The sequence below is a fragment of the Peromyscus leucopus genome, chromosome 19 (genome assembly GCF_004664715.2).
Source record: "Peromyscus leucopus breed LL Stock chromosome 19, UCI_PerLeu_2.1, whole genome shotgun sequence".
NCBI classification, from domain to species: domain Eukaryota; kingdom Metazoa; phylum Chordata; class Mammalia; order Rodentia; family Cricetidae; genus Peromyscus; species Peromyscus leucopus.
The window spans coordinates 20527211-21094401 of record NC_051079.1 but is presented as its reverse complement, the minus strand read 5'-3'; the positions used below and the strand labels follow the sequence as shown (position 1 = coordinate 21094401).

The following is a 567191-nucleotide window of genomic DNA, read 5'->3' as shown; positions in this document are numbered from 1 at the left end:
GGCCATGATGGTTTTCTCACAAGTGATATTCTCTAGTTTAAAGGATAATTATGTTGGGCTACAGATTTGCTATTTCCAAGGATGACTTGGAGTTCATCACTCATCACTTGATTTGAGTAACCATCCCAGCATCAACCATCTATTGAAAAAAGAAACTCTTCAAAGAATGACTTCTCACTCTGTAAGAAATAAACTAGAAACAGCAAAGTAAAAAAACTCTAATGGCTGATACTGAGATTAAATTGTGTTCAATATGGGATCTAGTGGCTTACTGCAAAAACCAGACCCGGAGAGCTGTAGAATTACACATATGCTCACCATCAAAATAACTTACATGAAACTGCTTCTGGCATAGATCAAGAGGTTAAGATTTAAAAAAATAAAAACAATGGATTGAACCTGCATGTTCCATTGCTCATAAACTTGCACACACTATTGTTCTGCAAAAAAGACAACTGCAGCAAAGAAAAATGGCCCTTTTGCAAACAAGCCTAAAAGTAACCCCCAAAAAGAAAAAAAATAACATGCATATATGTATAAAGTGTTACTATTAAACACAATGCTATCTCTGGGGGGGGGGAATTAACTGCATAGATTAAAAAAGAAAAACAAAAAACCATGTGCAACATCTTAAGGCAGTAAAGCACCAAAATAAAAAAAAAATTTAAAAACCCACCAAAAATCACTTTTCATAATGATTAACATAGAAGCACAAAATATCGACCATAAGTCAGGAAGCAATTACCTGGACAGATACAATGTCCACTGTTGAAAGAATTTTTGAGCCAATAATCTTTCTTAAAACTCTCTCTCTCTCTCTCTCTCTCTCCTAGCCTGTCCTCGAACTCTGAGAGATCTTCCTGACTCTGCCTCCTGAGTGCTGAGATTAAAGGTGTGCACCACCACCTCCCAGCTTCTTTTTTTATTTAAAGTTTTTTTAATTGAATTTATTTATTTTTTAAAAATTTTTTATTAAATTTTTTCATTTATTTTACATACTGACCACAGTTTCCCCTCCTTCCTCTCCTCCCGTTCTCTACCCCCATCTCCCTTCTACCCCCCCCATCCTCTCTTCCTCTGTCTCCATTCAGAAAGGGGCAGGTTTCCCATGGGAATCAATACAGTATGGCACATCAAATTGAGGCAAGACCAAGCTCCTCCTTCTGCATCAAGGTTAGACAAGGCAACCCAGCTTGGGAACTGGGTTCCCAAAAGCCAATTCAATCACTAGGGACAGGTCCTGATCCCACTGCTAGGAGCCCCACAAACAGACCAAGCTACACAACTGTTATACACATGCAGAGGGCCTAGACTGATTCCATGCAGGCTCCCTAGCTGTTTGTCCAGAGTCAGTGAGCTCCCACAAGCTCAGGTCAGCTGTCTCTGTGGGTTCCCCTGTCATGACCTTGACCCTCCTGGCTCATACAATTCTCCCTCTCTCTCTTCAACAGGACTCCTGGAGCTCAGCCCAGTGCTTGGCTGTGGATCTCTGCATCTGCTTCCATAAGTTACTGGATGAATGCTTTCTGATGACAATTAGGGAAGTCACCAATCTGATACAGGAGATGGCCAGTTCAGGAACCCTCTACACCATTGCTAGGGTTCTTAGCTGGGGTCATCCTTGTGAATTCCTGGGAGTTTCCCTGGCATCAGGTTTCTTCCTAACCCTGAAATGCTCCCCCTCCCCACTGAGATATCTCTTTCATTATTCTCCCCACCCGCCCCCACCCCACCCAACCAGATCCCTCATGTTCCCTCCCTACCTGCACTCCCTCACCCTCCTACCCCCCACCCCCAGTTTACCTAGGAGATCTCTTCTATTTCCCCTTCCTAGGGACATCCATGTGTTTCTCTTTGGGCCCTTCTTGCTACCTAGCTTTTCTGGGGCTGTAGATTGTAGCATGGTTATCACTTACTTTACAACTAATATCCACTTACATCTTTCTGGGTCTGGGTAACCTCACTGAGGATAATTTTTTCTGGTTCCATCCATTGCCTGCAAATTTCATGATGTCATTGCTTTTCACTGTCGAGTAATGCTCCATTGTGTCTATATACCACATTTTCTTTATCCATTCTTCAGCTGAGGGGCATCTAGGTTGCTAACAGGTTCTGGCTATTACAGATAATGCTGCTATGAACATAGTTGAGCAAGTGTCCTTGTGGTATGATTGAGCATCCTTTGGGGATATGCCCAAGAGTGGTATAGCCGAGTCTTGAGGTAGATTGATTCCCAATTTTTTGAGAAACTGCCATACCGATTCCCAAGGTACCACCTAGCTGCTTCTTCTTCTTCTTCTTCTTCTTCTTCTTCTTCTTCTTCTTCTTCTTCTTCTTCTTCTTCTTCTTCTTCTTTTTCTGTAATTTTTTATTCACTTTTTTTAATTAAGAAAATTTCCATTCATCCTACATATCAGTCACAGATTCCCCTGACCTCTCTCCTCCCATCCCCCAGCCCTCCCCCAAATCACCCTCCATTCCCACCTCCTCCAAGGCAAGGTCTTCAATGGGGAGTCAGCAGAGCCTGGCACATTCAGTCGAGGCAGGTCCAAACCCCTCCTCCCTGCACCAAAGCTGAGTAAAGTGTCTCACCATAGGCACTAGGTTCCAAAAAATCAGCTCATGCATTAGGGACAGGTCCCAGTCCCACAGCCTGGGCCCCTCCCCCCCACCAAACAGTTCAAGCTAAACAACTGTCTCACTTATCCAGAGGGCCTGGTCCAGTTCCATGGGGGCTCCTCAGCTATTGGTTCACAGTTCATGTGTTTCCACTAGTTTGGATAGTTGTCTCTGTACTTTTTCCAATCATGGTCTCAATATCTCTTGTTCATAGAATCCCTCCTCTCTCGTTGAATGGACTCCTGGAGTTCCGCCTGGGATGTGGACATGGATCTCTGCATCTGCTTCCATCAGTCACTGGATGAGGGTTCTATGATGACAGTTAGGGTATTCAGCCATCTGATCACCAGAGTAGGTCAGCTCAGGCACCCTCTTGACCATTGCCAGTAGTCTGTGGTGGAATCATCATTGTGGATTCCCACCTAGCTTCTTAAAACTCATTCAATACCTCCTTAACTCTACACACATCATCTTCCTTTTTCCTTGTGAATAGGGTGCAAAGTTTGTAGATGTCTCAAGTTTGAGGTGCTCACTTCATGGCCTGACTCCACACACAGAGCAAGCACCTTACCTTGTCCATTTGCTTACTTTCTGTTGAGTCCCTGAATTCAGAGGGAAGCCAGAAACTTTCCCCTCTGACGTTTATATAACTTTCTTCAATCCTTTCATCTGTTGTTTTTGTCTCATCCTCCTGTGGTCAGGAGTGTGTTGGGTGTTATAATCACTTTGTGATTTGTTCAAGTTTTGGACAATAGAAAGGCCCACATCTTAGAACATACGTTCACCTCTTATTTTTTTCTTGCTTCTTCCTCACAGGCAGATAGAGCTTATTTCCTTTTTGAATGTCCAATCAGTGTGTAAACATGTAATAAGTAATTGATTGGCATATTGTCAACATATAACTATACATGTATCAACTGAACTACACATATAATTGACTACAGTATTTGAATGTCCTTGTCATTAAATTCTCTATAATTTTGTTTAAGAGAAGTACATAAAAAGATACCTGGAAGCTGAAAGTCTGTTTTGTTTTTTTTTTTGTATGTAATGGGGAGAGAGAAGAAGAATTTGAAGCTATTAAAATTACAGCCAGGTGGTGGTGGTGGTGCACGCCTTTAATCCCAGCACTCGGGAGGCAGAGTCAGAAGTATCTCTGTGAGTTCAAGGCCAGCCTGGGCTACAGAATGAGTTCCAGGAAAGGCACAAAGCTACACAGAGAAACCCTGTCTCAACCCCTCCCCCCAAAAAAAACATAGGCTTAAAATAGAAGGCATAATAATTCGATCAATACTAGAGTGTTTAAGCTTTATGCTATGGGAAACAAAGCCTATTCTCATCTTTTTACAAAGGAGCAGATGCTATCTGACTTGTGATCTATGAAGATAAATTGGATTACAGATGGAAGGGAGACATTGTAGGGGACAGACAAAAGAGCAGCCAGAGTCCATTGTTGCGGTAGTGGGTAAGTTCATATGTCGACTAGCTCCAGTCTGCTCTAAAACTGTCCTCATTGTACTGCTGTCAGAAAGTTGTGGGAACTCTAGCTAGTAGATGTTGTTTGTCGTGTTTACTCTTTTTTGGGGGACCTGCCACCCAGCTCCCAAATAAGTCACACACATGGAAGCTTATTATTATGTATGAATGCCCGGCCTTAGTTTGGCTTGGTTTCTAGCCAGCTTTTCTTAACTTATCCCGACTACTTCTTACGTTTGGGCTTTTCCCATTCTCTTACTTCCATAAATCTTATTCTTTCTCCATGGGTGCTGTGTAGCTGGGTGGCTGACCCCTGGAGTCCTCCCCCTCTCTTTGGCTCCTAGCTCTCTCCTCTCCCCCCAGATTTCTCCTTCTATATATTCATTTCTCTCTGCCTGCCAGACCTGCCTATTTCTCTCTTCTGCCTCACTATTGACCAGTTCTTGATTAGACCATCAGGTGTTTTACACAGGCACAGTAACACTATGGTGATATTTTATTTGTACTGAAATGTGATTTTAATTGTATGTTAATAAATAAAGTTGCCCTGGGGTCAGAGCTATTAGAGCCATAGCAAGAGCGTGGTGGTTAGAAGAGCTAGGTAGATTTCTGTGTGTTCAGGGATACAGCCAGTATTGGAGACATATGCCTTTAAGACCTGGAGGGCGGTACTTACAGGCAGTGATGAGGCAGTCATGTGTTTGGGTTTACAACCAATGAGAAGGCAGAACAGAAAGACTATTTAAAGACAGACAAACAGGAAGTAGCTCTCTCTCTCGGGGAAGCTAGGAACACTGCAGGAGGTAAGATTTTAGCTCTGAGCTCTGACCTCTTGGCTTTCTCTTTTACATTGGCTCTGTGTTTCTTATTTTAATAAGACGATTGGATACATCTACATAACACAGCTTCACAGAGTCACACAAATGCGACATAGGCAAAAGTAACACACCTTAAAATAATATTCCCCAACAAGCAGACCCTGGGTCACTGGGGATATATCCTAGAAGGTGAATGGGACCGTGGCCCCTTTATTTTCTATTGCTTCCTAGTTCATGATATGAGTAGCTTCCTCTTCTATATGCTCCAGACAAGATCTACTGCCTACCACTGATTCAAAGCTAAAGCAAACTTTTTTTTTCTTCATATGTTTTTTCTCTTCATACAATAAGTATTTTCTTATTATGATAGGAAAAATGCAGGGATGGTGAAGATCTGAGCAAAAACTGCAGCCCCAGCACTGACTGCCCAGAGGATCCCATTGCTTGTTGGGTGTGGGGAAGGGGAGCAGTCTAAAATTATGTTGAATTGTGGGAAAACATGGAGATCATGCTTTTTAATGTAGAAGATAGTTTGAATGGGGGGAGGGTATTCCTAAGTAGGATAGCGGCTTTGTGGAACTTTGGAACAGCTGGACTTGGCAGTAACATTGTGATAAGACCAATTGAGTGGGCTGATAAGAAACCCAACAGATAAGTAATTGTTATATTTTCTTCCTTTAAGTGTTAATACATGGTTCCTTGTCTCTACAACTTTAAGGCTTAGAAATAGCATCCTCTATTTGAAAGAACATTTGTATTCTTAGTGTGTATGAGTGATGGATTTCTTTATGAGTGTCATTAGCCCTCAGTGAGGTATGGTTTGACTAAGACATATGTAGTTGATGATTCTTTATTAGGGTTCTACCATACCTGCAATGCATATAAATGTACCAACTGTGGTTCAGTCATTAAATATGTTTGGAGACTGTCAAAATTATCATCTTTATGGTAATCAATAGCATCTTGTCAATATATATGCAGAAGTGTGGGCATTGGGTATGTAATTTTTTTCTTTCGAGACAGGGTTTCTCTGTGTAGTTTTGGTGCCTGTCCTGGATATTGCTCTGCAGACCAGGCTGGCCTCACAACTCACAGAAATCCACCTGGCTCTGCCTTCCAAGTACTGGGGTTAAAGGCGTGCGCCACCACTGCCCGGTGTATGTAATTTTTTTGTTTATTTGTTTAACTTTCTTTTAAGAGAACAATGTAACAACCAGTCTTACTTTCTTTGAATTTCCTGTGCAATCAACTTTTACAACCCAAGCTAATGCATAGCCATAATCTTGTTATATAGTCTTTCATTCTCCTGATCCAGAACAATATCATTTGCTGAAAGCAGCAAACACAGAAGTTGGAACAAGCCTTCTTAAATGAATATACACCATAAATGTTAAAAAACAACATTCACAGTTATCGGTTGATAAACAATGATGTTTGTAGTACTGTTTGTTATCTGGGTCAGTCGGAGTCAATGACTTAATTCCTTGTAAAACTCTTTTTTTTTTCATTTTTTTATTTTATAATCTCAGCCATTTCTCCATCATTGGGTAAAGCTGTTGTGTGCTTGTTGATTCAGAGTTAATCACTAATGTTTTTAATACACATGCCATTTTATCTCAAACCTAACACAGTGATATTGATTATATTATAGTTATCACAGGTAATCCTGTTTGGAGCTTTTACTTGTCTTTAAAATTGTATTAACATTTTCATAAGAGCATGTATTCCTATAGGAGTCATTTAACCCCACATGAACCCAGATTTGAGTTCTCCCCTTCATGCTCCCTATATCTTCTCTCTGCTGTGTCAGTCTGAATCCATGCCTGCCCCAAGGTTGTCTTATGAATCTGCCCCTGTGTGTCTGTCTGTCTGTCCCCAACACAGAACTTCACTCTGTCTTTATTGATCAGCACAGAAAGTGTCATGTGGGGTACGATCGGGATAGGTTACAGAAATCTTTAACAGAGTTTTACAAAGGATGAAGTCACTGGCTCCATCTGATGTCACTGTTTATCAGCCAACATCCAGGAATGACTATTTATTTTAGAAGATTGCTTTAAACCTCTATGTTTGTGGCTTTTAGCAAACGATGCACATGCATCGTTCTGGTTCCGGGGCATGGAAAATTACATAATTTAAAATTACAGTTATGCATTTAGTTTAGGTTGTAAAAGTTGGTAACATGGGAAATCCAAGAAAAGTAAGGCTGATGGTCACATTGTTCTCTTAAGAGCAGGTTATACAGCCAGGCTGAGCACACAGTAGGATATCAGTCTTAAGTCTTAAGTGATCTGAAGGTATATTAACAACTTTGTCTGTGAGGTTCAGCAAAAGTCCTATTCTTTTGGAAATAAGAGTTTTTTTTATGCTAATGCATTGCCATATATAAGCATCTTAGAACTATCTAAATTAGAAAATTAACACGGATGTATAAAGGCAGCAAATCTGCGAGATGTGAAAGTATCGGTCCACATGCAGCTCTTTTCTAGCTAAATTCATTGTCATAGGCCATCAGACTGAAAGTTAGACAGCATTTTTAGGTAGAATAAAGGGTCATGTCTTTCACCTGTTAGTAATGACCCTTCCAACCCTTTAGATATTCACATCCAATCACTCTGAATTCTAATAATTCACTCAGAAACAGTTATTGAGTACCATATGTTAGGTTAGGGACTAGAAACTATGAATGGAGCAGTAACCAATACAGATAAATGCTCCCTAAAGTCTTTTTTTTTTGAGATTATAATATAATTAAAACATTTCTCTCTTCCCTTTCTTCCCATACATTCCTCCCTACTCTGCTTCAAATTCATGGCCTCTTTTCTATCATTTCTATTGCATACATATATGTAGTGAAAGTATATACATATATATTCTTGAATACAACCTGTTCAGTTCATATAATATTACATGTATGTATGTTTTCTGGGCTGACCACTTGACCCTGGAAAACCGATCAGTGTGTTCTTCCCTGGGGAAAACCACTTCTCTTGCTCCCAGCATTCCCCAGTTGCCTGTGGTTCTTTGGGTAGAGCTGAGGCCTCATGGACTTTTTTCCATTCACTTTGGTACACTCATGGTGTCATCCTTGTTCAGTTCACACCTGGGCAGTCATTTTGGTGAGAATTTATGTATAGCATCTACTGTTTCTAGAAGACACAATCTCACAGCAAACTCCCTGTTCTTCTGGGTCTTACAATCTTTCTGCTCCCACTTCCACAGTGTTCCCTGAGCCATAGGTGTGGGATTGCTTTGTAGATGGATCCATCAGGACTGGGCTCCACAACTTGTATTTTGATTGGTTGTGATTTTCTGTAGTGATATCTGTCTCTCACAAAGAGAAGTTTCCTTGATGAGAGGTGAAGACTACACTTACCTGTGTGTATAAGGGCAATTTTTTAAAAATAGATTGTTGGTAGGAATTGTTCTGGTTTATTAAATTAGTGGCTGTAGATTCTTCTCCAATAACCACAACTTCACTAGTACCGAGTAGCTAGCTAGGTTTCCAGCACCAGACATTGTTTCCTGCATGCTGAGAGGGCTTTAGATCCGATTAGCTGTTGTCTACAATCAAGGTATGCATGCCACTACTGAATCCTTAGGGTTATCTTTCCATGATGGTTATTGATGTGGTTCATAGGCATCATAGCTGGGTAAGACTGTTGGTTGCCTTCCTCCTTTGGAAGCTTGCATCGTGTCTTCTGGTACTATGAAAGCTAGTCTTCAGGGACTAGCATTCACGTCAGTTCCAGATAAGGTGTTTCTGGGACTTATTTCTGAAGTGCTTACTGTCTTCAGTAATAGAGATTTACCTTCCACCTCTGGGGGCCACTAAAGGCAGCAACAATAGGCTTTTGGAGTCCCCTGGACAGCCCTGAACAATAGCTCAAAAGAAGGCTTCTCATATTCAGTATTGGGTTTTGTTAGGTGGGCTTTGGCACCTTTATAATTATTATTATTATTAAATTTAATGGAGAACAGATTGTGTCTATGTGTGAAGGTTTGAATGAAAGATGTCTCCTATAGAGTCTGGTATTTGAACACCTGGTTCTCAGTTGGTGGCATGGTCTGCGGAGGCTTAGGAGGTGCGGCCTTGATGGAGAAAAGATTTCATTAGGAGTAGGATGTGAGAGTCTGTAACCTCACCCTGTTTCTAGTTTGATCTCCCTTCTTTTTGTTTGCATTTGAAGATGTGGACTCTCAACTTACTCTTTGCTTTTATGCCTGCACTAGCCTCCAAACTCCCATAATGGAATCTTACTGCTTTGGAACCATAAGCTCAATCCCCCTCCCCATAAGTTGTCTTTTCTGTAAGTTGTTGTGCTTCAGCATAACAACAAAAAAGTAACTAATACTTATTTACTTCATGTACATATTTTTTCTTAGCTGTATAATATTGAATGTCTGAATTTCAGCTTTTGGGGTTGTATTGTCTGTTACCTTATTTCCCTCATTTGTTGTTTTGTTTTTCTTTACAGAGTTGATTTATAGCTTAAGCATCGTAATTTTATGGTTTGGGTCCCAAATACCCAGATTGAATTTATTCTGTATTTGATGATCCTGCAAGAATGATCGAGCCTTTGTGTTAGTATAAATTCTTCCAGGAGAGAGGGGATTGGATTTATGCTGATTTGGTAAATAAAATAATACATTTGAAACTCTTAACACAGTATCCTCAATGCAACGTTCATTAAACATTGAGTAGACTGTATACATCTTTTCATCACAGATAATAATCGGAATGTGCTGGGGTCTTAAATATGTAATATCAAGTTCGTGATTAATCAAACTGATCAGTAATTAACTGATTTACAAGAAAGAAACATAAACTGCAAAAAAGAGAATGGATTTATTACTCACAATTTTTCCAGATGCTCCTTTTTTAACATGATCATTCTTTTACTTGTATACCAAACTGTGAATTTAATTTACCATTCATTTTAACATTATGTCTTTTCTACTCTGCTGAGAGAAAATAACTGTTTTTCCAAATGATGTATCTTATATTAGTTATTCACACAAGAGTGCACCAAAATGTAAACATGATTTTATTTTATTCAATACTCTGAAGATTACTCACATGTAACACACAAGAATATGAAAATAACTACTAGATGGCAGACATTAGGAGATTTTTTAAATTTAGTTTAACTTTAGAAAAAAGGCTTTGATTTTCATCAAAGGAAGATCAGGATTAAACCTTGAGATACCAAATGTCAACTTTGGTAAAATATAAACAACAAGAAAATGTAACTTACACATCATCATGAGGGCTAGAGAAATACTCTGAAATTCACCTAGTGATAAGGAAGCATATTGTTTTAGTTGATGTTAAATGTGATATATTCAAAGATCTATCAACCAAGCTATTGACACTATTTCTTGTATGAAGGCAATAGAATCAAGAGCATAGTTAAGTCCACAGATGCTCAGTAAGGTACAGCATCCTTGCTTCTTGGACACCAGGAAGGACTTCTTCTATGTAGTTGCCAAGAATCCTGGAGTGTGGGAAAGTATGAGAGGTTCTCACGTAGAGAATTTTGAGCAGGGGAGCTCCTGTCTCATCAGATTGACTTTTAAGGCATTTACTTATGTGATTGCACTGGCTGACAAGCTGCAAGTTCAAAATTTGTAGGACAAAGAAGCAAGCTGGCAGCTCAGACAGGAATTGAAGTGGTAGATTTGAAGCAGAATTCTTTATATGGGAAACGTTGAGTTCTACCTGTAAGTCCTTCAAGTTATTGAAGGAGGCCCTTATATATTCCTGAGGTTTCCCACAGAGGAGAAGTCAATGCAATTTACATGGCTACCACACCTACAAACTAACTTCATGCACTGATCTAGAAGTTACTGTTCTCTGTACACCATCTTCCATAAAAATTCAGTGTCAATGATGGAAACTAGGTTAGGGGTCCTGATGCTGCACATAATAGGCATGTGACAATAAGTAACTACAGCCTTACCTAGCCTTCTCATCAGAGGAAAAGGACATTCTAGGATGCTAAAACCCATTTGTTCTCAATTACAGAAAAAACAAACAAAAAACTGTTTCATTCTTTAATACTTAAATATCCCTCTTCAGTGTGGTTTTTAAATGATTTTTAAAAATATTGGTTCTGAATGCTTAAGTTAGATAAATGTTACTTGTTCTTACTCTTTGATGTTAGAAAAAAATGTGATTATAAGTTGCTATTAAATGGTGTTTTTTTTTTTTTTTTGGTTTTTCGAGACAGGGTTTCTCTGCGTAGTTTTGCGCGTTTCCTGGAACTCACTTGGTAGCCCAGGCTGGCCTCGAACTCACAGCGATCCGCCTGGCTCTGCCTCCCGAGTGCTGGGATTAAAGGCGTGCGCCACCACCGCCCGGCTAAATGGTGTTTAAAGCATAGTTTTTAAAAGGGCTATCGATTACACTATATTTCCTGAGGAAAGAAGGAAATTTCACATGATATTGTCAGCAACACTACCCACAGAAGACAGAAAAAGGAGGAGAAGAAAGTAACTGATAAGAAAAAAAAAATCAGTGTGTCCTATAGTTAGAATCCATTACTTTATATAAACATTTGGACGATAATTTAGTGTGTCACATACTTCTTTTATAGTGATGACCTTAAACATGAGTCTTTTTTTTCTCCTCATGCTTAGGCCAGTTCTGAATTTGGATGATGAATATATTCTGTTCAACTTTCTCATTTCTGTGTTAGGTGTGTTTCATATTGGATTTCAGGAACAACTCTAGGTAATTAATTTGCTATGTCAGGATAGAGTTATTTCCCCATAGCTGAAGATCTGCACTCTGAAATTGATTTCTACCACCTTCTTTTGTGTTATTTAATTATGAGAAGGAGATCATGAATCCATTAAGGACATTGATTATACCCTACTTTTTATGCCTTTACCTTTCTTAGCGGTAGCATTCACAGAGAGCTGAATTTCCAAATATTATAAAAAGTACTTGTTCATTTGAACACATAAGTAAGTTGTTTCTAACATTATACACTTTAGAATATTAAATAGTTTTGAAAAATATAAAAAGAGAAGAGATTGTGTTGATTTTAATAATTATACATAAGTTTGGGTGCTATCGTACACTAGTTGAACCCACTGCATGAAGTATTTTGTCTGAGCAAGGGAGCTATGCATGCTTGCAAGACCTAAAACATGTAAACAAATTACAACCTAAAAATGCACATTTACCATCATTTACTATTATCTTTTACACATTTTCAAATGTGTTCTGATTGCTATTCTGTGCACAAAGCCCCTCTTTTGCCTTTGTTAGTGACTGCATTCAGAGCCGAAGCTTGCAGCATTCCTAATGACAGTCCTTTGAGAAGGCTATTCTTGGTTGTCAACTTGATTATATCTGGAGTTAAAACCCAAGCTGCTTCGTACACCTGTGAGGGAATTTTCTGGATTGGATCTGTTGAAGTAGAAGACTCAGCCTAAATCCAGATCATTTGAGGTGGGACAACCCACCTTAAATCTGGGCCACACCTTCTGTGGCAGCCCATATCATGTGCCTGGAAGAAGGAGGCACTTACTCTTTGCTCGATTACTCACCCTCTTGCTAGCAAGTTCACTTCTTCACTGGCATTAAAGCCTTTTCCTTTGGGATTTCAGTGTGTACTGAACATGACCTGAGACATCCAGCCTTGTGAACTGACAACTATTGGATTCTTGGACTTTCCAACAGACAGCCATTTTTGTACTATTTCCACCACAGCCTGTTAATCACACTATTAAATTATATATACATAATACATACATATATATATATATATATATATATATATAGTGTTGTGATACACACACACACACACACACGCACACACACACACATATATATCTGATCTCAAGCATAATACTAAAAGAGAAGTGAAACTGTATTGAACACGTTGAATATTATATGTTCTACAGAAGATGTACTCTTCTAGTTAGAAAGTGATTTCAGGGATCTTTTGTTTGTTTGTTTGTTTGTTTGAGACAGGATTTCCCTGTATAGTTTTGGTGCCTATCCTGGATCTCTCTGTAGCCCAGGCTGGCCTTGAACTCACAGAGATCCGCCTGGCTCTGCCTCCTGAGTAACTGGGATGAAAGGCGTGCACCACCACCGCCTGGCACAGGGATCTTTTTACAGGGACCAGATAGTGAGTAGTCTCCCTCATGCAGGGGAAGATGCTGCAGCCATGACTCCTAGAATTTCTTCAGGTACAAGAAATGAGAAGTCTTCAGGTAACCTTCTTTTGCTCAAACATTTTTCTCCTTATGTCTCACTTGGACTTAGTTGTGCTTAACTCTGGAAAATTATCTTATTTCTTTCTCAAAGCAGTAGCTTTTGTGGTCCATCCACTCCAATGATGCTGTTTTTAGTGCAAAGCCAGGGTTAGGGAGCAACTATTTTGGGCTACTGCTCTTTACAGAGGATTTGGGGGACAACTTTAGAGACAATCTCTCTCTTCTCTCTCTCTCCCTCTCCTTCTCTCTCTCTCTCTCTCTCTCTCTCTCTCTCTCTCTCTCTCTCTCTGTGTGTGTGAGAGAGAGAGAGAGACAGAGACAGAGACAGAGACAGAGAAAGAGTTCTGAAGTCAGCTATGGTAGACTCAGAGAAGAATGTCCTTTGTTAGGATTTTTGTGTTCTCATTTAGAGGGAGAAACTCATATACCTTGGGAGAGTATCCCAAGGTAGGGAAGCCCGAGTTGCTGGGTGTCAATAAAGTGCAGACCCTTTAATATCCTTGGAGTCAGCAACATTGTGTATATATTTTTGTGTACAGAACTTCTCTCTCTCTCATTACTTCTGAGATTGCTCTTTGCAGACCAGGCATCCTTTCCTCCAGACACTAGTCTTCTGAAAGTTTGTTAGATTGTTGATAAAAAGCTATGTGTACTATAGCCAAATAAATAAAAATGAAAAATTTAGAGATTGAGTCAGGATTCTTAGCTGCTTGGAAAAAGTGTCTTTGCTTGTTAATTTATCCTTTGCTGTGGGCTTTCATATCCTGGAGATGGTCCAAGACAACATGTTTTCTATAGCATACTTCCAAAGGTATTAGTGAAAAGATGATTTTGGTCTAGAGGGAGACTGTGAGTTTCAGGCTGTAAGCTGACTAAAGTCTCTTTTCTGAGGTACTGGAAAGGGAGTCACCTTTATTAAGTAGACAGCATTCATTGTCAAACCATTTTCTGACACCATTGACATGTTTGTAGAAAAGGGAACACTTCAGGCATTCAGGTACAAAGTCTCACTCTGAGATTCATCATTTTCTTATATTAAGGCAATACAAAGTGTTACATACACATAAAGAACCAACTTTTTAAAAAAACCAGTGATCTCAGTTTCAAAGTTAGGTTAAAAAAATAAAGTAGCTTTTTGCATCCACCCATGGGTCCCTTAGCATTGCCTCCACCTCCCAGTCCATATTCAGAGCCTCCACGTCCTGTGCCAGGACCTACCATGGTAAGTACCCCCTACAGATTGATTCTAATTTTTTTTTCAACCCAACAAATCTATCCTGGGTCTCATAGCTGGTGCTTCAGCCTACTCTGACCACCTCCTCCTGTCAACCTTTAGGCTTCTTCCAGGACCTGCTAGAATTAATCTTAGGCAGTATCTACTTGATACAAGTGTAGGAAAAGACTTCCTGAATAGGACTCCATTTGCCCAAGAATTAGGGTCAATTTTTGATAAGTGGGATTTCATGAAATTAAGAACCTTCTGCACAGTTAAATCAATGGGGTGAAGAGGAAGCACAGGATGGGAGAAAATCTTTTCTATCTATATATCTGATATATGAAGAACTCAATAACAAACCCTCAAAACCAAACCAAACCAAAAAACAAACAAAAACCAACAACCCCCCAAACCAAAACCGCACAACCTGACATAAAGAACAGTTGGCAAATGAGGAAAGCTGGGAACAAGAGAGATGGCCTTCCCTAATGCCAGACAGTCTGCCCTGAAAACATCCTGACAGGTAGCATTGTATGGACTGGACAGGTTATGTTTAAGAATATTCATGTATATACATATATGCATGTAACAACAATTAGTTAAAAAAGAAAGGCCATGAATTTGAAGGAGAGAGGGGATGGGTCTGTGGGAGGGTTTGAAAATAGGAAAGGGAAGAGAGAAATTAAATTATAATCTCAAATAAATAGTTTAAAATAGCATAAAATAAAATTATTCACCAAATCTATTTTGAGAAGTACGCATGTACCAGTGCACATGCTTTAAGTTAGCTGCCAAAATACATATAAACAGGATTGTATAAAAATTGTTTGACAATGTGTCAAATATATAGATATAAATATTGAGGTATGAGTGGATTCACAGTAGGGACTTTGTGCATAACTCACCATTTTTATTGATATTTATGTTTCATTTACGAGTAAAGCAATGTTAGTTCCATTATCAAAACCATCTTGAAAACACAGACAGCAAAGCTGCAAACCTCAGATTCTTTTAAAGGGCCAGAAAACAGATCATTTCCATATCTGGTTCTTGATGACACGTGAACCTGTCACTTTATATTAAGCGTGTCAGTATCTCAGGAAATTGTTAATTCACTTAGAAGAATTAAAAGTCACAACATGTGACCTTGGGGAACACATACTACAGGCACATATACTTGAAAAGTCTGGCATGTAGACAAAAGCTGCATAAATTAAGATGTCATCCAGATGATATGTAAAATTATTAGAAATATGGGGTGTGCTGAGTGATGGTGGCACATATTTTTAATTCCAGCACTTGGGAGGCAGAGGCAGGCAGATTTCTGAGTATGAGGCTGGCCTGGTCTACAGAATGAGTTCCAGGACAGTCAGGGCTACACAGAGAAACCCTGTCTCAGAAAAAAGAAAGAAATAAATACAGGATGTAGCAAATAGGGTAAATTTTAGATAGAATATGGAACATAGAGGGAGGGGGGAGAACAAGGGAATCCATGGTTGACATGTAGAATTAAATTTTATTGTAAAATAAAATAATAATAATAAACTAAAAGCCTTATATTTGGTAAAAAAAAAAGAATATGGAACATAGCATGGGAAGAAGGATCAGCACCATGGTATCTATCATATAAGATAATTTTTTTAGATTTGTTTATTATGTATAAATAATAAACAATATTATGTATACAGTATTCTGCCTGCATGTATTCCAGAAGAGTGTGCCAGATCTCATTACAGAGGGTTTTGAACCACCATGTGGTTGCTGGGAATTAAACTCAGGACCTCTGGAAGAACAGTCAGTGCTCTTAACTGCTGAACCATCTCTCTAACCCCAGGGAAAAAAAAATTCTAACTGAAAGAAGGAGATGCCTATAATGATACAAGAAGCATACAGAACACCAAATAGATTAAGCCAGAAAAGAAAGACAGACCTATTAGAATTACACCTGACTTCTCAATGGAGACTCTAAAAGCCAGAAGGTCCTGGATAGTTATCTCATAGACTCTAGGAGACCACAGATACCAAGCAAGACTACTATATCAAGCAATACTTTCAATCAACATAGATGGAGAAAGTAAGATATTCCATGATAAAATTAAATTTGAGCAATATTTGTAGATAAGACTGCATTTATATGTTACTTGGCTTTTTCCTTTGCATTTTTAATATTCTTTCTTTGTTCTGTATGTTTAGTGTTTTGATGATTATGTGGCAAGGGGAATTTCTTTTCTGGTCCAACCTATTTGCTGTTCTGTATGCTTCTTGTACTTATCAGAATTACACCCCACCTCTCAAAGGAGTCTCTAAAAGTCCGAAAGGCCTGGAAAGATGTATTGCAGATTCCAAGAGACCACAGATGCCAACTCAGATTACTATACTCAGCAAAACTTTCAGTCAGCATAGATGGAGAAAATAAGATATTCCATGATAAAGTGAAATGTAAACAATATCTATCTACAAATCCAGCCCTGTAGAAGATGCTGAAAGGAAAAATCCAAATCAAAGAGGATCACTATATGCACAAAAACACAGGAAATAAATAATCTCACACTAGGGAAACCAAAAGAAGGGAAGGGAACAAACACACATACCACCACCACCAGCAGCAGCAGCAACAACAACAATAACAACAAGATAACAGGAATCAACAATCATCAGTTATTGATATCTCTCAGTATCAATGGATTCAATTTCCCAATAAAAAGACACAAACTAACAGTGGATGCAAAAAACAGGATCCATTCTTTTGTTGCATCAAAGAACCACACGAACAACATCAAAGATAGACATTAACTCAGAGTAAAGGATGGGAAAAAGATTTTCCAAGCAAATGGACCTAAGAAGTAAGCTGATGTAGCCGTTTTAATATGTAACACAATAGACTTCAAACCAAAATTAATCAAAAGAAATGGGGAAGGACACTTTATACTCATCAAAAGAAAAATCCACCAAGGTGACATTTCAATTCTTAACATCTATGTTCCCAACACAAGGGTACCCAAATTTGTAAAAGAAACACTGCTACAGCTTAAGTAATGCATTGACCCTCACAAATCTATAGTGGGAGACTTCAGTACCCCACTCTCACCAATAAGCATGTCATCAAAAACAAACAAGCAAAAACAAAACTAAACAGAAAAAATGCTGGAGCTAACAGATGTTATAAACCAAATGGACTTAACAGATATTTATAGAACATTTCACACAAACACAAAAGAATATACTTCTCAGCATCTCGTGGGACTTTCTCCAAAATTGACCACATACTTGAATAGAAAGTAAGTCTCAACAAATACAAGAAAATTAAAATAACCCCCTCATACTAGTAACAACAGCACACTTAAAACTCTAGAACAAAAAGAAGCAAGCATGTCGAAGAACAGTAGATGACAGGAAACAATCAAACTGAGGGCTGAAATCAATAAAATAAAAATGAGAACAATACAAAGAATCAATGAAACAAAGAGTTGGTTCTTTGAGAAAATCTACAAGATAGACAAACCTGTATCCAAACTAACTAAAAGACACAGAGAGAATATCCAAATTAACAAAATTGGAAATGAAAAGGAGACATAACAACAGACACCAAGGAAATCCAGAGAGTTGTAAAGACATACTTTAAAAAACTCTACTCCACCAAATTGGAAAACTAAAAGAAATAAATAAATTTGGAAAACTAAAAGGCATGGATAAATTTTCTCATCAAGATCAGATAAAACAATTTAACTAGACCTTCCTAGTCAAGTAGAAACAGTCACTAAAACTCTCCCAACCTAAAAAAGCCCAGGGCCAGGTAGTTTTAGTAGGGAATCCTACCAGACTTTCAAAGAAAAGTTAACACTGATATTCCTCAGATTATTCCACAAAATAGAAACAGAAGAAACATTGCCAAACTCATTTTATGAGACCACAGTTACTCTGATACCCAAACCACAGAAAGACTCAACAAAAAAAGAGAATTATAGACCAACTTCCATCATGAACATAGATGCAAAAATACTCAATAAAATACTTGCAAATAAAATACAAGACCACATCAAAAAGATTATTCACCATGATCAAGTATACTTCATTACAGAGATGCAGAGATGGTTCAACATATGAAAATCAATGTAATGCACCACATAAATAAACTGAAAGAAAAAAAACCCTACATGATTATCTCATTAGATGCTAAAAAGGCTTTTGACATAATCCAGCACCCCTTCATGATAATAGTGCTGGAGAGATAAGGAATACAAAGGATATACCCAAACACAATAAAGGCAATTAACAAAAAGTCTGTAGCCAACATCAGATTAAATGGAGAGAAATTCAAAGCAATTCCACTAAAATCAGGAACAAGACAAGGTTTTCCACTCTCTCCTTATCTATTCAATATAGTACTTGAAGTTCTAGCTAGAACAGTAAGACAACTGAAGGAGAGCAAAGGGATAAAAACTGGAAAGAAGAAGTAAAAGTATCTTTATTTACAGATGATATGATAGTATACATAAGTGATTCTAAAAATTCCACCTGGAACTACCACAGCTGGTAAACACTTTCAACAAGTAGCAGGATACATAACTGACTCATAAAAACCAATAGTTTTCTTATATACAAATGACAAATAGACTGAGAAATAAACTAGGGAAACAACACCTTTCTCAATAGCCTCAAATAATATAAAGTATCTTGGGGTAACTCTAACCAATCAAATGAAAGTCTTGTATAATAAAACTGCAAGTCTTTAAAGAAAGAAATTAAAGAAGATGATATGTGGTGGTAATCTAATTGTACAGAATTATTATTTTGATTGTATGTTAATAAATAAAGTTGTCTGGGGGTCAGAGCTATTAGAGCCATAGCAAGAGTGTGGCGGTGGTGGCACACGCCTTTAATCCCATAGATATCTGTGTGTTCAGGGTCAGAGCTATTAGAGCCATAGCAAGAGTGTGGCGGTGGTGGCACACACCTTTAATTCCATAAGATCTCTGTGTGTTCAGGGATACAGCCAGCATTGGAGACATATACCTTTAAGACCTAGGGGGCTGTACATTCAGACAGTGACGAGGCAGTCATGTGTTTGGGTTTACAACCAATGAGAAGGCAGAACAACATATTATAAAAAAACGAACCGACAGGAAGTAGGTCTCTTTTCGCGAAGCTGGGACAGCAGGAGGAAGGGTGAGATTTTAGCTCTGAGCTCTGACCTCTCGGCTTTCTCTTTTACATTGTTTCTGTGTTTCTTATTTAATAAGACAATTGGTTACATCTACATCTGGCGCCCAACGTGACAAGAATCCATTAAAAACTGCTTGGCTTGGCGGCAGGTCCGCTTTCGCGGCGGCCGGCGGCGATCGGCTTCTTAGTCCGAGCAGCGGCTTTAGTTCTGCTTGACCTCAGGCTGGACTATCGGTGAGCTGCTTGCTTAAATCCTGCTTGCTTAAAGCCGGTGCTACAAACAACTCAGAGTTGCCCTGCCGAACAGGGCCCTGCCTGTAAAGCCAACGCACGTGGTCGGAGCATAAGGAAGCCAGACCCAAGCCTTGATTCGGCACAAGAGGGAACACGTGGCTGCATTTAAACTTTAGCCAGCTACGCTTTCTTGCTTTCTTGCACTCTCTCTCTCTCTCTCTCTCTCTCTCTCTCTCTCTCTCTCTCTGGATTTACACCTGGGACACTAGGTGGCTGCTTTGAAAATCCCCTCGGATTTCTACTGTTCTACGCAGATTTGGTAAGTCATAACATATCAGATATTTTAAAGGAAACTATCTAAAAGAGAATTTTTCCACATTAAAAAACAAATGGGTTTTATGTGTACATTGGAAGAAAATTGGTTTTTGTTCGAAATTTTAGGCAGTCTGGCAATGGAACAACTATATAATATTAGTATTGGTGGAATTATGCACCTTATCACTATAATAATCCACATTTTAATATTTAAAAAGATAGTCAATTTAAGTGCCAGGATAACAGCTTTAGAAGAATTTGTTAAACCTGTAAAAATTCAGACAGAAGAAATTAACAGTGAAGTTGTTTCAAGTCGGGATCATAAGGTTGCAGAAAGAAAGCCTGTTTTCACACAGTCACCCTTAATTTATCCTGTAACCGTACAGCAGATGCCTGATCAAATGGCTACACAAAATAATTGGGCTCCAATTGAAATGTTGGATTTAAAAAGGTTTAAGGAGGCAATAGTATCTTATGGCATGCATTCCCCATATGTAAAGCAAATGTTAAACTCTTGGTCAACATATAATAGGATAGTACCACAGGACTGGCGGGACCTTGCACAAGGTGTTCTGGAACCCAGCCAGAGACTTCAATTTCTGACTTGGTTTAAGGAGGAGGCTAAAAACATAGAAAAACAATGGAGGGATAAAGGAATACAAGTTTGCCAGGATCAGCTTATGGGCGAAGGCCAATATGCTTCAGCACAAACACAATGTTTATATGATGTCCAAACCCTAATTTTATGTCGAACGGCAGCCTTGAATGCATGGGACAAAGTTGAGGAACCAGGAAAAAAATCTGAGTCATTTACAAAGGTGAAGCAAGGCCCAAAAGAGTCTTTTACAGATTTTTTACAAAGACTGGCTTCAGCAGTAAAGAGAATGGTCTCGGATGCAGAAGCTAGTAAGGCAATAATTGAATCTTTGGCCTTTGAGAATGCGAATGCAGCATGCAAAAGAATAATCAGGCCATTAAGGGCAAGATCTGCACCTATGGAAGATTGGATTAGAGAAACAATTAATGTTGAAGCTGATGAGCATGATGATACATGGGTAGGAGAAGTAATTTCAAAAGGTTTGAGGAGTGTTAGATGTTTTGGATGTGGAAAGCAAGGACATTTGAAAAGGGACTGTAGACAGGTCATTCCCAGAAACAATGTTTCTTCAAGGAACAATGGCAACAGAAGGCCCCTTCCTTCTGGAGTATGCAGAAGGTGTGGTAAGGGAAAACACTGGACCAATGAATGTAGATCAACAAAGGACAGACAGGGTAATCCTTTGCCTCAGTTTTCGGGAAACTCCCGGAGGGGCCTCGCGCAGGCCCCCAGTGCAAATCCAGTTCAAACCTTTCCTGCAGCCATAGAGGAAATGCCTGCTCTGGAGAGCGATTAAATAACCAAATGCCTATTGGAATAAATCATGCTGGTCAGGATGATGAAACAGAGAGAATAGAAAATTCATAAAGAAAATTTTTTGGCAAACTTCTATTAATGAACAAAGACCAAAATTAACAATAAAAATAAATGGTGTTTTGTTGTCTGGTCTGGTAGACACAGGTGCGGACGTTACCATAATTGCACCAGAATTTTGGCATCCAACTTGGCCTCTTCAGGAGGTAAACGTTCAACTGTTAGGAATTGGGACATTATCTCAGGTGAAACAGAGTGCAAGATGGCTCGAATGTATAGGTCCAGAAGGACAGAGAGGAAAATTAAAACCATATGTGGCTAACATAACTATGAACCTGTGGGGTCGAGACTTGTTGCAACAATGGAATACTCAGATTAACATCCCTCCAATCTCAGAAACAAATCATAAACTAGCACATGTTACTGAGAGAAATATTAGAAGATATTGTTCTAATGAGTGGTCACCAGCCATCCATATTATACAAGAACAGGGCACAATAACTGATGATCTTCCAAAGACACCAACAGCTCTACCTTTAAAATGGTTAACAGACAAGCCTGTATGGGTCCAGCAATGGCCTTTAACAACAGAGAAACTCCAGGCTTTAGAAGAGCTGGTAGAAGAACAGTTAAATGCTCAGCATATTGAAGAATCAACCAGCCCTTGGAATTCTCCTGTATTTGTTATTAAAAAGAAATCTGGTAAATGGAGAATGGTAACAGACCTTAGAGCAATTAACAAAGTAATTCAGCCAATGGGCTCTCTACAATCTGGGATGCCTTTGCCTACTCTGTTACCAAAAGGATGGCCTCTCATAGTTATTGATTTAAAAGACTGTTTCTTTTCAATACCCTTACAAGAAAAAGACAAAGAAAGATTTGCTTTTACAGTGCCTACTTATAATAATTCTCAACCGGTTAAAAGATTTCAATGGAGGGTCCTCCCACAGGGAATGTTGAATAGCCCAACTCTGTGCCAATATTTTGTGCAACAGCCATTGGAAGTGATACGTAAAAAATTTTCTAAATCTATAATTTATCATTATATGGACGATATTTTACTAGCTGACTCAAATGCAGATACTTTAGAAATAATGTTTGAAGAAGTAAAGAAAATTTTGCCTTGCTGGGGATTACAAATTGCTCCTGAAAAGATACAAAGAGGAGATTCTATTAATTATTTAGGATATAAAATAGAGCTACAAAAAATTAGACCCCAAAAGGTGCAAATTCGGAGAGATAGACTACAGACTCTTAATGACTTTCAAAGATTATTTGGAGACATTTCTCATCTACGGAATATTGTTGGGGTAAAAAATGATGAACTGACTAATTTGTTCAAAACCTTAGAAGGTGACAAGGACTTAAATAGTCCAAGAGAATTATCACCTGAAGCTGAGAAAGAATTAGCCTTGGTAGAAAAGAAAGTGCATGAAGGACACGTGAATCGTATTGATCCAAAGCTGGATTGCATTTTGGTTATCTTACCTTCTAGGCGTTCTCCTACTGGAATATTAATGCAGAGGGAAGATATTATATTGGAATGGATATTTTTACCAAATAAACCAAATAAAAAATTAAAAACTTATGTGGAAAAAATCTCTGACTTGATTTACAAAGGAAAATTGAGACTTCGTCAATTAGCAGGCATAGACCCAGCAGAAATTGTCGTACCCTTAACTAAGGAGGACATTGAAAAATTATGGACAGAAAGTGAACCTTGGCAAAGAGCTTGCAGTAATTTTTTGGGAGAAATTAACAGCAAATATCCCAAAAGCAATAGAATTGATCTTATAAAGAGAGCTGAATGGATCTTGCCTCAAATTGTACGGCAAAAACCCATATCTGGAGTTCGTACATTTTATACAGATGCCAACAAAGAAGGAAAGGCAGGTTACAAATCAGAAAATTTAAGTAAAGTGGTTCAAAGTCCGTATAATTCAGTTCAAAAATCAGAATTGTATGCTATTCTATTGGTATTAATGGATTTTTCAGAACCTCTCAACATAGTAACTGACTCTCAGTATGCTGAAAGAGTGGTGTTACATATTGAGACTGCAGAATTTATCCCCGATGCTTCAGAATTAACTTCACTATTTATTCAATTACAAGATACAATCAGGAAAAGGAATCATCCTTTATATATAACTCACATTCGATCCCATACTGGTCTGCCAGGCCCTCTAGCACAAGGCAATGATGAGATTGATAAATTATTGATAGGAAATGTGCTGGAGGCCTCAGAATTTCATAAAAAACATCATGTTAATAGTAAAGGTTTAAAAAAGGATTTTTCCATAACCTGGCAACAAGCCAAAGAAATAGTAAAGAAATGTCCTACTTGTTCCTTCTACAATCAAACGCCATTACCAGCAGGATGTAACCCAAAGGGTACTCAGAGAAATGAAATCTGGCAGATGGACGTGTTTCACTTTGCAGAATTTGGAAAACTGAAATATGTACACCACACCATTGATACTTTTTCAGGATTTCAATGGGCAACTGCTTTGAGTTCTGAAAAGGCTGATTCTGCAATCACTCATTTGCTAGAAGTTATGGCCATCATGGGTATACCTGCACAAATCAAAACTGACAATGCTCCATCATATGTCTCTGTTAAAATGAAACAGTTTTTTGCTTATTACAATATAAAGCATATTACAGGCATACCACATAATCCTACAGGTCAAGCAGTTATAGAAAGATCAAACAGAACTCTAAAGGATATGCTAAATAAACAGAAATGGGTAACAAAAACCCCCAGAAATAGACTGCATAATGCTCTTCTAACTTTGAATTTTCTGAATGCCAATGAGAAAGGAACAACAGCTGCAGAGAGACATTGGATAATAGAAAAAACTACAGAGTTAAATCAGCCTATATACTTTAAGGATGTGCTGACCTCAGAATGGAAACCAGGGTATGTATTACATTGGGGACGTGGTTTTGCTTTTGTTTCTACAGGAGAAGATAAGCTGTGGGTACCATCAAAATTGATAAAGATTCGATTTGAACAAGAGAGACCTCTTAATTAGAGGAGGTGATAGTTCATCAACCAGCATGAACATTCAATTTAAACTAACTTGTATCAATAAAACATGCCTTTTCATTTAATCAGATAATAACTTGCCAAAAAGGAACATCCCCAAAATTAGTCTTGGGGAAAGGTTTTTGTTTTTGTCTTTTAGGAGAATGAAGGTTAAGGAATCTGAAGAACACTGGACAAATGAGACAACTGAAGAAAAGTGACAAATCATCTATCCCAAGAAACAGAGTGAAATGGTGTATGGGTATATATTATCTAAAAAAATTTTTTATGTCTTCCTAAATGTTTGTTTCTGCTTTTCTCTAAAGATTTAACACTATTGGTCTTCTAATAGTTCCAGTTCAATTAAAATTTAAAGCTGACTTTGGAGTTGGAGAATGGTTCTCTCCTTCTTTAAACTCAAGCATGTTGTTAAAAGGAAAATACAAACTCCCTGTATCATGCCAGAATAAAAGAGCCATTTTCTGCTGTGGGACAGGACAAAAGCCAAATTAATTAAGGGACTATTCTATTACTAATCTCAACTCTTTGATTCTATTCTGATTCTTTAAGCTTTTCTTAAAGTATAAATTTTATATCAAAATTTACAAGATTAATATATATTTATACATTTTAAACCTTGTTAAGATATGGATGGTCATATAGAGTACTAACTAATTCTAGAAAAAAGGCTAGCTGCATATATATGTTTTTGTGTTCGAGTCTCTTATCAGTTTTCTGCAGGAAATCATGGCCAGGCCTAACATCAACTGAAGTCTCCAGAAAGAAGATGGGGCCCCACAACAACAACAATTCCACGTGGACAATAATAATATCATTAAGCTGACAAACATCATCCACAGATCAGCTTTGAACTACAAGGTTCTCAGAGCAAATTTGAGATGACTAGCTGAGATGATCCAGTCTCAAAGACTACTTGAATAAGGACTTGAGATAAACCCTGAACTTTGGCATTATACACAGACTGGATAATGAAGGATATAGTTACCTCTCCTAGAATTTGACAATTAACCTAAAATTTTTCTTTCAGGATAAAGAAAACTTCGCCCATACCCAGCAGGAAGCAATTTTAAGAATACGACGCCCACATTCCAAAAGAGGTGGTGTGGGGCGGGTGGTTTTTTGGTCTTTTTAATGGGTTTTGGGTCTGGGATAATTTTCAGTATTTAGGGGGGTTGGTTACAAGTTATTGTCAAGGGTTAGGAAAAAGGCTAAGCAAAGGAGATTAGATTTAAGGTTCTTGTTTAAAAAGAAAAGAAAAGAAAAGAAAAAGACAATTACTAATTTTAAATACTTTACATTGGATTGGATTGTTTTATATTGTATACAAATTTGAAACTGATATTGTTAGAAAATGCTATATGTATATTTCTAATTGTATTTATTCCATCCATTTAACAATGTAATGCAAATTTCTGATCCTTGAATGTTATTATTATCAACTATTAGGATATAAAGAAATGAAAGCTAGTAGTTAGACATTATCATAGAACTTGTAGTCAGATTAGATATGTTTTAAAAATTAAGCAGAGATGTTTTAGACAGGTCATCTTCAAACCCTTCAGAGATCTACAGAATATGGCATTTAAAATGTTTTAATAACTTAGAAAATTTTTCTTTTTTGAGACATGTCAGCTCCTGGCAGTACTAATCTACTTCAGAGAAAATATGGGCATTGAAGAAACTGCATATGGAGTCAACTTTCCTTGTGGCAAAAGTTAGCCACTGGACAACAAAGTATCCTCGAATCAACAGGACAAAATGGACAGACAGAACACGAAACAAGGGACTACTGATTCTTGCCAAAACAAGTGTGGTTATGGCTTTATCAAAAGGCATCTTCTGAGGCCAGGACAATACGGCCCCATCCCTGAAATGGCCTTCGCATCCGGAAAAGGTACGGTGCCCTTTTCTTCAAAGCAGCTTAACAGGCAGAGGGCCGCTGGATTCTGTTGTACAATGGAACAGCAGCTGAAAGCTCATGCCTCTCAAAAGTAGACTGGCATTTAATAGAGGGATGTGGAGAAGAAGGGGATGCTGAGATGAAGCCATATATACACAGCCAAGAAGAATGGACAGCTGAATTTAAAAACTGTCAACAATTTCCAGAATTTAAAATCCTGAATCATGACAGGACACTAGTGGAATTCAGGTGTTTCTGGTACGTGGACTGCTCTCACCCAATGTGAGGTTGAATTGTTGACCTTGTGTACATCCTACTTCACAAATGAGTCTGTCAGATACACTAAGCCTATAGGCTGAAGATGATGCCCCAACACTGCGGAGAAACCTCAGGTGACTGCCCAGGCAGCTGGCTGTTTCTGTCAACTCACAAAATTTTTTGGAAGTTGCTTGCATGCACTTCCTGTTTTTATTTTTGTTAGCTAATATTATTCCCTTCTTGGATCTCTGAGGGAGTTGAAGATTAGTTAGTTATGGTTGAAGATTAGTTAGTTATAGTTGAAAATTAATTAGGATAGAAAGTACATTAGATACATCTTGGAATTACCAAAATAGGATAGATAATGGAATTATTTTCTCTGATTTGTCAAATACCTGTTTAGGTATTTATTACTTGTATATATTGTATATAGTTATTGTACTTTTGTATATAGTTTTTCTTTTGTTAGTTATAACCTTTTGCTTTCTTTTTCTTTTTATTAAAATAGAAAAGGGGAAATGTGGTGGTAATCTAATTGTACAGAATTATTATTTTGATTGTATGTTAATAAATAAAGTTGTCTGGGGGTCAGAGCTATTAGAGCCATAGCAAGAGTGTGGCGGTGGTGGCACACGCCTTTAATCCCATAGATATCTGTGTGTTCAGGGTCAGAGCTATTAGAGCCATAGCAAGAGTGTGGCGGTGGTGGCACACGCCTTTAATCCCATAAGATCTCTGTGTGTTCAGGGATACAGTCAGCATTGGAGACATATACCTTTAAGACCTAGGGGGCTGTACATTCAGACAGTGACGAGGCAGTCATGTGTTTGGGTTTACAACCAATGAGAAGGCAGAACAACATATTATAAAAAAACGAACCGACAGGAAGTATGTCTCTTTTCGCGAAGCTGGGACAGCAGGAGGAAGGGTGAGATTTTAGCTCTGAGCTCTGACCTCTCGGCTTTCTCTTTTACATTGTTTCTGTGTTTCTTATTTAATAAGACAGTTGGTTACATCTACAATGATATCAGAAGATGGAATGATCTCCCATCCTCATGGATTGGTAGGATTAGCCTAGTAAAAATGGCCATCTTACCAAAAGCTATCTACAGATTCAACACAATCACCATCAAAATTATTCCAACAAAATTCTTTACAGATCTTGAAAAGATAATTCTCAACTTCAAATGGAAAAACAAAAACAGCTAAAACAATCCTGTACAATAAAAGAACTTTTGGAGGTATCACCATTCCTGATTTTAAGCTATACTACAGAGCAATAGTAATAAAAACTGCATGGTATTAGCATTAAAAGTAGGCAGGTTGATCAACGTAATCAAATCAAAGACCCAGAAGTAAATCCACACACCTATGGACACTTGACTTTTGACAAAGAAGTCAAAATTATACAATGGAAAAAAGAATGCATCTTCAACAAATGATGCTGGTCTAACTGGATGTCTGCTTATAGAAAAATGAAAATAGATCCATATCTATCACCCTGCACAAAACTCAAGTCCAATGTGGATCAAGACCTCAACATAAAACCAGATACACTGAACCTGATAGAGGAGAAAAATGGGGAATAGCCTCAAATGCATTGGCACAGGAGATGACTTTCTGAACAGAACATTGATAGCACAGGTACTAAGATCAACAATTAATAAATGGGACCTCATGAAACCTAAAGGCTTCTGTAAGGCAAAGGACACCATTAATTAGACAAAATGGCAGTCTACAGAATGGGGAAAGATTTTCACCAACTTTCCACATCTGACAGAGGGCTAAAATATATAAATAACTCAATAAACTAGATATCAAAAAACCCTAAACAATCTAATTTAAATATGGGGTATAGATATAAACAGAGAATTCTCACTAGAGGATTCTCAAATGGCTGAGAAACACTTAAAGAAATGTTCAACATCCTTAGCAAATCAAATCAGGGAAATGCAAATCAAAACAATTTTGAGATTCCATCTTATACCTGTCAGAATGGCAGCTCATGCTGAAGAGGATGTGGAGCAAGGGGAACACTCCTTCACTGCTGGTGGGAGTGCAAACTTATATATCCACCAGGGAAATCAATATGGCAGTCCTCAGAAAATTGGGAATCTATCTACCTCAAGACTTAGCTATACCACTCTTGTGATATTTCCAAAGGACACTCCATCCAATACAAGGACACTTGCTCAACCATGTTCATTGTGGCTTCATTCACAATAGTCAGAAACTGGAAACAACTTAGATGTCCCTCAACAGAAGAATAGATAAACAGTATGTGGTAACATTTATACAATGGAGCTGTTAGAAAAATGACATCATGAAATTTGTAGGCAAATGGATGGAACTAGAAAAAATCATTCTGAGTGAGTTAACCCAGACCTAGAAAGACAAATATGGTATGTATTCACTTGTAAGTGGATATTAGCTATTAATTAAATTATAGTCAAGCTACAAACCATAGACCCAGAGAGGTTAGGTAAAGAGGAAAGTTCTTGGGGTGGTGGTGGTTGTGAGTGGATCTCCCTGGGAAGGGAAAATAGAATAGATTTTATGAGTGGACTGGGGGTGGATGGAGATGGGAGTCCTAGGGATCATGTGTGGAGGGAAATGGGATGGAGGGAGAGAGTGCTGGTCATGGGGGGCATTTGGGGGGCGGTGTAGAAACCAGTATGGTAGAAACTTCTTGCAACATATGAGGGTAATTCTAATGAGAACTCCTATTAATAAGGGTTAGAGTCTCAACTGGCCACCTCTTGTCAGGCAAGTCTTCAGGTGGGGGGACTGGGTTGTATTCAATTGAGTTTTTGGCCAAGGGAGTCCACGGAAATCCCCAAACAACCCAGGCTGATACTAATGACAAAGGGTACAAAGGTTGCTCTCTGCAAACTGACAGTGGGCCCAATTGCTAGGGACAACACCCACACCCGAGAAATCAAGCTGGTACCTATATGGAAACTTTATCCTATGTTCTATCTCTTTGATGTGGGAAGGTACTCAGCAGACTACTGAAAGAGAAACATGTACACATAGCCACAAACTTTTGACCTACATTCTGTCCTGCCCACAAAATATGCTAGGACAATGGTGGCATAGAACCTGTGGGAGTGGCCAACCAGTGTTTGGTTTGACATAAGACCCACTCCACAAGAAGGAACCCATATTGACACTGCTTGGGTGACTAAGAATCAGAGCCTAGACAGCCCAGAGGCCTAGGGTAAAACCAAATGCGACTGCTCTAAAACACATAAGCACAAAGCAAACCAATAAAATGATTCCTGGGGCTGGAGAGATGGCTCAGAAGTTGAGAGCACTGACTGCTCTTCCAGAGGTCCTGAGTTCAACTCCCAGCAACCACATGGTGGCTCACAACCATCTGTAATGAGATCTGGTGCCCTTGTCTGGCCTGCAGACATGCACGCAAGCAAAACACTGTATACATAATTAATAAATAAATCTTAAAAAAAAAAAGATTCCTAATGACATTCTGGTATAGTCATAGATCAATGCCTTATCATCAGAGAGGCTTCCTCTGGCAGCAGATGGGAACAGATGCAGAGACCCACAGCCAGACATTATTCAGAGGAGGGTAGGGGGAAGAGTTTAATTTGGAGGTCTTCCTCAAATTCCTTCCCCTTAGAGCTCAGGGAATCTTGCAGAAGAGGAGGCAGAAAGACTGTAAGAGCCAGAGGGGAAGGAGAACACCAAGAGAACAAGGACCTCTGAATGAACTAAGCAAGGTGCATATGAACTCACAGAGACTGAAGCAGCAAGCACAGGGTCTACGTGGGTCTACCTCAAGTTCTCTGTGTATATATTATGGCTACTAGCTTAGTGTTTTTGTGGGACTCCTGACTATGAGAACAAGTGCGTCTCTGACTCTATTGCCTGCTCTTCCTGTTGAGCTGCTGTGTCCAACTTCGATAAGAAAGTTTTTGCTTTTTTTTTATTATATTTTATTTTGTCATGTTTTGTTGTTATCTCTTAGAAGCTTGTTCTTTTCTGATGAGATATAGAAAGGAAGTGGATCTGGAGGGAAGGGGAGGTTAGGAGGAACTGGGAAGAGCAGAGGGAGGGGAACTATAATTAGGATATAGTGTATGATAAAAGAATCTATTTTCAGTATAAAATAAACCTATATGCTCAGGGAAAAGGTGAAAATAATAGATTCATTTTCTCTCTTTGCATATTTTAATTTAGTAAACCAATGATTTGGACTTTGAGAAAAATGTCAGCAAAGTAGGAAGCAAGAAGATGCACAAGAAGGTGTTATGGGACACGGCATGGAACACACAGATTATGATTTCCTCTGTGTGGGGAAAAGATAGCAGCACCTCAGTTTTCTTATGTACCATCCCATGTTTTCTCTTTTCTAATGCAAATTCTGACCATTCCTGGTATGGTTCGCTAAACGTTGGCAATATTTGTTCGTTACAATTACCCAAGCTATGTAGAAATAGTAACATAGAATTCTCATTCGTTGGGAGGCCTTCATAAAAATCCTCTTTGACTATTAGACAGAAACAACGGGGTACAAAAGTTAAATATAAATTAAGAGGAGATAATTATGGCTAAAGAGGGAGCATGAAAAAGAAAGGATGGGTTTAGAATAAAGAAGTAATGGGTTTAGAAAACTAATGTCTTGATATTTATGCTTATGTCTTGGTCACTAGAAAGACAACCTCTTTTCTTCTTTTTACTTGTACTTTGCTTTAGTGCTATAAAACACGGCTTTTAGTTATAATGGGTAATAGAATCAAGACTCAACCAATCAAAATACAGCACTGTGGAGACCAGTCCCAGCTGATACATCTACAACGCAACTTCTGAACCTAGTGCTCAGGGGTAGTTGTGGAAGAGGAATAGAAAGAGCACAAGAGCCAAGGAGCACAGCCTGGTGTGCGATTGTGTCTCGGGACTGTCAGGAGATGAAGCTGGAAAGAAACTCTTTTGAAGTAAATTAAGCAATAAATGAACACTAGAAGTGTAGGACTTAATGATTTTAGATGATTCTCATTTGCAAAGTTAGTGCATAGATAGAATAAAATGGCAAAATTATGCTTCAAGAGAGTAGATCATAAAATGCAAGACTCTCATAGCTTGCCTTTGGAAATGTGGTGTCAACTTACCTGCTCTTATAAACCATCTTTACAGATCAGCGTTTTGGACCAAGTGGGGTCCCTGATTTATAGATGCCGAAATAGAACTAGGTTGCAAAATACCAGGACTCCCCTGTGAAGGGAAGGAGGCAGGAAGCAGAATCGAGCAAAGGAAAGGTGAGCTGTGACACAGGTGACATTTGCTGTGCAGTTTGCACTGACATGCAGTGCTGGGCCGGGGTTATGTATCCAGATTTGTCTCTGGCTGTTGACCTGCTCCTATTTACAGGCACCTATTTATATGTACACCCTTCTTACTCAGGAACAGTATCAGGGCAGATCCTGAGAGGCAGAGAGGATTCGAGTTCAAGAAAATGAGATTTTTACATCATGGAGCTGAAGTCATACCTTTCAGGGCTGAGGAGAGGCCATAAGCTGAGCAGGAAGCAAGGCTTTCCTCAAATGAATGTGATATCTGTCATACTGTGGCTGAATATTCATTCCATGTATTCTGAGTCCCATTTACATGCTGTCTAGTAAATAGGAGCTTTAGAAGACAAAAATGGCATGTACCACTTGTGTGTCTCCACCGTTGGAGATGAAAAGCTCAGAGACATGCAGAACACCAAAACAGAACTTTTTATCTTAGCAAGTTCTGGCAAATTCTTCATTGGTTTATGAGCAGGATACTCATAAACAAAATTAGGAACTTTTTAGGTTACTTGTGGAAAGAAAGGGTTCCAGCAAAAGAGATTAATAAACAATATGAAGGGGAAGAGAAATAATACTTTTTTTATTAAAATACTATGTGAGTTAATTTAGACAGCTTTACTTTCTGCCCTAGTTTTTGTGATATTCAGTACACTGAGTATCTCTCAGACAATATGACCTCTACAATATAAAAGTTAATTAAATCTATAAATCCATAAATGGTCATATCTTCAGTATTTTAGTAGTTTGTAACACAGAAGAGTAACAAATGTTAAGATAGTATTTAAATTATTCTGACTAGACGCTTTGTAAATTCTAGGTTCGTGCATGCCTTAGTGATTGATTATAATTCTTTTATTTCTAGATGAATAATGGATTTGGAGTTTTAAACAACTAGTTGCTCAGAATGGAAGACTCTTCAATACTGCTTAAAAAAACAAGAACAGTGGCATGGTATTCTGGTTTATAGCCTGAGGCACTGAACAGCTGGGCCAGAGGCACAGCTGCTGGAGTGAGGTAAAGTGTAGGAAGCAGAGAGAGGAAGGCTGGGCTGCTGAGGTAAACTGTATTGTTCCTTTTTCTTACTCTCTTGTTTTCTCCCTTGCCTTTTTTTTTTTTTTTTTTTTTTTTTTTTTTAAAGGCAGGATAACACTCTGTAGCCTAGCTAAACTCAAACTTGTGGCGATCTGTCTGCTTCTGTTTCCTAAATGCTGAAATTACAGATGGGCACCACCAGGTGTAGCTGCTATTATTTCTTAATGGATAGTTTCTTGCTCTGAAAGATAAAACCTAAGGGGGAGAAGACACAAGAAGAGTTGGATGGAGGAAAAGGAAGGGGAGGAAAGGAGTAATTATAATTTAATGAAAATTTAAAAGTAGTAAAAATATAATCTAGGAAATGGATACAACAAAACTTAGCTCAGAAAGAAGTGAAGAAAGCCACCAGGGAACCCCCCTTCCACGCCTCCTGCACTTAAGGCAACCCCGTCAGCACACTTCGGCCCAGCTCCCAGGCAGTTTTCATCTGTTTCTCGCGCCTCAGAAGTTTTCATGGTGCACGAATAATCTTGGTTAGTAGTTCAATGATTAATGGGAGAGTTGTAAAATCACGGTTATTTTTAATGACTGTCATTTATAAATAGGAAATTATTCATTAATTATTCGTGATATTTATTATATCTTCACTTCATGGATTCTGGCTTATTTTGTTTTTTGATAGTCAAGTTGTGTGTAAATAAAATTATGAATTTGCTTTTTAAAAGAAACCCCTTTCTTTTTTAAAGATCAGTTTTGTGCACTGAAGGATGGTTTCATAGTTTCAGTAGTTTTTAAAGTTATCTTTGAAGATTTTAATGAACATCTCCATTTTTAAAAGCATATTTCAGTTTATGCCCATAAAATATTTGAAATCATCTGGCTCACTATTTTCTATTTTTTTCTAAGGATAATTTGAAATCACAGAAGAGGAGAAGACATGCCTGGAGCTCACACCTCTTCACAGGCAGAGGCCCGCATGAACTCAGGCTTCAGACACGGAGACTCGCGCAGATAGCGTCCTTTCCCTCCATGTCCGACTGCTGAACTGGCTTTCCCAACCACTCCAGATTCATCTGCATTGTTCTTGTGCCCATTAAAGAGCATCTTCAGAGTGTTTGGTGTTCCAACATTAATTTCCTCTGTTTTCATTAGCATTGGATGATAAGGTGGTACATTGGCCATCTGTTACTTTAACAAATTCCTGGGGGCTGGAGAGATGGCTCAGTGGTTAAGAGCACTGACTGCTCTTCCAGAGGTCCTAGTTCAATTCCCAGCACCCACATGGTGGCTCACAACCATCTGTAATGAGATCTGGTGCCCTCTTCTGGCCTGCAGTCATACATGCTGTATACATAATAAATAAATAAATCTTTAAAAAAAAAAAAAAAAGAACAAATTCCTGAAGTAAATCAACTAATAAAGAGCAAAGTTTCATTTTCTCCCATTTGTTTGGAAAGTTGCAATCATGGTCTGTTGTCCTCCTGCCTCTCAGGACTGTGGCCAGGTGGCACATCAAAGATAAGAAACAAGAGAGGGAAGCCAGGCAGTGGTGGCACACGCCTGTAATCCCAGCACTTGGGAGGCAGAGGCAGGCGGATCTCTGTGAGTTCGAGGCCAGCCTGGGCTACAGAGTGAGTTCCAGGAAAGGCGCAAAGCTACACAGAGAAACCCTGTCTCGAAAAACCAAAAAAAAAAAAAAAAAAAAAAAAAAAAAGAAAGAAATAAGAGAGGGAAAAAGGATCAAATCAGGGGCCCCCAGTTCCTTCCAGGGTCACACCTACAATGACCTAATGCTCACCAGGTGCCCACTCTTGAATATTTTACTACCTCGAAATACCACCAAGCTAGACATAGGGAATGCATGGCTAAGATGTCACTTGCGTTCTTTTATTCCCATTATACAGAAGAGATGCACAGCCCTTTGTGAAGTGTCTCTAAGACAGAAAAGTATCAGTTCATGCCCCACTGGAAGACAGTTTTACCCACTTGTTAATTAATCATTTGTCCAAAACTGTTTTGGCTGACATTTAGAGGTATTATAAGCAGAGATTTCTCTCTCAACCTTTTCAAGTACATAAAATATTCAGCTGTGTTTTCATACATCACTATATTAAAACATTTTAATTACAACATTGATTAGGGCATTTGTTTACTGCAGAAACATTTGGGAAGTCTTAAACATTCACGGCATAAGCAACAAACATTGAACAATATTCAAAGTCTAGAGGAAGGTTTTGGAGTGACTGTGTGGGTTGCCCACAAGCATGTCTTGATTTAGGAATGTGAGAGCTTGAAGCGGGCCTGCAGAGTGCGGCGAGGTAGAGATTACCAAGGGAGGCCCGGGTACTGGAGCACTTGTGAAGTGAATTCTAGAACCGGAAACAGAAGTGGTATTAAAGATTGCTTCCACTTGCTAATTTTGGAGAAGTAGAAGTCTCAGAAAGTAACTTCTCTAAGGTTTGTGAGAGAACCTAAGAGAGAATTTCTTGGGAAACTGATTTTTAACATACACATAACACCCAGAGAAGGCATCCAATGATCAGTTGGGAGTTGGGGAGGGCGTCTGGGACAGAGAGAATAGATTCTCCAGGGTGTTTTTTCGCTGCAGTGAATGATTGAACATGATGAACCATATAACACTCAGGAGGAAAAAGGCTGAAAAAAATCACTATTCATAGAAAATTAAACAAAAATTTAAAATATCCAATGGCTTCCTCTTATCCAGTCCCAATATTTCTCAACCTCCACTTTAAAAGTAGATATCACTGCTCTTTACCCATTGTTTCTCAGACAACTGACTTTTCAGATCCATGCAAGTTTTCCTTATTTGTATCATGCAGAATAGAACGATGGATTTCTTCTTGTCACTTTCTTATATCTTACATCATGAAAGCTGTGCTGAGACTCTGTAGAAAGTTTCTCTTTCTTCTCAGGCTTAGGATTCAGTTTACCTCGGATTCTATCCACTCCCTGGCACTGGTCAATGTGGACATGGTGTTCTGTCCTCAGGGCCACACTTCTGCAGGTATTCTTGGTGCGCTCTTGTTCTGCTAATGCAGAAGAGAGCTCTAGAAGCTAAGGCTCAGGCCAGCGCCCGTGTTACACACGTGACCTGGGAAGAAGGAAATGCATGCTTCCTCTGCTGGTTTTCATCAGGGAATATGATGTGAGCTGAGGAGAGAAAAAGGTGAAATCCTTTTAAGTCAGCTTGAAAACGAAATCGCTCCATGAAGCCTTAAGAGCCTATAATTTACCCAGGAGATGAAACATATGTACTCTCTAAACAACCAGAATAAAGAAACAATCTATTTTAAAACCTGGTTTCACAGTCTCTTGGCTCCAAACTAAACCTTTCATTGTAGAGGAGGAAAGTGCTGCTTGGGTGTGTTCAACGAGAAACAGGGAATGTTTGCTTTCAAGCTGCCTAGTAGCTCTGGGATGACTGTGACCCAGAAGGCATTGCTGGAGAAGCAGGTTCCCTCACAGGAAGTGGAGTGCCTTTTCCCAGCACAAACAGATGTGCACTCAGCCCCAAAGGAGGATTTGCCTCACAGATGGGCTTGTCCTGAATATGAACCTGCTTTCATCATGGTAAAAGTGACATTCCGTAATAATGACATTCAGCTGTTTCCATGCCTTAGGGAGGAATTGTCTGTGAGGATACGTCCCCCCCCCCCGCCCCCGTCTCTTTTGTACACACCCATACACTCATTTGCAGACACAGGCATACTCTCTGACACATACACACTCACACTCCTACACACACTCTCACAGCATACAATACATCTGTGGATGTGGGCAGCAAATCTTTTAAAAGGTATCTTCCACATCTCTAATACCATACCCGGTTTAATGTGCTAAAATTGCTGTCCATAATACAGTGATCAGAGTGTGCTATTAAATTGTTGATTAAATCAATCTCTCATAATGGTCTATGGTTCCTACTCCAGAAAAAGCTAGAGGTTAAGTGTGTACGGGGACACTCAAAGAAGCACTGAAGAGTGGAGCTGTAAGTGCTTAGTGGTTGCTTTCATGTAGAAACTGACCACAGTAACATGAAGGTCCCCTGGACACATGGGTTCTCAGGCTCTTTGTTCCCCATGGCTTTACACTCAAGGCAGATGGCATTCCCTAACTTAACTGGATCTTTGTGGCCTCTGGTTACCCTAGCTTGAACTTCTCTTGCCTCCAAATCTCAAAGTCAAAGGGACAAGAGAATAAATTATACTTCAGAAGTACTTGGACCCGAATTTCAGCTGTGAAAGGCGCTGGGGAGAGGAAGCAACAGATGTCAGGCACTGGATAGGGAACCTTTAAAAATTCATGCCAATGGGCAGAGCCAGTGTCAGGGGCAGCAGCATCGGCAACAGCACTGAAGACCCAACCCTCACACGTTAGTACACTCCTATGCTCCTTGTTTCTCCATGACGTTCTTGCCATGGCAAACACTACTTGTTTAAACTGTGAGCCGAAGTAACCCCGTCCTTTGTTAAATTCATTGATTTTGTTGGGTTTTTAAATTAAAGCAACAAGAAAGGCAATTCATATAGACAATACTTATGAAAGAGGCCCAAGTTTCCTTTACCTGTTCGGATACAGGGACTGCAAATTGCAAATATGAAAGGACTATTAGGACAGGTTTTTATTTCCCAGTAAGTAAAGCATTTACATTAACATTTTTATGCCTTTAAAAATAAACTCACATTTAATTCTACACATTTTACTACCAAATACAAAGATAGCAATATATTCCGTTAAAAAATTATCTATCTATCTATCTATCTATCTATCTATCTATCTATCTATCTATCTATCTATCTATCTATCCATCCATCCGTTGTTTTTCAAGACAAGGTTTCTCTGTGTATCCTTTGCTGTTCTGGAACTTGCTCTCTAGACCAGGCTGGCCTTTAACTCAGAGATGTGTTCTATTTAGTTAAGAGTGAAATGGGGACTGTCCTGCGAAGTCCACACTCGCCACCAGTTTGCTATGGATAACCAGATCCCCATGCTCCTTGTCTACAACAGCTCCGGCATATGTTATGCTAACTTTGTGGGCAAGGACACTCCCTGGGCCATCTTCCCCTTAATCTTGGGCCACCCACGGCACCAGGACATGATGGTGGGCATGGGCTAAAATGACTTCTACATAGGTGATGAGGCCCAGAGCAAGAGAGTCACCCTGACATTGAGTACCCCATCAAACACGACATTGTCACCAACTGGGATGACATGGAGACAACCTGGTACCAGGTTTCCTACAATTTCTACAATGAGTGGTGTGAGGCTCCTAAGGAGCACCCCATGCTTTTCACTGAGGTGCCCCTAAGCCCCAAGGCCAACTGTGAACAGATGGCCCAAATCATGTTTGCGATCTTCAACACCCCAGCCACGTGTGTAGACATTCAGGCCGTGCAGTCCCTGCCTGCCTCGGTGGAACCACTGGCATTGTGATGGACTCTGGAGATAGGCCCATCCTCACTGTGCCCATCTATGAGGGCTAAGCTCTCCCCCATGTCATCCTGCATCTGGACCTGACAGACGACCTCGTGAGGATCCTGGATGAGTGGGGCTATAGCTTCGACACCACAGCCAAGAGGAAAATCGTGCATGATATCAAGGAGAAGCTGTGGTATGTTGCTGTAATGTTCAGCATTACATTTAACGTTTAGACTTACTATGCTTGAGAGACCAAAAAGCGAAAAATGCCTCAAACATGTAAGCTCCTAGTTTGTTGAGCTGGTACCCTAGCCATCTACTCCCCTTTCCCCCAAATGCTGAAGACTTCTTAAATCAACCCATCTTGTAAAATTTGCTCTTCTAGCAAGATAGTAGGTCATCATAAGACTGTACTTTTGCTTTTGTAATCAAACTTGCTTACTTGTTTAATGACTAGGGCAACTGCAAGACATTTATATTAACATTAGACCCTGCCTACATGTAGACAGAATACATGTAATCTTGTGGGTTTTGACTCTATAAACCTTGGACTGATGTGGCTAGCTGCTGCATCCCGTGAGCGCTGTCGTTTGCAGGTCTGGCGCCATGAGTATCCGGCGCCAGTATTTAATAAATCCCCTTCTTATTAACATTTATTCATAGAAATGGTGAATCTCTGAGCAATTCCAGACCCCTAACAGTTGTGCTGGAGATGGCCACTGTTGCACCCCCTTTCTTCCCTAGAGAAGAGCTATGAGCGGCCTGACAGCCACAACATTATTGGCAATGAGCAGTTCCAGGGCCCCGAGGCTCTCTTCCAGTTTTCCTTCCTGAATATGAATTCCTGTGGCATCCATGAAACCATAGTCAATTCTATCATGAAGTGTGATGTTGACATCCACAAAGACCTCTGTGCCAGCACAGCTCTGTCTAGTGGCCTCACCATATATCCAGATATGGTTGGCAGGACACACGGGACCACTGCTCTGGCTCCCAGAATGATGGAGATCAAGATCATTGGTCCTCCTGGGCACAGGCTCATCTTGGCCTCGCTGTCCACATTCCAGTGAAGTGGATCAGCCAACAGGAGTAGGTTGACTCCAGCTCATCTTCATGCCCTTTGGAATCTCATATCCAAACACAACCACTTTCTTCCCAGAGTCTCTCATCTTGTGCAAAATAGTGAAGAGAAATTTATGTAGGCTTACTCCCCAGGGCATGTTTCTAGTCTCTTGTTTTCTAAATTCTAAGTTTTTAAATGTCTGTTTATAAACTTATTAAATATTTATTTCATGCATGTGAGTACTCTACCTGTCTGTATGTATGTGTACCATGTGTGTACCTAGTGCCAGAGGAGGTTAAAAGAGGGTGCCAGATCCCCTGGAACTGGACTTAAGAATAATTGTCAATTACCATGTGATTGCTGGGAACTAAACCTAGGTTCTCTGCAAAGGAACCAAATGCTCTTACCTGCTGAGCCACTTTCCAGCCCCTCTTAATGTCTATTTTTAATGAACATATTTCTTCTATTTTATCTGTCTATCTGTCTATCTATCTATTGATCTATCTATCTATCTATCTATCTATCATCATTATCTAATATATATATGTGTATTGAGTGTGTGTGTGTAGGTTAGAGGATAACTTGGGGAAGTTTGTTCTTTCTTTCCACCATGTGGTACCCAGGGATCAAACAGGACAACAGGAAACTCCTGAGGTATAGTTGTCTCTTGTCGTACTGTATTTTATGGCCTTTGCATTGCATCTTTTTCTGAGTACAAGGATCTGGAGTTTGTATGGAAAAATGAATCTGGGTAGGGGGAAAGTATAACTAAATTGATCTTTTAAGATTGAGTTACTCCCTTTTCAGTCTATTCTGTCAGTTGGAAACATTGATTTGTTATTGCTTTGGAGAAGAAATGATAGGTGCTGTCCTAATTTGAATGAATGCAAATACAACTTTTGTTCTCATGAATTCAACACTACCAGGTTATTCTTTAGCTGGAATTCCAAGAGCAATGCTGTTCAAAGCATGATATGTGGATATTTGATAGTTCAAGACTGAAATATCAATTGGTAGTAAGAGCGAACATGCAGAGGAAATACTTAGAAAAATTAGATTTAAATTCACGTCCTGTTCTGGTATTTTTTTTCCCCTGTAAAATTGACCCAGACTAGAGTCACTTTAGAAGAGGGAACTTCAATTAAGGAATTGCCTGTACCATATAGTGCTATGGGCACATCTGTAGGGGCATCTTCTTAATTGCTGATTGATACGGGAGGGTCAGCTCATTGTGTGTGGGCAGTGATTCCTAGGGAGGTGGAATGCTGAACAAGCCAGAGAGAGCAAGTTCCTAAGGAGGATTCTTCCACCATGTCTGCTGTGGTATCTTCTTCCAGGTTCCTGCTTCTAGTTACAGTCTTGACTTCTCTCCATAACAGAGGGTAACACAGAAGTGTAAGCCAAATAAACCTTTTGCTTTTAAAGTATGGTACTTTATCACAGCATCAGAAAAGCAAACTAGAACACGCCTTTAATACAACAACTAACTAAAGGGAGCCACATGAGGTGGTGCACGCTTACAGTCGGAGAAGGGATCCTGAGTTCCAGGCTAGCTTGGATTATACAGTAAAATGCTGTCCCAAACAACAACAACAACAACAACAACAACAACAGCAACAATAATGAGATAATAAAATGATAGTAATAATAATAAATAATACTGGAGTCAGTTTACTTTTATGTGATTTTTGTTTCATTTTTCTGCAAATCTACTTTTATGTCACTTCTGTGATGAGAAATTGTAACAGATAGATGGAAATAATAAGTTGGTATTTCACCACAGGTAAGTTGTATAGAAGCATCAATTTCACTACTTTCAAGCTTCTCCCTTTGGTAAGAAATAGACTGTATAGCAAGACTTAAGGTTTATCCTGGCTCCCTCTACCACACATCACGCAATAAGTAAAGCGTCCCATAATTCCGTGGGCTCTGCACTTACACTGCTAGCTGTCAGTTACCATAGAATTCCATGAATAATACTTGTCACTCAACAACAAGATCCTTACAAATGAAAAGATCAAATAAACATAAAGTGAAGCAACAAAGGGCGAATCCATCAAACTCCAGGAGAGGACTTCAAGAAAAGATTTTATTTTACTAGCAAATTTCTCTAACAATTCAGAACCAACTTACTATTACTACCATTACCAGGATGGTAGATATCATTGACTGTTAGGCTTGATTTGAATATCTTTAATTCAAATTACTTTTAGCTTCGGTTTATATATAAAACCCATTTAATATCTTTTATGAGTAATGTAAATGCAAATAAAATTTATTCAAAAAGTATAATTAAGAATGACAAATGTAAATGCTTTTGAATCACATTACTCTAAAGACACTGTACAGAAACTATTAATATATTTTCTCATGTCTTTGAATGGGACACCTTAACTATTAGGTAGAATGAGTAAAAATTATTCCAGTTTTAGAAATTCTACAGCAGAATTTAGCCAACAAGCCAAGTTTCAGGTTTCCCAGGCTTGAAATGTCTCCAAGTGATAAATGTTTAAGTGATTTAATTTAAGACACAACACTACAGAGAGAGCAGGTTGAGAATCTGTGACCTTGAACTGAGAGGCTTGCCAGGGCAGGGCAGCAGGCTGTGCCACCACAAACACAGCACTCGGAAACAGCAGAAGCTAATGGTTTCTCAGCCCCCGTTCTTCCTCTTATCTGACCTTACTTTACAGCAGGTCACGAGACCCTCATCCCACAGGGTCCTCCACGGACCAGAGCAGAGTGAGGAGGATGTACAAACACAGAGGTCTGAACAAATGCGGTGACCAGCTTTCTGCCATTGGTTCATACACTTCACCCTCTCAATAACACTTCACTTGTTCCCATAAATATATTCTATTTGTGTATATTGTTTCTTTTAATGCTCATCTACGAAGGCTCATATGTCATGTATACCTTAGATTAAATAATTTTATATGCTGGGTGATGGTGAGTTCGAGGCCAGCCTGGTCTACAGAGTGAGCTCCAGGATAGGCACCAAAACTACACAGAGAAATCCTGTCTCGAAAAACCAAAAAGAAAATTTATGTTTTCATTTCATGGATTTATCTTTTGTTATAGAGATTTCAGCCATCAAACTTGTGAAACATGCTAGTAGAATTAAGAACAATGCCTGCGCTGTTTCTCTACTGGATGCAGGAAAATACCAGCCAAGTCCTCTAGGTGGCAGCATCAGTCCAAAGACTTGCTCAAGAAAGATTTCAAACACTGAAAATTCAAGGGGTGGGGGAGAGAAAGAAGAAAGAAAGAAAAATACTTAGTGTTTTTTTTTGTTGTTGTTGTTCAGATACACAAGATATTAAAATTTCTTCACCAAACAAAAATGTTCTGGCTTACTTTAAACCAACTGGACACTGGAATAGAAATGTCTACTATCCACAGCAAAGTAGTAACATCAGAGGCAGTCCATGCTCTCTGCCCATGAAAAATAAATAGTGGTCTTATAACTTATTTCAGAACAAATGTGATATTGGGAAATATAAATATCCTTCTTCTTGTGCATTATATATTTATGACATTATACTCTGCCACTCCTACGTTTTTCTTAAGATCTCGATCACAGTAAAATAGAAATTTCCTGGAGTAACAGCACTTGACAGGGTGGTTGGAAGCTTAAGGGATGAGAGCTGTGTGCAGGTTCTTATCCTGTGCTGGGTCTGGTGGTCCAGGCCTGGAATCGGGACTACACGGGGGAGCAAGGCAGAAAGGCTGACTTCAAGGCATGCCTGCAATATAGAGGGTGTTCAGGGACACTTAGTGAGACCCTGTCTCAAAAAAAAAAATGAATGAAAGAGAGGTTGTGTATACCGTTCAGAGTGAGCATGCTTATGTAGTATGCATGATGCTCTGGGCTAATGCTTAGTACCACAAATAAGTAAATAAATAAATATTTTTTTTTCATCTTTTCCTCTCTCCTGATCCTGGGTGTTTTCTATTAATTCTCACTTCTTACAACATTTTTTATCGACGCCTCTTTTCATTTTTCTTTGTTATTCTGAGAAAATATGGTGGGAAGAAAATACTTGTAATTTATATAATTGATAAAATCTCTCTTTGCAAATTATTTTTCTATAGAAGAAAGAAGAAATAAAATAATCTCAGGTGCATATCACTTCTAAATGAAAAGCTAGATCTTCTTGCTAATAAAAGGTAAAATCTGCTAATAAAAAGGTTACATAGAAGAAAATATGATACAAAGTTCAGAAGCATGAGCTGGGCATGGTAGTACACACCTTTAGTTCCAGCACTCAGGAGGCAGAAGCAGGTGGATCTCTGATCTACAGAGGAGTTCCAAGAAAGCCAGGGCTATGAAGAGAAACCCTGTTTTGAAAAACAAAAACAAAACAAAATAATAAAAAAAAAACCCAAACAACCACAGACAAAACAACAACCCCCTGCCCCAAGTTCAGAAACATTATCAGTCAATATAATTTTAAATCTCTGTGGACAAAGTGTCAGAGTTTTAGGAACTCAGACTTAAGTAATAGGAAAGGGAGGAGAAAGTAACTATGAGTGACATTGCATCTGTATTCCATGAGTCTAGTGAACACATAAGGAACATTGTCAGAAGAAAAACGTTCTTATATTAGGCATTGACAAGGGACATGAACATTTCTAACTTCTATGAAAAATATAGGAAACTGAAAGGCTACCTATCGTCAGCAGTAAGTTTGCTGCCTTAATTTTAAATGGCCTTTTTTGTCCTGTCCCAGTTAAGTTGTTTGTGTGAAAAATGTGCAGTTGGGTTCCGGAGGGTGCTGGGGATCAGTTCCCCTGTGGTTTTTCCTGTTTGGAAAACAGCGTCCCGCTTGCCTCCGGATACAGAGTAACCATTCCTTGACCCCTGCTGTTAGAGGGGGTATATAAACCCATGTTGGTATGAATAAAGAGAGCTGCTTCCCTGACGAACTGAAACTGGGTGTCTAGAGTGCTGTTTAACCTCGGCGTCCCTCGCCAGATTTCATGCTCCAGCTGCGCGAGCCGCAGCAGCTACCATTAATATAGAAATTGAGCTGGGTATATTTGGTTCTATGGAGAGAGAGAGAGAGAAGAAGAGAGGAGAATTAGGTGTCATAAATTATACAAGCTTTTGAAGAACCCAATTATATGGTTCTGGCATCTATAGTGATTTGTTTTTTCAGATTTTGGATAATACTGATACATTTTACATATTTTCTTTTTTTTTATTTGTTTATTTATTTATTTTTTTATTTTACAACACCATTCAGTTCAACATAATAGCCACAGAATCCCCTGTTCTCCCCCTCTCGCCTCCCTTCCCCTCCCCCCAGCTCACTCCCCATTTCCACCTCCTCCAGATCAAGGTCTCCCCCGAGGACCGGGATCGACCTGGTAGACTCAGTCCAGGCAGGTCCAGTCCCCTCCTCCCTGACCGAGCCAAGCGTCCCTGCATAAGTCCCAGGATTCAAACAGCCAACTCATGCAACGAGCCCAGGACCCAGCACTAACACACAGCTGCCTCCCAAACAGATCAAGACAAATGACTGTCTCACCCATTCAGGGGGCCTGATCCAGTTGGGGGCCCCTCAGCCTTTGGTTCATAGATCCTGTGCTTCCATTCATTTGGTTATTTGTCCCTGTGCTTTATCCAACCTTGGCTTCAACAATTCTCACTCATATAAACCCTCTTCTTTCTCACTAATTAGACTCCCAGTGCTCCACCAGGTGCCCAGCCGTGGATGTCTGCACCCAGATTCCCCAGTCCTTGGATGGGGTTTATGGCACAACTATCAGGGTGTCTGGTCACCTCATCACCAGAGTAGGTCAGTTCCTGCCGTCTCTCGACAATTGCCAGCAGTCTTTTGCGGGGGTATCTTTGTGGATCTCTGTGGGCCTCCCTAGCTCTCTGCTTCCTCCCCTTCTCATGTGGTCTTCATTTGCCATGGTCTCCTATTCCTTGTTCTCCCTCTCTTTTCTTGATCCAGCTAGGATCTCCCACTCTCTTTCCCTCGACCGTCGCCCTTCATTGCTCCCACTCATGTCCAGGTTGTTCATGTAGATCTCAGCCATTTCTCCGTCATTGGGCGATCCTCGTGTCTTTCTTGGGGTCCTGTTTTCCAGGTAGCCTCACTGGTGATGTGAGTAGCAGTCCAGTCATCCTTGTTCCACATCTAGTATCCTCCTATGAGTGAGTACATACCATATTTGTCTTTCTGAATCTGGGTTACCTCACTCAGGATGATTTTTTCTAGATCCATCCATTTGCCTGCAAACCTCATGATGTCATTGTTTTTCTCTGCTGAGTAGTATTCCATTGTGTATATGTGCCACAATTTATTTATCCATTCTTCAGTTGAAGGGCATCTAAGTTGTTTCCAGGTTTTGGCTATTACAAACAATGCCAATATGAACATAGCTGAGCAAGTGCTCTTGTGGTATGATTGAGCATTTCTTGGGTATATGCCCAGGAGTGGTATAGCTGGATCTTGGGAGAGATTGATTCCCAATTTTCTAAGAAAGCGCCATATTGATTTCCAAAGTGGTTGTACAATCTTGCATTCCCACCAGCAATGGAGGAGAGTTCCCCTAGTTCCACATCCTCTCCAGCATAAACATTTTACATATTTTCAATCAAAAACATTTTTTTTGTTATGTATGGTTTCTCTTTCTACTGATCAAATGTTGATTAGATTTGCTAGTAGTGACTGGGGTTGCAACCTGGTCCCAGATTGATCATTCATCATGTGCTCTGAATAGTTGAGCCCTATAGATAAACACTTCTCAGAGCTGAATAACAATAAGAAACACTATATCTGATTATCTTACTGTCTATCCCTGTAACCCAGAGGTAGTTAAAACAGAATAAAATAAATAAAAGTGAATGAGAGTTACCAATAATTGTTTACTTGTTCTGAAAAGTTACTTAAAATGTGTTTGGAAAAACCTATTCTCCAAAACATAAGCTAGGGGCAAGGTCTACACAGTAATTAATATTCATAATTATATGAAATAGATTAGCCACATGAACTGCCTCTTTATAAATTTCATAGACATTGGGGCACATTCTTGCACCTGAGAGACTTGTAAGAAAAACCTTGCCATCTGCATTTAATTGGAAATTGCCTGTTGCTTTTGTTACACAAAATGTAATCTTATAAAAGACATCTGTATTAGAGGGGAAGTGGAGACCGAGAACCTCCAATAAAAACAGAACCCACAGGCACTGCTTTCTGCACATAGATATTGGTTCCGTAAATCCAGTCGTGCCTTGTAAAGTTAATGAGGCTCCTCCAAGCTTTTAAAATCACCACAACTGGAATCCATATAACTAGAGAAATAAATGGAGGTTAACCATACTGTGGCTTTAGATTATACTTCCTACGTTAACAGTCCCATAAAAACTTGGGCTAAGTGAACAGAGATATTAAACTTTTTATTGCGCATATATTGAAACAGTCATTTTGTTAGTGCTTCTGTGAGCTGGGCAAGAGAGTTAGGTCTCCGAGTACAAGGTCCTTGTCAGGAGGAAGGAAATGGGATGACTTAAAAGTATTACGAAGTAGCAAGAAAATACAAAGGCAACAAAAGTGATGTTAAAGACAGAATAGGTGAAGAAAGAGGAAGACAGTGGAGAAAAGAAACAGAAATGATAATGTGCATTAGGGGATGCTGTATATGTCATGGTGAGATTGACAGAGGAAGGCTTTGACATTTAACTTCGTGTGTGGGTGTGTGTGTGCCTCTTGTATAATTGTGAGAATATTCTTTTGATTAGCATACTGTGTTATGAGTTATTGCATAACATACTGTTTTATGGTTATACTATAACTCAATGAGTATCAGTGAACTTGAAGATTGCTTTTTCTTTAAAGCTACTATGAATTTCACTGTTACCACATTTTTGAAAATGACTTTTCAAACTGTTGTGTAACAATTTTCTCTGAGATTGAAACATTCTACCCTGCCGTGCAGGGCGAGCTCCTTAAGCAGGAAGGCAAACAACTCAAAATAGCTTCCGGAAGACCCTGAGACTGACCAGATTCATTAGGTCCCTCCCTGCCAGAGTAAACAATAAAAGGCGAGAGTCCTTCTCAGATGAAGCCAAGCTGCAAAGAAGACTCTCAGACAAGCTAAGCTGCAAAGACTCAGGCTAGACCAGCTGTCTGGGAGAAGTAGAAATAGCCAAGCTGCCTGGACGAGGATAGACCACCTGAGACACCTGAAAAGGACACTCTCCAACCTGTTGAGCTGCCTGAAGGCTGTGCAGGGTGCTCGAGGTTCCCAGCTTTGTGCGCTGTCATCCACGCTGGGGTGGACCTTGATGATGTAGCTGTCATTGAGTAATTTCTGCTCCTGTAAGTAATCTTTCATCCACACTCCTATAAGAAACCCCAATAAAACTTATTGGTTCATTAAGTTGAACATTAGTGTTATCAGTACTTTGACCTGTCATGGGCTTCCTATTAGGGGTGAGTAGATGTGTGTGCATCATCTCCCCAGGAAAAATTTTGTCACACACCACACAGGTCCCCTCCTGGTGTATAAATACCCTTGTGACGTACTGGGACCATACGACTAGTAAATACAGAATATTTACTTGTAGCTACAGAGAATGTTATTAGTTTTCCAGATTGTTTTCACTCATTTACAGTTTCATCATCAGAGTGTGAGTGTTAAAGATTCTCCACATTTTCCTTAGTGCTTGGTATTGTTAATGCACTGACATGTGCTTTAAATTTGTATTTAGTATGAATTGAATATTGTATCTTATTTTGAACTTCATTTGTATTTCTAAAATAACTATATTACAAGTGTTGAAAAGCAATTTGAAACTTCATAACTTTTCAATATTTTTTTCAGGGATTGATCATATCAAATAAACCATTTTGATGTATTTTGTGTTTTTTTTTCTTATTGATTTACAGACACTCTATATAGTCCAGGGACAAGCTATATGACAGGTAAATATAGCACAAATGAATTTTCCAACACAACAATCTGCCTTTTACTTTATTACATATTATCATTAAACAATTGGGTGTCTGTTAATATTAGTTTTAGTCTCTTGGTCACTTTCTCTTGGCTGTTGTGAAATACCTTGACAGAAGCGATTAAAGGGAGGATGAGTCCATTTTGGCTTAAAGTTCCTGAAGGATACAGTCCTTGGCAGGGAGAAATGTTGGCAGATAGGGAAAGCATGGTGGAAGGAACAAGAGGCTAGATCCACATGCAGTGTTAGGGTCCTGGAGAAGTCCCACAAAAGACCACCATTCACATATGCAATCAACAGGAGTGTTTATTATCTCGAGAATAAGAATGCCAGCATGCTGGGGGCCACACATCTGACACAAAGGCAAAATAGCGACCTTGAGAGAAGCTTGCAGGCTCTTTTATACACAGCTGAAAGAATTCTAAAGGTAGTGAGGTCATCCTATCTAGGATTGGCTTTCACCAGTGGCAATCATATTAGCATGTTCCTGATTGGTTAGAGATATCAGGGGTTGGCTTAGGTTATAGTTTTTCCATTTTTGGATAAGCTCAGACAAGTCCCAGGCTCACTCCCTATTTGGTTATTACCTTGAGCTGCTGTAGGGGTTGGCCCAGGTCTAGAAAGTGCAGTTCTTCTCGTCCTTACTGTCAGGGCCATAGTGATTAATTGCCCTTTGTTTGTGGCTTCCTCAGAAACTGCCTTGTTCTGTTCAGTTTCAAGAAGCAGGAACTGAGGCCTAGTTCTTAGCTGAGTTATTAGGAGCCTGTCATGGTATTTGCCTGGCCTTCTCAGCAGAAATCCAGGACACTGCACAAGAACTGGGTCCAGGCTATAAAGCTCTATGACCATCCCCAATGGCCTGCCTTCTCCAGGGGGATCAACCACGTAGTCTTCCTAAACAGTACCAACAGTGTTGTTCAAGTGTGGGAGCCCATTGGGGCTATTTCACTTTTAAACCATGTAAGTTCCTATTCCATTAATTCCCAGCTTCCATCTTTATCATTTCTTGCTCTCTACCTCATTAGAATTTTTCTTCTTTCATTTTTCTAGAACCTTGAGGTACACCATTAGGATTTTTATTTGAGATGTTTCTGATGTAAAAACTTATAACTATGAACTTTGCCCTTAGAACTATCACAGCTGTATCCTAAAAGTTACTGTAGGATGTAGTATATATTTTCATTTGATTTTAGGATTTTTAAAAACTTTCTCTTCTTCCCTGGGGAATGCTACCTCTCCCTTTCCCAAGGTTCAGGGAAGAACATACCACTTGTTTTCCACTGTCAGATGGTCATCCCTGAAAACATATACAAGTAGCATTATATAGACTGAACAGGTTATATTTAGGAATATAAATATGTGTGTGTGTGTGTGTGTGTGTGTGTGTGTGTGTGTGTGTGTGTGTGTAATAACATTTAGTTAAAAAGGGGTCATGGATTCTAAGAAGAGTGGGGAGGGGTATGGAAGGGTTGGAGGCAGGTAGGGAAGGGACAATTGTAATTAAATTATAATCTCAAAAATTAAAAAAATATTTTCTTTTATTTCACCAGTAAATCACTGTTCATTCAAATGTATTTGATACTTGAAAAAGCCATAGGGAATCATACAATATCATATTTACCTAAAAATCACATATTATACACAAATACATACACATATATTTATCTTTGTAAAACTAATCATAAGGGATAGGGAAAGACACAACATGCTCATCAAAGGAAAAATCCACCAAGAGGATATTGCATTTCTAAACATTTATACACCAAACACACGGACAGCCAAGTTCATAAAAGAAAAACTAATATAGCTAAAACCTTATATTGACCTCATATAACTGGTGACCAACATACTTCTGTTGCTAATAGACAGATCATCCAGACAAACATTAAACAGAGAAGTTCTGGGTTTCATAACATGATGAATCAAATAGACCTAGGAGATATCTTCAGAACATTTCACCCAAACACAAAAGAATATACTTTCTGGCTGGGCGGCGGTGGCGCATGCCTTTAATCCCAGCACTCAGGAGGCAGAGGCAGGTGGATCTCTCTGAGTTCGAGGCCAGCCTGGGATACAGAGTGAGTTCCAGGAAAGGCACAAAGCTACACAGAGAAACCCTGTCTTGAAAAAAAAAAACCAAAACAAAAAAACCCAAAAAACAAAACAACAACAACAAAAACCAGAAGTATAGAAACTCACGGAAACTGAACAACTCACTATGGAATGAAAGTGGGTCAAGAAAGAAATCAAGAAAGAAAGTAAAAACTTTTGAGAATTGAGTGAAAAATAAAAGCACAAGAAATCCAAACATACGGAATACATGAAGGCAAGTTCATGGCACAAAGGGTCTACACTAGAAAATTGGAGAGATCTCATGTTAATACATCTGAAAGCTCTAAAAAAAAAAAAAAAAAAAAAAAAAAAGGAAAAAAGTACATGACAAGAAATAATTAAACTCAGGACTGAATTTAGTAGCTAGAAACAAACAAATGAACAAAAAAACAACCAACCAAACAAAAATAAACAACAATAACAAAGCAATACAAAGAAACAATGAAATGAAGAGTTGATTCTTTGAGAAAATCAGTATGATTGATAAACCCTTAGCTAAATTAACTAAAAGACACACAGAAAATAATCAAATCAATAAAATTAGACGCAAAAAGGTAGACATTACTGCATTGTGGAAATCCAGAGAGTCATAAGGACATACTTAAGAAAATCTGTACCCCATCAAATTGGAAAATTTAAAAGAAATGGACCATCTTTTTATATATACTACCTACCAAAGTTAAATCAAGATCAGATAAGCAATTTAAACAGATGCATACCCCCTACTGAAATAGAAGCAGTAATTAAGTCTCCAAATAGCAAAATAAAAAAGCCCAGGGTCAGATAGTTTCATGCAAAATTTGACCAGATCTTCAAAGGAGAATTAACATCAATACTTCTGAAATTATTCTGCAAAGTAGAAAGAGAGGGAACATTGCTAAATTCTTTTTACAGTTATTTTCATATCAAAATAACAAAAAGACCCATCAAAGAAAGAGAATTACAGACCAATTTCCTTTATGAATATAGATGCAAAAATTCTCAATAAAATACTGGCAAACAGAATTCAAGAACACATCAAAAAAGATTATCCACCACCATTAAGAGGGTGCTATCCCCAACCTTGGTGCAGTGGGATGGGGCTTGGACCTGCCTAGGCTCAGTGTGCTGGGCTCTGCTGAATCCCCATGGGAGACCTCGATTTGGGGGATGTGGGCATGCAGGGTGGCTTGGGAAAGAGGGCTGGGAGGTGGGAGGACGGAGAAGGGGGGTGTCTGTGGATAGCATGAGGAGTGAATAGAAAATTTCTTTTTTTTTTTTTTTTTTTCGAGACAGGGTTTCTCTGTGTAGCTTTGCGCCTTTCCTGGAGCTCACTTGGTAGCCCAGGCTGGCCTCGAACTCACAGAGATTCGCCTGGCTTTGCCTCCCGAGTGCTGGGATTAAAGGCGTGCGCCACCACGCCCGGCTTAGAAAATTTCTTAATAAAGAAAAAAACCCATAAAAAAATAGTATTTCACAAGTATACACACATGTAACATCTTACTAATATTTGAAAAACATTTCTAATATTTAGAAATAACAAATTACATAAATGAAATTTTTATGCAGAGGCAATGTGTGCTTTTCCATTCACTTAAATTTCTTTTTTTTATTGTACTTCTATACTTCTTCCCATACACATTCTGTTTAATTATATTTAAATATATTTTATAATTTTACTTACATTTTAGACTTAAAAAGTTTTCCTGTTTAATTTTTGAAGTGGATATTACTGCTGCATAATAAACCTATAATTTTTTTTTTTTTGGTTTTTTGAGACAGGGTTTCCCTGTGTAGCTTTGCGCCTTTCCTGGAACTCTCTTTGGAGACCAGGCTGGCCTCGAACTCACAGAGATCCGCCTACCTCTGCCTCCCGAGTGCTGGGATTAAAGGCGTGCGCCACCACCGCCCGGCTAAACCTATAATTTTTATAACTATTTTTTATATTTTATTTTAATATTTTCACTCTAATCTGTTGTATTCTCATCATTATTTATAATTTTCACCAAAATTAAGATTCTTATTTTTCATTTGTATTTGTATATACAAAACTTGTAGAACAAATATTTGTGAAAATTCTAGAATTCTCATTATTGAATAATATTGATGAGACCAACTTTCTTGACATATTTAGATATAATTAGGATTGCTTCTCGTATATTCTTTTTTTTTTTAAAGATTTATTTATTTATTATGTATACAGTGTTCTGCCTGCACACATCCCTGCAGGCCAGAAGAGGGCACCAGATCTCATCACAGATGGTTGTGAGCCACCATGTGGTTGCTGGGAATTGAACTCAGGACCTTTGGAAGAACAAACAGTGCTCTTAACCTCTGAGCCATCTCTCCAGCCCGCTTCTCATATATTCTATTAGTATCTCTGTAAGCATTTCATTCTCTCTACCAAATGTAAACAGTAAATGTGGGATTTACATTATTTTGGTTGTCATGTAATATTAATATTAGTTAATATTAATATTTTGATGACATTTTACTTCCAAATTAATTTACTATTGAATCTTTTTATTTAATGCAAGGAAAAAAATCGAAGCTCACTTGGTCATATTATATTATCATTATGCCAATAGGTCTGTCTTGACAATGCTTTATTTGGATTTACATATCTATAAAGTAAAAATTTGAAAAAAAAAAAAGAAAGAGGGTGCTATCCCAAAGATTCGTGATGACTCAACATACGTAAACAAAAAAATGCAATCTGCCATATAAACAGATTGAAAGAGAAAAGCATGTGATCAGATACAGAAAAGGCCTTTGGCAAAAATCCAACATTCTTTCATGATAAAGGTTCTGGAGAGACTAGGGATACCGGGGACATACCTCAATATAATAAAGGCAATATACAGCAAGCCTATAGTCAACTTTAACTTAAATAGAGAGAAATTCAAAGCATTTCTACTAAAGTCAGGAACCCAAACTGGATATTCACTCTCTCCATATGTATTCAAGACAGTACTTGAAGTCTTAGCTAGAGCAATAAGACACCTGAAGGGGATGCAAACAGGAAAGTAAGAAGCCAAATACTTTTATTTGCAGATGATATGATTTTATTCATAAAAACCCTAAGGACTCCACCAGAAAATGTCTATGGATTACAAACACTTTTACCAAACTGGTATGATACAAAACTAACTCACAAAATAGGCAAACCTCCTATATACAAATGACAAACAGACTGAGAAGGAAATCAAGGAAAATAGTACATTTCACAACAGCCTCAATTAAAAAAATATCTTGGGGGTAACTCTAATGAAGCAAATGAAAGACTGTATAATAAAAGCTTTAAAATATTGAAGAATGAAATTGAATAAGATATCAGAAGATGGAAAGATCTCCACACTCATGGATTGGTAGGATTAGTATAGTGGAAACTGTCATCCAATCAAAAACAATCTTGAGATTCAATGTAATCCCCAACAAAATTCCAACACAATTCTTCATCGAAACTGAAAGGACAATTTTTGTCTTCACATGGAAACACAAAGAACCCCAGTATGCTTCGTATAATCCTAGGTGAAACCTAAGTACTACTGTTCTGCTAAAGCAACATAGCAACAGATGACTTCTAACAGCATTCTTCAACACCCATAGATCAGTGTCTTGCTCAGCCTTCATCAGAGAAGTTTCCTCCTGCAGTAAATGGGAACTAATACAGAGACCCACAACTGGAGAATGTGCAGAGAGTGGGAAATTATTGAGCACTCAATCCCGAATGGGATATGTCCATCAAAACCCTCCACTCAGGACTCAGGGAACTATGCAGAAGAGGAGTTGGAATGACCATAAGAACCAGAGGGCATGGACTAATGCACATTTGAACTCACAGGCATTGTTGCAACCCCACAAGGCCTGCACAGATTCAAGGCAGATAGGGATCTAGGCTTACAGGGGGAAGTGGACATTAACTCCCGTCCCTAGCCAAGAAGGTATCTCAATTGTCAACTGCTTGTGAAAGAAAGAATAGTTTTCTCCAATGGATTTTCACTGGGTATACAAACCATACTTATGGGCAAGCCCCATGCCCAACAAAAAATGAACTCAATGGTATTTTTGGAGTTTTTTTAAAATCTTACATTGCTTTGCTTGGGCATTTTATACCTTACTTGTCTTTTCTTGTGTGTTTTGGTTCTGATTTTATATTTTTAAGGATTTTTATATTTTGTGTGCATGCCTGTGCATGTGTGTGTTTTTCTCACGCTTTTTATTTTCTTTCTTTAAATTATTTTTATTTGTCCCTTTCCCGCTAAAGATTGGGTGAAAGGAGACATGAAGTTGGATGGGTGAAGAGAAGATGGGAGGATCTGGGAGGAGATGTGGGAGGGGAAACCATGACCAGAATATACTGTATAAAAATGTTATTTTTAATTGAATAAAGAAAACAAAGAAATGTACCATCCTCTAATATTTATTTCAAATGACAACTACTTCTCAAAATTGTTTTCTATCCCATGTTTATGAAGGAACTGTTTTATTCATTGGTCTTCTCTCTTCCTCATCACATATAACACAGTATGTTTTAGATCTCCAGTAACAATTCAAATGAATTAGAATCACTTGAATGAATATAAAAAGAAAAAAGTCACTCCAGAATTATTTTCTAGAAAATTACTTTTACTTTTTAATCTAGAAAAGCAACTTAAACTTTGCCCCAAACACAAGCAACACTGTTTACACATGAGCCCATCTTTCAAGACTGTGATGTCTGCTGGAATATTGGTTTACTTGAATGACTTTGAAGTCGAAGCATACATACCTGAATTAAGCCCTTCAAACGCTGACTTTGTATAACGCCCCTCTTACTTTACAGGAAATATAATGCATTGAGACTATCTGCTTTTAAGTGTTTATATTTCTGGTGGAGGCAGAGGATTTCATGTCCTTTGTTGGCGGTTCCTCTAAATGTTCTCCTAGTGATGATGACTGCTCTACCCTCCGCAGCAGTTGCACCCTTATGACCATTACCACAGACAGTGATGAGCCTCACACGCCATTATCTTTTACTTTGACACCTGCTCTGGCTTCTTACCTGACTAACTGACCTTTTTGCATACTCTAAACTTTCTTTTCCTTTCGATTCACAACTATTTCCCTGTGCTGTAGGTTTACTTTTTCAGATCCAAACTAAACCACTTTCAATACGTTCTTCTACCTTTTGGATCCAGACAATACCTGAAACCTAAATTCCTGCCAAATTGGACTTGCATGTAAATGTACAATAATTGTAAATTATGCCAAAATATAGTATGTTATAGTTTGTAGACTTTTCAGTCACATTCTTCTGGGCAGATTCCAGATGTGTGCAAGTATTCTCAGTTCTTGATGGAGGAAACCCTAAGAAGTTCTATAGTGACACCAAATCTACTCCATCACAGAAAACTGTATAATGTCCTTGATTGAGTTAGTACCTGACTGTCATATTATTCTGGCAGTTTCCTGGTTCTAACTCAGGATCGCAGCTATTGTTAAATGTTTCATTGATGAAATACTAAATTTGCTCATTATTCTGCATATAACTTAAATCAACTTAAATCAAGCTAGTACCAACCTGGGATTTTCAACCCTACTGGCTAGATTTCATGTTCTTGGAATGTTGTATACGTGTTACCAGAGGAGAAAAGTAATCAGCAGTCTTACCCAGCTGTGAACCTTGTAAACTACAATAATGACTGACTTTTTATGTGAATGTTTTGGGAGTACTTAACCACTTTATGGTTTGATTTAAGGCCCATATCACAAGATTGAATTCATGGCATATACTTTTAACAGGGCCAAAAACAAACAAACAAACAAATAAACCCCAAAGAACCTCATCCCTCAAACAAAAATAAAACAAAACAAAAAACCCCCAAACAAAAACAAACCCAATGGATGGCTAGGTCATAGACCCTAAGGGAAAGCCTATTAGTCTTATTCTGCTGAATGGACGTAGTAACGAAGTGTGCTGTAAGTTCTTATCTTTATAGAGATTAATGCATTTCTCCACTGTCACCATTGAAGCTTCTTTTCACGCTAGATGATGATTAGTACTGAAACCCATAACTGACCAAGGTTCAGAGAATAGAGACTAAGTCCTTAAGTATAAGTGGGACCTATGTATCTCACCTCCTTTCCCTGAAAGCTCAAAAATTGTTGTGGAAGTGGAAATAGGAAGATCATAAAAGCCACAGGTGGTACAATAAACACAAAAACTCAAACAGTGAAACAGTCTAAGTCAAAGTGTGCCCTACCAAATACTAACACTGAAAAGAAAGAAAAAAGACAAACAGTAACAGTTAAATTTTCAAACCAAACATCCATGTGTTCTATCAAAAACACCAATAAAAAGACTATAAAAGGAACCCTCAAAACTCAAAGGAAAAAGCAAACATTCTACTTAGAAACAAGGAAAAATTTAAAACTAGGAAAAATAAAATAAGCATTTCATTGCAGAAAAAACATACACCAAAAATAAGCACACAAATCGTGTTCAATGCATTAATAAATGAAAAGCAACATTTCAGCTGGGCAGTGGTGGCGCACACCTTTAATCCCAGCACTCGAGAAGCAGAGGCAGGAGGATCTCTGTGAGTTTAAGGCCAGCCTGATTTACAGAGTGAGTTTCAGGACTAGACAGAGAAACCTTGTCTCAAAAACACAAAATGAAACCAACCAATCAACCAAAGAAAAGGCAAAACAAAGCAAAGTAACATTTCACTAGGAAATGAATGTCAACACAAAACAATACACCTATCAGAATAGCTAAAATGAGCAACTAAAATTCCAAAATGCAGATGAGAACGTGGTGAAACTGAATCATTTCGTTGGAAATAGAGAATGGGGTAAACACTCTGGCAAAGGACTGGTGTTTTAAAAATAGATTACGCATGGAGCTGACGCCTGTGATGAAGGTTCCCTCAGCGGATGTCCTTCCTTGGCTTCACATATAATCCAGAGGACAATGCTTCATGTTCTTGCTCTTTTCAAGGCTTCTCGATAATTTTGCCGACAGAGAAATACTTTCTCTTTTGTTATATTTTGCACTGTTGTGCTTTGGGCCTAATTTTGAATAGTGATACAGTATGGTGTTTATCTGCCGAATCCACAGTACCACACTAGAAAACTGCATGTGAGATATCAGGGGTGTTTGACTACTCAGCCTTCTGACTTATATGCTGTGTTTCTCTCAGCAGACTCAATTCTGCTTCTATTTTTTCTTTAATAAAAGCTTTTGCTCTTATGGTGCCTTATACTTTAGGCTGAAAGGTATAATCTGTAGATAGACAGGTATTCCAACCCTTCCTACAGGCGCAGCTAGCCAAGATCCCAGGGGAATCTTAGGAAATTACACTGCCTTCTACCATTAAAATGCAGGGAATTCATTTCCTTTATGGTGACACAGGCTGGGATTTTATTCTAGTAAGGAGTAAAGCATTTCCATTTTCTTCTAACAAGTCCAAAACAAGGTTGGATAGTTGCTTCATAACTATTACCCAGAACTACTTTAATAGTAATAATAAAATAACTTTGATTTTAACAATTAAAATCATGTTAATATAAAATCTTGCCTTAATATTGGATTGCCATCCCAAACTACCCAATATTAACTACTAGTATCAATCATCAAGAACAATAAGAAATAACAAGTAAGAAATTGCCTACCAGATTAAAGTATCCACTATATCAATGATGACAGGTGATTGTGCAGGTAAACACAATGAACAGTAGCACTTATGAGTCACATTCTAGTTGTGAAGAACACCTTAGGGACGATCCTCCTGACTTAGTGTTAGCCTCCCACTCATGGCCACAGGCATTCCATATGAATGCAGAAAGAATTCACAGACAGCTCTTCACAAAAGTGTGTCAGTCTCCTGGTCAGGGCCCCTTTGCTCTCTGCCTCTATCAATGTCGGATGTTATCCCGAAGACTCATTTCCTGCTGCTTTCCTTTCTGAGTTCAGTGAAACTGGGGAGTGATTAGTTGATCTTAGAAAATCCATTTTTATTCTCCTAACATCAACAACCATCCTTGCTGTCCCCAAAACTACCTACTGAATTTAATGCAGTGTTTATGAAAATCAACTTTCTAAAGATTCATGTTAGAGCGAGAAAGGCATTTTTAAAATGTTTCAGTATATTTCTATATGTATGTCTTAGTTTGAGTTTTTATTGCTGTGAAGAGACACCATGACCACAACAACTCTTATAAAGAAAACATTTAATTGAGGGGGCTCCCTTACAGTTTCAGAGGTTCAGTCAATTATTGTCATGGCAGGGAGCATGCGAACACACAGGCAGAGGTGGTGCTGGAGCTGAGAGTGCTACATCTTGCAGGCAACAGGAAATCAACTGACTCACTGGGTGGTATCTTGAGCAAAAGAAACCTCAATGCCCACTTCCACGGTGACACATTTCCTCTAAGGAGGCCACACCCACTCCAACAAAGCCACACCTCCTAATAGTGCCACTCCCTGAGATATGGAGGCCAAATACATTCAAACTACCACAATGTGTTATTAATTTCCCACTAAATTGTATTTAAAATGTTAAGATAATTTTCTTTCTTATAAAACTATGTAGTATATTTTATTTCTTGCCTGTATTACATTTTTGATAATTAATACAGTGAATTAATGTCCTTTAGGCAGATTCAAGATTTCAAAAATAATATACAAGAGTGGTAAAGAGTTGCTGTAACAGCAAGGTATGCAAAGAGAAACGTATCATACAATCTTGCTTTCCAAGGAACATCATTTTAACTGTTTTGCTAAATAAAATCAAAGTGGTGTTGTATTTCCTCCACCTCAATTAATGCCTTTACTTACCCCTTTCTAACAGTCTAAAATGACATCTTGGTGAGATGGAGCTAGTCAGTCTTAATCTAATACTTTTATCCCCAAGAAAAAGGTTTCTAAGACAAGCCCACCCCTACACACTGTATGTGTCTACATGTGTATGTTTCTGTGGTGCTTTACCAAGAGGGGCTACTCAGGGCACCTGCATCACCAGCATGCTTGCACTCCACCCCAGATGTACTAAATTTTAATATCTCATCCTTGACAATTCCTTGTGTTTTTTGTTCTGTTTATTCATTTTTTGATTAAGATTAATAGATTTTAATTTTTAAGATTATAATTACATTTCTCGTTCCCCTTTCTCCCTCCAAAATCTCCCATAAACTTCTCCTTTCTCTTTTTCAAATTAATGACTTCTTTTTCCTTTAATGTTGCTACATATATCCTGGAAATATGCTTATAAGCAACACTGTATAGACTGAGCATGTTGTCCTTACATATTTAGAAATCATTGTTACAGCCTCTAGGCAATCCTTGGGAACTTGGAGAGTCAGGAAGCCCTAAACATTTTTTATTGACATCTTCAGAATTGTTACTGAGCTCTTTCCAAGTCAAGGAGCTCTGCTAAGTGGGGGTGGACACTAATCCTCTCTGGAGAGAGATAGTACTACTGTGTGGCTGAAGTGATGCAGACAAAGTGTGATGGACAGTGTGTATGTGACGAGTCTTTCCAAGTGAAATGCTTTCTGAAATCATATAGTGAGACTAGGTTACAACAGATCTAGTTATAGAATTTTAAGGTACAGGAAAGGAGAAGGGCAGTGTTATAGAAGAGAATCAAGACTGTATAAGGAGGGGGTACATGACTAGGGTACAGAATTACAACCAGTAGGTGGTAACTGCTATGGCTAGAAATAGGAACCGAAGCACATACTGAGCTCAAATGAAAAGCAAGATTAAGATTTTGAAGGAAGTCTACCTTTTTTCTATGTTATATGTTTTTAATATAATTTTAGCTTAATCTCTAAAAAGAATGTTCTCATTAGAAACACCAAGAATTCCTCAAAAGCTTGACATCTTTGTATCTGTGTGTGCAGTGTGTGTCTCAACAAACTATACTTTCAATACTCCTCCTGAATGAATAAGCAAGGTTTTTATTGATAGCTCCTAAAAATCCAGCAGTAAACAGAAACTCCAACATTTCATAGCTTCACACATCGGTAGGAGAAAGTCCCAACATGCCATAGAAAAGTAATGGGACTTTATTCTTCTGATTTATGAAAGCATAACAGTCAAGGATCAATTCTTTTTGAGAAACAAGGAAATTATATTCTGTGCCTTTTTTTGATAAGGGTGATATTGAATTCTTCTTCACCTATTGTGAATAATATGCAACTGTAACTCTGGCAGAATTCTAAAGGTTTGGTCCAAATGAGGAAATTTTAAGATTTTGTCTTACTGTCGGCATGCTGACTGGTGGCGTCATGATGCAGGTCTTGTTTAGATGATCATAGTTTTGAGATTTCATGGGTGTGATATCTCTGTCCTGTCTCAGAGCAGAGGTTCTGGTCCTCTGGCTCTTAAAATCTTCTTACCCCTCTTCCTTTCCTGATCCTTGTACCCTGATCCTTAAGTGGAGATACATGAACTGGATTTGGGCATCCCATCTTCTTTTCTTCTCTACATTTTGATGTGCTATGGATTTCTGTAATAGTTTCCATTTGGCTCAAAAAGAAGACACTGAGAAATATGCTTATCTGTGGGGGTAAGCATATAATTTTAGAATGCAGTTAGAATCTATACTGATTTAAGAAAACAGAAGCAGTAGGTTTTCCTCTATGCCCCATGACCTCACCGGCAATGGGTGGTTGGCCATATTTACAGTAGCAGACATGATTTCTCTCTTAATGAGTTAGACTTGAGTCCAATTAGACAGCTGTCAGTTATCTCCAGGATAGGATACAACTGTCACTATTGCATCCATGGTGATGTTGTTGAGGGTCCAACCTTAGATGAAGGATTATAGTGGCTACTGAGAAAGGAAGAATCAGTCTTCTCCAGGGACAATTTCCTTGATAGGTTATGTAATTCCAAGTAGTCAGTCTTTTTTTTAATGCCTGGATTTTTCTAATTAATTTATTATTTCCCAGTCTGATCACAGTTTCCCCTCACTCCTTTCCTCCCAGTCCCATGCCCAGCCCTCCTCTTCCCCCCTCATCCGCTCCTCCTTTCTTTTCAGGAAAGGGCAGGCCTCCCATGCATACCAGCTAGCCATGGCATATCAAGTTGCAGGAAGGCTAGACACCTCCTCTCCTATTAAGGCTAGATTAGGCAACCCAGTAGGAGGAAAGGGTCCCCAAAGCAGGTAGCAGCGTCAAAGACAGCCCCTGCTTCCTCTCTTAGGAGTCCCACAAGAAGGCCAAGATACACAACTATTAACATATATTCAGAGGGTGTAGGTCAGGCCTATGCAAGTTCTCTGGTTGGCGGTTCAGTCTCTGTGAGCCCCTATGAGCCCAGGTTAGTTACTCTGTGGGTTTTCTTGTGGTGTCCTTGGCTCCTCTGGCTCCCATTATCCTTTCTCCTCTTCCACAGGATTTCCTGAGGTCTACCTAATATTTGGCTGTGAATCTCAACATCTGTTTCCATCGGTTGCTGGGTGAGCCTTTCTAATGACTATTGGGCTAGGAACAATCTATGAGTATAGCAGAATAACATTAGGAATAAGTTCATTGGCATATATATATATTTTTTATTTTACAATACCATTCAGTTCTACATATCAGCCATGGGTTCCCCTATTCTCCCCCCTCCAACCCCCTCCCCTTACCCCCAGCCTATCCTCCATTCCCACCTCCTCCAGGACAAGTCCTCCCCCGAGGACTGCGATCAACCTGGTAGACTCAGTCCAGGCAGGTCCAGTCCCTTCCTCCCAGACTGAGCCAAGTGTCCCTGCATAAGTTCCAGGTTTCAAACAGCCAACTCATGCAATGAGCACAGAACTTGGTCCCACTGCCTAGTTGCCTCCCAAACTGATCAAGCCAATCAACTGTCTCACCTATTCAGAGGGCCTGATCCAGCTGGGGGCCCCTCAGCCTTTAGTTCATAGTTCATGTGTTTCCATTCATTTGGCTATTTTTTTTCAATAATTGAGTAAAACTGAAATTTATTATATGCCACAGTCGTCCTAGGGACCTCCATGCTATATATATAGCCTCTATGGTTCTATGGGTTGTGGTCTGATTGTGTTTTTCTTTTTTTGCTAGTCATGTTTGGTTTTATCCTAGGTCTCTGGGCTGTCCAGCCTCTGGGTTCTGGCCCTCCAGGCTGTGTCAAGGGTGGGCTTCCTCTCATACTGGAAACAACCTAGATGTTCACCAACCAAAGAATGGATAAAGAAAACGTGGTACATTTACACAATGGAGTATTACTCATCTGTTAAAAACAATGTTGTCGGGGCCTGGAGAAATGGCTCAGTGGTTAAGAGCACTGGCTACTCTTCCAGAGGACCTGGGTTCAATTCCCACCACCCACATTGCAGCTCATAACTGCCTGTAACTCCAGTTTCAGGGGACCTGCCACCTTCACACAGACATACATGCAGGCAAAACACGAATGCACATGAAATAAAAGTGAATAAACAACAAACAAACAAAAACAAACAAACAAACAAACAAAAAACCCCAATGATGTCATGAAATTTGACAGCATATGGATGGAAATAGATAAGATCATCCTGAGTGAAGTAACCCAGACCCACAAAGACAAACACGGTATATATTCATTTTTAGATGGATATTAGCCATATAATAAAGGATAACCATGCTATAATTCAGAGACCCAAAGAAGCTAAGCAACAGGGAATGCTGGAAGGGAGACACATGAATCTCACTGTGAAGGGGAAATAGACTAGACATCACAGGTAAATGAGGGAGATGTCTAGATGGGGGTATGTGGACATAGGAACAGGAGGAATTAGGTGGGAGAGGATGGTGGGAGACAGTGCCGGGAAAGACAACTGGAATCAGGGGCACCTCTGGGATGAGTAAAAACCTAGTGCAATGGAAACTCCCAGAAATCTATGAGGTGGAGCCTAGCTAAGACTCCTAGCAATGGGAGATATGGAGCCTGAACCAGCCACTTCCTGAAACCAGGCAAGACTTCCAGTGGAGGGATTTGGGCCCCAATCCAGCCATATAATCTCTGACCTACAATTTGTCCTGCCTTCAAGATATGCTGGGAACAAAGGTGGCACAGAAATTATGGCAATAGCCAACCAATGACTAGTTCAGCTTGAGAGCCAAGTAGTCAGTCTTAAATACACACATGAGCAACACTAAATGGACTCAGAAGAGCAACACTAAATGTGTGTGTGTGTGTGTGTGTGTGTGTGTGTGTGTGTGTGTGTGTGTATGTGTGTGTGTGTGCGTGCAGGTACATGTGTATGGTTATATATGGATTAATGCAACGATAATAATTAAGAAGGTCAAATTTTGAGAGAGAATGGGGGCATGAGAGGAGTTATATAGAGGTAAAGGAGAGGTGGAAATGATATAAACACAGTATTTATGTAGGAAATTCTCAAATAAAACAAAATACATTTTTTCTAGCTCTGTGATCCAATCATGAAGCGATTGGATTTCCTGTAACCTTTGTAGCACTATTGCACTGGCGGCATGTCTTGCTAAGCCAGTCCTTGTTATAGCCTTCAGGGTTCACAACTGGGAGAGACTGAGGGTGATTCTTCTCCTCTAGCAGGATGCACAGCACCTTCTATTGTCATAAACACAGGCCAGTGGGATAAAGCTTCCAGATAAATATCAGCTTGATTTCCCTGTGTCCTTTGGATTCAAGTATACAGTGTCTTCATTAATGGGGTCTTACCACCAAGTTTTGAAAACAAACTAAGAGTATTGATTAGAGGTTTACGTGATTCCTATTGGCCAACAATCTAAAGAGAGGTAACAAACTCCTGGTACTGGAGATTTTATTTACTAGGATGGCATGTCTAGTTGAGTTATTGTCTTCCATATAGGGTAAGTAGGGTAAGCTATACAGATCCTCGTTTTATATATGTGAATGTGTGTATTTTATGATACTTCCATAATAGTAGGTTTCCATATGACTTTTTTGAAAGGCCGCTAATATTAGTCATCTCTCCCCATACTCTTTTCTCTATATCAATCATACATTCCAGTATTTTTAATTGAATATATTTCAAAGAAATAGTTGAGGGTAGTCTAGGTTTTAGGAATGGCATAAAAACAGACATGTTGATTAATGGAACCGAATTGAAGACACAGACATAAGTTCAAACACCTATGGACACCTAATTTTTGACAAAGAAGCCAGAGATACACATCGGAAAAAGTCAGCATCTTCAGCAAACAGTGCTGGTCAAATTCAATAGCTGCATGTTGATAAACGTAAATAGATCCATACTTATCACCCTGCAGCAAACACAGCTCCAAATGCATCAAATGGACCTCACTGTAAGGCCAGAAACCCTGAATCTGATAGAAGAGAAAGTGGGTAATAATCTTGAACTTATTGCCACAGGAAAAGATGTTCTGAACAGGATACTGATAGCATAGGTACTAAGAGCAACAATTAACAAATGAGACCTCATGAAATTGAAAAACTTATGTATGAAAAAGGTCACTATCATTCAGAAAAATTGGTAGCCTAAAAAATTAGAAAAGATCTTTATCAACTACACATCCAATAGAGGGTTAATATCTAAAACATATGAAAGACTAAAACACTGGACATCAATAAAAATAACAATTAAAAGTTGGGGCACAGAACTGAACAGAGAGTTCAGAAACACTTAAAGAAGCGTTAAAAATCTTTAGTCATCAAATAAATGCAAATCAAAACTACTTTGAGATTCTATCTTACACCTGTCACAATGACTAAGATCAATAAAATAAATATCTCATCCTTGGGAGGATGTAGGGATAGGAGAGCATTTATTCAGAGTGGGTGGGAGTGCAAACTTACACAGCCACTATGGAAATCAATATGGCTGTTCATCAGGAGACAGGGAGTAGATCTGCTTAAAGATCCAGTTATATCCCAAAGGATTCTACATCCCACTACAGAGATCCTTGCTCATTCATGTTCAATGCTTCTCTATTCATAATAGCCAAATATTGGAAACAGCCTAGAGGTTCATCAACAGATGAATGGAAAATGCTACATTAAACAATGGAGCATTATTCAGCTGTTAAAAATGAAATTTTAAAATTTGTAGGTAAATGGAGCTAGAAAAAACTCATATAGAGTAAGGTAAATCAGACCCCAAAAGACAAATATTGTGTGTTTTCTCTTATATATGGATGTTAGCTTTTAAGCCTTTGATATGCATGCTACAGTCCATATAACCACAGAGATTAGTTAAGTAAGGGACTGTCAGGGAGGGGAGGATCTCCCAAGGAAGCGGAAATAAAATACATAGCTATAGAGATGGGGAGAGACTAGAATGGAAAGATTAAATGGTGAGAGGGACAGAAGAGAGGGGGAGAGGGGATGTGTGGAGGGACAACTAAAACTATAAGCCATGTGAGGGGTCATATGGAAACCTACTACTGTAAGGGATTCCTAAAATGTATGCATATATGGAAGAAGTATAGATGGAGTCACTAAGTAATGTGAGAGACAGTACTACAACTAACATCTTTATCACTCAGTGAAACCTCCAGTGCAAAGAATGGTTCACATCTAGTTGAGTTGTTGGCCAAAGGTACCCCATGGAAACCCCCAAACAACCCAGGCTAGTATCAAGATTACTGGTTGCTCTCCAGATACTGACGGTTTGGCCCTAATGCTGAAGACAACACACACACAACGTATTGAACACAGGGAAGCTGAGCTGGGCCTAACTAGAGTCTTCACCCTTACTGACGAGTGTTCATGAAGGTACTCGGCTTGCTACTCGAGGAGGAAGGTAACTATCAACTAGCTATCAATCATGTGATTTACAAACATGTCCAACCTGTAATATATGCTGGTGCAGAGTGGCACAAACTCTGTGGGAACAACCAACCTCTCTCTAATTGTGTTTAAGGCCGACTCCATGAGATGGAACCTGAACTTTGGTTGGCTATGCCATAGACCGTGAAAACCAAATACTATTGTTCTGTTAAAGGAACACAACAATTAAGTGACTCCTAATGAAATTCTTCTATACCCATAGATGAGTGTCTCTCAGCCTTCATCAGTGAAGCTTCCTCCTACAGTAAATGGGAACTAATATAGAGACTCACAGTTGGTGAATATTCAGATATTCAGGTAAGAAATTAGGGAACACTCAGTCTTCATCAAGCCTCTTCTCTTAGGGCTCAAGGAGCTAAGTGGAAAAGGAGGCAGCAGGATTGTAAGAGTCACCAGAACGGATGACTCCAAGGAAATGGTGTCTTCCAGTCAATAGGACTGATGCACATATGAACTCATAGGTTCAAGTCAGAGGAGGTCCCAGCATTGAGAGGTGGAGGTAGAAATGGCCTCCTACTCCTAAACAAGAAGCTATCTGCAACTGATGTCTGATTGCAAAGACAAAAATAGTCTTCTTCAAGGGAGTCTCACTGTGTACATAAACAAACCTAAAGGGTAGGCCCCATGCACAGAGTAGATGGTATTTTGTAGACAGTTTGTGTCATATTGCTTTGTTTGGGCATTTTTTTTGTCTTACTGGTCCTTTGCTCTTATATTATGATTTTTTATTTTGTGTGTCTATGGGTTTTGTATGAATTGTTTCTTGGGGCTTTTCCTCTTTTTTTTTTTTTTTAAAACATTCTTGTGTTTTTTCTCTCATTTTTAGACATTTTTTTTGGTTGCCTGTTTGTTTTCTAGAAAGAAAGAACATGAAGTTGAGTGGATAGGGAGGTGGGAGAATCTGGGAGGAGTTTGGGGAGGAGAAACCATGATCAGAATATATTGTATAAAAAATTTTCAATAAAAAGAAAGTATTTTATTACATTTATTTATTAATTATTCGTGTGTGTGTGTGTGTGTGTGTGTGTGTGTGTTGGTGTACTCCTGCTGTAGTGTTCACATGGAGGAGGTCTGTAGCTAGAGTTTTCCTGCCTTGTCCACAGTCAGGACAAATCTCTGTCACCTGCCAGTCCCACAGCCGCTCAGACCCAACCAAGTAAACACAGAGACTTATATTGCTTACAAAGTGTATGGCCGTGGCAGGCTTCTTGCTAACTGTTCTTACAGCTTAAATTAATCCATTTCCATAAATCTATACCTTGCCACGTGGCTCGTGGCTTACTGGCATCTTCACATGCTGCTTGTTATGGTGGCAGCTGGCATGTCTCCCTCACTCAGCCTTCCACTTCCCAGAATTCTCTCTCTCTCTTTTTTTTTACTTTAAATTTTTTTTTTTATTTTACAATACTATTCAATTCTACATAACAGGCACAGATTCCCTTGTTCTTCCCCTTCCAGCCCCCCTCCTCTTCCCCCCAGCCCACCCCCCATTCCCACCACCTCCAGGTCAAGGCCACCCCCGAGGATTGAGACCGACATGATAGGCTCAGTCCAGGCAGGTCCAGTCCCCTCCTCCCAGATTGAGCCAGAATTCTCTTTTCCCCTTGTCCCGCCTACTTCCTGCCTGGCCACTGGCCAATCAGTGTTTTATTTATTGACCAATCAGAGCAATTTGACATACAGACCATCCCACAGCAGAGGTCAGAGGACAACTTGTGGGAATCAATTCTTTCCTTCCCTTATGTGCATCCCAGGGACTGGACTCCGCTCATCAGATTTAGCAGCAAGCAACTTTACTTGCTAGTTGTCTTGTTGGACCAGATCCCCCATTTTTATATTAAATTATAAAATTTAATTAATTGTATTCTTTAAATTTTTGACAGTTATATATATGTATACAATACATTGTGGAAATATTTGCCCCCATTACATTTTTCATACTCCTCCCACTCTTGATGACCTCCCTTTTGTCCCAAATTATTTCCCCCCTACTTCCCTATTTTCTCTTTCTCTATAAGTGGTCATAGCTGTTGTGTGTGTCTGCAGCATCTATGCCATATCCAGAAGACAGTGCTTTGTAATACTCTTCATCATCATTTGGCTCTCACCACCTTCCTCCTTCCTCTTCCTCAATATTCCCTGGGCTTTGGAAGAGAGGATACAGACGTCATAGAAAGGGTCACTCATCTCCAGCACTTTGGCACTCGTCGGTCTCTGCTTTGTCACCCCTTGCAAAAGGAGTCTTCTTTGATCGAGAGGGAGAGTAGCAGTGGCCTGCGGTTAGGTAGATAGTTAGCAGGTTGTTTCACTACATGTTTGTCTGGCAAGAAAGCAGCCACAGACTCCCACGAGGGCATGCGACCTTCCCAGGCATAGGCTTATGACCAGGTTTACAGTGCTGGGAATGTGTTCCATTTTCACTAACAAGGAAGAGACAGCCTTGACATCAGCATTCTGATAATCCCAAACAGGTAATTAGGGAAATTTGCTAGTTATAACTTGGAGGATCTTAGCCTCCTTCTAATCTTTGAATTTTTTTTTTCAAATTCCAGTGGTTTTTTTTTTTATTTCAAATTCATTGGTGTTTGAAATGTATTCATTAATACACCATTTTTTTTCCACTTAAAAATCAACAAATGTTGTTGATAAAGCTGAGCTGACAATCTTAAGGTCAGAATGACCTAATATTTGGTCAGGGCTACCTCCAACCTAACAGCTTGCTTTTGATATGCAAGGAAAGGCAGAATGTATTGCTACAGAATCTCAGAGTTTCTGTTGAGAGTCTCAGCTCCAAATCGGAAAGAAATCACAAGCTCTTTACTATCAAAAGAATAAGAAGAAATCACGACAAATTAGTGATAACTCCAACTGGCTTTTACTCCAATCAGGATGGATTCCACTCTGAAAAATTAGAATAAGAGCTTCTGTGGAAATGAGGCAGGTCCTTGTGGAAATGGGAAGAATGAACCGTAGTACAGAGAAAGCTGGTTAGCTTCCCTCAATCTGCATCAGATCTCCTTTTCTGTAGACTGAAGGTCTGGGGGGATGGGGAGTGTGGGATTGGGGATGGGGGATGGGGATGAGGGTGGGGGAAGGGGGGTAGGGGATGGGGATGGGTGATGGAAGACAGGGGTTGGGGAACTGGACAGGTCAGGACTTCTTATTACACAGCCCTTGTTACAGTCAGGGAGGCTGCAGTCTCTTGCTTTCAGGATAATGGTCCGTGGAGAACTTGTCTTCTATGAAGCTGCTGTTGGATTTGTAAACCAAGTGGCTCTATGTTGGTCCATTTTATCTGCTGGGTTCTTGTGAGAGGGTCTCAGTCTGAAGTCATTATAAGCCCCTGTAATTTTTGTTTAACATGACCTAATGTCTAACCTCATATTGACTAGTGGGATTTTATGAAACCTGATCTTAAAACTAATTATTCACTCAAAAATAGAATGTTGACCGGGTGGTGGTGGTGCATGCCTTTAATCCCAGGCAGAGCCAGGCGGATCTCTGTGAGTTCCAGGCCAGCCTAGTCTACAGAGAGAGATCCAGAACAGGCACCAAAACTACACAGAAAAACCCTGTCTCACCGCCTCCCCACCAAATAGAATGTTATTAAGAAAAATTTCATTATTTGAGGTAAATGACTGATCATTGATCCTGGGAGCATCTCCTGTGTGGGTTTGTAAGATCCACACGGAAAGTCCATTTCCTCATAATAGTCAGTTAACTTAGTGCTTAAAAGGCTCACAGACTTTTCACCTCATACTTACTTAAATCTCCTAAAAGCCAAGTTATAACATAGTATAAACATGTGCTGTGGATATCATTCTATATGAATAAAACACTGATGGCCAGTGATCAGGCAGGAAGTAGGTTGCCAGGCAGGAAGTAGGTGAGACAAGGAGAGAGGAGAATTCTGGGAAGCAGAAGGCTGAGGGGAGAGACACTGCAGCCACCGCCAGGACAAGCAGCATGTGAAGACTCTGGTAAGCCACCAGCCACGTGGCAAGGTATAGATTTATAAAAATGGGTTAATTTAAGATAAAAGAACAGTTAGCAAGAAGCCTGCCACGGCCATACAGTTTATAAGTAATATAAGCGTCTGAGTGATTATTTTATAAGTGGATTGTGGGACTGTGGGGCTTGGGGAACCTGGAGAGAAGACCTCCAGCTACATACATGAGATGACAACAAGATCTTAGCAAAGTGTTTTCTATTAACAGTTGTAATGACAATGTTTTCACTTATTTATGAATAGTGATTACCTGGATCTGGCATGGCAACTTGCCTCCCAATGCCTGCTCAATATAAGCCTCACAAGACGCTTGCTAAGGTTGTAGTTTTTGAATTAAAAGCACTAGAATTATAATTAGGGACAAGTGTGGATGTGGTTTCTTATTATAGTGATCAATGCTATAACTGTACTCCTGTTTCCTAAGTGTAATAAGCATTGTCCACTGAATCTATTTCTCTGGTAGATATGAATGTATTCAGTCCCATAAAACCAAATACTAATTTCGCTTTTATAGCTTTCTAATTTATTTATTATATAGAACACATTTAAGAGATAAGAACTCATATACGAATTGCTTGCATTCTTGCTTTTAAGAATTCTTCCTTCTGGAAATACATACCAACTCGGATAAGAGAAATGCAGTCGAAGTATTAAGGAGAAGCCTAGGAGATAACTGATTGAGAATGTCTTGTAGTCCCTGTACTTAGGTAGTGATAGCTGCCTCATCTCATTCCTTGTTAACATGGTGATTTTGTTCATTTCCTGATATGTAGAGTGTAGTGGTGACTTGCTTAAGATAATAATATAATCTTATAGTATAACCACCAATTAAAAATAATTTCCAAATAGGCAGACGAATTCCTGATTCATAGAGAATGTCTCTCAAACTGATGCAGTCTGTAGACTCCATGAGACCTCCTTTCCTGTAATAGACCCTTGGGAATATTACTGAGCCATTGATTTTTAGTTTGCTTTTATAGTAAGCCTCCCCATGCTTATCAGGAGGGAATCTGAGCTCTGTGCTCTTTAGTAATTTGGTTCTTTGTGTTTTGGATTGAGGATAGGGGATGCCTTGTAATGTACTTACACCCAATCGATATATATGGCTTATACAATATGCTAAGGTAAGGGCTAGTTGTGATTAAACTGTGGATCACCAAAATTCCTCTCAAGTTCTTGTTTATAAGAAACTAGGTGAAAATAAGAAAAGGTTCCGTTACCTCCACAATTTAGGGTGTCTTTATGGAGAGAGAGCAAACGGAAGCACTTAGATGTGTCTGGGTACTGACTTTCTCTTCTGCAGCCACATGTGTGCAGCGGCAGCTATATAAGCAATGTGTAACAATGTGTAGCAATAGATCACCCTAGATAGCATACAACCTCAGGAAAATGGTTATGGCTGCAGAGAGTGAAGTCTGAATATTTGTAACACTGAAAAACTGTTTGCTACAGTACTAGTTGTTTCGAGTTTTAGAGTTTCAAGTTAGATACAGCCTTTGCATTTGCATGCCAGAAGGCTGAGTCTACTCAAAGTCTCCCAGACCACATCTGTTTCGCAGGACCATCTCTCAGCTTCTGAGTGCAGAGGCATGGTTATATGCAGTTTGAGATTTTCTTGTGGGCATATTTGGTACTCTGCCACAGGCTTTTTAATTAACTGAAAACTCATGAAAGAAATATTCACCTATGGGAGCTAGAGAAATGGATAAACAAAAGGGAAATACACAGTTTTATTGTAATCAGATGACTCAGAACCTCTAATAATTTTGTTAATACAAGCTCAGTTCTTTGAATCAGTCATCAGGGGACAAGATTGTCTGATGAAAAAAAGGGTGTGTGTGTGTGTGTGTGTGTGTGTGTGTGTGTGTGTGTGTGTGTGTGTGTGTATTAAGAAGGGAAGCAAATCATCATGGAAGAATTAGCTTTCCCATGATACCCAAGTGTTTGATGATTGCAACTCACTCACTAAAATGCATCCCTTGGATACTGCAGAACAGCACATGACTAACTTTTAGACCTTTACCACGGGTGAAAAAAAAAAGACAAGTCTAGGCACAGTCTAATATTGCTTCTGAGGCAACCAATATGTGTATCCATTGAAAGACAGAGGTAAAGGAGACAGAGATAGAGATTTTTATCATGTAAATGATGCTCAGTTAAAAAAAAAGATTCCAGAGAATGACATGATTTACAAATCAATAATTTCTGTCATTAGCTTTTGTTCAGACACGTTTCTTTTTTTACTATTATGATGTTTATTTTTTTATTTTTCTTTATTAAAAATTTTCTACTCACTCCTCATGCTATCCACAGACCACCCCCTCCTCCCTCCTCCCACCCCCAGCCCTCTTTCCCAAGCCAACCCCACATCCCCCAAGTCAAGGTCTCCCATGGGGAGTCAGCAGAGCCCAGCACACTGAGCCTAGGCAGGTCCAAGCCCCTTTCCACTGCACCAAGGCTGTGAAAAGTGTCACACCACAGGCACTGGATTCCCAGAAGCCTGCCCATGCACCAGGTACAGATCCCGATCCCCCTGCCTGGGTGTCCCCCAAACAGTTCGAGCCAAACAACCGTCTTCCGTGTCCAGAGGGCCTAGTCCAGTCCCATGGGGGCTCCACAGCCACCAGTCCACAGTTCATGGGTTTCCACTAGTGTGGCCGGTCATCTCTCCACATCCTCCCACCATGATCTCGACGTCCCTCACCTGCAGTATCTCTCCTCTCTCTCTTCATTTGGATTCCTGGAACTCAGCCTGGTGCCTGGCCATGGAACTCTGTATCTGCCTCCATCTGTCACTGGGCAAAGGCTCTATGATGACAGCTAGGTTATTTGCTAGGCTGGTCACCAGAGTAGACCGGTCCAGGCACCCTCTGGACCACTGTCAGCAAACCATCTTTGTGGATTCCTGAGAACCTCCCCAGCACCAGCATCCTGCCTCTTCCTATTCCCATGATGTTCTCATCTATCATGGTATCTTCCTCCCTGACCTCCCACTCTGTCCCTGTTCCAGCTTGACCCTCCCATTTCTCTATGTTCTCATCCCCCACTCCTCACCCTCTGCCACACCCCCACACCCAGTCCACTCATGTAGATATCATCCACTTCACAGGTTCATCCATGTGTCCCTCCTAGGGTCTTTTCCTGTTAGTTAGTCTCTCTGGAGTTGTGGGTTGCAGTCTGGCCATCCCTTCCTTCCAATTTAGTATCCACTTATGAGTGAGTACATACTATGTTTGTCCTTGTGAGTCTGGGTTACCTCACTCAAGATGATATTTTCTAGATCCATCCATTTGCCTGCAAATTTCATGATACCATTTTTTTTAACCTCTGAGTAGTACTCCATTGTGTATATGTGCCATATTTTCTTTATCCATTCTTCAGTTGAGAGGCATCTAGGTTGTTTCCAGGTTCTTGCTATTATGAATAATGCTGCTATGAACATAGTTGAGCATGTGTCCTTTTGGTAAATTGAGCATTCCTTGGGTATATGCCCAGGAGTGGTATAACTGGGTCTTGAGGAAGACTTATTCCCAATTTTCTGAGAAACTGCCATACTGATTTCCAGAGTGGCTGTACAAGTTTGCATTCCCACCAACAGTGGAGGAGTGTTCCCCTTGCTCCACATCCTCTCCAACATAAGCTGTCTTCAGTGTTTTTGATCTTAGCCATTCTGACAGGTGTAAGATGGTATCTCGGAGTTGTTTTGATTTATATTTCCCTGATGACTAAGGATGTTGAGCAATTCCTTAAATGTCTTTCAGCCATTTGAGATTCTTCTGTTGAGAATTCTGTTAAGCTCTGTAGCCCATTTTTTAATTGGATTGTTCAGCATTTTGATGTCTAGCTTTTTGAGTTCTTTATATATTTTGGAGATCAACCCTCTGTCAGCTGTGGGGTTGGGGAAGATCTTTTCCCATTCTGTAGGCTGTCGTTTGGTCTTATTGACTGTGTCCTTTGCTCTACAAAAGCTTCTCAGTTTCAGGAGGTCCCATTTATTAATTGTTGCTCTCAGTGTCTGTGCTACTGGCATTATATTCAGGAAGTGATCTCCTGTGCCAATTCATTCCAGACTACTTCCTACTTTCTCTTCTGTCAAGTTCAGTGTAACTGTATTTATGTTGAGGTCTTTGATCCACTTGGACTTGAGTTTTGCAGACACGTTTCTTGAATTGAGCAGTAGTCACTGCTTCTTCATGGATTTCACCCTGGACTCCAACTTCAAATCTGCATTGGAGCCCCATCTTCCTAAAGGCTTATTAAATGTTTCCCTTTGGATTTGATGCGGCTTCTCATCACGGAGGCTGCTTCCCTTACTGACCTCATCTCTGTCATCAGAGGAGACGCTACACAAAGCCCATTACTGCTAGATGATTCAATGAATATTTCCTTTAGCAACAATATTTTATTTTTGTTTTTGAGACAAGGTGTCACTCTGTAACTGAGATTTGCCTCAAATTTATGATTTAGTAAAAGCTGGCCACACACTTGCAAACTTCCTGCTTCTGCCTCCCAAGTGCTGGAATTACAGGACTGCCACACTATGCCTATGGGCCTTATGTAAATAAGAAACTTAGGAAGTTTATTTTGCATGACACAGTTGTTGAACACCTTGATTAGTTATAACATGTGATCTATGTAATCTAAGATTGACCATAATGGCTGTTTACCAATATTGCCATCATCAATCTGAGGAAATGTGGTGGGATTGTATATTTTAATATAGGAATGTTCTTTACATTTATATATATATGTATATATATACATATATATATATGTATATATATACATATATATATAGTGAGTACAAATGGTACTTGTGTTTGGAGTGGGAAAAAAGTTAATTGCTAGCAATCAATTATTTCAACTTTCATTGTTCCTCTCACATATGGTGAAAGCATGATTATCAATTGGTTAATTTTCATTCAGGACACTCAGAAAGTTTCCTCATGCTCCTGTTGGACATATAACACAAGGAAATATATATAACAAGGAAAACTTCTACTTTATCTTCCTTATATTTTGTGCTTTTGGCTATTATTGAATAATGTATTCCATCCAAATTAATTCAACTTAAAATTTAAATATAGTTCGTCATATAGAACCATCACTATGTAGTGCCTTTACTCTTCAATAATTGTTTCAATAGACCACAGAGCACTAGCTGAGATTCTCAGTGTATTACCGATAAATATGATTATAAAGGACTCATTTTTATTCTTAATCATAAAAAATGATTTCTCATTTAGTGTGAGCTTTGCCTTGTGCAATTTCATAGATCTTTTCATGAGACTGTAATACACCCCCCCCCACACACACATGTTTTCTTGTCATCAACTGGAGGCTGAATTTCATCAAATACTTTTTGAATTTACTATCTTGAAATTGTGGATTTTTAAAAGATTAATTCTTTAATAGGAATTATATCGTTTGATTTTTTTTTAAGTATTAAGCCAAATTTGACATCATCTTTTAAAATATAAAGCTAAATTTGACTTTATCATCTTTTCAAATTAATTGCTATTTTCAGGTCATTTCCATTTTCTTTGAAGATTTTTTGCATATTTTCTTAGTATTGGCTCAAGGTTATATTGAGGAATATATATCTATATACATATATATGTATGAATGCAATAATAATTGATTTAAAAAAAGAGGCCATGAATTTGAAGGATACTGGGGAGGGGTATATGAGAGGATTTGGAGGGAGAGAAGTGAATATTATAATTAAATTATAGTCTCAGCAACTGAGCAAGGCTCATATGAACTCATAGAGACTGAAGCAGCGGGTGCAGGGCTGATACTGGTCTGCACCAGGTCCTCTGCATACATATTACAGCTTTCAGCTTAGTATTTTGATGGGGCTTCTGAGTGTGTGAATGAACAGATCTTGAGTCTTGTGCTTTCTCTTTTGTTCTCCCCCTCTGTTGGGTTGCCTTGTCCAACTTTGATGTGATGTTTTTGCTTTATCTTATTGTATTTTATTTTGTTAGGTTTGGTTGTTATCTCTTAGAAGCCTGTTCTTTTCTAATGAGATACAGAAAGGGAGTGGGTCTGGATGGGAGGGGAGATGGGGAGGAAGTGGGAGGAGTAGCAGGATAGGAAACCATCACCAGGATATATTGTATGAGAAAAGAATCTGTTTTCTTTCTTTTTTGGGGGGCGGGGGGAGGGAGGAAAGAGTTTATTTGGCTCACAGGTTACAGTCTATCACTGAGTGAAGTGAGGGCAGGCACGTGGAAGCAGGAACTGAAGCAGAGGCCATGGAGGAATGCTGCTTACCGGTTTGCATTCATGCCTTCATTAGCTTGCTTTCTGCTTTCTTGTCTCAGGACCACCCACCCAGGGATGGCACTGCCCACAGTGGACTGGCGCCTCCCACACCAGTCATCACCCAAGACAGTGTCCCAAGACATGCCCACAGGCCAGTCTAATAGAGACAATTCCTCAATTGAGGTCTGTCTTCCCTGGTGTCGCTAGTTGGTGTCAGATTGACAGATCTAACTAGGAGGTAGGCTGGGGGTACCCAGCAAGTTCCTATTATCCTCCTGTTTCTGCTCCACGCCGGGATTAAAGGCATGCATGGTTGCACTTGGCCTTTTACATGGGTGCTGAGGGTTCAAACTCAAGGTCTTGTGCTTGCGAAGCAGACTGCGCAGGAACCCATCCAAGCTTGAACTGGGTCCTGCTGACTCCACTAGGTGTCCCAATGCAGCCTGCCCCAGGCTGGCACCTACACAAGTGGCTGCCCTTCCTGTGAAGGTGGCACCACCCTCTGAGCTCTGTTTTCTTTTTCAAAACAGTTTTGATTTGCAATTTAGGCTTGCATGACACTTGCTGTGTAGCTTAGGTTGGCATCGAGTTGGCAATCTTCCTCCTTCAGCCTCTTAAGTGTTGGGATTATAGACATCACATACACCACAGTGCTTGCTTGGCTTGCAAGACAGAAAACTTTTTTCAGTGTTTGGGACCAAGCCTGGTGCTGGTGCATGCTTGGTAAGCACTTTGCCAACATAGTCACATCTCCAGTCCTTCATCTCCCCTTTGAGAAGCATTTAACAGAGGTAGTGATGAAAAGAATCTATTTTTAATAAAAATTAATTATAATCTCAAAAAGAAAGCTAAAAAATATAATACCAATGTTAGAATGGCTAAATTTTAGTAATGGTATAGTCTATTAAATTGCAATATTTGTAAAATATTTAAAAATGTTCAACATCCATCATATTTTTAGCTATGAGGCTGTAAAAAAAATAGGGATGGCATAGTACTATTTCAGCTTGTATCAACACATATTTATGTATTATATTCATAGAGGAAAAACTAGAATAAATTATTCACAAATAAAAATCAGAATTGGTCCAGAAATTTCCTTTCTCATGATTTCCTGGAGAAGTTTAGGTACTAAGATTATAATATGAATATGAATTGGAAAATGTCCCGTGTTTGTCTAGACCAGTGGTTTAATACTGTTTCTCATGGTGTGGTGACCCTCCTCAACCATAAACTATTTTTGCTGCTACTTTGTAACTGTAATTTTGCTACTGTTATGAATGGTAATGTAAATATCTGTGCTTTTTGATGGTCTTAGATGACCCCTGTGAAAGGGTTGTTCAACCTCAAAGGGGTCACAACCCATAGGTTGACAACCTCTGGTCTAGACTATGCAGAAATATAAGTATGACTGTGTTCGTATCATGTGTAAGTAATTTATGAATGACTATAGAGTCATTACTGGGGAATAAACTGTGCTTTTCTAATGACAAAGAAATGTTGAAAATGGCTGGTAAGCAGATGTTTACATAAAATACCCAAATCACCTAGTTTGACATTTGGATCTCACTGCAGTTCACTCCAGGTTTTTTTGCTTTAAAAATCAAGTCCCACCAAATAGCTATAGTCATTTGTTTTCTGATTGTACTTTTTTAGAGCTTATGTTTTAGACATACAAGGAAATTTGGATGGTCTATAGTTTGTCTTACCTTTTTGCAGATTTTATTTAGCCATGCTTTCATGCTTTCTGTTTCCACTCAAAGGACATGTAAAGGAGGACCCATCCTTCGATTCTAGTATTATTTCAGAGGTTTCTCCTGACTCTTCCATCCACTTTTCTAAACAGAGTAAGTACTATTATAATGCACACACACACACACACACACACACACACACACGATTGATAACTACTTACAATAGATGACTTGGAAAAGCATAATATTACAGGTCACTTTTTGTGGATGCAATAGGCAAAGCTTATGGAAAACATGGGGATTGGTACACTACTGAGTAAATATGCATATTTTGTGTATTGGTAAATTTCCTGAATGCATATTGAATACGCTGATTCCGTGAATAGATGGTAAGTTAAGAAATAAATAGAATAAACCAATGATAGGACCAAATTATGATTTTAAAACATTTAATATTTTTCTTAACATTACCTGTATATGTATCTGCATGCCATGACTCATGGATGATACCTGAGTTCAGAGGACATTTTATTTGTATGTGGGCAAGGTAATATGTAAGTAGATAAATATTTTTCAAGTATGCTTTATAGTGGCTTGTAAATTTGTACCAATGGATCATGCCACATTGATAAATTAATGGCCAGCTAAGTCTTTAAAATTCAAGAAGGACAGTCTCTTTGGTTTTTATTTATAGTTCTTTTCAGAGTTCTAATTGGGTATGGAGTGAGAAAGTATAAGTGAAATGAAGACTCAGATGCTGACTATATCCATTTGTGTGGTTGTGGGTTCATTTCAGAGGCTGAGTGAGCATAGGTGTTGCTTTTATATAATATAATATAATATAATATAATATAATATAATATAATATAATATAATATAATAAATATAATATAATATTATATATATGCAACATATATTGCTTACAATGATGGTAGGCATACTGGAGTAGCATAAATATATTTTAGTATTTTAAATTATTAGTGCAATTTGATATATTAATTAAAAGCATAATGTTCTAAAAGAATCATGAGATACCTAGTTGTGAGGGGTTAGGTAACCAAAATTTTATCTGAAGAGAAAATTTCTTTGAATAATGATCAGATATATTCATTATATTTATTCATGTCTCTTTTCTTCCCAGCTAGTAAAATTAGGACCAGGCATATTTTTACTAAGCAAAAATGTTAGTAATAAATGTAGCTGGAACAAAAAATACTGAGTTTAAGTTACTGATATTCAAATAAATCAGAATGTGTTATTTTCACAGCAATTTCTCTCAAGAGATATTTTTATGGCTTCTATTAAAGAGACAAAGCTATGATAATAAAGTCTAAGAGGATTATTATGTCGAAGGGAGGAGATTTGGAAGTCTAGATAGTAAAATCTTTGTGAACGCTCTTCCTGTGTTACACCAGCTTTGATCCTTATTATTCCCTGACACTCTTGCAACGACAGCAAAATGTGTTTTTGAATAGGCCTAAACCAGTTGCTGTCAAACCTTGTGTCACCCACGACTTTTGTGAGTGGAGTGCCAGAGGCTGAATAGTGCTAACTGTTCAGAACAAATCCCTTCATTAAGATATAGGGAGTATCTGTGACTAAGGCTTGCAGGTAAGATATCCCACCTCCCAAGGTAAGAGATAACAGATCTTGTCAGCACAGCGGGAGACTTATCTGAGGACTAGGGTTGCTGACTGCCTGTGAGAACCGAGGGAAGATGGAACCAGTAGGAATTTTCCTTGAGTTCAGAGTTTGGGGATGTTGTCTACTTGAGATGGTGAGTGTCTGAGATTTAAGTCCATGTTGTCTACAGCCGATCCTATATGTAATCAACTGTAAATATGTGCGAATTTCAGAAATTGTTTGATTTTCATGAAATCGGAACTAAAGTATAATTGGATACACTGCCTAAAAACCATGAAATTACAAAATAAAGAGAAACAAAAAAAGAAGTAAAAACCAATATAAAAGAATTCTGGAAGAAGGTCACCTTCAAAGGAAAGATGAATTGCAATGAGGAAGAGCAATTAAACCTGTCTTCTACTGCCCATCTTTTCCATCATACCTCATACCTTAAGTGCCAGCGTGTCTGGAGATGTGTCGATCTTGTGCATGTGATCACAGTCACTGTGAATTCATGTATACAATAGCTCTCTCCCATGGGAAGCCACACACAACATTATGGTTAGAAATCACAAATATCAACTGAAAAATTTCCAGTTTGACATCAGATCTCAAGTGCATGTTAAGACTTCATTGGACATGACTGCTATAGCACGTGGGCATGTGTGTGTGCGTGTGCGTGTGTGTGTGTGTGTGTGTGTGTGTGTGTGTGCATGTGTGTTTGCCCATGCACAACTTCAATAGTTGTTTCTAAGTAGCTATATAACTTATTTTTTCATTCAGGGTCTCTCACTTTGTTTTAAAACTTCCTGATCAGCCCAGCTGGCTGGCCAGGAAAACCCAGGCATCTACCTGTCCCCACTTCCCCATCACTGGGATTATAATGACCGTCACACCCCACTTTTTTATGTGGTTTCTGGGGTTGAACTCAAATCCTCACACTTGTTTGACAAGCACTTTACCAACCGAACTATGTACCCAGCCCCTAAACATGACTTTTGAGTTTATTTTCTAATGTTAATTTTTCATGTAAAATTGCAGTCCCTCTAATTGGATAAATCACCCTCTTTTACCTATTAGCATTTTGGTGAAACCTCTTCTGGAGGCAATCAGAACTTCAAAGGGACCTTCTTTAGTCATGGATGAAAGGGGCAGAAATATCAAGGGGAATATGATGAATCTAAAAAGATATTTACTGCCTATTAAATACAAACTCCATGCAAAAAATTCTACTTTAAAAATGTGTTTGTAACAGTGAGAATTTGTGCAAATTAATTTAATAGAGGGGATTTTTGTCATGTGATGGAAAGGTTTCCAAAAGCACTTGCTTGTTCAGGACAAAAATGGATCCTTCCTGACATTTCTGCAGAAACACATATTTAGTTCTTTCTAGCATTAAGGACTTTGATCAATTTTCTATTTTTTTATGATCAAGATTCATCTTTTCAGGTCTTCTGGCAGAACTCTTTGGGGATAAACATGTGGGTAATCTTTTAAATAAGTTCCCTCCTTTGCAATTATACCATTGTTCTTGTCTTTTCTTAAGTCATGTTGGGATTAATGAATATTTCATGAACAGCTGTAGCTACAATTATCTATAGTTCATGGACTATGTATAAAGAAAAGAGTATGGCAATCTGCGATTCTTTTAACCTCTTCATAAAAATTGTATTAAATAGGTAGATGGAAGACTTCATGTATCGCTTCTTGTAAAATCAGAGGTCTCATCAATTCCCCTGGGCTCCCAGGGGTCATATACAAGAATATGTTCTCCAACCTTAGTTCCCAAGAGCAGAATTGATGTAGCCTATATATTCAGCTCATGCATACTTATGTACTGCAGAGTTCTGCGCACCTTTCCATCCTGCTGTCTCTCTGCCTATCTATTTTTCTTCCTAGCAGTCTCCAGGATAGGGATATATGAGTTGCTGTCCAATAGTACCAGAAGCTTGTGTACCATCACCTTTGGCAGATGAATCTTGCTGCTCATCTGCAGAAGAATAAAGACTTCATTCCTATCACTTTTGGGGTCTTACCAATAAGAGCTTAAGGTTTTTTTTTTTTTTTTTTAACAAGAACGAATACTTTTTCATGTGAAATTTGGCTGTGCAACATAGATCTTGTAATGAAAGATAAACAATATACATATGCAGAGTGCTCAGACTTCATTTATCCACCTGTCACCTTAACATTTCATTAGGCCCAGGTGGCTTCATGACTTGGAGTTAGTATGTACTGTCCTAGATAGGGTCTTGAGCATATTCATCTCCTTTCACTTCCCAGAAATCTTCAGTTTTACTTGCCTTCCTAGGTACCTCTGCAAACTTTAAGTCAAAATAAAAACTTCTCTCTTTAGGTTGCTTTTGCTAGGTGGCTTTTCTTTCAAGACAACAAGAAAAGCAATGAATAGAAAATTGCTACTGAGAAGTAGGGTTGTTGTTGTGATTTACTTGACCATGTAGTCCTTAAGCCTTTGGAACTGATTTGTGGAAGGCATGTGGGAGAGTTTGGAACTTTAGGCTAGAGAAGTATTATTGTACTATAAGCTGAGTGTAATGGGCCGTTCTGCTGTGAATGCAGAAGATCAGAACATTGAGAAAATTGTGGACAATGGAGGCCTGGCTCATAAGGACTTAGAATAAACCTGGATTCTATTAAGGAATGGGTTAGTTACCATTCATAGTACATTATGTTAAGGAATTTGGATGCATTTTGCTTATTTTTATGAAATCTTAAGTGATGCTGTTTTCATAAATAATGGGTTAATTTGACAAAGGAAATTTCAAGAGAGGATAACATTCAGGTTGTGCTATTCTTATGCTTACTTGTCTTATCAAGTGACATAGTGGGATGATCCAAAATTGGAGGAAAAAAGGTAATTTTTAAAGTGCATTTGGGTGTGAAAAAAAGGTGGTTTAAAGTTGCAGACAGTGTGGGCGAAAATAGAGTTGCTGTTGTCAAAGGAATTCTCTGCATTAAAGACAAACCGAGTATTATGCATTGGTAAGGTGCCCACCCGTCAGAGGTTCCAATGTGAAAAAAAGAAAAAAAAAACCAGCTAGTTCATTTGAAAGGTGAAAGCCTGAACTTGAAAAGGCGAATGCAGATGAAGGGATTCTAGCTGCAAAACAACTGTTTTTACAGATTCAGGGTTTAGAGGCCACTGCAGACAAAGGGACCAGCCTACATCTCAAACTGGTAATACAACTCAAACTGGCAGCATTGTCCATGTACTATACTAGTTTTTGCTGGTATGAGGAACGCCAGAGCGATGGAGTCATTGAGGTTTGTGCTAAAGTTCTAGAGAGCCGGTGTGATCAGGCAATGTGTGACAGGGCCAGATTTCCTCACAAAGATGCGCTGAGAAGCTATTCCTCGAAGCTGTGAGAGGTTAAAGCCTAAGTTTCAGTGGTAACCCCAGGATGCTGGTGGTAACCCCAAGATGCTGGCGGTAACAAGACTATGGGATGCTGGCTGTGCAAAGCTGAAGGAACAAAGTAGAGCTGGTCTGAGAGAGGACAGGTGAGTTAGAGGTGGCAGAGCTGGAGGAGGGGAGGCTATTCAAGGCATTCAGAGTGCAGATGAACTTATCCTGAGCTCCAGGTGTTAAACACAGAGCTTCGGGGTTTGATGTTTTGCCTGCTAGGTTTCAGTCTTACTTTGGCTCAAGCTTTGCTTGCTATATTCCCATTCCTTCATTGAGAATGGTAATATTAATTCCACAACAGTGAATACTGCAAGTTTGTAACTGCTTAAAAATTTTATTTTATAAGAGCTCACAGTTGTTTCAGGAGAGAGTTTGAATGCTGGATTTTAGACAATCTTGGATTTTTTTTTTTCCCGAGACAGGGTTTCGATGTGTAGCTTTGCGCCTTTCCTGGAACTCATTCTATAGCCCAGGCTGGCCTTGAACTCACAAAGATCCACCTGCCTCTGCCTCCCAAGTACTGGGATCAAAGGTGCCACCACCGCCTGGCACAATCTTGGAATTTTTAAAGACTGGAGATTTTTAGAAGTGGACTAAATGCATTTTTCATGATGAGACTTTAGGGGCCTGAGGTGGAATGTTTTTGTTTAAAAGGTTGTGTTTAGAGGTCAAGCTATACGGTGCAGTGTTGCAATGTCTAAAGTCAGTTGTCAGCTTGACAGGAATTAGAATTACCACAAAACATATCTGGGTATGTTTCACTGAAAAGGGAAAACCCACCTGAAATCTGCACATTCCTCGAGAGAACAATGGCTACTGATACTATGGGGAATAAAAGAAGTTAGAGTTTCACCAGCTGGGGGTATACAAGGAAACTCTTTTTTTCCAGGCTGGAGGAGCCCACCCAATGATGCATTACATCAGTACTAGGAGTGCAAGAACAGATAGATATTCATTTCTACCACCAGATGGTGTTTGTCTGCTTCTGCGTACTAATTGCTATCAATAATTAAACACAAGCCTCAGATTCATATGCACAAATGCAGTGATTATTAAACATTTAAAAATCATTAGAGCACATTTTATAGGTTCAGCCAAACATAGCATCCTGACTGATTATGATTAAACATACAGATAGTAAATAACATACTGATCCATAAATATCAATGCAGGCAGAAAAACAATGAGAAGAATGCTTATGGGTAGAGATATTTTAATTTTAGATGAGAACTGGGACAGCTATTAATGCAAAATCATGCAAGACTCCTTGCTACCCTAGTTGATTTTTATCACATAGGAAGTGTCTTATTATTTCTGTCATACTAATAAACACTAATTATAGATGTTTTCTAATATTTTGAAGTATATTGGCCACAAAAATAGATAAAATAACAATAAAAATTTCTGAAAAAGCTACATGGAACCATAATTATCTATTTAACTAAAAAAAGCCTATAATACACATAGTCCCATATATATACATATACCTATATGTATATATCTATATCTATCTATCTATCTATCTATCATCTATCTATCTATCTATCTATCTATCTATCTATTTATCTGTCTATCTATCTATCTATCTATCTATCTATCTATCTATCTATCTATCTATCTATCTATCTATCTATTCTTTTAATGAACTTTTTTCATTTGGGCTGATCGTGCTCCCTCCAAGAAACCAAAAGCCATCTAACAAAACCAACAATACCAACCAGATGTGAGAAGCTATCTTTAGAGCTGTTGGTCAAGGCTGTCCAGGAGACTCCCAAAACACACAGCCAATGGCTATTGCCTTGGTTACTTACCAGAGATGGAAGGTAAGTCCCTATTGCTGAGGACATCGTGCACTTTAAAAATAAGTCCCGGAGACTCCTGATCTGGAACTGAGCTGAATGACTCCTCCCTGAGGACTCATTTTCATGGTAACAGAAGGTACCATGCAATCTTCCAAAGGAGGAAGGTAACCAACAGTCCTACCCAGCTATGATACCTATGAACCACATCAATAACTAGCATGGCATAATGATCCTAAGAGTGCAGTAATGGCATGCGTACCTTTGGGGTAATCAATAGCTCTCTTATTGGACTTAAGACCTGCTTAACTATGCCTGGTACTGGAAATCTGACTACTCAGTGCTGGTGATGTCATGGTAATTGGAGGAGCATCTACAACTACTAATCTATACTATAATTACTACCATAATCCTTAACAACAATTTGTAAATATTTTGTCCTTAACCTCATAAATAAATGTAGTCTTCACCCCTGTTCAAGGAAACCTCTATTCCTAATAGATAGAGACCATTACAAAACACCAGAACCAATCACAATTCAAGCTGTGCAGCCCAGTCCTGATGGATCCATCTACAAAGCACTCCCACACCTAAAGCTGAGGGAATACTGTGGAATAGTGGGAGCAGACAGACTGTAAGAGCCAGAGGACCAAGGAGTATGCTGTGAGATTGTCTTCTAGTAATATCAGAAGCTACATAAGGATGATCTGAAAAAGGATGACCCTAATGGACTTGCCAAAGTGGGTTAGGAAGAGCTCACAGGGCCTGAACCCTATGCAGAGAGCTATGGGTGACTGAGGAAAGCTGGGAGTGGGAGAGGTGATCTTCCTCAGGGGAGAGGACACCAACTGGCTGTCTAGTACCAAATCATCAGCTCTAAAAACATGCATACAAGTAACATTATGTGGACTGAACAATTTGCATTTAGGAATATATATGTATATAATTTTAAAAAATTTAAAAAGTAAATTTAAATATCTTGGAAAATGACAGAAATTAATTTGGGTTTCCTCAGCACATTTTTCTTTGGCACACTAATATACTAATGTAACTTGAAGGTGTTTCTGCTGTCTTACATATTTATCTCTAAAAGAGAAATGGAGTATAGGACTATAGCTCAATCTCAGGACACTTTCTTAGCATACATGAGATATGATATCAGAAAGAAGTTGAGAGAGGTAGTGTCAGAGACAGAGAGACAAGGATTTCATTCATCTAATACAGAAACTGTAAAAGTAACTTTGAATTGGTTAAACTATTGCAGTATTGTTTCTTCTAAGGAAAGGCGACTACCATCTTATATGACCTTGAACCAGGATACTTAGAGGGTAGGAAATTTGCATTATCATATTGATTTTGAAGAAGAGGGTTAAAAGATGTCTGAGGCTTCCAATGACTCTAAGATTGTATGATTCGGTTTCATTATTGAAATAAAGCATTTGGAAGGAAGTTGGAATAGTACAATTGGGAATTGAGATTGCTCATAAGACCTATAAGTCACACTTGATGATTCATTCAATTCCAGGCATTCCATCTGCAGAGCCATTGACTGATACACTTTATGTCGCCTGATTCATCATCCACCATCAGAGCCATCACATGATGCAACCTATACAAAGGCCTCCTTTCTGTTATGAGTCATATGTTTAATTGTGCTTGAGGAGCCAATAAATAACAAAAACATTCAGATATGAAGAAGGTCACTGTTTTTCATATAAAAATAGACGAACATTTTTATTACTAAATTGTTAACTGCTTTGAATAACTCCGTGTCCCAAAGTACTAAATTTATTAGAAACTGTGAGAAATTACAGTGTGGGAGATAAAGAACAGGTAATCCTCTTTTAGAGATTTTTGTCTCTGTGGGGCTCCAGAAACTCAGCAGATTGTCTCAAAGGTCACATTTGACTCATCTCCTTGGTTCCTGTTCCTTTAGTTTGTGACCAGATTTCCAGAAACAAACCAGAGGTTAAGTGAAGTAGTGGAGCAGCATAGCACTTGGGCTCAAGGACAAAGGATACAGGAAGTAAATGATTTGCCATCACAACCAAGCTTCCTGACTTTGATCAGGGGTTTGCAGAGTGCCCTCAGAGTGTTTATCAATCCCTTGCAGTGCAAGAGGAATCCCCACTGTCGCCACGCTGGTCTTATGATGCTCACCTGTGATAAAATTGTTGTTATTATCATGTAACCATTAAAGAAGACAAGAACTAAGCCTTGGAAATGAATGAAATGATACCAATTTCATGCTAAAACCCATTTTAACAAGTAATGCATTAATCCACCCCTGGCTTCATTTTCCTTCACTTTATACAGTCATCAGCGAATCTTCAAATTCTTCCTAATACCTGCTGACAATGAAAATGTTTGGGTTTTGTGCTCCAGAAACTTTATCTAATATACATAAAAATAAAATTGTGGTTTCTTTTTAGGTACATGAAACATCCAGATTGTTTTGTTAAATTTCAACATAAATGTGGGAATATTTTAGACTACTTGATTAGGATTTTGAAGGAATTGACGAAATAGCTATGTGAGTTTTTAACATATTTGTCTGCCATGCATCTGATAGGGTAAAAAAATATACATTGCATGATAAAACAAAACAATGAATTACAGTCACAGGAGTAACTAATAATTACAAGGCCTAAATATCCAAATAAAGTTAAGGATTGAATGCACATACTACTCATACCGAGTTCACTGTTGCTTAAAAAAAGAGAATATTGTAGCAGATCCCATATTTTTATTTTTTTTTATTTTATTTTTTTATTTTTATTTTTATTTTTTTTGGTTTTTCGAGACAGGGTTTCTCTGTGTAGCTTTGCGCCTTTCCTGGAGCTCACTTGGTAGCCCAGGTTGGCCTCGAACTCACAGAGATCCGCCTGGCTCTGCCTCCCGAGTGCTGGGATTAAAGGCGTGCGCCACCACCGCCCGGCTTATATTTTTATTTTTTAATGGTGTATAAGGGAGCGAGTTTCCAATGAGTATTGCAACAAAGTAAATGGAAGGACACCTGACATTTCAATAGAGACATAACAAAAATGTTACCGACTGTGTGACTGAACCCCAATCAACAGAGAGTGGAGCAGAGAAAATGCAGTCCATGGTCCACCCACAAATACAGATAATCACATTCTCATTCGAGCTGCTGCTCAGACAGGAAGGCAGCAGTACTCATAAACTCAAAAAGGCCGCTGGAATTGTAGAAACAGTGAACATGCTGAAGAGCATCCAGGTATGGGACATTTGTGTGCTCATGTGCTGTGGACAGAACTCTTAACTGAAGCATCTCCAAGCTGAGGATGTATTCTGAGTGGGCGAGCTTCTTTTGAAGCACTCTGTAAGGACACTCTTTACTCAATGGGGACTTAGGATAAATGTGGCTGATAAGGAGTCCACGGTGAGGGGCACTTAGGATATTGATCCTGAACTGTGCCAGAAGTCACAAGCATGAGGTAGGAATGATTTGGGTTTGACCTCCCTCAATGTTTCCTGTAATTGTCCAGTAACTGAGTTTGAAAAGGACTCAATAACTGTCAATAATCCAACATCTCCACAATAAAGGGAGTCACTCCACTGGATGCTTCATTTATTGTACAATTTGCTTAAAGCCCAGTGGCAACTACGTTCTACTGCATATTAGTAAATTGTCTCACTGCATTACACGTGCCAAGTAATACATGTTCTCTTTCTCTTAACTTGAAAACAAATGTCCGATTTTCACCTGAGGATTTATTATCAGTCATCTCTTCTAAGGTTGTATTTTGACATGTGAATCATTGAAATGTTTCAAAAGCAACAAAGGGAATTGACCTCCATCCTCATCTTCTGGAAAGAACTCTTGTTTTCAAGATTCTCCTGTAATTTTTTTTTTTTTTTAAAAGCTGATCCCTGACTACAAAATATTCTGACATGGAATTTAAGTATATTTTTGATCATGGGGACTAGTAATTTAAAAGACATAGTCATGGGATTTTCAAGGTGGGGCAATCCTTACAAAAAGCATATCTCAATATGATAATGCGTATGAAGTCTGCAACCCCAGCAGCCCCATTTCCTTATAAGGCTCCAAGTGCTTTGATGGTTTTGCAAATGCAGGGGCTCTTAAGTTGTAAGTGGTTCCTGAAAGCAGCAGTTAGGGAAAGCCATTACGATACAATGCAGAACTGAATGAAACTGTTAACAGTCCTAGCATCAGTGGGGGAGAGGGAAAGCTTAGACTAGAGTTTAAAAATAAGGAGGAAAAGTTTCAGTTATGAATACTCTTCCTACTTTGTGTGGGACACAATTTGGTAAAATTTTGGAAGTCTTAAATATCTGGTGAAAATGTACATAATGAATACAGAAAATTCTTGTTTGAAGATCATTATCATTTCTAAAACTTAATGCAAAATTATAGTATAGTGGAGTATTAACAAAGAGGTAGAAACATTGATCAATGACACAGAATAGACAGTCTAGAATTATGACTGTGAAAATCTGATTATTTCATTTTAATAAAGTTTGTATTATTGTGTTTTGTGGCTGTGTTTTATAAATACCAGCAGGATGAGCTGTAAACAAGACAATAACATATTGATTTTTCCAAAGTTTAAAAATTTTGCTTTGTCTAGAGTACCTTCAAGATGAAACAAACACAAGTTACATATTGGTAGAAAACTTACTAGATCACACATGCAACACAGATTGTCAATATATTTACAATTCACTAGAGTATATGGGAAATCTCAAAAATTAGAAATAGTCAAAATCAACAATCCAATTTCAGTAAGTAGTTAAAGGGCTTGAGTAGATATTTATCCAAAAAGCTATAATAAGGCTGGTATATAAGCAAATGAAAAAGGATATTCAATATCAGTCATTAGTAACTACAACTTAAAACCTCAAAGTACCACTGAACAACTTACATTTGAGAGAAAGAGAGCAGTTTCAGAAATATGGATAGTATTAGCTGCTGAGAAAGCAGAACAAATGGGTCACTCACACATGACTGATGGGTTTGCAAAACAGAGGTCACTTTGGGAAGTGGTTTCATTATAGATTATCAATGGCAACGTCAGCTTCCCACAAGATTCTACCTTTCTCATCCCTTGGTATTTAGTTTAGAGAAACAAAAAAAATTATGCAAAGTCTTATACATGACTGTTGCAGGCATTTTGCTTGTTTCTTTGTAATTTTTTTGCAGTCAATGAAAACTAAAAGCAACCTTTGCTGTGGATATCGCTCTGTATGCTGTGAATGTGTTGCCCTGAGTTGGTTGGTAAATAAAACGCTGATTGGCCAGTAGCCAGGCAGGAAGTATAGTATAGGCAGGACAAGCAGAGAAGAGAATTCTGGGAACAAGAAGGCTGAGAGAGGAGTTGCCAGCCAGACACAGAGGAAGCAGGATGTGAAGGCAGAACTGGGAAAAGGTACCAAGACACGTGGCTAAACATAAACAAGAATTATGGGTTAATTTAAGTGTAAGATCTAGCCAGCAAGAAGTCTGAGCCATTAGGCCAAACAGTTTTAATTAATATAAGTGTCTGTGTGTTTATTTGGGTCTGAGTGGCTGTGGACCCAGGCAGGACTGGAGAAAACACCAGCTACAGTTTCTTTGTAAATTTTTGCAGTCAATGAAAACTAAAAGCAACCTTAATGTTGTTCATTGGGCACATGACAATGAAACCATGACTGAGTTTTATGAAGTAACACCACTTAGCCATAAGAAAATCAAACTACTAATGTGTATCACATCTAGATTAATCTTAGGAGATGCTATGCTGAATGAAAGCAGGTATTCAAGGATAATATGTAGAATAATTCAATCTTTATGACATTTTTCAAACCTCCCAAAAACATAGTCTAAGAAATATGTGGTGGTATGAATAGGAATGGCCCCATAGGCTCGTAGATTTAAATACTTGGTTGCTAGGGAGTGGCACTATTAGGATGTATGTCCTTGTTGGAAGATGTGTGTCATGTTGGAGGAAGTGCGTCACTGGTGTGGGCTTTGAGCTTTCTAATGCTCAAGCCAGGCCCAGTGTCTCTCTCTCTCTTCCTGTTGCCTGCCAATCCAGATGTAGAACTCTGGGCTCCTTCTCCAGCACTATGTTTAGATGCATGCTGCCATGCTTCCCGTTATGGTAATAATGGACTAAACCTTGAACCTGTAAGCCAGCCCCAGTTACATCTTTTCCTTTATAAGAATTGCCATGGTCATGATGTCTCTTCACAGCAACAGAACATTGACTAAAACATTAATGGATTCCAAAGTATATGCATGGTGGGGGAAGTATAGAGTTATAAATTCTGATTACAGAAAAGGTTACATGAATACATGCACAAATTAACATTTATTGAGCAATATGTACAGAGAAAAGCAAATTTACTCAATAAATTAAAAATATTCTTAAAATAAATTTCAGGATAAAAAGGGCAACACACAAGACAAGAATAACACTAAACTGAAGAGAAATCATGATTACTAACCTAATGTTTCTAGACTACTAATAATACATATACATATATAAAATCAATACTAAATATATACTAAATTATATAGAGGCCTGTTATGTAATACAAACTAGGTACTATTATTTGTAATAAGTATTTTCTAAATTATATATATGTTACTCTATTTAAAATGTAATCATTCTCCCTTGTCTGTCCCCTTCCTTATGTTTCTCTTCTTCTGCCTCCTTTAACTTCATTCTCTATCCTACACCCAACCTTCTTACCTCTGTTCATACCATTCTCTCTCTATCTCTCTCTCTCTCTCTCTCTCTCTCTCTCTCTCTCTCTCTCTCTCTCTCTCTCATTCTTCTGCCTAGTCTTTCTTTCCTACATCCTTGCTACTCTCTTTCTATTTCTCTGTACTCTAATCATTTATGTTTTTTATTTATTTGCCCATGTTACATATTTTGGATATTTGCAATAATTTGATCTTGGATAGTTAAATGATAGCTCTTAAGTTTTTACAGCTCCAGTAGATATAATCAGCAGTTTGGAGCACTATATCTGCACGGCAGATGGACTAAATGTATTTAAATGCCAAACGTTAGTAGGTAAGATGCATTTCATTAAAAATAATCTGATTTCAGTAACAGCTAGGAGAGGTCAGGAACAAGTATAAAAGAGATGCCCCCTTTAGGCACCAAAAGCTTTCCAAAATGAAACTTTTCATTTCTTGTGGTTTTGCCTCCTTCCCACAGTTAGAGACCTTTGAACTTTGGTTTTAATTCTCCTAGGACTGCTTGTTAGTTTCTCTGATGTTTTCTTTCTTTTTTTTTAAATTATTTTTTTCATTTATTTTACATCCAGACTGCTGTTTCCCCCTCCTCCCCTACCATCCCCTCCCCTACCTCCCCTCTGCCCCACCATCCACTCCTCCTGTGTTTCTGTTCAAAAAGAGGCAGGCCTCCCATGGGTGTTAACAAAGCATGGCTTATCAAGTTGAGTTAGGACTAAGCTCCTCCCTTTGTATCAAGGGTGGGCAATGCAATCCAGCATGGGAATCTCTGCTGCTTTCTGACAAGAAATGCTGTGAAGAGACATATAATGTGATCATTAAAAGGATTTGGAGACTTGGGAGAGACAAGTGATTTCCATTTCTTTCTTAAATTCCTGATGCATAAAATAATAACTGGCTACATTTCCACATATAAGTCTGTAAGATGCTTTCCTCCAGAGAAAAACCTGAAGGGCTTTTTTTTGAAGGTGTTCTGTGAACAACACTCTTTACTTGAGACTAAGGATGGGTTTGTGAAAGGGATAAGTTTTAAACAAGCAGGTGAATATAATTTTGTGAGATGAGCATTGTGAGGTAGTAGATAATTGGAAGAAGCACAGGTGAGTAATTAAAGACATATTCTGGGTTCCTTCTGGAATCTGGATGAGCATAAGAAGCTAGGATGTGGTCATGCTGGGTGTGGGTTTTTGGCATTGAAGCCAAATGCAGATGGGGTCCAGAAATATGAAGGTCAAGAGTCATTCTGGGATAGACAAGAAACTTTCAGCGGTAAATATTGAAAAGTTTAAAAGTCACAGTTACAGACCTTCTCATCCTTGCTCTCCAAATCTGGACCTGACCTCTAACTGCATTTACACATGTACCGTAGATCTCCACATGTTGCAATGCTGCTTGAATTGCCACATGAAGCCAACCTACAATTAATTGCCTTTTCCCACTTGATTTATTAATGCTCAGACCACAGGAATGGACATTGATAAGCTCATATTTATGAGTCTAATAGTTTACTGTTACTTCTTTCAATTCTCATATTAACCATCCATACACATCTACCTGGTTGATGGATTTTACACAGAGGCCTTGTGGCTGCAATCCCAGAGGGGATATGCAGATTTGACTCTGAGACAGTTTTCAAAGTGAGTAGATAGTCATACACTAAAGGTTCAGAAAAAACCTCATTTTTCAGAAGAAGACATTTTAATCTCTGTACATTTCAAATTTCATTTACTTTTCTCCTATAAATACAACCAGTGGTTATATATCTCTTCTTTTGGGCATCCATACTAACTTGTTTGTGCATGTCTTTACTATTCTATTAACTCAGGAAACATGCAGCAGTTAAAAACAAGTACACACATTGGTGAACTTTTCATTATATAGCATACATAAGGACAAACTCAACAATTACAAAATTACTCAGTGAGTTAACACCAATGAAAGCCCCTGCTGACTCCTCCTCAGACCCTCAACCGTAGAGCTCTAGAAAGCTACTAGATGCTCCATCCCAATTAACAAGCCCCTGTGACGTCTACTGACACCAATTAGATTTTCTTGTTTAGGTTCAACCGTGAGGAATCAGACAGTATATACTTGATTTCGCTTTCCTTTCTCTAATTGTATTTGAGAAATTCATTCTTTTTCATGTATAATGATATTTATTTGTTATTTCATATAGTACAATGTGGTATTCAATTAAATAGCCAAGCATTGACAGTACAGGGAGTTGTTTTCAACATTGACAATTGTAAGTATTATTATTATTATCAGCATATATTCAGATGTGTGCTCGCTGTCATGTTAGAATTCCACAGCGGCGGCATTGCATGCCCACTACATGTCTGTCTTTTGTTTGCATAGTGGTTACTGTCAACAGTTTCACAAAATACTTATGTGAATACAAACACGCAAAAGCAGTGACTAAAACATATTGTTGCCCATTTTTAGATGGTTAGTAAACATTTAAATAACATTTTATTTAGTCTTTCATACATTGTATACAATGTATTTGCGTCATAGCACCCCTCCACTTCCTCCCTCTAGCTTTCCAACACATCTCCCTCCTAACTTCATGCCCCCCTTTTTTTGGTTTGTGTACTTGGTAATCCACTGAGTCCAACTGGAACTTCCCATCTGCTCATGGGTGTGGGGCCATCCACTGTGGCACGTATTGCCATTTTTTTTTTTTTTTAATCAAAAACTAGTAAGTCTTGCAGTGGAACTGAAGTCCTTCCTACTGTGGGAAGTTTTCATTGCCCTCAGGATCCTCCGATCCTTTCCTAGGATCACTCACTACTATGATTTTACTTGTTTCTTTTGCCTTTTTTCCTATCTTTAATTGGAATGTGTCTTTTAGACATTGATTTTCTTGAAAAAATTGTGTGTATAATTTCTATTTCATAAATATACATTGCAATGCTTTTTGATTTTTTTTGTGACTGCCTTCTCTGCTTTTTTTGGTGCCAGTTGTAATTTAAATATTTTCATGTGTTACCAGAAATTCTCAACAAGGTTAATACTTTTTGCATAATGACTTCAGAGTCCTAGGTTCTCTTTTCTGTGATGTTTTAACAATTTTGGTAAATACGTTTCTGTAATACGTTTTAACAATTTTGGTAAATACGTTTCCTTCTGTGCATGCTTGCAAGCTGAGTTTTGCATTTTTGAAATCATTTTGGGATGAAGGGTGGTCACTCTTTTTAGATGCTATCTTAGGGTTTTTATTGCTGTGAAGAGACACCATGACTGTGGCAACTCTTACAAAGAAAACATTTAATTGGGGTAGCTCGCTTACAGTTTCAGAGGTCCAGTCCGTTTTCATCACGGTGGTGAGCATGGCGGCGCGCAGGCAGACGCGGCCGTGCTGCCTACATCTTGACTTGAAGGGAACAGGAAGTCAGACACTGGGTGGTATCCTGAGAATAGGAAACTTTAAAGCCTTCCTCCCGTAGTGATGCGCTTCCTCCAACAAGGCCACACCCACTCCAACAAAGCCACACCTCCTAATAGTGCCCCTTCCTATGAGATGATGGGGACCAATAACATCAGACTACCACAGATGCTTTCTGCTCTCTTTTGTGCATCTAATTTCTATTGAAATTTATCTATGACCATAAATTATTGGTAATTTTATTCAGATTTCAAACAATAAGATTTCATACTTAAATGTGCTATGATTTTCTTTGCTTAATGTCCTTTGGTTATGGGACAAACTGAGTTACTTTAATCCTGTAGATGTTTGGCAACTCAGCCAACACAAGTTCCGTTTACTGTGTCCCAGGACTTGCTTGTAAATACGACTGGGTATGCTATTTGATAAGTGGGACGAATGAATAAATTTATTCAAGTATTCTCTATTTGTACTGAATTTTTCTTCTGTCAGTCATGAGAAAGTTTGGATGCTTTTAAAATTTAAAACATGTTAACTAATCTCTCTCCCTTTGAATCACTGTCATTTAATACATTTAATCTGTCTATATTCTGCATTCTACTCCATTTTTTTATATTTATTTTATTTTACAATACTATTCAGTTCTACATAACAGCCACAGATTCCCTTGTTCACCCCTTCCTGCCCCCCTCCCCTTTCCCCCAGTCCTCCCCCCATTCCCACCACCTCCAGATCAAGGCCACCCCCGAGGACTGAGATTGACCTATCAGACTCAGTCCAGGAAGGTCCAGTCCCCTCCTCCCAGATTGAGCCAAGCGTCCCTGTATAAGTCCCAGGTTTCAAACAGCTATCTCATGCAGAGAGCCCAGGACCTGGTACCACTGCCTAGATGCCTCCCAAACAGATCAAGCCAATCAACTGTCTCACCTATTCAGAGGGCCTGATCCAGTTGGGGGCCCCTCAGCCTTTGGTTCATAGTTCATGTGTTTCCATTCGTTTGGCTATTTGTCCCTGTGCTTTATTCAACCTTGGTTTCAACAATTCTCGCTCATATAAACCCTCCTCTTTCTCGCTAATTAGACTCCCAGCGCTCCACCCGGGGCCTAGCCATGGATGTCTGCATCCAGATTCCTCAGTACTTGGATGGGGTTTCTGGCACAACTATTAGGGTGTTTGGCCATCCCATCACCAGAGTAGGTCAGTCCCGGCTGTCTCTTGGCCATTGCCAGCAGTCTTTTGTGGGGGTATCTTTGTGGATTTCTGTGGGCCTCTCTAGCACTTTGTTTCTTCCTTTTCTCATGTGGTCTTCATTTACCATGGTCTCCTATTCCTTGTTCTCCCTCTCTGTTCTTGATCCAGGTGGGATCTCCCGCTCTCTTTCCCTCGACCCTCGCCGTTCATTGCTCCCACTCATGTCCAGGAGGTTCATGTAGATCTCATCCATTTCTTCATCATTGGGTGATCCCCATGTCTTTCTTGGGGTCCTGTTTTCCAGGTAGCCTCACTGGTGATGTGAGTAGCAGTCCAGTCATCCTTGTTCCACAACTAGTATCCTCCTATGAGTGAGTACATACCATATTTGTCTTTCTGAGTCTGGGTTACCTCACTCAGGATGATTCTACTCCATTTTTTTTTTTTAAATTTAAAGTTCATAGACTCTCATTTTTCCTATGTCATTGTGTACAATCATTTCTTTCATCTAATTGGTACTTTATGATAATCCATACCTTCTGCTTCTGTAAATGCCTTCCTTTCATCCTGATTTTACTGGTACAAAATTCCAGGTTGACAGCTACTCTAATTTCACACATATTTCCATTTAAAAAAATAATTATATATTGAGTCCTGTATTGACATCACTTTTGCCCCTTCCTTTCTCCCTCTACCTCCTTCTGTGGCCCCTACCTCCTCTCAAGTTCATGGCCTCTTTGTCTTTGTATGTATTATGTACATATAAATTCAGCCTGTTGAGCCCATTTAGTGTTATTAATTTGTATACGTGTTTAAGGCTGACTGCTTAGGATTGGATACATATCAGGAGCTCCTCCAGGGAGAAGACTGACCGCCCCTCTCTCAACAGCACTTTTATTTTAATTACTTGTGGTTCTACATCTAAGACGGGGGCCTTGTGAGATTTCCCCGTGTAGGTTGGCATGTCAACTGGCGTTAGATTGTTCTGCCATTATTTAAATGGCCATATTGTTGAGATTTCATGAGTACAGCTTCCCTGTTGTATTTAGAAGACACTACTCCACAGCAGGCTTTGTGGTCCTCTAGCTCTTAGCATCTTCCTTCCTCCTTTTCTGTGATGTTTCCTGAGAACAGGGATGTATTAGAGATATGCCAGCTGTTCTTTGCATTTTTACCTGTTGTGAACTTCTGTGGTGGTCTTCATCTACTGGAAAAAAAAAACCTTCTTCGATGAGGAATGAGAGTTATATTTATTTGTGGACATAAGGATAGGAATTTGGACTCTAGCCTGGCATTATACTGGTTTTTAAAGTTGTTATTCTGTTATTTTCAGGTGCCTGTTATTCTATAGTGCCGTCGAGTCAGGTTTTATGCTGCTCTATACACATAAGACATAATTTTCTAGTTATCCTCAAGATTTAACTGAGGTCCATGTTGATTTATATCAATCATCCCAGCAGTTAGTATTTTTAAAAAAAATACATGGGTTGATACTTTTCAGTGGCGTTGGATATTGCAATGCCATTTTCTTTTCAGAGGGACTGATTCTGTCTCATATTACCTTAGTCCACTTCTGGATCAGCAAATGCTGCTCACATCTTTACACTTAAGTCCCCATCTCATGACATTCTGATGACACTCAGAAACTTCTCATCTTTGTTTCCTTGCATGATTATTCAGTGACTTTTTTGTTTATAAGAAATAGAGCCAGGTGGTGGTGGTGGTGGTGGTGGCGGCGGCGGCGGCGGCGGCGGCGGCGGCGGCGGCGGCGGCGGCGGCGGCGGCGGCGGCAGCAGCAGCGCACGCCTTTAATCCCAGCACTTGGGAGGCAGAGCCAGGTGGATCTTGGTGAGTTCGAGGCCAGCCTGGTCTACAGAGCAAGATCCAGGAAAGGAACCAAAACTACACTGAGGGGAAAAAAAAGAAAAGAAAATAGAAATTTACCTGAAAAGAGAAAGGTGATTTGTGAACTTTTAAATTACCTCTGTGCTCTTTCTCTTGTATCCTGCCCTTGAAGTGAAATTGTTTAACCCTCAAATGAAATATTGATTTTAATAAATTGTTCTAATTAAATGAACTTTTTATAATCTAAACAAAAGTTTGCATATGATTTTTTATTGTTGAAAATTAGGTGTTGATTCCTTTATGATACAAGTTCTGGAGAGACTAGGGATATAAGGAATATACCTCAACCTAAGAAAGGCAATTTGGGGCCTGGAGAGATGGCCCAGCAGTTAAGAGCATGGGCTGCTCTTCCATAGGACCTGGGTTCAATTTCCAGCACCCACATGGCAGCTTACACCTGTCTGTAACTCCAGTTCGGGGGCTTTTGACATGGACATACATGCAGGCAAATCACCAATGAACATAAAAGTAAAAAGAAAGACAATTTACAGCCAGCCCATAACTAACATCAACCTGAATGGAGGGAAACTCAAAGCATTTCCTCTAAAATAAGGAAACAAGATAAGATGTCCACTCTCTCAATACCAATTCAACCTAGTATGTGAAGTCCTAGCTAGAGCAATCAGACAACTGAAAGAGATCGAGGAAATACAAATTGGAAAGGAAGAAGTCAAAGTATCTTTATTTGCAGATGATATGATAGTATACATAAGTGATCTTAAAAATCCCACTGGGAAACTCCTATAGCTATAATCACTTTCAGCTAAGTAGCAGGATACAAAATTAGCACACAAAACTATAGTCTTGCCATATACAAATGATAAATAGATTGAGAAATAAATCATGGAAACATCTTTCACAATACCCTCAAACATATAAAACATCTTGGGGTAATTTTAACCAAGCAAATGAAATACTTATATGTTAAAAACTTTAAGATATTGTAGAGAGAAATTGAAGAAGATATCAGAAAATGGAATAACCTCCCATACTCAAGGATTGGTAGGATTAAAATAGTAAAATGACCATTTTACAAAGCAATATACAGATTTAATGCAATCCCCATCAAAATTTCAACATTATTCTTCACAAATCAGCTTCATATGGAAACACAAAATATCTCAGCATAGCCAAAACACTTTAGAATAATAAAAGAACTGTTGAGTATATCATCATTCCTAGCTTTAAGTCGTATAACAAAGCTATAATAATAAGAACAGCATGGTATTGGCACTAAAAAAAAAAAGACTCATTTATCCAATGGAATTGAGTTGAAGATAGAGAAATGAGTCCATGTACTTACCAACATCTGATTTTTGATAAAGAATCCAGAAATATACACTGAAAAAAAAAGATTGCATCTTCAATAAATGGTGCTGGTCAAACTGGACATCTGCATGTAGAAGAATGCAAACAGATCCATACTTATCATCCTGTACAAAACTCCAAGTGGTTCAAAGACCTAACATAAAGCCAGATATGCTGAAATTGATGGAAGACAAAGTGGGGAATGAACTCATTGACATAGGAAAAGACTTCCTGAGCATCAATAGCACAGATACTAAGATCAACAATTAATAAATGGAACCTCATGATACTGAAAAGAACACACTGTATGACTCCCATGTACTAGTGTTCATGGTAATGGAAAACATTCTGCTTGCTACCAAAGGAGAAAGATAAACACCAATCCCACTACAAACCCTTTAATCTGTAGTGGTGATCTATCTGCAAGACACACTGGTGCAATAATATCACAGATTTTGTGGAGTAACCAACCATATCTGATTTATTTTAAGGCCCATTCACTGAGAGGGAACCCATACCTGACACTGCTTGGGTGGCCAAGATCATGAGACTAGATAGGCCATGGTCCTAGGGCAAAACCAAATACTACTGTTCCAAAGGAATGTAGCAACAAAATGACTTCTAATAACATTCTGCTCTACTTATAGATCAGTGCCTTGCTTAGCCATCATTAGAGAAGCTTCCTCCTGCAGCAGATGAACGCAAAAATGTGGAAAAATGTGCAGAAATGAGAAAAGAGGGAGATAAAGCGACAGAGACACAATACACACACAGAGTGAGAGTGAGATTGAGAGCGAGAGCGAGAGCGAGCTTGGAACACACAGCTCTAAATGGGATGTTTCCATCAATCCCTCTTCCCCTCAGGGCTCAAGGAACTCTGCTGAAGAGGAGGTGGATAAAGTATAAGAGCCATAGGGGATGGAGGACACCAAGAACAGGGCTTTTTAAACACATCATGATAGACATACAAACAAACTCAGACTGGCAGCATGCACAGGGCCTGCTTGGGTCTGTACCAGATGGGGTCCCTGAGTTGAGAGGAGAAGTGGACACACTCCCCCACTCCTATCCCAGAAGCTATCTCCAACTGATAACCACTTTCAAATGAAAAATTAATTTTCTTCAAGTGAATCTCACTGGGGAAGCAAACTCTTCTTAAGGCTAGGCTCTAAGCCCAGCAGTAGATGGCCAACATGAAATGAACTCAATGACATCATTGGAGGTTCTTTGTCATGGGATGTTGTGTCAAGGCTTGTTTTTTTTCTTTTCCTTATAGGTTTTTGCATATACATTATGGCTTCCAATCTTCCATTTTTATGGGATTCTTATGTGTGTGAACATGCGTGTTTCTCATGCTTTTTCTTTGGTTCTTTTCTTGTTTGTTTTTTCCCAATTCTGATTTGCTTTTCTTTTATCTTATTTTATTATTCCTTAGATGCCTGTTTGTTTTCTAATCAGAGACAGAAAGGGTATGGACTAGGATGGGAGGGTGGGGAGGGAAGAGGAGAGGATCTTGGAGGAGTTGGGGAAGGAAACCATAATCTTGAAATATTGTATGAGAAAAAGCTATTTTCAATAAAAGAAAAAAATCAAATATTGGTATTTTTGGGTTTGTTAGGCATATTTGTTTGTTTCTGCAATTCTATTTTTATTTAAGAAGTGGTGACGCATGTGCACATTGAAATACTGTTCATCCACAATAAAGGACATTGCCCCAAAGTTAAATGATCCAGACACGGAAAACAACCACCACCTGGATTCATTGCACGTGGAAGGTACAAAGGCTGATCTCAAAGAACCTCAGGTAGACTGATCATTGCCAGGTCAGAGGCAAGTTCATCAATGGGCAGTAAGTTTTAGCCCTAAACTAGTATAATTTCTAACCCCATTCTGAATACCTACCCTTATTCCCACAGATAAGCGTAAATGTCATCCCTCATGAAAGAAGCTTCATTTTGCAGCAGTTAGAGATGATCACAGAAACACACAACTAGTTAAAACACAGGAACAACTGAATGTGGGGTTCCCGGCCCCAGCTGTTCCATCTACAACATAACATCCACACCAAAGGTTCAGGGAACATTGCTGGAGAGACCAAGATGGCTACTGTATATGGTAGGGAAGCTGTGCCCATGAAATTTCACAGAGACACCAAGTGACATGCCAGTGTTGATGAGGGAACTCTCATAAGGCCCCATTCTGAGATGAAGAGCTATGGGGAATTGGTGGCTGTTGAGAGGAGATGGAGACCCCTGATATTCAATCCAAAGTGTTCAGCACTAAACATGTATACAAATGAGCAACAATAAATGGACTCAGTATGTTGTATGTACACACACACACACACACACACACACACACACACACACACACACAGTGTCAACAATTTGAGGAAGTGGGGGACACTGAAGGAAGTGGAGGGGAAAAAGGATTGGTGAAATGATGTAAATATAAAACTCATGTATGAAATTCTCAAAACATTGAAAAAAGAGTAAGAATCTCTGGTGTTCTTTTGAAAAATAGAGTAACTATAAATGGTAATAATGTACTATGTGTTTTCAAACACTAAAGATAGGAGTTTAAATGATTTTACCATAAATAAACGCTAAATGTTTGGAGAGAGAGATGTTTGAAATGATTTAAACATTTCACAAAATAAACACATGAAGAAATGTCACATGGCAGCATATAAATATGTATGATTCCTATGCATTTGTGTCTCAGTTAAAATAAGCCTAAATTAATATAAAGGAGAAAAAACTAATTTTGTTTCTTAGTCATAATATTTTATAACACAAAATTATGTTGGAAATTTATATGATATTTTGATGTGTTTTTTTTAACTACAGAATCCTTGAAAAATCTATTTGCTCGTGTGGGAAAGACAACTTCATCCTGACTTTAGCTGCTCGTTGTCACAGAAGATGTTATCATCTGCACTGTCGTATGAACTACCTTCTTGGCCAGCAGAAGAACGTCTGTGACATGTGAAGAGCTTGTTGGTTTAACAGGGTACAAACACGACCCTTTGCTTCTCCACTGTGCTCTGACCTGCAACCTCTGAAGTCCTTTCAGGTTTGATTTTAGAGTCATTTCTTACCATACCATTCAGGAATATTTTCTTTAAGCTACCATTCTACTTTACATATAGCTGAATAATCTCCATTGTTTCCCAAGAGTTTTCATGCCTTAGAAATTATTTTGCCTTTAATCTTTAAAAGTAAAACCCGGGCTGTGCATCAGCCTCCCTAAGATCACCACCCCACTCAGAAATGAAAGGAATCATGTTTCTATTCAGTTTATGTATTTTTGCTTGTTTTCTTCAGTGTGCACCACAACTTTGCTTTATGAAATAGATGGTAAGTCATTTGAAACATAAGTCTACGTGCTGTTGGACTCTCATTTTTGGTAAATGCTTTTTAAAACAAATTTAATGCTTTCTTCCTTGTGATCTATTCTTAATTTCCTACCTCAATTTATTTTTTATATTTTAACAAATATTCATTCATTCTATTTAATACATGTTGTATTCCAGATATTTTCATGTCTATATTTTACTTTAAGCAGGATATATTAAGATTATACTTTTTAACCCACCATGAGCTTTATGTTAAAAGTGAATTTCTTACTAATTGGCATTTTGTAAAATTTTATTATGCTTACATTTTACTTAAGTTGTTTGGGTTTTCTTTCTGATGTTATCATTATTAACATTTTAACTTTATTCTTTATTCCTGTTTCATAATCATGTAAATTTTATACTAGATCATAACTCTCCTTCAGTAATTACTGGACATCAGTTCCTCCTGTCATTACCCATATTTGCCTCTACCATATGAAAATAGCTATTATCAAATAATAAAACATCTGTTGAATCTTCACGGTTTAAGAGAGAAAATTTGGTGTGCTTCTACCCTCCTTACCCTCTCCAACACACAAATAAAATATGCCGACATTTTATTGTTATAGTAGCATGAGGGACATCTCATATGATCAGAGTTGAAAAAGGGAATACGGAATCTTGAGGAGGTAGAAGGAAGCCCTTCCAAGGTGAACTGAAAGAAGAAATGCTTACACAGATTTCTAGGCCAAATTCTTATTGAGATGCCAAGATCTACAAATTGAAGAAGTTTATTTGGCCAGCCTCTGGTTTCTGGTACTCAACCAGAACTCCTCTGGGATATCCCGGGGCTGCCAGAGTCATGGAGATCCTGCTGGTATTGTTCCAGCTGACTGACAGAGGGTATACTATGTTATACACCTCTCCCAATGCCACTAGGATGAATGGAAGAGGCAGGAAAGAAGGGGAAACAAAGACGTGTTTTTTTTTGTTTGTTTTTTGTTCGTGCTTTTGTTTGTTTGTTTGTTTGCTTGTTTTGTTTTGCTCTGGTTTTGATTTAAAAAAATTGTCTTTTGGGGTTGCTGTGGAAGTGAGGGGAGGATATGGGGGAACCAGGAGGTGAGCAGAATTAGGGTGTAATGTGAAATTCCCAAAGAATCAATCAAGAAATTATATTAATAAACTCCAAAATAAAAAAAGATGGGTTATAGCCCCGTGGAAAATTGTGTATTAGTGAAGGCATGAATCATCTGTGTGGAACTATGGGTATGAAGACCAAGGATGTGCCAAGATGGCTTAGAAGGCTAAGTAGGAAAGGAAATCATTTTTCCAGGAATGGAAAAAGTAAATCCTTTTTCCACAAGTCAGAAATGAGACAGGATGTCTACTTTCTGCACTTTATTCAGTATAGTGATTGAATTCTTAGATGATATTAAGGCAACAGAAAGAAAAGGGATGTAAATTGAAAATATTTATTGCTCTCTGCTAATTGTATGATCCTATATGTAAAAGACCTTAAGGACTACACTACATAACCCATAGTTCTGGTAAACACTTAGAAAAACAGTAAGATTAAAAAAAATCAATATTAAAAAACACAGTAGCAGTTCTATACAATAATAAGTAGCATAATCAGAGAAAATCATGAAAGCAATTCTGTTCACATTAGAATAAAATTGAAATGAAAATAACCATGAAAGTGAAAGATCTATGCAGTGAGAATTTTAACAGTGGAGAAAGAAATTGATGAAAACCCCAGATGGTGGGAAGATCTCTTAGGTTCATGAGGTGTAAGAACTAATGTAGTACAACTGGCTACATTAATGAATATGATCTAAAGACAAAGGCAATTTACATCAGCATTCTGTCTTACCTACTTTTCTATTGCTGTGAAGAGACAACATGACCAAGGCAACTTGTCAAAGAACTAATTTAATTGGGGGGGTGAGTCCCTGAGCATCATGGCGGGGAGCATGGCAGGAGGTAGGCAAGAAAGGAACTGAAGCAGTAGCTAAGAATTTATATCCTGATCTGCAAGCAGAAGCCAAAGAGAGAGAGAGAGAGAGAGAGAGAGAGAGAGAGAGAGAGAGAGAGAGAGAGAGAGAGAGAAGGTTGGGCCTGGTCAAAGCCCACTACCATTGACACATGCATTCTCACAAGGCCATGCCTCCTAAGCCTTCCCCAAACAGTTTTACCAATGAGGGACCAAACATTCAAACATATAAGCCAGTGAGGACCATTTTATTTAAACCACCACACATTTCAATGACATTTTTTATAGAAATAGGAAAATATTTCTTAAATTAATATGGAATCACAAAAGATCTAGTATAGCTAAAGATATCCTGAGCAAAAAAAAACAAAAAAAAAACAAAAAAAAACAAAACAAAAAAAAACAATGCTAGGTGTATCACAACAGTTGATCTCAAATTATGTTATGGAATTATAGTAACAAAAACTCTGTGGTATAAAACCCAACAGAACAGAGCATGTACACACCTATGCAACTGTAGACATCTGTTTCAACACAGTTTCTCAAACAGAATATACATTGGAGAAGAGAAACTCTCTTCAAGAAATGGCAATATTGTTCATTCACACATATAAAACTGAAACTAGAATCCCATTTCATTCACCTTGTACAAGAGTCAATTAAAGATGGACCCAAGACCTTAATGTAAAGCTTGACTCTTTGAAACTCCAACAGGAAATCATAAAGACACTTTGGTAGCAAAAATGGATAAATAGAATTAGGTATGTGTGTAATATAAAACCTTCCCATTTGTGTCCCAGCCAGCATCCTTAATACAATGATTGGAACATTGATGCAATCATTTATTTTCTACAATCAAATATTCAGTCCACTCCAATTGAGGAGCAGTTTAACATTTCACACACTTTTAAAGTTTCCTTGTGATTAAGAGAATTATATTAGTATACCAACAAATACCATTCTTGAATAAGGGAATGCTAAAATCATAAAGTATATATAATAAATATGGAGTTTACCAATCAGATTCCATACTAAATTAAATCAAATTAACTGAATGAAGAAAACAGAGTAAAAATCAATCAGTGAGTTATCAATTAAATTTACCTGGATTTTTTTTAAATACTAAGTTGAATTCAAGGGTTTTGTTAATTGTTTCTCAGAGCATAGTGTGTGAAGATGTTTTTAGTGAAAGAAACACACTGAAGTAAACACTGTTGCTGGGACAGAACCTTCTGCTTCTCAGGACTGGAATTATTTGAGGCTGTGTGTTTTGGGTGGTAAAAGGGCGGTTACCTAGCAACAACCCCTCCTCCCTCCTCTGCACGGCAAGAATCAGCTTGGGCATGTCAGTAAATTTATTACTAGTTTGCTAGATCTGAAAGAACAATGCGATAATGTGGTAGGGCGTATTTCTCAAGCATAAGAAACTTACAGTTTTTTCTCTGTGGATTCCACTCTTTATCTGATGCTGCCTGAAGCTTGTCTAGAGATCGTATAAATGCTGAAGTGATATTAATCAAATGAAAAAGAAAGAAACTTCAGGTTTTGATTAATGGCATTTATTTTCAGTTTGCTTTTGAAGTAAGCAATGAAATAGTTACAATACCATCAGCTCTGGGCAAGTGGTCATCTTATCTCATTGGACCCTCTGAAATAAGGCAACACACAATGGGTTGGGTTTTGGAGAAATAACTGTTTAAGAATCCAGATAGGTTTTATTCACCATTTTACCATCTGAAGGTATAGTTAGTGAGGTACTAATTTTTATATAACATACACAGAATATACTTCTGTTTATCACAAATGAGCTCAACCATATGTTACAATAACTTAGGTGGGAAACATACACTTTAATACAATTTGCATCATATAATCAGATTACTTTGAAAAACATCCCAGCTGAATGCCACTGTCATTTGATGGAGCAGTTCCACTGGTGTGTGCCCAGGGCTGAGAAGGCAGCTATCGCGAATGATCAGATTGTTTAGGACACTGCCACAAACACTGCCATGGGAAAATTACACGCAGCAACTTAGTTTCTGTGTTTTCATAGCATGAGTATGTAAGGCTTGAAAAAAATGGCTATTCAAAGAATGCTACAGTGCCAAGTGTGTGGGAGCTGATAGGAAGGGAGAGAAAAGAGCCTGCGGTTTAGAAAATTTTCCATGATGCAGAGGGCTGAAACCAATGTCTCCCCAGACACCCTGCTGACGCTCGGGGCAGCTGTTCGCCAGTGTGCAGACACCTGTCTCATGTACAGTAGTTTTCTGAGACATCCTCATGCCTCATCTTCCTTTAACACAGCACATACTGAATTCCATTTGTTTATTGAATTTCAGAGCAAAGGACATTGGGTGTATCTGTGAAACATGAAGTAATGGGTGCAAGTCACAGCTGTATGTTTCTTCTTTGTAAATCTGCTAAGTGTTCATTTTAAAAGAGTAATACCCTTAAGATTCAAATTAATCAAAATATGAGATCTTATTTTTCCAGATCTTCATTCCAAAGACTAGCATTCCTTTAAAAGTAACTGGTAATAATATTATTTCAGAATTTGGTCCAATTCTTGTAACTTGTTTGCAGAAACCCAGTAGATTCTATGGCCTTTGACTGTAAATATGACTATATCAGCAGTGTCCAAATATTAAAAGTCATGTCTGAGAATAAATTTAACATAGTCAGAATTAATTCCAACTCTTCCCAAGAATCTTAACTGGTCAAATGTCAGATATTAAAAGGAAAATAGCTGACAGATCAGAAAACATCAGGAACATCAACCAAATGTCTAGACTAGAAATTGTTTAAATATAAGGGATGGTAGAGGGAACATGGTTTTTTAAATATATCGATTTGCAGTGGATTTCCCTAAAATGTGATAAGTATGACAAACATTCAATAGTTCACAGAATATTTTAGGAGACAAGGATGCATTTTACAGTGGGTATTTGATACGGACATTTTCCTTTCCCTACTCTCTATTTCCTTTATAAATTATGATATTCTGATAATTAGGCCACATTTATTTTAATATCTGTAGATGATCAAGAGAATTTCGGATTAAGAACTGTCAGGGCTGTGTTTCGGGACGCTTCTCCTCGTGTCTCTCTCTGAGCCTAACAGAATAGCATAGTTAATATCTAGTAGCCCAACAGTTAAAATAATTGGTGAGTGTGCGCTGAATCCTCAGGAGAGGAGGGAGGGTGCCAGAAGGAGGGCGAGGAGGAGCGGCTGAAGGCAGGAGGGGGAGGGCAGGTGCTGATTTCAGCCCTGTAGCGTCAGGATTGCGTCAATTCGGGTTTCTGCCACGTCTGGAGTCTCGGAGACAAGCTTTTCAGAAGAGCCCAAACAGGAACAGGGCAGGGTTGCACATTGCTGATAGCAAGCGCGGACCTTCCTCCAGCCCCTCCCGCTGCCGGTGCCGGTCCCCGGATCGGCTGTGTTTCCCCGGGAAGCCTTGTTCCAGGGTCCTTCCAGGTGAATTTGCCTGGAGTTGCTTCAGCACCTCGGACAGAGCACGCAGAAAACATGGCTCCTATCACGACCAGCCGCGTGGAATTCGGTGAGCAAGTTGCTGAACTTGGGGCTGTGGCTGGGCTCGGGGCTGTGCTGTGCTTTGCTCTCCACTGGATGTTGAATATGTATATTTTCAAGTAGCTAATTTGAAAGGAAGACGAGAGCAGCAGATGGTTAATTGTGGCTTACTTCCTTTTATCGGTATCTTTCTCTTTAACATCGCCTTCTGTGATTTCACCTTCCAGAAGTTCCCGAATGTTCACTCAGCTCTGTAAGCCTGAGCTGAGGAAAGACAAGGACATCTGTTGTTAGAACGCTTCTTCATTTCTTTTCTGGATGGTTCCTATTTGTGTATAAATCTTTTAAGGAAAGCCACACACACCTTTGGTTACATAAGAGTTCGATATGTCATAAAATAACTTGTGGGTTGAGGATTTGGGATGAGTATTTTATTACACTGTCATAATTTTTTTTCTGTTATGTTTTCTTGTATCCCTGAAGTATGTCGCTAATGACAGGCAGAATTCTGTGATAGCATAGTTCTGAGGACTTTGAAACCAAACTGGTTTCGGCCTGTTTCATGTCCCTAGTTGAGCTTTCTGGAGTCCAGCACTGTGCAGTTAAGTAAAAGCTGCTCAAAACTTGGATTAAGGATCCTGCTTTCTGGATTGCTTTTCCTGTTCGTATTCCAAAATTTTGTCACCATAGTCTCCTTGTCTGCTACAGCAAATAAACTAGACGTGCCTTTTAGAAAATCAATTCACATGTCTAGGTCCAATTATATTCTAATGGGAAAAGACCAGGGTTTTTATCTATAAGTATTTTTTAATTAAAGGATGGAGAAATTTCAGAATAGTATCTCTAGATGTATCATAATTGTGATTAAAATGAGGGATATGGCATAATCTCTGCCCTCAAAAGCTAAATACATTGTCAGTAGTTACATTAGCAGAACATGAGTCCATGTTATCTTGGGTGTTTTGAACATTAGAGATAATAAAATATGCATAAATGATTTTCTCAGCCTTTCGTCATTGGATTTGTATGTGTGTATGGGTGTGCGATACACTCAGTTCTTGATTTGAAATCAGAATTTTTTTCATAGTGAGGCATCTTCAGAGACTATCCTTGTGAACATGTGGTCATGCCCAGTTGTCTGTCTACTTAGAAAATATTGATTTCAACTGCTTTTATTGTTCTTCTTATATTGGCTGAAGCATTTCTTAGTTCCTGAGTTTGCATTTGCTGCCTTGCTCTGAGTTATTAGATTCTCTCTCTCTCTCTCTCTCTCTCTCTCTCTCTCTCTCTCTCTCTCTGTGTGTGTGTGTGTGTGTGTGTGTGTGTGTGATGGGTGGCGCGGGGGGGGGACACAAAGATTTGAATAGAAGGGAAGAAGCTGATACGGTTTAGTTGATTAACTCTCCTTCCTCCTCCTCCTTCTCTTCCTCCTCCTCTCCTCCTCCTTCTCCTCATCCTCCTCCTTCTCTTCTTCTCCTTCTTCTGTAGCATTAACTTTTTTCCTATTTAGGAGACTCACAGCTTTACTTCATTTTTACACTATTCAATTTAGTCATACAATTGAGTTATGGAATTTTTTATTGTTTTATTTTTTTAACCTCACATTTCTCTTACCATTTTTCCATTTGATTATCTTTGAGTTCATTTTTATTATTATGAAGTAAATGCTCATAATATTTAGGATATGGAGAAGGGACATGAAAAAGAGTGGTCTTCTTGATCTTAGAAAGTGTTAACTCCTTTTGGGCTGGGACTTTTATGTTTAGTATTCACTATTTGAAATGAAACATGGGTAAAATAGAGTTGTATGTGCATAATGTGTCATATTCACTTTATGCAAAGATCTACTCAGTTGCTTCACTGCTAGATGTGGTAGTTCAACTACAAATGATTGTTAGAAGAATCTGCTTACATATGAAATGATATGTGCTTCAAGCACAATCACTGCTGGCATGTCACTTGATGCCAATGATTTAATGTGTTCAAAGTTAAGAAAACAATGCCCTTTTCAATTTTCTCACCTTTTGCCATATAGAAATAGACAAGGGTAAAATTGAACTCTAAATTATCTATACTCATTTTTCACTCACATTTTGGGAATGATTATGGATTTATGGCCATCATTTGCTTTTAACTCACATAGATTACTTTGTGCTTTGGATAATCCAGTGCTTGAAGAATTTTAAGTTCATATTAACAAAGGGATTATAATATTATACTTATATACTATTATCAAACTATTGTTTTTCTTTTACTCTTTTTTATCCTTATTAATAGATGTTTATCTTTTTTAAAATCACATTCCCACAAAGAATAAAAAAATTAATGGGTTTGTAACAATAACCAATGGACAGGGTGTTTTTTTTCCATAATTTTTTACTTGTGTAGACTACTGTCTTTAGGTATTCTTTTTTTTTCTGCTTGAATCCTGGGTGAATAGTGATGTATTAAAAAGACAGAGTTCTCCAATATTTGTTGGTTATATATGTATATAAATGCATATATATTCATAATTAGTAGATTAATGCTTTTGGAAAGCCTCAAAATGTCAATGAAAAAGAAACAATGAAAATAGTACTTTCTCATATTATTGTAGTTGACTCATGATATCTGAGTAAAACAAAGTTAGGTGAGAATATTAAACATGACCCCATGTTTGTTCCAAATACACTTTTTCATTTATTTATGAAAATCTACTGAAGTAAGGAGCTTTAAATCATAATATATTTCATGTGTGTCACATAGGGCTATGTATAGACCTCAAGTTAGTGGGAAATATTACCATTACTCATGCCCAGAACTGTGGGGACGTAATTCAATCTTCCCCACTTATAGTAAGATCTAGCTCTATTATGCTCTTCCTATAGTCTCCCATTTCTATTCTGGTCATTTAATGTATGTCATTGGTCATTTGGCTTTTCAGATGAAATTCCCACAATAGTGGGGATCTTCAGTGCATTTGGCCTTGTCTTCACTGTCTCTCTCTTTGCTTGGATCTGCTGCCAGAGAAGATCATCTAAGTCCAACAAGACTCCTCCATATAAATTTGTGCATGTGCTGAAAGGAGTTGATATCTACCCTGAAAACCTAAGTAGCAAAAAGAAATTCGGAGGAGATGACAAAAATGAAGTTAAGAATAAACCAGCTGTGCCAAAAATTTCATTGCATCTTGATCTGGAGAAGCGAGATCTCAATGGCAATTTCCCCAAAACCAACCTCAAAGCTGGCAACCCTTCTGATCTAGAGAACGTGACCCCAAAGCTCTTTACAGAGAGAGAAAAGGAGGCCATTTCCCCCGAGAGCTTGAAGTCTAGTACTTCCCTCACTTCGGAAGAGAAGCAGGAGAAGCTGGGGACACTCTGCTTGTCCCTAGAGTACAACTTTGAGAAGAAAGCATTTGTGGTGAACATCAAGGAAGCCCAGGGCTTACCAGCCATGGATGAGCAATCCATGACCTCTGACCCATACATCAAAATGACCATCCTACCAGAGAAGAAGCATAAAGTGAAAACCAGAGTGCTGAGGAAGACACTGGACCCTGTTTTTGATGAAACCTTCACCTTCTATGGGATTCCTTATCCCCACATCCAAGAGTTGTCCTTGCACCTCACAGTTCTGAGTTTTGACAGGTTTTCAAGAGATGATATCATTGGAGAAGTCCTGATTCCTCTTTCGGGGATCGAATTATCGGATGGAAAAATGTTAATGAATAGAGAGATCATCAAGAGAAATGCTAAGGTAATTCTTTAAGCATTTAAAGCATTTATAAGGAATCTTTAGCGCAGGTTTCTAAAAATATCTCTGGTGTTTTCATTCAAATGATGAGTTGGTATACATTGTCATTAGTTACTATAGGTGACAGCAAATGGAGAATAAGAGGATGGAGCAGGCGAAAAGAAATTTAGTACAACTGAAATGCTCAAGGAATCTTAATGATATAAAATAAGAAGCCATACTTTTATGATATTTGTACATCATTTATGTAAAAGACATTTTTTTTTTACTTTCTATTAAAGTATTTTGAAGAAGACTGCTCCTTTAAAATTTATGTGTATGTCTCTTAACATAGGTTATCAAAAGTGTTTCAGGGCCAGGGTAGCTTAATTTGAAAGTGAAATTAAAAATTAAACCAATTCCTTCTCAGGATGTGGAATTTGAATGCAATGTGGAATTTGAATGAAATTGCTTTTGAACAAGGGGTCATCCTGTTATGTTGACTTATGAAGGTCTATTTTCCTGCTACATAAAGGAAGTGAATTACTCTGCCTTCCCACTTGTACTACTTTGACAATTCTTGGATGATTAGAAAATGACATGACATCAGTTTAGCAAACAGAACCCTTTTCTGTTTTAAATATAGAGTGTCATTGATTCTAATAGTGGCATTTCAGAATAATTTATTCTCCCAATACCATAATTGAAGAAAAACAACAATCACGTTATTTAAATTTTTTTTAATCACAATATTTTAGAGCTAAAATGTCTTTAGAACACTTTGTAACCACTTTCTGGTCTTCTATGTGTTGATAACAGTGAAAGCCCAGGTCAGATCCACAGGATTGCACAGCTTGTCCGAGGTGCCTGACTGGTTGGGGCCCCTTAGGAGCAAAGAGCTCCCTGGCTGCCTTTTCGCTCTCTTTGCTCTTTCTTTTTGTGCAGCTGCTTAGTTTTAGGTGGTCTTTCTTAGCTGTAGAATTATAGCCATATATTATTTTTTTTGGACAGGTTTTTCTTTAGCTGTTCTTAATTGTAAGCAAGTCCCATGTTACTGTTTTGTTAGTTTTAGTTAAAGCGTACACTTAGTTGTCTTAGCTAATGTATTTAATACAAAATTAAATGCAAGTAGCTTGCAATGAAGGAATCCATATTACTGTCCAAAAGCAAGTTATAAAACTTGAGTCAATTCTCTTCAATACTGAAATTCATTTATTTTTTCCTTAAATCAAGGAAAGACTTTGACTATGTTGGACAAGAATTCTAACTCCGTCATGATCCTGGTCCAGAATAGTGGTTGGATGCAGAATAAGTTCTCTTTGGCTTGAATTCAAATGTCAATGATGCCAATAATAAAGAATTTAAATGAAAATAAAATATCAGCCATGTGATCCTACACATACCAATTGACAGTATTATGTATTATATTACTATTAATAACTTAAAAGACTAAAGATATCCTTAAATAGCAAAAGCCAAAGAAAAAAAATCCTCTTGGGAATAGAATATAAATACTCTTCAAAACATGTGTAAGTACTGGGTGTGGTCAAATCCTTGCAAATTTACCAGCATGTAGTACCTAAAACAACCACAAGATGGCAGGCAATGGTTTTAGTCATTATAGGGCTGCACAAAAGCGTTTTCTCAGATTCCCTAGCTTGCCATATTAAAAACAAATAGGAACATGACATTGAAATAACAAAGCCATTACACTACTGTATGTTTTTTGATGAAGAGTACAAAAACTCAAAACGAAAACTGTCTACTGTGTTTGTCTTTGTTTAGAAGTCTTCTGGACGGGGTGAACTTCTGGTCTCTCTCTGTTATCAGTCCACTACAAACACGCTCACTGTGGTTGTCTTAAAGGCACGGCACCTGCCGAAGTCTGATGTGTCTGGGCTTTCAGGTGAGAATACTTGTGAAATCCCAGAGTCCAGTCTGTAGTTGGCTAATGTATTTCACAATTGTCAACCAACACTGGACTCTGGTTTTTGTTATTCTCAGTCATGAGTACTGGGATTGTCGATTTTTGTTTCCTTGCTTTGTGGGAAAAATTTGTGAGTCAGTTCTGCCAACACTGCAGAGAAGTTCATAGGCCTGTAAGACAAGGTTAGTGAGGAGGGAGCACTTAAGCGAATGGCTTGCAGAAAGCAATGATGAACGAGGGAAAGATGTAGCCTAACGCTGCTCAGAAAAAGAGTTTCTTACTTTTGCAGTTCAAATGACTTACTCATTCTCACTCTTTGGTGAGCTTATTACTTTTCTTCTCATAATATGTACACTTTAAGAATTAATTTTCAGTTTTTGAATAACTGAAAAATAAAATGTTTGTTGTAGATTATGAGAAAGCAAATGGGCTATGTTATGGGTTAAAACAGTCTTAATTAAACTTTTCACCCTTCCATTTCTTAGTGTAGTGTCTTCTTTATATTTCTTAAACACTGTAGAAATTGGGCACAATCATACTTGAAGGACATTTTGAAAACTAAAAATATGTATTTTAATAAAGAATTACTGATGGGTATGGTTATTATTATTTGATTGTAGAAATTGAAGACAAGTTCTTAAAACTTGAGATCATGAAAATGAATAACATATGGACTGCAATAAAAATTATAATTATGTGATAAAGAAAGTTACATAATCCTAAACCCATTTAGTAAGAATGTCACAGGAGACATTAACTCTGCTAAACTGAAAGCAAATTCTGCAAATGGCTAACCACCTGCAGAAAAGCTAAATTGGAGGGCATGGCCAGTAGGGTTTCCAAATCCTGTTCAACACCAAACCAGCCCTCACCTAGAGACAGACTCACGGAGAGCATCAAACCAGCAGCCTCAGCTGCTGTCCTCATCCCACTTGCTGGATTTTGTTATTAGTAGGCAGTGTGCAGCATTCTCTTGTCTTCCCCTTCCTGTTAAGCTCTTGTCCTTCTGCTATTATGGTTTCTTCCCTAATGTCAGGTCTAGAACTGGTTTCTATCCTCCATTATTTCCAGTTTTATTGACAAGAGAAAGTTCAAACACATCCATGCTTCCTATTTGTTTATACTTGTTGATGTCAGATGCTCATTTCCACTGTACTGGGGTGACATAGTCAACTAGCCATCTCCCAGGTTGGATCTGCAGATGATTGTTGCCAACGTAACACCTGTGTGTCATTGCAGATCCCTACGTCAAAGTGAACCTGTACCACGCCAAGAAGAGAATCTCTAAAAAGAAGACTCACGTTAAAAAATGCACTCCCAATGCAGTGTTCAATGAACTGTTTGTCTTTGATATTCCTTGTGAGAGTCTTGAAGAAATAAGCGTTGAATTTTTAGTTTTGGATTCTGAAAGGGGGTCCCGAAACGAGGTGATTGGGCGGTTGGTCCTGGGTGCCACAGCAGAAGGAAGCGGTGGGGGGCACTGGAAGGAGATCTGTGACTTTCCCAGGAGACAAATTGCTAAGTGGCATGTGCTCTGTGATGGGTAGTTTCCTGGCCATGAGTTGGAGCTTAAAGATTTTTACTAGGCAAGAAGCAATTTTCTTTCTTATACAAGATTATAAGCTTGTGGCACAGCAAGCTAGCTTATTTATTTATTTATTTATTTATTTATTTATTTATTTATTTATTATCTATCTATCTATCTATCTATCTATCTATCTATCTATCTATCTATCTATCTATCTATCTATCCATCCATCCATCCATCCATCCATCCATCCATCCATCTATCTATCTATCTATCTATCTATCTATCTATCTATCTATCTATTATTTTGGTTAGAAGTGGATTAAATTAGTAGACCAGAAAACAGTTGTAAATGTGTATCTTGATAATTTTCTCCTTTATTAGAGGTGTTGGCTAAATTTTCGTAAGATGCTCAGTTTCCCTCTGTGTGGCCTTAAGTGGGCCAACCAAGCCTGTTATGAGCGAGCACTCTAGCTTAATCTCAAGTCACAGGTAGGTGTGCATTGTAGGTGATGACGTCACTTTTGCCTTGGTAGCAGAAGTCCAGGTGATTGGTAAGAGTTCAAAATGAAAACCACACCTTTTTGTATGAATATTAACCCATGTTTCTTCAGGTTGGGGGAGATAAGGTTTTATTTAAATCCAAAGATATTTCAGAAATGTCCTTAAGTCTGTTTCTTAGTTAAATATGTCATGTACAAATGGTTGTCCTATATATCAAAGATATGCTGTCATTTCCATTTGGTTTGTAATTATTTGATACAATCTCATCATAAAAGGGGTAACTTGGGTTCATTTCACAAAGACAGCAAACAAGTTGAGATATTAATTTATTAAAGGGCTGAATTGAAGAACACTGTGGTTGTGATGAGATTTTTTTGTTCCCTAAGATCACATGTGAGTCATGTAAAATGTAACTTCACATAAGAACCATGGTCTTGAATTATTCACTGCCCATTAGAAGCCTGAGTGTGGCCGAAGATACTCCTATTTACCTTTGTGAAATTGTCAGATTATCTAGTGGAAAAAAAATAAACTTAAGCTAGAAATTCAGTTAGGAATACTTTTTTTTTTTTTTAAATAAAAATCTATCAGTGTACAGGTGTATTTTCAAGGCTGTCTTTCCCCCTCAGAGAGGGCATGGCTACCTAAGTTTTTAGCTTATTCTTTTCTAGGAAGACCTAAGCTACTTTAAGAGAAACAAAAGAAAACGTGTTAAATTCTGTGTGTTGTCAGGTTGAAATCAACCACATTAAGTAAAAAGACTAAGACAAAAGACGAATAAGCCTATCAGAATTTACAAATATTCACAAAATACACTTAAGCTGTAAAATTAGCACAGACATGTGTGTTCTGCACTATCTTTGGAGGCCAACTTGTCTTGAGCTGTTATTTTTAAGATAGTTTAAAGAATCGTGTCTTGTGCCACTCCCAGTTGCTAAGCTCTGAAATTCTTGCACAACTTGTTGGAGGCAAGCAGAGCTCTGGAATTTTCTGGGAAGACTTAACTCAATGGTGATGTCTTTATATTTGAGTTGTTAGAGAATCATGAGTGTGACTTAGGTCCAGCTGAATTATTAAATATGCAAGTTAGAGATGGTGTCTCCTGAAAAACTTTACCCTTTGAGTCCAGTTTTGTGGCAGTACTTTAGACATTGTTGAGAATGTGTTTGATATCACAGTGTTTGTAAATTCAATGAAGATGTATTTCTGAACTACTTGTCCGTGCTTTTTATGATGACAACAAACGTCCAGCTTCCTGTAAGGAAGTATCTTTCATTCTGTATGTACAAAAAACTGAAACGACCTCTTTCATGCTTTTCCCATACTCACTGTCATCTAGTGACAATGTCATCTCACACCCCTGTCTACTCAGCAGTCTGTGAAGACAACACGGAATGAACTGCCATCATGTGAAGTTTGGGGAGGCCAGAAGGCCTTTGTATGTATGGACATTTGATGTCATAGGCCATGGAACGCAGTATAGCTTGGAACTCTAATGTCATGAGGCATCCTTTCCAAGTCTCCTACAGAGCGGCAGGAAGTTGATGGTGATCCAGTTTATAGGATGTTTACTGGAAAAGATTTTTTTTAAAATAGAAAACAAGTCTGACAACAGATGCTTTTAAAATCACGTTAAAATGTTTGTAAATAGTTTTTTAGTTTCACAATTTCAAGTGTTTTGAAGGTGATAAGTTGATTAAAACTATTTATAACTGGTTTTAAGGAAAAGGAGAAAAGCAAGAAAAGAGTTGAAACAGGCAGGGAGTTAAGTGATATCATAGTTTCTGAAAATTGTACTGTTTATAACGTATTACAATATCAATGTGAATATCCAACTCTGCTAAAATTCCTGCACTGTATTAAACATGTAAATTAATTTACTGTCTGCTTAGCCAGGCAAACCACCCAAATAGGGAGGTTGCCATGTCTGAAGAACTGTGTGATTCAGTAACTGACTTGTTCTGACTTGTTGTAGTTTAGTAGAAGTGATCTGGAGGAAAGCATGGTGTAAGGGAGATGGCGTCTGTTCTTTTGTGCCAGCACTGTATGTCTGTAAGACATGAATAAACTGCTGCTTTTGCCCAAACAATCTCAAGTTAGTGTTTCCTGCCCATGGTGCCGTCGTAAGTCTCATCTTACCGCTTTCTGAGTTTTTCTCTTTTTCTGACAGAGCACCCACACAGGTTAGGGAGCACTGGAAACCGAGCAACAAGATCTTTAATGTTTGGAACTCTGAGTTTTGTCTCACTTTTGACAGTCATTGGAGGCTAACATGCCTAACCTGAAGTGAAGTCCGATCATTAGGAAGCCCAGGCACTGGAACCAATGGCGCATAGACGGACAGGTGAAGGTCGCTTTTGGCATTCCTCACTCCTTCCTCCTTTCTGTTCTTCTCTCTTCAAGGGTGGGGATAGGCAGGAGTTTTGTCGATTGACTTCAATAGATGTTTCTAGCTCTTCTCAGGACATGGTCTTGCTAGCCCAGGTTAGTGTTAGACTCATGTTCTTCTTTCTCCAGTCTCCTGAGTTCTGTGGCGTCAGAGGTGTCCTGCCATAGGCAAAGATGCAGTCTTCATGGGGACAGCTCCTTATTTTCACCTTTGCAGTGAGGGAGACTGAATCCGCATTCTTATCCATGATAGGCCACTGCAGGACCACTGTATATCCCTAGCTCTTTCTGCTAGATTCTTCTTTAAAAGTTTTATTTTACAGCCCCACTGCAGTTTCCCCTCCCTCCTCTCTTCCCGTTCCCTCCCCTGCCTCCCCTCTGCCCCACCAACCACTCCCCCTCTGTTTCTGTTCAGAAAGGGGCAGGCTCCCCATGGGTGTCAACAAAGCATGGCTTATCAGGTTGTAGTAAGACTCAGCACCTCCCCCTTGTATTTAGGCTGGGCAAGGCAATCCAGTTTGAGGAATATTTTTTTTTTTTTTTCAAGAACCAGCCAAAGCATTATGGGCAGCCCCTGCTCCCATTGTTAGGAGTCCCACAAGTAGACCAAGCTACACAACTATCACATATATGTAGAGGGCCTCGGTCCCATACATGCTCCCTGGTTGCTGGTTCAGACTCTGTGAGTTCCTATGAGGCCAGGTTAGTTGATTCTGCAGGTTTTCTTGTGATGTCCTTTATCCCTCTGGCTCCTACAATCCTTCCTCCCTTTCTTCAGCAGGATTCCCCAAGTCTACCTCATGTTTAGGTGTGGGTCTCTGCATCTGTTTCCATCAATGACTGGAGGAAGGCTCTCTGATGACAATTGGAGTAGTCACCCATCTGATCACAGGACATGGCCAGTTCAGGCCCCATAGCCACTATTGCTGGGAGTCTTTCTGCTAGGTTCTTAAAGGAGGCCCTTCTCATTTTTTTTCTATTTTTATTTACTTTTCCACATTTTCTTGTTTTTAACTCAACCATTTTGGTTCCCATTATATTTTTACACTTTTTGTCCTCTTTATTTTACTTTAGGTTTTCCCTACTTATTTTGTATTATTTCCTTGTACTATTTTTTTTTATCATTCCCACATCCTTATACTACCTAGATTTAATTATTAGAATAGCAAAACAGTACAGATATATTTCATCTTCAAGAAGGAAAGAAAATCTGGGGCAACTGCAGCAGTCCCATCAGTGTGAGCCTAAAGTACCAGCCTAGAGAATCAGATACTTTTTACAGCATTGACCTGTGTGAAAGTGTGCTATGGTGTACATATGTGGCACAGTGTTCTTGTGAATAGAATGCAACTATAATCAACTGACATTTTTTTGAAATCATCTGAATCATATTAAAAGTGTGCATTGGTATGCTGAAAGAATTAATAGGCCATTATTACATTTAAATGTTCAGTGGTCTTAAGAGATGCCTATCTTTGAGGCTGGAGAGATTTCTCAGTGGTTAGTGAGATGGCTCAGTGGTTAAGAATACTGGCTGCTATACCAGAGGATCTCAGTTCAGTTCTCAACAAGCACATGGTGGCTCACAACTACCTGTAACTCCAGTCTCAGGGATCCCAACACTCTCTACTTGCCTCTATGGGCACCAGGTATGCATATGGTACATAGATATACAAGTAAAATATTCATACATATAAAATAAATATTTAAGAAAGATACATATGTTCTAAAAGCATTCAGAGGCATTAAGTATTTTCCAAGGGAATTTATTATCAGGGAAATGCTGGTTAAAACTGCAACAGAGGATCAAGGAGTTTGTTGTAAGAATGTGTCTCCTTATAATGTCAGAAGCTATACTGTAAAGTCTCACCATAATTATTGCCTAAACATGAGCTGAACGAGAACAACAATAGATATCAAAGTGAATGGAGGAAAACCCAGGAGGCCTCAACCCTACACAAAGAACTACAGGCAACTAAGGAATGTTGAGGGTGGGAGAAATAGTCTTCTGCAGGGAAGAGCATATCAATTGGTTCTCCAGTATGAAGTGGTCAGCCATGAACATAATTCAAGTAACATTATACAGAATGGGCAGGTTTTATTTATCAATATATATGTGCATGTATGTACATACATGTATCCACATAACAATTAATGACACATGAGGCCATGAATATGGAAGAGTTAAGGAGGCATATATGGGACTGTCTGGATGGAGGAAAGGAAAAGGAGAAATGATACAATTGTATTCTAATCTCAAAAGCAGAAGAAAAAATGGAAAAATTGCAGCAAGAGGTTGCTGAATTTCTATTATAGAAATAAAATCTCAGAGCATGCCAAATATTGACAAGGATATAGAAGGAACATTCCTCCCTTCATCGCTAACAGAAAACACAAAATACTCTGTTATGTTGGATATAATCTATCATAACACTCATTCATTTTATTATAGTTATATACTTAAGAAAAATGAAAGAATTTGTTCACATATGGATTTTTATATCAGCTTAATTTGTAGTAGTCAAATCCAGGAATCCACCCAAATGGTCATCAATGGATGAGTAAATAAATTGTGGTATAGCCACAAAATAAAATGCTACTTGGCAATAAGATAAACAAACCCTTGACGTGTACAACATTGTACATCTTATAATAATTATTCTCAGCACAGAAAGTTAGACATCTTCATTTCCTTCAAAATGTACAGTGTATATATTAGTCTATGTATCCAAAAGGCTAGACATTGCTGTAACGTATAGTGACGAGGAACAAATCACTGCTTACTTGGGACTGGGGAGCCATAACAGATAGATAAGACTGACAGAGATTAGAAAGGGTTAGGGAGAAACTTTGGAGACAATGACTCTGGTGATTTTCTTGCCTGTGATAGTGATTATAGGAGTATGTATTAAAACTCATCAAATTTAAATGTGTGTAATTTATTGTGTCTAAATTAGATCCCTATAAATTTGTTAAGGGAAAAGAAATAGGAGACAATTGCAGCGAAGTCACAAAGGAATGAACAACACTGGCATTGCCATGTGATGGATGACTTCTGGAAATCAGGGTTCTGTAATGTATTTGGGGAAAATTTCCTGTGTCATTAGGGTACATTGTCCTAACAATTTTCATGAGTACTTCTTAGTCATTTGAAGTGGTTTCTGTATAATTATGCCACCAAATCACTTTACATTTAAGTTATTTTTTTGTTTTTATTTTTAGGAAATTACTTTTAAAATTGAGTATCTATAGTTTATGAAATATTACATTGTTCCAAAGTTAAATTACAAAGAAAACACATTTTCCTTTCATATCTCCAATACGTTCTCTCTTTCCCCATACTTAATGAGGGTGCTTTTCTCAATTTTACTGTAGGTAAGTACATTTGTCTAGGCATTTTTTTCTTTTTACGATATGAGAAATGCTGTGATGCACACTCCCTCTCTGCTCTATTTTCAGTGAACAAGGTATCATGCAGGAAGTCCCCTGACTGTAGGTGGTGACAAGATTCCTTAATCTAACTTAAAAGTCTATGGAGGGCTCCCTTGCAGAAAGGACTTTATATGTATCATGGTCAAACTTACATGCATCAACGCTTTGTCAGAAAAGTGCATTTCCTTCCTCATTATTATAAGCTTAGATCCTTATATGGAAGAAGTGTGTGCTCTGTTGATCTTTATATATCTACAGTGGGTGGGCTGGAGTTCTGCATGCAGTAAATACAATGAGTATTTCCTTAACTAAAGAAATTTGAGCCAATAAAGAAATCCGATTTGAACTAAATTTAGGAATACTGTTAGAAAGCCGTGTTTACCCATATATGCCTGAAGGAGGAAGGTGGAAGCACACTGAAAGTGTTGCAACAGTCTCTGCTACACTCATGGGTAGACTATTCTCCATAGATGGAGAATCTGTGGACAGGATCCATGCATGGAAATTAGACTGAATCCTCATCCCTAAACAGCCATCCTAACTAGGTAGGAGGTGACAATGCTTAAGTCATGACTGCTGTTCACACCAGGTACTGAACACTGTACTGAGCTGATTTACTTAACATCTCTATTTCTATATTCTTCTCAGCTGGAAATCTTCTGTAGTATGGGTACTACATCTTCAGCATCTGTTCATGGTAGTAAGTCACTCAAACACTTATTAGATTGAAAACTCAAAAGCACACTGCATTTTCTCATTCACGTCATTTCAGTTTACAGCATGGTATAAGATGTAGGCAATATCACTCTACTTTTCATTAATGGTAGACTCCAGTGTTGGAATGCTATGTAATTTAAAGCTGGCAGTGATGGGATGGAGCCTCAGGCTGCTAAATACAAAACTTCCAGTTTGTATCACTATGTAGACCAGTCTCAGCTACTGAAGTGACATATTTTTTCTTTACTTGCACCCTATGATAATGTTAAGTATATAGAAAATACTGAAAATACTCTTTGAAACAAATTCCCAGCTTATCACCACCACCACCACCACCACCACCACCACCACCACCACCACCACCACCACCACCACCATTATTATTATTTTGTGTGTTTGTGTGTGTGACAGTGAGTGTGTGTTTAACACAGATCTGCGAGCATTAAGCAATAGAACTTGGATTTTCTCTAAATGATTTTAATAACTTTGCCAGGATCCCTGAACATTAGTATTTGAACGTTAAGATAAATTAGGAGGCCAAATCATAGAACACAGCGTAGCAGAAAACTGATGCTGAGATCATTTGTGACATGAGAAAGGCTCAGCAGTTTAGCCCAGAATTACCATTCATTTTCTCTTAAACATCATTTCATGGATTTTCCTTCTTCTGTTGGTCATATGTGACTGGACTAAGTGATCCCTCTATTCTAATCTCTAAAAGTGAAGCTCACCGTTCAGACTCCTTTAGTGTGAGCCGCTACTCTCTCTAGGGAGCATATTTCTACTAGATATTTCTGTTTCAGTTTCTCCCTAGCTAAAACAGAGTTGAAAATACTTGCATCATAGCAAAACGTTCAAATTAAACAAAAGGATAGGAGGGAAAGTCATTAGCTCTATGTGGATGCTGGTTTTCAGAAGATGTCTATTGAATTTCTTTTGATCTAATAAGGTAAAAAGAAAATCTAGTAAATTAAACTATGATGCTTTTAAAAGAGGTATTGATATGTGTAACCAGTTCAATTCTACTTAGGAATTCATAGTTTTATTTTAAATGATAACACATATCCATTTCAATATTTAGTTTTCACAAAAAGTCTGTAATATTGAAATGACACTTTTTTTTTAAATCACTGGGTAGCTAAAAAATTCACCAGAGGTTAGAATTTGCGTTTTATCAGGAAAACCAAATGTTGAAAAGAGAAAATGGGAGGACTAAGTCAGAGAAAGCAAGAATTTTAGAGAAATTTTAGGTTTGAGGTAGAACAGAGCTTCCATACTCAGAAGGCAGAAAGAAAAATAAAAGTTCAATTACCTATAGAAAAAAGCACTCATAATGACATGACAGGGGATTTTGAGGGGGCCCAGAGGCAACTAGACAGTGATATCTATATCTGAAATGGTGTATTATAGAAGAATTGAATCTAAACTGATTGGTTAACCTTCCTACTCAAGTGTTATGTGAATGCTTCTCTGTATTTTTCATATATATTTCTGTAAACATGGTGTGTGTGTGTGTGTGTGTGTGTGTGTGTGTGTGTGTGTGTGTGTGTGTGTTCTTATGTAACTCAGACTGTGCTCATTTTGGAATGTAGCTAAAGATGACTTTGAACTTGTGATAATCCTTTCTTTACCTTCCTAGTTCTGAGGTTCCAGACATACACTACCACATACAATTTATAGAATACTTTTATTCAAACCACTATAATGAACGTACAAAGAGAACAATAGAAACAATGGTGAAATAATTATACAACAATAAATATAGACTAGAACTTCAAGTAGTGAGGCTTGCTAGGCTTGACAAGGCAAATACTGTGTGTAGGGCAGCTTAGACAAGAAAAATATGTTTTTCTCACAGTTCTGAAGGACAAGTATCTGAGATCAAAATGTCACTAGAATTGACTTCTTCTGCAACGCATTGCCTCATAGATGACTTCTGTCCATCCATCCACCCGTCTGTCCATCCACCCGTCCATCCATCCATCCATCCATCATCCATCCATCCATCCATCCATCCATCCATCCATCCATCCATCCATCCATGTATCCATGTATCTATCTATGTATCTATGTATCTACCCCACCCCCTGTGTTCTTTATGTCCCTATGTCCTAATGTCTTTTAATGCAGATAGAGAGTCCTACTGGATCAAGCCTTTCTCTTGTAAATACATTCTATCCAAATTGACTTTTAAATGCTAATCTCCAAATACAGCCACATTTCTGGATTTGGAGGGACATAGTTCAGAATTCACCAAATAATAAATAGGGATAGAGAACAAAGCATTACTTTAGGAAGATGACTGCCACTTTAAACTGACAACATTCCCCTCACTACTGAAAACAAAAAGACTAAATGTGTCAAGAGTTTTCTGGGAGCAAAGTGAAGACCCATGAAATCTACGTGAAGAATGCAATACCTTCTTTCCATTCGGTTGTGACTTTGCATAACTTCCAAGAGATGAACATTTACCAGTCATGTGATGCTTCATCTAAATTGAAATAGAATATGGTAGAAAAGACCAATTATTAAATGCTGATTTATTACCTGTCTAACTGCCAAAGTTTGTTCATGCAGAATTCTTCCAGATTTCACTGTAGCCATGAATCACCATTACATAGAAATGCACTCATAGCTACTGCCACATAACACAACCAAATTAAGTCATCTTTGTGATATTAAAGTCTTCCTACACATTGCTGTCACAATTACAGACACATTGCCATAGATTTAAGCTAAGATAAAGTAGACTGGGGAGATGAAACAGTCAGTGATATGCCTGTTGTGTAAGCATCAGGACTTGATTTGGATTCTAAGCACACATGTAACAGCTGGACATGGTGGAGTGCATTCATAACACTAGCAATGGAGGGACAGTGGCAAGGAGATGACTGGACCAAATTGGCTTGTCAGCTTAGTCAAATCAATGAGCTCCAGGTTTGTGAGGGACCTTGTCTAAAAAAAATATGGTGTGGTGACACACATTGTTTCCCCCAACAAAGACCCTTTTCTGAAAGCTCCCTAAAACATCCAGTCCTTGATTTGAACACGTTTCACCTTAGCTGACAGCTGACTTAGGTAAGGCTTCTTGGTGACAAGAAGGCTTCCCATCTATAACATTGAAGCATGTTCTTGACTTATGCATGAGTGTCTTCAGGGCCTTTCTGTCATCTTCTTCAGGGTTCGATTAAACTCTTCAAATTTGTGGATATGTCGGATAAAGAAATCCCATAGCATTTGGTGACCTTTGTTTCTGCAATGTGGATCATGTCCTTACTAATAGAGAAGTTCATGGCCAAGGCTGACTGGAATTTGCTACCTAGGGCAGAAATGCCAATGGTCCATATCAGGTTCTTCATCTTGTGCTTGAAGACAAGCAGTTGAATGCAGAACTCCTGCTCTGCTCCGTGAGGTCTGGGAAGCCAGCCAGCTTGACCACTGGCATGGTGTTGTAGAGCTTGAGGAAGCTGCAGATGGTGGAGAGCTGGGCATGCTGATGTACTTTATCAGAAAACACTTTCAGCTGCTTCAGGAAGGACTCTTTGTGGTAGTTAGGATGTACATTGTCATAGTTGGGCACCACAGGTGACAGGAACTTGGGGTAGGCATAGTTTTTTCATAGACCTTGGGGTTACCCTTCTGCATATGGAGCATCTTGTTCCCATTTCTCATGCAGCGGGAGGTGTATGCTCTCATCAATCTGCATGGGGTACATGGTGAGAGCAATGGCCAACAGAGCATGAATCTGCTCATTCTGATTGTTAATCATTTCACACTTGTATGTGGTCCTCTGGATGTACAGGAGGATGTTGGCAAAGACCCAGATAGCATCCTGGTAGTGACACATCATCAGACACTCAAAGCCAACATGATAGTATGGACACACATTTTAAATCTCAGCTCCCGGGAGGTAGAAGCCAGTGGATGTTTACGTTGGAGGCCAGTCTGGGCTACATTGCTGTGGATATTGCTCTATATAAATAAAACACTGATGGCCAGTGACCAGACAGGAAGTATAGGTGGGACAAGGAGAGAGGAGAATTGGGGAAACAGGAAGAAGGAGGGGGAGACACTGCAGCCACTGCCAGGACAAACAGCATGTAAAGACGCCAGTAAGCCACAAGCGACGAGGCAAGGTATAGATTTACAGAAATGGCTTAATTTAAGATATAAGAACAGTTAGCAAGAAGCCTGCCACGGCCATACAGTTTATAAGTGATATAAGCGTCCGAGTGATTATTTTATACGTGGATTGTGAGACTGCAGGGCTTGGGGAACCTGGAGAGAAGCCCTCCAGCAACAAATGGCGCCCAACGGCTCGAGTTTCCACCTTAAACCTGAGAATATTTAATAACCAATTCTAAACAGAGCCAAAACCAGGTTCCTGCTTCTTGTCTCATACGGGCAGCTAGACGCCGCAAAACACAGGTTTGAACACTGGCGGGTTCCTGGCGTGTGCGTTTGACCAGCAGCATGGCGGGAATGAGGTGTCTGCCAGTGGCACATTATGCTATGTAGTAGATTTAGTCTTTACTAGTATTTTTTTTTTTTAAAAAGAGGTTTCTGGGCTACACGCTGCTTTGATAAAAGCGTAGACCTACTATTTCTGAGACTTGATGACTCCCAGAGCTGGAGAAAACGTACCACTGCCATGTTGAAAAGCTGAAGAGGGTGGAGCCAGCAGCCACAGCGCCCGTTTCAGGCTGAGAAGGCTACAGTTTAAAGCAATAGGTTCGCAATAAGACTGATTCAGATGAAATAGTTTATAATGCATGTAAAAATGTACGTAGGCTTAAAAGATAAAATATATATGTATATATATATATATATATATATATATACCATTATATAAACAAATAGTATCTAAGAATAAAATGTTTTAAAAAACAGTAAAGGTAATAAGCCACATAAAGATGGCTATCACACAAAAAATCTGGATTATGTTGTCTTTGATATTCGTAACTAAAGAAAAACATTTGATTGTAAAAGCTGTTCAGTTATGCCAAAATGTAAATTTTAAAGGTACCTTGACTTCAAAATTTGGATATAAGGATATGTTACTTTGGAAAAGAGGTTCTTCTTTTGTTTCCACAGAAAGCCAGAGGCTATGGATTTGTTCCAGATTAAGATACATCAGGTTTCACCAGCCAAGACCCCCTGAAAGGTCTCCAATGACACCATGGTCCAGATGATCCAACATCCAAAATGGTTTCTGGGCAACTGGCTCCCACAATACAGCCTCAAGGACTACCCCATAGGCCTAAAATTTTCTTTGCGTCCCCATAAGATACAGCGCCCCCCTCCAGCAGGAAGAAGTAAGAGATGCTACGACCAAATTCCCAAATATACCAAGCTGGCTTTAGAGGTGGAATTGGCTCACTCCCCCTCTAAACCCAGACATATTTTAAAAAAAATGGTTAAGAGATTCTTGTGTCCCAAATCAGAAGAGCCCTCTGGTGTGGGATAGAGAAAAACCAATATTTTTATTTAAAACAGGTTGATTATAAATGCGATCTTTTTCTAAAAAAGAAAAGGGGATATGATATAGATATATAGGATATAGAGATGATAAGAAAAAGGGTAGATTAATGAACCTACTTTTAAAGAACAACTTGTTTAAAATGTTTTACATTGGTATAGATTTTAGTTTATGTTTAAAATGTTTTACATTGGTATAAATTTTAGTTTATTGATACAAACTTGAAGTTAATTTTGTTATACTGTATATATATTTCTATTCTTGTTTGAGGTATTATGTTTATGTAACTCATTTAAAATTGTAATGGATAATTAAGAAATAGATTAATAATTAGTCATCTATGATAATCATATTTATAGCCATGTTAGTTAAGTCTTTTAGGTATACATAGATATATTTCAGATAGATAGGTAGTCTTTAAACACTTCAAAGACCTACAGAATATGGTATTTAAAATGTTTTAAAAGTTTAGACATTCTGGACAGTGAGACATGTCTGCTCCTGACAGCACTGGATTTACTTTGGAGAGGAGGATGGGCATTAAAGACACTCCATATGGAGTTTATCTTCACCTTGGTAAAGATAGCCATTCGGGCAAGAAACTGTTCTTGCCTGGACTGCTTGATTGACTGGACATGCAAGACCCATGGAAGGATGACCACTGAACTTTGCTTGACAAGATGGTCCTTCAGGTTCCTGCTTCACAGAGAAAACTGCCAGACATTCTATGGGACACTAAAAAAAAAAAAAAAAAAAAAAAATGACAGAGAGACTCTAGCCCTGTGAACTAAAGACAGATGCCCCAACTTTACAAAGGAACATTAGGTGTCTGTGTAGGCTGTCAGCTGTCTCTGTCTACCCTGCAAGACTCCCGAAAGTTACATACATCCTTCTCCCATTTCTCAGGTAATATTATATCCTTCTGAGGTCTTTGATGTGGTTAAAGACTAGATAGCTGTAATTTCCTCAGTTATGATAAAAGATAAGTTAGATATAAAACCTTAAACTCACAAATATAAGATAGATAGGACATCTTCTTTAATATTGTAACTGTAATTCTTGCTTGATAATTGTTTTGTTATATGTAATTTTACCATGTTAAAGTTAAAACCTTCCTTTTTAAAAAAAGAAGAAAAGGGGAAGTGCTGTGGATATTGCTCTATATAAATAAAACACTGGTGGCCAGTGACCAGACAGGAAGTATAGGTGGGACAAACAACATGTAAAGACGCCAGTAAGCCACAAGCGATGTGGCAAGGTATAGATTTATAGAAATGGGTTAATTTAAGATATAAGAACAGTTAGCAAGAAGCCTGCCATGGCCATACAGTTTATAAGTAATATAAGCGTCTGAGTGAATATTTTATATGTGGATTGTGGGACTGCAGGGCTTGGTGGAACCTGGAGAGAGACCCTCCAGCAACACTACATAGTAAGTTTCAGGGTAGCCAAGGCTGTATAGAGAGATCCTGTCTTAAAATAATGATAATGATGATGATAGCAACAATAATTTGGCTGGGGCTTGAGTTTAAAAGTGTTTACTACTGTTGCAGAGGACCAATATTTGATTCCCAGAACCTACTTCAGTGGCTCATCATCATTTGTAACTCTAGTTCCAGGGCATCTCATGCTTTCTGACTTCTATGGGAACCTGAATGCATATGGTGTCCACAAACTTATGCTAGTACACATACATTTATAAAAAAAACCAGAATATCTAAAAAATTAGATGGAGAGAATCTGAGGAAGACACTTGGAATAGACCTCTAGCCCCACCCATGAATACCTATGCCTTACATGCATGTATACCAACACAAATATGTGCACATAACACATGTGAACACACACACACAGAGATTATACATCAAATTGCTTTTCTTTTGTTTTCATTTTCTTCCAGAGCAAGTAGCTCTCCAAATTCAGAAACTTGGGTATAACCCATATTCCTGCTGTAGAGACTACTATTGTCTGTGGCATTAGAAGAATGGATCAGATGGCCTGGATTTTGCTTCCAGTATCTATTCACTAGCCTCAAGTTATATGCTGTGCTATTTTCTTCTTGATACTTAATAAAATACTCTGAAGAAAACAAAATAAAAATGAAAGGATTTGTTCTGTCTCACAGGTCAAGTGTACAGTCCATCATAGTGGGGAGGTTAAGGCAGCTGGTGATTGAAGCATTGGGAAACCAATGAACACATGCATGCTGGTGCTCAGCTCACTTGCTCAATTTTATATAGCTCAAGATCCCAACCCATTCTGGCTAGTTTTATGTCAACTGGACACAAGCTAGTGTGATTTCTCAATTGAGAAAACAACTATGTAAGGTCATGCTGCAGGGAAGCCGGTAGGAAATTTTGGTCTTCTAGTTTTTTTGGCCTGGATTCCTAGTGACCAGTGTGGCCTCTGATCTAGTAGGGAGTCTCTGTCAAAGTCAGGAGCTAGCCTTTTGGTAGTTAGGTTGGCCTTTGGTGCAGCAGGGGGTCTTTGTTCTTCTGACTGGTGTGGCCTGTTTTTCTGACTGCTGTGGTCTACATCTGGTCTTTCAACTGGTGTGGACTGTACCTGAGCCAATGAGGTCTGCTCCTCTGATTGGTTTGGACTGCACCCAAGTAGTGGAATCTTTCCAGTTGGGGGCAGAGCCCAGCAGTGGTTTTTGTGCTGAGGTGGGAGAGGGAGTGCTGTGGGATGGTCTGTAGGTCAAATTGCTCTGATTGGTCAATAAATAAAACACTGATTTTTTTATTAAATAAAACACTGGCTAGGCCAGTGGCTAGGCAGGAAGTATAGGGGGGACTAACAGAGAGGAGAAAAGAAAGAACAGGAAGGCGGAGAGAGAGTCACTACCAGCCGCCACCAACCATGACAAGCAGCATGTGAAGATGCTGGTAAGCCACGAGACATGTGGCAAGGTATAGATTTATGGAAATGGATTAATTTAAACTATAAGAACAGTTAGCAAGAAGCCTACCATGACCATGCAGTTTGTAAGCAATATAAGTCTCTGTGTTTACTTGGTTGGGTCTGAGCAGCTGTGGGACTGGCGGGTGACAAAGATTTGTCCTGACTGGGTAAGGCAGGAAAACTCTAGTTACACTCTAGGCCACAGAGTGTAAGCTGGGGATCAGAATCCGGAGAGTGGGGCAGCTCTGCTGGGAGGCAGGTTACTCACCTGTTCTAACTGATGTGGACAGTACCTGAGCCAATTGAATCTACAGAGTTGAGGGGGAGGGCTGGTTGTGGGGAGGATGATGAGGTTGGAGGGTGTGGATGGTGGAATGGTTCTTGGGGGAACAAGATGAGGGGTGCAGTCCAGTTGGCCAGGTGAATCACTCACCCACACCTCCACTTGGTGGAGACTATACCCAAGCAGTCGAATTCCACCGGAGTCGATATCAGTAATTTTTATTATTTTCACATCATCACTTTAAGTAACCATGATTGTTGAAATGAAGAAGTGATTGTAACTATACATGTATGTCACTGTAGAACTATGGATATATAAGACTGTAGATGACAATGAGGTGAAGAAAATTCAAATCCATAGATAAGCTCTACATATAGTAAGATCTGAAAATATGAATGGGATTTTAAGAAAATTAACATTTGTACAGAGAATTGGAAGTTCCACTTGAATAAACATGTATGTATACACATGTATATACATGCAAATACATACATATCTAGTTAAGTTTGCTCATTTTTGCTTAAATAGTGACTGTTAGAACTTTCCCTAAAAACATTTGTTTTATTTTATTTTACAAATAGCTGTTAACTTCTGGGATAAACCCTAACAGTTTATGTAGACTAGCTGCTGTAGCCCTGTCTAACTTTGCTGATAGCTGGCTCCCCAAGGGCAAGTCACCATCTATCTCTACAGGCTTCAGCTTAGGAGAAGCCTGTAGCAATCACTGTTAGAGGGATTGGTGTCTGAAAGGTCTTTTTTAAGGTCCAAACAAGATTTAATCTTCTTAGTCTCATTTTAGATAATTGGAAACCTATTGAAATGTGATGTGGAAGCATTGCTTTCTAAATGATAAAGACTGGGAGGTCTGAGATGGCAGATTTGGAGTAAAAAGTGGTGCTCACCCCCATTGGGAACATTAAATAAAACAGGACGGTACTTGTGTGAGTTGCCCATTCAAGTGGGTAGAATTGATTGAGAAGAATTTTTATGTGGAATATCCTCAAGTGGCAAGAATGACTTAATATGAGGTTGATCAGCAACGTTAAAGGGAAGAGATTACAATAGGGGTAGGGATGTTTGTCTGAAACCTGCTCTTGCCTTACATCATGCTAACTCCTCCCAATACTTAACAGAACCAATTCCCATTCAGTGCCAGGCATGTCCATTAGCTCTTAGTGGCTGCAATATCATAGCATTGTGTAGACTGACTCTGGGAAGTCTTTGGTGTATTGGCTGTATGCAAGAGTTTGTATAAATTACTAGCCATACTCAAAAGGAGGATATGGCCCAATTGGTCTAGTGCTACCCCTTATCAGAGAATTTGCTCAGCTGATATAACAGGTGGATGATGGTCACAGCAAATGTTTTAGATTCAAGGGTATGTGCACTTATGGAGTTACTCCTATAGGTCCCCAAATGTGAGCCTTGGAAAGATGTGTTGAGTTTTGCATAGCTACACTTGGTCACCTAATAGATTACCCTCACCAATATACTCATGGGATAACAATGAAATGTTTGAAATGGGCTTTGAGATCCAGATAGGTAAAGTTGTTAAGAAAATTAGGTCTGACCAAATTAGTATTGTTGCTTTCAGTTTCCCCTGAGAGGTGGAAGATAAGTCCCTATTGCTGAAGGTAACATAAGCTTTGGACACATGACCAGAGGACCTTAGCTGGAATAGATCTGAAAGCTTCCTCCATGGGGACTGCTTTCACAGTACCAGAAGATGTCATGCACACTTCTGAGGGAGGGAAGCTCCCAACAGTCTGATATGGCTATGCTGTCTATGAACTACAACAGCGATCAGAACAGCATGACAACCCTAAAGGTACAATGGTGGCATGCATACCTTGCAGTAATCAACAGCTGTCTAGTTGGACTTAAAGTCTACTCAACAAGAGGAAAACTAAGCCTGGCACAGAAACCTAGCTGACTACTCAGTGCTCATAAAGTCATGGATGTTGGAAGAGAACCCACAGCAGCCACTTTACTAAACAAACATAATCGCTAACAACTTTCCAAATAGTTATCCTCAAACCCACAGATGAGTATAGTTCTCACCCTCATCAAAGAAAGTTCTCTTTGTGACTGAAAACCATTAATAGGCCCAAATGAAGAGAACAAGAGATTATGTGACGCTCCATTCCAACCAGTACATCTACAGCATGATTCCTATGCCAAAGACTCATGGATCATTGTGGAAGAGGAGATGGAAATGTTGTATGAGTTAGCTGAACAGGAGATTTTCTTGGAGATTGTGTTTCCTAGAAATGCCAGAGAAGTTACCTTTTATCAACCTGGCTGCCTAAAAAAGACCTGAACAATGGTCACACCAATAGATATGCTAACACAGTTTTCAAGACTTTTTAGCATTGACTGGATACACAAGATGCTTTGTTTGAAGCTGTTACCACTATGGAAAAAAACTAATTATAATTGGATATATTTGAGAGATATATGTCATATATACATTACATACATATAGCCCTTTACCCAACATACCAACCCAATTCATATAACAGCTATTAGCATCATAAACATGAGTTTCTCTAATATGATAAATTTTAATTAAATTTAAAATGTTCTTACCAATCCACTCAAAATTCATTGGAAGACAAACAATGGTGAGTTCAGGTGACAAGATCAGGAAACAGAAATATGGACTTTAGCTTTCAAAGTGGCAACACTGATGCAGCATGTACTTCGAATTAAACTATTTCAGTTTAAAGAGGCTAAAGGAGGAAGGGGATAAATTACTATGCCTAGTAAACAATATAACTGGGAAGAAGTTTCTGCATACATTATCTTACCTCTTTGTGATGCCGAGCTGAATTCCCTCTGTTCTCTCTGCCTTGTCATTGCTGGAGTCGGCCGTTTCCCAAACTCTGACAGAGTCCTAGTCCATTCAGACTCTCACCACAGTTTCTCTTAAGAGCTTTTCTGAAGGTAGGAGACAGCATTATCTTTATGCACACACGACACTGAAGGGCACGGGAAAAACAGTCCAACTGGTTACGGAATGTGTTCTGAATTGGTTACAAATGGATTGAGACACAGTTGCCCACAGCAAGCGCCAGGCCTACCATGCTCTTAGTAGTTTTCCTCCCTTTGATCCTCAACTGTGTCTGAGATTGTCTCTAAAATAAACTAATGGTTTGAGAGTGACCTGAACAAACGTATGCAGAAACTCAAGAAAATGATGTAACAAATATACATGTTTTTTCTGTATTGATCATTACTTTGTTACATTTTCTTTTCTGTATTTTGATAAATGTATTTATATTTGTATGTATGAAAAATTATTTCCTACTGCTTCATAATTGTTCCAGGTGAATCAAAATACAAAATTTCAGGAATATTCTTTCAGCTGTTTTAAATATTCCTTATCGTTATATATCAGTCCACAACTAATAAATTTAATTTTAGTGTGTTATTTATAACACATTTGAAACCCTTATAACATTTGTAAATTATTCTTTTTCATTGTGTTTTTTAACCCAATATTACATAACTTTTTAGTTATTCCACTTTTACCTAGATGTATTTTATTTATTTCCTTTAAGTCCTGTGAGGCATATTACTATGTGGATTTTACAAAATTTATATACTAAATCTCCTGTTGGTGGTAATAATTCATTTCCCCCTTTCCTTTTCTTTCAAATTTTGTGCCATACAAAATATTATAATTAGCATATTAGTATACGTCCCTGTGTACCTAGTTTAAAAGTTCTTTAGTCAGTGATTTTTCAAACACCAGCATGAACTGGAATCACACTAGGATAGAATTCTGGACTTCTCACAGAGATTTCAGTGAAAAACAAGTGATTTCAGGTTCTGATTTCCAGCAAGTCCTTGTGATGTATAGACTGCTAGCCTCATTGCATGCTTTAATACAAATGGGCTAGGGAGCAGTTCAGAATACATTTCTACAGTAAAGGTACATTAGTTACTTTTGGTTTTGGTTGTGAGCCTACCCTTTAATGGCTGAGCCGTTTCTCCAGCCCTAATTAGTTTTCTATTGCTGTGATAAAGCACTTTGACCAAAGCCACTTAGAGAAGGAAAGGTCTGAGGGGCTTATGGTTCTGGAGGGTATCATGACAGCAGGAACAAGCGAGAGATGACATCTAGAACTTCAAGAAGGAAGAGAAAGAACAATCTAAAAATGACACAATCTCTAATCTCGTAAAACCTACCTCCAGGGACATACTTCCTTCAGACAGGCCACACCTCCCAAACCTTCCCAACTGCACTACCAACTGTGAACCAAGTATTCCAGCGTTCAAGACTATGGGGGGCATCTCATCCAAATCACCATAATAGAGTACCTTGGTATTATTAGATACTGCCTAAGTGTTTATAAAGTGGCTATTCCTTTACAAGTCATGGTAGAGTACTAAAGAATATGGGCGTTCTGTTGCTGCTCAACATACAATAAAATTTTGTATTATCATATTATTGGCAACTAATTCTGTTAGTCAATATTCAGCAAAATCTCGTATTGTCTCATTTGTTGAGATTGTTATATCAATGTAACAAGTCGAACGGGGATATGATTGCTAGTTTAGTTTGCAGTTTCTTGGTACTAATGAGCAATTTTCATGCATGTTTGTTCAGGAAAGGAAGGCCTTTGGTTGTAAATACTGTAAGAGCATGTGTAACACTCTAAGATACAGATCAGATGACTAATATAGTATAATTAACACACAGCACAACGTGAGGAATCTAAAAAAGTAAATGCTGAAGGGAATACCACTGAATGAAGATGAAACCTCCCAGAATTCTCATAGCAAAGCTTCTTAGGGTATTTTGGGAACTCTGGCATTTTAATTGTTTCGGTCACACTGAAAATAAGCTGACAACTGTCAGAGAAACTTGAACCCCACAGGCCAAACAAAACAAAACAAAAGGAAAAGAAAGAACAAAGTCATTTGAAACCTAGCCATGTTGTGATACTTACAGTCACAAACTCATTTATTCATATTTGAAAATAAAGATAAGACTGAAGTAATTATGGCAACATATATCACTGTTATAGGAATCCCAACAAATGTCCAGAGGATTGAACTAAATAAAGCAGTGTGTGCTACCAAAGCTGGGAAAGGGACCTATTTCATTTTTGAACCTATTTATTATGAACTCAGCATTTATCATCTCTTCTCTCCTTTCCACATGCACCCCCCCAATCTTCTTAGATACAATGGGGAAAAACAAATGTTAAAACTGTTTAATAACAATGTCTGGTACCGTAGGAAAGATCACTAATAACTAAGGACAATTAACTCTTCACAATAAAGTCTCACGCATATGGGTTGGTGATTTCATTTTTAAACCGTATCTAGCTCTAATTAGGTGAGTTTGCTAGGTATTACCATCAAAGTTTTGGTGATTATGGAAACCCTTGAAATGTAAAACAAATTACAGTGTTGTGTTGTTCTTTCCTTATATTTAAGGGATTTTTGGGAATGTTTCCATTTTTGGTTTAAACGACTACCATAAGTCATGGAATGTTTTTTGGGGCAGTGAATCATGTTCCTTGGGATGAAGAACCTAGCTGAAAACTAGCACCACCACAGATGACTGGAATTGAGAAAGGAAGGCAAGGTAACGCAGTGCATGCGCTCTGGAGCAAAACCAGTCTGTTGGAGAGATGCACTGAGTCTGGTCCTTTGCAAACAGGGTTCAAGAGGTAAAGAGGGAAAGGGTGATGAAAGGAATCTCCTGTGAACTCTGTCCCATGGCTTTGAACTTTCACCATCTCCACAATGTCTATGTGGAAACAGGAGTCTTATGGTTTTTTTCTTTTTCTTTTTCTTTCTTTTTTTGTTTTTTGAGACAGGGTTTCTCTGTGTAGCTTTGGTGCCTGTCCTGGATCTCTGTAGACCAGGCTGGCCTCAAACTCACAGAGATCCGCCTGGCTCTGCCTCCGGAGTGCTGGGATTAAAGGCGTGCACCACTGCCGCCCAGTTTTTGTGTCATTGTTTTTGGGTTCAGTATAAAGGACACATTTAACATCACCAACTAGATATACATTGAATTTTTTAAAAAGGAAAGACTATTTATAAGGTACAGATTTTGTGATATTATTATTCAATTTGAATACAATTTCCATTTGTATTAGAGTTGTCAAGACTTTGAAAAGTATGACAAGATGGACTCTGATTAATATTGCAGCATTATCCATGAGTAGAGGGTGGGAAGTACTGTCCCAGCAATCTTCCCTAGAGAGGGGAAGTAACCATTCGAAGATGTACTGCTAATCAATAAAAAATCTTCCATGCCATCCTCACTCCACTATTTTTGCAATGAGACAAGTTAGAAATACATGCCATGGAGGTCCATATAGGATCAGAATGAGGTATCTTGAATGCATTAAATAGTTCATGGCTAATCATATCTGATTAAAACTTGTTTCAATTACATTTTAATGATTTATCCATTATTTGGAATTCAGTGTCATCCTGAATGGGATCATTTACCTTTCCACCTGCGTTTTTTGTTGAACTACCCAGAGATGCTGTAGCGAGGCAGGGGACACCATTACAACGTTACTGTTACTGATAGCTGCAAGTGCTAATGAAGAGCTGTGAGCATGAAACCATTTGTTTTCTGTGTTAGACTAGAGGGCCACAGCTCTCCCATGGGTTTATACATCAGGAGTTCTATGCACTATCATAATAAAGACAAGGGCATATGTTCTTATTTTCTATCTAGATTAAAATAGCCCCAGGGAATGGCATATTGCTTACAGACTTACAATTCTTCAAGGCCTACTATTAATAGCTGTCATTTTGTTGCATCTATTCTCTTTGTTAGGATCTTTAAAAACATCTCTAATTCTCACATCACTCCTATAAAGAAGATATTATTATCTGTTTATGTCTTTACCTCTGTTTATTTCAGATAAGGAAACTAATGAACAAGGCAGTTGAGTAATTTATTGAAAGTCCCACAGATGACACATGGCATAGATTAAAAACTAGACCTTTTATAGTCTGACTTCATGTGTGTCTTATTTTGTTCATTATAATTTCAATATTTCTGTGGTGTGGCATGCACGATATTAAGGTCAGGGCTTACAGATGATGAAGGGATTCCAAAAGGATTTTTGCAGTTATAGTTCTACAAATTACAATGCATTTTTAATTAATAGTAATTTCACAATATTTTCTTTTTTCAATAAAAGTTTTCAGCAAAGTGTATCATAGATTAGAAGAAAATTATTATATAAAACCCATGACTCCTAGATGTATAAGACAGACTTTAGGTGTTGTTAATACAACCACATAACTTGATAGTAGTGATGAATAGTGCTTTCTAATTGTTCATTCAGGGCTCACCATGTTAAGCATGATTAAAGTTTTATTACAGCCAATTTTCATGTCAGTCCCGAGGGCTGGGGATATACAAGGTTAGAGAGCAGAGAAATTAAGCATATTACTCAAACTCTTAACTAGTTGACAGAAGAGGAGAAGTGAAGATTCACTCAGGGCTCTATGCTCGGGAAGCTTAAAGATTCATTCAGAGCTCTATACTCAGGATGCTTAATCTTGTTTCTGCCCTGTCTTAGATGTTTAGGAGTCACCCAGAAAGTGGTGTTATGGTTTAATATTGATTGTTGGTTTGACTAGATCTAGAATCAGTTTGAATACAAAGCTCTCTGCATGTCTGTGAAGGATTATCTATACTAGGTTAATGGATGTGGGACGACTCACCCTCAATGTGGACGATACCATTCCATAGGCTGGGGTTCCATGTTACGTAAACAAGAAGAATCTCGTTCAACACAAGAACTCATCACTTTGTTTCCTGACTACACATGTAATGTGATCAGCAGCTTCATGATCCTGTTACCATCTTCTCTGCCACAATTGTAATTCCCCACAAACTATAAACCAAAATGAACCCTTCTTTCATTAAATCGGTCAGGCATTTCATTGCAGAAATCAAAGAGATAACTAGTGTAGAGAAACAAATGTAGGAGTGTGGCCATTGATGTGATAAACCTGATCATAATGTTCTTAGGCTTTTGGGAACTGGTTTGTGGGAAGAATTTAGAAGGGCTTGGCACTTAAGGTTAGGAAAGTCCTTGCATGATGTTAGTAGAGCTTAATGGACAATTCATGTGGGATGTTGAAGGCCAGAAGGGTGGAGGTAATGTAGACAGGTAAGGCTTGGTTCATTAAGTTTCATGGAGAAAAAAAGACTCTGTCAGAAACTGGGCTAGGAGCCATGCAAGTTATATTCTGCGAAGAATCTAGCTGTATTTTACCTGTGTCCTGGGAACTCAAATGAGAATGTCATAATTGTTAAAGAGAAACCACCAGCATCGGGACCATAGGTAAGCTAATCCTAAAGACAAGGTATCACCCATCAGCTTTACCTTGTGAACATTTAAATTATTTTAAATGAAAAAGAAATTCAAACTGAGAATGACACAGAAAGAGCTCTCTCCCCCAAAACAACAACATAAGAAAGAGATTTCCAGATTGAATCACCAAAGCACACAGACACTGTAGAAGCTATAATCTAGGAGAGGCAGCCTGCAACTTGACATGGCCTACAGAACTTGGCAATCCAAGTGGTTTAGCAGACATAAAACATGCAAGATTGAGTTAATTGTAGAGTATTACTCCATGGTCTTAGAATACTTCTGATGCCAGCAATATGTGGCAGAGTCGGAATGGTGGTTTGAATGAAAGTGGCCTCCATAAGCTCATAGGGAGTGGCATTATTAGGAAGTGAGGCCTTGTTGGAGTAGGTGTGGCCTTGTTGGAGAAAGTGTGTCACTGGGGGAAGGCTTTTAGGTCTCAAATGCTCAAGCTAGGCCCAGTGTGTCACAGTCTCCTCCTGCTGCCTAAAGATCCAGATGTAGAACTCTCAGCTACTTCTCCAGTACCATGTCTGCTTGTGTGCTGCCATGTTTCCTGCCATAATGATAATGGACTAAACCTCTGAACTGTAAGCCGGCTCCAATTACATGCTTTTCTTTTTAAGAGTTTCCATGGTCATGGTGGTTTTTTTTTCCACAGCAATAAACCCTAACTAAGACATTTGGAGTCCCTGCAAGAGACTCTGAGGGCTCTAGTATGAAGCTGCAAAGGTGAAACCTAAGTTATAATAGATACCCAAAGATATTGAAGATGTCAGACCCATGGGAATCTGCTGAGGAAAGCTGTAGTTATGTAGTAGACTGGCTCAAAGTAGTATGCTGCGAGAGGCAGAACTGGAATATCTGTGCTGCCTAAGCCCTTTGGAACTTAGACAATTACATCATAAGGTTGTTATGCTAGACATGGAGCTTCAGTTTTTTTGTTGTTTTTCCTCCTGGGCTTTGGTCTTGAATTGGTCTAATATCTGCTTTCTATGCCTCTTTTACTCCCTTTTGAAATGTGAGTGTGTATTCTGTTCCACGGTACGTTAAAATCATGTTAACTGTTTTGATGTTAAAAGGTGTTCAGGGGCTGGGGTCCCAGATGTTTGAATATCAGAAGAGACTCTGTAATTTGGAATTAACACATTTGAACGATGTTAGAACTGTTAAAAAAATTACAGGAATTTTTTTCAGGTTGGACTTAATGAATTTTTTCATGGAGAGTTTCTCTTGAGTCTGTGGGGACAATGACTGGAAAGTTGGGACTTAAAAGTGATATGTTGCAGTGTCAAGATGACTAGGATTGAATTTGTGATGATTTATGTTTCAATTTAACTGGATATAGTACCTTGGCGTCAAGTCTCTAGGCATGCCTGTGACGATTATCTTGACTAGGTTAATCGAGGTAGGAAGACCCACCTTGAATGTGAATGGCAACTTTTCAGGGGCTGGGGTTCCAGACTACCATAGAATGGAGAAAGTTAACTGATCACAAGCATTCTTCTCCTTCTTTGGCTCTTGCAGCGTGAACAATGTCTCATGCTCTTGTTACCACAACTTCTTCGCCACGATAGACCCTCAAATTCAGCCAAAATAATGATCTCAGTCAAAGAATTATCTCAAAGTCACAATTTCAAATAGTTGGGTGTCAGAACACATGTGGTTACAGAGGCAAGAGCTTTGATAAATCAGACAGGATTGACAGCAATGGAAAGATAATCTGTGGGAACACACACTAGAACTCATGATTGTTCAGAGTCTATCTCCCACACTAAAATCAGTGACTAAACTCAAAAGCATAGTTCCAAAATGGTCTTTCCCTGCATAAAATCCTTCCAGGGGTGTAGAGATGGCTCAGCAGTTAAGCGCACCTACTGCTCTTCAAGAGGAACCCAGGTTCAATTCCCAGCACCCACAGGGCAGCTCACAACCACCTATAACTGCAGCAGGGGAATCTGATACCATGTTCTGGCATCTGGGAACACTAGGTATGCAAATGGTGCAAGAAAGACTAATAGGCAAAACACCCAGACACACAAAATAATAAGAAAGACTGTAGAAAAATCTTTCCAGCTTGTAAGAGTGAAAGGTGGCATATTTGCCGTGAGAGGACATTCCATAAAGTTTCAATCTTTTTTCCCTAGTGGCACCTTCCTTAATCATAAGCCCACACAATTGCTGAGAGTCTTATAAAAGACAGATTAAGAATATGTGTTTGGTGAGGTATCTCTGAGCAAACTATTTCATATTCATTTTCAACTCAATATATATATATATATTTGAGGAAGGGTTTCTCTGTATAGTTTTGGTGCCTGTCCTGGATCTCGTTCTGTAGACCAGGCTGGCCTCGAACTCACAGAGATCCCCCTGGCTCTGCCTCCTGAGTGCTGGGATTAAAGGTATGCACCACCACCATCCAACTCAATTCACAAAATATTTAAGTGGTAGATTTACTTATTTTCCCCCCCGCAATACTCTTGCAACTGAAAGTTTTTCTGTGTCCCGGCCTGCTGGCAGTCTGGACAAATCTCTCCCACTTGTGTTCCCCAAGTAAACACACAGAGGCTTATATTAATTAAAACTGTATGGCCATGGCAGGCTTCTTGCCATCTAGTTCTTATACCTTAAATTAACCCGTTTCTGTTAATCTATAAGTTGCCACATGGCAGTGGCTTACTGGTCTGCTGGCATGATGTTCTTTGGTGGTGGCTAGTGTCTGCCCCTTCCCAGAATTCTCCTTGTCTGTTTTTCCTACCTATACTTCCTGCCTGGCTACTGACCAATCAGCTTTTTATTTATCAACCAATCAGAACAACACATTCACAGCATACAGAACATCCCACAGCATGCTCCATATCTGGCAACCTGAGTTTCAGCCAGGTTCAAGTCTATCCCATCATCACAAGCCACTCTCCTCCATGAAATCCCATTGGTGACTACTTGAACCACAGTTAACTTTTGCCATTAACCGTGGTCTTGACTATGTAAGAAGCCAAGATTAACTGAGACCTGTGTTTTATCTTGGTAGTATAAAAGTCATTTACTAAGGAAAATGATAGGCAAAGATATTTATGGCAAGAAAAGCAACAGTGTTTACCCAAATTGACATGGTTGCACTAAAGGGAAGTCAGGGAAAATTACTTCTTTTCTCTTCAAGAGAATGGAATCTCTGGCCTGGGTGACCTAACATTCCAGAAGGACTAGTGAATCACCTGACAGGACCATTTCTCAGGAAGGCAGGATCACCTCTAGGAATGCAGGCTTACCTTAAGCCATGCTAAAATGACAGGCAGAATAAATGATTCCTTTAATGAGGTAATACGCCTTTCCTTCACAGAATCCCTATCCCACAGTGCAGTCAAGGGTCATGGGGTCTGCTCATCTTTTTGACTCCTGATTTAGAAATGTGCAGTTTTCCCTCTTCCTTTTCCTGTCTTTCTTCTGTGCTGGCCTAAACCTAAGTAAGCTTTCTCTAGCATTTTGGGATTCCTTATTCTTTCTCTAAAGCTCCCCCCGAGTCCCGCCATGTTGCTTGTCTGCTGTGTGACTGGCTGACCTCCAGGCCACTGTTACTCAAAGGGCCTGGCTCCCCACCCCCTTCCCTCCTTCAGTCTCTTCCTCCATACAGTTGCTGAGATTTACAACTTGCCTGCTCTGCCCCCCCCCCAAACTACTAAAACTGTTTCTCAGCCTCTTTATTTATTTATTTATTTTTTATTTTACAACACCATTCAGTTCCACATAATAGCCACAGATTCCCATGCTCTCCCCCCCCCCCGCCCCCCTCCCTCTCTCCCCAGCCCACCCCCCCATTCCCACCTCCTCCAGATCAAGGTCTCCCCCGAGGACCGGGATCGACCTGATAGACTCAGTCCAGGCAGGTCCGGTCCCCACCTCCCAGACCGAGCCAAGCGTCCCTGCATAACTCAGCCTCTTTTGAATCTGTTCTTAAATTATTTTAATAACGAGACCAAGAACCCCAAGAGCGGACCCTGACATCTAGGAACCATCTGACAACCACAAAGGGACTCATCAAAAATTTCAATTACAAAACTATGTCACCATCTGAGTACCTGGGATACTTACATTTTATATTCCTTCTGGTCCTTAGGAACAATTAGCTCATATGGACAGGAAATTGTTAAGTAGAATAAAATAACCCATATCTGTGTTCCGCCCTCTTTTCAAGAATCTAGAACTATGCACACAAAAGCCCCTTGGAGTCCCCACATGTAAGACAGTGTCCTATCAGCTCTTGATGGGACTCACTTGTGGGTGAGTCCTTTCTTAATAAACTGGGCAGCTCGGACTGGTGTACTTTATTAGTATGTAGCTTAGCAAGCAGTATAACTTATTACTTATATTTTAAAGAAAATCTTTGTATTGACTTTTAAGATACAGTTTTTTTTTTTTTTTTTTTTGTTTTGTTTTGTTTTGTTTTGTTTTTTCGAGACAGGGTTTCTCTGTGTAGCTTTGCGCCTTTCCTGGAACTCACTTGGTAGCCCAGGCTGGCCTCGAACTCACAGAGATCTGCCTGGCTCTGCCTCCCAAGTGCTGGGATTAAAGGCGTGTGCCACCACCGCCCGGCAAGATACAGTTTTTTTTTTTCTTGATATCTCTTCAATGGAAATAAAATCGTATTAGTGGTACAGCCTCAAATGTCAACTCTGTCCTAGTTTTTATGTTAACTCTGTCTCTTTTTCTCACTCTAGTGTGAGCCAGTAGTCATATTTATATGGAAAAATAAACTTCCAAGTGGTTTGGCTGGCACAGATAATACTGTAATCCATTTCTTTTAGTGCTGGACAAGCATCTTAAATTAACAAAAGTTCAGTACCAATGAGAGGTTTTTAGTATCTCATGTTACTGTTTTAAACTTGGCTTAGGTTAATTTTCCACTTATCCATTATATCATTTATGTTAATTATGCTTAAAACATATTATTTCAATGTAGGCTATATTTTTATTTATTTACTTTGAAGAATTAGTACACTTTTTAATCTTATTCTTCAGTTTCAAGAATCATACCAACATTAGTCAAAAGTATAGACCCCTCTATTCCCCCCCACACCCCATTCTGCTCTCTTTTCTATCAACTTTTCGTGATGAATAGACATCATCACCAAGACTCATAGCTTATGGAAGGATCACTGTATGAATTCAAAGAAACATGTATATTCACTATTATGACATCATGCAAATGACGTTCCTTGACGCACAACTCCTTGGTGTTTTACCTGTTCATCTCTCCTTCCCATGGACCCCTGACAACCACAGACCATTTAGTATTGTTTCCATTTACTATTTTGGAGTCTATCAAGGAGTCAAATCATGCAAAATGCAGTCTTTTCAGATAGACTTATTTAATGACATACGTTTAAAGTCAAACATGACTTCTGACAACATACAGATAATTTATAGACAATATCGACTAATAGTCCATTGTCCATGCCTGACAAAATTTTCACTCTCTAGATAAAGGACACTTTGGATGCTTCCAGGCTTTGGCAAATTTTAGTAGCACCGCTAGAAACCATATACGCAGGTTTTGTATAGACATATGTTGTATGGATATTTGTGCAAATACCAAGAATGATTTGCTGGGTTATAATGTAAGAGTATGTTCAGAGTTCTAAAAAACATCAAAGTGTCTTCACATTGCTCAATTTTGACTGTCTGTACTATTATGTTGTTCATGCAGATATCCAACTGCTACTGCACCATTTATTGAAAAGATTGCCTTGTCTCCAGGGACTTGTCAAGAACCAGTTACCTCAGCTTGTATGTCTGCAATTATGGTTATCTGCTCTGGGCTTTTGATTTTTTTTTTTTTTTTTTTTGGCTCAGTCCAGATTTGAACTGATTTTTACTACAGGGTATAAAGAAGAAGCCTTTCTTTGCATAGGGAGATCAGCCTACTTTTCAAATCTACCCAAGATTCACAATCTTAGGAAAGTCTAGCTACTTTTTAAACCTGAAACTTCCATCCAATGAGATATTACATCCAGAAATTGAAGGAGAGTGACCATGTTACTTAAAATGTATGATTAATTAAAAGTTAAATTGAATGATGGCATTGATCAAAACAATAATTTGCTTCTTTTTCTTGAAAATTAGCATAGTTTACCATCAAAACTGAATCTTAATTTAATATTTCAAATCTATTATTTATGAAGAACATCATCAGAAATTACTAATAATTTGTCCTAAACTCAAAGCACTTTAAATAATTTATATTTTATTACTCTTATTTTTATTAAAATATTAATTTTACCTTATTATACTGGAATAACTTTTAATGTATTTAAAAGTAATTAGATTGTTTTTATTAGAAATACTGAAGGAAAGAATTTTATGTTTCAATCTAAGAAAAAAAACAGTAAAAAATAAAGACAGAAATATCTCCTTATACAGTGCTTTCAGACTAGAAAATTCAGATAGTGTTTTCTTTATTTTGAGCCTATACCAGGAATGATTCTAGATTCACCAAACATTCCTGATGATATACTTGTGGGTAGGTTTTCTAGGCTGAATTATAGTGAGTCTGGGATGTATTTCTGTGACTCCACAGCTTAGCAGGTAAAGGTACTTGCTGCTAATCCTGAAAACCTGAGTTTGATCCTTGGAACCCATATAGTGGAAGAAGAAAACTACCTCCTGAAAGTTATTCTCTGTGGCATGTGCCACTGCCCACCCCCAGAAATAAATAAGTGTAAAAAGATGTGTAAAGTTATTCTTTGAATTTGCATACTAAATGAGTGGAATGTCAACCAAAGTTTCCTTTTAATTTTTGAGATTATAATTTAATTGCAACATTCTCCCTTCCTTTTCCTCCTTCCAAACTCTCCCATATACCCCTCCCTACTCTCCTTCAATTTATAGCTTCTTTGTCACTAATTGTTATTGCAAACATATATGTATTTGTATATACATATGTATTCCTAAATATAACCTGTCGAGTCTGTGAAATGCTACTTGTATGTAAGTGCCAGGGGTGAACTTTGACACTGGACAAACAATTGGTAAGCTCTTCCCTGCAGAGGACCCACCTCACCTGTTCTGAGATTTTTCAGTTGCCTATATCTTTTTTTTTTTTTTTGGTGTGTGTGTGTGTGTGTGTGTGTGTGTGTGTGTGTGTATAGGTTAAGGACTCATGGACATTTCTGTACCCAGTTCGGTATGTTCTTAGGTGTCATCCTTGTTCAGCTCCCAAATAAATCCACAGAGGCTTATTCTTTCTGAAGCTTCCCTCAGTGTGACAGTCTGTTGACTTCCTGTTGCCTGCAAGATGTAGGACTCTCAGCTCCTCCAGCAGCAACTTGGTAAAGTTGCCTGCATGCTGCCATGCTCCCTGCTATGATGATAATGGACTGAACCTCTAAAACTGTAAGCAAGCTACTCAATTAAATATTTTCTTTATAAGAATTGCCATAGTCATGGTGTCTCTTCACAGCAATATAAACTCTAAGGCAAAAACATTAATGATAATCAAATGCTCATCTTTCTAGACGTCTTGCTCCTGTATAATGCTGTTTGACTGTATTGTTTCCCAAGTGGAAATGATCATGATGAATAATTTTCCAACTCTAAGATTCAATGATTCTATGATCATATTCTAATAATTATAACCCAGAACTGTTAATGCTTATCAATCTACTTTATACCTGACACATTAAGTATACCTCTTCAAAAGATCTGAAATCAGAAAATTATTGCCATTTTAGAGCCTGGAAAATGAAGATAGAGAATGCATAAATTGCTCATTGCAGAATAACTCACTCAGTGAAAAGACTGGAGAGAAAGAACATTTGACAGGTTTTTAAAAAGCATTCTTCAGGGGTAATACCTTGTTTATATTCATTTATGAAGCTTCTAATGATAATAGCTTCACTTAAGATACTACCAATTATTTAACAAGGGAATCATCCCTAATTTGAAGACAGCTTAAAGTTAAAATAGCTCTTTGCAAACAGTTTTTGAAATGCTTATTGTACACAGTTTTTATTGGAGCTTTATTTCAAAGACAAGCATCATATACAACTCCCAATTTACAGACTCAAACCATTCAATGCTTGACTTTTAAAATGAATTTTATTGGACAACAAAACCATTTTATCTTAAGATGTGATTTTTCTTGGTCAATTACGGACCCAATAACATTTCCATTTTCCCTTGAATTTTCTTGTTTACCATCACAACCATATTTCATTTCAAAGACCTGCTCCTCCATGTGCCACAGTGCTTAGTGAAAACTTGATTGTATTGGGCCTCTGTTAGAGCTTATTGTTTTGTCTGTTACTCTGGGCCTCTGCCATCCATTTCTCTGTCTTGTTCTAATGCAGATGTGTGCATATGTAGGGCCCTGCCTCCTCATATTGAGTAAACTGTTGCCTGCTTGCCAACCTTGACCAGATGTCCTCCCTATGCTGATTCCCTGCTGGTTTCCTTCTTCCTGAATGCTCACCAGAGGTTCTTTGTCTGTGTATCCTGCATTTGGTGTAAACAGCTTAGATGCAAGAATGTAGAACATTGGGTAGCGAATTTCTGCCCTCCAGGGACCCTCCATTGTGCTGTAAGCCTGTATTTAAGGTTTCCTCCCTCTTTCAATAAACGGCATTCTGCTGTGGCGAATGACTCGCTGTTTCTTGTCTCTTATTTTTTAATCCACAGCCCCTCGCTCGGACATGGTGAACGGGTGGCGGTAGTGCAGGCATTACCACAACATGCATATACATGCCCACTTGCTCACACTATTGTACACCTCTCCAGAGATTTATTATTAGTGTTGCTGAGGGTCATTCTTTTTTTTTATTAAGAAAATTTTTTTATTCATTTTTACATACCAATCAAAGATCCCCCTCTTCCCTCCTTCCACCCCCATTCTCCCCCTCAATCCACCCCTACTGCCCCCCACAAGAAAACAAGGCCTCCCATGGGGAGGCACATCCACTAGAGGCAAGTCCCAGCCCTTCCCCCTGCCTCAAGGCTTCACGAGGTATCCCATCACAGGTAGTGGGCTCCAAAAAGCCCCCTTATGCACCAGGGATGGATTCTGATTCTACTGCCAGGGGCCCCCCAAAAGCAGATCAAGCTACACAATTATCTCGTCATGCAGAGGGCCTAGTCCAGTCCCATGCAGGCTCCACAGCCATTGATCCAACTTTCATGAGTTCCCACTAGTTTGGTTTGATCATCTCTGCAGGTTTCCCCATCATGATCCTGATGCACTTGCTCATAGAATCACTGAGGGTCATTCTTGCATCATTAGTTTTAAGCATTAAAATGGATGTGTTCAAGAAGCAAGATGTGTTTGGTGCTGATAAAGAAAAACAAAAAGCATATTTATTTATTTGGTATTCTATTTCTGAACCCAAGCAATAGGTTGCTTACAACATTAATGTTTCACATGGTTCTCAATGTAATGATGGCAGGACCATCATGAAACATTACCAAGTCACTGGAAACTGTTGGCAGCTAGTAAACTCATACTAATATCATCTTCCTGACAGCTAGAGGGCTCAAAAACCAACCTAATTACTGTGATAGATTTTTCACTGAGTACACATTCTTCCAGTCTCTCTCTGTATTTCTGGTAGTGGTGGTGTTGATGGTGGTGGTGGTGTGCGTCCTTTGTCCTCTCTCTCCTCAGCAGGTGTTCATATCATGTGGGTGGTATTTATTTCGTTAACCCTTTCTGCTTATTTGTAATGATCATCAAATTAAATGAAGAGAAACTCAAAGCAATTCCACTAAAATCAAATTTGAAAATGAATGAGAAGTTAGAGAAGTTTATTAAATACTATTACCTGGTATCATGAATTTTAATGACCTAGGTCTTATTAAATACTTATAGCTTTCTTTATTTCCTTGTATATTTTATTGGAAGGGATGACTTGGAAACAGAAAATAGAAAACTCTAACTCTGACAGCATGTAGGGACCTTTTGAAATTATGCGAAAAAAGAAAGCCAAAACCCAAAAAGTTTTACCAAGGATTAGAATTAAACACAGGGTCAACATCTAGTGTGAGATGCTGATTAAATTTTAATGATATTTAATTTCTAGCTTATGTCTCAGGCAGACAAGTCTAGAAGAATGTAGACTATCTCAGGAACTGAAGATGACACACTGTGGCTCTACCTGACTCTGCACATAATTTGGAAACTTTGGTCATTTTTACCTTCATGTAGCTTCTCCTTTCCTTATTGTCCCTTGAAAGGTAGAGTTTCTAGTTTCAAGCAGCCTTTTTGATTAAATTAGATTATTTTTTTTCTCTAGGAGATCATCTTCCATATTTAAGTTTAGGTTTCTAATGCAATCAAGATTAAAACTAGACTGAGTATAAGCAGAAAATCATATGTATGTATATCTCTCTAACTTTACTCGAGAATAATGCTATTTTAATTAGCCATGCAAAGTCAACAGCAGTCAGCTGCCATGGTTGACTTTTTTTGGTGCTGCTTTTCCAAAATTTATTTTAGAAGTGACTGTAAGATAAGCCTAGAGCTTGCATGTGAAAGATAAGTTAGTTTACATAGATTCCTACTTCTGTAAGGCCCAGTAGAATAATATCCAAGATCAGTTATGACCATATAGTGCTCTGAATATCTCAAGTCTCATCTCAACTTGGAGTGAAGAAGAGTTGGCACAGTTTGTAACTTATTGAGACAAATATGTCCTGGCTTGATTGGTCAATAATTAATGTTAGCAAATGTATTAAATATGACTAAACTAAGCACACACATCCATTGAGATAAGTTCTAGGAAGAGTGTTATAGCACATTTCCACAGGGTCATTCTGATGCTTCTGGAGATGCCTGTCTACTTTTTCTTATTTTCACATCACCTCCATTCATCTGGATCTTAACATTTAGTGCCATAAACTGGGAGGAGTTTGGGGGTCCTGCACTCCAGCCTACACCCCCTGCAACATCTATCTCCATAAACCCTTATTCCTCTCCCTCAGACCTATCCCATCATGAACATGGCTACCCATTGAGCCTAAATAGGGCTTAATAGTCTTGAGTCATACTCCTGAGCTTTTGATATGCCGTGTAAACTCACTTTGAGTCTTTTCTCTCATCTGCCCTTCTTTCTCACTCTCTCCATCACTATCTGCCACCCTCTCTCTGTCTCTCATTATCTTCTGACCTCCAGGGCAGAGGCCAGTCACCATTTGTTCACTGGACTACACCCACCATAAATGCGGTGGGAAAGTAAGGCCCAGCCAAGGCCTGCAGATGCCCCAGATTTCAGCTCCCACCATAACTCTGGGAGTTCTTTGTCTTTTGCCCTCTGCTTTTGCCACACAATTTCTATAGGCAGGGATACCCTCTTCTGTAAGTCAGGATTGCCCACCCCTAGCTGTTCAAACCCTGGTGACGACTTGGGAAATGACTCTACCCTGCCTTCTGAGATGGGCTCCAAACTGCCTGTGCCCAAGAACACTCCCTCGGTATACTTAAAATTATACTTCAAGACTTTGGGGCTTGGCAACCTCAGACCCATCACTCTTATGGGGCTGTCCATTCAGATCCTGCCCCACATCAGTTAGAGAATGGCCACACCTGGACTGAATTCGGGACATTCAACTTCCAAATCCTTACCAGCTTAGACAAAATTTCACAGGATCTAAAGTCTTACCTTCAAGTCTCTCTTTTTTTTTATCATCACTTTTGTCGTTCAATTTATGCCTCCATTTATGGACCTCAGGTTTTACCTGTTCGAACTTCAAAACACAATTCCCTAATCTTCCCTCATCCTGGAACAGGGCTGGTAGCATCCCTTAGGAAGGTAATCTTCAGAGATCTTTACTCTTTGTCCCTTAACTCTTCTGAGACTTTGAGAGATGCTTCCTCCTGTGATTCTAGCTGCTCTTTCAGCTTCTTATGGACCCAGCTTTCTGGATTTGAGGCCATGAAATTCTTTCCCTCATTTCTTTATTTTGCTATTTTGTGCTTACCTGCCTAGGCCTTAGGTACCATCTCCTCTGATATACATATGTAACTTAACTTCTCTTACAAAGCTTTCAAGTACCTGATCCTTGTGCAGGAGTCTGTTATAACTCACAGCTGATAACAGTTACCTTATCCTTCCTTCTACAGGGCTATGGGACAGGGTCCATCTAGCTGTACCATTACATTTCACCTTACTAAACAAAACTCATGTTAATCATGATGTTAAAATTCTTAATGTTTCCTAAAAAAATGTAATCAAGGAGACCCAATGCCTGATTCTGAGCTTAGACTGGCCAATGAAAAATGTTTTTAAACTCTTCTGCCAAACCAAATGGAGTTACATCTTGTGATCCACAACTGTGTAGCAAATATCATCAGTTTTGCTAACACCCATGACAAAGCCTGCTAAGTGTTTTTAGATTTTTTCCTTTTTTTGTCTTCTCTTTTCCTCCAATAGGGGTAAGATGTTCCAACTATTTTCTTAACTACACCCTCAAAAGGAATTATAGTACTCCTGATAGTCTTATTCATTTGTGTGTCACAGATGTACCTCTCTCACATATCATACTCCAAGGATGCATGCTGTCATCACATGGCTGTTTTACGCTCCGGTTCTTTGACATCTGTTAAGTTTTATTGTGGGCTCTGAGATGGACCATCCTCTGAGGCACTCTAACTGAAGCTGCCCTTTCTACATCACCCCCTTTTGTCAGCTTGAAGCAGTAAAGAGAGATCTTGGCCCTACCCAAACTCCTAAAAGCAGTTCTGGTGACCTCTGAAAGGGAACTAATGAGCCATCCAGCTCATTAGCTTTTTTTTTTTTTTTTAACTACTCTGGACATTCCCCCCATCCCCCCATGACTCAGAACTAAAACAGTTGCAATGAAGGCTACTTTGCATTGATTAACCTCACTGTCCTCACCAGCTCTCAGAAAATCTTAAAGAAATTTCAGATCAGCTTAGAATCCTTCAGGACCAACTTGATTCTTCGGCTATTGTGGTACTCCAGAAATGAAAGAGGATGGCATCTGATTATTGCTAAGGATGGGATTTGTGCCATTTTTCAGGAACATGCTGAACATGCTCCTTCAACCCCCACAATTCCAAACGGGTCCAAGATGGGCTCAAAGGCACAGGGACCAGACAAAAATTCCATGGCAGGCTTCCTCTTACTGACAGCCTTTGAGCTGGCCACTCCCCTCGGTCACTCCATTCCTCCTTGTTGTTCTCACACTTAAGTTTTCACTTTATCTTTGATAAATTTTTTTTACAGAATTTCCTCCTGGATTAATCACTGCTGTCACTAGGTCCACATGAGGATAGTGGTTACCCTGGCTGGGTCGCCTACTAGCTTTCCTAGTCTTCTTTACTATAGTCCCCTGTCTAACTATCTAATTAAGAATGTTTCTTTAGGAGTGCATAATGTCAATAGAAGAGCCACCACAGCCAATCAAGTTGAAAACACTCTGACTATGATGCCCCCTAAGGTCCTGGGTATAGAGCCTAACCACTCCTTCCCCCCAACCCCCCCTTCATTATCCCTTGCAGGAAGCAACCAATATGATAATACATTGCCCCCCTTTTTAAAATGTGTCCTTGGGGTATGGAATGAAGGTTGAACAGAGGATCTTTTTGGAAAGGAAAGTTGACATCACTATAACACCTGTGGGCTGTCAGGTTCCAGGACACTTTTAATAAGGGGATCAACACACCTCTTGGAGTGGTATTTACCACTCTGAGACTGCAGAGGACCTGACCTGCAGTAAATCTTCTAACCCCCAAAGCCCCTTTCCACTCTATAAAAACGCCAAGATGCCCCATCCCCCCATACCACGTGAGCACAAACAATCTCTACTCCCACAGATTGTGGACACTCAGTTGTTCTGATTAAGGAACAATTCCATATCTGAGGGGGGAAAAGGAATGTTACATAGTGATTTGAATTCATGTAACAAGCAGACTTAATTTTTAATTATAAAAATAACACTTTACCTAGGGTGAAGTTTATAACTTCGCAGTTTTAAAGTAGATCTAGAATTTATTTATTTTACACTATTGGTTTAATGGCTGGTTCTCTGTTTTCTCCTGGGTTTATTTATGGGAAGGACATATTAGAAAAACTGTCAAGGGTTTGTTTTTTTAGATTACTCCAAATTCACCAAATTGATAAATGTTTATCAAAACCACCTGGGCACGTGCTATAACTGCCCCCCCCCCCCCGACACCCGCCCCATTAGCAAGTATGCTTCTCAATGGGGGAAAAAGTTGTTCAGTTTACCTTACATAAAATACCAATTCTGCCACATTAAAATAGTTAGATGAAAACTCAGTATAAAAGTAACATTTTAATGGATAACATAGCAAACTTTTTGAAACTGAAATACTCAAAAATTTATTTAAAAGAAAAACAATTATTCCTATCTAACCCTGATTTATACTTAACTACAAATTTTGTATAGTATAAAACTTTAAATTAACATCTGCTAATTTGCTTCAACTGTAATTCCTATGTGAAAGTAAATCAGTTCATATCTGTGTTTCCCTGACTAAATATTACAATTCTATTGTAATTTTATAATTATATCACCTGTAGGTTCCAGTCAGTCATAAACACAATAATTTGTCCTAGATACAGTAAATACATTCTTTGCTTAACCAAGAGACTCATTAAATGGTGTGTAGGTATTTGCTAATTATTTCATAAACCAGACACTAAATCCAATTTGTGTTGGCTCTTGCTGGGGCCAATAAGAAAATGGGTTTCCTTTTCTTTTAGATTTCCCATGAGTTCATGCCAAGTCAGTAGGAGCCATTTACATTAATTAATATAAGCTGTTGCTCATATTCCCTGGAATATTGTTGAGGTCACAAAACATAAAAGTTCTTCCAGATTAAAACAACATACATGATAAAATATAGGGTAGTTTGGGGGATTTAAAAAATCCACCAGAAATTAAATATAGGGAAAGTATCTATCTATCTTGAGTTGTATCTTTGAGGCCTTGTAAAAACAGACAGCCTTGTTATAATTTGTAAGCTACCTTGAGTACTTTTTTTCCTCCCACGATGAGTTAACTATCTTTCCTTGAAGTGTGTTAGGATGAGAATTGCATGTCAAGGATCAGGAGGGAAGAGAAGCTTGCTGAGTCAGTGGTCTTCTGTCTTTAATTTTCATTCTTTACTTTCAGTTTCCCAGAAGTCAAGACTTACCTGCCTCTGCAGCTGTAAGCCTCCACCCTGGAGAGGCCACATCGTGGTAGGAAGCTGAGGTTTCAATACCTGGTGAGTCTGAGGCAGAGGAAGGTTGTCTCCAAAAGGTGAATCAGATGTATTCGGCTCCTAAATTAATTATGGTGTAGGAAATAAAATAACACACGCATATACAACATTTGGTAAAAATTAGTTTCCTATGTGCTTCTTGTGTTGTTTAAGAACACCCCAGTCGGCGCTAGCAGGGAGGAAACACAAGACACTGGATGGGGCTCATAGGAAGTGACAAGGATATATAATAAGCTAGTAACTGGTAAGTCCTGTTCGCATAGTCAGAGCAAATGGAGCATTTTTGAAGAGTAAGGAATGATCAAGAATGCCTCAAAAATAGAATAGAATAGGAACACCAAGAAAAATGTAAGAGCTCATGACAGCTCCAGTTTGAAAAAATTTCCAATCTTATAAATTCTTAAACACTGATGTGAGGTGCATATTTACTAAATGGGAATATAGGACACCCAATTAGCATCAAATTTCAGATCAATAATACATCTTTGACACTAAGTATGATCTATATGCTATTGGGGACATACTGATGACACATATGCTTATGTGCATAAATTTATTGATTATATGATATTCAAATTCTTGATTGTTCTGTTTTATCTCGAAAATGTTTACTTGTGACACCTATTATGGACTTATTTCAATCCCATACCAATAAATCATGCTAGACGGTGAAATGTAGGTGTAGTGGTGATGGGTGATGTTGCTCTGTATGCTGTGAATTGTTGCTCTGATTGGTTGATAAATAAAATGCTGATTGGCCAGTAGCCATGCAGGAAGTATAGGTGAGATAAGCAGAGAAGGAGAATTCTGGGAGAGGAAGGCTGAATCAGGAGACGCCAGCCTGCAGTCCAGGGAGCAGCATGTAATAGTACACAGGTAAAGCCACAAAACACGTGATGACATATAGATGAACAGAAATGGGCTGAGTTTAAGTGTGAGAGCTAGTCAGTGGTTGGCCTGAGCTAATGGCCAAGCAGTTTTAATTAAAATAAGCCTCTGTATGTTTACTTGGTTCTGAATGGCTGTGGGACTGTTGGGTTACCAGGTGGAAACACAGAAAAACTTTCAGTTACATAATGGGTACTCTTCTGTGGATATCTGTAATAGTGCAAGTAAGTTTTGTTGCCTACTTACCATTATGTCAATATTCATAATAGAAATACAATGCTTATGTAAATTCTTAAGATGTAAGAATTCCCACAAAATAGAAAGTACAACACAATTCAGAAGCAGTAGTTAATGGTCCCCTGGCTCTGTCACTTCGGGTGCATTTGAGGCAGACCATATGGCGAAGAGCCATTCTGCTTCTTTCCCCATGGCCCGGTCACAGTGGAAAGGAGGAAGAGGTTTTGGTCCCAACATACTGTTTAGGTACATGACACCAGTGACCTTCTTCAGCTAGATGCCATGGACAAAAGCAGCTGTCACCTGATACAGTACCATCACCTGGGACCAACTCCTTAACAAGTCAGCTTCAGGAAGACAAGTGACAGTAACAAAGATAAAAACCACGATAACTTCTGTATTGGATTGCTTCCTTGAATTTTGGTAGCTTCAAAACAGCAAAATAAAAATTTCTGGGATAGTCATTACTGTTCTGAATAAGTGTTAGAAATGTAAATCATTTTCCCATACCACACAGCCTGTGAGTCTTCTCTAAGCACTCTTAAGGAGGAACTGAATAGTCACAACGAATCTTATTAGCCTTGTAGCTACTAGCCCAGTGCCCCTTCCTCCAGGATCCATTCTAATTTGTTTAGTTACACAGTGAACAGAAGGCATGGTGGCATTTGCCTTGTACTCCAGGACTTGGGAAGCAGAAACAGGCAGTTATCAATCTCTGAGTTGAGGCCAGGCTGGTCTACATAGCAAGTTCCAGGCCAGCCAGAGCTACATAGTGAGGTTCTGTCTGAAAAAATAAAATAAAGAGACCTTATTAAAATGTAAACAAACAAACCCAACTACAATGAGGTGTTTTCAATGCAATGCACACTTCTAATTTTGAAAAACAACAGTTCTTTTTCAACTATGGAAGTGAATATTCTAATTGTAAAAATACTCAGTGCACACAGTCCCACCTTTGTGTGCGAGACAGTCTAAAACAACCTCAAATACAGATACACATATCTGGGAATAAACACAAAAGCTATTGGATTCATTCAAGTTGAAGCCTTCCAGCTGTTTTCATATATAAGCTAATCTGACTTTCGTTTCTGTCCCACTGACTTTCTCCTAGGAGGTGTGTTTTTCATGATATTATAGTGTCCCTTTTCCCTCCTGAGGCACCAACAATAACTCAATTCTCATTTTCTGCAAGCATGCACGCCCAGGAATATCTTTGCCATTACTTTCGTTTTACCAATTTAACAAATTTAGAGACTAAAAGTTGCATAAAATGCTTTGAAATAATACAATATACATTATTTTCATATAAGATAATCATTAATTAGTCTATTATATTCTTTTACCTTATACAGAGAGAGGCAAAGCCAGTTTTATTTGTATATAACCTATAGTAAATTGACCATGCTCCAGGAAGGCCAAACATCCAAAAATATATAGGCAGCAAAAATTGGAATTGACGTATGTAAAAATAAAACAACAGAGAGCAGGACACAGGGACATGTGGCTAGGGAAGATGGTGGGTCTGGCAGACACTGGGAAAGGGGGTGAACATTATCAAAGAGCATTGTATGAAATTCTCCAAGGTTAGTAGGATGCTTAGCACAATGTGTAATTGGTGCTACTCTTCATACCTGCTTCTGTTTCTGCTTTTGCCTCCTCCTTCCTCACTACTGCATCAAATTTACCTCAAATTATATCCTAAGCAATGGAGGTGCTGAGAAGTTTTATTTTCCTTGGTGCAACTTCTGATCTTCTTGTTTTATTTCCTTTATTGAGTAAACAGAAAAATATGTGGATGTAAAAGGTGCTCAGACTTTCTTCTATAACTGCTGTAACTGAGACATTATGTGGTTACAGTTATCCACAAGCATGGGCCAGATTTCATCCTGGTAGTTTTCTATCGTCACGAGTGCCCAGACTCTAGATGTGAAGAAACCTTACAGAGTACACAGCAAAGCTACAAGCTTCAGAAATGAACATCCAGGCTCTGTATCTACAGGACTGTGTTAGAAAGCTATGGCATTTTGTTCATAGCCACAGTACCACTTAGTCAGAAAAAAAATGAAATAGACAAACCAAGAGTTTAATCTCACCTTCAATCCTTGTTGTTAAGTCCTGGATATATTTCTTCATTTTTTAAAAATATTCTCTTTACTTGAAAGGCAGCTATGCTCACCCCTATACCACCAGTGCACTCTCTTAAAAGGAAATCAAGGGATGAAGGAGTTCTGGAGTACAGAACCACACAACATAGGTACTATGGAGAGATGAGTGGATAAATAAAGGGGGATTTATTTGGGGAGGGGGTTTGTAAGAAAATATAGCTACCCATGGCTGGTGAGGTCATAGGTTTAGGATGAACACTTATTGTTGACAGTTTACTGCCTGAGTTTAATTCTTAACTGCACTCTAAAATCTTATACTCAGAGATAAGTGTGGTTGTCATCCCTTGTCATAGACACTTATTTTTTTTTGTAGCAGAAAAAGACATTTACAGGAAGCAGCAACTAGTCAAAGTACAGAGAACAACTGGTCATGGGGTGCTTAGCACCAACTGATACAGGTGTAACACAACTCTTGTCCCTAAGTCTTGGGGGAACGTTGAGGAAGAGTGAACGGAAAGTGTGAGAACCAGAGAGCAGGGGCTCTACTTTGAGATTGTGTCTTCTAGATACGACAGGAAAGCTGTCTTCATGAACTCTCAACAACATGGCTGCCTAAACAAGATCAGAACAATTCCAAATTCAGTTGACACCCCAGCATAGGATTTATGGGCCTCCACCCCCAGATAGTTATTAGCAATAACTAATAGAGAGTGGGAGAATTATTGCCCCCTTCCCAGGGATGAATTCCCTGATTGTTTTCCCAACATCAAGTAGTCAGCCCTAGAAACATATGCATGCAGGCAACACCTAATGAACTCAGCAGGTTGTCTTTACATATTTACTCATTTGTGTATATACAACAACAATGTTTAAAGATGAGGCCTCATGAATTTGGAAGGGAGAAAAGGAGGACGGAAATGGTGTAATTATAATTTACTTAAATAAAAAAATTCTTTAAGTAAAAACACAGTTTGAGGTGAGATGGGTAGGGTGAAAAGACAGATTTTTCAAGCAAAAGCCCTGAATCTAACACTAGGGTATAATATGTGTATTACAGTAGATGGTTGTATAAGAAAAGGCCAGAACTTGTCAGAACAACGTGTTCACAGTGCTGCTGTTCTACATTATTCGCTTTCTCTTTCCTTCCACTCTTATCACCACACATACACTTTGACTTTGCGTTGTTCACTTGATATTTATTTAACAACACAACATGGGTGAAGTGACAAATGTCTGAAAACTATAAATGTGACTGCCTGCGTTGACTGGGATTATCGCATCTCTCTCTGCTGTGAAAACAGCATGCTTCAGGTAAAGCCTTCTGCTCCGCCATTAACTCCACATTGTGAAGTCAGGTGCAAAAAAGCCTGGAGTCAAGTGACAACGTGGCAGAAGTTACTGCCGAGCCTTGCTGTACAAGTAACACAAGTGAAAAATAAATATTTGCCGTTATATGACACTGAGATTTTTTAGTTTTCCTTCTTACAAATCCAGTGATCAGAAAGCCTCATGGGGTAGTTTATTTCTCTTTGACATAGTCCAAAGCAAAGTAATCAGAAACACATGCTTTGGGCTATGTGAAAGAGGAAGACTCCAGAAGTCATTATTTCACAACTCCCACTTTTTCAACAGATACTGTGAAAATTCTCTTATAATTTGGAAGCTATACATTTGGGTAAACATGTAGAATGTAGGATGGGAAGAGTTCATAGGTTCTAAAAGGGGATACAATATTGAACTCACTCTTTGGCTGGAAACTAACCCCATGGCCACATCTTACTATATTTGTCTTGCATATAAGTTGATTTCCTTTTTCTTCCCTTTAAAACATCATTCACTTAAACTTTAATAATCATTTTTTCATGCTGTCAGTCTCTAATAGGGAATTTATTCTATACTTTGGCCTGGTGTTTTCACACATTTATGACAACTCATTCAAAAGTCACTTGGGTTTAATACATAAAAACAAACTCTACAACTGTCATAAGTTGGTATTTAAGCTCTTCTGCTGCCTGACACTGGCTTAACCTGTCATCATATATTCCTTATCTTCATGTATCATATACTAGATTTAAATAGAGCAACATAATTATCACAGTTGGCTAAGGATATTGCCTAATATGTGTGAAGATCACATGACACAAATAAGTGCAAACAACAGCATCAGCAACAACAACAAAAATAACTATTATGGTAAAGCTGTCATTCAAATCCTGTATTTTGGAGCACGCATTTCTATATATTGAGATTGGGCTTCTATTAGTTTTGATTAATAAAAATCAAATCCTACTGTTATATATACTGAAAGATCAATAATTTCCAACAGGACTGCTGCCTTACATATAAGTAATTCCTGCCTGTGCTTGTGTTGTATTATACTAAGTATGTTACATTTGCATCACTGCAACCAATGATTGAGAGAATTCAGATTAAAGGATGAGAATTTATTTTGGCTCTCAGTTTGAAGGGTTCAGTCTCTGGTCACTTGATTTGAGACTGTTAGGTCAATGCCAAGACAGAACATCATAGAAAAAAATCATATGGTGGAGGAGTGAATCTCAGATGATGGTGACCAGCAGAGAGAGAGAGAGAGAGAGAGAGAGAGAGAGAGAGAGAGAGAGAGAGAGAGAGAGAGAGAGAGAGAGAGATTAGATAGACAGACAGATAGATAGAGACTCCTTTCATAGCAATATCTGTCCCCAATCCATTAAGAGGCCCCATGATCCATCATTCATCACCCAAAGGCCCCACTGCTGAACATTTCTGCACTAGGCACTAAACCTTCAACGTGTGAGCTTTGGGAGGAGGAACTTCAAATCTAAATCATACTACTGGGAGCGAGTAGTATGTTCCAATTTTACTGTTGGAAGTAGACAAATGAAACTGAAATCTGGACACTTCTGAATTCCAACTGCACACGTGCTCCTGCTGCTCCACGCAGCCTGCTAGTGCAGCTGGGCAACATGTCTCACTTACAGAAGAAACTCCTGCACAAGAAGATCCAGAAGTGGAACGTCAAGCTGCGGCAGCGAAACCTGAAGCTGCAAGAAGCATCAGACACGAGCCTGTCACAGCCTCAAAACGGAGATGGGCCTAAAGAAGTCAGAGTCAGAAAAGTTAAGAAAGCCATGAAACATTCTATGAATGTGGGCTCAGCAGAAGCACAAAGTGGAGGCATGCCTGAAGAGACGTGGAAAACTCGAAAGCTAAAAGATCACCCCAAAAGCCTACCACTTTAACCAATGGGGAAACAGCAGCAATGCCTTTTCCTGATTCAGAACCAAAAAAGAAAAAAGAAGAAGAAAAAGAGGAAAATGGCAAATGATGCTGGGCCTGACACTAAAAAAAAGGAAAACTGAAGAAAACATTGGGGCTCACGAGGAAGCAGAAGATGGTGTGGAGGAGACAGATGACAGGGAGGAGGCCAGCCTGCCCCTCGGACTGACAGGTGCTTTTGAAGACACTTCATTTGCTTCCTTGTTGAACCTCGTCAATGAAAACACTCTGAAGGCTATAGAAGAAATGGGCTTCAGGTGCATGACTGAGATCCAACATACAAGTATCAGGCCACTTCTGGAAGGCAGGGATCTTCTGGCAGCTGCAAAATCAGACAGTGACAAAGCCCTTGCTTTCCTCATCCCTGTGATCGAGCTCATTGTCAAGTTGAAGTTCATGCCCAGGAATGGAACAGGAATCCTGATTCTCTCTCCTACCAGAGAACTGGCCATGCAGACCTTCGATGTTCTGAAGGAACTGATGACGCACCATGTTCACACGTATGGGCTAATCATGGGTGGCAGTAACAGGTCTGCTGAAGCGCAGAAGCTCGTCAATGGCATCAACATCATCGTGGCCACCCCAGGCTGGCTCCTAGACCACATGCAGAACACTCCAGGGTTTATGTTCAAGAACCTCCAGTGTCTGGTTATTGATGAGGCTGATCATATATTGGATGTTGGGTTTGAAGAAGAATTAAAGCAAATTATTAAACTTTTGCCAGTACGCAGGCAAAACATGCTCTTTTTCTGCCACACAAACTCGACTTGACAAGAATTTCTGCCAACACAAACTCGACTTGGCAAGAATTTCTCTGAAAAAAAGAGCCATTGTATATGGATGTTGATGATGATAAAGAGGTTGCCACTGTGGATGGGCTTGAGCAGGGATATGTTGTGTGTCCCTCTGAGAAGAGGTTCCTTCTGCTCTTCACATTCCTTAAGAAGAACCGGAAGAAGAAAGTGATGGTCTTCTTTTCATTGTGTACGTCTGTGAAGTACCACTATGAGCTACTGAACTACATTGACCTGCCTGTCTTGGCCATCCATGGAAGGCAAAAGCAGAATAAGCGAACAACCACGTTCTTCCAATTCTGCAATGCAGATTCAGGGATACTGCTGTGCACAGATGTGGCCGCCAGAGGGCTGGGCATCCCTGCAGTGGACTGGATTGTTCAGTATGACCCTCCTGATGACCCCAAGGAATACATTCATCGTGTGGGTAGAACGACTAGGGGCCTGAATGGGAGAGGGCATGCCCTGCTCATCCTACGCCCTGAAGAGTCGGGTTTCCTTCGTTACCTGAAGCAATCCAAGATTCCATTGAATCAGTTTGACTTTCCTGGTCTAAAATTTCTGATATTCGGTCTCAGCTGGAAAAGCTGATTGAGAAGAACTACTTTCTCCGTAAGTCTGCAGGGGAAGCATACAAGTCCTACATTTGAGCTTATGACTTGCACTCCCTTAAGCAGATTTTTAATGTGAACAACTTAAATTTGCCTCAGGTCGCTCTGTCTTTTGGTTTTAAGGTCCCTCCTTTCATGAATCTGAACGTGAGCAGCCATGATGGCAAGCTCAAAAAGAGAGGAGGTGGTGGTGGATTCAGCTAGCAGAAAACAAAGTGGGGAAGTCCAAGATCTTTAAACACATCAGCAAGAAGACGGCAGACAGTAGGCACTTCTCCCACTGAAGGGAACGGCTTTCCACCTGGACTGACTTTGCCCTAATTTCCCTTTTCTCTTTAAAAAGGAATTTTCCAATCACCTTTAGGATCTTTCTGCCTTTACTACGATGACAATATTTTATTTTTAAATGCTCCCATAAACAAGCCACGTCATTGTTAAAAAAAACCTGAAATCTGAAAAGACCACGTGATGCCCTCCTGATTTGATTGAATTTAAGCAATGCTTCATAGTTACAAATTAAAACACCAAGAAAACAGATTAACTTTCTCTCTCCCCTCCAAAAGTTAAAGAACTAAAGCAAAGTGTTTCTCCAATACTCTAACCTCAAGCATGGATTCTTCTTATTGCCTCCTTTGGAACGTGCTAAAAAACTGTTAGGAAGAAGTAGGGCTTCATGGAGTTGCAAAATGGAGAAACTTCTACTATCTTTGAATTATGACACCACTGCTCTCATTCCCTGGGAACTTTCTCAGCATCCTCACTTTGAAAGTGACCTTTTAAAGCTCATTTTTGTTGAGTAGCTCCCACATATAGCTTGATGTGCTACATTTTATGATGTTTTTATTTGTGTACAGGCCATAATGATTTTTCTCAAAGAGTCACTTATTATATACCATAATTTTATAAGCTAAGTAATGAGTTTAAAGAAATGAGCATTTCACACCCTCCACATGATCCCAAACTTCCTGCCTTATGAAAGTTTTGTTAACATAGTACCTGAAAGGGAAATTTAATAAATGTGCTACAGAACATTAGATGCATAATAAAATATCTTGTCACCACTGACTATGACCTTAGGTGAATGTTATACTGTCACTGGAAGCTGTTTCCCTCATGTATGAATAAGATTGTTAGACAGGAAGTTCTTTAGTATGTATTGACTGAGTACTGTAGTTCACCAAAGTACTACATAATCACTCATTCACTACTTCACAGTTCTGTGTGTGCCAAAATAAGGACATAGAATAACTCAACTTGGTTGTCCGCTCAGAGTGTCAGGATACAAAGCATAGTATCTATAGGGACAAAACCTTATTTGGAAGAACAATCAAATCATTCTACTTCCTTTAGAGGTGTGGAAGATATTAGGCCCTTGTAGTTAGAGAAAGTCTGTTTCCTTGACCTAGCACTTTGAGCATCTTGTGTGAGTGTATTAATGGATAAATAAAACTAGTACTAAGTCATTGGAATTTCTCAAGCTTTGTATATCTCTCTTTGCCTTTTGGCTGCTTCTTCTTCTTCTTCTTCTTCTTCTTCTTCTTCTTCTTCTTCTTCTTCTTCTTCTTCTTCTTCTCCTCCTCCTCCTTCTCCTTCTCCTTCTCCTCCTTCTCCTCCTCCTCCTCTTCTTCTCCTCTTCCTCCTCTCTCTGTCTCTCTCTATCTCTCTGTCTGATGTGTCTTTCTCTGAGACACTGAAGATCATTACCTGGGTCTTACATTTGCCAGGTGGGTGATCTCAGGCTGAGACAAACACCCAGCCCTCATCTGCTTTCTGTTACATTTACAGCGATCCTTTCACTGTATGGTGTAATATAATAACTCTCAAAGGAAATGAAGAACATGAACATTGAAATTCTTCTGGCTATAGATGTGACATTTGAAGAACCAGAGACCTACACAGATAAGGCAAAGGTTTTGTAAAATAATTATTGAACATTCATTTGGAAGTTATATACAGAAATACTTTAGAAAGACAACTATTGGGTCATATAATTTATTCAAACCTAAAAATAAAAAAATATATATTATGGAATTGTTATGTTAGCTGTTTGTATTTAATGTTGTCTATTACCAAAGTTGACACAGGTATATAATGTCATAAAGAGACTAACAGGAGGACAAAAAGTTACTTGAGAGCAGAGCAAGGGCAAAGAAAATTTCTCATTGACTTCTTTTAGTCTCTTTCCAAAGCCAAACAACCAAAAATAGCATGCCTAACATGTGAACATGCCCTTAATTTATGCCTTTAACTTAGTTCATGCACTTAAGCCTGACATAAGCTGAAATATTAATTAATGCACATATTGCAACAGAGCTGACAAACTTGCAAATGTATGTGAATGAATTTAGAAAGAGTATAAATTCAAGACCCAAATTCTTCAGACGTATCTGGAATGCCTTTGAATGCAGAATGAGCATCATCTGGGGATATTCCAGCTTTACCTGCTGTCATATCTCTCCATATTATTTCAGAAATGCCATGCCTGGTTGAATGCTGCATGCACAGGTGGCCTTGTATCAACAGAGTTTGATGATGTGATTGTACAGTAAGGAGAGAGGAGGAAAAAAAATGTCATAGTAAAGTGTGTGACTTTTTAGCAGAACTACATTAGCAAATGGGAAGCACATTGTAATAAAACTTTTATCATCTGTAGAGCTATTGATGAATAAAACATGCTCTAGACACCAAAATTTTCTTGAATAAAGAGTTTTGGCATCATGAACAATACTGAATTTCTTAAGAAAACAAAGTTTATATTTTTGTTAGATTTTGAATGAAGGAACAAGGCAAACAAATGGTGATAGGTTTGAACTTCATTAATTCTCATTGCCAACAGTCTGGGTGCCAGTGATGGGCACAAGGCACTACAAAATTTGTCAGAGAGATCTGTGTTGTGGTCTTTTATTTCTAAGATTGAAAGGTGATTAAATCAATTACTTGAAGGTACTGATAGGTGTGATCAATACTAGCTCTTTTACTATATTATTTTGAATTCTCAAGTTTTATGTCAGGCTAGAAGTTGAGAAAGGATGTGTATTTTCTATCCCCCATGACCTCAGCAAGCTCCCCAAGACACAGATTCCACCAACTCTGATTGGACCGAGAGCTCCCTGAGACACAGAATCTGCCAGCTCTGATTGAACCAAGAGCTCTGATTGCATCAAGAGTGCCCATCAGACCAAGAATGGCCCCTGAAGTTACAGACACAACCAGGACAGATTGGACCAAGACCAGCTTCCTCAGTCACAGACCCCTCTTGCACCAACTGGAGGAAGAGATGAGTAGATACCAGTGAAAAAATACATGCAACAACATAATGAGCAATATGGCACCACCAGAACCTAGTGGTTCTTCAATAGTAAGACTTGAACATCTCACCTTAGAAGAAGCAGAAGAAAGTGCCCTTAAACATAACTTTATGAAGATGATAGAGGCCTTTAAAAAAAAGAAATAAAAATTCCCTTAAAGAAATTGAGGACAAGACAAACAAAAAATTGGAAGAAATCAATAAATCCCTTAAAATCATGAAAAAGCAATCAAACAGGTGAAGAAAACAGTTCAAGACTAGAAAATTGAAATAGAAGCAATGAAGAAGATATAAAATGAGAGAATACTGGAAATGGAAAAACTGAGTAAACAAACAGGAACTACAGATGCAAACATAACCAACAGGATACAAGAGATGAAAGAGAGAATCTCTGGCATGGAGGATATGATAGAGGAAATGGGTTCATCAGTCAAAGAAAACACTAAAGCTAAAAAAGTCATAACACAAAATGTCCATGAAATTTGGGACACCATGAAAAGGCCAAACCTAAGAATAATAGGGATAGAAGAATGAGAAGAATACCAACTCAAAGCACAGAAAATGTATTAAACAAAATCATAGGAGAAAACTTTCCCAAATTAAAGAAGGAAATGCCTATGAAAATACAAGAAGCATACAGAACACCAAATAGACTAGCCCTCCCCCCAAGTCTCCTTGCCACATAATAATTAAACCACTAAACATACAGAGTAAAGAAAGAATATGAAGAGCAGCAAAGGAAAAAAGCCAATGGCTTATAAAGGCAGGCCCATCAGAATAACACCCAACTTCCCAATGGACACTCTGAAAGCCAGAAGTTTCTGCACAGATGTTACACACACACTCTGAGACCATGGATGTCAGCCCAGATTACTATACCCAGCAAAACTTTCAATCACCATAGACAGAGTACACAAGATATTCCAAGACAAAACCAGATTTAAGCAATACCTATCCATATATCCAGCCCTACAGAAAGCACTAGAAGGAAAAATTCAACCTAAGGAAGTTAGATGCACCCACAAAAACACAGGCAATAGATAATCCCACAGCAGCAAATCCCAGAAAGGGAAAAACACACACACTACCACCAAAAAGTAGTGAGATTTACAATCACTAGTCAACACTATCATTTAATATCAATGGACTCAATTTGCCTATAAAAAGACACAGGCTAACAGATTGGATATGAAATCAGGATCTATCCTTCTGCTGCATACAAGAAACACATCTCAACTTCAAAGACAGACACTACCTCAGAGTAAAAGGTTAGGAAAAGACTTTCCATTCAAATGGACTTAAGAAGCAAGCTGGTGTTGATATCCTAACAGTTAACAAAATAGACTCCAAACTGAAATCAATCAAAAGAGATCATGAAGGACATTACATATTCATTACAGGAAAAATCCTTCAAGAGGAAGTCTCAATTTTGAATATTTATGCCCCAAATACAAGGGCACCCACATTTGTAAAAGAAACATTACTAAAGCTTAAATCGCACATCAAATCCCACACACTAGTATTAGGAGACTTCAACATACCACTGTCATCAATGGACAGGTCTGCCAGACAGAAACTAAACAGAGAAATAAGGGATCTAACAGGCGTTATGACTCAAATGGACATAATAGATATCTACAGAACATTCCACCCTAACACAAAAGAATATACCTTCTTCTCAGCACCCCATGGAACCTTCTCTAAAATCAACCACATACTCGGTCACAAAGCAAATCTCAACAGATACAAAAAATTGGAATAACCTGTATTTTATTGGACTACCATGGCTTAAAGTTAGAATTCAATAACAACAAAAATTACAGAAAACCTACAAACTCATGGAAACTGAATAATTCTCAACTGAATCACCACTAGGTCAAGAAAGAAATAAAGAAAGAAATCAAAGACTTCCTAGAATTGAATGAAAACGAATGTACAACATACCCAAACTTATGTGACACCATGAAAGCAGTGCTAAGAGTAAAATTTAAAATTCATAGCTCTAAATGCCCACATAAAGAAGTTGGAGAAATCTCAAACTAGTGACTTAACAGCACAACTGAATGCTCTAGAAAAAAAAAAAAAAAAAAAAAAAAAAAAAAAAAAAAAAAAAGAAGCAAACTCATCCAGGGGGAATAGACACCAGGAAATAGTCAAATTGAGGGCTGAAATCAATACAATAGAAACAAAGAGAACAATACCAAGAATCAATGAAACAAAGTTGGTTCTTTGAGAAAATCAACAAGATAGACAGATTCTTATACAAACTAACCAAAAGTCAAAGAGAGAGAAAGAGCACCTAAATCAACAAAATCAGAAATGAAAAGGGAGGCATAACAACAGACAATGAGGAAATCCAGAGAATCATCAGGTCATAGTTCAAAAACATGTACTCCACAAAATTAGAAAATGTAAAAGAAATGGACAATTTTCTGAATAGGTACCACATACCAAAATTAAATCAAGAGCAGATAAACAATTGAAATAGACCTATAACCCCTAAGGAAATAAAAATAGTCATTTAAAGTCTCCCAACCAAAAAAGGTCCAGGGCCAGATGGTTTCAATGCAGAATTCTACCAAATTTTCAAAGAAGAGTTAATACCAATACTCCTCTTCCCCTCCTCCCCGCGCCGGGGACAGGGTTTCTCCATGTAGTTTTGGTGCCTGTCCTGGATCTTGCTTTGTAGACCAGGCTGGCCTCGAATTCACAGAGATCTGCCTGGCTCTGCCTCCCGAGTGCTGGGATTAAAGGCATACGTTACTGCTGCCTGGTTAATACCAATACTCTTAAAATTGTTTCGCACAATAAAAACAGAAGGAACATTGCCGAACACTTTTTATGAGGCTACAGTTACCCTGATACCCAAACCACACAGAGATGCAACAAAGAAAATTAGTTTGTGCTAATATTTGACCTTGCTGGGGTTTATTCACCAAGTAATCATGTTGTTTTTCACTTTAAAAGTAAAAAACAGTACACTTATATAATAATATAACAATATATTTATAGCTTAATAACAATCATCTCATATATTATATCTTATCACATATAAAATAGAGATCACAAACAATTCAATAACCAAAATTAATATTTTATCATAGTTAACTTTGTTTTATTGATACTAAATTATGATCTTGAATCTAATTGGTGTAAAAATATGGCTCTGAAGTATTACTATATGTCTATGCCTTGGAATTATATTTATATCTGTGACATCATAATAATTGTATGCATATAATGTTTATATGGTTATTACCAATAGTGCCTTTGTTTGATTCTTTTTTTTTCAAGAAAAATGTGTTTCCAGAATTTTGCCAAATTCTATCAGTAAATAATTACTGGATGCACTTTGAAATAAAAAATTACATGGCAATACTATAAATGTTTACATTAATATTATAATTTTATTGAATTACATTAAAGTTATAATAAAAATCTAATCAAATCTTATTCAAAATATCTCAACCTAATATAGGAAGCACAGTATACTAGGCTCCGTTGAGTCACTACTAAGAGAGGTTATGGGGTGACTTGATTGAGACATGCCTTGGTCAGGAAGCTCTCCACGCCTTCTCCCTCGTGAGCTGTGTTCCTTTCTCACTGCAACCCTCCTTCACGCTCATTTTGACTACCAGAACCCCAGTATATAAGAGAGACCACACAGGCAAAGGAACCTGACAAATCTATACCGATTTGCCCTAAAACATCTTATGGTGCTGGGTACATGGCTTAGGGGTAAAAATGCTCATAGCAAGCACTAGCCTGACTTACCCAAGTTCAGTCCTCAGGACCCATGCAAAATCCCATGAGACTGTCATCTCAGCATTCCTCCGGTGAGATGAGAGATATAAACAGGAGGATAACTGGGAAAATCGTGGGCCAGCTGTCCTGGAGTTCACGGAATAGACAAAGAAACAGGCGAAACCTCACATCAACAAGGTGGAAGGAGAGAACGAACTCTCTAAAATAGAGCTCTGAGCTCCAAACACATGCCTTGGGACGTACGTACCTGCATATACAGACAGCACCCAATGCACATTTTTTAAAATTAAAACTTGTTGTATAAAAACTTCAACAAATGATCAGAATCTGATTGGAACCCCTCATATGTCAGTCAAGAAGCAATACAATCAGAAATGCAAGTCATAGTTCAGTGAAATAATTTAGTGTGTGGAGATGGAATGATAGCACATTTTGCCCATATGCTAAAATTACCTGCTTTATGTGTTTCAAAAAATGACTTGGAGATTATTGATATGAACAAAAAATGAGTTAAAGACTGTTTCCTTATATATTAAGATAACATGAAATTTGCAGTTGATATTTTTTCCAGCAAGTGAGACTTTGGGTGGATTAGTAAAACAATCATAGAACAATTTTACATAAGGATTTCTGTTGACAATATTTTGGAAAATGGATGCTTTTAAGCAACTTTGAACACAGTTACCATACAATGCACACACCTTCTACATACCAAAGTGATACTATGCACACTCACATATATCATACATTCTCAGCATATGCAGACACACACACACACACACACACACACACACACACACACACACACACACCACACAACCAAGTAACAGACTCACCTATTTACACTTTGCTTGGGTGAAAGAGCTGAGCTTTCAGATGTTTGAAGTACCATGACAGCCCAATATATTCAAACAGTATTTTCTTTTTTTTTTTTTATGTTTTTCTATTTCTTTTTTTAAATTTTATTTCACAATACTATTCAGTTCTACATAACAGCCACAGATTCTCTTGTTCTCCCCCTTCCTGCCCCCCTCCCCTTCCCCCCAGTCATCCCCCCATTCCCACCTCCTCCAGAGCAAAGCCTCCCCCGAGGACTGAGATCGACCTGATAGACTCAGTCCAGGCAGGTCCAGTCCCCTCCTCCCAGATTGAGCCAAGCCTCCCTGCATAAGTCCCAGGTTTCAAACAGCTACCTCATGCAATGAGCCCAGGACCTGGTACCACTGCCTAGATGCCTCCCAAACAGATCAAGCCAATCAACTGTCTCACCTATTCAGAGGGCCTGATCCAGTTGGGGGCCCCTTAGCCTTTGGTTCATAGTTCATGTGTTTCCATTTGTTTGGCTATTTGTCCCTGTGCTTTATCCAACCTTGGTTTCAACAATTCTCGCTCATATAAACCCTCCTCTTTCTTGCTAATTAGATTCCTGGCGCTCCACCTGGGGCCTAGCCGTGGATGTCTGCATCCAGATTCCTCAGTACTTGGATGGGGTTTCTGGTACAACTATTAGGGTGTTTGGCCATCCCATCACCAGAGTAGGTCAGTCCTGGCTGTTTCTCGGCCATTGCCAGCAGTCTTTTGTGGGGGTATCTTTGTGGATTTCTGTGGGCCTCTTTAGCACTTTGTTTCTTCCTTTTCTCATGTGGTCTTCATTTACCATGGTCTCCTATTCCTTGTTCTCCCTCTCTGTTCTTGATCCAGGTGGAATTTCCTGCTCTCTTTCCCTCGACCCTTGCCCTTCATTGCTCCCACTCATGTCCAGGTTGTTCATGTAGATCTCAGCCATTTCTCCATCATTGGGCGATCCTTGTGTCTTTCTTGGGATCCTGTTTTCCAGGTAGCCTCACTGGTGATGTGAGTAGCAGTCCAGTCATCCTTGTTCCACATCTAGTATCCTCCTATGAGTGAGTACATACCATATTTGTCTTTCTGAGTCTGGGTTACCTCACTCAGGGTGATTTTTTCTAGATCCATCCATTTGCCTGCAAACCTCATGATGTCATTGTTTTTCTCTGCTGAGTAGTATTCCATTGTGTATATGTGCCACAATTTATTTATCCATTCTTCAGTTGAAGGGCATCTAAGTTGTTTCCAGGTTTTGGCTATTACAAACAATGCTGATATGAACATAGCTCAGCAAGTGCTCTTGTGGCATGATTGAGCATTTCTTGGGTATATGCCCAAGAGTGTTATAGCTGGATCTTGGGGGAGATTGATTCCCAATTTTCTTTTTTTTTTTGGTTTTTCGAGACAGGGTTTCTCTGTGTACCTTTGATTCCCAATTTTCTAAGAAAGCACCATATTGATTTCCAAAGTGGTTGTACAAGCTTGCATTCCCACCAGCAGTAGAGGAAAGTTCCCCGAGTTTCACATCCTCTCCAGCATAAAGTGTCTTCAGTGTTTTTGATCTTAGCCACTCTGACAGGCGTAAGGTGGTATCTCAGAGTTGTTTTGATTTGCATTTCCCTGATGATTAGGGATGTTGAGCAATTTCTTAAATGTCTTTCAGCCATTTGAGTTTCCTCTGTTGAGAATTCTGTTTAGTTCTATAGCCCATTTCTTAATTGGACTGTTGGTCGTTTTGATGTCTAATTTCTTGAGTTCCTTATATAATCTGGATATCAGTCCTCTGTCAGATGTGGGGTTGGTGAAGATCTTTTCCCATTCTGTAGGCTGTTGCTTTGCCTTGTTGACGGTATCCTTTGCTCTACAAAAGCTTCTCAATTTCAAGAGGTCCCATTGATTGATTGTTTCTCTCAGTGTCTGTGCTACTGGTGTTATATTTAGGAAGTGATCTCCTATGCCAATGCGTTCAAGACTACTTCCTACTTTCTCTTCTAGCAGGTTCAGCATAGCTGGATTTATGTTGAGGTCCTTGATCCACTTGGACTTAAGTTTTGTGCACAGTGACAGATATGGATCTATTTGCAGCCTTCTACACGTTGGTATCCAGTTATGCCAGCACTATTTGTTGAAGATGCTTTCTTTTTTCTATTGTACACTTTTGGCTTCTTTGTCAAAAATTATATGTTCATAGGTGTGTGGGTTAATGTCGGGGTCTTCAATTCGATTCCATTGGTCCACATGTCGGTTTTTATGCCAATACCAAGCTGTTTTTATTACTGTAGCTCTATAGTAGAGGTTGAAGTCAGGGATTGTGATGGCTCCAGAGGTTGTTTTATTGTACAGGATTCTTTTGGCTATCCTGGGTTTTTTGTCAAACAGTATTTTCTAGGCCTTCCTCACCCCCACTTCATGGGTTTTTCTTCGTGGGTGAGTCAGTCAAACACAAACTTTTGACAAAGCTAGAAGGCAAAATAAAAATTGTCTTCAATAAGTACCTAAATTACAATCTTAAGAAAAATTAATGGGTGATGTTTGAAATGTATTACATGTATAAAACTTCTAATTCTACCACAAAAATATTCTTGAATTTCAAAAGGAAAAAAAGATGGAATTACATGGGGGAATTCCTAGAGGACAGTGGACCTGAGTTGATCCTGAAAGAAAAACCTTAGTTCTCAACCCCAAAGGCTGTTTGACATCACTTACTCCTCAATGCTGCCTTACAAACAGCATGACGAAGTGAGACCTTGTAGAATCAGCGGTGGGGGTTTTCAAAGGAAAAGTAAAGTACATCTTGTGTTAAAAAGCTCATTCAGAGATGCTGGAGAGATGGCTACAGTTAAGAGCACTTGGTGCTCTTTTTTTTTAAAACCCAAGTGCTGTGGGATGGTCTGTATGTCAAATTGCTCTGATTGGTCAATAAATAAAACACTGATTGGCCAGTGGCCAGGCAGGAAGTAGGTGGGACAAGGAGAGAGGAGAATTGTGGGAAGCAGAAGGCTGAGGCAGAGAGACACTGCCAGCTGCTGCCATGATCAGCAGCATGTGAAGACGCTGGTAAGCCACCAGCCACGTGGCAGGTATAGATTTATGGAAATGGATTAATTTAAGCTATAAGAACAGTTAGCAAGAAGCCTGCCACGGCCATACAGTTTGTAAGCAATATAAGTCTCTGTGTTTACTTGGTTGGGTCTGAGCAGCTATGGGACTGGCAGGTGACAGAGATTTGTCCTGACTGTGGGCAAGGCAGGAAAACTCTAGCTACACCCAAGTGTGAGCTGGGCGGTGCTAGCACACGCTTTTAAAGATTTATTTATTTATTATGTATACAGTGTTCTGTCTGCATGTGTCCCTGCACTCCAGAAGAGGGTACCAGGTCTTACTAAAAGTGGTTGTGAACCACCATGTGGTTGCTGGGAATTGAACTCAGGTCCTCTGGAAGAGCAGCCAGTGCTCTTAACCTCTGAGCCATCTCTCCAGCCCAGTGCTTGGTGCTCTTATACAGGACATGGGTTCAGTACCCAGTATCCACATGGTGGTTCACAGCCCATCTCTTCTGACCACGTAATGTACACCTGTACATGCAGGGAAAACACTCATACATGTAAAATAAATAAATCTTAAAATGATTATTTACTTATTTATTTTTTATCTATTATCTATCTATTTATCTATCTATCTATCTATCTATCTATCTATCTATCTATCTATCTCTCTGGTTTTACATCCCGACCACAATTTCCCCTCCCTCCCTTCCCCCATCCACTCCTCCATTTCTCTTCATAAAAGGGTGGGCCTCCCATGGATATCAACCAGTCATGGATATATCAACCAGTAAGTATATCAAGTTGCAGTCAGACTACACACCTCCTCTCCTATTAAGGCTGGACGAAGCACTCAGTAGGAGGAAAGGGTCTCAAAAGCAGGTAACAGAGTCAAAGACAGCCCCTGCTCCCACTGTTAGGAGTGCCCCCCTCCCCCAGCAACCAAAATCCAAATTATACAACTGTAACATATATGCAGAAGGCCTAACTCCGTCCCATGCAGGATCCTGGGTTGTCAGTTCAGTCTCTGTCAGCCCCTATGAGGCCAGGTTAGTTGATTGTGTGGGTTTTCTTGTGATGTCCTTGACCCATCTGACTCTTAAATTCTTCCTCTCCCTCTTCCACAGGATATCCTGAGCTCCAACTAATGTTTGGCTGTGGGTCTCTGCATCTGTTTCCACCAGTAGCTGGGTGACGCCTCTCTGATCTAAACTCCAATTATGTTTCTTTCTGGCTCTGGGATACCTCACTCAGGGTGATATTTTCTGGTTCCATTCATTTACCTGCAAATTTCATGATGTCATTGTTTTTTAACAGCTGAGTTAAAAATAGCCATTGTGTAAATGTACTACATTTTCTTTATTCTTCAGTTGAGGAACATCTGGTTTTTTCTCAGTTTCTGGTTATTATGAATAAAGCTGCTATGAGCATCGTTGAGCAACTATCCTTGTGACAGGACAGAGCATCATTGGGTATGTGCCCAGGAGTGGTATAGCTGGGTCTTGAGGTAGATCAATTGCCAATTTTCTGAGAAACTGCCATATTGATTTGCAAAGTGGCTGTACAAGTTTGCACTTCCACCAGCAATGGAGGAATGTTCTTCTTGCTCCACATCTATGCCAGCATGAGCTGTCTCTTGTGTTATTGATCTTAGCCATTCTGACAGGTGTAAAATGGAAACTCAAGTTGTTTTGATTTTCATTTCCCTGATAGCTAAGGGTGTTGAACATGTCTTTAAGTGTTTCTTGGCCATTTGAAATTTTTCTATTGAGAACTCTTTGTTTAGATCTGCATCCCACTTTTAATTGGATTATTTGGTTTGTTAATGTCTAGTTTCTTGAGTTCTTATTATATTTTGGAATCAGCCCTCTGTCAGATGTGGGGTTGGTGAAGATCTTTTCCCATTCCGTAGGCTGCCCTTTTGTCCTGTTGATGGTGTTCTTTCTCTTACTGAAGTTTTTAAGTTTTATGAGGTTGTTAACAAATTAAGTTGCCTGGGGGTCAGAGCTAATAGCAAGCCATAGCAGAAGCTGGGCGGTGGTGGCACACACCTTTAATCCCAGCACTTGGGAGGCAGAGCTAGGCAGATCTCTGTGTGTTCAAGGATACAGCCAGCATGGAGACACACGCCTTTAATCTCAATACCAACCTTAGAAGACCTGGAGGTCTGTACAGACAGGCAGTGATGAGGAGGTCATGTGGTTGGGTTTACAACCAATGAGAAGGCAGAACAGAAAGTCAATAAAATGACAGACACACAGGAAGTAGGTCTCTTTCTGAGGGGAAGGATGACAGGGGCAGCTAAGGGTAAGAAAGGCGGTTTTAAGTCTCAGCTCTCAGCTACTGGTCTGACCTCTTGGGCTTTTAACTCTGCAATTGGCTCTGTGTTTTTTATTTAATAAGACTATTTATCTACATGAGGTCCCATTTATTAATTGTGGATCTTAGTGCCTGCACTATTGGTGTTCTGGGCAGGAAGCTGTTTTCTATGCCAATGTGTTCAAAGTTATTCCCCACTTTCTTTTCTATCAGGTTCAGTGTATCTGGCTTTATGTTAAAGTCTTTGGTCCACTTGGATTTGAGTTTTGTGCACAATGGAAGATATGGGTCTATTTGCATTCTTCTACATGTTGACATCCAGTTATGCCAGCACCATTTGTTGAAGATGCTTTCTTTTTTCCATTGTATAATTTTGGCTTCTTTGTCAAAAATAAGGTGTTTGTAAGTGTGTGTATTTATGTCAGGATCTTCAAATTGATTTCCATTTATCTACCTGTCAGTTTTAATGCCAATACCATGCTGTTTTTATTACTACTGCTCTGTAGTAGAGCTTGAAATCAGGGATGGTGATACCTTGGAAGTTCTTTTACTGTACAGGATTGTTTTAGCTATCCTGGTTTTTTGTTTTTCCATATGAAATTAAGTATTGTTCTTTCAAAGTCTGTGAAGAATTGTGTTAGATTTTGATGGGGATTCCATTGAATCTATAGATTGCTTTTGGTAAGATTGCCATTTTTACTTTGTTAATCCTACCTATCCATGAGCATGGGAGATCCTTTCTATTTTCTGATATTTTCTCCAGTTTCTTTCTTCAAGGACTTTAAATTCTTTTCATATAGGTCTTTCACTTGCTGGGTTAGAATTACAACAAGATATTTTACATTATTTGTGGCTGTTGTAAAGGGTCTTGGTTCTCTAAATTTTTTTTTTGTTGGCTCCTTTGTCATTTGTACATAGGAGAGCTGCTGGTTTTCTTTTAGTTAATCTTGTATCTAACCACTTTTCCTGAAGGTGTTTATCAGATGTGGAGTTCCCTAATAGAATTTTTGGGGTCACTCATGTATACACTAATACTGTCTGCAAATAGGGATACTTTGACTTCTCCTTACAATTTGTGTCTCTTTGATATCCTTATGTTGTCTTATTGCTCTAGTTAGAACTTGGAGTACTATATCAAATAGATATGGAGAGAGTGAACAGCCTTGTCTTATTCTTGATTTAGTGAAATTGCTCTGTGAGAAAGGGTCAAAGTGGTAACAGACTGACCACGTGCTAAGTTGTCTAACATGAGCTTTTCAGATTTCTCTGTGTGTCACTATGATGCAGGAGATGCTCCAAATAGTGAAATTGGTGCTATACAGGATTGAATAACACACTCGCTTAGGAAACAATCAAGGTATACAAAGTAGAACTTAGTTAAAGGAGTGCTCCTTCCAATATGACTGGAAGATAAATAGTATGCTGACCAGGGCTGTCAGAAACTGAGAAAATTTTGTGCCATAGTTGATGTTCAGGGTTGCTGAGAAAGTTTCTTCCAATGTGTATTCAATAAAAATGACCTCCAATTAGGCTCCATCCCTAAAAGGAAGCAGAAGTCATGACTCAGAAGATGCTAAAATGGTCTTGTGGTGGAGGTGGAGGGGCTTCTCTGTCATATAACTTCCATCACCAGGTGACAGCACACTGAGGTTAGTCTATATATATATATATATATATATATATATATATATATAGAGAGAGAGAGAGAGAGAGAGAGAGAGAGAGATATGCTAGAACATGAAAGAGTCGACTTTCACAGGTTTCTGAGAGGTCATTGTTAAATATACAGAAATTTTATGAGCCACTTATTAAATCACTGATATCTGAAAATACGATCACATGTGAGTTTTCATATCATAGAAACGAGGAGATGCATACACTGGGGTCCCCCTTTCTGTTTTTGAAAGGCAGTTTGCTAGCACAGTACTACAGCTGGAGCAGAGCCACAGCATACTTACCATTCATTCCACACACCAACTACTGAGTAGACAGAGATGACGAGATTTGACTGTGGTGAACCAGGTGACCTAGCTAGTCCTTTCTGGTCCCAGGGATTTGAGCAATCCATTTATTATACATCACTCAAGGCTTGTGGATAAACTTTATATATCATAAGACAATGTCTTTCTTAATGATTGAACATGAAAAGTGATTTAAGAATTAATTGATTGGGTAAGTATCATTGTGAATTATAACTTGAGTATTTTGCTTGTAAAAACTTGGCCCAAATAGAAGTAAGATGAGTATATACTAAATAAAATCACCTTGTATCTACTAAGAAAAAGCAGATGGTAGATATTTATTGGATAAATGTAATGTTTTAAGAATTTTTTGTTTAATAACAATAGCTATGTAGTGATATTATTTAGGATGTCATGGAAAATTGAAACAAATTGTATTTCCAAGTTGTTTGCACCAAAAATGTGTAATATGCATTATCTCCTGAAAACCTCAAAATCAGTATCCAAAATGAAAACATTGTGTATAATTTTCTTAACTCAAATATAGTTGTGCCAGATAAATGAATTCATTGTTATAGTAATTATATGCCTTCACAGTGAGAAATCACTCCTCACACTTAGAGATTAATGAAGAAAAAACTCTTTAATAGCACTTGATTGGCTCTGGCTAATGCTCAAAGAGTAGCAGCATCAAATAAAAGAGTTTTCTTTTATTTAGGCTTATGCATTCTACAAATGCTGTCTTTAGGTCTCACTCCCCACTACAGATACACTTTGAACAATAAACAAGAGACAACAAGTATGGTCACTTGGGCAGATGGGGGATTTACACAGCAAACATATTGCCAGAAATATTTCTTAACTACACCAACATTCTTCTTTCCCAACAGTTGATACTTGTAGGAGAAAAGGCAAGCATGACCTGGTGGCCAGTCTACCTGGAAACACTGTGCTTCTAAATAAGAAACATGGCACACCATGCCCCGGAAGTCAGAACACTGAATTCTGAAGTAGTGTAAATAAGTAGCTGTCCTGCAGTTGGGTCTGCACTCCCCATGTCTCCTTCAATGTGCTTCTTCCAAATAGAGACTCTGGTGGTATGAGTACTCACTCTCCAATCTGGGGTAAAGTGCTAACCAATCATAGTAGATAGACTACCACTGTGCAAGAAATTGCTCATGTACAATAAATTAGACACTGTTATCTGAAACCATCTCCATAGTGACTCATCTCTTCACCCTTTACTGTCCATGGCATTGCAGTCTTGTTGGGGCACACCCTGGTAACGACGGCAGTTACTCACGCATCTTGCCCACCTGGCAGAACTATGCTTTTCCTGATAAGAGCACAGGGGACTTCATGGCAGATCAGAACTCAATGGTGGTTGCGATCCTGAGCTGCTCTCTTTAGCTGTCCCTTAGAGGCATGTTCTTTTATATCAGGAGGGGCCTATTGGTCAGCTGCAACTCAGGGCTGTCTTGTTTTGTTACGGGGATAGAGCCTAAGTGGAGGTCAATTTTATTGAATACACATTGGAAGAAACTTTCTCAGCAACCCTGAACATCAACTATGGCACAAAATTTTCTCAGTTTCTGACAGCCCTGGTCAGCATACTATTTATCTTCCAGTCATATTGGAAGGAGCACTCCTTTAACTAAGTTCTACTTTGTATAACTTGATTGTTTCCTAAGCAGGTGTATTATTCAATCCTGTATAGCAGCAATTTCACTATTTGGAGCATCTCCTGCATCATAGTGACACACAGAGAAATCTGAAAAGCTCATGTTAGACAACTTAGCACGTGGTCAGTCTATTACCACTTTGACCCTTTCTCACAGAAATGGAAAGAGGATGGACAGGGAGACTGCATCACCTGTGGCCACTGAGGAATGATGAAGGACCTGCCTGCTGTGGTACCCTTCTCTAAATCTAACTAAACTGTAGAAAAATCTGTTATCTTTTAAGTAAGATTCATTTCTCCTCTTCAAATAGAAGTCAACTTCCTTTCTTGCCATCCTTGTTTTGCACTCATTACTTCTCTTTTAGATTAGAACTTTGTAGGTGTTACCTTATTTAAAACTCATCACACTATAATAAAATATGCATTGCTTGTCTACTTCATACTTGAGGGGACAGAGACAAAGATACACAAGATGACAACCTTATAGTCCTCAGCAACAAGTGTTAAAGGTTGCCCTTGAACCTTTTTCTGACTTATTCCAAAGAAAAAACTCAGACATCTCTATCAGCCTTCTTGTTGGCTTTCAGTATTTGTAAGCTATTTATAACACCCCTCGAAATGATCTAATGAACTGTAGCTCCACCTCAGTTAATTTCTTCAAGATAGCTACATATTAAATTTGTGTGAAGGATTTTGAACATAATGAAATTCATCATTATTTCTCCTTAAACAAGCACAAAGAATATCACATTTCTAACTTGTTTTTAAAAAAATCTTCATTTTAGTCCAGTTTTATCTTTCATAGTTTCCCATTCTGTCTTGAGCCCTCCAGTTGACATCTCTCATCCATAAAACATTTTGTGTGTTACTGATTGTATATTTTTGTGCACTGTATCATTGTAGGACTTTGTGAATGAAAACTCCTCAAAAGAAGCCATTTCTGCAGAGACTGAGTGATTAGAATTTCAGTACTGTGGGGAGATTTGATCACCTTTGCTGGGGATGCTATGAATGTGTTGCTCTGATTGATTGATAAATAAAACACTGATTGGCCAGTAGCCAGGCAGGAAGTATAGTATAGGTGGGATAAACAGAGAGGAGAATTCTGGAAAATGGAAGGCTGAGTGAGGAGACACTGCCAGCCGCTGCCGCCATGAGAAGCAAGATGTAAAGTACTGGTAAGCCATAAGCCACATGGCAACTTATAGAATAATGGAAATGGGTTAATTTAAGATATAAGAACTAGATAGTAAGAAGCCTGCCACGGCCATACAGTTTATAAGTAATATAAGTCTTTATTTGTGTTTACTTTGGTCTGAATGGCTGCAGGCCCTGGCAGGAATGGAGAAATCTCCAGCTACATAACCCCTCTTGGGCTAGTTGTAGGCTTCCAAAGCAGCCATACCTTGCCTACCTCAGTATCAGAAATAACATCTTATTACTAATAGATAAGAATATTCTGAAGTCTATTACCTGACAGACCCCCAGCTTCCACAACCCAAAAGCTAGCTTCTTGAGACTATAGAAAAATCTCTCCCATCTGGTTACTATTCCTGCCTCTTTGATGTATACATCATTGTATTTTAAACTTGCCTCAATTATGACTTCCTTTGTTCTGTGGAAGTATACAACTTCATAAAAATGTTTCCATGTTGGAACATGGAATTTGGGGTAATCTAAATCTGTGTTCCTAGGCCATGGTCACTCAAAATGACTCCAAAAATAAACTATCTTTTATTCCCTTTAAGATAAGAGCTTTGGATTTAGGTCAACAATTTATATATATCCTACCTATGGAAGCATGTTTATTATATTGTTATATAACATATATATATATATACATACTTATTATACATATGATAACACAGAGAGACAAATTAATAAACTGTACCCTACCATATCACTTATTTTATTTACTATAAATTAGGTACTTCAGAAAACTCAAAAACACTAAAAAAAGGCAAAGCAAAAACTTAGTATGTTGTTGGTCTCCTCTATTGTATGCTCCAAAGCTGTAACTATAGAATTTCAAATGATTGAAACAAATCCATGGTGGTTTTCTATGTTCCAAGAATATTTTCTTCTAAAATATAGTAAACATAAACCAACATACCATCTCCCACTCTTCAGAATATGCTATTTCCCACAAAATATGTATAATGAAAATTAAAATTCTATTAAATCATAAACTTACTTTGGGTAAATATTTGCCCAAGGCTTCTTTATTAGGTAGAAGAAGACTGGAGAGCATTTTCCCAGCCTGTAATTCTGCCCTGACCCATTGTTCACCACCTCACCCCCGTCCTCAACTCTCAAAGAAGATAACTCTATAAAATATTCACATTGTTTTAGAAATATTTGGATAACATGAGCATGGAAATGAAAAGTCATATAAGTCAGCAAATGCTTTGAAATAAGGTGGCACCTTAAAATATGATACAACAGTAAATTATTATAATAATGATGTTCTAGGATGCATTGTGCTTAATGCCAGACACACTGGTATTTTTTTTTCTCACATTAAGCTACATTATTTTCTTTGTAAATGGCTTTATTATTTTTCATGTATTGAGCTTGAGCAAGCTCCATATTCTAGGCTTTATGTTTCAGAAGCAGCTATCTTCAATTTATTTCTGATAGGATTAACATGCCAGCCTAGACTTACATCATCTCAGTTTGCAGAATTTCCTGAAGTAGACTATCGTACTGCTGTTCAAAGACAGAACTGGCACGGATTCTCTACTATCCTGTGGGTTCCTGTTTCACTGGATTGTTTCCTTAGCTGTACAGAAGCTTTTTAGTTTTATGAGGTCACAGGTGTCAGTTGTTGGCCTTAATTCCTGGGTAAATGGAGTCCTGTTCAGAAAGTCCTTTTCTGTCCACATTATGTAGAACATTACGCATGTTTTCTTCTAGTAGTTTTAGTGTTTCAAGTTCTAAATTGAGGTATTTGATCCATATAGATCTAATTTTTGTGCAGGGTAAAGTTTGACTGTAAAATTTTAATTCTGATAAGCCTTGGCTGTTGTCATTTCCTGTGTGGGCAAGGGTGTGACACGTGACATTGTTTTTCAGCATCCTCCAGTATTTTCTTCAGATGACACCAGTTTTACTGCTTGAATATGCTAAGCAAAAGGTGAAGAAATAAAGATAGGTTTTCTCTGTGGAACATTCTAATATAAAAATACATAGTATTAAGTTTCTGGTTTTTATAAGTGAGTATGTTGAAGAGTAAAGGAAAATTCCCCTCTCTCTTACTTAAGACTAATAAAAGTGTCAAATAGAAATGAATGAAGGTCTAGGTTAAGTGCTGTGGGATAATGCTTTTGTACACTGGTTTAATAAAGCGCTGATTGGTCAGTAGCCAGTTAGGAAGTATAGGTGGGTTAAGCAGACAAGGAGAATTCTGGGAAGAAGAAGGTTGAGTCAGGAGACACCAGCCTGGCATCCAGGGAGCAGTATGTAATGGCACACAGGTAAAGCCATGAAACACGTGGCAACATATAGATTAACAGAAATGTTCTGAGTTTAAGTGCAAGAGCTAGTCAGTAGTAAGTGTGAGCTAATGGCCGAGCAGTTTTTAATTAACATAAGCCTCTGTGTGTTTACTTGGGTCTGAGTGGCTGTGCTCTGGGTGGGACACAGGAAAACTTTCAGCTACAGTTAAGAGAATATTTTATTTGAAAAAAAAAAACTTACTATAAGAAGAGAATCCCAAATTCAAGATTTGCAAGTACTTCAAAACCAGAGAAAGTTGTTTCCTTACAGAGAAGGGCAAGCAGAGCTGAAGGCATCATTGACAACAAGTTGGGTAAGTGAATGGAAGCAAGTGGTGTGAACAGTGTGGATGATGAGAAATATTTTTAGCATTGGTCATGTAGTTCCTAAAAATGAGGATTTAATGAGGCAAGCTTTTTATATATTTTATTTTATTGTTTGTTCAGCTTTTAAACAAATCAAAGGTAGGAGAGTAGGGCAGGTAGTGAGGCTAGAAGTTGAACTGTTTTTTGGAGAGTGAAAGGCTGCAGAATCAGCATATGAAGAAGCTGGTCAGTAAGAAGGAAGGCTGGAAAGTCTCTGGCTGAGGTCAGCCAAATTTTGCTACAGCTCCAGATCCAGAGGCAAAACATAGTAAAAGTGAAACATAACTCAAAATGATACTGAAGTGCACACTTCTAGATGGACAGTGATGGTGTCAATGAGATATGAATGCATGAAATTGTGAGTAGAGCTACATGGAACAGATAGCATGCACCAGGTAGCCCATGGTATGTAAATGACTCCATCCCCAAACTCTGTACAGTGGGGCCAAATGAGCTGCTACACTTTCACTTTACTCTGGTACACTTCCTCTCTTGGAAATCTGTCTTTTGGATAAGCTGTCCTTGCTTCTGCTGCTGTCCAATTCTTTCTTTCAGGACACAGGGTCCTAGATCCCTCTGTAGGTGCCCATAAAACCCAATATCCACCTATATAAAAAGTTCAGGGACCTGTAGGGAGTTGAGATTTCTGACCAAGGTTTGGCTAAACTTAGTCAGTAGGTAACAAGGACAACCATGAGCATTTGGCCAATAGCATGCTATAAATTCTATTTTTAAATCTAAATCAAACCAGGTCTAAAAACATGTTTAAGTAAGTGTCTACCATGCACAGGAGACTATATTATGAAAACTGACAAATTCTGAGATAACTTTATCAACATGGTGCTCTTTCACAATTTGAATTGACCACTGAGAACACTGCTTTCTACAGCACTTTGAATATCCTTGATTCTTGCCTCTGGAGAGGCTTCAGTGAGTGAGTGTAACATAATAAGGCAATAGAATGAAAGGTTCAGACTTACAAAGTTGCCAACATACAAAGCTAAGTAAACTGGAAAAGTCTGTTTTCATTGGGTTCTTTCTTTAAAAGTAAGTTATGGAACTAAAAATATTACTCTGTGTGTGTGTGTGTGTGTGTGTGTGTGTGTGTGTGTGTGTGTGTGCACATGTGTACATGTGTGTTTTAAGGTATCACTGAAAAGGGCAAATAGTCAAGAAGTAAAATTTGATGCAAGCGCAAACATTCTGTGGGTGTCTTGAGTGTCCTTTGTTCAGACTGTAAGTTGAGAAATTGCTAAGTAGAACTGATCATTCAGCTCCTGTGTAACTAAAGAAAGTGAATGCCAGTTAGGTAAGAAGATAGATATCTGTTTTTTTTTTTTTTTCTTAAAAGACTGTGAAACAATGCAGGTGTGAAATTATGTGAGACCTATCCATTTTTACTACCACTCTCTATAGAATGAAGGTATTAAATATATTTAGTATTGCTTTGCTATCAAGTGTAACAAAGGAGATGTATTTAATTTGGGCATGCATTGGAAAAGCTAACAAGCAATATTTCACTTGTTAGAGACAGTATAGTAGATATCAAGTAGTATCTGTGACTAATTATAAAAAAATGCTGACAGTTTATGTATGATAATAATCTAGAGAGGAGAGAGAGCATGGTTAAAACACATGAAGGAAATTACCAAAATCTACCCAAAGTTTCAATTCTCAAGAATTTACTTTTGGTTTGATAATGTGTTATATAACCATATTTGCTATATGTTTTGAAAACTAGGTATTAGAAATGAAAAGGCAGAAGAGGGGTGGTTTGCTTTTGTTTTGCCAAAGTTTAGATATATTACTAATGAAAATATTTTCTCAAACTACTCCATGTTGCTAACTGAATTTTTATGAGAAAATCCTGGGCTCTCCTAAACACAACAAACTATATTCAGTCACCCATCCCTAATACATTCATTATAGAGGTATTTCAATAATGTAAAGTAGAATAAACAGATTTATTGAATAAGGCCACATTGGGAAGAGGAACAGATAAAGATGGCTAGTGACACCCAAATCCATCTTCAAGTTAATGTCAGCAAATTTAGGTTTAAAAAGAGTTTAGGTTTAAAAGGTATATATAATTGAGTAGTCTAGGTCAAGGCAGGATTCTGCCCATCATCGAGTTATCATTCATCTCTGGTCTGTTTACAAGGTGGTTTGACAAATTGCAAAATGTTAACCACTGGGAGCCTCTTCTTCAGGGTTAAGGGTCCTCCTTTGGGGTGTGGTCTATTTTTCTGACACACCCCTTTGGGGTGTGGTCTGTCTTCTGACACACCCCTCTCTCAACTGGAGCTCAAGTAACTTTGAGAGTAGGAGTTAAAGACAGTCACCTAACCCTGCTTCAGCCAAAGTCAAGACACAGAATGAAGACAGAGATGCCAGGCTCTCAATTATCTGAAGGAATCAGTACCTTGACTGTTTTAACATGTTTATTTATGAGATGTGGGTCTGAAACATATGATATCCTTCTACATATGTATTGATGTGGTTTTAAGTATTAATTAAAAATAGCAAGTAAAAATATATTTGCCAGCAGGGTAAGGTAATCTTTTGATTACAAAATATGGCTTTGGGGTAATAATAATAATAATAATAATAATAATAATAATAATACCAATTTTCAAAAACTCAAGAGAATGAAATATGAAATGACAGGTTTTGGGAAATATTATCAACATAGAGATAACATTTTGGTTCATAATATTGTTTAGCCTCACACTAAGCTGAACTCAGCATTTTTAGTAGACTCTGTTAAATATTTTGGAGAGAAAATAAACTTGTCAACACAGATAAATAAGCTATAAATAGAGTTCATTGAAATATACTAATGTCTCTTATATAGCATCCCTTTAAGCTAACCTTAAAACATGGAGGATTCAAACAGGATATTGTTATTACAGCTGAAATAGAAGTGAGAGTATGAGTATCCACATGAGAGAAGAATATTAATCTGTGTTTTAACAAGAAATGTGACATGTTGCTGGCACTATTTCGCATAGGAGAAGATGGCTGTTACATGATTTGCTGCAAACTAGCAAAGAGGATTAATCTCTATTCATCTATCAGGAAGGCTGACAGTGCCTTTGCTGGCTAATTCAGGGCCCCTTTTTCAAGTATTGGATGTCTCTATGACACACATTATATGGCTGAACAACTTTCCAAGGTTATGATATTTATGAAGATGAATTATCTGCCATTGCTGAGTGACAACTAAAGTTTTACTGTGGGCATGAGAAGCAGTCGAAGATCAGCTCCTACAGATTTGGGGATTAAAATATCACACACACAAAGACCTAATTTCATACTGTGCCGGTCTTATACTGTGTACAGTGTTCTGTACACATGATCTTAATATGATCAATGTATAAGGAAAAAGGGCTTGTGCTGTGTTGAAGGGTCAGTCTACGGTCAGTCAATCAGTACCTCTCTTTTGGGCCTGTGTCGAGGCAGCACACCACAGCAGATAGCTCACCTCACATCCAGAAAGTTAAATGAACAAAGAGGCCAGGAAACACACTCTCCTTCAAAGCATGTACTCAGTGACCAAAGACCTCCTTTTGGCCTCAAATCACTTTTAAAAATTTTTAAAAAATTCTTTATTTTTTATTTTTTGGTTTTTTGAGACAGGGTTTTTCCACATAGTTTTGGTGCATGTCCTGGATCTCACTCTGTAGACCAGGCTGGCCTCAAACTCACAGAAATCCTCCTGAGTGCTGGGATTAAAGGTGTGCAATATCACTCCTTGGCTTTTGGCCTCAAATCTTAAAGCTCCAACTGCTTTCAGGAGTTTCACTTTGGAGGCCAAGATTTTTAACACATGGGCTTTGTGAGGCATTTAACATATACTTAACTCAGGTTAACGTGTATATAAATTTACTTTTTTCCAAAACTTATGTTGAGTTTTCAACTGGTGAAAATAGAGACAGAACTTTTGGGAAATTTCCTTAGAAATTTACAAAACAATTAAAAAATGTCAATTATCCTTTATAACAATACTCTTGATTTGGCATGAGAAATCTAAATGCATAGCTTAACATCTACTGAGAGTTTCTTATAACCTTAAATTTATGCCACATATGCTATTTAATGCAAGTAAGAAAACTGATTTATTGCTGTGAATATTTTGTATTCACCTAAGTGAGATGTTCAAGGAAAAGAAACATTAAATATACTCATCTCTCAAAAACAGAGTATTTCTGTCCCTAAATCATAAAACTGCTTCAATTAGAGTCTGAAGTAGTAACAGCCAGCCCAGTGATCTGAGCGAAGGAACATACGGAGGTGTTTCTGAATTCAACATCATGACAGACCGACGGTGAATGGTCAGTGTCATTCAAGTGTGACAGGTATCAAGGGATGATCTAAGAATTCATGAAAGTGGAAATTCAAGGCACCGTGGGACCTCAAGAATCTCGGTGAATACACAGGAGTTGAAAGAAACAAAGGGAACCTGGTCCTGAGGTCAGGGCAGAGAGAGGGTGGAACAGATTGAGTAAATCCATTCTTTTTACCATCTTCTTAATTACTACTTTTTTTTGGGGGCAGTCCCTTATTTTTCAATCAACTATTTCTGGAGGGGCATTACACATTATCATCGCATGCATATGTCTAAAATTTGTGTGTATGCTTCAGACATCTCTGTTTAGTTTCTATGTCAGCAAATGGATACACATATAATGATATATGAGTACATATCAGTAACTCATATGAATTACTGACTTTTCTTCATTGAAGACATCAGTAGATTTCAAGTGTAGATGAAAAATACATGATAGACAATATCGACATTAGCATGCATGATTACAGAATTCTATTATTCTCTGAAGGTAAATGTATAAATGGAGTTTTCTGAATAACATACTATGCACAGTTTCAAATGTACATGTTTTTGGCAAATGTCTTCATGTTCTAGGCATCGTCTACTGTCAAATAGTCAATAAACAACTGAAGTCGCAGGCTGGCTTTGTGGTGTTTACACACTGATACAAGTGAAATGATGAGCAAATGGATTGCTCCTCAGTAGATTGACAAAAGAAAAAGAACAAGCTGTGTGGACAAAGTGGGACAAAGGAAGGGATTAACTGAGGTGAGCTTTGAAGAGTGGTTTGCAGTGAACAGATGAGCTATATGGGGCTTGCCGACCAGCTCCAGTAGAGTTTGTAGGAATGAATTCTGACTCAAAGTACCTTATGCTCATCCAAAATGGATGATAAAAGGGGCTGACAGTGGCCTAGGTAATCTTAGACAAGATCTCCAGAGGTTGATCAGACATAGAACTACCTAGTCTACAGTGAAGGACCCAATCACCCAACCCCAAGACTGAGAAGGACTCGTGTCCTTACACACTGAATATGGGCTGGCCTAGGGCCAAATTTCAATATGTATGAGGGGGCAAAGGTGGAACCCGGCCCTTTGGTTTGGGACAAACATGTCTAGCAGGCCTTAAACTTTGGTAGCTTCTTTATATAAAATGCTAGAGAGCCAGCTCTGGAGGGAACATGTGGAAAGGGGGTGATCTGGGAATACAGGTGACAATCATTTCATCAGATAGATAAATAAATAGATTTTAAATTCCATAATTTCCTGTATTTCCATTAATTTATATCCACGTGTGTCTTGTGTCCTTTGCAGAGACTGACACAGGCTAAGGAAGAGTATGGGAATATTGAAACACACACCTGCCTCCTGCAACCCCTACAGCAAATGATGAAGGATGAAGTGGGAATACTTAGGAAGCCTGTTTCCCTGCCAAACAGCCCTTCAGGGTTTTGCTGCTTCAGCAAGGCTTTGCTGCTGCCCCATGCTGGGTAAGAAAGTGCAGAGGTCTCCGGGGAACTCACTGTACTGGCATCTTTTCCCATTCTCCACCTGCTTTCCTCTCTCCCTTTAAGACTTTCTGTAGGAGCCTGAATCCTTGTCTCAGGCTCTGCCTCAAGGAAATCCAACCTCAGACAAGAAAATTTTGTAAAAGGGGGTTTAGCAAAACACAGGTTATGACTCATACCGATTCAATCTTCCCTTGCTTCTTTTATAAATAGAGTTTTATTGGAGCATGACCACACCTTTCTACAAATACAAATGTGTGTGTGTGTGTGTGTGTGTGTGTGTGTGTGTGTGTGTGTGTGTGTGCAGCTTTCATTTTACACTAGCACATTTTGTGCATTGTTTTAGAGGCCTAATGATCTGCACTTATTTTATTTCTTGACCTTTGATAAAAGTAAAAAAAAAAAGCTTCTTGACCCATGTTATACCTTTTTCATCAGTATTTTCCTGACACATTGAGCCAATATCTTTTGTGCTTAATGAGGTAGAGCAAGTTGTTGGCATTAATTCTCTCCCTCAGTTGATTTTCAATGGAGAACAGGCCAAACAAAATCTACAAAAACACAGATACTGAGTTGGACCAGGAAGATGCCATTCCTGCACCTCAGGAGCATATTCCCAGATTAATCATTCCTTGTTATATATTGGTAACTTATGTATGCCCTAACTACCTAGAAGCATATTAAACACAAGTATTACTTCATGCTAAGTAAGCAATCAGATTATTTTCATATATTTGGAAATTTCTATGAAGAAGGCAATTTTAATCTGGATTTTAAAGAGAAAGGAAGGTTTTAAATGGACAATTGTGATAGCAGATGAAAAATATAAATGAATTAAAATGCAAAACCAAGAACATAGGTGCTAAATTTGAATTTCATGTATATTTAGTGCTGCTGTTCATGTTATTTTTTTTCTTTTAATTTTTTCTTTTGCTCCATTTCTCATGTTTACAAATAGAAGGCTTTAAGAAGTGGGTGGGAAAGAAGTCATTCTCAGTCTACGGAAGTTTGCAGAGTAACATGGGGATTTTTATTTATGCTGAAGACAATGAGAAGGTTGTTGATTGACTATAAAAAGTAGTGACTCTCCAACAAAAATCCAAAGTCAACTCTATAAGCAAAGGATTAACATATTCTTGAAATACATGTTTCATGACATCAGACAAAGATTATCATTGAATGTGATCTTTTGTTTATCTCACACAAAACCTCTACAGTTACTGGAGAGGTTTTGTCTATTGAGCAGTGTTCACTATGCTAGCAACCTCCTCATAGTGTTTTTGCATGGCTTGAAATATAAATGTTTTTTAAATAGTATATTTTAGAAGTATAAGAAAGTATTAGAGATCTTATTAAAAAATAAATCTCCAGTTTTCAGTGTCTCTGGCTTTCCTTTTACCTCTGACAGTCTTGAGATCTTGTTTGATTTTCTCCACTTTTGAAAAGTCAAATATAGTGTACTATCCAATAAATTATAATCTTTACTTGACTGGTTACAAATAGTAAGCATGGTAAAGCATGTAAAATGGATGAGCACATAGATTAAATAAACGGAGACTTGGTCAGTGGCGAAGATGACACACATTCAGTAGAAAAGGCCTTTTTTTTGGGTGAAAACAAAGGGTCTGTGATTATTACTGTCTGTGCTCATATTATGACTAATTTTCTTTGCAAAGGTTGGATCAAGATCATGCTCAGAACTGTGTATACTAAACACAATTTTCTTTATCATCACAGAGATCACCTCCAATATTGAGACGAAGTGCAGAGAGAACACAGTTGAGAGATGCTGTCCCGTCAGAGCATGACCTCATAAACACTGACAGGCTATTTCACCTGAGATAGAGAACATCACCAAAGAAAGACTTGGGGTGTCTCCAGTTACTAAGGAGGGAGGGGCATCCATCTGAGTGCAAAGCTGTATGGTTTCAGTTGTCCACTTGCGGTACATTTTTTTAAAAAAAATATAAAGCAGAAACAGATGGTTGGGAGAAATGTATCTTGAAAGTTGTGCACATGTTTTCTTTCTAGTTACTTAAGAAATGACAGTGGCTGTTAGGTCAGCCTCAGAGTTTAAAAGCTTCCTTGGATTGTAAGTTCTTTCCTGTGAGAACTTCTAGGTATTTATTTTCATAACCACTAACTAATTCAGCAATTCAGCATTAATATTATTAATATTATTATTATTATTATTATTATTATTATTATTGGTTTTTCGAGACAGGGTTTCTCTGTGTAGCTTTGTGCCTTTCCTGGAACTCATTTGGTAGCCCAGGCTGGCCTTGAACTCACAGAGATCCGCCTGCCTCTGCTTCCTGAGTGCTGGGATTAAAGGCGTGTGCCACCACTGCCTGGCCTTTTTTTTTTTTTTTTTTTTTTTTTTTTAAACTAATTCAGCATTTTTTTTTTTTTATTTTTTGTTTTTCGAGACAGGGTTTCTCTGTGTAGCTTTGCGCCTTTCCTGGAGCTCACTTGGTAACCCAGGCTGGCCTCGAACTCACAGAGATCCGCCTGGCTCTGCCTCCCGAGTGCTGGGATTAAAGGCGTGTGCCACCACTGCCTGGCCTTTTTTTTTTTTTTTAAACTAATTCAGCATTTTTTTTTTTTTATTTTTTGTTTTTCGAGACAGGGTTTCTCTGTGTAGCTTTGCGCCTTTCCTGGAGCTCACTTGGTAACCCAGGCTGGCCTCGAACTCACAGAGATCCGCCTGGCTCTGCCTCCCGAGTGCTGGGATTAAAGGCGTGCGCCACCACCACCCAGCTAATTCAGCATTATTAACCACTAATTGTACATATATTTTAAGATCAAATAAACATAAATATAAAATACTCATTTCTAAATAAATTTTAAGGACTTCAGGGAGAAAAATAATGAAATGTTTCTTGGTAAAACAATGGCTTTTAAGTCTTTATTTCCATTTAAGTCTTACAATTCCAACAAACTTGACTCTATATAGCTCTAAATTTAGAGCTTTTTCGGGTGAAATCTCATGGCTAGGATTCTCAAAATGTATCTTCAAGTGATTTAGATTTCTTTTTTTTTTTTTTTTGGTTTTTCCGAGACAGGGTTTCTCTCTTGTGTAGCTTTGCGCCTTTCCTGGATCTCACTTGGTGGCCCAGGCTGGCCTCGAACTCACAGAGATCCGCCTGCCTCTGCCTCCCGAGTGCTGGGATTAAAGGCGTGCGCCACCACCGCCCGGCGTGATTTAGATTTCTTGCCTGGCTTAGATAAGAGGAATCTAATGTCTTGGACATCTTAGGATATTTTATGCCTTTCTTCTCTAGTGGTATTTGTAACGCTATAAGCCAGAGGCAAAACTGGAACAGTTAGAAGTAATTTGTGACAGGCAAACCTCTTTCACAGGGGCCTGTGCTAATGTAAACCATTATGAACAAGCATGTTAATGTATTCACTTGTGCTTCACTCTGTATTTTGTGGTTTCTTTCTTTCTTTGTCTTTGTTTCTGAGCTTGGACTTCCCACTTTGTCCTAAATCCTTCATTACCTGGTAGAGGCTGAAGTGATAACATCATCATTTCCCTTGATAACATGCTAGTGATGGTAACGTGCTCTTCTCACCTGGTACCCGTCTCTTAATTTCATTATAACTAGCAGGACAAGGTTATCTGTCCTATTCCATCAACTTTCATATGAACTCTTGTCAAAGGTTCACAACATTGTTTGACTAATTATAGAAACACTATTTAAACATTGGGTGAAATGTCACTTGTTTTATTCTTTTCAAAAATGCTTTAAGTGTTAATTAAAAAATACAGTCTTCATTTTATTGTAAAATAGGTATTTGTTGAGGACCAGTAGCTAGGACCCAGTGGACTTTGTCCTTATCAAGGATACAGGTCATATGGTATAGATTCCTGATGAGACTTTTTTTTTTTTTTAATTTTCGAGACAGAGTTTCTCTGTGTAGCTTTTTGTGCCTTTCCTGGAACTCACTGTGTAGATCAGTCTGACCTTGAACTCACAGAGATCTGCCTGCCTCTGCCTCCCAAGTGCTGGGATTAAAGGCTTGCACCACCACCGCCTGGCTTCCTGATGAGACTTTGGTTCAAAGTCTTATTCTTATTTATCCTGAGGTGCTCCAGGACAGAGCTTGAAGAAATCTCTTAAATGTCTAACCCACCTTAAGCTTTAATCAGTGTTAGAATTTATCAGTCTACTCTGTAGTATTTACCTTGTCCATTCCTTGATATCTCTGAACTCTGGAAAAGTTGATCCCTTTGCAAAGTAGATTTTTGTATCAGGGAAGACAGACATGAGTTAGACTTTCCTGGTTTACATGCTATACTCAACTTATGAAACCATTCTTAAAATGTAGTATACTATCAGGATCAAATACTTCAGACTGCTGCTTGCTGATGTCTTTTATAAACATTGAGCATCACTATCAGATTGATGGTCTTGTGTTTAAGTTTTTGTAAGTGTTATTTCATGTGTTTGAGTAATTTTCTTGTGTGCACATCTGTGCTACACATGTCTATAGAAGTTAGAAGAGAACCTCAGACCTTCTGGAACTAGAGTTACTGATGGTTGTGGGCCACCTTGTGGGTTCTTGGATCTGAACTTGGGTTCAAGTGCTCTTAACTGCCAAGCTATCTCTCCAGGCATACACTGATAACTTTTTTCCTCTCCTCAGTTAAGAGTCACTTTATTAAACAAATAGCTTACAGGTTGCTTACAGTGTGAAACTCTTTTCAGTCCACCAACAAAATAATATTCCTATTCTTAAGACAGGAAAAGAGCAACTCTTAGTATGGATTCACTCTGTGTATACTACTGTTCTGTACTTTCTGTCTTTGATAGAGCTTGCAGCCTTTCTTTCAGAAGTTAGAATGGGGTCAGAAAACGTATATGGACGTGCCTGAGCTCTGAGACCATGGGTAAGACAAATTTAGATGTCTGTATAGCAGAATTCCTTTTCAGATTTTTTTCATCAATCTTATTGTATAGAAAAGGTGAGCATATTTTACCCCATTGATTTCTCCAAGTTAATCCACCCATCACACTGCAAAGTTTTCTTTCCCTTTGATGGAATCATCATCCCCATAATTTCTCCTGAACGTATGTATTTATGAAGTCCTTTCTTTCCATATTAACCCCTGTCACCACTAAATTAGCAAATTCCATTTCCATTCAGTGCTTCCCTTCACCCAGCCCCTCTCCTCTTCCCTGTCTGACATCCATTATTCACAACTAAATGGATTACTAATATTAGCATCTCTTACTATTCCTCACTGCTGAGGATTTGCCTTCCCGATGCTTTATATCCCATGACTGTTCTAAAGCATTGCTAATAGTTTGCTAGTCTAAATCACTGCATTGATTTTGCTCTTAATTAACAATCATAAGACTGTTTGTTAATAAGCTGATTAATTTACGAATGACTTTTTAATCTCATTTCTAATTTTCCATGGAACTTTTACTACTTTGAACAAAAATCTGGAGCCAAGATTTTCTGCACAAATAAAACCCAATTTGCTTTTATTTTGTCCTTTTATAACTACAAACTATTAAATCTAACATAATTTTCTGAAACTTTGTAGACTACCAGCACACTCAGAGACACATACAATTCATGCAATGGAAATATTATAAAAACCTTATTCTTCAAAAAAATTAAAAAAGAGTAGAATTCATTTTAAAGAAAAATATTAAGTTTCATTTTTAGGAGACCTCTTATCAGGGTTGTGCATTTTTGTTTCTTCCTCTTCTTTGGGTACAGAAGGGAAACTGGAGTCTTTACAGATTTAGAGCTCTTTATATAGCAACCTGTCTCCTCACAATGCTGAGCTATTTGTCTGAGTAAGCATCCTCTTTGGTGGTTCCAGATCCAATCCCCTGCCTCTTTTAGTTTTAGTGATGCCTCTGACCCATTTAACCATTTGGGTACCCTTCTGCCTTCATCTAGTTGGATTCAGTTCTGGAGCATCAGTAGATGCATAGGAAGGAGATGGTAATGACAACTGAAATTCTTGGAAGAACTTTTCAAGCAATTCAAATTATTTTAGTTCAAAATTTTCTCTTCTGTGTTTTCATCACCCTGATTTTATTTCTCATGTGAATAGTAGAAACACACACTAAAACTGTGTGTGTGTGTGTGTGTGTGTGTGTGTGTGTGTGTGTGTGTGTGTGTTAGTTATGGTTACTATTGCTGTGATCAAACATCATGACCAAAAGCAACTTGGGGAGGAAAGACTTTATTTCACTCACAAGTTCCATATAATAATTCATCATCAAAAGTAGTGAGGGCAGGAACTCCCATATGACAGGAACCTAGAGGCAGGAGCTGATGCAGAGACCGTGGAGGGGTGCTGCTTACTGGCTTGTTCCACATGGCTTCATCAGCTTGCTTTCTTATAGGATCTAGGACCACCAGCCCAGGGATGGCACTACCACAATCCCCCATTGATCACTATTTAAGAAAATACCTTACAGCTGGATCTAATGGATCCATTTTCTCAATTGAGGTTCTCTTCTCTGATGACTCTAGCTTCTGTCAAGTTGATACAAAACTAGCCAGTTCAACTGACCTCTTGTCAGCTTGACACACAAGCACATCATTTTTAATTAATTAGAACCTTTCCTTTCTCATTTATCCCCAAGATGGAATATCAATATTAATATCACAATATAAAACACAAATAACTTAAAAAGTTCCACAGTCCTTACAAATTCAAACACATTGAAAAATCAGTTTTGCCAGGCAGTGATGGTGAACACCTTTAATCCCAGCACTTGGGAGGCAGAGGCAGGCGGATCTCTGTGAGTTCGAGGCCAGCCTGGTCTACAAAGCAAGTTCCAGGAAAGGCACAAAGCTATACAGAGAAACCCTGTCTCAAAAAAACCAAATAATAATAATAAAAATAAAAATAAAATAAAAAATAAAAAAAGAAAATTCAGTCTCTTTAAAATGTCTAATCTCTTTAAAAATCCAACATCTCCTTGAAATGTTCAAAGTCTTTCATCTGTGGGCTCTGGTAAAAATAAAAATTAAGTTAAGTACTTAAATCTTTATTAGTTAATAGCTTAACTAAGTTCAATTCAAGAGGGAAGAGCCAGGGAATAGTCACAATCTGAACAAAGCAAAACCGAACTGTGTAAATAATGCAATATCCACTCAAGTTGGAACCAGGATGTGGGGCATTGCTGTGATTCAGAACAAATCAGGTCTGCAGTCACATTTGAGCTCTTTGTGAGTCTCGCCTCACATCCCCTAACTGGGACCATTGGGGAGCACCTAGTCCACAGATTCTGTTTGCTGAGAATGGTGCTTCAGGTCCTCTCTGGGAGCTATGGGCCAGAGGATGCATTTTTTATGTAAAATGAGAGAATAAACAATATAGAACACAGTAAATTCATGAGAGTTGTGTCCTGCACATTGTGATCATAGTGCAGAAGTGCTAGTGAGAGATTTGAACACTTTAGTGAATAGCTATCCTGACTCCTATGGTGTGCTCCGGGAATTAATTTAAAGAACAATGTTCACTTGGATGAATGAATTTTAATACATTAGGAATCAATCCAGTTAGTTTATAAACATATTAGATATGCAGTTAGGGGCCTATAGGATTGACACAGAGGGAGCTGATTTTACTTTTAAAAGATAATTTTCTGGGTGGGGGAGATAGCTCAATTGGTAAAGGGCTCACCTCATTAGCATAAAAACAGAAATTAGTTTACATCTTCAGAACTCAAATCAAAAGCTTGGCACAGCAGCACACACCAGTGAACCCAGGGCTGTGAGAAGGGAAGCAGAGACAATACCCTGGAAGCTCATGTGTCAGCTACCCTGCATTACATAGGAAAGTTCCTGGTCAGTGAAGAGGAGGCCCTGTATTCAAAAATGTTGAAGGCATCAATGGATCAATACTCGAAGTTGACCTCTGAACTGAAGGAGCCCCATTAACTTGCTCATAAATATGAAAGTTATGCAGATTAGAAATTTTATTCCAAATGCTAAGATATTACATCAAAACAGATTGCTGGAAACAAAGGAGGGTTAGGAGGAATGGTGGGTGAAATCATGGGGTTCGTTGGGTCAAGCACCATCAGCCATCGGTACTTCCACTTCCACCAACAAGAGAGAAGAAGGAACAGAGTGAACACACATGAAGGGAGCACAGCTTGATTTGAGGCTCTGGAGCATGGTGACTGTTGATATCAGCTCCACATTGCTTGCCAGCCACACGAAGGGCACTTTTGGCCACTTCAACTTGAAAGCAATTATTCTAGTTTCTGAACTTTAAATTCCTAACAAACCTCAGATTTCTGTAGTGCCTCTTAGTAGAGGGGCATGATATTTAACTCTGAATACAAAGCCACTTTATTTAGCGGCTAAGCCTAAGGTAGCATGAAAAATAAGCTGTGGAAAAATGACCGTAGTAAAGAACACACCGAATTCTATTGGTTTGGAAAATAGGAGGCCCACTATGTACATGACTGGAAAGACCTCAGCAAAACAGAAGTTTTGACCTACCCAACTTGTGGATGAGGTTTCTGAAGGACCCTTATAGTCTGCTATGTTCTCTATCACTGTGTCATAGCAAATAGTAGACAATCTGAGAATAGCTTTCTTGGTGTTTTATTACATATCCATATAGAATTATGATGCATAATTAAGAGATGACACACCGAGATTTGGGTCTCTCAGCTTCAGTGACTTGGAGTGGATTTCTAAACATCTGCAAACCCTCGTTATCAGGTGTGATTGTGAGTCTTCACTCAATACCTACAGAAATGAGGAGAGAACGAGAGGTTGGCTGCTGCTGCAGAGTCTGGAGGAGAACAGGTAGGAATCGAATGTCCACTCTTCCAATTCTGTGCCTGACATACTTTGCTTTAGTTTCTCTAAATGCTCCTGTCCCCCATCAAATACACACTCCTCCTAAAAGATAAGAAAGACATGTTATCCTAAAGTAAAAGATATTTCCTCTCAGAAGACCAGTGGTGGTCTCCTCATCACACTGCAAAATTCTGCTTTACTGTGAGTTATGCTCTTAGGTAGTCCCTAGTAATCTATCCATTTACCCAAAGTTCTTTTTAGATGAAGTAAGTTTGGAAATGATCATATTTAAGAGGAAAAATATAGCTTTTGACCAATTTATCTAAATTCTCATTGTTTCCTTCTATTTTAAAGCTAGGTTCTTCTGTCTATCACACACACACACACACACACACACACACACACACATATGATTCTACACACATATGTATATTTATATGATGATTAGACACACACACGTAAGATTTTTGCTCTTTGTATAGATACAGTGAATTATTCTACCAAGTTATTTTTCTGTTTAGAACCAATCAACTTGACTCTTGACCCATCAAGAACGTACTGGTTTATTATCTAATGTGTACCGATCAAGCACATTGTTTATATTAAAAATAAAGGGTAACAATTAGAAAGCATTTTATAAAGTTAGGAGAGCATACTTTCATCATCAAGCAACTCAAGACCCATGTCTGACTGGCGTTTTCAGCTCCTCTGCTCTCTCCTTCGGGACTAACTTCTGCTTTGAGAAAACTCATTTTTACTAGAAGTGTCATGGAAAAAGAACTGAGCTCCACATGGTGATATGCAGATTCAGTATTGTGTTTCTTTTCCTGGGCCCAGGTGATTAATAGAAATGTTTCATCATAGAATCAGAGTCTTGGGAGTTGTCCAGGGTTCTGTGTTTGGTGTTTGGTATTTGCCTTTGCTTTACAACAATTTGTTTGGATGTCACAAATAATATGTCTCAAGGACTTCCTCCCCAGATACTTGCCACTTTCCTAGTTGAGCTATATTTAAATCCAACTAACCCCTGACTTGTCATGCATCCCAAGAGCAAGCTCAAAATTAGGAAAGTGGTGGAAGAAAATAGAATCAATCTAGCGTGCTGTCTGAATGTAATTTGTTCTGGAAACTCAGATAATTTTTTTTTTCCCTTTTGAGACAACTTTCACTAAAAGGCCCAGGCTGACCTAAGCTTGTGATCCTTCTGCTTCAACATCTGGAATGGTACACCTAGAGACAGGCCGTACCTTGCTAACCTTGAAAAACAGTTTTTAGGCACTAAATTTAGAGAGGAAGGACAGAGCAGTTTGGTAATCGGTCACCATGATGCAAACTTGGGAACTTGATTCATGCTTTCTCATGACTACTAAAGAGTGGAGATAAGCCTGATCACAGCTCTGCCTTCTCTCATCTGTCTCCTTTATCTGAAAATGAACAGACACAAACAAGTCATTTCTAAAATTTACCCCATTATGTCATGAGTGGTAAGTCACTGGTCCTCAGAACACAAGATGGCACATGAAGGAGATATTTGAAGGTACATAAGACTCTGTTTAGCATTCTTAAGTCCCACATCAAGGGGACGTTATGTCACAGGGTTCCCACACAATTTCTAATGATCCTGAGCCAACACACAAGTTCCCCATGTAAATGATCTGCTTGGAATGAACAGGTTGATTGATACAGAAAACATATGCATATATACTATACATTCAAAATGTCTGAGGAATGTTTTGAGATAGACAATTTTTAAAAATCAGAAAATGTCTTTGAGTTATTTTCCATTTGCAAATGAGTAATCAAATTTTGAAACACTTTATATATCACATTAAAAAAACTTCTTTTCCATTTAAAATTTCCTGTTTTCAATTCAAATTAAAATGTATTTTTCATCAACTTGTTATTTAGAAATGCTGATGAAGCTTCTAAATTAAAAACAGACCACTCACCTGTGGCATAGGCTGCATGAAGTATGAGGTGGATCTTTTCCCAGCCTGTTTCTGTTTCACACATGGCATCACACAAAACCAAGGTTTTGTACCTGTTATCATTGACTCACAATGACCTTTTCAAAATGCGAATGCTTTGCTGTAAATTTGATCTGTATCCTAGTCACTCTTCACCTACTATACCCAGTAAATACTGAAAAAGTATAATATTGATTATTTTAAAAGTATTAATATTGATTATTATTTTAGTGAGTTCTTTTTGTAAGAGAAACCAAAATAAAAAACTAAACCAAAAAAAAAAAAAAAAAAAAAAAAAAAAAGGAGAACTCTAGTTAGGTCTGGTTTTTTTTTTTTTTTTTTTTTTTTTTTGTCTTCTTTCCATTTGTTTTCCCTTGTTAAAAATCAGAGAGAGCAGTGCACAAATTTTTTCATTTTGTGAAAATGACCTGAAGCGAATATCATTTAATGTTGATTCTTACTGCAAAGCATTTTGGCAGGAAGTGACAGGCTGTTTTCTTCTACAAGATGAGCCTGAGTAGAGTCAGCTTAGATCTCAGAAGCCCTATCTCCCAATTTGAAGACCCTGCTCCTATTCCCAAACTCCCTCCCAGGGAAACCTCCTACTAGACTAACCAATCAGATCACTTGTGTTCCCGGAGCTTCATCACAGACTTTACCACACTGAGGTGGAAATTCAAAAGGCTCCCCTGGACATTGGTAGCTCAGTGGGAAGCCCAGATTATTTTATAGAGGCTTTCTAATTGATTTATTCACATTTCATTCTTGTAGCAGGATTTCTTAAAAGTTCTTATTAATAAAATCAAACCCGAGGCGAATTATTGGGGTCCATGCTGGTAGATCAGAGAGACAGAACGAGCCACAGCTATCTCACCTTGCCAGTTCCTCAGCTGGTCCTGTTTCCTCAGACTGGAAGCTTCTATGTCTTCATCCCAATGGCTCTCAGCTGAACTGCTGCTGGAAAGCCTGAAGCTTAACCAGCCACATGCTTAACCAGCCAAATGCCTAACCAGCCAAATGCCTAACCAGCCAAATGCCCCTGGTTTCTGGTCCCCACGCCTTATATATCTTTCCACTTTCTACCACCACTCCCTGGGATTAAAGGCTGGCTTTCTGGGATTAAAGGCGTGTCACCATGCTTGGCTGTTTCCAATGTGGCCTTGAACTCACAGAGATCCAGAGGGATTTCTATCTCTGGAATGCTAGGATTAAAGGTGTGAGTGCCACCATTTTCTAGCCTTTGTATCTAGTGGCTGTCTGTTCTCTGACCCCAGATAAATTTATTAGAATACACAATATTTTGGAAAACACAATACCACCACATCTCCTCTCTTTTTGTCTAAAATTAAAAAAAGCTTATAACTAATACAAGAAAAAACTATCCAATAAGTATATACAATATATACAGCCAAAAATTACATTAATGATGTCTAGTCCATTAACATTTGACAGATTCAGATAAAAACTCCATTATATATATTAACAATGTCCAGTCCAGTAACATCTGATAAACTCAGACCATAAAATTTTCATTACTTATCTTATTTAAAGCAAGTAGTTCCTTTTTAAAAGTAGATTCCATAATCTCCCTTTTTATCTTATCATATCCATATTTTTTTTTTCTTTTCATAATAGATTCAGTAGTCTACCTTTTGTCATTTTTATATCTTCCCCTTTTTCTTCAGTGTAGATTCAATGATCTACCTATTTATCCTATTATTTCTTTATCTTTTTTTTCTCAGAGTAGATTCGATGATCTATCTCATATCTATATTCTCTTTTTCTTTTTGCTTTCTAGGGGTGAAGATATCTTTAGGGAATCTTGAAAAGAAAATTTTTGGGTTAATTGTCAAGTCCTGTATCATTTGTCCAGTCTCTGCATAATAGGAAAGTTCAGGGCTTGTTTCAAGTCCTTGTTTGAGTAGTCTGTCAGGCTGGATCATCTCAACTAGTCCTCTTGAAATTGTCCTGACCAGTTTGTAGTCCAAAGTCAATTTTTCCATGGTGTTAATCGGCTTAATGGCTTTATCATAGTCCAAGTGGAATCATCGTTGTAGGATCCTGTCATCTTTTTGAAGATTTCAAAGTCACTGTTAGGCGTAGTCATGGTTTCCTGCGGATTTTTTTTTTTTTTTTTTTTTTTTTTTTTTTTTTTTTTTTTTTTTTTTGCCTCCTCTGTGGTTTGGAGTAATCACAGTCTGATAAATGTCTGTCTCTCGGAACCATGAACATTCTTCCCTAGAACAGAAAATCTTCACAACAATTTCTCCCCACCATTTGTCTTGGCAAGCTTTTCCAAACTGACCTTTGCCGATGCTTTCTTGTAACACGATGGTCCTGGCAATTCTTCTCTGAACCAGCAGCAGTAAACCCTTCGTCCCAGGTAGCAGCATCACCGCAGTCATCAACACGATGAGAAGGAGCTGGCAACCTGGAGCAGTAGCCACTGCTTCCATGGTCCCACCACTGTTTGTGGCTCAGTCTGGGCCAAAGCTTCTACCAAACCTCCTAGGCCGGCCTCAAACTTGGGATCCTCCTGCCTCTGCCTCCTTCAGCAAATCCTACCAGCGTGTGCCACCACAACAGGCCAAGCATAGCTTGGGCCTGAGCTGGGGCTCACAAGGCCACAGGCAAACAGCTTTTTCATGAATTCATAACACGAACGTTGGGCGCCAGATGTAGCAGGAATCTTCAAAGTTCTTATTAATAAAATCAAACCTGAGGCGAATTATTGGGGTCCATGCTGGTAGATCAGAGAGACAGAACGAGCCACAGCTATCTCACCTTGCCAGTTCCTCAGCTGGTCCTGTTTCCTCAGACTGGAAGCTTCTATGTCTTCATCCCAATGGCTCTCAGCTGAACTGCTGCTGGAAAGCCTGAAGCTTAACCAGCCACATGCTTAACCAGCCAAATGCCTAACCAGCCAAATGCCTAACCAGCCAAATGCCCCTGGTTTCTGGTCCCCACGCCTTATATATCTTTCCACTTTCTACCACCACTCCCTGGGATTAAAGGCTGGCTTTCTGGGATTAAAGGCGTGTCACCATGCTTGGCTGTTTCCAATGTGGCCTTGAACTCACAGAGATCCAGAGGGATTTCTATCTCTGGAATGCTAGGATTAAAGGTGTGAGTGCCACCATTTTCTAGCCTTTGTATCTAGTGGCTGTCTGTTCTCTGACCCCAGATAAATTTATTAGAATACACAATATTTTGGAAAACACAATACCACCACACATTCTAGCCAAGACTCCTGTTGAAAAACAATCATGATTTGCTAAAATGTCAAAAATTCCACTCCAGAGTTTTGAATATTACTAAAATACTTAAAAAAGGAAAATGCAACACTAGCCATTTGGAATAAAACACTGAGACGAAAATGAAACAAAGAAAAGGTGAGAAGCATGCAAGTATGCAATCTCTTTCTCTTTAATTATACATACACATACATACTCACATATTATATAGGCATATAAATGTACATATAATATATATTGGTGTGTGTGTGCATGCACACATGTATATTCATGGAAGATAAGGCAAAGTACTGTCATTTGTGGAAAGGGTTGTTCAGGATGATGTTAGCTGAGTGTTTGAGCCTCACTCAGGAAACAGCATATGCACTGTGGGAGGAGCAGTCCAGAGCTCTCTATCCCCTGCAATCATGGTGTTCTGAAGTCTCCTCAGCAGGTTCCAGTTTACAAGTCAAATCCTTATTTTCCTGACTTGCACCTTCATTACCAGATGCTCAATTTTTTTCCTAATGACCCTAAATTATTAATGGATTTCAGTTCCTTAGCTTTAAGTTTTTCTTACCTTCTCAGTACCCACCATAGCCTCCCAATCAAATAGTTGATAATTTGAAACAACTAAAAACATTGGGAAAGTAGATGTTCTTAAGAAGACCCTTGGGCGGGCGGTGGTGGCGCACGCGTTTAATCCCAGCACTCGGGAGGCAGAGGCAGGCGGATCTCTGTGAGTTCGAGGCCAGCCTGGTCTCCAAAACGAGTTCCAGGAAAGGCGCAAAGCTACACAGAGAAACCCTGTCTCGAAAAACCAAAAAAAAAAAAAAAAAAAAAAAAAAAAAGACCCTTGGGAAGTCCCTCCCCCCCAGGGCCACAGAAGCCCTATTTTAAAGGCAAATAGCCATTTATTAAAATTTTTTGATCATGGTATATCCATTTCTTACTGAGGCTACTGTACATCAGATTTTATCTAGAGCTGTCAAAAAGCTCTCTGTGGCTCTCAATTATAATAAAAATATTAACAGTGCTCTCTTAAGTTGAACATCATAGAAATGTACTGAAGTCATGTGATCTTTGTACACATTTCTCATTCTTGTCTCCTAAATTTAAGAAAATTTGTGTGTGAAAAAACAAAATTCTAGGAGACTGCTAGACATAAGTTAGTTCTCTGTCTTCTGAAGTTCCCAACACAATTTAACTGGCTCCAATTTAATACATAATCTCTTTGAGCACTCAACCCTCAACCTTGTGCCCAGTACTAAGCCAAGCATTGTTGGGAGCTTTGAGGAATCATCTCTGCCCATGCACTTAGCACAGTAAAGCTCAGTTACCAACTAAGCAATGAAAGGAGGGTTTGAATGTGCACCAAAGGGCAAAAGGCACAAGAAAATATTTTATTTTAATGACTGTATAACTGAGTAGGTTGAAGTTATCTAAATGAAAGCATGGCATCTTGGTTCCCAGAAGAGTCACCTTGAAGTCCTCAGAAGTCCTCAGGGATGTGAGAAACATCCTACTTATCATTATACCATTGTAAGAGCATCACAAGTCTGAAGACAATGTCCATAGAGAGAGGTTAGAAGTTCAGAGGGACAGTGTATCTCACAAGAGAGAACATTCATATTTTCTTTCTTTCCCTCCCCTCCCAGGGCCACAGAAAGCCCTTTTTCTTCCTTCCTTCCTTCCTTCCTTCCTTCCTTCCTTCCTTCCTTCCTTCCTCCCTCCCTCCCTCCCTCCCTCCCTCTCTTCCTTCCTTCCTTCCTTCCTTCCTTTTTCTGTAGCCCTGGTTTTTTTCAGTTGGGTATATATATTTTTGTAATTGAAAATAAATTATTCTCTCATACAATACATCCCAACCACAGTTTCCCCTCCCTCCACTCCTCCTAGATCCCCTCCAACTCCCCTTCTCCCAAGATTCAAACCCCTCTGTTTCCTCTTCAGAAAAGAGCAGGTCTCCAAGAGATGACAGTCAGACAGGACAAAACAAGATACAATAAAACAAGGTGAAAGCCATCCTATCAAGGTTGGATAAGGCAATCCAATAGGAGGAAAAGAGTCTCAAGAGCAGGCAAAAGAGTCGGAGACACACCCGCTTCCACTGTTAGGAGTCTCACAAGAATACCAAGCTAATAATCTTAACATATACATAGAAGACTTAGTGCAGACCCATGCAGGCTCTATGCTTGCTGTTTCAGTCTCCGTGAGTCCATGTGAATCCTGTTTGTTGATTCAGTGGGCCATGTTGTCCTGGCATGCTCCATCCTCTCTGACTCCTATAGTGTTTTCTCCTCTTCCATAAGATTCTCCTGATCTCTGAGGGGAAGGACCCTATGCAGACCTCCTATTTAGACTCTCTCTCTCTGCATAATGTCTGGCTATGAGTCTCTTTACCCATTCCCATCTGCTACCAGAGGAATTCTCTCTGATGATGACTAGACAAAGCACTGATCTGTGAGTATAGCAGCATATCATTAGAATAATTTTATTTGCATATTTATTTTTTGCCAGTTGTGTTTGGTTCTACCCTAGTCTCTGTGTTATCCAGTCTCCAGTTCCTGGCCATCCATGCAAACATTGTTTGGTCACTCCTACATGTTCTGCGATACCATTGTCCTCACACATCTTTCAGGCAGGACAGATTGTAAGTGGAGGGTTTTGTAGTGTTTAGGTTTCTTATCCATATCCTGCAGAGTACCTTCCCACATCTAAGAGACTTGAACATAGGGGTAAAGGCTCTAAGCACATACCAGATTGACCTCTCTAAGTTCAATGAGCTGAGTGTAAATTGTCTTCAGCAATGGGGCCCCATCATCAGTTTTCAGAGGATGACCTTATGTCATAGCATCAGCCTGGGTTGTTGAGGGAACTCCATGTACCTACCTACTCAGCCAACAAATCAACCAAATGTAACCCAATCCCACCAATGGAATCCTTGCCTGGCTACAAAAGATGGCCAGTTAGACTCCATATCCTCCATTACTAGGAGTTCTCACTAGCATCACTCATAGATTCCAGGAAGTTTTCACTTCACTAGGTTTCAACATTGACCCCCAAATGCCCCTCAATTCCAGCAGTCTCTCCCCACATTCTCTCCCTCTATTCCCCACTCACTTGATGTATCCTACCTCCATCACCACTGCCCCTGGTCAACCCACAATCTATTCTATTTCCTTTTTGCAGGGAGATCCATCCAACTTAACTGAGGTCACTTGGCTTCTAAGAGATCAAAAGAGGATGAAAGAAAACAATACCCTCTAATCATATTTTAGTATGAGGCAGAAAGTGTGTGTGTGTGTGTGTGTGTGTGTGTGTGTGTGTTGTGTTTAATGTGTTGATGCACAATGTAAAACTAACATAACACATAAAAAATAGTGAGAAAACCATTTTCATTTAAATGTATCACAATCTTTCCCCAAGACCATATGTTTTCTTACATATTAGATCAATGAATCCTACCTATATGTTTGCAGTAAATAGAAAGCTAAAAGTTAAAGTGTCTTCTGGCTTTACATTTAATTAAGGTGTGTGAGCATCATGGATTCCTATCCGAGATTGGCTTATTTGTTGTTTGTCACTGAGGAGATTCCAGTCACAATGGCAGGAAAATCTCCAGGAATCCTTTATCATGAAATAACTTTGCTGGAACACACTTATTGGTTGTAGGAGTTTCAAGCTGATACATGAGCCTTTTATGCTTCCTTGGGCAAGGAAAACAGATAAGTTACTTTCAATGAATGTTTTTTTTTTTCCTATTGGAAGTTTCAAATTTTCTTCTGTTCTTGTCTGTGAGAAAACCAACTGGCTCCCAAGTTGGATTTTCTAAAGTGACCAGCAAAGACAAACTGATGCTTCTGCCCCAGCCCTCAGCCAACTTCCCTGTTTTCACAGCCCCCAAAGAACCCAAGGCTGCAGTTCTGATCTGTCTTCTGGAAACCCAAAGTTTTTTTTTTTGTAGATGTAATTCTAAACAGTCTTATCAAATAAGAAACACAGAGCCAAATAAAGAGTTAAAAGCCCAAGAGGTCAGAGCACGAGCAAATAGCCTTTAGCTTACCAGTCGCTGCTGTCCTTTTCCTGAGAGAGAGACCTGATCCTGTGTGACTCGTCTTTTTATTGCCTTTCTCTTTTGCCTTCTCATTGGTTCTAAACCCAACCACATGACTTCCTTGTCACTGCCTGTCTATACAAACCTCCAGGTCTCTATGGTTGGTACTTGGATTAAAGGCGTGTGTCTTCATGCTGGCTGTGTCCTTGAACACACAGATTCTGCCTGCCATGTGATCGGGATTAAGGGCATGTGCTACCACTATCAGACTTCTGCTAAATGGCTTGCTTTTAGCTCTGACCTCCAGGCAACTTTATTTATTAACATACAAATAAAATCACATTTCAGCTCAAATAAGATTTCACCATATTTTTCAGCAGCATTTTTATTGCCTTAAGGGGCTTAAGTTATGTACTTAAACTTACAATGAGTCAAGACCTACTAATTTCAATAAGGACTTTGTCTTACTTTTTCATTTATCTAGTACTGAACCCACACTATTGTTTTAGAGCTTCCACTGACTTTTCCCATTAGAGTCTGAGATTTAACACCAGAATCCACTACTTCACATCCCTCATCTATTTCATGGTGTTCATATGATGCACTGAGCAATCTTGATGGCCGCAAAAATATATCATAGAGATTCAGCTGTGTATTAAAGCTATACCTTGACCGGCCAAGGGTCTGTCAAGAGGCAAGCCATTTATTATGAAAATTTGGTGCTATCCAGCCTTTAATATCCCAGATGTCTTCTACTATGAAATTCTTGCATGCCCAAATATTTTCAGACCTGCAGAACTTCTACATTACTAACTCCCCTGCTGAGCCTAGGAGACAAGCTGGCTGGAGAGGCATAGCTTTGCTTCTTGTGAAAATGAAGCTCAGAACATCCCCCTGACCTGAGGCCTAGCAGCTCTCCAGAGCAACTGACTGAGGATGAAAGAGCTTTTTACATATCAAGGTGAGAGGTAGAATAACATTCCTGGGGAGGCAGAGAACTGCAAGCCCAGGGAAAGAAAGGGCAGGCATTTTCTGTAGAAATAGACAGAACAGCATGGTGAGCGAGAAGAGAGGAAGACAGAGGTTCCATAGAGGGTAGAGCAGAGTTTTCTGAGTGCCAGGAGTAGGGAGTAGCAGATATGGAGAAAGAGGATACAGAGGACGAAGATGAGGCTGGAAGCATAAGAGTTTAGTTGTTAGCAGGACTATGAGCTAGGGAGCTGGGCAGAACTGCTGTTATGGAGACAGGATTTCATCCCAGAGAAATAAAGAAGCCAAGTAAAGAGCTTGGTGTATCTAGAGTTATTCCTGCCTTCAATGCCTGTCGGAGCTATAGCTGTATTGATAGAATTTTGTCTTAGAGGAATAAAGTTAACAGACATAAGAACACAGTGTACATAGATTTTTTTTCCCTCAGATATCCCATGCCGGACATAGCTAAATCCTCAGACCCCTGGGTACTCCATAGAGCGGCTCATAACATAAGGAGAAAGACACACTTAATGAATATCTATTTCATGGTTTTTATTGTCCAGAAAACAGAAGAGACATCTCTGTACTCAAATCCACATTTTGGGAAGAAAGTAGACTGTATCTATACATATGTAAAGAATCAAATAAACTCAAGAATTAGTTCAGCTGAGGCTCAGAGTCACACAAAATGGAACACAATGTACGTTGTATGCTATGAGCATGCTGACTTTGTCTGAACATGGTCCAAGAATGGAGTCATGTGTGAGGAGATTTCTAATTGCTTGTGGGAAAACTCCAAGGAAACAAGGTAGAAGTCCTCTTACCTCAGTTTTTTCAAAAATATGAAATTGTTCTTGGATGTGTTTTTGTGCTCCTCCCAAGTGCAGGGAATAGGAGTGAGTTGACTTCAGATTATACTTACAGCTGGCTGGGCTTCTGTTTATATGACTCTACAGAAAAATGTGGTTTTGTCACATGTTGTAACAGTACTTTTCCATTGACACTGCCAGCCCACAAATCATGCCACAGAGACTTATTATTAATTATGAAAGTTTGGCCTTAGCATAGGTTTGTCCTACTAGCTCTTATAACTTAAATAAACCTGCTTTTATTAATCTACATTTTATCATGTGGCTTTTTGCCTTACTTTCACTCTGTATATCTGACTTCCTCCATGTCTTGTTGGCATTTCCTATGTGCCTAGATTCCTTCTCCTCTTCCTATCTCTCCCCAAAAATCCCACCTATACTTCCTGCCTAGATATTGGCCATTCAACTCTTTATTATACCAATCAGAGAAATATATCTTCACAAGTATACAAATATCCCACACCATTACCTACTTTTGTCTAAATAAAAAGGAAAGGTTTTAACTCTAACATAGTAAAACAATGTACAATAAGAATAATTATCAGGTAAGAATTACATTCAGAATGTCCAGTCTATTTGCATTTGGCAAATTCAGAGAAAGTACTCTGTAGCTTGAGTTTTCCTGCCTTGCCCACATTCATAACAAACCTCTGCCACCCGCCAGTCCCACAGCCGCTCAGACCCAACCAAGTAAACACAGAGACTTATTTTGCTTTCAAACTGTATGGCCGTGGCAGGCTTCTTGCTAACTGTGCTTATAGCTTAAATTAGTCCATTTCCATACATCTATACCTTGCCACGTGGCTGGTGGCATACCGGCATCTTCACATGCTGCTGGTCATGGTGGCGGCTGCTGTGTCTCTGGTCATTGCGGCGGCTGCAGCGTCTCCTTCTGCCTTTATGTCCTTTTATTTCTCCTCTCTGCTAGTCCCGCCTATCTTTCCTGCCTAGCCACGGCCGATCAGGTTTTATTTATTAACCAATCAGAACAACTTGACATACAGACCATCCCCCAGCACAGCCAAGTGCAGACCATCTCAAACACCTGCACTCAGGCCCATGGTCCTAATCATCCTCTATACGGACCTGCTGGGTAACGCCACAAAGAACCCAAGAAGGGCTCCCACAGGACATACAAATCATCCCACAGCAGTACTCAATTATCTATCCTATCTTAGTGAGTTCAAAGTTTTATATCTAAACCACAGTATTACCATCCTAGAAATATCTTTTTAGAACTTAAAACATATTCTTGATAAACAACTTAAGATTTTATGTTTCTCAACCTTATAAACTTTACATCTCTGATGTAAGTCTCTTTTCTGAATTTGACAACAAGGAAAAATAATAACTATCTAGTCTTTAATGGCCATCAGAGACCCAAGAAAGATGTAATATTACCTGAGTAAACAGGAAGTGCAAAGCAAGCAACTTTTAAAACTATAAAAACAACAGAGACATCTGGCTGTTTGGACAGTCACCCAACGTTCCTCTGTAATGTTGGGGCATCCATCTTCAGTCTACAGGCCTAGAACACTTGATAGATGTTTTTGTGAAGCAGGAAGTTTGAAGAACTGTCCCACCTTGTTTTGACAAAGTTTGACTGTCACTTTCTTTTGTGTCCTGCTTGTCCAGTTTGGACAGCATACGGTCAGCAGTTGAGGCAAGGGCAGTTCCTTGCCCAATGGCTAGCTTTACCACATTGAAAGCAAACTCCATATGGAGGTTCTTTGATGCCCATTGTCCTTTTTTTGAACTAAATTGGTGCTGCCAGAAGCAGACGTATCTCACTGTCATGAAAAGCCGTAGGCTATTAAAACATTTTAAATGCCATATTTGTAAGACTTTAAAGTGTTTGAAGAGCAGTATCTATCTAAAATATATCTCTTTTTGACCTTAAAAACATGGTCAGAAATTTGATTCCTAACTACTAACCTGTATTTCATAATTATTGTAAATAGTTTGTAATAATAACTTTCAAGGACTAGAAATTTATATTAATTTGTTAAATGAACTGCACAGGTACAATACCTTAAACAAGAATAGAAACATATATACAGTATAACAAAAATAATCTTAAATTTGTATCAATATATAAAAATCAATACTAATGTAAAATATTTAAGACTCGTAGTTGTTTTTTAGTTCAAAAGTAGACTTAACAATCCACCTTTTAATCCTACTATGCTATATCCCCCTTTTCCCTTCAGAAAGAGATCCCTGAATCTCATCTCCTTTGTCCAGGTTTTTCCTGACCATGACTAGCAACAACTTGTAACCAACCACTCTAAACAATGACAAAAATCCATCATCCACTGAATGACCCCAAACCCCCCATCCCACCTCTTGGGAAGGTGAGTGCCATGTTTTCTAGACTGCTTCCTGTTATTTGGGGGCAATGGCATCTGTGGGGGACCCTGAGGAAATTGGGATAATTGTCAAGTCCTAGGAGAGCTAGTTGTACTATTTTTTTTTGTTTAGTCTTTGTGTGATGGGAAAGTATAGATCTCATCTGAAGTCTTGGCTGGATAGTCTGTGAGACTGGACCATCTCCGCTAGCAGCTTTGAAGTTGTTCTCTATGCAGAACTTTGAGGAAACCACAACAGAGGTATTCTGAGAGGCTGGGTCATCTGGGCTACTTGTGAAAGGATAAATGGTGCTGGTTTGTCAGCGGAAGAATCACGAGCCATGGCTACCAGAGTTAGAATGGGCTTTATTAGAGAGAAGGGGGGATAGGACAGGAGAAGCCAGGTCTGGCAGAGAGGAAACAGAAAGAGAGGCAAAGAGAGAGGTACAGAGAGAGGTGCAGAGAAAGGCGCGGAGAGAAGCAAGAGCATGGGGTTCCGTGTGTGGCTTTTTGAGGTGAGGATGCAGTTGCACGCTGATGACATATGGCATTAAACCTGGAAGAGTGAGAGCAGGATCCTTACAACTTGTCTTTATTGAGGTATGGTCCCTTTTTTTCTGAAAACACAAACTTGTAAAGGTAACACACACACACACACACACACACACACACATATCTGCATTAACACAAGTATGGAATGTGCATTGTGCATATGTCAGTTAAAGATGATTTTTTGCTTTATGTTTGAACATATAAAAGGCATTTGTTAACTTTATAAGTTTGTTTGGACTGTATAACCAAACCTTTATCCATGCCATATGAAAGGATGGCATGTAATAATAACTCATGAGGACTCTGTGGCCGATAAGTTTTATCATATCTCTTCCAGTCTCAGAGCTATTCCCCCGGTGAGAGATCAGCAGACATGTCATCTGTCTGACAGTCTTTCTTGGCTTTCCCCCTCATGTCTATAGCCAAGATCCTCAAGAATTCTTCTTTAGTCAAATCTGATTTCCATTAATTTTGAAGGAATCCATAGCTTTTTGTTTTCTGTGTAAACAAAAGCAAAGTGCCTCAGTGCAACATGTTTTCGAACTTCCATTCTGAAGTTAAGGCATTCTTTTTTTTTATTATTATTTTCATTTATTTTACATACCAACCACAGTTTCTTCTCCCTCCCCTCCCTTCACCTACCCTTTACCCCACCACCATCCACTCCTCCTCCATCTCCATTCAGAAAGGGGCAGGCCCCTTTCAAGTTGAGGTAGGACCAAGCTCCTCCCCATGTATCAAGATTGGGCAAGGCAACCCAGCATGGGGAATAGGTTTTCAAAAGCCAGCTCAAGTGCCAGGGACATGTTCTGATTCCACTGCTAGGAGCCCCACAAACAGACCAAGTTACACAACTGTCACACACATGCAGAGGGCCTAGGTTGGTCCCATGCAGGCTCCCTAGCTGTCGGTCCTGAGTTGGTGAGCTCCTACCAACTTAGGTCAGCTGTCTTTGTGGGTTCCCCTGTCATGAACTTGACCCCCTGGCTCGTAACAATCCTTCCTCTCTCCCTTCAATAAGACTTCCAGGGCTTGGCCCAGTACTTGGCTGTGGATCTTTGTATCTGCTTTCATCAGTTACTGAATGAATGCTCTCTGATGACAATTAGGATAGTTACCAATCCACTTACAGGAGAAGATCAGTTCGGCTACCCTCTCCTACTACTGCTAGGAGTCTTAGCTGAGGTCATCCTTGTGGATTCCTGGGAGTTTCCCTGGCACCAGGTTTCTCCCTAACCCCAAAGTGCTCCCCACTTCAAGATATCTCTTTCACTATTCTCTCCATCCCACCCCCATTCCAGCCAACCCGATCCCTCATGTTCCCATTACCACTCCCTAGCCCCAGTTTACACAGGAGATTTCTTCTATTTCCTCTTCCTAGGAAATCCATGCTTCTCTGTTAGGGTCCTCTTTGTTACCTAGCTTCTCTGAGGCTGTGGATTGTAGCCTGGTTATCCTTTACTTTACAGCTAATATCCACTTATGAGTGAGTACATACTATGAAAATATGTAGGTTGGTTTAATTTAGCATTTCCATAATCCAGTGTCTCTCAGCAGCTATTGTTTTTTGTTCATTAGCATTTAAAGAATTCGAAGTCAACAAAGCATCATACAGGATCTAGACACCATGTGTACTTCCCATCTTTATGTGGTTTATTCTTTTACATTACTTTATTCTTTATTTCAAAACTTTATTATTTTTATGACTCTATACCCATTTTCTTTTTTCTTTTTCCTTCAGCACCTAAGCCTATTCAAACATATATCTGTTTAGAGTTTTTCTTTGGTCTGGACCTGACTTTCTAAGTGCCTGCAGCATTCTCTGAACATGTGAGACAAATCTTAAACTGTTTGGCTAGACCTCCACTGCATGGATTTAGCTGATGGTACTGGAGGCTGATTCTGCCCTCTTTGGGTCAATGAGAGTGGATCCTCATGCCTGTGGACTCTGGCCTGGAGTCAGTCTAGCTGTCTTAGCTCTGGTAGGTGCCTCTACCTAGTCTCCTGCCACCACATAGTGCATTGCCTGCCACTCATAAATCTCATTCAAATGCTTGGTAGCAGGACCTCTTAAAACAGCCGTGACTCTTGGTGCTTCCGAGCCTACTCGAAACTTTTTCCCCCCAGCTTTCTCAGGCCCTATGTGGATTTACATGCCATTTATTGGGCATCAAATGTAGCAAGTCTTCATCTGTCCCACCAGCCAAATAATGACATGGAGACTTATTATTAATTATGAAAGCCTGGCCTTAGCTTAGGCTTGTTTTTAACTAGCTTTTACAACTTTAATTAACCCATTTCTATTAATCTACATTCTGTCACATACTGCCCATCCTGCTTCTTCTGGCATCTCTCTCTCTCTCTCTCTCTCTCTCTCTCTCTCTCTCTCTCTCTCTCTCTCTCTCTCTCTTTCTCTTGTGTGTGCATGTGTGCATGCCTATATTCTTCCTACTACTTCCTCTCTTTGGCTGGAAGTCTTGACTATACCTCCTGTCTAGCTATTGGTCATTCAGCTCTTCATTAAACCAATCACAGCAATATATCTGTACACAACAATATGTGGCTTGTCTGATAAGTGTTGCTTGCCCTCATGATTGTACTCACATGACTCTTCTTAGCCCTCAGAGTATAAATTGATGCTCTGAGTAGAGTTGGCTATTGCACAAGACTTTAGTCTGCCTCATTTATTGGCTCCCCATTCTTCCAGGTCCCACTGCCTCTAGATGGGTAAGCGAGTGGCATCATGAACAGGGACCTGAAGTTGGCTATGAGATAAGAGACTGGGGAGCCACACAGAAGGAGGTGAGTGAGAACAACGGGTTACAAACCAAGGCTTTGTGTCCATCATACAGCCTTGTGCATCAGTTTTTAAAGAAAGGAGGAGCACACACACTAAAATCACAACTATTAGATTGTTTTCAAGTTGTTTGTGATTATAATCCCTGGTTTCCAGAAGAAGGATCTTTAGATGAAGAAAGATGGGGCAGAGTCTGAAAGAATACTGAAAAGGCATATAAACAAGGGGAAAAGATCTCCGTTCAATCTTGGTCATTGTGTCTTAGTTAGTATCCTATTACTGTGAAGGGACACCATGACCATGACAATTCTTAGAAAGGAAAATATTTAATTTCAGAAGTTTAGTTCATTGTCGTCATAGCAGCAAGCATGGTAGCACAAAAGCAGACATGATGCTGGAGAAGTAGCTAAGAGTTCTACATATGGATTGGCAGGCAGCAGGAAGAGAAAGACACTCTGCCTGACTTGAGCATTTGAAACTCCAAAGTCCATCTCCAGGGACACATCCTATAACAAGACCACAGATTCTAATTCTACTCCCTAAGAATTCAAATAGATGAGCCTATGGGGGGCCATTCTTATTCAAACCACCACACTTGAACATTAATTCAGACCATTACTAAAATACTTAAGGAAGATATTAATTATGAGGAACAGATGTCTAATTCCTTGAATGAATATAAACTGGATGATCAAAATTTAAAATTGGTAAAAGAGGCAAAAAAGGAGATTATCCCCATTCTGGCAAATCGAAAGTGAAAACAGTACCACTGATAACTGTGCTGGTGATGGTTCACTCAGCTCCCTCACTGGAGCCTCTTTAAATATGTATTCTCCATTGCCTGAAAATGACCCAAAGCATGGGATGAGGAATTTGATAATCTAATCTTGAATTCTCTTCTCTTTTGATGAGAACTTAGGAGAGTCTAAGAAGATGCTAAGTTTACAACCTAGGCAAGCTAGAGATGGCAGGGAAAAGGAACTTGTTCACCAATTCCCCCCTGGCCTCATAAGCTGTGGTTGGTATTCCCAGTGCAATTTCAACAAAATAAAAAATGTTATATGTTCTAATCAATCAATTTAAAACTCTAGAAGAAGAGATGGCATTGGACAGTCCTTGCATATTATCTCTAGAGGCAAGGGAAAAATTACAGATATTTGAATCTAGACTAAAAGAAGCATTTGTGTATCATGTGGATCCTTCACTGCCTTTCAACTTACGTATTTGCCCCTCTAAATTGTCTCCTACAGTTATTATAGCACAAGAGGATGAACCATTGGGATGGATGTATTTACAACATAAGGGTCATAAAATATTAACTGCTTACCTTACTCGTCCTGCTCAATTAGTAAATTAAGGGAGGTCCTGATGTCAACAATTATATGGATTTGATCCTTGCTGTATTATATTACCCTCAACTAACAATAATTTTTAAAGAGTGTTACAAACCTCTATGGATTTTCAAATTTCGTTTGCAGATTACTTTGGAAAGATAAGAATGACATATGCTGCTTTGTGGCTGTTACTCTCTATCCTCACCTGTAGTGTTTGTCTAAATCATTTTCTACTTTTCTATAGATTCTCCTGAATTTTAGTAACTTCTTCTTTCCTATAGAAACCATATTCTGGCATACCATTATAGTGTAGACATATTCTTTTGAAGAAAAATTATAGAATTTCCATAATCTCAGATGGCCAATGGCTGCTAAACAAGGGACAACCAGTTTCCTCCAGGTACTGGCATAGTTTGTCCAATCTCAAGTGTTCAGCAATTGACATATGTATATATGAGTAACACTAAATAGACTCAGTAGGTTGTATACACACACACACACACACACACACACACACACACACACACACACAGAGCAATAACAAGGAAGAGGTCACGAGTTTTGGAGGAACAGGAGGACACAAGAAGAGAGGAGCTAGAGGAAGAAGGCTCAGGAGTGTGTATATGCATTCTCAAAAAGATAAAATTAAACAAAATATAAAAAGAAGCCATTGACTCTAGTTTGTCATGATGATTCCTCTTTGTCTGCAACATTGTTTTAAGGTGTTCTTTTTTGGTTGTCCATTTATAAATGTGTGTAACTCTTGGAGCCTCAGTTTCCCCAGGCTGAATTTATTCACTCTTAGTGTCTTAACAGGAATCTTTATATAATGTATATTATATAGTTTATCTTCCTTTTTAGTATATTTTTCTATCAGGTTTAAGAGACTTATCTTCCAGGATACTGCATATAATTAGCAAACAGTTTTACGTATCTGAAATCTTGCTACTTTGTGTGTGGTTAGTGATTATAAATAAATTTTAAAGTAGGTATTGGGAAAGTAGCCTCCCAACCAGCTCAAAATTCAGCATCTGAAAAGTGGAATTACCCATATTCAGTTGAAGGTGGGTTCAGAGAAAAGCCAAGCCTCACAGGTCCAACTTGGCAGCAGAGCAGCAGACAAGGTAAATTCAACAGAACAGAAATGATTCCTCTCTCTCTCTCTCTCTCTCTCTCTCTCTCTCTCTCTCTCTCTGTGTGTGTGTGTGAATGTGGTGTATGTATATGTATGCATCAGTGTTCTGTTGTTGTAGATGTTAATTTGCTTTGTCACTACTATAATTCTAAAACTCTGGTTAGAATGTGGGGAAAATACTGTTTTAATTTTTTTCTATACATCATGTTAAACCTTTCTTTTCTACTCTAATTTCTCCATGCAAAACTGACAAGCTATGAAAGTCAGTTGAGAGAAGCAAAATAAAACAAAATAAAAACAGAATTTCAACAAAATGTATCTCAGGATAAAGGATGAGACCTACAAGTTTAGATCAAAGATTTAAAATTTATATGGTCTTCAGAAGAGAGGTCTCCAAGGTAGTATCTCTATGACACCATCCATAAATACCATCAAGGCAACAAAATAAACAAAGCAAATTATTTACAGTCACAAAAAACAATAGGACAAGAGTGATTGTTTGAAGCTAAGTTATGGAAAACTTTACAGTGGAACATAAAACCAGGAAGTTTTAGCTGAAAGCAAAACCAAACAATACAATCAACACAGACAGATATTAAGATCCATCACAGACCTGTAATAAAACAAAAATTCAGACAACCTACAGGCTTGTGTGGGTAAAATACACAGATTTTTTTTTTTTTTTTTGGTTTTTTTCGAGACAGGGTTTCTCTGTGTAGCTTTGCGCCTTTCCTGGAGCTCACTTGGTAGCCCAGGCTGGCCTTGAACTCACAGAGATCCACCTGGCTCTGCCTCCCGAGTGCTGGGATTAAAGGCGTGCGCCACCACCGCCCGGCAAAATACACAGATTTTAAAAGTTGAAAATTGTTACATATACAATGTAAAAATTAGAATGGAGGAATCCAGTCAGGATTTCTTGCTCACAATATGTAGAGGATTTTTGAGAATCTCATTTTAAATGCAGATATAAGTTAGAGTAACATTAATTGCATTGGTTGAATTTCATCCTTTTTTTTTTTAATTCCAAAGAACATTTCACACTATGTAGCCATTACAATTCGTATCCTGAGCATGAAAAGTATGCAATCTCTAATTTTTATCACTACCGAGTTTTGAAATTAAAAGTCTGTGACTGAGTCCAGTCTGTGACTCTCAGTAATGACTTCTACTTTTTGATTATTTTCATTTTGTTTTTCTACCAAGAACACATGAATTCACAAATGAGTTCATACTTCCCACATGGAATGACACAATTCCAGGATTACCCTTGCATGACTACTCTGAAGCATTGGGTAGCACTGACCAAGATTTGCTTATTTGACGCTTTTTAAAAAATTTTTCTTATAACAGTTAATTTAATTCTCTACATGCTCATTTTTGGATAAAGTCCTGAAAAATTAGTATTTAATCAATTAAAATTGCACCAAAGTTTACAGTAAGTTACTTGTTCAGATACTTAGACAAATATTTTCTTCTTCAAGAGGTTATTCATAAAAACATTATTTCTTGTATCTTTTGAACAAGCACAGCACAAACAATCTTACTGCTTGTTGGATTTTCATTTGCCTCTAATAAACTGAAAAATTTCTAATCCATATTCTATACTCCAAACACAAATATTTGTCCTCCTTGACTTCAATTTACAGTTTGAAATTGATTTTTAATATATCTAATTAGATATTCTAAAATAATATCAATTTTAATGCAATAAAAATTTAACTCATTATTCACGTCTCTCCAGTTTACTTCATGCAAGCCATTTTTTGACAAATTCTGTATCTTAAGAAATAACATTACATCTCTAGTATAAACCACTTATACAATCTTACCTAACATTTAATTTTGTTCATTTCTTAGTCCTCTGAACCCACAGAGCACCAGCACCTGCCAACTTCTCTCCATAATAATATGTGTTTTTTTTCCCAAGGTCCTTCCTCACAGACCTACAACATCAAGTTGAGGTTACCATACTCTCTCCAATGGACAGTTGAAATAATTACATGGACATTTAATTGATGCCAGCTTCTCCAGATCTTAATCCACACTTTACAGTACCTCTGGAGAGCTTTGTAAATTGCACACCTATTAGTATCCTGTCTTTGTTTGAGAATCATCCTTGGCTTCATATCACCAGATAGTGAAGTTTACAGTTCTTAAATTAGCATGAAGGGTGAAACAAGCCTACTACAATTTACTTTCAAATTATCCGATTCAGATTTCTCTTCTAACATTTGCCTTTACAGTGTAGACCAAGAATTTCAATGCTTTCTAGTATGTCTTTTCCTCCATACTTTTGGAAGTAATGATGCTTCTTCATCACTGATCCACCTCTACTCAACTTAACATTTACATCCTGTGGAGCTGGAATGACTAAGAAGTTGAAACCATGACCCTTACAAGGTACTTGACAAATGAATGGGCTTCTTAATACCCAATTGTCTTTCACTAAAGTCTATTACCAGTCGTAAATTTCTGTATCATTTGAATGTCACAAACCACATGTATTAGGCTTCTGTTCTGCAAATGAGTGACTGAATACCTGAGGGGTGAAAATAGCTGTGCATTTAAACTGTTAGTAAGTTGTTAAGAAAGATCAGATTCACAATGAGGCCTCCTTTGCTATAAAATAGTTTCTCACTATCTCACATGGTCCATAATAATGTTTTTTCCACTATCTTGTGTAGTCATAATGAGCTCATTTGTAAAGAAATGCGTGCCTGATACTTAGTGCCCAAAGCATAGCCATTGATTATGGGATATCTTATCCGATGAATGTTATGCTGTGTATTTAAGGCACACTACAATTCTAATTTACCTTTCAGGGAATAGAAGCAGTCTCATAACTAGCATTGGTAAAATGTGATGTTATCTCACTTCTCAGTTAGAAAATTGCTATATTAATGTTAACAGCAATACCATGTAGTGACATCGGAAGCATACTGCAGAATTATCCAAGCAAAATATTAAAAATATCCACCACCAATTCAACCTGCGTAGCATTTATTGAGTTAATTATGTCTGCCTCCTACTCATCTAGACTAGGACTACAACAAAATAATCTGAATAATCTGCTGTGGGATGTCTCTCTGTATGCTGTGAATATGGGTTGCTCCCATTGGCTAATAAATAAAGCTGTTTTGGCCTATGGCAAGGCAGCTTAGAGGCAGGTGGGAAATCCAAGCAGAGATACAGAGAGAAGAAAGGAGAGTAGGGAGAGACGCTTAGCCATTGCCCAAGGAGCAGCAAGATGCCAGCAGACTGGTAATGCCATGGCCACATGGCAAAACATAGATTAATGAAATGGGTTAATTTTAGATGAAAGAGCTAGCTATCAAGAAGCCTGCCATAGGCCATACAGTTTGTAAATAATATTAAGCCTCTGAATGATTATTTTATGAGTGGCTGCAGGACCGTGGGGCCAGGTAGAATTGTGAGGTTGGGCAGGGAATGGAGAAATTTACCACTACAATAATCTGTACTCAAACTGACAAGCAACTGATAACAAACTGTGTAACATAGAGCTAAGATAAATAGAGTATATCATATAACATATGAAAACTAATATTTATTCAGATGTTAACAGGTAAGATCTTATGTAGTTTTAGAGTCATTATTGCATAAGTCAGTTATAATTGTACCAAGGACATACTAAAGTAAAATATAATTGAAATCTCAGGTCAATAAAATGCAGATGAATACCTTCTGATATTTGTTTGAAGTCCTCACTATGAAAGTTATTTTGTTTTATAATTTAAATGTTCATTATAATATCTTGTAATTATGTTCAAATAAATTTAGTCTTATATTTTCTTTATATGATAGAAGGCAGTTTAAACACTGATTGATAGAAAAAGTATCAATTAGTATTATCCAGATCAGATATTTACCATATGTATATTGATAGAAAAAAGGCTCAGGAATATTATTTTTAGCCCATTTATGACATATTGAGATCTAAACCCAGAATCATTTATATATATACATATATGTATATATATGTATATCTATACTATGTATTATATAAACATATATAAATAAAAATAAGAAAGTAGAGATTTCTTTTCCAAGTAAATGACAACTTAATACATTGTGGCATGCTGTGCCAAGTAAGTGAATCTGTTGTTAAAAACACTGTAGGACTTTAGCTGGATCCCAAATCACTGGGAATTGAAGATGTAAAAAAAAAAGAAAAAAAAAAGCAACAGAAGGAAAGTAGTATGAGACAACTTTGGTTTTGCTGTAATGAGGGCCCTGCAATAGTCACAGTGCTGCTTCAAAGTACGTACCGATCTATACCGGCAGGAAAAGGTAAACGCTAGAAAGTGGCTGAGTGCAATGGTACCTAGGAGGCTCAGGAAGAAGGATCCCAGGAGTTTAAACTTAGCCTGATTGATGTCGTGGCACCCCATCTCAAAACTGTGCAAAAAATTCCCAAGCCCGAATATTTCAGGCAAAACAAACCTGATGCACAAATGAAGTCACAAGAGAATGTGGCAGCCTGCGCAGGAATTGTACAGGCTCAATCCGCACAAATCCAAGCATGGAGGAGAAGTGCACGTGAAACCTCTCCTGGCCAGGAAGCTCTTCACAGTTGATAGCTACCAGGAGAAGGAAAATCAGTAGAGGAAAATAGAGTGTACTGGATGTCAACAACACTCCAGGGCAGGCCCTATGCTCAGGAGTGGTCGGCCATACAAATTGAACTGTATGGTTTTTGTTGATGTTGTTTTGTTTTCAATAGCAAAAAACACCACAACACTAGGTGAGTAGGGGTGAATGAGGATGTGAGAGAAGTCGGGGAAGAGGAAATAAAAAGATAAAGATATATTGTATGAAATTCTCAAAGAATAAAAATATATTAAAAAAAAAAAAACCTGTAAGAGCCTAAGGGCACAGGGACAGCAGAAACACAAGTAATTTGTTTTGGGAAATCCTACAAATTGAAGGCGTGAATTTGGAGAATTGGAGAACTCAGTCTTCATTATGCTAGCAGGTCCAGCCAACTGACCTACTCAAGCTAGTGCTCTGGAGACACTGGGGCCAAATCCATAGTTTCTTTTTCCTTTTTTTTTTTGGGGGGGGGGACAGGGATTCTCTGTGTAGTTTTGGTGCCTGTCCTGGATGGATCTCACACTGTAGACCAGGCTGGCCTTGAACTCACACTCTGCCTCCTGAGTGCTGGGATTAAAGGTGTGTGCCACCACATAATTCATAGTTTTTTACAATACAGACAGACTGTACTGTAGCATGAATCTTAAAAGTTCTTATTAATAAAATCAAACCTGAGGCGTTATTGGGGTCCATGCTGGTAGATCAGAGAGACAGAACAAGCCACAGCTATCTCACCTCGCCGGATCCTCAGTTGGTCTTGTCTCCTCAGACTGGAGGCCTCTGAGTCCTCATCTGAATGGGTCCCAGCTGAACTGTGTTGCTCCAAAGCCTGAATGCTTAACCAGCCACATGCTTAACCAGCCAAATGCTTAACCAGCCAAAATGCCTCTAGTTTCTTGCCCTCACGCCTTATATATCTTCCTGCTTTCTACCACCACTCCCTGGGATTAAAGGATGGCTTTCTGGGATTAAAGGCGTGTCACCATGCTTGGCTGTTTCCAATGTGGCCTTGAACTCACAGAGATCCAGAGGGATTTCTATCTCTGGAATGCTAGGATTAAAGGTGTGAGTGCCACCATTTTCTAGCCTTTGTATCTAGTAGCTGTCTGTTCTCTGACCCCAGATAAATTTATTAGAGTACACAATATTTTGGTGAACACAATACCACCACACTGTACTGCAGTTTTTTTTTTTTTTTTTTTAACCTTTTCTGTTAATGGTAGGCTTATCCTATATGATTAAGGATTTGAATGTGAGAGGGATTTGAATGTTAGCTTCTGGGGGCCCACAAAAATTTCGATTTGTGGTTTGTTTCCATTTTGACTCAAGATCAGAGAGTCAAGGTTTATGTTGCTCTTCAAGGCTGCATAATGAATTGTTTTGGCCAAAGGCATGGTTACTTAAAGAATCCCCTGTCCATGGTACCATCAGTGCTCAGGGTATGTCATGGAAGAGGGAGCAGAAAGACTGTAGAAACCAGAGGTCAGGGAGGACCTGGCTGAAATAACGCATTCTGGACATGGTAGGACCATTGCATTCATGAACTCATGGCAGATGTTGTTCCTATACAAGACTTGATGGTAGTCAATCTCCAAAGCAGGCCAGTTTTCTGGGGAAAGCAAAACAGGAAATTCATAGAAATCAAGTAAAAGAAGCCAATCTTATGAGTGACCTTGTTGTTCATTTCCCTGGGCTTTAGCCCACAGAAGAGGAAAACAACCTGAAAGCACTCGATGCCAACAATCCCTTTCCCTCTACTGAACCCTTATTCCTGTTCAGGCTGTATTTCCAATCTGCCTGCACTGTATCTGCCATCTGTTCAGTAGCCTTGATGCTGTGCTACTCATGAATCATGGAATGAACAATTAGATCCTTAGATCCGATGTTGCTAAAATTGAGCTCCTAGAAAGTGCTGTGTACTCTCGAGAGATAAAGATAAAAATGGTCCCCTTGTAATCTTGTGGTCTGGGCGAGTGTGCACGCGGGAGTTCAGGAGGAAGGGCAGAGCCGGGTTCCTGCCACAGTGGGCTGGGCTTCGAGCTCCTGGAGCCTCAGGAACCTGAACTGAAGATGCTGGGAGAACGGGAGACTGGGAGCGGTCCAATAAAGGGACTCGAAAAGCAAAAACAAACAAACAAACAAACAAACAAACCAGAAAAAAAATGGAGATGTTCCATCATTTTGGTAAGTTCAATGGAAATCTTAAAATGCCTTTGAAATACAAACAATATATATATTTCAATAAGGACAAAAATGGGCTTTGCAGAAAAACACGGGAGGAAAACTAGAAGAGTGAGAAATGAGATCTTGCTGTTCCAAACTTCTCGCCTACAGACTCATCACAGTGACTTGATACCTTGGTAAGTCATAGGGAAGTTAAAAATGGCATCCATTTAAACAGAACGACATGTTCCTTTTCAAGGTATTGTTTATTGGCTTAGTTTCCCCTTTTGTCTTTGAAGAAGGCTATAGAGGAAAGCATGGTGTACAGAAGTAGATTAGATTGTCCTTGGACCATACTAGGAGAGCCAAGTGCCTTCTTTTAAACCTAGCACCTGGGTTTTCACGCAATAGAAATCTGCTTTCACAGGGCAGTGCCAGGGTATGGTTTTTAGACAGTTTTCCCAAGTTCAAAGATATCTGCAATGTGATGATTTCAGTTACTGAAATATTTCCTTTAATATCTCCTTGTAACTCCCTACACACACACACACACACACACACACACACACACACACACACACACACGGCCCAATGGGTGTGCTGGCTAAGCCATAAGTCAAAGAAAATACAAAAGTCACTAACTAAAATGCTTCAAAATCTGATCACTGTTAATCAGGCTTAATTGTCCTTGGTAATACAGGACAAAAAACTAGACTCAGAATTTAAAAGACGAGGCACAGTAGGCTCTAGTTAGGGAATTCTTTTCTGTTTTATTTTTTAACTCCATGTAAGAAGAAAACTGCTATTGATTTTCCAGGTGAGGGATATAGACAGACACGTTAACAACTGAGAAGACAGCTAATTCACTAGCCATAATTCCCTCTCACCCTGTCTCACAGGCTTATCTGGCAAGCTACTAATTTGTTTACTTTGAAAAACAAGTCTATGTATTTCTTTGTCTTTTCCAACATCAAAGTAAGTCCAATGACAAAGTATTACCAATGACAGAAGTCTCAATACAATTTCTGTGCTTTACCAAAAATCAGCATGGCTGATATGAACAACTGAGTAGCAGATGTCCTGACAATTAGAGAGGTACACAGTGTGCTCAGGGTCATGATATATCAGCAACAGATCTAGATATAAAACCTAGGATGACCTTGACACTAAATGCTGTTTATATTTTTTGTTTCATTGAATGACAACATTTCAATTAAAAAAATTTTTTTTTTTAAGACGATGTGTATCCTTGACTGTCCTGGAACTCACTCTGTAGACCAGGTTGGTCTCACACTCACAGAGATCTGCCTGTCACTGCCTCCAGAGTGCTGGGATTAAAGGCGTGCACTACCACCGCCTAGCTAACATTTTAATTAAAAAAATATGATAATTACAATGTAGCCATACTTCTTTGTTACAGAAAATCACAGCACTGACGGTTCCGCCAGGAAGACGAGTAGCTCACAGCTTGCCTACTCTACAGAGCGTGAAGATAAAGTTGGAACCTGGGCTCAGGTAATGATTTGTGTCTGTGTGGGACACTGAAAGTCACTGGCTTGTATGATTTTGTATTTGATATATGAATGTGTCAGTATGGTCAGTAGGCTGATGGTTTATGTGGATAGGCTCAACTGTGCCCTGTGAAAATAGGAAAGGGCAGAGAGCTTGTGCTATGAGAGAGTAAATTACAGAACGTTCTGGTCATGAAAATCAAATATAATGGGAAATGGAACCAAAACTGGAACTTGGAAGGTGCTGATGCTCTTACAAAAGCTGATGACAGTATTGACTCCATTTGTTGGGGCTGAAGGTGGTGTCTTTCTAGACACACCGAAGCAAAAATGCAAGCCGAGTTTTCATGGGTGCATCCAGGAGGTCTTTAGATTTACTTCTGTAGCTCAAGGGAAAATACAGTTTAGAATTGCCTCCAGATTGGAGAGTTACTACAGAAAGGAAGAGAATTAGGTCCCTAAGTGAACTGTAGTGGAAGGAGAATGGAAAGAGAAAGTGTACCGGGAAAACAATCATCTGAAAAGTCCCCTGACATATTCCTGAAAGAAAGCAATCATAAATTAATTTGAATTAACATTTAAATATCTTGGTATTTTAAAAAAATATATTTAATTAAATTTTAATCACATTCCTTTTCTCCTCTTCAGCTCTTTGGAAGATACTATAAGAAAAGCCACAGATGGAAGCAAAATCTTATAGGGAATACACATATATGTATATGTATAATGCATATATGTATGTATATGTGTATATATTATATATAATGACATGAAAGAAAAGAAAGGACTAGAGGAGGGAGGAGGAAAAAGGAAGAGATTGAAGGCAGGGATAAAAGGAGTTGACCATGGTCAAAACACTTGAGAATATCTATATGAGAAAAACTCTGTACAATGAATATGCATCAATAAAATGCAAAAAAAGATTGCACCCAGAATATATAAAGGATTCTCAGAACTCAACAATAAATCAAAATCTTGGCAAATAAGTAAAAAATAAAAAAAATTTGGATACTTGCATAAACACATGGGAAGATATTTCTCCCCCAGTATACATTTATAAACAGTTGGCTTTCAGCAATGTGCTTCAAGAGAAAAACCAAATAATTTGATATTATATATCTATATATGTCTGGGTTGAGAATGTTGTTTCACATGTCCTTTTGTTGAAAAATTAGTTGAGTGAATCTGACTGAGCTAGTCTGAGAATTAAGTCATGTGACTTCAGAGTCTGATCTCTTGGTTATGACATTCTCAGTCTCTCCAACAACCTGGAAAATGTACTGAACACTTACTTACCTGTGCCTCTTACTTCATCACATACTATAGTGATAGCAGAATCGGTTAAATATAATTTCTTTCTTTCTTTCTTTCTTTTTTTTTTTTTTTTTTTTTGGTTTTTCAAGACAGGGTTTCTCTGTGTAGATTTGGTGCCTGTCCTGGATCTCACTTTGTAGACAAGGCTGGCCTTGAATTCAGAGATCTGCCTGGCTCTACTTCCCGAGTGCAGGGATTAAAGGCATGTTCCACTGCCACCCAGCTAAGTAGAATTTCTTTATATAGGAGCTTAAAACTTAGAAAGACAAGTCAATGTCCACAAAACCCTTTGATACAGCCAGCCATGATCAAGCTTAATAAGTCTAATATATGAAGAACACCATCACCTCTAAATGGACAGGGTCTGACCATGACAATTAGAGATTATTGAAACTGTTCTGAGATTTTCATATTTTGGAAGATCACAGTGGAAAAGGCTATAAGAATTCAGATGAGCAAGACTTTGGCCTTCTGAAGAACAGTCTAGATTCTTCTATGATCTAATATGCAACTATAATTTTTTTGAGAAAATCCATTTGCTGTACATATCTTTCATGCCTGCCAGGATCTTATAATCCACTTTGTTTCTAAGGACTTGGTATAAATAAGGATGATCCATATTCAGACATGACAATGAGCTAATTCAATAATCCCCCTGTGTAAGGACCTTTACTGCACAGTGAGCAAGCAACTCCTCTTAGGCATTATCTGAACAACATGGAAGACTCACCCTTATGTACCCCGAGTTACTGTTTGGTTTTATTTATTTATTTATTTATTTATTTATTTATTTATTTTGCTTCATTTGGGTAAAGTGGGTGCCTTCCTTTCTCTGGAAGGAGACCTGTGAGGGCATATCATGATAGATGGCAATGATACAAGCCACAGAAAAATTTCAATTAATCGAATCTGATTAAAAGAGAATAATGTCTCTGAAGCTGCAGCAACAGAGCCAGCTTGTGAGACAACATCTCCCCTTAAGTCCCTGATTCATTCTACTATAGGCCCTCAAATGTGTGTATCTAAAAACTGCTGCAGATGTGTGTACATCTACTGCAGCCGCAGCCAGGGAGGGGAGCACACAGAAGAGAAAAGAGAGAGGAGGAATGACACAGAGCAATGGAGAAACAGAACTCAGAGGGAAGGAAGAAACCAGAATGAGCAAGCCAGATCAGTGGAGATTTGAAACAGTGAAGGATCAGAGGGAGGGGGAGGTAAAGCCTGATTTTTATTGGAAGCAATTGAAGTGGTTGCTATGAGACCCGCTCCAGCAGAGGACCAGCAGGCAGCCCGACGCTGATGGTTCTTGTCACGCAGTAAAGCTTTCCTTTGACACAGTTTTAGAGTTGTTTACTATCCGAGCAAGCACCTGACACGGGTGACTTTTCCTTCCTTTTTTTCTCCTCGGGTCCCCCGGGTAAGATGGAAATAGAAAACGAAGCCCACTGCTGCTCTGGCAGCTCATCAGGCGGGTCCAGAGAGTACAAGGTGGTAATGCTGGGCGCAGGGGGCGTTGGTAAAAGCGGTAAGTTTTCAAACGCCGGGGAAGGGGGGATCCGCATAGAGGCAGCTGTGTAGACCACCGCAGTTAATAGAAGAGCATCTGGCAGGGTGATTAAAAGAAAAGACTTAAGGGGAAGCTTCTGAGTCAGGAGAATTCAGAGACAGCAGTCACGATATGTAGAACTTTAAGAGGATAATTTGCTCCTTTAACTTCATGCTGAGTAATATTTGTTTTGGGTTTATATGGTCTTTACATTAGCGATGAAATATATTAGACAGACACATGAGAGCAATTTTCCAGTATTCTCAAAAATATACAAATTAAAAGAGAATTTCTGTAGCTATTTAGTTAAAGAGATAGTTACAAATACAGGTACATCCTCAGTATTTTCAGTGCTGGTTGTTGGAAGGATTTTGTTTCCATGTGTTTTGATGAAGAGTGAGTGTCCTGTCTTCTCTCGTTTTCTGTGTCTGCCATTGCATGTGTAGGCTTTGAGTCCTAAGAAAAAGTTGGATTTTGAAAGTGGTAGTAGTTTAAAGAATGTTTTTCTCTGTGGGAGGCAAGCAGGGTAATCGAGCCATGCTTTGTGGTTAAGCACATTAAAGGAAAGCTGTGAGGAGTATGAGGTAGTCATGAGAGGAAGAGTTGGAAATTCAAGCTGGCATATCATAGCAGGGTTGGCAATGGTTTGTTTCCACAGCAGCTTAAAACATCAACTATAACAAACAAAATGAGCAGAGACCCAGTGATGCTTCAGGCTGAGTTTCACAGCTTGGTTATGGATAGGACACGAGCTGATAATACAGTACTCCATATGCACAGGAGAGGATCCCCAGTGGGGACATGTGTTTATGCAGAGTGAGCCTGGACAAATGTTACCAAGGAAATTCAATATTTTAGTCCACAAAATAAGATTCAAAGTTGAGGACAAATGAACAAACTAGTAACTTCGATGTACATTTAACAAGAATGAAAAACTTGAGAAGCAAAGGGAAGAGGAGAGACAGTGATTATCATGTACAGGAAATCCAAAGAGGTCAGAAAGAATAATAACAGACAGAAGACTCCTTTTTCTATCCAAAAATGAAATAGAATGAAGCAGGGAGGGGTTAGGTAGGTCTGAAAGTGGAAAAATGCTTGTGTAATAGAAAGGGGAGCCATGCCATCTAGGAAAGATGCATGGCACAAAAGCTTTGTAACTTTATGAATGAGGAGTTTAAAAACATTCTATTTTCTGTTTAAGCAAGCAATGGCTTCAGAGGGAAAAAGAAATGTCCATTTAATGAGAGAAGTGATTAGAGGGTATAATCTATATAAACAAGGCTGTGCTTTGAAAGAATTGAGAAGGAGCCTGAGATAGAGAGAGATAGAGATGGAGGAGAGATAGAAGAGTTTGTTAGAGAAGAGGTTGAAAACTCTCATGTCAGAGAATCTTCCCTTGGCAGTATGTGAGCTGAGACAGATGTGGTGAGGGTCTAAGTATCCACAACTAATTTGTGTGCCAGCTGATGTTGCCTTGTTTCTACAGGACATGGGGGCATAGAAAGAGAGTCAATTCTCAGCCTGTTTCCTGGTATTAGACCTGGAACTAGGAGCTGAAGATAATGCCAGTAGCAACCTCCAGCAGGCCATTTACTATGTAATCTGTGATATATAACAATATTCTATTTGACTTTCCTTCCTGTTGGATTTTACTGACTATTCATTGTCACTGTCCCAATAGCTGGAGATTTTCAATAGTCTGAAGTGCTTTTACCTTCACTTTATATGAAAGAAATACATTTATCACCAAATACTGGAGCAAAACATTTCCAGTAAAATACAGAAAGATCAGGAAGCTGGCCTTTAGAGAAGGTGAGGGATAAAGGAGGGTAGCCCTGTGGTTTCTCTGATTAAATGGCATGCTTGGATAAGACTTCAGAAAATATTATGCACACTAAAATTTCCATACTAAGAGAATCTCCTCTGGGCTTCACAATGGTGGAATCACATCTTGCTCTTGAACTAGCCTCTTCTTGGGTTCATTTTGGGCTATCAGTATGTAAATATTCATCATCGATCTCATTACTAACCTTTTGAATGTTGAAAGGTTTGCTTTCAAATAAACTAAAATGTCTTTAAAAGCTATTTTCATGTGACTGAAGATTTGAATCAACAGAGAAATTTCTGGAGACTATCTAGCCTGCAGCATTTGTGTCCTGGGCAGGGATGTTAGGGAGGGATCCCTTTGCAAAAGTTAAGGAAGCTACATAGAATTCTTATCTATTTCCAGTCAAAGTCATCCCTGATCAAAGACAAGAAAATCAATATACTATCACAAAAATATTAAATGAACAAAATCTTAGAGATTTTCTATGTCTATTGAGAAATTACATGGCTTTTTAATTCATGTTTTACTAAAATATACAATGATGAGTCAAAACATTTGAAAAGACTTGTTCCTTTGCTGAAATAGCAGTTTCTATAAGACTTAAATATGTAAATGAATCAATGCTTTGTGTGAGAAAATTTCAAACCATAAGTAACCAATCAAAGTTATTGAGTATGTGTTATATACAGACCTTCAGTGGCTACTCCAAAGGGAAAAGATGAAGGAAGCAGACACTTAGGAAGAACCCAGTAGTAGTGATATAGGTAACATATATTAGATGCTCACATCTACTTCTCACAATGGTAATGAGTTGTATGCCCAATTAATAGATTGAAAAATCATGCAACAACTTGTACCTAGTCAGAAAAATAAAACACAAACTTCCAAGGCTAACTCCACTGCATTATTTTTCATATATTGAGGAAGAAAAGTGAGGACTTCTATTACTCACCATCAAAAAGAAAATAGGGCTGTTGATAATGCAACATTTCTCCTTGAAAGTTATAACAATATCTGTTAACTATCTACAACAAAACTCTCAATCTATGTCAATTTGATTTTTAATTGACATAATTAATAATGTTATACAAAGCATTTAATCTGCATAAATACAAAAATATAAGCATATTTATATAATTAATCACCACATTCTAATATTGTTCAATAATGAGAGAACAGGGATTAACAAAAACCATCTCCATCCTATTTAAATCATGGAGAAATTGAGAGTTGAAAGGATTTGTGACCCACAGGTGAGGTAGATGATTTGTATCTAGAACACAACTTCCTCAACATACTGATGTGCTCTTCCACTGTTGGCTTTACAGAGGATGGCACAGAGAAAACTGGACCACGCAGTCTGCATGTAAAGTAGCAGGTTTGTAGGATGCAGTCTGTGGAGCTAATGTGCTACGAAATGCATAGGCAATGATATCGCACTGAATCTAAGTTTTGTGAAACCAGTCATCTCAGATGTTCTTGTCACACAGGAAAACAAACAAACAAAAGCAAACAGGGTAAGTATGAAATGATGAGTACACTGCTTGTTTCAGTACGGCATGATCAAACTTGCTGTGTACATGCATCACGTTGGGTGTTTGAAACACAGTCATGTGCTCTGTGGCAGACTTTTGCTTAGATGTGATGATACTGTGAGATTACAATGGAGCTAAATTACCCCTGAGATGTAGTCATCCCAATATCATAGCACAGTTCATCATTCATGTGTTTATGCTGATGCTGGGATATAGAATACATATAAATATATTTAATGATGCATATAAATAATTATTAACAGGACATAAAACATGATTGTGATAATTAATTATTATGCTACTAATTCAGGTATTTTTAATTGTTTATATTCAACCATTGTGTGTGTTGTGTGTGTGTGACACTATAGAATTTGTTTGGTGGTCAGAGAACAACATGTTCGTATCCATTTTCCTTTTTCACTATGTGGGTCTTGGGGATCCAACTCAGGTCTTCAGACTTGGCAGCTAATACTTTATCTGATGATCTGTCTCATCAGCCCTTGTTTATGTATTTATTATCTTATACTTTTTTGTCATTATTTTAAATACATATTTACATATATGCATGTGTGTATATGATATATTCTTAGTGTATATTAGACATATAATGAAAGCTCATGCTGATACTCTTCACGATGCTTGCAGAATGGCAAATGACACAGTTGTTAGATGATATCTTGGTAGTTACCCAACATGTGGCTGTATACACATTAATAACTGTTCTCACAATAATAAACATAAGATTCATGATAAGGAATCAAGTGATATACAAAGAACTACAGGTAACCAAGGAATGCCAAAAGTGGGAGAAGCAGTCTTATCCTTGGAGAAGCACAGTAATTGGTTATCCAATAACAAATGGTCAGGTCTTAAAATATATATATATATACAAGTAACATTATACAGACTTGCCAGGTTGTACTTATGTATTTGGAAATATATATGTATATACATATATGAATGTAGTGACAATGAAAAGAGAGGCCATGAATTTGAAAGAAGCCAAAGAGAGGTATATGGTGGGGTTTGGAGGGAGGAAAGGGAAGCATGGAAATTAGGGAATTATAATCTAAAAAAGAAAATAATTGAAAATAAAAATGAGAAGAAATAATATTTAATAAATACACATGTGTTGTTGTTCTGTATGCTGTGAATGTGTATTGCTCTGATTTGTTGATAATAAAATGCTGATTGGCCAGTAGCCAGGCAGAAAGTAAAGGTGGGATAAGCAGACAAGGAGAATTCTGGGAAGAGGAAGACTGAGTCAGGAGTCGCCAGACAGACACAGAGGAGGCAAGATGACAAGGTAGAACTGAGAAAAGGTACCAAGCCACGTGGCTAAACATAAATAAGAATTATGGGTTAATTTAAATGTAAGAGCTAGTCAGTAATAAGCCTGAGCTAATGGCCAAGCAGTTATAATTAATATAAGCCTCTGTGTGTTTACTTGGGGTTGCAAGTGGGAGAGATTTGTCCTGACCATTGGCCAGCCGGGACACAGGAAAACTTCCAACTACATGCATGAGCCTATTATTTATAAAAAAGGACCAGATAAAAATGCTTATGTGTTTGTATCTGATGATGTTACAGAAAATGAGAGTAGAGCAAAAACCCATGTGTGACTTGCGTTGTAAGAATAATTGAAAGTAAGGAAAATAGAAAAATTGGGCTAGACCAATGGGCTTGAGTTGTGCTATGTACATTCCTGGCCTCTTTCTCTCTTTGTTAGAGGGTTCGTAATGCTCTCTTCTACTTTAGAAAAAAGAAAAATCTCACAGCTGTAGTGGAAGAGTTTTGCTGAGGCTAAGTAGTTCTTAAAACTATTTAAAACACTGACCTTTCTCATCTTTTGTGATTTGATCAATAATGCTGCTCCTGTGTCTTGGTGTGCTGGATTGCTGCTTGCTTTCCCACTGTGTTCAAAAGTAGCTCACCTAGTGCAGAAAGGAGCAGATGCCAAGCAACAACATTGCTATTCTTGTTTTCTAGCCTATATAATACCATTCTCACACTATTTGATAACATAATAATTCAATCAAGCATGTATGTCATCTACTAGGTTTAGATGAAGTTGAGACAAATATTCGGAGATTCGCCCAAGGATACACAGAAATAGGATTAAGGACTTGAAATACATTTAGCTTGTTTTCCATCTAATTGAACTGGAAGAACAGATAGCAAACATCTTGTTGTCTTGTTGAAACTATGTTTTAATGTACATTTCAAATGTCAAATCTGCTTGAAACATGACAGAAACCTTTGAGAAGGTAGATAATTTATTCATGACCTGGATTTTTACAATGTTCCTGATCTCTAGGGTATACCCATTTCATAGAGGAAAAATGATACATAATACAAAATAACAATAGACCTCTAATGCAGATAGTTCAGGTTCAAGGATGTCTACATCTGGATGCAAGAGCTGAGCACATGTCACGATAGATAGCATTTGTGCATTCCAAGATGAGTAGGATATTTGTGACATTGAGAAGAAACAGTATGGAGAATGATAAGAAACATAAACAGATAGTATAATATATGCAAGGACAAGAAAGAATTTAGATATTATAATGTTTCAGGAAGAAGTCTTCTAAATTAGTGTCTTCTAGGAGTAATAGGGAAAAATTTATCCTGGATGAGGAAAGATCTTGGGCAACTGAAAATGTATATATATGTATATGTATATATATATATATATACACACACATATATATATAAAATACATGCCTATATGTACATTTGCACATATGTATATGTATGTGCATATGAATCTATTAAAACAAAAGACCTATACATACAAAAAGTATTAGAGGACTACAAATTACTATAACTGCAACATCATAAAATGAAAGTTTACTTGTAGACCAAGCAAATATATTCTCTCACATCCTTTTTCAATTTATCTCTTCTGTAAATCCACAGTTTTATGTAATGGATTTTAAATTCATAATTTTATGTAATAGATTTTTGTAAAAGAAATCAGGGACAATATGTTTTGAGGTTATCTGAAGGCAGTGCACGTAAGAATCTCTTGAACCTCAGTGAGTTCTTATAAACAGGTAGAATTGAGCCTATCTGACATATTAAATAAAGGCAAAAGGCCAAGAACATCATTCATGACCCCAAGGCCCAGTGTTTAGCCTTTTAAGTGAAGCTTTGTGTCTAAGAAAGCTGAACAACTGTCATATCATCACGATGTGTGATGTTGTGGATTCTGCAAAGGCAGAGGAAAAAAATAAGGGAAAAATGAAAAGAGTTTAAGACCCAAGGGCCTCTGGCCTCACCCTCAGTTGTTATACCCTAATTGCGCTGGAGACCATCAGTTACTACAGTGCTATCATGAGAATCAGCCAGAAGGTCCAAATAAAGCTCACCGGGAAACAGGAAACCGTTATCCACACTTTCAAATGATGTCTGGAAACAATTCAGGTCAAAAGTACTGACTAATACTATTTCCAAGACAATATGTGCTCTACAGAGATTAAACTTATGAAAGAGAGTTAGTACTGGTTGATGCCTTTATTAGATGAGTGACAGGAGATGAATGAGCCTGAATCAATCCCCAAACCTCTCATGTGTTGGCGGCCCCTAACATTCCGACAGTGTGTTATTGGAATGGCCTACAGCCTAGCATACCCACCAGCCCTTATGTGCGGCTTACCTTGATCTCGGGAGGAGACTATAGAAATCTGCATTTAGTGGATGAGAAGATGGAGGCTTACATCAAAATTAATTCATGATTTGCCCAAAGATACATAGAGATTAAATGAAAAACCTAAGTGCTTGCACATATATTGAAAGGTTTAATTTCATTTTTTGGGGAGAGGATGCTATGCATCTGAGTTCTAACAACAGCTGCATCTTCTCAAATGTTTTCTAGACATCAAGCAAAACATGTACATCAAAGCTGAAAATCCAACATTCTATCCTAACAGCAGTCAATGATGCCCTTATTTAAATGTGATGGGAAAACATGAGCGGTAGACAGCAAGGCCAACATCTGGTTTACAGAGGGAGCTCTGGGGCTCTGGATACATAGAGAAGGGTGATAATCTCAGCTTGAGATAGCCAAGTCACTGAGAAGATGACTTACTGAAAGGTGCAGGATTAATGAAGAAAATAGTGTGTTGAATGTATCAGACAGATTTAAATCTATGAAGTATTGACTTATCTTTGGCAGTATTTCTCTTTCTTTCTTTCTTTCTTTCTTTCTTTCTTTCTTTCTTTCTTTCTTTCTTTCTTTCTTCCTTTCTTCCTTCCTTCCTTCCTTCCTTCTTTCCTTCCTTCTTTCTTTTTCTTTTCTCTCTCTCTCTCTTTTTTTTTTTTTTTTCGAGACAGGGCTTCTCTGTGTAGTTTTGGTGCCTGTCCTGGATCTTGCTCTGTAGACCAGGCTGGCCTTGAACTCATAGAGATCCACCTGGCTCTGCCTCATGAGTGCTGGGATTAAAGGTGTGTGCCACCACCGCCTGGTGGTAGTATTTCATGAATCAATCTTTCTTTCTTTCTTTCTTTCTTTCTTTCTTTCTTTCTTTCTTTCTTTCTTTCTTTCTTTCTTTCTCTCTCTCTCTCTCTCTCTCTTTCTTTCTTTCTTTCTTTCTTTCTTTCTTCTATTGATTATATAATATGTAAATAAGGAAGGTATTTTCCATCTTTAACCTCCTCTCTCCATATATATATATATATATATACACATGAGATATATACATACAATATGTACATATGTAATATAGAGAAAGTTGCATATGGAGAATATCTTCCTTGTTTCATTATTTTAAAGGACCCAGGGAACATGGGGATACTCCCAGAGAAGTAAAAAGTCCTTCAGTATTACTAAGAATGAGGGCCAATCTTGGTCCTACTCATAGGAATATAAAGAAGATGATGCAGAAAAGGAATTGCAATGTCACATGTACAAAGATGGCAAGGTCAATTTGTCACATGGAAAGTGACGGAACTGAGAGGAATTAGAGCCATTTGTCAGGTTAATCAAACACTCGGCTGTAGCCTTCACCACAGAAGTTTTCTGGAATCCTGGATAACAGATCTTTCCAATAGGCTATCCTGCTTTCTGTTACCCAGTAGGAATTTTGGTTCTCTTAGGTAGAGAGAGGAGTGTCACCAGTGACTGACTGTGAGCATCTCTCTGTATTTTGCCATTTTTGTAACCGTTCCTGATGGCAGTTGTTTTCTGCAATGCTGACGCACACAGAAGGGGCTCATTACTGAATTTGTCTGTTGTTTACAAAGCCAGGGAAAGATTTCAGCTTCATCAATGGTGATGTTTTATAAACACTCTCTAATGAATGGCCAAGCCGAGCTATCCAGTCTCTTAGTCACTCAGCAGGCCCCGGCCACATGCTTTTGCTACCTACTGTAGCACATCACCAGCTTTGCACTTCCATCCATCCAGGGCCCTATACAAGCTGATGTCACAGGCTCAGCAGAAAGATACAGCCTTGTCCCATCTCCATGAGCTCTTCGGCACGTCAGCACCCTACACTGCCAGGTATCCTAGGGAACAGAAATCTACATTGATTCTCTCTGCAGTGTATGTGAGATGGAGAGTGAAGGCAGGGTGGTACCACGGGGGATGCTATATTGAGAGGAAATGAAGGAAAGGGAAGTTTACAGTCCATACTAAAAAGTGTTTAATTAAACTGAAATTAGATGGTATAGGAAATTAGTGATCTCACCATATAAGTTGGGGTGTTAGCAGAGGAGAGAATTCTTTAATTAGAAAATTCACTGCATAGGGACGTTCATATTTGGAGAGTGTCTATTAAATGGACAAGAATCCTTAATTTTACAGCCCTTGGTTCAGCTTAATCTTACTTCAAACCAAGCAGTAAGTGTGTGTGTGTGTGTGTGTGTGTGTGTGTGTGAATCTCTGCGTAGCCATAAAGGACTAACTCGTCCCCAGTAGCATCGATAGAGTTAGCCCTTTTAAGTATTGCACATCTTACCTATTCATGTGCAGTAAACGCCAAATCTCATGTGTTGCAAGAAGGCCTTATATTGAAGACATAACACTTATCCTAGTGAACGATGAGATGAAATGAGAAAGATGAGAATATCTGAGCTGAGGCCTCACCCATAGTCCCTATCCCTTGCCAATCCATGTTCTTGTCCTCCCTTAGTTTTTAGGACAAGATTTCCAATATAGAAATGAGAATAATGTGAATTGGGGGGGGGGTATCTAGATATCCTAGGAAATCCACATTTATGCTTTCTCATCTGCGATGGGAGCAACAACAGCATCACGACTGTCACTCACAGATTATTAAGAGAAAAACCAGGGACATAGTCAAGCATTGAGTCATAATTTTTTTCCAAGACAGGATTTCTGTGTAGCTCTAGCTGTCCTGGAACTGGCTCTGTAGACCAGGCTGGCCTTAAACTCAGAGATCCGCCTGCCTCTGCCTCCCGAGTGCTGGGATTAAAGGTGTGTGCTGCCACCACTCGGCTGTGTTGTAATTTTAACATAAATGGGTAAATGCAGTTTTAATTATTTACTCTCAACAGTAGCTGATTTTACACAGGCTGCTTAAACCCTTTATGTCTCCACTTTCTTCAAAATGGCTTACTTAAAATGATCTCAGAGTTGCTGGTATAGACTGCATAGGAAAAATCTTAATATAAGCTGTGTACTATCATCAGAATACTCACCTTCATTAAAATGTCTGCCTTCCTTCTTCTCAGTCTTCCTTCCCTCTCTCCCTTCTCCATTTCTTCCTTTTTTCCTTCCTTATTTACTTATCCCTTTCTTTCCCTGCCCTCCCCTGTCTTTCCTCCTCTCCTCTTTTTTCCCCTCCCATACCTTAGCTTAGGTAGTTTATCTCTGTTGCATGGGGCAGGTAGTGATCTTTCATATGGGTTCTAGGAGAATGCAGTTTGGGTTGGATATTTTGGATCTGCCATTACATACTGAGCTTCTCTATTCCCTTGCTCTCTATAACTTTATATTGATATCTTTCAGGTTTGTTCTGTGAGTGGTAATTTCAGTGACAATAATGATTGTGGCTTGCCAGTTTCTCTAGGAAGCAATCCTTCCTTTACAGTAATTTACTTGTAACACACACACACACACACACACACACACACACACACACACACACACCCCACTACTGTTAGGGTAAGGATTTAACGACAACCACTTGTACACCAGCAGAAAAGGCTCAGAGAGGCCCTGGTTTTTCACAGAGTGTACCTGTGCATGAACATGGACCAAAATGAGTATTTCCAGTCTGTTTGTTGTCTTCATACATTTTATATAATAAAATGTTCCCTTGTTCTTGCAAGACAACTAGTAAATTACAGGCACATGGAGTTCTTTTTGTTTGCTTCCCCATAGTGGGAAAACCAGATTATTTAGAAACACTGTGCACATTTTCATTTGAAACTATGGCTTCAGTGAATTTGTCTCCACCCACCATATTTCAGCCCTTCCCCTCACACCCGGTTTTTACTTGCTCCCTGCTCCCAGTGCAGCCTGTTCACCCCATATACTACTTGGCCTCTTCCTTCTGTTGGAATTTCAGCACACCCTCCTACACTGTGCCCATCCCCCCTCCCGCACTGTCAACAAGCTGATACCCCAAAACCTGCAGGACTTCCGATAACTGAGTCAAACGTGGCTTCTTGTCAGTTATCAAAAAAGACATCCTGAGAGCCAGTCAGTTGGGGGGAGATCTGCCCTGTCAGAAGAAGGCATTGGTAAGCAGGAAGGAGAGAGCAGATGGGGGTGGGGAGTGGGGGTGGGAGGGTGGGGAAGGGTGGGGGGTGGGTGTGGGTGTGGGTGGTCTGGGAGCTGAACTGAGACACCTGCCAGGAGTCAGGAGGGATCAGCGGGGCACTCAAAGGAGAGTGAAGAAAGGCAGCAATGGGAAGACCCAGTGGGAAGACTCAGAACTGGGGCTGGAACAGCTGTGGTGCTGTACTGGTGTTTTCCTGGGTGGGTTCTTGTCAAAGTTCCCTCCACTTTCCTTCACTCTGCTCACTCCTATCCATCTGCCCAGGTTCTCTTTCTTTTCTAGTTTAATGTATTCTCTCTTCTTAATGTGTTCTTTATGTTTTACTATTGTTTTCAACAGTATTTATAGTTGCCCAGGCTCTTCTGGAATCTGATATATGGTCTTTAAGTATTATTTAAATTTTGAGTTTTTATTTAACTTGCTATTTCTTTAGACTGTGTATTTTCATCTTGATTATAAATTCTTAGAGGGTAGGAAATAAATTTTATGGGATCTTCCTTCTTTTATAGTATTTATGGCAATAAATCCTCAAAAATATTTATAAGTTTAATTTCTTTCTTCTGTCTTTGAAGTAATTTAAAGCATAAGACACCAGGTGTAAATATTAAAATAAAACTAAATGATACTCCAGAATTCAAGGATAGAAAACGCCATAGAGAAAGAAAACTGGTATTACAAAACAACAGTGGTATGTAAACATAGTTTAGGGGCATTGGTTGTGTACAATTAACTCAAGCAAGCATGAAAGACTTTGGGTGACAATTTGGAAGTATAAAGGGTACCTGTGTTCAGGATGCTTAGTGGCTTATAGAGGCCAAGGTAAGTGTGTGGACAAAATCTGTCAGATAGAAATGCAAAGGAGCTGTGTCATGACAAGTGATCCCAAGTCAGCAGATAATGCAGAATCAGACATTGTGCATATTTCTTGTAAACCAGAGGGGTGGAATACCTGGCATACAGATGCATATAAAACTGAACATCACTCACATTTTATTTCCCTAACTAGTTCCTATTGGACATTTCCCGAGGGTGGAGGGGCGAACCTTGGTGAATAAGCCTATAGAATACTGTCAGTTTGACTGTTTTGAGTTCAAGGGGATTATAATACTTTAACAAATTATTGTTTCTTGTTCTACACTGAAAATAACCGAGGTAGGGACAGACAGTGGTGGTGCAAGACTTTAATCCCAGCACTTGGGAGGCAGAGCCAGGCAGATCTCTGTGAGTTCCAGGCCAGCCTGATCTACAGAGCAAGATCCAGGACAACCAGGGCTACACAGAGAAACCTTAAAACAAAAACAAAAACAAAAACAAAAACAAAAACAAAAAACCAACCTCAGTCCTGGAAAGAACAGAACCTCTGTACTGTTTACAAGTTTCATGACAGAGCATTGTGGGAGATGGGGATCTGAGCCCAGCAGACAGAGATGATGATAGCAAAGCATCGTTTCTCCCAGATCAGAAGAAACTCTGAAGTTCAGAGGGCAAGATTTATTTTAAAATAATTACTGCTATAAAAAACTTCCAAGAAACAAACCAAGAAATGGTAAAAACCGCAACCAACGTTCCTCCCTAGGCTGGGGACTTTCTCTTCGTTTTGCCCCGCCCCTTTGTTCCGCTGCTGCTGCCTCTTTCTCTTCTCTGGTTTGATGTTGATGAGAGGATGAGAGCTTAAACGACCAAGTGTCAGCTTTTTCATCCACTCCTGCACACCCCACAAAATCCTTTTTATTTCTCTAACCTTAAAATCTGCCTCCCAGCTCAGTTCTTGCTTTTTTCTCTAAGTCCTGTAACCAAAGTGTTTTCAACAATAGGGTCTCACCATCTACCACTGGTGACTAATGACAAACAACAGTCTTGTGGCAAATTTTAAGGCCTCCCTGACCGCCTGACACTGGGAGGTTTGTGTAATAATCTGTGGCTTTGGGGAAGGACATTATTGTTGCCCTCCATCCCATAAAGGGTACTGCAGCTTAAACTTTTCTTTTTTTAAAATTATGTGTTTTAATCTGTTTAAAGGACAGTCAGTTTCTGTCTGACTTTTTCATAACATTAAGTATTGATTATTCCCTCCACATCCCCTCAGATGCCTTGTATTCCCAGCCCCCTCAACATATTAACTTCCATTTTTTCTTTTCTGCCTTCATATGGTCTGTGTTTCACTATCCACCCCTCCTCAATGCATTCATTTCACACCCACCTCCTCAAACAGCACCTTTCTATCTTTTTGGACACTACATGCGCTCCAAGTTCAACACACTACCCTGAAACTTCATAGTTAATACGTACATACCTCTAATGGGATCATCAATATCAGACTCTACCCCCAAGGCTCAGGAAACTTGTGGGGAAGGGGACTCAGGAATGTTAGAGCTGGAGGATGAGGGGGTGTGTTGCAAAAAGACTTCTTTTGGGAGTGGTGTGGATATTATACTCATAAATTCATTGCAGTTGTGAATACTGAACAAGTCTTGTGCAAAATTGGGCCCCTTAAAATTTCATGTGAAAGGGATATGGCTGCGGCTCATGGGGCCCCACCCTTTCCTCAAGGACAACTAACAGTTAATATTAGTAGGGGAAGCATATCACTTTCTTCAGTGGTACAGCCATTGATAAGTTGCCCATGTTCCAGTAAATAATCTCCTACCCGTACTCTTCAAGATAACCCAATTAAACCCTAACACACACACACACACACACACACACACACCCCATACACAGACAAATACATACACACACACACATGCATACACATACACAGATGCACACACACACAGAGACACACACATATAGATATACACACATGCATACACACACACATAGACATGCATACACAGAGATACACAAACACACACACATACATGCCTACACACAGACACACATAGAGATATGCACTTATAGAGACACACATATGGATACACACACACACACACACACACACACACACACACACACACGCTTGAAAGTAAGAGGGGGACTTGTTGGGAAGAAGGGTTCAATGGGACAAGAAGAGCGAATGACATAATACATGACAGGTAATAGGGGTAAATGACTAATATACACATGCATGAAACTATTAACAAAAATAAATTTAAGAAGATTAAAAAAACTGTCTCCCATTTCTTCATCACAGAAAGCAAATTAAAAATATTTCTTTTTTCTTGCACAGAGTCTTCTTCAGTGACAAGCACACATGTTGTCTGCCTCACCAGGCTCATTTGCATTTTCTTGAGTGTAATTTTGAGACAGCCCAGCATGGTTGAAACAGCTTGGGCTCTGAAGCCGGATAGACGTGTGTTGAGATTGTCACTAGTAGGCACTTGACAGCACTTCCTCCTGCAGATTTCTCACGGGGATGAGCAGAGCTGTGTCCTCTGCTCTCGCTTTCGGTTCCTGAACTATTCCATTCAGTCCCATGCATCTTAATATTCAATGAAGTTTAAATTTTATTATAACCATAAGTCTTAACTCAAATAGACAAAATTTTAAAAATTATCAGTGTTATGTGGTCTAGGATATGATGCTTATAAACTAATACTATCACACTGAACAACGATGAGCTGCTATGTTTGAAGATGAAAAAGCATGTGAGTTGAGCCTATGATCTAAGAACTCCATTCCTACCTGTGTTTGCTCAACAGAAATTAACCCATGTGTGGATAGTGAGGATTGGTCAGGTATTTACAGCAGCATTATTCCTAATAGCCTCAAATTAAAATAAATTCTAAGTGTTCATCAATATGCATAAGAAAATCACATTTACATGTTTGTGTTACAAATTAAAAAAGAGCAAGGCGCACTTACATCTAGTTCAAAGTGATCTTAGAAATCTTAGGTGCAGAAGCCCACACTGTTCTAGAATCACAAATCACCCCGCCCCCTAAAAAAAAAACAAAAACAAAAACTAAAACAAAAATCTATGGTATAAAGACCAAGAAAGGCATTATCAAGGGATAGGAATAACCTAAGCTGCCCTGTTGATCTGGTTGGTGTTAACTTCCCTGGTTAACTTGCCTTGGAAAGTCTTCCTTAGATGTTTTACTTAGAAACAACACTGAAAGTCAAAAAACTCTGAATCCGTCACTATTTGAGTGTTAAGTTATGATCCTGTGCTAATAACTTGGAAGGTTTCCTCATGAGCACAGCCCAGATGTGGGCTTCCTGTTTCTTCATATCATTACAAATACTAACCACTGCTGACCCTTCCAAGGTTAAGTCTGGTTTGCAGAATGGGTGCTGGAGAACAGGGCTTTAGAAATCCGCATCCCACATTCCAATCCTAGTTTGTTCACTGAGTAGTGTTGTGATCACAACGTCTGTGAAGTGTGGATGAGAGTAGAATGGCCTTCCAATGTACTTACAGAAAAAGTGAGAGAAGTGTTGGTACCAGCACCTGCCACTTCTGGTCAAATCATAGCATGCCACTGTTATTATTAAGCCTTTCAAAACAAAGAACAAAAGCCACAAACGATACTCGCTGTTCAGCTCTCCTCAAGTTCAGGATTGTGTTTTGTTCATTTGGTTCAAGGCAGAAATGGCTTCATTTCTGTTTACTTACAGAAAACTGTTTTTCGTTTGCTTCCATATCTACATGACCTTTGTGTGTAGGATACAATGGCATCCTGAAGAAGGGGGCAAGAAAGAAGGGAACAGAACCCGCTGCTAGTGAGGAGCTTTCAGAGAACGGGGGTGACCATCTGATTGCTAACCTCCACTTCTCTCCCAAAAGGAAGACACAATTTTTAAAATTTCTGGAAACTGTTTGACTGTAAAGAGTTACTGTCTAGATTTGGTTTGAACCCTAGGAAAAAAAAAAGCTTCTCATACATCCTAAAGCAACATCAGCTTCTGTGGGAATCTGCCTGTAAAACGGGATCTTAGAGTCACGTGAATTCAAATGGCAGTCAGGGAGGCCAGCATAGCTCCATTCTTTTGTTCAATTTCAATGAGTTCCTCATGGAAGGTCACACATTTCAAAAGTCTCTAGAAGGCTGAACACCACTCCTGATATGTGCAGTCATGTTTAAGTTTCAATTTTTATAGCTAGCACTTGCTCACACTGGCTAATCCCTATCTAACTAATAAGGTCCTCTATTTCCACCTCTACTGATTAATCATCTGGTGGAGTTTTTAATATCCATTTGTGTTTAATTTGCCGGTATTATAAATGCCTTGATCCTGAAAGTGATGAATGATCTTCCAAGAGACAGGACTTCAGTTTTGATTTATGTAGTTCTGAGCTCACTGAAACTATACCCTTGGAGATCATTGCAATAAAGGGCCCTGAAATAATTTCTGTGTCCTTAAAGCCTTCCCTGCTGTTTGCCTAAGCCTTGTTTTTGTTTGTGTGGTTCACAGTTCCTTGTACATGCTCTAGCATCAGCTCCCAATTTCATTTCCCAGGGGGAACTATTGTCCTTGTGCAAGCTGGTTGCTTCACTCAGTGGGGTCATTTCCTTGTCTCTCAAACAAGCTTTCTGCACTCTTATCTACCTGCCTCATAAAGCACTATGCTTGCTTTTAATAACCCTCTAGAACTTTCTCTCTGTTCTTAAACTTTACTTAGCCTTCAAGAAGTAAGAGTGAAATTTCCAAAGTCACATTAAGCAAGTTTTATCGTCAATATTTCTACCTTTTCCTATTGGCACTATTTGAGTAGTTTCTAATTGTAAAAATTGTAGTAATTGACACGGGATTTAATTTTTCAAATAATACATATATATATGAGAGAATAATATATATATGAGAGAATGCACTTGCTGGGAAATCTGAAGCCTGAGTTTGATCCCTGAAATCCATGCACTGGTGAAAGGTCAGAACCAGCACACACAATTGCCCTGTGATCTCCATGTACACCCTGTGGCAGGCATGCTGAAGTAAGCATGTCCTCACACACATCATCCACAAACACACACATTAATGAAAAATAAAATTAAATAATATATAGTCTAGGTATTAAGAATAAGAACAAAATAAACACTTCTGATCCTACCATTCAATCTACTAGCAAATTCTACTTAAAATACTTTTGATTAACAAAAACATGATTTTGAAGTTTGTATAAATGTTATTACTTCTTCATAAAAGGGAATCACAAAATAATGGTGTCTTTTTAGAAGTCATTAAAATATATGCACATGACCCTTTACCATGTATCTGTTATCAATCATCTTTCAATGGTAAGGAAAATATAAACATGTATTGATGACATGAAATATGCATTGCAACCTTTCCATGACAATAATGAGTATTCTTTACTGTTCTTGCATTTGTGAAATTATTTTCAGATTTAGGAGGCTTGGCTCCACTTTAGATCTCAAGATAGTGCTAATATCCTACAAAGCCTCTAGTTCAGGTCAATAGATAACTAACATATAGATCTTAGGCATTCAAATACTTTCAAATTTTAAGTCTCAATGAATGCATGCATGTCTGTTTTGCTGGTGCTGATGCTGAGTGTATTCAGTAGAAAATGTTCTTTTAGAGTTTATTTCAGATTTGAGTCAACAATTGTTGGCAAATTATCATTTGCTTTCCCAGTTCCCTCTTTCTTTCCTTCCATCTTTCTCTTCAAAGTGGTCTTTTTCACTGCTTTGGTTGCTCTGCCTCTTAAAACACATGAAAAATGAAAGACGTGTTCCCTATATATACAACCTACCAGCTCCATTCAGTGTTTTGCTTATGTATGTGCATTTAGGGCTGACCTAGGAAGGGTGGAAATGATGTAAACACAGCACTCACATTTCATTTGAAATTCTCAAGAAACTATTTTAGAAAATGTATAAAAAAAGAAAAAGTAGTCACCCAAAATGAAAAAAACAAAGAAACAAACAAAACTCCATAAACAAAAATCATGATCTTTCTATTTTAAAAACATGATTTCTGATTAAGGACACTTGTGTGAAGCCTTGCTCATTCTAAATGTGAACACTGCCGAATTGTCATGTTTTCACATCCCAAGAAGCAGAGAGCCGAGTAGCCAAACTGCCCCATACCTCACCTTAGCATCAGAGAAAGCAAACAGGAATCACATAGCACACATTTCCGTATATTTTCCAGAAATAATAATGTTACACAGCTAGTTCAATCAAATTATCTAGGCAATTGAGTTAAATACTTAGAATCTGCATCTTTGAAATATTACACCATTTATCAAATCAGCCAGTGCATGAAGCTATGCTACAGATAAATGGATGAATATAATCTTTCTTATACGATCTTGGTTTAAATAAAATGATTACATTGAATTTTAAATAAAGCTTACTGTTTTGCATGTGAATTGCAATTTAAATAAATTTGATACTAAATAGTAAGTTTTAAATTTATTTGTGTATTTGTTTGTGTAATTAAACTAACTTTGCCACCTTCATTTTTCTAATTGACAGAGAACAACAGCTTACTAATTTGTATTTGACATCTTGACCTTTGTTTTTTGATTGGTTTTTAACTGTAAATCACTGGATTTATCTCTTCATATTTCATGGCATTATACCTATACTAATTAATTAATTATGAATCTTTTATACAGGCAGGAAGGACTATATAACATAATGTAACATAATTTCTCAAAATATAACTTCACATAAAACCTACTGCCATTTTTTATATCATTAAATTTATGTTTTTCTCAAAGTCATTTTAGCCTTTCAATGTCAATTAATTCAAAGAAATTAAAAATCTTTGACATTACCAACAGTCAGATAATTATAAAATATATTATACAATAAGTGAATCTTGTTCCACAGTACTCAATACTCAAAGCAAGAAGGAGGTGAATTTGAACTTCATCTCTATGCAGACATTTCAATTCTTTTTTTTTTTTTGGTTTTTCGAGACAGGGTTTCTCTGTGTAGCTTTGTGCCTTTCCTGGATTTCGCTTTGGAGACCAGGCTGGCCTCGAACTCACAGAGATCCGCCTGGCTCTGCCTCCCGAGTGCTGGGGTTAAAGGTGTGTGCCACCACCGCCCGGCGACATTTCAATTCTTGAACTAAGTCTGACAAATCCTTGGTATCTGTAATTTACTCCTCTGATACTTGATGTCATGAACATGAATAATTATTATTTTTTTTGCTGAATATATTTGTTCACCCATTAGAACCCTGCTGAGTTATCTCAGAGTTTGAGGAGAAGTGAAAAGAAAAAAAGAAAAAGAGAAACCATTTTCCCATTATTTTTTTTTAAAAAATTTTGAGATTATAACAATTACATCATTTCCCCCTACCCTTTCCCTCAAAAAACTCTCCCATATACCCCTCTTGGCTCCCTTTCAAAATCCATGGCCTCATTTTTTTCATTGATTATTGTTGTGTTCATCCATTTATTCCTAAATACATAAATACACCTTGCTCAGTCCGTGTTGTGTCATTTGTGTATGTATTTTCAGGGTTGGCCATTTGGTACTGGGTAACCAATTGGTGTGCTCTTCCCTGGAGCAGACTATTTCCTTGTACTTCTTTGTGCAGAGCTGAGGCCCCTTGGGATTTCCCCAGCTCACTTTGGCACCTCGATGGTCCTTGTTCAGCTCATGATTGTGTGGTCATATTGGTGAGACTTTATGGGTGTGACTTCTGTCCTTACACGGAGACACAGTTTCACAGCACCTCTCTGATCCTCTGGCTCTTACACTCTTTCTGCCCCTTTTCACAGTGATCCCTTTGTTAGATCTTTTCTGGGTTTTTGGAGGGTTTGTCCTCAGCTCAGACGGAAAAATTTTTATTTAAACTATATATGTATATTTATACATAGATTTACATGTACTATAGATTTTTGATAGATCATTCATAGTGTGATTCTTTATGATTTCGTCAGACATCCTCCCAGCTATTTTTACCCTCCTCTCTTCTTCTGTATTTATCTTTTCTCCTCCCTAATTAGTCACCCCATTTCTCCAATCAGATCACTTGTACTCTACTATTCCTCTCTTTAATGCCCCCACCAATGATTCCTTCTTGCTTTCTGAGGTTTACACCAGTATGTACTCACATTTGGTGATTTGAAGTTAGGAGCCTCCAATGAGATAGAACATGTGACTTTTGTCTACCTGGGTCTGGGTTACCTCACTCAGTATAATCTGTTCTAGTTCTGCGAAGTCCATGATTTCATTTTTCTTTGCATCTAAACCATATTACATAGTATAAATGTCCCATACTTTCACTATCCATTCTCTGGTCCCTGACCTATCTGGTTCCTTCAACCCTTCCATCCTTCCTCCCCCTCCTCCAAAGAACTCCCTGAGCCCTGCCTAATGTTTGGTTGCTGGTTTAAGTCTCTCTGGTCTCTTTGATGACGATTCTGCTAGGCTCTAGTTGCAGAGCACTCTGTAGGCAGAACAAGCTATAGGTCAAAAGTTTTGTGGCTGGGTTGGTGTCCCAATCCCTCCACTTGAGGCCTTGCTTGGTTACAGAAGATGACCAGTTCAGGCTCTGTGTTCCCTATTACTAAGAGTCTTTACTAGGGTTACTTTCATAGATTACATGGAATTTCCATTGCACTAGGTTTCCACCTCGCCCCTAAAATGCCTTCCAATTCCAGTTGTTTCTCCCAGTAATTATCCCCTCCCCAACTTGATCCCTCCTGTCCCCAACCACATCTGCCCCTAGTCTACCCAAAAAGTATCTTCTATTTCCCCTTCCCAGGGAGATCCATGTGTACCCCCCTTAAGCCCCCCTTGTTACTTAGCCTCTCTGGGTCTGTGAATTGTAGCATGATTATCTTTTACTTACCAGCTAATGTCCACTTATAAATGAGTAAATACCATGTTTGTCTTTCTGGGTCTGGGTTACCTCACCCAGGTTGGTTTTTTCAAGTTCTATCCATTTGCCTGTAAATTTAATGATGTCATTGTTTTTAACAGCTGAGTTAATACTTCCATCGTATAAATGTACCATGTTTTCTTTATCCATTCTTCAGTTGAGGGATAACTAGGTTGTTTCCCATTTCTGGCCATTATTAATAAAGCTGCTATGAACATAGTTGAACAAGAGTCCTTGTGATAGGATGGAGTGTCCTTTGTGTATATGCCCAGGAATAGTATAGCTGGGTCTTGAGGTAGATTGTTTCCAGTTTTCTGTGAAACTGCCATGTTGATTTCCAAACTGGCTACACAAGTTTGCACTCCCACTAGCAGTGGAACAGTGTGTTCCCCTTGCTCCACATCCTCTCCAGTATGAGTTGTCCCTTGAGTTTTGGATCTTAGTCATTTAGACAAGTGTAAGATGGAATCTCAAAGTCATTTAGTATTCATTTCCCTGATGGCTAAGGATGTTGAACATTTCTTTAAAATGTTACTTGGCCATTTGAGTGTCTTCTATTGAGAATTCTTGGTTTAGATCTGTACCCCACTTTTAATTGGATTATTTGTTTTGTTAATGTCTAGTTTCTTGAGTTCTTTATATATTTTGGATATTATTTATAGACATTGAAAGAACAATACTCAACTTCATATGGAAAAACAAACAAACAAACAAACAAAAAAACCCAGGATAGCTAAAAAAAATCCTATACAATAAAAGAACTTCTGGAAGTATCAGTACCTCTGATTTCAGGCTATACTACAGAGATGTAGTAATAAAAACTGAATGGTATTGGCATAAAAACAGACATGTTGATCAGTGGATTCAAATCAAAGACCCAGACATAAACTCACACACATATGGACACTTGCTTTCTGATAAAGAAGTCAGAAATATACAATGGAAAAAAAGAAAACATAAATGGTGCTAATCTAACTGATGCTGATATGTAGAAGAATGCAAATAAGTCTATATATATCACCCTGCATAAAACTCAATTCCAAATGGATCAAAGACCTCAACATAAAACCAGATACAGTGAGCCTGAGAGAAGTGAAAGTGGTGAATAGCCTTGACCACACTGGCATAGGACACCACAACACAGGCACTATTATCAACAATTAATAAATGGAACCTCATGAAACTGAAAAGCTTCTGTAAGGTAAAGGGCGCCATCAATAAGACAAAAAGGCAGCCTACAGAACGGGAAAAGATCTGTTCTTGTTTTTAATAATACAACATTTTGAGAATTTTGTATGAGTACTGTATTTCCATCATTTCCACTTCCCTTCTCCCTCCAGCTCCTCTCATGGTCTCCGACTCCTTTCTTAAATCCATGGACTCTTATTCTTTAATAGTATTTACAAACATACACACATTTGTAAACACAGTCTGTTGAGTTTATTTGGTGTTCCTCATATACACATGTGTTTAGGATTGAGTGCTCAGGATTGGATCACCTATCAGGGTACTCCTCCAGGAGAAGACAGAATATTCTTCTCTTAGTAGTCATTGCTTGCCTGTATCTCTTCATATAGGGATGGGGCCTTGTGAGATTTCTCCCATTCATGTTGGTATGCCAATTGGTGTCATTGTTCAGGTTTTGTTTAGAGGACCATGTTGTTGAGACTTGATGGGTATAGTTTCCTTGTCACGTGCAGAAGACACTATCTTGCATTAGATGTCCAGTCCTCTGGCTCTCACAATCTTTCTGATCTCTCTTTTGTGATGTTCCTTGAGCTGTCTGTGTGGGGGTTGTGTTGTAAATCCATCAGATGGGGCTGAGCACCCTACAGTCAGTTGTCCTCTGATTTTTGACCAGCCGTGACTTTCCAAAATGGTCTGTGCTGCAAAAAGAAGCTTCTTTGATGAGGGCTAAGCTACGCTTCCCTGTGGGGATCAGAGTAAGTATTTAGAATGTAGTTGGAAATAATATTGGTTGAGGAAAGTGGTAGTAGTAGGTTCTCCTCTATGGCCTATGGATTAACTAGCCATGGACAGAAGTTAGATTAATAGTGTCAGATATTAGTTTCCTTTCATTGAAGTTAGATGGCTCTTGATTACCACTGAGATGTGTGTTACTCTTTTCTTTACTGGATATCTTGCTGTACTGGTCACTTTTGTGGTTCATAGAAGTTTCAGCCAGGCTACCAGAATTTCCTAAATTATTTTTTTGGGATTATTTGTAGGTCTTACAAATTGAAACACTCCCTCTGTATTCAGTGACTATGAACTCTGGCATTGCTTTATGGTGAGATAAGAAACTTGAAGTCAGTTAAGCAGATTTCAGGGAATAGGAAGTTTTTTTTTTTGTTGTTGTTGTTTTGTTTTTTTATAAAATATGCCCCAAGGAATCTCATTCAAATATCCTTCTTTTGTGAAATGGTCAAGGGGTGTGTATTGATAAAGAAATTAATCTTTAATTTTTGTTCATGCAAGTAAACTGGACAGTAAGCATTATAACTCTAAGAAACCTCAATGTGAACATCCAAGAGTGAGTTTTCTGTAGAACCTCTTCTAAAAAGCATGCTTTTAGGGGAATAGGTAACTGCATAGGCATCTTCAAGGTAAAAAAGACTTTTTCCTCTTTCTTCAACAATTTTACTCAGATAATACAGATCCTAGAAGCTTCAAGAGTAAAAGTGTCCTGAATGTTGTTTCTGTATTTGATCCCATCAATATTAGTGTTCCCTTATTAGATCACAGGCATCATTAAAAATGATCTCTTCAGTAATGTATGTGGAATGATAAATGAATTGAAAGTCTGAACTTGGAAATATTTATCTTAGATAAATGTACCACACACTTAAAAATCTAAAAGCAAAAACCCAAGAAAAAATAGACTATTGGTATTTGCTGAATATTGCTAAGGAATAAAAGGTTAAATAAAACAGATGGAATCTTCCCCCAATTACTATTGGCTGAGATGGGACTGTGAACATTCAGAATCCAAATAACAAATAATCCAAAGGTCATCTTTGTTTTTGAAGCATAAAATCCAATTTCTTCTGCAGAACATTTTCTCTGCTGGATAACTGAATAGCCGACTCTGCTTTAATTTCCAGAGAACAATTCAGTTTAAGGTGAAGGGCTCCCAGGCACACATTGCTCTCAGGAAATCAGGTTCTGAGGCCCCATCAGAGGAAAGGTCTAAACGAAGACAACTATGACCTTCTGCTGATGACATTATTTGCCAGGAGCAAGCAGTTTCTGATGGAGGTGTGGAAAAACTGCTGCATTCTGCTATGGCCTCGACATTCTCAAGTTTTATAGAATCCAAAGCAAACCCATGATAGGAGCACCCGCACAGATACCCGGATTACTAATGAGTGATTTAGTGAAACTTAGTGGTCTGTGGGCCGGAGGTGACTCACCACGTCTGTATCTTGAGTATTTACCTCTTCGTTGCAGCAGGCATGTGGACCAGTGCAGAAACACTTGAGGAAAAGACTATGTGTTGTCTTGTGTCATAGTACAGAGGCTGATGCCTTCATCCATGAAAAGGATGAGTAGAGATAAATTCTATTTATTTACTTTAAAACTCATTAGGACAGATTTGTGAAATGAAAGAAGAATCACAAAAAAACGAACAAGATGGAATCACATAGATTCTTGGTTAATTCTATTTTCAGTGACTCCCTCATTCTGTACTTCCCCCGCCTTCTGTTTTCCTACAGCTAACACTGGCACATATACCCACATAGACAGCCTCTGTCAGAGACAAACACCCTAGGAAGGATTATACTGAACATGGAGGAGCTTCGGTCAGCTCAGGAAGCTCAGACCTCAGCTGACACAGTGTGGCTGTTGGGTAATGACCCAGTCAAGTGGAATGAGGAGACTGAGAAGAAATGAAGGGATGACAGATGTGCTTGGCAAATTACACTGATTACACTGTGCTCATCAAAGTTCAGCTCAAGTTCAAGAAAATATTTGTGGACAATTTCATGAATAATTCAGTTTGAATTTTGCTATTAGCTTTTAGTGAAAAACCATGAAGCAATTGATGTTATGATAATTTGTAGCAAACTGTGTATTTTGCTATCTTGTGTCTGTTCTAAATTCTACCAGTCCCTTTTTAATGAGAAGCCTACATAGGCTGGTGATAGCTAGGCTCTTTATTTATGACAGGGCCCAGGAAGATGTTCATCTTGAATTAGTTTCTTAAATAAAAAAGAATCAAATTTGTTCTTTTAGAATTTCATACATGTATAAACTATATTTTGATCGTATCATCCTGAACTCTCCCTCCAATTTTTTCCAGGCCTCTGGCACCATGTACCATTCAGATCCTTTTCTCATGAGTCATTCAATCTAATCAGTGCTGTTTGTAAGTGTACAGGTAAAGGAACATCCCCTGAAACATGGGCAGCACACTTACCTGAACTTATTCCAGCAGCCTTCAACTGTCAAAGCTCCCCAGCAGAGGGGCTTCATGACCCTCTTACCTTAACCACACTAGAATTAGGATTGGTTTAATCTAGTGCAGGTCTTGTGTAGGCAGCCACAGCCACCGTGAGTTTATGAATGCAACTGCCTTGTCATGACCAGAAGGCACTGTTTCTTAGCAGTCTTCCCCCACCTCCCACTCTTACAGTCTGTCTGTCCCACCTTAATCATGCTAACATCACTGTACTTTCTAGAAATACATTCAAATAATTTGAAATATTTTAATATTGGGAAAATTGTAATGGGGCATCTTTATTTCATAGTCACCATTTAAAAATATTTACATGCGCTGGGCGGTGGTGGCGCACGCCTTTAATCCCAGCACTCGGGAGGCAGAGCCAGGCGGATCTCTGTGAGTTCGAGGCCAGCCTGGGCTACCAAGTGAGTTCCAGGAAAGGCGCAAAGCTACGCAGAGAAACCCTGGCTCAAAAAAAAAAAAAAAAAAAAAAAAAAAAAAAAAAAATATATTTACATGCAAATAGGTTTTTCTTTTTTCTCCTTTTTTTTAAGCACCCCTGCTTCAGATATTAACAGAAGTCTTTTGATAACACATTTAAAGCCTTTCAAAGCACTTTTTCTCTGCCTTTACACAAAACAGGCTGTAAAGAATATTATACCTATTTCAACAATGAGGACTCTGGGACACATTCACATTCTGTTCTAGGCTGATAGCTTTTTTTTTTTTTTTTTTGGTTTTCCGAGACAGGGTTTCTCTGTGTAGCTTTGCGCCTTTCCTGGAGCTCACTTGGTAGCCCAGGCTGGCCTCGAACTCACAGAGATCCGCCTGGCTCTGCCTCCCGAGTGCTGGGATTAAAGGCGTGCGCCACCACCGCCCGGCGGCTGATAGCTTTTATATAGCAGAAATTGAACCATCATTTTGATTATTTTTTCTATCAAGATTTGTAAGTTTATTCTAAGATTAGGCTGAGATTTTTATAATAAAATTAATTGAAGCACAGTAGATTTACAATGACAGTGTGTACAGAGGCATGCTTTGACTTCTGTGGCAGGTCCCATGTTCATGTTCCATGTTTCCACAAATACTTGCCAGGTGTACTTTGGGCTGCTGATTAGAAAGGCAGCTGCCTTGAGGTCTACCACATTAAGAAATGCCAATAAAAATGATCTAAGCAGAACCCAACAGAACTATGTGTGACTCCAGTCCTAAGGCAGAAGTCAGACAAATTTCTTTAGACTCAGATGAAACTGAGAAGACAAAGACACTTCCAGGACACTTATGATGCAAGGCCTTGTGAGGTTATAGGACCTGTGGCTTTCAGTGACAATACTGTTAAATAAGTGTGTGTTAGAAACAGCAGGAGGAGATAACTGCACTGCTATTTGTGGGGGAAGGGGTGAGTAAGGTGAATTTGAAACTAAATAAAACTAATGAGAAACCATAGCTTGCCTTCAGTCAGACGATGGAGGGAACGAGGTGTGTCATAGGGCAATTGTGGTGGTTCAGAAGCAAATGGCCCCCATTGGGAGTGGCACTATCAGGAGGTGTGGCCTTGTTGGAGGAAGTGTGTCACTGTGGGGGTGGGCTTTGAGGTCTCTTTTGCTCAAGCTTCCCACTGTGTGACCATCAGTTGACTTCCTGCTGCCTTCTGGTCAAGATGTAGCACTGTCAGCTCCAGCACCACCATGTCTGCCTGCAGGCTGTCATGCTTCCCCTCATGATGATAATGGACTGAACCTCTGAAACTGTAAGTGATCCCCCCTCCAATTAAATGTTTTCATTTATGAGTTGCCATGGTTATAGTATCTTCACAGCCATAAAAAGCCTAAGACAGTAATGTTGACCATAACTAAATTAACATAAGTACAATACTCAATTGTAATAGTTCTTGTTAATAAGAAAATACTGAAACAAATCAAAATGCTGCTACAATCAAATCAGTCAAATGTGATTTGATACATTGTATTTTGGGCCACCTGTAAGGAATCAAAGATGGGGAAGACTTGACTCTTTTTGAACTTCGTTTAGTTTTGTTCCTTTAAGAAATGATGTTTAGAGGCACAAGAAATGGCTCAGCAGTTAAGAGAATGTGTTGCTCTCCCAGAGAACTGGTTTCTAGCACCCACACAGGCAACCACTTGTATCACTAGTTCCAGGCTATCCAAGCCCCTCTTCTGGCATCTCAACACAGCATGTTTTATTGGGGTTACTTAGAGGAATATGGGTGAGGGTTTATAGAAGCAGAGATATCTCAAAGACAGCTGTATCAATAAGGTCCACCTCAGCATGATTGACAGCTCATGAAAGCTGGGAACCTGGAGCACACTGCACAGATTGTAGGCAGCTCAATAGGTTGGAGGTTTTCTTTCCAGGTGTCTCAGTTGACCTAAGCCTTCCCAGGCTGCTAAACTGGTGTCTGTTTTGGTAAGGCAGCTTGTCTTCTCTGGGAGTCTTCTTTGTAGCCTGCCTTGTCTGAGAGTGACTTTCGGCAGTCTTTACTGTTTACTCCAGGAGAGGGGGACCTAGTGAGTCTGGTCAGTTTCAGGGACTTCCTGAAGCTATCTTGAGTTGTTTACTTTCTGTCTTAAGGAGCTTTCCCTGCAAATCAGAACATTTCAATCTCAGAGGAAACTGCTTTACAACAGGTCTCTAGGATAGGCTCAGTACAGGCAGACAGATTTTATCAGCAGTTCAAAGTTCAGATTGCCTGCTGATGTAGAGATGGTCATACACTGTTTTGTAGTAAAGAATTTGGGTGACATAAAGACTATTTTAAAGCAGTTCTCAGAAAGAGAAGGAAGGAATAGAAGAGGGAAAATGAATTTTTATGAAAGGAAGAAACTCAGAAATTAACTTACTGTATCTGATAAGGAAACTACCATTTTGAACACAGAAACTACAGGCTGAAGTCAACTGCAGAATGAGATGTTTATTCAGAGGCATTTGATAGCAAAGTCTGTTCTTTCCTGCTTTTAAAACTAGCATACTGTGGCACCTTGGTCTAGCCTTACCAGTTCCCAATCTGATTGTGTTATCTCCACTTTTTTTTCTTCCTCTTGTCTGATTCTTGTCTTTCCCACAACACTTCTCTAGTTAGAGTATTGACTATGTGGAAGCATTTCTTCTTGTTTCCTTCTGTTGTAGATGCATAAGAGCAGGCGAATAAATGGACCTTCACTGAGTCTCAGAGTTGCAGACCTCAGGGTTAGCACCTGGGAATTCTTGTTTCTGCCACTACCCTCTACTTTCAGGTCTAAGCCTTATTTTAATTTTTTATAAGGAAAAATGATGGATTCTGACAACCAAGAAACATATGAAGGTATCAATACCACAGTGGGGGCCAGAGAAAATTGAATAGAATGCAGCTAAGATACAAACAAACAAAACAAAACAAAACCATCCAGGGATCCAGCAACGTGCCAGGCATGTTCTTAACTATTCTCAGCCTTGGTTTGTTTCTGATGAACTGGATCCTATGTTAACATGACAGAATTGCAGGAATTTGCAAATATCTTTTTATTCACTAAAGGCAGAAAGGAAACGAGCTTTAGATTGATACAAAATTCAATCATCCTCAAAAGCCCATTTTCCTCCTCTTCCCTTTCTTTTAGTGCACTGCATTTTGGTTCATTTGTTGAGACTGACAGAGTTCTCAGACACAGGGGAGCCAGGATGAAATGTTTAAAAAAGTGGCAAAACAGAAGCGACTTTGAATGAACTGTAACTAATTCTATGTGATTGAATTATGCTAAAGATAATTTGCATGTGTATTTACACTGAAAAGACAAGTAACGTGTTTAAGAGAAGTCCACAGGAACTTTGTTTTAAATTGTGTCTCTTAAGACAAAATTCAATTAAATTATTTTCTATTAAAAGTCACTCTTTCCAAAAACATGACATACATGTATTTGGTATGTTCAAAACCATCTGTATACAAGTCTTAGATTCTGAACTAATTAAACATTAACATTCACAAAGGAATTGATTTCTTGGTCAAGAACTCATTTACAGATACAAAGAATGAATTGACAACGTATTTTTTTCCACTATAACCACAGACCATCATGAAACAGCAAGCTAGCATGATTCTTCTAGTATCAGTTATAGATTGCTGTAAAGGCCTATTTTAGAAATAAAGGAGGCAGAACTTCTACATTAACAACACTGGGAGAATATAAGGATTCATACTTGGTAAGTATATACAGAACAAGATGTATTTTAAATTTACAACAATGACAACAAAACTAATAGTAGCAATTAGTAGTAATAACTAATAATAATAATTGATAAATAATTCAAGACATACCAGTGTTATAAAAAATCCAAAAACAAAAGAAGGAACAAAATATATATAGCAAATTAGATACAGGAAAATCCTGGCTGAGTAAATGGGAGACGAAGGATATTTGGGGAATAAAAATACAGTCTGAATTGTAAATAATGTAAAGATTTAATTAAGGTGGAAAGATGGGAACTAATAGCTAAAAATAGTTATAGCTCAATATGCATGTTTTAGGATTGTATTTACTTAAAATACACACATGTACATATGTTCAGTTATGACAATGGCAATGCATAAAGATGCATTTGAAAATCTAAAAGTAGCTTGTGATATTTTTATTCAAATATCAAATTAACTTAGTTTATATCTATTTTGTAGTTACTGCTACTTCTAAATAATACATGATTATATAAGAAGGATTACTACTTGTAATCACTTATTTAAAACTACACAGAAACCAGGTCCAGATGCCATCTGAAGTCTGGTGAGAATGCTGTAATTTTCTTTCCATGACACAGAGTTTGCTTGAACCACACAAGATTTATTAGTCTACATGTCCCTCCCAATGTGACAGAGACAGACAGCTTTTTTTCTCTCTCTCCTTCATGGCTGTCAAATACTCATTTATGTTTCCACACTCATTTTATTTTCCACCTCTTCTATGAGGCATCTTGGCAACCCACAAATTATTTCTGATTTTTCAAGGGTCCATTAATAGAAATTCTATTCTCAAACACCATTGGAGTACTCTTATCTTTCATGGTTTGTTAGCACATGATGGTCTCTATTCTAATAGTTGCGTGGTGAGTTCAAAAAGCTGTCAATATAGCAAAACAAAATAAATTAAGATGACTTTCTCCAGGCCTATGAAGCCTGATCTGACATAAAAGTAAATAGCAAGTTGTCATGTGAGGACCTGGGCACAGTTAGTGTTCCACAAGCTTGCTTGGCGGGTGGGAGAGGCCATTATGTTGTTGCTAGGTTAGATCCAAGCTGGATATTTAGCTTAGTTTGGTTTCTGAGACAGTTAAGCAATATGCAATTACGAAGGCTAATTTTATACCCCAGCTATATAGCCCTGGCTGGCCCCAAACTCATGATCTTTCAGGTTCAGCCTCCTGAGTGCTGGGTTACAGTTATTTACTATTAGAGCTAGCTTAGAACCTTTATTCCTCTTCATCTCAGTTTCTACCTCTATTTCAATCTCAGTTCAGATATCCAAAGGTTTACTAAAGTCAAGATACACTTTAAAAGTTTTGATTTAGGCTGAAGAGACTGAATTATGAAAATGTCCTATAGGACCAAGGATAGACGCAGTCAGTGATGATCCACAGTTCCATCTGAGTTTGAAAGTGGCATAGCATGGACAGATGATGACACAGTGAGCCTAAATCATGCTCCAGACTCATCTAGAAGAACAAAAGTATTGGGCACTTTGAATTTCCTTCACACTTTTCTGCTGTTACTTTTTGATAAAAGGACTCATCTAATGTAGTGAACAATAGGCTGTGGTAGTTTCTTTCCAAATAGTTATGTGGTGGACTCTAAAAGCTGTCAGTAAAGTGAAACAGAACCAAGCAACTCATCAGTTGACCTAGGAGGCTTTATTTGACACAAAATAGTGAAATAATGAGCTGTCAATGAAGTGGGACATATAGGACATTCAGTTACCCAATTAAGAAACCCCTTCTTTTGTAGGTAGCTGGAATGTGGCCCACTGTGTAGTCCCACACTCGACTTTTAAGCAGTTATGTCATATTTTTAGTTAGCAAAGCAATTTAGACTAAAGTCACTTTTAAAATTCAGATACTCATGGTCTCTGTTAAAGGGTTTGGAAGGAGAAGGGGATGAGCATCCCAGAGAATATTCCTAAGCAAGGAAGGGATCTGAACTCATGTCTTCCCATTTGCCTCATGCCTGTGGGTCCTCAGTAGGTGTGAATGAAAGAATAAGAATGTGTGGAAAGTCTCTTCTTTTTTTTCTCCCTAGTAGTGTTACTTCCAACGCAAAATCAGTTATGTAGCCACCTTGCAGGATAGGGGAGGTTGTAAAAATCCAGAGTAAATGAGATTCAAACAAGCAGAAAGGGTACAGTGTGGAGACTGCACAAAAAGAGAGATCTGTGGAAATCCAGCAGCTGGCTCAGCGATCCATCCTAGCTACTGAGCTGGAGCTGATGCTTATCTCATTAACTGCATTGACTGATCCACCCCAGCTGAAGCATTATGCCTTTAATTTGGTGAACACTTGAAGATTTGCTTTCTATTTATCTACAAGAATGATGGTTCCCTTTCAGCTCTGTATCCTCATAAAAACCATAAAAGAACTTAGCTTGAAGTGACTGACTAGACTGCTAATTCTGTTTAGCCTTAGAAATAAACTAGTTTGAAAGAAAATGCAGAAAAATAAATAAAATTCTGAAATTTTCTTGAAATTAAAATCCTACAAATCATGAGATATGTGAAGGAATAGTTTGCAAATTGACCATTTTTATTACAGTCCAGTTAAGAGGAAAATTAAGATTGTAACTAAAAAATATATAGTTACACACACACACACACACACACACACATATAATTATATATATGATGCCTCTCTTCTAGCCATTGGGCTTTAAGTCATTGCTTTGGATGTCTACTGCCACCTCTAGATTAATTCTCTAAACACAGAAAATAAAATAGGGGGGTTATGGAGGAAACCAATGATCCTGAAACAATTTGTGAACTATCAATTAATGTGGTATAAAACCTTAAGAAAACATTACATATAATCTGTCAGAAAGGAATGTGGCTCCTGAAGTTCAAGCTTTTGATATTATCAGCAGCACCCAAGGTAATTGTTCTTCTAACAGGTAATGTAGGAGCAATTGCCGTTTTTCCTTGTGAAAAAACCAACAGGTTAGTGTTAACAGACCATAGTTGGTAGAGTGTAATGGAAGGAAATTATTTCCTTTCTTTTCTTTTCTTTTCTTTTTTCTTTTTTTTATAGATAAGATAACCTTGGCTATTGTGGAACTCACTTTGTAGGCCAGGTTGGTCTTGAACTCAGAGATCCACTTATGAATGCTGGGATTAAAGGCATGCACCACCACTGTCCAGTAGAGCTTATTTCAATACAAATAAAAGTGTTCCTGCTTATCCCATTTAAATCTAAGACCTCTGAACTGAAAACACATACAGAAGGTCAGAGTAGATGGCTGGTGAGGGACGTGGGGGGAGCAGATGTCAGAATTAAACGCACAGTGGTCAATGACACTTAAAGCCAACTAACACAAGAGCTTCAAAAAGTGGGTCCTCAGGACTTTGAAAGTATTTACTTTTAATTCCAGAGAAACCAAGCCACTAAAGCCCACTTCCAGGTTAGAAACTCTCCTTATAGAACTGGGAAATCCAAGCAGTCACCAAACCAACATTCCTTTTGTTTCTGGGCTACTTTGTTTCTGGGTCATGTTCTGTATCAGTTTAGGAAGAATATGAGCTGAAGAATAAGGAGCTTACCTGAATTTATGAGAAGCATGTGACTGTTACCACATTACCCAGATCTACTATAGACATTTAGTGTGTTTCTCATGGTATTATCCTTCTGTAAAACAGGTTGCTCTGAAACTTTCAACTGAATGTATTTATTGTGTTGGAGAATTCTTTAAATAATGATGGATGCATTTAATGAATATTGTGGTTGAGAGTCAAAATATATTTTCATATAAATAACAAGATCAGGAAAGCTGCCTTTCTACTTCCTGCGGCATTCACTCTGATTAAAATGCACCCAGTGTGACCTGAGAACAAGGATGAGTCTCCAGTCCCTGGTCACATTCGTTCAACTAATAGCACTTTGTCTTTGGTATTTGGTACAGTCCTCGGCATTCAGAGACTCAATGTTTTGTCAGATGAAGTCAAAATTGCCACTTTTAAATTACTTTCTGCATTAATCTGAGTGAAGAAAACCGTATGATCAAAGCAGGTTATGTCTTCTGTAGTACTTTTAAGAAAAGGAACTTACTGTAGATGTGCTTTATCCTTTGTCCACTCACTCAGCATTATATATGTTATAATATATGTTATAGATACTCAATACTTCTGACACTTCATATAAAATTTAAATAGCAGTGGGCAATGGTGGCACACACCTTCAATCCCAGCACTCAGGAGGCAGAGGCAGGGGATCTCTGTGAGTTTGAGGCCAGCCTAGTCTACAGAGTGAGTTCCAGGACAACCAGAGTGGTTATTGAGTATCTATAACAGACTGTTGCCTTTTACAATTGACAGACTTTGTAGTTTAGTATAAACATATGATGAGCTATGTTGTATAATATATAACATAATAAAAGCACTGTGATAAAAATAGGCAAGGGAGTGATGGGAAGTTACTGTCTGATGCTGTGTAAAGATGCCCTCTGAGAGGAGACCAGAAGAAAGTAAAGGGAAAGACCTGTGAGTATTTGGAGAAAGGCTGCTCCAGAAAGGGGTGTCACTGAGGTATTATGCCACAGGGACAGCAGTGACTAGAGAGAGAGGACATGAACTTGGTCATGACATTTAATTTTTTTCAAGACAAGGTTTCTCTGAGCAACCACTCTGGTTGTCCTGGAACTCACTCTGTAGACCAGGCTGGCCTCAAACTCACAGAGATCCCCTGCCTCTGCCTCCTGAGGGCTGGGATTGAAGGTGTGTGCTACCATTGCCCACTGCTATTTAAATTTTATATGAAGTGTCAGAAGAAACCATTGGATACATTTTCTTAATAAGGTGGTATTACTACATTGATAGCCTGCAGAGAGGTTAAGGCAATGGCAAGGAGGGTTGCCTCACTATGGAGACGAGCAAGTTCCACTGGAATTAAAAATATAATGCTAACTCATTAACTTTCCAAATTGGCAGAAATAACCCAAAGAATTATTTAGAAGAGGTTGAGTTTAGGGAGCATCATATAACCATGTAGCCCATTCCCAATATAAATCAAAGCCTGTAATATTTGTAATATTCCTCTTAGAATCTCTGTCCTTTTTTTGAACTCTCAAAGGATAACTTCCAGACACATCAATAATTCCAGCTGTACTAGTTACAACAACACTTGTATACAATAATCAATGGCTAGTATTTTTCACATAATTTTTCATTAATTCTTTGGGAATTTTACATCATGTACCCCAATCTTATTTCCCAGTCCCTACACATCTGTCCCTCACCCCTGTAGAATCCCCCAAAAGAAATTTTAAAAAATGTTAATTAAAAACAAAACAAACAAAGTCCCATTTTGCTCCTTCAGTCTTTCCTGCCTCTCCAACACCTCTTTGTTCATCTTAGTGGCATTGGGAGCTGTGGTGTGTCACACAGTATACCCTCTTGCCCACTCAGCTTTACCTTTAAATATCTATTGCAATGAGTTATTGGTTTGGTTCAAGGCCTCTGGCTTCTGGTACTCCATCAATACTACCTTCATCAAAGCTCCTCTTGGATATTCTGATGTTTCCCTGAGTCATTGAGTTCCTGCAGCTATGGCTTGGCAGGACCAGTCCCTTCAGGCACTCTGGCAGGTCACAGATGGGATAGATGTTGGGGTGGGCCAACTCAAAGGCCAGGATATGGGTCTGTGTGGTAGCTGATTTCGTCAGTCTGGGTGCTCAGACTGCCCCCTCAGATGAGGGGTGGAACCAGCTTTTCTATACCCATGCCATGGAGGCTATCTCTCCTATGCCTATGGTGAAGGGTGGGGTCATTTCTCCAGAGTATGGGGCCATCTCTCCCTTGAGGGGTGGAGCCAGCTCTTCTGCTGCAGTGGCCAGCAAGGAGCAGGGCCAGTGAAAGGCAACAGGGGCTCAGTATGACCCTTGAATTTCAATTTGCATGGTTCCTATGGTTCCCTGTGGTAACATGAGTAATGGAGATCAATACAGACCCCAGAAGCGGTAGGACCATGGACTCAGACATGGCCCTCAGCAGCAGTTTATGCCCAGATGTCACCATCACCCAATGGCAGTGCAGGCTACTCAGATCAGTATGGCCCTGGTGGCAGCATGGCCCTCAGACACCAACATAGTCTCAGGTGGCTGACCAGACCCCAGGGCTCTGCACAGCCCTTGGTGGTAGCAAGAGCCATGGACATAAACTCAGACCCTGGCTGGTGTAGGACAATGGACTCAGACATGGTCCTCGGCAACAACTCAGGCTCAGATGTCATCATGGCCCCAGGTGGCAGCATAGGCCATTCAGACTGGCATGGCCCCAACAGTGGCATGGCCCTTGGACAGCAACATGTCAGCAGGTGGCAGCGCAGATCTCAGGCATCTATGTGGCCTTTCAACTGCTAGTATTTTACAAAGGCTTTCTCTACATCCAGAACAAAGGTGCTTCTGTGCTAGCTTCCCATGTATAGTTGCACAATAAGCCATTGCTTTCTCCTCTGATATCATGGCTACCACACCCCTATGCCTCTCTTTGTCACGAATCTCTCTACTCTGTGTCTCATTATTGGTCTTACTTTTTAATAAACTAATAAAGAAGAATCACATGATTTCAGATGTTTGTCTTGAGCTCTACAATTGTTCATAAGTCCTTCATTAGCCACTGTGATAGTTTGAATGAGAATGGGCTCCATAGGCTCATGTTTGAGTGCTTGGTTCCCAGTTGGTGCAATTATTTGGGAATGATTAGGAGGTGTGGTCTTGTTGGAGGAGGTGTGTCGGGGGCTTTGAGGTTTGAAAAGTCCACACCATTCCAGTTGCCTCTGTCCCTTTGGATTAGATGTAAGCTCTCAGCCACTTCTTCAGCACCTTGCCTGCCTACCTGCTGTCATACTCCCTGCCATGATGGTCATCGACTCTGTTGTCCTCTAGAGCCAGGAGCCCCAATTAAAGGCTTGCTTTTATGTTTCCTTGGTTGTTGTCTTAGCTTGGATTGCTGTTGATATGATGAAACATTATGACCAAAAACAAATAGGGGAGGAAAGGGTTTATTTGGCTTATGCATTGACATTCATAGTCTATCAGTGGAGGAAACAAAGGCAGGAACTCAAGGCAAGAACCTAGAGACAGAAGCTGATATAGAGGCCATGAAGGGGTACTCCTTACTAACTTGTTCCCCATTGCTTGCTCAGCCTGCTTTCTTTTTAATGAACTCAGGACCACCAGCCCAGGGATGATTTCATCCACAATGGGCTAGGCCCTCCCACATCAATCACTGATTAGGAAAATGTTCTACAGTCTTGCCTACAGCCCAATCTGATGGAAGACTTTTCTCAATTGGGGTTCCCTCATCTCAGATGACTCTAACTTGTGTCCATTTGACACAAAAGTTGATAATGTAGTCATGATGTTTTGTCATGGAAACAGAAAAAAAAACCAAGGCAGAAGTTGGTACCAGGAGTGGGGTATTACTATGACAGGCCTAACCATACTGAAATTGAGAAATATGGAAGATTTTGGGATTTTGGACTAGGAAAGTGGTTAAATGCTAAGTGGTACTTAATGGGCCTTTCTAGTAGGCATTTGGAAGACAGAAGTGCTGAAACCAATGTGTATTAGAAACTATTCTTGTGATATTTTGGCAAAGAATGTGGCTGCTTTGTTGACTATGTCCTAAGAATCTGCCTGACCCTAGATTGAAGAGTTTTGGGCTAATTTAATTGGCAGAAGAAATCTCAAGATATCCTAGTATTGACTGTATCACATGGTATAATGATCATTCTTATTAGTATCAATAATAAAAAAGAATAAACTGGAAAAATACAAAATATACAATTTAAGGGAAAGGGAGCACCAGGAAATTTAATGTTAGAGCCATGTCCTGTGTTCAAAGACAAAAAGTTTTGAAAAGAGCTTGGTGTGAAATGGAATAAAGGAAATAGTGCTCTCAGGGCAAGACCTTACCCAGCTGAGCCTCAAACTTAAAAAAAAAAATACCCAAAGCATCTTCTCTTCTTAAAACATAGGGAAGCTTATTCAACAGCAGCAGCAGCGGCAACAACAACAACAACAACAACAAATTAAAGTTTATACAAATGTATTCAAGTTGGAGTTCAAATCCATTCCAAGCAGGAATCAGAACTTGGCAACATTGGTCATGTGGTTCTGGCTTTAGAGACATCAAGAATACAGGAGTAAAGGTGTTGTGGAATCTTCATCTGAGGTTAAGGAAACCTACTGATGCTAGGCACATGCCAGGGGAGTCTCAGAGACCAATATGCAAAGCTGCAAAAGTGAAACTTGGATTGTATTGGAGACTCTAAGATGTTGGAGGTGACAGAGCCATGAGATATTGGCCAGGGAAAGTTGCACACAGGGAGTGGACCCAGCCCAAGGATAGAGAAGCATGTTGCAGTCAACAAAGCTAAAAGGGCAGAGTGATCTAAGTCTTTTGATGTTGGATATAGAACTACAGTATCCGCAGTTCGCCCTGCTGGGTTTAGGTCTTTCTTTGGTCTGGTTTTTCCTCATGTATCACCGTTTGTCTCTTTCGGAAGGATAATGTATGTTCTGTGATTATATGTTAAAAGCATCAAGTTTGCTTTTGATTTTACGGAGGCTTAAAAGATTATCTTGAGTCTCAGCATAGACTTTAGACTTTGGACTTTGAAACTGTTTTGAGACTGAAAGATTATGAGAACTTTTAAAGTTAAACTCAATGCATTTTGCATTATGATATGCCTTCAAGCCTATGGAGACAAGGGGATGGAATGTGGGGCTTTTAATAAAAATGGCCCATATGTTTGAAAACTTTGTCTCTAGTTGGTAGAACTGTTTGGAAAGCTCTCATCAACTGCTCTAACACCGTATCTGCCTGCCTGCTGCCATACTCCCTGCCGTGATGGCCATAGACTCTACTAATCTCTACATCTGTGAGCCCTAGTTTAATTGCTTTCTTTTTAAGTTGTCTTGGTCCTGGTATTTTGTCACTGTCACTGAGAGATACAATGTGGTTCCCTGAAGCTTCCTTCTGTGATATTATTCCTATTAACTGGAGGACCACAAACAGTTAACCTCTTATATCAATGCTCCATTTACCCATCTATCTCTACTTATTCCAGAAACTCACTGTGAGCCTTATAGACATAATTTACTTGAAGAACCATGGGGAGGCCCGGTGCCTAAACTAGTTGACAAACCTCATCTTATGTATCCTCTGAATTATTCAGCTACTGGGTTATCAGATAATAGAACTGCCTTTGTAGGTCACAACATCAGCCAAATTGTTAGGAGTGTATTTTGTCTGCCAACACAGGCTGCAACTAAGTATGATTTCATACATGTTAAAACATGACATGTACATTTTAAAACTTAATTCATGATCTTCTCTTCAGTATTTCCTCTTCTCAGTGTATTCTCATTCTCAATGGACATTTATTTCAGAAGTTGGAAGCAGTTCATGATTAATTTCCTTTTAGTAACTTCCTGGTCTTGTTGGTGACCATTTTACTTCTTGAATATAATTTTTCATTATTCCACGATTTATCATTATTTTCAGTGTTCTATTCCAGAGACTTGTCAACACTTTGAGAAATGTCCCTAAATCCCTTTATCTTCCAATATGGCCATTTCTTTCCTCGGAGTTATCTTATTAAAACGTTAAGTCAACTATGTCATTCCTGGCTCCTGGTGCTCAAGGGCTCATCAGGATTACAGACAAACTTGGCTGCTTAACAGCTTGATTAATTTGTTATAACTACAGGGATCCAGTTGTGGTCTACTTTCTAGTCTTTGTTCTAAACAATCCCCGATTAAACTTCCCCTTTAGTAATATCAAAAGAACGTTTGCTTATACTATCCTTCCTTCTTTAAAAGGATAGTATTCCACTCCTTCCCCCCACACACATAACATATGCTTACTCATTGTTTGTATGCCTTAAGTCTTATCCCAGGGACTCAGTCATTTTTTGCCTTAAGTGGTATGAAATAGCATAACTTTGCTTTGCTTATTTCTCTGCCACTGTATCTTTATAGTTTGTTACTCTTGTATGTCAAGAGGGTTTTCTCTAGTTAGACTATGAACTTCTTTATAGAAGAACCATGCATTTTCCTTTGCTTCTCTTAGCATTTGGGAGTTAGTTAGAATATAGTCTTAGTACTTGGCTAGGTGATAGAATGACTTAATGATTAAGCTATTTCAAAGGTTTCCCTAGGTCTCCTTTAATTTTATTGTTATTTTGGTTGGTCGGTTAACTCAGTTGGTTAGAGTGTGGTGCTAATATCCAAGTGAGAGGTTTGCTTGTTTGTTTGTTTTCTCTTCTTTTTTTTCATTGTTGTTTTTGTTTTGTTTTGTTTTTTGAGATAGGGTTTTGCTGTGTAATCAGGTGATAGGTTTCTTTATAACATTTTTTTTTTTTTTGTACACAGTTTTGATTAATCCTTTAACCCAGTGTTTCTCAACCTGTGGGCCTCAACCCTTTTGGGGAGGGTCGAATAACCCTTTCACAGTGGTCATCTAAGACCATCAGGAAACACAAATATTCACATTATGATTGATAACAGTTGCAAAATTACACTTATGAAGTAGCAATGAAAATAACTTTATGGTTGAGGTCACCACAACATGAGGAACTGTACTAAAGGGTTGTATGTAGCATTAGGAAGGTTGAGAACTATTGCTTTAATTCATTCCTCTCTTCTAGATATTTTTTCTCATCTGTAAATTGTACCTTTCCATTCCTAGTAGTCCCCTCAAGATGGAATTCTCTGGGATAGTTCTTCTGGGATAGCAATAGTATTACATTTGTTTTAAACTCTAATGGTTCTGGATTATCTATGAGACAGTGTTTCTTAATAAAATCTATAAGCATTTGCATATATAGAGGCTAGAATTTGATGCTGGATATCTTCCTCAGTAGCTCTCCAGCTTAATTCAAAGACAGAGTCTCTCACAGAGCCTGAAGCTCATGTTCATTAGACAGCTGGCTAGCAAGCCTTTGAGATCTCTCTCTCTACTTCTCTTGGCAGTTCATGCAGCCAAATCCACTTTTATGTGGATATTGGGAATCTGAACTCATTTCCCAGCTATTTTCTCAGCAACTCAATTTAATTATTCTTTTGAAAAGTTATAAAACATTAAGTTTGAGAACTTGTTGGAAGTTAAAACCCTCTGTCACACAATTAAAATACTATATTAATCTGACATAATTTCACAGCCTTAGTGCAAATACTGCTCTCTAAAAAAGCCTTTACCATTATTTTATTCTATGTCACCTATAGTTTCTAGTCTAGTCTTTATTTATATATCTAAGATTTTCTCTGCCTGACAGCTCTGCCTTCCTAAGTGCACTTTTTCCTGTCTTCATTCAGAAACTATGTTCTCTGGAGCTGGAGAGATGACTCAGTGGTTTTAAGCACTGACTGCTTTTCCAAAGGACCTGGGTTCAATTTCCAGCACCCATATGGCAGCCAATAAGCATCTAAAACTTTAGTCCCAGGGCATCCAACACCCTGTTCTGGCTTCCCTAGGCACTGCAAGCACGTGGTGCACATGCAGGCAAAAATACCAGTATATGTAAAATAAAATAAAAAATTAATAAACACCCCCAGGCCTCTCTTTGTAAATGTTTTTACAGTTGTGGTGAATGAAAGCCACCTAGTTCTGTTTTCTTTTCCCTTTATATTATTTATCAGTTAATCCCTAACAGCATGCAAATGGGTCTATATAGCATTTTGTACTCCTTAAACTCAAAGGGTTGGGGTGGGTGAGTTAATGAAAAAGAATGAAATAGATAAACTTCTTAATTATTTATTAAGGTACCTGTGGTTGGACTAGCTCAATGTAAAGCACTTGCCCAAAATGTGTGAGTCCCTGGCTTCCGTTGTTAATAACACAATACAATATGTGACAATGAAATGACAGTACACGTATAAATGGCTAAAAAGAGCATTGTAAGGTAGAAAATTCCACTTAATGTTTACCCACCAAAGAGCATAGACATAAAACAATGAAACAGCCCAGCTAAAGTGGAACTAGTTCTTATCTCGTTATTTGTGTGTTTGAGAAAGACCAAGGAGAGGCAGAACAATGTTTATTACAGGAAATTCCAGAAAAACACAATATCTCATAAAAACTTACCCACTTAAATTATTATGAAGATTATAGAAAATAAAATTTTGCTGAAATTATAGTGTGGCATCTGGCCAACCATCTTGCTTAGTGAAAATGAGAATTTAGCTCTGATTATGAATTTTGAAATTGTCTCTAGGAGATCCAGTGTTTTGTAGAACTTAGTTATAAAAGTCATCCCTGTATTAAAATGTAAATCCATGAGCACAAACGAAAATCGCTCCAGAAGTTCATGCTGCACTTGTGTTTTAGGGGCCTTCTTGCTCCCTTCTGATCCATGTGTTGTGTCTGATGCCTCATCCCCTTCCTTAATCTCCGTGTTATTCTCATGGAAAGGTACTGTTCAGTAATGGGATGTAAAGAGATATTTGTCACTTCTAAACTGCACATTACTTAGAGCTAGTGAGTAAGGAGATTATGCTAGCCACTAGTAAGAAATGCACTTACCCGTTTTCTGACAAAGCCTTGCATCATTCTAACTGAAAACCAATGCTTAAAATTTTTCATTAGTGATAGCCTCATAGTGAATTGAGATTTCTGGAATTAGGAGGATGCCATCATTACCTTTGCCTAGGATACCCACACTCCACTAATCTAATTATATTCTGTTTATTTCTATTCTAAATTTGTAATCACTTGATGAGGGTATTCACCAATTTTCAGACTTTATTGACTGATAGGGAAGGTATGAAATCTTATTTCTTCTCCAATGCTGTCACCACAAAGGTTGTAAGTTGTCACTGCATCTCTCAAAGCCTCTGGATAGCTGTAAAATAAGGGGTTCCTATCAGAACATGCTTTCCATTATAAGGGTTTATATTTCAATAATAAGCAGTTGGCATCCTATGATTTCCACTAATACCAACTCCTGGCACTGTGGGTACCTAGCATGTATGTCTTCATATTCGTGGGTCATGCATGATCTTTTGACTTAACATGCTTGGTTTGTCTGCTTGGTAACATAATAAAAGAAGTCGTTAAGGCTTAATTTTGAACAAGGGTGCTTTAGTCTTTATTTTTTAATCTTATAGACTGCCACTCAAGTATTAAATAATCTTGTCATAATATTTAAAAAGAAAGTGATACTGTAAATAAAAGAAAACCACATGCATGAAAGTGACTTTTAATATTACTGAGTTGGATGCCTTGTTGGAAAAAATTATTTAAAGTATTGACAAAACTTTTTCAACAATCTTAAAGTGAATTTCAAAACCATAGTTAACTAAGCATTTCAGGTCAATATGCCAATGGCTTAGAGTCGGCAGTCCTCAACCATTGCTTTCCAGTGGAAAAATTATGGGTGGGGCTTGGGTTTTAGGTTTCCTGTATATAAACCAAAACATGGTACATTTTGAGCTCTAAATGCTCAGTGGAGGAGCAGAGCAGTTCAGTAATCATGAGTGAGTGATTTCACCAACTCAAGATGTGGACTTGTACTTTGGTAGCTGTCTGGGGACAAAAGTTTTAGACAAAGATATGAAGAATCTTAAACTTTCCAGCGTGACTATAATGTAATCATTCCAATTTTATTTGTTCAAACTTGTAAAATATATTATCGTTCTTTTCTTCATATCTCCTGTTACTTGATAAACATTTTCCTAAAGTATGATTTCAGTTATAATTTAATTTGTATAATTTGGCTCAAACAAGCTCCACAATAAATTAAACTTCTTGCCATTGCTATACCCTTCAAAGAAATCATGTGCCTGCCAGAGCCATCTTTCTTTTTCTTTTTTATTAAAAGTAGATTTTTTTTCTCACATAAAATACCCCGATTATGGTTTCCTCTCCCTTCTTTTTTCCTGGTTCCTCTCCATCTCCCCTCTCCTCCTATGCTCTTTCTGTCCTTCTAAGGTGTTATACTATGATATAATAAGATAGGATAGGATAAGGTAGGAGAGGATAAAAAACCTAACACACCAGAATAGGTCAAAAGAAACATAAGAAGGAAAAGAGCCCAAGGAAAGGCAACAGATACAGACACAGAGACCCACTGGTTCACACACTCAGGAATCCCATAAAAACACTGAACCGGAAGCCATAAAAAACATAGAAAGGACCTACCTGTAGGGTAAAAAGAAAGAAGAAAAAATTATGTAAATAAAATTAAAAAAAATAAGAAAGGAAAAACCCGGACATGCCATTATGAGGAGAAACCTCTAAAGATGCCATTGAGTTCACTTTCTATTAGCATCTAATACTGGGCATGGGGCGTACCCTTAAAAGCTGTTTGTTTCCCCAGTGATATGCCTTTGGAGCAAAATAAATTTTCCTCTGCAAGTGGTTATCAATTAGAGATAGCTTCTGGGTTAGGTGTGTGTATGTGTGTGTGTGTGTGTGTGTGTGTGTGTGTGTCTGTGTCTGTCCGTGTGTGTGTGTGACCGTGTCTGTCCACTTCCTTTTGAGCTCTAGGGCCGCGTGTGGTGCAGACCTGCTCAGGCCCTGTGCATGCTGCTTCAGTCAGAGCCATGTTTTCAATACATCTCTTGCTTTTATATTGTTCCCAGAGTTTCCCATTAACAAATAAGTACAGGATCTACAGATGGTTCAGCAGGTGAGAAATCATATTACTCTTTCAGATGAATGGAGCTCGATTCCCAGCATCCACACCAGGTGGCTCACAAATGCCTGTAACTCCAACTCTTGGTATAATCGTGGCCATTGGCTTCCAAGGGCATCCACACTCATGTGCACATATCCACATACAGACACAAACAAGTAAAAATAATATAAATCTGTAAAAAAAAATTTGATTATTCTATTCTAAATCTTCTTTAATGAAACCCATAATGCACTCTCCCTGCTTCCCTTTCTCCTCACTGTTACCTGCATCATTATTGAGACATAATTCTTTCATTTAATCAATACTTTATTTGTTATTCTGAAGTCATATTTTCTTATAGAATTGCTTTTGCCTTTTAATACCCCACATGGATAAGACATCATCAACTCATACTCTTTTGAAGTATCTAGGGCTGTGCACAAAACTTAATGGATATTCAACACTGTATAACAGTGTTTACTTCAAACAAGTTCAGGTTGTTTTTACATTATAACTATAGAAAATAAAGCCCATCAAAACAGATTTTAGCTTCAAAGAATGTGGAATGCCAGTAGTATCAAGACAGATGGAAACTGAATAGGAGGAGAGTGGAAGGACAAAACTAGATGTCTTGAATGGTTTCATCTTTGGTGCCTTAAAGAAAGATCACATATTTACTCTAAAGCTTTTGAAAGGATAGTGAGGGGATTGTCGTACATCACACAGCCTGCTAATCAATTGACCTATACACATATTAGACAAAAGCTAAAAAGAATCCATGGCATCTATTCTGGACTAAAAAATGTCTAAATAAAAATGTCTAAGAAGTTCCCAACTCCAGAAGGAATACATAGTATAGTTTGAGAAATTACATATTTTTCCTGGAACTAAAGTAATTTAAGTGAATAAATCATCAAAGTTATGCAATCTTATGAACTTTCCAGAAGTTCAAAGTGTGATAAAATAACATGCTTCAGAAAAACTTCACGTAAGTTCTGAGCCTGTGAAATCCTAGCCCAGAATCATGTATTCATTCTAACTCGGTGATATTATATTAGTCAAATTTCTGATACATCTATTATCTGTAGGGGTTTTTCTTAACTACTAACATGGATGAAGTTTGAATGAGGGCTTAATTCACAAATTTGAATATTATGCTCAACGGAATAATAACAGTGATTTTTTTGGACAAATCTTAGGTTGTGAAGGCTATGTGACCACAGGCAATGGTCTTAAATTTTCTGCAACATTCCACTGACAATTGTAAAACAAAAGACAAACACATGTTACAGGGTATGTATGGTTAGATGAGTTAAGGCATATAAAACCTCGCCAAGAATACTTGTCACATTGTAAGTATTTAATTAACATTAGCAATTATTCTTACTATCATAAGAAAATTGTCATGATAACCCTCTTTGGAATAAACATTTCATTCCCTCCACTTTTTTTGGCTCTGTCACTTATGTGCACACTTGTGTACAGTTTATGGCCTGAAGAGATGAGCATTCATGTCAAATGGGAGGGGGGGGAACCTTTGGTCCACTAGTTCTGAGGAACATGAGAGAGGAATCTTACTGGTTTAGGCTGAAGTATTCTGAAAAAAAATCATGCAGTTATTTTCTATGCACTGATTTCCAGTGACAGCATGACTTTCTGAGAATTTTGTGTGTTCTCCATACTCACATACCATTCCAGATCTGTATGTGACACAGCAGTACATCTCAAACTCATCACTGCTTAAATGTGCTGCTAAAATTTCTTTTCTGATTTACCTTGCCTTATTGTAATCTTAGTATTTCATTTCTAGCAAGCTCCCAGCTGAAGCCAGAGTCAGACTGTTCTTTGAATAATTAGTTAATATAGGCTATTTATTTGTGAAATAATAAATCACACCTGGACTCTTTCTTGGGCCAGCCAGGTATTCAATTATTCATTCTCTGTATATCCAGGTAATGTTTGCACCAGTGTATATTCTAGTGATTATTTTTATTTAATATAGCCCAAACAAAACAAAACAAGAAAACATCTCATGTTGTTATTAGTGAAAAAAAATATCAGGCTGTGATACTCTAAACATGTTGCATGGCAAGGAATTACTTGTCTCCTAAGCTACTAGTCATTTCATTTTTTTTTCTCATTTTAGCGCAGTATCATGTTTATTTATTTATTTGTGTGTGGGTTGCATGATTGCAATGGTATACATGCAGAGATCAGAGGACAGCTGTGGAGTTAACTCTCTTTTCCACCATGGGCAACCTGGGTGTTGAACTTAGGTTCAATGAGCTTGGCAGCAAGCACCTTTGCCCACTGAGCCGTCTCTCCAGCTCCTTGTCTCTATTATTAGCAATGTTTATTATTATTATTATTATTATTATTATTATTATTATTATTATACTGTTATTGGTGTATGTGTGTGGGGGGTGTGTGTGTGCGTGAATGTGCGCACATGTGGTGTGCTGTGCATGTGCTGAAGCACACACATGGAAACCAGAGAGCATCTTTCTCATTTTAGTTACTGATTTAAATGAAAGAATGATAAAATATATCAGATGTTATGACAAAAATAAGTATTCCAGGTGGAGTTCTGATTTGTTCTATATCTTCATTTTATGCTTCCTTGCTTTTACATATCAAGAGAGATTAACATAGTGTTTTGTGTTACTTGGGCAGAATAGGCCAAAATCCTTCTATTGCTGTTGGCTTCTGAGTTGCGTGTAGTTTCTTGGGCCAAGACAGTTGCTACATCATGTAGTGGGTAGCTGTTCCAGCTTTGACCTGGAAGTACTACCCCTAGTGAGGCTTCTGGTAACTGCCACGCCTGTCTATGACTTGACCCTGCAGCGTGGCCAGGAAAGGAGCCCTTAAGACCGGAGATCCGGACTTACTGGCCCTCTTGGTTCCTGGTGATCCTGGATGGAGGATGGCAGACCGAGTCAGAGTTCTCCAGAGAACCCTGCTGGACTGCACCTCACCTCTCTCAGATCCTGTAACCAACCTCTTTACTGGCTGTAAGTTACCCCAAAATAAACCTCCTTTTTAACTACGTGGAGTTGTCTTGATAATTCCCCACATTAACATCAGACCCTGATTTAGATGAATATAAGCAAAGAAGGGCCAATTCTTGGGCCGTTGACACCATTATTAGATAAAATATCAGCACCTGCTTCCCCAGGATCATTTGATATGCCTGGCCGAGTGAAGGAAACTGCTTGATATTACAACCAAAATTCCAACCAGTGTTAAGTGTGCTTCTCTTGTGCTAACTACATATTGAATTCCAGCTTAATGCATGCACACACAGCAGCTCTTCACCCTGAAACAGTTCCAAAAGCTCTGTGCCTGGTATTCCCAGTTCCTTTACATTATTGTGAACGTGTTGAAACACGAGATTCATAAATGCCTAAGTCTAATAGGGGCTTGCCTCTTTCCAATGCAAAGTAATTGTTTGAAAGTGTGTAGTGCTATTTGGAAAGAAAATCCCAGAGATGAGGCTGACAGGTTTATGGCAACGGCCCTTGTCTTATTTGCAGTAACTCATTTTATGTATAGTGTTCCACATTAGGAGAGCCAAGGGCGAGAGGCCTTTGTGATTTAACTCTAACAATAAAGGCGATTGCGATATCAAAGAGGGCCCCAAATTGGCCTGCTGATTATAAAATATTAGGAAACAAGAGAAGACATGTTGGGGAGTGCCTATAATAAATACGAATAAATCTTTTTATTAGCTATTTTCCTTCCTTAATAAATAGCTAACTCATGTAGTTTATCCACAAAATGTCTTTGCTGGTGCTGAAGTTATATAACCCCTTTAAAAAGGTAGGTTTGCCTGTGGAATCTCCATCATAGGAGCTAAACTTAAGGACTGCTTTTTCAGAATTCAGACCATGAAAAAGAAAAAAACTTCATGAGTGTGGAAAATATGTTTTGGGGACATTTTAAATGCTACTAATTAGGGCAGTAATAAGACATGGGTTTCTTTGTTTGCTGATGGTGATTCAAGGGTTGTAACAATAATGTCTACTCAATGGCTACTGCCATTTCCATCACTATGGCAAAACCCAAGGGACTCATCCACCACAAGGCCCTCTCTGATGTTGTGGGCTATTTAGATGTGTTCAGTGCATCCAATCCACCCTCTGAGTCTCTGCTGGGTTTGCCTTTTGTTCCCAGTCTTGAGGTTTCAAAATTCTTTATAGCCTTGATGATTTATTTCTCCAATATCTTCAAGGTGTAATAAGATGGCTGTCAAGTGTCACTGCTTGTTCCACAAGTGCCACCACTTCCCTGGTCCCTCATTGGTCATTTCTCAGCCTAAAATATGACGAGTGTCATGATTTCCTTTAAGCCATGGTACCCCGCGAGTATGTATTTCCCTAGGAGAAAACCCTTCTGGAAAGATTCCCAATAATCTTTTGCGATAAATGTTTATTAGTTTTGATGACAAGTCTGCTCAATTTTGAGAACAATATTACCTTGGTTGGTTTTCACATTCAGTATGCTGTGGTATCTATGGATTTTACAGGGGTAACTCAGCTTTTTAGATAACTCAGGTCATTTTTAATACCTTGGACATTCTCTTTATCTGTAAAATGTTAAGGTGTAGAGAAACTCACTTATACCATCTGTTGTGGTTTGAATAAGAATGGCCCCCCTTAGGTTCATGTATTTGAATTCTTAGTCAACAGGCGTGGCACCATTTGAGAAGGACTAGGAGGTGTGACCTTGATGGAGAAACTGTGTCATTGGGGGTGGTCTTAGAGGTTTCAAAAAGCGAGCTCATACCAGGCCCAGCATGGCACTCTGTCTCTGTCTTTCTCTCTCACTGAGAGTCAGTTCGAAGTTACTGCTCCAGTGTCTCCTGCATGCTGCCATGCTTCCTACCATGATCATAAGGGACCAAGCCTCTGAAACTGTAAGCCAGCCCTCCATTAAATACTTTCTTTTCTTTTTTTTTTCTTTTTCTTTTTTTTTTTTTTTGGTTTTTTCGAGACAGGGTTTCTCTGTGTAGCTTTGCGCCTTTCCTGGAACTTACTCGGTAGCCCAGGCTGGCCTCGAACTCACAGAGATCCACCTGGCTCTGCCTCCCGAGTGCTGGGATTAAAGGCGTGCGCCACCACCGCCCGGCCTTAAATACTTTCTTTTATAAAACTTGCCTTGGTTGTGGTGTTTCTTCACAGCAATAGAACACTGACTAAGGACACCATCACATATGTTATTGTGAAAAAGCTCTGAGTAAGCTTAGCCTTGTTGATTATGTAATAACACCAGCTAGATAACTTTTGCTTGTCCACTATGTGGAGACATGTTATGTTGTTTAGCTGACTTCATTTAATTCCCACTTTTAAAGTCAAGGATAGACCGTGAGTAAACGTCCACAGGTAGGTCACTAAGATAAACAGCAGCAGCAAATAAACTTCCCACAGAATTTACCTTTACGGAATTCTCGTACTGAAGCTGCTGTTGGTATAGAAGGTAGCGCTACAACCATAAAGTCCTGTTAGCCCTCAGCAATGTGTCTGCCTGACCATGAACCCAGACACACAACTGACTTCTCTGTACTCACTTCCTTGCTCATATGACCTATAAGCTGCCTGTGCAATTTATGTTCTTTTGTATCTAAATCTTCCTCTCTGAGACAAACAGCAAGTGCAAAGACCTCATAATCAGTGCCCTGTTAAGTATCATTTCTGGAAATTAATGAAGCTATTTATTTATTGTAAGACATGCTCATTCTGTCTTTGTGCAAAGTTCATGTTTTATCAGGTCTTTGACAAAATCATGTGTCTCTGAGTTCATGAAGTTATTTGGGGTTTTATTAATGTACCACACAGCCCCCTTCCATGGATAATTATTAATCTTTTCTATTGAACAATTTTCATTTATCTCTGGAGAGTCTGAAGGATATTCCATGTACCTTTTCTTACATAGCTGTAGATACACTTTATGCAGAAACCGACAGATTTGCCCTAAATGATTTGCGTCTGTCCACTCTTGGACACCAGCTGTCAGGCACCCATGCTCATGCTCCATGGTGCCTTGGTGTCCTGTTGTCCTCTTCATTACCAGACAATCATAGAGGGCTCCCAAGTAACATGGTTCTGGATGAGCCCTCACAGTGAGGGCAGAGAATTGTGCTGATTACATAGCTTTCTTTTCTTCTTTTGATGTTAAAGTCATCATACAAAGTGATGGGTTTCATCATGTTGTATTCATACAATTGTGGCATTATACTTTTGTCTGATTTATAGCCTTCCTTCATTATCTTCTTTGTAAGGGAACTATGACTCTTTGTATTTTAAATTGAGATTATTTATATAAATTTCTGAGAAGCAATCACTGATTTACCAGGGTGTTCTTCTCCTATGAATATAAACTCTGGATTGTTCCAAAGGCAGAGGAAATGTACCCTCAAAATTTACCCAAGAGCTTATGCATAATAATGCAGTAGATCCACATTACTGCCATATATCTGGAGGGATACCCATGAGTTGATTCAAGTAACAGAAACTGAGGTGAATTCTGTACACAGCATGATTGACAACTCAATGTAGAAGAAAATGACTATGATTAGCAGTAGTGAGTAGCATCTATTACCACAGTGGCATTTCTCAGATACAGCATATCTTAGATTCATGTTTAGTTTCAGCAACAAGGTTTGAGTGACCCATAGGGATAATAAAATGTGAGGCTAATCCATACCAGAAAAAAAAAAGTGAAGCATAATTTAAGAATTAGAATGACCAATTTACAATAACAGTAATTTATTTCAAATTACCAGAAGCTTCTTTTCTACAATTCTAGGAAACACTTCCATTATCAAAGCATCAGGCAGATAGATGAAGCAACAACACAGCTTTTAGGACTTCTGTGCAGAGGGCTGTAAAATCTGTGGGAGTGTTTCTCGGACGCCCTGCTGCCCTCGCTGGGAGGTCTCATCTGGAACCACCCTCTATGAATGTCTGTTAACGAAGAGGATGATAGGACAGCAGGCACCATGGAGCATGAGCATGGGTACCCGATAGCTGGGTGTCCATGAGTGAACAGAGGCACATCAGTTAGGGCTGCTTCTCCAGTAAAGTATATTTACTGCTTTATAAAAAGGGGTACATGGAATATCCTTCAAATTCTCCAGAAAAAAAAATGAAAATTGTTCAATAGAAAATATTTTTTTATTTTATAATTTAATTTTACATATCAGCCACGGATTCCCCTTTCCTCCCCCTCTCGCCCCCCACTTGCCTTCCCTCCCAGCCCACCACCCTTTCTCATCTCCTCCAGGGCAAAGACTCCCCTGGGGATTCAGCTCAACCTGGTAGACTCAGTCCAGGCAGGTCCAGTCCCTTCCTCCCAGGCTGAGCCAAGTGTCCCTGCATAAGCCCCAGGTTCCAAACAGCCAACTCATGCACTGAGTACAGGACCCGGTCCCACTGCCTGGCTGCCTCTCAAACAGTTCAAGCTAATCAACTGTCTCACTTATCCAGAGGGCCTGACCCAGTTGGGGGCTCCTCAGCTATTGGTTCATAATTCATGTTTTTCCATTAGTTTGGCTACATGAACAACCTGGACGTGAGTGGGGGTAATGAAGGGCAAGTTTTGAGGGAAAGAGAGCTTAGGGGAGCGGGAGATTCCAGCTGGATCAAGAACAGAGAGGGAGAACAAGGAATAGGAGACCATGGTAAATGAAGACCATATGGGAATAGGAAGAAGCAAAGTGCTAGAGAGGTCCACAGAAATCCACAAAGATGCCCCCACAATAGACTGCTGGCAATGGGGTCGAGAGACAGCCGGAACTGACCTACTCTGGTGATGGGATGGCCAAACACCCTAATTGTCATGCTAGAAACCCCATCCAATGCCTGAGGGAAGCAGATGCAAAGATCCACGGCCAGGGCCCAGGTGGAGCTCCAGGAGTCCAGTTGGCGAGAAAGAGGAGGGATTGTGTGAGTGAGAATTGTTGAGACCAAGGTTGGAAAAAGCACAGGGACAAATAGTCAGTAGAAGAGATTAATCATTATCTATGAAAGGGGGCTGTATGGTGCATTGGTAAACACCTTAAGTAACTTGATGAACACAGAGACACATTTTTTTTTTGTCTGAAGAACTGGTAAAATGTAAACCAAAATACTTATTTTTCACATGCTTTATCTCTTCTTCAGTCATTATGCAAGGGACCCTGACATGGGGTCCTCCTCAATTGATTTTCCTGAGTTCATATGGACCACCATTCTAAATGCGTCAGATATTTAGTTTCTCTTTTGAAATGAGTTACCAGAAATCATCCAATTGATCTCTGAGGAATTATAAATTAGTCTTTTCTGAAACTTAGCCATCTTTAGAAGCTGTCTGTAAGGACACTTTGGCCTCATCCGGGTAGTCTTGAAGCCCCAATTGAGTGCAGTGGTCAGGTCATTCTGCTTTTCTTCAGGTCCCCACACATCTCCAGAAGACATGTCAGAGCCTGCACCCACAGATATATTTACAAAAGCTCATTGGGATTTTGAACAGGGGACCAAGTACAGAGAACGTTCAGCAAAGAGATGGCTCCACACGTTTCTTCTCTTTATGTGGAATTGCAAACAGAGTCCTGAGGTGTCCAAATCCTGCTTGATATTCTGTCTTGAGCACACTAAGATAATGGAATGTCATAAAGAGGATGATAGAAAATGATGGAACAGAGTCAAAGTAAACTTAGACTAATGGAGTACAAGCAAATTTGATTAAATCAAGCATGCAGATTCTGCAGTAGACATATTAATGGCTAGTGGATGCCAGATCCAGATTTTCTCATGTGGAGCTCAATTCTATGGTAGCATGGAACAAGAACCTATCCTTTATAGTGTTTTAAATATATAAAAAATACCATTTGGATGTTTGTCAATATTTGGTAACACATGTCTTTTTTTCTTGCCACATTAAAAAAAATCTATTAAATAATGTAATCAGCAAATTTCATGAGGTAGGTGCTATGTGCAAAGAGCTGCATTTTGGCAGTATGAAACTATTGAATCTCTGCCTCTGGCTGTCACACAACACAGTAAGTCACTAAAAATAACAAGAAATGTTTTTCATTTAGTAACTATGATGCGCAAATCTTTAAGTTTACTTCCCCCTTAGCAACTATTTAATTTCCCAATCAATATATACCTAGTTTATATGTAAGAAAACTATTTTTCCATAATTGTATTTTTATTTTTAAAAATCTAATTGATAAAACATTTTAATTGAAGTCTGATTAAGTCATTTCCCCACTTTCTTTCCCTCCGGCCCTTCCCATTCCCCCTCTTAAGCCCTTCCAAACCCCTCCAACTCTCAAACCGATAGCCTCTTTTACTTTGATTATTATTGTTACATATATGTGCTGGGTAGTTTAATGTCAACATGACACAAGCTAGAGTCAATGTGGAAGAGGGAACCTCAACTGAGAAAATGGCCGCACCAGAGTGGCCTGTGGTCAAGACTTTGGTGAATTATCTTGGTTATTGATCCATGTGTGAGGATCTGCCCACTACTGGTGGAGTCACCCCTGAGCAGCTGGTCCTGGTTGGTATAAGAAAGTGGTCTTAGCAAAGCTATGAAGAGCAAGCCAGTAGGCAGCACTCCTCTACAGTGTCTGCATCAGCTCCTGCCTCCAGGTTCCTGCCCTGTTTATGTTCCTATTCTGACTTCCCTCATTGATGAACTGTGATGTGTGGACTGGAAGTTGAAATACAGTCTTCGCACCCCAAGTTGCTTTTGGTCATGGTGTTTTATCACAGCAGTAGAAGCCCTAACAAGGAACATAAATACAAGCTGCTGAGTCTGTTTTGTTGTTTGTATGTATATGGTTCCAAGGGTGACCATTTTGTATTGGATCAGTTAAGGAGCTCATCCCTGGTAGAGGTTAATTCTCTCAGCATTTATTAGTTACCTGTGTTTCTTTGTCTAGGGGTGGGACCCTGTGAGATCCCCCCCCACAATTCTTCATCCAAGAAGCTTCTATTTATAGCAAACGACAACCTCAGCTGAACACAATGCAGAGAGCAACAGATGCTCAGTGGCTGCACCTGCAGCACAGCTCCTGTGGCTCAGAAGAGGGTCAGAAAGGTTGTAAGAATCACAGTGCAGAAAGGTTGTAAGAATCAGAATGCCTAGAGGTCTGCTGTGAAGTCTCTCCTAGAACTGGCTGCGTAAACAAGACCTGAACAATGACAGTATTAACGAAGAAACTATTGCTGCATAAGTACCCGCAAAGGCACAGTGATCAGTCCAGTGTTCTAAGAACAGGTTAAATGCTTGATGTTGATGTGCAGACATGTTGTTTTTTTTCTTATAATGTCTTAGGCAAATATCCTACCCTCCCCTTTGCTGGAAGTTCTTTATTTATATTTTGAAGATAACGGGCCTTGTAAACAACCTTGCAATAAGGTAAACAAACAATTCTGGGAGTGTTTAATAACTTAGTCCACTCGATTTACCATGGGCTTCATTGTAATTTAAGTACCAGAGCCATACCTGTATAGCCCATTGCCCCGATTTCACATTTCTTATGTGTATTGTTCCATTTGTTATTGTTATTAATTTTGGTTACATGTCTCATGTAGTTTAGGCTGATCTTGAACATGTTATGTATCAGATAATGATCTTGATCTCCTGTTTTCAGTTCCAGTTATAGGCTTATACCACTCACTAAGCCTGGCTTGACATTTTAAAACAATCAAGTACCTTGAATCTTGTAAACAATGAAACCAATCAACCAATGTAATACAATATTAGTTAAAGCAAAAGGGACATGTGTAAGTACAATGGGCATAAATTAAAATTGAAATTTTATAAAAAAGAAATATAGTGTAGTAAAATATTTCCACAGGAAATAACTCTTAACATGTGTAATTAAATGAAAAGAATGACAAAATTTTGCGTATTTAAAAATCTCTAATCTAGTTTTAGAAGCAGTATGTTGTTAGGGTTATCTGGAAAGACACAGTTTTATAAAAGTACAAAGTTAAAGAAAGGAGGGCGCAGTTTCCCTCTGAATGACTCTCTCTGACTACTGAAGTAGTGTGCCTATGCTTTAAGAACAACAGCCTTAGATATAATAGCCAGGATTCAATTCTCTACATTTAGAATGAACAAGAACCTGTTTTTTTCTAGTTCCCTGCTTGAGTCTCCAGGGAGACAGTGTCCAAGCCAATGAGTACTGGAGGCCAGCAGAGGAATCCCTCCTGTCAACTGCTCATCTCAGGGCTGTAGTATGGAAGGAGGGGTTGGATAAAAGGCTACTCAAGGTCTGTTGTAGCCAGCCAGCAGTCATTCATCTCTTAAAAAATCTGGTATAGAGAACCAATAAGTCATACCTTGAAAACTGATAATACTGTCACAATCTATTCCAAATGGGTAATTTAGTTGTGTCATACAATTGTGTTCATCTGAATCCAACATTCACATCTGTTTTCCTATTTGAATGGATACTACCCAACATTCAACTCATTCTACACTTCTATATTGTAACATTATTATATTAACTACAATATCAGATTTCTACACCAATCCATCTCTTCCTTTCAGTTTTGTCCTGTCATTCTAGTGTGTCAGAATTACCCTAATCATCCTAATCTTATGTATGACATCCGACATGCTAACCATTGTTTTTAGATTTTGTCACCTCAAAAATTCAATGAAGATAAATACATACTTGAAAATAATGTAGAAATTAAAAAAAAATCCCTGTAGAACGTAGAGCATCATTATATCCCTAATGCCATTATTGATATAAACATGTATGATGTGGGTAAGAATCCAGAATGCTGCACAGCTTGCTGTCAGTTTCTCTCTGTGGTGCTCCTGCTGCTTATTAAAAGACTTTGTGAGCTGGAAGAAGAAAAACAGTTTTAGAAAGTGAGTCTGGAACTTGAAGCATTAATGGCATCAGATGGGTAATTTCAGGTAGGAAGAACAATGTAATAAGGAAAGATGTCTAGGACATCTATAACACTCTGAGACACAAAACTCACAAAGCAGCTGACTAGCCTATTGCCAATTTACCGTTATTACAGAATTATTGGATGTAAGATGGAGAATACTCGAGTCAAGAAGAATGCTTAGATATTGTGAACTACGATAGAAACCCTTACATCACGGGTGTTACACTTGGTTAATACTCTTCTAAACTTACAAAAAAGAAGCCTTCAACTTTGAGTGTATGATAGCATCTGTTCCTCACTAACAATTCTCTAAAATGCTGAAATGATTTTATTAAAAGATTGCATCTTAAGACAGAATGCATCTGTATTATGGCAAATAATAAGAAATTGCATTCTCGTATAGTATATATGAGGCTGTCTTTTGTAGCTCCTATGATAAATTGCACACATCTTAAACTCTGAGAACTTCTGAACTGTCTGCAGTTCCATCACACATTCATGTAAAAGGAGTTCCAATAATTGTCTCCATTAATTATTCTTTAAGACTGCAGCTAGAGGGAAGGGCACGTATATACAGATGTCAGTACAGACTTTCTATTGTCAATAGTAATTTATTACTTAAGGGATGGGGCCTTTCATAAATGACAAAAGACTTCAGAAAAGATTGTTGAAAAATGTCTATTTTTCTTTTTTTTGTTTCACACACACAAAAAATACAAGATTGTCAGCATAGAGCAAATAAGCAATGACTGGTAATATTGAGTTCCAATATCCACTGTGTTTCTGTGTCTCATCAATCATTTGCTAATATCAGTCAGTGAAGATAAATAGACATTTTCAAGGCTGGGAAGCACAATTTCTTTTTATTATCAGTAGTTTATGGGAAAATATCAAAGTAACAGAAGGAATTCTATGCAAGGGAAATATTCAGAAAAAGGGGAACTGAAGAGTCAATTCTCTTCTCCAACTCCAGTTGAGCACCATCCCTCAACCAAATGGTGCATCATCCAATCTGTACATCATCCTTCAGATCTAAGCCCCTCCCTCCTTACCTACTCTCTACCCTATCCACATACATATGGGAGGATGGAGAAACACCTTCATCTTAGTAAATGTCTTATGAACAAGTAAATTGCGTTATTAGATACTCTGTCCTTCTTTGACCTTTGATGATTTTGTTCTTAGGCTATAATAAATGGGTCAGAAAATATAACTTTTACATTTGCCTTTGTTACTGCATTTCATGTTTTTGGATTTAAATTTGATGAGGTGTGTTTTGAATTTAGAAGCCACCATAACACCCGTGCAGAATACGTCTTTCTGAATGCTAATTTTATTTATTTATTTATTTATTTATTTATTTATTTATTTATTTATTTATTTATTTTTGGTTTTTCGAGACAGGGTTTCTCTGTGTAGCTTTGCGCCTTTCCTGGAACTCGCTTTGGAGACCAGGCTGGCCTCGAACTCACAGAGATCCGCCTGCCTCTGCCTCCCGAGTGCTGGGATTAAAGGCGTGCGCCACCACCGCCCGGCCTGAATGCTAATTTTATAAGTTTAGAGCAAATGGTGTCCCATAGAAAAGAGAGCAAGGCACATGTTAAAAGTACATCAACTAAAGAAAAGAAAAGGAGACACTAGTGCACATTTAGGATAAACATCACTCAATTTTAAATTCAGCATTCTTTGTAGCTTACCAAACAGTTGATGTTTCAGTGCTAAAACTACGGTGAGGATTAAGAAGTCTTTAGCTAATTCTCTGACTACATTTTACCTCTAACATTACATTGACTTTAGAAGGGATCTTACTACATTTCAGGTGAGTGACTTTCTCACTCCCACTGAAGGTCCTCAGCAGATGGCTTCTGGGCACCTCGGTATGATCCATCTTTCAGGTGTACCACCTTTAGGAAAGAGCATATGCTTTTGATGTTGTTATAACACAATGCATTTAAATTAACCACTGACATAAAACTAGGTGACACCATTTTAATTGAGGTTGACCTTGATATAAGACAGGATTTTAGATTTTTTGTTATTCAAAAAGTAGCCATCAATGTATACTCATGTATTTAGAATACATCTTTGACACACTGATGATTAACACACATTTTCAGTAAAGAGAAGAGAATTTGGAGTACATTAGAAAAAATAAAAAAAGGTGACTTTGGAGACCTATGATCCAAATCTATTTGATTCCACAATAGATCCTCAACCTGGAGTATACAGAGATCTTAGACCTGATAACTTGTTTCTTCTTGAAACATGTAAGGTTAAATGTCCAACTTTCATGCTTTTAAACTGATATGCAAATGTTTCATCATAAACAAATTATTTTAAAGACTATAATACCAAGTTAATTTTAAGCAATGACATTTCAAAAAATGTACCTTCATTTTTTAATATACTTGTTATGCTGCCTAGTTTTATACCTACTTGACACGATCCAGAATCATTTGGAAAGAAGGACTGCAATTGAGAAAGTGACCCCATCAGATTGGACTATGGGCAAGCCTTTGGTGCATTTTCTTGATTGATTCATATGGGAGGCTTAGCTCACTGTGGGCCCTGCCACCACTGGGAGCTAGAAGCAGGCTGAACAAGCCATGTGGAGTAAGCCAGTAAGCAGTACCCATTTATAGCCTCTGCATCAGTTTCCTCCTCCAGGTTCCTGTCTTGTTTGAGTTCCTGGCCTGACTTTCCTCAGTGAGGTAATCTGTTGTAGAACCATAAGATGAAACAACTCCCTCCTCCCAAGTTGTTTTTGTTCATAGTGTTTTATCATAGCAGTAGAAATTCTAACTAAGACAGAAGTTGGTGCCAGGACATAGAATATTGTTCCAAAGAGTAAAAAAACAGCAATTAAATGCTCACAATTTTCTTTCTTAGGAACTACATGAATATAATCTCTAATAGTGGAAATATTACATATTCCAGTGGTGTTTGAAACTGTAAATCTATTAAATTCTTGCCATAGAATTTTTTTTTACCATAATTAGATATTCTGATAATTATCCAATGATAATTTTATTTTTCCATTGCATTACCATCATGCAAACATTAATATGTATACAAGGGCGTATGCATTTATCAGGGTTTCTCTGTCCATCTATCCACATTCTTTTAGCCTATACCACTCATTAATATGTCCCAAGTACTTAAGTATCATCTATTATGTAATAAATGTTTATGGTTAAAACTCAGTGATTTAATTAATGTCAACAAAGGGACACAAGGAGTTCCAGTGGGAAGGAATGAGTTTTGATTTAAATTTAGAGATGATGGAACACCTACCAAGGAGTCCATATGTGAGTAATAATATGAAAACGTACCAGACTCATCCCCACAGATGTCTGAAAGAAGAGCAGTCCTGGCATAGAGAATAGGCTAAGTTCTCTCCTTGAGTGGGAGCATGATTGGAGGGAGGAAGAACTCCTAGAAATCCAGTAGCACTAGAAAAGAATAACGTGATGGAGACTGAAGTAACAGGTGACAGAATTGTATCTCATGTAGGCGAGGAGATCATGAGGGCAATGACGGTGTTGGTGGTACTGGTGTCGGCAATGACAAGCCAAAGGAGTGCGAAGGAAGCATGCCAGGTTGTTAATCTACAGCCTTCTTTAATTTGACGCTCTCCAGCCATTTGTTTTTGCTCACAATAAAATAGAAATGGTAAGTTTAAATAATTTTTCTAAGTCCTAATATACTTCCTAAATGAGAGAAATATGAAATCCCTGGTGACCAGTCTCTTAGGTTCTTATTTCCCATCTCAGGTCTTTAGTTCCCAAGGGGATGGTGGGGACTGACTGTCCTCTGCCTCCGCTATTAGATTATATCATTATCCAGAGAGCTTCAGTCTAGTGCTTTCCATAAGTAATCAGATTCCTTTTGAAGGGAGGGTGTGGCTAGGCGAATTAGTGATGAATGGTCTGCTTTTGAGCGGCCTTTCAGTTGTTTTGTGTTTTACTCTGTAGAAAATGACTCTTTTCTTTTTATGATTTTCCTTTTTTTATAACTGACAGTCTGCCTCTGGCCATAAACTGCTAACATTCTAAGGAGGATGATATATGATATTGTCAGATTTCTCAGAAACGTAAATTTATGCAAAAGAAGAACAGTTGATTTAAAGTTAAGTAGAAAATGGAATAGTAAATTATGGAAATTCCTGAATAAATAAAATGAAAATTTAAATTAAGACATGCATAGGAAGGAGAGATCAAATAAAATAGGTTTATTTTTATTGTTTTAAATCTCTTATTACTATCATTGACTGGAAGTTTAAGCCATTTGGGGGTCATTATTCATTGTGTGTGTTTACTGAATATTTTATAAAGTTTTAGGAATCATTGCAGTTACACAAAATGTGTTAAGTAACCACCAATAAAGCAAACGTGTTTTTATATGAAATCTATGAGTATTTTCTCATGCTGTATATATCTTAGCTTTTCATAAATTCTTGTGTCTACAGAGGTGGAATATTCTTGCTCCCTATGCAGGTATTAAATAGTACTTGTAATAACCTTAGAAATCAAAAGATAATGCCTTAAAAAAGTTCTTTCTTTCATTTCTAACTTTTTGTATTAAGTTTACAGTCCATCACTCAACTTTTCTCATCAAATTTCCTCTCCACACATTTACATTCTGTCCATAAATCAATCAAAACAAGTTGTCACAGGGATGAATGATCACACCATGAAGCAGGACTTGTCCTCTGTTGCTGGTTTTTCTTAATTTTCTTGAGGGCTGTTCAATTTACCGAAACAAGAACATTTCACTCAGCAACGCACATATACACCATGTAAATAATTGTTTCTAAAAGCATCAGTGTATAGTTTGTTATCATCTGCAGAAATGTAAACAAATGCAATGTCTTGTTACGGTTTCTTGAGGTGACCAGCAACTTGTAAAAGACATCTGTGTTTACAAAGCTCTGAGGATCCCTTGTGGAAACTCACAGGATATCAGACGATATGAAGACCAAGATGGGGTTAGTTAAAGGGCTGTTGCTTTTTGATGGAGGAAGAGGGTGACATTTCATTTTCTTAAACTTGAAAATTTCACATTTTCTTTGGCTGTTGTCCCCTACCCGGTATGTTTGAGCCTGTTATCTTTTTACAAGACATTTTTCCTTTTCCTCTTGACATTTACTGCGGCTACATTACAGACAAGGTTGGCAAATAACTAAGTTATGACACAGAATGCATGAGGAGGATTGTGTAATGTTTGTGACCTTTCCTCCAAGATCTTTTCAGGCAAGTAGGTATCCATGGATTCTCTCTTCTCTCTCTTACCACTGTGGTGCTCAAGCAAGTCGGAGACCCAGTTGATGAAAAGATCCCACTCCTCTGTGAAGTGAAGAGAGAATTCCTGGAAAGAACGCAGTTTAAAGAGGGATGAGACTCGGAACTAGGGCTGTAACAAAGGGAACATAGACATACTGGAAAGGTGTTTCAGGGAAACTGGATATTTAGATTATTTGTATGGAGGATGAAAGAGGGGAAGGATCTAAAGATAGCTTCAACACTGCAGCCTAAATAATCTAAATGAATTTGTCCTAAGATATATGTTGAGACAGTTAGTCACTTCAGCAAATAGTAGTGTGTTCCTTCATTTCTGCTGAGACAAGAGTGTGGTGATTTCATTTCGGTTTAGATGCCCTGAATCTTTCAAGTTGAGATGACAGACTACCCAAGTTATCATTAGTTGTCCAGTTTGACACCAGATTCTGACCGCTCAGCTGGTGACAGAGACGTAGATTCAGCCAGCATGATAAAACTCAGGGCCAAAAAGATTCCAGAAACTTCTTGACAACCACCAACTAACCAGAGCTGAGAGGCTCTGTCACTAGGTTATGTTCTTTTTATAACAGAGATCGAAATACAGTTAAGCTTTGAACATATTTGCTACAAATATATGGCATAGACCTTTCTGTTTTTCATAACTATGTGTTATTACAATCATTGTCACGTGTTAGCAAATGCCATATAATTAATGTGGTCACTCACACAAGAGAGCTACTTATGAGAAAAGAGCAAAATGCAGAGCTATGTTGATGCATAATTCATAGGTAAGGGCTGACTGTGTTTTTCTTCTTCAGCAGTGACAATGCAGTTTATAAGCCACCAGTTCCCAGATTATCATGACCCCACAATTGGTAAGTAAAAGTTGCTTTTCTCATCTAGCTCAAATAGATGCACTGTAAATAAGTGGTTTTTTTAAAGCACTGTTAATAATGCTAGTGAATAAAAGTATAATTTGTTCTATCATCCAGCATATATACACAAGAATATGTGTATGAATTTCTGAGTCATGAGAGAGTATTTGTCCTTTCTTCTCATAATGCACTTTCATATTTTATACTTTGTTCAAGTTATTCTGGTAAATGATGGTTGAAATCCATTATGCTGATTTCTCGACTCACTAATGGATATTTTCCATTAGAAAAAATGAATTAAAAACCTTTGTTCTGAGTATTATAGCTGATGTGATTACACATACACTTGATCACATTTTCAGTCTCTGGTATCCTATTGTAGACTTAGTTACTTTTCTCAAGGATGCATTTGGAGAAGCATTTAAATCTAGGCATCCTTTCACGCAGCATCCTTGCTTGTAGATGAGGAAAAGGAAACACAGTGAGTCAAAGTATGATTTGTGCCCCAGATCTAACATGCTTACTCCCTCTACTGTAGTTTTATTCTCAGCATAACAGTAGAGAGACCCTGCTGCGAGGAGGGCGCTTTCTCCCTTGTTTGAAGCAAGAACGATGCCTTTAAAACTGCTTTACTCATTCAGAAAACTGCTTTAGAGAGAGTTGGAAATTCTCAAGCAGAGTCCACCACAAATGCATCAAGCTTAAGATCGCACTGAACCTTACTTTCCCGCAAGTGAGGAACAGAACTGCAGGGTTTCTTACATATGGTTTGGTGGCAGGGTGAAAGCCCTTTGCTCTCCATCATTGAGAGCTCTCTATTCCCATCACTCAGAGTTCTCTGTTCCCAGTCGCTTCCCTTACTTCCTCTCTCAGGAGGAACAGTTTTTGTGCAGAAGTGAGATCTCCTAGTTTTTAATTTTCATCAGGAAATTTTGACTTAAGGTCTTAATTAACACAAAATTATCTTTTCAATAATACTCTTGTACTCCTTCCTGAAAATTCTACAGAATATGTGGATGAATTGTGTTGCTGAAATAATCAAAATGAACTAGATTTATTTATTTTATTTTGTGTATGGGTGCTTTGCCTGCATATATGTATGTGTACTCTATGTATGGCTGGTGCCAACAGAGGTCAAAAGAAGGCATTAGAAACCCTGGAACTGGAATCATGGGTTGTTGTGAACAACTACGTGCGTCTTAGAAAGTGAACCCTGATCCCCTGCAAGGCCAACAGTGCTCTTAACTGCAGAGCCATCTTTCTAGACCCCGATATATTACTTTTAAGAAAGTCTATTAGTTTCTTACGATCTCCTCTTAGGTTAACTGAATTACTAAGATTTAAGTATAGCAAATTGACATACAGATGGATTCTCTAAGGAATTGAATTTTGTTTCAGAACTAATCACTTTGTGCAGTTTTAGAACTGATCAGCTTCAGTGATTGATTATTCTCTCAGCAGGTATTTTAAACATCTTAATTTGGGGATGCTGTTAGCTTTTTGTCACTTTCAATAACAGACAAGGAAAAATCTCTGGCTAAAAACTCTGAGTCTTGCATATCACTGGAAAACTCAGTAATATAATAGAGAATATGTGATATCACAAGTGCACTTTGTTATTCATTATATGTCATCTTTGTGTCCTGCATGTATTGATGTTGCATAAACTGGCCTCGCATATAAGCCCTTCATGTAAAATAGAATTTCTGGGATAAGGTAATAGATGTAAATACATTGTCAGTGTCTCCTTTACAAGGAATAGATGTGACATGTATGGTGATGACTTTTGCAGATAGACTGTGAGAACATCCATTTTTTGTGATTAGGTTACCTGGACATTCAGTGCTAACAGCTAAAAATATACTTTTATCTGGAAATAAACAAGATAGTGTTGAAGGAGGTTGAAAATGGAAACAGCAGTTCATTGCTTTCAATTTGACTCTCCCACCATCTCATTTCTTGGCTTCTGTAATGGGATATTGGTTAACAATTTTCCATTGTTATCCTGATGGTAGAGGGTGAGAGGCTCATATAATTTACTTTGTGTCTGTTCTAGCCGCTTAGATATACTTTGGCTGATGGCTTAATGACATCTCCAGGGGAAATTCATGTTAGCATAGCTTGAATATCTTATGAATTAGAGAAGAAGAACACCCATCATGGATACTATCTCATAACTGAAAAAAGAAATAAATATTTTCTGTGTTTATGCCATCATATTAACTGAGATTTCTGGGTATATTTTTCTGAAATAAGAGAAGAATTTGTATGTTGTTCTTTTTTTGCCCTCACCTTCTACTTAGTATAATCTTTTTTTCAAATGAATATCAAATTGAAATTTTTGGATTCTCTATAATACAAAGGTTAGGAATACTGGTTATTGCCAATGTTCTCAAAGGAAGGATTCTGCTCCATATCTACTGGTCACACATTCAAAGTTAGTAACCAGTGATTTCCATTTCTCAGATTTATAGAAGATAGCTATGGTATGAACATTTAAAGTTGGTTCAATTTTCTAGTGGGAAAAGACTTCACGCAAGAAACACATTAGTAATAATAGAGCAGAAATGGCTAGGTTGAAGTTAAAGGGAACATCTCTAAAGATGAGACATAATTATAAACATAGCTTGATTTTCTTCATGGAATAATTATTTTAGAGCTATTAAGAAGTAATATCCATATTAAGACCCTGTTTTCTGAACTTTTGTGTTAGTAAATGGACATGCCACGTAATTCAAATCTTTAGATATGACCATTGCATGTCAGCCATTGAGCAAAGTTTACATTTCTATTCTATAATACAATCTTTTTGACCCCCATAAATAAAAATCTAAATAGCATAGCTTATATCTTCAGGTATTTTCAATTCAGGAAGAGAAGTTAGGAGACATTAGAGGAACTTTTTTCTCTTTGAAGTCAGTCAGTGGTCTAGGCAAGCAGCACGATGCTGCACTGGAAGGATTCAGAAAGGATGGAGAAGTACAGTCTCCACTCCTCCAAGCTCTGCTTGCTGTGAGCTAGGTTCATGTGCCGTGCATTAGTCTCCAGGCATCCACTCTACAGTTCAGACGTCCTTGTTCAAGAAGGCTTTTCAAGGAAATTTGGAATTCCTAGAAGATTATGAGAAAATAGTCTAGAATTGTTTGTTAAGATATGTTCCTTAATTGTAACTTGAAGTTTAAAAGTCTTAGTACACACAGTTATAATAGGATTTCAAAACAAGTTGTAGTTTTTTTCTCTTTTACTGAAATAAAAGACAAATTCTCTTAAAGCCAGAATATAAATATACATATCAAGCTTTTATTTGTAGATGAGGCATTTTAGTCCACATCACTGTTTATTGGTACCTTCATCTGTTTTGAATTGTTTCTGTTCATGATTACTGTTATTTACTTGAAGACAGACATAAAACACTAGGAACTCAAGCACCCGACTTGACTAATTAACGAAGCTGAAAAATGAAAAATCTTAACTAGCTTTCCCTGGATAAAATATTAGGTGATAGTGGGAACACTGAAGGACTTGTGCTTCCTGCACATACAGAGTATTTTGATTCTGAGTAAATCGTGCATTAATCAGCGATTATCTCCCACTCGCCTGCCATCACAACAAGGTATGATATTAAACATGTTATATGCCGAGCTCAAACAGAGTGCATGCCTTTTTAGTGCTGCTGGGAAGGTGGGGAAGATAAAGAACAAGTTAGACTATATGATAGACTAATTAAATAGAAAATTATGAGGTATTGGGGAGTATATCACAGGCCTTCAGGGTGGAAATATACTTTATTAAAAGGCAAAATTCAACAATTTAAAGAATGAATTGGCTTTTGTTTACTATCCATTCATGAATCAGCAAAGCCTCCTTTCTGAACACGGGATAGGAACTCCTACTAACTAATGTCGGAGCAATGGCTTTGGCACTGATTGGACAGAAAAGTAGAATAGAAAAAAATGCTGATTATGTAATGTCAAGTTATTTCATGCCACCTTTTTTGTAGGGTTAAAGCAGAGTTGATATCCTTATACAAATATATTGATTGAGGTAGACAACTTTTCATGGCTAGTTATTGGCATGAAGAAAATTTCATTGAAAAATTTGAAATGTTATGCAAATGTCATTGTTTTCCTGCTTTTTTTCTGACTCTTTTCATCCTCTTGATTTTCCTCTTTATTCAATATCAATATATTCATAAATTATTTCCCAGGCATTACACAAGCTACAAGAGTCAGCTCTGTAGAGAAATAGGCAAGAACTGTTTTTTATTAAGCTTCCTTACTTTGCTTTTTCCTCCCTGTCTCTAAGAGCTGATTGTGTCTTTTTATCTGGAACCCTATTGTCCATTTCTTGCTCATTGCATTATGATGACTTGAGCTCATTATATTAATGCAGGTCACAATTTAGTTAAGTTGGCCTTAAGGACCTATGCAATTCCTTTTTTTTTTCAGCTGCTTTTCTTGTGGAAGGAAAACAACTTGAATAAACCAGAATCAGTTGTGACAGAGTTATCCCAACTATTGTGGTATTTATTTGATTTTCACAGAACAGAAACTCATGAAATTAACTTTCTAGCTGTATTTATATCTTAGTTTCAAGGAAGACACATTCTCATAGTTGAATAGATTTAAAACACTTTCCTTCTTTTAGCATTTTAGACCTTAATTTCACTTACATACCATGAATACTGCGTAATATGCTTACCCAAAAGATTCATATTCTTTCTGAGCAACTGGCAAGGACTGTTACAAGCTCTATAGAAACATAATAAAATACCACACATAGAATATTCTTTCTAAATTACTTGCATGCTTCTCTAAATAAGGAGCTCATTTAAGTGGCAAAGTACTTTGACGGTAGGATCAGGGCATCTGAAGAGCACAGTAAATATTAATGTGCAAAGCACAACCATGAAAAAATAGTGCAATTAACCAGCATGGAGCAAATTTGCTACACTGTTTATATGTCTCAGTATCTCTGGCAGAGTAAAAACTTCCTAAGTGGATGTAGAGAAATAGTATGGCTTGTATTACACTAAAATGTCCTACTTAGCATCTAAAATGTACACTAATAGATTCACTTCTTTGTGTTACTAGAAAATTCCTGTTAAAATGTAAATGCTCAGAGTCGGGGGGATAGGGCCTCAAGCCATGTAGAATCACTTACACATTAGGACAGATTAATGTATCTAATTATTTTAAAGAGGAAAACAGAACTGTGGTTTAGAAAGCTCTACTGAAGAGATGTTTTTGAGGGCTGGAGAGAGTAGAATATAGTTACAACGGAAGGCTAGGAAATAATTGTTGATGGAAATCAAGGTGAACTTGAAGGATTATGTAAATAATGACCTGTCCATATTTGAGCAGAGGTAGAGGGAAAAGGACATTCATATGGAGCCCAGTAGATTGGAGATATAATTCTGTCTTCATGGAACTCCTCACTTGTTTGCCAAGCTCCAGTATATCTGGCTTTCTTTTAGTTTAAGCGCACCTAGTAACCTTTTTCTGCCACCTCTCACTCATATGTGTTCCTAAAACTCTGAGTAACTTCTTTATTTTTTACCAAATAAGCTTCAGTTCTATTTTTAGATCCAAGCATGGATGCAAATCCTTTAGAGAAGATGGCTTTGAGTCTAGTGGTTACACAATGTCCACTTCCTCTCCATCTCTCTGTATAAACTGTTATTAGAAGTAGATGTGGTTGACACCTCTTGGATTTCATATACCATTTTAACTTGGTATTCAAGATGCCAGGCTCTCTTTTTTTTCTCTGAAACATTTTTATTAGTGTCTCTGACTCAGCCTAGTTATTATCTTTTCATCTTATATTTCTCTCTGAATTTCTGCGCTTGTTTATCTACCTTCCAACTTAGCTTTCCTATTTAGACTTCTGATGGCTTATGTTTCTGGTCACAAGTTCCCCTTAATTTTCCTTTATACTTGTGGTAAAAGCTCACATATTGACCAAATCCTGTGAAGTCCATGATGATGAAATAACAAGTCCAAGATTTGATAAGGGCTTGGCTACAGCCCAATGGCAAGCAATCTGCCTAGCATTATTAAGGCCTCTGTTTCAATCCACAAACTGAAAAATAAACAATGAAAAGGTCTTCAAGGACAGAATGCGTTGCCTGCTGATTTAATGCTTTGTTGTTGAACCTCCTTCATTTGATTTTATCCTCACTGGGCTCATTGTTCCTGGAGTGTGCCAGATGCTTGCTCATCTTGGCATGCTTGCGTTTGATCACCTTTTCTGGGAAAACACTTCAGTGTTTAGAGCTGACCTCATTACTTCTTCAAATATTTGCTTCAGGGTTTAAATGCTTCTTTTCAATCAAATTATACTAGCCATCACCATAACTACTGATAACATTGATCATCTGTTTTTTCATAGATGTGTGCACATGCACAAGTATACAGTATATATTCATTTATAAATATTTATCTAGGTTCTACAAGTGAGAGAACATATATAGTATTTGCCTTTGTGAGTCTGACTTATTGTTATTTGTTTCTTATAATATGTGCTACAGTCTCACTTAGCACTTTTCTAAATGTAGCACAATGTCTGAATTTATAACTAAAGACTCATAAAGTCCAGATCAGTTTCTGGTTCACAGAAGATAGGCCAAGAAATTGGGTGAGTGAATGGCAAAAGTGTTTACTGGCTCATCAACTTCAGTCAAGTTGGTATATATCTCTGATCTTTCTCATCTATAAGAAGGAGGTGATGCTGTTATTTGTCTTGGTAATTATGAGAGAAAATATGGATGTAACTGCTTCACACACTGCTTGAGATGAAATGGATGCTTGCCTTTCTCATCAGAATTCAGTTGAACTGGAAAATAATGCTGAAAACAAAAGCTGTCAGGGAGAAGACACCTGTGCCTTATGCTCTTTGGGGAACTCTAAAGTATCCATCCATTGTAGACAAAAGGTAACCTGAATATCACTTTATTGCCTTATATTTCTACCATTTCAGCTTGAATACTGTAAAGTACTTATGATTACCATAAAATTTTCCAGAGCCAAACTGTGAATGGAGAACAAATTATAATTGAAATTCCTGCTTCTACTTGCTGTTTGAAGTCTCTTTTAGAAACCTGGATGTGAAGAGCATATCAACCATATGACAGCAATCTCATATGGAATATGAAAGATGCCTGGGAGATATTGAATCAGTTCAAGGAAATTAATAGAACTGAAAGCTTAATCATGCCAGGCTATGGATATGTGACACATCCTTCCAGATTGCAGTAGTCCTCCAATGAAGAATATTTTACAATCCTCTTCATGCCCCAAAGAACAGGGTTTAGATCAATCTGAGAATTAAAAGGACTCTTTCAGATTATTATGTGGTCACACAGCCATTGAAATTCCTAGGTAGCCATCTTTGATGACAACTATAATTAATTAAATTAAAATTACTGATGTAATACTAATTATAATTACTGTGGTCAGCCTACACACCTAAACAGACACATACCACTCTTTTATTTCACAGAGAAGAGCTTTGGAGGGATACTGTGGGGCTACAGCAGAAACACTCCTCAGCATTTTCTTTGTTTATTTGATGATTATAATTAGGGAACATTTGTTCTAAAGTCAAGTGCCTTGTAATTATATTTTGTCTGTTATTTCAGTAATTTCTTTTTAAGGGCATGGTTAGTGTTCTATTGGCTCTTAATGAGCCAATTACATGAAGTTCGGATGAGAAAAAAAAAATGTCCTTATAGTATGACCTACAAATTAGCTGATTAAAGTAAAGTGACAAAGACACTATTTAGACATATCGGAACAGCTCTAGCCGGCTGTATATTTACCTCCTCAAACTCACGCTCATGTTTTCAGATGGAAAGTGTAAAACACTGTCTTTAGGAATACATTTAGAATTTCTGTACCTATTGAAATTCTCAAGCATTAGTAGATTAGTCATGTAGGTCATTTGCCCAGGTTTTATGCTTTGAAATTAGTAGGCTTGGTTACAAATCTCTTTTGTTGACCTTAATTTCAGAGATTTTTTTGACTCTTGCCTTCAAAAGTAGAGACTCTTCAAAGAGACTCTTTCTTAAGAACTATGAATGATTTTGATTAAAGTTTTTAATTTAATATTGTTATTTTAGGTGCTAAAATAACAGGTTTGTTTCCAGGTGAATAAAGAGAAAATATTCTGATATTCCATATAAAAGCTGTCCAGATCAGTATATATTTCTACAACATGAAAAGAAGACACAGAAATAGGCTTTTAGAAATATTTGTTCAGAATAATCTAGATAAAAAGTTAATATGTCAATTGTCTGTGTTCTGTGATTTGATGTTAATTGATTAAAGACAGTCCATAGTATGCATTCTCACACAAAAGGAAGTAATTGTCTTTAACATGGGATGTTTTTCAGATGCAAACATTTAGATTTTGTAAGGTGAAATTTTTAAAGAGGAATAAAACAAAAATCAAAATATTTTATAATTTTATGTGCATCCTGTACAAACAGAGCATGCATGAAAGACAAGGAACGAATTAAACGTCAAAATAGCAGACTCCAAACGAGGCATGTGATTTCCTGCTAGCCATTGGTGTGCCGTGGGCCTTTGTTTTCATGTGTGTGAAATAGTGCTAAATGCATTTTCCTTAAAAATAAAAGCAGAACTCTTAAAGCTAAAATTAGCTGTTTTGAAGATTGTTTGAAAAAAAAAAAAGCTGTCAAGAACAACCTCTATATAAACAGCTATTTTTATACAATAGAAAATGTAGCAAGGATGGAGGCCTGCAAGGGTGTGCACCAGGTCCCTGGGTATATGTTACGGCTGTTAGCTCGGTATTTTTGTGAGACTCCTAACAGTGGGAGTGGGTGTATCTCTAACTCTTTTGCCTGCTTTTGAGACTTTTTCCCCCTTCTTCAGCCTAGGGATGAGGGCTTTTGCCTTGTTTTATCGTATCTGTCCTGTTTGGATATCATTTCTTTGAAGACTACTCATTCTGAAGAGGAAACCAAGGGAGAGTGAGTCTGAGAGAGAGGGGAGATGAGGAAGGACACTAGGAGGAGTGGGGGGAGGGGAAACTGTGCTAGGGATGTATTATATGTGAGAAGAATCTATTTTCAATAGAAAAGAAAATGGTTTAAAAATTTAAATGTCCCATTCTTATTACTCAACTAACATAATAAGAATCAATTCTTCTAGAAATATTTTACCAACAAAATGTCAAGTTATGTATAAGAGAAATCAGTATACTTTTATACTTACTTGGCTGTTATAATATCTTATTTTAAACAATGCCTTCACTATTTAAGAACTGAATATCAGCATTTTAAAAAACAACATTTCACACTGGGAATGGTGTATGTGACTGACTGTACTATCATTTCTAGACAGTAGAGACAAGGGGACAAAACGTTCAAGGCCAGTCTAGGACTACACAAAGATGATGACCTAAAGAAATATGCCCATTAATAATAACCACAGCAAAGAAATTATTATTTCTTTATAAGCATCCTTTCATGCTCACGCATCAAGGAAGAAGGAAGCATTTTCAGTCTGATACAAGTTGATGACCTGAGATCTCTCCAGATGTTGATCCCTTAGGAGGAAGGCAGAGGCTGAAATTACTGGCTGGTGGTTGTGCTTTTCATTTGATCTTGGTAGATTGTCATGTTTTGTACTTGCCGCTCTCTCCCATTTAAATGGATTTCCAGTTTGTTGTTTTCATTGAGTTATTCCTTTATCTTTTCTCATTAGTTATTTTTTATGTGTGTGGTGCAGTGTTGTTTTTCACTTCTCTACTTTCTTCAGCTATTCTCTTCTGGTGTCCACCACAAATAATTTAAGAAACATTATCATGTTCAAATCCAAGGAACATTCACCAGTCATACTTTGTTGAGCTCCTAAGGGGTAGTCAAGAATATGGATCATGCCACTGTGGTGAGAAGTGCTACTTCCGTATGTTATCAACACCAGTTCATTATTTTCAGGCCTCCGTGATGCTCTTGAGGTTTGTTGTGCCTTTTTTAGACAGCACATCTAAGCATCATTGAAAGATCTATTGTAGACATTCTTTGCCCTGACACTCCTTCCAATCTCAACTACCATCAATTTTTTCTCTTTCTTTTTTTGTGGCAATGAAGACTAAACCCCTTTCATGTTAAGTAAGCACTCATCACTTAGCTACATCCTTAATGCCCATCACCACACATTTAATTGTCATAGATAAGTCTACAGCACCAGTTTATATATCTTGTGTATGTTAAAGTAGCTGTTGGTTTATCAATTTTTTTTTTACTTCTACACTTACATACTGCTACCTACTTGAAATTTATATTTGGATGTTTGAAACATCTTATATTTTATCTTTTCAGGTTAATTTCAGAGCTCAAACCTACCAAATTCTTGTCTTGTACTATGATTTACCTGCATACATGTCACTCTTGTCCATCTGGAAATCCAAGCCCCAAAGTTAGTCATTATCTTCAACTTCTATTTTCTCTATAGTCATTCCTGTAGGTGGAGTTTTCCTGTCCTGGCAGCTGCTTCCAAATTACCACACAGAGGTTTATATTAATTGTAAATGCTCAGCCAATAGCTCAGGCTTGTTACCAGCTAACTTATATTTAAATTAATCCGTATTTCTTATCTATTCTGCCACATGGCTTGGTACCATTTCTTAGTACAGCATGTCTATCTTGCTTCTCCCTGAGTCCCTTGCAACTCCTCAGACTCTGCCCTTCCTAATCTCATCATTCTCAGTTTGTTTTTCCTGCCTAACTTTATCCTGTCCAGCTATTGGTCAGTCAGCTTGTTTATTAAACCAATCATAGCAACATATATGCACACAGTATACAGAAGTATTATTCCATAGCACATTCCATCTTTGTCCTATTGCTGTGTGCCTTTTTTCTGGAGAGACTAAAACAAATGTCTAAGACTCCAGATAGGACACCAAAGAAATGATTGCATTTATGTCTAACTTAGGGAACCAGCTTGTTTATTAGAGTCACTTACAGTGCTATAGCTCAGGTGCCACTTAGAGGATCATGAGTGACCTAAAGGTTCCTATATCACGAAAATTTACCTTACCATGGGTATCACTCATAGAAGCTACATCTGTGAAGCTTCCCACACAACTTTCAGACAGTTTGAAGACTGATCAGATTGATACTGATTATAACCTTGGTGAAGAACCTTGTGAATCTTGTGACTTTCAGGTGTTTCTGAACCTTGTAACTTCAATTAAGTTCCTGGGTCTTGTATGTTTAATTTACTTCCTGAGTCTTATAAGTCTTTCCTCCCTCTGGGAGGGAATGCTTCAATTCAGAGGAAATAGCTCTGCAACACCTGTTAATTCTGTTTCTGTTTCCTAAACATCCTTCAGATACATGTTCAGTTCATGACTGCAACAGAACAGTTCACAGTAAAGGAAACCTCATGTAATGATACTCCTGAGACAATGTATATATCAGCATCACAGAAGAATCTCCATATTAAGGTTCATTATCATACCCATGGTATCCATACTTTTAAAAGAGTTATATTGTGAAGAACACAACCCTAAACATGATTACATATTTGGACCGATTTTGCAAAGCACTTGCAGAATGTGTGTGTGTGTGTGTGTGTGTGTGTGTGTGTGTGTGTGTGTGTATGTATGTTGGTTTTTCTTTTTTCTTTCTTTCTTTTTTTTGTTTTTTGTTTTTTTTTTTGTTTTTGTTTTGTTTTTTGAGACAGGGTTTCTCTGTGTAGCTTTGTGCCTTTCCTGGATCTCATTCTGTAGGCCAGGCTGGCCTTAAAGTCACAAAGATCCACCTGCCTCTGCCTTCCAAGTGCTGAGATTAAGGGCGTGCGCCACCACCGCCCAGCATGTGCGTTGGTTTTTCAAGACAGCGTTTCTCTGTGTAGTCCTGCCTGTCATGGAACTCACTGTGTAGACCAGGCTGGCCTTGAACTCAGAGATCCACCTGCTTCTACCTCTCGAGTGCTAGGATCAAATGCATGTGCCACCACTGCCCAACTTTTATATATTTTTAAAATCTACTTCTTCTACATTCAGTAAATGTTTGTGAAATTCATCAGAATTATCATATGTACCCACAAGATTTATAATCTTTGTGTTTTAATGGTATAATGCTATCTATACAGTATAATACACATTTTATTGTTATCTGTATATATGGTGTTCAGTTGAATTTCTTCCATTTAATCAAAGTATATTCTTTACTCATAGATTAACCCACCAATATTGTTTTGAAAACTGTTAGACTATTTAGACTTTTTCCTGAAAAAAAAAAAAGCACTTTTTTTGGTCTTTATCACTCTTTGTGATTTTATCTTTGTTCATATTTCTTCTTTTATTTTATATATTTCTGCTGAGAGCCTTTTCCCCCTTTGGAGATTATTGTGTTAAAATATTTGTTTAATTTTAAGGAGAGATTGTTCCACCTTTTTTTTTTTTTTTTTTTTTTTTTTTTTTTTTGAGAGGTTTCTCTGTGTAGCTTTGGTGCCTTTCCTGGAACTCACTCTGTATCCCAGGCTGGCCTTGAACTCACAGAGCTCCATCTGCCTCTGCCTCCCGAGTGCTGGGATTAAATGCGTGTGCCGCCACTGCCTGGCAGATTCTTCCACCTTTAAAAAATCAGTTCCTGAAACCTTTTGAGAGTTCATATACGGTCAGTGTTCATTAACACATGTGTGTGTGTGTGTGTGTGTGTGTGTGTGTGTGTGTGTGTGTGTGTGTGTATGCATGCAGCCCCCCACTTGGTAATTATCTCCTTGGTAATTAGGAGGAAGATAACTTGTTCTGCTAATTATACTATTAATGTATTAATTTCAGTGGGTACTTGTCCCTTTGCTCTGCATGTAAACTTTGATTTTACTAAGTTCAAGTCCTTTGGCCCCAAATGATGGTCTCCTATAAGATGATTTTTGAATGTGAAGTCTATTTTCATGCTTCTTTTCCACTCTAGCTCAGTCCTCTCTGCTCAGGTTAATGAGCACGGACTTTTGCTTCAGCAGCTCAGCTTGCATTCCCAGGAATGCATCTACAGACATGGTTTCTTCTGGATCTGGAGCAGTCCTGTGTTTCCTATTTTTTTTTTTTGTGGAAGTACACAGCTCCTGTTTTAGCTCAGGTATAAATATTAATTTTAATAAGTTTGTCTGTAGGTAAAAGTTCAGCATCCTCTCCTCTGGTCATCAGAAACCACAAAGGCAGTAAAATGATCCTGATACAATATTAAATGACATTAGCACAGTGAAGATTAATGAGAGTTCCCTATTCATCATGAACATATAGGCCACACAGATCACTGTGTCTCATGTTTACATTACTTAAAGAAACCACTGTGTGCGAACTTGCACTTCCATAGCAGTTTGTAAACAAAGGTGCCCACTCAGTCTTCTCCTTTCAAAATGATCATTTCTACAGAGTTATGATTGTAGTGAGGTCACAATCATCAAAACCGGACACATTTGGGTAGCACGTGGAAGACATGATCAGTCGAAGAAAATTTAACATTTGGAAAAAGAAGATGATTTATGTGATGGGTATGGACAAAATTCTCTGGAAGTAAGTCCTATGTGCAAACTTTTAAAATGACTTTCAGTTCATTGACACTAGGATTTGGTGACGTTTAAAGACATATGTATTCTAGAAAAATATTAGATAAACATGCCTCCTCTTCACGAGAGGACTTATTTTCTTCTCCAAATTGTCTAAGCATATTACTTTGGTGGTCTTTGGGTACCAAAGTTACTTGAGTAACAAAATGTGCCTATTTACCTCCTCAGAGTCAGGTATTACAATAATCACTGACTTAAATCATACATGTGATGGGTTTGATGAGCTTTTGAAAAGGCCTACTAAAAATTAGCTTGTCCTTTTTCATCATGTTATTCAAGTGCTTGTTTTCTATTTATATTTGAGCTAATACACGGAGCTTATATTTACAGATAACAGTGGAAAGGGCATAAGAAACAAAGCAAATATGATGAATGTAAATAAAACCTGAAAGCTAGCAATTACAGGCATACAGATGCTACCATTTGTATTTTTGTATATTTAACTGAAGTATGAAAATTATAATTTTTAAATCCTTAGATGTGTAATCTATAAATCTTTAGGAATAAATGATCTCAGCTATATTTTAAACAAGGCTGTTCTATTACAATCAATTCAAGTTTAGAATACAGCTTTGAGGATTTCACATATAGAAATTACATTTACCATTTGAAAAATACTATGGCTTTGATTTATAGGAGCTGAGAAATGCATGCAGTATCTGAAAGTTATGGGGTATTTTCTCAGTGTTCTCTAAGCCAATAAGCTTAAAACAAATCATCTTGACCTTTGCACAATGAAGCTTTGGCCACTGTGATTTATTCCCTTAGGTCAGAAGAGCTGCAATGATAAACGAGGTGAGCAGTGAAGAATGCTGCATTTTGATATTAACCCTGTTCACAACCCTGTAGGTACAGACAGATGCTCCTCATAGCGCCGCCCTAGGATTATCTGGGCTGAGTTAAACATAGGTGAAGGAACTGTAATTACCCACTCAGTAATTTTAGGAATAGCAAAAAAGGTATTCCAACAATTTATGTCTTTTCATTTGAAATGTATCCAGTGTTTGAATATTTAAATAGCATAACACTGGTGTTCTCTTCTACAACAACAACAACAAAAAATAAGATATATGTGAAATTAATACCATCTTTTAAATATTACAAGAAAATATTGCCTTGTTTAGTATTTTTTTTTTTAATGTCAGAAAGCAAAACCAATCCTGTTAGGTGAAGCTTTTCTGGAAAGTGCCAAGAGTTCATGAACCTAGAGTAAAGTTGAAACAAATCTAGAGGAAATAGACTGGCTAAGAGCTGGGGATGTGTCAATAGAGAGAACTGATTCAACTTCACATTGATGGACTAGAATGTAAAGTTTTTCTGTTAGGTGTAGGATTATTTTGTTTTGAGGATTAAAAATTCTTGTTTGAATAATTTTAAACTCTGTTATTTCTTCATTCTCAAGTTCTCCTCAGTTTAAATGTATCTGAGATATAGTAGCTCATGCAATCAACTCTAGAGAAATGCACACACACACACACACACACACACACACACCAGTTCTTTCTCTTGTTTGGGATAGAGCAACCAGAATGATATCCCTGTCCAAAACACTGCTGGCTGATATCTTCAGTTTCATAATTGCCTGTCTCTCTAAGTTTTACCTGGATCATGTCCACTTTTACCCCTCCTTATTATTCTCCTGGCAGGATCAGCTATGTCTCTTCCTTAGATCCACCACTGTGTCTTATCCAGACTCTGGTGCACCTGCCCATCAATTATTTCATCTGCCTAGAAGACCCCTCCACATCACGTGACTGACTCCTCGTCATTCAGGCATCAGCTTAATGTCATCTCTATAGAGTCAGTTACTTCACTATGCCACCATTTCAAATTTCTCTGGGTAGTGCTTAACAATATTCAGTCTTTTTCTGGGCATTGTCTTTCATAGGACTGAGGACTGTTACCTGTTTCATTGTTGTTTTTGGTGCTCCGAGTTGTACCTTAATAGCAATTGTTGGGAAGGCAATTATTCTTCCATATTTTTCATTAAATTATAGTGTTGAGCGTGGGATAGCTTATTTATTTGTTTGTTTGTTTGTGATCCTAAACACTGTGTGCTGGCATTGAACACATCTTACTAACCTAGGTTGTCCTTGAACTAGCAAACCTCTTGCTTCAGCCTCTCAAGTAGTTGGAACTTAGGCGTGGAAAAACTTTGGAGTTCAATTGCTTTGTTTATTTCTTCCATTTTATTCCCATAAAACTCATCTATGGCCACATGATGGTATATGGGATGTGTGAACATGGACACATTATAAATTAAAAGGTCGCAATTTCATCACGTAAACTGGGTTGCTTTCTACAATATAATTTGACCTAAGATGCCCAATGACTATCTTTCCTTTGTGAAATAAAAACACAGACTGGTGTCTCTGTCAGAAATGTATCTATTTTAAAAAGAAACTTTGTTTTAAAGAATTTATCATTATTAATAATTGGAACCTGAAAAGGTTTTGACAATGAAATAAAATAACACAAGAAAAAAAAATAAAGCCCATTAAATTGAGATAGGTATGTCAGAAAAATACAGAGCAAAATTTTCATATCAAGGCTGGATGTCCGATGAGTTAAATTTTGCAAAGTTCAATAAAACTGTAAGAAGTAAAAATACAGTGTTGAATAATCCATAAAGCCCCCTTCTTCATTAAAAAGCCAATTTTACACTCATTTATCCTCATAAAAGATTGCTACCTAATTCAAGTTCTAAAATACAGCTTCATTATTTTAAGAATTTCCTTACAAAATCTATAGTGTTTCTTCAGGGATTTGCAATGAAGACTGTGGAGAGCAAATATTGCATGTGATAAATATGGAATACAGAATAGCTGAAACCTTGGTTTGTGGAATGAAGGGAAATGCTTGCTGATTCACATTTTAACAATTAATTATACTCACTGATGGAAAACAATTTCCAAATTGCAGTGGTTGTGATTGTTTTCTGGAGCAAATGAACAAGTCTAATTTATACTGTGTACACCACTTGGCAATAGCTGGCATTGTTAATTGAGTCTGGTGGCAGGAATAAGGGAAGTACAACAGACGTGATAAAACTGGACATTCTCCAAGATGCTCATTAATCATGTGATTAATCTGAAAAATGAATGCATTATGCAAATTATAGGTTAAAGAGGCTCCCTGGTTTGGAGAGATACCAGAGTGTAAAATTGTGTGCAGTCTAAACATTGAACCATGCGGGGGCCTGGGATGTGCCAATGTCATGCTTTAATTGGAATATGGTAGTGGGTGGAGCATGTTTTAGAATTAAACATAAATTTCCATAAGATTTGGAGTGATTAAAATGACATCCAATGATGCAGAAAAGCACTTCTGAAATTGTCTTCAATAAGGCCATGGAAATATTCAGTCTGTTCCATGAAGTGGGGATGGGCCATAAAAATATTCAAGTGGCCTAGTTTCTCTAAATGCTATCATAGAACAATTTTGCCTAAAACTTCCTCTTTACTACTTCAGTCATATTGAAACTGGAGGCATCTACCTGTCTGTGAAGGATGCCTGCTTCTTTCTAGACTTGAACAGGGGAAATGAGTGTAATCGCCAGTTCTGTCTTGTCTTAAATGATTCACTCAGTTATGGTCAGGTCTACTTGTTGAAAACTACAGCTGACATTTTCTTTTATTAATCTTTCTTCTTTAAATTAAGGATGCATTTAACAAATTAAATATTTGTGACTGGCTTAGATATATTCAATCAATCTTTTCCATGTTGACGTGGGAAATTGGAATGTTTTAGGTATATTCACGTAAATATAAGTTTATTTCTGGCATTCCAATATTGATAAATTGGTTTCTATTTCACATTTTGGAATGAACACAAATTTTAAAAATTATCACTTTGAAGAACCTTTGGAGTGGTAGCAGGTACCATATTACCTATCAGTTATTAATGATTTGGCTGCTAATCAAGTATCCTATTTAATGTGTAGCACACTTTAGAAAGGTAAGCATGGATCTCCATGTATTTAACCAGTTAGCAAAGGAGTTTATGAAGCTCAGAGAATTTCCTTGTCTTTTGTTTTTGTACTCATAGGAAGAAGTATAGTGATACTATTTGATCAAATCTGGTGGACCGTCGCATATATCCTTCGGTAGTAATTTCCTTTAAGATAAGAAATTCCACCCCACAGGGAACCTCATAAAAACTCAACATGCTCTAAAGGAAGGTGGAGCATTCCACCCTGTAGGGGAAGGGAAACTCTTTGAGACTCGGGAAGCAAACATCTCAAAAGGTTCAAAAGGTCTCTGAAACTGAATAGATGCACTAGGCCTCTGCAGCTCTGAGTTTACCAGTGGGAAAAGGACTGCTGAGAGACACTCCTAGACCACCAACTCAGCTGCCTGGAAGAGGCTCACAGTGGCCAAGTTTCCCTGCAGACAGACTACTGAAGCTGCTCCTAAGTCAGGTCTTGAGCTCTGGGTTTCCAGGTTTTGTGAGCCCTCCTCAGGGCTGTGGCAGGCTCTGCTGAGGCAGCTGTCTTTGGCATTGCTGTCCCTTTATGTAGCCATCATCCATCTGTAAGTAACTCCAATTGGCTGACCAAGTTAGACTTTGGTGGTATCCTTATTTTTATCTGTCATCTTTTCTCCACCTGGGATGGATGAATGTTTATGACTCCCCAGGAATAGTCTCATGTACAACCCTTTATTTAATATTCTACAGGTCCATCTTAACAGTTACATCTCATAGATATGTCAGATGATCTCAGAGGTGTGGAGGTGAACTGCATAATGTTTGTTTAGTAGTAAATAATTAGTTAGTATAAATAGAATAATTATTTTCATTCTTTGCTTAACTATTATTGTTTACAGAAAACAACATTAAACAATTAAAAATTTAATGATTCCCTAGAAGAAAAAAACCACTCATATAAATGACAGAGTTTTCCTTGTTGCCCCCAAATTACCTGTACAATTTCCACCAATAAGCAACTCTTATTTTATCTTTTTTTCTAAAATTACATTCTACAGTGAGTTTTGGAGAGTTTAGGGAGCGTCTTACTCTGGTTGCTTACTGATCATCCCTTTGCTTTCTAAGCTATTAGCAGATTCAGATGGTGCCTAGGTGCAGGCACTGTGGTCTACAGGCTTCCTGACCTCCGAGTGAGTGCTAGTGCCCACGTTTATCAGGCTTCAGGTGTTGACTGCTATGTCCTCCTGCACAGAGCCTAACAGTATGTGAGTTTGTCAGTAATGTTTCTAATCTACTTGCATTTGGGTTCTATGGGCTACTTAGTAATTTAATCAATACATAATTCCTTTAGTTAATAGTTTTTTATTCTCAAATTCCAGTTAATATTTTTAATATTTTCAAACATTTTTAGTTAAGCTTAATCACAGCAGGCTTTTAAAGTAAACTAAAAGGAGACAGAATAACTTCTAAGATCAGAGGTAATGAACAGAGGAGTTAGTGACTAATTTACATAGATAATCTACCACACAATTGCTGTTTCTCTGATTTGTTTACTTTCTTACTCAGAATCCATGCATAGTCTCTCCTTTCGATAAAGGGATATTAATATTTGATTAAAAGATTCTTTTCCTCTTTACAGCTACAGATGTTTCACATGGAAACTTTAAAGATATTTTTGGTACCATTTCAAGTGAATTGTGGTGAGAATATGGGTTTTGGTGAAAATATTTCTCAGTACTGTGGCAGGGGGAAGTGTAGCTGGAGTATTCCTGTGTCCACCCGGCTTCTGTAGCCACTCAGACCCAAATAAACACACAGACGCTTATATTATTTACAAACTGTTTGGCCAAATGGCTCAGGCTTCTTGCTATCTAGATCTTACATCTGAAATTAACCTATTTCTATTAATCTATGAGTTGCCACGTGGCTTGTGGCTTACTGGTACTTTACATCTTCTCCTCATGGCAGCTGCTGGCAGCATCTCCTGACTCAGCCTTCCACTTCTCAGAATTTTCTTCTTTTCTTATCCTGCCTACACTATACTACTTGCCTGGCTACTGGCCAATCAGCGTTTTATTTATCAATCAATCCGAGAAACACATTCACAGCATCCCCAGCACTTCCCCTTTTCTTTTTTTTCAAAAGGGAAGGTTTTAACTTTAACATAGTAAAATTACATATAACAGAATAATTATCAAGCAAGAATTACAGTTACAATATCTAGTCTATTTATATTTGGCAAAATTAAAGAGGATATCCTATCTATCCTGTATTTGTGAGTCTAAGGTTTCATATCTAACTTATCTTTTATCATAACTAAGGAAATTATAACTATCTAGTCTTCAACTACATCAAAGACCTCAGAAGGATATAATATTACCTGAGAAATAGGAGAAGGACACAAGCAACTTTCGGGAGTCTTGTGAGAGTAGACAGAGACAGCTGGCAGCCTAGACAGTCATTCAAAGTTCCTCTGTAAAGTTGAGGCATCTGTTTTTAGCCCACAGGCCTACGGTCTCTCAGTCACTTCTCTCTGTGTCCTGTAGAATGTCTGGCAGTTTCCTCTGCAAAGCAGGAACCTGAGGACCATTTTGCCAAGCAAAGTTCAGTGGTCACCTTCCTATGTGTCCTGCATGTTCAGTTGATCAAGCAGTCCAGGCAAGAACAGTTTCTTGCCCAAATGGCTATTTTTGCCAAGAAGAAGATAAACTCCATATGGAGTGTTTTCAGTGCCCATCCTCCTCTCTGAAGTAAATCGGTGCTGCCAGGAGCAGACATGTCTCACTGTCCAGAAAGTCTAAATTTTTAAAACATTTTAAATACCAGATTCTGTACATCTTTAAAGTATTTGAAGATTACCTACCTAATTGAATTATACCTATGTATACCTAGAAAACTTAACATGACTATAAATTTGACTATCATAAAAGACTAATTATTAATCTGTATTTTTTGATTATCCATTACAATCTAAATGAGTTACATAAACATAATACCTTAAAAAAGAGTAGAAATATGTATATAGTAGAACAAAATCAACTCTAAATTTGTATCAATAAACTAAAATTTATACCAATGTAAAACATTTTAAACAAGTTGCTCTTTAAAAGTAGGTTCAATAATCCACCTTTTTATCCCAGCTTATCTATATCCTATATTTCCATATCAGGGAAGGTAATCCTGATTGCATAAATAGTGATAATTTTTCCACATATAATGATGGAGACCCATAAAACATGGTTGGAGTATGAATGGAAAATTCTCATATATAATGGTGTTTGGAGACACAGACTCATTTAGAAGTTATGGAAATATAAATTACATAATAACCAAGAGAGGTTTCTGGGCTAATTATTCTTATGATTTCTATTCCACTTTTCTGTTTGAGGTCATCATCAGAGAGACAAAAAGTATGCCCAGCAAGTTTAGACATTGTATTTATATTCAAGACAAAAAAGTGAATTCTTTGCCTTTTAATTTGCTGTTGAATCATAAAAAGTCATATACCATTAATAGCAAAAGGATATAAGGAAGAGGATGAGCTTTGTTTAGTTGCTACTATGAGTAAAACTCTTCTGAATGGAAGAATTCTAACATGATGAATAGTGATAGATATGTATCCCTTCCTCTTAAATATTGGTATGACTTGCAATTTTTGTCCAACAGACCATTTCACAGGTGACACTTCATTGTCCAATGAAATGTTATACTATATGGTAAAGGTTAAAGGATTTTGCTGATGGAGTTAGGGTCACTAACTGGTTGACTGTGTGGTTGTTTTTGTTATTAACTAAAAGGGAGCCTGCCTTAGATGTGGTTGGAACTGGTATTATCAACAAAACCATCAAAATGAGGATGTAGAACCCATACCCAAAAGAGTCACAGTTTTTCTTGTTGTTTCTGAATAAATAAGTTGCCATCTTCTTTGATGGATGCTCTGATAGGCTCTGAAAGTGTAATGTAGAAGAGTGACTCCAAACTATACCCAGAAAGAAAATGCAAGTCTTATTTCTAACCAACAGCTGTATAATAGGACTCAAGACGTGCTCAGCAAGAGGGACACCCTGCAGAAAACCAAGTCAACTACTGTAAAGTCATGGATCTTGGATGAAAACCTACAACCACTACTTGATTAAACAAGAAAAATCCCTAACAACAACCTAGACATTTGTCCTTATACCCACAAATAAGTATAGTTCCTTACCCCCTCCCTCTTCAAGGAAACTTCTTTTTGTCACAAACAGACACAACTACAGAAAACCACAACCAATCAAAATGCAGGGTTGTGGAGCCCAGTACCACTGGATTTATCTACAAACACTCCCACACCTAAGACTCAGGGAACATTGTAGAAGGAGCAGAATAATTGTAAGAGCCAGAGGATCAGAGAATTTTCTGTGGTACTGTTTCCTAAAATGTCAGAATCTACACCCATAAGGTTTCACCAACATGACTGCCTGAACATGAGCTAAACAAGGACAATAGACATGCCAAAGTGGATAGAGGAAAGCCCATGAGACCTCAGCCATACAGGAACTACACACAGCTAACGAAGGCTGATTGTGGGAGAGATAGTCTCCGGGGAAGAGCACACCACACGCTTATCTAATACCAAATGATCAACCCTGAAAGCATATATGTAAGTAATAACACCAGGTTATATTAGGGATATATGTGTGTGTACATATGTACACACATACACACACATGCATATATATGTGCAAGAGTAATTAATGAAAAATGAGGCCATGAGTTAGAAAAAGATCAAGGAAGGGCATTTGGAGCATGCTGAGGAAGCAAAGGGAAGGGAGAAATCTTGTAATTTTATTGCAATCTCCAACATAAAGGAAAAAAAATACATATTTGTACATATTTCTGGAGATCTGAGCACAGCATGGGCTTCATGGTGCTGAGCTCGAGAAACCAGAGGCTTGCATTCCTTTTTGCAGACACTTGAAGGGATATCTCATCAGGTAGGCTGTCCAAATTTGTTGCTTTGAGCCCCTTCTATACCATCGTCCGTTTGATATGTCACTAGATTTGTTTACTTAATCACATCTTTTTAATATTTTCTTTTCCAACTTCCACTTGCTTTTGGAAGTCCCTGGTGATTGAATGGGTACAGTTTACAATCTAGGATAATCTCTATTTTCATCTTAAATCTATTTGCGACTTCAATTTCTCTTGTAACAAGATATAATGCATTCATAGGTCCTGTGGATTAAAGCACAGTCCCTATGTGAGGGGGCAGACAGAATTATTATGTCTATCACAGATGTCAAAATCGATCATAATTCCTACTCAAAGAAAAGAGTTGAAATGGCACAGACACTCTTTGATTGTTTCAGTGAGTTGACTCACTGCCTCAGTAGAGATTGCATCTGACTGCTCTTGTCTAGCTTTTACGTAGACCCAGCTACAGGGATCATAAATGAAACACCAATATCTAGATATTTTTAAGTATCTTCCAGTAGAGGACAGTTTTTGAACTATTTCCATGTCTTGAAATTTTGAATTTGTGTTACTTACTACATAGACATATTCACTAACAAAGAAGTGGATCATTTTATCTTATTAATTGTGCTATGCTCAAACTAGAACTTGAAAAAAATGCTCAAGGTTATATTAACTAATGTATAGCTCTATGATAAAAGATTTTTAAATATATAGTGAGATGGTATTGTGTGAAGAGGCAATAAGGAAAATAAAGTTGAAAATAAGTAAAATTAAATTTTTGTGCCTTCCAATCAAATCTTTTTTTTCCTTTTATTTTATTTTACAATACCATTCAGTTCTACATATCAGTCACGGATTCCCTTGTTCTCCCCACTCCTACCCCCTCCCCTTACCCCCAGCCCATCCCCTATTCCTACCTCCTCCAGGGCAAAGCCTCCCCCCGAGGACTGAGATCGACCTGGTAGACTCAGTCCAGGCAGGTCCAGTCCTTCCTCCCAGACTGAGCCAAGTGTCCCTGCATAAGCCCCGGGTTTCAAACAGCCAACTCATGCAATGAGCACAGGACCGGGTACCACTGCCTAGATGCCTCCCAAACAGATCAAGCCAATCAACTGTCTCACCTATTCAAAGGGCCTGATCCAGTTGGGGGCCCCTCAGTCTTTGGTTCATAGTTCATGAGTTTCCAATCATTTGTCTATTTGTCCCTGTGCTTTATCCAACCTTGGTTTCAACAATTCTTGCTTATATAAACCCTCCTCTTTCTCGCTAATTAGACTCCCGGAGCTCCCCTGGGGCCTAGCCATGGATCTCTGCATCCAGATCCCTCAGTCCTTGGATGGGGTTTCTGACATGATTATTAGGGTGTTTGGCCATCCCATCACCAGAATAGGTCAGTTCCGGCTGTCTCTCGACCATTGCCAGCAGTCTATTGTGGGGGTATCTTTGTGGATTTCTGTGGGCCTCTTTAGCACTTTGTTTCTTCCTTTTCTCATGTGGTCTTCATTTACCATGGTCTCCTAATCCTTGTTCTCCCTCTTTCTTGATCCAGCTGGGATCTCCTGCTCCCCCAAGCTCTCTTTCCCTTGACCCTCGCCCTTCATTACTCCCACTCATATCCAGGTTGTTCATGTAGATCTCATCCATTTCTCCATCATTGGGCGATCCCCGTGTCTTTCTTGGGGTCCTGTTTTACAGGTAGCCTCCCTGGTGATGTGAGTAGCAGTCCAGTCATCCTTGTTCCACATCTAGTATCCTCCTATGAGTGAGTACATACCCGATCAAATCTTATGTGCTCCTATGGAACAGGACATTTTAATCACCAGGTTCTACTCACCAGTCATTCTACTGTTATCTTTCCCACATTTCATTTATCTATTTCTATAATCCCTCCTAATAAATTTGGATACATTTTAAGAGATATCTATGCTTGACCCTTCTTTGCTACATCTGCAGACCATGTATGTCTGTACCGTTTTTCTTCCTGAAAGTTGATTCTACCTATTGGAAGTGCCTTACCAACACAGCTTTTGCTCCTCCCTTTTATATTGAACTAAAATATATTTCTAGAAATTTTACCCCAGATTGAATAGTTTGATTGTTTTCTTCCATCTCTTTTAGTGTCATGGGGTCGGGGATGGGGCTTAATTCTTGTTTACACAGAAGCCCTTAAGAGTGAGAAGATATTAAATGCCCACTGAATGAGATCTCTTAATCTCTCCCTCAAACCCATACTCAACATAAGTCCCTTGAGTCCATCACTACCACTACAAGACTCAGAGTTTCTTTCCCTCCAGCATGCAGAACATGCCATCTACAGGCTGAGCAGGAGAGGCTGTGTCTCCAGTGCCGCAAAACCAGAGATGGGTTTTGGCATCTTTCTAACCCAGTCTCCAAGGCTTTGTAAATGCTGTACTTCATTGACTCAAGTTGAAAAATCTTATCCCCCATATGTTTTTATCAAAACTGCTATCTTTAATTCAACTATCACTCTCATGTCCTCAGGAATTAAAAAGAAAATAAAGTTAGAAAATTGTATTGGTCTCCACTGAGTGTCCTGCAACTACTCATTGCCAATATTGTCAAAAACCCTTTTCAGTTCTGGATATAAACTGTAAGCTGTCATTATCATCCTCAAGTATTACACATCTTCCCATAAGAGTGTTATTTTAAACCTCTTAAGATCATTAATAAAATGGTAAACACAGTATAGCAAATGGAAGAATAATCTAGAAGACTTTCACCATTCTGACAACAACCTGTAATTTATCATGGTGGAGGAAGCCATTCAAACACTTAGTAAACCTATCAATCATTTTTGCTGTCATGTTGCATTTCTCTGTTTGTCAGCTGGGATTACAAGTCAAACCCCGATCTCATGTCCTTTCCCTGCATGGTTGTGATTCAAATGCCATCATGCATTTCTTGGATTCATAAAACACCATTAATCATACAAAATAGTTTTTCAGTCCATTGAAAGAGACCTCAACTCTAACTGCATATCCTAGAATTTCATCCTCTCTTTACAAATGTTAGTTCTATCTTCCAGTTCTCAATATGATTCTCCTACTAAAAGAGTAAATAAGAAGTCTAGGAAATGTAGTATTTCCAGCAATTGTCAGAATTCCATATTGCTTTTTTTAAAAAAAAATCATTTACTTTTCCTAGATATGTTGCCTTTGTGTCTTCTGTCAATCTTCTCTGAAGAATGCTAGAAATAAAACTCAAATCATCTAATAACATGGCAAGATTCCGAATATGCTGTGATCCAAGTGCTGTTTCCTGTTCTGTTTTCATACTTTATAATGGCTGGAGTTGTAACTGATTTTGGAACTCACTTAACTTACCAACTTGGACAAATTGACACAGATTTCCAATAAAAACACTCTTCTGCCCTATGATCATAGAAACACATTCTTTAACTGCTAGTGTATGATCATACACACTAATAAGTAACCATTTAGTTCTCTCCTTTTCTAAAATCTACATCCTCTGATTTTCTCGCTGGTAGGTAGTATGTATGTGTATGGATATGAATGTAAAATAAAGTTTAAGGTAAAAGAAACTTCTGCTTTTACAGTCTAAACATTTTATGTTGTTATGAGTGTTGGCATTTCAAAAATATATGTACCTAAATTTTGAATATCAAGTTAATATGAATTGATCAAAGTAGCAAAGGACATTGTTTTTCTATTATTTAGTACCTACAGGGACAGAAGTTAGAAATGAAGAATGTCCTGAATTTAGCAAACAGCAAAGTTTCCTTCATAGGAAATTGTAAATTATCTTTTCTTGATAGTTGAAAATGGGTCATGAAAAGAAAATGATATGTTTATCTTCTCCAGTTATAAAAAGCCTTTTCATCTATAGAGCTTGGCCAAAAGACCCAGATTCATAGTGATAGAGTTGTCACTCATTCAATTTTGCAAATTCTTTGCTTGTGGTGAGAGTGAATATAAAGTGCGATTCACTGGCTCATGTACTGAGTGCTTGATTCCCAGGTAGTGGTACAAATCTGGGAGGTTGCAGAAACTTTACAGGGTGGGGACTAGCTGGAGGAAGGAGGTTACTGGGCTACGTATGACTTTGAAGGTTAGATATAGTCCCCATTAATTGTTTCCTTAGTGCCTGGTTCTATTCTGCCACAAGGAGAAGCTGCTTCTCTAACCATCATTTCAGTGTCTTGACATTCTGTCCAAATGTGTGGTGCCAGGTGTCCATCTCCTGAAACCTCTGAAACCATGGTCAAAATGAAGCTTGCCTCATTTTAAGTTGTTTATATCAGCCATTTCCCACAGTGACACAAAAGGGACTAACAACCACTTCAGACCAGTCTTACATCTCTGTACGAATGTTTAGCATCGGGAATGTTGGCTGATGCCTATCATCTCACCTACTCGGGCAGAAGAAGCAGAACTGCAAATCTGAGTTTCTGCCTAACCTACAGTGATTAGTATGTGTATCTTAATACTCCCTTGTCTCCAAACATTTTTAATGAAAGTCTGTTGATAATCTCAGTAGTACATTTTCTTAGACGATACTAGGCACCAAGTTAATTTCCCAATAAGAAGTTACAATAAAATAATTTGGTCATTAACAGAAAGACCTGTAAATTATTTCCTTGATCCCTTTTAAGGTTTTTTTTGCCCTGTTTGCAATGCACAGTGGATTCTGAGTCCTTGCTTACTACTGAAGGTGGAGCACACTTGTTTTTCTAGATTCTTATTCTCTCTACCCTCATAGCTGGTTTTGCATACAAGCCTAAGTTCTTGTGTGTAGGAGACCAGCTCCAACCTGTCGAAGGGCTTTTGGAGGAAGGAGAGAGGAATGAGGAAATATTAGATAGAAATATACATGGAGACAATGAGAAAGACAGAGACACAGTATAGCTTTGGGAGGGCCCTGGGTCAATACCCAGCCAACTCGAGTTTTATTCTAATTGGGATTTTATACACAACCAAGGGGAGCGGCAAAAGACCTCCCCCTTTCAAGATCAAAGCACACTGTACAGCCAAGTATAGACCCTTCAAAACACCCGGTAACCACACCTTTGGCCAAATCATCCTGTTATACAGCCCTGCTGGGTAAAGCAAGCTCAGACTTTCTGACCTTGAATAAGGTCTTACTAGGAAGCCTCTGTGGGCCCCTACACTGGGGTCTTTAGTTTCAGCTTGTACTTGTACCACTTATTCTCTGTGTTTTTGGCTTGTTTGCCTGTCTTGAACATCTCAATGTTTATCGTAGAATACTTCTGGACAAGTTTGTACAGCCTGGCAGTTTATTGAAATGTAGATTACCAATCCAGCTCTGGCCTAAACTAAGATTTGCATTTCAACAAGATCTTCCAAAAAAATCTGCCTTTCTGGAAATGTTTTTAAGCACTGACTTAGCTTATTGTTCAAGAAACAAACACAAAATCAATAAATCATTCTTCTATCTGTAGAAATTTCATTTTTGCACCCCTTAGAGGATCTAATAATTTAAGAATCATCAAACTTCACAGAAGGCGAGTATGAAATTACTTATGTCGTGTTCCTCTGTGCTAAATTTAGTTTGGGTGTGTATACATGGTGTTCAGTTGCTGTAACTCTGCTAGGCATTGGCACATCAAATCACTTGATTTTTTTTTCTCATCAGTTTGAGAAAAAAAACTAGAAGGAAATGAATGACCCCCCACTCCCACCCCCACCCCCATGGACGCTGCTCTTCAGGATGCTGCTCCCACACTGAATCCTCTCAGGTCTTGGTGACCATGTGCCCCCTGCATCTTTTTTATTCACTGACTATCTACTGCTTCTGCATCCAAGGCTGCAGTAACTTCTGGCCTTTCCCGTCCACTTCTCTCACCCCGGTTGATCATTCCCTCAAGCTGCTTTCTGCTTGCTCTCCTGACAGCTAATCTTGTGCAAAGGTAATCTTGGGATAAGGTGTTTATGGTTAATAATGTATTAATATTTTATCTCACTTGTAACTTTATTGGAAATTAAATTGCTTATCTTAGAAGGAATTAAGCACCCGGCTGGACTTTGGGGGATGCCACACCAGTGGAAAAATATTTGGGGACATAAAGGATCTTTGAAGTCATTCCATATTCTTTCCCCACAGACCATATTCATTAGCACTGTCAGAAAAATCACTTAGTCAGTACAAATAATAAATACCAAGAAATTATCAGTATGTGAAATTGAACTGGCAGAGAAACTGGACAAAAATATGATGAATAAATAATAGCTTTCTTCATATAGTATGATATATCTATATCTTGTAAATTCTTATATATGACTTCTCAATTCAAAATCTATATGTATGTATGTATATAAACACATATTCTATATGTAAATTCTATATTATATATAAATTCTATATTTACAAATTTTGTTAATTGGGCAAATTATATAACTGATTTTTTTGAGTAAGGGAGGTAACAATGATTTGTCATGATGCAAAAAAAAGAATTAAATAATATAATGAATAAAAAAGAAATGTTATGATGTCTACACTATTATAATATAAATCATGATAGAAAATAAACACATATACAAACATCCACAAGTACAACAGTCCCCACCTTAACAAAGAAAATAAATCACTCAATGTCGTGCTTAGTTTTTCCTGGGGAAGTTTTCTTCTTTTTAGAGGTTTGTCTAAGTGCTTTCCATATTCGAATATGAACCTTTGTTGTTCTACATAGCTTATACCATAACACAGCTTGCAATCTCATTCTCAGGAATTTTGTAACCATGTGTGTTCATCAGACCAAGGTGAAGAGTCTGCAGGTCTTTGAGACTGACTATAAAATTGGTCTTTGTTTCAATGAAAAAAATTATGAAGAAATAATCTGTATTTAAGCTCATTCTGTTTGATAGAACCTCTGAAAGATAGCTTTTGCAAAGATTAATAGTTTCATCTTGGCTTTGGTGAGGAAAGACTTGGCTCAGAATGATATTACCCACTAGTAGACTTCTGCATATTCCTGTTTCCTGGCAGAGTCCTGAAGTCTCAGTGGACAGTACTAACACGTGGAGCTAGATGTTAGTGTCAAACACAGATCCAGGACAGCAGCACGATGTCAAACCTGCCATCTACTGAAGGCTGTTGGCAGACCCTCGGGTATGTGGCAGGCTACTATTTTGGCATCTGACTTTCCTTATCATCAGCAGGACATCATCACGCTAGCAGCAGGTAGAGCTGGGTGTTGCCAATTTCCCCCACAAAAACCCATCTTTTTTTCTGTTTAGGAAGACATTTTAACTGGTGTGCACCTCAAATATAATCCTCACAGATCTAAACAAACTAGGTTCCATCTTCACTGTTACAACCTGGGAAAACAATCCAGTTCCTGTGAGAGCCCAGGGTTCAGACCTTCATGACACTACTGCCTCAGCCTGTTCAGTGTGGAGAAAGGTTTTCCTTTTTTGTCCTGAATCATTCTATAAACAAAACTGAGCTTGCTTTCAAAACTCTTCTTGTAGCCAGTAGCCTTAAATATTCTGGATATTCCACTGAATGTTTATGCTCATGAGGGGGGTTACATCAGAGTTTAAATAATTTTTTCTCCTCCTGAGACCTCAGCCTTCTTCTCTGTTTTCTGTGTGAAGCCTCTGAGGACCAACAAAGATCAACAGTGAATCCTAGGAGTGCTCGCTCATTGCTTTCTGGCTAAATAAATTTACTTCTAAGAGTTTGAGATAGAACACTTATCAAGGCATACTGTGATTGCCTGATTCTTTTCATGCATTCCCCTCAAATTGTAAACTCCATGGGAGTAAACACAACTGATTACTTTTCAATATTGTAGACATTGTACCCATCAGAATATGGAGTGCACACTACATACTCAGATGTGCCCTGAATTCATTGTTGATGAGCAAATTGATGCAAATGCAGATTTTTACCCATGTTGTATCTTCTGGGTTTAATCAAGACAGAAGAGTTAGTACTGTCCATTTCCAAGTACTTCTACCCTCTCTCTATATGTATATATACATATACATATATGTATACATAAACATATATGTATGCCCACAATAGATGCATATGTACACAAATGCCCTTATATGTACAACAGATAAGATTTATATAAGAATTCCTTCAAGAAAGGCCCCAAAATACCTTAGTTGAATCATTGCCTTTTAAAAATATTGGTTCAACAATTGCTATCTTGGAGACATACACAGGCTCAAATGTATAGAAAAACAGTTTCAGTAAAATATTATCAACAATATATTTGGTTTGAGCAATAAATCATGAAAGAATTATTCAAGTATTATAATATGTTAAAATCATGTAGCAAAAATTCAATAATAACTTCTCAATGACATATTTTATGGCTTTAAGTGGCTTCAATATTTACAACTAAAATATTTTTAAGTTACTTAAATAAATATTCATTTTTTTTCTGGGAAAGAATTAAAAGGTCTATTTTCCAGAATGCTGCATGCATTTTAAACTGGCCAAAAATATATTTGATGATTATTGAAAATATTTCCTGTTAATCCTGTATGATGTTCTGCTTGGTAAATATGCATTTATGTATGTACAAGCAGAAATAGCAGACATGATTTAAGTTTCATATAATTTGGCTAAAAATGTGCAGCATCGTGTGCCTTGAATGTGAGTTGTGCTTCTTTGTTTCTGATACACTATTGCATGTGCTCCTCTGCTGAAGCAGAAAAGATGTCTTGCTCTTTATGTACAGTTTTCTACACTTACAAACAAGGCTGACCAACACAGCATACATATAGTGTGATAGATTAAAAGCTTTCATATAAACTCTTACTGTTTTAGTTTATAAAATTCTGCTGTAGAAGCAGAGTGAAGAACAGATATTCTGGTCTCATGTTAAATACCAGCATTTTGAGACGAATTTTAAGATGGTAGGTGCCTCCATGAATGCAGTCCTATTGTGCTTTTCTGTTTAAAGAGTGTAGCATGTGGCTGTGATCATTTCTTCCTGAAGGAGCTTTGTGTACATTTAGCCTTTTGCTGGGGAAGATAAATGAGCTCACTTCAGGGTAGGCACTATAGGCAGATGGTTGAAATTCAGGAAAGTGGTTATATGCATTCAACGGAGTGTTTCTGACAGTCCGTTTCTGCCTGGGTAGCCTCAAAGGGAGTGGATGAATGGGAACTGAAAAAAAAGGTTGTTTATGGAGAGGAAATGAAAGGGACTAGCTTCTATTCAGGCCAGGAAGGTGACCCAGATTTCCTGTACTAGAATGTATACATGGATGGGTATGTCTGAAAAAACAGAGAAAAAAGTCTTGGCTCCACGGTCTGACTTTAGTTTCCAGCTGGTTCACATCTATTCTTCCTGAAGAGGTTTTCTGATCTCGAAAGAGGCTTCTGTTTAATGTGTGTCCCAGGTGCTGGCTTGTCACAGCATCAGATGATCACACAGAGCTCCCCAGCCTTGGTTACTCAGTACCCCAACCTCTGCAGGCTGCTTTCCAGGCCTTCAAGTTTAAATAAACAAGCAATCAGTCTGGTGCTCACTTGTGATCCTTACTCAGAGTAACTATTTCTCTGTTAGGAAACTGAAAAATAACCCTATGTACCCTCCAAATTAAAAAAAAAAAAAAAGTAGTGATCCCGCAGATACTCTTTTTATAAAGAGAAATCAGTGGCTGAAAAAAGAGTAATAGGATAAAAAACTAAAAATTCCTATGATTGTGCAATATTGATTGTGATTTGGGTTCTGTCATTCTGTCTGTATTTTTCTATGTCTTTGCACATCTCATGTGTGTGCACATGTGCATACATGTCTTCCTATCTACCTGAGCAAACAGGCTTATAATTTGTAAGAGGTTTCCAGCACTGCAGATCAGAAAAAAACAAACAAACAAACAAAAAACAAAACAAAACAAAACTTCTATGGTTGATCATTACTATTTTCTTAATGAAGATATTTAAAAATAATTCATTTGTCCAGTTGTGGCTTAAAAACAGCAGCATGATAATTATTGGTGTCTCAGAAGGGATGCTTTAAATGATTTTTGACAATGGATCTGTCAGTGCCTTCTTTTCAATATAAAGAGTGAACAAGGCATACTAAAATTTTGGGAATCCATGAGCTCAAGATTCAGGAACTGACAGATGACATTAACCTACTGTTAACACTTAAACAGCCTACAGTATGTAGTGGTGGGCTAAGCATCATAAGAACAACCATGGATGTAAATAAAGAAAGACATTCATAGGCCTGTCCAGGGCTTCAGAACCAGGCAAACATGTTAGTTGTCTTTATTCAATGATCCATAGACATACATACTCAGTATTTCCTGTACTGAATATGTGGTACTTTTCTGCCTTCCTTCTCTAAGGAAATATCAAAGTGATCTCTTCAGGTGTGAATATCAGAAATTCAAAGGCTTTTTATAATTTTGTGGCCTGTGCTTATGGTAACATGCAAGAATTAATTGCCAAATACCATGTCATGATGCTTTTCCATGTGGCTTTTGCTTTTTGTTTATTTGGTTAGATACATTTATTTTATTTTTATGTGTAGAATGTTTTGCTTGCATGTATGTATGTGCACCATATGTGTGCCTGATGCTTATAGAGGTCAGAAGAGGGCATCAGATCCCCTGGAATTGTAGTTACAGATAGTTGTGAGCCATCATGAGGGTGCTGGAAAAAAGAATGTAAGTCTTCTAGAAGAACAAATGCTCTTAACCACAGAGCATCTCTCTAGCTCTGGCTGCCCTGTCACTCCTGACATAGATCAGATAGGACTCAAACTCACAGAGACCCACCTGCCTCTGTATGTCACTACAACCAGCATTACTTGTGTTTTATTCTAAGACAGTTATAGATTTCACTATCAACCCTGTTATATTCTTTGCTTTCTTCATACATTATTTAAACAATGTATCAGTAACTTAGAGCGTCTTTTTTCAAAATTTCAAATTCAACCATGGCTTTTCTGTGGAAAACACATAAACAAAACTTTTTCCTATGTTTTTCAGAAGATGCTTACAAAACCCAGGTGAGGATTGACAACGAGCCTGCTTACTTAGACATCTTGGACACCGCCGGTCAGGTAGACGATGTTTGTTTTGTTTTAAATAATACTTGTTCTATTTTTGGAAGTACAATATAGTTACATCATTTCCCTTTTTCTCCCTTCATCTCCTCCCATATAATCTTCTCCAACTCTCAGATTCATAGCTTCTTTTTCTTTAATTGTTGTTTAGTTGATATGTTTAATAGATCTGACCAATCTCAGGTAATTTCATGTTTCACTTCATGCACACTGACCGTAAAATAGATAGTTTTAACACTTCAAACAGGAGAATAAATTTGCAAATGAAGATAAAACTAATTGATTTGAAAAGGTGAGTCATATTTAAAACTCCCCTTGGTAGTCTAAGTATTAATTGAATAAATAATTAATTGAATAATTTAAACTCCATTATGGACACAATTGTTTTCCTTCTATTATTGTTTTTGAACTCAAAGATTTAAAACTTAAATGTAGGAGTTGTAGAGCTATGTTTGATCCCAGCACCAAAAAAAAAAAAAAAAAAAAAAATTAAAACATGTTTAAGAATAAATAGCTTATTATTCTTACTCAAATGTAGAAATTCTATTTAGAAGCAGGAGAGGGAGGAGTGTAAATTATGTAAATGCAGTGCGCTAATGTATATAATTCTCAAAAAATAAAAAAATGAACAAAGTAAAGAGAATAAAAGTATTCTAGAATAATTTTGAGAAAAAATGTGAAGAAATGCGTCACAGATGTGCATGTCAAAGTTCTTGCTGTGTAGGAGGGTGGATGCTTTGTTTAAGTTCACAGTCTTTAGATGATTGTTAAAATAAACCTGTATATTAAGTGCCAAGTGCAATAAGCAGAGTAATGAGGGAAGACTACAAAAAAGTTTTTAATGTGATGTGACATGCAAAATATAAAAAAAACCTGAAAAATTAGGTAAGAAATCACAATGAATGGAAATATATCTGCTTGTGCTGGAACAGGTAGCAACCATCAGCGGCATATTAAGTAGAAGCAAGGCTCACTGTATTTGCTGAGAAGGAAGAGATAAGGCGGGAGCGAAGCAGCACTTGTCTAGAGTGCAAGTGCAAGTCCATGCTTCTCCCTCCACACATGCGCAAAAGGGAAAATTGAGTAAACCTCGTAACAACATCAGAGGGAAGATAGTTCATTTCAAAGCAACTTTAGCTTAAAAAAAAAAAACAAAACGACATTCTGTAGTAGTAAAAAGAAGCAAGCATCTTTAAAATTCTAATTTTCATATTAAGGCCAAATGGTGAGCCAAATTTAAAGAGAACCTTATAAAATCGTAAAAATTCTGGATTACAACAGAAATCATTAGGGTTTAAACTCCATTATGGACACGATTATTTTCCTTCTATTATTGTTTTTGAACTTAAAGATTTAAAACTTAAATGTAGGAGTTATAGAGCTATGTTTGATCCCAGCATCAAAAAAAAAATTAAAACAAGTTTAATTTTTCATCTCTTACGTGTAGCTACTTATGAATGACTGCAGAAATTAGGGTGTTGATAGTGAGTAATTCACTAGAATTGACAATCAATTTCTGTATTATGAATTGTATGCTAACAAACTCATTTGTTTCTAGGAACTTTGGACAATGAACTAATGGGGAAATTTCTAAAGACTTTGGGGACATTAAAATGGAAATTTCTCTCAATTATTCAAAAGAACATTTTTATGTAGGACAAAATATAGTAATTTCCAGGAGAACTGAAAGCCTAATTTGAGAAAAATAGAGTAGGCTAAATAAAGAAATGAGACATTTTTAATTATAATAATCTTTAACCACTGAAACAGTTACCTTGATAAACCAACATGACATAATTAAAAATTTCCATAAAAATGTTTTATGGAATGCAAATCCTTCATTCGTTGAATGAAAAGGTTGTTTCTCTTCTCCACTGGTCATAGACTTGGTTATGTCCCCATAGATGATACTGTTTTACTGGAGGATCAGTTCATCTGTGGAGTTTGTAGGGGTGGTCTGTTGTTTCCCCAAGAGAAGAGCAAGTTTTAGATGGCCTCTGGTCTACAGAAAAGAAGTAACCAGGAAGTAGACCTAAACCTATGAGCATTGTCAATCAGATCTGGCTTCACGCAGATCTGTTCTCATTGCTACACAAACTTGTGAACTAGAAAATCATAACATTATTGCTTCATGCTTTGTTATATGCTGCTATTATGCATCTGATCAGAACAACATATTAATGGAGTATGTTTTGTTAAGTATAGATGGAGATAGAGAATAGTACCAGTCCGTGGACAAAGTGTTGAGCAACAAACATAAATCTGAAACTTTGTGATAATGCTGAGAAACCTGGGAGTATACAATTTAATAGATGAGGGTGTTAAATTTATACACCATTACTTACTTGTCAAGCCAGGTATTAACTGTAGCCAAACATAGTCAGGAATACATAAAGGTAAGCAGATGGTGATATGTTAGCTTTTACACTATTATCAAACCTGCTCACACAGGAGGTGGTCTTTGCAGCTGATTTAACAGAAATTATATCTCTGTAGGGGACATGTGAGAACACTACTGAAGTATTAATAATGATGCATTGTTTGATTTTTATAACGTTAATTTCCATGTTTGTGGAAATTTATTAATTGTACAATAAACCTAGAAGAGGGATAGAAAAGCTGTTGTTAATGTTATCACCTGGAATTTGAGTATCATGGCATGCAAACAAGTGAAGTGGCCGTCCTCTTAGAGGTAACATTAACGGCCACACTCAGCCTATTTTGTATTCATGTCTATAGAGGAGACAAAAGGACAATTCCTTTTCCACCTGTTGCAAGCCGTATGGAGGACACTATGACAGAATACACAGACTAACAAGGGAGGTTTAACATATTTAATTAACCCGGGTATTATGTACATAAAATCTTCACAGAAAGAAGATATCTCTGCATATTCAGGGAAACATTGAATTCTTAAGCTTAGATTTGTTGACAAATGGACAGCTATGCCAAAAATGCTTGGGCACAAAGAGAGCAGAAATTAAACAGAGGTTAAGAAACTAGGCCTGCTTGCTTATGTTCCTTCTGGCCTCTCCTGGCCACATTTCTTTCTTCTGTAGTTAGGCAGGACATGTGCCATGTATAGGTCTTCCAGTGACAGTGGGCTGGGTCAGTGAGATGGCTCATCAGGCAAAAGTGCAGAACCCTCATGGTGCAAAGAAAACTGCTTCCTGCAAGTTATCTTCTGATCCCAAAGTGTCTGCCACAGCACACGCACCTCCCCCCTCCCCCGAAAAAATGAATAAGTAAGTGCAGTAAAATACTTTTTAATAAAAGAGTAGGCAAAAGAAGGCCAAACAAACTATTCTATTTCTGTAGTTTTGGCAATTTCTGAAATGCCATGCTTGGGCATAGCATGCCCTGCTCCTCCTCTTAGGCTGTACAGGGAGCCTGGAAACTCCATGGAAATTTTATGGAGGAAAGTGGGGTGTAGTGAGAAATCCAAGGGAGTCTGCTTAAGAATTATAAGGAATTTATTAGGACATAAATTAGAAGACACAACTCACTAAACAGAATAGGCAAATCATCGAAGGGTTCTGGAAGGCTGAGGTCCTGTCCCATGCTGCTCCTGCCCCGAGTCAGTCCACATCATCCAAGCCCACAAGGGAGAAAAGAGAGCAGAGTACCTGCCTCTCAGGTCTTAAGGGTCGCCCCGAGGCCACGCTCCAAAGGCTGGCACTTCAAGGTCATAGGTGGAACAGGTATCCACTACAGTGGGGGCATCACCACATCTCAAATTAAGGAGGACTTTTAACCTGTCCTTCCAGGGTTTGAATTAGTATTTCAATGCTCAATTCTCCCATAAATGCTCATGAAATGTATATTTAACTTCTCCCCTTTTTAGGAATTATATTTCCAAAAGCCAGTCAGTCAATAGACAACTATAATGACTAGAAGGGGTTTTCTAGCCACAAACTAAAACATTCTTGCCTATAGCTTTATTTGGGCTGTAGGTGCATCTCTTGAAAAGAAAAATTACATATTTTGTAAATGTGCTGTTTGAAGGCCAAGGAGGATATGTGCTTTGCAAAAGTTGTGCACTGATTTGAAGGCCGCTTCAGACTCAGACAACCACACCGATTCTTTTATTTTACTTCTTTTATGCAACATCATAGTGAGTACCAAGAACTTCCTAAACAAAGAACAAAAAAATGCAGGTGGTAATAAAAGGGGTGTCTGTCCTCAAACACCCCGAGGTTTGGAGCAGTGGGGATGCCATCTCAAAAAAGGTAGCCAATTGTGAGAAAGACTATGGTGGATTTATACAAGTCTTGCTAATAGGCTTTCTGAAATTCCTACAATGTTTCAGTCAAAAACAGGAGAGACACACATGGTTTCAAAGGAAAGTCTAATTAAATATGTGAAGTTTAACTTAACTATAAATTTCTTGAATCATGTTTATCCTTATAAGAAATAATGGAAATAGTCCTCTAATACCTTTGATAGCTTTACCTTTATTAATATGCCATTATACCCAGTAACTGAAACTATTAATATGAAAGAAGACTTGGAAATGACCACACACTTGGCTACTGGAAGGGCTCTATCACTGTAGAGTGGAAGGATATGCAGACTTATCTGGTTTACCCCTAACCAGCTCTGTAGTCAGAGAAGGCCTCTAGCCAATGTGAACCCAATTTATCACTCCGAAACGAGAGAACTAGACTGGATCTCTGAGGTGTCGTCCAGATTTAAGGCTCTGTAATTTTCTGAATTACTGCTGGCTTGATTGGTGCCTAATTATTCTATTAAAGTTTTAATTGCCAGTTAGGCTCCAACTTTTAACTTTGTGTGTTTGTGGCTAATCCTCACAGAGAGGCTGCAGGGTACGGTCTTTTCCCTGAGAATCATATAACTCTACAAATTGTTGTGGATTCTTTCGAGATTGGTAAATGGAATTTGAGCTAGAAGTGCCCCAAAGTGGACATAAAGTTCTGAGATGACCATGATATCCCCTTAGATAATTAAGGCCATGTCCTGAGGTCAGGGCAGGTGTACCTAACCCTTCAGTCAGCTCTTATTGTGTGTTGATAGTTCTTACTGAGTTCTACATCTTACCACAAAGCACAAGATGGTAGACTTTTGAGAATTTAAGTACTCTCCTAACAAGGACAGAGGTAGCTTTTTACTCTGAGTGGATGCCGTCAGAGCCATGTGGGATGTGCTGATTCCTGGATTCTTTTCCACTTAATTAGGACTTTCAGATCCCAACATTTCAGCAGTGGGTTTCTTAATTTTAAAAGTTTGATGATTTAAGTTTAGGCAAGAGAAGGTAACTTTTAAATATAAGACTAAGTACCCCACCCCCCAATTAGTAGCTTGAATGGCTCGATGGTAGAGTCCTTGCCTATCTTCTCTTGCATCCTGAGTTAAATCCCAACCACACTAGAAAAAAAGAAAACAAACTAAAAACATTAAATTGTTTAATAGTGTAGCAATGTGTTTTAAATGCTTGTATTTTTACAGTTGGCCACATGCAATAATGAAATTCATAAATGATACTGCAAGGTCATCACAAGGGGACCCACAGAAACAACTAACCTGGGCTCATGGGAGCTCACAGAATTTGGAACTACAGCCCGGGAGCCTGGGTGGAACCGACCTAGGCCTTCTGCATATCTGTGACAGTTGTATAGCTTGGTCTACTTGTGGGACTCCTAGCAGTGGAAGCAAGGGCTGTCGCTTATTTTTGGCTGGCTTTTAGGAACCTATTCCTCATACTGGGCTGCCTTGCCCAGCCTTAATACAAGGGGAGGGGATTAGTCCTACCTCAACTTGTTATGCCATGCTTTGTTGATATTCATGGGGGGCGGGCCCCTTTCTGAACAAAAACAGAGCAGGAGTGGATTGAGGGGTTGGGGTGGGAGCTTGTGGGGAGGTGGGGGGAGGGGATGGGAAGAGAGGGGGGAGGGAAAACTGTGGCTGGGATGTAAAATAAATGAATAAATTTTAATAAATTAAAAAAACCTTTCAAAAACATAGTCAAGATTTACATGACCTGTGATAGGAGGTAAAAAGTGTATAATTAAAAAAATTACATGTTAATCACTTTTAAAGTGCTTTTTAAAAGTAATCATTTTTTTATTCAGGGATAAAATCACCTACAGTGTTAACTACAGAAGATCTGAAAAATGGCTGTGCTTTTTTTTGAGCAGTATGCCTTCTTAATGTGATTATTTGGGCTCTAATATATTTGCAACATTAGATTTTTGCATATTGAGATTAGAAATAAGTAAAAACCCTGAAGTTCTTGGCCTTGAAGAACTAACACTTTTATTTTTGTATGTTAAGAAGGAATTAGACTCAAAATTGAGGAAAGAAATATTTCATTGCATATTTTAATCTTATCATCTCTTTACCTTTCTCTTATACTTAATTTCATTGAAATACTGATTTAAATATGAGTTATTTGGTTGTGCAATATGCAAAACATTAAAATTTATGTATTTATCATGATCATCTTAGCTGATATTTGACAATTTTCAACATTAAACTTGCAAAATTAAAAAACATGATTTATAGTTTGCATAAAATCTTAAGTAAAATGATAACTAAGATTTTATTTGTGTGTATACTGGAGATTGAGCTCAAGGTCTCGTGGAAACTAAGCAAGCTCTTCATCAACTGAGCAACCTATCCAGCCCCTGTCAAAACTCTTTAAAGCATACTTTCCATAGAAATGTCTGATAATTAGAATTTCTTTCATAATTCACCCATAATTCATGTCTCAGACTCTGGGTAGCAACTAACATGATGCAATCACTTCAGTATTCTACTGTGGAGGGTAATGTCAAACTGTGTTCAGTAGTTAGTGTTGGGGCACTGTGCATAGAACTGTCATTGAGGAAGGTTCTTACACAAACACTTTAGGCAATAGAGAAATATTTCTGAGTTAATATTCATGTAAATGGCTATAACTGTGAGTACCAGAATGTTGAAGATGCCTTAGAGAACACATATTTAGACATCTCAGTTTACAAATACATTGTAACTCAGAAGTGGCTTAACCCAAACCTGGTGGCTACTAACTGACAGGGAGGGGAGATCTTCACTCTTCGTTCATAAGCTGTGCCTGGAGTCCTGTGGGAATGGATCTGTTTGCCTCCTCTGAGAGCGATCTTCCCTCAAATGAATAGTGCCGGCATATCTGCACATGGCAAGTCTTAAAAGTTGTGTTTTGCTTTTTCAGTACCAGCATTGTCATGAAAAATATTTAGTTAGAAACCAATACAGAATGTTGTGAGAACAAGGGACCAAACATGAAGAATAGTAAATCTCAAAAAGTAATATTATTGTAACATTTTTTACCACCATGCCACTCTTTTTTGTTATTTCATTTATGGTATTTTTTCTGAAAGGATTTTAAACATTTGGAGATTTTTTTTTTTTTTGCAATTCTAACATGTTAAGCATTGTCTACATATTGATGAATTGGGAATGTGATTGTACTATCTAAACGAATTATATTCTATTTGACATCTATATAAATGTTTGAATTATCAAGAACTATTGGTTTATCACATAACACAAGTAACCTCAGCGATTATTTTATGCAGGAGCAACATAAATAGGAATAAGTAAATAAACTGAGTGGCACATATGGGTCACATGGCTTGTTTTCGTATCATATCTGATGGAAATGGGTTCTATAGCATTACATAAAATATTTATCATTACTATTATTTTTGCTTCATCCAAAACATCTTATTTGGAGTGAATATTATTTATGTATTTTATGTTCTATCGTGTTTTCATTCTCAATACTACTTTATGTATTACTTCTGCAATGAGGTATTTTGAAGTGGAAAATAACCATGTTCTCTGGACAATTCTAAAAGATGCAACAAACACGTATGTTTTCAAATGTCTCTGGTATTCAAGAAATTTTTGACTTTTTAGTAGAAAGAGTATATATTGGATAGTTAAGATAAAATGCTACCAATGTATTGTAAAGATAGTTCCCAATAATGTTTTAAGAACAATAACTTTTCTTTTTCTTAAACAAAATGTTAACAAAGAAGGATAATATCAGGGGCTCTACTCATGTCCTTTGTAATATAGCAACAATATTATGTTAAAAATTAATTATTTATTCTTAGAGAAATCTAGCATGATAAAGAGTCAGGATGTGTTTGGAGTTTTATGTGTATCTGGGAGGCATCAAGGAGTCAAGAAAGATTCAGAGGAAGGCATATGGAACATTGGATTCTTAAGCCTAAATAAGATGTTAAGGAGAAGCTCTATGATACTTTCTAGACAATATTTCTGTGTTTTACACTGCTCTCATGGCTGGTTCTGTGTTCTAATACAGTTTGAGCCTGTAAAGTTTCAGGGGTAGAAATTTGGTCAATAGAAAAGTGCCAATAGGAAGAGGCAGGGATGTTTAAAAGCCTTGGAAGGCCATGACCTCAGAGGATGTTCATGCTGCTTTATCAGGACTGTAATTCTGAGAGAACCTTGCTATGACCCAGTCACAAATGGACCTTCTTGGTCTCTGGCTTGTGTCTCATCCTCTCATCTCTCCTGCTCTTGCACCTTCTACCATCTCTTTGCTGTGATATAGCCAGTGAGTGTCAGTGCCCTATCCTTAGATTTCAAATACTATAACCTAAGTAAGTTCTTTAAAAATTCAATATAGAATTTTAACAAAGCAATAGAAATCGGATCACCACATAGAGTAATCCAGAAATAATGACATTAATTTGTTTGGAATGACATACACTTCCAGTTGCATAAGAAGGATGAAGCCGAAAACCCCCAAGGAAAATACCACAGTCCTTGAGTTTGAGGTAAAATTATAGTAAATTTAATTTAAAGATTTTTTAAAAAATTTTTATTTGTGAGTTAGAATTGAAGAACGCCCCATTCTGTAAAAATAGAATGATTGTTCCAAAGAACTGAGCCTTATTTTAAAGGCAAAAAAACCAACACCAAAACAAAACTGAGGCACACAGAAGTAGCAGATAGAAAGACGGTTAGTGATTTTAGCATGACTTCTTGCAGGGTCTAGTTCATGGTATCTTAGGTAAATGAAGTTCTTTCTGATTGACTAATTTGTTTGGCATTTGTTTTTTTTATTTTAAAAACTGGTGTATTTCAGAATTCAGGGTAATTTTATGTTTCAGAGCAGAAGTCATGCTGTTCCAGTTTGGTCTGCTGGGAAGGAGCCCAGGGTGAAATATCAGTGCAAATAGAAGCCTGAAAAATCATTAACATCCCACATGCTTTATAGCTAACATTTTTAAGTTTAAATAAGACCACTGGTTTTCTTTGTAAAATTAATTTTTAAGAGAAAGAGTATGTCTTCTTTTATGTCTGTGTCTGTTGTCTTGTTAGATATTTTATTATATTTCTTAATTATGTGGTTGTTCAGTTGATGGTAGAAAAAATACTATAGCCAAGATTTTGTGTGTGTATGTGTGGTGGGGGGTGGTGTGATGAGGGCAACCTTCCAGAAACTGATATTTTATTAAAACTATTCTTATTGCTAGGAATCCTCAAAGACCCTCAACACTGTACTTGAAGTAAAAAAAATTGCAATCCAAATTTCTCCATTAGAAATCAATTCTGCGACTAGGCAGCAGACTCTTAAAACGATCTCATTCAAAGAGCTTGTGAGATTTGTGGGACCAGCTACCAATAAATAGCATTCTAGTTTTAACACTAGTGAGAAACTGGAAACAAATGGACCAAAAAAAGTTGGAAAGTGTATTACCCCAGAGCAATTAAATGTCTTATAAACATGTAGGGCCTTTCTTCTGATCAATAGGACTTGATGAGGAGCCTCTGTGTGAGGCTCTTCTGGAGAATGTGTTAATTTAGCTGTGTACCAGAATCCTCTGAATTCTGAATGCAGACAGAAATGATAATGAAAATCTCATATAAAAGTGATTCTCAGGGATAGGGGGACCATGTTACAGTGACTGTTTGAGGCTAAATAAGGAGTCCACCTGCCAGGTTAATAAGTATATTTGATATTACCAAGAAATCTAAAGCCAGTTGCTCACCTGTCAAGCTGCTGAGCCAGAACTCTGTACCTTGCCTTCCACTTTGAAGCAAAGCTGTCTGTTTCTGAAAGACCCTAAAATAAATATGCTTTCATTTTCTGAAAGTACTACCTCTGTGAGTAGCTCTGGCAGTTATCTAGAATCTTCTAGCTCATTATCTCGACTACTGCTCTCTCATCCTAAATAAATTCGTGTTTCAAATGGAAGATAAAATATCTAATGGAAAATTGAAACGTACTTATAGCAGTAATATTTTAATGGAGCTATAAACTGAGTACTTTCCAGAAGGAAAATAGTTTTAAAACCATTTAAAATGATTTCCCCTCCCATTTATGGCTTGCTTATTTTTGTATTTCTAATTTTCTTTTGTGATTCAGGGAAGTCTACGTTAGGACAAAATGCAAAGTACTACTATTTCTCTTTGTAGATACCCAGCTTTGCCTTCAAATCAAGCTTTCTATTCTCAGAAAGCCCAAAGTGCTTTCCTGGTAGAAGAATTGAATTGTATTTCAGATAGGTTTTATATGTCAGAAAGACAGAATCTGTTATTATAGCGACTTGTGTTCTCACCCCTGTATCATCATATTTGCAGTGTCACAGGAGTGATGCCGAGTTGTGGAGAAAAAAATAGGCAAGATAGTTGAGATGGTTTAATCGAAAAAGTAACCCAATGAGCCATATTAAGGTTACCTCGCATTGAACTACAAGAAGCCAATAGGACTGAAATAATTCCGTGAGTTATAAGGACAGTACTATATAAATATATCTCATCTCTCCGCTCAGATAGGAGACTTTGTAGGCTTCTCTTTCAAGCAATGTCAAAATGCCAAGTTATCCATATTAATAATTCTGGTGGTAAATGTATATACTGCAGTAGATATCACTTCTTATACTGTGTGGCTCTGGAAAGGGTATAAAAAAAGCTAGTCCAAATACTAATCACCTGGTATCTTAGGGGAAATACGTTAAAAAAAATTAACTTCAGAATCAGATCTCCTAATGGTCTCAGGTCCTCATAGATCAATGAGTTGGGCCTCAACACTGATGCTGCCTCTGTTTGACTCAGGCATTCTGTCTACTGCTCTCTTGATCCTGCGCTGTGATTATAGAACGGAGATGCCCGTGGTTGCAAGCCATCATCAGGAAGCGTGGGGTGGTCTCAAGAGCCAGTACAGAAGAGTGGCTCTCATGGTCATGGTAGAGTTCTCAGCATGGCTGTAATCTTATCAGACATGTTCCATCTCTTCATTGAATCTGAGTTAATTATGTCCCACAATAAGCAGACTAACCTGACTGGACAATCATTTCCAAACCCAGACTTCTGGCAACAACTTTTATATTTCTAACCATATATTTAAAAAAACTTTGAGAAAAAGAAAGACAATGCAAAATTTTAGTCATTTTGAAATTGCTTGTCATAGTTTGGTTTCTGTTTCTTTGAGAAAATATACTGACTGAAAACAATGGAGAGAGAAAAGGTTTATTTACAGATTATAGTCAATCATCAAGGAAAGCCAGGGCAGGAATTCAAGACAGGCACCCGGCAGCAGGAAGTGAAGCAGAAACCATGGATGAATGCCACTTACTGGTTTTCTCTTCGTGGCTTGATCACCTCATTTTTGTCTTTTCTTTCTTTCTTTTTATTTTCTGTCTATCACTTTATATTTTAGATATGTGGAATAATGTTAATATGAATATATTTGTAGATATATTTATCTGAGACCCCACTTTCAATTTGAGGGTATAATTAGAAGTGCAATTATTAGATCAGAGAGGAATTCTATATTTATTATTATTATTTTTTTTTTTACAGTTTTGATCATGTTCACCTCCCTTCAAGTTCTCCCAGATCCTTCCACCTCTCTAGGCACCCAATTTTATGTTATTTCTATCCTTCTCCTCTTCTTTCACTCTTCTCTGTCAAAAAACTAAAACAAAAAAGCAAGAAACACACCCCTAATGAAAATAAAAATAAATAGGTAAGAGACCAATAAGACAAAAAATGTCAAAACAAAATGAAACATAAAGTCCATAAAAACATCATTGAATTCTTTTTTTTTTTTTTATCTACCTATTCCTGAGTGTGGCCTGCCTTGAAGTGTGATTGATAAACCCGGTGACACTCCATTAAGAAAATTGATTTTTCCCTTGCCAGTGGGTCAATTGCAAATAGTTTCTTGGTTAGTGGTGGGACATCTTGTCCACTTCCCCCTCTCAGTGCTGGGAGGCATTCTGGCTTGAACCCATGCAGGCATTCTGCATTCTGCCACAGTCTCTGTGGATTCATGTGTGTCTGGAAGATACTGTTTCCTTGTATAGTCTATCACATCTGCCTCTTACAATATCTGTCCCCTCTTCTGCAAGATTCCTGAGCCTTGAGAGGAGGGCTTTGGTGAAGACATCACATTTAGGACTGAGTACTCTAAATTAATCTGTCACTCTCTGCACATTGTCTGATTGTTTTTCTCTTTGTTAATTCCCATTTTCTCCTGCAAGAAGAAGCTTCTTTGATGTGGAATGAACAATGCACTGATCTATGGGTATAGCGATATGTCGTGAGTTACTTTATTGCTATGTTCCTTTAGCAGAATAATAGTAGTAGTTTTTCTCTTAGTCCCGTGACCTATCTAGTCACGGGATCTTGGCCACTTTACCAGGGTCAGGTATGGGTTCTCTATTATGGTGTAGGTTTTAAATCCAATCATAAAGTTATTCATATAACGTAAACATAAAATAAATCTTATATTTTCCCAGTATATCCTGAAGGCAGGCCGATGTTAGAGGTCACAGGGTTTGTAGCTTGGTGATATTAATGATTACCTTTCTCCTCAATAGTGTGCAGAATACCTTCAGGTATCATGAATGTTAGTCAGGAGAGATGAAGCTTCTAGCTAACCACTAGCTAGATCAGCTCCTTTTCCTATATAGCCCAAGTTAACCTGCCTAGAGAGGATAGCACCTACAGTAGGTTGGGACCTCTCACATCCATCAGAAAACAAGAAAATGTCCCACAGACATATCCACAGGGCAATTTGATGGGGGTAATTTCTTGGGTAAGATGTCCTTTTCCCATGTATGTCCAGGCTTGTATCAATTTGATGAAAACTATCATATTGTTCCCCTTGTCAACTTTGACACACCAAAACATTACATTAGGCCATATTCTTTTCATTACCTGTCTTTAAGATCTCATGTTAATTTCACAAAATAAAACATAGTACAGTTTTTAAAGTTCCACTGTCTTTAGCGTTTTTTTAAACACTTAAAAGTTCAAGATCTCTTTAAGATTCTAATATCTCTTAACTGTGGGGGCTTCTGTGAATTCCAAAATAAATTTTATAATTTCTTATTCGATGAGGAAAAACCAAGGGGCAGTTATAATCAGATAAAAGCAAAACCCAAGTCTGACAGAATAGTCTAAATTCTGCTGTTCAGTGTCCAACATCTAGGACTCACAACTGTCAGATTACTGATCTTAAAATAGTGTGTAAGAAGCCCATTTTTAAAGGCTGTTTTTTGGCTTGATTGTGAAATAATACTTCATTCTGTTCTTGTTCCTGATTATAGTAGGAGCTTTCTGGCAACTTTCTCTTTACTTCATCTACCATGATAATCAGCGACCTTCATTCCCTCTCAAAATAATAATGATCACTATGCCTAATCCACTAAATGCTAGGAAAACTTTATTGCAATACCCATATCCAGCTCTCTCCTGAATGCTTGCCAGCTACATTTTTCTCCAACCAGTTTATATTTTGTCTATAATTTTTAATTATCCAAATTAACTTAGTACACTGATAACATACTCTGAGGGAAAAAAAAAGTCAATACTTAAACTAAGTCGAGTGTTTTAAAACGGAACATTTACAATAAGTCTCAGCTTCCCTCACATTTGAAATTGTTGTTGAAATAAGGGTTGGCAAAGCAGTGTAAAAATTTGACATTTAAAAATCTGTAAGCTCTGAACTCTCATAGCTTCACAAGTGTCTTAAATTTTTTTGCTCCACTTTGATGATACCAAAACTTTAAAGTTTGAAAAATGCATTATGGATGTATTATGCAAAAATATAGCTTTATTTGGCAGACTTATTTTAAAAAGGGGCCAGGTTGACTTACCACCAGAGATTGGGAGATAAATATACATTTGTATATCTTAAATGATATAGAGCATTCAACATATATATCATTTGAAACTATTCAGCTTTCTAAGTGATAACAGCATAAGGCCAAATCTGTTTTTTTAATTGTCCCTGAATAGTCCTAGCAATAGGACAGCACAGACACCAATGAGTTTTTTACCTGAATCATCAGTAAACATTTTCTCACATAGCTCATTACTGATTTTCTAAGCTGACCCTGTTTCCATATTTACAGTAGAATACAGCCCTGTTCCACTTGCCTCGTCTCTCTTAGCACCTTAAGAGAACCTAGGATTTTACTGCAATATGTGACTCATTCACCTCCGTGCAAGTCTTTCATCGCTGACCCCAAAAGTCTGACTTAAAAACTGTGGGGTAGTAAGGACATATGAGCTTTTGGGGTTATTTCCTGTGCTAGATTCCAGGAGAGTAATAATCCAGATAACAGCAAGTATAAGCCAACCCTCCTCCAGGAGACTGCTGCCTACTGCCAGCTGATGGTGCAGTGCCTTGGAATAATTAAAACAGACATTCTGACCACAATGCATTTCTCTTGTTAATTATCATGCCATTAGCCCCAATATCCATCTGCGATTAGATGCAATGTGTCTCAAAAAAAAAAAAAAAATGCGGTGGAGCAGTGGTGAAATCAAATTTCAAGCACGTATTTCATTTATCTCTAACCTTTGTCCATTGTAAAAAGTGTCTGTGGGTGCTGCAAATGTACCCTCCTCATGCTCAGGCAATCAAAAATTCATCCAAATCTTAGCATCCAGGAGCACATCGAGCAAAAGGACTAACTGGTGATCGCTGTGGCGCTGAGCCAGGCTTGGCTGGATTATTAGGCATCTGACCTATTTCTTACAGCTATCAGTGTTCTCTAGTGGGGAAGTGAGGATACTGGTAGAAATTAACACCGCTCTTGTGGAGTAGTGGGAAGAGAAAGAGAGAGAGACAGACAGACAGAGATGATGAGACAGAGATACACACACAGAGACAGAAAACACTAATTTTCCTTGGATATTAAGGATTGTTTAAAAATCCAAAGCAAATCTAATGCCTATACCCTGCATGCTTCCATTTGAATTTAGGAGCCAACCCATCTTCTTGCAGTGGTCACAATTTTAGCTATATGTTCAAATTGTCTGGGGAGCTTTGAAGGAGCTTGTACTAATGAACCCTTAAAACATTATGGCTAATGAAAAAAGCTGGATACAAAAGAAGGCCACGTTGTTTCACTCCGTTTGTATGAATGTTAGAAAATTCGTAGAGATAGTAAGTGAGCAGTAGTTTCCAGGAACCCAACAGAGAGGGACTGGAGAGAAGGAGCAGGTCTGGGTTATGAAAATCTCTGGGTTCAGTGTAGTGGGTAGCCATTCCAACTTGGATCTGGAAGTTCCAACTCCCATTGAGACTCTGGCAACTGTCACGCCCACGAGGCAGGGCCAAGGGAGGCGTCTGGAGACCCGAGACCTGGATGGGCGAGCACTCTCTCTGTTCCTGGACACTAGACAGTGGAGGTTGACTGAGCAGAGCTCCAGAGAACACTGCTGGACTGCGATACACCTTCCCCAGACCCCCCCCCCAATCTACCTATCCCTTCATTTGTAAGTCACCAACTAAATAAATCTTCCTTTTAACTACGTGGAGTGGCCTTAATAATTTCACCAATATCTGGCGCCCATGTGGGTCAAATTCCAAAGGCCTGGGTGACTACTGTGCAACTCTGTGAACATACTAAGAGATTCTTAGATTCTTACACAGTTTAACACGATGGCTTTCAGGTTTTTTGACTCACATCTCAATAATTAAAGTGTTAGAATTAAAATTGTCACAAGACTAATTGTTCTAGAGCATCTAAAGCTGAGAGCCTGACCTGCCTGTCCTCCCTCACTGGTCTGTGGTTTCACTCTGGACAGCCAGGATATTAGAGAAGGTGAGAGGGTAGCACTCACTGGCCCTGATTTCCAAGTGTTACTCTGTAGCACACTTGGTTGCCATGGAAGTGGAGTAGGGCATCTTCACATAGTGAAAGAAGTCGGGACACCATTGACTTCCTGCCTCAAAGTGCCACCTTGCCCTCCTATTCATCCCAGCCCCAGCTGACATGGGATGGGAATATTGGCATTCTCCACCTGCTCTCCTGCATTCACTAGGGTTTCCAGCTGAAATAGTAATAGTAGCCTTGAACAGCTTCAACTGATGGCTACAGGTCTTGTGCGCTCTCTGTTTATGCAGCTTAAACAATTCCACTCCTCTGACTTTTAAAATAATCTAACCATTGCTTATCTGGTTGAATAATCTTTAAGTAAAATTATTTAAAATGATCTTAACCATTGATCAGCCCAATGTTAAAATAAAATGTCATGCATCCTTTGTATCTAACACAGCAACAGGATGTGTCTTTCTGGCCTCCCAGACCTCCACATAAAATACTTTGCCCGGCACAACATATTTTGGGATTCTAAAAACACAATAGGTATTAAACCAAATGAAATGTATTGCTTTACTAATTTAAGTACTAAACTGAGAAGGAGAAATAATGTATTCAAGATGGTATGAATGGTAATTAATATAGTAATTTATGGTTTTAGAAATATAAGACTAAGGAAAAATATCTTAGAAATATATAAAATATTGGAGATAATAATAGAAAAATAAACCAAAGAAGGTAACAACAGTCATCACTCTATTCTTCTGTAGACTAGGGTTTCCCTAGAAACAACGGTAGGAGGAAGGTTGCAGAGGAAGCAGGACCAAAGTATGGTGTGAGGGTCCCTGCCAGGGTCACGGCTGGCAGGAAAATGATCTGTGTAAACTAAGAAGAAAACCCTGTTTAGCCAGTGCTGGTTCAAACTTCTGGAGTCTGTCCCCAAGCAGTTTATTTTTTACATATTTAAACACAATAAAACTCGGGGAAAAAAAGTTTTCTCATGACAATTTTCACAACAAAGCTTAAGGCATGTGTACATTGAAACTCCCTTGCAAAGCGCCTGTAACCTCTTCCACAAGAATGGGTTCTATTGACTGAGAAATAATGCTTTAGAGTCTGGGGAATTTGGGCGAGGGCTGGCTTCACAGAATAGTAAAATATTACAGGTTATTAAACAATATCCCCTCTCGCCTTCCAGGTGAATGAACAGGTGTCAATTTCTTCCATTGAAAAAAAAAAGCCTACATTCCAATTTTTTCTACTACTATCTGTAAGCATGTGGACCTCATGCCCTCTAAAGTATGGAATGGAAGTCAGGGGCCTCAGAACACAAACAGAAAATAAAAGACTGCGTGGTTATGAACACATACCATTAAGATTTTCAGAAAATTTAAAAGGATCATGAAAACCCCAGACACTCTCAACTTAAGCAAGAGTGGCTTAAAAACCAAGCACAGATCAAATGTACATTCTGTGAGGACTGTGGGATTTCTGAGCGCTGAATAAGGGTGTGGCTAGAAGGATTGTTTGCCAGACCAAACTGCAATTGTTCATATATCTGGTTTCCTTTGAAGCTTCATATCTTCAGCTGCTGCTTCCCTGCAGTGTCTCTGCCTCTCTCCAACCAAAATCCGAGAGTCCTGGGAATCTAGTGATCTTAGAAATCATTGCAAAACCCTCCATGATGTGGCATGGCCCTATGATAAGGTCCTTTCATATTTATAAAGCAGCCCCTCTTCTTAGTCTTCTGTGTCTATCAGACACTTTTATGTCATTCTAAGGTGGTTTAATTTTCCATGGACTACTATATTTCTCTTGTGGTTTGTTTTTTTTCTTTGCCCCCACCCCCGTGTGTGTTGTTTTTATTTTGGTTTTGGTTTTGTATTCAAGAAGGTATTAAAAAAAAAAAAAACACCTGTACATCTCCATGGGGTAGAATATAACAACTCAATGCATGCGTACAATGTATAATGTATCAGTAACACATTTTTCTATCTCTCCAAACAATCAATTCTACATGTTCAAAGTGTTCAAACTTTTGTTTTCCAGGTATTATAGTGATTATTGTACATGTAACTGTGCACTAGAAAACAAAAACAAATTCCTGACTTTTTGGGAGTCTCTTATCTAACTTTCTTCTTTCATTGTATTCTTTGCTTATTCTAGTTTGCAACAATGTCTCAACTCTGTTCTTTATTTCTATGAGATGATATGAGATGATGTTTTGGTTTCCACATATGAATGGGAATATTTGTCTTTCTCTGGCTTATTTCACTAATCAAAATGAGCTTTAATTCCATTCATGTTGTCACAAAAGACAGTATTTTTTTAATAGCTGAATAGTTTTGTATTGGGTATGTGTTGTATGTCTTCTTCACCCATTTGCAGTTAATGAGCCTGGAGTGGTTTCCATTTCTTGGTTATTTGTGAACAATGATTCAAATACACATGGGAGTGTAGATGTCTCTTTGACAAACAGACTTCATTTCCTTTGGAAATATACCCAGAAATTGGATTGCTGGGTCATATATTCAGTCTATGTTCAGTCTCAAATGAATCTCCATAGTATTCTCTATTGTTAGCATATGTTATCTTTTGTCTGGTTGATAAGAAGCAATCTTACTTGAGCAAAATGATGTCCCATGGTTTTGATTTGCATTTCCCAATGATTTTTTTTTTTGATTTTTCGAGACAGGGTTTCTCTGTGTAGCTTTGCGCCTTTCCTGGGACTCACTTGGTAGCCCAGGCTGGCCTCGAACTCACAGAGATCCGCCTGGCTCTGCCTCCCGAGTGCTGGGATTAAAGGCGTGCGCCACCACCGCCCGGCCCCAATGATTTTTAATGGTAAACATTTTTTTCATACTTGTGATATCTATTTGCCTATCTTCTTTTTTACTATCTATTTAGGGCTTTGTGACTTTTCAATATTCTTCCTATTCTGTGGGTTGATCTTCACTATGACCCTTGCTTCTTTTACTTCGTAGCAACATTTAGGTTAATAGCATGGTATTTGTGTAATTTTCCTTTTGTTTTTTGGGATTTCATGGCCTTCTTCAAAATATCCTTGTCCATTTCCCTGTCTCAGACAAACCTCTCACAGTTTCATAGTCAAGGTTGTACATTCAAGTTTTATATTGATATGGAATAGATGTTTGGTGCTAGCAAGAGATGGGGATTTAATGTCACTCTTGAATATGTGGATACTCAGTTTTTCAAGCACCACTTACTGTAAATATAAACTTTTTTCTAATGCGTTCCCTAATCTCTTAAAAATGAATTGACTGTAGATATTTGTGTTTACTTCTGCAATTTCTATTTTGCCCATTGATCTTTGTGTTTTTTATGTTAATATCATGCTATTTGATTAGTAGCATATTCTAGAATATTTTTATATCAAATAGAGAAATGCTTCTGTATTTCTTTTTTCTCAGTTTGGCTTTTGAGGTGTTTTGAGTGACTCCATATGAAGTTAACTATTTGATTGATTGTTCTTTCTAGTTCTATAAAGAATATCATTGGTATTGTAAAGACTGTATGTACTCAATATATAGTTAATGCTGGGTCACATCTTACCAATACTGGCTCTTCTAATCCATATCCACAGATGTCTTTCTTAGTGTGTCCTCTTAAGATTCTTCCACCAAGGTTTTAAAATTTTCATTGTATAGAATTGTCTTTCTTGGACTAAATTCATTCCTAGTAATTACTAAAGCTAGTGATTCATGCTTATGATACTAGTAACAACAAAACTAGCTTTGTTATCTGAGAAAGATAATCAGAAAGTTTCAGTAGCATGAATAATATTTTATATATTTTTGAGCTGATAATACTCACTACATTATAGATGACATAAAATAAAATATAAAAATAAATAAAATATAAAAATATAAAAAATATAAAACTTTTATGTGTACATGCATAATTAAATTAAACTAGGAAAGTAATAAAATATTTTACAAAGTAAAGATAATTTGTTAGCTATATAGTAATAGATAAGAATTTTATGCAAAAAGATAATGTGTTGGTAATTTTAGCATAAGAGACTGTTTTTTCTTATAGTCTTCATTATTTAAATTTTGACATATTACATGTGACCTATTTCTAATATTAAAAAAAGAAACAACTAAAAGCATAGGGCTGCCAAGAGCCAGTTTTCATCATCTGGAAGTAAATAGCAGATGTATGTTCTTTCTTCATTGTACATTTTTCTAAGGCCCAAATTCTCTTTCCAGGAACAGATTATAAAGTCAATTGTGTTGGATAATCAGTAAGATTTTATCTTTCTTATTCAAATATATATATATATATATTTTAAATTGTCACATCCCAAGGAAATGTATTTTAGTTTATTGAGTCCAAAGCCCTTGTGTATATTCTAGCTCACTGAATGTTCTTCCCCTAGAGATACTAACACCCTCAAGTCAAGAGCTCTTCATGGTTACTACACTCTACCACACATCTTTTGGAACAAGAGGAAGTGCAACATGCTTCAGTTATTTTTGCCTTGGAAGCTTTGGTCTATATAGTGGGGTGTCCAGTTCCAGTTCCTAGTCGTGAGCAAAGTTGCAGCAATCTCTATTTTAATTTCCCCCCAGCTGTGCACCTGACTGAAGTACTGTGGGGAAGAGAGCTGTGGGAAATCAGAACTGAAGAGTGAGTTGAAAAACCATTGGAGCCTTAACAACAATACAGTTGAACTGAGAGTTCTAAGCTCCTCGGGATTCTCTCAGTGTCTCATTTACCTTCTTAACTTACATCTGAAGGGGGAGTGGGGGAAGGGATATCATCAATGGCAGCAGCTCTGTTTACAAGAAGGAGCCTGCTACTAATATGTTCTTTTTGCTTTGGACTTCTTTTGACCTGAGACAACAATGCTCCAGATGAGGCCCCTTTCTCTTAATTTTCCTTTGATTAGATGGACACATAGTTTACCATGGAAACAGATACAGTGTATTGGCGGTAGAGTGGTTGGATAATTCCCTTCCAAGAGACAGAGTAACAAATAACCAAGACTCATTAGGTATAACCCAGAAACTACTTTGATCGCAATGTTGGCACTACAGTCATGCCAATTTACTATGAAATATGCATGCCTACACTATGTTCATGTGCTCTGACTTCCTAGTTCCCACCAATTATCTTCCACCTGGCAGCTCAATCTTAGATAATTTAAGAACACACTTTTCATCATGTTTTCAGGACTTGCCACCCTGTTGCTCCTCTGCTCCCAGAAACTTTAGAATGCTCCCTGAGAAAGATCAAATCCAAACCTTAGCTAAAAATTTCCTCTGTATTCTCAATAAATTTGCCAATGCCTTTGAGGATTTGAACATAGGACATTGTATTTTTTAAGAAAATTATTCCCATCTCTTATTTTACATTCCTCTTTGTGTTCAAAGTTGTCACATGTTTCAATATCCTTTGCATAAGATTAAATGTAATTTATTCCAATTAAAATGTACATGTGCCACATTTAGAATGGTAGGAGGTACAGCCTATCACAGGCAGACAGAAATAAGTCTGTTGGAAACTGTGTTATATAAGTTATATGCCAACTTTGTTTATGTAAGTAGAATATATCTAATTCATACAGACACACACATATGTGATACACATTTAAAAGAGCTATTTAGGTCAAATCAGGCACAGAACACACTATATGATAAAAATAACATATTGAAGGGTCAAAGTAACAGCAAGAACTCTATGCATTTTGTTTTTATATTGCTTTAAATATGCTTTATGCACTGTATCTATGAATACTGAACATTTTTATTCCTTTCAGTTCTCTTTTCTGCACTAATTGCCAGCTGTCATTTGTCCATGAGCCCTGAACCCAATTTTGATCACTTTGTTCCTCTGCCTTTTTCTTATTACTATGCTGAAATGGTAGCAATACCACAGACTTCATTTTTCTGTGTTTCAAAGTTTTTGTTCACTTCAGTCTTTAAAAATTGATATTCAAGGTTTCCTTCTTCAATATGACATGCAAAATAAGCTTTATGAAGGGGTGTGGGAAGTAACAAAGGTTAATACAGGAAATTTAGAACAACCCAGAAGAAACTCAATTCCATTTTCTCTATGTGTTTAGCTATGGGCAATGAGATGTTTAGTCATTGTACTATAAATAGCCACCTATCACAACATGCTTATACCATTTGACCAGGACTCCTCAAATGAATTAATTAATCCAGCTGTGAGCCTTGTTTTCAAGATATGGGAATTCAGTATTCAAGCCATTCTCACTGAAAAATTCCAGCTGGAATCGTTAGCCATATACATCTCAGCTTCCAACATTCTTGTCTTGTCTGATCATATACAGGCTCTCTCTCTGTTTTTTTTTTTTTAAAGATCTATTTATTTTATCTTCTGTGGATGAATGTGTGACTCACATATATGTCTGTGCACCACGCGTGTGTCCCTGGTGTCCTTGGAGGGAGGTCAGGAGAGGTTATTGGAGTCCTGGAACTGGAGTTAAGAATGGTTGTGAACCACAGTGCGGCTGCTCAGAATCAAATCCTGGTCCTCTGTAAGAACAGGTGCTCTTAACTGCTGAGCCATCTCTCCAACCCTCTCTACAGCCCACTCAAAGTTTTTAGGTTCAGGTCTAAACCCCCTCCTAAAGGGGGCTTATAGAAAAGAAGAATAAGAATAAGAATAAAAGTATAAGAATAAGGAAGGAGGAGGAGGAAAAAGAGGAGAAAGAGAAACATTTGCATGAATGGTCAGGAAAGTGTATATCCTGAGTGAACTGTATTAGTGTCAATCAGGAACCTATCATGACCAGTAATTCTGGAATCCAGCAAACTGTGAATGAGGCCTCCAGGTGAGGCTGATTCATGTTAATATTTCAAATCCACTCTTCAACACTGAGACTATGGCATGGCTATAGTTTTGGTGTCAATGCCACAGTGTCTTAACACTTAGCCTTTGTTGAGCTAACTTAATAGTTTTTTATGTTGTCTTTAAATCATATTCAGATTATTATGTATATATTTGAGGAACTTCACTTTTTCTCAATATTAATAAACATTTATGTAAAAATGCATCAGAGGTATTCATATTTCAAATTTGCCTTTACCTGATATTTTTAAAACAACTGAAAATTAAAGAATGAAAAATATTAGCAAATCAGTGCCATGCCTATTTGTCTAGAACCAACCTAAATTTCCCAATGTTGTTCCTTTTTCAGTTTGTCTCACACAAACATTTCGAGTGATATGGCAGCTTTAGAGCCATTATGGTAGTCAGCGTTCTGTGACTCTGACAAAACAGTTGAGTTAAACAACTTATAAATACGTTAATGATTTCAGATGTTTCAGGTTATGACTAAGGAGCTGCTGCTGTTGCTTTTGAGCTTGAGGTGAGCCAGTTCACCATAGTGGGTACATCAGAGGGAACTGCTTACTTCCTGGTAGCAGGGAAGCAACAGAAGAGTATGGGAAGGCTATGGCCCCAATATTCCCTTCAAGGGGATGTTTTCGACCACTTAACTACCTTCTACCATATCCCATCTGGTCAGTTTTCATCCAAGTAGCATCAAAGGATGGTGACTAATCCTTTAACAGGAAGACAGTTTTCCAAATCATAGTTTCTATCAGGTATTATTTTGAACACTTTTCTATTTTTGGTTCTCTTTGTTGGTAAGCTGGTTTGATCTCATACTTAGATTTGGATAGCTACCATATTTTGTAGATATGACCCTTGACAGATATAACATGCATCATTACATAAGTCTGGAGAGGAAATAAAATATATTGATGTTTTTAAAAAGAAGAGCAGATTTACACTAACTAATCATAGTAGTAACCAAATCATGTATAATCTTATTACTGCCTTATTGAAACATTTAGAATTATTTTGTTGTGGTAAAATAATCAATAATAAAACCCAGGTTTCCTTAACATTTCTTCTGTCAAAAGCCTGCACCCAATGTATATAATACTGGTGTCTAAATACCCACAGCATTCTCAGCTTGTGGTTGTCTAAAGGCTGAAGCTTTGCCATTTTAGAATTTTGCTTTTCATAAAATAAGATATATGTATAAATGAGTATAAGTAATACCTTAATATTATGACAAAGAATTTTCAAAGCAAGATTAACTTCTTGGCATTCATACTCTGCTTTGGTTTGACATTCCAAGACATTGAACCTAGTGAACCCTATCTACTAGGTAAGCACTTTATTGCCAAGCTCAAGCTCCATTCCTGACTATTCATGTTTATAAAGTGTATTGCTCTTTGCATGAAAAGTTATGAAAAAGATATCAATGAGTTTTAATTTAATGGTGAATTGTCAATGGTCCAAATGTATCTATAGCGTGTCTCATAAAGAAACCATGCTTAAGTTATCAGAATTACATTTAAGTGAATATAAGTAGTTAACAAGAAGTCTGACACCTATATTAGTAATTAATCATTGAGGAAATATTGAGAAATGTTATTCTACAATCAAGTTCTATTCTATATATGGGGATTCTATTCTTTTATATTATTCTATTCTTTCTGTTCTGTATTCTCTATATATGCATTCTATAACACAAAGAAAGAAATATTTATTTTTTTGTTAGTGTGATCACTGAAACTCTCACACTCAAAAGTTCATTTAAAATTTTTTATTGCTACATTCTACTTGGGATGGCAGTTTTCTTTTCTTTTCTTTTCTTTTTTTTTTTTTATGAGTTTCTCATGTATCACAGATTGATTTGGGACTCACTATTAGCCAATAATCACCTTGAACTTCTGATTCTTCTACCTTTACCTCCTGAGTGCTGAGATTACAGGCATGGTTTAACATGGTTCTGACAACTGAATCCGGGGCATTTTTCACATTAGGCAATCACCCTGTTGACTGAGCGCCTCTTTGAAATTTTTTAGTTATTGTTAGTGCCTCCTCACCTCTCCTAGATAACAATCAGACAGAGTTCCTGGTAATGACACATCTTTCTCCAAGGATAATTGAAAACGCTGTCTCCTATAAATTGCATTTTTTATTTTTGTAAATAAGTCTGGTCCAGTATGGGCCTTTCAGAAGAATTTTAACCATTGTATCTACAAAGATTATTAGCATCTCAGAGCCCAAGGCAAAGTTCCAAAATTAGGGCAGAGTTCAAATGCAGTGAATAGTAAACACACTTCTGTCCATGTAATTTTTTTAAAGAACTAAAAGTATCAACAAAAAATTGTGGAAAAATGAATCATTTTCAATCTTAAAATTAAAGAATAACTCAAAAATCTGTATGCATATCTCCCTCCCATAAGAAAATGGTGTAAAGGGATAGTGATGTATAGAATATCTTGTATGTGCACTTATAGCACTGACAGTTTAGCATTTACTTGATGTCTGTTAAAGCTATTTCCATGCAGAGGATATTGTATTTTATTAGCTTGCAGAGCCAATATATTAATTTATCTTTTAAAAACTACAGTCTGCTTTTGACATAAGAAAAGGCTGCCTTACTGGGTTGAGCACCAGGTCTCTAATTCACAGGCGCCATCCTCCTCCCCTCAAAGTTTGTATTTTACTGTGGGAGTCAAACAGCATAAATAAATAAACAAATTTGATAGCCGGTTAGATTATATAAGAACTGTGAAGAAAGGAAATAGAAAGTACCGGAGTTCATTTGGCATGTCTAAAGCGCAGAGAGAAGACTAAAATTGCTGGTGCCTGGTGAGAAAGAATGGTGTTGTAAAGGTAGGTGTTGTTGGTTGTTTTTTTTTTCTTTTAGGCGGTCTGCCACCCAGCTGCCAGATAAATCACACATGGAGTTTATAATTACTTATAAATACCCAGCCTTACCTTGGCTTGTTGTTAGCCAGCTTTTCTTAAATCAACCCATCTATCTTTTGTCTCTGGGCTTATAACTTTCTCTTATTCTGGTATATTTTACTTTCATTCTTATCCTGTGGCTTGCTGTGTAGCTGGGTGGCTGGCCCCTGATGTCCTCCTCCTTTTCTTGCTCCTCAATCCTCCTCTCCTTCCAAATTTCTCCTCCTATTTATTCTCTCTGTTCCCTGGCCCCACCTATCATTTTTCCTGTCTTGATAATGGCTATTCACTTCTTTATTAGCCATTCAGGTCTTTTAGACAGGCAAAGTAACACAGCTCCACAGAGTTAAACAAATGCAACATAAACAAAAGTAACACACCTTAAAATAATATTCTACAACAGGCTGGGTTACAGAAGTGACTTGAAGTCTGTAGGAAGCCAACAACCCAGCAGCCAGGAGCCAGTTCTGACCTGGATTATTCTAAAGATACTGAGTCTGAATGCTGGGGTGTAAGCATCCCTGGATGAGCCAGTATTAAAGCAGGTAGAATAGCTAGTAGGCTAATGCAATAAAATAAACAGGGCAATGGGCCCCACACCATGATACCTTCACCGCTGAGAAAAAGTATGGATTCCGGAGATAAATGGACAAAATTCACTAATGGACAATGTGAGTTGGGGAAAATGAGCAGAAATTTAAGAATAATTCTGTAACTTTTAACTGTAAATAGAAAGTCTGACTGAAGCTGAAGGAAGAAAACAAGATATGCAGAAATTAAATCCATAATGTACTCAGTATACATAGCAGGTACACCAGGAGATACCAGAGGCTCTGGAGCAGGTAGAGGGTCCTATGCTGAATCCTCTTTCTCTCACTGTCCAGAGAGTGGAGGAACACATGCTTCCTGATGACTGACAGTTTATAGGTTTTGATCCTGGTGTATCATCTACTTGTTTTAAGGAAATAGTCCCAACACTACAAAGCAACCTTGTGAACTTTGCGGGAGAGTGACTGACGTTTTTCAGTTCTAAAGGAGTGTCTTTCCTTTGAAAAGGAAAAAGGAAATAAAGTACTTGACACATTATTTTCTTAATTTCAATTCAGGTAATACCTCTAAAACTTCTTGTCAGAGATTATATATAATTACAACTCGAGAATCTGAATACCAGTGAGATAATAGCGTAGTCTTTCATAAATTGGTGTAATGGGACCAAGTGAAGTAGGACAAATTTACCCCTAGTTATGATTCCAGCTCCTAATGAGCAGCTGCATGATCCCAGAGATGTTATTTAACATTCCTAGCTCCTTTCTGTTCTTTTCAGTTTTTTCAGCTTTGTAGGGTTGTTCCTAATATCATGCAGACCTCTATGTTTAAGTAGGATACAAAATGTATTGAATAACACCTGACCAGTAGAACTTGTAAGATAAATACAAAATTAGTTTTTCTTTTCTGTGTGAACTGAACTATAGCCAGATTGACCTGGAATTTCCAGTTCTTTTTTCTCAACCTCTGAAATAGTGGTACTATGGGAATACACACGCTCGGCTACATATTAGCTTTTGTGTTTAAATGTACCATGTGAGCTATTAAAACTTTAAAGACAACAATTCTTATGAAATTTTGAACACTTTTTCTATAGTAAATTTATGAGCTCTGTTTTATGAGCAGCAAGTGCTCGCATCAGCATTTCTGAAAGCAGAGAATTTGAGTTGTGAGTTGCTGAAGCTCACAGGAGGTGGTCTCCTTTGAAGGAGGTTGCATCCATAGTGGATTGCTGTTTGTTACACCTTGAATGATTCTTTATAGTCTGAATTTTCATCATGATCTTTATAGACATCACTATTCATGAGTAAGGACCAGGAACACTGAATTAAAGAAATGAAGCACCAGAACCTTTATGGAAATGCCCTTTCCCCAAGGAGCAATGCACTTGAACTATTTAAGGATTTTGTTATTTTTACCCTTGCTAACTGGATCACAGTATTGCACAGTATTCCTATAGGAAGGCAAGGTCCATTCCTCAACAGACATGACTGTTAAAAGAAACTTTTGATTTTCTAACTCAGAAAAGCAAGTTGCACTGGTGGTGGGGAGGTCAGAAGGAAAAGTGTTCCTAGGCAAATGAGGGCTCCCTGTGCCTCCAATCATCCCATCTTGACAGTTCCCTCTCCAGAGTCTGTGCTCCACCAGTCTATTTCCTCCCATGACAGGAGCTCTTGGCACCAGTTGTGAAAATTGGCTTCAAATGATGTATGTTGTTTGCTCACTTCTCTTTTGCTTCTTAACATTTCCAGCCTGGCTCTGTCTTCTCACATCTAAGATCAAATGATTCCCTTCCCCCCATTAAATGTTGCTTAAAACTCTCTTCTGCAGAACAGCATCAGTAAACCAAATAACATGGTTTAGTATCTCGAGTGTCAGGCTGGACAGAATGGACATCAGTTCCAAGACATAAACTAGATGTATTCAAGACCTTGGTTTCTACTATCCAAGCAGTTATATTTAAAGCCCTACACATCAGTGAGGTTTTGGACACTAAAACAAAGAGCATTGTGGCTCCAAGAGCCAGGAAACTTTCTAGCATGGTGCTGTGAGACATATACTAGAATTTTAGTCACAGGGAATTAAATTCAAATCCTATCTTCCCATGCAGCAATTCTGTGATTTTTGTCAAAATACTGAATGTCTCTGAGCTCCAATTTTCCTAATTTACTAAGTGAAGTCTTGCTAACTATTAGTGTTATTAGGTTAAAAGTAAAACAAGAAACAGAGCTTATGAAAAATGATGTGAATTGTTATGTATGTTATAGAAATGTGATTACTCAATTAACAAGTATTTGAGGATATATTGAGTGCCAAATGTAGAACTCTGCTGCATTCTATTAATTATATTGATAAGAACTAGTGTCCGAGCTTGCAGCCATAGAATAGGCAAAAACATGGGTTCCACAAAGTATGAGGAGAGATAGATGTGAGACAGCTTCATGGTTTTTCATCTTATACACGGGCACATGATTGAAAATTTGGAGATAGCACTCCTCTGAAAAGAAAGAAAGTGTGAGGTACATTCTCTTCCCTTGCATGGCCCGGATATGTTGTTAAATAATATTTATCTTGTCAATACATATCTTAAAATGAACACTTGAGTGCCACTTCTAAGTACTTCAATTTTTAAATTCTTGGTTTTTAGAAATACTACCTCATTAAATTCTCACAATCTTACACTAAGAGGTAGGTACCATTAACATCTCATTTTACAAGTGGGAAGAAAAGAATGGAGAAGTCCAAAGTCACAACCAGTAAAGGCAGAGCCAACTCTTGAACCTGGGAAATGTGGCTCCAGATCATTCTCTGTGTATTTCACCACCTGTCCATCCAATATAGAGACGATGGTTTTCTTCTTGCTCCAGGGTTACTCTGCATATTGTGTCAAGACATGTATGCCCATGGTTTAAGGATTAATAAGACATGGGCCTGTCTTGGAGCTTATGATTCAGTAGAGGAGAGAAATGTACACTCAGATGTTCACAGTAGATACCTCAGAGGGCCAAGTAAAGGTCAGTGGAAAGTGGAGGAAGATGGAGAAACGTGGAGGGAGCAGTATGCGAGGGCTAAAGTTACCTGTTTTAAGTTTAAATTAAGAGATCAATAAAACAAAAATGCCTCTAACCTGTAAGCCCCACTTGCTGAAGCACAGATAAATTTGTAAACCTCACTCGCCCAAGAACAGATAACTTCCTAGAATGCTGGAGCTGTTGTTCATGTAAGATAACAAGCTATGTGTTTTCGTTTCTGTAAACAAGATTGGCTGCCCTAACTGCACAAGATGTGCTTGGTCACACGTAGGCAGGAGGTACATAGGCAGAAAGTATGTCAGGACGTGTGCCCCATTGGATGAAGGCAGAAAGCATATAAGCCTTGTGGGTTTTGCTTTTTATAAACACCAGACTAATGTAATTTGCAGTCATTCCCTGGGAATCTGGGATATGGATCTGACCAGTGTCTATTGTCTTGGTCAGTATTTAATAAAGCTTGTTTCAAATTTAGCTCAAAAAAAGAAGTGTGACCTGCAGCATTTAAACTACGCCCTGAGGAATGAAAAGAACCAGAGGCAGCAGAAGAGAACTTCATAAACAAATGAGGGCACAAGGCACAAAAACATGTTAAATCATTTTTTAACTAGTAGTAAAAATTTCTGATGTTGAAGTAGGAAGTTTGCTATTTGAGAAGCAAAATCATGTCTTAAACAATGATTGAAAGCTTAAACTTGTTTGCCTTCTGTCTCCCTTCAGCAGTTGGAAAGGCTAGGACTTTAGAAAAAAATAGTAGAGAAGCACTCAAATTTAGCAACATCACATGCCAGGTTAAATAAAACAGCAATACCAAATGAAACATATGTACAAGTATCATTATATGGACCAAGCAGGCTATATTTAGGAATATATATGTATATACATATACATACACATATATGCACACAATAACGATGGACAAAGAAGCCATGAAATTGAAAGAGAGCAGGAAGTGGTATATTGGGATTATGTGGAGTGAGGAAAGAGAATGGAGAAATACTATAATTTTATAATTTCAAAAAAAAAATAAGCAAAAAATTATAAAGTAAAAGCATTTCCCTGGATACATTATATCTGGCTTTAGACTTATTTGTAACTCAGTTTGACAATGGAAGATAAAAGAGGGCATGTATCTCCACTAAATCCCGAGAGTTAAGTGAGAACAATTTATTTTACATTTCATTTTATATTGAATGGAGTACAATCTATTCACCTTTTTGGGGGTACAACCCAGTTAATGACATGAGAATAGAAGAGAGAGGAAAGGTTTATGTAGCAAATAAAGAGGGACCGAGGGACCGGGGATAACTCCCAAAGCAATATCTTCCCAATACAAGGTACTTTTTTTTTTTTCTTTTTTTTTAAGTAGGGTTATGTCTCTTATTTTACTAATTTTCAGTGTACATGGTTCCTTTTTACATATATACATAAACACTTAAATATAAACAGCACAGTTCAGGAGGATCCAATGGGCAGATGATTTAGGAAGCCAAGGATACAGAAGAAAAGGGCAGTCACCAGATTTCACAAATGGTCATCTGAACTTAGCCTGGCATGACTTGCTGTATCACCCCAAACATCCTGTGCTGGTCCACGAGCTCTTCCTGTGAGACTGGGAACCAGTCAATAGCCATACTTGTCATTAAGATGGGTTCTGCCGTCTCCACTCTGTCCTTCAGATGGAACCCACACACAGTAGTCTGGATCATCTTCGGGGTATTACAAGGTACTTTTTAAAATGTATGTATATTCACTTGGGAGAGGTGGACACATCCCTGAGTATGCTTTTTGAAATCATGCCTCTTCATGCACTATATGGTCAAAATTGGTAGACAAGAACACCTATAGTTCAGAAAATTTAATATTACAAGGAGATTATAATGAACTATCAAAATTTCCTCAGGGGCCTGCCCTGAGGATATTTCTCCCAGAGTCCTGAGTAAGATGCTAAGAACTGCGAGGGTAATCAGAGGGAATGAATCCAAGTACACCGAGGTCTTTCACCCATCCACTTCATTCCTCTGAGATTAAATTCTCTCTACACAGCTTCAATTCTGTACTCATACTTAGCTCCTCTCTGTCTCTTTTCTTCCTGTCCTATCCTAGTTCTGACTAAGCTCTTTTTGCCTCTGCCTCATCCTCATCTTCATTTCTCTCCATCTTGGTTCCTTCCTCGTCCTCTCCCGGGACCAGAACCAGTGTACCACCTTGCAAGTAGTAACTCCTGCAATACAATGCAAGACTTCCAAGATCCCCACAAGAGCAGTGATAGCCAGTTTCACTTGCAACTCAAAAGGGGAGTGAGTAGAGGAGGTGGGGTCAGACAAGGCCTGAAATAAGTCACAAAGGGAATTTATGTGCTCAAAATATATTCTTATAAGTGGTTAGGTGAAATCTATGAGTTTATCATAAATGTGCTCAAACTATAATCTTACAGATGATTAGGTAAAAGAGTCTATAAGTCACTAAAATGTAACTGCCTCTCTATTTCTCTGTCTCCATATACTGGCAGGGTGGGATAATTCTGCTTGGAGCTGGGAAACCTGCCTCATAGCTATACTGCACCTGGTATGCAAAAAAGCCCTTTTGTTCTGAGTCAGTTGCTCTGGAATGCAGCTTGGGCTGTAAGAGAAAGGAGGGTCTGCATCCATTTGCATAAGAAACAAAGCTATTCACTTAAGTTTGCCTGTCTACTAGGCCTAGGAGACAGGTGGTGTCTCCATAACGGTGTTTACCTTAATTCAGGAGATTCAGTGGTTGGTCTGAAATGCTTTGTCCTGTTGTCTTTTGGCTTAGGATGCTTGAGAGGTATATCAGATAAAATACACTGTTAGAAGTTCTTGGGGAATGTATGAGAGCACACAAGAAATTCATAGCAGGAAACAGCTGACATATTAAAAGCCGAATGTAGCTGAAGTTTTCTCTGGTCCTACCCAGCCCCATGGACGCTGCAGCCACTTATAAAATAATCACTCAGAAGCTTATATTAATTAAAACTGCTCAGCCATTAGCTCAGGCCTACTACTGATTAGCTCTTAAATTTAAACTCAGCCCATTTCTGTTAATCTGTATGTTGCCACATGTTCTGTGGCTTTACCTGTGTGCCGTTACATGCTGCTTCCTGGATGGTGGACTGGTGGCTGCTGACTCAGCCTTCCAGCCTTCCCACAATTCTCCTTGTTTGCTTATCCCACCTATACTTCCTGCCTGGCTACTGGCCAATCAGCATTTTATTTATCAACCAATCAGAGCAACACATTCACAGCATACAGAGCAATATCCACAGCAGCTGAATGACACCAAATACTCCTTGAGATTTGGGTTCTTCTGGAAGAATTTTCTGATTCTTCCAGGTATAGCTTTACCATCATAGGTAGGAATTCTAGAAACTCAGATTCTCTGTCTGGCTGCAGATCTCTGAAACTCACATTTGTGTCATCAAGAGTTGCTGAATAGAGCCTCACTTTTAGTTTCTTCTTTGCTTCTTTCATTGTGTGGGTGCATGTGGGTATGTGTGTGCGTGCATGCACACATGTGTATACTATGTGTTATGTATGTCTGTGAGTGTGGGCACACATATCACAATAAGCATGTGAAGATTAGTGGAAAAATTTTTGGAATGAGTTTTCTCCTCCCACTCTGGGTTCTGGGAATGAAACTGAAGGCAATCAGACTCTTGCGCCAAGCACTTCCACTTGCTGAGCCACGTCCCTTGCCCTGCTTCTTTTATGCTCTTTTTTCTCAGTGTCCTCAGGCATACCCACTATACTACACTCTTGTTTATAACTTACAAATACGGAGTTTTAATTATCTATTGAATCAAATAGAACACAATCTCTTCTTCTCTGCTGTATCCCCGTGTAAATTGTATTCCCTATCTCTTTAATATTAGATCTTCTTAACCTTCCATTGGGAGCGATATTTGAGCAATTTCCCCTTTATAAGTGATGGCCTCATGGTGAGTTTTCCTCCGCATTGCTTAGTCTCAGACTGAACCTTTGATGCCTTGTTCCCATCTTGCTCTTTCACATAGCCATAGTCAATTTATTTCCTCATTATGGTTTTATCTCGTTTCTACTTAAAATATTTACAATTACTATTTTTTTTTTTGAATTCTTTGATCTGCTAAGATAAGATTCTGGAGGGAGGGGAAACTGTCGTTGGGATGTACTATATGAGAGAAGAATCTATTTTCAATAAAAATAAAGAATAACTTATAATATAAAAAAGATTCATTATTCTTTCTCTTCAATACATTTTTTTAAATCTCTGTTCTTTGAAAAACCTGTGGTAGTTCTCTGAATCCATGTCTTATTTACAGTCTTTTACAGGCAGTCTAGATTTGAGCAAATTAGATCCAACTCTGAGATAATGAAGATCAGGAAGCTTGTGGTTAGGCGATAACTATGCCAGCCTTGCGGATGGGGTTGATGTTCCCCAGAGCACAGTTGCTTTGTTTCTTTCCAACTTGCTTTTTAATCTATGCTCTGCTACATCTCTGAGTTTCAAGTAGCATAAAACCTAGCTGTGGAATGACTTTAACAAGAGAGTACTTTGCACATGGGCATGTCACATAAGCAGAAATTTTTTCAAGGGCATTTATAAACAAAATCTGTGGCCAGATAATTCATTATGCAAACTAAAATTTGTTGTTATTTTTGGTAAGTGTCTTAGGCTGGGGAAAAAAAAGATAGGGTGAAAATGATTAAGGAATACTGAGAGCAGGGCAGGAGAAATAGTTTTCCCCAGGAATAAACCCTTAATTGGCTATCCAATACCAAGAGGTCAGCTCTGAAATAATGTACACTAAACAGACTGAGCAGATTGCATTTTTATGTTGGTGTGTGTGTGTGTGTGTGTGTGTGTGTGTGTGTGTGTGTGTGTGTGTAGCAATACGTATCATTATGAACGCTCTCTTCTGGAGGAGGCAGGAGGATGCAGGAGGATGTGGGGGCGGGGTCTGTGAAGTGGTGCTGGGTCCTGTCAGCACCTGCTCTGCTTTCTCTCAGGAGGTCCCTGCATCTATACTAGATTATTGCCCCCACAGGGCCCCAAGTTCCCTTAACAGGAGCTCCAGGGATTGGAGGCTTGGCAGCAATTAGGCCTGCCCTTTTTCCCCCCATTTGATAATAGCAGCGTTTGGAGGTTCTAAGACATCATCAGGGTTTGTCTGGATAATTCTATCTGCTTCCAACTTTAGTTTTCATGAAGTTTTGAGGTACTGTTTGCATCATTTGGTTTTTCAATGGGATAAAGAATGCTAAGTAGCAATGAGTCTGTGATTGTGAGAGACAAAGGAAAGAGTATTATTTTCTCATCCCCTTGAATTGTCAATTTCTATTTTTAAAATAGTGTTAAAATAGACATAGAAGTATTGGGTGATGTTCTCATATTTACTGGGCACTAAAATGAACTAATATAAAGTCCATGTGCTCTATAACCTTAGAATCTGTGCTTATAGATTATATGATATGTATATTTTGTGATCTACAAGTTTTCTATCATCCATATTAACATGGTATTAATATATAGTTTTTATGCTTCATATATTGACTGTTGCAACTTATTAGCAACTCACAAAAATGATAATCTTTCCCATCTCATAATTAAAACCATTATAATGCTGGTACTTATTGGTTAAAATCTCAGATTTCTTCATATCTTATCATTCTTCATTATCTCAGTGTTTTCCTGGCAAATTGATATCTTTTGATGAGATATAGTATGCAACTTGAATATTAATACATTTAAATGAGTGAAAATTATTCTAAGACTTAAATAAGACAGTTCATTTGGGTCTGTCAGTGGGAAGAAGCAGTTACATCAGTGTAAACAAATTATTTACACAGCATAGTTACTGCAGGATATTGAAGTAATTGGTGTTAACAATTTCTTTTCACATGCTTATTTTCATTATAAAGCACACAAGGGGTTATAAATTCATTATTTAAAATGGACAGATGTTGGCTGAGCATAGAACTTATGCTCATTTTGCTATATGAGTGGCATTTGAATTCACAGATTTTGACAACATTTTTCCCTCTAAATTGTAAAAATAATTATCTAGAAAGATACAACTTAGAAGTTTTCAGAAACTCATTTAAAGTTAAAATCTAGTATATAATTTCTGGTCTAAAGTATACACATTTCCCTATTGAACAAGTGAATCAAGTTATGTACATTGAATAGCTTTTCCTCATCTAACTTCAGTAGGCTAGAGCTTTTTTGTATGTCTAAGTATGCTGTGCCATGAAGATATACCGCATGCCTGTGCACAAAGATATTAAAGACAAGCTTTTTGATATGAGTCTGACTTCTTATATAACAAGATTAGAAGGTATAGTTACAAGTTTTTGAGTCCTGTAAATGATGACAGCATTCAGAAAAGGGTGGTCAAAACCAGCTGAGTTTGATAACACACACATTCATGAAAGAAGATTATAATTGATTATGAGGAACATGTGTGACTCAAATAACTGAGGTAAAAAGACACTTCACAGCAGTCAAAGGTCAGAAGGCTGAGTTATCACAAGGCCTTTTTAAAATTTTATTATTTTATTTTATTTTTAATTGAAAATAGATTCTTTCCTCATACAATACATTCTTACCACAGTTTCCCATCCTCCACCCCTCCCAGCATCCCCCTTCCCTTTCCCACAGAACCACTCCTCTGCTGTTTCCTCTTTAGAAAAGAGCAGCCCTCCAAGAAACAGCAGCCAAACAGGACAAAATAAGATACAATAAGAAAAGGCAGACACCCTTATATCAAGGCTGGACTTCTTTAACTTCTTCTACTTGTGTGATAGCTAGTCTTGGTGGTCAACTTGACATACTCGAGAAGAGAAAATCTCAATTCTCATTTAAGAGTTTCCTCCATCAGTTTGGCCTGTGGGCATGTCTATCTGTCAGGCATTTTCTTCACTGCAAAATGATGCAGGAAGGGGTAGCCTCCTACTGTGGGCAGTGCTTCTTGGGCAGGTGCTCCTCAGTTGCATAAGAAAGGTAGTAAAAAAAAATAATAGTTTTCTTCAGTGGAGTCTCATTGGGTAGATTAAGCACACTTCAGGGCCAACTGCGTGCCCAGGAGTAGTTGGCCAACACAAAATGAACTAAGGAGTATTTTTGTAGACATTTTGCCTCATTTTGTTTTATTTAGGTGTATTTTGGCTTTTTTTTTTTTTTTTTGCTTGTATATTTTGGTTTCTGTTTTTGTGGGTTTTTTTTTTAGTGTTTCTTGTTTTTTTGTTTGTTTGTTTTATATAGAGAAAGAGGGTCTTGGAGATAAGTGGGTAGAGAGGATCTGGGAGGTGTTTTGGGAGGAAAAAGCAAGTGTATAATATATCCTATGAAAACAAGTTCAATTAAGAAACCAAACAAAACCAAGCAAACTGAAAGGTAGCAGAGCAAGTCAGTGAGGCAAGCCTGTAAGTAGCATTCTTTCTCTGTCTCTCCTTGATTTCCAGCCTTGAGAGTCCTGCTTGGGCTCCTGTCCTGGCTTCCCTTCATGGTGGACTGTGACTCGTAATCCAAATATGCCCCCTTTCCCCATGTTGTTTTTGGTCATGGAGTTACTCACAACATCAGAAACTAGCCTAGTACAACTTATAACCCTTTTAAATCTAAGAAAGCTTTACAAAACCTTGAGTATGAAACTATGTAACATATGTAAATAAAAATACTGACAATAAATTAGAAGGAAGTTTACCTCCAATAATTCTTCAGTATACATATAATTTTACTGTTTATTAAAGACAGAAGCTGCATTGAATACTAATAAATGGATGTGCTTATTTATTTTACATGAAGAATTACATATTGGATGAACATTTGATACTATAGGTTATTGAATATCTTAGGTGTTTTTAAGAGCTGATCAACATTTTGATTTTATGACTCAATGCTGACAACGTCACTTCAAATTGAACACAATGGTAGAACTGAATGTTGGTAATTGGGTCCTAATCTCAAGCCAAAACTTATTTCATTACTCAAAAGTCAGTGATTTAAATGAACATATAATCCCTAAAGAAATAGAAGCAGTCATTAAATGTTTCTCAGCCCCCCATTACCACCCCCCAAAATAATCCCAGGGCCAGATGGTTTCAGTGCAGAATTCTGCCAGAATTTCAACAATGAGCTAATACTAATATTCATAAAATTATTCCACAAAATAGAAACAGAAAAAACATTGCCAAATATTTTTATCAAGCTACAGTCACCCTGATACCCAAACCACACAAAGACTCAACAAAGAAAGAGAATTACAGACCAATTTCCTTCATGAACAATGATGCAACAATACTCAACAAAATACTTGCAAATTGAATCCAAGAATATATCAAAAAGATCATCCACCATGATCAAGTAGGCTTCATTTCAGAGATGCAGAGATTGTTCAACATATGTAATTCTGTCAATGTAATCCACCATATAAACACTGAAAGAAAAAAACCCCACATGATCATCTCATTAGATGCTGAAAAAGCGCTGACAAAATCTAATACCCCTTCATGGTAAACATCTTGGAGAGATCAGGGATAAAAGGAAGAAATCTAAGCATAATCAAAACAATATATAGCAAATCCATAGCCAACATCAAATTAAATTGAGAGAAACTCAAAGCAATTCCACTAAAGTTGGAACAAGATGAAGCTGTCCACTCTCTCCATATCTATTCAATATAGTACTTGAAGTTCTAGCTAAAGCAATAAGACAACTAAAGGAGATTATGAGGACACAAATTGGAAAGGAAGAACTCAAAGTATGACTATTTGCAGATAATATGCTATTTGCAGATGATATGATAATATACATAAGCGACATCAAAGACTCTAGCAGGAAACTCCTACAGCTGATAAATACCTTAAGTGAAGTGGCTGGATATAAGATTAACTAAAAAAAAAATCCTCTTAAATACAAATGATAAACAGGCTGCAAAAGAAATCAGGGAAACCATGCACTTCAAAATAGCCACAAATAATGTAAAATATCTTGAGATAGCTATAACTAAGCAAGTGAAAGACCTGCATAACAAGAACTTCAAGTCTTTGAAGAAAGAAGTTGGAAAAGATATCAGAATCCTAGATATCCATGTTCATGGATTGCTAGGATTAATATAGTAAAAATAGCCAATTTACCAAAAGCAATCTACAGATTCAACACAATCACCATCAAAATGATTCTAACAAAATTCTAAAAACTGTGAAAGGACAATTCTCAATTTCAAATGGAAAAACAAAAAACCCAGGATAGCTAAAGTAAGCCTGTTCAATAAAAGAAATTCCAGAGGTATCACCATCCCTGATTTCAAGCTGTACCACAAAGGTATAGTAATAAAAACAGCATGATATTGGCATAAAAACAGGCAGGTGGATTAATGGAATCCAACGGAAAATCCAGACAACTCTACGCATCATGGACACATGGATTTTGGCAAAGAAGCCAAAATTATACAATGGAAAATAGGAAGTATCTTCAACAAATGGTGCTAGCATAACTAGATGTTGGCATATAGAAGAATGGAAATAAATCCATATCTATTGCCCTGCACAAAACTTAAGTCCAAGTGGATAAAAGGCTTCAACATAAATCCAGATACACTGAGCCTGATAGAAGAGAAAGTGCGGAATTGCTTTAAATGCATTGATACAGGAGACAACGTCCTGAATAGAACACCAGTAGCACAGACACTAAGATTGATAATTAATAAATAGAACTTCATGAAACTGAAAAGCTTCTGTAAGGCAAAGGGACAAAATGGCAGCCTACCTAATGGGAAAGGATCTTCACCAACCCCATATCTGACAGAGGGCTAATTTCCAAAATACATAAAGAACTCAAGAAACTAGACATAAAAAAAAAAACACCCCAAGAATCCAATTAAAAAATGGGGTACAGAGCCGGGCGGTGGTGGCGCACGCCTTTAATCCCAGCACTCGGGAGGCAGAGCCAGGCGGATCTCTGTGAGTTCGAGGCCAGCCTGGGCTACAGAGTGAGTTCCAGGAAAAGGCGCAAAGCTACACAGAGAAACCCTGTCTCGAAAAACAAAAAAACAAAAAAACAAAAAAAAAAAAAAAATGGGGTACAGATCTAAACAGAGAGTTTTCAACAAAAGATTCTTAATGGTCTAGAAACAAAGAAATGTTTGATATCCTTATCTACCAAGGAAATACAAAGCAAAATGACTGAGATATCATCTTACACCTGTCAGATGGCTAAGATCAAAAATAGAAATGTCAATTTATGTTGGAGAGGATATGGAGCAGGGGGAACACTCCTCTATTGCTTTTAGGAGTACAAACATGTACAGTCACTTTGGAAATCAATGTGGCAGTTTCTCAGAAAATTGGGAATCAATCTGCCTCAAGATCCAGCTATACCACTCCTGAGCATATACCTAAAGGATGCTCAATCATACCACAAGGACAGTTGCTCACCTATGTTCATAACAGCTTTATTTGCAATAGCCAGAACCTGGAAACAACCTAGATGTCCCTCAACTGAAAATGGATAAGGAAAATGTGGTACATTTACACAATGGAGTATTACTCAGCTGTTAAAAAATAATGACATCATGATATTTGTAGGCAAATAGATGGAACTGGAAAAGATCATCCTGAGTGAGGTAACCCAGACCCAGAAAGACAAACATGTTATAGACTCACTTATAAGTAGATATTAGCTGTAAAGTAAAAAGATAACAATGCTATATTCCACAGACCAAGAAAGGCTAGGTAACAAGGAGGGCCCAAGCAGGGGGGATGCATGGCTCTCCCTGGGAAGGGGAAATAGAAGAGATCTCTTGCATGGACTGGGGGCAGGTGGGGATGGGAACATGAGGAATCAGGTTGGGGGTGGATGGAGGAAGAGAGTACTGAAAGACATTATTGGAAAGTAGGGGCATTTCTGGGTCAGGTAGAAACCTGGTGTAAGGGAAACTCTAAGGAATCTATAAGGATGACCTCAGCTAAAATTCCTAGTAATAGTGGATATATAGCAAGAACTGGCCATCTCGTGGACCAGGTAAGACTTCCAGTGGAGGTACTGGGTCACCAACTCAGCCACACAACTTATAACCTACAGTCTGTCCTGCTTATGGGATGTGCTTATGGTGATGCAGAGATTGTGGGAGTGGCCAACCAATGACTAGTCCTGCCTCAGACCTAAGCTAGGACAGTGAGCTCACACCTGACACTGCCTGGTGTGCCAGGACCCAGAGATCTAGGATAGAACCAAACACTATTGGAGAAAAAAAATGCTAATGTAATGATGCCTAATGATATTCTGCTATAGTCATAGATTGGTGAATATCTCAATTGTTATTAGAGAGGCTTCATCCAGTAACTGATAGAAACAGATGCAGAGACTCATAGCCAAACATTAGGCTGAGCTTGGGGAATTCTCCAAAAGAGGGATTGTAAGAGACAGAGAGGTCAAGGACATCACAAGAAAACCCACAGAAACAACTAACCTGGGTTCATAGGAACTCACAGAGTCTGAACCGACAACCAGGGAGCCTGCATGGGACTGACCTAGGCCCTCTGCATATATGTGACAGTTGTGTAGCTTGGTTTTCTTGTGGGCCTCCCAACAGTGGGAGCAGGGGCTGTCCCTAACACTTTGGTTGGCTTTTGGGAAACTCTTCCTCTTTCTGGGTCGCCTTGCCCAGTCTTAATATAAGAGGAGGTCCTTAGTCCTACTGCAACTCGATAAGCCATGTTTTGTTGATACCTATGGGAGGCCTGCCCCTTTCTGAACAGACACAGCAGAAGAGTAGGTGGGGGTGGGGCAGAGGTGAGGTGAGGCAAGGGAATAGGAGGAGAGGAGGGAGGGAAACTTTGGTCAGGATGTAAAATGAATAAATAAATTTAGTTAAAAATAAGTCAGCAATTCAAGAAGCAAGTTTTAAAATAACAATTGTTAACAGTGGAATCCAAAGACATACTAATGTAATGGTGAGGAATGATGGTAGGAAAATATTTAAAAAGTACTGGCCATTATAGTTCTACAGCAGAGAGTAGTTTTTATACCCAGCAGAAACACTGCAGCTCATGACACAAACATCTAAATCTGAGTTGAGATGTTTCAGGTAGTATTTGCTAATGCACAGTGCTAAGTACACATGGTATGTATTCAGAACCAAGGCTTCAGCGAAGTCAGACAATGAAACATGGCAGGTGTTGCCAGAAACAGCTCAGATTCCTCAGGCTCTATAGATTGAATTAATTATTGGCTAGTCTCTATGCAGGATCCATGGGTTAAGAAACTGAATTATCTGACTAGGCCATATTTTGATTAATGATAAAATGTCATCACTGTCTTTCTGGACTTGGACTCTCTTGCTTGCAGACTAAAAAGACGCCATCCCATAACCACTACATTCTTGATTAGCTGGAGAAAGTTTAAGCAGGGAGAATTCCATTGGTGTCCACAGTGAGGTCCAGAGCCACTGGAAACAATGGAGTCTTGGGAACTGACCCCATTAGAGTATGCTTGCTGAGGATTAGTTGGTTATAGAAGTAGATATGTAACATGATATCAGATTGAATTCGGTCTTAAACACAGGCAGATGAGAATAGATTGATATGAAGGCAAATGGATAATCACTGGTACTTTGAAACCTGAATCACTTCATAATAATGCCATAGTTAAAGAAGATTAATCACACACACAAATATAAGATGGATTGATTGGAAGAAGGGGACCCTGAGACTGCAGTGGCTGCCCTTCATTACCAGGCATAATTGAAGTGGAGTGAAATGTGCCCCACACTTGACAATGGTCAGGAAACATGTAGACTGCTGTTGGCTGTCCTTCTGGTATCATGGAACACATTTCCTTGGTCTGAGCGTGGCTTTCCTCACTGGTATGCAGGAGTGTTGGCTTCTTAATTCAACTCTAAAATCAGGACTATTTGAAGACAAATGATTGTAAATGTGGCAAAACAATATATTTTCCCCCTGTGGAAGAACTACATATGTTTTACTCAATGAGCTTTCAAAAATGTAAGCTACTGTTCAATTGGAAATTTTGTGTGAGTGTATGCAATTTTATTCTCTTTATTTGTAGTATGACATACTCTAAATCAATTAGCAATCCAACTTTGTCCTGTGGCTTTCCCACTTTGCTGCATTTTCACTGGATTGTGCTCTCAACATCATGCTGACTGCCTGGAATGTGGTGGAATCCCACCAGTGGGATCCTTTCTCAAACAGTGATGCTGGTTCCTTCCAAGCTACATTCCAGCAGTGTCTAATTAGTAGAAAAACAGTTACTGACTGACCCAAAAATAGATAGGCAACTGACTGCTATTAGAAATAACTTTAAAAAAAGAGAGAGAAGAAGAAAACCACTCAGAATTCTAGGACAAAGAAAATTTGATTCACTCATAGGTAGAAAGATTTCTGTTTCCTTTTATTTTTTGAGTAAGACAAATAACATTAGCTACATAATGAAAATAAGAAACATGAAATTGGTCTTTAAAATATTCTTTTTAATTAAGATTTTTGTTGATGTACAAAGTGCTGGCTTTCATTATGGAATTTTCATACCTATGTATCATTATACTCCGTTCTAGTCCATTTCACTTTCCCATTGCTCTCCCTCACTGCCCTCTGACTCTTTTCTGCCTGGTTCTAATTGATGTTAAGATTTCAATGATATGTAATTTTGCCTAAAAGTTAAACTAGACTTAGTCCTGTGCAGGCACAAGGAACAAAACCAGAAGACAGTTGTGAGCATCATTTCCAATGAATCTCTTTTCAAGCAGATAAAATATACTCTCATTGGGCAAACTCACTCTCTCAAAATAGTTGTAGTCTACCAGAACTGATTCTGGACAAGTTGAGTTTCTATCTTAATTATTGTTCCCACATACAATCAAAGCAGCTTGTGGCTCTTAGTGCACTATTTCTCCATGTTCTATTCAGTATTTCACTGAATAGACAGGTAGATAGGTAGGTAGGTAGATAGATTATTAATTATACAAAATGTTTGCCATGGCATCTCCTCACATGCATATCATTTGCCATGATCATATTCAGCACCCACATTACCCTTCCTCATCACCCTTTTCATTTCCCACTGGTCTCCTATCTCTTTCAAAATACCCTCTTTTCTGATTTAATGTCTTTTGAAATTAAAAGTTGATTCTGGATATGAGGGAAAATGTGAGACATTTGTCCAAGTTTGCCTTATTTCATTTAACATGATGATCTTCAGTCTATCTAGTTCCTTGTAAAAGATATAATTTTCTTTTATTCATGGCTAAATAAAACACCATTGTGTACATATATATTTTATTTACCCATGCATCTGTAGATGGGAACCGAGGCTGTTTCTGTTCAGGCTTTAATCTTTCACAGAACTGTTATTTCCAGGGATCTGTGTCCTTTAGATATCTAGTGTAAACTCTAACAAGCACAAATCAGAGTAGCACGTAATGAACCTTCTGTATTTTCCAGTTAACACATTTCTGCCATTACTGCTCTGTTTCTCAGCTACAGAGTTACAAAATACAGAGACATACTTAATGACCTAATGCCACTCTTCTTTTTACTAATCTAGCATGGTAACAACACTAATTACCTGAAAGTTCCAGGATTTTGGCCACATTCAGTATCTCTTTACCTGGTTATTTTCACATCTGACATGGATGGAGATCAGAATATAGGCCATGTTACATGGACAAAAACTTTATATAGTACCTAAAACATCTCTTAAAATATCTATCTATCTATCTATCTATCTATCTATCTATCTATCTATCTATCTATCTACCTACCTACCTACCTATCTACCTGTCTATCTGTCTATCTATTTATCTTGTTTGTTCATTGTTTTTCTACATGCCATATTACATGTGTGGAAGATCAGAGGGCTTATGGGAATTGGTTCTCTTTCTACTGTGTGGGTTCTGGGGATTGAACTTATCAGAATTATCAGAAATCACCTCTATCAACTCAGCCATTTCCCCAGCCCCTAAAATGTCTCTCAAATTCCTGATTTTTCTATCTAGTTAACCTGAAAACTTGTTTTTCTGGGTTTTTAGTGATCTGATTTCACAGATCAGGATCATGCCATCTATTGAGTAAATAGAAGCCTAAAGTGCCCCTTCCATCACGTCACATCATTTCCACTTGAAGTTTACTGCCCCATTCACACTCTCTGCCCTCAGTTTCCCCAACTCCACCCCTCAGTAGTTTTCAAACACTTGTCACTGCTTGCCAGGCATGGTCTCTGGAGTTCTCATAGGAGTGCCCAGCTGTTACTTCATGCCTGACTTGTTATAATGTGACTGGTGTCATGGGCTGGAGACTTGTCCTGTTACCTGGGTCCTACTGCTCAGAAGGATCCTAAGCCTGGCATTTTGTTCTGGCTTTTGCTATCTTGAATTCTTAATCATTCTTATTAATTATCCATAAATGTTGAACAAGACCCTTACATTTTCATTTTTCACCCAGACCCATAACTTATAGTCTGGGTCCTTTATTGCAGCCTTGGTTTATTTCAAAATTCATATTTGAGACAGTTTTCAGGACCTGTCTTCATGGTAGCCAAATTCTATATCCCTTATATTCACAATGTTCATTGTCAACATTATGATCAACAGTATTCCCAGTATTTCAAGCACAAAAATCAAGAAGATTTCAACTACTTGTCCCCATCTTTACACTCTGCTTGATTTCCTCCACTTTTTTCTTTTATTATAGATAAACTGTCCTTAGTGTCTTGAGGTTCACGGACATTCTTGGCCTGACCAGGGTTGGAAACAGACTATGTCTCTGGAAATATGCCACTGCAAATCCTAACGTGCTGGCATTGAAGGAACTTGCCCCTTTTTCAACTCTAGGAAAGACAATAGCCTCAGCTCTAAGACTTAAAGATCTGCAGTTGACCACTTTAGACTGTAGTTTTGGCTTTCTAGAAATTCAAACTGTCAGCCCAATTTAGTTTCCTCACTACTTCCTGGTTATAAATACTGGATTTCTATACATTCTTTTCTTTATTTAGCTATGAATATTTTCTTTCATTATGTGTATTCTTTTAAGCCATATTAAATATTAGATGTCTGACATGTGTAAGTGCTCAATAAATATTTGATGACTAAGCTAAGCAGAGTGTACATAGCATCCATGACGCATTGCATTTCTAAAAATACAGACAAAGAGAGCAACTCCATAGTGATGGAGACAGTGGTGTTTTCTGGGGAAAAAAAGATAGTATTTCCAATTTTATTTTTCATTTTAGGTACAATTTTATTCTAAGCTACCAATATTTATAAACCCTTTTGTTCATTTTTTGTCTTTTAACATGTCTAAGGAATCAGAGTGAGACTAAAGATTCGATTCACTCTCTAATGTTTTTAGTTTTGGGTGTCACATAAATTATAATAAGTTTGTGATGGCTAAAATTTAACTGTATATATGCTCTATTTCCCCTCTTTTAAGAAGATGAAATCAAAAGCATCTGTCACCTGGGAGTGGTGAGCTCAGCACTTGAAAGGCACAGTTACACAGAGCTCCCTGAGTTCAAAGCCATCCTAATCTATATAGTAAGTCTTTGGCCAGCCAGGGATACATAATGAGTCTCCCAACAGGAAACAAATAAACAATGCTCCCCACACCCACATACACACAAAGCAGCAACCACATGAATCCTTTGGTGTTATTCAAAAACTGTCTAGCCCCTTGGTAAGTAGGCGTTGGATGTTTCACTGCTGTGCAGCGGTAAGTTAGAACCATGGAAGGCTATTTAAGGTATATTAGTTTTAAAAGTGATGTTGCATGAAACTTAAGCATCATTTTGTAAATAATAATCACAGGAAAAATATCACATTTCATTTCTTCACCAAGACTGCTTTCTCATTCACTGGCATCCTGTTCTTGCCTTTATTTGAATCTCTGTGATTCACTGGGCATTTAATTTCTTTCCATTCATACAATTGTACAATTGAAACGTGGAGACGGCAGGCTTTTTGCTATTGCTATTTTTTCTATTGTTTTCATTTCTCATATATTTAATCACTAGGCATAGTGACAGGTATGTGACTTTTGATTTGCCTTTTTGTATTAAGAGTGAATGTGGCAAGTATGTGTGGAATGTGTGTGTGCTTATCCTGAAACTGGCAGAATCTTTCTGATGAGAGTAACAATAGTATGTGCCTGTTACACTAGGGAGCATCTAAAATGCTAGTCTGATAGCATGAGTATTTGTTTGTTTTTTAAACATGAGGCAGAGATATTTCATACTTCTACCAGGTGAACACAGAAAAGAAACGTCCCATCCTTTCTCCTAACATTCCTCAAAAATCTTTACTCTGCCTGTCAAAAACCTGGAGTGTGACTAATGTATTAGTTACTTTTTTGTTGCTGGGATAAAACACCATGACCAAAGCAACTTGGAGGAAGAGTCTATTTGAGGCTTATGGTTCCAGAAAGATAGGAGTCCATCATCATGAATGTAGGGGAGCATGGCAGTGGGTAGGCAGGAATGGTGTTGAAATAACAGCTGAGAGCTCACATCTTCATCCACAAATAAGAAGCAGAGAGCGTTAGCTGTAGCTGGAGAATTTCTCTCCAGCTCCCGTCAAGTCCCGCCAGTCCTGGAGCCCACTAATAAAATAAACACACAGACTCTTACATTATTTAAACTGCTTGGCCATTAGCTCAGGCCTATCATTGTCTAGCTCTTTCTCTTATATTTATTCCATTTCTATTAATCTATACTTTGCCACGTGGCTCGTGGCTTATTGGTACCTTACATCTTCCTTGTCCTGGCCGTGGCTCCAGGCAGTCCTTCCTCTGCCTTCCTGTTTCCTCTTTTTATCTCTCTGTTAGTCCCGCCACTGGCCAATCAGTGTTTATTTATACAGAGCAATATCCACAGCAGTTAGCTCAAAATGGAGCAAATGTTTTGAAACCTCAAAGCTGGCCCCAATGACATACTTCTGCTAGCAAGGTCACACCTCCTACTCAGTTGTCCTCAAATAGCTACCAACTGGAGACCAAGTATTCAAATACCTGTGATTTATGGGGTCATTTCATTCAAACCACCACAGTGATATTTATCAGAAATTATTTGTTTTCAGAATTCATAGAATTCCCACACTGTTTCAGTTCAAGGGAAGATGTCAAAGAGAATGGATCAGACTGTAATATTTACTCAGAACAGCATTGATGATTCCTGAAATGTTTATGTAGAGGACATTTTCTAGAGCCTGTTTTCATAGGTACTTTGATGCTTATGGATAGCAAATGGAATCTAGTAATATTCTTGAATAATTAACCAACAAGTTTCATTTACAGCAGGAAGTTATTGACATTAACAGATACAATGCAGACAACAGACTGTTTCAGAATCTTTAATACATGGGATAATGAGAATGGAAGCAACATGTTAAACACAACATTTTCCCCTGTGAGGAGATTCCTGTATCATGTTACTAAGATGATACATAGCTAGAGAGCTTATGCTCAATATTCTTGGTTCCATCAGCCCCCAGAGTATGTTCAAGAGAATCATGTGCCCAGATTCTGTGAGAGTGACAAAGAGAAAGGCGGCTATTTGGAGTCACCCCATCACTGTGTGCGTTTCATTGTGTCTGCTTCATTGGTGAAAGATCTCTGACTTGAATCTTGTGGATTTTCTGATGACTGTGTTTGCAAACTTTCCACAGTCACACTTAGTGCAGCTCTCAGGGGTTTTGTGCTTACTCTCCTGGTGAGGATTTCTGTTGTGTCAAGTCTGTAATGAAGATAACAGTAGGCTTGAGCTGTATTGTGTTTAAAAAATCCATCAAAGCATTTTTACATTTGTTCTCTCATTTGATTCTTTCTTCATCCATATGGGGAAGGCTAAGTTCATTCTAACCCCTCTTTCACAAATGAGGAAATCAAGGGGCTGAAATATTATGTGTTGAAAGATAACAATCTAAGTGAGTTGCAGGCCTGAAAGACATGTCATTGTAAGTCCCTTATTATGCCTTCAGGTTACAGAGGCAAACACTGAACATGAACACAGTCAGGTACAAGGACTGGTATATTTTTGTTGTTGTTTTAATTTTGATAGAGTCCCACTACGTAGCTCAGACTGGCTTGAGATTATAACCATTTTGATTCTGTATCTGAATACTGTAATTGTAGGTGTGCTCCACTATCTCTCCATTTTAATATAGCTTATATATGACTTTTAATCTCATTATGAAGATATGCTGGACTTTCATTCATTCTCTAAATATTGCTCCCTGTGAATTTTTCTTTTATATACTATGCCTGTCTTCCTTTGTCAGATTTTCTAGATTTTTATGTATAGTTATTGCTGATGTAATCAAATGTATTGCTTTGTATTACATATAGAAAATATCATAGAAAGTCACACGTCTAGTACAAATTAAAGTAATTCTCAGTTGGGAAAACAACAAACACATTAAAAGAAAAAAACCTCACAAACTCCTTCATTCAATTAATTAAATTCATAAGTAGAGCAAATACATGAATGAATAACCAACATAGGAGATCATCAACATGACTCAAAAATAATGAGCAGATCAAAGGAACATGTTTCTTTTTATCCCAAAGTAAACAAATTAGTTCAAAGTAGCATTGGAGAGGATGAAAAGAAGCAGCCACTTTTATATACAATAGCATTATTGATACAATATCTTCATCAGTGAAACCATCACAATTTCTCAAAAACAGAGGCATGTTTTCTTTGAGCAAGTCTACTTCTCAGGCATACCCAAATCTCAGTGAGAGAGACTTTAAGAATATGCAATATAGTATAGTTTGTAAAGCAGCATGACTGTGATGTGTGGGACAAGAGAGATGGCCTGCAGTTACAAGCACTCACTGACTTTGCAGAAGACCAGAGTTAGGTTCCCAGCTACTACAATGGTGACTTTACAACCACCTGTAACTCCAGCTCCAGAGAGATCTGATGCCTCTTGGGCACCTACACTCACATCACATTTGTAGAAACCCTATATAAACAATTAAAAAACATCTTTACAAGAGACTGATGCGTGAACCAAAGAAACTACATTACTTCATGGAAAAGAATACACAGCATATTTGATTCTCAATATGCAGTGACCTGCAGGGAATATCAGGACTTTAAATTTTATTTAACTGCTATAATGAATTTATGTTTATTTTCCTAAGGATCTACTGTGTGTCTTTGATAACTTTATCATTTCTATTTGAAAAGATTGATTTTATGTTTAGGAAATGTGATTTAGTATCTCGGTGCGTAGTTTTCTGCTTGATTATTAGCAAGTGTATGATTCTGCTTGAGCTTTTTTTTTTGCTCTTTTTTATTGTTTGTTTTAATCTATTTCAATTTTTTGTTGTATGTTAGTTTATTTAATTTTTTTTTTAGATGACTGTTTTCTAACAAGAAGAAATAAGGGTGTGGATGTGGATGGGAAGGAAAGTAAGAAGGATCTGGGGAGGGGGAACCATCATCAGAATCTATTGTATGAAAAAAACTTATTTTCAATAAAAGAAAGAATAAAAAAGAACAAGGGACCACAGACATTTTATGGTCCATTCCTGTTTTAGAGGTGAAGACTCTAAGTGAAATAGAAATTATGTTGTATCATGTGAGTGCATTTTATTTACAGCATGAAATTTAGGGTTGAAATACAATTATTTAATGTTAAATATGTTAAGTATAGTGTTAAATGTATATATATGTTATATATTAAGTATATAAAATTTAATGTTGTCAGTGGTGAAAAATTTTTAATTGCTTCTATGGTAATAAGCTGTCTGTTTCTAGACATGCCTTCTGTCCTCTCTGTACTCTGATTCTTAAAATTCTGAAGCTATTGGTTTAGCCCCATGATACTGTTGGCAATGACTCCATATTTATTGAAAATGTTTTAAAGACAATCACTAACTCAAGGTCATTTTAGTTCTATCAGTGTGCCTACACTTGTAAGCATGTTCTCATATTTTGTAGTTTTTTTTTGGTCTAATGAAATATCTCCCTTCTTTGAAAGTTATGTTAAATTAAATTAGCATTTGTTAGGGCAAGTACTCTAAGCATACATTTTAACTGTTCTTATATTGTGTTGGGTTAAGAGTTCCCTTTTCCCAGTTCTGAAGTCTACTTTTAATTCCCATTCTTTGGTTACTCATAGCACCAATTGCTCAAATTACAATATATTCTCATGTATTCTTACTGTTGAGTATGGTTTGTTTCATAGGCAAGCCCAGGTTGTAAGTTAACCATTGCATCTACCAAATCACTCCTTGTGATTTTTAGCAGTCCATTCAGACTAAGAATAAATAATTACATCTTGTATTTCTGACTTAAAGAAACTGTGGATTACAGTTTAAATGTTGGGATTTTCAGATGTTGGGGAATGGGAATAGAGATGGGAGGCAGCATGAAAGGCTGGTACAGCAGGGACATGGGGACCATCTGGAACGCAGCCTGCCTTTGGCAGAAAGTGAAGACGAAGATGAAGGAGTCAGCAGAGGGTGGAAATGAAACTGTCTTCAGGCAGCCAGGTCCTGTTTATAAACTTCTCTGAGACAAACCCAAGAACATTGGAATATACGAAAGCATCTGTATTATCATGTTAACAGCTTCTCAGACAGGCAGAGGCAATCAGAATTCTAACATTAGTATGTCCTTCCCACCTTTGTGCCTCCCTCCTTCCTTCCTTTCTCTGTTGGGGATTGAACCCAGGACCTTCTGCACGCTAGGCAGGCTCTCCATCTCAGCCATATCTCTAGCCTCTGTGTTCTTATTTTTTTTGTATAGAAAAGTGGTTCATTCTGCCAGATCCTTCAGAGGACTTGCTCCAGATTTCCCCACACAAATGGGCTCTCATTTGAAAAGCGAAGCCGGATTCCTTTGATCATCCATGTTTTCAATGGTTTCTAGGAAAAACAAAGTTTAAAAAGACAGGCTGTAAGAAAATGTTTAAAAATTAAAGTAGGACATAGCTAACATAACCTCAAAGACATAATGTTTACAATACACAAATTGATTCGTTTATCAAGTGAGGGCATTACAATATAAAAACAAATCTCATGTTTATGACTTCTCATTTGCCAGAATTGTCCAGGAGCTCTTAAATCTAACCTATAATTAAACACCGACACTCTCAGTAGTTTGAAATACTCACATTTCACAAGAATACATTGCCTTTCCTGTCAACTCTCTCCAACCCAGACCTCCCTATCACTCTTCTCTCCTCCAGGCAGAGTTCACGGCCATGCGGGAGCAGTACATGCGTGGGGGTGAAGGCTTCATCATCTGCTATTCTGTTACCGACCGCCAGTCATTCCAGGAGGCTGCCAAGTTCAAGGAGCTTATTTTCCAGGTCCGTCACACCTATGAAATTCCCCTTGTGCTGGTGGGTAACAAAATTGACCTGGAGCAGTTCCGCCAGGTGAGTGTAAATTTTCTATTAGCTTGTCTCTGCCTCCGGTGGTACCTGGAATCAAGTACGACTGCATTCTGTTTCAGTTAATCAACCACATGTTTTTTTTTTTTTCTCCCAAGAAATATATTATTTTCCTTTATAGTGTGTTTCCTTCCTCTATAATCATCGATCCCATATGCTGTTTCATAGTATCCTCACCATTCTCTGTATTCTTGAATCTGTCAGGTGTTATATTTGCTTTGAACAAGAGTGTATCAAAGAAATGACCCTGTGGAGCTTTTGAGTTTTAGATTTAAAAATCCTGCAGCTTCTGTGTTTGCCACTTGGAATGTTCACATTTGAGTTCCAAACTTCACATGAGACCCATGTGTCATGTGCACCAGGGTCAGAGCTGTCCTCACCAAGGTACCATGCTTGTAGGAAAAGCCGTCTTGCATGTTTACTTAGCAGTCATCTTCTCCTGTCGTTCTATGAGACACCTCAGCCAATCCACCTGGTACAGCAAATGTCCCCTGGTTGAACATTACTTGTTTTTTGACTTATGAAGTTCATAACAGACATAAAGATTTAAGTCACTAAGTTTTTGAGTCATTTTTCATGCATAGATAGATAAAAGTCTTCCCTTTGTGTATCGAATGAGAAATTGCTCTCATATACAGTCAGTCATTTCTAAACCATGGCTGCTCTACCATCACGATATTCAGATAGTTTCATGTATTCCTCAAGCAAACTTCAGAAGGGAGAAACTGTATGTATCTTGAATGACAAGTTTTCCAGATTTGCCGTCATGCATTACAGTGTATTCTCATCAGGCCAGACACTGCTTCTTAGGCATTACCTGATGGGGAGGCTGTAACGGTGCCCTCTCTGAGATGGCTGCATGGAACCTGTGACCCAGCTGCTATCTGTTCAGGGACCAGGAAAACCACCACAGGATTCCATTGCTGTGGCTTAGGTTGTAGAAAGGAACTTGAATGCAAATCAAATTTTTGTAAATCTAATTCTCTAAATTGAGTTGCTTAGTTGTAATTTGGGATGCTTCATCTTTATTTATACTGACTTTAAATTTGAACTGGCTTTTAATAGTTGCTGTTATTCCATTTAGTGATTAATTTTTAAACCAGCTACTACTGTAACTTACTAATAAGACCTTTTGCTAAGGTAGGAATAATGGCTAAAGCAAACGGAGTTTTTTTTCCCCCCCAATTTGTGTATCTTATGACTTTGAATTTTCATGTTTAATGCATTTAATGTTTTCTTAAAATGGAAAGAGCTCATATAAAGCCAATGTTTAAAAAGCTTTGCTTAACATGAAAATGCAGCTATTTACTGCAATGCTTTTTTCGTGGTGACTTTTTTTTTTATTTTTATATTGTACTACAGATTCTAATCTTAAGGTGCTAGCTAACTGTTGTTATGGAAGCTGCCTTAGTTAGCTGTTCTATTGGTAGAAGGAGGCACCATGACCAATGAACTTTTAAAAGAAAGCATTCAGTTATGGCTCGTTTGCAGTTTCAGAGTGTTCATGATCTTCATGGCAGGGAGCATGGCGGCAGGGGGGACCATGAAACTGGAGCATTAGCCGAGAGCTCACATGATCTGCAAGTTGCAGCAGTGTGTGCGTGTGTGTGTGTGTGTGTGTGTGTGTGTGTGTGTGTGTGTGTGTGTGTGTGTGGCGGGGGGCATGGGCTTTTGAAACCTCAAAGCCCATGCACAGTGACACATGTCCTCCTCCAGCAAGGCCACATCTCCTCATCCTTCCCCAACAGTTCCACTAATTGGGAACCAAACATTCAAATATATGAGCCTATGGGGAGCCATTTTTATTCAAACCAAATGCAGAAGTTATGCTGGTTTGTTTCCTGTGTAACTGATCTGTGACTGTTTTTCTACTTTATTTTGCTTTTGCAAAATTGTTTATTATGATAGGATTACACCTCTGTAAGAGGTATTTTTCATCTCAATAATTTATTACCACTCTATCCTCACTTACTTTGCAAAAGAAAGAAGAGGGTCATAGTGTCTGAACCTCCCAGATACACCCATCTGAAGAGTGGGATGCTTTGATCTCTGTCTTGGTCAGTTTTTGTCCACTTGACACAATCCAGAGTCATCAGTTGAGAAAATGGCTCTATTAGATTGGCCTCTAGGCCAAGTCTGTGAGGGCATTCTCTTGATAAGTGATTGATGTGGGAGGAAACAACCCACTGTGGGCAGTGTCACCCCTAGGATGGTGGTCCTGGAGTATGTAAGGAATAAGTCTGAGCAAGCCATGGGGAGCAGGCCAGTAAGAAGCCTCCTTCCATGATCTTTGCATTAGTTTCTGCCTCCAGGCTCCTGCCTTGAGTTCACTTCCTAGCTTCCCTCAATGGTATACTGGAACCTGGAAGCCAAATAAGCCTTTTCTTTCCCAAGTCGCTTTTGATATTTGACACAGCAACAGAAACTTAACGAATACACTTTTTTAGGGCTTCTAGGAAGAAGCATGAGGGGACGCTCATACTCGTACATCATTAGTGGTTACTAGGAGGCAGCACCTGTACATCAGTGGTTACTGTGCCTCCTTCGTTGCACTGAGAGTTCCTGGAGAACAAACAACACAGACTGGGCTACTCAGGGGAGCTGTAAGTGACGCTAAGAAAACTAGGAAAATGAGAATATTAGGAAACAGTTTCAGTCCACACCTTGTAGAGTGATTTTGTGATTCCAAATACAGGTGACATTGGCTTCCCCATGCTTTCTAGGCACTGATTTTTCTAGGATCAAAGAAGACTCTTGGCTCAAAGACTCAAAACGATCCCTGAGGCAGGTTCATGAGAGCCCACTACACCCTGGAAAGTTGGCTGCTCCTTCCTAGTCCTCACTAAAGTGAATCACAGCTACACAAACCACAAAGCACTGAAGCCAGCACTATGACTAAAGAGAGGGAACAGTCACACTGGACTTCACAGGCTTCCTTTTAGATAAAACAAACACACACGAGAGTCACAGAGAGTAAAAAACCATGGACACACAATTACCACCTTCTTAAAGGTGTTCCTGCACCAAGTGTCCAGTAATGAAGTCTCTGATAATGAAGTGCTGATGTGGAAATTGGGCTTCTGGCTGTGGTGTTTGTGATAGAAATGACCATTCCTGAAATTGCAGAATGGGGTTTTTCTTTGCAATGCGATTTCAATTTACACTTTATTTTCATCTTTCAGCACTATGTTGTTAAAATGTAAGTATTTGAAGAATGAGACTATTAAAGAGATAAATCTATCGACAGAACTTGACTTTACAAAACTATTGTAGCTATCAAGAAAATTAAGATTAAAATGGACTATGTACTCTATATTACATGTATACTTGAAAAATTATCCTGTATTTTACATCTGAAACACACACAGGTATCTATCTATCTATCTATCTATCTATCTATCTATCTATCTATCATCTATCTATCTATCATCTATCTATCTATCTATCTATCTATCTATCTATCTATCTATCTATCTATCTATCTATCTAAGGCTAGACTTGTATAATACTAAGGAACTAAGGATGAATGTCTCACAAGGCATCTCTTCTTTCTCAGTCTTCTTTGAAATAGGTTAAAAACAGAAGAGTTCTTCTATTTAAAGCTGCCCTTTTAACATTGTAGGTGCTTATATTGCTAAGGCATTTGGATGAGCTTTATGTCCTTTCAACTAAAAAAAAAAAAAAGATGAATAAAGAAATAAGTAATGATGATTGGAGCATCAAGATTTTGTTGTTTTTTCCCTGCTTGAGTTAAAATGAAAGAGTTCTTGGTAAGAGCTAATATTTTATCCAGGAATATTTATTCTGGTGCTGATGATGGCATTGATGAATTAGTCAAGTATGGGACTTCATTAATTATATTTAATTCTTACCACAATCATGAAATTGGCTCCCAAATGATGTGATGTCTATTTATCTAGGCGTCAGCTCAAGCTTCTAGACATTCAGGAATTTGCAGAATTTCATGCAGCCAGTTAAAGATAAGAGGTAAAACTTAGCATTTTATGATTTAACGTTTCACTGCTGTACTGTGGGCCTGTCAAGCACCAGTGCATCATGAATGCATTCTTTGTTTTGCTTTTGGTTTTTCCTAGATTAAGGATCGTAGGATGCCTCTCAGATAACAGAACACGAAACAAAAACAAACAAACAATAAACAAACACCCCAGCTTTTTATTGCCAAGTAGTCATAGGGAGGATCAGAAAACTAATTCTTTGAGTGTGAATGGAGATCTTCAGCCCCCGGAAAAGACAGTTAGCCAAAGCAAGGAGAAAGCGTGAGGGAAAATAAGAAAAAGACAAGGGTCCTGTGTTATGAAAGACTGTTTCATACAGCTGGACAATCTTTTCCAGAATCCATTGCAGTGACTTTTCTATGTGCGATGTTAGGGCTTGACCCCAGTTTGACCTGGCGCAGGGCACGAGGTAGCACCAAGTTCTGCCCGACTCTGTGTCCAGACTGTTCTGTGACTTCCTGACTCTCGGACAGCAGCACTAGGTCCTTGAGCCTCTGTGATCTCCCCTTGTTCCTCCTGGTCAAGTCCTCTGACATCACACGGGAGAGAAAGGATCATTTCTGTTTGTGGGAAAACCTAACCAATTCCATAAAGAAGGCTTATGAATTGGAATGACTTCCAGAGATTTGGGGGATAAAGTTTTCCATCAGTCACAGACTGCAAGCTGTCTTATCCTGAAGACAGAACAAGGCAAACCCTTCAGTTATAAGAAATAAACTTGAAACCAGGAGCTACTGCTCTCCAAAGCTGGGCAGCTCAGTGGTGCCTGGGGATCATGGAAGCATTTCTGTATTTTTTAATGAGATATCTAGTACCAGAAGTATTGATCTTAGTTAGAGGTGGGTAATTATATCTCTGGGCATTGGGGATGGCTTTGCTGAGAAAATAATATCTATGTAGAGTTATAGCAAATACCTACTTATCATAGGAGCATATCAATAGCTTGAAAATACTTATCATAGGAGCATATCAATAGCTTGAAAATACTGTAAGAAAATAAGAAACCCAGTCCTCTTAAAAACCTTTCTCCTTAGGATCGATGCAAAGTAAGTAAGTAGACCACCACATTATCTCACTGCCAGTGTGGACAGTAGTTGATGACAAAGATGAGCAGCATATTTTGGGAAAAGCCCCCAAAATACAAATATCCTGGTCAGGGAGAAACAATCTGATTCAGGGTGAGGGCTATTTTAAGAAGAGCAGAAAGAAAATAAATGTTAGGAAGAAGGAATAAATCTTGGTTTTAGAGCTGTACATAAGCAGTAGCCAGTGATTTGTTGGGAGTTGGGAGATAAGCATATGTCATAAACATGTGTCAAGCATGCTCTGAATAATTGCACGGGCAGTTCTTGCCTTGGAGACACATTTCATCAAAGATAAAACAAACATGCAGATATCTACCAGAGTGTATGATATGAGAGTCAGCAGATTTTCAACTAATGAGCATTTATTTTCTAAATGCAAATGAAAGGTTTAGCAATTCATTTCTACTGTCATGATAAACAATTAAATTTAACTAATAGTTTTATTTATCTCTAGTTATACATTTTTATTTTGCTTTCATTTTCTTCCTATAATTTAATTTATTAAATGTGAATGTTAACTCCAATTGATATAGAAGTAAAATAAAGCTTGGAATTTTACATAATTTGTCCAAACTTGTAGAGTTCAGAATTAGAATCTGAATCTAATCAGTTTTTTCATTTTCTCTGTCAATATAATAAATTAATAAATAAATGTATGCATGCATACTTTTATATGTCATATGTATACATTATATTTATTTTCTTTTATTAAATTAATTAATTATATATATATTTTTTGAGACAGGGTCTTTCAGTGTAGTTCTGGCTGTCCTGAAACTCACTATGTAGACCAGGCTGGCCTCAGACTCACAGAGATCCTCTTGTCTTTCTTTGCCTTATGAGTGCTGGGATTTAAGGCTTGTGCCACCATACCCAGTTAATTTATATTTTTAATCTTTTGAGAATTTCATACATGAGTGCTTGTTTATATAATTTCCAACCCTCAATTTTTCTCCTCTAAATCCTCCCATGTAAACCACCACTCACTCTCAAATTCACAAATACACACACACACACACACACACACACTGTACACAAAAGTTCATTTAGTGTTGCTCATACATTCATGTGTTCTTAGGGCTCATTACATGGGTTTAGATAAGCTCTCAAGAGGCTTGTACCAGAGAAGACTGATTCTCTTTCTCACGGTAGCCTGTAGCTTTTCATTTAGGATTGGGACTTTGTGAGATTTCCCCCACCAACCTTGGTATGAAAACTGATGTTATCATTACTAGGGTCTTTCTTAGACTGCCATAGTTTTGAAAATTCATTGGTGCCATTTCTTTGTCATCTTTAGATGACCCTATCTCCCAGTAGACATTCTGACCTTCTGGCTCTCACAGTCTTTTCAGCCCCTCTTCCAGGGATATTCTCTGTGCTCTAGCTGTAGAAGTTGTGTTTTAGATTTCTCAGTTGGGGTTGGACACTTGTAGTCAGCTGTTCTTTGCATTTTTGACCTGTTATGGGTCTCTGTAACAGTCTCTGTCTGCTATAAAAGGAAGCTTCTTTGATGAGGAGTGAGAGCTACACTGTCTATGAGTATAAGAATAAGTATTTAGAATCTAGTAAGAAATAATATTGGTTTTAGATTCCAAGCAGTAGATTCTCTTCTAGAATAGGTGACCTTCCCAGTCATGGGTGGTTGCCTAGGTTTACAATACAGGCATGAATTCCCTCCCATTGAGTGGGCCCTATATCCAATCAAATTGCTGTTGGTTGCTGCCAAGACAAAACTGCCAATATTGTGCCATTGAGACTATCTTGCAAGCCAGTTATTGTTGGATTTCAGCTAGGTTGGACACCACTGTTTCTCCTTTGTCAGCCTTGTGTAATTCCTCCAGCTTCTATGAGAGGTAATCCTCAGAAAGGAGGCTTCCAGGTCAGTTCCAGCTAGATTCCTCCAAGTCCTGTGTCCAAAGCATGTGGTATCTTCTGAAACAGGGTCTTATCTTCAAGTCCTGGGAAGCTGTCAAGAGCAATACCAATAACCTCTAGTCTTTTTTAGTATCTTGAACCCATACCCCAACCAACAGCTTGAAGTGAGGTTTCCCATGCATGGTACTGGAGTTTTTGTTAAATTTGTCTATGGCTTATGAGAGGATCATTATCACCCCATGTAGCATAACTCCATTTAAGACACACACACACACACACACACACACACACACACACACACAATTACATATGCGATTTTAGGTTAGCTTATAAAATAATATGCTTTTCTAAACAACTTTAGTGTTGTTTATTTTTTCTCCTTTCTCTCTCTGAATTAGACCCCCTTCTCTTCCCTAGTTAACAACCCTCCCCTTCCCACCCCTCCCCTGTTTTCCCATTTTAATTTAATTTATTTATCTAATGATTAACAGCTAGTCAGTAAATAACAATCACTTTTGGAATCTGGGTGTACAAGGGTGAACATAGAGAGGGATTACTCTGTTCATAGCAGAGCAGTGGTAGTAGTGGATTCTTTTCTAAAGTTTATGGCCTCACATCACTGGCTTTTTCCAGTACCAGGCATACTTTCCCTCCTGTTGAGTGCCTCTCAAGTCTAGCTGGACAGCTGCTGGTTGCCACATTTTGCATCCTTACGCATAGTTTGCCGTGCTGGTAATTGCCATGGTTCATGGGTGTAGCAGTTGGGTAGGCCTGTTGAATTGCTTTCCTCACTTGTCAGCTGGCCTAATATTTTCTAGAACCATGGAAGCTAGACCACAAGAGAGATGCTTTCAGATCAAATTCAGATCAGGTCACCTGCGTCCTTTGTCCTGAGAGTGTGGTATCTTCTAGGTTCTGGTCCCAGAACACTCTGTAGGCAGGACAAGCGGTAGGTCAAAGGTTTTTTGGCTGGGTTGGTGTCCCAATCCCTCCACTTGAGGCCTTGCCTTGGGAGGCCTGCTCTTTTCTGGAGGGAGTTGGAGAGGGCATGGATCTGGGGAAGAGAAGAGGTGAGTGGTGGGGGAAGGGAGGGAGTGGAAACTGTGGTTGGGATGTAATATATGAGAGAAGAATAAACAAAATGAGAAAATAGAAAAAAAATGAAGGAGTGTGATGTCTTCAGAAATTGAGGACACACCCTCAACTCCTGAGAGGTAACCAAGGGCTCCATTTATTACCCGTATTTTTGGAGTCACTTGGATTACTCTGACCAACCGTTCTAAAAGAGCTTCGCCTGTTACTAGGATTTTTATTAGTCTGTTGTTTTTGTGGGGAACCTTGTCACCCCAAGTGGCTGAACTTCCTTTCATATTATATATATGTGTATATATCTACACACACATGCATATATACACCTATATCATGTATAACTTTAAATATAAGACAATACGGCTCACTGAGTTTTTATCAACCCTGCTGTTCTTTGGCCCCCACCTCCCATTCTCTTTCAGTGTTGACCTTCCTCCCCTGTCTCTAGTTGGAGCCCCCACTCTGTTATTTTGTTTCTAAGTTCATATCACCTGTAGAATTATTCTTTGGCCAGCTTACTCCGATAACCTGGTTAAATCTTACATGTCTCATACATATAGCCAGCTCTTTCAACTTAAACATAAATTTAACGGTGGATGAGCCTAATTGAAATCCAAGGATGTTTTACAAAGATTTGTGTGTTTGGAGTGCTAGAACATGGCCCCTGAAGCCTGTTGCTCTGGTTGAGAGTCAGGAATCTATGCACAGCCCTTTAGAAGGGACAGAGAGGCAGTGCTGACTTTCTTGGAGATCAGAATGGAGGACCGTTAAAGCTGGTCACAGAAAGGTGAGGTCATGGTTGCAGTAGATACTTCCCAGTCTGCTTGGTGGGTTTCTGCTCAAGTTATTTTTATTTTTTCCTCAATGCCCAATAATGTTAAAGTTCATCCTTCCTCTGACCCCTCCAGCATCTCAGCTCCAGAGTTTTATGTAAACATGGCTCCTCTATGTGTCCAGTTGTGCCATTGTTTCCTATACCTTTGAACGCAATGTCATCATATTAAGCCCTCCTCCTAACCTTGGCTTAAGGAATTGTTATGCTCTCTACCTAGGACCTTTCCTTGGGCACATTTCACACTATGTCCTTCTGTTTTTGCATGTGACTACACAGGTGGCTCACATAACTCATTAAGAGAGGAGTTGTCTTACATAAAATCAGGGAAAATCCTTTATGAAGAAAGACATTTAAATTAAAGGACCAGATACTATTTCCTTTTTCTTCATGTCTTAAAAAAACAAATTGGATGAGGAAAAAGAGGCAAAAACATTTGGGATTATGACCCCATTGAACATCTTCACCCTAAGAAAAGACAAATGCAAATGAATGGGAGCAAGGCATGGAGACACATGCCTGTAATTCCAATAGTAAGGAAGCCAAAATGGGACATTGGTGCGTTATAAGCCAATTGGTGTTGATCCTGGTTCTGGGAGAGAGAGAGAGAGAGAGAGAGAGAGAGAGAGAGAGAGAGAGAGAGAGAGAGAGAGAGAGAGAGAGAGACTTTGAGATGCCTGACTCAGGGAATGATGGGTTGTGGTGAGTGCAAGAGCCACAATAGGAAACAAGTTTGCCTCCCCCAAAACTCTTCTTAGTTTGGGTAGGGAAGCCAGAAATATTTAGAAAAGATGAATTATTTTTATTAGCAATTCTCTTAGTAGAGAAAATCAGACTATTCTCACAACAATCAAACAGAATCTGGGGCAGGCAAACCAAGTTTAAAATGCAGTTTTGCATACTTAGCAGTTAGTGATTGAGTCTTCTTTTCCCAGTCCTTCAGAAATGCAGCTGAAAGGAGGATGTTGTGGTGTCATGGAGGAAGTTGTGCCATCATGGAGGATGTTGTGCAGTTATGAAGGACTTTGTGCAGTCATGGAGGAGGATGTGGTGTCAAGGGGATGTGTGCCATCATACAGGATGTTGTGCATTCATGAAGGAGGATGTGGTGTCATGGGGATGTGTGCCATCATACAGGATGTTGTGCAGTCATGGAAGATATTGTATGTTCATGGAGGATTTTGTAGTCTTGGAGGATATTGTCCATTCATGGAGGATGTTGTTCAGTCATGGAGGATTTTGTGCAGTTTTAGAGGATGTTATGCAGTCATGAAAGATGCTGTCTATTCATGGAGTAGTTTGTGCAGTCATGGAGGATCTTGTGCAGCCATGGAGGATGCTGTCTACTCATGGAGGATGTTGTTCATTCATGGAAGATGTTGTACAGTAATGGAGGATGTTGTGTAGTCATGGAGGATGTTGTGTAGTCATGGAGGATGTTGTTCATTCATAGAGGATATTGTGCAGCCATGGAGAATGTTATGTATTCATGGAGGCTGTTGTGTAGTCATGGAGGATGTTGTGTAGTCATGGGGGATGTTGTGTAGTCTTGGAAGATGTTGTGAAGTTATGGTGACTATTACATAATCATGGTTGTCCTTAGAGGAAGCATCTCAGAGGTTCTTGGAAGCACTCTTTCAGACATCAGCAACTGAATCAGCTTTATTGGATAGTCTTACTTATTCCATGCCACTGCTTAAGATTTATCTTCTCTTTTATCTCTGGTTTGTTTTAATTAGAATGAAAAGACTTTTTGTAATCGGTGAGGCTGATATTTCATCCTGGCTACTGTCTTGCCTCCCACCTCTCCTTCCAGTTCCTCTCCTTGACCTACCTCTGTTCCTACCCCCCACAACCCACTCCTCCTCCTTTTCTGTTTAAGAAAGCGCAGGTCTCTCAAGAATATCAACAAAACATGGTATATCAAATTATAGTAAGTCTAAGTGCCTCCCCATGTGTTACAGCTGGGCAAGGTGACCTAATGAGGAGTAGGGTCCCAAAGCCAGTAAAAGAGTTGAAGACAGCCCCTGTTCCCACTGTTAGGAGTCCCACAGGAGGACCAAGCTATACAACTGTAACATATATGCAGAGTGCCTAGGTCAGTCCCATGTAGGCTCCCTGGTTGTTAGTTTGGTCTCTGTGAGCCCCTATGAGCCCAGGATAGTTGATTCTGAGTTTTTTTTTTTTTTTTTGTGTGTGTGTGTGTGTGTGTGTGTTGACTCATGTGGCTCCTACAATCCTTTCTCCTCCTTTCTATTAAAAGCCAGATAAATTATAGTATTGAAGTCATTTAACTTTAATATTTTTATAATTCTCATTTGCTGCACACAGGGCACTGTCTCTGCATATATGGAAATGAGACATTATGAGAGATGGATTTGGTTTTAGTTTGAGGAAATAAAAACTCAGTTCACCCTAGTTGGGTACCCTGACGTGCTCCCAGTCTTAGTGCTCTATTGCTATGAAGAGGTAACATGACTACTGCAACTCCTATAAAGAATATAATTTAATTGAGGCTTGCTTACAGTTTTAGAGGTTTAGTCCATTGTCCCCCACAGTGGGGAGCATGGCACCATGCAGGCAGACACAGTACGGGAGAAGTAGCTGAGAGTTCTACATCTGGATCCACAGGCAGCAGTGCGAGAGAGATACTCGGACTGGCTTGGACTTTCGAAACTTCAAAGCCCACCTAGTGACATACTTCCTCCAAGAAAACCACAGCTACTCCAACAAGGTCACAACTCCTGACCCTTCCCAAGCTGTGCCACTCTCTGATGACTTCCTGGTCATCAAATATATGATGACTAAGCTAATATATGCTTCAAATATGTGAGCCTATGGGGACCATTCTTATTCAAACTACTACTTTCCACTCTCCCCATAGACTTGTAGCCATCATAATGCAAAAATGGATTTAGTCCCACTTCAAAAATCCCCATAGTCTATCAAAGTCTCAATACTATTTAAAAGTCCAAAGCTCAAAGTCTCTTCTGACACTCAAGGCAATCTCTTAACTGTAATCCCTATAAAATGAAAATAAAAACACATACTTCCAACATACAATGGCATAGAATATGCATTACCATTCCAAAAGGGAGGAAAGGAAGCAGGGTGATGGACCACTGGAATAAAGCGAGGCCAAAAAACAGCTGGGCAGACTCAAATCTCTGCATTTCCCTGTCTAGTAACAAAGGGCTCTTCAGATCTCCACCTCCTTTCAGCTTTGTTGACTGCAACACACTTCTCTTTCTAACGTTGGTCCCATACCTTGTTAGCACCTTTCCTTGACAGATGTCTTGTGACTTTGGCATCTTCAACATCTTAGGGTCTTCAACAAAATCCAGGCTCCACCCTCACATCTTCACTCAATGGCCTCTCTGGTCCTCCATGCAAGGACTCCAATGACTCGCACATGGCCTCATTGGCTTTCCTTAGCTATGAATGGAGATTCCTCAACTCTTTTCCTATATTCTTGACTCTAAAGCCAGAATCATGTGGCCAAAGCTGCCAAGTTCTGCTGTTTTCTGAGGCTGGAATTTAGTCCTGGTATTTAATCTGCACCAGCTTTCTGTTTTTGATGCTTTTCTTCACTGCTTAAACTTTTCTTTAATTTCTTTTCACAAGTTGGAAGTTTAGCTGTGTGGAGTCCTGCCCTGATGTTACTACTCCCTCTATTTCATTTTGGGTCAGGCTTTTCCATATATATATATATATATATATATATATATATATATATATATATATAGTCTCTTTGAGCACTGGACTTAGCTCCATTACATTTCTTGGGGTCCTTTTTCTCCTCAAACTGTATGTTTTGTGTATTTTCTTTCTCAGCTTGCTAATTTTCCTTGTAGATCTGCATAAGAGTGATCATTAATAACCACAGGATACAGTCAGTACTAGGTTGTCTTGAAATCTCTTCTGCCATTTCTGCCAATACTGTTAATCCAAAACTCTTCAATTTAGGCTTGGACAGATTTTTTTTGACAAGAACAGCAAGCAGCCACATTTTGTTCCAAAATATCACAAGAATGATCTCTAGGCCACTTACTAATATTCTTCTGCTCTAAAACTTCTTGATCTGGGCCCTCACAGTTAAATTGCCCTCAGCACTGTGTTTCTTGCCCCTACCAGTATGGCTCATTAAGTCCCACCTAAAGCTTTCAACTGCTTTCCTAATCCAAAGTCCCAAAATCCACATTCTGCCAGCAAGCAGCATGGCCAGTCTTATCACAGCACAAACTTCTGCGCTGGTCAGTGTTCTATTACTATGAAGAGACACCATGGCCATAGGAACTCTTATAATATAAAAATTATAATATAAATTGGGGCTGCCTTATGGTTTCAGAGGTTTAGTTCATTGTCTTTGTGATAGGGATCATGGCAGAATGCAGGTAGACATTGTGCGGGGGGGGGGGGGGGAAGTAGCTAAGAGTTCTATATATGGATCTGCAGGCAGCAAGAAGAGAGACACTGAGCTTGACCTGAGCTTTTAAAACCCCAAAGTTGACCCCCAGGGTCACTTCCTCCAACAAGGGGACACCTACTCCAACAAGGCCATGCCTCTTAATCCCTTTCAAGTAGTGCCACTTCCCGATGACTAAGCATTCAAATATATGAGCCTATGGAGGCCATTCTTACCCAAACCACCACATTCCACTCCCTGGCCCCCATGGGCTTGCAGCTACACTATAACACAAAAATGTATTTAATGCAACTTCAAAAGTCTCCATAGTCTATTCTTATTTGACCACCACAGTCCTCCTGTTTATTGAAGCATAGCATTCAATATTGGGAATTAAATTTCTAGAAGTTTAAAATGAAACACTCTAAGAGGAAGACATGAATCAGTAGCTATTTATATTTAAAATTACATCACCTGTATCTCATAAAAGGGAAAATATAACTTATTAACACAGGTTCTCTTTCGCTCATCAGCCTTTATTTCCAGTTTTGCTGAAGCCAGTCTGTGTTGGGTGGAAGTTTTGTTTCACCATGGTTTGCATCAACATTTGATTCTCAGTAATTTATAACACAAATAATGTATTATACAAATACATGTTTTTCTCCACTTACTAATTTCTATATTGAGAATATGGACTCTTTCACTGAACTATAAATTAACTTAAATATACCATATGAAATATATACACATAGATTGATGTATACAGTTTCAAAGGCAAGTTGTTTATATTTTGTATATACTTTGTATATATATTTGTATATACTTTGACAGAATGTTGACTTTGATAGTTATATCATATATAAGTTCAGCTCCTCAATCTTAATGACTGCTATTCTGCATAACTTGTATGGTAATTTACCCTATTGCCCCAGTATACTGTGTTTCCTACAGTGCTTCACATGATCAGAAATGCTGTCATTTCTGCTTTTGTCTTCTCAAACTCTGCACCAGACAGAGCTGGAGGGCACGTGAAATACGTTGGAGACATGTAGATTTTCAGTTTTATAGAGTATGAAAAGTGGTTTTCCATAATAATTGTTACCAGTTCACAAACCCTCTAAGACACAAAATTTATCTTTCTGTATCTGAATTATTAAATTTGGATCATTTTCTAGACTGATTATTATGATTTTTTTGCTTTTATTTTGCTTCTCATTCTCCTAACTAACAACTAGGTGAGGCAACTTTGATGTCCCTTCCTGTGAATTCTTTATTTATATAACAGACTGGTATATCTATTCAGCTATGTGTCCTTTGCATATTAATAGGAGATTGTTATATATCATTTTAATGTTTATATTATTTATATCTTTCTGTGTGTGTATTTCATGCCTGCATGTGTGTATGCATGTATGTGTGTGTGTGTGTGTGTGTGTGTGCGCGCGCGCGCGCGCGCGCGTACCTGTCTGTCTGTCTGTCTGTCTATACATGTGGAGGTCAGAGGACAACCTTGTGTGTCAGTACTGGCAATCTACCCTGTTTGAGATGGTGTCTCCTGATTGCTGTTCTGCATGCCAGGCTAGTTAACTTACAGGCATGTGTCTGCTTCCTATTTTTCTGTAGGAGTACTGGTATCACAATTACACATGCGTGATCACGCACTACTTTACATGGACTTTAAAATTAAACTCATGACCCCAGTTTTGTATGGCAAGCACTTTACCCAGTGACCATCTTTTCAGTCCCTTAATTATTTTTATATTATCCAAATCTACCCCTCTAGGATTAATGTTCATTGTATATACTAGCAACACATAGTATATCATAGTCACCTATCAGACCAACTCCAACCCCACTGCCATCCAAATCTCTTTCACTCCTTTGGGCCCAACTTAATTTCTGCAAATCAAGGCATCAAAAGCTAATTCATATTGCTGTGAAGATTCTGAATGCCATCCCACTGTGTGCTCAACTTTTATTGGACACATTACTGCAATTTAATCTTACCTTTCCTTGAAGCCTTGGAGGTATATTTTTCCGTATTTTAACCTAGGGCCATTCAAGTTTTGATTTTGACAAATAGGGCTTTAATCATCCAACATTCATCTATTCATTTTGTGTATGGTGCAAGATACAGATGGAACTCTATGTGGTTATATATCAGATGTTAACAATATCAGATATATCATTTACATATCCCAGGCCCATTTCTAGGAACCCCGTACACTAATCCATTTACCTTCTTCATAGATGCTTCCTTAGAGTGAAAGAATAGAAAAAAATAATCCAACATAGCAGTCATTTTATACTAAGGACCAACCTGTAAAGAAGACAGTACAGTGTTCTACACACATGCATACCAACGATCACAAATTGCTGTAAAGTTTTTCTTTTTTTCCTATTTGTTATATGGATAATTACTATAAGAAATATTTTATTTCAATGAGAGTATAAATTCTGTTCAGAGACTTTAATATTTTAGCTTCCAGCAAGAGTCTGTGCCCTAAGTGTAGATATTTATTTCTAATTGGCTATGCTAGTTAGCAACTTTAGTCTTTATAAGATCTGTTCTTTAAAATGGAAAACTTCCTTTTAGCAGCTAAAATTAGTTATTTCTATATTATCCAATTTGTATAAAAATGAATATTATACATACTGAGCCCAGACGCTAGCAACAGCTGTAACTACTTATTCATGAGCTGATTTTATTTATTTATTTTTCTGTCTACAACTCTATACATTATATTGTTTATGTATGATTTTTTGTTGTTTCAAAACTTAAAGATACATTAATGGATTATATTATGATTGAAGACGACATTTTTCTCAAAATTTTCTGTTTGTTTTATGTTAAAGGTGACTTTATTAAGATAGATTTGACTTTGCAATATTGATGATTGCTCTTTCATATTATTTTGATGTTCTTTCCATCTTTGTTGCACTATGTGTATAATTCTAAAATAATATTTTTCTTAATCTTATCTAACCCTTTATATTTGCATTTTAAAGGATACTATTTACTTTTAAATATGTCTTACAATCCTTTAAAGATAATGTGAGTCCATTTTTGCATGTTGTAATTACCAATGCAGTTCTATTTATTTAGTACTTTCTATTAGTGATGTTTCCTGTTGGCTTATTTTACTTTTCTAAAAGAAGCCTTTTTCTAAAGAAGCCTCACAAATATTAAATGCTTAGAAAGTTATTTATTTTATTTCTTTGAAATCATAACATATTACATCATTTCCCCCTCTCCTTTTCTCCTTCCAAACCTTTCTATATGTCCCTCCTTGCTCTTTTTAAAATTTGTGATCTCTTTTTTCATTAATTTTTGTTACATATACGTATATATGGGTTTTTTTGTGTGTATGTGTGTGCATATGTGTTCCTAAACACATAAATACAATCGGCTCAGTCTGTATGCTATTTGTATGTGTGTTTTCAGGACTGACCCTTTGGTATTGGCTAAACCATTACATTGACTGTTTCTCCTGCTGTTAGCAATCCTTAGTTTCTTCTCTCTTGTGCTGACAAAACAGGTATTCATGTATTCAGTGATTGCCAGTTCTTCCCACTCCCCCATCCCACTAATTATTTGGAACCTTGATGCTCTCTCTAAATCTTGAAAGTGCTGGTATAACATCGCATGATACAGTGCGTTCTCGCAACTTGCATCCCCACAAAGACTGCATCTAAATCAGGAAGCTAAGCATTCTCAGCCTCCCTGTTGTCCCTTCAGGGCTGTTCATAACTGGAATCCCCATAGTCCTCTTCTGAATTTATATTTGTAATAATTGTTTTAGTTTAGTGTCTTACTATGTCTTTATATACAACATCATGGCCATTTATGCATAATTTATAAGCAAGAATGTAAAGACTGGCTTCCTGAGAGCCAGATCTGAAGAGAGAGTACCATGTTGAACTGTGCAGTATCAAACACCAAATAAAATACTTTGATTATCAATTTCATCCAAAATCCTTTTGGAATAGAAGATTGCCATATTAATAGTAATGGATTAAAGTGTTCCAAATGTTAATTTTTACTTGAATTTTCATATTTTATCTTTGGTCACAAATACTGTCTGGTTGTTCTTGAAATAGAAGTTTCACTTTCTGATTTGCCAAGATAATATGTGTCAGGTTCTCAAGTTGAAATAGCTTTAGTTTTTGTGGTAATTATCCTTTCAAGGGGAAATAATGTTCTGTTAAAAATGTAGTTATTTAAGCCACTTTCAGAAGTCCTTGTACAGTGTCTTAATCCTGGAAAGCCGTACATTGGAAAAACTGCTTTATGCTGACTTTCAATTTCATTACCCAGAGTTTAAAGACTGTGAACTGAAGCATCAATATTGAATGCAATTATGTATGATTATTACTTCTTCAAGTTCATTCTTGTGCCACTGTTCTTATCACTGTGAGCATGTGATAGCAACACTCCAACAGTATGTGCTTGACTTTATGCTGCTACTGTGGCACAAGGTAGAACACCAGTGGTTACCCTATCACTACCCTGCGTGACCAGAATAAATAACAGCCCAGTGAAATACCTAATTAAGAATGATATTATGAGCCGGGCGGTGGTGGCGCACGCCTTTAATCCCAGCACTCGGGAGGCAGAGCCAGGCGGATCTCTGTGAGTTCGAGGCCAGCCTGGGCTACCAAGTGAGCTCCAGGAAAGGCGCAAAGCTACGCAGAGAAACCCTGTCTCGAAAAACAAAAAAAAAAACAAAACAAAACAAAAAAAAAAAAGAATGATATTATGAAAGTATGCAGTCTGGATAATGGCCAAAGCTCTTCAGTGTCTCCCATCACCGGCTTTTCCCTGGCCGAGCTTCCCTTGCCATTGCCTCTGTGAGACACTCCCCTAAATTACTCCCTTAAGTCAACATCTTATTTTTTATATATATATTCTTTTTTTTTTATAACTCACTGTCTCAGTCTGAACAGTAAAACCTGGTTTCCTTTAATCATTTTGTGAAAAACTGTATCATTACTAATAAAAACAGAAGAAATAGTTAACAGAATATTTATTCTTTCAGTGATCCTATAGTAAAATTTGAGGCAGTAATAAAATAGTATGCCCTTTTGTTACAGCAAATACCTTTAGAAGGATAATGTTAATGGATGCTGGTAGACAATACTTTACTTTCTTGATTTTTTTTTTTTTTTTTTTTTTTTTTTTGGTTTTTCGAGACAGGGTTTCTCTGCGTAGCTTTGCGCCTTTCCTAGAGCTCACTTGGTAGCCCAGGCTGGCCTCGAACTCACAGAGATCCGCCTGGCTCTGCCTCCCGAGTGCTGGGATTAAAGGCGTGCGCCACCAACGCCCGGCTAACTTTCTTGATTTTTTTAACTTGAAAAATTTTTTTTGGTACTATAATTATCCTGACCTTTTCTTCCCTCCCTAATCTATGATATTTCCCTCCTCTCTTTCAAATTCATGGACTGTTTTTTCGTTACTTGTTATTGCATACATATATGTATATGCATATACATTCCTATTCGGGAATATAACCTGCTCAGTCTGTATAATGCTACTTGTATGTATGTTTTCAGGGATGGTGATTTGGTATTGGATAACCAGTTGGTGTACTCTTTCCTGGAGAAGGATGTTTCTACCACTCTTGGCATTCCATTCTTTACTGACCTGTAGTTCTTTGTGTGTGGTTGAGACTTCTTGAGCTTTTCCCCATCCATTTTGCATGTCTACTGGTGTCGTCCTTGTTCAGCTCATGTTTTGGAGGCTAAGTTGGTGAGACTTTATAAGAACATTTTTGGAACCTATTCTCTTTGGTGGGATGCCTTGATGCAGGAGGGAGGAGCTTGATCTTGCCTCAACTTGATATGCCATGCTTTGTTAACTACCATGGGAGGCCTTACTCTTTCTGAGGAGTGGATAAAGAAGGGAGGTAGGGGGAGGGAATGAGAGGAGAGAAGGGAGGGGAAATGGTGGTTGGTATGTAAAATAAATTATAATAAAAGATAAAAAAGTAGTGGTTGTAGATTCTCCTTCAATATTCATGACTTCATGAGCCCTGGGTTATTGGCTGGTACTAGACATTGTTTCCCTCTTGTTGAGAGAGTCTTAAGTTCAATAAGAGAGTTGTTGGTTACCACCAAGGTATACATGCCACCCCTGCACGTTTAGGATTATTTTGCCATGCTGGCTGTTGATGCGGTTCACAGGCAACACAGCTGGGTAGGATTGTGGGTTGCCTCCTTCATTTGAAGTTTGCATGTGCCTTCTGATGCCATGAAGGTGAGTCCTCACTGAGGAGGCCTTGAGGTCAGTTTGAGTTCAGGGGTCTCTGGGCCCTGTTTCTGAAGTGCTTGCTTTCTTCAACAAGAGGGACACACCTTCTACCTCTGGGAGGCAGGTAAGGGCACTAGCAATAGTTTGTATATTTTTTTTTGGGGGGGGGGGTGTCTCCTGGACAGCCCTGGCTAACAACTCAAAAGAGAGCTATTCATGACTAGAATTTTGTTAGTTGGTGTTTGGTTTTTCGAGACAGGGTTTCTCTGTGTAGCTTTGTGCCTTTCCTGGAACTTGCTTTGTAGACCAGGCTGGCCTCAAACTCACAGAGATCCGCCTGCCTCTGCCTCCCGAGTGGTGGGATTAAAGGCATGCGCCACCACTGCCTGGCGGTGTTTGGCTCCTAAGGTAGCATTGTCAGGCCATATGAAGAAAGTTCATTAATGGTTTGTGTGTGTGTGTGTGTGTGTGTGTGTGTGTGTGTGTGTGTGTGTGTATCTAATATATAACATTTACATATTATTTAAGTATACATATATAATAAATATAGTATATTTATTAATATATAATTATGTATATCATAGTCTTTTAATTTTAGGTAAGTACTTAATAGAATAATTCCTTAAGACTTCTTCAGACATCCTTATTGTTATTTTACCCTCCTTCTATATTTTCATACTTCCCTCTCCCTACAAAGACCCTCTCTTCCTGTTTCTCTGATCAGGTTACTTATACCCTGCTGTTCCCATCTCTGCTCTTCCTGACACTCCTGTTCTGGCAATGTTCTCATTTTACTTTCATGGCTCCTGAAGTTACTCCAGGTTATGAACTCACATCTAAAGATTTGGAGCTACAAGGCTATGACAAGAGTTGTTTTTCTTTCTGTGCCTGGGTTGCCTCAGTCAATGTGATCTTTTTGGTTCCCTCCATCTACCTGCAAAGTTCATGATTTCACTTTTCTTTGTAGCTGAATAGAATTCCACATAATAGAATATGTACCACATTTCTATTATCCTTCCGTGGGCTGAAGGATATTTAGGCTATTTCAATTATCCAGTTATTGTGAAAAGAGTAGCAATGGGTAAGTGCTTGTGGAATAGAATGTTGAGTCCTTTGGGCACAGAACAAAGAGTGGTGTAGCTGGGTCATATAATAGTCTTATTTTTAGCTTTTTGAAAACTCCTCACACTGATTTCCATAGTGGCTGGACCAGTTTGCATTGCCAGCAACAGTGAGTGAGAGATCTCTTATCCACATCCCCTCATTTTGTTGTGTTGATGTTTGCCATTCTAACTGGGGTAAGTTGAGATCTTAAAGTTTTGATTTAAATTTCTTGGGGCAGTGAACATTTTATGAGATATTTCCCCATATTTTTTTTTCTCCTATGAACTCTATTCAGGTCCCAGGCCCATTTTTCAGATGGGTCATTTGGTTTTCCTCTTTGGATTTTTGAGTTCTTCATATATTCTGGATATTAATCCTCTGTCAGATGTGTAGCTGATAAGATTACCTCCCAGGCTGTGTGCTTACTCTTCAGCTGGTGCAGAACTTCTTTCTGTGAGAGGTGTGAGGTGTTTTGAGCTCACATGGCATTTCCTATACTTGATTATTTGAACTATGCAATTAATATTATTTCAGCAGGTGCCTGTGTCTGCCTTTGATGCATGAACTATTACCCTGACTTCTCATGTACAGTTGTGACTTTAAGACAGGTTTTCAGAAAAAATCCAAAGGTATAATTGTAATTTTTAAACTCAAGATGTGACTAACATTGTCTTTCTCATATGAAGTATTATAATGGTGTCTTCCATCAAAGGCAAGCAGACATTTCTACCAAATAATCCAGTATTAAATTGTGAAGAATGAAGAGTGCCTTATTAAAAATAAATGATATTAGGCTTCTTAATCATCTTTAATTTATATTAATTGAGACATAAAATGCATATTCTAGGTACCAATTGACATTTAGTAATATTACTGGATTTGTCTAGCCATTTAGTTAATTAGCTATAGTGGTTTATTTTCATTAATTCAATTTCATTGATTGCTTTGAGACTGTATTTGAATATTTACTAGATTAGTCTGTTCAATTTAATGTTATATGGGAATGTATGTTTATATATGCAAAAATATATAGCACAATGTTGAGGCAATATTCACTTTTATGAAAAAATTTAAATACATTTAACTAAATTTGACCTGAGGCTGTATGTGTATATATATATATATATGTATTGAATCCTTACATAATAATCTGGAAACTAAATTATTACAATAGTCAACTGACAGCCTAACTTAGGAGTTTACTTTGTAAAAAAAAAAAAAAAAATCTGACCATTAGCCAGCCATGCTGTTGATCTTCATGTAAACCATGGGGCACACAGATAACCTGGAACTCAGTGGCATAATGTTTATGGAGAACTCTTGACACATCTCAGGCCCCTCCCCCTATGACTCTTAGGAACATGATTCAGGAATGAGATGATCCCTGATGCTCTCATAGGGAGGAACCAAGGGTCTTCGAAGTTGGGGAATCCTGTTATGAACAGGTTTTAGAGGAAAGACGGCTTACACGGGCAGAGCATAACTAGAAGAGACTTGCCTGTTTAGGGGTGCAGTGGAGCACAGTGGATGCCAACACAGCAAGCGCTCCCTTGCCTCAAAGAGTGACTCACACTCTTTTACCAAAGCCTTTCCTCCTTCTTCAGAACTCTCTCTTACCCTCTGATATCCACTAACGGAACATCATAGTTTCTAATTGCACAAAAGGCTATCAAAGTCAGAGGGCTTAAGAAATATCCAGAGCAAGTGGAAGTTTGGAAGCTCCCTGTTCACTACTGTCTGGGCTCCAGAATGGGTAAAGTATAGAGCATTCCAAGGGTTGCACAGCAGCACACCAATGAGCCTTTATGTGTGGATCTCTACAGCTCCAACTGGACTATATACTTCTGCCCATAACTAGCTTCCAAGTTACATTGCTGGGGTGCTGTAACTTGCTGCAAGAATCCTAAATGGTCTTATAATAAAAACCTGTAAATCTCACTCATTTCTCCATCGGTGGGCAGTCCCTGTGTCTTTCCTAGGGTCCTCTTTACTAGCTAGCCTCCCTGGAGCTGTGGGTTGCAGCCGGGTTATCCTTTGCTTTACACCTGGTATCCACTTATGAGTGAGTACATATCATGTTTGTCTTTCTGAGTCTGGGTTACCTCACTCAGGATGATATTTTCTAGTTCCATCCATTTGCCTGTGAACCTCAATGATGTCATTGTTTTTCTCTGCTGAGTAGTACTCCATTGTGTATATGTACCACGTTTTCTTTATCCATTCTTCAGTTGAGGGGGCATCTAGGAGGGATTCTATGAGCAAGGGATATCAAGACCATGATTGGAAAAAGTATACAGACAACTAGCCAAATCAGTGAAAACACATGAACTATGGACCAATATCTGAGGAGCCCCCATGGTACTGGACTAGGCCCTCTGGATAAGTGAGACAGTTGTTTAGCTTGAACTGTTTGGAGTGGGGCAGGCAGTGGGACTGGGACCTGTCCCTAATGCATGAGCTGGCTTTTTGGAACCTAGTGCCTATGGTGAGACACTTTGCACAGCCTGGTGCAGGGAGGAGGGGCTTAGACCTGCCTCAACTGAATGTGCCAGGCTCTGCTGACTCCCAATGGGAGACCTTGCCTTGCAGGAGGTGGGAATGGGGAGTGGGTTGGGGGAGGCTGGGGGGTGGGAGGAGTGAGGACAGGGGAATCTGTGACTGATATGTAGGATGAATGGAAAATTTTTTAACTCAAAATAAATAAATAAAACAAATAAAATGCATATTTATTACAAAAAATAATAAAAACCTGGAGCCAGATATCAGGGTGAAAGTTGAAAGATCAGAGAAGCACAGAAAGCCATAGCCACCACCTCTTACCTCACCAACTCCTCAGCCTGAAAGAGCCAGTTCCTGTCTCCTACCACCTTACATTCCTTTCTCTGCCCAGCCACATCACTTCCTGTTTCTACCTTCCTAGTGTTGGGATTAAAGGTGTGAGATCCCAAGTGCTGGAATTAAAGGTGTGTGCAACCACTGTCTGGCTGTTTCTCTATTAGGCTGGACTAATCTTGTGTGGTCCAGTGTGGCCTTGAACTCACAGAACTCTAGACAGATCTCTGCCTCTGCTTCCCAAGCGCTAGGATTAAAGGTGTGCCACTGCTGCCTGACCTCTATGGCTAACTCTGAGGCTGGCTCTGTCCTCTGATCTCTAGGCAAGCTTTTTTTCTTAGATTATAAATCTATCACCAGAGTAACTCAGCACCGCAGCAGTGCTATTGGACTGCTAGTCCTCTTCCTTATGAGTAGGTCAGCAGCTAATTTCTCTCCTAAGTCCCTTGGTACTTTCTTATCCATCTTCTGCCCACTTAGTTGCTTACTCTTTGCCACTAACTTAGTAGGTTCATTACTGAACCCACGCTGGTTGTCAAATATCATGTATCCTGCAGGAGGTAGGCAAGCAGTCCTCCAAAAGGCATGCCCAAGGCACCGTTGGTTACGGAGTACCATTGAAGTCTTTCCTGTCCCACCTGGTACCGAATTAAACCCTCTTCTCCTATCCTCAGACTTACTTTTCCTATTATTAACCAGCATCCAGTTTGGACATTCCTAGTGCCAATGTAAGTGTTATTTAACATGTCTGAATAGCACTGACCAGTATGTTAGGAAATGAGGCAAATGGTGAGAGAGAATGAGGGGGCATATTTAGTGCACCCATATAAGAACTATAAGGAAACAAATGAGAAATGGCAGTGTTGCCCATTGCTTTTTTCCAGCATAACTTGCTATGATCTTGTGGGTCTGTGACACAGGGGAAAGAAATAACCATGATGGTCTCAAGATAAGAAGTCACATCTGACTGAGAAACATTGCCCAGGACTGCAAAGTTGAAAAAAATATCAAACCAGGCATTGAAAGTCGGGTGGGTGGAGCTCTTCTCAAAGACTGAGGTGAGTTTTTCCTTGACCTCAGAGCTGTTGCCTGAGCCAAGACTGGACTAAAGGTCCTTCAGTCTGTATCTTCCCCCATCACATTGTGAAGTATGTAGGTGACAAATGGCAATCAGACAAACATATATGAACTTTCCATCACCAAGGGGGAATTCTAGTTCTTAGAAGCTGAGTTAAGGATCTGGAGAAATGGCTCAGCTGTTAAGAGTGCTTTGTGTACAAGCACTGGGACCAGGGTTCATATCCCAGAACCATAAAACAAGCTGAGTCGCACACATTGCCTGTAGCCCCACAACTAGGGAGATGGAGACAGGAGACTTGCTGAGTGTCAGCCTAACAAAGAAAAACTGAGAGCTCCAGGTTCAGGGAAGCAAGAGGGAGACCCCCTTCTGTCATCAACACATAGACACATTCACCCCACAAACGTTACATACATTATACACACATGCACACACACACATATGCTCTAAAAAAGAAAAAGCCCAGTTAATTGCTTCCCTTTTGATCTAATACGCTTGCCTACAACCAGTCTAAAGTTTTTTCAGCAATAGATTGAGTTTAAGGGTTGAGTTCTTCTGGATATGAAGAGGATACAGAATCGTAGTCATGAGTGAGGAAAACAAACCAAACCAAGAGATACATGTTGAAGGCTCAGGCAGTATAGTGGAAGAGAGGGCAGAAACAGTGAAAAACCAAGAGGTTAGTGAGAACTGTCATGCAATTCTGTTTTTCTCACGAATTCATGGCACTTTCCGAGTAGAGAACAAGCTCTCATTAGAAATTGACATGGTGATATCTTGATTTTGAACTTCCTAGCTTCTATAACTCTACGGCTTCCATTTATATTATCTGTAAGTTTCCCAATATGGAAGTTTAGCTGTAGCTCCTGCATAGATGAAGAGAGCTAGTTCTTAGGGCTGAAAACACAGTTTAGTGTTAGAATACCTGCCTAGCACATGTGAAGATCTGAGTTTAATTCCCAGTACTACACATGTACACACTTAAATAAAGCTTTTAATGAGCCTGGTGTAAATTTAATGTCTTCAATGTCTGCAAGTGTCCCGAGCCTTGGGTTTTAGGGCTAGCCAACTAGCTACACATAAGAAAATGTTAAAAAAAAATAGTGCTACGATGCTGTAGCAAAGATTTTTTTAGCATCTGGTACTGATGGAGATTGATGATTAGTAAGCAGAAAGTCAGTTCTTACACAATTCAGGAAACTTAAAAGACCACTTTGAAAATGGACAATCCAGAGAATTGCTAATACATAGTATGAATTTGGTTTCCAGACTTATTTCCAGCAAAAGAGAAATTGTAAGGTAGTGGGTCGGTGGGATTTCAGCTAACTCCGCTCAGGCACTTTTAGCTCTAGTAGGCATAAACACTCTTAGTTTTCTTGAATGCACTCTGCCAACAGTCCTGGTTTCACATACATGATTGTCTGTAAGTCTGTAGACTTACAATTGTTTTTTGGTATTCTCTCCAACTACGTTCATAAATGTGCTTTGTGTAGATTCAAAGCCGTTCCTGATTCTCAACCTTAAATATCAGGCTGTGGATTTGCAAAGAAGATTAACAAGAGTAAAACCCCATAGGAACCAGGATCTCAGCCTCTTAATCAGGATTACTTCTTCTGAAGCAGCCAGATAGTCTCAGAAAAGACACTCTTTTCTTCTTTTAAACTGTAGCTTAAGAATCTGTATAATCCATTAGGCTTCAATTAAGCTAGTATTAAAATATATTAATTCACGAAATATTTTAATCACTGTAAGTCTAGCTCTGGGCTAGGTTTTATAAAAATATTCATTTTATATGGGAAAAGAGGAAGTATACATATAAAAGAGGAGCTCATGGTGCATGAAGAATACATTCTTTATGAATTAGTCCTCCAGGCAATGGGTGTAGCAGGGTTCAAAAGTAAAGAATTGTACTGAGGATTGGAGGAGCAAGTAGGAGATGAGTCCTCTTGTGCTGGATAGGTTTCCTGCTGTGATAGTAATTTTTAGGGAAGTTTTAGACTTTCAGAGTAATTGAATAGAAATTAAGGAGTTCCCACATATCCTCACCCCTTATGCATAGCATCCTCCACTGTCCATATTCCTAGTTGGGTGGAGATTTGTCATCATCAACAAATTGACATTGGCTCGTTGCTAGCCAGTCTCTATCATTTATATTCGGTTCTGTTACTGTCTCCAGTCTGTCTCTTCTAGAATTCGTACATTCTAATCATACTGTGCAGCATGAAGCCTTTTCCTACTAGCCTTTTCATTCAGTAACATGTACTTATATATCCTCCATGCCTTTTCTGGTATGAACTGGTAGCTCTTTTATATTTAGTGCTGAATACAGTTCTGTTGACAGAATGTAGCAGAATTTACCCATGAACCTAAGGGTGACTATCTCAGTTGCCTTCATAGTCAACAACTATGAATATAATTGTTGTGAGCAAGTGATGGCTGATTATGTGCACATTGGGGAATGATTATATGGCCCATGTGAGCAAAGTACAGAGAAGTTTAGTGTGTTCAGTAACTTACACATCATAATCATTTTGTATGTTTGATGAAAGTGAATGGCTGTATAACAACTCAATTAAAGAATGTGAATATCTGGATAATTTGAAATATCACCAAGTGGTTCTATTTAAATATAAATGCATGTTTGTTTGGATTAAAGATGAGTTCCATGATAAGAAATGGTTAAGAGAGAAGATTAAAGAGGCCAAGTTTGTGCTATTCACCTCTGCCTCAGTAGTGAGCCTCCCAAAATATAAATTTTGTTGTTATTAAGAGCTTTCTCTGTGGTAGCCCAGGGCTGGCCTCAAATTTACAGAGATCCACCTGCCTTTGCCTCCTGAGTGCTGGGATTAAAGGCGAGTTCAAGGCCAGCCTGGTCTATAGAGTGAGAGTGAGTTAGTTCCAGGACAGCCAAGGCTGCACAAAAAAACTTTGTCTTAAAAGAAAAAAAAAAAGAGCTTTCTTTTTTATTCTTAGTTTATTTTTGGGTAGGTATGTCTGTTAGAGAAGGCTTGTCCCTCACCCAGAAGGCTCACCCAACACTCATTCTGACTATATACTGAACAGCTCTTGTTAGAACTTTTGTTAATATAAATTTCTTCACTGTCTAGTCCCAGTAATTCAGCATCCATCCTGTAATTATACAGATGGCAGCTATTTATACTCAATATAGCTGTGTTTAGACAAGATTATAAAACAGAGGTGATTTATCATTATGTTTTAAATTGTGTTCAGATGTTCACATTTCACAATTGTGCTAGTTAGTTTTAACTGTCAACTAGCCACAGTCTAAAATCATTTAGGAAGAGAGTTGCAACTGAGGAATTATTGAAATTAGGCTAGCCTGTGGGCATTTCTGTGAAAGGCTGCCTTGAGTGTTAACTGACTCAGCCCACTGTAGGTGGAACCATTCCCTGTGCTGTTTGTTGTTAGGATGTTTTATTGATGCAACAAAAATGAAAATAGAATAGTAATACAGATGACTATGAACACAATTAATGAACCTAAAATCAAGGTTACATCAATGTTTTGGTCATCACATAATGATTATCTAAGGGGGTAAATACTCTGGACCTTTCCTTGACTCTTAAAATCAACCTTCCTTCCTTCTTTCCTCTCTTCCCTCCTTTCTTCCATGTTTCTTTCCTTCCTTGCCATTTAAGAGTCAATAAGGATTTTTTCTTGCCAATAGGCTTCAAACTGCCCAGTAAGTAAAATTAAATCAATGTTTCTGTAAGAGATAAGTCAAAATTCTTACTATTGTGTATTTGCTTGCTTTTGAGGTAGTGGTAACTTTTAAGGAATTTTCCGCCTTAAAGATATCTGCAATAATATGATAAGATGTGTTCCAAATAGATAATGCTTATTTATCTACAAAGAGCAAAAATAATTAGAAAACAAATTAGTTACAAACTATTTCTTATGCTTAAACTACTCAGGAATAACACCTGTCCTAAGGGCGCTTCATTGATGATGATAACTAAATCGTCCAGAATGATGCATTATCCTTAACAGTATTCAAGTGTTTAATGACTTGGAAGAGACTGGCTATGGAAGCCAGACCCATTCAAGGATATCTCAGAGGCCCCGATGGAAGGACAAAGGGAATGCTAGTACTGTGTCCCTGTTTATGGGCAGACATGGCAAGGTCCAATCTGGATCGGGAGTCAGGGCCTTGAAGAAGTCAAGGCTGCAGTTTCTGGGGATCTGACAATTCTCCCTGGGATGTAGTTATCAGTCCTTAGGCAGCTGTGTCTGAGGTATCCTGTGTTCTCTTTGACAACATTGTCTGACTTGACTCTGCTGACCTTGGCCAATTCCCCACTGCAAATACTATGTAAGAAGCTGTGCTGCTTAATAAATTGGTTTGGTTGGCATAAGTCATCAGCTTATGCAAGGCCTCCTGGTCCCAGCTTTTGCTTTCATCTTCTTTCTTTCTCATCCCTACTCCTTCCCCTTGACGCCTTGCCATTCATGACCTGTGCTTCTGTCTGTCAGCTGGCCTTTGGCAGGACATGGGCATGTCTCTTGAGGTACACATCTTTTGTGGAAAACAAAACAAAATAAATTCAGGGCACAGGACAATTCTGCTAGAGATTCTATCCTTTGTGAGGCTATTCAGGGTAGCGGTGCAGAGCTGCAATAGAAACTGTGATTCCATCTGCATTGTTTGGGCCAGTTGCTGTCAACACACATGCCTGCTTATGTTCCAGGAATTCATCTGGGTGTGTTTATCTTCTATAATTATATGTATAAATGTTTCATGGCAGTATACATTTTTAAAAGGAAGCTTGTCAATAATGTGTCCATCACGGATGACTTTGCTTTCTAGCTTTAAGGCATATTTGCTATTCGCCAGCCTGTTAAAAATGAAACATGACTGACTTTGCAGTAGTACTGCAAACTAGCACCTTCTCTAACAGCCACGTAGACAAAAATGTTCAGGAGCCTAGGTTTTTCCTAAGATGAGAAGGATGTCAAAAAATAAAAATGTCTTGGCATTATACTATCAATAATGTTTTTGCCTAATTATCTTGAAAGTAAATGATGAAGATATACTATTTATCACCCAAATAGTTCATATTAATTTTAGCATAACAGATACACTTAGCTGAAATATTGTCCATCACATTAAATTTTACTTTAATTATTTCAATTTTCATTCTACAAAAATTTTTAGAAAAGTTTTATGTATGCAGAGAAACTAGGTTGGGATCACAAAAAGTTCATAAAGGTCTCCTGCCCATGCCCACATTCTCCTCTGCCACAATATTCAGAATTGTAGTGGTGCCACGTTACAATTGTTGAACATCAGTTATTGAAACGTTATTGTCACCTAAAGAGCACAGTTTACACTGGGACTCATCCTTGGTGGTTTGTATCCTGTCAGACTTGTCTTCGGTTTAATGACAGGTATTCAGCCCTGTGGTGTCACGCAGAGCAGCCTGGGTGCGTTAAAAGTCACCTGTGCTCTGCCTCCGTATCCCTCCTTCACTAGTTCCTGTCAAAAGTTACCTTTTCCAGCATGCCATGTAATCAGAACTATGTAGTACATATGTAGCCTTTTGACATTAGGTCTTTATTAGCAGATGTGTTCCTCTAAGTCTTTAGGTACCTCAATAGCTCATGTTTAAATGTTCAAACAATAGTCTTAGATAATTTGCACTGTAATTTGTACTGTTATAGATTCTTATGTGTTGATACAAATGTAAACTATTTTTATACTCCTGTTTAAGATAATTTGTATATTGATACAAATACAGAACTATATTTGTTATAATGTACATATATTTCTACTCTCATTTGAAACATATTTATATTGATACAAATGTAAATTTATATCTGTCATACTTTATATATGTTCTACTTCTGTTTAGGATATTCAGTATATTGATATATATTTAAGGTTATTGTCATATTGCATATCGCACTATATATTCCTACCTCTGTTATAAATATCTTGTGTATTGTCACAATTTTGAAGTCATCGTTCTTCACCATACATTTGCTTATAGTCGCCTATGCCTGTCATCTCTATAGTTACGTTAGTTAGGTTATCGAGATTTACAGATACATAGGTCAGATGGGCAGGTAATCTTCAAACACTTCATAGACCTAGAGAATATGGCATTTAAATAACTTAGAATTCTGTTGACATGAGACACAATTGCTCCTGGCTGCACCAATTGATCCCGAGAGAATGTTGGGCTTCTAAGACATTTCCATTTGGAAGTTTGTCTTTTTGGCACAAAATGGCCTACTGGGCAAAGAACTGCCCTTGCCTTGATGGCTGACAGTACAAATGCAATGCTGTCCTTTCTGGACAAGCAGGACACAAGGAAAGCGACCACTGTACTCTGCCAAGACAGGGTAAGATGGTCTTTCAGAAATCCTGCTTCTGAAAATGGTCTGTCAGATACTCTAGGCCTGTAGCCAATTTGAATGCACCAACAATGCTGAGAAACATTAGGTGACTGTCCAGGCTGCCAGCTGTCTTGGTCTACTCTTGCAAGATTCCCGAAAGTTGCTTGCATCCATCTACCATTTCTCAGGTACCATTATGTTCCTTCTCAGGTCTTTGATGGGATTGAAGACTAGCAGTTATAGTTACAACTTAGTATATATAATATCTTAGATAGAACATATTAAGTATTAGATTCAGGTTCTTTAGGATAGGACACCTTTGAATGATCTTTATAACATGCTGTTTACCTATGCACTATACTTCTCTGGATTTTAGTATGTGTTTCTTGCTTGATATTGTTTGCATTGGTTGTAGTTACATCTTATCTAGGTCATTATCTCTCATTATTTCTGGACAATATTTGATAACCATTCCTTTGTATATAGTCTTGTATTAGTTTAGAACCTTCTTATTTAGACAAAAAGGGGGAGATGTAGTGGGTAGCCATTCCAGCTTGGTTCTGGAAGTTCCAACCCCCATTGAGACTCTGGCAACTGTCACACCTATGAGGCGGGGCAAGGGGAGGCGCCGGGGGACCCGAGAGCTGGATGGGTCAGCGCTCTCACTGGGCACTCTCTCGGTGCCAGGACGCTGACTGGTGCAGATTGACTGTGCAGAGCTCCGGAGAACACCGCTGGACTGCATTATACCTTCCCCAGACCCTGCGACTTACCCATTACTTAATTTGTGAGTTACGCCATTAAATAAATATCCTTTTAACTACGTGGAGTGGCCAAAATAATTTCTCCAATAGTTAGAACTAGTTTTTTTTTTTTCTTGTTTTCTTGGCCCACCTTTCAGTAGAGAGTTTACTTTTTTTTTTTTTAAAAAAAAAGTTCAGGTTGTCACTAATCTATTTCATGTAGTTGGTGTTGTCTCTAGAAGTCATTCCATACCCAACATTGCCTAGGTATTTTTCTGAACTATCTTGCTTTCTAAAAATTGTATGTTTGTGTGTTGCATTTTGTCTATGATCTATCTTGAATTAATTTTTGTGAAGGGTACAACACATATATCTAGATTCATTTTGTGGGGAGTGGATATGAGTTTCTGTTTGCTCCATATCATTTGTTCAAAGGACATTCTTTGTTTCATGGCTTGGCTTTTGCTCCTTTGTCAAAGATCAACTGACTACATCTATATGTATTGGTCTCTGACCTCTCAGTCCTGATCCATTGATCTGTTTGTCTGTTCTTCTTCTGGCACCTTATTGCATTAATTACTTTAGCTTTAGAATATGTCTTTTGACACTGGGTAGTGTAAATCCTCTGACTTTTCCTTCTTGAATATTGAGCTGGCTATTTTTGCTCTTTTACTTTTTCATATATTCCTTAGATAAGCTTGTTGACACCTTAAAAAAACCTTATGGAGAATTTAATTAGGATTAGACTGATTATCTTTAGACTTATTTGAGAAAAATCATCTTGGCAATTTTGGGTTTCTAGGCCATGAGCACAGATGACTGCCATTATATTGTTTTTGTGTGTATTTCATCAGTTATGTTTTTTCTAATATATGTCTTAAACATATTTTGTTATATTTACACCAAAGTTTTTCAGTTGGGGCATGTTAATATAAATTGTAACATGTTTTAGATTTCATATGTCATTTTGTCCATTAGGCGTTATGCTCACAGTTTTTTTGTAACTGCTTCTAGCTCTCATTTTTGTTATTTGAAAATTATTTAAGACCTCCTATATGGGAAAGTTATCATTGAGCAAGCAAATTTTATCATTTTATTTTACAGTCTTTTCACCATTTAGCTTCTTTGTGACATAATGCATTAGCTAAGCTATCCAGTGTGATGCTGAACCTTGGAGAACGAGGGTCTATCCGTTCTCTGCCAGGTTATTGATCTTTGTCAAAAGCTTCAACTTTCCATCTTAATGATAATACCTATAGATTTGAATGTTTATTTTTTTTAAAATGATGTGAGGAAGTTCCCTTCTGGATTTTCTGTGAATTTTTTAAAAAAATCAGTAATGGAGGTTGAATTTTGTCAAATGCCTTTTCCTATTATTAATGAATTAGGTATTTTTTTCCTTTTTAGCTAAAGATAAGATGTAGCAATAATTTTGGTGTTGAGGCGCTCTTGTAGAAAGAGTTAGAAAATATTCACTTTGCTTTGATCCTCCACAGGAGATTTTAAAAGATCTTTCAGGATTTTCTAGCATCTACCAGTGAACTTCAGTACTTGAATGCTTTCTGAGTTTAGAAGACGGTTGCTGATTTATTTTCTTTAAAAGATATGAGCATGTTAACATTGGCTGTTGTCTTTTTAATCTTTGTTGGAGGACTGTGCTCTTATAGGTATACCTGTGTGCAAGTGCATGCGTCCATATGTGTAAGTGTATGTGGAGGCTACTGGTCAACCTCATGCCATTCCTCAGGTGGTGCCCACCACCTTTTTGAGCCAATGTCTCTTACTAGAACTTTGGGATCTCCTTTGAGGCTAGGCTTTCTGGACATTTAGGCTCATGAACCTTTTCCCTTTCACCTCTCCAGCACTTAGATTACAAGTGTACACACTATGCACAAAGTCTTATATGTATTCTGGGGATCCAACTCAGGTCTTGGAGCATGAAAGGCAGCCAGCCACCTTACTGACTTAGCCATCTCCTCATCTAGATTGGTCCTTCTGAAGTGACCAGAAGGTTGTGTCTGGCCGAGGGTTGTCAGGTTTATGATCATATAATGGTTTTGTTGATTTTCTGTAGTAGTTTCTTGTTTTTTGGGATTAATGATTTCTGCCCTACTTTGATTTTTTTTTAAACCTTCTGCTTATATTAGATCTTAGTGACTCTACTTTTCCTAGTTTCTTAAGACAGGGAATTTTTTCACTGATTTTTAGAGTCTTCCTTTCTCTAATATATATGTCCAGCCTGCAAATATTTCTTTTTTTAAAAGATTTATTTATTTTATGTGCATTGGTACTTTGCCTGCATGTGTATCTTTGTGAGGGTGTCGGATCCCCTGGAACTGGAGTTACAGACAGATGTGAGCTGCCATGTGTGTGCTGGGAATTGAAGTCAGGTTCCTTGGAAGAGCAGCCAGTGCTCTTAACCGCTGAGCCATCTCTCCAGCCCCACAAATATTTCTTGAAACACTTCTTTTCTGTGTTCCACAAATTTTGTTGTATTTATTCTTTTCAGTTAATTTAATTTTCAAGTTAGCTTGAAATTATTCTTTCCTTCCTTCTTTTCTTCTGCCCTCCCTCTCTCTCCTCTTATTCTCCCTCTTCCTCTTCTTCTTCTCTTTCTTTATTTCATAAACATTTGTGTTATTTACAAATTTCTAAGCTATATCATTGGATTTTTAAAATTTATTTTAAAAAAAGTTTTTTTCATTTTACATACCAACCCCAGTTCCCCTACCTCCCCTTCTCCTGCCCCCCATCTCCTTCAACCCCACCCTCTATCCACTCCTCAGAGAGAGTAGAGCCTCTCTTGGGGAGTCAACAAAGTCTGGCATACTAAGTTGAGGCAGGATCAAGCCCCTCCCCCTTGCATCAAGACTGAGCAATGCTCAACCACACCACAAGGTTACTTGCCCAACCATGTTCATAGCAGCATTATTCATAAGAGCCAGAACCTAGAAACAATCTAGATGCCATGCCACCAAAGAATGAATAAGGAAAATATGGTACATTTACACAATGGAGCATTTCTCAGTGGTAAAAAGACAATGACATCATGTAATTTGTAGGCAAATGGCTGTAACTAGAAAGAGTCATCCTGAGTGAGGTAACTCAGACTCAGAAAGATAAACATGGTATGTACTCACTCTTAAATGTCATTGGATTTTTTAAAAAATAAATTCTTCTATTATTAATTTGTAGTTTAGGTCATCATTACTGAGAACAGTCATTTTATCATAGTCTTTCAAATGTATTATTTTTTATGACACAAAATGACATCTGTCTTCATGACTGTCCATGAAAGCTTGAGAAGAATATGAAATATGCAGTTATCAGATGAAGTGATCTATAGATAACAATTTTACTACACTGGAGGAAATTAATTTTTCCTTTGTCAGTTGGAGATAGTTTCTTGGTTAGGGATGGAAGCTCATGACCACTTCCCCCTCTCATTACTAGGACCCCTTCTGGCCTGAACTTATGCAGGACCTGTCCATGTTGCCTTAGTCTCTATGAGTTCATATGTGTACCAGTTCTGTTGTATTCAGAGGACACTGTTTCTTTGGTGACATCTATCCACTCTGTCTCTTACACTCTTTGTGCCTCTACTTTTACGTTGCTCCCTGAGCTCTGAGGGGAGTGGTCTAATGAAGACATCCCACTTTGAAATGAGTGCTCCAAAGTCTCCCACTGTCTGCACATTGTCCAGTAGTCTCCCACTGTCTGCACATTGTCCAGTTATGGTCTCTGTGTTAGTTCCCATCTAATCCAAGGGGAAGTTCCTCTGGTGATGACTGAGTGAGTCACTGACCTATGAATATAGTAAGAAGTTGTGAGAAGTCATTTTACAGCTGTGTTCCTTTAGCATAACAATAATGTTTGTTTTTCTCTAGGCCTATGGCCTGTCTAGTCTTAGATTCTTGGCCATCCTTGCAGAGTCAGGGATGGACTGTATCTCGTGGAGTGAGCCTTAAATCCAACCAGATACTGGTTGGTTACTCCTACAACATTTGTGCCACTTTTGCACTAGCATATCATCCATGCAGGTCACCACTGTAGATCATTGGGTTTGTAGGTGCTTTGATTCTTATCTTTCTCTACTGGTTTCAAGCTGAGTATCTTCCAATAATGTGAACATTAGTCAGTAGGAGTGAAGTTCTAGTTGGGCACCAACTTGACTTTTCTGTGTTCAATGGGATATGTAAGTGCTGTCTTCAGCAATAAGGCCTTATCTTCTGTTTGCGGGGGAACAAACCAATAGCTTTGGCAAAAGCCTGAGTTGTTTGGGGGTTTCCATGGGACCTGTTTATCACCCTGTAGTACAAAACTTAACTCCAAATGGATCAAGGACCTCAACATAAAGTCAGATACCTTGAAAATGATAGAAGAGAATATGAATAATAGTCTTGAACTCATTGGCACAGGAAAAGATTTTCTGAAAAGCCACCAGTAGCATAAGCAGTAAGACCAGCACTTAATAAATGAGACCTCATGAAACTGGATGGAACAAGATACCATCTCCTGACAAGCCAGCAGGCCACAGTATGGGAAAAGATATTTACCAACTATACATCTGAAAGAGGGTTAATATCTAAAATATTCAAATTACTTAAAAAACTGGACATCTCGGGGAGAAGGGAGGTAGGGGGTAGCTGGGAGGAGTGGAGGGAGGGATGGCTGGGGGGACTGGGAGGGGGTGCAGTCAGGATGTATCTTATGAAAGAAGAATAAAGGAAAAGAAAAAAATTTAAAAAAGGAAAAAAATTTCCCTGGACACCAAGAAAACAAATAAGCCATTTAAAAAATGGGATACAGAACCTAAATAGAGAGTCCTCAAAAGAAGAAACACAAATTGCCAAAAAACACTTATAGAAATACAGAAGTCCTTAGTCATCAGGGAATTACAAATCAAAACTGCTTTGAAATTACCTTTTCTTATATCAGTCAGAATGGCCAAGATCAACAGAACAAATGACAGCTCATGCTGGCAAGGCTGTGGGGAAAGGAAATGCTCCTCCAGTGCTGGTGGGAGTGCAAACTTACACACCCACTACGGAAATCAGTGTGGCACTTCCTCAGGAAGCTGAAAAATAAACCCACCTCAAGATTCAAATATATCATTCATGCACATATGCCCAAAGATTCTACATCCCACTACAGAGAAACTTGCCCATCCTTGTGCTTTGCTGCCCTACTTACAGCCAAATATTGGAAACACCTTAGATGTCCATCAGCTGATGAATGGATAATGAAGTCATGGTACAATTACAGAATGGAGTAGTATTAGCTGTTGAAAAATAAATTTATGAAATTCCAAGGTAAACTGATTGAGCTAGGAAAAAAATCCTCCTAATGAGCTAACCCAGACTATTGGTGAAATTATTAAGGCCACTCCACGTAGTTAAAAAGGAGGTTTATTTTGTGGGGTAACTCACAAATGAAGAGATAGGCTACAGGATCTAGGGAAGGTGTAGCATAGTCTGGCAGTGTTCTCTGGAGAACTCTGTTCGGTCTACCTCTAGCGTCTAGGGTCTGGGAACCAAGAGAAGGTGGCGCATCCGGCTGGTCTCGGGTCTTCAGGGCTCTCTCTTGGCCCTGCCTTGTAGGCATGATAGTTATTGAAGCCTCAATGGGGGTTGGAACTTCCAGACCAAAGCTGGAATGGCTACCCACTACATCTCCCCCTTTTATCTAAATAAGAAAGTTCTAACTTGATACAAGATTATATACAAAGGAATGGTTATCAAATATTGTCCAGGAGTAATGAGGGATAATGACCTAGATAAGATGGAACTACAATCAGTGTGAACAATATCAAGCAAGAAACACATACTAAAATCCAGAGAAGTCTAGAGCATAGGTAAATGGTATGTTACAAAGATCATTCCAAAAGGTGTCCTATCCTAAAGAACCTGAATGTAATACTTAATGTGTTCTAAGATTATATATATATATATATATATATATATATATATATATATATATATATATATATAAAGTTGTAACTATAACTGCTAGTCTTCAATCCCATCAAAGACCTGAGAAGGAATATAATGGTATCTGAGAAATGGTAGATGGATGCAAGCAACTTTTGGGAATCTTGCAAGAGTAGACCGAGACAGCTGGCAGCCTGGACAGTCACCTAATGATTCTCAGCATTGTTGGTACATTCAAATTGGCTACAGGCCTAGAGTATCTGACAGACCATTTTCAGAAGCAGGAATTCTGAAAGACCATCTTAACCCTGTCTTGGCAGAGTACAGTGGTTGCTTTCCTTGTGTCCCACTTGTCCAGAAAGGACAGCATTGCATTTGTACTGTCAGCAGTTGAGGCAAGGGTAGTTCTTTGACCAATAGGCAATTTTGTGCCAAAAAGACAAACTTCCAAATGGAAATGTCTTAGAAGCCCAACATTCTCTTGGGATCAAATTGGTGCTGCCAGGAGCAATTGTGTCTCATGTCACAGCTTTCTAAGAAATTTCTAATGAAATATTCTCTAGGTCTGTGAAGTGATTGAAGATTACCTGTCCATCTGACCTATGTATCTGTAAATCTAGATAAGCTAACTAATGTAACTATAGAGATGACAAGCATAGGTGACTATAAATCTATAAGTCTTATCTACCGAAATAACCTAAGGACTAAGGCTTCATGTAAACAAGGTAAATAGTCTATAAGCAAATGTATGGTAAAGAATGATGACTTCAAAATTGTGACAATACACAAGATATTTATAACAGAGGTAGGAATATATAGTGCAATATGCAATATGACAATAATCTTAAATATATATCAATATACAAAATATCCTAAACAGAAGTAAAACATACATAAAGTATGGCAGATATAAATTTACATTTGCATCAATATACAAATATTTCAAATAAGAGTAAGAATATATGTACATTATAACAAATATAGTTCTGTATTTGTATCAATATACAAATTATCTTAAACAGGAATATAAAAATAGTTTACATTTGTATCAATATATAAGAATCCATAACAGTGCAAATTACAGTACAAATTATCTAAGGCTGCTATTTTACTAAACTTGTTTACTATTATATACAATAATCTACCATAATATCTCTGCCTGAATATATGTCTGCAGGCCAGAAGAGCCCGGCTAGCTTAGTCAGTAGAGCATGGGACTCTTAATCTCAGGGTCATGGGTTCATGTCCCACATTGGGTGCCAAATATTGGTAAAATTATTAAGGCCACTCCACGTAGTTAAAAAGGAGGTTTATTTTGTGGGGTAACTCACAAGTGAAGGGATAGGCTACAGGGTCTAGGGAAGACATAGTACAGTCTGGTGGTGTTCTCTAGAGAACTCTGTTCGGTCTACCTCTAGCGTCTAGGGTCTGGGAACCAAGAGAAGGTGGTGCTGGTCTCAGGTCTTCAGGGCCCTCTCTTGGCCCTGCCTTGTAGGTGTGATAGTTACTGAAACCTCAGTGGGGGTTGGAACTTCCAGACCAAAGCTGGAATGGCTACCCACTACACCAGACCATAAAAAGACAAATATTATATGTATTTCCTCATATGTAGATGTTAGCTTTTAAATCTTTAATAGGCATGCTACAATCCATATACTCACAGAAGTTATGTACAGAGCAAGGCACTAGGGAGGAGGGAAGGACCTCTCAAGAAAGGGAAAATAGAATATATAGTTAAAGAGAGATGGGGAAGATGAAGTAGGTGGAGTAAATGGAGAGGGTAATAGGTAGGCAAGAGAGAGGATATGGGGAGGGACAACTAGCATCAAGGGCCATGTAAGGGATCATATGGAAACCTACTACTGTAGAAGCTTCTTAAAACATATACATATATGAAAGAAAACTAAATAGAGTCACAAAGTAATATGGAGACAACATCCAAACTAGACATCTAACCTCCTACCTAGATGTCGTATAACCTCCAGTGCCAGGAAAGGGTTACCTTTAATTGAGTATTGTGAGTTAATTCTTTAAAGAAGTAAACTAAAGTTTAGGCATGTTTCCCAGGTCTTACTAATCCACATGCATGCCCCCCCCCCAAAAAAAAACAACTGGATTCCAGAACTCATTCTTTTTTGGCTCTCCATTTTCTTAAAAAATTTTTATTCTATATCCGACCTCTGGATGATTCTACAATGAAAAAATTAAATTTGTAACATTACATTTTCTTTCTTAAGGTTATCTCAGTTGTACCTCTCTGCTTTCTATTTTCCTCTCAAATAATTTGGTGTAGCTTTGGATATCATGAATATTTACCCACACTTGTCCATTAATATCTTCCAAGGCCAATAACAGGAAGAAAGTATCTAATTGCTATAGAATTTGCCCAGTGTCAATATCTTACGGGTATATTTTGAGATTATTTTTTATTTATACATATTATTTTACAAACTGGATAGGCAGGTCCTTGAAAGTGGACACTCTTAACATAAAACTAGATTTTAAGGATGGAAATACCTCCAATTCATAACAGACAAACATGGAATTTGTTTGGTATGTGTTAATGCAATCTGGAACCTAGAATATAGTATTATAACCTCTGAATTTTAGCACGTAATTGGTTACACATCAGTTAAGCTAGAGTACTAACTTTGAGTTTACTACACTGAACATCCCAAGTTTGTTGCCATTGTACTCAGTGTTCAAAGGCATTTGCTTGTCATCTGTTGAATTTCTGAACCCAGTCATTTGTTATTTATCGGGACCTCTAGACACTTTTCTTAACAGTATCCTAGTTTACTAAGTGATCTTGAACTAAGATATATATTTTTTATTTCATCTACTTTTTAAACTCTTGGAGAAAACATCATAGAATCACATATACACATTATGAGGTATGAAATCCTAGTTCACAAGAATCTTTTTTCCCTTAAATTGTGTGTGTGTGTTTTCGCAGGGTTGAAGACATTGATTAATTAAATATTTATTTTAAGTACTACTCCACAGAACCCCCTTGCCTGTGGTATTTTAATTGGGTAGATTGTCTGCTTAATTTTGATTAGTCTTAATTGTATTATATCTTCTTTTCTCCGAGAGTTTAAAACGGATTGTGGGACAAAATATTATTCTTAAGCAGACATGTATTTTATACTAAAATGGTGGTTTACATCATAATTTTGTCATATATGTGTTTCCAATGTTTTCCTTTCTTTGCTGGAAATGACCTTGCATGGTCTGTGACTTGTACTCTGTCATCCTTCCTGAATCTATGCAGTGTGGTCTTCACAGGGAAGCGTGACAGACCTCCTACATGATTTCCTGGATAATTTGTTGTTGATTCCTAGTAATTAAAGGGGCAGCTAGATATTCCTGCTTTTTACACTTAGAAAACAGTCAGTTTTACAGCATGATAGCTGTTTAAGTTTCATATTGTTTTCTTATCTTTCACCAATGTTATTTTGCTTTGTTGTACAAAAAAAATGTCAACATTAATACATGGTACAAAAAATCTGGCAATCCACTTAAATATGCACACAATTAAGTCAAGAAAATAAATAAAGTTGTCATCTCTTCTATAAGATTCAGAATAGTTTATACAACTTCTCAAGTTCTGGCCTACCATCTTTACCATAGAATTCTGTTTTAAAAGCTGGTATTGGAATCTGTGTATTCCATAACAGAAACAAGATAGTTAAAATGTTAGCCCATACAACAAAACATCTCAATTTGTTAATGGCCTGTCTTTATTAGACTCTTCTCAAGCATGCCATCATCTTTGCTGGTACAATCTAGTGGTGTTCTCTTGATTGTTATTAAGATTATTATACTGCTATTCTGCTTCAACAGTGAAGATCTGTAAACTATTTATCAATCTGATGTCTGGTTGTGTTTTCATGATGCTTTGAATGGGAAGTAAGTGCTGCCAGTGGTGAAAATGAAAATGTGCTTGCGTTTATTCCTTTAAAACATATACTTCAAATAGGAGCTTGTCCTCAAAAAACAGGCAGCCGTGAACTAAACCACTTTGCCTTTATTTCCTCATTCCATCTAAAGAGAAAGTTTAAAGGAGTTTGCTTTGAAGAAAAAGTACTCTGAATTAGTACAGTCGAATACATCAGTCATGAATAAGACACTTGTGAAGGAAAAGACAGTGAAACTGTAGAGTTGGATTTTTTCATGATGCTGTCATAGAAATAATATAATGAAGTTGTTTCCATGTCTGGTTCCTTATAGATCTGTGCAGATTATTATAAAGTATTGGTACCATGCATCAAGGAGGTTAATGATGAAGCTAGAATCACAGAAATTGAATATAAAAATTAATGTCTAATGTTCCAAATGATCTTTCATTAAAGTAATTTTGGTGGTTGGACTTTAAAATCCATATGAGAAGTCTAGTGTTATGAAAACTAATATTTTTTTGCTATGCACCTAGCACTTTAATCTACTAGTAAAACTAAAAAGAGTACAGTTGAAATATTTATAATATATTCTCTGCTGTATACTGAGTTGACTATTCTCTAATGAACTACTTCCTTTATTACTTATATTTATGACTAGTGCTTTTATTAAGGATATAATAGAGTCTAATTTACCATCTTTGAAATTAATTTACTTACAAAAGTAGCACATAGTTTTTGAGCTACTTGTTATTTTCATTACCCATTTCTAGATTGTCATTTCATCTTGTGACAACACGATCCATGATAACAGCTGCCAGGTTATTTAGAATGAAGTACGAGCAAAAGCAATTTGGTATCACAGCTGACTCTAGACTCAGTACAATTCTGGTATCTAATGGCTGACAATTCATTCACGTTAGTGACCAGAGAGGAGACTTGAGGAAATTGTTAGTATTAATCTCTGTATATGATTAAGGATGGATAGATTGTATGAGATTATACTTTTAGATGCTGATAATCTATATTCTATAGATATCCCGTCATGTCATCTTATTTGTTTTCAGTGAGAAGCCTTTGAAGAAGCACGATTACATAGTCTAGGCAATCTTAAGTTATCTTTATGTGTATCCACTGATTGCACTAAAACTGGCAGGCTTTTTATCTGGAACTTTTAAAAATCCTTTCACCTTCTTTACTCATAGTACTGTGCTATGTTCTTCAAGGGTATTGGTGACACTTGCTTATCTGACAAGCTATGGTTAATAGCAGGCTACTGGATTACTATTCAAGGTAACATAATGATACTGTTGAGGCTTTTTGTACTCTTCTAACTAGCACCTCTAACAATAGGGTGAGAATGAAACATTTGAGATACACAGCTTCTCTGGATGACACAGCTTGAGAGGTCTGTGTTACAGGAATAACCAGGATGAGGAAGAAGCTTGCTAGACATCTATCAATCACGTGGAAGTTACTTTTTAGACTCCTTCATTCATCTCAGGGTTATATACAGAGACTGGGGAAGGGACTTTAGGTGTGTATAGTTTTAAATTTCTACATGGATGACCTTAACTCTTGATTGATGGATGCCATTTTGTATGCTGTGAATATGTTGCTATGATTGGTTGATAAATAAAATGCTGATGGCCAGTAGCCAGGCAGGAAGTATAGGTGGGATAAGCAGACAAGGAGAATTCTGGGAAGAGGAAGGCTGAGTGATGAGACACCAGCCAGCCGCCCAAGGAGCAACATGTAATGGGATGCAGATAAAGCTACAGAACACATAGCAAAACATAGATTAATAGAAATGGGTTAATTTAAGACATAAGAGCTAGCTAGCAGGAAGCCTGCCATGGCCATAGTTTAAAAATAGTATTAGCCTGTGTATGTTTATTTGGGTGTGAGCAGCTGCAGGATGTGGGGCCACAGGAGCCAGATGGGACCAGAAAAACCCTTCAACTACAGCTGATATTAAGATAATGAGAGAGGGTGATTTCCTTTGAGAGTTTGTGACCTGGACTAGCAAGACATTCTTCAGTGGCAGGGTTCTGAGGGAGAGAACCAGGAGATGAGAGAATAAAGAAGATAGGAAAGTTTGGGACTAGAAGGTCTTATACAAGCTCATTAGCTGGGCGGTGGTGGCCCACACCTTTAATTCCAGCACTCAGGAGACAGATGCAGGTGGATCTCTGAGTTTAAGTCCAGCCTGGTCTACAGAGCAAATTCCAGGACAGCCAGGGCTACACAGAGAAACCTTGTCTTGAAAAAACAATAACAGCAACAACAACAATAAAATACAGGATCTCATATACACGGGAAGAACAGGACAGTGTCAGCAGAAAGCCATCACAAAATGAGAAAAGTCAATAGGAAACTAATCAAACCATCTTGCATAAGAGGGACAAAGGACCTATCACATAGGCCTTTGGACTGATAACCCAGTCTCTTCATGGGGAAAAACCAAGTTCCCAGGAACTGAAACCTTAACTCAGTTGAATCTCTGGTTCCAGCTTCAGCTCCAGCCAAAGTCTGCCTCTGGGCAAAGTTCCCTTTGTCCTTTCATCAGGGCCTCCAGGGAAGCCTTGCATTAGACTGACTCTCAATAAGGTTTCACTCACCGTGCTGACAGATTTCCACAGATCACCCATGGAGGAGAGAGACTCAAAAATTGCACAGGTTCAAGACTCATCAGCTACCAGAAGATACCATGTACATGCAGGATTACTCTTATCTTTTGAGGAAAGCCTGCGGAATTCTCTGTCTGCGGAATTCTCTGTTTTGCCTGGTCTTCAAACTGACAGGAGTTTTAAGAATATTTTCCTAAATTGCTAACTCTTAAGCTATGGCAACTCTTAATGCTGAAGCATCCCTAATTTTATTGTATTTGGATGATTACATAGAACTTTATTACTGTGTATGTTTTAAAAGATGAATAACTCTAACTTTCAGGGCTTCCACAGTGCATTGTATTATACATGGTGTAGTAAACACTGCTCTGCTGTAAAGGAGATTCATCATTTTAGAAATGCCATTTGACACCTCTGGGATTCTGATTAGAAAATATATGATTTTTGAGGTCCATTTTTTGTAGAAGTATTGCTTGTATGAAGTTAAAAAATCAGTCATTGGGTAGAGAAACTTGGGAGATCACTCAAGATTTGAATGCAACTGTCTCCTCTGCATATGCCTAGAATCATAAAGTATTACATTGAGGCACTATTTACATATTCACAAAATCACCTATTCTGAAAATAGCATTGTGCCTTCCCACTGAGAGAAAATATTTGTTATTCCTCTCATACATTAGATGAAGCAGAAAAGAAATAGAAGAAACCTGAAGCTTTCACCTGCAGTAAGCAATCTGCACAAGTGCTGTCTGGACTCTGGCTCCCGCTGTGACTCTAACATCCAATTTCTCAGATGGAGGATTTACACATGAGGGACGATAATGTTTGGGAAGGAAATTAACATATCCATAGATGGAGCAAATGCAGAGTACCTCAAATTAACTACAGAGCAATTACAATGACATTGTGCGCTGTACAGTAGTCCATTAAGCAGTATTAGATTACCACTTTCCTCGTTGCTAGCTTATTATTGGGGACAAAACTAACTTTAAGCAGCATTTTGTGCAGCATTGAGAACATCAGGTCTGCCTGGGGTTCTGAAATTAATTTAGAAGAACAAACATGTTCCCATATTTGCATATGCACATATCTATATAGACACTAATGCAAGCACACAATACAGACATGCACACACATATTTACAAACTTTTGCAGATGCATACACATATATTGTGCACACATACATCATGCATATCTATACATTCAAATATACATGCACATGTACACACATACATACATGCTTGAATCACATAAACACATGCACAAATGTATACATATACATATTCACACATGCATGAATGAACATTCGCACATGCATACGTTCATGTAGCATTTCAGTTTTTAATGTACATCTTTAATTGTAATTTTTTTCATTTATGAAATACAGTGCACTTATTTTATAACTTAATAACACATAATTATGAATTTTAGGTATGTATTAAAAGATATTATATTTAGATGCTGAATTTATTAATGTAAATTTGAAATGTACAACACATACTTTGATATAGTATCATATCATATTTCCAAATATTGTCCTTTTGTTCTGCTTTGCTTTTACTTTTGAAAATTAAAAAATATTGAAAAATTTAAAAATTACATTATTTCCCCTTTTGTTTTTCTCCTTGCAATCCTTTCCCATGTATTCCTCTTAATTTTATCCAAATTCATGGACTTTTTTTTTAATCACTGCTACACACACACACACACACACACACACACACACACACACTCCTAGATATGTAACTACAACCTGCCCAGTCTATACAATGTTACTTGTAAGTGTATGTTTTCAGGCATGGTCATTTAATAGTGAATAATGAATTGGTGTGCAATTCCCTGGAAACATCTCTTTGAAACAGATGGAGACTATTATAGAAAACCACAACTGATAATAGTGTAGAGTTGTAGAGCCCAGATCCAATGATACATCTACAACAGAACTCTGGAGCCCAGTCCCAACTGATGCAATTACAACCCAACACAGCTCCTGACTGTAAGTCTCAGGCTCTTTACAGAAGAAGTGTTAGAAAGAGTGTACGAAGGCCGGGCGGTGGTGGTGCACGCCTTTAATCCCAGCACTCGGGAGGCAGAGCCAGGCGGATCTCTGTGTGTTCGAGGCCAGCCTGGGCTACCAAGTGAGTTCCAGGAAAGGCGCAAAGCTACACAAGAGAAACCCTGTCTCGAAAAACCAAAAAAAAAAAAAAAAAAAAAAAGAGTGTACGAATCAAAGGATTCATATGGGATGGTGTTTCCTAGAAATGCCAAATGGTACATCTAAGACGTCTCACCAACATGGCTGCCCAAACGTGACCTGAACAAGGATGACGTTAATAGACCGGCTAGTATGGAAGGAGGAAAGTATCTAAGCCTTCAGTCCTGGAGCATGAACTACAGGCAACTAAGAAGTGCTGAGAGTAGGACAAATCATCTTCCCTTATGTGCTTTGTATTGAGACAGAGCTCCACTCACCTTATTCTATAACTCAGGCTTGCCTAGGACTCACTATGTCACCGATGTTGCTCTCAAACTTGTAGAGAGTCTTCTGTGAGTGAGTGATGAAATTATAAGTGTGTGTCATCACATGAAGCTTCATATTGTGTAATTTTCTTTAAAAATTGTAGAGAACATGGGAACATGTTTGAAAATTTGAATTATTTTCAAATAAGAGGATTTTATACTATAAAATTCTTAACTATCACACTGCCTGCAGATCTTCCAGGACACTATTTAATTACATTTGAAAATATTGTATGGAAATCAAACTTGTAGCTTTTCCCTGTGGCTAGAAGGAAGCAGTATCATTGGAACAATATGAGAAACAGATACTTAAGCTTAAACTAACCATATGCTTTCAAGTATTCCATTACTATGTCTATAATACAATTAGAGCTTTAAGACAACCATCTTTAATCTAATTAGCATCCTTTATCCACTACCTTAGGATATATTTTGAGTCATGAATATGATACAATTTGGGGTCTTGGAAAAGATTAAAGCTAATGGGCAATTATGGGCAAACTGTTGCAGGTTCTGAGTCAAAGTTATAGAATGGAAGAACAAAATGGCACATCTTTCCACACTCACTTAATTGAATATGCTATTTAGATCTGAGTTGAGTTTTCAGGGAAGAGAATGAGCCGGGGAAAAGTGTACAAAAAGCTGAGGATTCAGTGAAGAGAATGAGTGTGGCCATTTTGAAGAGTTTCAAGTTATTTGCTGAGACACTGCATGTGCATAGAGGACAGAAGGAAGCTCATTGCATAGCATAGTGACTGACAGTATTGTGAGGAGCCCTGGAGTAGATCTCAGTATTTGATATGTAGTATATATGGATATGTATGAACACATATTACACAAATAGGTATACTATCTACATATACACATATACACAGACAGACACGTATAGCTCTGTCTGTGTGTATAGATGCATATACTCATGGATTTTCTATACGCATAGACACCCGCTGATTAATAAGTGTTTTATATAATTATTTACTTATGTATGGCCAGCATGTAACTCAGAACTTGGTATGTAATAGCAGTTAAAAATTATTTATTTAAGGGAAGACAATAATAGCATGAGTACTAAATCATGCTAATTCTTTGTTTATGTGCACCCATATCCTCTATCATCTACATTATCTGAAACATATAAGAATATATTTATAAAAATTATAAATTTCTTTAGGAATTTACCAGTTTTCTTCTTTGGCTTCAGAAATTTCTATCTCTGTCCTAGAAAGTAGACCTCTGACAGTGACATCCTCATGAGAAGTAAGGAGAAGAGGCAGAAGTATTCCTTATTCCCTGGGTGTCTTGACAAAGGTCCCTAAGACAATCTGTAAAAGAAAAGGGCATTATAAACTAGAAGAAATTTCCTCCATGGTTAATATTCTAAACATATCTTAAAACATAGAGTATTCCATATAAGGAATGTGGACTTTGAAACTATGATATGCGTACCTCAAAGGGCTTGTGTTTTCTAGTACTATTGTCAGAAATTACAAGATGTTATGAAACTTCCGTGTTGAATTTCCTAAGAATTGCCCTTTGATATTGTAATGTGTGTTATAGCAACTAACTTTTGTGAGTATGATATTGTGTAACCAGTATTTAAGTACACTTGTTAAAAACATATATTCTTATTTTCATTTGACAGTGTTCTTTTCAGACCACTATTACTCATTACTAAAAATAAACATACTTAAATAAAATTAATCTCTGAATACATGAATATGAATATCATAGGCTATATTTGATTTCAAAATGCATTATGATTGTTTGAACACATGGCAAAAATGGATCTGTGTTAGGGGTAGAAAATCTGACATGCAGTCTTGGAATGACAATGTTCTTTCCAGATCACTGTTACTCATTATAAAAAAAAGAACAACTTAAACGAAATTAATATCTAATAAATGAACATGAAGGATGCAATTCTTAAAATTATCTGGTTACAAGTTTTCCAGAACTTTTTTGGTAACTTCATTATATTCAGCAATAATGCAGAGATATATATCAGTAGCATCACTTATTGGAAATTGTGGTGGTAATCTAATTGTACTGAATTATTATTTTGATTGTATGTTAATAAATAAAGTTGTCCGGGGGTCAGAGCTATTAGAGCCATAGCAAGAGTGTGGCGGTGGTGGCACACGCCTTTAATCCCATAGATATCTGTGTGTTCAGGGATATAGTCAGCATTGGAGACATATGCCTTTAAGACCTAGGGGGCTGTACATTCAGACAGTGACGAGGCAGTCATGTGTTTGGGTTTACAACCAATGAGAAGGCAGAACAACATACTATAAAAAAACGAACCGACAGGAAGTAGGTCTCTTTTCGCGAAGCTGGGACAGCAGGAGGAAGGGTGAGTTTTTAGCTCTGAGCTCTGACCTCTCGGCTTTCTCTTTTACATTGTTTCTGTGTTTCTTATTTAATAAGGTGGTTGGTTACATCTATAGGAAATCTGACTTTAACTACAAAATGGAATACAAACCCTTTCCAGCTTAAATTTTTTTAACCCAAATATAGTTCAGTAACCAATGGATTCCTTTTACTTTGCAGTTTGGTCCTCAGCCAACTGTTGGTGCACCAAGAGGAACACAGGTTTAGGGAACCCCTTACTCTGAATTTTAGGCTTCATCCTAAACTTCATTATGGTTAAGCCAAGAACAAACCCTGCCTATAAGGCATTTTCATGCTCTTTTAAAATACGCACAGTGAAGTCAGTCCATGGATTGCATCCTTAGAAAGGAGAATTTGAAACTAATGACAAACCTTTAAAAAGTGAACGATAAAGAGGCATCAGATAGTAGGGCATCCCAGGTGGCATGAAAGGAAAAAGAAGTATGGTATGTGTTAGGCTGTGGCCCTCAGGTGGCAATCACATGGGACATTCATTATTGTGTCATAACCTATTTCTAGAGGCAAACTATGTGAATATATTCAGAACACACTCCCTAAGCATAGTCAGTTTGACTTCAGAGGAAAAGATTACTGGATATGAGGCAGGATTCTCTGGAACTGTACTAGGCTTTTCTTATTCTTTGCAAATGATGACTCATCATTCCCTTCTTAATTCTAATTATGGGTGGATATGAAAATTCATATCACTAGAGATGTAAATTCTTCACCAAAATTTCTCTTTCCAGTTTTTCATGAGCCATAGTATGATAGAGATACTGAGACCAGAACCCTAATTCAAGGAGAACCCCAACACTTCCATGTGGTGAAGTTGTGGCCACAAAGTCAGTATGTGCACATGCCCAGATAAAATTAAGCATCTAGCCAAACCTTTGTTTTCAATTAAAACCTAAAGTTTCAATTCTGAACTTCAACAAGCCAGAAAACATCTCTTCTATTGTACTTATTCTCATTTTGGTCACATACAATTATTAGTTGTGTTTATGTGAAACAGTTTGACTAAAACTTGGCTCCTCAAGAATCTACAAGCATAAATATTAAAACAGAACAAAATTTCTTTTACAGAGACCTCAATTATATTTCAATATTAAGCAGGCTACCGCAGGAGTCCATTAAAGATTTAGTTACCTTCTGTGGTGAACATTAAGAAGCTATTACTCAAATTCTATTTAAAGTGTTAAAAGGAATTAAAATGTATAAGAAAGGCCATTACACATCACGATCTGATTTTCTAATGAAAGCTTAGCAGCTGATAGATTGTTTAAGCATCTCTGAGGTTTCAGTTTCATACTCAATAATTCAGAATGGGGTTATGTTGACTCATAATTTGTACCCATCCTCTCTCAGCAGAAGATGTGTGATGGGGAATCAGCCTTCATTTGCCATTCTATACCTAAAGCTGTGTTCTTCAAGTAAAACTCATCAGTCATCAGTGAGAAAGTGTCACTGAGTTTGTTCAGGGCTCAGTTCACTGCCATTGCATTCTCTGTTCCTAACACTCCTTGTACTGCACCATGTAGCCCCATCCTGTTTTGCCACCATTGCAAAGGGTAGAGAAGTTAATTTTCTTACGTTATCTTTGAACACTTGTCTCTCCATTCCTGATAGAAAGGTATGGCTGGGGAGCTAGGGCTCTGTACTTTGAATTTTATTTCTGAAAAAAAAAAAAAGAAACCTTGCTATGCCGAGTTTCTTATCTCTGTTTTCATCATCCCAAATATTATGTCTGTTCAATGGAAGGACAGCATCCTTACTCCTTAATGGAATTTTGAGATTTTTAAATTAAATCATCATCAGGGACAGGCTAGGAGAAGATCAAAACAGTGGAAAATTTCTGTAAGTATAAGGTAACTACAAAAAAAGCCATGTTGAAGAAATTTGAACATACTGCATAGGATGAATGTATTCCTTGACCCATTTTTGTGTTTCTTATTACTAATTTGTCTCACACATCCATCTATTAGGAGGACAAAAATTTCTCTACTTACTGCAGGAATCCAGAAATATAACCTTATAGACACCAATCATAGAAAACAGACTTTAAATATATTTTCTTTGATGACAGAAATCTCTTTGAGAAACCTTTCCAACCAACAGCAGATAAGTATTAAGCAGATAAATGAAGTATAATTTCATAATAAGAAAAACCACACTGAATACTATGGACAGCTTAGTGCCCAGCAATATGCCAAAGGTTTCTGTGGGACTCCTAACAGTGGGAACAGGTGTCTCTGACTCTTTTGCCTGCTCTTAGGACTCCTTTCCTCCTATTAGGTTGCCTTGTCCAGATTTGATATGAAGTCTTTTTCCTTGTCTTAATTTATCTTTTTTTCATCCTGTTTGGCTATCAGCTGTCAGAGGCCTGCTCTCTTCTGAAGAGGAAACAGTGGGAATGGATCTGGGGGAGAAGGGAGGTGGCAGGGGGAGCTGGGAGGAGTTGGGGGAGGGGAAACTGTCATCAGTATAGTGTATGAGAGATAAAGCTATTTTCAATAATAATTTTAAAAAAAACTCTTTGCATTTTACTTGGGAATACACTTGTTCCAACTCTTAGCCACATAAAATGGCTCTCAGGGATTGGGAGCAGATAAGATAAAGTAGAAACTCCCTTGTTCTAATGATGTCTGTGTTTTCCTGGATATATGCATATCCAGGAAACAGGGAAAATCATCACAGAGAGAAGAGATAAGACTTTGTTGTTTAACTTAACAAACAAGTGTTTTCATTTGTGAAGGCTCTTTTCAGTGAACATCATGATAAAAACAAGTTAAAACACACAAAATCACTACAGAAATGAAAATAACAGTGGGTTTTTTCTAATTCCACATTTGAGGAAGGGTTCAGTCATGTCTCATGCATCTCCTTAGAAAATTTGATTATTTAAAAATAAAAATATTTTCTCTTAATTTAGGCGTGTTATTGGGATATAAATGCTATTGAGTTGGATGAACTTAATACACAGCACTGTTATGCATACTTTTTATGTAAGTTGGCATGAGGAACTATTGAAATACAAGTGATCTATTAACAGGTTTGGGGATCCCATGGTGCAGATGTAACCAACTGTCTTATTAAATAAGAAACACCAAGAGGAAAGCCAAGAGATCAGAGCTAAGAGCCTTACCCGCCTGCTGCAGTTAGCCTCTTCAGGCAAGAGACAGTTGGTTACATCTACACCATGGAACATGAAAATTCATTTAAAGCTGGTTCAAAGGTGATAACCCAGTCACTGAGTCCATTAAACTGTTTTAGAGTAGCTTTTCCCCCTCAGTAATGCCTTATAGTACTTAGTATTGAGGTGAGCTGTGGCTGACCCACCAACACCTGAGAAATTAGGAGTTAAGTAACAAACAGAAGACAGAATAAATTAGTTTCATAAATAAAACTGAGATTAATCCAAAAGGAAACATTTCCTGTCTAATATTTGGGCTCCATCTTGGATAGTACTCACCAGCTAGAGCTTCAAGTAATACAAGCACTGTTTGGAAAGTTATGAGAGTCCCTTGATGTAAACTGTTCAGGGTAGAACTAGAATATCACCCATTGTGGATGTTTTACTATGAGCATGCTAAATTAAGATAAACAATGGTAAAACGGCCCTTACAATTCCTGAGTATAATAATTCTGTAATATAATTTGTAATTGAGTATGATAAAAAATAATTTATGAACTCCTTATGTATATTAACCTCTGTGCCACTGCTCCTATCATGTAAAATTTTTGTTTTGACATTAATATAGATGATATTATTTCTTCATGAATCTCACATATATTCAATATGCATATAGTCAGGTTTTATTCAATATTTATTTATAGATTCAGTAAAGTTAAGAGCATCTACATTGCCTATCTGATCCTGTAACATCAAAGAAAGGCTTATTAAATAGTATTTCTATAAAAGACAAAGATTAAAAACAGCACTTTTGATATTTCCACTTGCTACTTGTAAGACCATCATCAGCTTTCATTATGTCATTAAGGTAGCCTCATTTTGGGGTTCCAGAGTAGAATCTTCCCTTCCCACTTCTCCTCTAAAACCACTAGCATGTGATCTGTGATTTTTAATAATCTCTTGAGTATGGAACTAAAACTTAAAGTCAATTATTAAAGGTATCTCCAAGGAGAAAAGTCAGGAGCACACACTAAATCCAGATCAATTAAAATAACCCATTTTAGTTGATTGTTTGGGTAGAAGACACATGAACTAAGTGGGTCAATGCTTTAAAGAATATATACATCAAAACTCTGCTCATGTTCATATTGGGGTAAGAAAGTTATGCAGTACAAATTGATAATGAAAATTTTTATTCATCTCTCAAACGTTCAGTTTTATTTTTCACTTACCTAGTAGGAAATAAGACCGTTGGTAGTGCTGGGGGTATACTCAATGCTGCCAAGATAGCGGAATTTCTTGTGAATGGTACAAACTTCCAACACCTCAGCACCCGCTCTGCCTTTGAAATGCAACATTTCAAAGAAGTAAGAACTCCACAGCAAACTCTGGTTTACAGCCTCTGTGGGTAACCATGGACACAGCCATGACCCTTTCACCTTCTTTGGTTAGTGCCTATTAGCTAAATATCTAGCACAAAGTAGTACTGTATTGTGTCAATTTTGGTTCTCAAAGTGAGACATTTTAGAAATGCAGATGGAGAATTTCTAATCTGAAAATGTATCACCACATCAGTACTTAAACAATTTTGGACCTCCGATTTTTGGATTTGGGGGTATTCAAATGGGAATTCTATACCAATACTAAAAAATAAAAATACAATTTAAAATATTCACAAATAAGAATGACTTCTGGTCTTAAGCACTTTTGATAAGGATAACTCAACTTGTACAACTGTTCAGAATTACCCAAGGCTTACCTGAATCAGAATTCTGTATATACTGCCATTGGTAAGCCCTGGCCATAAGACTTTAGAATTTTAGAGACTCTCCACAAAGTTTCTTGCCTTTAACCACATTATAATTAATATGCTAATATTATCAGAACTTCCAGTACTAAAAATTGAAAACAATGGCACAGTGGGAAACCTTAGAGAAGCACCTGCCTCACACAGACCAAAGAACATTCTGTGGGATCCCTGGTTAATAGTGCAAGTGGAAGAGGCTTTGGCTTAGGTTTCTCAAAACAAAATATAACCATTAAAACTTACTCCAGTTTTGATGGTGCTAATTTAGGCAAGATGGTCTGTATATGCCTGTAGGTTTCTGTAAGAGTAGTACCACTGCTCTACAGTTACTGAGGGCTGTGGGCACTAGAAGCCATCTTCAGATCTTACTCCTTGTGTTACGTAGCAGTATGAAGTCTGCTGGCCTGGAGATTTTCAGCCCCAGACTGAGAGTTACCAGGTCTTTATGGCAAAGAAATCCAAAAGTGCCAATTTCTCAAGAGACAAGGCTACCCAAACATCAAAACAACATTCATAAACCTTCATAAGCCTGCCCCTACTAAAATAGCTTAAACTCATCTTAGGATAGAAACACCTTGGAAGTGGCCCAGACTGAATTCAGGTGAATGAAAAGCAAGGAGTCCACTAATAACTGAAAATTGCCTCTAAATAAAGGTATTTTGGATGCAGTGGTTATGTGATCCCTTCTAGCCTGGCCCTGCTGGTCATTGCTCTGAAGAGTGTTATCATAGGAAACTGCTTGAACAAGACGAGACTCATATAAATCAAACCAATAAGGAAAAGTCATCCTCCAAGAAACTTGTTTGCTGGAACTATCTAAGCCCTAAAGCATGAACATGCTCATAGGTATATAACTAGTTATAATCAAGGCAGATAGGTAAAATGAGTGTGGCAGAAGCAAATATAAGAATCGTGAGTTTAAGAAAGGTGTTTAGAGTTGTTTTAGATATTTAAGTCCAAAAGGAAAGAAGCTCTTTAAACATAAGGACCAATTTATTATTCAATTGAGCTAAATAATATCATGAACAAATATGCAAAATAAAAGAGTTAGGGACCCCAGCAGCAAAGGGTATTATTTCTGTCCTTTTGCTGATGTAAAATGAATACTGACATTATTACCAATTCAATGTCATGTCCTCAAAAGAAGAAGAACGATGTAATTCTCAATGTGGGAAATGGGACAAGAGCTACATGGTTTGGACAGGAGACAGATGGAGGATGTGGGGACATGCATGAGAAATATGTTGAATATGAATGTGTCCATTTGAAGAGAACCCAAATATCTTAACAAAGAATGCTCATTCCTTTCCTGTGCTTATTTCATTAAGATCCCCAGTGCACACTTCTGCCTTCAGCCCGTGATGAGTTCCAGCTTCCCTTTAGAGGACCCCAGGATGTGGAGAATATATAGCAATACTCATCACTTTGTTCTTGATAAAAAAAATAGCAGAGAGAGTTGAATAATTAAATGATAAAGGTACCATGTGGATTTGTAATTTATAAAACTTTATTTTCCAATTATTCAGGAGCATAATGTAGAAAATGATGAAATTGAGAAGTGATTTGAAAATCTCATTATTGGTGTGAATTCTGCAATTTTTGATACCAGGCTCAGCTTCTTCATTGACATAAAAAAAATTTTTTTCAAGTAGAAAGATGGGGAGGGCAAGCAGCAGGCAGGCACAAGTGATTGATAGGAAGCTCTTACTTAGTGTGCACTGGGTCGGGAAGTTATTGAAAGGGCTTATTGACTCTGCTAAACAGTGTCACCCTCGTAGTGTTTCTGCATTTCTTTTAACAGTCTGTTAGGTAATCTGAAAATACAGTTCCTAGGTCCCAAGGACAGTGTTTAATGCCATTTCAGTCTGTTTGTTCCTTTTTTTTGGGCCCAGAACCTGATTCAATTAGTTTATATCAGGCTTCCAATTTGAAGATGTCAATTATTTACTCTGTTTTTCTTCAATTCATATATGTTTATTTGACAAATATATGTGTATATGTATACACACATATATGTACTGTGGCTGGAATTTGAGAAAGATTTTGTAGAATTTTCTGCAGCATTCATTGATATTAGGATTGAGGTATTCTTTTTTTTTGGATTGAGGTATTCTTTATATCTTTATATTCCGAGTTTTCACTAAACCTTGGTTTTCTCCCACACCCCGAATACTAGTGAAATCAATCTGAATGATGGAATAGATCAATGAATTACCTAGGAACTAAATCAGAGAAAGTACTTGCTGTAGAGTTTGTTTCTTGGCTTTTACAAGTGCATTAGGTATGTTTCTCATTGATGTGATCACATACCCGATAGAGAAATTTAAGGAAAGGTTTATTTTGGTTTACATTGTGTGGGTAGAGTCTATCACAGTGGGAAGCGACATATGGCAGCAGAGCATCTCACAATGGCAGGAGATTGAAGTTTCTTGCTCATGGATTATCTTACAGAAACTGAGGAGATTGAGGCTGGTGCCCATTGGATGTTCTCCTCTTTCCTCTTTATTTAATCCAGCCCCTCAGTTCAGAGGGTGTTTGATTCATATTCTAGGTAGTCTTCTCTCCTTAGTTAAACCTCTCTAGACAGACAGATGGATAGACAACCAGATTGACCGACACACAGACACACAGATGGAGAGATAACACACACACACACACACACACACACACACACACACACACACACACGTGTGCTGACAGAACATACATGTACCTTCAGTTCCAGGGGATCTGGGGCCTCTTCTCATCTCTGAGAGCTCTTGCACACACATGGCACACAGACATACCCTCAGGAACACACATACATACAATGTATTAGGCTTAATTGGTCTGCCAACACCAAAATCATGACACAGAGACTTATTACTTGTGAAAGCTCAGCCTTAGCTTAGGCTTGTTTCTAACTAGCTCTTATAACTTAAATTCACCCATTTCTATTTATCTATGTGCTACCACATGGCATGTGGGTTTTTACCTCTCCTCTTGCATGTTCTGTTTCTACTGCATATGACTGGTGACTCCGCCTTTCTTTCTGAAGACCTCTCTCTCCCTAGAAGTCCCATCCAACCTCTTTCTTCCTAGCCATTGGCCATTTAGCTCTTTATTAAACCAGTCACAGTGATACATCTTTACACAGTGTAAAGGAATATTCTGCAATACATAATATCAATCAACCAATCAATCATACACATAAAATCAGTCAAATGAATAAATAAATAAATAATGCATGAATAATATTTTAAAAGAAAGATTAACCATAACACCAAGGGAGCATGCTTTTCCACACTTAATTCAGAAGGTATTTCCTTTACTGTGCTATAGATGATCTAGTGAAACAGTTTATTATTTTCAGTTAGATAACTTTTTTAGTGGGTAAAGAATTAAAGAAAAGGCATAGCAGAACAGTTTCAGTCTGATTTAAACATACCAAAAGGAAAATCAAGAACAATTAAATGTTGGTATTTAATGTGAGAGTGAAAGTGGAGATGAGCAGTGCTGGTTTAGACTCTGTGAAGATGATTAGAGCTCTCACAGGGCTCTGAGCTGACAATCTGCATTTTCTTAGCACGTCCCAAATCCACACCAGTGACAGATGGCCAAACAACATTTAAATTAATGGTCTAGAAAATACCTTTGGTCCAAAACACACCATGAATATTTGTTCAATTTTCAGAAACAGGTTGGATTTCCTACTACTAAGTCTGTTCTGTAGATATAGGATGGGCTGTAAGATAAGGCTTTAGGTTTTAGACTAGGATTTCTGAGAATACTGAATTGTGTTCATGGTTAGAAGTCTCTCTAGCCATTGCCCAATCATAAGAAATGTTTTTAAAGTGGGACTCTGAATCATATGCAAAGTATATACACACAGAGGTAGTTATACTCCAGAATTCCAAAGGTAGCAGGTGGAAGGCTGTGAGTATTAACTCTGAAAAACATCAGCTGTAAGAAAAAGAGTTTGTAACACATAGTGAATTCTGTATTTCTGCCTTGAGTGTGATCCAAATCTGTAAACATTAGCATACACTTTCCTAGAATGAGGCTTCTTTGAACTCATTGGCAGAAGTAGCTAATTTTTAAACATTACACTTTTTCACCTAAACAAGAGAAACAGGAAGCAATATGAATCCCAAATATATCTTTCTGTATAGAAACTACAAGACTCGAAGTATTACCAGGTTCCTCATTCTGTTTTCCTGATTCTTCAAATCATTCTCAACTGAATTGTATGTGCTATTGAAAAGGTAAAGAACTGGGGGATTTGCCCTCATTCACACAAGTTTCACAGTCTTGCTGGGAAACTGGGAAAATTCCAGAGTAAATGACAATGAAAAAAGGAGTTGTTTGGAGGCTGTAATGGTATTGACCAGTACAGATCTCAGTTCAAGCAGTCTGGATCCTTGTGTATAGTGAGAGAGAGCCTAGCATACAACATCTGGGCAAAAACATGTGTGAAAGATCTTTCAAGAGACACACCAAGTTTTAATAGTTTCACACAAAATAGTTTATTTGTACAAATTCACAGCTAAAATATAACTGTTCAGTCATGTTTCCAGCTCCAACCATACTTTTATCTACAAAATCAGTATCATTTCTTTGTTTCCCAGTATGTATCGTAAGTGTATATAATTTTAATATGATGGAGAGGAAGGGAAAGAGGGAATATATGAAATTTTCCAACATGTGAAATTTTTCTACCATATCAGATGTAAATATTTGACATCTAGGCTGTGAAGTGGATGATGGTTACAGTAGTGGGAATATGAGACAAGTAAAGTACTTTTATAGTTCAAAATAATATTATCTTTTGAGACAATAAGATTATAAGCCATTTTTAATGAAAATACAGCTACAGCATTTTCTAATTTTCTTTAGTATATCAAGGATAGAGGAGGACTACTGGACATGTTGATGGAGGTAAGACAGAGAGCTTCTTTGCATGTTCACTTTTAGAAGATCTAGGACAAGGTTTCTCATCAGAACCCCTTAGTAAAAATGACCCCAAATCAATGTAAGAAGAGTGTCAACAACATATTCATCAGGCATAACCACATGGCCAGATAGTAATTTTCATGTTTCTGAGCTTGAATCTGCTATAATACCTGTGTTCCACTGAGAGCCAGAGAGCCTGCAGCAGGCACACTGGTAGGGACTGTAGGTGATGTCATCAAAGCTGTGCAATAGAGACTCTGAAGTGAGTACCTAAAAATTACCAGGCAGACAGAGGAAAAGAGAAGTTGAATCCACTGGGATGACAGGCAATTAAAAATAATGTTGCTGCTGTCCAAATTATAGTCTTTTAGTACTAAAAACCCAAGATCATATAGAAATCAGATATAGTACAGGGGATAGCATTCTGCATGGAGATGGAGAATATTCTTTGCCTCATCATTGTTAGATTATTTAAACCATCTCTCCATACTGATGTGCTGTTTGAGATCAGCTGGTGGTAGAGATAAATGAGAAATCCCATGTATGTGGTATGTCTGTATGAACTGGGTGAATTACTGGATCAAAACACACTGCAAAACAAGCTTCCCAAATATAGTTGCTCTGTTCACTTCCTCACAGCTCATAATTATAAATATTGTAATTATAGAAATCATCTAAGGCTGCTGCTTCTCTGTTGCTATGAATACAAAGTCAATTGGTGATGCAGAAACACATGCATCCTGCATAAAGATCAGAGACAGATGATTTTAATGAAGAAGTATTATCCCCTTACATAAAGTGCAACCCGCACAGCTGCTTCTCTCCCGGGAATATTTGAATATGGCTGTGCAGGCCAGGGTAACTTCTGTGTTTGGTTCAACAACATAAAGTCATTGTTCACACCCTGTCCAAGGTTTTCCATAAAGAACATATAAAATATAGGGTTTGTTATAAAGCCCTCTGCATCTTGTTGAGGGCAGAAGGAAGACAGCCAGAAATGTTGCTGTACCTCAGAAAAGGCAGTCATCCCACAGGAAGGACATCCTCATGCTGTTCTTCTCCTCCTTCCGAACTGGAGAGGAACAGAACCCAAGATATCTGCTGGCCAAATTCTAAAGCACTTCTGGAGTGTGAAATAAGGACCTTTTAATATATCTGTCTCCATGCACAATGAAGAGATCTGAAAAAAAAAAGCTGTCAAAGTCAACATTTTCTGAATAAAGAACCAATAAAATTCACAGGTTAGTTGAAATGATAGTAAGTTTATGAACCTTATTAAAAAAAAGTCTGAATCTCAGTAAAGTCAATAAATGATGTGGCCATTTAGCTCGTGCTAGCTCTGTCCCCCACTTTCACCTCCAGGAGAGCACTGAAAGATAGCTTTGGAACCATGGTATCCAAAGATCTTCAGCATGCCAGACTCAGGGTAGGAAGGGACAGGCCTAAGGGAAGTACATTTTCTGAGAGAAAACGCAGTGTTCAACCTGAGTTTTGTTATCAGAGTCACTCAGCATGATGTGATGTATCCCTAGGGCATTTGCCAATAATAATAATTAATGGAAAATTTTATTTATGAATCTGCCTGAGTCACACAGATACAACAAACAAGACCAGAAAGGCTATGAACACCTCGGCCATATTCATGGGGATGTGGGAAGCCCTAACACATGCTCCAGAGATGTATGAGTAGACCATGATCTCAAAAGATGACTGGTAGGGAATTTCTATCCATGCAAAAATTAAAGATTAAGGCAGAAATGCAAACTTCTCAGAGACCTCCAGGCAAGCTGCAAACTCATAGTTCCCCCCCGGTAAATGCCACGAGAGTTACTGATAAAGATGCTTAAAGAAATCTCTAGCCCATTTCCATGTCTATTTCAGATGACCATTGACTGCTGGAAGCAGTTCTATTTGAACCGAAGTGTTAAAATAAAATCTGTAGTGGATGTTGATCACATCAGCATTTAGTCTTCCTTGGTACCCCCACCTCCAAGTGTCAGGGTCTTGAGCATCACCAGACACCATGCTTCCTTCACACATGTTCTTTGCTCATCATCTGCCTTAGACCAAAGCATTTCATGCATTCTACTTTCAAAAAAAAGACTCACTTCAGATCAACGATGTGGAAACATCCCGAGGTGTTTCTCAACTGTGATGCTAGCATTTTGGAGTGCCTGGTTCTCTTCTGACCTTGTGCATTGCAGTGGGTTTGGCAGCCTTTCTGTATTCTCTCCACTAAGTGCTAAAAATTCCCTTGACTGTGTAATAATCAAAAAGGTCTACAGACATTGATAATGGTCTTTGTGGAGAACAGAAAGTTCTTTTTTTATACCAACTAAAACAATTTTAGTCAAATCCCTTCATGTTCACAAGGGAGATTTAGAATCAGTGATTTTTTTTAATTGGCTGTTCTTGGAATGAAATTTAAAGTAGATGTTAATTAAGAGAATAACATGAATTTTTATTCAGTTCTTGATATCACCATGGATAAAAGCAGGAAAGTGTTGTTAGATCTTGAAAGAAGTACTTGAATTTCAATGTTTATATTATTTGTATAGAATAATTATCTATCATCACTCCAAATTTATCAAATGATTGCGTGTCACCCTGCTTTGTAGCTTCTGATGTAACAAATAATGCTGAAGCAAGTCTGAAAACAATATGCTACAAACTAGAAAAAGCTAATGCAGTATGTATTGTAGGCTAAGCTCTCTACCTATTTTCTAGACTGCTCATTAGAATTTGTCCATTTTTTAAGTAGAAGAGAATATTTTCAACAAATTTATCACTAAGTTATCCAAGGAAAACCACCTTAAGACTATAGCTCAGGGATGACTTTCAGAGGATGGAACCAGAATTCTCTTACCTTCTGTTTGCACACTGGGTCAAGTGAATAGATAGATTCATTTCATTTTCTGTTCTCATTACAGGTTTTGTCAGGAAAAATGAATTACCCCAGAGTTTCATTATGTGATACATTTAGTGAATTATGGCAGCGAGCAAAAGATGGTTAACCTTCTCATAACTGTATATCCTGAATGACGATCCTGCCCTTTCTTGGTGCCTCCAGAATCAAAATTTACCTCTTAATTGCTACATAAATTTCAAGATGATAATGCTTAAATTAAACTAATAGAATGGTAGAGAGTATCTCCCTGATAAAAAATGTCTCTATATAATAATCTAGCTTCCATCAAAAGTAAGATCCTGCCATACTTTACTCTCCAACAAATATAAAAATTACTTCAAAATCTCATAAAATAGCATTTGATAAAGTCAGGCACGTCTTACCCATGTAAAACATTTTCTTGGTTTCCAGCAAAGATAGTAGCTGTGATATAAAAGTCTGATTGTGAATTCCTTTCCTCATCCACTTGCTTACTGCTCTTGACTCTTCCAAAATTTTACCAAAAAAATGTTATGGTTATAAATACAATAAGAGAGAGAGAGAGAGAGAGAGAGAGAGAGAGAGAGAGAGAGAGAGAGAGAGAGAGAGCGCCATTTCACAGACTCTTGGTGCCTCAAAAGGATGAAGTCAGGGGAAAGTGATTGTAAAATTTGTCACCTAAGCTCTGGCTTGGGGGTAGAAATTGCAAAAAAAAGTAAATGTTCAAGTTTATTCAGGATTTATACCATTGGCTAAATAGATACAGAAAGATAAAAGTCATAATATCACTTTTAATCAGCAAGACCTTGTTTTCATATCAAAATATTTTAGTGAGCAGTCTTATCTTTATGTGTAGTGGTTTGAATAAGAATGCTTCCCATAGGCTCATATATTTGAATGTTTGCTCATTAGGGAATGGTGTTACTTGATAGGAATTAGGAGCTGTGGCCTTGTTGGAAGAAGTGTGTCACTGGGGGTGGGCTTTGGGGTTTCAAATGCTCAAGCCAGGCCCAGGATCACTCCCTCACTTCCTGATGCCTATAGATCTGGATATAGAACTCTCAGCTCCTCCAGCACCCTGTCAGTCTGCATGCTACCAGGCTTCCTGCCATGCTCATAATGGACTAAAACTCTGAATCTGTAAGCCAGCCCCAATTAAATGATTTCCTTTATAAGAGTGGCTGTGGTAATGGTGTCTCATCACAGCAATAGAACATTGACAATGGCAGTATGCTTGGTCTCAAAGATTTGGAAATATGTCTGATCCTCATAATTCATGGAAAACTCAGTTTGTTTTAGTCTCCATTGTAATTTGAATGCACGGTGATCACTAAGATGAAAGGAAACCTATTGAAGGAAATGTATGTAGAAACTTGCATTAACAACAGAATGTGCAGAATTTAATAAAAAGCTTCAATCAGCCCCTCACGAATCTCAGTTCATGGTCTTTGAGAAGGTTGGTAGTATTTTCCCTTTCTTTTGTCACAATTATGCAATATTTTTAACTTTTAAGATATATCAAATACACATTGTAATAAAGATTTTAGGCAAATAATTATCAGGATTTTGTATTTTTTCTTTTTTTAATATTTTCACATCTACACACACACACACACACACACACACACACACTGTAATTTGTTTATATTGATCCTCCCCATTTTCCTCTCTTACCCTTCTTTCACACCCATAGAATCTGTTTTCCATCCCAACATGTCCTTCTCCTCTTTCCATGTTTCATTTTAATCTACCATCTTTAATGAGGGTTGTTTGTATGAACAAAGATGAGAGTCATTTATTTTCCCAATGGCAACTAATGGGTGGCTCTACCCTGAGACATATCACTCCCCTCCAGTAGCAACCATAAACTGCCTATGCTCTTCCATGGCCCAGTCTTTTCTGAGTTGCATTTTCAGAGAACAAGAAGGTGCCAGAAATTGCCTGGATAATTGTTGAACATGTGCAGAGTACTGTAACAGCTTCAGTAGTGAGGAAAGATTTGCAAGACAGCATCTTCAAATGCCCTAAAATTCTGCTACAGAACAAGAACTCAAATGATAATAACAGCCCAAAATATGAGGACAGAAACCAAAAATATGACATTACAGGTGAAGCTTCTAGGTTTCTTTTTTTAAACATGCAAAGGTGAAAAATGTAAATACGAAAAACCATAAAACTTAGAGAAGAGAGATTTTGTGAATTTATTCTAAATCATGAATTCAATTTCTGTGTTCAGACTGTCCACATTTACTACAGTGACCAGAACAGGATCAGACTTGTAAATCGCCAGGTTCACATGTACTTAAAGTGATGTTAATTATTACAGCCCAATATCCATCCTTTAGTGTGGGAGGATTTGTCTTCATTTTTTTCCACAGGGTACTCTTGAGTAGGGAGAAGTGAGAAATATTTAGATAGCAATATAGAGGGGAGAGACAGATTAGAAACACAGGATAGCCTCGGGAGGGCCTGGATCAAGACCAACCAGCCCCTTCTGTCTCTTCTAAAGGCCTATTTATAGAAATGCCAAGGGGTGGAGCAAAAGACCTCCCCCTCGCACAGCCAAGTGCAGACCCTTCCAAACACTTGGTAACCACATACATGGTCAATCTATCCCCTTATACAGCCCTGCTGTGTAAAGCAAGCTCAGATCTCACTAGGAAACCCTTGTGGGCTTCCACACTTTAGATGCTCTCAAAAGACATAGCAGAAAGATCTATCTTGATCTTTACTATAGTAAGAATGAAGGTATAGCTAGCTAACTTTGAGCAAATGTGTACAAGTGTCACAAATTTATTTCAAGTTGATGCAAAACCCCTTACAAGAATCCTCAAGAATATTGCATTTATTTTTCAAATTAATACCACTGTATTTTGTGTGTATGGGTATTGTATATAACTGTGTTTACTGTGTATGTATGTGAGAGTATATGCATATGTGTGAAAGTAAGCATGTGCCAGTGCCGACTGTAGGTAGATGATAGTATGTCTTCCTCAGTTGCTCTGCACTTTTTTTCTTTTGAGAAAGGGTTTATCACAGACCCTAGCACTCATTGATTAGACTATGCAGACCAGTAAGCTCCCAGAATCTGCCTGTCTCTGCCTCCTCAGTAAAAGGATTATAGATTCAGGTCCTTTTGGTTAGCTTTTTATATGGATGCTTGAGCTCTGAACTCAGGAACACGACTTCTGAGACTCCCTACAATGTGGTTTTGTTTTGTTGTTTTTGTTTAGTGTTGTTTCTAAAACATTTGACCTCAAATTGTCTTATTAGATAGCACTCAGATCCTATAAAATCCTACAGACAAAATTAGAATTTTAAAGTATACTCCTGGCATAGTATCAAGATGAAATATCAGTTAATGTTAGGAGGAATATCCCCTATAGGGCAAAGGAAATCTCACAGAGGGAGAAGTATAAAGAATGTACCAGCTGGAAGATAGCAGGAAGTGTTGTACCATGTCATGTTCTAGGCAGTGCACAGGCACTGAAATCATGGTCTCATAGCTGCAGCCAGCACCAGGCCTGAGCAGGACTGCCTCTACAAGCAGGGAGTTATGGGTAGGGGAAGCACATGAAGCCATACCCCTCATTGCTGAACTACTGGCAACTAATAGATTCTGGGAAAGGAGGAGTCATTGTCTTTACTTGTGTGCACTCTAGTAAGCTCACAAAACTCAAAGGGATAGCTCCAAAGACACAATCAAACAGACAACCCTTGCTAAACTCACTAGGTCCAAAAAAAAAAAAAAAAAAAAAAAAACCCACAACAAAAAGACATAAATGTGGGAAAAGAATTTGTAGGGAAGCAGCAGGTTTGATGTGGATGAGGTTTAGAGTAATCAGAATACATTGTATATGCATGAAATCAGAGAACAAATGTACCCAACAAAACTCCAGTTCATATCAGTCTTTGTGATAAAGAGAGGAAGAAGAAGACTAAATAGTAAGCAAACCAACAATAAAAAGTAATCTAGTGGTTTTCCAGAAGTATAATAGAGAAACACACCTCAGTTGCGGGACTCCTGAGTAGCAACAGCGTCATTCAAATAGAATTTTGATCAGTCTGAATGCAACTATGGACTTTATTTACCAATATAAGATAAAGTTTGACTTAGTCATTGGTACTGCCACTTAGCTTGTTGATACATTCATTTATTTTCTTCATTCCTCTGCTGGAGTACAATGTATGCCACACTGTTATTATGATGGTGTAGAGGGTAAAAGAAGCTGTGACACCTGGTTGCCAACTTGTGAAAAACTCACAGTAGTTAAGAGAGTAAGGAAAAAATGGTGACAGAACAAGCCACCACAGCAAAATCCCACTGCGTTGCCATGACAATCCCTTCAGAGGTAAATGAGATCACTAGGTATCAGAGCAGGGAAGGAAGACTCAACGTGGACAGAAGAGACATGAAGTTATCTTGGAAAGTAAGCAGGTACCTAAGTCTTGCCATTAGTTGATTTTCATGAAATTTTTTAAAAATCAAGCGTGACATGAATTGATAAACAGTCTTATTAATAAAAAAACCTGGTGCCAGCTATTGGGATAATTCTGAAAGATCAGAGAGACAGAACAAGCCACAACCAACCTCGCCTCGCCAACTCCTCAGCTGATCCTGTTTCCTCAGATTGAATGCCTCTGAGTCCTCACCTGGAAGGGATCTCAGCTGAACTGCTACTAAAAACTTCTAGTTCCTAATCTTCATGATTTATATACCTTTCTGCTCCCTGCCACCACTTCCTGGGATTAAAGGCGTGGGCCTTCCCAAGCAAAGACATGAGATCTCAAGTGCTGGGATTAACGGTGTGTTTCACCACACCTGGCTCTGATCCCAGTGTGGCCTTGAACTCATAGAGATCCACACAGATCACTGCCTCCTGAGTGCTAGGATTAAAGGTGCGTGCTACCACTGCCTAACCTCTATGTCTAATCTAGTGGCTGTTCTGTTCTCTGACCCCAGATAAGTTTTATTAGGGTACACAATATATTGGGGGACACAATGTACCACCACAATCAAGGCCAATGTTGGAGTTTTCTCTAAATGAGAATTTTCTCTATGTTTATACCTGCACTTTCAACTTCTAGAAGCATTGGAGTTTTGCTAGAAAATGAAGATATAACTATTTTCACCTACTCTCAATGATCATCACCACAATTTTGAAATCAGTCTCCTAGAGATCTTTGCTAGTGATTCTCCTTGGCATGCCAAAGGAATTAGTGCATGAAGGCTGCTATTACAGTCATCAAAGACAGTCTGCACCAGCTTTACATCCAGACCAACCTTATCCCTTACAACACAGTCCATTAACTCTGCATAAACACATTCTAGCGATTGAGATAATGTGGGTAATGGTGAAAATGAGTGATGGATAGTCTTGCTCCAGGGCTGAATGATTCAAAATTGGTGGCATTTTGAATGTCCTAGCCAGATGTTACCTGATTGTTTTGATAGCAAATCAAACACAGAGGAGTGGAAAGGGAGAGCTGTCCAAGGAATTACCCTTGCCAAGTACCTTTCTTCTCTAAATGTCCCTTTGAGGCACTGAATGGATTCATCCCACATTACTCATCCTGCGGGGTTCATTCATGTGTGGTATGAGCCAGACACCACACACACACACACACACACACACACACACACAAAAAAAAAAAAAAACACAAGCACACACACATTTTTTTTCTAAAATGCAAAAAATTGATTAAGCAAAACACCGTTTCCATTTCCATCCTTGTGATTTTCACTGAGCCTTGGTGGGAATAAAACACAGCTCTGTTTTTCGTTTCATTTTGTTTTGTTTTGTTTTCACATTTATGGCTGAGCACTGGGCCACCATATCACAGCACCTATTTAGAATATTTAAGGAATGGAAAAGAAATAAACTTAGAGACTTAATCCAGAATGACTGGCTTTACAATCAAAGATCTGCTTTGACTTAAAGGAAATTCAGTTTGTGATGTATTGTTCTTTTATATGTTTTGCGTTCTTAGTATTATATTTGAGCTGTCAGTATTTGTGTTTGGAGGAGTAGTTTAAATTTTCTCAGCATAACTCCAGTTAGGTTTTATTATAAAAATTCATAATACAAACCAACAGAGTTGTTAAAAATTATCTCCTAAATATATGGTGGAACTATGGTGACAAAAAGACTCATTTTGATAAAAGTTGGTTATGAATAGCTTTATAAAAGTAAAAAATTGTGTTTTTTAAAATGTGTCTTTTGTCAGGGATAACTCCTGCTTATCGTAAGCTGTACCTAATTGGGGTGGTAGTATGACTCACCTTCCCCCTTCATTTTATTTTATGTTCTACCTCTTCTTTCTCATTATATTCAGGGACTGATTCAGTTTTATCAGTTTTCGCCATAGTTTTTCTTCTGGGCTTTATTTTTTATTAGATAATTTTTCGCTCTTATGTTTGTAATTTCTTTTCTATGTATACACCTACTACTTTGGGGGTTTTGTTCCTTAAGACTAATTTCTTAAAATGAATATTTAACTAAATTTCCTTTTTTAAAAAAGCTTTATTTCTCATATATACAGAAAAAGATGGAGTTTTAAATTTCCCTCTAGGCTCATTTTTAAGCTATGTATGAGAAATCTTAAAACATATTTTTCTTTGTTTTTTTTTTTTAATCTTAAAGTATTTTCTGAATTCTGTTACAATTTCTTCTTCATTATTTGGCAATGTATTTGAAAAATTGTTATAATATGGGTACAAATTATTTCCCAGTTTGCATTTGCTTATAGTGACCTCCAGCTTAATTGCATGAATATAGGTTGATATACAATTTGGATCATGCCAACATATGATCTATATTACTGTGTCAGGTGTATTTAAAATGCATAGTCTATAGTTATCAAATGCAATGTTCTATATACCACTTAGATCAAATCTGTGAACAATACTTCTTAAGTCTGTTTATATTTTATTTATGTATTTGCTGTTTTACTTGGGAGTTGGTAAGAGCAGTATATATAACTCCTATTATGATTGTGGACTTATTGAGTTCTCTTTGCTAGTGATGTCAGGTTGTAAAGCTACACTATTAAAATTATCCATATTTGAAAAAAAGATTATCCATATTTGAAGTATATTTCTCTTATCATCTGAAGTGTTCTTTGTGTTTTAGATTATCTATTCAATCATAATTTAAACATAACATTCTTTTCTTGTTCACACTTTTGCCTATTTCTTTTTTCTTTCAGATAGGGTTTTTCTACGTAGTCTTGGAACTTGCTGTGTAGACCAGGTTGGCTTTGAACTCAGAAGAGATTCATTTGCCTCTGTCTCCAAAACATTGGGATTAAAGACATGCATCACCATGCTTGGCTTTTGTCTAACTCCTTAATGTATTAATCATATTCTTGTCTCTCTTGTTCATTATCATGTGACTATTATAATATATTTAAATATCAGAATAAATTTTATTATGATAATTTCCTCTTGACCAAATTTTATATAATTTTTTTCTACTCAGAGAAAAGAAAAACATCACCATTCTGGTGCAACTTTAATGCAGCTTCCATAGTTAAAACCATTTGAATCTGGATTCAGCACTTTTAAAAAATAAATTTGTATTTTAAATACATTTTTTCATACAATATATTCTGAACATTGCTTCCCTTCCCCACACTCTTCTCAGAGTCTCCCCAGGTCCCTACCTAACTTACTTCATGCTCTTTCTTTCTCTTTCACTTTAGGCAGCAAACAGGCAAACAAAAGAAGCAATAAAACTCCAAACAAGTCTGAATTTAAACAAACAAACAAACAAAACCACAAGAAACACACACACACACACACACACATTCACGTACATGCACATACACAATAAAAACACAACATTAGAAACCTTAATACACAACCAAAAGACCAATAAGAGAGGAAATGCCCAAACAAAGCAATATGAGACAAAATGTCTACAAATACACCATGAAGTTCATTTTGTGTTGGCATTTGTAAAATACAGATTAATTCTCAGTCTTCCCTATGGTGAGGATTTTCAGTGTCTCAACACACAGAATATGGGTTTGCCCAGGCCCATTTCTAGAAGTCCCAAAACTTTTATATTTGTCTCACTATCTTTTAGATGGCAAGATAATTTCTTTTCACCTTCAAAAACTCTTCCCCGTGTTTTCAGATTCAGGATATAATATACCCACAGACAGAGGAAAGAAGTATTGAATTTTAGGCTAATTGCTCTATATTTTCATATTTCTAGCTCTTTAATTCTTTAATATCTCTGTAGCACTCTGATGCTCTTAAGCCCATTATTGTGTTTTTTATTTACCTGTGTATATGTTTGCATTTAACAAACACATACTTTATTGCACAAATATATATACAATACAATTTCTTCTAAAGTTCTTGTGCCATTTTCATTATTAGATATAACATAGCAATTGTCATATTATCAAACTTCAGTGTGTTCCTTTTTATTTATTCTACCCTAAAATAAATTATTCTTTTTACTCATAGAAAAAACTCCATGGCCAAATTTCAGCATTATAGATATATATCACAGAGTTTGTACAAATATTAAAATTTTATACAATACAAAAAGGTAAATACAGTAGACATTTCTGGGAAGAGAAGAATGTGTGCTAGAATGCTCCAGAGCCTTTGCTTTATGTGGCTCCTCCTCTTGAGTTTAATTAGTGATGAGCTTATATGACTCCCCAATGATGTCACAGTACTTAAGAGACCTCATTGTGTTGGGCCCAATCTAATTCATAAGCCCTAAAGGCGTTTCCCTGTTAGTGATGGGAGAAGGAAGAGACATTGGTAGGACCAGAAGTATTGCTGTTCTTGAGATGGAAGTGCCTTATCAGAGGGCATGTGGACTGATTTCTGAATCTGAGAACTGCCCTTCATTAATGACTACCAAAATAGGGGCCTCAGACCTACAAGCCTAACAGTCAAAACCTGAAAACCAACTAAAAGAAATTAAAAAGGACCTCTCTCTAGGGGTGTCTAGCTCATTCAGCACCTTGATTTTAGCCTTCCTGAGACTGCCCAGACTTTGATTTATATAATGGAGCACACATGGTTGGTTGTTTCCTCAAGGCTCTCGATTAGTAGTTACTACACAACAAACAATTGAATACTCAGTACAGGTTACATTCTTGTCATGTAAATGAGAGATGATGGAATCATTGCAGAGAGGACATCGTATGGACAAAGAGAAGTCATAGAAAGAAATCTGAAAATACGTTGATTCTGGCATTGCTTATTATCAGAGACTAACACCATTGTCTCTTTAGTTCTTGGTCATTTCTGCTGCAATGTACCCTTTATTCTCAATACCACGCACAAACTACCCTTGTGAACCTTATCGGTAACTTCTTTGTTGTCAAACTTGATAGACTGTCTTCATTTTAAATCTCATTCAACCCCATTTTCCCTGTTCATAAAGGTTTGGTTCACTACTGTCTGTATTCTGTAATCTCTTTTCACCTTGACCTTTAGTTCCTACTGCCTATGGGGTTTCATTTTCAGACAGTCTCTGGGAAATTCCTTTCATTCTTTTTCCAACTGTGTCTGATATACTAATGACTACTGAATCTATATCACCATAAAATTTATTGACTCACAATCCTGTATTTACTAGTTACCCAAATTTGATGTTTATCATGCTATTAAAACTGAAGGCATTTACATTTTAACTTATCTGATCCCAAATACTCTAGTGTTCTAGTGTTTATTTTTATAATAAATGTTCCCCAAACCTTATTATCACCTTGATTCTTTGAGTGTCCACACATGCAACTAATAACTGCATTTGTACTGGAGGCCTCCAATGCATTTGACACTGTTTTAATTGTCACTTAGATTTTCTCTCCTTAATATTCCTTAATTGATTCTTGTTCTTCTGTCACTAACACTTAATATGTGTTGGGCTTACTGCAATGAAGAGCCTGTTTTCTGACTGTCTTTGGAGTTGTTGCTACAAATCTCAACAATTTTCCAATATTCTCGTCTCAGTTATATACCTTCAAAGTTCTACAGAAGTAGGTCACAATAACTTTTGTAAAATTAGAAAGCCCTGAGCTTGCTGGCTTCATTCCAATGTCACTGAAGACAATACAATGATAAATGAGAGGAATTTTCTTTGAATCTATATATACTCTTAATTCAGCTCTCCTTGGTTGTGGCTTTATATTTCTGAGTTCTGACCATTGAGTTTCCTAATAGGTAGTCACGCCCATGCTCTATATAGTCTCAGCCAGTGTATCAAAGAGTTTCATAAAACTTTACCCCATTGGGTAAATCCAAATGATTATCCTTATATTAATATCACAACATTTTCTTTTGGTATTTCCTTAGTGGGGAAATAGAAGAGGCCCTCATGAGAGCTGAATCTAGCATGGAATTTTAGAAAAGCTGAAATAACAGGTTTTTAATGCTTGTGGTTGTGATGGTTGACTTTGACTGTCAGTTTGAATTTGCTTAATCACAGAAACCAGGAAAGTAAAGTGAACCATGGGAGAGGGAGAAGCTCTAAACAGGAGGATAGCAGGACATAGGTGTTATGAAGGGAAGTGAGAAAACTAGAGGGACAAGACACAGGGAGAGGGAAAGAGGGGATAAATAAAACTAAGATTATTTGAAAAAGCCACAGAAAAACATTACTTTACTCTAAACATACACACACATGCACACATGCACGCATGTACACACGCAAACATGCATGCAAGCATGCATGTGCGTGCACATACACTGTTTTTGTTGGTATGTGTATGTATTGTTTGAAAGAAGTTATATCACTTATGTTGATAATGCTTCCTCGAGAGCCAGAGAATATTTACATACCAGTGCCAGGCATGGAAAACCTTCCTACATTTTTTTTCTTTTTCCCAACATAATATTTTTATTAATTATTTGGGGATTTCTTACAATGTGCCTCAATCACACTCACTTCTCATTCCTCCCAGGTCAACCCTCCCACCCTTGTGCCCCTCCCAAACAAAACAAAACAAAACAAAACCCCACTGAGTCCAATTTGTATTGCCCATGGTCAAACTGCCAGAAGCCAGCCCCTTAAAGAAAACCTGAATTCGACAAAGCCTGGTACAATTAGTTGAGGCAGGACCAAGGCCCTCCCCCATGCATCAAGGCTGAGCAAGGTGTCCCACCTAGGTAATAGGCTCCAACAAGTCAGCTCATGCATCAGGGATAGATCTGGATCCCACTGCCAGGGGTCAGGGAGAGAGGGAGGTGGGGGAGATGGGGGGAGGTGGGAGATTTGGGGGGATGGGGAGTGGAAGGGTGGGAGGAGGGATGAGAGGGGGAATCTGTGGTTGGTATATAAAATTAATAAAAAAAAATGGATAAAAAGAAAAGGGAAAAAAAAAAAGAAATTCAACAACAACAACAACAACAAAAATCTTTGATTAAAGTTCCAGGCCAGCCTTGGCTACAGAGTGTGTTCCTGGAAAGGCTCCAAAGCTACACAAGAGAAACCCTGTCTCAAAAAAAAACCCCAAAAACCAAAAACCAAAAAAAAAAATTAAATGTTTTAGATTACTACTGAAAAACAAAACCAAAAAAGAGGTGTGGCCTTGTTGAAGGAGGTTTGTCACTGGGGGCAGGCTTTGAAATTTCAAGAAGCCTCCTTCCATCTCAGTTAGTACTTTCTGCCTCCTACTTGCTGATGATAATGTCATCTCTCAATTACTACTCCAGTGCCATGTTGGCCTGCCTGCTGCCATGCTTCCCGCCATGACAGTAGTGGATGTTAACCAAACCTTTGGAACTGTGAGTACCAAATTAAATTCTTCATTTTGTAAAAAAAAAAAAAAAAAGGATCAACTGGCTATATCTGCTGGCTATATCTGTAAACCTCTAGAAATGTGATCCAAAACAAAGTCTTCATCTTCTAACTTGATTTATCTTTGGGATTTGTTATACAGTTGTCTAACATACCATTATATATCAGAATCCTGCCCAGGACTCACCACATATGGTATCCCTTTGTGCCTAGAATGCAAATTGTATATATGTGAAAGTTGGAACTATATGTAATGTTTCTACTGAACATTAATTTTTATGTTCCAAAATATCACAAATTACTTAATCAAGTACTCAATAATTATAATTAGAGTATTATCATAGTTCTTATTAAACTCCATTGAATAAAATTAAAAAAAACCCAACCAAACAAACAAAAACACAAAAAAACTCAATAGCAACAAAAGAGAAAATCGAGTTCCACGCACCTCCCCCGACTCGGGCACTGCAGCCAGAAGCCATCAGTTGTGAAGAGCTACACTTCAGCATCTTTATCACAGTTTCTAAGGACTCTTTTTGACAGCTTCCTGTCTAGACTGTTTCTTTTTCTTTTGGTGGTAGTGGTGGTGGGGAGGATTGCCAGCCACAGAAGCCTTCAATGTCTCCTACAAGTTGTAAATTACAGGACTTGAGGAGATCCCCCAAACATTCCCAAGGTTATAGGCATTGATTGCCTCACAGATCTTGAAGGTAAGACCTTTGTTGAAGATACCACATATTTTTGACATAGGACTTGGAGGAGTCAAGCTAGAAATGACCTGGAAGACTCCCTGAGGACTAACTCTCCTACTGTCTGAAGGTGCTATGCAAGCTTCCAAGGGAGAAAAACAGTCTACAATCCTCCCCAGCTGTAAAGCTTATGGATCACAACAATGACCCCCATGGAAAGATGTCCCCAACAGCATAACAATGACATTTCTATCTTGGGGTTAGCCAACAATATAATTGGACTTAAGGCCTGCTCATTTGGAGGGAGGTTATGCCTGGTACTATAAAATCAGAAACAAGGAACTTTTTTTCCAGGACAAGATCTCTGATAGGTTATCTCATCCCAAATGCTCATCCTTAAACATATATACATATGAGTAATACTAAATGGGCTAAGAATGCTAATGTTCATACATGTATAATTAAAAAGAACATGTGAATTTGAGAGAGAGAGAGTAGGGGGACATGAGGGGAACTGGAGTAAGGAACAGAGGCATGACAAGGATATAAATTAGTATTTCTGTAAGAAATTCTAAAAAAATAAATTTAAATGAAAAATTCACCTAGGAGGCACAGAAGGGAGGAGATCGACCCTCAAAATGACTACACCTTCCAAAGGGAAATCCAGATAGAAAATAGCCAAGAAATACAATGTATGCTTGCCTTCATTTCTTCCTCCTGAGTCAGCATGTCTATTGCTGCTGTTACCATACATCAGAGACATCATAGAGACATCAGACTCCAGCTGCTCTAGCCTTTCAATACAGACTGAATACTAGTAGCTCTTAGGAGTATTCCAGGCTTCCAGTGCCAAGCTGAGACTGTTGAGTTATAGACTGACGAGCTACCAGGTTCTCTTCCTCTTCAGCAGTCAAATGGCCATTGTTGAACTGCATGCCCTCCAGTAATAAGCCAATCTAATATTTAGATAATTAGGTTTCTCTATTTGTTCTGCTCCTCTAAAAGAATCTTACCTAATATAGTGGGTGTCGGGTATGTGCTCACTATTAAGCAAAGTCTTCATGAGTTGTGTTTCAGTTTCATTGTTGTTCTTTTGTTATTGCTCCTTACCAGGCAGGTCTTGTTTCTTTATGTGGATATCCATAATACTGTATTCCCAATTATAGCATTCTTCATATTCTGTGAAGTTGATTTTCATCAGACTGTTCTGAACTCTGGTCATAGCTTTTTCTACTCATACTTAACAGCATTCGCCATTGTATCCCCAACTCTATTAATAATACATAGTGCTTGATAGGTATTAGGTAAATATGTTGACTTTATTTTTTTTCCAACACAAACATTGATAATAGCAACATTAGTGAATTAGAAATCAGTGAGGAGGCTGGAGAGATAGCTCAGTTAATAAACTGTCTCATCTACAAAATGATTAATACTAATGAATGAGAATGTTTTCATTCCTTCCCCAAGTTCATATAAAGCAAGTGTAGCTGTCTTGATTCCTCTTGTTCTGTGTAGTTACTGTGTACCAACTATGTATCCATTAGCTTATTTCTGGACTGACTGGCTAAATGATTCTATAATGAATATATAAGTAAATTAATCATCTTATACAGAGAATACACCTGCATATGTATTAACAACAGCTAAAGGATGGTTTTGTAGTATAACAGTTATTTTAAATCAGTAATTAATAATCCTTTTGCTTTGTGTGGTATTCTGTGTGCACTCTTGCTTTTATGGCGCGCCATCCTCTGGCGACATTGCCAAAAGCCTCTTACTAGTATGATGGCAACATTATTTCCTTGGACAAATCAAACTTTGAGCAGAATAAACCTTTTTATGAAGTACTAAATCTCAATCATTGCACCAGAGCGACAGAAAACCATAATGCAAAGGTTGCATCAGACATCTTATGGTCATTTCTTATAAGAAACATGATGCTGGGGGCTGGAGAGATGGCTCAGAGGTTAAGAGCACTGGCTGCTCTTCCAGAGGACCTGAGTTCAATTCCCAGCAACCACATGGTGGCTCACAGCCATCTATAATGAGATCTGGTACCCTCTTCTGGCGTGCAGGCATACATGGAGGCAGAATGTCGTATACATAATAAATAAATAAATCTAAAAATAAAAGAAACGTGCTGTTAACCTAAAAATGGAGAAAGAATGGCTTAAGTGTTTCAAAAACAGCTTCATAAATGTGTAATTAGGTCAACATCACAAATAACACCATATATACTGTGTGTATCAAGGGGAGCTGTAATCTCTGGGAAGAAACCATACAAATACCATCCTTATCTACAACTACATAATCAACTGATATCAACATCTGCACAGATGCTCCTATTGAAAATCCTGTGGAATCTTGATGTTCAGCTCTCACCTGGTGTCTTTCAGTGACATGCATATGTTAATGGTTTGTGCCATCAGAACCTTTTCTTATTTATTTATTTATTTTTATATTATCAGCTTGATACAGTATAAATTCTTATCCTAATAGTGAAATGTTTCACTGAAGCTTGTCCAGTAATTGAGTAAAACCAAAACTTATTATAAGCCACAGTCATCCTGGGGTCCCCCCTGCTATATAGCCTCCCTGGTTCTGTGGGTTGCAGTCTGATTGTTCTTTGCTTTATATCTAGTATCCACTAATGATTGAGTACATACCATGTTTGTCCTTCTGGGTTTGGGTTACCTCACTCAGGATGATATTTTCTAGTTCCATCCATTTGCCTGCAAATTTCATGCTGTCATTGTTATCAGAATTTTTTCTATGTTTATAATTCCTTGATCCCTCCTAACCTTAAAACAAACACTGGACATTCCTCAAGCACTATTATGTCCACTAGATTATTTCTTGATTGAACTGCTAAATGGTTTGTTGGAAATTTGGTTTTACCTTACTGAAAATGATCAAGATGGGATTTTCATCAAACTATAATATATTTCTTTTTAAAATTAATAACTAAAAGTATATCTCAGGTAAGCCAGTGTCCTCAGAAATTGTCTCTGCCTATGATGTTTGATAAACATAAATAAATGTTTACATCATGCCTTCTATAATGCACATACATGTAAATTAATCATTCTATACACAGAAATACATGGATACATTTATTATTAACAATAAAATTACAGTTGGAGTAAATCAGTTATTATTTTACATCAGACATTTGTACTGCAAATTTCTGGTTCTGACAAGATAGTTGGTATATTTTTGATACAAGATGGCAATCATTGGTAATGGAAGACCAAAGCATATTTTTTTGCAAGACAGTTTGATAAGGCCCTATGTTCTTTCCACCTCATGGAAATAAGTTAAGTTATGAGTGACCTATATTAACAGATCATTAAATAAAAATAAAATTAACAAATGGCAATCCCACTTGCATCACAGCAGAAGGTGAACCTGGCTAAGATCCTGCAGGAATAATTTGCCTGGAGCAATGTCATGAACAAGCAGCATCCATGTGACAGACCCTAGAAAAGATGTGCAAATGCCTGAAAGTTGCCTGAACAACGGGAATAAATATAGACATATGATTTAGTGGAAATAAATATGAAGTGTTAAAATTATGTCAAAAGCAATCCACCAGATGAATAGAGTATGCAGGATATTTTGTCCTGGGTAGCATGAGAGTTGTAGGAAAGCTGTGGAGGGCTGAGAGAGAAAGGATTCAGTGTGACATTTGAAGAAATAAACTGTTTCCAAGCATGAGAAAATTGGGACTAGCTTAAGACAAAGAAGTCATTCTTTCACAAAATAACATCCCTATTTCATAACATTCAAAACAAAAGTTAGCCAGGTGGCAGTGGCACACGCCTTTAATTCCAGCACTCGGGAGGCAGAGCCAGGTGGATCTCTGTGAGTTCGAGGCCAGCCTGGTCTACAGAGCAACATCCAGGACAGGCACCAAAACTACACAGAGAAACCCTGTCTCGAAAAAACCAAAACACAAACAAACAAACAAAAAATTAAGTACCACAATTAGAAAGGACAAACAGAAATAGAATGGCTAAACAGAATATTCATCACTTCTGCCAGTAGCATACTTTGGCTATTAAAGCAGAGCTGTGGAAACACACAAAGATGGTCAGATCCTGAAGGAAGCTAAAGATATAGAAACTGAAATCCTGAAGTTAGCTGTCTCAAAGTTGACTATAATTTCAGTACCCTGGGGCAAAAGATGAAAACTATCATAAGCAGTTTATTTTCTTTTGTAGATGAAAGAAACAATTACATTTTACAAAAGGAATAATAAACCCCTTCATAGAAAAATATTTTTTAAAAAAATAAGATTTCCTGATTATGCGACTTAAAAATTGCACATTCCCCTAAAGAAGCCTCAAAATTCATTTGGCTTTGCATTTATAAATGAGAACTTGTGATAGGGTCAACTGGAGGCTATTTCCCATAAACCTACAGTGAAAAAGGGATGGGAGAGGAAGGAATGTATAACATGCATGAGCTTGTCTAACATGATTTGATATCCTGATGTGACTATGCATATTACTATACATGATATCCTGATACAACTATGCATATTACCTGGAATTTTCTAATGTATTTGCTGTTTTGTTTTTGCATTCCTGCCGTTCTGGGTATTGAACTCAGAACCTTGTGCACGTCAGGCAACTGCTCCACCACTGAGCTCCATTCCAGCAAATGGTTACTTGGAGTATTTTAATGAGTTTGTCATGAGAGTGCTTGCTGAAACACGGGTTGATATCGTGCATTTACTCCTGTGTCCTACCTAATCTCTCACACCATCTCTGTCCTCACACCAGTGTTTATTCGGAGAAAGAGCCATCTAGGACTGATGGCCGTTCTGTCAGGGACCCAGAGGCAAGCAGATTGATGGCATGGCTTTATAGCAGAACGTGAGAAGGCTTCAGCTGTGCTTTCTTGAAAGCTGTTAGCATAAGGAGATGTAGAGGTAACTGGGCTAACTTACAGCTGCCCTACATGACTAAGGAGTAGTATACTGTGTCTGTTTCAGATTGGTCCTAAGTTGGAAGCACAGATAGAATTGAGGAACTTTTGAGTTATTAGTTCAGCATCGTTTGTTTTGGGCTGAAAATTATTGTCTCTGTGGATTGTTATTGGAGCTAGAAACTGGACTTCTTATGAGTCTGATTTTAGCAGACCAGCTCGCTAAAGTATTATTATAGATAAGCATCTTGTTTCCAGGTAAGGTTTCTTAAGGTATGAATTAGTTATATCTTCGTGTGTGGTCTGGCTGCTGCCTGTTTGTACATTCAATCTCTTTGCCCCAGATATTGTGTGTTCTCGAGAGTATCTCCAACACTATTAATTGATAAATGATAGATGTTATGCAACTAATGCTATAATGACTTGATCCCTTAGCCTCCTAAGGGAACTTCCATTTTGTAAAACCAATAAAAACCCAGTGCTTTATAAGCTGATGTGAAGGTTTACTTCAGAATGTGGACTTTTCTTAAGGAAATTTTTAAGTTAATCAGGTTCTCCAGTTACACAATGATACTTCCATCTGCACTTAATATTAATTGCATCCAACATGAGCTTTTCCAGTTGGAGGAAATAATGTAGATAAGTGAAACAGAAGTAACTTGCAAGCCATGCCCTACCTCTCATTCAGGCAAAATCCTACAGAGCATTCACTGGCTTTGTCTTTTTTCACTCCCTGTTGTCTTTCTAATGCTTATTGATTCTGTTTCCTTTATCACTTTTCATTGATTGCTGGGTCTCCATAGTCAGGCATTAATGGTATTGATCCTGAAGGAATAACCCTCTAATGGGGGTCAGCTGCAGTAAGACATGAGCTTGGCCCTCTTTTGACTTTTGTTAATTTGGTTTATTTGTATTTTGATCATTTTCCAGCATGTAAGAAGAAATTGGTTTGGGACGAGGGAAGATTTCTAATGTTTTCTAGTTGAGATTCTGTTTGTCGTGTTAGACTCTCACTTGCCCTAGCTCCAGGACTCATCTGTTTTGAGCCTGTTTTTATGGGATGTTACTCCCAAGGTGCTGAACACGAGAGCTGGTTAGCTCTTTCTTAAGTGAGAGGACCATGTGCTTGCCAGTTACAATACCACATGCTATCATTCTTAATGCCCATTTTTTTTTCTGTTATAAATAACAGCTAATATGGGCTCTAGAGTGCTTTCTCAGAACTCTTGCATTCTAAGGTACTGAAATAAACTGATAGGTTTTAACTTTTGAATTCTGACTATTTTAAATGATATTGTAAACTTAGAAAGGTGAACTTTTGTGTGAAAAACCAAAGCAACAAGAAGAAAGGGGTCCTTAATCTGTGACAAAGCTCTTTTGAGGTTTTGCACTGGCACCGAGAACCTGTGTGAACCTGAGCAAATTAATCAAACTCACTGTGTTTCAGTTTTCTCCTCTATAAACATAATCCTAGCTCCAGTGAGGATCAGAGGTGGTATTGTATAACACATTTCCTAGTGTGTTCGCATCAACATTAACATTAAAAATAATAGAAAAGAGGAACTTCCACAAACCGATTTTAAAACTTCAGCAGAGTGTTAGCCATCATGTTGATGAACACAAAAATGGTATTACAGAATACATTTTTTTGGTGGGGTATTTCAAAAGAGAAGAAATTGAAGGACTGATTCTGAGAACCTAATTATTATTGTCCTATGAATTCATAGAAAAAAGACAAGGGTGTAGTGCATGAACCTACTCACGGGGAAGATTCCAATTTGCTTGAAGAAATAAAAGGCAACACTATTGAATGATAATCCAGGATTGCGCTTGGTAGTATCATCCAGGTCTCTCAGCACCTCAGAGAACAAGTTACTAGTTAACATCAGGCTTTGGAGATCACACACACACACACACACACACACACACACACACACACACACACACACAGAGAGAGAGAGAGAGAGAGAGAGAGAGAGAGAGAGAGAGAGAGAGAGAGAGAGAGAGAGAGATTGAGATTGAGAATTGCTACAGTATTCTCCTCTCTGTAAACTACTTAGGAGCACATTGCTTTCAGTTTCTTATTTAATGGTTATAAACTAGATGGCTCTAATGTTGACAAGGGTAGCCAGGGCCCTTATCATCAGGTTCCCTTAATTACTATGCAAATCACACAGCATCTGACAAATTATTGAGGGTTCAAATTCACCATTTCCTTTGGTGGGGTGGGAGCAACAAGAGTGATACATCACCTCAGACCACTCTGACAATCAAAGCAAGATGTCTACTACCAGCACATTGTAAACATGTTCCATTCCATCTTTCTCCATTATCATCATTTTCTACTTCTTAGGAGAAACTTGTCCTTATCTATATCACTGTTGGGAAGGGTTAGTTTTTCCCAGAAGAAATATCTTCTCAGTAACATTTAGAAACAAAACTCTGATGAAAGTAGACTTTGCTTATGCATCTTATGTCACTTTTCCTGCCGATTCTGCTCTCTCTTTACTCAGGACTCCTACACTGCCTTCTGATGCCCTGACTGTTTCACGGGTTCTGGATCCTAAGGCAGGGTGGAGGATTTTCAGTTACCTCCACTGTGTGGTTTCCATTAGTCTCTAACAATGGTAATGCACATCTAAATCATGGTTTGTGTGTCATAGCATTCATGGGGTACCCGCTCACCTGAAACCTCAAAGGTAAAGGAGAGCAAGTGTGTTCTCAAGAGATATAAATATCTTATAGAGAGACAGGTTTCCTAATTTTCTTTTGTTTGGTTTACTTTGTTTCTTAAACTCCCATGATTATTACTGTCTAATTTTGTTTCTGCCTTAAATTTTGAAATACAGATAAGAAATAAGTAACATTTTAAATAAAAAGTAAGGGACCTAAAAGGGATACTTAAAGAGTACCTAGTTTTCCACGATATCATAAAGTAGAAAAATGAATTCCTAAGGAGTGTGACATGATTTGCATTCATTTGATATAAATTAATGCATTATTATCAATAATGAGAAAATGGCTTCATTTTTGCCCAAATACTAATTTATACATTTTATTTAAACAAAGTCATCTTGAGCAAAAACATACATTATGTCTCAGTGGTATGCATTAATTTAAAGTTTCTTTTTATTGCATTCTGTTTAGTGTGTGTGTGTGTGTGTGTGTGTGTGTGTGTGTAGAAATCAAAGTACAGTTTTGGCGTATAGGCTCTCTCCTTCCACTACGTGGTTGCCAGAGATCAAACTTGTCATCAGTTTTGGCTGCAAGCACTTTTTTTTTTTGATCAGCCATATTGCTGGCCCTAAAGTTCCGTTTTCATTTGTGTTCACTCTTGAAGGTATATAATCTTCATGGTTTATAAAGTTAGACCTGCCTTTTCCATGAATTAATTCTTTCATGTGGAATACTGAACTTTATTATGCATGGATGCTATTCTTCCTTTATGTGTTTCTCCAAAAATCTGTATATATTTCTTTATTATACATGGATTTGGGGTAGAAAATATTAATGAAGGTGGATGAATGGAAAATTTTAGACATTTAGAATACCAAATGACTACAGTGTACTAATGTAGGCATTGAAAATCTGTTTAGAAATGCACTGAGTGTGGTCAACCTAGGAGATGGATTTACAAACACATTTGACTTGGAATTCATTGTCAGAGAGAGTAAAAGTGAAAGTTTCTTTAGGTGAACCTCACAGAACTGTGTAACCTCACAGGTTACAACTGTATAATTCTTAGAGCAGACTGACCTTAGTCTTGTGTGCACTGGTAGAGCAAGGATGATCTGAGGACTCCAGCTTCACCAGTTCATGCAGCAAAATTCAACATTTTGTTTTGTGCTTTGCTAGCTTACAATAATGTCTATTATAGGGCTAATTTATGTCAAGCATGTCAAGAACATTCTAAATAGTTGAGTGAACTCAATCAAGGTGGCCTGGAGAGTGACACTTTTGTGGAGGCCCTCAAAGGTTTCCTAGTGAGATCTGAATTTGCTTTACCCAGCAGGGCTGCATTAGAGGAGTGCTTGACCATGTGTGTGGTTACCAGGTGATTGGAAAGGGTCTGCACTTGGCTGTGCTAGGGGGAGGACTTTTGCTCCATCCCTTGGCATTCCTATAAAAGGCCCTTTAGAAGAGCTAGAAGGGGCCAGTAGATAATGTTGTAAATGGAGAAATAAAGCTGCAAGGGACTTATGGGCACTGTTCAAGTCTATATAATGTCTAAAATAGATGTAAATCTAGACTTTTCAACTCTTCATTCAGAAAAATTACTACTGTACTGTGAATAAACCAAGCATGAAACTTTGACAAAATCATGAATGATATTCTGTGCATCATAGGCTTCCTTGATAACCGAGTTTGCTTTTCATACATTCCTAATCCCCGAGAAAGAGCAAAGTACGGTATGGCAATGACTACCAAATAATCAGTCCACCTGCATCAGATGTAGAGAATGTTGAAAATTTATACTACCTAGACTTCAATAAGAACAATGTGGTCTCTCCCCTCTTCTCCTTTTCTTAGAGCATGCCTATATTAAAAAAGAAAAAAATTGAATGTGTGCCCTTATATTTCTTCTTTTCAGTATTTACCAAGATTTTAGACACAGAGCTCACGTTCAATAAAGATTTGCCTGACTGAATTGAGTTGTATTGACTTACTTGGACCCAGTCAATCAATGAGAATACATTGAATATGTCTTACATTTACTTTAATTTGACACTGAGATAATAGGAACTTTGACTACAATGAATTGATATGAGCCAGTTTGTGACATTCAAACTGCATAATTTTAGATCATTTTTTTTTGCTTATTTAAGTCACATAAAATGCCATATGCATATAGAAGTTATATATACATAATCTATATCTAGCTATGAATATATTAAAGTAGCATGCATTGTTACTGACTGGGATTATCTTTTCTTTTAAAAGAACATTTGAACTTGTGGCCTTTTGTAGCCCTGTTTATTTATTTTTTTATAGCCCTGTTTATTACAAGTGCTTTTATAAATAAAGATGTGACTTGGGACTTACACTTGGTGAAATCACTGAAGAAGGAGAATGTCTATTTTTGCCATTTTGTGGGTAGAGTGGAGATGGATGTGACAGAGTTTATTCCATTAAAATTCCAAGTTGATATTTACATTATTTTAAACCTGTTTAATGATGCTATGACACGGATAGAATTTGAATTTATTGTCACCAGTTTCCTGTACTGGAATCTTGCTCCTATGTGTGGTGGTGTTGGTGTGATACAATCTTTAAGAAGCCTAAAGTAAGATAAGTAGGTAAGGGAGACTTGGCTTAGGAATGGATCAGTGGAACAGGGTGAATGAGAAAATGATTGAATTCCTGCCAGCATAGGTGGTTACAAAAATCCACAAGTCTGGTCTTTGCCTAGCATCTAGCTTCTTGTCTCATTGTAGCAGGCTTTCTTTTTAAGGCCACCAACCAGCTCCCAAATCATAACACAGAGACCTTTTTACTAGTTAGCTCGGCCTAGCATAGGCTCATTATTGGCTAGCTCTTTTAACTTAAACTAACCTTTTTCTCTTTATCTACCTTTTGCCTCAGGACTTTTAACCTTTATTTCTGTATGTCCTACTTTATGTCTGGGGGCTGGCATCTTCATCTCTTCCTCCTTATCAATTGTTCTCTCCTCTCTTCTTCTCCAGTTCCTATTCTATTTATTCTCTCTGCCTACCAGCCTTGCTTATCCCTCTTTTATTAGATATTGGCCCTTAGGCTGTTCATTAGACCAGTCAAGTGCCTTAGGCAGGCAAGGTGAAACAGCAACACATCTTTTCATAATTAAACAAATGCAGCAGAAACAAATGTAACACACTTTTACACAGTTAAAGTAATATTCCACAGCATTAACAAATGAAACACATTTACATAGTTCAATATTCCACAACATCTCACCTTGTCATTCTTTATGGGCTTTGACTCTGATCTACTTACAAAGGTGTATGGTCGCCAAACAGTGTTCATCAGAACTCAACAAGTGCTAGCACTATACTCTCGGATTTCTAAAACTGTGACCTAAATAAGCCTCTCCTTTCTATCGGTACTCAGTTTCAGGTATTCTATTATGGCAACAGAAACTGAGCTAAGAAGATTAGCTTATTTACACATATGAACAATGGCTGTCTCTGTTGCCTGAGTGTCAGAATTGAACTTTATAGTTGGTTGAATGATTAAGGGCTGAATCTAATGGTGGGAATGCCTCACTTTCTCTTTCGGATGCCTCATCCTTTCTCTTTTTTCACTTTCAACATTTCCTGTACATGTATTACTTGGATGATAGTGTGGCCCCAGATCTTCTCCTTTGAATCTACCTCTAACTCAGGAAAGGAATGTCAAGCCAAGAACAGAAGATATAAACTTCAGATATGAGCTTTCCTAATTGTGCTAAGGATCAGAAGAAAAACATGTGGGCTTAAGTTCATTCCTTTAAGTAAATGATCTCAAAGCCAGGTAATCACCATGGGTCACAGCATTTCAGAAAACACATGAGGCAGGACAGAGCAGGAGCAGGCTAACCACTAAGATTACATTCCTGACAAGGATGCTTACATGAACCTGGGGATGGCAGGGGAGAGAGGATTAAGCCTCCTTGAGCATAATTTAATTTGTGTTTTCTCTATCTACAGTCTATGCTTGCAATAATAACTAGGAAAGTAAGACATGCTATTTACAGGTGTAGCCCTAATTAAAGTTCTTTTTCCTGGCTCTAATTCTCTCATCTTTCCTTGATGCATGCTCATTGTATTTCCTGCTCTTTGGGTTGGTCTTTTAGTGTCTCCAGTGCATCCATCTATATGCCTCCACCCCCAGCAGTTCCTGTATTCTTTCTGTTACAACTAGCCCTCTGTAACAGGGTAAATATATCCCAGTTGTCAGTGGACTTTAGTTAAAAAAAACAAGCAAGCAAACAAACAAACAAAACAGAACAACAACAACAACAACAAAAAACCCCAAGACAATAAGAATGGATATTATTAACTCAAAGGAAAAATCTTCAAAAAAGGAGAAACAAAGAATGAAAACTTCAGTCATTCACCAAGTCACACTTTACCAGAAGTACTTTTCAGAACAGCTTTATTCGAAGGACAGTGTTTTAGCATTGAGATGATCCTCATCACTGATATTTAATTCATTTCATTTGAGAAGATATTCCAAGCTGTCTTAGTACATACCGTTAGGGATAAACTAGCAAGCATGCTTATTTACATAATCTGCTCAGTTTAAAATGATAATTAGTTACTTCCCGTCTAGAATATACAACTCAGCAGGCAAAAGTAATTTTAAAATCATTACACTTCTACATCATGGTCAGAAGGTCAGTACACTTGAATTTCATTAGGCAACATGGAAAAGCACTTTCAGGCCCTACCTCAATGTCCTGTGCCCTTATTTAGAAGACTAAATTAGAATACTATGGAAAGAAGCATCCATTTCAACCGATTACTTTCTGTGAGGAAGCAAAATTAGTGACCTCTAATTTTAAGTAGAGAGTGCTTTTAAGTAGAGAGTGTGAGGAACTTGCATTCACATAATCATCCAGTAAAGTGCCAAAGCAGGCAAGCATTTCCATCACTATGATCTCACTGATGACTGAAGTAGAGTTTGTTCACTGTCTTGCCTCAAATTCCTACAGAATCTCTGCTTTTTACACTTAGGGCTGTTAGATGGAAGGACAAGGTCTCATTTGGGTTAGGGTTGTTTGGGCATCCTTGTTTTTGGCTCCATATATTGATCAAATTCCTGCATTGTATATCATGTCTGTAAGTTGGATTCACATACTTCATAGGTGCAAAGCTGGATCTTATTCCAACAAGTTTGCTTATGAAGTATGTAATCTCCTTGGGCCACACATGGACCCTCTGTCTAGAAAACATCTTCAACAACTTGGTGAAGCCAACACAGACAAGTGCTCATTGCTATCCAAGGATGCCCATTAGTGAAAGAGTTGTCATACAGACTATCCTGTCATGGAGAGATTCTTCCATTGTTTTACCACTCATGATTCTATGTATCTTAGAAAATTTTACAAGATGCTGAAAACATTGGTGTATAAAATAATATATAAAAGAACAGGAGAGGAGAGAGGACTTAAGAGCACTTACTGCTCTTGCAGAGAACCAGAAGCATGCACATCAGAAAATAACTACAGATTCAAGGGATCTAACCCCTTTCTTGTCTCTGCAGGCACTGGCACAACACTATGCAAATTCACACACACACACACACACACACACACACACACACACACACACACACACCCCTTTACAGTAGTTATATAAATCAAAGGTCAATAATCATAAAGAGAAGTGTTTTAAAATAATCCTTTACAAGAATTTGAGAGTAGACAGGTCATGAGCATAGAGGAAAACTACTATTATTACTCTGCTGAAGGAGTATAGCCATAAAACGATACCTAATGACATACTGCTGTACCCTTAGATGGGCGAATCCCTGAACTCTCATTAGAGAAGTTTATTCTTGCAGTAGGTCATAATTATCACAAGGAGCAACACTTGGACTTGGTTCAGAGAGTGACAGACTTTGGAGCACTCAGTCCTAAATGGGATGTGTATATCAAACTCCTCCCCTCAAGGCTCAGGGATCTCTGCAGAGGATGAGGTGTAAAGATTGTAAGGGCCACAGGTGGCTGAACACCAAGGAAATAGCATCTTCTAGACACAATAGGAATGATACATGAATGAAGTCACAGAGACTGTTATAGCCCCTACAAAACCTGCACACATTCACACCAGGCAAAATTCTGATGAGAATGGGAAGTGAACACAAAGTCCCACTCCTAATGAAAAACCTATTTGTTGTTGATACCTGCTGGGAAAGGGAAAAATCAGTTTTCTTCCATGTCGTGTCATTGAGTATACCAACCACAAGCCAGGGCAAGCTTCATGCCCAGGAATATTTGATCAACACAAAACATACTCTGTTTTTGTGTATGTCTTTTTTTGACATTTCTTGACTTATTGATTTTTTTTTAGTTTATTTGTCTGCTTTAATTTTAATTTTTTTTTGTTTTTCCTGTTTTATTTTTGTGTGTGAAATAGAGATAGATAGATAGACAGACAGACAGACAGATAGATAGATAGATAGATAGATAGACAGATATAATGTTGGGTAGGTAGGGAGGTGAACAGGATCTGAGAGGAATTGGAGAAGGGGAAAGAATATAATAAAAATATATAATATAAAAAAATTCAATTTGAAAGTAATTCTTTGCTATACATATTATTTTAACATTTAGTAAAACCAAAGGCAATGAAATGTGTAAAATTGACTATTTTGACATAGAGAGTTAATTCAGGGCTCCATACTTGATACTGCAGGATTTAGAGATTTAAAAAACTTATTAGTATTTTGATTTGATTTTCTAATCATCAGGCTGAACATGCCACTTGACATGACGTACATGGTACCGAATGTCAAAATTATGTTTAAGGCCATTTCAGAAACTGTTAGTATTTCTGTCCTTATCTCAAGCCAACAGCATTAAATACTTTTCATGAAACTCAGGTCAATAATTCAAAAACAAAGTTTTAAAAGTAAACATTCTAATATTCCCCCCAAATATTCTAATTCGATAACTTACATGCTCAGGAATAAGCATAGGAAATGATTATTTTTTGTAATTAAACCACTATGTCTCTACAAGAGCAGAAAACTTTGCATGTACAACTAAAACACTGTAATTGGTAATACACAGTAATGTTCTCTGTGCCCATCATTTAACATAGGGATCATTGGCTTTGGGTGGTATGATGATACTCATGGAGTAAAGCACAGAGTTGTATGTGCAGAACCAAGGCTTCTGTGAAAATACAGATACAGTAAACATAGCCAGAAACACCCCAGATCCATTGCACATGTGATCTGAACTCACTGCACATTTTTACTTTTGCCCACTGTCAGGATTACTTTGAGTTATGCATCTTCATAAGGTTAAGAAGGCACTGGTTTATCAAATTCTGATAAGCACCTGCAAATAGGGGCAACAGTTCTGGAAACATCTAATGGGGATGGCTAACTTGCCCCATAATCTGGAAATTGATGAGTCATTGTGTTAGGGCCCATGTACTCACTACTTCAGATTGTGCTCTGTAGACCTGGCCCTTAATATTAGCTGAGTGAGTCAAGGTATTTAACCTCGGCCATCCCCAGTGTCTGTTCATGAGAATAACACACTGTGAGGCTGTGAAGGGGAAAACAGGACAAAATTCAGAACTCTGTGAGCTCTCAGTTCTTGGGACTAGTCATTTTCCTCTACTCCACAATTTTCCTTTCCTGTCTGTCATCTTGTTCTTAATCCTCTTCATTTCTGCTACTTTTTAATTATGTTAATTGATCCTTAAGTCCATCTAATTTTGTATTGAAAGATTTCATTTCCATTTGACCATAAGTTTGTCTTCTGTTTTTTTAACCCTCTAAATTATTGTCAGTGTTTATATTTTTTGTTCTCTTCATTTCTTTTATACCTACTCCTATTCTTATAACTTTTTATTGTACATCTCACCACACACTACTCTCTAGTCTGTGTTATCCTGCAATTGTGTGTGTGTGTGTGTATGTGTGTGTGTTTCAGTTTGATTGCCTTCATGCTGCTTATTTGAAAGCATAGTAGGAAAAAAATGGTGCTGATTCAAGAGACAAGCCCTGCATGAGTCAGGTATTGCATGCCCCTGAGAACACACAACTACTGTGATTTCCTTGTTCCAAAGAGATAGAAATCACAGCTTTTAATCACTCAGTAAAGACACATTTCTATATGGGTGCATAATTGAATTTGTAAAATATGTTATTCCTGGGTTATAATAGTGTAGACTCCATATGAGAACATATATGCTCTATGGTTACAATATTGCTTTTATTTTTGTAATTGTAATCTTAAAAAGAGCATTTAAAAAGACACAAACTTTCAGTTTTTGATAATCAGATTCTGTATGAGCTGTGAAAATGGCAGCAATGAATAGTAAACCAAAAGCAAAACAGAAGTAGGAGGCTTTCCTCAGACCACAGCCATTTGCTCTCTACCACACTCCCCTGCCTTGGGTAATTTTGCTTAAGAAACAAATGGCATTTGACCTCCAGTGAAGGACTCATGTATGACTCGTCTGTCTCTAATAGTTATTTCCAAAGGATTCCTCCAACAGTTTGCAAAAGGGATGCTAATCTCACTAATAGAATATGGATTTAGATTTCTAAGAGAACATGAGGGAAATATGAAGCTGTCATCTGTTTTGAGTGGAGGGCAGGGAGCCACTTGTCTTATGCTGCAGATCAGGGTAAAAATGCTGTGCCATTTCCAGACCCCTTCCTTTGGTGTTGATTGGAGTCCCCTTTTCAAAACATTGCCAAGACTTAATTTTAATTTCATGAAGGCTTTGGCCACTTATTGTCCACCCTATCAGAATTTCATATACCGACTTTACCATTGGAATTCGGTAAATAATTATGTATTATGTGTCAACTCACCTAACGCCAAAACAGCCACTTTAAATGGGGAAGGGATTTGAAAAAGTCTGCTAAGAAGGTCAATAATTTATGCTTAATGTGGTACATTCTATTAGTTAGTCAGTAAATTTTTAAAGAATGACTAATGTTTTTGATGATAATTGCATTAAATAGCCCCTAAGCTATTTTGAGAGTTTATGACACACATGGAATACACTAAATAATAATACACCCTATTTTGTATTATTTAGATTACTTAATTTTATGGCATTAGTATTTTCAGGTCTGTCTCATTTTCATATCAATTTACCCCCTTCTGACATGTATCATTGTAGAGCTTCTTCCCCTTTTTGCTTGATCTGATGGAAGAGGACATATATCTCATTCTGATTATTTTACATTTTTCAACTTATCATTTTAAATCTCTCATCTGCATATTTCTATTAGCTGTTCCATTTTCTTTTCTCTGAATTGTTTGTTCATGTCTTACATCTACTTCCTTGTGTTTCCTCATTTTTTTCCCTCATTTTCCCCCTATAACTAAATAAAAAGGATAACTGTCTGCCATTCCTTCCACAGGGTTCCAAGGTCTGGAGGCAGGGTGATTTGATAAAAACATCCCTTTTCATACTGAGTGTTCCAAAGTCTCTCACTCTCTCCGCATTGTCCAGCAGTGGTTCACTGTGTTTGTTTCCAACTGCTGCAGGAGAAAGCATCTCTGATGATGGCTGAGCAAGGAACTGATCTATGAGTATAGCAGAATGCCATTAGGAGTCATTTTATTGCTATGTTCTGCTGAAGGCCTAGATCCCTGGCCTGTCTGATTTTGGGATCTTGACCACCCAAGCAGTGTTGGAGATGGGTTCTAGCTCATGGAGCTGGCCTAAAATCCAGTATTGGTTGGTTAGATATTGGTTGGTTACTCCCAAAAGCTCTGTGCCCTAACATATACATATAATGTAGTACAAACTATTGTACTAACATTTCTTGCAGGCAGTTCACCATTATAGATCAAAGTTTGTAACTGTGTTTGTATAACTTTCTCCTCTTGTAGTATACAGAGTTCCCTGTAACCATGAACTCTAGTCAGTAATGATGAAGGCTACAGATAAGCACCAGCTTGACTTCTCCATGTTCAATGATTTGTTGTCTTGAGCAATGGGGACTTACCATCAGTTTGTGGAGAGTAACTGATAGCTTTGGTAATAGCCTGGGTTATTTGAGAGTTTCCATGGTGCTCCGTTGGCCAACATCTTGATTAGATGTAAACCATTCCTGGAATGAGAGGCTTCATATGGTGACAAGTGATGGCTAGTTGGTTCCCCATATCCTGTGTTATTTGGATGTTCCATTTACACACACACACACACACACACACATATACATACACACACATATACATACATACATACACACACATATATGTGTGTATACACACACACACACATATATATAAGCTTAAGTGATAGAGGACACCTAGGAATCAAGGCCTTCAAAACACAGCAGGACCAATGAATATATGAACTTACAGAGACTGTGGCAGCATGCACAGGGCCTGTACAGCTCAGATGGGATACCAGCACTAAGAGCAGAAGTGGACACAAGCCCCCATCAATATTCCAGATGCTATCTCCAATTGGTAACTACTTGCAAATGAAAGATTAGTTTTCTCCAAGTCTCATTGGGTATACAAAACACTCTTAAGGGTAGGCCCCCATGACCAGCCTTTGAAGGCCAACACAAAATGAACTCAATGGCATTTTTAGAGGGGTTTTTGTCTCATAATGTTTTGTCAGGTGGTGGAAGCCATGCGACTTCATTGGGGAACAAGGCCTGAGAATAGCATGAACAAGCTCTTCTTGAGGCGAGGCCCTGGAGATCCTGACCCATTTTGGCAAAGCCTGTGGACAGTTTGCTGCATAATTCTGGGCATGACCCCCAAGAGCATATGTGTTGTGTTCCTTCCTTACTTTTGCTATCCAGGCCATATTGCTGGCTGCCCTTTGTTCACTTTCGCAGTCACAGATAAAATAGCTATTACAAAAGGAAAACTTCACCCAACAACTCTCCTCTGATTGAGCCAGAGGGAATGTTGTTAAAAATAGACTGGATCTGATTCAGCCCCTAAAGCCTTTGATGTTTCAGGTGTGACCATGAATTCAGGCTTTTAAAGAACGGGATGTTGCCTTTCCAATGCACCCTGTGACTAGCCTAAAAGAGTCACAGTAGCTCATGACGTTTAGTATTACATATTTGCATAACTTCTGGAGAGAATGATTTTAACCACAAGAGTCTAAAGGAAATGCAAATAAATCAATGATATCAGGAGTTAATGTGAACAGTCCAGGAACAGGGGAGGAAGCAGAATCATAGAAGCCCACAGTTCTCTCATTTTTAATAACTGTGCCAATACCCTAAGAAGTTAAGAGAAAAAGATATAAGAACAAGGGATAAACTGAGAACCATTAGGAGTGAGTTTCTAAGTTATGATGGTTACAGCATAAAAGGAAAGACCTGGTATATCCTCAGAGAAGATAGAGTAGTACAGAATGTAAGAACGGATTGATCCAGCTTCAGTTGGTGAGTTGATCATGAGAACCCAGACCCTACCAGATATAAATATTAACCACTAGAGACAAAACTGTTTCTCACCTGCGTGACGCTGTAACCACAAATGCTGCCAACTAGGCACACTGCTCTACGTGTAGATGAACGTCCTCTGTGGCTTGCAACACTGCTTATGCTTCTAACATTAGAACTATGAATCAAATAGGTAATGGTTACCGGTGAGAAAGTTTGGGGAGAGAAGGGGAAAGAGGCAAAGGAACAAGCTGGCAATTACTGTGACCAGTTTTAGAAACTTAAGGAAACAAATCTGATTGTAACACTGTTCATGCAAACCATTGGAACTGTATGAATAAAAACTGTCCAGGCTGTCAGGGCCACTTGTTTGAAACAGGTGCTCACAGTTTCTTCCTTGTGCCAACTTCACACATCCGTCCCAGGTTTGGAGAAAGGCTCCCAGCAATCTCGGTTTTCTTTCTTTCTTTCTTTCTTTCTTTCTTTCTTTCTTTCTTTCTTTCTTTCTTTCTTTCTTTCTTTCTTTCTTTCTTCCTTCCTTCCTTCCTTCCTTCCTTCCTTTCTTTCTTTCTCTCTCTCTCTCTTTCTTTCTTTTCTCTCTCTCTTTCTTTCTTCTCTCTCTATTCTTTTTCTTTTTTTAACTTTATAAGTCCTTTGTGTATATATTATGGGTTCTGTTTTTGTGTTTTATGGGATTTCTGTGTGTGCAAATGTGTGTCTCTGTCCATATGTGTTTCTTGAGCTTTTTTCTTGGCTCGCTCTTCTGTTTGTTTTGTTGTGTTTTGGTTTGTTTTTATTTAATTTTAATTTTTTATTATTATATTTTTAGATGCCTGTTTGTGTCCTAATGAGAAAAAGAAAGAAAGGGTGTGGATTGGGTGAGTGGGGAAATGCAGAGGATTTGGGAGGATGGGGGAGGGAAATCATAATCAGAATATATTATATTAAAAAACCCTATTTTTAATAAAAAATCTAACTTGAAGACAATGTCTATAATGTTCAAGTAAAATGAAAAATGAAAAAATTATAAAGAGTAAGTTTTTTAAACTCTGAAAGTGTTTTTATTTAAATTTTCAATGTCTTTCAAATTTAATTTTGTTGTTGAAAGCTTTTGGTAGAAAGAACAGTTTGACATTTATGAAAATATATCTATCTAGTCTTTAGTTTATTACTTTTGTATTTAAGAGATCTTTTTCTTGCATGAATCCTAACTGGTCTTATAATTAAAAACTCAGAGCCAGATATTGGGGTAAATGCTGAAAGATCAGAGAAAACAAGCCACAGCTATTTCTCACCTCACCAACTCCTCATCTGAAAGAGAAAGATCTTGTCTCCATGAATCCTCAGACTGAATGCCCCTGAGTCCTCAGCCTAAAGAAGAGTTCCTGTCTCCTCCCACCTTATATGCCTTTCTCTGCCCAACCATATCATTTTCTGTCTCAACCTTCCTAGTGTGAGATTAATGGTGTGTGTGCTTTCCAAATACTGGGAGCAAAGGCATGAGATTCCAAGTGGTGGGATTAAAGCTGTGTGCCACCACTACCTGGCTTTGTTTCTCTTTTAGACTGGATTAAGCTTGTGTAGTCCAGGATGGCTTTAAACTCACAGAGATCCAGATGTGTCTCTGTCTCCCAAGTGCTAGGATTAAAGGTATGTGCCACCACTGCCTGGCCTCTATGTTTAATCTAGTGAGTGGCTCTGTTCTCTGATCTTCAGTCAAATTTTATTTGTTAGCGTACAAACAAAATATCACCACATATTTTATTATACTAATGTGCACTACTACACTACACTACATTGAGTCTTTTGGACTACTTACAAGTTCTATGATAATGGATCCTAGTAAATATGAGTTTGATGTGGAAGAAATATATGCACGTGCGCGTGCACACACATGCACACACACACACACACACACACACACACACCTATGTTTCTATTACATAGCAAAGCACTCAATATGAGAAACTTTAAAGAGAAAATTTATTTTGGCTCATTTGGGAGGGTTTCTTGCTGGGGATGTCTTTTTGTATGCTGTGAATGTATTGCTCTGATTGATTGATAAATAAAATGCTGATTGTCCAGTAGCCAGGCAGGAAGTATAGTATAGGCAGGACAAAGAGAAAGGAGAATTATGGGAAGAGGAAGGCGGAGTCAGGAGTCACCAGCCAGACACAGAGGAAGCATGATGTAAAGATAGCAGTAAGCCATGAGCCATGTGGCAAAGTATAGATTCATAGAAATGAGTTAATTTAAGCTGTAAGATCTAGCTAGCAAGAATCCTGAGCCATGGCCATACAGTTTATAAGTAATATAAGTCTCTGTGTGTTTGCTTGGGTCTGAGTGGCTGCAGGAGCTGGGTGGACACAGGAAAACTCCAACTACAGTTTCTGGACATGTTTGTTCATCCTGTGATATGGTGATTTTGTCAGGGAGTGAGTGGTATAGCAAAATGTTATTGTCATGACAGAGAGGTAGAAATGGTGGATAAAAAAGGGTTGATGTTCAACTGTCCTCTTCAACAATATGTCCCTCTCTAGATTTATACCATTTGAAAAGAGCAAAACCTAGAGACTTAAGTAAAAAGCCTTTATCTACTATTCAAGTGCTTTAAAGGATGTGAAAGATCTAGGTTATAGGAATAAATATATATTTTTATGTGTGTGTAGACATATACATATAGTTTGTATAAAAGAGGTATCAATTAACTGTCTCTGGTGTTGTTGTTGCTATTGGTATTTTATGAAATTATTTGCTCTTAATATTATGTTACATGTTTACATACATACAATGTCCTGTAATTTTCTAGGAAAAGTTTTAGCTGCATATTAGCTATGCATAACATCTTGAATAATACTATGTGATAATCTATCAGTGATAGATAAGAGAAGAGGTCTTAATGAGTGCTGGCCAGGTAGTTGCTCTTTTAAGTTAAAATACTTATTCGTTCCAGAACTAGAGCTTTTTAGTTTTTATTATACCACCATTTAATCTCTCCACAAAGACACAATTATGTGGCAAGTCATGTCTTCCCATTATTCTTGTCTGTCAAAAGTTTAGATCTAAATTTCTAATCTACTCTCATTTTATATTAAAGACATTATTGGATTTAATTTGATTTTTATACTTTTTCCTTACTCTTTTACCCTATTTTCATATACATGTATCAATATTTGTCTTGTTAAATTATGTATATTTATGGAAATTGCTAAAAGCAATTATTAAAAGGAAACTGAAGTGACCATTATTTTTCATTAAATGGAGTAATACCAGTTTGACTAAATTATCAGATTATTTCACTAAATAGTGTAATGAATTCAGTCAAAATAGTGGAACTGGGTGTTTATGCTAAATGTCAAATTCCTGCAATTACTTGAGTTGATGAGAATGGTCAAATTCAATATTTTTCATTTTAGCCTGGAAATGGTAGTTAATTCAACTTCATGAATATGTCTCTCTGAACATGACCTTCTGTCCAGAACAGATATAACTTGTTGAAATTTAACAAGTAAAGCTATGATTATATATGATTTTCACTTTTCTTCTATCTCAAAAATTTTCTCCCTTGCTTCTTTCCCTACAGAGAAAAAAATGCAGGTTTTAAACACATATAAAAAGAGAGTCACTTAGGAAAAAATTCTAATATGTATACCATTATTAAAATTCTACTGCCTCAAATGGATTTTAGATTAATGTACCTGCAGAGATATAAAATTATCTGATTTATAGCCATGCACTATTAGATCAGAAATGTCAATTATGATCTCTCCTGCTCAATACTTATATTACCATATAATTTTATGCATCTTTGAGAATAAAGGTTGAAATGTAGCAAGGATATGAATCTTCTACAAATGCGGTGTCTCTCATAACTGTGAATATTGCACTCTCACACTGACTTAATTTTAAGAAAAAGGGGACAATATTAATAACACCTAACTCATCCCTTGTTTGTGACTAATCTTCCTAAACCTAAATTGACTTACTGTGCCAATTGCAACCTTTCACCTGTTCTTTGGCTTTTAAATTGTCAACGTGTGAAATTAAACCAAGAGAATCCATCAACTCAGCTTTCTCTTCTTTCAGAATCCAAGGGTGAAAATGCATCTATTGTAACAGAGAGAGAGGGTCGTCAGGTCAAATACTCCTCATAAAGTCTTCAGCTTGGGAGTTGAAGTAATATTGGTAATATTAAAAATAAAATGAAGTTTTCATTAATTTTGCCAACATTTAATGAGTAATGATGTCATGTGCATAACTGGGAGACTGAGTAGAAAATCTGAAGATGGAGAAAGGGCATTTTCTGAAGAGATAATGTCTGTAATGACATCATGCTATAAACTTTCAAGGTCTTAGGGGTGATAGTGAGGAACTTACCTGTACAAGAATGGAGAAGTGAGAAAACAGTGGCAAGAGCTTGAGGTTCAGTGTTAATTAACTAGCTCTTGTTCAGTGTGCGAACTTGACTTTTTTTATTCACTAACTATGAACATCTCTCACAAACATTGTCTATAAAAATAATTGATGACTATAGAAACTCACAGTATATTTTAATTCACATTGGCATATGATAAAATGCACATGTATGATAATTTTTGTTTTAATTCATATTTCCTTTTAGGGGTTGGAAGCAGGCATTATGGAGGTCAGTTGCACACTGTATACAATCACATTCCATGGACCTTAAAATCAGAAACAATCTTTTGATTCTCTTATGACACTAGTATTCTAAAATGGTCTTCTTTGTATTTACAATAAAACAGACTGAAAAATAAGTGTAGAGGAGATAGACAGATTCTTTTCAAATGGTTACCCTCAAATGTCTGCAACAAAGTGTGCTAAATTTTCTTTGAAAGAAAGGGAATTTTTAAACAACTTCAGAAACTAAGTTTTGGATCTAAAGTTGTGTACAGGATTAGCGATGGACCACTGGTAAGTCATTCTCTATGGCAGAAGGTTTAAAAGAAACAGGGGTGGGAATGTGATGCCAGTGTTAATGGGAGGAGTTGGAGGGGTATGTGCTCAAAATACACTGTATGAGATTCTCAAAGAAGAAAAATATTGTAATAACAATGAGAGAGAGAGAGAGAGAGAGAGAGAGAGAGAGAGAGAGAGAGAGAGAAAGAGAAAGAGAAAGAGAAAGAGAAAGAGAAAGAGAAAGAGAAAGAGAAAGAGAAGAAAGACTCCAGGCTTGAGATACAGCTCAGTTCCTTAGAACATTTTAGAAAAGTCTTTAGAAAAGGCATTTGTGAGGTCCTGAGTTTTATTATTTGCTCAGGAGATGTTAAAAAAGAAGAAGAAAAAAGGAAGGGGAAGGAAAAATGGGAGAAGGTAAAAAGGAGGAAATGGAGAAGAGAGAAGAGGAGAAGGAGGACTATAATCATCTGGGCAGAAAAGCAGGAATGAAGTTCATTAATTCCTGTGATCACAAGAATAGGTAGGCTAAGGACAGAGGACTATGAGTTTCTGGACAGCTTAGGCTCATAGCGAGGATGAGGCCAGTTTCAAGCCTGTGATGCCTGCTCATTGTTGTTATCGTTGCTATGATGAAAAGAAGAAGAAATGACTGGGAAGAAATGACTTCAGGTTGGAAGGGCTCATTTTACTTTATAGTTTGAATATGGATACAGTCCAATAAGCATGGCATTGTGGGGGCAGAAAAATAAAGTGGGTTCTTCACATTTCATCCATTGTCACGGAGCAGGGAGCGGGTAGAAAGTGGAGTCGGAGAATAAAGCTGCAAGGCGCACCCTAGTGGCCATTTCTCTAGTGAAGCTCCACCTCCAGTCTCCAAAGAAGACCCCCAACTGAGTCCCAAAAGTTCAAGTATCCCAGCTTGTGGGGGACAATTCACGTTCAAACCACAAGGGCTACACAATATAACCTGTTCAAGAAAGGAAGGGAGGGAGGAAGAGGGTTGAGGAGAAGAGAATAAAAAGAAGAAAAGAAGATGTTGCTAAATAATAGGAAACAGTTCTTTGTTATTAACAATCTTCTCTCTAATTGGAAATCAGTTTCAAACACTAATGAAACTTGCAATAAAAACAACACTGAGCAAACCATGGTTGGTTGGAGTTTCTTATCTTTGCCTTTTCACACTGCCTCCTCTAGTAGAGCTCCATTCCTGCCTTACACAATCCCTTCTCAGTTCTTGTTTGGCACAGCTATTTCTCTTCCCATTGTTAAGAACAACCTTCTCTCCACTTCACATTCCAGCTCTCTTGTATCGTCAGTCTCTAGAATAAACAGTGTCTATTGTATATGGATTTGTTCTTTTACTAAATTATTTTCACTTGTTTCTAAGCTGTGTGAGGTTAGGGAGTTGGTTTCTTTCCCTACACCACTTTGTCACAGTACTATCAATGAGATACATCCATGAAACCTAGTTAGCAAATATGTATCGCATGAAATGAACCCTCCATGGCTTCCTTTATTTTTAGTGGACTAACAGCCTGTCAAAGAATATAGAATGTGCTCTAAAACTGGCCTACAAGTACAGCGATACTGGCACCTTGTAGACAAAAGTTTTCTCTAGTCCTGCCCAGCCCCATAGTCCTACAGCCACCTATAAAATAGTCACTCAGAGGCTTAATATTATTTACAAACTGTATGGTCTATGGCAGGCCGCTTGCTAGCTAGCTCTTACAACTTAAATTAGCCAATTTCTATTAATCTATGTTTTGCCACATGTCCTGTGGTTTTACTGGTCTGCTGGCATATGGCTGCTCCTTCAGCAGCAGGCTGGTGTCTTCCCAGACTCCACCTTTCTCTTTCCTACCTCTCTCCTTTCCCACCTCCCTCTAAGCTGCCTTGCCATAGGCCAAAGCAGCTTATTTATTAACTAATGGAAACAGCATACAGAAAGACACCTTCCAGCATTTACCCTTTTCTATCTAATCAAAAGGAAGGTTTTAGCTTTAATATAGTAAAATTGCATATAACAAACAGTTATCAAGCAAGAATTACAGTTACAATATCTAGTCTATTTGCATTTGGCAAAATTAAAGAATACATTTTATCTATCCTATATTTGTGAGTCTAAGATTTCATATCTAATTTATCTTTTATCGTTACTACAGGTTTGATTATCTTAGAACACTATTAATCTGTATTTCTTAATTATATATTACGCTTTTAAATGAGTGGCATAGGCATAATACCCTAAACGAGAGTAGAAATATACATACAGTATAACAAAATTAACTTTAAATTTGCATCAATAAACTAAAATCTATAGCAATGTAAAACATTTCAAGCAAGTTGTTGCCCTTTAAAGAAGATTCATTCATCTACCCTTGATCCTATCATATCTGTGCCTCAACTGGATAAGCTGTTATAGAGGATTTTCCATGCATAGTAGGGGGTTTGGAATGTCCACAAAGCCAGTTGTGCCTCCTAAAACCTCCCTTGACACATCCGTCTTGACACTCTTGGAGGAAACTTCCTCCCCTGTTTGAAAATCACTGCTTTGAAGTAACAGCTATAGAGTCATATTTAAAGTTCCCATAGCATTAATTGTCTATAAAACTCAGCCTTCTCATTTTCAGGCAAATCCTCTCTGTGCCATCCTGATACCATGGATTGAGGTGGAATTTTATAAACTCTTCGCTTTAAAATTTTGTCTTTATACTTCATTTCTGCAAATCCTCTTCATACTGCAAAACCTGGTCCCAATTCTCACCAGTAGGATGAAGTTTTCTCTACCCATGAGGGTTTTCATTTGAGGCTCGCACAACTTTGGGGAATGTAGATAAGAGCAGAGCTAGAATAGGCAGTGTCTAACAACTTGTGCAGTCCCTGGACCAGCCAGGCCCTAGAGATGGGATGGATACCAGAACTTTCCAAGAAGCAGTTTGTAGGACACATCACTGTGACAAGCTTATGTCTTTCCATCAAGGTCTCAAACTTATCCAGAATTAAGCTTCCTTTCCTCCACAAACTCTTTTCCTCTTTTTCTTTCCTATGTAAGTAAGGACACACCACCCACCCCAAAATGATCTAAGCTGAGATCTCAAAATTGCACATGAATTTCATGTTGATAAAAGTGAATCCTGTGCAGCATGTTCCCCTTTCTGTCTTCAACATCTAATTCTGTGCAAGTCTGCTGTAGTTTACCTTCTGAGTACCAGACCCGCTCAGTTTCATCCTCCCTACACTGTGCTTGTTTACTCCTGAGTCATCTTTGCTTCCTCTGCTGACAGAAGCTACCATTTCCTGCTTTATGGGAGCAGCTGCAGTCTTCCAGTCATCTGAAAGCCAGTGATACTGCAGATATCAACAGTAATAACAACTGACACAAAGCAAATATCAAATGGCTCAAGTTAGAGCCCTGAGCAGAGCACAAAGACAGAGGCTGAAAGACACTGTGCAGAACAAGAAGAACTAGAGTTCCTAGAACCAGGGAAAGGATGAGACGTGCAAAATGTGAGGTAGATGATGATCAAGAGTGCCCCTCAAAAAAATTTAAATGTATACAACGTTGACATCTTTCCACCAGAAATAAAACTAACATGGATTAGATCAGATTCTTTCATTTTCTCCATGAGTTTTTGCTATGATAGGGTGCCCTGGTAGAGAAAAAAAATAATTAGTACAGCAAGTGGGAAGCCCTTTAGAGCCCAAGGCAGTGGCACTTTTTCATCTGATTTGATGATATGATAGCCCAACAGTAATTTGGCTGAATGCCAGCCCTGAAAAACAGTGATAAATGAATGGATAAGATATCAACAGAGTGAATGCATCATATGATAGGCCACAAAGGCACTGGATATGCTTTACCTGGCTGATATGGACTATAACTTTCTGATAAATGTCTGTTCTCCAGTAGTAACTGTCTGCCATCCATTCTCCACACTGGCACCCAAAATATTTTAATAAATCTGTAATTGTGGCACACCATTGCATAAGACTTTCCAGAGTTTTAAATTTTCTATATGTATAATTTTGCTGTTACCAATCACATCTATATGATTTCCAGTTGCTTTTTTGCTTAGCTTATATTTTAACTCTGGCTTCTTCAGCTTCCTAATTATTTTGCTGCATCACTTTCATTGTTTTAACTTCCTGAACCAGCTCACAGGGGCCAGGTGAGGAACTTGTACATTTACTTCAAGAACAAGCAATATGTTGCATTATTCCAACAAAGCTCCTCTGTCTTGCATCCTTCATTCCTGAACGAATTTATGCTCCCTCTAGGCACATTCTTCCCACAAATACTTCAGGGTTGCCACTATATCTTCTTATATTTTACTTTGATTTTTGAGATTATAACATGATTACAACATTTCTTCCACCCCCCAAAAAACCTCTCCAAAATACCCTTCCCTGCTATCCTTCAAATTCATGGCCCATTTTTTAATTAATTGTTATTGCATACATATATGTTTATGCATATGTTTATGCATATACATCCCTAAATAAACCTGTTTAATCCATGTGATGTGTAATGTGTCTTTTATGTACTTTTCAGGACTAACCATTTGACACTGGACAACCAATTCCACCTCTTCCTGCTCCCAGCATCTTTTTGGTGGCCTATAGTTTTTGTGTAGAGTTGAGGCCTCGTGGGCTTTTTCCCATTTACTTTGACATGCCTTTTGGTGTTGTCTCTGTTCAGCTCTCCTTTTGACAGTCATGTTGATGGGACTTTATGGCTGCAGCTTCCGACATTATTGGAGACACAATCTCACAGCAAACTCCCCGATGTTCTGACTCCTCTAACCTCTCTGCCCTCTCTTACACAATGTTAGCTGGACCTTAGGAGTATTTTGTAGATGTGTCCATTGGGACTGGCCTCCACAACTCTGCATTTTGGTTGGTTGTAGTGGTCTCCATCTGAGGTGAAGAAGAGTTTCCATGATGAGGGGTGAGGACTACATTTATCTGTGGGTATAAGGACAAATGTTTAAATTGTTGCTAGGGATTATGCTGTGCCATCATATCCTAAAATGGTTTGTTTCAGTGTCTTACCTTCAATACTCAGTTGCTCTTCAAGGTCAGGGTCCTAATAACAGTCACTCTTAAATTTCCAGTTCTAAATGTAGTATTCAGATAAATGGATGACAATCTGTTGCCCTATGATGAGCATAAAGCCAATGCTAATGGTGGCATGAAACGTACTTTGGTGCCTACTTGAATTAGAATCTGAAAAGCACATCTAAGGAATTTGAATTCTTTAGGAAATTTTAATAAAAAATCAGTGACTCCAGCAGTCATTTGGTTTTTTTTTCTTGGCGGGTTTTTTTTTTTTTCCATCTTCTAAAAACTGGGGATAACATGAGCAAGTGAATTATCTATGTGTTATTCATAAAGCTTATGCTTTATTTAAAAATAAAAACAGCAAGTTAAATACATTCTGGAGGACACATTTAGAGACAGAGCCACTCTTGTTTTTAAAGAATAAAAACAACACAACCACACCTAAAATAATAAGAACCGAACAATATCGTCTTAGGAAATAAACAGTTTGTGAATTGTAATAGCTCCTATGTGTGACATATTGCTCAGACAGTATTTCAAATCTCTAGTAATTGCGGTGGAATGGAACCAAAGGCTTTCGGTGTGAAGTGTTAGAATACAAATGCAAGGATTCCAGCATCTGTGTTCTTTTTGCATAATCTTACTACCTTTTGAATACAAATTTCATCAGTAACTCCAGTAATTTAGATGCTACCAGTGCCTCTAATTTCAACAGTGCTATCTCCCCATATAAGGCCGACAGAGAACATTTGTTTCAAATTGGAGTATTTCAATTTTGCTCACAAGCTGGATTTCAAACACCTCTTTCTTCATTTGTATTTCTTGAACACATGGCTTTTCTGATCCCTGCATGGATAGCAATGATTTGATTGTCGATCTTCTCAATTCTGGGCATTTTCATGACATCTTGCCCTTGTAATAAAGATAAGAAATAGAAAAATATTTTAAAGATTCAGTGTTTATGAGCCTTTCGGTGTCGGCCAGAGCCTTCCTGACGTGAATGTTTTTCCATTGCAATTCTTCTTGCACACAGCAGCCCCAACTGCTACCTTTGCAGCTGCTTCTGGTATGTTACCACTCAGTCTCCTCCCACTCCCCAGTTTCTCTGCTCAAGACCAGATGCTCTGTAATCTGCCCGACCTGATTTACACCACTGAGCTACACTGACCATGTCTTCTGAAAACTCTGCTTCTTAGCACCCTTTGAAGGAGTGTCCGAAGTGCTTTGTGCTTAAGGTCCTTGCTGTGTCCATTCTCTGTGACATTCTAAGATATACAAACACAACCCACTGTTCTTATGGGATCTTATATATTACTGTGATGTTATATGACTTGCTATAACTAAACGACTCATATTTAAATAATATCTATCACATGTTAATAATTATAAAATGCAGTATAACAAATATTATGTGTTTTCTATAAAAGCCATGAAAATGATTATTTGCTACAAATAAGTATGAGATACTTGCTTTGTGCCTGCAGTCTATCAGGCAAATAATGAATAATATCTCTTACTATCACAAGAATCCTGAAACATAGGTATTATTATCATAATTCTATATGCCAGAAAATTTAGTTTCAAAAAAGTTATATGACTTGTCTCAAGCATGACATAAAATTACTTAGCTAACCAACAATTCAAACTCAGATTTAAATGGCTCTAAAACCTTGCTTCCTTTCTCTGGTCCAAACACCATCTCTTATTTCCCATCTAAAGATAAATGATACCTTTCAAAATAATCTAACCTAGAAAGACTTTGAATCTCAATTCAGTTTTATTTCCATCAAATGCAATTGCCTTCAAAAGCAATGCTAATCTGTTATTTCAAACTCTTCATACATATCATAGTTATGACATGTAATAACTGTTAACCTTTTGGTAGAAGTAATTTCAAGCCTACATGAACATTATCCAATTAATTATTCAAAGACATTGTTGGATAATAATCGTGAAACTAATTATTACAGATCAAACTGGTCACAAAATGGGTTTTATTTTCCATTATGTGAGCAAGACTCTTCAAATCTGATCTATTGTCTTTTATTCCATAAAAACCATTTAACTAGATGAAAAGCATTAAAAGAAAATCAACTTTGAAAAAACAGTGGCTCAGATGATCAATTTAACGTTAACTGGATTAAATGCTGTACTGACCAGAGTTCAAACTTGTTAAGAAAGCTGTTTGCAACCCCAAGTTATCTGCTGAAGCTCCTGCCACACTTCCTGCCTGAACTCAAGAATACGACCCGTGGAGACTAGACATGGGACCGTCTGAGTCTGCCTGGCTGATGCCTCCACAGATAGTGCACTTCAGCTTTGCCTTTTTTTCCTCTTTTTTCTTTCTTTCTTTCTTTCTTTCTTTCTTTCTTTCTTTCTTTCTTTCTTTCTTTCTTTCTTTCTTTCTTTCTTTCTTTCTTTCTTTCTTCCTTCCTTCCTTCCTTCCTTCCTTCCTTCCTTCCTTCCTTCCTTCCTTTCTTTCTCTCTTTCCTTCCTTCCCTCCCTCTCTCTCTCTCTTTCTCTCTCTCTCTTCCTCCCTCCCTCCCTTCCTCCCTCCCTTCCTTCCTTTCTTTCTTTTCTTCCTTTCTTTCTTTAAGGCTATGTAATCTGAGGGAAATATACAAATGAGGAAACAGCAACAGCAAAAAATGCTTCTATTTCTATCAGATCCCTCAGTATATTAAGCTTGTTCTTTGGCAAGCTAGACTGCAACATTTCTAGATGCTAGCTGGTAATGAAGAGTTGCATCAGGCCCTGTTTCAGAGCATCTAACCAGAACCTGAATATCTGCACATAAATTGGTACACACACCAAATTATGTGACTGTAATCACCAAGACATCTCAGTTGGCACTCCCAGCTTTCCAGAGGACAGATATCAGTGGAATCAATGGTATTTCTCAATTTCTCTTTGGAAAATCAGGGTCCTCTGTTTGTCAGTGGATACCTTTGATGTTGCAATAGAGTTGACTGTTTACAGTTTATGTGTGTGCACAGTTAATCAGGAGTATGTCTCACAATTAACTATTACTCACTATTATATTATTGTATAATAATTATACAATAATTGGTATAATTATTTTAGTATTTTTTTTTGTAGAATGCTGACAGGAGCAAAGTCATTTAATTTTTTCATTTCCTTATGATGTTGTGGCTCAAGAAATAGAACAGACTTGCTCAAATACCATAGATATCGAGTTAACATCAGAGATAAGACTAGAGAATGTATCTCCTTACACCTACTCTTAGTTTTTTTTTTTTCTTTTTGTTCTCCACATTGATATGCCTGCTTTGACAACAGAATTTGTTAGGCTAGAAAATTTGGTAAATTTACCCAACAAATAGGAACACAGAAGTATCTCTGACTCGGCGGGCACTGAGGTTGCCACATACTGATGTCCAAGAACTCGTGAGGACTAATTGTGTACAAGGTTTGCTTTGCAAATCAGTTCACACATGTGGTGGTATAATCAGTCATGTTGGATGGAGTTGAACTCTGGGACTTGAAAAACTCTAAAAAAATCTACCATTTCCTCCCTGGAGACCTGCTGTCAATTTTTTCCAAGCATTGTGTTCTTGTACTCTATTGTTATTTTCAAAAGAGGGCTTGGCTGACTCAAGGGCCAAGCTGGAGGCAGGTCTTAGAAAGAGACTATGCTCTATGTTTGCTGGGCAGATGACCTGAAAACTGATGCTTTCTGCCCCTCACCAGTGACATTTAGGTGTAAAATATATTTGGCCTTTTGTTATTATATTATTCTTTTGTTACTTTGAATATTTTTGAGATTTTAAAATGTGGATTAATGTACTATATAAGATTTAGTAAATATCATATCCTGGTTATAATTATATTCATAATTTTGTGTGATTTGTATTTCATTGCTTGCCACTGCTAGCTTAAAGTTTTTCATATATTCCTAGTCACGAGAGAGGACTGACCCTCAGTTCATTAATTTCTACTTTTTTATAAGTATTGAAATTCCAACTTCTGCTTTATACCATTCCATTCCAGAACATGCTTTTATACATTTTGTGTGTGTATTGTGAACAGACAGCAGCAACACATTCTTTCTGCGGAGTAGCCATTAGTTTGCACTAGCATTTTGTGTTCCAATTTATAGTAAACTGTGGCCATAAAAAGCTGTTATTTAAACAGCAACGAGTAGACTTCCTGCTGAAGACGTCCTTGCTAGGCACAGCAGCCTGACTTCTGGGGGAGAACATCTATCATCATTTTTATTTTGAGTGGTTCAGTGGCTGTGGTTTGGGTTGGCTCACAGGGCACTGCTGGCTTAGTAAGTTATTTCAGAGGTGAAGTACCCTTCCTTTCATCTTTCTTTCCTAGAAGTAAAATTGGTTATTCTTGTGGCAGGTAGAATATGGCAATAGAGTCATTCACCGTTGATCAATTAGAGCTCAAGTTACTGCTTTGCCCAGACCTCCACCTGCATGACTTTTTATCACCCACTCTGCCTTTTGTGTTGAAAAAATAATTGGCCTATGCCAAAAGTAAGATTTCCTAAGGAGTGTGACTTGTGAAGAGCTTCTTCAGCAGCTTCACGGAATAACAGCTTGTCAGCAGCACCACAGCACAAAGCTAGATGAGAAGAGAGAGACGCAGTCTGGAGACAGTTACAACCAAATGTAACCACATAGCTCCAACCTCCTCAGGACCGCTTCTTGTCCATGTGCACAAAGAATACCTACACTAAGAAAGACCTGCTAACAAACACGATGTGGTTTAAATGACACATCTTTACTGTAAATTTCTATAAGGGGAAGCATGGTGGATCTTACAGGCTCAAAATTTGCTCCAGTGAAAGATGCAAAACTAAACAACTACTGAATTTCCACTGCACAACCAACATTTCTATGCAGTGGATTTTAAAAACTTCCATTTGAGATAGAATGTTCATCTCCAAAGTGAAATATCCAAGGCTAAACTTCTCTAATGATCCTCATTTTACATCTGTCTTCCATCATTCATTTTATTTATTTATTCTTCTCTCATCCATCACATCCCAGCCACAGTTTCCCCTCTATCTACTCCTCCTGGTTCTCTCCCCACTTTCCCCTCTCCCAGACCCACTCCTCCTCCATCTCCCTTCAAAATAGATCAGGCCTCCCAGGATACCAACTGAACACGGCATAGCAAGTTACAATAAGACTGGACACAAACCCTCATAGTAGGACTGGGCCAGACAACCCAGTAGGAGGAAAAAGGTCAGACGAGCAGGCAAAAAGAGTCAGAGACACATATGTCCCCACTGTTAGGAGTCCCACAAGAACAGCAAAAGACCTAGCAAAGTCCCGCTATCATCATTCCCAGAAAATTAAAGAAATTCCATCCTCTATCAGCTCAAACAAAACTGAAGTCCTAGGGCTTTTTTCTTTCTTTCTTTTTTTTTTTTTTGGTTTTTAGAGACAGGGTTTGTCCATGTAGTTTTGGTGCCTGCTGTCCTGGATGTCGCTCTGTAGACCGGGCTGGTCTTGAACTCACAGAGATCTGCCTGCCTCTGCCTCTTGAGTGCTGGGATTAAAGGCATGTGCCACCATTGCCCGACTGAATTCCTAATCTTTAACTGCTCTTATATCTTATGACAGCTACCTCAGCCTTACCTATTGTATGTGAACTTAAAATAAAATTTCAAGTCTAGAAAGCCATTTGCATAGCATACTGCCACCCTGAATCAGTTTGTCTTTGACACTCACTTTTATTGTTACAGTACCTTCTATTAAACTTCTTAATGTTGTGACCCATTAATACAGTTCCTCATGTGGTGAACACCAACCACAAAATTATTTTCACTGCAACTTCATTACTGTAGCTTTGCAACTGTTATGAATCGTAATACAAATATCTGATATAAGGGATGATCTTAGGTGACCCCTGTGAAACTGTTGTGACTCACTGGTTGAGAACCACTGTTCTAGGATGCTTCTCTTCACTTTGTTGCCCTGTCCCTGAGCACCAACAGTGCCTAAGAGTCTGGCAAGACCCTTCTTGGTCTCCTAGTGACTTCATCCCATCCAGCTGCCCTTAGGGCTGACTTTCAGCCTCACACACTTGCTCTTACTGTAAGGACTCTTCAGCATTAGGGTCCATAGTGATTCTTCGCACTCTTTTCTCAAATCAGTGTAGTTAATTTTTGTAATTTCTCTAGTTGTGATGAAATGTCCACTGGTGAGTCTCATGTTAATCATTCTGCTCAGAAGTTGTTTTGGCTTATCAAATGTTCCTTTTCTCTGTCCTCCTTATCCCCCCCCCCAATTTGTTACCACAATTTGTCATATGATACTAAATATTATGCTTGTTTAATAACTTTTCTGTGTCCTCCATCTAACATGAGAACATAAGCTCTGTCATGTGGAGATTTTTGTCTGAGTCTCTGAGAGAGAAAAGATACTTAAGAGCCATTCAATAGTTGATCTTTTCTGTTTTCATAAATGTTTCCACCAATAACGGTGACTAAATGTATCTTTTCATCTTGTTTTCTAACTTCTTACCTTTCCCTCTGATCCTCAGATGCTGGGGAAGCTCTATTTCCTATGTTAGTTGCTAAAACTGACATGCACTTTTAGTAGATCATGTGATGCTGGAGACCACAGTCCATCTAATGATTTCACTACTCCCTCTATCGAGTTGTTTAAATCAAGACATAACATCACATCCATTTGTTATGTGTGGTATGATGTTTGAGTTATGTACATATTGCAAAATAGTTAAATAACAAATATATTATTCTATGTAGTTATTTTAATAGTAAGACTAATAATCATGTAGCATATTGTATGTGGAATGCATATACATGTGAACTCATGTTGTGGGCACATGTGTGTATAGATGTATATACATGCATGTGGAGATCCAAGGTTGACATTAAGTGTCTTCCCCAATCACTTTTCATATGCTTTGTTTACTGAGACAGGGTCTCTCACTGAAGCTGGAGCTCACCAAGCGGTCTACTCTCACTAACTGGCTTGCCTAGGGCAATACCTTCCCCCCTTCTACAAAACTCTGGGGCCACCAAGACTGGCTTTTTATTTATTTATATATTTATTTATTTTTGGCAGGTGCTGAGTATCCAGACTAGTCCTCATGCTTTTTCTCCAAGCATTTTGTCCACTGAATTTTTGATGAGTAAACAACTAACAGTAACTATAATCACTATGTTGTACAATAAATATCTTGACTGTATTCATCATAACCACAAATGTGTGTTTTTGACCAACATTTTTTTAAGCCTTCACTCCACTATCATTCTAGCCTCAGATAATTACCATACTATTCCCAACTTCTAGGAGATCAAACTTACTTTGATTCCGCATAATAAGTAAGATTATGTAGTTGATTTTCCTTCTGTTTGTGGTTTATTTTAGTTGACATTCTGCCCACTAGATTTCCTTGGATTGCCACAGATGGCATGGTATCTTTTCCTTCATCTCTTAATTAACAGTGTTCCATTTTATGCAAATATCACATTTCCTAGCTAACTTTTTGGTGCAGGATAGTAAATATCTCCCCTTATTCATTCTTATGTGGTCCGTGTGTCTCAAACTCCTCATGTAGCCAAGGTTGAACCTGAATTCCTGGTCCTCATGCCTCTACTTTGCAAATGATAAGATTACAGGTATGAACCATCATGGCCAGTTTGTGCTTCTTGTTCTTGAAATGCTGTTCAACTTCTCATTGGTCAAAAACAGTCAAATAATCACAGCTAACTTCAAATGTGGCCAAAATATTCAACCCTACAGCATCCAAGAATCAGCTGTAATCAATGGTAAACCACACTATCAACAACCACATCATGATACTAAGAATAGTTGCAACTTTACTTATGTCTTTTGGTTTCCTTCTGCTTTCAATTTTATGTACTCACAGTTTCAGGATTTCAGAATTACAGTTATGATATTTATATGTCATAGTAATACTTTAGAATTATTTATTCAATGTTTGGCTGAAGCAAAATCTAATTTTTCTTTGCAATATTTGCCTGTTTCTGTATTATTTACTATTTTTCTTTTGCATCTTTGTATATGTGGCCCTTCAAAATATTGTGCCTTTTGCTAAGTGATTATCTATACGAATCCTAGTAGAGATGCAAAATTGCTAAACTATTCTAGTTATCATTTTTTAACTATGACATGTATTTTATGTGCATGAGTGTTTCACTGGATGCGTCTCTGTGCACCATGTGTATTCTTGGTGTCTACAGAGGCTAGAAGGTGGTCCAAGGTCTGCTGGAATTGGAGATGGTTGTGAGCTTCCCTATAAGTTTTGGGTAGCCAACCCTGGTTCTGTGCAAAATAAGTAAGTGTTCTTAATCAGTGAGCCATCTCTGTAGCCCAAGTGTGTGGATCTTAAAATAATATTTGTTTTAATTTATTAGTTTTTAAATCATTTCAAGTATTTTAAAATTTGACTCTTTCAAAAGAGTAGATAAATTTTTAGACCCCATTGTTAAGGAATTATTAAAGATATGCACTTGTTAAAGATATGCACTTGTACAGTAAATACTTGAATTCCTGCCTTAACCAGAGATGATGTCAAAGATAGCTACAGCATGAAGGCACTCTGGGGTAACATATTATGCCTCTGTCTAGTCCAGATTTTGTCTCCTGGCTGTGGCTCTGTCTAACAACCCCAGCTTTAAATGCCCTTTGAATCCATGTCTCCTAAAATGTGCATTCCTTTTGCAGATTTTATGAAATTTCAAAAGTGTTCATTATCGGAACATGTTGCTATCAGTGTTACTGGGAACCAACAGCTAAAGTGCACAAGTTGAAGCTGAGTTTCATTTATCTCAGGCCTGCAATAATCATCTTTTAGATCTTGTATTTGGTTTGAAGCTTAGTGCATGGAAACTCTTTGAGATTAATAAAAAAACAATGTAATAATTTTTTTTTTTCAGCAGAAGGCAAAGTTAAGGTTGGCTTACTCTAACTTCCCCACCAAAACATAAAATGTCGTGCCTACACCTAAAGATGAGAGAATTGAGCTGTCTCTGGGTAGAAGGATGGCATAAAATTTTAGTAAAACCAAAAAACATATCAAAAACTCTTAAATTTGTGCTTTATTAAATTTGCCTGGAGATCAGAGGAAATAGCAAGCCATTTTAAGTAAACAAAGAAGTCAGGCAGTGGTAGCACACACCCTTAATCCTATCACTTAGCAGGCAGGATCTCTGTGTGTTCAAGGCCATACTAGGTAACAGAGCCAAGTGTGGTGACACACACCTTTAATCCCAGTACCAACCATAGAGACCCAGAGATCTATACAGACAGACAGAAAGTGACAGAGCTGTGTAGGAAGAGGAAGTGAGGTAGCTGGGCTAAGAGAGCCAATGAGAGGGCAGAACAGCAAGGCGATAAAGGCTTGGGTAGACAGGAAGTAACTTGCATTTGGAAGCTGCAGAGTTGGTGAGGTAATGCTGGCTGGTGGTTTTCCCTATTTCCATGATCTAAGGCTTTCACCCCTAAAGAAAAAAAAAAAAAAAAAAAAAGAGTATGTCTGGGAAGCTCAGGATGTTCAGGATGCAAACGGAAATGGGACAAGCAGGCAATGCAACATGAAAGATGAACACCGAATGGTGATGTGGGTCCTGGCATGAAAGCCAAGCAGGAGAAAAGGTGTAAAACTAGTATCTGAAGGGCTAAAGGCCTAACACTGGAGTTAGTTAAATGGCATAAACACTTTCCTATGGAGAAACTATTTGAACCTTAATACTTACTCCCTTTAAAAAAGAAATCCAAGGAATTTTCTCAGGAGTAGAGACTTCAGCATCATCAGTAAGGCTGTTTTCTAAAGTCAGTGAGATTTCTCCATTAATGGACTGCCTTCTTCAGAAAATGTACACTCACTTCCTGGTAGACGAATACTGATGACCTCATGGCTCCCTTTTATCTTGTATTTTTATGGTACTGATTACATTAATTAGAAGATATTGTATAATGAAGCTTATCAGAAAAAAATTAATAGGTTTTCTTAATAAGTTTCTCTGTGATTTGTGTTGCCGATATGAACAGCAATTATCTAGCTAAGTAATGATCTGGTAATGAGCATGTCTATTTGAAATTACTTTGAAAGTGCATTGATTTTTTTTGCTGTGAGTAAGGAATTTTGACAAGATTTATAAAATCCCACAACAGTGAACCTTGTTATCTATTACGATGGCCCTGAAATATCTCATTAAAAGCCTAAAATTCTGTAATTCTATTTCTTGGTCCTTAGACAGTCCTGAGAAACTTTTTCAGGAATTGCAGTTATCAGTTCTATGTAGGATTTGTTCTGGTGAATTGGATCCGCAGATTTTGTTTAGAACTGTCTTTTAATTAAATGACAAATAACTCAAAGTGGACTTTGGAATTATTTAAAGTGTTATATTTTCATGGCTCAAAATAAAATAATGTTGTACAAGAGTTCACATGACCTATGGCTGAGTAGCTTAGTGCATGGGAGAGAATAGTGCAGAAATTTTAAGTTCAATTCAAGTATACTTCCAGCTGCATGACTTTGCATAAGTGTTTACATATCATCTTTTCTTTTATAATTGGAATAAAGATTTTCATTCAGATTTTCTCCAACTTTCTCCCCTCCACTAAAATTCCATGAAACAAATGCAAAGATTTTCAAACACAATGGAATTACTTCTTGACTTCAATATTCTATAGTCATATGATGGAATATGAGTATAGAACTTTTTAATTAGAAATTTTCATACAATATATTTTGATCATGTTTTTCCTCTCCCCTAACTCCTTCCAGATCCTCCCCACTTCCTTATCCCTCAACTTTAGGACTTTTGATTTTGTGTTTGCATTTTCCACCTCCAGCCTTGAAAATTACTCAAAAACAAGGTCAAAATATAATTCAAATGTAATGTCATTCTTACAGTTTTCTTCTTACTGCGAGGTTGCTGGATCCCTTAGGAATTCCATAGCCTTTATGTAAAACTCAAAGCATTTCTAGTAGCATCGACTTGTATAGATTAAAAAGCCTGTCCAAATAGGACAGCAAAATTGTATCTTTGTTGTTCCTAGAGTTGGTAAGATTACTGATGCAGCCCAGCTCTGATGAATTTTACATGCAGTGATGATTTACAAGAATGAAGTACATGGTCTACCTTTCTTCCTGGTGTTTACAAAAGAGAATAAACAGAGAACAGGACACTCATGAACAAGGATGGCCTGGTTTTCAATTGGATTATGTTTTATCTGATAGTTTATTAAGAATCCCTTTCTCCTGTCAACACAAAAACACAACTTTTGCCTCACAGGGAATGAATAAGTATTTATTCTGGTGCCAAATATGAATGACCATGAGCCCAGGAACACATACTTATGTTAATCCAAATTTCATATTGCAACATGATGAAAATTTGATAGTTTTTGCCGGGCGGTGGTGGCACACGCCTTTAATCCCAGCACTCGGGAGGCAGAGGCAGGCAGATCTCTGTGAGTTTGAGGCCAGCCTGGGCTACCAAGTGAGTTCCAGGAAAAGGCGCAAAGCTACACAGAGAAACCCTGTCTTGAAAAAAAAAAAATTGATAGTGTTTATAGCTGTAGAACAAAGCAAATCATAAGTCAGTTTTCAAGTACATTGGTGGAAACATTAGGTAGGTAGGCTATAGCAGAGCTGGAAAATGTCTGCTATAGAACTGGGAATATAGTTGATGACATTCTATTCTTAGACCCTTGCTTGATTGGAAATTAGTGGGCTTTTTCTATATTCCAAAGATTTACCAATGGGAGCAAACTGTTAAATCACATACCTAGAGGGGCTCTGTGGTGGTTTGAAAGAAAATGTCCCCCAAAGGGAGTGGCGCTATTAGGAGATGTGGCTTTGTTGGAATAGGTGTGGCCTTGTTGGGGGAAGTGTGTCACCGTGGGGCTGGGCTTTGAGATCTTCTAGGCTCAAGGTACTCCCAGTGTCACAGACCACTTCCTATTGCCTGAAAGATATAAGACTCTCAGCTACTTCTCCAGCTCCTTGTCTGCCTGCATGTTGCCATGCCCCACCAGGATGATAATGGACTGAACCCCTGAACTATAAGCAAGCCACCCCAATTAAATGCTTTCCTTTGCAAGAGTTGCTGTGGTCATGCTATCTCTTCACAGCAATAGAAACCCTAACTAAGACAGTCAGTAAGTGATCATTAAGGGGGTAAATATGCCCCAAGCTAATTTGCCTCTGAACTTTCAACATTTTCACCTCTCTATGTCATGTAAGTTCAGATCAGTGAAGTAGTCTTTCAGAAAGTACAGTGGAAAGCTGAGTTCTTTTGGGGAACTTTCATTTATATTTCTTATTTATCAGGTTAAAAGATACTGAATTGTATTTTGTTTTGTCAACTTTTTGATTAAAATGTTGTGCTTTTCAGAAGATAGATGATTTAATATGATGTTTGGGCTATCAAAAACAAGAAGAAACAAAGAGCCCTAATTCTAGGGAGAGGTCTATAGATGTTGCCATTTTCTAAGAGTATGGAATAATCTACAGAGAAAAACAAAACTTCACACTTACATTGCTTCTCTTTCTCTCTCAACTAAATCGAATCTTCATTTTTTAAACATTTTGCTTTTAAGATTATACTAAAATTACATTTCTTCCTTCTCTTTCCTCCCTCAAAACCCTCCCATGTGCTCCCCTCCACTCTTCTCCAAATGCATTGACTCGTCTTCTTAACTGTTGTCGCATGCATATATATGTACATACATACATAATTCTAAATATAACTTGTTCAGTCTGAATAATGTTACTTGTCAAAATATTAAAGGTTGATATTTTGACACTGGACCACCAATTGGTATGCTTTTCCATAGGGAAGGCTACATCTCCGACTCTCAGCTTTCCTCAGTTGCCTGTAAATCCCCCCTTTTATTGAAAATAGATCATTTTCTTATAAATATATCCTGATTACAGTTCCCCCCCTCTACCCCTTCTAGTTCTGCCCACCTGCCCTCTCATCTGGATCTACTCCCTTTCTGTCTCTCATTAGAAAAAAAACCCAGGATTCTAAGAGATAACAAAACATAACGATAAAATATAATAATATAAAACAAAAAACATCACATTGAAGTTGGACAAGGTAAACCAACAGAAGAAAAAGAGCCCCAAAGGTGGCACAAGACTCAGAGGCCCACTTGTTCACACACTTGGGAGTCCCATAAAAACACTAAACTGAAAGCTATAATATATGTACACACACACACACACACACACACACACACACACACACACACACGAGCTGGTGCAGATCATGCAGGCCCTCTGCATGCTGCTCAGTCTGCTTTGTGTATGTTGCTGTGTTGATTTAGAGGGCCTTTTGGTTTTATTTGGGGGGGGGGAGTGTTGTTTCTTGGTGTCCTCCACTCCCTTTGGTTCTTACATTCTTTTTGCTGCCTCTTCTGCAGGGTTCCTTGAGCTCTGAGGAGAGGGATTCGATGGAGACATCCTGTTTAGATCTTTGTGCTCCAAGAACCCATGCTCTGCATATTGTCTGGTTTGGGGTCTCTCTCTATTTGTTCCCATCTGTTGCCGGAGGAAGCTTCTCTGATGATGAATAACTAAGGCACTTATCTATGAATATAGCAGAATATCATTAGAAGTCATTTTATCACTACCTTTTTTTTTTTTTAAGACCAGTGGTATTTGGTCTTACCCTAGATCTCTGGGCTATCCAGTCTCTGGTCTTGGTCACTCAAGCAGTGTCAGATATGGGCTCCATCTTGTGGAGTGGTCCTTAAGTCAAATAAGACATTGGATGGCTACTCTCATAAGCTTTGTGCCATCGTGGCACTAGCATATTTTGTTGGTAGGACAGTTTGTACTCTGCAGGCTACCAAAGGAGATGTAAACACCAGCCCAGTTTATGAATGTAAACACCAACTGAGTTTTTAAATCTCTTTGTAGAGTTGAGGTCTTTCCCCTGTCCAGTTTGGCATGTCCGTTGGTGTTATCCTTGTTCATCTCATGTTTGTGAGACTTTATGGGTGTAGCTTCTGATACTAGTGGGAGACACAATCTTACAGCAAACTCCCTGATTCTCTGGTGCTTAAACTCTTCCCGTCTCCTCTTCTACAATGTTCCCTAATTCTTAGATGTGAGTGTTTTGCTGATGTATCCATTGGGACTGGGCTCCACAATTCCGCATTTTGATTGGTTGTAGTTTTCTATAATGATCTCCCACTGTTGAAAATGTAAGTTTCCCTGATGAGGGATGAAGACTACATCTAACTGTAGATATAGATTTATAGATTTATAGGCTAAACATTTATAGATTATTGCTAATGATTATACTGGTATAATAAATTAAAGGTTGCAGATTCTGCTCCAACAATTATGACTTCACTAGCACTGAGTAGTGAGCTAGGTAACTAGTGCCAGGAATTGTTTTTCTCTTTTTGAGCAGGTCTTATGTGCAATTAGAGAGCTGTTGGTTACTGCGAGGTTATTCATGCCACCACTGCACCCTTAGGACTGTCATGCCATGCTAGCTGTTGTGATTCATAGACATAAAATCTGGGTAAGACTCTTGGTTACCTGGCTCTTTTGGAAGCTTTCAAGGTGCCTTCTGGTACCATGAAAGCTAGTGCTCAGGGAGGGGGCCTTCTGCTCAGTACCAGCTCAGTCGTATCTGGGTTCTGTTTCTGAAGTGCAAGGTATCTTCAGAAATGAGGGCTTACTTTCCATATTTGGGGTGAGTCAAGGGCAAAAGGAATAGGCTGGATGTATTGGGTGACTCCTGGACAAACTTCCCAACATTGCAGAAGATAGATTCTCATGTCTGGTATTGGAGTTTTGGTAAGGCTCTTGGGGGGAGCACAGTCACCCCAGATAGTAAAAGTTCATTAAAACTATATGTGTATATTTATACATGGAATTATAGGTATTATGGGTTTTTTAGGCAAATAGTTAATAGTATTATTCTTGTGTATTTTTTCAAACATCCTTATTATTAACTTAAACATCTTCCTCCTGCTCCTGTATTCTCCCTCCCCCCGCAAAAGCTCCCCCTGTCTCATTTTCCCCATGGAATCATTTGTATCCTGCTATCCCATTTACCCTCTTCCCATCTTTTTTCTGTATTTACCCCCCTTGTCCTCCCTACAGATTTTCTCTTTTCCATTTTCCCAACCAGACCACTTGTACCCTGATAGTCCCCTTTCTATTGCACCTTGACCCCCCCTATCCTGGCAATGGTTCTGTTTCACCATCCTGGTTTCTTTAGTTACTCAATATTCTCTTTTTTGTTTTGTTTTGTTTTTGTTTTTGTTTTTTTGTTTTTCGAGACAGGGTTTCTCTGTGCAGCTTTGAGCCTTTCCTGGAACTTGCTTTGTAGACTAGGCTGGCCTCGAACTCACAGAGATCCACCTGCCTCTGCCTCCCGATTGCTGGGATTAAAGGTGTGTGCCACCACTGCCTGGCTCAGTGTTCTTTATGTACTCACATCTTAAGGTTTGGAACTAGGAACTGCCAATGTGAGAAAACATGCTGCTTATCTTTCTGGATCTGGGTTACCTCACTCAGTATGGTCTTTTCTAATTCCATCCATTTACTTTCATTTTCTTTACGGGTGAATAGTCATCCTTTGTGTACATGTACAACATTTGCATTACCCAGTTGTTGGTTGAAGGACATTTAGGTTGTTTCCATTTTCTAGCTAATGTGAATAGAGCAACAGTGAGCATGGATGAGCAGGTTTCTATGGAGTAGGATTTTAAGTTTGAGCATAGGCTAAGGAGTGATATGCCTGATTCGTATGGTAGATTTATTTTTAACTATTGGAGAATTCTCCACATTGACTTTCATAGTGGCTGTACCAATTTGCAGTCCCACCCACAATGAGTGGGGGTTCCCTTTCCTCTACAACCTGTTCAGGATTTGTTTTTGGTAGTGATTGTTCTGTTGCTATTTGCCATTACGACTGTGGTACGATGAATTCTCAAAGTTGTTTTGATTTGCAGTTACTCGGGTTGATGAACACTTTTAAAGATACTTCTTAGCCATATTTTTCTTCATTTGAGAACTCCGTTCAGGTCCCAGGCATATTTCTTGAATGGGTTCTATGCATTTTGACTCTGTTTTTTGAGTTATTTCTATATTATAAATATTAATCCTCTTACATTCTTTAATGCTTAGTCTCTATACCTGTGAAGTAGATCTTTTCCCAGAATCCCATGCAAAGTCTCAAAACATACCCTGATGCAAACTTCTGCGTCAATACTTTAGTTCTTTCCAGCAGTAACTTACTCCATTGGTTAGCCCAGACAAACCAGAGATCAGAGACGTTGAATGTCTTTGCTTTTGCTCCACTGAGCAAAACAACCTTGAGAGGTACCAAGCTCTGTCTTCTGGAAACTCATAAATCCCTTGTTCACATTTAATCTAGCATTCTTAGGATTCTGACTGGCTGACACACTGACAGCTCATTAAAGTCTGCTGGGCTATTCCTGACATATCATCTGCACATGCCCAAAGAGGCAGCTTCCATTTGCATTTCTTCTCTGTATAAGATAGTACAATCAACACTCCCCACTTAATAATCTTTAGCATCAACTGATACCTTAACAAATACATCCTGAAGCTCTAGACAAAGTCACATCTAATTTACCTACATTGTGTGGAAATAGTATATTCCCTTTTTATAAAATAATCTTTCCTCTAGAATTTTTGTTTCTAATTTGTCCATAAGGAGTTGGGATGTCTTGTTTTATTTTTTTATTCTGACTCAGGATATGTGATAGTTTTCAGGTAAAATGCTTTAATATATCATTGGTGTTCTCAGAATATGAACACTTGATTCAGTGCTTAAAACATATGAAATGGATGGAGCATTTTCTAAGAAAACAGAAGAGCAAAGTCTACAACTTGTCAGGAGAATTGTGAAGAAGAATTATCTCTCCCAGAATATAATGGCTTTATTTTTTTAGAACAAATTAACAAATTTATATACTGAGTGACTCAGAGGAACATAGTTTGAAAGAGCAAAAGTACAGGCAGAGTGAAGTAAACACAGAAAGAAGGAAAACATGAAGCAGTTCAGAGAATGTAGCAAATACTTTAAAGCTACGTGCCCTCATAAACACACCATAGGAATCATCCTTGAAAATTATTGTGACAAAGGGTAATTCTCTTCAAATGTTTTCTGTTTGTTCAGCCAAAAGGTTTTATCCACAATCAGTTGTACCATTGTATCATCCACTTCACCTGATGGAGTCTGCTCTATCAGAATAACATTAAAAATCCTGAGTACCACATTTGCAGACACAGTAGTTATTTCTTTTCAAAAGCCGAGTATATTTAGGTAAGCTGCTCACTGAGATCCTATGACGCCAAAACAATTCTGTATCACACCAAGCCAGTCTCAGCTTATTCCAGTGTGCTGTGCTGCTACAGACAATGGACTAAAAGACCCAGGTAAAGATGACCTTCCAGCATAGACTGTGCCAAGTTACGCTAGTTACGTTCTTTGTGGCCAAGCAGGCCAAGAAAATACAATGAGTTAAAAATACATTTAAAGGGCCAATTTCATTTAAGGGTGTCTTTCGGGATCGATTACAATGGCTAATTTTATTGAATTTGTGCCTTGAGTATATCCTTGTACTCTTCTATTCATAAAATGGGAAGCCACACTATTGGTGAAATTATTAAGGCCAATTCACGTAGTTAAAAGGGAGGTTTATTTTGTGGGATAACTTACAAGTGAAGAGATTGGTTACAGGGTCTGGGAAAGGTGTAGCGCAGTCCAGCGGTGTTCTCTGAAGAACTCTGCTCCGTCTACCTCAGCGTCCAGGGTCCAGGAACCAAGAGAGCCAGCACATCCACATCTTGGGTCTTCAGGGTCCTCTCTCAGCCCTGCCTTGTAGGTGTGACAGTTACCGAAGCTTCAATGGGGGTTGGAACTTCCAGATCAAAGCTGGAATGGCTACCCACTACACCACCCTTGAGCATAAATACATTTGTAGCATTAAGAAGGAGAATTTTGTCATTGAGTTGTGAGCAGTTATAACGTGGCCTCTTTTTATGGAGAACTGTATTTGTCTAAAATCACAACTGATATGCAAACCATGAGTATTGTGAATTGACCAGTTGGTTGACAAATTCTCAAAAGTGTGGGAAGTGAGCCCATGTCTGTAAGGGGAATCAGTGGAAGTCTGTTAATGCTTAGTGGATGTCAGTGCTTTTTAATTTTAAGGAAGGAACATGAAGAAATATTGAAGGCTTATATCTGACCTCCAGCTTTGCTTCCTCACTACACATAAAAATTTCTTTTCTGAGATACATGGTGACATCAACAAGTGTAGTTCCTTGGATAATATTCAAGCAATGTGTTAATGCTGTCAATATCAGCATAGTTCAGTGAAGCAATACTTTCCAAATAAACAATACCTAATATTATACAAGCAGATACTAGTCAAAATTCAAGACAACCATATAGGTTAAATATAGTGGAGTATTCGCTGTTTATTTATTTGGTTTGAATCCTACATTGCAGCAATATTTAATGAAGTTCAGGTAAGAAGGTAAAGAGTAGCCATGGTTACCTGGAAAGACTATTAAATACTTACTCTTTTTTAACTTTGTGAGTCCAGATAGGTTTTGTAGGCTTGAACTGAATAATACATTTCAACATATTAAATAAAGAAATCATTGTATTCTAATACTGTTTATTTAGGTAGACATTAATGATTTAGAAATGAACAAAAATGCTGTTCTCCAAAAAGTTTTGTTTTACAAAATGGATTTTCAAACTATTAATGTTAACATATAATTAATTTGTATAATGATTTAATGTGATAAAAAGTTCTTGTCTCTCTCTCTAATTTGGTAAAATTCAATAAGTATAATTCATATAACTGTTGTTCCAGAACTCAGTCTCCAGTCTTGCGTTTTAAAATTCAGAGAAAGATGGATGCATTCTGGTTTGGGTTTTTGTTTTTGCCTACATAAAATTGTGCTGGTAAAGATAACTTAAGTAATCCAAGAGTGGTGGTGCATTCAGAAAGGTTGTGAGTTCAAGAATAGCCTAAGATACATAACAGGACTGTATCAAAAAACAAGCAAACAAAAATAAGCCACGAGCACCTGCGAGACTTTCCTTTGGGGCCCTCGCTCTTCTTGCCGAAGCTCTTGCCCTGTCCAGAAGCTGCACCTCCTCTTCATCACCTGCCATTCATGGCTCAGGAATCTGGGAAAAGCAGAATCACAAAGCTGAGGCTTGAAAATACATCCTTGACTGAACACTCAAACAGGAACTAGAAATGATTGTCATGTCAAGAGAAAACAGTGAACCACTCGAGTGAGTGGACATCACTGACTCATGCCTTGTTGTGAATGTTGATGTCTAATTTGAGAACCGAGGTCAGGAGCTAATAGGAGTACATGGAAGACAGCTTTCATTTACTGAGAATATCAGCTATTATGTGTTTTGAGGGTGAAGAGTCATTCTTGTATGAGTGATGTTTGCTGTGTCTTTTCTTATCCCAGAAACGCTGATGTAGTAAGATGCTCGGTGGAACACTGTGACTTTCAAGCTTACTCTCATCGTGTGGTGTCTATCTCTGCCACTTTGTTCTTTAGCATGCACATAAGTGGCTTGTGTCATTCATTTACCAGAACACATCAGGACACACTGACTCAGTTTCATTTCAGAGGCACAATTGTAACAAAAACTGTGACATCACTTACTTTCTTAAGAGCAGAGCTGTATCTGCATGTTGCACTATCCAGAGTCTAGTTTTAGGTTAAGTAATTTTTTTAAAAAAGATTTTTAAGAAACAGATTTTGTTTCTTAAAAAGGAAAACATTTTTAAGAAGTAGCTAAAACAGAATCCTCCTGAAATTGAATTTTTCATTATAATGCTTTCATTTTAAGCAAAGTGACGCTTTTTATATAAAATTTTATAGGGAAATTAATAAATATCTCTGGCAGAAAATAGCATCAGGTTAAAATGCACCAAAAACATATGTTAATTACCCCATAAAACATCCACCATTTTGTCTTACAGTTAAATTAGGTGTTGCCAAGGCAATAATACCACAATGCTAAGAGAATGCATTCTTACTGTGACGGAACTTAAAACAATGTGCCAGAAAAGCTGCAATGAAAAAGATTTCACATGTTTTATGCTTGACCAAGAATACATTGCTGTACAGTATTCAGTGACAGACAGTGTTATCAGGAGAGCAGGGTGGGTCAGACATCTGAAACTAAACAAAATCTCCCAGGTGGTCAGAGTGTCAAACATCTATGTTAAGAGAGCTCTTTTTTCTTTTCTTTTCTTTTTTTGTGTGGGTGTTTTGCTTTGTTTGAGACAGGGATTCTATGTATAATCTTGGCCCTGTCTGTTACAGAACTTACTTTGTAAACCAGGTGGGTCTCAAACTCACAAAGATCCAACTGCTTCTGCCTACAGAATGGTGGGATTAAAAGGGTGTGCCACCACCACCTGGCTCTTATTTCAATCCAATTTAAAACATGAATATTGTTTTATCAGCTGGGAAAAGAACAAGATAATGAATTATAGCTTTAAAAATCTCATTGAGAATTAATAGGTATTTGTTTTATCTTTATATTTCTCAACTTATTTTTTAATCTTTAAGCTGCATTAATTTTGTAAACTTAGAATATTCTTCAACTCCAGTGAATATAAAATTTTTAAATATTACTTTAATCTATGTCCTGATAATTTATTTTATAGCTTTATTGTTTGCCACTAATCTACATAATAAAAAATGACCACTTAATCTTATGGCCTTGATTCTGGTAATTCTTAGGACAGGGGTCCTTTTGGTTAATTTATGGAAAATTTCAGTCAAGTGGCTGAGGTATAAAAAGGTACCTGAGCTCCTATGTGAGAAGCTTATAGTTTATCCACAAATGAATACTGTTGTATGATCAAAAAGGGACACTATACATGAAGTACATTAAACTAGAAGCATATGCTTTTGCATTCTGGGACACACACACACACACACACACACACACACACACAGAGAGAGAGAGAGAGAGAGAGAGAGAGAGAGAGAGAGAGAGAGAGAGAGAGAGAAAACTAAGATGAAAACATGAATGTAATTTCGACTCAGGAACGTCACTCCTGGACATGAGTAACGTGGTTCATTCAGGAAAACTCAAGCTAATCTTCAGAAAGTATTTGCAGAGTGTTTCCTGAGGTCTCTGTGAAAGCTCTCATTCTTTCTGCAATATTACCACTTCCTTCTTGTCAACCTGCAAACATGGAACAGTACAATGTTGTTCATTGGTCCTCCCTGACGCCTTCTTTTATAGGTTTTGTTCCTTTAAGCATAATTCTTATCACTCCACACATACTACAAATACAATCTTACCATGCCAAAGTTGAAGACAGTTGTCAGGTTCTTGCTTTTAGTGTTGTTCTGTTATTTAGCTTAGAGTCACATCTATGTTTCGCAGCTGTTCTACCAACATTTTGCCATGTAAGCCATGCAATGTTTTAGGCTGGCCCTTTAATTTGCATAAGTTAATTTTAAATAAGAACTTAGCACTTCTGCATTTTTTAATGTTTTTTTTTTTTAGTCCCTGTACAAGGTTTAACATTTACCTTAATTACAATCTTAATTAAAATTTAGACTTTTAGCTTTGACCCTTGTTCAAATTTAACCATTTATGAATCTGGGAACTATTTCATATATTATGAATTTGGCTTCATATTTAGAGTTTCTTGTTCTGCTTATGTAGCTTTTTCTGTAATTTTTCCTAAGTTAAAATTGTGATGAAAGTAAACAAGGTTGCAGACAAACACCTGTGAGTCTAGACATTTGGTTAGTCAAAGCAGCACTGAGTTGAGGCACAATGTGCTGTCACGTTTACTTAAGAAACTGACTCTATTCAATAGCCTTAGCATCCAGTTCATTTTTTTTTTTTTTTTGTATCTGGTAAAACTGTCTGTCATACCAAATAAATTAAATTGCTAGTTTAAATCAATCTTCTCTGGGAGAAGATGAAATTGCTCAATAATGATAAATGTTTAATATAAATACAGAAGGTTCTAATAATTTATTTTCTGTCCCTATTGTTTACAATCAACCTACATGATGAAAATTTTAGTACTAATTTTAGTATCAAAACCTTGCCACAGGGCACGGCTAGGCTTCCACAGGACCTATCTAGTTGCTAAATGGGAGGGAACAGGATGAAAGGGAATGTGGCAGTGGCAGTCAGGTGGGCATTGTAATACTTCATCTGGGAAAGGCTGGCAGCTTGGGCGGTTGTGTTGGCCAGGAAGATACATGTGTGAGTTAATTATTGTTTATATTTATTTACTTTTGTTTGTCAAATGGATATAAAAGGTGACTTTGAGAAACTGAATACTGTGAAATTCTGCCTTGAGTAACAGCCTTGAGTGGTTTGTTAAGTCCATCTGAAGAAATTTCATGACATTATTGTTCTGTAACACTTTTACAACTGGCTAGCATTGAAATTATGTGAGTGGATTACATTTGAACCCATTGTCCAAACTCTACTGAGTGCTGTGAGCATGGAGCATTGAATTGTATACTAGGTTCGCTCAGTCTTTCCACTTTCTGCTGAAGGTTGAGAGATACTGTATTCTCAGAATAATTCATCAATTCCTTCCTGATAACTGCTGAAGGTAATTTGTTGACAAAGTGACAGTAGTTGGGGAAAACAAGTAATTACAGCAATACTAAAACTGAAATAAACACTATCTGCAGGAAGACTGGTTGAACTGAGCATGATTAAAGTCCTGTGAAAATGTCCCAGAATAACTCCTGCTTGCAGAGATCCTGTGGTGAAGGTTCTTTATGACTGTCTCTGCATGTGAGATATCACCAAGCTCCCTCTCACAGAGGATCAGGAGGTTTCCTAGCTAAATAATATAAATAAGAAAAAAAAAAGAATTTTGCAAGCAATTGTTTGAAATTGGTGGCAACTCAAGTTTGACCGTACAATGTAGTTATGAGTTGGACAGGTGCCAATGATGAAAAGCATGGGATTCAGGAAATGTAGGCCAAAATATAAAGCACAGTTTAAGATTCTCTGGGAACCTTGATTTCCTGTACTCCCATCCAGCACAGCATTATTGAACATCTGTAGTCATCTTTCCAATTTAATAACTATTGGTTACATGCTCTATTTTATTTATTTTTTTTATAATACTTTATTTTAGCTCAATAGACTTTATAGAAGGAAAGTCAATATTATAAGAAGCTATTGGACATTGAATTAGAGTAAATTATCTTTCATCAAATATACATAATTCCAATGCGTAGCAAACAAGAGGGCCTTTGCTGCCAGAAACAGTTTCAGTTTTACAATTGGACAGCTGGAGTCAAGTTTTCCATAAACTGAGATTCACTAATCTTCAAATATTTTGTTTTCTCTAGAACCAGTAGCAATTTATTTGAGTTAAAAATTCTAAAGAAAATTGTTAGGCTTTAATAGTTCAAAATAATTCCTTTTAGAGTGGGAGTTTCGATAGAAGCAAGTGACTAATGAAATTACTTCAAAGGAGATGTCATCTCAGATTCCAGTGTGATGGAATAAACAATTCAAGAGGTCACTCCATGTTTCCTGGTGTTACGTAGTGGGCTTCATGTCTTACAGCTATCAAGCTGTAATAACTAGGACCTGTGTGGTAGTTTGCACCTGTAATTCCAGCATGGAAGTGAAGTCTTAGTATGTACAATAACAGAATTTATAGACTCAAGCAGAGATGTGAAACATACTATAAACCCCACTCTTCAAATAAGTATGGAAAACAGTGTATATTACAAGGGCTGGGGCAGGTTTTAGCTCAAGACTTGATTTCTACTCTGAAATGTTTTCCAGTAATTACCTTTATAAAAATTATTGTAAGGAGTTAGGTCTTGCTGATTTTGGAAATTAAAAAAGTTCTGCTTTATTTTTGATATTATAGTATAATCACATCATTTCCTCCTTCCTTTTATTACTTCCTTATTCTCCCATATACCCTTTCTGCTCTCTTTCAAATTCTTCATGAACTGTTATTACAAACAGATGTGTGTACAACCAATTCAGGCCATATTGTATTACTTGTATGTATGTTTCCAAGGCTGTCCATTTGATAATGTGGTATGCTTTTCCCCAGGGTAGATCATTTCTACCAATATTATCATTTTCTAGTTGCTTGTAGTTCTTGGAGTAGGATTGAAGCCACCTGAAATTTCCCAATCAACATTAGCAAGTCTACTGGTGCCATCCTCTTGAAACTCATATGTAGGCAATCATGTTGGTGAGACTTTATAGGTGTAGCTTCTGACATTACTAGAAAACACAATCTCACAGTAAACTCCCTGATCCTCTGGCCCTTACAATATTTCTGCTCCCTTTTTCCTAGTGATCCCTGAGGAACAGGCTGAGGAGTTGTGTTATAGATGTATCCACTGTGACAGGACTTCACAACTTTGCATTTTTATTGGTTGTAGTTTTCTTTAATGGTCTCCATTGATTGCAAAAGGAAGTTTCCCAAGTGAGGGGTGAGGACTACACTTATCTGGTGGTAAAAGACAAATATTAAGAATCTAGTTAGAGATCATGCTGGTTTGGTAAAATGGTGATGGTAGGTTCTCTTCCAAGATCCATGACATCCCTAGCCCTGGGTAGTTTGGTTAGGTTTCCAGTATTTCAACTTCTTGTTGAGTGAGTCTTATGTCCAATTAGAGATCTGTTAGTTACCACCAAGGTTTCCATGCCACTACTGAGCCCTAAGAGTTATAGTGTCAGTCTTTATTTGGCTCTTAGGCATCATCGCTGGGTAGGGCTGTTGGTTGCCTCCTTCCTTTAGGAACTTACATGGTGTCTTCTGGTACTATGAAAGCTGATCCTTAGGGAGGAAGCTTACAGGTCAAATCCTCTGGGCCTTGTATCTGGAATGCATGGTGTCTTCAGCAATAGGGGCTTACCTTCCATCTTTTGGGGCAAGAATAGTGTGATAACAGAATGTTTAAGGAGTCTCTTGGACAACACTGACCAACAGCTCAAAAGAGGGCTTCTCATGCCTGGTGTTCAGGTTCTTGTTAAGTGATCTTTTGTTCTTTGAAGGAATATTATCAGTCCAGATGGAAATTTTTTGTATAAATTATATATGGATACTTATACACCAGCTTACATGTATGATGGATATTTTAGGTAGATAATTAATAGTATCATTCTTTATGTTTTCAGACACCTTTATTGTTATTTTACCTTCCTTCCCCCCCTTTCAGCATTCATCTCTCTTCCTCCTTTCTAACTAGAGCAGCCTACCTTTCTTCCCATTTCTCTTTCAGGTAACTTATGTTTTGATATTCCCCTGTCTGTTGCTACCAAACTCCCAATCCTAATTTCCGTAACTCCAGCAATAGTCCCTTTTTACCTTCTCATTTCTGCAGTTACTCCAGAATATGAATTTAATGCGAAGTAGCTAGGAACCTAAAATGAGAAAACAAGCAACGTTTGTAATTCTGGGTCTGGGTTACTTCCACTTTTTTCCTTCCTTCCTTCCTTCCTTCCTTCCTTCCTTCCTTCCTTCCTTCCTTCCTCCCTTCCTTCCTTCCTCTCTTCTTTCCTTCCTTCCTTCCTCTCTTCTTTCCTTTCTTCCCTCCCTCCCTCTCCCTTCTTGCTTGCTTCTGCTTCTCCTTCTTCTCTTTCTCCTTCTCCTTTAATAGTTTAAACCATTTACCTGCAAGATTAATGATTTCATTTTTCCTTATAGCTATAGTACTACATCTTAACACCTAGGATAGTAATCCCTACGTCAATGCTCTTTTTGCTCAGGATTGTGTTGGCAATCTGGGGTATTTTGTGATTCCAAATAATTTTAGAATAGTTTCTTTTTCTTCTGTTGCCGAGAAGAATGAGATTGGGATTTTGATTGGGATTGCATTCAGTTTGTAAATAACTTTTGGTACAAGGGTGGTTTTCACAATATTAATTCTAACAAACCATGACTAAAGAATTTCTTTTTATTTTCTAGCGTCTTTTTCATCTCTTTCTTCAGAGGTTTAAAGTTTTCATTATAGAAGTATTTCACTTTCTTGTTGAAGTTTATTCCTAGGCATTTTATTTTCTTTAATGCTACTGAGAATGAGTGGTCCATGATCTCTTCCTCCATATGTTTGTGATTTGTGTATAGAAAAGTTAATGATTTGTTCAAGTTGGTTCTGTATTATGATATATTGTGGAATTTATTCATCATTTATGTAAGTTTTTTTGGTAGAATTTGGGGGTCTTTGATGCATGGTATCATATTATCTGAATATATAGGTAGATGACTTCTTTCTCTGTTGGTATTTCTTTAATTTCATTGCCTTATTGTCTTGCCTTATTGCTCTAGCCAGAGCTCTGAGGATGATATTAAAAGGAGTGGAGATAGCGGACATCCATGTCTTATCCCTAACTTCAGTGGGATTGCTTCAAGCTTTTCTCCATTTAGGATGAAATTGGCTGTGGGTTTCTCATATATAACTTTTATTATGTTGCGGTATGTTTCATCTCTAGGACTTTTACCATGAAAGCATGTTGGATTTTTGTCAAAGACTTTTTCTGCATCTATTGAGATGGTGATGTCATTTTTGTCTTTAAGTCCATTAATTAATTTATTTTTATTGACTTGCATATATTGAACCATCTTTGCATTTCAGGGATAAAGCCAACTTGGTCAAGGTGGATAGTCTTTTTGATGTATTTCTGTATTCTGTTTTCAAATATTCTTTTTAGTATTTTTTTGGTGTGTGATATTGGTCTATAGTTTTCTTTTTTGTTGTTGTCTTTCCCTGGTTTTGGTATTAGAATGATATGGCTTAATGGAATGAGATTGGGAATGCCCCTTCTGGTTTTATACAATTCAATAAGGATTGACCGTAGATGTTCTTTGATTCCTGTCTGGTCCAAGACTAGAGAGTATGACATTGGGTAGTGTGCATAGAGGGGAGGATCAGAAAAATTCACCATGCTAGACCTGGAGAAGAACACACAGGATCTGGCTGGGTAGAGAGATTGTATATAACTTTGACTAGAATTTTTTAAATCAAGCATATTTTAAATACTATCCCTAGTCCTATCCACTAGTGACTTATATATTGTTTTGTGTACCTGTTTGCTTTATGAATTCAGTTTAGTAAAAAAAAAAAAAAAAAAACTAAAAGAAAATGATGGTGAAACATCTAGGGTACGCTTAGTCCAAGGTCACATGATGACCCAGAAAAAAAAAAAAAACATAAAAAACCCTGTGTAGTCACAACTGCTTTGAGATTCTAAGATTTCCATGGTTTGTAAGAAGTTACAAAATACCCATTTAAGAATCAATGACTTTTAACAAAATTGAAACTCAATCTCTACAATATACTTTGACTCACATCATAATACTTTTTCATGACAATGGAATGGACAAATTTGTAGTTTGAACCAAACAGATCAAATTTGTTGATCTCAGAAGTTCATAAGGAACTGAATTTACTGATGTGTTTTGAGTGGATGAAAATATTGTGGTTAGTGTAGTACATATCATACCATCATCCTTAGCATCACAATACTTCCTGATTTTCTAAATGACCCAAGACATTGGGCTCCTTTATAGCTTGTGTTCCTAGTTTTTTCTACTCCCTGATGTTTCTCCCATTCAACTGGACTCACCTTCCCATAGTTCCTCTCTGAAAGAAGATTTTTCACCACAGAATGTCTCTTAATAACCCGTGAAGTTGTGAATGAACAAATAAGCATTAGTTATATCTGTAACCAGTTAATGAACAATGTAGATGAACATGGAGATTTTATCTTATTTTTGCAGCTCCTAACAACTCTAATTACTCTATAGTTCAAATATCCTAAGCTTTCCTGTCTTAAAGGAGATAAAAACCATAGACATTTTACCAGACAGATGTCAAACATTTTGACAATACATTCAACTCTGAACTGATGATATAATCTTGAAGCAGAGGTCCTTGAAAAATGTGCATTATATGAAATAAAAGTTGGTTAATGAACTGATAAAAATAAAAACTTTAAAATACATTGTATGCAAGATTCCTGAAGTAGGCTTGAGTGTCATCTATTTGGAGATTGGACAGATACAAAAAATGATGAACATAGTCAAAAAAGGAGGATGACCAGACATGAAAGGTGGAAGATGCTTGCCAAACTGAGTTTTCTGAACTATTATTCAAACTGTGTTTGAAACAGTGTTTCTCTGTGTAGCTTTGTGCCTTTCCTGGAACTCACTTTGGAGACCAGGCTGGCCTTGAGCTCACAGAGATCCACCTGCCTCTTCTTCCCGAGTGCTGGGATTAAAGGAGTGCGCCACCACCGCCATGCCAAACTGTGTTTTATAAGGAAATATGCGAATAAACATAGACAAAGTTCCAGGGACCTGGGTGAAATTTAGTCAAGCAAAGGACTTTGTCAGATGGTAGTGTCAATCACACACAAAAGTTCTAAGAGAGTCATAAAAGCCCCAAGACTACTAATACTCTTAATTATATAAAAGAAGTTTGAGATGAGAAGGTTCTGTGGATTTCAAGTTCAGTTATCAAGAGGTCAGAAGAAGGCCACATAATTAAAATACACGGTACATTTTCCACACTAGCCTGAGTCCCTGAGTTCAATCCTTGATCCTACAACTTGTCCTCGAAACACTGTAATTATGCACCATGGCATGTATGCACCCTCACTCAAACATGCACCACATATACATACACACAAACACACACATTAATAATTATCATTAATAATAAGATATAAATGAGACAAATGTTTTAGAGTGTCTCAGTAGACACCATAACCTTGAAATTTATAACCATCTTGAAAAATATTGACTTGTTTTCCTTATGAATGACTCAGACAGTGGTATTTTGTAGTAGCAGCAGAAATTAGAATAAGAGAGTTAAAAAAAATACAGTTTAAACCTTGCCATGTACTAACTGGGTGCACCCAGTATCCCCCTTGAAAGCTCAGTTCAGAGTGATACTCAGTAGGAGACAACTCAGGAGAATCCCAAGAACACCTGCACATGACCCATTAAGTCGATCAGCAGCACAGGAAGCACCTTCTGCTTTAACCTCTGTGTTTTCATGATAAGCGATGCTTAAAATGTTAATATCCAATTTACTGCTGTCTCTGTCATACTAAATATGTTTTCTGTGGAAAAAGAAATGCCACAAGTAAACAGGGTAGAGCTTTCTTCACTGTCAATGGACTTGATAGTTATTCTCATCATTTTTATTATGTATTATTCATTTTAAGGTTGAAAGAAAAATTTTACCATCCACAGTTAGCAAGACAGGTCTCACAGCCCTTTTTTTTTTTTTTACCCTTTTGATAAACAGCCTGATGTGAAGCAGCTTTTACTGCTCACTGTGAGCCGTTTCCTATAATAAAAACTCAGCACGCAGCAATCCCATCACCTTTATTAGATTTGGGATTTTATTTTAACTGCTTGCACACAGACAAGCCTATGAAATTTTCTTGGTTTTAATCAGAAGATGAGATCAGAGATATAAACTGTGTCTCTAATACTGAACTATCTATTTTAACTTTTAAACTACTGGCTTATGTTTCTAGATCCTATAATCAAGAGAACTGTTAATGGAATTTAGGAAGAAAATATATAAATATTACAATTGATACATACTAGTTAATTAACTGAAGCCATTATTTGTATACTATGGCTAAATCCTTGCCAGTGTGGTATCATATAATTGGTTTGATTTGGCCTGGGTGTTCTTGTTTTTAAAATGCTTTGCATCTGCACTACAGAAGTGTGCGGGACAATATTATAGCACTGAGAAGCACTATGGAGAGACAAGGAAGGTGCCTGGCCTCAGTCTCACCAAGAAAACACTTTTCACGGAAGGAACTACAATACATGACCATGAGATAACGTTTTCTTTCTTGATCTCTGGGAGCTATAATGAGAACCAAGAAAATTTATATGATAGTATAACACATGCTAGCTATAGAGTAAATCTGGGAACTTCCAGAGCACTGGGTCACCAGGCGGTGGTGGCCCATGCCTTTAATCCCAAAGTAGGTAGATCTCTGTGAGTTTGAGGCCAGCATGGTCTACAAACTGAGTTCTAGGACAGCTAGGGCTGTTACACAGAGAAACCTTGTCTTGAAAACCAAACCAAACCAAACAAAAAACTCAGAGAGAGAGAGAGAGAGAGAGAGAGAGAGAGAGAGAGAGAGAGAGAGAGAGAGAGAGAGAGAGAGCATTATATCTAGACTATGGCTTTCATAAAAGTGGTCAGGCTGTCTCAAAAACTGCAGGAAAAGAAATCTAGACAACTTTCAGTTAAGCCTGGCCTGTGTGATGCAGATGAGCAAAATTACTCTGCTCTTTCCTCAGAACACTTTGTCTCACTTGAGTATTTACACCAAGTCACCTGTCTGCTCCTTTGTCTCAACAGTGTTTGGTTTCTCCTTTCTTCATCATCTAAATTTGAAGTACTAAGGATCTCTGTCACTGGCTTTCTTCTATTCCCAGTTTCTAAGAGATCTCTGGGATCACAGGCTGAAGTTACTCAGCTTTATTACCTTAGCTGTGATGTCTCCCTTAAATAAGAACGAAGGGTTCCCATAAGAAAAAGGCCTGGGTTTGAGAAGTCAGGTAGGATTTGTAGAGCCTTTCTGGGGACTGAAGCCACTTCTAAATGATGGGGTGGGTTGTAAATACAGAGAAAGCATCATGCTGTTAAGAATTATTCAAAATGCCAGTGTTCTCAAGAGGGAGGGAAATAAAATAGATCATAGGACAAATGGAAGATAAAAATTTTCTCCTTTTACTAGTGATGAGATTGTATATGTGTAGGCTAGGACATATTGGAAAAAGCAACAGAATTGAGAGTTGAGGCTGATTGTGTGAATTGTAAGAAGTAGATTAAAGTGACTCAATTATGACCTGTTTTTTTCTCTTTTTACTAGACTTTGCTGTCATTCAGCACATTTGTGTGACTACTATGTTTTTCTCTTGTGTTCATTAAATCATCTGTAAATTACAGCATCTAAATCAAGTTTGGTTTGGGGAAAGAAACAAATAGAGGACATGAATTCATTAAATTCACAACTGAAATGAAAGCATTTGTATAATTAACACCAAGTGTAAATTGTGTCACTAAAATGTACTTATTTTTCTCCATTATTCTTTCCTATATTATGGCTTCATCTTCAGATAGATTTTTCCATCATGATCCATACATCCTTCCAAGTTTATTGCTACTGCAAAAATGTATCTCTCTTACCCAGTAGTCCACCAATATCCTTCTGGTATTTTATTAGCTATTATTTGTCCTGTCTCTGAACAAATTGCAGTGACCTCTAGAAGGCTGCGCTCTCTCTGGTTGGTCACACTGAATGCCAAATGAACACCCTTTGAATCAGAATTGGAATAATAACAGTACAAGTGCAGAAGGAAGATTGAACAAATAAGAACAATGGAATTCTTATAAGGAAGGAAACAGAAAAGGATAGACAAAGAAGAAATCAACAATCTTTACCACAAAAGTGCACCAATACAAAGCTGAAAATGTCAGCAATATTAATTTATGTTTTTAAATTCTAGCTCTAGAATTTTATTAAGAGTTAATAAAGCTTAGAAGACTTACCCAACAAAATATAACCAAATTTAATAAAATAAAACCAAAAACAAATGTATCAGTAAGACACTAACTATATCACAAAGTAAATATTTGGTTATTTAAAAAAATTATTTCTAAATAATAATGTACTTTCTGTAGCATACAAGAATAAAAAATATTAAGGCTAATTATAAAGAAAGGTTGGTCACCCGGGCATGTGGAGGCCAGGCTCAAGAATGACGTCACCTTCCATGTTCGAATTAAACGAGAAAACAAGAATTTAAAGATGAACTTTTAATTTCGTTATAGAAATACTCTGGGATCTGACTGAGGTTCATAGAGACAGCTGACAGATGTGCTTATGCCAGTCATAGTTCGTAGAAAGAGAAAAGATGTGAGCTCGCACACGAACGTGCTAATTTAAATATGCACATTTTTAACATCTGGGAACCTTTCATTACTGAAGCTTCTCTTCTGACATGCTCAAGTTAATATCATCAGTAAATGAAAAGGAATTATCACAAGATCAGAATGTCTGCTCTCTTCACAACAAAAATCTTTCAGGAAGGGATCCCTGGAGCCCAGAAAGGGTCAGAGATGAGTTCTCTGGACTTCAGGCAAGCTGATGATAGTGGAATATGCCCTGTTCCTGACAAGAATGACTCCACCTGGGGGTAGTGGAAGACTACACAAAACTGTATTTTACAGCTACAACAGGACAGCTGCACCAACGACCTCACAGTCACATGACTGTGTGCATGAGAGTTGACACAAACTAAGTCCAACAAAATCCCAGCACAGAGGGGCAAGGTGAGCAAGGAGTTTCACCTCTAGCTGTGGAGTTATTATTAACTGCTAGCTTTGGGGAAAGGGAGAGTCAGTTTTCTTTATGGTATGGCCCTGGCAGGTTGAGTATACTCTAGTGGATAACCACACACCCAAGACTATACGGGAAGCACAGATTGGGCTGTATAGAATAAAAAACAAATAAGGATGCCAAGTTAGATTGGTGGAGATGTGGGGTGGATCTAACCCTAAGTCTAACCCTGAACAACAGACTCATTTAATAGAAGGAAAAGGGTGATTATGGTTGAAATATATTGTATGAAATCTTATGCTTTTCATAGCATTTCCATTGGTGCCAGTGATAGATAAGTTATGTTGGGAAATCTGTGAATTCTCAGAATGAATCAACAGTGATAACCCATCTTCTATCTACTGTTCTATTAATATCATACATTCACAGCAAAGTCCTATTCCAATGTCCAAGATGTAAATGGTAGCATATAACCCTATAAGTAAAAGATCTACAATGCCCTTGAGTAATTTAGGGTATTATGATCAATAAGCTTGGGAATTACTGCTGTAAATGAGAATGAATCATATTTAATAAATTTAAAGTTTTTCCTTAAGTATTCTAACAATAAGAAAGAGTTACAAAACAACTTAAAAATACATTTATCTGCTAAAGGCCAATAACTTGGTTGGGAGACAACATACATTTGTATTAACAGTTAGAGACAAGAGCAAATGGAAGTTAACAAATTACTTGGCACAAGATAAAGGACTTTGTCTTGGTTCCTACAACGCTGAGTCATGGTAGAAATGCCCAGAGGAGAATCTCATGTTTCTTTCATAGGCAGCATGCATCCTCTGTCTTCTTAGTGTTTCCTCTACCTTCTGTGGCCCACTAACCAGAGGAGCCTCTGAGGAAAGCATTCCAGTTCTCCTGGAAGCTCTTGGGCGTTGTTGTCTCTTTACTTGGAAATTTCGTTTTTTTCTTTTGGAGCCTCTGGTTTTTCTGTCTATAAACATTGTGACCCTTCTGATCTGATTTCTCCCTGAAATCTGCAATAGTGTAGTGTAACCATGGGAACCGCAGACTTTCTGAACAGGGTAAGGATAAGGCAAGATGGAAAGAGGCAGGCGGAAGGCATTCAGAGTGACAAACTGAAATCTGAACAATAGGCTCATTTTAACAGAAGGGAAGAAAGGTGACAGGTTCTCAGGGGTGATGGGAAGTCATGGCCGTGGGAATAATGTGGAGCATGTAGGTGGGAATGAAAAGCATCTCATGACTGGAGTGAAGACTTCACATAAATGACTGGAGATTAATCCCACTGGTATAATAGGATGCGACAGGTTGATTGTCAGTCTGGAGACTTGTCTTTCTCTAATTGGGAAACTGCTCCAAAATGTACCATGTGAACTCGTGACAAGTGAAAAGTATGTGAATAAGCATACATTTAAATGTCAGTATTTATGCATGCTAGCATATTTGAATTAGGGAAGTCTCTATTAGAAACAAATATATTAAGAGGTTATAAAGATTTAAGGGCAGTGATGTGAAATCCCATAAATATATTTACATTAGGTTTGTAACTGTATCACCTTTTTATTTAAAATATATTTTCTCGAGTAAATAATAGACTAGTTGGAAAGTAGATACCTAACTCCACAGTTCTGATTAGAAACATTATTATTATTTTAAAAGAGAAAGGCTTGGAACTGATGCAAAGTCTTTGTGTGCTGGAAAAACCACAACATATGAGCTAGTATCAGCCAGTTACCTCTCTACCTGAAACATCTCATAGCTAATACACACTAGTCAGTACAATGGGTCTTTTTGCCAGTTAGATTGCTAAGGCTGTTTCTCAGTATTGATCATTTTCTTCTCTGTGTTCACCTTGATTTTATTGCTTTTTAACTGTTTTTTTTTTTCCACAAATTGCTATTACATGAAACTTTTTCTGAAATTATTTACCATCATGTAGCCAAATAAAAAGAAGAATTTTAACTACTTCTACTAGTTAACTCTGTAAGGATTCTGAAAGTCTGGGGTTCCCACGGAAGCCTCGTTGCATTGGTGAGTAAACTGGCCTCGGTGTTCTCTGGTGATAGTGGCTTCCTTCTCTAATCCTAACATTCATGGAGAATGGGAACAACACTGAGTGCACAGTAGGGTTGCCACATGCTACCTCATTTGTCTAATTCCCCTGATTTTCAAAACTGTAAATATGGGCCCGGCGGCAGTGGAGGGCAGGCGGATCTCTGTGAGTTCAAGGCCAGCCTGGTCTACAGAGTAGGATCCAGGACAGCCACCAAAACTACACGGAGAAATCCTGTCTCGAAAAACCAACCAACCAACCAACCAACCAACCAACCAAACAAACAAACAAACAAACAAACAAACAAAAAAATAAAACTGTAAGTCTGAACAGTTCTCATATTTGAGATTGTTGGTGCTCAACAGGGATGATGGCGTCACTGAGAGCCATCCTTCATGAAAAAAAAATGACCTTAGCATTGAATGTCCACACTGTTCCTCACATTTCAAACATCATCTTTCTTTACATAGTACAATGATACATAGTACCCTTACAACTTAAGACAACTTCAGCTGTAGGTGACCTTTGGTGTTTATAAACTCAAAACTGGCTTAAAGGTACGTGAGAGAAGCTTGAGATTTGAAGTAAAATAATCCATCAATGATGTCTTACAGAAATTAAAGAGTTTGGTATCCCACAAGCTCTTGGAATGGCTAAAATGACAATATACCCTTCCTAAGATAATGTGGTAAACATGACTGTGAAGTGAGAAATATAAAAACCATAGATAGAATACAGGGAGATAATGCTTCATCCGAATCAAAATATTGTATTTTAAAATGTAATTGGAATAAATGTATTATAACTAAATTAGTGACTTATAATTTACATAGTACATCTTGGGGTGGGGGGGGCGGTCAGAAGTGATGGCTTAGTGTTTAACAGCACTCACTCATTGTTCCGATGACCAGAGTTTGATCTCACCACCAACATGGTAGCTCACTACCATCAGTGCCTCCAGTTCCAATGGCTCTGATTCCATCTTCTGATCTCCAGAGTCACCAGGCAAGCACATGGTGCACAGATATACATGTAGGCAAAGCACCCATACACATAAAATACATGGATAAATTAAAGCCCTTTTGTGTATACCCATGTGGAAGTTGGAAAGCATCTCATATTGGACCAACCACAGTGTTCATCCAATAACACTGTCAGGAAATGACAGAAAAGATTAAAACTCAAGTCTAAATTCCAGGCACACTATATATGCTATAAAACATGGTAAAGTTGCATGTTACTCCTTAAGGAGAGCAGGGTAATTCAAAGGCAATTCATATTTACTAACATGTGTCAGAGAAATTTAATGACAGATATAAGACTGGGATTGAATGTTTAAGGGCAGATAGGACATTTGATAGAAAATTTTCTGTAATCAGACAGAACTTCACAAATGAAGCTATTCCATTCCTGAAATTTTCTGTTTCAGCAGACTAACAATAATTACAATGTTTTTATTGCTAGAAGTGTTTTGTTATTTATTGTGAATTTATGGCCTGGTGCTATCCCTGTTAATTTCATATCAAATTGACATACTCTCAATTGAGCAAATTCCCCTGTAAGATTGGCCTGTATGTTATTATGTACTGTGTTTCTTGATTGATGATTGATGTGGGAAAGCCCAGCTCACTTTAGATGATGCCACCCCTGAGCTGGTTAGACCTGGGTATTGTAAGAAAGCAGGTTGAACAAGCCAGAAGAGAGCAAGCCAGTAAAAGGCACTCCTACATGGCCTTTGCATCAGCTCCTGCCTCCAGATTCCTGCCTTGTTTGAGTTCCTGCCCTGTCTTCCCCCAGTAATGAGCTGTGATATGATAGTGCAAGCTGAAATAAATACTTCCCTCTCCAAGTTTCTTTTGATCAGTGTTTTATGACAAGAGCAGAAACCCTAAACAAGACAAGTATCATGCAAAGCGTTTTGGAAAACATCTCATTCAACTCACTACTCTAAGAATTGATATTAATCTCATATCATAAAATTGAAGACCTTGAAGGGTAATGAGCACAGAAGAGTCTAAAACGAGGGGGAAAACTTACTGTTTTACAAAATCAGATGACTTTGTCATTTTAGGTCCTGACATATCTGAGATTTTCTTGATTCACTCAAGTTAATATACCTTCTTGCCCTGTCTGTGATTGTCTTCCAGGGCCTGTGCTAACAAATGCAGTAGTTGTACACTCTTCACGGCTTTGCCTTCTATTATCTCTGGTTCAAACATGCTGCATGAAAATTCCCTGAAATAAACGTTTCATAAGATTTGGTTGCACAGCATTCTGAGCAGAAAAGTGAGATATCAGACTGTCTTCCTGAGTTCTGCCCTGGAAATTAACCACTCCTTGGGTCGGTGTTTATACCCATTGTGCATCTAGCACTCATTATATTCATTCAGAAGCCATGCTGCTAGCTAGAAACAAGTGCTCGAGATCAAGTAACACTTTGTAGTAGCCCCAAACTGTACCACAATACTTACAGCTTTTATTTCATCTCAGCATGTGAACCTTGCATCATTTCATGTCATTAGAAGAAGTAAAATAGCAGAAACAAACTGTACCACAATACTTACAGCTTTTATTTCATCTCAGCATGTGAACCTTGCATCATTTCACGTCATTAGAAGAAGTAAAATAGCAGAAACAGAGAAAACACTCATATAACTTACTTTGTCACAAGTATACATGTATAGGTAAAAATATAATTCATACGTATGTTTGGGGACTGTGTATGAGCTAATTGCCTAGAGTCTTGGAACATTTATGGTTAAGTGGGAACTGCTGTGTGCAAATAACTAAGAATAACTGACAAGAGAAAGGAGAATCAAGAAAATAACCCCCAATAGCAAAAGCAGCTTATATGTTATACATATTTTCAAGCATATTGTCAATATTTATCAATTACACAGCTCAATTCTACCATCCATCCCTCTGGGTTCTCAAACTTCAAAATTGTGGAGAATATGGTAACAGATGTGTGAACCACAGACTTGACCTTCAGAAAAGCTGCCTTTGTGGCTCCCAGGGAGAGACCTCAGAGGCTGCTCTGGGCAGGTGGCCAAGCAGAATACACACAGGATGGGTTACAGGTTCTGCCCAACATGCTTTTGGTTTACAGCAAGCACAAATTCCCATCGGCCTCCATTGGTGTTATAAAGAAAAACATTGATGAAAAGATTATAATTTCAACTCAGAAATACAGCAGAATTCTCAAATAAGTCAGAAAGAAACAATGTTAACATGAAACTTAGGAAATGGATAAACAATAAATGAATAAGCAAAAAACTGGTTGAATTTATTGACCCATGCAACAAAATTAATAACTCCATAAATTTTATTTGAGAAGCCAGCTAGTTTCTATTTTTACAGTGGCCATTTGATGTTTTGATATTATTTATTTTCAGTTAATCTGATTTTTTAATGTTTAAAGTTATTTTCACGTATATGTCAGTGAAATAAGCGGTAGAGAACAGTGAACACCAGAGAACAGAGTTTGTAGTGGGCATCAGTCACTTATGAAAAGAACAGCCTTGAGCAGGATGTTTGCAGTCGCTGTGCCTCAGTTTCCCCACGTATAAAGTAAGAATGCTGATAGTGTAACCCAGAGTTTTAAGGATTGAGAGGCAGAGCACATGCACATCATTTAGAACTCTGAAACGACCTCAGCATAAGAACTCAAACAACTTAAAAAAAAAAAAGTATCACATACTGGCTCCAAGGTCTATAGATAGTAAGTGACCTACTCAAGCTCCCGGGATGAACTCAGGTATGCGTACTACAATGGTTCACAACTATTGTCCAGTCATCTTGTGCATAGACAATACCCAAACTTCACTCTCCCCTGCTGGTCTTACTTCCTCTCTAATTCTTTGTACATTTTTATTTCCATTCACCAAATACATTGTGAACTCTATAGGATGAAAACTATTTTTACCACATTTTTTACACATATCAAGTTTTCAGTGGGTACTTGTTAAAAATAATCTTATTCAAGTTTGTAAAAGCATGGGTCAAGACTTGTAAAAGAAGAGAGACTAAACTTATTATCTCAATATCATAAAAGATGGGGACACTTATGTATTTGTATTAGATAGTGAAAAACAGGAAAATGCTTGAGAGAGACAGGCAGTGTTGTTGGAGCATATATATATATATATATATATATATATATATATATATATGTATATATATTATGATGGCTATTTTTGGTTGTCAACTTTATGAAATCTGGAATTAACTAAAAACCCAAGCAGCTGGGCACACCTGTTAGTGATAATTCTTGATTGGTTCATTTGACATGAGAAGAATCACCCTAAATACCTATTATTGGAGGTAGAAAGATCCAGCTTAAATTTGGAAAAATTTGGATCATTTGAGATCTAAAGACCCACCCTAAATCTAGGCCACACCTTCTCCTGGCAGCTTATATAAAAGACATTAAAGAAATAAGCTTTTGCCTTTTGCCTACTTTTTCCTATTTCTCACTGGCAAATTCATATGCCTGCTGCTGAGGCACTCCTTCACTGGTATTAGAGCCTACTTCTTCAGGATTCCAATTATACAATGAAAACCAGCTGATACATCCAGCCTCATGTATATATATTCTCTAAGTTCTGTTGTCTAGAAAACTCCAGTATATATATATATATATATATATATATATATATATATATATATATATATAAAACAATTGTTATTTACTTTGTTTTTAAACTTTATATGTCTAGGTTTTTTGCCTGCATGTATGTTGTGAACCACATGATTACCTGGTACATGTGGAAGCCAAAGAAGGGCTATCATCTCCTGGGATTTAAGTTAAAGACATTGTGAGCTGTCATATGGGTGCTGGGATTCTAAACTGGTCCTCTGGGAAGAGAGCAATATTTTAAATACATAGCCATCTCTCTAATCTGGTTATTCAACACTCAATTGAATGAAATTATATGTCTTTTCCTAGTTTGGATAGTAGAGTGATAATGGCATCATAGAATGAGTTTGGGAATACAACTCTTTTTCCCTTCCTTCCTTCCTTCCTTCCTTCCTTCCTTCCTTCCTTCCTTCCTTCCTTCCTTCCTTCCTCTCTCTCTCTTTCTTTCTTTCTTTTTCTTTATCTGTCTCTCCTTCACCCTCCCTTCTCCTCTCCTCCTCTTCTTCTGTCTCTGTCTCTCTGTCTCTGTCTTTCTCAGATTAATTTAAGGATTCACTGTGTGTCCCTACGGCAGCCATGTCTGAGTCCATAGGCCTACAGCAGCTTGGGTCTGTGTTGATGTCCATGGCTCCTGTTACCACTGAAGGTCATGCTGATGCATGGGGTTTGGGCTTCCAGCTGAGGCCATGTTGGTGTCTGAGGGCCATGATGCCGCAGGGGCCATACTTATCTGAGAGGCCTGTACTGCTACTTGGGACTGTGGTGACATCCAGGCCAAGCTGCTGCTGAGGACCATGTCTGGATCTCTGGTCCTGCTGCAGCTGGGGTCTGTGTTGATGTCCGTGGCCTGTGTTACAACTGGGAGCAATATGAGAGCCATGCCTGTTGAAATCCGAGGAACAAGCTGAGCTGTCCAGCCTTTTACTGGCTCTTGGAGACCTGGCTCTGCTCCTCACCGGTCACTGCAGCTAGAGAGCTGGCCCCACCACATGTGGGAAAATTGGCTCCTGATGACCCTGGTCCTGAGAGAGCTGCCACTCTCTCATGGGAGAGCTGGCCCCACACTTGGAAGAGCTGGTGCCACCCCTCACCATGAAACAAAAGAGCTGGCCCGGATGATATGGGCATAGGGGAGTTGACCTTGACCCTCAACTGATAGGGGTATTCCCAGTGAAAGCATGAACTGACAAACTCGGCTACCACATCCAGGGTTTTGAGTTGGCCCACCCAAACATCTACCTCATCTATGATCTGCTGGAGCAGGCAAAGGAACTGGTCCTGTAGAACCATAGCATCAGGATCTCAATGATGCAGGGCAACAATAGAATATGTGAGATGTTTCAGTGAGGATCCAGTATTGATGTAGTATTGATCAAATGTTGAGTAGCAGAAGCCAGAGGCCTTAAACCAGACCAACAACTCATTGCAATGAACATTTGCAAATACAGCTGTTTGGACAAAAGAATAGACTGCATGGCACACCACAGCTCCCAGTGCCACTAAGACAAATGAAGAGGTGGGGAAGATGAGAGAGCAAAGTGTTGGTTTTTTTTTTTTAAATTAGTAATTTCATTTTTTTCTTTTCTTTTGGAGGTTGCTGCAAGGGTGAAAAGTGGATATGGAGAGATTGGGAAATGAGTGGGATTGGGGTACATGATGTGAAATTCCCAAAGAATTGATAAAATTACATTTACAAAAAGGAAGAAAAAAAAGAGTTGGCTGTAGAACTTTGAATGTCTAGTAGAATTCTGCTTTGAATGCATCTGGCCTTTTACTTTATTTTAGCTGAAAACATTTTTAATACCATTTTGATCTCTTCATTTTCTATGTGTCTGTTTAGATTGTTTATTTCTTCTTGCTGTAATTTTGATTATTTGGTTGGCTCTAGAAAATCATCTATTTCTTTTAGATTTTCCAGTTTAATAGAGTTCAGGTTTTTAAAAATATTTCCTTATAATATTCTGAATTTATTTTGAGTATGTTGTAATGTTTCCCTGTTCATTTATGACTCACTGTGAATTTGAGTCTTCTCTTTCTTTCTTTCTTTGGTTAATTGGGCTAGTTGATTTTGTTTACCTTCTCAAAGAACTGGCTCTTACATTTGTTGATTCTTTGTATTATTTTCTTTATTTCTATTCAATTCTGCTCTTATTTTTATTATTTCTTGTCATCAACTGGGTTTGGATTTGGATTTTTCTTGCTTTTCAGCTTTTTGAGTTGTATCATTAAGCTATTTATTGGTACTCTTCCTGATTTTTTAGCATAGGCACTTAGGATAATAAATTATTCACAATGCTGCTTTCAATGTATTCCAGAGGTTTTGTTGTTATGTTTTTATTGTTATTTAGTTCTAGAAATTTATTTATTTATTTGTTCATTCATTCATTATTTGTTCCTTCTTTGACCCATTCATCATTCAATAAAGATGGATGCATTTTAAATGCATGAGTCCCAAGTCCTGGAGATTAATAATTCTTAGTTGTAGAAGATTTGTTCAAGCCCGTGGAAAGCCTGCCTGCCCCTTTCTGAATGGAGACAGAGGAGGAATGGAAGGGGAGGGGTGTAGATGGGAAGGGGGGTACTTGAAGGAGAGGAGGAGGGAGGGGAAACTACAGTCGGTATGTAAAATAAATGGAAAAATATTATTTAAATAAGAAAAAAAGAAAACTTTGGAATCAAAACTTTAGTATACAAACAGTAGGGTTGGAAAGTCACTCAACTGAAAACAAGATATTTCATATGTAAAAAGAGTAAAGTCAAGAACCCAAGAGCTGAAAGAGTGATTCCAGAGAACCAAAACAACTTTCTGAGAAAACTGAGCCCAATCCTTGTAACACCTAAGAGCTTGAATAAATTTCATAATAACCATGAAAAAAAAGATTTACATCATCAAAGAACAGATAAAGAACTTTGGTTCTTTATCTAATGCAAACACTCTACCCAAAAGTGAGTCAGGAATGTATGGACAAGAAAAACCTTCTCTGAATTTTACCCAGTATAAGTGGCCATTAAGGCAAACTTGGTGAGTGTGAAAACAAGGTGTCATACACTAAATTAATTTTGGAAATAAGATTTCAGTCAAACTGCTTATTGTACAATGTATGTTAGTTCAATTAAGATTGGGGAAAAAAGGAGGAGTTATGGAGGAAATAAAAAAGAGTTCATGGTAATGCGATGAGTAAATGAGTTTAGTAAATCATAACCTGTCTCCCGTCCAGAGTGAAATCAATTTTCAGCTCTGACTGGCAGGCAATCAAACGCATTTTAGTACCATATGTGCATGCTGTCTTTGCCTGTCATTTGTTAGAAGTGCTCAAGAACACTAAGATGTTCACAAAATACCAAGAAAAAATATATAAACTAAGAAATGTATTATTGCTAATTCAAAACAAAATCATCACTCCATAGGTTATAAAATATAGTTTATTCTCTTTTAAGAAAAATAGATATTTAAATTTGAGAAAAAATTTAAACATGCATATATTATATCTTTCTTTTTGTCACTTTTTAAAATAATTTTGAGATTGTGTTCTTCCTTCCCTTTCTTTGCTCCAAATTCTCCCATGTACCCCTTCCCATTCTCCTACAAATTCATGGCTTCATTTTTAACCAATTATTAATTCATGTATACATAAAATTTTATATACACATATATTTCCAATATAACCTGTTGAGTCCATAATAGCATTACTTGTGTGTATGCTTTCAGGGCTGACCATTTGACCATACCAGAAAGTGCACATGCAATTGGTATACTTTTCCTGGGATGTGACACCTCTCCTGCTCCCAGCTTTACTCAGTTCCTTGTAGTTCTTTGTGTAGGGTTGAGTACCAGTGGGTTTTCTTCAGGTAGTTTGGCATGTTCATTGGAGTCCTCCTTGTTCAGCTCATGTTTAGGCCATCATGGTGACGAAACGTCTCGTGTTTCATGGGTGTAGCTTCTCATGTTTCCTGGGAGACACAATCTCCCAGGAAACTTCCTGATCCTTTGGCTCTTTCCATATCTGCAATGTTGCCTGAGCCTTAGGCGTGTGGGTGTTTTGTATATACAATCAGTGGGACAAGGCTCCACAACTCCACCTTTTGATTCCTTTTTTTTTTTTTTTTTTTTTTTTTTTTTCCGAGACAGGGTTTCTCTGTGTAGCTTTGTGCCTTTCCTGGAACTCACTTGGTAGTCCAGGCTGGCCTCAAACTCACAGAGATCCGTCTGCCTCTGCCTCCCGAGTACTGGGATTAAAGGCGTGCGCCACCACCGCCTGGCAAGAATTTTCTTTGATGAGAGGTGAAGATGAAGGCTACACTTATCTGTGGGAATAAAACCAAGTGTTTATGGATTGTTATTAGGGATTGTGCTGGTTTAGTAGTTCTGTAGGTTCTCTTCCAATAACCATGATTTCATTAACAATGATCAGTTAGTGAATTTTCAGATATGAGGCATGGTATCCTTCTTTTTGAATGGATCTTTAGCCCAATTAGAGAGAAGTTGGTTACCTTCAAGGCATGTGTACCACTACTATACTCTTAGGGTTATCTGACCATGCTGTTCATTAATGTGGTTCATAGGCAGCATAACTGTATAGGTCTATTGGTTGCCTCCCAACTTTGGAAGCTTGAACGCTGCCTCCTTGTACTGTGAAAGCTGATGCTTGTGGGGAGGTGGGGGAGGGAGCTATAGTTTTTTTTCTTTATCCAAATATGAATAATGGTGTCTTGGGAACACAGATTCACATTGCCCCAAATAAGACATTCTAAAGTAGAATCAATTTCATAAAGTTATTACAGTTATAGGACAAAATAGTCATGAATCAAGATATTTTTAAAATACATTGGTGGGAATTTCAGCTAGCCAATTACAGAAAAGAGGGGGAATTTTCTGTTATATATTTCAGATGCTATTGTATGCCATCCTTATCTTCTTGGTTAATATAAATAGGTCTATTAAACTATTATATCCCAATGTTTTCATGTGACAGTGAAAAGGATGTTAGATTCGGTAGAGATGAATAGTGAATAAACTCATGTGGCTAAAGATAGCTTAAGATAATTTCGGTCTAGTAAGGCAACATCCTAACTTTTCACAAGCACAAAGTTCTAATCAGTTGGCCTTGTGGATCTTTACCTAAATATGCCCCACTCCTGGACTTTGGTTCACACTATTTAGATTTAAATATTTGGAATGTTTTTATTTCAACAAACTTCGGTGTCTCAGACTTGGGGAAAGGGAGATAGAGAGTGGAGCTGATGGAAAGTGATGGAGTTGGTGAGAATTTCTAGAGAAACACTGACCTTCTAGACTGGAATGACCACAAATAAATTTGATTGTAATTTCTCCTTCAAAGTGAATTTAAAATGAAGCATTCACTAGCACTAAAATCTCATTTCTCTTCAGTGTAAGTTTTAAGTAAAGGGTAATTTTACATGGAATAAAAAAACCCTACTTACTTCTAGCTGTACAGGTATTCACAGGTAAGTAATCATTAGTGATCACGTTAGTGGTCATAAAAATTTTCCAACATAGCTGATTAATGGAGGAGGAGGAGATATGTTTGATAGTTTGCTTTCCAAGGGTTAACTGAATGATCTCTTCTTGTAATAGGAAGTTGTCATCTCTGGATGCTGTATTTTTGGTAAAGTTGTTTTTCTTTACTAGCATTATGGGGGAGGAAATGAGTATATAAATCTAATGTAGTGGAATTTGTTCCACCTACAACCTTGGGCTATCTGGCCTAACAGAGGCAATGCTTCTTATCTGCCTCTATAACCACTTAAAAGGCAGGAGAAAGGGGGTCATGCTCTCTTGAGTGGTGAAGACCAGATCAGGTAGCATGAAGCAGAGTGTGATTGGTTCCCAGCTTTCCAAGGACTCTGCAACTGAATTTACCTTAACCTGTATCAGTGAGTCTGTTTCCTCCATAGAACCCCTTAATAAATTATATATTTATTTCATATATTATGTCTCATTTCAAGTGGCACCCAGTGTGGGGCACCATTTGTAACCAGACGTATCTCTCCCACCTGCCTGTTCCAGAATAATCAGTCAGAGGCTTAATATTAATTATAAACTGTTTGGCCTATGGCTCAGACTTATTGCTAGCTAGCTCTGACATCTTAAATTAACCCATTTCTATTAATCTATATATTGCCATGTGGTTGTGGCATTACCAATCTGCTGACATTTGTTCCTTGGGCAGCTGGAAGGCCTCTGTTCTGAATCCACCCTTCTTCTCCCTGTCTCTGCTTGGATTTCCCACCTGGCTGTTATCCTGTCTTACCATAGGCCAAAGCAGCTTTATTTATTAACCAGTAGGAACAACACATATTCACAGCATACCATCCTACAGCAGTCTAATTCTGACTATGTAAGGGAGCTGTCTGATCCATAGATTTTCAGGGCTCGGTGGTGGCATTTAGAGGGTGTGAGCTCTCTGTGGTTGTCCTTGCCTTTCCTACGTAGTCTCAGCAATTACCGTCAGAAGTTCAAGAGCATACAATGACAAAATTCTGATGGCAGTGGCAAGGTAGAACAATTTGCAATAATGGTTTAGTAACGAGAGCAGACCAAACTAGAGTGAGACAGTGTTTTATTAGTATTTTTTGATGATCTTCTTATAAAAAACACTTTTGCACTATCAAATTTTATTTGATAGTAGAGGTCTCATAGTTCATATGAACCAAAATAATTACATGTTAATGACCATATATTAAAGGCTAAGCTGACATCATTCCTATATGAACTACTTATTTGTATATGTAAAGGATTTAATGTTCGAATGTTCACAAAAGTTTCAGCATTCCTGTTTATCTAATACTGATTTTAACTAAGGATGTGATTTTAAGAGAAAATATCCAGCTTCTTCAATGGGGTAAGGCTTGAAATATCTATTTTTACCAATGGTATCTTCCATAGGTATATTCCATAGAATGAAACCTGGGGGTGGGGAGTAATGTTTCTAAAATTTGTGAGAAATCAGGGAGACAGGTTACTATCTAAATGACAATAAGAACGTTACCAATGAACTCCACTCAGCTGAGTCTTATCTTCTTCCCATGAAGCTAGATTCCTCCTCATTTGCTCCCAGGACTCAATATTTCCCACAATGCCCTCTGGGTTTCCTTGACCCTAAACCTTCTCATTGTGTAATTTTGCCTCTTCTTAACAAGTAGCAAATGTCTACCTAGTTGATCAGTACACTAATATGGCAACATTCCTCTTCTCCCATCTTTAAACCTGTATGCAATACTTTCAAAACTCCTGATTCCGACCATATTCTTCTACCTTTTCTGGTACTATACTAATCTAATCTATATTTTCTAAAAAAATTTTTAGTAAATTCATTTTTTATTATGTTGTAGATTTTCTTTGGTTTACTCCACACACATGTTGACTATTATATTTGTTTAGTCAAAAATATCTAGCTAGTCAGGATACTTTATGCTATATAGAAAAATATCTAGCTACCTGATTCCAGATATTTCCATGTTACATAGATAAAACTAGGGGAAAGGTGACTGAAGTAATTCTATCTGTTGTCTTATGCCTTAGGTGAGCTCAAATTTGTTACAAAATGTAGAAATATGTCATCAACTTATTGTGCATAGTGACAGAATGATATTATTTAGGCAAGAGAAGAGGAAATCCTTTTGGTTTTCCTCTGTGATTTTTCTTCCCACCATCTCCCATATAGTTAGAAGGAGGGGCAAAGAAGGAAGAGGAGAAGAGAAGAAGGATGGTAAGAAGCAAACCACAGGAAGGAGAGCAGAAGGGAAGAGGAACAAAAGGAAAGAATCCAAGATAGAGCTTGAGTATGTAAATGTTAAAATGAAATCAATCTCAAATTGTGAATCAAAAAGTATTTTGCAAAAATCTGAATTATTGCTTTGCTTTTATTTACCCAGAGCACTAATCTATTGACTTCTTAGTGACCACAATTAATTGCTTTTGATAACATCTGGGCTACTGTTATGCTGGGCCCAGCATTGTCTAGAGATTCTTTGGAATATCTCTAGAAATGTAGAGACAAACCAAATAAAATGGAAGAGAGAGCTAGTCCTTTAGGTCATTTTAAGTAATTGTATTTCTGAAGAATGAAAGATAGGAATGTCCAGCCCTTCTGGCCTTTCTCTGTCCATGTTTTATATCCTCAGAATACTTTATTAGACTAACTTGACTTCATATATTTGAATTTTTGTACTAACTAACATTTCCTGTAATTATCCTTCATAACTGACTACAATGAACATTTAAAGTTAAATTCAATATTTAATCACTCTCTGTTTTCTACAAGACAGCCTGAGAGAGAACAGACAATGCTTCACTATTTAGTAGTGCTCACCCAGTAGACAGAACAGACCTGCAGCTAAATGAAAATTGAAAGTAAATTTGTTTAAGGAAAGGGATGTGTCAGTCTGTTGGTTTCTGTGGGACAGTTCTTGAAGCCTGCTGCTGTCAGTCCTCAGTTCATCATCACCAAGGTCTAGAAATGAAACGGAGTGCATTCTTGACTTTGCTTGAATTACTCCCACATAAGTTCTCCGTGTCTATCATTTATTCTAGGTATATACAAAAACCTCTATTCCATTGCTTTTGGTGTGAACTATTTTCCTTTCAACATGATTTTCTCAGTGATTCAGAGATATCCGTTCAGCCTTAAACTTTGTGATCAGTTCATAAATATCAAGAGCACTAATTTTCAGTTTATTTATACGTGCACGAATATTTACCAAGAAAACACCAACATGTAGTCTTTGCTTCTTACAGAAGAAGGTTTAAAATAATTTTACTTTTCCTTAGATACATAGATGCTTAGGATGAAAAGAAACAGATTTTTACAGAATGCTTAAAAGCTGTGGCTCTTGTTGACAGGCACATTTCCTCAAACTAGAAAAGGGCTTATCTGCATTTCATTCCTGACCTTTCCCAGGCTATTGGCTCTCTATAGTCTCAGTACAGCCAGTATATGAAAACAAAACCAGTAGAGTTTTTCAAAGATTATGGTGACCATTGTTTCTAATTATCCCAATCCCCATCAGCTCCTAAGGGGATGAGATTGGTGCTTATGGGTCCAAGCTTCTTACTCATGGTCTTCTTATTAAAACAAGAGACAAATATATGAAGTGCTCAAAAAATTTAGTATCCCAGAAGCAGGAGAACTGAATGTTAGATTGAAAATGTAGTTAGAAATGGCATTGCTCAGGAAATTAGTTAGGACCTCTTTCCCAAGATCCATCAGAACAAGTCCAATAGGTATATATTATTGTCACAAGGCCAGAAGCACTATGCAGATACTTCAAGAAATCTTGATCACGTGTATGTATTAACAAACAGAAGCTGTGATGATTGGGGGTTCTACTGAGGGGGATCCTCACATGGTTATTAAGCAAAGACTCATGTTTGGAATAGAGGGCAAATCTGGAGAGGAATGTACAGTCTAATTTCCAAGACTCTGCAATCAGCGATACTAAACCATTTTGTGTCTTCACAAGAAGACTGACTGTTAGGCAGCATTGCATAAGAGGAAGAAACAGTTACCATGGCATTTGGAGTACTTTCAGTTATTGGATACGCTATGAGAAAACAAGGGGTCCTATTGTCAACTTCCTGTGTGACTTATAGTAAATCACTGAAGTATGAAAATACTACATTCTGCAGGTGGATAGCATCAAGCTTATCATCACGATCTAATCTCACAGCCAGTTCTTTCCTTTGCAAGTCAAGAAGCAGCTTTGATTTGCTTTTGACATCATTATTCAATGACCTGACTATAGGTATTTTAGATCTCTTTGGACAGATCATACATGTTATATCAATGCATCATGCAGGGACTGAAAGCCATAAAAAACGGTTAAAAGAAAGCCATGTGTCAATCTTTTTTTTTTTTTAAATCCTTGGTCCACTTAAAGGATTATGTAATTCTTTGCATAGTCATATTTCTCATATTTGAGGTAGAAATTGTGTCTGGTAAATATTTAAGCATGTGCCAAGTGTTGTTACTAGTTGCTGACAAGCTTAGGGTCTTATCTTCATGAGTTTCTGCTGAGCTACCACCAAACTAGAATGAAGCTCCTGTGTGTCCTCTTCTCATTCTGTCCCTTGCCTTGTAATCAGTATTTTCCTCCCTCCCTCCCTCCCTCCCTCCCCCCTCCTTCCTTCTCTTGGAAAAAGGTGAATTACTGTTGGTGTTCAACAACAGGCAGACACTTGCAGGAAGGATTCTTAACCAGTTCTACCCATGGAGGAAGCTCTGGTTCTAGCCCACTGTGACCTCTTTGATTGATCTAGGTGCTCATGAGTTTCTGAAAGTTTATATTGGGTGTTGATAGTGATCTGGCCTCTGTGTGTTAAGAGAGAGTGTAGTTAGTGTCTATCTAGGTAGCCCCCAAACTCCTGGTGATAGAGATCCCTTGAGGATGCTCTGCTTTCTCTTCTTATTCGTAAATTACCACTGGTTTCCTTGGTCCTTTGAAGTGGACTCTAGAGAGCCAGACAGTAAGTTCACTTTTTCTCTATACCTGGCCCATCCCACAAGCAATCTTAGAAATTTGGTTCTTACTACCCCCCCCATTTTATACTATTTTCATCATCCCATTTCCAAACATTTTTGTTTCAGATGACACTTAGCCAGCCTTAAATTTGAAATATAATGCAAAAATGTTAAGGTCTAGTTCCAAAAACAGAGCTCCTGCTGAGACTGACCATTTGTAATTGATAGCTTCTGCTTCCAGCCCCCCCTCTCGTGTGTGTGTGTGTGTGTGTGTGTGTGTGTGTGTGTGTGTACACGTGTACATGTGAGAGACATATACATGTCTTTGTGTTCAGATGTCTGTGTTTGTAGGTGCATACGTGAGAGTGAGAATGAGAGTGTGTGTATGCCTGAGTATGGCATATGTGTGGTGTGTGTACAATTGTGTGTTAGTGGGTACCTATGCCTGCATTTGTACACATGCAAATGCTAGAGAAAGGCATTGGGTGCCCTCTCTATCACTCTTCAACATCCTCCTTTAAGATTGGGCCTTTTGATGAACCTGGAGCTAGGCTTGTGAATGTGACTGAGATCCTTGTGTGTCCACCCTTTACACCTCACAGGTTAGGGGTACAGGCCATGTGACTATTTTTACCCAATGAGTGTTCCTAACCCAGGCTCTCATGCCTGAATATCAGCTGGTCTTGTCCATTGAGCCTTCTCTCCAACCCCCCAGCTGCAGATTCTTTCCTTGGTGTGTTCCACAATAGTAAAAACCCCAGAGAATGAGAAAGGCAGCCTAGGTGGTGTTTAACCATGACGTTCTATTGCTGAAACTTAAAGCAGTACTAGTCAGAACTCTTTCACTGTTATAGAACTTCATGCTTTTAAAGAAACACGAAAGTAATAGAAAATAAATGCATTGATGCCAATGACAGGAGACTCTCATCTTGTTTCCTTTACCCTTGACTAGCTTTAGAGCCTGTAACCACAGAGTCAGAGTATTTCTTTCTTTATTTTCCTCACATTTCTGTTGACTTTTTTTCTGAGTTGTGTCCTTTCTACAAACATTTCCTTCCAACAGCATGACTATTTCCAAGGAGGAGGCATCTCAGCCTCTTTTGTTCATATGTAGATCATCAATTTTCCAAATAAAATCTGCCAATAGTCGGAGTAGGTACTTATAAAGCCTGGAGTCAGAGATAGTATTAATCCTACAAAATCTATCGAGCTTTTAAATATAAAAGGTTATCTTTTCCAAGGGAAAATAAGGACAATCACTTCAAAAACAGAGAAAGTCTTCTATATAAGCAAAAATAAAAAATAGATGTGTATCATTGAAATATCCCAACACTTCCCATTTTCAGCTTTCAAAAGATGTTTATTCATTACAACAGAAGCTTGGGAATTTCTGATTTAGGTAACTACAGATTTATCAATTGGACTACAGTAATGATACCGCCCCCCCCAGCTTTAAACTTTACTGCCCCACAATCCCTTCATCTCTCTTGGTCCTTAATTAAAGTGGTCTTCAGAAGCAGTTAGATGTTTTCTTCCCTCTGGTAACTAATTAGGCTGGCCAGCACCAAGCCTTCTGTCCAGAATGCTTATCCAAAGAGACCCAAAGAGCTATCATTTCACCTGTTCCAGGTTGAGGTATCCATGGAAACCCTGAACTCCTAATGTCTGGTATTTGGCAGGCTCTTGTACACACAGGGCAATTTATTGCAAGGCTGCCTTGAAACCAGCTCTTGAACCTGCGATCTAGATTCAGATAATTTTGTTAATAATAACCTCACACTTAATTGCATCTTGGCTGACCCCAGTATCATTCTGAAATACTCATTTTAAAGATAAACATACAATCTAAGTTAAATAAGCTAGTGAGAGCAAAGAGTAGAAATCTTATATAAGGATAAGCTTATATCCTTATATAAGGGGATACTTATTCTGTAGGGGAACAGAATAATTACTACTTTGTCCTTATGAGGTTATATATATATGTGTATGTATATATAATTACTGTGTCATAAACATATTATTGCTATATATATAACATAACACATGTATATTCTAGATGGAAAGCAATTATGAACATGAGCCTTTATGTGTCTATTTATGTACATATACATGAAAGAATAGTCCTTCCCTTTAGGCTAGAGCTAGAGATCTCTGATGTCGACATGCTTTTGTTCTTCAGCAGCCCTGTTTTCCCCAGACCTTGTATTTTGTTTTTGTCCTTCTGGTATGTGAGGGCAGACCTTAGCAGAAAGTCGGCTGTCTTAAATATGGCAGGTCATCCATCAATTTCTCCCCAGGCTGTCAGAACTCCTTTTAATACCGCTTGTAATTTTCCAGGGGAGGCTTACAAAAGCCACAAACAGAATTTTAATGCTGTAAAATACCTTTGGAGACAGTAAATATTTCATTTTACATGAAAAGAAGCTGCATGTCAGCTGGTCTCTGAGAAGATGAAGACACGTTCCCAGTTAAAGTTTATCGTCTTTAATTCTCCGTGAATCAAGACCTTTGCATTGCTATTCTGAAATGTGCAGTCACAGCTTAGCCACTTTTCTTTGGACAGTAACAACTTGGGCACTGTTCTCTGTATACTGCCATAGATGTGAACTATTTTCTGTATAGTAATGCCTTAAGCAGAAGCATATATTTCTTGTTATTAGATATTAGATATCTAAAAGTCATTTTCTCTTTTGATACAACCAAAAATATTAATTGCTTCCATAATTGCACAACATTCACCCAACTAATTTGCAAATGCTTTGATTATGCATCCCAATGCATCAGCTGAAGAAACTAATGACAAAATTAATAGCTATTCCAACCCCTATTGAGAAGAAAATTTAGGCTCTAGGAAGCTTCTCACAGAGGGTGGACTGCATGGCCCTAAATAGTAAGACAGTAATGACTTTTCACAATAACTAGATACAATAGACTCTAAAACCTTTCAAATCAGCTAACAAATAAATACTATTATACTAAATAAGGTTGCCTTACAAATTAGTATGGTAAATGAGGTTTCATTTTAATTTTTTATGATAATACTCCATATTTCTCTCAGAGATAGTGAATACTTAGTAAAGATCATAAAAAACATTTCTTAGCAATCCTTTGCACAGCTTGCAGATAAGAGGGCAATATCCATGGTTTATTTGTGAATTTAATTTAGTGAGCAAATGCTTATAAAGCCATTTATATGGTTGAGTTCTAAGAATGAAAAAGAGCTGGTCATGAGAGTTTATACCTCTTAGAAGTACTATCTGGAGAATAAAGGGGGCACCCACCTCTGGTACCTGGGAAATATGTAGGGTAAGGGTAAAATAATGCATCATTTCAGATAGACTCTACCTTCAGGGAATGGGGTGCATTCGCTGACAGGCATATTAAGAATAGGAATTAGATGTTCTGTGAAGAAACGCGAGCAGGTTTTTTAGTAGCTATTGTGATGACTATAGAGGATTGGCAATAGGTACCATCAGATGATTTTGGTTCTGCTCCTGGAGATGGGGTGTGAAAGGAAAGCTGGTTCAAGAGAAGATTGACAGGGATGGAGAGTTTTTTAAAAAGACTAACACATGGATAGTTGAGGTAGAAGCAACTTCACATACCTCTTAATACCTTTTCATAAATGATTGGTGTTTATATCACAATATTATTGCTTCATTTAGTAAAATATACCCAACATAATATTCAACAGTTCTGAACACAGACATGATAATGCATCCAACTGTGTTGGATTATCTAATAATAGAAATCTATCTGCCCATCTCATCTCTCATACAGATGAGAATCAGACTTCTCACTCATGTCAGAATTTACAAGTTATATGTTGAAATGAGCTGAATACCAGAAGTAAAACGTTCCAAGTATTTTGATATTCAAATCATTATAAGCAAGCTTATTGTCTTCATTGTTTTTTCATTGTTCCCATTTTAAGGCGAGAACAGTCTCAGTGATACTGAGTAACTTGATTACATCATTTAATTAGCATTTGGCAGAATATGGAATAGCACTCAGGCCCCTGGATTTCAGAGATCAGAGATCACTCACTGAACAAGATGTCCTCCTGTTTGCATCTTGGTAGGTCGGGCTGTTTGAACTAACACAGCCTGTGTTTTCAGCTTCTTCCACAGAGGATGAGACACAGATAATGTCAGCAGACTGACAAGTCCTTCCAGTGATAGTGTCTGTTGTCAGGTAGTCTCACACGACCAGAATCCAGAAGTGAAACAGGTGTCACAGACTTGAATGGTCTCAGATTGCTGCTTTGTAACAGACTTGTCAAGAATGGTTGCTGTCTGCTGGCATGCTTTGCACCCAGCCGCTGAGGCGGGTCACTCTCCTCACCTGGGGAGTGATCAAACAACTGGCCTAAGGAAGCAACAAATGGAAGAAGTTTCTCGAGCCACACAAGGTCTCTTTCAGCTGTTAGAAACTGTCATGTGTGCAGCCACTTGAATCTGCATGAATATTCCAAGTTCAAGAGGAAGGGGGCAACGATGGGATATGATTTTAAAAATAAAACTTTGGATTTTATAGCAGAAACCCCATACCTAGATGTCTAGCTCCAACAGTTCTCCCAGCAAGAGGCATCCTCTACTTCTGGACATCCTTGGCAGATTTCCCCCAATTTTCTGTTTACACAAATGCACTTGCATCAGGCACCATCATCTGCCTTGTTGTCTCTGTGTTCAGAATAAAGCAGTGCCAACTGCAGTGTTAAAGAACTGCAGGATTTGGGAATTTGGGCATCTTCTTGTTCTTTTAGTTTATCTAAGTTGTATAAGATGGAATCATGAGCATGAAATTCCCAGAAATTCAAATTATTTTTTTTCATTGAGTATAAAGATTCTTGACAGAAATGTCCATGTTACAGGTACTTGTCTGTAGAAACTAGACAGTCATTGCAAACATATGGAAAACAAGAGAAACGTCTTAGTGATTTGAGAGTGATCCTAAAGATATTGCAATTGCAACCCTTCATTCTTTTACAGAGTTCTTTATGGAACCAGGACATATTATGAATAGGGAGGTAATAAGATATGAGAGCTTGGCTCATGTGATCATAAAGGCTGAGAAGCTCCAGTCAGTCATTTTTGTTTTTTAAGCTGGATGTCCTAGAAAGTCAGAATATAATTCCTATCCAAAGCAAAAGATGTTAAGCTGAGGGAGTTGGTGGTAGCTTGAATTCAAATCCTGCAAAGCTGGAATGTATATGTCTTGAAGTAGGACAGCTTGGATGCTTTCTCTCTCAATCTGGATACAAATTTATCTTCTCTGTCTTGTCACTCAATTCAGGCCTTTAATAGATGGAATGGTTTTTCAAGCACATAACTGAGCACAATCTTCCTTTATCTACTGATTTGAATGATAATCCCCTCCTGTGGACAAAGCCCTTACAGAAATATCTAAGAATAGTATTTTAGCAGCTATCTCAGCATCCTATAGCCCAGTCATGTTGACACACCATCATACCAGATTTCCAGAACCTTTTAATATCATTAGCCCAACTGATGCTCTTTGCTCTTTTAGGGGTCTAAATTACTCCAGTGCTTATTTGTAGCTGTGTGGTTGCTACAGGAGTGTGTGGGTTCACACAGGTCCGTGGAATGAAGACACAGAGGCATCTTTAAGAATGAATCTATTTGTCCCTGTGCTTTTTCCAATCATGGTCTCAACAATTCTCAATCATACAATCCCTCCTTTTCTCACCAATTGGACTCCTGGAGCTCCACCTGGGGCCTGGCCATGGATCTCTGCATCCACTTTCTTTCTTTTTTTTTTTTATTTTATTTTTCAAGACAGGGTTTCTCTGTGTAGCTTTGCGCCTTTCCTGGAACTCACTTGGTAGCCCAGGCTGACCTCGAACTCACAGAGTTCTGCCTGGCTCTGCCTTCCAAGTGCTGGGATTAAAGGTGTGTGCCACCACCGCCCAGCCTGCATCCACTTTCATCAGTCATTGGATGAGAGTTCTAGCACGACAGTTAGGGTGTTTGGCCATCCTATCACCAGAGTAGGTCAGTTCGGGCTGTCTCTCGACCATTGCTAGTAGTCTATTGTGGGGGTATCTTTGTGGATTTCTGGGGACCTCTCTAGCACTTTGCTTCCTCCTATTCCCATGGGATCTTCATTTATCATGGTCTCTTTTTCCTTGTTCTCCCTCTCTGTTCTTGATCCAGCTGGTATCTCCCACTAAACTCTCTTTCCCTTGATCCTTGCCCTTCATTACCCCGCCTTACATCCAGTTTGCTCATGTAGATCTCATCCATTTCTCTATCGTTGGGGGATCCCTGTGTCTTTCTTAGGGTCCCGTTTTCTAGGTAGCCTCCCTGGAGTTGTGAGTAGCAGTCTAGTCATCCTTTGTTTTACATCTAGTATCCTCCTATGAGTGAGTGAGTACATACTGTTAGTCATTTTTCAGCGCTGTGCTCTTACCCTGTAAGGAAATGTCACAAAACACCTCAGAATCTGCTAATGAGAGTTTTATTAAGATGAAAGGGACAGAGAGTGCACAGGCCTGTGGAAGAAACATGTGTGTTGAGAAGAAGGAGCCAGGAATATGTCGCTGGCTTATAAAGGCTGGGTGGCGTATATGAGTACACAGGTCGACATAACTGTTCCACACCTGTGCAGATCACATGGCTATGTTGCGTGCTCTTATGTAACCATGCAACGTCATGGATCCTGGTCACGCAAGACGCCTTGACCCAGAAATGGCTATCTTGACCTGGAACTGGCTAGGCGGAAGTGTCCAGGTCCGCCAGGCATGGGCAAACATGCCCGACAGTGGGGGCGTGTTGTGAACCCTTCACATACCATGTTTGTCCTTCCGAGTCTGGGTTACCTCTCTCAGGATGATTTTTTCTAGATCCATCCATTTGCCTGCAAACCTCATGATGTCATTGTTTTTCTCTGCTGAGTAGTATTTCATTGTGTATATGTACCACATTTTATTTATCCATTCTTCAGTTGAAGGGCATCTAAGTTGTTTCCAGGTTCTGGCTATTACAAACAATGCTGCTATGAACATAGCTGAGCATGTGCCCTTGTGGTATGATTGAGCATTCCTTGGGCATATGCCCAAGAGTGGTATAACTGGGTCTTGGGAGAAATTGATTCCGAATTTTCTAAGAAAGTGCCATATTGATTTCCAAAGTGGCTGTACAAGCTTGCATTCCCACCAATAGTGGAGGAGAGTTCCCCTAGCTCCACATCCTCTCCAGCATAAGATGTCTTCGGTGTTTTTGATCTTAGCTATTCTGACAGGCGTAAGGTGGTATCTCAGAGTTGTTTTGATTTGCATTTCCTGATGATTAGGGATGCTGAGCAATTCCTTAAATGTCTTTCAGCCATTTGTGCTTCCTCTGTTGAGACTTCTCTGTTTAGCTCTATAGCCCATTTCTTTTTTTTTTTTTTTTTTTTTTTTTTTGGTTTTTTGAGACAGGGTTTCTCTGTGTAGCTTTGCGCCATTCCTGGAACTCACTTGGTAGTCCAGGCTGGCCTCGAACTCACAGAGATCTGCCTGGCTCTGCCTCCCAAGTGCTGGGATTAAAGGCGTGCGCCACCACCGCCCGGCGCCCATTTCTTAATTGGACTGTTGGGCATTTTGATGTCTAATTTCTTGAGTTCTTTATATATTCTGGATATCAACCCTCTGTCAGATGTGGGGTTGATGAAGATTTTCCTTTTTTTTAAATTTTATAGTTTATTTTCATTTTACATATCAGCCACGGATTCCCTTGTTCTCCCCCCCCCTTCCCCCATCCCACCCCCCATTCCTATCTCATGAACTATGAACCAATAGCTGAGGAGCCCCCAACTGGATCAGGCCCTCTGGATAAGTGAGACAGTTGATTAGCTTGGACTGTTTGGGAGGCACCCAGGCAGTGAGACTGGGACATGTCCTCAGTGCATGAGCTGGCTGTTTGGAACCTGGGGCCTATGCAGGGACACTTTGCTCAGCCTGGGAGGAGGGAACTGGACCTGCCTGGACTGAATCTACCAGGTTGAGCTGAATCCCCAGGGGAGACCTTGCCCTGGAGGAGATGGGAATGGGGGGTGGGTTGGGGGAGAGTGGGGCGTGGGAGGAGGGAGAACAGGGGAATCCGTGGCTGATATGTAAAATTAAATTAAATTTTAAAATTAAAAAAAAAGAATGAATCTAACCTATCATGGCTGCAGGCGGGGTGTGTGTGTGTGTGTGTGTGTGTGTGTGTGTGTGTGTGTGTGTCCAGCCTGGAAGGACTGAAGCACTAACCCTTCACCTAGGGCAGTTTTATTTACTCTTTTTTACAGTTTAGTCAATTTCCATACCTTCAAAGCACCCTAAAAGGAGCTCCCAGAGACCAAATGTCAGGTGCAAAGTACTGGAATTAACAGGTTTCCTAGATCAAGTTTTGCATAGGCCTTTGATCCTTGAGGGACTTTCTGATCCTTGACTCTCAGACAAGATTTACATAGGGTGATAAGAGAAACAAAAGGTAAGAAAAACAAAAGGTGTGGTTAAACAAAGGAAGGATTAGGGCTAGGTGCTGCTCTCTGGAGCCTAGCCAGGAGCTCAGCAGGAATACCACTGCACTTATCTATTAAGAAGTTTGGAGGCCATAGGAAGGTTACTAACCATGTTATTACACAATATTCTATAATTTATGTAAGAGTCTTCTGAAAGAAATGCTATATTACTGGTAAATAATATTTATTATTTAATAATATGTTATTATTAAAGAATAGGGAATTTAAGTTTTAGAACCAAAGTTACTTATTCAAATATGGTTTTTCTATATTCATAGCTATAATGATAATGATACTATTGTATATAATTATTAAATATTCTCCATGATATTTCTGACAATGAGGAATCACAAAATTAATTAATTGGAACTCAAAATATTTGCATTAATTTTATAAAATCTCTAGACAGAAGAAGGATTGATTTGATTAAGCAGAGGAATATACAAGTGTTTCAAAGAGTTTCATTTGGATTACTGGCCATACTGAAGGAATTGTGGGGACTTCCAAAGGGATTCCTCATCTGAAGGTTGTACATAAAACTTTATACTTGAGCTATTAGGCAAGACTTGAAGACACCAGTCTGAAACTTGTGAACATTCTGAGGATGACTCTATGTATGGAACTGACTAAGACTGTATGAGAGGAAAAACAACAAGAGAGAAAAGAAACAATGAAGATCACAGGTAGAATAATGGACACAACATTATGAGAAGAATGAGTGAAGATTAAGGCATCGGGAAATTCAGACAGACTATTGAGAACGATACCCAGAAAGAGCTTATAAAATTAAGAAATAAAGAGATAGCAAACTCAATGGGGGAGTTTTGCATATGGTAAAATGTCATGGAAATGTGAAAATTGTCAGTGAGGATGGATGTCACATGTTTTCAATACAATGCTTTTGCAAGTCATGTTAAGAGGAGAGTAATAACATAGGCTGTTAGTACTAATGTTCAAACCAGACCTGACTGAGGGAAGCTGGTATGATATACAACATACTTTGTTTTGAAATTGGCCACTCTTTTCCCCACCGCTTTTCCAGTCTCATCCTTTCTGCTTATAACTTCAAAGAAATATTTTCCTGATTAATCAGCATTTGATGGTGAATAGAATGACAGGTATATGAAAGTAACCAGAACTGAACTCAAATGAAACGTGTCTTTCTTTTTAATTGTACAGTAAAGCTACCAGAGACAGGGATGAAAATGTTGAACACAGAAGGGTACCTAATGGTGCAGAACTAAAGTAGATATCAAAGAGATTTGGATCCCAGATGGAGGTTCTCTCCTTGACAGAAATCAGCAGCCTCCTTTTCTCCAAGGCTGAATGAAAGGCATAAGACAAGATGTATAATAATGCAGATGAATTTTCAGGTGCCAGTCTGCAGTCTTAGTCTTAGAGCTATTAGTTTTGGATGCTTCTATTTCTTCACTAGGGTGAGGATCTGCTGAAAATGAGGGTGAGGTCAGAGATATAGACAAGAAGTGCAGATTCTGAAAACCTAAATGAGACATAGTAAAGAATTCCAGCTACTTACAAGTAAAATGATTGACAAGAGCATCGATGGCTCTGCTGAGCTTGGGCCTTAAATATATAGTGGTGTCGGCAGGCACAGGCATACAGCTCATTCAAAATATTCTCAAGTCTCTGTGTGTAAGGTCACAGAATGAGCAGCAGCTCTTCCATACATTCCAAGATTGAAAAGCATCAAACTTGCTTGGTTCAATTTCATACTCCTTTTCACAGCATGCCTTTTCTAAACATGACCCCAAATGATACATAGGCCAATAGTGAGTACAAACAATCTGTGACAGAATTGTGAATCCTAGAGCTTTCCTTTGAACCTCTGAGGGTCATCTGCCACTTTGATCTGTAGACTCTACTCAAGCAATCATGGTAACCCTGTGTTTCTTTCACACTGTCCAGGGATTTTTGCAGGGCACATCTTCTGTCACAAAATTATATGTGACTATATATTTGTGATGCTTGAAATTGATTGCATGCACATTTTATTGGAAATAACTTAAAATCTTCATCAATTCAAATACAATCTCAGCTTCTGAATTTTCTAATTCACAGGAGTCACTGTCATAAAAGTAGGTTGGTTCACCTTTGGTCATCTTTCTGTCCACTTATTCATCTATTCCGGGAAGAGATAGTAAAGATACTTGTTTTGCACAGCTCTATTTGTAAAGTACTGAGGCTTTATAGGAAATGTAGTGTTCCTTGCTCTCTTTTCTTGTATTCTGCAGGGAGTAGACATTATACAGTCACACAATTTATTACTTAATTATAATAGTTATATGTGTTATGAGTAGTATAATTTCCTTCTTTATATTTTGTGTAATAGAAATTTATTAATGTAGTAAATTAACCATTAATATATTTTTGATGCTTAAGGAATAAATTCTGGGAATGCTTGAAAAAACTGATCTATTCATATTAATTCACTGAAAGTTTTGGCAAACCATTGATTTAATATGTATCAAATGTACATTTTCATTTATTAAATGTATACATTTAATATATGGTACAAAGAAATATCATAGCAATATGAACACATATGCATATCTCTTCATGTATATATTACCACATAGAGAGTACATATACTGACTAAGTCTATTGATTTATAATTTTAACAATACCTTTTCTAAATCTTTAGAGGAAAATTTCAAAGAAAAAGCTAGACGTCATCACTGTTAGCAAAATGTTTAGCATTAACCTTCCCTTCTCTCCCTTTGTAGCAACTGTTGGCTGCCATGGCAACCTTTCCCCCAGCTCTGCACAGTTCTTTTAGATGAAAAGCACAAGGCCTTGGAGACTTCAAATGTCTCCTTACAAAGCAGTCCCAAACCTTCACCCTGGAGCCATTACCATCCTGGGCCTCCGAAGCCCTGGCTGCCCCATTTAATTTATTATGTCCTGCTTCAATCAATACCACTCTGGAGCACCAGGAGAGAGAAAGCCCATTGCATCTTGTTGTACAGTGTATGTTCACAAAAAGTAACAAGAATTCTTTTTTAAAATTTCTCAGTTGGGTTCCAAGATTTTCAGAAGGTGCTAAATAGCTTGGGCACTCACACTAATTTGTGTTGTTCTTGTTCACTCCCTTCCTGGTGATCAACGAAAGTCCCGTTTTTATTTCTTCATTCCCCATTGTTAGTCCTTTCCCTGACCCTCTCCCCTACCTATCTAGGGGATAATTGCTAGTTTCAATTTTGGTCCCAGATGAAGGCTCTCTGCTTTTTGTTTTTAGAGAGAGAGAGTTGAGAACCACAGCTAAAACAAAGCTGGAGGACACACTTGCAAATGACATCACAGTTTCCTGGGAGGGTGGTAGTGATCTTACGTTTCCTTTTCCTTTTCCAAGCAGCCCAAATCAGTTGTGATCCTGGCTGCAGTCACATGGCTTAGGAGTAGTGGTGTCATTATGTAAATATGCCCTACTTACAAGTGTCATTCACGAGGCTGGGATGAGGTACAGTGGTGACCGAGACAACAATAAAAAGACTCTGTGGGAGTAACTAGGCTTCTATGATGGGGGAATGTCTTTTTGTATGCTGTGAAAATATGTTGCTCTGATTGGTTGATAAATAAAGCTGTTTGGGCAATGGTGAGGCAGAGTAGGGTTAGGCGGGACATTCTAACTAGAGAGGAGGAAGGAGAAAGGCAGAACAGAGGAGAGGCTGCCAGCTGTCGCTATGAGAAGCAAGATGTAAAGATACCAGTGAGCCACGGCCACATGGCAAAGCATGGATTTCTAGAAATGGGTTAATTTAAGATGTAAGATCTAGCTAGTGAGAAGCCTGAGCCAGTAGGCCATACAGCTCGTAATTAATATAAGACTCTGTGTGTTCATTTGGGTCTGAGCGGTTTCGAGACCACGAGGCCGTGGGAGCCAGGCGGGCACAGGAAAACTTTTAGCTACCCTTCTATGTATCGCAGAGAGACAGAAAATAAGTAAATTAGTAAATATGTAAAGTTATCTCTGAAAGCAACCAAGTGCCCATGAAGAAATGAGGCAGAGGAGTGGGGTGATATTTCAGGAATGTTCATGAAGACCCCTGAGAACATGGGGTGTTCACTCAGGTGACATGAAGAAATTAGGCGACAGGGAAGCTGAGAGGAGCACATGACAAACGGGAAATTACACCTGAGACACCTGAAGGCAGGAGGGTCACTCTGGGCCTGGATGAATCTGTGCTAGGAGTAAAGGAGGGCATAGTAGTGGGACTAAAAGGCTTGCTGTGCTGAGGAACCACCTCTCATAGTTTTGCTGGTCATGATGTGTAGCAAGCTTTCTTGTCAGACTATCTTTGGATTGCCAGTCCCCAAATACTAATACAGAGACTTGTTATTAATTATGAAAACTTGGCCATTAGCATAGGCCACTAGCTCTTATAACTTAAATTTAACCTGCTTTTATTTAATTTACATTCTGCCACATGGCTTTGCCTTTCCTCAGTACGGCTTGCCCAACTTGTTCCGAGTCTGCTGGTGAAATGTCAAACCTACATTCCTCCTCCTGGTATCTCTCTCTGTGTCTGGAAGTTCCACCTATTCTCTCCTGCCTAGCTGTTGGCCATTCAGCTCTCTATTAAACTAATCAGAAGGCACCCAGGACAGAGACACATCTTTACATTGTAAACAAATATTCTGCAACAATGATGAGAAGTAGAAGAACTTTCCACAGGGCAAAAATGCAACCCAAAGATGAAGAGTGTTTCTACTCATCTTCAAAAATATCAGAAAAGTTACAGTCCTACTTACTGTATGTGAATACTATGCCAGGAAGCCTGTAAAGTGTTTACCTAAAATACTTCCCTGGATTCTTTCACCACGTCTATTGAGTGGGTTTCTGTAAATAAGTAAACAAAAACACAGGAAGCCTAAGTAACTCTCCAAGAGCTCTCAGCTGTGGTTGCTGGGCTCTGCAATTTTTACCTCTTCACCCACTGGGGGGAGACTTTGTCAGTATGCTGTCTATACTTTAATAAAAAAAATCATTTGGAAATCACATCTTGGCCTTTGGAACTACAGTTTAATGGACTGAGCTGACCATCAGAGTTGACCATGAGTCACTAACAACAGCTTATGGGTGTCATCACTACTATCACCAGGAGTAAATATTTGAGGACTTCTGCCAGCTGCATGCTTGTGGCTCAGCTCGCTTGAGGACAACACTTGGTTGATAAATTAAAGCCACTTCTGACCTATGGGCTCTTTATCAACGGATTCAAGAAACCGCGAATCCAAAATCTAGGAGAAAAAAAAAAAGCACACCTATTCTGAACAAGTAGATCTTTTCTCGTAACTATTTCCTAAAGTGGACTTGAGCATCCTAAGATTTTAGCATTTATGCAGGTCCTGGGAACCAAGTCTTCCTTCAAAGACACTTTGGAACAAACAAACAATATGTGGGGCCATATGCTTCCCTCGTGGATAACAGGTTTCGAGGAAGAATAAAAACAAGATGGTTTGGATGGAGTAGAAAATATCAAAACAAAGATCTCAGATAAAATTAAATAAATAAATCAGACTAAATTTATCCAAATTATTTTCATTGGAACTGGTCATGAAAATCTGCAAGGCCACTCAGATTATTACAAAACAAAGAATAGATAGGTTGCGGGGGTCTGGGGAAGGTGTATCGCAATCCAGCGGTGTTCTCTGGAGCTCTGCTCAGTCAACCTCCACCGTCCAGGGTCCAGGAACAGAGAGAGCGCTTGCCCATCCAGGTCTCAGGTCTCCAGACACCTCCCTTGGCCCCGCCTCATAGGCGTGACAGTTGCCAGAGTCTCAATGGGGGTTGGAACTTCCAGAACTAAGCTGGAATAGCTACCCACTACAGCTCAGCACTTAAAAGCACTTGCTGCTCTTTCAGAGGACCCAGGTTAGGGTTTCCAGCACACACATGGTGCCACACAATGAACTGTAACTCTAGATCCAGGGGATGTGACATGCTCTTCTGGTCTCCACAGGCACCAGTCACACTCATGATGCGCATAAGCACATGTAGTCTAAACAGTAATACATATAAGATGAAATAAATTTTTGGAAGCTTAAATGTTACTAAGGAAAATGGGAAAGTCTAAGTTTTGGGCTGATTTGTTTTCAAACCCAAACATGAGATGCTTTAGTGCCTACTTACTCAGAAAAGTGTGATTCCTGATGCATTGATGATGTGGGATGTAAGGGGAAATTTAATAGCTCCATGGATGAAAGTGGAGGGAAACAGACATAACAATTATATATATATATGTAAAATTCCAGAGGTCGCTCCATACACTAAGCATTGCATCCATTGTAACCCTGTGGGATGGGCTTCACCCAGGAGACACTTAGCTAGCAGTGCTTCTGCTTGGAGAAAATGAGCCACCCGTCTGCTGACCTCTCCCCATTCAACGTTTGCAATCATAGTAGTTGGGACCAGTTTCCTTTTGTGCTATTAAGAGTTATAAAGCTTACTAGGCACTACTATTACCATAATAACCTTCACTATCATTCAATTTATTACGTTCTATTTTGCATTCACTAAGCTAATGTGAAAAGGAGAACAGATGTAAAGAGCCGGGAAGCTCCTCCAGTCAGCAGATCTCTGCTCCCGCGTGCACCAGCAGCTGGCTAGTCTGGCGCCAGCTCTGCTCCCTGTGCAGCAGTGGTCTCTCCGCCTCCCAGCTGTGTGCCAAGGCCTCCTCCAGCTGATGGAGCATGGCTCCCCTAGGTTTTTGAAATCTTCTATTACTTATATGAAACAATTTTCTCTTTTATTACCCTGGCCGTCTCCCCGAGGCTTCCTGATGGCACATTAGTTCTTACACCTTTTCTTTGTGACTGAGGGGTTGTTCCTTGTCACACTAGTTCGCCAAGTCTTGCCCCCAGCCCTCAAAACACAACATTCATTCTCCTTGTCAGTGCTGTGTTTTCTGAAAATTTAATTGTAAGACAAAATATTCTTTCTTCTAGCAGATGATATACCAGGAAAGTGCCTCTTTGTTCTTTGGATCTAAACAGGGAAGCTGTTACTTGTCTATTCTTGGGTTCTGACCAAAGCTGACCACAATTACTAAATGGCAAGTTCCCTAAGTGTTATTTCCAGTAATACTGTGGCCATAATTACCTTCTTCACACCACCAATAATTACTAACTATAGAACCCCAATATTTGATGGAATTTTTTTCTTCAGGTATGTTTGGGAATAAGTTCCCCAATACATTTTTAGTACATAAATTTAAAGCTTGAAGGTAAGGATGATGGAAATGTGGTTTCATAGTTTTAATATAAGAACATGACTGAATCATGGAAATTTTTTCAAGTGTGTCTTCACTTTAATTTCCTTTTTGTAAAAGTGAGCTCTTCAGGTCACTGATCTAATTGGAATTTTAAAAAGATGTATAAGAAAAGATACATATGTTAGTGTTTCATTTCCATTTAGATTTTACTATAAATGTGGAAATTACTGTGAGACTCAATTAGATCACTCAGAATTCATGTTCTAGTAACTAACCCAAAGGTGAACGCTTGTTTGTAAGTGGGAGATATACCATTCATGCATCACTGGCTGAGTGGTAAAAATGTGAAAGTTTGAGTTTACCTTAGTCTATACCAACGTACATTCCCATTTATGGTGCTGTTTTGCTGTGTTTGAGTCTAATAACATGTGTGTGGAATGTGTTTTCTTGTTTTATTTTAGATGAACTTGAGTTTTGCCATAGACTTTAAAAATTTTATAAACTTTATTATAAATTTGTAAATAAATAAAATATACTCAATACTGAAGGCTGTGGAATATTACTTTAACTAGGCAAAGATTGTTACATTTGTTTGTGCTGCATTGGTCTAATAAGAGGCTGAACAGCCAATAGCTAGGCAGTAGAGGGATAGGTGGGGCTGGTGGGCAGAGAGAATAAGTAGAGAGGAGAGAAGGAGAGAAGAGAGAATGAGGAAGAAAAAAGGGAGATGTCTGGCAGTTGCCAGACAGACAGACACATAGATGAAGAGAAAAAAGTAAAATTAAGCTATAAGAGCTAGTGGAATGAGCCTAAGATAATGCTGTGCATTTATAATCAATAATAAGTCTCTGTGTCATGATTTGGGAACTGATTAGTGGCCCCAAAGCAAGCCTGTTGCAACCCAAAGCTTAAAACTTTGTTTAACTAAACAGAAATTCTTCTGGTTGTTCAGGTTTTGGGGTATGGTTTATTTTGGTGTGTGAGGTATTTATTTACATTTGACTTGTAAATGAATTTTGAGATTTGTATTGGTTTACTTGTGATTTTTATGATTACAAAACATCTCATAAATCTGCTTATATAGATAATGTATATATGGAAATATGTTGTTAACCCATATATACATAAACATAAATTTAAGGATATAAAAAGTATCAATTTGAACTATAGACTTTTCTATTCCATTTTGACTCTTCCCTGCCAAAATTGCCTTTAATTGCTAGTAGAAATAATTACTAACTCCCATACATTTTACTCAAAAATATTCTCAAGGAATTAATAAAATATTAAATTATTCATAGTGAATTATGTATCAGGGCACCAAGGACAGCACCTCCAACTCATCACTCATTTGGAATGCTACCCCAAGAACACATTACAACCCTATTTAATTGCTGAACTTCATCTAGGTTCTTGGTCACTGTTCAGTATTATACTATATGTCTTGTGATTTAAGTATGTCCTATGGAGATAATTTGTTGAGTAAATACTTCAATCATTACACTCACCTGTTTATACTTCTCCAAAGCATGAATACACTGATATGAATAGCATATGAATATAGATTTAGTTAATCCTACAAATTTTCATATGTAGCATTTCATTTCATAATTCAGTAACAAATATTCTGTAATTTTAATGTAATTTCACTTTCACCTACATGGAGATATATTTTTCACAAATATTTGGAGACTCCTTAGTTATCCTTTTCATTTATTTCTAGCTCAGTTCTATTTGTTTGGGAATATGCTGTGGTGTTTATTCATTGCAGTATTTTCAGATCTGGTTTAACATGGAATCTGATGTTTACTTGAAAATAATATAACTATTTGTGGCATCGGGTATAGCCTGAAATCTTGAAAGTTATAGCAAGTATTTTCATTACTTTGCTCAAAATCTATATTCTTACTGACTTTTTCTGTCTTGTTCTTTCAGCTGCCAAGAGCTGCATGTTAAGAATCTCAAGTAACATTGTGGATTTTAGTAATGTCAGCTCTTTCGCTTATAAATTGAAGGTTTTTTTTTTAGCTGAAACAAGTTTATACATATATTATCCTTCCAGTGGATTGATTTTTATCATTATAAAACATTTCCCTTATATTCTAGTAATACTCTTTTATATAGTGTCCACTTTATCTGATGTTTATGTCATATCAGCTTTTTCATATAAATTTAAATCTCGTTCCTTGCAATGTATTGCACATGCAGGAGATTAAAGAAAACAGAAAATATGTTCACAAAACATATTTGATACTGCTAATGTATAATTTAATGTGAAGTTTCATGGCTTTCATTCCAAATGCCTATTCTAATTGTATAGAAGATATTTGTTGACTTGTATATACTTTGAGTCTAGTTAATTTGGGTGTGTGATGTTTTGTTAATTTGTAAGTTTTTTTTTAATAATAAAGTTTATAGAAAAAAGAAAAGAAAACAGAGGGAGCAGGTATCCCAGGTACTGCACCACTGGCTGGAATGTATGCCTGAAGCAGACAGTTAGGGGTGGGGAGAGGGACTCTCCTGTGTGTCAGGGATGGGGAGAAGGACTCTCCTGTGTGTCAGGGGTGGGGAGAGGGGCTCTCCTGTGTGTCAGGGGTGGGGAGAGGGGCTATCCTGTGTGTCAGGGGTGAGGAGAGGGACTCTCTTGCAGGCAGCTTAAAGACATTTGGAATAAGGTCTTGTTCTCAGTGCCCAAGATGTTGATAAGAAGCTTGTAGAGTCTTATGCTTACCTATTACTTTTTTGTAAAAATCTTCTTTAATTTTTTTTAAATAATGGTTTAAATTTTTGAAAGTATAATTGCATCATTTCCCCCTTCTCTTTCTTTGCTCTTTTTTCAAATTCTTGAGTTGAAGCCTTCTGGGCTTTCCCCCTGTCCATTTGGCATGACTGCTAACATTATCTAAAATTTTGATTTTTGATGCCAAATTTCAAATTGTAAAGATGATAAACAGAGAAAGAATGTGGAAACCCTTAAGGACACAGCAAGTAGCATCCTAGAGTCAATTAAACTCAGCACTCTGTGGCTGCAGGTTGCTCAGAACCAGAGTAATGCAAAGCAACACATGGTGGAGTTGTAAGTGCTAGTAATCCTATAGTTGCAAAGTATGAACCTAGTCCCTGGAAACCTGTAGTTAGCACTATGCCTTCCCAGACTCTTACCTTTAGAACCTGCTTAGTCATATGAGTCAGAGCAGCATTCATCTTCCCTACTTGTTGGAGCTGTGTTAGCTACCTTGGGACTTCACCAGACTCCAGCATCAGGTAGTGCAGGCGTAGGAAAGTAACCACCTAGCAGCAGCCTAACTCTTCTCAGCCATGTCACCTTGTGTCCAGACAGTCCCACATCTCCCTTACTCTAGCAGTAAGGATATGTTCTCTCATGCTGGTGAATTCCACCAAAGTGGCTCATCCTCAAAGTGCTTAATTGCTTCTTCTGGATCTGCCTTCATCTTCACATATGGCAGTTCAGGAAATAGCCTTACAGCACCCAGACAACTCAGAATCACTGAATTCCTCCATGTCCAAAACAACAAATGATGATTTTTTTTTTTTAATTCACATGACAACAGAAATGAAAATAGGTAAGTGGGGCCAGTGGGGGAACACAAGGACTTTATCATGCACAAGCTAGGCTCTGAATGGACCTTAGGAAGATGTTCTTCCAACACTTATCCTTTAAAGAAAATATCTTTTAGAAATGTATACAGATGTTTTGCACATCCAGGTCTTGAAGATCCCAGGGATTTAGTGGTTCAGGTTGTGAAATGTTAGGGAGGGAGAATGCTCAGGAGGAAAACGGCTGGTGGCCCAAAGCCATTCAATCCTATTTTGCGTGAGATTTTTCCATGTTACTGGAAGTTGCCCAAGGTACTAAAGAAAACAGAGTAGCTACAAAAGGGACAACTCCCTGGGTTTCTTAGAATAGTGTAACATTTGTAAATGAGCAAGTCCCCATCATCTATCAGCCCAGTCTTTTTTTTTTTTTTTTTTTTTTTTTTTTTTTTATTTTTCGAGACAGGGTTTCTCTGTGTAGCTTTGCGCCTTTCCTGGGACTCACTCGGTAGCCCAGGCTGGCCTCGAACTCACAGAGATCCGCCTGCCTCTGCCTCCTGAGTGCTGGGATTAAAGGCGTGCGCCACCACCGCCCGGCCAGCCCAGTCTTTTATGTTTAGTGTTTCAACAGGAAGATACAATTCAATGCTCAGATCTGGACTAAATCAGTCCCATGTCTGATTTAGTCCCATGTCTGATTTAGTCCCATGTCTGATTTAGTCCCATGTCTGATCAGTCTCATGTCTAGACTATGGTGACCATTACATTCTTACATTCTCGATGGCTATGGAAAGTCTGTCCTGAGAGTGCCCTGAGAGGAATTAGAGGGGAATGCAATGTTAATTGCCCCTAAACAGGTTATAGTGTAAACATCATCTTCCACACTAAACCTTTCTATGGAGGCAAGAAGCATGAATTACTAAGGAGATTTTTTTTTTCTCCAAATGACGTGATGTCTTTTTGATCAATTGAAGTACAATATAAGGACACCACATAACCTGATGTGCACACATCAAGCAGTGCCTGTCATCGAGACGAAAGTGAGACAGTTGGAGTCAGGATGGTTGGGAGTCCTACTGCTTCTGTCAATTTAAAAATCAAAACCACTTATGTAGCAACTGGAGCAAAACACAAACTTGAAGAAAAACAAAGTCCAGAAACCCATGAAAGGAAGGAAAGGGGAATTCAGTGAAAGATGGGGCTTTTCCATGAAGATGAAGAATGCTGGGTTTGTGATGAACCATTACAGGAACATCTTTGTGTGGTGAAGGCTTAGGCTGGCAGCTCAGTTCATATGGGGGACCCACCCTTTCTTTTTCCCCCAGGGTACTCTTGAATAGAGAGAAGTAAGAAATATTTAAATAGAAATATAGGGGAAAGAGACAGATAGAAACACAGGACAGCCTCCGGAGGGCCTGGGTCAAAACCCACCAGCCCCTTCTGTCTCTTAGAAATGCCAAGGGGTGGAACAAAAGAACTCCCCACACCCAGCACAGCCAAGTTCAGATGCTTCCAAACACCTGGTAACCATGTACATGGTCAATCCATCTCCTTATGCAGCCCTTCTGGGTAAAGCAAGATCAGATCTCACTAGGAAACCTTTGTGAACTCCCATAAGTTCACACCTGGTGATCAGGCCAATAGACATAATTAAGCAACAACTAATCGTCCTTCATGATAGCCTATAGTTATAGTTCTTAGTGTAGTGCTTTCTATCTCTGGGATACTGAATGTTGTGACCCCGATGAACAATCAAAGTGGAGGATGCTCCTCCCCCCATCTCCTCTGTGGCAGTTACAATTTTGACTTCAGTCCTAAGAAAAAATTCAGATTTTTTTTTTTTTTTTTTGATTTTTCGAGACAGGGTTTCTCTGTGTAGCTTTGCACCTTTCCTGGAACTCACTTGGTAGCCCAGGTTGGCCTCGAACTCACAAAGATCCGCCTGGCTCTGCCTCCCAAGTGCTGGGATTAAAGGCGTGCGCCACCACCGCCCGGCTAAAATTCAGATTTTTAAACAAGCAACATCTCCCTTTTCCAAATCTCATACTTTGACAGTTGTAAAACCAAGTCTCAGCATTCAGTACTCTATTTCTGCTGTTCAAGCATAAAACCTTCATTTCCTATTCACATATCTTTGATTCTAGATACACACACACACACACACACACACACACACACACACACACATCTGATGACAAAATTTTCAGAAGTATTTCCACCTGTAAATATTGTTTCCTCAGACTTTTAGGAAATTAGTGCCATGTATTAAAATCAAGTGTTAGGAAACTTCATGGTTAAACCTATAACTTTATTTTGGAATTGAAATATTATTAGATAGTATCTAAACTTGTACTATAGTTTAATTATATGCAGAGCTTCTTAAGGCTTAATAAAGTTATTTCCCAACCTTAAAAAAAAAAGATAGCAAGAAAGAAAACATAACAAAAACAGACTGGACGATCTGTCTTTTATTGGAGACTTATGACACTGACTGTGTCAGTCTATTATTTTAATTTTTATGAATTTTTATAAGGAGTTTTTCAATAGTCCCCTCTCCATCTTGCCATGCCTTGGTGTAAGCTGACCATACAACCTAACTTGTTGCCTTTTATTTTCTCACTTTTTTTGACCATTGGGACGTAGGTAAAGTTATCTCCTCTTTTGGAGTACCTGTTTTCTATCAGAGTGGTGACAGTGTATTAGGAACAGACTGTAGCCGGAACTCAATAGAACAGTTTTTGTTTATTTTGTTGTTATGCTACATATCTAAAGTGGGCTGTCTTGGAGGAACTCCCAGCCATCCCAGGCTTGTTACTAGGGCCGCAGACTGTAATCCGAAAGGCTTTATGGAAGATCTAAATGTTGAGCAGGAATTCCAGAACCAGCTAGAGTGCAATAACCTAGTGTTTAAACATAGCTGCATAATTTATGTTCACACATCTATTAATACTTTTCGAACCTTGAATAATTTGGTGGATCATCTCTAAATTCTTCTACTACATCCTGTGGTACGTTTTTCTCCAGGAGCTGTGATAGATACTAAAGGGGTGATAAAGGAGGCAAAGTGTCTGATTTCAGCCCATTTACAGTTTCTAGAACATTTAGTGCAATAGTACAAATCTTAGCATTTTAAACACCGCAGATAATGTGTAAAGCTTTAAGCTGGAGAAAGGCTGATTTATCACAGCGACAGTGTTTTTCTTTCTGATTCCTTCATCAGAATGTTGTTTTTGAAAGTCCATCATGCACTGTTAGATGAGAGCTCTGAATTATGTAAGAATCAACATTTTAGAGCTTGAAATATTCCCAGCACACTCACTCTATAGATGATGGCAAGAGCCTAACAAGCTATCTGTGGTGTTGGCGCTGCTCTTTGGTGTAAAAGAAGAGGAAGCTGACACCAAATGATCACTATGGTTACCTATGCTTGCAGAATTAAAAAACAGTTAAGCTGAGACTTAAAGTAGAATTCACCTACACCTGTGCTGTTGACCACTGAGCTACCATGCAGGTTTTGATCATTGAAGAACTGGCTTTGAGTTATACTCACTTTTCTTGTGTGGGATTCAGATTTCTCATTTATCCTTCAAATTCAGAAATTTCTAGAACTTTTTCACAGTAAAATTTCACATTTTACCCTTGTTCATAAAGCTGAAACCCAGAGGCCAGAGTAAGGAGAACATATATTTTGAAGAAAAGCCTTTCCTTCGCTCTCTTTTTAATATTATTTGTTTATTTCACTCCCTAGGTCTCTACAGAAGAAGGCATGAATCTTGCTCGAGAATATAGCTGTGCCTTCTTTGAGACCTCTGCAGCCCTCCGATTTGGTATTGATGATGCTTTTCAAGGCTTAGTGAGAGAAATTCGCAGGAAGGAATCCATGCTGTCCTCAACGGAAAAGAAATTAAAGAGGAAGGACAGTCTGTGGAAGAAGATAAAAAGCTCGCTGAAGAAGAAGAGAGAAAGCATGACATGATACTTTACTTCTGTGTCCTTCCCATCTCTCTTTCTAGATTTTATCAACCAGACAATTGTTCCTCTCCTTCCCTTTCCCCCTCCTCTCAATAGCTACCTGCAGGCAAAAATTAGACTTCTATAACTGTGGGTCTTGAGATAGTTTTATTTTGCCTTTAACAGCTGGATAGATTTTGTCAATCAGCTGGATAATGCTATTTAGATTTTACAATGTATTACCAAATAAAATTAACATTCCAATTGCCTCATTTTCCTGTAAAGAGTAGCTTCATTTCGTATGCTGTCTGGTTATAAAGAAAATATGCAAACTTGTAGCTAGGATGATAAAAGGCTTAGGGGATCTGCTGTTGCCTGATAACTCTGGTTGTTTGAGTTTCACAAATCTGTAAATAATGAAGAGGCTGGAACAGTTCAAAGCAAAAGATTAAGTCCTGGTCTTCTCTTAAGTGGAAGAGTCTTGGTATTTCTTTTTGAGTCCTCTGTAGATGAGCATTAGAGAAATTGCTGATAATATAAACTGATGGGTCATTAAAGGATGGAAATCACATGTCCTCCATATTCACAGTGCTCAGCCTGCCATACACTTTTAAAGAATTATCATAGTGAATTTACTTTGATGAAAGAATGTGGTTTCTGTTGTGGGAAGGCAGCAACACTATGAACTTGGTGATACATAGGCCCAAGACAGGACCCTTCGACTCTCTCAATGAATTCCTCTTAGGATTGCTACACCTGCATAGTAGCCATCTGTCTGCAGGGATGTAGCCTCTGCAAACCGAATGTTCTATTCATATTATTAAATTCCCTGTCTCATTTTCCAAGAAATAGTTCAAGAAGCTGTCATCGGAAGTATTGCTGTTATTTGTCTTACAATGGTTCATTATGTAAAATAAAATCTCCCATTCACCCATTTTCCCCGTGTGTAAATTAGTTTGTTTAAACCCAAGCTCAGAAAGCAACCACTGGAAAGAATGATAATGGACAAGTGTTAAGAGAGAAAACTGAAAAGCTAAGCCTAAAATGGAATCTGTCAAAACAATTTTCATGGATTGAGGGCAGTTTTATCATAAATTAGGGAACAGCAGGGTTGAGGGACAAGTATCTCACTCACTCTCTTTCTCTTCTTTGGCTCACAATGCTCCTGGAACTGGCTAAGTGCTGAGATTGGAGAAATGAATCATTCAGACATGGACCCTGACTTCCTGTAGCTTAACATTTACCTGGCAGATTCACTCCACTGAAATAATACTGGAATCATAAATTCTTGTAAAGGAAAAAGACACATTCCTTGTATATAGATACAGGGGAAATCTAGGTTGTCAATGCCTAGCTGTTGAAATAAAACTCAGCTTTTCTGAATATTTTATTTTGGGGTTATTTTATAACTTAGACTAGGATCCTTTTCTTAGGATCAAGAAGTTGATGTTATTGATCTTTTGTTGTTATAATAACTGGAAATACATCCCTTTGAGTTTTTCTCAAGCCACATTGTTTATAGTTTTCTTCATCCTGAAATTCTAGTAAAATTAAATACACTACACATTTCTCTTCTAAGGCATACATCATTAAAAAGAAATATCAAAAAAGGAAAGAAAATACAAAAATTAAGATTGATTAAGATTGTATAAAGACTGTAAGTAGCCGGGAGGTGGTGGCGCACACCTTTAATCCCAGCACTCGGGAGGCAGAGCCAGGCGGATCTCTGTGAGTTCGAGGCCAGCCTGGTCTACCAAGTGAGTTCCAGGAAAGGCGCAAAGCTACACAAAGAAACCCTGTCTCGAAAAACCAAAAAAAAAAAAAAAAAAAAAAAAAAAAGATTGTATAAAGACTGTAAGTCATTATAAATTTAAATTTATATTTAGTTGACACATAAAAATTATACATGTTAATAAAGTCCAATGTGATGATAGCTTCTGATAGTTCAGATCTGTCCTTGCTTTCTCCTTTTTTGGTTTCAAATGGCTAATCTTTTTCTTTTATTCTGTTAAATTGTCTCATTCACCTCCAGCACATCCTTTGTGTCCTGAGCCTGAGCCTTAAGCCCCTCTATCTATCTCCTGTTTGCAAGAAAATGCAATTTAGGAAATAATTGGCACTATTTTCTCCATGACCAGTCTGTCTATTTGTAAACCCAGTGATTTCCTTGTCCATGTGTTACACATGACACATTTTCTATACAACCAAGTGCTTAGGAGTTTTATTTTTCCTTTGACTTTTAAATACTCTGCCATTGACTCTAAGGGTCTTATTTTATGATACTTTCACTCCTTTTTCTTCACTACAACTCTTGCATACATGATTTGTGTCACTTGAAGTATTTGTACATAATTAATAATTTATGCTAAATTATTTTAATCATTTAAAGATTTTCCATAGAAGTTCAGTTAGAGAATAGCTTTGTTCTATAGCTATTTTGATATAACAAGTAGGAAGTTGCCAAAATTTCAGCCTCAGGTTAAAAGCATTTGCAACAGTTATTACCAGCAAGGGCAGAATTGTGCTTCAAGCACAACTTTCGCTCAGTTTTCCCTTTATAAACCTGGAAACCAGAAGGAGTCATTTCATGAGCCTAGGTGTTTCTACTCAAGGGCTATTGAATCATTCTAGCTGGTGTAAGGTTGAAATATTAGGATTTCTGTCTCTGACCATAGTCTTATAACTTTGTAACTATACCTGGGTCATCCCATGAAATTCCTAAGGATGAGAAATCCACAATGTGACACCCAACTTCTAGTGTTTCTGGCGTTTTCTAGCCTGGGACTCCAAACTTTACCAGATGTTGCCCATTATACAATCCCAAAACTTCTTTAGGTATAGGTATAATAGCAGCATCACTCCTTACTACCTATTTTCTCTATATCAGCATTTCTAGAAAAGTACAATGATAGCATGTAACCTCTATACAAGATTTCTATGGATCTTGTATAGAGAATACAATTTCTAGAATAGACATATGCAGACTGGAGATCCAGAAAGTCATTAACAGCTTAGTTTGAAAAGATAGAATTTTTGGAAAGAAAAAGAGACCAATGATGTAGTCTCCACCTAAGGAGACTACCCTCTCTGAGAAGGCCATGGTCACAAGCCCTAGTTTATGAGATGGTGCAACCCCCATTAATGAAGGTCTTTACAATTAAGCTCTTGACTTCCTTAGCCTTTTATTACTATAACAGGCTATTTGTGATCATTTGCAAAGAGAGAAGAGTCTCACTTTGGCATACATTTTTAGATGTTCAAATGCATAATTGGTTGGTTCTGAGGCTTTTGGATCTATCGCGACAACAGCATATAGTGGAAGAAGCCACTCACCTCATGGGCTGGGTGTAAAAGAGAAAGATGAAGGAGATGGGATCCATCATCTCCATGAAGAGCACACACCAGGTCCTACCTGTTAAAGGATCTATCACTTCCCAACAGATCTAAAGGGTTTGAATCAAGCCTTCAACAAACAGACCTTTAGTGTGTTTACCTAAACCATAGCACTAATCCACTTGCCAGTCTTCTCTGAAAACACACTGTGGAAACGTTCAGAAGGATGCTTTACTCACTGTCCACTCAGTCAGTCCAGACAAGATGACCTTCAGAACCTGTCATTACAATTAGGCCTGTTGTCTGGCTTAATGGCTACTTTAAAAAATTGTACAGAGGAACCTGAAGTAGGAAGGACAAAGAAAGTGTAAACTTTGAAGGTGAAGAGGGGTAGAAAAATGTCTGTAAGGAATAAATGGGGTGTAAGCTTCAAAGCTGGAGACAGCAAGAAGGAAACACATAATTTATTTCTCTACTCTGCACCCAACCACTCTTTTTCTTCAGTCAGGCTTCTCTCCAGTTCATAACCTGGAATAAATATTCCCCTTCAAGACTACTGATTCCAGTTGTTCATTTTTATAGAAAAAAAGTAAGTTGTTTTTTTTTTTTTTTTTTTTTTTTTTTTTTTGAGACAGGGTTTCTCTGTGTAGCTTTGTGCCTTTCCTGGAACTCACTTGGTAGCCCAGGCTGGCCTCGAACTCCCAGAGATCGCCTGGCTCTGCCTCCCGAGTGCTGGGATTAAAGGCATGCGCCACCACTGCCCGTCGAAAAAAAGTTTTTAAATCGAACCCTTCCAAGAGCTTTTAAAAGTTCTTCCAAAGAGTGTAAACGATGCTGTCAGTGTGTTTTATCCCATTTACTTTAGAAATATTTCATAGCAAATTAATCATTAAATTAATTCATTAAACAGAATGATGAATTAAACAAATATAGTGTGGTGAAAGACTGCAATAAGAAAGCCTCCCTCTATAGACGAGGAAACAAGCCTAGAGGAAAGATAATCTCCACACATGATAGACCAGACAGACCTTATGTCCTGCCTTCTGGTTGTCCTTGCCCTACCCTACACTCCTTAGGAGCTTAGCAGGCCAGCAGACAATGTCAACAGTGACTTTGGACCCATCCTCATATTATTTTCACTTGTCCCTCAAATACAAGGCAGAAAGGGAGATGATATGATGATGGCAGTTTTATTAGATGAAAAATTTTAACCCCAACTTTGGCTAGAATGACTTTAGGTTATTGTTACATCACCCAGTTTTAGTAAAAAAATGTGCTTGAAAAATAGAGAAGTTTTCTGTCACACCTAGCATGCCACTGAGGATCATTATAAAGATTTATTCTCTGGATCAACTATGTTGAAATTGGGGTATTTTATAGCTTTCTCTAGAGATATAATTTAAACCAGCTAACAAATAAATTTAAAAATATCTTTTCTTGAATAGACCCATTGTGACTCTTTAAAGTACATGAAATATAATGCTTGCTTACCCTTCTTTTTAGGTTAGGCAGACAGGATGCTGAAAACATTGCATGATAGGCTACTTAATCTATGGTTAGTGAGTATAAGCATGGATAGTATAGTCTACTAAAATGTTTAAATGTACTGTTGGTAGGAAGCGCTGGACTCATAGAAATTATACTGTATAATCATGTGTAGAAGAGGAAAGGGAAATATAAAGAGATATTCAGTGGAATATTATTGTAAAACATGCAGTAAAACAGAAGAACTATGAGCTAAGATTCAGCATCTTCAGCTGGTGCCACAGATGAAGCATGGATGGTATAACTTGGGGTCACTCACAATCTTCATCTGTTTAAACACCAAGAAACTCCTGTATAAAATGGGGTCAGGGACAGGGCATTCTCTGAACAGTTTGGGTTGGCCTTTGGCATGCATTGTGCATTTCATTTCATTGTACATATTCTGATATTATTGTAAGTAAGTAAGAAAAGTAACTGTTAATTGTAGGTTAATAATACAAGTCAGTTTATCCTTTCAACTCTCTCTGGAAGAAAATAATGCTACAGCAGTACATACATGGCTGCAAAAGTCATACTAAAATGATATATGACCCTCAAATTCACAAGTAGCTAATTCATTCAGATAATTCAAGGTTCATTTATTCATGTACTTATCAACTTACTCAATATTTCTGAACTCCTGCTCTGTGTATGATATTATTTAATAATAATATTATTTATTAATTGACCAATATTATTAATTAATATGATAAATGAAACAAACTGTTGTGTGCTTATGCAAATATTTTCTGATCAGTAACTATTTTAAGACCTGAACTAAGCTCTAGGGGACTCAATTGTCCCCAAAGAGCTTAGTTTTGGAACATAACTCCTGGAGGTTACAGCTGATTCACTGAGAAAGAAAACCTTAAAGTGGTCATCATGTTCAGATTTGCACCATATCCTATGGTGCTAAGGAGAGTTATAGGATGCCAATATTGTCAATGTTAGAGAACTCAGAGGTGTCTATATTGTTTATATTAGGAAAACTCAGATGAGGAGGCCACTGTAATTTTCTGAATAATGAGGGTTGAAGTGGTGTAAGAAGGTGGAACACCCCTTACTTACCAAGAGGAAAGATGAAAGGTTCAGATGGTCCCTCAGAAATGACATTCTGGCCATTAGCCCTGTTGTAGGCATATGCATGGCAAACTGGGGTCATAGTTAATAAATGGATCTGTGACATATTGAAACAGAAGATGACATTAGAATAAGGCCTGTGTGTCCATTAAAGTTGAAGACAGATTCTGGTCTCATGAGAGAAGTAAGAGACTATAGAAGGGCTCCGTGGAGGAATGAAGTAACACACATTTGCCTTATGAAATGGTAGTTCTGGGTGGAAAGAATAGATAACAGACTAAAGTACCATGGTTGTGTTGTAGTTTATTATTTATCATCTAAGAAATTTGTAGTTACTCAGAACCAAATAAACATTTTAAAGAATTGTTTTTTTCTGAAGAAAAGTTTCACTATAGTTTCCACAGTGATATTCACAACATTTTTGTCTCCTCTTTATAAGAATTTCATGAGGCCTTCCCCTGAGCATATCAAACCTGTTGTTCAGAACAAGAATTTCACCAGAATTCACTGATCTGTGTCCAGGAAACCGAGGCTGTTGACTGCCTCAGTGTGGGTGCTTCTTCCTATTTTATTCCTAGGGTGCAGATCTACAATGTTAAGGCTATCGGACCTCCATGGCACTGTCCTGTGTGCTGACTTTCTCATGGTACTGTCCAGGGCACAGACACTTTCTCCTGTGCTGTTGAAGATGCTGACTCTTTCCCAAGTGCTACCCAGTGTGTCAAACCTTCCACAATGCTCTGCAGAGTGTATATCTTCATTATGTTTCCATTGCTGTGGTAAAAATACTGTCACCAAAAGCACCTTGAGTAGAAAAGTGTTTATTTCATCTTATACATCCATCATTTAGGAAAATCAGGACTGGAACTCAAGCAGGGCAGAAACATGATGGCAAGAACTGAAAGAGTAATGGAGATATGCTTACTTTTCCCCATGGTCTTCTCAGTCTGCAGTCTTATGAACTCTAGGACCACTCACCAGGAGTGGCAAAGCCCACAACAATCTGGGTATTCTCATATAAATTGTCAATCAAGAAAGTGTTCCCGCTGGGTGGTGGTGGTGGTGGTGGCGGCGGCGGCGGCGGCGGCGGCGGCGGCGGCGGCGGCGGCGGCGCATGCCTTTAATCCCAGCACTCGGGAGGCAGAGGCAGGTGGATCTCTGTGAGTTCGAGGCCAGCCTGGTTTCCAAAGCAAGTTCCAGGAAAGGCGTAAAGCTACACAGAGAAACCCTGTCTCGAAAAACCAAAAAAAAAAAAAAAAAAGAAAAAAAAAAAGAAAGTGTTCTCATGGGATTATCTGAAGGCCAGCCTCTTGGAAGCAGTTTCTCAATTGTGGTTCTTTCTTCTTAAGTAAATCCAAGTTGTGTCAAATTGACAAACAAGCAAACAAATAAACAAACAAACAAAAAACCCAAACAAGCATGTGGTGATATATTGTGTACCCTAATAAACTTATCTGGGGATCAGAGGACAGAGCCAGCCATTAGATTAGACATAGAGAACAGACAGTGTTGGCACACACCCTTAATCCTATCACTTGGGAGGCAGAGATCAGTCTGGATCTCTGTGAGTTCAAGGCCACACTGGGAACAGTCAGGCAGTGGTGGCACATGCCTTTAATCCCAGGACTTGAGATCTCATGCCTTTGCTTGGGAAGCACACATGTCTTTAATCCCAGGAAGTGACATGGCTGCATGGAGAACGGTATATAAGGCATGAGGAAATAGGAACTAAGTAGCAGTTCAACTGAGACCCTTGAGGGTGAGAACTCAGACGCTTTCAGTCTGAGGAGTCATGGAAACAGTATCAGCTAAGGAGTTGGCAAGGTGAGCATGACTGTGGCTTGTTCTATTTCTCTTATCTTTCAGCTTTCACCCCAATATCTGGGTCTGTTTTTTTTTTTCTTTTTGTAATAAGACCATCTAAGATTTGTGTTACACAAGCAGACACACCAAACTAGCCACCATACTGTCAAATCTTCCACAGTGCTGTTTAGGGTACTATTATTAGAAAGTTAATTTTCTACCTGTCATAAAAACCTCAGTTTTAGCCGGGCAGTGGTGGTGCATGCCTTTAATCCCAGCACTCGGGAGGCAGAGCCAGGCGGATCTCTGTGAGTTCGAGGCCAGCCTGGGCTACCAAGTGAGCTCCAGGAAAGGCGCAAAGCTACGCAGAGAAACCCTGTCTTGAAAAAACAAAAAAAAAACAAAACAAAAAAAACCCCTCAGTTTTAATGAGACACCTTAGTTCTCCAGAATGAATTCTTGGTGACTGGGAACACACAGTAGGAACTGATACAGATGAGACTGTTCTTTCCTGTTATCTATTGTTCAATGCTATGATATGTTGGGATTGGGGAATTACTTGTAGAAAAGAGCAAAAGTGTAGTTGGCAGTTTTCCTGTGTCCCACCTAGTCCGTAGCTGCTCAGACCCAAGTAAACACACAGAGGCTTATATTAATTAAAACTTCTCAGCCATTAGCTCAGGCTTACTACTGACTAGCTCTCACACTTAAACTCAGCACATTTCTGTTCATCTATATGTCACCACATGTTCTGTGGCTTTACCTATATGCCATTACATACTGTTCCCTGGATGGTGGGCTGGCGTCTCCTCACTCAGCCTTCCTCTTCCCAGAATTCTCTTTGTCTGCTTATCCTGCCTGGCTACTGGCCAATCAGCATTTTATTAAACCAGTGTATAAAAGCATTATTTTACAACACAAAATAGAAAAGAAGATGAGAATATCAAACTCAATTGGGAGAAGAAAATATGTTTGCAAATGACTGATGATGGTTCTTCTGAAAAGAAGTTGTCAACTTGAAAGAGGTTTTAAGGAAGGGAAATGGGTGTGGTAAGAAAGCATGATATTTGTAATCAACTAGAGATTTAGAAATTTCAAAATGAATGAAAGAAAATGAACATTTAATCTTTCATGTTTTTCTTCCAACCTTACATTTCTTCAACTTTTCTAAGCTAGCATGGTTGAGTCAAGTTAATGATTTCTTAACATAAGTAATTAATACTTCTAAGTCTAAAATTTTAGATTTATGAGGGAAAACAGAAAATAAACACATAAAGAGCAAATTAGAAACATGCTAAATAATCTAGATTTGCTCAGAAACTTTCCCTTTCTCCAGTCTTGACAAATATATCTTCTCAATAGGTCTGAGGATGCAAGCTAATATTTTGAATGCCTCCTTTTCTTGATCCTAATTTTATTTCTGCTTGTTCATAAAAATGGGTCATTTCCAAAATCATTTTACAATACAATAAGGCAGTGGCAAAAAATTGGTTTTACTAATGCTCTGTTATTAATGAGGACATGAATGACTTGTATAAGAAGCTGTAAAAAGTTTACTTAGAAAGTCAAAATCCTCAGCATCAATTATCAACTAAAACATGTTAGTGCAGAAACCTTTTTATAGAACAAAGCAAAAAATACACACCTTTCTTTGACTATTCCCTTTGCAATGTACCATGAAAATTCTCCACCAGATATCAAAAAAGAGACTGCAGCTGGGTGGAAATCTTAGGAACTGAAAAACATCACATTAAATCTCCTGAGTGTTCTTTTGCTTCTAGATTTCCTCAAGCTTCATGATAAGGAGGATAAAATCAGAAACAAATATTTTAAAACAACAAATAAGTAAAAGAAGAGAAAGACAAGAAATGAACAGAGCAAGAAGGCTGTTATCTTCCAGACACAGAGAACTGACCCTAAAGAACTAGAAATGCTGTATCTTGGTCTTGTATTTCTAACCCCAAAAACAGTGAGAAAATAAATATCAGTTATTTCAGCCACTGACTCTATAGTATTTTCTTTTCTTTCTTTCTTTCTTTTTCTTTTTCTTTTTTTCTTTTTTTGAGACAGGGTTTCTCTGTGTAGCTTTGCGCCTCTCCTGGAACTCACTTTTTAGACCAGGCTGGCCTCAAACTCACAGAGACCCACCTGCCTCTGCCTCCCAAGTGCTAGGATTAAAGGCATGCACCACTACTGCCCGGCTTCTATAGTATTTTCTAATAGCACCCTCCAAACTTAAAATAATCATATAAATGTGAACAGTCTCATGAAAATTGAAGAAGGAATATTTCTGAACTCATTTGACAATTTTGTACTGATACCAATCATACTTTTATAAATTTTAAACTGATACCAAAATATGTCATAAAATCCAAAGTGCCTAAAACATCTTTGACAAACTAAGAAGCAAGTAATAAGATTGTATCAATATCATGAAAATAATGTAAGCACAGCAAATTTATAAATGTATAAAAACTGTCATGTGCACTAGCCAAGTGGGAGAACTTCCCTTATGTGAGCAGTTAAAGGAAGAAATCATTTATCATATCACCTAGTGCAGAAAAATAATTTCACAAAACATAATTGCCACTCATGATATTCAATAAAAAAGGAACAAGTAAAACATCAGAAAAAACTCTCAGCCATTTAACAATAGAGGAACCAAACTTAGCTGAGCTTGAGCATGTGCAAAAACCCAGTAGGGACAGCATACTTAGCAATAAAAGGCTTTGAGTGCTCTGTCTACTTCAGTAAGACAAGGCCATGAAACAAATGATAATTATAAAAGTATTCTGATGAGCAAGAATGATTCAAGCTGATCTCTACTTGGAGATAATGTTGTCTCTACATATAAATCTCTTAGGATTCTATAAAAAGAGTAAAATCAGTGTAGCAACATCACATCATACAATCTCAACACAAAAAAATTCATTCCAATTTATCTACACCAAAATATTAGAAACAATCAAAAGGTACACTATCATCTACAATTGTTCTAAAGATAATAAAATGAAAATAAATCCATGCAAAACATCCAAGAATTATATGATGAAATGTCACCATTACAAGCTTCCAAACAAGGAAGGTCACCAAGAGTCCTTCCCAGCTATGATACCTATGAACCATATCAACAAGCAGCATGGCACAATAACCCAGTAGTGGCACACATAACCTTGGCTGTAACCAACAGTTCTCTGTTTGGACTTAAGATTCATACAAGAAGAAGGAAACCATTTTTGGTACTGTAAACCTAGCTAACTACTCAATACTAGTCTAGTCTTAGATATTGGAGGATAATCTACAACTGATAATTTATTTAAACAGCATAAGTTCTAACAATAATCTGAGCATTTGTCCTTATACCAACGGATAAGTACATCTTGGCAGAGATGAAGATCACTTTAGGCAGCCACCATCAGTCAAAATGCAGAGTTGTGGAGCCCACTCCCAATGCATACATCTAGAAAGCAATCCTACACCTGCTGTGGGATAATGCTTTTGTACACTGCTTTAATAAAATGCTGATTGGCCAGTAGCCAGGCAGGAAGTATAGGTGGTATAAGCAGACAAGGAGAATTCTGGGAAAAGGAAGGCTGAGTGAGGAGACACCAGCCTGCCATCCAGGAAACAGCATGTAATGGCACACAGATAAAGCCACAAAACATGTGGCAACACATAGATGAACAGAAATGGGCTGAGTTTAAGTCTAAGAGCTAGCCAGTGGTAGGCCTGAGCTAATGGCCAAGCAGTTTCAATTAATATAAGCCTCTGTGTGTTTTCTTGGGTCTGAGTGGCTGCAGACTGGGCAGGACACAGAAAAACTTTCAGTTACATACACCCATGGCTAGGGAACACTGTGGAAGAGGAGAAGGAAAGATTATAAGAGCCAGAGGATTAGGGAGTTTGCTGTGAGATTGTGTCTTCTAGCAATATCAGAAGCTATACCTGTAAAATTTCACCAACATGATTGCCTAAACTTGAGCAGAACAAGGAGGACATAATCAAACAAGCCAAGCTGCCTAGGAAAAGCACACAAATCCTCTCAACACTACACAAAATACTACAGGCAACCAAGGCATGGTAAGAGCCAGAGAAATTGTCCTCCCCAGGAATGCTAAATGTCAGCACTGAAAAATCCATAATACTATGCAGACTTAGCACATTATATTTAGGAACACACAGGTATATACACATATGCATGTAATAACAATTAATAAAAAAAAAGAGGCCGTGAATTTGAAAGAGACCAAGAAGAGGTATATAGGAAGATTTGGAGGGAGAAAAAAAGAGGGAGAAATGTAATTATAGTATAATTTTCAAAATTTAAAGCAAGCAAAACAAAGGAAAAAGATAAAATGCCAAATTTATTACATATTTCTCTAAATTTCTTGTAAAAAATCCTTGTTTTCAGATATGCAGAAAAATCTCAAAACTAAACTTTAAAAAGAGAATTAAAATAGAAAACAGGTTGGTAGAAAGAGACATTTCATTAAAGATTATACAGATGGTGAATGGATATTTGCAGATTTTCAGCATCAGTATCCATCACAAAAATGCATATTAAAAATGAGCTAAGCAACTGCATTAATATTAGCACATCTATCAGAACAGCCTAAAGAACAAATGCTGATAAAGGCCAGTGCTTGGGAAAGATGCTGAGGTCTTGGCCAGCCATGTATTCCTGGTAGGAATGTGATATAGTTAAGCCACTGTGGTAACTACTTTGGCAGTTCAAAGTAAAAAATACTCATTATGTGGCCCTCCAATTGCAAACTTGAGCATTCAAGATTTAACATGAGATTTGCACATGCATGTTATTTATAGCAGCTTCAGTCCTTGCAGCTGAGAGCTGGGAATTACCCCAATGCCCTTAGAAGTATGAGTAGGGTAAGCAGATGTGTAAACTGTGACAATTCATCCAGAGCATATACTACTCAGCAGGAGAACCAACACACTCTAGATATGAATGAATCAGATGAACTTCTAGGAAGTTACATGAAATGAAAAATGTCAATTTAGACATACTGTGTGATCTTTATGTAATATTCATGGAATTATGTCATCACAGTGATGGAAGAATATGCCTGTGAGTGATACAGTAACATAATCTTAGGAGCAATGTGGGTAGAAGGTAGGTTTTTATACAAAGGGTGGCACCAAGAACATTACACAGCTTAGTGTCTTGATTTTCACGGTGTTTGCACAAACTGTGTATGATGAAATTTCATAGAACTATACACACTTACATGGAGAACTAGACAAATCCAAAGACAATAAAAGAAAAAACTTATATTGCTCTGAATATGTGTGTGAAGTAGTTTTATGGGGTGCTGGGTGCCAAATTGGGTCTAGTGACATGGAATATGAAAACTGTACATTGTGTAAACTGACTGTGTTATTAACAAGTAAGTTACAAGAATTGTCTACAGTTCTTCACAGACTTCCCAGCTCTCAGGAAAACCAGGTAGTGTGGGCAGAGCCCCATGTGTGAGCCATTCACATTGCAGCTGAATGACATCTGAAATTACCTACCCCTTTTTTTGTTGTTGGTTTTTGTTTTTTGTTTAGCTGATGAGGAGGCAGGCTTGCAGCAATAAAAGCTGCCAGGCATTTTGTTTGTAGAGGAAGGACTGGAACACAGCTAGGCTCTCCCTTTATCTCTCAGTAGGTTGCATTCCAGCACATTCAGGTTATTCTTAAGAGCTGCGGTTGAGTGGTGAGCGTTCCAAGGCTACCCAGAGAGCTGCACTGTAGTCTGTTGATATATTAATTATGTGAAAGGAGATGCTACCATCACCAGAAAAACAAAAAAATATGTATGAACAGAAGCTATAATATCTATCAGATTTCAATAAATCCCAAATAAACCCATGGCTGGCCAAATCATAAATTACAATAAAAAGTAAATGGGTCAAGCCCAAAAAATTTCTTTAGAGTGCATCAGTAAGAAATAGCATAAAAATAAAGTATGTCCAGCTATGATGCATGTTTCTGATTATTTAAAAATATAATTAAAAGCAGTGTATGAAAATTATTTCATATGGAAACATCCACTCTATAATAGTGAAGAGGATTGAAATCTTGGAGAAAGTTACCTAGGAAAAAGTCCTGAAAGGATGAATAGCTAAACGAACTGGGACCAGTGTCCAAGAGTGCCCCAACTTTTGTTCACCATTTAGACAAAATGGAAAATCCATATGTCTAACATAAAACTACAGGATGTCTTTGTGTGGGAAATGACCCATACACAGAATCTGGAGTGGCAATACTTGGAAATCAGAGATGAAGAGAGATTCCAAAGATGGGATTTGTAAATCACAGTATTTAGCAAGTAAATACAAAATGGAATCATCTAAAAAATAAAAGAAAGAAAACAGATAATTTTAAAAAACATGCCAACTGTAACTTTGGTACAAACTTGGTCAGGTTTGGTATATGGCAAGTGCAGTGAGGTGGGAATGAGAAATCATGTGCATGCTTCTTAGTAGCACCTTCTCTCCTAAGCAGAAGAAAATACTCTCCAGAAGCCAACTCTGGAAAAAGCTTTTCACATGGACCCTGACTCAGAAAGATAATAAAATTAACATCCCCGAGGACTTTGCCCAGTCTTCCACTTTGTTGGTATTTGTACCCTTGTGATTTGGTTGAACAAGTCCAAAGTTCTGTTCTTTCAAAGATATCTATCGTTTGATGCTCAATTATTCAAAAACAAATTATCTTAAATAATCAAATAAGCCATAAATGTTTAAGCAAGTTCATTTTTTTGAGCTGTAAGGATCAATGTCTTTAACCTGGTTAGTTTTTTGTCAACTTAACCCAAGCTAGAGTCATTTGGGAAGATGGGGTCTCAATAAAGAAAGTGCAGCCACTAGATTTTCCTGTAGGTGAGTCTGTAGAATATTTTCATGATTAATGACTGATGTAGGAGGGCCTTGTCCACTGAGGATGGTGCC

General features: G+C 38.1%; 2 protein-coding genes and 3 pseudogenes across 3 annotated transcripts; 4 read left to right on the top strand and 1 right to left on the bottom strand.

The window, feature by feature from the left end:
* Positions 1-38034: 38034 nt before the first annotated feature.
* On the top strand, positions 38035-39581 carry LOC114691682 (annotated as a pseudogene).
* Positions 39582-108321: 68740 nt separating this feature from the next.
* Positions 108322-115943, top strand: Syt4 (synaptotagmin 4). The gene is made up of 4 exons (XM_028867097.2): positions 108322-108634; positions 111530-112344; positions 114106-114226; positions 115487-115943. Exons 1-4 carry the CDS (start codon positions 108601-108603, stop codon positions 115792-115794), a joined length of 1278 nt encoding a protein of 425 aa, XP_028722930.1. The 5' UTR covers positions 108322-108600; the 3' UTR covers positions 115795-115943.
* A 10026-nt stretch (positions 115944-125969) lies between these two features.
* LOC114691683 lies at positions 125970-126699 on the bottom strand (annotated as a pseudogene).
* A 34583-nt stretch (positions 126700-161282) lies between these two features.
* Positions 161283-163284, top strand: LOC114691686 (annotated as a pseudogene).
* Positions 163285-228308: 65024 nt separating this feature from the next.
* On the top strand, positions 228309-554129 carry Rit2 (Ras like without CAAX 2). 2 transcript variants are annotated; one of them, XM_028867099.2, is made up of 5 exons: positions 228309-228496; positions 290999-291055; positions 324507-324580; positions 376219-376410; positions 552296-554129. In XM_028867099.2, exons 2-5 carry the CDS (start codon positions 291007-291009, stop codon positions 552521-552523), a joined length of 543 nt encoding a protein of 180 aa, XP_028722932.1. In that variant the 5' UTR covers positions 228309-228496; positions 290999-291006; the 3' UTR covers positions 552524-554129. The 2 variants fall into 2 exon arrangements, with proteins under 2 accessions (XP_028722932.1, XP_028722931.1); XM_028867098.2 differs by lacking the exon at positions 228309-228496 and adding an exon at positions 228507-228807 and having other exon boundaries at positions 552296-554128.
* The last annotated feature ends 13062 nt before the right edge of the window (positions 554130-567191 follow it).

Excerpts from the sequence above, each read along its gene's own strand:
- Syt4 (XM_028867097.2), top strand. The coding sequence starts at position 108,601 with ATGGCTCCTATCACGACCAGCCGCGTGGAATTCG. Across the intron at positions 112,345-114,105 it reads TCATCAAGAGAAATGCTAAG|AAGTCTTCTGGACGGGGTGA; the intron begins GTAATTCTTTAA and ends GTCTTTGTTTAG. Across the intron at positions 114,227-115,486 it reads TGATGTGTCTGGGCTTTCAG|ATCCCTACGTCAAAGTGAAC; the intron begins GTGAGAATACTT and ends GTGTCATTGCAG.
- Rit2 (XM_028867098.2), top strand. The coding sequence starts at position 228,705 with ATGGAAATAGAAAACGAAGCCCACTGCTGCTCTGGCAGCTCATCAGGC. Across the intron at positions 291,056-324,506 it reads TTATCATGACCCCACAATTG|AAGATGCTTACAAAACCCAG; the intron begins GTAAGTAAAAGT and ends TATGTTTTTCAG. Across the intron at positions 376,411-552,295 it reads ACCTGGAGCAGTTCCGCCAG|GTCTCTACAGAAGAAGGCAT; the intron begins GTGAGTGTAAAT and ends TTCACTCCCTAG.